The 537,961-nt window shown below is 39.3% G+C and overlaps 6 protein-coding genes across 10 annotated transcripts; 3 read left to right on the top strand and 3 right to left on the bottom strand.

Moving 5' to 3' along the window:
* Positions 1–26,208: 26,208 nt before the first annotated feature.
* On the top strand, positions 26,209–27,330 carry TPBG (trophoblast glycoprotein; the record flags this gene model as incomplete). The annotated part of the gene is made up of 1 exon (XM_082302768.1): positions 26,209–27,330. The coding sequence occupies one exon, from the start codon at positions 26,209–26,211 to the stop codon at positions 27,328–27,330; it is 1,122 nt and encodes a 373-aa protein (XP_082158894.1).
* A 164,642-nt stretch (positions 27,331–191,972) lies between these two features.
* UBE3D (ubiquitin protein ligase E3D) lies at positions 191,973–270,918 on the bottom strand (the record flags this gene model as incomplete). The annotated part of the gene is made up of 10 exons (XM_082277277.1): positions 191,973–192,109; positions 223,507–223,645; positions 250,197–250,366; positions 255,484–255,592; positions 256,439–256,508; positions 258,848–258,917; positions 263,057–263,288; positions 268,279–268,369; positions 270,312–270,514; positions 270,854–270,918. 10 exons carry the CDS (start codon positions 270,916–270,918, stop codon positions 192,089–192,091), a joined length of 1,170 nt encoding a protein of 389 aa, XP_082133403.1. The 3' UTR covers positions 191,973–192,088.
* A 4,954-nt stretch (positions 270,919–275,872) lies between these two features.
* DOP1A (DOP1 leucine zipper like protein A) lies at positions 275,873–335,953 on the top strand. Of its 4 annotated transcripts, XM_082303349.1 has the most exons (39): positions 275,873–275,901; positions 286,898–287,089; positions 288,188–288,369; positions 290,610–290,780; positions 292,121–292,310; positions 292,915–293,013; positions 294,102–294,201; positions 296,579–296,688; positions 298,696–298,804; positions 301,089–301,209; positions 301,906–302,025; positions 303,716–303,830; positions 304,248–304,277; positions 304,671–304,904; positions 307,402–308,026; positions 310,964–311,238; positions 311,870–312,022; positions 313,776–313,876; positions 315,128–315,387; positions 316,082–318,089; positions 318,187–318,298; positions 319,186–319,368; positions 319,656–319,781; positions 320,116–320,250; positions 320,555–320,610; positions 321,098–321,202; positions 321,891–321,957; positions 322,429–322,573; positions 322,792–322,871; positions 323,415–323,524; positions 323,685–323,834; positions 325,094–325,155; positions 325,722–325,874; positions 327,099–327,235; positions 328,556–328,611; positions 329,478–329,642; positions 331,132–331,261; positions 333,173–333,232; positions 335,374–335,953. In XM_082303349.1, the coding sequence occupies exons 2-39, from the start codon at positions 286,952–286,954 to the stop codon at positions 335,677–335,679; spliced, it is 7,479 nt and encodes a 2,492-aa protein (XP_082159475.1). In that variant the 5' UTR covers positions 275,873–275,901; positions 286,898–286,951; the 3' UTR covers positions 335,680–335,953. The 4 variants fall into 4 exon arrangements, with proteins under 4 accessions (XP_082159475.1, XP_082159472.1, XP_082159473.1 ...); XM_082303346.1 differs by lacking the exon at positions 304,248–304,277; XM_082303347.1 differs by lacking the exons at positions 304,248–304,277; positions 333,173–333,232.
* A 101-nt stretch (positions 335,954–336,054) lies between these two features.
* On the bottom strand, positions 336,055–344,233 carry PGM3 (phosphoglucomutase 3). The gene is made up of 13 exons (XM_082277041.1): positions 344,129–344,233; positions 343,632–343,837; positions 342,752–342,936; positions 342,206–342,273; positions 341,770–341,903; positions 341,415–341,610; positions 340,435–340,592; positions 339,940–340,023; positions 339,192–339,290; positions 338,761–338,877; positions 338,479–338,601; positions 337,543–337,716; positions 336,055–336,945 (listed from the first exon to the last, which is right to left on the bottom strand). Exons 2-13 carry the CDS (start codon positions 343,833–343,835, stop codon positions 336,859–336,861), a joined length of 1,629 nt encoding a protein of 542 aa, XP_082133167.1. The 5' UTR covers positions 343,836–343,837; positions 344,129–344,233; the 3' UTR covers positions 336,055–336,858.
* A 508-nt stretch (positions 344,234–344,741) lies between these two features.
* On the top strand, positions 344,742–348,390 carry RWDD2A (RWD domain containing 2A). Its single transcript, XM_082277149.1, has 3 exons — positions 344,742–344,860; positions 345,688–345,906; positions 347,429–348,390. Exons 2-3 carry the CDS (start codon positions 345,694–345,696, stop codon positions 348,104–348,106), a joined length of 891 nt encoding a protein of 296 aa, XP_082133275.1. The 5' UTR covers positions 344,742–344,860; positions 345,688–345,693; the 3' UTR covers positions 348,107–348,390.
* A 2,526-nt stretch (positions 348,391–350,916) lies between these two features.
* ME1 (malic enzyme 1) lies at positions 350,917–509,924 on the bottom strand (the record flags this gene model as incomplete). Of its 2 annotated transcripts, none has more annotated exons than XM_082302613.1 (14): positions 350,917–351,270; positions 353,102–353,200; positions 357,081–357,254; positions 359,290–359,432; positions 362,253–362,358; positions 374,912–375,025; positions 376,811–376,908; positions 386,617–386,726; positions 420,375–420,478; positions 440,236–440,397; positions 441,595–441,670; positions 461,200–461,349; positions 469,255–469,388; positions 509,307–509,924. In XM_082302613.1, 14 exons carry the CDS (start codon positions 509,409–509,411, stop codon positions 351,112–351,114), a joined length of 1,734 nt encoding a protein of 577 aa, XP_082158739.1. In that variant the 3' UTR covers positions 350,917–351,111. The 2 variants fall into 2 exon arrangements, with proteins under 2 accessions (XP_082158739.1, XP_082158740.1); XM_082302614.1 differs by lacking the exon at positions 509,307–509,924 and adding an exon at positions 508,774–508,911.
* Positions 509,925–537,961: the final 28,037 nt, after the last annotated feature.

The raw sequence follows: 537,961 nt of genomic DNA, 5'->3' as shown, positions 1-537,961 counted from the left end.
GTTTTATCCCATGTAGTGTGAGCATTATGACCTCAAAACAGCCTAGCTATTTTTAAAATCATAAAACAGTTGAAAAAAAAGTTATGCATGTTCTTCAGCAGCAGGTCAGTTTGGGAAAGATTCGGTATAAATTGTATGTAGGGGAATCTCAAGCATTTTTACCTATGCCATCTGACTGTTAGTGTGAACTATGCAATCTGCTGTCTGATTTTCTCTGTATAAACATTTAGTTTGCCAGCAGTCATTCACCATTGTAACTAAACGTGCAAGCTACTTGAAATTTATTTATGAGTTATTTTCATAGTGATAGTTTCTTGGTGCTTCAGTCACAAGTAGAGGTTGGAGGTGGCCTTGCTCCAAGTATGCTGCCAGCTGGCCTAAGAACAGAGATGACCATCTGGGGAGATAAGAAGGTCCAAACACAGCTGAAGTCAGTCGTAAGCAATGCTTTGTTGCACAATAACAAATCCAAGTGAATACCCTGGACAGGCATCCTTTGGAGCAGTAAAGAGCATGGTGGAAAGATGAAGAGGCTTAAGGTAGAATAAGGTCTAAGATTCTATATGAGAAGGACAATTTCTGGAAACTGGACTGCCCCTCAGGTCTTTCATAGTAAATACTGCTGTAAAGAATAGAAAACTACAGCAAGGGACACAGAAAAGTGGGAAAATAACAGCGTCATGAATAGGACCCGATAGAGTCCAAGTCAGACAAAACCTTGACAGAATAACCTAACACTTTTAGCAATGGTTCTCTATGCAAGAGTTTTGTCCTCTTTGCAAGGCTTTTAATATTATATTCACGGAAAAATAAGTTATTAGTTACTTTGGCTATTGTTTAGGTTCCTCTAATTGACCCCCACTTACAGGTCAGTAATAAAAATGCCTGCTATCTTGTACTGCCTCTGCAAAAGCAGCAGCAAATTAGTGAACACCATTCACAGAACCAGGATGATACAGCTTGATTTGCAGAGCTATGTTGAGGTGATAAAGTAATACTGTAAAACAAAAGTAGCTCAAACAGGTTAACTTGAGCCTCTGTTTAAATTACTTGTTTTGGTTTGGGTTTTTCTGCTGTGGAAAATTACAACACTGTTGCAGAAAAATACACTATTTTAAGCCTTTCGGGAGAAATTACAGGATGTGGAGATGAAAAGCCAGCAACAAGTCCCTGAAGAGTATTTTTAATTGGGTAGCCCAACAGTCAGATTTGTAAGTTCCTGACACACGTAGTATGTGTCTGTCAACAAAGAACTGTTTATCTCGCTTTTTTCAGTCTGTGATGAAAAGATCTGAATTATCACAAATAAACATGTAATTATAGGGAAAAAGTCTCTAACTGCTGTTGTTCCTTTTTATAGAAGCTCTAGACTTGAAGCCCAAAATCCATGAAAAAGAAAGAAAGAGCAACACTTAAAAAGGAAAACCAGTATACTTAGCCATCTTCAGATTTTGAGGAGGAGCATCAATTTTGAGCAACTTAAGTAGCCTACAAGAGTGTATTTTTGTCATAGTATGCTTCTCAGTTCATTGACTGTTAAAGAATTATAGATTGATTGTGCTCCAACTGTGTGTACTCATTTAAGGTTAGGGAAGATAAATGTAGGCTGTAGGGAGGACATTACCCCATTAGGCAGCTTTCTGGTGACCTATTAATCTTATCCATCCATCCAGTGTAGTTTGCACCAGACTTAGGCTACTGGAGGAATTAGAGGAGAAGATGTAAGGGACAGTAAGGATAAAAAAGAACTTTGTGCTTTATTCTATCTGAAATTGATACTGAATATTGGAAAAAAAAAACAGTGATTATTTTTATAAGTCAGTAATCAAAAAGTTCAGTCTATATATCAAAAATGAAAATAATTAATTTTTTCCTTTTCAGCCATACCAAATGTCAAGTGACAGATTTCCGCCTTCACATATCTATTTATGTGCCTTAGCTGGCCTAATTATTACCAGTGTCCTCTGGAGCCTTGAGTAATAATTGTTATTGGCAGCAGTAATAAGAAAAAATTAATCAGCTTCAGGTTTAACTTCTGCTACTAAAAAGTTCCTCATGATCTTTCTCTTTAATGAACTTGAAAAAAAAAAAGGTTAAAAAATGCTAGAAAACTTGTATTACAGAACTAATAGAACAAAATTCAACGTAATACCTCTTAGAATGGGAAGCTTGCAAAAAAAGTGTCTCCAAATTTATTAAAGCTATGTGCATCTTGCTTTAACAAAGCTTATCCTCTTACTCAGAGTCATTAAATTCCTAATATATAACAATCTAAGAAAAGTGTGGAGAAGTCCAAGGATCAAACAGCGTGGAAATGAGGATGGTGATGGGTACGAGTTCCCCAAACTGATCCATCTACTTCAGAGTAGGAAATGGAGATGTGGTGAGCATCCAGGAGCTTTCTCTCAGCAAACCGTGGCTCCAGCAAAGCAGGTTCTTCATCTTGCATGACTAGGAACACTTCCATATAGCTGTGCCATGTTAGAAACTCCAACATCTCCTCTTTAACTTGCAAGATTTCCAGCCTGTCTAATTAGACCTTGGGAGCCTCTCTGATGCCCAAGGTAGACTTTCTGGTTTTGTAGTAGTCCAGCTACACAAAAAGGATAGTTTGCTATCAGTGATATGAGGTGTGTGTGGTGAGAATCCACATTTGTTCAGAATTCCCATATTTAAAAATAAAGGTTTGTAAAATCCTGTGGTAAGGGCCTAACATACATGAAACAAAAATTATATTGGCATACCACAGATACTAAAAGAACTCTTGTGGGACCTGGCACAGTTACTAGAATGTAATCTTCAATAAAATCAGAGACTGCAGTACATGTGAAGTTATTGTAGTATTATCTGTTATGATGTGAAATATTCTGCAGAAGAGCATGATTTTAAGCAAAGTGGTTGTTGGTCTTTCTTTATTCTGGGGGAAGTTTATTGTATAAGTGCAGCAAAAAAATTCAAAATTCAATTTGTGGCCTGTCTTTCCTGCATGTCTTTCACCCTGATCTTCCTGAATAGAGGGAGCAAGGCTGCAGATTATTTCAGAGCATCAACCTTCTGTGAAGAGGAAAGATGGATAAAAAGACAAGAGAATCAAGGACATTTTCTTGGGCTTCATATGTACTTTCCAACGCAAATCTCAGACTCTACAGCCATGGCAAATAACACTGCTGGTCTTGTGACAGTCTCACAGAGAGGGGAGAAGCAAAATCATGGTGGTTAGTGATGCCTGAAGAGGCCACCTAAAACAGAGACTAGATAAGAAAAAAGGGAATAAAGGTAGGTATTTATTTGAAAGGCCTTCAAAGGTACCTCCTGGGGAGCCAGAGGCTGCTGCCAAGATGGACCCCAAGATGAAGGACAGGTCACGAGTTCTTCACACTTTTGTAGGTTTGGTTCATTTACATATAAGGGTTAATTCTCCAGTTAAAGCTTCAGTTAATGATGTAGTTTCCCCAAGCTTGCCCCCCCTTTAGAGGGTTTGGTTTACATTTTGGGCCCAGGACAGTCTGAGTGTCCTTGGAGAGCAGGCCTGGAGAGGCTTTGTTTTGTCTACCTAGCATGAGAGAGCAGAAGTTAACAGGCTACAAGAAACTTCAGAGTTACACACTAGGCAGTACAGGATTTGAAAAATATGAAAGTTAAAACCTAAGGCATCATTAGGAGAAAAAGAGGGTCTGTTTCTAGCTTCTGAACCTGTGGGAACAGAAGGAAACTGCCTTTCTTGCCTTGTTCTGATGACAGGAAAAAAAGAGGTTTTGTTTTTTTAAACACTTTTTGTAAAGACTAGGTAAACATCCTGTTTACGGTGCACTATTAAAAAAATGCCCTAGCGTATATTTTATATAATTTATAATAATTTATATATTTTATATAATATTACCGTGTCCCGCAGCCGTAGGGAGGAGGAGAGAAGATCCAGCAGGCAGGAATTGTGCAGCAAGATTGATTCATTTAATTATTTTACAAACTCTTTTATAGACTTTTCTTCATAGTCCAATTGGACAAGGATCAGCCACCCCTTGGGGGTGATTGGCTAAAATCCTGAAACATCCATTGTCAAAATATCTTTCTATTTTACCATAAACAAGACTTTTCAAGGTTTCAGGTGTTTCATTGTTTACAGAACTCTGCTACTATCTCTGTGAGAGAGAAAAGTCTCTCACGGACTTAGAAAATAGCAAGGAAATCCTTGCTAGCAGCATTTTTGTATCCACAGTGCAGCTCATTTTTTTTCTGTCCATTTCATGCCCAGATGCAGCTATGTTGGTGCTATCCTTGATCAAGGCATCTGACACCCTCTCTGGAACCGAGCCCCAGGTATAGTGGCCATGCTACCAGTATGCTTCTGCTGTGCTCAGTCTGGGGGCAGAGAGAGACTGGAATTGTCTTGCTCCAGCTGCATGACCAAGGATGCCATGAGCAGCTGGAAGCACCACTCCTGTCCATCCCTGTAGCAACTCACTGCTGTTGTGGAAGGTGTTGGTTCCCAGTAGCACTGCATTAAATAGTATGTTGGCAAAGACAGCATGGAATTCCTTTTCCATCACCTCCAGACAGGTCTCCTCTGGCTTTCCCTTACTTCTTTTTGGGTCTTTAGCCTTAAAATGCTCTCTTGATATCAGAGTGTTTGATAGATAAAAAAATCTCAAGAGGATAAAATCTCCACAGCGACTAGACACAGGTTTGCACTTACTTTGCAGTGCCATCTACAGTCGAAAAAGTCTTTCGACACTTGGATGACACCACAGTCTTTTTCAGTTAGCAGGCAGTTCTGCAGCAAAAACTGTGGCACCGCAGTTTTCTTTGCAAGCTGAGTTTGTGGAGTGCAGGCTCGGGACTCAAGGCATTTCTCCTGACCTAGTTTCAGCTGTGCCAGTGGCTCACTAAATATTGCATCAGGCAGTGGGAAGAATATTCATTCTTCCTCACTCCCACCATGATCTGTCTCCATGTACAATCTAAATAAGCACCTCTACTGGGACTGCTGAAAACAGGAACTAAAATTTTCTGTTTTAAATTGTCCCTTGTATGAGGCTGTTTGTGATCACTGACTCCTCAGAAAAATAGAATTGGAGGGGCCTGGGTTAGAAGGAACCATAAAGGTCATGTCATTCCAACCTCCTGTCATTGGCAGGAACACCTTCCACTACATCAGATTGCTCAGAGCTCCATCCAGACTGGCCTTGAGCACTTCCAGGGATAGGACACGCACAGCTTCTCTGGGCAACCTGTTCCAGGGCCTCACCACACTCCAGTAAATAATTTCTTCCTGTTGTCTAATCTACTTTCAGGTTGAAGCCATTCCCCCTTATTGTGTCACTACATGCCCTTGCAAAAAGTCTCTCTCCTTCTTTCTTGCAGTAAGAAGTTTCTCCCTTTAAGTACTGGAGGGAGGTAGAAGGTGGGATGCAAATAGGACTATCTAAAGTGCGTTGGAACCTATGAATGAAAGACTGTATAAGAAATAGTAACTATTTCAATACCAAAATTTGAGATTCAGTTTTGTTTTAGTGTGTGATGGAAGTGCAAATGAAGATACAAGTAAAACTATGAAAGAGGTGAATAGAGCCTCCTTTTTCTACAGTTTTTAAAATGTATAGAATCATAGAATAGTTTGGGTTGGAAGAGATCTTAAACATCATCTCATTACAGCCCCCTGCCATATGCAGGGACACTTCCACCAGACCAGGTCAAGGCCTTATCCAGCCCGGCCTTGGCCAAACACTTCTAGGGACAGGGCATTCACAGTGTCTCTGAGTGACCTGTTCCAGTGTCTCACCACCCTCACAGTGAAGCATTTCTTCCTAATGCCTAATCTAAACCTAGTCTTTTTTAGATTGAAACCATTAGCCTTTGTTCTATCACTCCCTGGTAAAGGATCACTTTCCATCTTTCTTGTAGGCCTCTTTAGGTTCTGGAAGGTGCTATAAGATCTCATTGGAGCCTTCCCTTCTCCAGGCTGAACAGCCCCAACTCTCTCAGCTTGTGTTCATAGGAGAGGTGCCCCAGGCCTCTGATCGTCTTCATGGCCCTCCTCTGGACTCACTCCATTAGGCCCAACGTATGGAAATTATAAGGGAAAAAGAATACAAATCCTTAAAAATAGAAAAGGTTTGTTTTTCGTCTCACAGATAACTCCCACCTACCCAGCTATCATTTAGGCCCACTGTAAATAGATCATGCATACATACAATTTTTTTTCCAATTAACACCTTTAAGGAATTTTTTGATTTGTAGTTTTCAACATTACGTCTAGCAACTTTGGTATATCTATTTGAGTTTCTGCTAAGGATTCTGATAGCAAAAGTTAAGCAGCAGCATTTCTGTGAATTGCCATTGTAATGAACATAAATGGAAATAATAATTTCTATTATTTGTTCCAGTTTCTCAAAGAGGAAGCACAATACTTGATGGATTTCATACACTATGCTGATTTCTAGGTATTAATAAAGTAATCCCAAGTTTGATGTAATTGTTTCTGATTAGTTTTTAATTTTGTTTATTTCCAGGTATGAAATAAGTTTCTGTCTCCTCTTCTAGCATTGATTATGCAGTGTGAACATCCAGTACAACACTGCAGGTACAAAGGAGTGTTCTATGAGCACTGTAGCCCAGAAGATCATAAATGTCTGTGAGACAGCATGGATTGAACCACAATACTACAAAAACCACTTAACTCTCTCCTGCTTTCCTTCCCAAGTGGACAGTAAATTCAACTACCTGGCTCCATGCCCTGGGACTAAAACTTACAAAAATGGGAGTCCAAGTAATACAATTGTAATCTGACTCACTGCACTCAAAATTGTATCTCATTTTTGTAAAAGTTTGCTCTCAAGAATCAAGCCACCTCCTATCCTTACATCCATTCTAAACTCTTCAGTGCTGGGCAGCCATGGATTACATATCGATGACATCCCTGTAGATAACCTTGGCAGTCTGTAGGATATGCTCCTCTCTCCTCTTCTGACTGGGAAGATACATCTCATGCTGCCAGATTGTGAATCAAGGTGGTGATCCACATCCTCATGACAGTAGGCTGGATTTTGGCAGTGTAGTGGACATACTCAAGTACAGTAGCAAAACCGTAAGCAAAGTGAAGCTATTTGGAAACAGGGGGCAAAAAAAGTGATTTTTTTTTCCTTCTTTTTTTTTTTAAGCCAGGTGGTTAAATAGTTCCTGTTAGCTCTGCTGAGGCATTCTTCTGCAGTTCCCCGGCACAAAGTCATAGACCTTGTGCTTGTGTAGTTTGACTTGCTGTGTTAGACTAGCTTAAATTCTTTTTCAGAAGATACCAATCTCCCTTTATGGTTTCATTACACAGGAAATATTTTCAGATGTGCAAAGGGCCAGTCTTTCTTAGCAACTGAACTAAAGGCATGGACCTCTTCCTCCAGAACAACATAATCCCATGGGCAAACTGCTAAATGTACTCTCTCATCTGTTCTGGGTGGAAGAAGCCTTTAAGTCGCCCGCAGGGAGGCCTCCCAAAGTCCAGCTCTGTGGACCAAACATTAATCAGTGTGAAGAGGTTGCGGCTCGCTCAAGGGCATCGCACGTCTTGCGCCACTAGATGCCACTGTCGAGACACGTTCGTTCTTCGATCCCGCTTATGCAAAAACAAATTAAAGGAATGGCAAGATATGTTTCTAAGTAGCGTTTTGGATAGCCTTATTCTTAAAACGTGAGGGGGAAATACAGACTGGGAAGCTAAAATTTCTAGCGAATATGGTATAGTTTCCTGAAGCAGAACCAGGGAAATATCTTTTCAGGCTACTGCAAGTAAATGAGTTCATTTTGTATTTAGCTGTTTAAATAGTTATGGTACTATTTAGAGACAGAATGAAATTCTGTCAGATAATTGCAAGCCTACTCAAACATTACAGAATCAAAACTAGGGAGAGAAGTTGGCATGTGATATTTCAATTTAATTTGGCCAAGAAAAATTTTTAGTTCTTCCCTAGTTTTGCCCATCCTCTTATCTGGGAATATATATACTTTCCTCACTGAGCTGAGAAACTTCTATTCTCTCTTATATGAAAGACAGCAAATAACCAACAGCCAGGAGAGAAAGAAAGGAACTAATAAGATGGACCATTCTTCCATCGTCTTCTTCCAATAATGAAGAAAATAAGAAGCTTTCCATTACTCTGAAGGTATAGTGTGGAGTAGGAGGACTCCATCCAGCTATTTGATTGGGACTAAAGCAAACCTGCCATCCTATTTCTGGATCTTGGAAACAGAAGTTATCCCTTAATCATGTGCAGTTCTCCTGACCCAGAATGTGTTCGAATGGTCCCACATTTATTTGGTTTGGTAGTTATCTGAAAAGCTGTCCTTGTGCTAAATATTGTTCAGCTCCTGCCCAAGGTACCTGCAGGCAGCAGGACCATTTCCAGGCTTGGATAGGCTAGCAGAACAGGGATCTGAAGCATCAACTGAGAAAGAGTAACACTCTGCAGTAGTTCTGATGCTGTTTTGAGCAAACACAGGACTGTTCTAATTTGACATCATTTGGAAGTGAAATAAAAAGGCTTGTGCTCAGAATCTATAAGTGGCAATTCAGTGAATGTTCAGTACTTTGAAAAATGAATTAAAACCTGTAGTATTTGAAATTCAAAGTGATGTTAAAAATGCAAAAACATTCATTCGTTCATTCTTCATTTTTAGAAGTCATTTTTACCATGCATACGTCTTCCCTAGCTGTTGCTGCTTAAGGGTTTGGTCAGCAGTAAATTGCCTGCAGAACATGTGGCTGCTACTTCTTGAAAAACAGCCTTATCGGCTTGCTGCTTGCTGCTTTTAAGTTTATTTAACAGAATAAACTTGTCAGGGCAGATTACATAGAGGATTGGTTTATACTAAGCCAGTAAGTATCTTCTCAGATCAGTGAAGATATTGTCGACCCACATCACTAGATCTACACTGAAGTGATGTGGATTTCAAAAGTACTCCTTTTTTTAATCCAAATCAGACCAGATCTTGTTTTCAGCAGAGCCTCACAAACCGGCTCGAGCATGACAGAACAACTGCAGCACAGACAGGGGAATGAATGTGTAGGACAGAGGACAGGATGGAGAGGCAGGAATCTTGCGGGTCAGCTATGCAAAAAGAAAGAAAACATGGAATACATCATAGTCTGTTGCACAGCTCATAGCACTATTCTAACATCTTTCTTATCAGCATTAACACTGGAATAATAGCATAATACTGCCTAGACTGCAAATGGACATTTTAGCAGAGGTATGTAACATTTCCAAGATAAGTGGGAAAATACTTCAAAATCACTGTGAATCACTGAGATAACAGGAAGCTCCAGGTTGACTCATCATACTAGTTCTGTTTCAGCCCTTCACATAATAAGAGTGCAAATAGAATAGGGACCGACAAGAGCACAGCCTCCTTGTCCTGCGAAATAGTACAGGAAAATATTATCTTAAAAAAAAAAAATCACAGATTAAAATGGTTTTTAAAAGGAAGAAGGGCTGGAAGAAACTCTCAGCTATAAGTGCTGAGTATCAGTTCACCCACTAATGACATGGCTAAGAAAACCCCAGGGGCTTGCCCTGCTGGCTGGCTGTGGTGATGGGATCCCTGGCTATGAGACCTTGTGTGGCCCAGGGGGAGACCCTGCCACTCAAGCCCCCAGCCCCACTGTGCCCTGACATTTGCTTTATCTTGAGGAAACTGGTCATTTCTCTCTGAACATACCCATTTGTTTTTCAGGTATTCTTCCTTGCTCTCTCAGTTCTATTTTTATAGAAAATAATAGAAAGAAAGAAACAAAGATCATTTTTCATGCCAAAGCTCATTAAGCAAACTTGGTTCAGCTCCCAAGCAAAAAGAAAAGGTGGAAAAGCAATGAGAGAGCCTCTTTTTTCCTGTAATTCCATAGCATCCTTAAAGAGCCAACCTGTGAAAAATTATTTTTGTCTGTCTTTTAGTTGCCTTAGTAAAGAGTTCACAGCAATGTCTCAGCATTGTCTTATGTCTTGGCTCAGCTATATGGCAGCACAACAAAACCTTTATGATGTTCTTACCAACGCAGGCACGTGGCATTACGCTATCCCTTCACCAAAGCACAGAAAAACAAGGCCGGGGAAAAGATACTCAGAGGTGGTATTCTGAGGTAAGAGACCCATTAAGAAATTTTTAAGTGACTGGTGTTGCACGACTGTAAAGGGGATGAGAAACAAAACACAATTTCTGTAATAAACAGGTCCAAATAGAAGGGATTTAATGATATCATGTAGTCAGTGTGATGATTCACTGGTTACTCTGTAGGACATTGCTGTTAAAAGCCCTCCTCAGGGTCCTTTTCTTTCTGCAGCCTTCTTTTATATGACTTAAGCTTGTATTCAGTCTTTTACCACCTGACAGATTACAGCCAGATTTTTCTCAACTCTGGCCAACAAATAGCTCTGTATTTCCAGTACAGGCAATACCCTTGCACAGCAGCATTTTTCATGACTCACACATAGTCAAACACCAAAACCAGCACAGCTTTATACAAAGGACAAGCTGAAGGGGAAGAAAATGCAGAAAACTTCTTCTATAAAAGCAGCTTCTGAAAACTAAGAAGCTTAATTTGCCTGCTCCAGTCTTTTAAGGAGTATCTCCCTTTAACAGCTAGTAAATCTCTGATCTGGGACTCAGCTGCTCATCGCATAAAAATGGCATATGTCGCTGAACCTTCAGATGCCTCAGCACCTACAGATATTTTAAACTCATAAGCACTCACAAAAAGTTGTGTCCAGATGGCAAAAGACTTAAACATAGTTTCTCTGTCTCCTTGGGACTTGATTATCTCCTGCCTTGCTCTTTGAATTGCTTTCACTGTTTATATCTTCTAATTTATGTCTCTGTAAAGCATTGTCATTTTGGTAAGGTGAGCTATACAGACACCTGTAAGTGGCTGCATAGGATATAAAGTAGCTGAATATTAGGTCTGTGGTTCCAATCTGTCCTGCAGAAGGAAAAAACAATCTAGAGATGAAAGGACAATAGGAATTACCAGCTGCTAGGACAAAAGATAAACAAAACCATTGTTCTCCCATCAGTAAAGAAAGCAGAAAAAAAATTCCGCAGTGACCTCATATGCTTCATCTAGGATTGCTTCTCTCAGATCCTAAAATGTAGCTAGCTACATAATGAAAGAAAGTCCATTAGAATGTTTTAAGGAGTTTTTCCTGAAAGCATATGAACAAATGCCATCCTGTTACCTTCAACAGAGTGCTCAGTCACTCTAGCAAACAGCAGTAATTCATTCTATAGCACACTTACCTGGCACAGCAAGCACAGCAATGCCTATAACAATAGAGCTGAAGGGCTAGGCATTTGCCTCATGCACCTGAAAAACTGGTAGGGAGGTAATTTCTTCTCTTAGTGCAAGAGAGAATGCTACCAGTGCATCTCTCATGCTGTGAGAGGAGTACTGAAAATGTTAATGCCTCTCAATGAGGAAACCAGGCTATCAACAGCTGCCCGTTGAGCCCCTTGCACAAGGAGAGAGGAAAGCATTCCTTTGCCTCCTGGGGGACATGGCAGCCTCCCCATAAAACTGCAGCTGCTGGAAAAACTTCAGGTTTGTGACTCTGTAATGTATCTAATTGGTCTTTTTTACTGCATCTCTACTGCTATACCTGCAGCAGTAGGCATTTATAGTGTTTGTGCAGAGTTCAGACTTACATATATGCAGCTTATAAAATAATCATGTATACCAGTGCTAGTCAGACTTTCTACATGCTGCTAAGTGGGGCTGACTCAAAGCACTACAGCTATGACTGCTTTCACAAGCCATTTTACCTCAGAGTACTTTTTTTCCCCATTAGATCTATCACCCCTGCAAAATTATATCAACATTTTAATTCTCTAAAGGAAAATAAACACATAAATCCCGATACTCCTTATGAAGGATTTAGCTAAAAATGAAAGAAGGGAAAAAAAAAAAAGCCTGCACAAGTTTATAACAGTCAACTTGTTCAAAATGTAAGTTTTGAAGCTATCCTGTGAGAAATTATGATACTAAAAAAAACCTGATTCAGCTGAGTTCATAAATCTGATGATTAGTGTGAAACGTTAACACTAAATACATCTGCTACACTGTCTAGAGGCTGCTCTTTATGGTGAGTTAAAGAAAAGCATTGGACGTATCCGAGGTGCTCTACACATTATCACAGAAGCTTTTTAACAGCTGTAGGGCTACTTTGTCCAGAAGGGGAGTATCAGAGAGCCATGGAAGTTGTAGATCCATTTCGGATACCAAAGTACTGAAAAGGAACATCATCATTAATAAAATGGTGTGACCTAAGTGATGCAATCTAGTGAATACCTTTAACCAGGATCACAGAAAAGTCCAGAAATGGAAGTGAGAAACTAGTAAGGAATACGAATGGGTTAAAAGAGCTCAGCACTAAGTCTGTTTGAATGCAATCAGTGACTTCCAGAGGAAAAACACATGATAGTTTCTTTAAAAAAACAGTACCTGTAATCCTCTTTTATTCATTACCTGTTTTCATAAATTAAAATTATCTCAAAGTGTTGAGAAATAAGCACTGCATTATCCCAAGGATCTAGATTTTTGTTACTCTTACACTTAATAACAGGCAAGTTGGAATATTTCAGTTGATACAAATGCTAGTACAGGGCTGATTTTCTTTCTGTCTCTGTATAGACAGTGCCCAGTTTGGAGTGCAGCTCCCTTCCTGGGACTCAGCTAGGAACAGAAATGTAGCATATGGAGCTGTTTGTAGAATCAGCATTGAAATTTAGTCAAGCAACTTCTGTAATTTTAAATCCATTCTGACCCAGCAGAATTATTCCCTTTCTATAATTAAGTTTATCGTTGCTGTAATAGGAATCATATCTGAGGTTGGAGAAATGTTACTTTAGCAAAAATGGACGTGAAAAAAACTGCCTCATCAAAAATTGAAAATGGTCAAAGATGTTAATTTTTCAAAAAGAAACTGTAAACAAGTCATCTAAGCTGTTGAAAAATAATGCTTTCACCTGTTTTCACATTATTGTGATTTTACAAAACTATCCTGTAAGCAAAATAGTATATTCTATAATTTACACTTAGCATTGCACCCAAAATAATTTCTGCCCATTGCAACAAAGGCAGACTTTTTACTGCAGCTCCACGTAATGCATCTCTGGGATTCTTAGGCTGCCAGGTGTTTTATATAACATTCTTATGGAAAAAAAAAAAAGAAAAAAATATACTCCATTCCTATAAAAATAGCAGGTCTCATCATATTAACACAGTCAAAGCAATCTCGTATGCAAAAGAAATGAAAATAGCTACAGCAGCTCGATAAGGAACAACCAGTATAGGAAACAAAAGAAGCCAACATAAGGGAAAATTTTGAATTCTGAATAAAATGAGAAGTTCTGATTAACTTAAAATTTACAGAGTGTGAATGCCTCACTGATTGCCAGTGCTATCTGACAGCGTGTGCAACAGTCCAACATAACTTATGGACAGGAAAAAACATTTCCATATTACACATCACGACCAGTTTCAGGTAGGCAACTGTCACTGCCAGAGAGGGAATGGTTAGTACAAAAAAAAGGAATCTGTGTAATGGCTGAGGTTGCAGCCTAAGAAAGCTACATGCAAAGGCTTTCTTGAATGAATCTCCTCTCTTCCCCACAGCATGGAGTTATATACATGGACCCATGCTCATTTATAGAGGGGCAGCATAGATCCATGAGAAAGTGGTTTTGTACTAATCCAAAAAAATATAAATGAGCCTGAGTGTATAAATATCAGACAGGTTAGATTTCCAGAACCAGAAATGTTTTATAGCAGGCAAACAAGACAACCACCAAGATACAGAAAGTCAGTTGTAGGCTTAACAAACTAAAAATACTCCTATCAAAATTCGCTTGACATCTCAGCTTTAAAAAGTCCCAGCCTTTAGCAAATATAATTTAAATGAAAAAAATATGATTTGTTCAAATCTACTCCAAGGTTTGACATAAGGTTATTTTTTAAATTAATTGAATTAAAAACTAGTTCTATTTCCCATCCAACTAAAGACCTCTGTTATATACAATTAACACATGCCTTGACAAATTTAGCTCTCTTTTGTTTTGAAGCTCAACATTTGACCTTTTTACATGCTCAATATTGCTTTCTACAAATTAACTTTATTTTTAGATTAAATAATTACAGCACTTCTTTTCTTCCAAAAAGCAGCTGCCATCAAAAAGTAATTATGGGATATTCTCCCCATTCATGTTTCACTATTAAAAGTATTGCTGGAACAATTAATAAACCTTGTTTAAGATTACATTTGGCAAGGTAAGACTTGAGATTTAATAAGCATAACTGAACTTATATGTCATTTTTACCATATAGACTGAGTAGAAAAATTTAGTCAACAACAAGAAATGCTAATTGTATTTTTTCCCTATTTCCAAGGGAGATATTTTGATATTATATCTAGAACCTTCATTTTTGAGTAGTGGCATTCTACTTATCAAGAGTCTGCAAACAGTATATATTTACCTTGTAGACACACCGTGAATATTGAGGACAAGAATATCTCTGTAACAAGGAAATAGTTAGAAGCCCTACAAAGTGCCCTGACCTGAGAATTTAGTTACTTGCAATGAATGAAATGCCTGGAACCACAACAAGGTTAGCCTTTGCTAAAGTGTTGGGTTTTTTCTGAACGAAACAATTCATCTTTGCACAGAATCTGAATTCACATGCTGATGGATTATCCATTAGCCTATTATCAATTAACCTGAAGAAATCAAAGGACTTAAACTGAGGAAGAAATGAATTAAAATTCTTTTGAGAAACCTGGAAAAGATTTGAGATAACAAAATGATTGTTCTAGCTTTCACACTTAGTAGTGCCAGTGTAAATGACAACAATAAAACCTAAGAATTACTTCGTCCTATCTGAACTGGGAAATAATTTAATTCTGAGCCTGCAACATAATTAATTCTGTAATCAGATGAAAACATTTCTACAGAGCTTTTACTCCCATTAAAAACATGTGCAAAATGTCACATTACCTGTGGCTTTCAAGACTTTACAGCATCATCTGTCTCATGCACGTCTTGGTTAAAATGCTGGTCCTAGTCTTTTGTGACAGCTTTTCAAATATATTTTCCCTCTCTACTTACACAGGCTCATTTTCTACACTGGCCAACAGATTTTAAAAATAATCGCACCCCATCCAGGGCAAATATATAAATAAGCAATGTCTCATCAGCAGGCACCATGCAGCTGGAGTTTATTTGGGTTTTTCACAGAGGTATAGGAGATCCATAATGAAGTGCTGAGAATTAAGGCACAGCACAAACTTCAGTGATCCATGGGATTTTGGGAACTGTTGTTGCCTACCAAGTCAGTAAATTCTTTAGCTCATGAAACTGTGGCCAATAGCCCTGGCACTCATCCTGTGCTCCTGGAAGGCAGTAACATTCTGTCACTGAAAAGAAGCACGATTTTAAGAGCATTCTTGAAAATAACAAACCCTTTATTCTGCCTGAAACGTATTAAAGATACCTCTATGTGAACATAAAATACAGGTCAGGATGTGATCTGAGAAACGTTCATGGGGCAGATGGCACATACACAAGGCAAGGAGTCAGTTGTGGCCATGCAGGTCTCTGTATGTGAAGGAGCAGAAGAAAAAAGTTGAACACCCTGGTACAGAGCTGAGAGGCACTCAGAGCTTTCAGAAGATGCAAGTGATGGTGCCACATCATGGTTGTCAAATTGCCCAAGGAGCTGCATACTTCTCAGGCAATCTGTGAAACCTCAGTTACTAAACAGGACTGACAAAGCATTGCAAGCTCTATTTGATCACTGTCACAAATTCACTAAAGCAGACAAAACTTGTCCAGAAAGGTCCATGATGGCATGGTCAACATTTTTTTTCTCTTTGCCTTTGAAGAAGAAAGGTAATTTAGTTCTGTTGATCATGAGTGATGTTAGTAACATTTTAAGTTCTTCATTGATTCCAGAAGACCCAAGTTTGATTGCCTCTGAAGTCTGCCTCTGAAGCCCTTTGTTAACTTCAGGCAGAAGAATGAATTTTTTTTAATGATACTAAGTATCTGCAAAATCATAGAGATACATGCATGAAGAAGAGTCTTAGAACAACATATCCCATGGGAGTGATGGATGTCACATCAACTTTCAAAAATGTTTGCCCTCAAGAAGTAAGGGGCAGAGAGAGGGGACAGATCATTCAAGAATGTTTGTTAATGTAATGTGCACATAGTAGTCCCAAGTCTCAATACCCTCTGTACAGATCATACATGAACTAAAGGGAATGCTTCTTGGTAGGTTTGCTAGATAGCAGGTGCAGCTTTCAAAAACATCAAAAAGGTTTAGAAACCTTGGGAAACTTGGGCTGCTTAACAGCAGTCATTTCTGAAGATAAAAGTTAGAAGAGCTTTTATCTTTACTGCAGATATCAGTCTGAGGCTAGACATAGAGAGGGAGATACTTGTAGCTCTAGCCACAGCTACAAAGAACAGTATCTGGCAGTGTATGCATTATATAGTTAGTTTTCCATTGGGTGGCTCCACTGGATTCAAAGTATGCTAAAATACTATTCTCTGAAGGAAGAGTAAGGATACAGGATTCTGAAACAGATCTAGCCAGCAGTAGATCTCCTAGCAGCATTAAATGAAATCTTGTCCAAGGCCAGTCTTTTTTCTCTTGTATTTTTCCAGCAGTTGAGTTTGCCTTTGTTCTTATGCAGCTCTGAACTGTGTCTTGACAACACGAGATTGACAAAGTGAAGGCATTTTTCAAACTGATACTAAATGATGGACAAAATGCCAACTGACTAGATTTAGCTGTCATGGCATATAGAAAATCTACCTCCGCTATATGTAAGCAATAAATTATGATCCTTTTAGTTCTTTTTGAGTTTTAGTTGAAAACACAGTGAAGAACAAATGAATTTATCCTGCCCTTTTTTAGCTCCCCTATTATCTTGCCTGGATTGCAGCAGTTCTGTAGAGGTACATGAGTTAGCAGTTTGTCTAAGCATGTCGGAAAGAATGTGTTGACTGAAATGAATAAATAAAATACTGAATACAAAAAAGAGAGAAAACTTCTTTTCTGTCACTGTAGAATGGTAAATTTAAAAAAATAAAGTTTTACTTGCAGCCTCAAAAATGCCAAGGTATTATGCAGCTCCCATTCATTTGAATAGGAATATATAAATATAACAAGTCATACCTCTGTATTTGTGCAACTACTAAAAACTTTCTTTTCCACATTAAAATTACTATTAAATACTGAGACTGATTTCCATTCAAGAAAGCACTCATGGCTTAGTATCATTTTAGTCCAGCTTAAATGCAGCCAAGACCTTCATGCCCAGTGTGATCAGTTGTCAGTTATGGTAAACAACTACTATCAGCAACATCTATATGAGAAACAATAAAGCATATACAGCACTGAAAATGTCAGTACAATTTTTTTTTCAGTGTGACCTAAAGATGATTTAACTATCTTAACAACTGCTTCCCCGCCATTTTCCCCAGCAGCACATTAATTTTCAAGTCTATTTACTTGGTATTCGCATCCCAAACTTCAGAATATTTTAACCTAGTCATAAAAGAAACAATTCTTGCCAGCCTGGGTCTAATTTCATGTCATAAATCTCTTCAAGCAGGAAATCCTCTGGAAGAACACCTTTGATATGTTATCTTGCATCGCCTCCATTGTAGGCTGTGATGCTGCCATCTTTTCCCCACTCTTCTGTGTTTCCAGCGATATATTTCTTCCACTTAGGGGAACCTCTGTATCTCTGTGTCCATAATGCCTTGAGGTTATACACAACTGGAAGCTGTTTTTTCCAATTATTTCTTTTACCTTGCTCTACCTTTTGCCCTTTTGTGGGTATGAATTGTCGGAAAAAGGGTATGGGGACTGAGAGTCTTAGTCTGAGCTGTAGGCTGTGACTGTTCTGCCCCAAATGTGAGTCAGAGCAGTCTCAGTTAGTTTCTGCTGCCCTCAGTATCCATGAAATAAATTGCAGGTATATATGGTTCATTCTCAAACTAGTATTCCCTTCAAAATGTTCCATGTTCATGCCCCATTTTCTGTAGAGGCCATCTGCACCCAGAGAAGGCAAAGAGCTTCATAAAGCCATTTTACACCCTATAGGGCATTTTTGCTCTGAATATGGCACAGGGAGGCCCTAATGAAACAAAGAAACCATCGAAGGAATTTTTCTGTAGGACTTTGCAGGATGTATATTGTGCAACTGCATTTCTAACAGTTTATTCAATAACATCAAGCATACACAATGGTTCTGAAGTGTATTACAAATATATGGGAATCTAAAATTAATGTGTTTAGCATTAGATCATCTACTGAACTTTAAAGGCAGGAAATTTTAAATTTCTTAATAAATATTTTAATAATTATACTCAGATGGCCAGAGAAAGTCATAACTACAATTGGTTAAAATCAGAATTTCTCCTGGAAAAATGTTCAAGTACTTTTTCTTGTCACTTGTTAGTATATTGTAGGGAAAATAGACCAAAAATAAATCTAAAAAAAAAAATCAAATGTTTTCTGTTTCTCCTTATGTTCAATACCTACAAATTTAGGCATTTTAGAAATTTGTCCCATTTATTCATATCTGTCCCTCTGTTTGGCCACAGAATATAAATGGACCAATTAAGACCACTACTTCACTTCCATTTTTTCCCATTCTTTTGACATCCTATGATTGAAATCTTTCAGAGCTAGAAAATGAAAAGGGGTGGTGTGAATTTGTAACTGTTTTACTTTGTTTTTAAAACCTTCAAAATACTAAGGATGCATGATTTTGTTTTCAAACTTCAGGTTGAAAGAGAAGCATATTTCAACAGAGAATCTTTTCACTGTAAAATCTTTCAAGTGAAAAAAGTTGGCTAACAGTACTCACGTTCATAGTACTGAAGGTTTTTAAGCTCTGATTCAGAAGTACCTCAGCCACAAATCAATGGAGTTTGGAAAAAATATTAAAGAGCTCGTGTTTGAACAGAATGTAATGTCTTTCTTCATCAAGCTGTGTTGGATACAATAAGGAACAATATGCTGGACTAGGCAGACTTTTGCTCCGATGCCGTAGCAAGAGTTTGGCTCTTTTTCTGGCACTGAAGTTCTTTCCAGTTTACATTCAGAAATAATGAACTTAATGGGGCAGACCTCAAGCCTTATACAACACTGAGCTGATAATTATATCAGACTTTACCATGTAAAATACATTGTACTACCCATAAAAGATACTAAGATAGTTCAGCCCAGTGACATTAACTTTCCATGGTTAGCTGGTGATGACACATATCATGCTTCACTATTGCACTAAATCATTAAAGCTAGCATACTTTTAAGCATGCAAATTTGGACAAAGAAATCTGAGGCCTTTTGATCCTGACTTTAATTAGTGTAGGCAAGTTTATTGTTTATCGTAAGTATGCACTTTTGTTTTCTGAATGTCATCCAATCATCACTACCCACCTTGAAGTACTACAGCTAGCTCCCCTCTTCACTCAATTTTACCCTTTTTTGAAACAGAAGTGTCTTCTGTAGCCATTTTGCTTGGGCAAGTCTTTGCCTAAACTTTGTAAAGTTATTTTAGTCTTTCCATATAAGTCAGCATACAGCTAGCCTCCAAATCACTTTTATTGTTCCTTCCTTCCTTTCTTCTCTCTTTCTTGTAATTTTTTCCAGTCATAGGATGCCAGAATGGAATGCAGTATTTCAGGTGTAGTCATCAATGCTAAAGGGGAAGGAAGGTATCGTCTTCCTCCTTTGCTGACAGAATATGCCACCTCCACAAGAAAATCACTGTATCCCTTGTTCCTCCCACTCTCTTCAAATCTCTACAAATGCATTCCTTTCAAAATGCTTCAGACATAGTAACCCAGAAAGATGCAAAGAGTTGAGCTAAAACTGGAGAAGGATGGGAAGGCAAAGCAAAACAGGAAGAGTTCAGTACAACAGGACTGTATAAACCTACATGTGTCATGGTGGCCAAATGCAGGTAACAAAAGATCAACAATCATGGAGGAAAAGAAGCAGGGGACTGATTCACCAAGCTTTTTAATGTTGTGTATTCAATTATACTTGTGGAGGAGAATCCTACCCAGGCAGTGAGGTTGCATTTTACGTCTGCTTTGTCACATCGTAAACAACGACACAATGTGTAAGACAGGGGAGAATCAAACCCCATATGTTCTCAAATCTGCTGAGCCTTTTATATGCCTTTTTTTTTTTTAATGGGGAATTCATAAAATACAACTCTTTCCTACTAAGACCTCCAGTTTCAACAGATGAAAATGTTTTCATGAGAAAGGCTTTCCATGGAAATACTCCCGACTTTCAGTCCTCTGTGGTTAGAGCTCCCGCAGCCCTGAGTGCTGGAGTCAGCCACCCTCACTTGCCAGGGAAGCAAGGGCAAACCAGGAAACAACCTTGGCACAACAAGCAGCTACAAAACCTTGGCACAGCACTGCCTGCGGAGTGAGGAACGAGTGGGACTGTCGAGAGAAGTGTGAGGAACACATTGGCCCAAATTCCCTGCAGATCTGGGTTTCTACTTTTCAGACAAAGAAGAAAGCAGTATATTTCAGCTCTCCCTTCCCTTCCCCACTACAGCTCAGTGACTGCCCCAACCTATGCCATCTTTTAAGAGTCCCCTAGAAAGCATGAGCAGATGCGAACTGGACACCAGCACCTCAATCCAATGTGGTGCCTTCCTTACACACTGTAACAAAGACAACATTGCCAGTTGGCCAAAAAACAGGATTTTGAGTTCAGCATCAGCTGGGAGTGACTGTATGCAGCAAGCCAGGTCACCATGGCACAGAGCAATGCTAATCCAACAAATAATCTGCTCAGCCAATTTCCCATGTTTGCCTTCAGGCATCGAGATTGACATCCCAAGTGGACAGGAACAATATACAATCTTTCCAGCTGAAGCCTACTTATATTATCCACCCTGCACTGCGAATCAGAGTAATAAGGAGCTACCAGAAAGCAGGTCATTTTGGCTCTTCAAGAAGTACTAAAATCAGAAGGCTTATTTTGTAAAAGGAAGAGTTTTACTGGCTCTTAGTAGTGATTTACTCTAAGTTGAATTTACACAGAAATTAGAACTAAACTTGCATACTTAAAATTAGAATAATGAAAAAGAAATTACCATTTTGAAATCTGTATAGTAGTCTATCAAAGATAGCTTAAGACATGCATTCTTCCTGAGAAAAGAAAGAATAAAAGCATGATTGAAAGTTTAGCCTGACCTGTTTAAGCATGTTAAATTCTCAGTTATATTGTGGTGAACTTATAAGCAGTTATTCAGCTTGGCTCCTGTTACAGATACTCTACATGTCAGAACAAGCAGACCTGGAGTATGCGCAGAGGGCTAAGCAGACAGTGGCAGCATCTGGAATACAGTAAGTCCTCTTCCCAAATCTTTTTTCCTAGTATATTTCTGACTCCAGCTCTGGTAGCTGGTTTTGCTGGAGGAAATCACCATTGCTTCTTTCTCATTTGAGTAAAGGGTTTTAACAATAAAACACTACTGGGAAACCTGGGGAGAAGGTAAAGAGTCTGTCTTCGCAGTTGCACCAGTTTTCAGCATTGCTTACGTTCAGATGGGGGCACTTTGTCTCCTCTGGTCCCTTCCAATCCCAGCTAAGCATGCAGAAGTCTCCAGAAGTCAAAACAGTGCACTATGACAGAAACCCAATTAACATATTTTAAAGACCCCCCCCCAAAAAGTTACTTTTGGCTAAAATCTTTTTTTCTGTTAGTTCTGGCAAAGTTTACTGTGCTTTCACAGTATTAAAAATCAGCATTCTCTGTATTAAATTAACTTTCATTATTTCAATATAAAATTGGAAAGCATACAAGAAAATGCAAACATAGATTCCTTGAAGCTTGTCTTCTGCAAAGCTTCAGTCGAAAATTACCACATAAATTAAAGTGCACCTAAAAAGAAAACTGGAACCAGAATGTTTATGGATGTTTATGGAATGTTTATGAATGTTTATGTGACATGTGAATGCGGATAAAATTCAAACAAGAATTCGAGGCAACATTTGGTTGCCGAAGTAGTTTTATGACACCATCTTAAGGATTCTGATGGTGTTTGTTCAAAAGAAGCCAAGCCTCAAGGGAAACAGGTGTCCCTGGGAGGACCTGCTGGATCTCTCTTTGTAAGGAAGCAGACGGAACTTGCAGTTTCTTCTTCCACTTTTGTGGGAAGATATTTTTGGTAGAAGAAAAGAATTCTGGTCTCTGTGCAACTGCTCACTTGGTTTATTATCTTTAGCACATCATAAATACCCTTCCAAGGTCACTTCCTATGAAGTGCTGAGTATCTTTATGCAGTGTTGAGGCAATGTAGAAACACTGCACAGAAAAAACAAAAATCTCCTTGTTGATAAAGAAAATTTAAAAAAAAAATTACCACTATTGCATGGAGTCCTACCCCAAGTTATTCCAACTCCTTGGACATCAGCTGCGGGCAGGCCACTCAAAAGGGGTATCCAGCACTGTTTACTATCTGTCCAGGGGACATTGAGAAGATTATTTAGGCTGGGATCCATCTCAGTGAACTTAATTAAATTTCAGTATCTAAAATAATCTTTCAGATTTTCCTAAGGACAGGGGAGTGATCATGACAAATGATACTTTATTCCTTTCTAGGCTGAGAGCCTTAAAAGGGGAATAGCAACGCCAAAATGGTAAAGCAATACAGTTATGACAGGCTGTCCCCATGACTCTCTGCAGCCCCTTAGGCAGGTGTCACATTTTCACTTTGTGGGTGCTGAATTACCAGAGTACTGATTTTCAAAAGCAGACAGATCTCATCACTGTCACATGAAGCAAGATTTAACCTTCTGGAGAAGGATGGTCAGAGGTTTCCTTCATGATTCCAGACGGCCAGCATGTCATCCAGCCTCAGCCTGGAGCAGCAGAGAGACTGGAGCATTGTCTCAACCCCTGCACCCTTTAACATGAGCTTCTCAGTCAAGCCCTGGGAGTATCAGCCACAGGAACAGTTTCCTAATAGTAAATTAACTTCCAGTTTGAGTCCTTTAGCCAAGACAATATATTTTTAAATCCTATACTTTAACTCAGGCAGAAGTTTTGCATAACCTTTATGCAAAAACCTATGAGATTCTATGAGCTGTGCAATGCAAATTCATAAATCAGTCAACAGTAATAGACAAAACTGACCTGGAAACACATCAAGGTTCATTTTTTTTTTCATTTTCCTAGTATAGATTACAAACATCCAGGAAATCCACTCAGTATAGGTGAATTCAACAGAAAATACTTTTTTTTTCAGAGTATGCCTGTAAGAAAAGTTGTTTTATTTAAACAAGAAGAAATCAGATTCCAATTTTCTTCCTCTTGCAAGCTTAAGCACACTTAGCAGGTACAATTTACTACTGGAATAACAGGAAAGAATAGGAAAATACTTGTTATCTGTTATTTGCATTGCTGCAGCACAGTCAAGTACCTGTCAGTGAGCACTCCACAGAGATGGAATAAAACCACGTACCCTGCCCAAAGAGCTAACCTGCTCTGGAGGACAAGAGGCACAGTCCCATCTAGACAGTCATGAAAAGCTGGGAACTACTAGGAAAACTGTGGTCAGCACAATGAGCAGATCAGTGTAATTGCTCTTAATTGGACTATTTAATTCAAAATTACATTGTATTCTAACATTTTATAAGAGGTGGGTATGGTTATGCTGATTTAGTATTTTTTTCTTTTATTTTTGTTAATGTATTTAGTTACCTGTTTTTAAAAGCCATCTCCTTTTGGAAACTATTTATTGGTCACTGAATTTTACTGTTGTCTTGTAGGACAATTTGGGCGGGGGGTGTTTCTTTGACTTTTTCAAAGAATTTTCATAGACTAGGAAAACAAGTGTTTCTCTTACAAAATGCAGGACTTCTTTACCTGTCTACTTTTCTAAACATTATACTAAGAGGCATGTCAACAACCTTTCAACTAACTAAAATGTCTTGCAGTGTAGTGCCACTGTTTTTCTAACTCAACATCAAAGCAATAACTTCCCAAACTTCTGGAACTGCTTGTGAGTCCAAGATCTTATTTGTATCACTATTGTTTCAGGCACTCCGTATTTTCTTTTCTCTGTAATCTTCGTGTAAAGAGCATGCTGCTTTATCAGCTGGACAGCCCTTGCCTCTCATCTCAAACCCAGACTTTCCTGCACCGTAGCACCATCAGGCTAGAGAGAGAACAATCCTTCAGAAACTGGCGTTTTAGTTCACTATTCTCCAGATTCTGGGGCTGATTTTATCAAGACTTCATACTGGATTCATCTGTTCATTTCCCCTATGACTTTTGGCAGCTCCGAAATTCCTGCTGACTTTACCAAAAAAAGGAACATAGTTTATCGAGAAAGCAGGAGTGTAACTCTGACATACGGGGAGAAGAAAAGCTTGTGTAGGCAGTCAACAGAAGGATAAGGAAAGCCCAAAGGAGTCATCGCCTCAAAACGTTCTGTTTCACATTGCTGAAACTGCTTATTTGTATACGCTCGTAGATATTTTGTGTTAATTAGGTGTTATTTAATGATCTCAATCACTTTCTAGGGACCAGTGGCCAAATACAGCCCACAATTCAGCTTACACTATTCACGACTTCCTCAAATACCCCTCTGTGGGGTAACGTAAGGGAGTTACTCAGTTGCAAACCAGCATTTGTTACACCCGGATTGTTCAGCCCTGCCAGGACGGTTCTGGGACAGCCATCGCGGCTGAAGCGGGTAAATATTTTATATACAGACTGGTACTTACACGCTTTTCCTCATCATAATAAAGTTTAAATCTCAGTCTTGAGCTGTCAATTTGCAGGTCCTTTTCTTTTCTTGCTCATTATTATTATTTATTTTAGGATCTCTAAAGTTCCTGGCGGGTTTAAGTGTAGTTTTGGTGTTATTTTGGTTTGGGGGTTTTTTTGCTTCAGCTATGGAGCTCACTCGGGTGTATTTCGTGGCTGCTGTTGTTCCCTCCTCTCCGGAACCGCGATCCCTGGGTAGACGGGCGGGGGCAGTGGCCGCCAGCAGCCGGCACGGCACCCCCCGCGCTCGAAACCCCCCGGAATTCCCCATCCTGCCCCCGGCCTGAGCGCGCCCATCGTGAAAACAGCGGCGAACGGCGCCCAGCAGCCGCGGCGGGGCAGGCACAAGTACGGCGCTGCGAGGCGGAGAGCGGAGCGCGGGGCTCTCCCTTCGAGAGGCGGGCGGGAGCGGCTCCGCGCCGAGCGAGCCGCACTGAAGCCCCGCATGGCGCGGCTCCACATGGCGCGGCCCCGCTCGGCGGCAAGGTGAGTCTCCGGCAGCACCACCTGGGCCTGGGGAAGAGGGGAACGGGACGCCGAGCGGAGCCTCCCGCGGGCTCCCGGGCGAGGCAGCCCGGCAGCAGCGGCTGAGCTGGAGCGCGGGGGCGGCGGGCGGGAGCCGGGCGGGGCGCGGGCGGCGGCTCCCCCTGGCCGGGCGGCGCTTGGTTTCTCCTGCCAGTGGAGGCAGGGCCAGGCGCGGCGAGGGTGGGCGCGGAGTTGGCGGCAGGGCTGGGGGCAGTCGGCGGCGAGCTCCGGAGGAGTTTGTTCTGCACGCGGGGCGGGAGGTGAGGGACGGGGTCCGGGACCGGGCTCGCCTCCGCTGCGCTCCGCGGTGGGTTTTGGGGCCGGGAGTTTGTAGCGGCCGTGGCGGAGGGGAAGAGCCCCGGGGCAGGGACAGCGGGTGGGGAGCCGCGGGACACGGTGGGCGGTGGCGGGTTAGATCCTCCTCTTCCCCTCCGTGCTACGCCGGTGAAGTCGACGGCCGGGTGGGAAGGTGGCGGCGTGAGCTGGAAGTGGGCGAAAACTTGTTCCTCCGCGTGTTCTCCCGCTCTCCCGCGGGGCCGGGGCCACCCGGGCGAGCCGCTTATCGGGGGCGGGGGACGAGACGCGGGCCGGGGGAGGGTGGGTGGGCGCGGGCAAGAGGAGCCGCGCCGCCCCGCCGCTGCCGTGTCCCTTTCCTCCCCTGCCGCAGGTCTCGCCGCGGGAAGCGGAGCGGAGCCAGCCCCCGAGGGCAAACTTCTGCCCCCGAAGAAAGGGCTGCCCGGAGCCGGCCCCCGCCTCGCCGCGCCGCCCGGAGCCGGAGGTGCCCGGAGGGAAAAGTTGCGTGCGGGGCCGGGCCGGGCGAGATGCCGGGGCGCGGCGCGCTCTGCCTGGGGCTGCTGCTGCCCGTCCTGCTGGGCTGCGGCTCGGCGCAGCCCGGCGGCTGCCCGGCCCTCTGCGAGTGCTCGGAGCCGGCCAAGACGGTGAAGTGCGTGAACAGGAACCTGACGGCGGTGCCCCCCGACCTGCCGCCCTACGTGCGCAGCCTCTTCATCACCGGCAACCCCCTGACCCACCTGCCGGCCGGCGCCTTCCCCGCCCAGCGCCTGCCCGACCTCGCTTCCCTCAACCTCAGTGGCAACCACCTGCGGACCGTGGAGGCCGGCTCCCTCGCCCTGCCCGCCCTGCGGCAGCTGGACCTCAGCGGCAACGCGCTGGCCTCCTTCAGCCCGCAGGCCTTCGGGGAGGGCGGCAGCCCGCTGGAGGAGCTGGCCCTCCGCGGGGCCCTGCGCGACCACGGCGTCCTGCTCAGCCTGGCCGCTCTGCTGCAGTCCGGGACCCTGCGCAACCTCAGCCGCCTGGAGCTGGCCGACAACGGGCTGCTGCTGCTGCCCTCTGGCATGTTCACTGCCCTGCCGGCCCTGCAGCAGCTGGACCTCAGCAACAACTCCCTGGTGGGCCTGCGAAATGTCTCTTTCCAGGGGCTGGGCCAGCTGCAGAGCCTCAACCTCAGTGACAATTCCCTGAGTGTGCTGTGGAACAGCACCCTGGCCCAGTTCCGCAGCCTGCCCGCGCTCCAGCACATCGTTCTGGGCCACAACACCTGGGTCTGTGACTGCGCCATCGAGGACCTGGTGGCCTGGCTCAAAGAGAGTGACCAGGTGGAGGGCAAAGAAGCCCTGACGTGTGCCTCCCCTGACAAGATGTTGGGCAAAGCACTGCTGAAGATCAACAGCTCAGACCTGAACTGCTCTGTGCCCATAGATCTGCCTTCCCAGCTACAGACTTCGTATGTCTTCCTGGGGATAGTCTTGGCTCTCATTGGGGCCATATTCCTCCTAGTTTTGTACTTGAACCGAAAAGGAATCAAAAAGTGGATGCACAACATCAGAGATGCCTGTAGGGATCACATGGAGGGCTACCACTACAGATACGAGATCAATGCAGACCCCAGGCTAACAAACCTCAGCTCCAACTCGGATGTCTGACAAAATGCCCCAGGTGCAGGGCAGTGCAAAGTACCTATGCATGAAAAGTAGACTTATGCTTTACCCTCGTGCTTGCTTCCATCTCCCCTGAAAAGTCTCAGACATGCTTGTAATTTGAGGGGGATATGCCTCCCTGTGACATCAAGTTAATTTTCGTTTTGAGACACTGGACAGCTGAGCATGGCGTTCAGCTGTATGTAGGAAACAAGCTGCTACTTATTTTCCTCCTTACCTGTCTGCACTTGTGGGAAATTTTTTTTCAAGACATCAAAAGAAAAAAAGGATTCTGATGATCCAAAGCCACCAGAGTTTATAAAATGTTTACTAATGCAGACGCCATTCAACAAAAGCTGCCTCAACTTTTTGGGAAAATAATGTTATGTTCCCCTGTGCCAGTTTTGATCTTGTATATCTGAATTGAGATGCAATGATTACATTTCATAGACTACCTTGAGATTTTAAAAACCAAACAAAATCCTTTTAACAGCTCTTCAGAAGGAAATCAAATAGCAAGCATGCACAAATACTGTATAGTTTTACACGTTAGGAAATTTATGATCTCAGTAAGTCTCTTACTGTTTTGTAGTTATTTTTGATTGTAGTTTACGTGACTTGACAGAATTTTTTATACAAACTGCATCTAAACTCCATCTAAACTCAGTCTGAACTGTTAAATTCAATAAACAGTCTTACAAGAACTGTTGTGTTTGCTGTTCAATGAGAAAAGTATGGACATCTAAGAATGTGAATAGCGCTACAGTCTCTGAAGTAATAGCCCTGCAGTAGTAATATGAATAAAATTTTATACAAATGTGTAGCTTAGAGGCATAAATGTTTGACAATTTTCTGATATATGCTAAGAGAATTACATTGAGCTTAATTACACTGAGAATTAAATGACGAGAGCAGTTTCACTTGGCACAAACCCCTCAGACTGCTCTCTGCGAGCACCTGCATAATGTCAAGGCAGATGCTAGGGTCCACTTTCCTGGGAAGGTACAAGCTAATAGAATTTTCATAAGGTCTTCTCTACCAAATAAAAAAGTCAAATTAAATTGTGGAGTTGGTAAGCTAAAGAAAATTTTACCTGAACAGAATTGCTTATTATAAAAAACCATACTTGTGTGTCCTGAACTAAATTAAATGCAGCTCAATTGTGCGGCCGGCAAGCTCTAGGCTTGTACATCACTACAGCATTTGTTAGATTGCTGTTTCCTTTTTAAGGTCTCAGTACTTGTGAAGTTCTGTAGCGATCTATATCCAGTAACTTGATGGAACTTTACATTTATCTCAATGCATTTAACAGGTGCACTTCAGTATGGTATGTTGCTTACTGCTTGCTTGGGAATGCATTTTCTTGTAAATAGGTAAAGCATGCAAGAAACCCCGTCAGAATGCCTACTTTAAGATGCAGCTCTGACTACATATAGAAAGGTTAGCAAGAACCTTCCAGTGGTTGCCAATAATTAGTGCACTTTTTCTAATCTATTTATGATTTCTTAACAAAAAAAAAAATACACCAGCTGTAAAAGTGTGATGTGACTTGATATATATCAGTTTTTTTGTGGAGCTTTTTCCATGGTCACTATTACTTGAAGCTCTTGAGCATCTCTCAAATTTTATGAATTGCTGGCTAATTCCTTTTGATTTCAAAAGTGGCAGTTGTTTCATAGATATATACATTTGGTAAAGACCTCATAAATATAAAATAGTCTTTAAAGTATCAGAAGAAATATAATCTATTTTGGGCATCAGTATTATTCAAAAGCATTTTTCATCTCCTTGCGACTTCAGACAAAGCAAGTAGCACAACTTGCTTTAGGCTAATTTTCTATTTCTTTAAATTGGATTTGTTTAATAGCAGTGATTTTTTTATGTACTTATGTGCATTTACCCTTAAAAGTAAAAAAAGAATGGCTATTAATTACAATTAATGTTTTGTAAATCAGTATATTTTGCAATTAATGTGAATTAAGTGATAGCATATTTCTCCTGCTGTAATTTAAATGTTTGAGCAATATCTGGTTAACGGCATATGAATTAAGTTTGCGGATTCTTATAAAGCAGACTGCCCGTCTGAATATTAGCTGCCCATATTTTAAGGATAGTGTGAAAACCCCCGTGTGAAGAACTATTACTGTTGCCACTATGCAAACCGTTCATACTTGGTATACATCAGATAGTTTATGTAAGAAGCTAGAACTTACAGTAGCTACGCAGTGTGCTTTGTTGTATCGGTTATTCTGGAGATATCAACTTACACTTACCTGTACAGTGCCAAGAGGAGTAGAGCATCATCTTTGCTTAAGATGCTTCTGTAATATAACAGATAAAATGTGTGCAAACCAAGCCATTTCTTGGGCAATTTCCTGAGTTTTGTTAACAGATACTTTAAAGTAACTACAGTAAAAGCAATTATCCGTGATGTGTTAATGTAACTGCCGTGCATTTGTAGAGCTGTGTAAGGACAGGCAACGACTTCTAATTGCAGTCTCTCACCAATGGAGCGAGTATTTGTATAGTGGGCAAGTGTAACTGTTGTTGCTGTTACTACACGTATTATTCTAAAGATTATTATTATTATTATTATTTTTGTATCTTAGTCAATGTAATAGAAATTTATTAGAGACCTGGTGACAGCTACTTTAAAATAATTTTTGTCATTTCCTTACGTGTGTATTTATTAGGATGTAAATTTAGCATGTGTCAGTGTTGTGTTGGATGATGTTCCCCTGCAGTGTTTGACCAAACAGTGAATGCTTTGGTGTTTTGTACAATGCATTATTTGATCTTAAATGCCCTTCCATAAACAGTGCTTGAAATTTGTTCTGCTTTTCTTTCTCAAAATAATTAAGAGTGGTACTCAGAAGACACATAAAAGTATCTCCCACACTACTTTGGAACATGGTTAAAAACTAAACATTTAAAATATCATTAGTTTCAAGGTTCTTCTGAAGCACATTTTATAATCCTACTCTGCTTTGACACCTGAGATTCCATTTGACTACTATTTCCAGAGAAGCTTATTCATTCATTCTTCAATAAAACACGTGCAGTACTAAATGCCTCTAAAATGTGTTTTGTATACATAAATCCCCAAAGTTCTGCATGACATAGTTGTTACTGAAAAACATCCAGACTAAAGTAGTGGGCAAATCTTCATGAAAGGATGCAGAGCTCAGAAGCAGAAAGGATCATTTCTCCAAGGTTTAGTTGCTTTCCTAAAGCTAGTTTTAGTTGTAACAATCTTAAAATTTTCTTGGAAAAATAGCACAAGGAATTGACATAGTTTTAATATATTTTCTTAAAACACTTTGGTTAAGTGCTCTTGCCATGTAAAAAAATTCCCCAAATCCTCCTTTAACCAAGGTAGCTTTATATTAGATCATTTTTATTTCATTAGATATTTTTAATTTCACCAAGCCATAATATTACCAATAATTTTGACATCCAAAAAGTGGTTTGCAAGTTTTGCAACAACTGCTTTAAATCTTTTCATTTGGGATAATTTACCTGTTAAGCACTGGTGACAGTCCCCAGTGACATGGTAGCAAGTGGAGCAGTCTGTTCAGACCCATATTCTGTTGTTGACTGAGATGTCACTGAAAACAGGCATGGCAAATTATTCAAAATATGACTGCGCTAGAATCCCAGCTCTCATTATTCTTCTAGCATTTTCCCTGTGGTATACTCCAGTCTCTCTGCATCTGCATAATTTCTTTTTTGCCTCATTTTCTCAAGAAATCCATTAAAAAGAGTGTCATGAATCTGCACAGGTAGAGAAATCAGTCTGACTGCACCAATATTTTGAGGTTTAGCATCTCTACCTCACTTTAAGCCTTAATGTGGAAAAGAGCCTTTGTCAAAGTGGACGGAATGAAAATTTGATGTGCACTTTTTCTTTCTCTTTAGCAGCTGAATGTTCAAGAAGAACCATTCATTCTCAGCATATGATGAAGGAAAATATCATTTGGTAAGAAAAATGTTTTTGTTTCAAGCTTCCAAATGGCATTTATATTCTATGAGAGAAAGTGGAAGGCAGAAGCTTGTAAAGGAAACAGAGGTATCTCTTTGTGATGGGTCAGCACTGGAAGTCACAGTGCTATGGGTAGGAACAATTCCTGATTGAATCTGTTGATTACATTCTGGTCGTTTTTATAGGTACAGCTCTAATTTCTTCCTGTTGATATAAATAGAAACATTTTGTTAACATTTGTTAAGTGGCATCCCATCTTACAATATTTGCAATGCAAGTGTTTCCACTGTGAGTTTCTTGTGGAATATAATAGAAGATTGAGTTTAATTCAGTGCCTGCTGATTTAATAATGACCAGATCAGGCCCATAACTTAATAATCCTTTTTTTTTTTGCAAATACGCGGCTTACAAAGGGCAAAGACCTTGGCTTGAAATCAAGGAATAAAAGCCCAATACAAAACCAGGGAAGATAGAAAGCAGAACATTTGGAGAGTGCAGCATTTATCAGATACTTCACTCAGAAAAGAGACAAACCACACGAGAGCCGAGGGTCCTTTGGTGATACAGAAGTAAGTGTACTCTGTTAGCTTCCTAAGTCAATACAGCAGTAGCAGAAAAGTGATGCTTTGTACCAACACAGTAAACCTAACAGCACTTCTCTCCCACACTGAAAAAACCCCCACCAAGCCTTTAGAAGGAAGAATATGGGTTTGCAGTATAAGTATGTCCTTAAAAAGGACTTTAACTTTCTCAACTGTGTTACAATTTATGTGTTGTCACATCCATGGAAAACCTTGCTATGCCAGAAGTCATCTGTTGCGTAGGCAAAGCTTGAAATCAGGCTTTGCATTCCCAATGTTAGCCTAAATAGAAAAAGCCAACTATTAAGGAAATTAAACCGGTACTTTAGACAGCGTATTTTTGGTACAGTTAATAGTTTAATATTTGCAGTTACTTATATTTTTCAAAGTATTCACTAGATAGCTTTTCCTATCTGATGATAGACTAGCAGAATAACAGATTTGTGTTTCCAGTAATTATGCATGAAAGCATCTGAATAAATTAGCAATATTTCAGTGCATACAGTGATGAAAATGGTAGAAATCCTGTGTTCTAGAATGTTTCACTGTTACAGAAGTGTTAGATGTGCAAGAAACAGCTGTAACTTTTTCTGATTGAAGTTTGGTTTCCTAATTAAAAATATTTTTGAGGAAAACCCCAAAAAAATTTATCAGATTGCTTATAACTGTTGTATGTTCGCTATGTTGATTTTATTACTATAAATCCTTACAGATACAGAGTTCTTTACTAAAGTATAATTGTATTCTTTTTAGCCCAAATTGATGGTTGGGCTATGAATTTGCAGGACAGAATAGTGAAAAATCAAAGTCCATATAGTTAGCCTGATTGATTTATTTAGAAAGAAATTTGGCCAGTGAATATAAGGGATTGTGTTTTAATTGTTATTTTGGACAAAATTTGGTAGCTTTTTTGGTTATATGTGGTGTTAATTTTCAAGTTAGGTGCCAATTCTAAATTTAACAGTAATGCATTTTCAGCTTTTTAATTACCAGTTCAGACTGTGTTTTAAAGTCTTGAAATACATATTTACATAGTGAAATATAGAGGCACTGTTATTACTGATGGAACTATTCAGGAAATATGCTGCTGAAACAGAGAATGAAGGGTGAAAACCAGAGAGGTGCAAAAAAGCGTTCAGTTGACAAACTTTTATTCCTGCCACTTCTCTTAATGAAATTATATGTATGTAACCTCATGGAAATCAAAGGGAAGTATGACAGTTTATCTTCTCATAGATAGCTAATACAGATGTCCAAAATTTTATTAGGTAGGAACAATTTTTTGGGGTTGTCCCAGGAGCATAGCTGATAATTTAGTTTTGTATCTAAATTGTTTGCTATTATTTTTTTTTTCTCATTCTTAGGAGAGCTAACACAGAAGGATGTTTGGCTTTACACATGGTAGATTGATCTGTCCTAAGTTTTATCACAGAACTGAACTGTCTTAGTCTCTGTCCACAGTCCACTTCAGGTATTCCATTTGTTCTAGTAGAAATTCTCTTCTGTTCCATAGCCCAGGGTAGCCTTGTGTAATGTCATGGGCATATATACAATAAAAAACTCATTTGTCAAATTGACATTATCAAAAGTCAAACAGACATTTCAACAGAATTCAGTATATATTTCATCAAGTAATGGTAGTAAAATAGCAAAATAAGAAAAAATAACATTTATTGCAAGAATGTTGTAAGCAGTAATGAACTGACACCACTTTGGGGCATTTGAGTAATTTAAGCTTCTTCTGAAGATGGAAAATAAAAAGAAGCTATTTCAGTGACAGTTTTCTTCTTCAGGTGGGTGTCTTCATTCATTCTCCTTAATAGCTCATGAACAAGCAGTAACCGAATCCTACAGGTAGTTACATGTTTAAATCTGTTTAAATCAGGGGGTTTACCCCACTGATTTTCTAGTTCCATCATTTCAGAGGTGGGTGCTTTAGCCTGGAGGGGATTAAGAACGCTTAAACATCAGCAAACAAGAATTTTTATTTTATATGTACATATAAGGATTTTGCAAACACACACATACATGAATAAATATATTTCTATGATGTACAACAGTAGGAGGCAGAAGAGGAGTAGAACCCAAGGCACACCGTCTCTCCTGTATGTTCTGTGGGCTAGCTTAGGGGCCTACTATTTCCACACATTGGAAAGGGTACCTAAGTGCCTAATGGGAGTGGGTATTCCTCTGAGAAGCATAGAAGACATGGTTCATGTTGCTGCACACCTAGTATGACCATTAGCAGCAAGTTAACAAAAACTGGTGCTGAGTAGTCAAGATTTTCCAAAGTGGCCACGGTCTGGGGTTCTGCTCTCAAAGTAGCTTAAAGTAGCTTCTTTTTCAAAAGTTCTTAAACACCTTTTGGAAAATTACACTTGTTTTCTTTTTAAGGTAAATTTAACAAAATGTGGAAAAACCAATTTTCAATGTGAAAAGGTGTATGTCTGGTATACACTTGAGAGAAAATATAAATACTTGTAAGAACTTCTGAAATTCCTCAGTCTTTGCTCTCTCTGTAATTTCTCAAAATGAGGTCTCTGTAACACCATCTATCCAGAATATCCTTCCTTTACTCCAGTTTATTTAATCATCCCTAATCCAGATCACTTTTATCCATTACCTTTGTATTGTGATCAAGCTTGATTGCTTCACAGTGGTGAAAATGTAGAATTCCTCAGAAACAAGTCTTGAATAAAATCAAATACTCAACATTTATCACCAAGCAGATTAATTATTATGTTTGTTGCCAGTCTTTCATTCAGGTTTTCCCTTTTGCTGTTTGTCTCTTTATGTTTAGCTTTTCAACACACTAAAACGGTTCTGTGGTAGCCCAGAGGAACTCTCTGATTCTGATTCCCAGTAATGAACAAGGAGATCTTATTTTGAGATTATAGTCTTGAAAAAACTTGCAGAAACAGTGCTTGAACTTTTCTGACAGGATTGTAAAATGTCACTGAAAATAGCTCTGCTAACATACTCTTCATTTGTCTGCAATGCTGCACGTGCAGAAAGAGCCAGAATGCTGAATTTGTGATACTGCTATAGATGCTGTTTAACGAGCCCAGGAGGTTTCTATTACAATAGCTTGTGGTACCTCTGCTCCGATTTCTCCTCCCTACAGCTCCACACACACTCCAGTGTGCTGAACGGGACTTGGATGAGTTTAGGACATGCATTCAGCAGATTGTGGTCATTTGTTTATATTATTAATCATATGTGAAGTCCCTTATTTTCAAGCATAGAAAGAAATATATTCTAGTACTTGTAATATTTAACACAGAAAAAACTAACTGGCATACGCCTGGTTTCGTAACTTATCTGTAAATACAAAAAAAAAATGCTCTGAATTTGAGTTTGCAAGGAACAGATGTCTTTCAGCAAGCTTGAGTGTAAATTCAGCAGGATTTCCAATTTAATCCAGGAAATGATGACAGGGAAATTTATTGCAAGCAGAGAAATAACTCGTTCTTCATCACAGTTATGTGGACTATGCCTTTTCCATGAAGCAGTGCAAGGTGTTTTTTATCTCCTAGGTTTCCAGGGAGACAATCACAATCCAGTAGGGGTTACTGTTGTTCTTAATAAAGCTCTCTAGATTTTGTAGTTCTGGCAATTTTTCTGATCAAAATCACAGAGATAGCAGATAGGATTTGATAAATGACACTGAGTAACGTGAATTGAAGTGACCTATTTCAAACACACGGATGATGCAGTGGTGCACCAGCTTAGAGTAGATGGTACTAGTGCTTTCACCAGCTAGAATCATTTTAGCTGGCAGGAAAAGACTCAAAACTGAGTATAAGTCACTGCAGAGAGCTATAAAAATTATGCTTAGCATTTAGCCATTGATACAGAATATAGTCTATCCAAAAGGTTTCGGATATAGGTGTGAAGCACCAATTCTAGGGGTTTTTGTATACAAGTTATGTGCTAATTCATGGAAATCTGTATGTCTGCCCTGTGGTTTAGAAGGAAAATTGAAGTAAACAAGAGCTGGTTAATGTAAGTCAAATAAATAGACAAAAATCTCATCTGTGAGAATAATAATAGTGATATTATTATTGACGAGAATTCAAGAAATTTTGGTCACAAATATATTTTCCTCATGTATTTATTTATTGTTTTACATTTGACAGTGAAAACACATAAATTTGCAGAGGGGATATTCAGTACAAGGAGATCAATGGATAGTACATCAGTGCTACTGAGGATCCTCCCTATTTTATTTTCCATTATTCTGCCACGTGAAAGGGAGAAGTAGAAAAGGGAAAACCTTTGAAAGAATAAACTGTTTAAGAAAGGAAGGTGATAGAGCCAAAAATCTCCTGTAATGACCATTTTTTTTGCACTTACTGAAGAAGGATATGGCAGCAATAGTGATGCAGAAGTAGATAGTATGGTTTCTTTCAGAAGTTTAAGGTTATTTAGGTTTATTCAGGGTTTTGTGTTGTTGGAGCCAGAGCTAATTCATGCATTAACATTTAATCTAGGTCACCAGAAAGTACCAATGCCAGAATGTGCTATACATTTTCTTCCCGTAGTTTTTACACTGCACTCTGTGCCTTCCAGTAATGCATGAAGCGCTTGTTGTTCTCTCCTTCCCTCCCGAGGGAAGTGTGTACACTGGCTGAGGGGTACTGTATGCACTGTCTTGCCATTTGTTTCGAGAGAAGGCATAAGCAAAGTAAAGCACCTTGCACTTAAAGGTGGATTTGCTTTATGATATTCCCTAATTCCCAGAAAAGTAAGTTCCTTTGGAAAGCCTGCTGCTTGGAGAAAGTTTTGTCTCCCATGCAATAAGCTGTTTGTCTGCTTTAGAAGAAAATGTTAGGTACCTTCTTCCCCTCTTTAATTTAGTCCTAGATGTTCATCTTTCCAAAGGAATAAGATAAATACTCCTAAAATTCTCTTTTGCATCAGGAAATAGAAGGTCAGCTGTGCATAAATTTGATACCATGATGGAACCCACAGGAAAATTACTGCCTAGAAACAGTGAAAAAGTGAGTAAAGATCCTACCAATTAAATAAGTTTTTAAAGTACACCACAGTAAATAATCTCCCTCCCTAAGGATCCTGCAAAGCTCTCAAATGTGGGTATCATAATACCTTGTGATCCTCCCTTCCTCTCTCCTCTCTTCTTTCTCTTTTTTCTCCTCTCTTTTCTCCTCTCCTGTAGCCTGTGTTGTTCTGATTGAGCAGTGTTCCACCATCCAGCTAAAAAGACATGAATGTCTTCCTCTTACCTTCCTGATAAACAATATTTGCATCTCAGGGTTGGTTTTAATGTCTTGTCTACATCAGCCAAAATTTAGCATGATCTGAGCTTTGCAGTGAAGTGCATGAAGACTACAAAGGTAATCTGGAGATGCACATGCAACTTGGTCACCTTGTGAATTGCTCTCCCTAGCTTTAAAAGATGAGGGGAAACATGTCCATACCCTTTGGCTCTTCATATCTTCACCTCATAATTGCACAAATAATTAAATACCTTTTATGCATTTTCAGTATTTATATGTACATATATATATACATGCACATTTATATAGTACATTTTAAAATTCTTGCATATTTGATATGTATGAAAACACAGGTTTCCTATATGCAGGTCATGCTGTTCTCACTGGAAACTAATATTTCAGTTTTATCTGATGTGCAGGCTTTTACAAATAATGCTAATGGAAAGCTATTTATATTTTGTTCTCTTTCTCAGATAAAAGAAATAGAGTCTACTAGTTTAGAACTAATTATTGCAGTAAGCTTTGCAATAAACACTTTTGATAACAGGAATGATAGTTCAGGTTAGCATGGCAATTTTTAGCATCTATTAAGTCTTCTGAGTAGCCTTAGAATACTGTAACTTGTTAAACAGTCAGACAGAAGCCTATCCTGGGTGAATAGTTTAGCACAAAATACTCCCTTCACTTTGTTTTTATTGCTCCTTCAGCATGAGGATGCTGCCAATATTTTGACACTTTTTTCCTCCTTAAAATCTTCATATCTCTGTCTCTGACGGTATGCCTTCAGAGAAAAAGAGCAAGGGACTGGGATATTCTTGAATTTTCTTGTCAAAACACCGACAGGATAATTACCAAGAGATGGTACAATTTGTCAACGGGAGAGTGGGTGTTCATGCATTGTGAGAGAGTGTCAGTATGGAAAGTACATTGTGCAGGTGTCACATCCTGCTTCTCTAATGTGAAAGGGTCTCCATCTTCAAATGTAATAGGGGAGCGAGGGCACTTCTGTGAAAGGTGGTGGGAGATCCAGTGTTGCTTTTGTCCTGGATTGCCCATTTGCTAGGCTCTGAGGGAGAGAGGCCACCACATTACACCAACACCTCACAGGTCTGAAGAGCCATTGCAGTGAAGGAGGTCATGGGGAATATCATGCAATGGTTCTGTGACCTTCCTGCATCTGGTCTGTTTACACTGCCAGTAATCCTTTTGTAGCCAGTTATCCTGGCTTGGTGGCTGTTTTGTGCTGGCAAAGATACATAAACCAGGCTGATTACAGGGGAGGACTAGACCTCCATCCTTATTCCAAAATCACAAAAATGTGTGATCTGCAGTGTGACCTGGGACACTCCAACGAGGAGAAAAGGAGCTTCAGAGGTATTTCCTCAAGCTCTGGGGATAAATTGTTCTTGGCAGAGATAATTTAGATTTGTCTGGGGAGGCAGAGCTCTAGCAATGACAGGAAAAGTGTTCTAGGGTGTAATTTGTGCTAGGTACTCAGGGAGATCTTTTGCCCATCAGCTGCCAGTAGTAACAGAGAGGGTTGCCTTTGAAAAAGGGAGGGAAAAGGCAGGGTACTTACCCTATTTTCATTTGAAACTTTATTTTTACTGGTGGATAATACAAAGCAGAATTTGTGAATAGTGCAAAAATGAGGAGTTTGTGGAGGTCAAATCATGGCTTTATGAATCAACAATAAAGTATTGTAAAGAAGGAATAGATAAGTGTTCTGCCTACATTAGGAACATGTTTTTAGAAACATACCATCAGAAAATCATAGATTCATTAAGGTTGGAAAAGACCTCCAAGGCTATTGAGTCCAGCTTTTGACCAAACACCACCATGCCAACTGAACCATAGCAGTGAGTGCCATGTCCAGTTATATGTTGAATACTTCAGGGATGGTGACTACCACTTCCCTGAGCAGTCCATTCCAATGCTTGACAACCCTTGCAGTGAAGAAATTCTTCCTCATGTCCAATCTGATGCTGGCTTAGTGCAGCTTGAGGCCATTTCCTCTTATCCTGTTGCTGGTTGCCTGGGAGAAGAGGCCGACCCCCACCTGTATGCACCCTCCTTTCAGATGGTTACCTTTTCAGATGGAATGGTAAGATCACCCATGAGCCTTCTTTTCCCCAGGCTGAACACACCTGACTCCCTCAGCCACACCTCATAGGATATGCACTCCAAACCCTTCACCAGCTCTGTTGCCCTTCTCTGGACTCACTCCAGCACTTCAATGGCGTTCTTGTAACAAAGGGGCCCAGAACTGGACACAGCACTCGACGTGTCGCATCACCAGAGCCACGTACAGAGGGACAATCATTGCCCCGGTCCTGCTGGCCACACTATTGCTGATACTGGCCATGAATGCCACTGGCCTTCAACCACCTGGGCGCATCTTTTTTTGTGAACTTTTTGGAGTAGGGAGTAGCTCTGTTCTGTATTTCCACATTGCCTGGGACACTGGGTCACTGTTCTCTGTCAGGAGCATCCAAGTGATATTACAATTAAATAATGGTAATGCTGTGCAGACTAATACACTGCACTTTCTTTTTTAGCTCTCCAATAACACTTACTGCTTTAACACCACCAGTTCTTTTGGAATAGTGTAAGAAATCCCCCAGATGACTGAGCCTCCTCCTTCAATACTTACCATAGACTAAATATTACCTTCTAGGTAAGAAGTACTTAGCATTATGAGAAGGCTTTGCCAGGAAAGAGATTTTTATATGAGGAAAGTTGAGATGGGCCTAAGAATTCTTAAAACAGCTAAACTGCATGCTAAACTGGGGGAAAGCCTCCAATTTAGTGCAGAGATTCCCGAGTTGGCTTTAAATGCACCATTTTGTGTATGAGAATTCTAGCTGTGGCAACACAGAACTCTTTGCAAGAGAAATTATTCTGCCAGAGAGACTGCCTCTTTCAAGGCTACCACAACAACAGCTGAAAGATACCTTATTCTTTGCCATAATAATTCTTTGAAAAAATATTAAAAAACTAACACTGGAAGGATCTCTTATACAAAAATAATTCAAAAAGGACATCCTATTTAGTGAACAAGAATTAGGTTGTGATAGGCCTGCAGTGAAAGAGGATGAAATCATCACAGATGATTTAGATTTTACCAGAAGCAGGTTTTCTGCTGTAATCCATGCTGCTGTGAATATCATCAGTGCCTGCCCAGGGCTCCTTGTCAAAGCTCAGCCTGGCCATGCTGTCTTTTCTGGGGACAGCCAGGTGTGCCCCATCCCTCAGCACAGCACCTGTGCTCATAGCAAATTCCCTGTGGAGGAGGACTGCAGTGAACCCTATCATGAGCTTTCTTTTAATAAATAAATTGATAGAAAGGTCTGTGCAAGAGACTTTGCAGAAACCTCTGAGGGATGCTCTGGCCCAGTCGGTCATAAGGACTGTGGCTAGTTTGCTTTGAAGTGTTTGTATCAAAGTAACGTAAACACTGCACTGCTTCTCTTTCATTTATTTTCTTTCACATGCTTCCAAATGTGCTAATTTTATGCAAAGATGTCTGTTAGCTGTAACAAATATTTATTCTCTGCTGGAACTGAGCTCTTTTGAGTACACAGCAGCACTTGTAAGCAGGCATTTGAGGAAGGCAGGTGCGCAGCTGCTCCGTTCTTCCCTTTTTTTTCCAGCTGGCCACCTTACATTACCCTTCTCAAAAGAGCTGAACTTCCCAAGGTCTGAGTCCATGTATAGAGTTGTAATTAATCAGCTTCAGTGGGAGCTGCATATGTAGTGTCTGAAAGTAGCTGAGAGCTCAGAAGTGTGTATCCAATACTTCAAGCAGGTGATTTCTCTGAGGTAACTATTTATATTCCTGGCCAGCAAAATAAGCATGTTCTGAACTTCTGAGCAACTCATTCACAAAGTAATGCATTGTTTTTACAAGTAAAAGAGCCTTAACACACTGCAGCAGGAGGTAGAGAATAGTTTTCCCAAGCATTTGTGTCTTGTAAATTTTGACTCCCCTCCAAAGAAAAACAAGCAGATGTGCTTTCTTTGGAAACTGTGCCTCTGGTTCCTTGAAATAACTCAGCTGCATTCTGCTTCTGATCATGTTGCATCAATGATACTTTTTAATTCATGAGTGGGGAGAAAGGCTTGGAGAGACAGGTGATTGACTTACATCTGTTCAGTGAGAGCAGCTCGTGATTTGTCTCATAATTTTTCTAACTCATCACTAGAAAAGATGTTTAATACAATGAGCTACTAAACCCAACTGTTAGTACTTTATTAGTAAAATGAGACTAGTACACTCCTCTTATGGTGTGATTTATATCAGGTTTTTAGATTTTTATATCATCCAAAGGCCCCAGTAAGTCCTAAGGCTCATCTTGTATTGCAGGTAAATAGCCTTAAAAATTCCATCACCAGAGTGAATATGATTTGCTCATCAAATTATGACACAAATTTGCTTTCCATATATATTTCAAATTTATATGCCAGATATATGTAATTATATATACACACACACTCCCTTTAGGAAAGACTGAAATAATTCTAGGACATTGTGACTTAGGGAATGTCTAATGCAGTTTGCAGTTATTTTACCTATTGGCTCAGGAAATAGGCAAGCTATTTCAAGCAACTACAAGCCTCTGCTTGCCAAGCTGTTCTCTTGGACAATTCCTTCCTGTGACTTGAGTCTTCCCCCAGATTTTCTCCTACAGACACATCTTTTTGCTGTCTTTTGAAGGAAGTGGCTGAACACTTAAGCAGGAGGTCTATGGCACAGGATCTTGTAGAGCAGGGGCAAAAAGAGCAAAGTTGGAGAATCCTCACAGGTTTTTAAGGTCATGAAGGCATCAGCTTCCTAAATGTTTGAAGCCAAGTAACTTTGCCTGGTCCATGTACAGATCTGCTGCTTAAAACCATGAAGTGAGATAGTGATTGCATTGTGACGGTATGTAATCAGAGTGGCTTCATGTGCCCTCTGTGGCTTGGAAAGACAAGACTTGTCCCTTCTGGAAAGTATCTTCAGGTAAGAACTGTTCTTCTTCCTCATGCAGAGAGGGATGCATTTGGCTCAGTCCAATAGCTCCAGTGAGCTGCTAGATCATACACTTAACAGTATGTGGATTTTGGTAACAGGAAGTCTCACTGAGGACTGTCCCAATATACTCCTGTGGCCCGTATTTGTATTTAATTGCTCTGCACTGTCAGAGCATCCTCTCCTGGCATTTCCAGAGCAGAAGTCTAGAACAAATAGTAATTTCAGTTCCCAAATACCATACAAAAGCCTTTCTTAAGCGGTGAAACAGATGATGGAGAGAAGTCATCAGTTCACTTTCTTCTGGTCATACTACCCTGTGGAAAAATTTGACCTTATGAGTAGTGGTACAGATGCTGCTGTGACCACCTAGGTATCACAAATCACAGAACATGCTGAGTTGGAAGGGACCCAGCAGGATCATCAAGTCCAAATCCTGGCCCTGCACAGGACCATCTCCAAGAGTCACATCATGTACCTGAAAGCATTGTCCAAATGCATCTTGAACTCTGTCAGGCTACTGCTGTGACCCCTTCCCTGGGAAGCCTGTTCAATACCCAACCACCCTCTGGGTGAAGAATCTTTCTCTAATATCCAACTTAAACCTCCCCTGACACCCCTTCAGTCCATTCCCTTGCTCCTGTCACTGGTCACCACGGAGACAAGATCAGTGTCTGCCTCTCCTCTTCCCCTCATGAGGAAGTTGTAACTGCAGTGAGGTCTCCCCTCAGTCTCCAGGCTGAACAGACCAAGTGACCTCAGCCGCTCATCACATGGCTTCCCCTCAAGGCCCTTCACCATCTTTGTTGCCCTCCTTTGGACACTCTCTAACAGTTTAATGTCTTTCTAACATTGTGGCACCCAAAACTGCCCCCAGAACTCGAGGTGAGGCTGCTCCAGTGCAGAGCAGAGCAGGGCAATCCCCTCCCTTGCCTGGCTGGTGATGCTGTGCCTGATGTCCCCCAGGACACACTTGGCCCTCGTGGCTGCCAGGGCACTGCAGATTCGTATCCAACTTGCCATTGACCTGGACCCCCAGGTTCCTTTATGTGGTGCTGCTTTCCAGCATCTCATTCCCTGCTCTGTCTGTACATCCAGGGTTGCCCCATCCCAGGTGCAGAATCTGGCACTTTTGCTTGTTGAACTTCATGTGGTTGGTGATTGCCCAGCCCTCTGATTTGTGGAGGTCTCTCTGCAGGGCCTCCCTGTCCTGGAGGGAGTCAGCAGCTCCTCCCAGTTTTATATCATCTGTGAACTTGCTTAGTATCTCTTCCAGTCCTGCCTCCAATCATTTATGAAGATGTTGAAGAGCACAGGGCCGAGGATGGAGCCCCGTGGAACCCCAGTAGTGACAGGTCACCAGTGTGATGTCACTCCATTCACTATAACCCTTTGTGTCCAACTCATGGGCCAGTTGCTCACTCATCCCATGCTGTGTTTATCCAGCTGTGTGCTGGACATTTTGTCCAGAAGGATCCTGTGAGAGACAGTATCAACAGCTGTGCTGAAATCCAAAAAGATGACATCAACTGGCTTCCCTTGGTCAGCTAGGTGGGTTACCTTGTCATCAAAGGAAATCAGGTTTGATAAGCAGGACTTTCCCCTTATGAAGCCGTGCTGGCTGTGACCAGTGACTGCGTTGTCTTTCAGGTGTTTTTCAATACCTCCCAGAATAATCTTCTCCATAACTTTACCAGGCATTGAAGTGAGACTGACAGGCCTGTAGAGTGTGGGGTCCTACTTCTTGCCCTTCTTGAAAACTGGAACAGCATTCATCAGTAGCTGGGACCTCTCCAGATTTCCAAGACTGCTCAAAAATCATTGAGAGTGGTTTTGCGATGACATCAGCCAGCTCCTTGAGGATTTTTGGATGAATCCTATCAGGCCCCATAGATTTGCAGGGATCCAGCTGGAGCAGCAGATCCTGCACAGTCTCAGGGTCAACAGTAAGTTGATCATTCTCGCAGTCATGATTCTCCAGCTCAGGACACTGAGAGCCTCTTGGTCCATCCATGCTGAGGACAGAGGCAAAGAATAAGTTAAACACCTGTGCCTTGTCGGTGTCCCTGTTTGTGAGATGACCATCCCTACCCTGTAATGAGCTGATGTTATTTTTGTACTGCCTATTGCCATTAATATATTTAAAAATCTCTTTTATTTTCCCCTACAGTTCTGGCCAGCTTCAATTCCAGTTGAGCTTGGCAATCAGCACAATTTTCAGTATAGTTATTTAGTAACACTAAAGTTGTCCTTTATTAAAATTATCACACCAGTTCTACATTGTTTATTATCCAACGAAAAGATGCTTTTACAAAGCCACATGAAACAGTATTTCATGCTGTAAAATACAGTTCATTAAATTGTATTCTCATTGAGTTTTTCACCGGTAGTACTTGTAAAGTAATTATTAAAGGAAAGTGAAATTATATTTCATATAATATGAAACTGTTATTAATCTTCTATATGTTTTGTTTTAGACAAGATTAGTTCATTAAACCCAACCTTATTAAAGAAATTATACTGGGATGGAGAAATTTATCACATTTCACTCTTCATCAACAAGAGGTGCCTATAGTCTAGTGACCTAAGCTTGTTTATACAAGTCACAGCTCAATGCTTAATGCAGTAATACAACCACACTATGTAGTTCCACAACTCCTTTTAATAAAGCTCTGGCATAATTAGCTTCCATTAATTAGTTAATGAATTAGCTTTCATTAATATCTCACCTCTACAGTTACAGAGGTCACCTTCAGATTCAGGCAGAGGAGTTGCTGGTGGTAATTCTAAGAGATGGGAACTGTCCTCTTTAATAGCTGTAAATGTTAATTCTGAAGTTTAGCAAATACTATTAAAATTTGAACAGTAATATCAAATTACTTTTTACCTGTCACTTTACAAGCAGTGAAGGTTCTCCTTACCATGATTGCAGCTGTGTCCATGATGCATTTAAAGCCATTCAGTTCCTTTTGGACTGCCGTGGTTTGCAAATATCATGGCCAAAATCTGTGCTAACCCTCTACAATGTAATTGTTTGTAGGTTTCTTGACAATAAAAATATCAGCACAGAGCCTAATGTAGCAAAAGTGAGAGGGAGTTGGATCTGGAGGTTGTGCTGCACAATTAAGTCTCACATGAGGTGGAGAGCTGCCTATTGGAATCACATGGAGACACAGCAGTTCTGGGTTTTCCAGACAGAATTTTTAGGCAGACATGGGACTTGACTCCTCTGTTTCACATGCTTCCAGTTGCATGGTAGGCATCACTCATAAAATTTGTAGGCTCACTCAAAATTCTCTTTTTGCTCAAGGAAGAGCTGTGGTGTCACTCTCAGTGTAACAAGAGGTAAAGTGTTAAAAAAAACCAAAAAAAATTAAGAAGGTTTTTAAAAATAATTTTTTTCTAATGCCTGACCAATGCCTAATGTGCTTGGGCATTTTGATGAAAATCTACTACGATTTTTGTGGCTGTAAAGAAGGAGGCTGAATGATGGACCTTCAAGGAGAAGAGGAGGCTCACAAGTTTATAAAATTGGTTTTTTTTAAAATACAATAACCATGGAAAAAGACCCCTTAAGATGGAAATGTGAGTTCTCTGTAAAGACTCTTCATGCTGATCAGCAGCGACAAGATGTAGAAAAATACCAGTGACAGAAAGATTGCTTCATTTGCTAATATAATAGTCTCCAAGAGAGGTGTTCATATAGCCAAAGAGATTACTCTCCTTGCCACTCATTACTGGTGGTTAGTGCAAGGGATGTCATGATCATGCAGGTAAATGAGGAAGCAGGTAACTAACCTACAGCACTTTGATGGCTGCCTATTGAATACTTGGCCTCCTGGGGAAGCAGCATAATACCCTGAGATGCAGTGTAAAACATTTATAGCCTCCCTTTTAAAGGCTTCCAGAGGGGAAGTTTCATCTTTTCCATTTTGTTGCAGTGTTTTGCTGGAAGAAATACCCTGTGAAGAAAGGGGCAAGCAGAGAAAGTTAGCAGTAATTATCATGCTTTAGGGCTTTTTGTTAGCAACTTCCTTGGTCATTTCTACAAAATAAAATATTTCAAAGCAATAACATATGTAGAAACAGTCATTCCCATTTAAAACAGGAATAGATGAGTTTCAAACTGAGAAGTGCAACTATGAGACAGACAAAGCCTTGTGTTTCAAGTGTAGAGCCTAATGACATATTCTAACAAGCAGTTAGGATATCTGATATACCTTAGTAGTAATGAAAACATGACTTCATTTATTTGCCAGTAAACTCTGTACTTAAACAGTTAAATAACATATACACTGCATGGTTTTCCTCACTTGGTGTGATATGGTCTGTGACATGTGACAGGGTACACACTTTATTTAATTTTGTTAGGAAAAGTTAATCAAAACTAGTAACATAGTGTAAAAGTAAAAAGCAGCCTAATAGAAAATTGAATTATTTACATTTAGTTCCACATCATAATCCAACCTCCTGAGGAAAGGATTTTATAACCTGTCCAAATTTGTGCTGAATTTTACCATCTGAAGACATATATTTAAAAGGAACAGTTTTAAAAGAGAAATCCCATTTTAATTGCATTTTAATCCGCCCACGGAGATGCTGCATTTTATTGATTTGATTAGCTGAAGGCTATTCCTCTTGTGTACTCAGAAATGCAAATTTTTGAGTATCATCAGGCAATTTCACTTATGCAAGTCAAGTATGTAGAAGCATACACTGAATAGAGCAAAATCCAGAAAATCCTTTCCCTGCCTCCAGCCTGTGCTCATTCTTTCTAACAAGTTATCATTACTCTGAGCCATGTTTTCACATCCTACCTCCTCAGGGAGAAGAAGGGTCACAACAAGGAGATGTTCTAAGTGCCACTTGTCTCCATTTCATACCAGAAACCATTTTTAATGAGCACATTCCCTCGATTCAGGGCAATGCCCACCAGTTCGCATGCCTCTGAGCCAGAACACATGGGAGTCTTTAGTAAGGGTGTGTGCCTTCTGAGCAGACCAAAAACAGGCCACCAAAAAGAGGCCTGCAAAAAGAGGCTTGCAAAAGGTCCCGTGATAAATTGCTAGCTGAAGTGAGTTGCATTTGAAACATGAGCTGCTGTGCTTCATTATTCTGCTTGCCGCATTTGTATGGGAAAGTTCAGTAAACTAGGCTATAAAAATTTATGACCAGTTTGAATGTGGACAAAAATAGTGAGTTCATGTGTTTCCTGATGCAGATGGTGATGGACAGTAAGAGCATATAGTAGTACTCCCAAGTACAGAAACCCACAGAGCTTTATTTAGTGTGACCTGTCACTGTGCCCCTACACATTTCTAACAAGGCAGCAACATTGGCTGGTACACTGCACAGTGAACTGCTTCAGCTTAAAAAATAGCATAGAGGGCATTTCTTATATGCATGAACATAAACTATGGTACTAGGTGCTGCAGGGAATTGAAGTTAGAAGTTAGGAAAATTCAAGTTAGTTTTGTTGAGAAAACTCAACAAAGATTTAACTCTGTTCTCCCTGTAACGTCGGCTGGAGTTCCCCACAGTTCCCCATCCACTCTTCACTTCTATGTCCTTTTATACCCAGAAACCCACCTTTAATTTTCTCCACAAGTCAGACAGCACAACAGTGGGAAGCCTTGATCCCAGTCCAGGGGAGCCCTGCTGCCAGTGACGCAGTGGAGCCGGAACGGTGCTGGTGCAACGGCGGGAGATTTCCTGTGCAATATTAGGCTCACTCTTTTGAAACCACATGGAGCCAATTAGCCCTGTAGCATGGATTTTCCCTTTATGTCCTCTAACTCTCCTCTACTCATCCCAGGAGTGAGGTGAGTCTGCTGCTGCAGCATAAAGCCCATACTTTGTGTTTCTCAGAAAAACCAAACAAAACAAAACAAAAACTAATTTTATCTTTCATGAAGTCATGTAAGTTTTACTATCACTACTTACATTAGGCCAATGCAGTAGTCTTCAAAATAAAGTATAAACCTCCCTTCCTGATGACATTGCTCATTTCCCCCCAGTGACAGAAATGTTCAAGGAAAGATTTGCTGTGGTGACAGAGCAGGACATGGTACAGGAAAGCCATCTATTAGGTAGTGCTTCTGTTCTATCTCAGACTAAATAAATCTAGCAGAGATGCAAACAAACATGGTTTTGTCCTACCCATGCTTCTAACTGAAGAAATGGACTTTGGAGACCTTACGTGTCTCTGAACTCAGTCATTTTCAATAAAAAGTGTCATGGCAGTAGAGGAAACTGAGAGCATCTCAGGGTAGCCCTGGGCCTTGCTTACTGCACTATTTTTCTGCTGGGTGAGGAGTTCCCTTCCACTGGTTATTTTGAACATATTTTGATATGAATCCATTTTACATAAGGTAAAGTATTATATTCCCAAAAAAACCCCGTAAGAGTAGCAAAGCTAGTTTTGTTTGATACTGGTGTGAGAGGAATCACAAACTCAGATTCATAATGAGAAATTTATTGCTGCCTGACAATTGTTCACTCTCTCCTCAGTCTGAGGACAATCTAGTTATCCTGTTCCTTTGGTTTTATGAACAGCCTATCAATTTGAAGACTAACTAAATAAAATATCAAAGCAAACATAAAGCAACCATAGGGTAAAACTTACAATATAACTAACAAAAGTCTGAAAAAAATCTTAGTTAAAAAAAAAAAAAAAGCCATTGCTGGGAATTCAGTAATATGGATTAAAAAAATTGATCCTTCTAAATTTGAAGATATTAGTGCATATGCAATAATTTTCCTACAATCTTTAAATCATTAATGTATTAAGTTTTAGGGTGGAGATGTTAAAGGAGAGTAGACCTGAGAGAGTTCTTTGGATTGCTCTGGGAATTTGAGAGAGAGCTTCTGAACTCCTCTGGGAGCCTAATGCTCTGTAATAAATGTAATTCCTGAATTATTAATCAAAAGACCATATAATCTCATAAATTATAAGCAACAGCTGAGGAAGTGACCGGAAGACTATTTCCTAGGACACCAGGAAAGTGATGCCCAGAATTTCATTGTTTGAACAGAGATAGATATAGCTGCTCTGATTCAGTAGCCTTAGGACAATTTACTCAACTCCAAGTGCTTTCCTGCACTCACATAGGCTGTATCCTCTATATGCATGCTCAGAGATGGACAAAGGGTAGCAAACACCACCCTGTCTGATTTTTTTAGCCAAAGAGTGACATTTGGAACAAGAAGCCTGCTCCACAATGCCAGGAGGCATTGCACTGAAGCAAGGCACAGCTAACAGGCCGTGCCAAGCAGGGCAGTGCTTCCCAGCAGGTTCCTCCAGTGCTGCTGCAGATGGCTGGGGTGTGAGCCATCAGCCCAGCAAGGCAAGCTCCTGTGGGACCTTGCCAGAGCACCTGCAGGAAGTCAGCAAAATCCAGGAACCACTGCTTTGCCCAGATCTGTCGATGGGTAGGATGTTATCCAAAGGGAAGCAACAGCTTCCAGCCTTTACTTTGGTTCTTCACTTACTTTTTCTCTCCTTTGAGCACTCTCCAGCTGTAACTGAGAAATCACTATCAAGAAATTGCTACCTAGAGAGACAGGGGCCTGGCTGCCATGTTAAGGAAAAACGTCAAATCCTGAATGTAGTGCCTCTTTCTGCAGATATTGAGAAATGTCTAAAGTCATTACTGTGGTCCTGATACTTGTGTTTCAAAGATAGGAACAGAAGAACTGGGGCTTGTACTGATACACAAAAAAAATGAAGAAATGTGGGATAATAGAAACCAGATCAGTCTCCAGAAGGTAAGGAAGCAGTGATTTTTACTTGACTTGTGATTGTGCAGAGGTATAAGGTGTTGTTTCTGACATCTAAAAATACAGAGCAGAGAGATCAGAACAGACATGCCAAGTTACAGTATCCTTATGAGGAGCTGCACACATTGTTGGAGATGTGTATAACCAATCTCTTACAGCAACTAAGTGGTGGGAAAGAGGTGACCAAAGGCAGCAAAGCCTTGATTATTCTCTCTAGAAAATAATTGGCTATGATACTAGAAGAAATGTATCACAGGAAGGAATGGTGAAGAGCTGTTAGTTGCCTGAATAATTATTTTAATAATAAACAAATTCAGGTAGATTATTCTGAAAATCCAGCACAGCTGCCTAGAAGTATCCCATTGCCAGTCAAAAAATGAAAAGGCAATTTCTACTCTGTTTCTATCACTCTTTTTGAAATTATTTTCCATGCCTTTCTATGCAGACAGAGATGGGAGGTGAGACCTAATATTTCCTCAACCACTTGTGTTGTCTTTGTTATCCTCTGGCTATTCTATTATTTCCCATCATATCAGCAGGGTTGCACAGCATCTGAGGACTTCTCTGAGCATCTGAACTATTTCTCTCTGTGGCTACATGTTCACTGCTAAAGATTTTTGTCCAGGAGAGCAGTGCTTGTTCTCAGGCCAGACCAGGTTATGGGGTGGCTGGTGTCCTGACTGTTAGGGACTGGCTGCAGCTAGAACAGTGACCGTGCCCACTCTGCACACCCATTTCACCTAGTCTTCCCTGGGTGGCCCACTAGGACTGAGTCCTAACAGCTGCTTTTCAATGGAAAACACCTGAAATATGGCAACACCAAGTTTTGTGATCACTGGTCCAAGCGCAAGCAGTAGGTTCAAGTCCTGACCATCTGTTTATTAATCAGGGAAGCGGACAGATGGAGCGACCGGCAATTGCTCTCTGGATATAATGCAGTAGCAGGAGAAGAGCTGAGGAGGAAGCAGCTGCTGACCATGTCTCATTCCCCTGTTTTGGAACAGCACCACAGTGCCCGGCTTTTTTAATACAGCCTTACTGCAAACATGGATCTCTTCATCACATAAATGGAAAATAGTGCTTGACGTACAGCCAGCCCCCTCATAAAAACAAGCTGCTTGTGCCCATGGCTATATATATACACACACAGAGAGAATCTCTATATCTCTGTATCTATAGATATACATCTCTGGAATTAAATTTTCCATGCTTCTGTCCTGTCTGGGTGTCCTTTGGTACCATACTATGATGATTTCCACATCAGCAGCAACTGCTGCAGTGCATGGGAAAGGTAAGTGTAAACATGGTGCCAATGGTATGTGTTACACTTCCCAGATGTGGAAAGGGCATTGACCAGCATTCCCAGTGCTGGCTGGGATGATGTTACAAGACTATCATACATGAATGGAGCCAAACTTGGTGTGATTTACACCCAAATGCTCTGGCCTGGAGTAGACTGTGGAATGAAATGGTCTATTCATGGGTTTTCTTTAAGTGAGAACTAACTTTTTTGATTCAGAAATTAGCTCAAAATTAAAAGAAGATGCAAACCCTGAAATCCTAGGTTATATGTAGTGTCGCTGCAGGCACCCAGAAATGAACTGAGGAGCTAAGTGATTTGACAGCTCAGCATTCTTCACATGCCTCTCCATCTTCAGCCCACTTTGAAGCAGAGAGGTGGTCACTCAGAGTGACTGAGGAGGGCAGGTTTTGGGTGCAGAAACCCCAGCTACATCAGCTTCCGAATCTGAATGCCAGAGTTCGTTTCAGTGCTTCACAAATGACACACATGTGACATACACTAAAAATTATTGATGGTCTCAGTGAGGCAGGGAAGCCTGAAAGGCAAGCCTTGACTCCTTCAATGCATAAAATCAACACAGGTTTGGTCTGCTTCTGGCAGGAGAGGAAGGGGAAGTTTCTCCATCTAATGGTGCTCCTGCTGTTCCTGGTAGGACAATTCCTCCTGAGTCGGTATCCAAAATACAGAAGCATAATTCTCAATTCTCTATGCTGTGCTAAGGAGCAGTACTTCTGGTACAAAACTCATGAAATGCACTGTCCCAGAGCAGCAGACATCCATACCATGTCCCAGGACATACTGGCTCTGAATCCCAGTGTACAGTAGAGAGCACAAAGTGCTCAAGAGGGTCAGAGAGACTCGGAAAGGGATACAAAATCCCTGGGACCATGAAAGCATAGACATGAGCTGGCCTGGTGCCATGGCTGATAGAGATCTGGGTACTCTCCCTAGGCTTTCCCACTAATTGTGTGCAAGCCCCATCATGCTGGGTGTTCACCACTTCCATACAGAGCTCAGAGCCTCACCCATGCTCCAGCCTCTGCTTGCTGCAGAAGAGGTGGGAGCTAACCAGGGCTGGGGCTGAGTACCGTGCCTGCAGCCACCTGCTAGGAAGGAAGGTCTGTGGTTTGAAGCTGCATTTTTCTCCACAGGCATTTTTCTGAGACAGGCATGTGAGCTCCAAAAAGTGGAGGTGCTCTCCTTCCCTGTTTTCTTATTGGGAAGGTTTGGTGCTCAGTAGGTAAGCTGTTTTCGAAAATAACTGTGGAGCACTTCACTTTCCTCCTGCAGTCAAGTAAGGAGGCAGTTATTTAGTTCTGCTTCTAGGACCAGGAGTTTTGGATCCTTCTCTGTGTTCCTCAATTAGGTAGAGATTTTGACCACTTCAAACCAATTTCTTCTTTCTTAGCCAGTAAGAAAGAGATTTTTTTCCCTTCCCTAGTGCTCCTCTGTGTTTGTGGCTGCTTAAGTCCCAGGTTACACTCTTCAAAACACATAAGGGGAAAAAAATCACCCTCTTAAAATAAATTTCCACTTTGCACCAGAAAGACAATATTTTAACATTAAGCTATGCAGCATCTTCTTAAGTTTAGTTCATCAAATGATTCGAAAAATGAAAAAGTGTATGGTCTTTTTTCCTTTTTTTTAGGAACAAAAAATAGATTGATTTAATTGCAAAATGAAATACAAGAATAAAATGATAGCGTTCTAATTCAGACTAGCATTCACATTTAAATATATGCAATATTTAATTACCTTTTTTTATTTGACAAAAAAAGATGGTATCCATCTGCTATTTTGTTTACTTTTTAATGTAGTAGAAGTAACAGCTACCTTCAAAGAAATGAAGTCATGTCCATCAATAATTCACTTTCAATGGCTATAGTATTTAAAGATAATCATCCACTGGGCCATTTTTTAGCCCTGACAGAGTGAATACAGTGTCAGATATCATTGAAAGGCCTGGAGGATTAAGGCACCAACCCTGCAAACTCTGACACGCTTGCCAGTCAAACTGGTCTCCAGGACATAGTTAAACCAGGTCATAGCCCCTTGCTTGAAGTAAATGCATTTAAGCCTGTTCATCCTTTGGATCATTGCCACTCTGGCTGCAGGGAAAGTGTAAGGGTTAGCTCAGCACTGTAAGAAGAAATTTATGTAAATGTTATATACCTTTTTTTTTGATACATCATATAACAGATACAGTCTGTATCATTTGTCTATAAAACTGTATTTATATACTCTGTTAAATATTGTAAAAACTAGAAGTAAAAAAAAAAAACATCAGACTGACTGAATCTTTCAATGAGGTTAGGAATTCAGTAAGCAGACACCTCTCAGCAATTATTTTAAATCCTTTAGTTATGTACAAGAAAGAAAAAACTTCCTTCAGATCCTTGAATCATATTTGCTTATATAAAAACTCTCCACTTCTTTTCTGGTTTAGAGAATGCCATAAAATCAGATCGTGCTGCTATAGCATCAGGATGCATTTTATTCATATAATAGCTATGATGTCCCTGATTTTCTGTGCATCCAAGGATATAAAAAAACCCAACTCACCAACACTGTTTTTTCCCTAACTTAGCACCTTGTCATACTGGGCTAACTGGTAATATATTATGATTAGAAGCACTGATGCTAAAGGAGGAGAAAAGTGAAAGACTGAATATTAAATCTGATCCACATGTCCAGGTCAATGTTGCTGCCTTATGTAGCAAATGCTCTTTTATTGGCATTACCCACCCCTTTCTCTGGTCTGCCATATTGAACCACGCCCTGGTTGACAAGTGTACATTAGTCTCATTTAACATTTCATGTCCTGCAACAGCAAACAGGACAATAATTGGGTCAGACTGTGTTTAGAGTGAAGCCCCTTTACTGCCCAGGCTTGGCCAATGACTCCTTCAAGCTGCCCATGCTCCTGAGGGGAGCAAACAGCTTGGCAGCAGCAGCGTCGTTCCTGACCCAGTGCCCAAGATCTCCATGCCCAACACACCAGCCAGGAGGAGGAGACTGTCACACATCTCCTGCCCAGGTGGTGCTGCCCCGCTGTGCCCTGTGGAGCCATCTCCCAGCCCCCCCCCGGCCACAGCATGGCTTTATCTTCCCTTGCAGCCACCGGCTCCCTGCTCCCTGGAGGGCAGGAAGTTCCTGCCAGCAGCACAACAGCCATTCTATTGCCACATCAATGTCATGAGCTGCTGGAACAGAGCCATGGAAACTTCTTCTAAATGGAAAATTAAACTTCTCTTTTGAGCAAACTGGGGAAAACTATTTATGTACTTTGCTGCAGCGGTGTGTATAGAGCAAACTGTGGCCCTCAGTGATGCACTGTGCAAGTAGAGCAAGCCTGAATGCCTCTAGCCGAGGCTCAAAGAGGCTGGGCTTTTCTTGCTCAGGTTATACATAACTTAAACTCATCCATTTAGTTATCAAAAGATTCATACTTAGTCCTAGAAAATCCCTTCTACCCTGGAAGTAAGATCTTAGTAAGTTTTTCCTCTTGCTGATTTTCACACTCTTCCCAGAGTAAAGAATCTGGTCTCTCTTTTTCCAATAGATCTAATTTGCATTTATCTTACAGCTACAACTTCTCTTACACTATAAGCATTTGTTTCTTCCTTACAAAGTACAGAATCTGGGAGCTTTGCTGGAGCTGAAAAAAAGTATGGGTAGTATCTAATATTCAAGAAGAACTGAAAAGAGAGAGAGGGAACATTTGTTCTCATTAATTTTTTGTAGAAAGTCCATAATGGCAGATTATGACAGAATGTCCAGTATTATGATCTAATAAAACCCAGCCTGTTACTACATGACTCTTGTTGAAGGCAATTAATGTGCTGGATGCCTTCTTATATTTTAAATAAGTGAGCTTATTAATTAAATATAAAGAAATCTGTGTGCACAAAACTGGCTTGAGTGTCATTGTTTTGCCATAAAACCCAAAAATACCTTAAAATTCAGTGAAAAAAATGCTAAGAATTAATATAAATCCTAATTTTTCACCAGGAAAGTAGAAGCAGCAGTTAGTTCTATCTGGTTCTAGAAAGTGGCATATCCATGTGTTGCAGCACTTCAGAGGTCCTGTTTCCAGAGGCTTTCTCCCAGCTGGACTCTCTGCTGTCTAACAGTGCAGCTGAGCATTGCAGCCTTTTTATCATCAGGGGAACTAATCTGGGTATTTCATTGGGGGAAATGGAGCCAGGGAGAATTAGTTTATAGGCATGTAATACCTTTGAGATCTCTACCCTTTTGGTCAAATATAGATGAAATTAGCTGACAAATGAGCAATTGTAAAGCAAGACCTGAAAAACAGATCATGTAAGCCCAACTTCTTTTGGAAAGTAGGCTATGGAGGCAGAATGGACCAATGCAGTTCTTCTCCTCTCTTGCACACTTAGAAAGCAAACCCACACTAACAAGTAAGTTCACAAAAAACAGCTGGTATATCTTACAGAGGGCGTCAAGGAAAAAAAGCATACTCAAATGATATAAAATTTGCAAAATACTATCCCTTACTATCACTTTTTAACCACATGGCATTTTAGCCAAATGGCATTATTTTTAATGACAGAAACACAGATTTCAGGACAGAAGAGGAAATCCTTCAATAAAGGAAAAGTTTGAAAGGCCAAGATGCTGCTACTCTGCTTCTATGTCAGAAGGAAAAACTTCAGTAGAAAAACAGTAAGTTAAATTTATCTTTGGTGCAGCTCTCAGGTAATTTCATCAGCCTTGATAGAATGATATCTATCACCTAGGAATGTTTTCTATTTTTGGTGAAAGTGCAGAATACAGAGGGATTTGCTGTCTCTGCCTCTGGGTTCTCACTCTGGAGCTCAATTTATTCACCAGTTTAAATCCATGCCTAATTGCGCCCAATGTCAGTTGTGCTTTCAAATCTTTTGCTGAGACTGGACCACTGTCTGATTCAATTTTTGGTTAGGTGGCCATTTGTATATAGAGATTTGGCCAGTAGTAGATAGAGAATGAATATGTAGACTTAACAGCTGTTTTCGAACGTGTTTCCAAATTTGTAGCTTGGTTTACATGTCAAGCCATTGTCATATTGCTGTGCTGAGCAGAATCAGTACAGCATGCTTTAAATATCTAGACTGAGACAACTACAGAAAGTGATCAGCAAATGGCACAGAGCAGATGTACAGTAGCTATAGAAACCACAGCTCACACAAAACAAATAAGCACGGGCTATTACCTACAATTTGGTTCACGTTCCTTCAACTGCACCATAACATCTATTGTAAGGAATCTTGTAGGGTGGGCTGAGAAAATATGTTAAACACAAATATTGCTGAACAAAGAATAAAGCCATTTCAAACTTAATGGTGCTACAAGGGTATTTAAATGTGCTAATAAAGAAAACAATGAGGGATGCTGTCAGTGCCAAAGAAAAACACTAGAGAAATTTAGCTACAGTGACCTGCCTGTGAAGCAGTACACATTACACCACATCGCTATAGAAAGACAGTGTCATAGTAGTTCCAGCATCAATTTAAAAAAACCTCAAACTATTAAGAAGTTTGTCACTATTTTTATTACTTGATGGTGTACAATATCATCCTTGAAGATTTTGGGTTTTCCCCAAAAAATGGGACTCTTGCTTCAAAAGTAGGTTTGAAATGAACATGGGATTGTAGCTGACAGCAGTGACCACAAGCTTCTTTGCCTCTTTCAGGGTCTCCAAGGGTATAGTAAGAAAATATCTGTCTTTTTTAAAGCAAGAAAAGTGTAAAAAAAAAGCAAAAATAAAAGAGAGAAAAGGAAATGTAGAAACAGACATCAGAAATAGTGAGGTATATGTTTCTATCCTAAGGCACAAAGTAAGTTCTTACACCTCACCCCTTTGGGTTCTTTTGCTTTAATTGTAGATCCTGTGTGCTGATGCCCTGGAGAGCACTCTGATGTCAGAAAGGCACGTTCAGGCTCTAAGTCAGAACGCTGAGTTTGAAAAGAACCATGAGAAAGCAAAGAGAATATTGGGGGATTAACTAGTTTCATAGCATCTGTGAAACATTTAGTTTGGAAAAGACCTTAGGGTCATCAAGTCCGACTGTTAACCCAGAACTGCCAAGTCCAGCACTAAACAATGTCCCTAAGTGCCATAAGGGTGCCTAAGAGCAGGGCACAGCCAGCAGCTGACATTTGAGTAGCAGCAAGTTCACCCCAGAGCTCTGTCTGTGCAGCTGTGTCAGTCATGGTGGGTGTGGAACTTAGACAAGCCGTGACTTTCTGCTGGGTGAATGCCGTTGCCCCCTGGTCAAACTGGCAGGGCTTCAGCACCCTTCCTGCATGCTCTTCCACACAAACTGCTGCCCAAACTGGCACGTCATTCCCTGTTTGCCCACTCTGCTTGTGGTATTCCTGGTTGCTAGGGCTCCACTGCACTAGGTGATACACAAATGTATCAAAAAGGTACAATCCTTGGCCTTGAATTGTTGCAGTTTGAATAGACAAAAGGACTGCAGAAAGGAAGGGCGGTTGAGCATGTTTTACAAGTAAAAAACTGACATATGGGGAGATAAGACTTCAAGATACAGAACCTGCAAGTGCACTTAAAGGAGTATTCCTGCTCTTTCCAGCTCCAGAAAATATGTCCTCAGTCTACCAACAGCCCATATACTGAACTAAAAAGAATCAGTATTTTCCAGGTTTTGAGACCAAGGTCATTTCACAAGTATCCTGGGAACAGAGGTAGGAGTGACCATTCAGTATAATGCGCTGTCAGTATGCAAAGTGCAAAGAAAAGAAATAATCTCCTTCAAGAAGAATGGGCCATTTTTTAATAAAATAATTTCCTGTAATAGCTGTTACCAACCTATCTTTTTGTTCTTTGGGGTATTCTGCAATAACAATCGCAAATGCTGTCTAAAGATTTGATTGGTATGTGGGAAACTGGTGTATGTCAAGTTAGAAGCAAGACGTAGGACATTTAGTTTCCCAAAGGATTATTGAATAATATTTCTCAAATACCTCATTCAATGCATGTAATGATATTTTTTCCATACATAATTCATTTTTCATTACTTTCACATCTTATAGAAGGAGAATTTTCCCCAAAAGTTTAAATAAAATATTTGCAATTTAGTTCATTTCATTATTCATTAAACTCTTTCTTTAGTTTTATTTTTCATAAGCACAGTTCATCGAAAACAAGTGTTTAAGCAGTAGATAGAGGGTGGTGATATAACTGACATAATATGGAACTAGAGAAAAAAATCCCACAATTTTATGTTTTACTATCTGGAAGGGGAATGACATGAGTTTCTCTGTGAACAAATATCAAGTTTGCTGTGGAAGGGAATGACAGAGAGTGCTCCCAGGGTTGCCACTAGAAAGTAACCTTTTTCCATGAAAGGGAGTTTTATGTGCCTCTCCGACAGAGCAGGACACGCTGAACTATGCAGGCTTGCTAATCCTTTTAAAATTATTTGGTATTGGTTTTGTACCAGTCTGTATACATTTCCACTTAGTGGCTGGAAAAAGTCATTTGTGCGTTGTGAAGAAGCAGGAGACATCTGAGCACAGCCTGTCATCAGAATTTAATGAGATGATCCAGTCTGTGCATGTGCTTGTAACGTCACAGCCATGATAATGAAAAGCATATGTCTAATGCTGTTTCTTTTTCTTCTTTCCTTGATAGATATAGGAGTTAAAAATGGGATAGATAAGCTAAGAAGAGGAAGGGAAAGAAAAGCTAGTAGCTTATCCCATGTTTCCTATTCTGTAATAAGGTGTCATTTTTAGGATATCTTGTCTCTGGTTAACTGAATGCATACTCTGAATAACTGACCTGCTGGGAATTTAACTAGCAAATTCCAAGCTTAAACTGCAGCTCTAAGCCCAATTTCCATATTTTCCCAAGGGTGAGCTGTCAGCTCCTACTCATTGGCACCTTTTACATTAAAAGTGTTCCATTAAGCCTAATGCATCTTCTCTCCCTGAAACATGTGTAATTGGTGTTGACTAGAACGTTCCACATAAAAACCTGTGGTGAAAAAATTAGAGGGAAATTATATTAAAAAACAGACAGGAAATTTCTTAACCTATATTTCACATTATTTATTATGGAATATTGAAAATGTGCCAAGAGGCAAAACAATGATCCTTGTTGCCAGTCTGTACAGAAGCCTCCAGAGTAGGAATCAGAGGGTCATCCAGCCCCCCTGCTCAAGCAGGGTCGCCTAGAACAGGTTTGCACAGGGCCGTGTGCTGTCAGGTTTTGGGTACATCCAAGGAGAGAGGCTCCATAATCCATCTAAAAAAATCATTTCAGTGTCTGACCATCCTCACAGTAAAAAACCCCTTTTTTCTTACACTTAAATAGAATTGCCCATATTTGAGTTTATGCTCATTGTCTGTCCTGTCCTGGGCACCGCTGAAAAAACCCATCATTCTTAATGCCTCCTATGAGGTATTTATGCACAGTGTCAAGATCCCCTTGAGCCTTTTCTTCTCCAGGCTGAACAGGCTCAGCTCTCTTATCCTCTCTTTGCATGTCAGATGCTCCAGGCCCTTCCCCATCTTCATGGCCCTTCTTTGTCTTATCTCCAGTACATCCCTGAATTGTGCTGAGGAGCCCAGAACCCGACCCAGCTCTCCAGATGTGTCTCAGTATTGAAAATGCTTCTTCCCAAACAGGCTGATGAACAGGGAAAACCATTCCAGTCATTTGAAGATGCTCTTGGGATGTGAGCCAAGAACTTCCAGGCCCAAGAACTTCCTCTGCCTCATTCGTAAGGAATGGCTTTAAGCTGCTATTGGAGCTGTTTGTGTTCATGCAGGCTATTTTCACAGGTCTCCTGTCTCCCAAATGAACAAATTCATCATTCTCCTTTCACTAATTCTTCTACAGTTGTATCAAGATCCTTTAAACTCCTATTATTCTTCTCAGAAGAGCCATGAGCATGTCCATTTACACCCTTTAGATTCTGTCTGACTTTGTAGAAGGTTGTTGGCAGGTGATTGTTCCAACATTTGTGTTTTGTGTCTATTTAGAAATGAGAGAGAACTAATGAGTTTCTATTCACTTAGGAGTAAAGTATCTCAAAGTTCAGCTGTACCTGCTTTTTACTCCTTATTTTAGCCCCAAACTCAGTTGCAATCAAGGTAACTTTTTGTCATGGGTTAGCAAGCATAGTCCTGGAAGTGATGTTCTTGCAAAGGGGTGCTTACAGCTTCCTCTGTGACCTAACAGAACCTATCAGCTGGCCAGTTTGAATATGGACAATTCTTTGAGCCACTTAAAGTTGTGACCACCTCTGTGATCCACATTTAAGAATAGACAAACCCCCCCACCCCCCAGCTCTGTCTCATTTCGGGTGCTGGGACAGGTGGCTGCGGCCCCTGTGCAGGGGCCAGTGGGCCTGGCCAGGCGCTGCTCAGGCCAGGCTAGGCCAGGCCACGGCCATCCTGGAGCCAATGGGCCCTGTTCCACCCACGGAACTCCCCCCCAGCCCTGCTGTGGGCAGCTGGAGCGGCTCGGCTCCCCCTCTTCGGCACAGCCAAGATTCAGCCGAAAGCTGCCCACCGCTGTCCGGCAGAGATCGTGTGACCAACAGTGATAAGCTTCATTCCAGCTGCAAGGCTGAGGTGAGATTAACCCTTTTAGTGCTGTGAAGAGCTGAAAACCTGAGGGAGAAGAGGAGGTGCTAAAGCTGAAATTCTGTTGTAAAGCTATGATATATCAGAGTATCCTGTTGTAATTTCATGAAGATATGGGGGGTGGAGCGTTCAACTTGTACTCGTGAGCAAAAGCACCTGCACTGAGATAGGCAGATGCTAACGCAGCTGTAATTTCGTGAGAAGTTTGAACAGGGAGAGATGGAAGTGATGAGGATTTTTGCTCCAAATGGAAAAGGAGAAAACCTCAGTTCCTAGAGATGCTCCCAGAGATAGTCCTAGAGATGAAGATGAGAAGGACCCTTTGCTCCCAGGGAAGGAGAAGGGCCTCTGTTCTTAGAGATGAAATGTTCCCAGAGATTGGTGAAGAGAACTTTTATTTCTGAACGGCTCAACCTTAAAATTGTACCCCAGTAATTCAAGAGTGGACCCTCGAAAGCAGTTGTGGGAAAAGCTGCAAGTCGGGGGAAGGGACTCACATGCAAGCAGAGAGACTCCTCTTCCTAAATGGACTGAACAATATTTGGAAGTGGGCGGCTGTCTCGTTGTGATAATGTTTTCATAGCACGAGCAAGAAGAGACTCCTCTTCCTAAATAGACTGAACAAGGTTATTATGGAAGTGGTAAACAGACTGAACATCTCAAGGGTTGTCTTTCCACATTGTCAGTGGGAGAAAGGTGGGGAGGGGGGGGAGGAGAAGTGTTCTGAAGGTGTGGTATGATTTTTTTTTTTTTTCCTCCTTTTAGGTCTGTTAATAAACTTCTTTATATTCTTTCAAGTTTGGTGCCTGCTTTGCATTTCTCCTAATTCTTATCTCACAGAAGGTAAACAGTAATGAGTATTTTTGACCAAACCACTACACTTTTTTTTCCTTTAAATGCTTTAAATAAAGAGTATCAGATAAGCACTGAAAAAGCCACAACCCCTCACTGTATGCAAGATAGAAGGCATCTATCCAATTAAAAAAAAAAAATCTGATTTTGTCCTCAGAGGATGTCATTTTCTCAGGAAAACATCATCTAACATGCCAGCTTGCTCAGGTATATTACCTATCATCACTATTATGCAATAATTTTGTTGTCCTACTTGACATTGAGTCTGGCAGAGAAAAGAAGTGGTTAGTGACCAGAGAGAAACCAATTCTAGTTTAAAATATTGCCTGTGAAAAAAATCAAATTAAAAAGGGGAATAAATTTTTATTTCCATGTTAATAGTTCTTTAAAAAATACAACCATGTAGAAATGTGGAAGTGAATATAAAATAGCAAAAATAAATTCGTTGACCCCATGTAGTTTTGTATGCCCATTAGTCCTGTGTAGGAAACTGGAAAGCTGGGATATTTATACACAGTGATAATTATTTCTTATCAGTTCAAATCCAAGTCATGTTTAAATATGGATTTTCTAGGATCTACTTTATAATACCTTCCTCCAAGAGCCTCAGGGAATAGGGGGCTTAATTAAAAGTGTTTTAGAAGTACACTTCAGAGTGATGTTCATTATGTTTACTTTAAGACCTTTAGCAATCATTTTGCATGGAAATCTGCAAACGCTGGCCTACCAGAAAGGATGTCCACCATGTAAAGTTGTTCTTCATGTAACCTCAGACCTTTCTGTCTTTGACTTCTTTGGCATTGTCTGCATTCTTAATACTTTAAATAATATAGAAGCAATTATTAACTGTGTGCAATTGTAGGAATTAATTTAGGATTGATTTAAATGAGTTTATAAAGAGAAACATAGATTCCTGTTGCCTCCACTTTTTTTTTTTTTTTTAAAGTAGAAGCTAGCAGCACTGCATATTTAACACTTAGTCTTATAAATTGTTCCATGGTGTTACCTTGGGACCTACTGATGGCAATAACATAGACATGGATATACAGGAAAAATGCATGTAAAGAAAAAATAGATTTCATGTACCTCTACACTTAGCTTAGATTTTCAGCCTTTTTAAGGAGAACTTGTTAATATTTTCCGGTTTATAAATGGTAGAAGAATGAAGTTCTGAAATCCATCTGAATATTTCTAGAAAATTCTAATGGTAATCTATTACTTAAAGAAAATATCAAGAAAGTACTTGTCTGTGGAAAGAAATAGAATTTTTTTCCCAGAAATACAAATACTCAGTGTATCATCCTCATCTGCAATTCACTTTGTTCTGTTTCTCACTAACTTGCATATCTTTGATCAAAAATGTATTGTTTAAACATATTTGCAGGCCAGAAAAATCTTCAATCCAGTCCGTTCTGTAATACATACCTTTCAGTCTGGTTTCCCAAGGGAATGCAGCTCACATGACCTTGTTCTCTGTCCATCCATCTATCATGTGACGACTACAAGACCATCTGACAGAAAGGCAAAATATCAATGACAAATCATTTCCTGCAAATTTCGTGACAGTCTGTGGCCAGGCAGATGAGAGGGATCTAAATAATGTCCTGTGCTGAGAGAAAGGTTGCAGAGGGAGCCTAACCTGGTCAGAACAATTTCCTCATGTGCACTGACTGGCTCAGGGGTCAGCACATGGGCTACTGTGACCCACACACTGCCCCTGGCCCAGCCATGAAGAGGGACACAACCAAGACATAGGCATATCATGGGTATGGAATGATGGGCCATTCAAACCCAAAGGAAGAGGTAAAATGGAGATAATACAGGGGAAGTTGGACAATAATACGAGGGGACAGCTGGTGGTTTATTGTGGCAAGGGGTATGGAAGGTGCTGGGTTACTGTTGGGAGGAAGTGAGGCAATGGAGAAAGAATATCTCTGTCATGGCGTTTGTGCTAGTTTCATTTGTTCCAAAGAATTTTTTTGCAATTTGTTTGCTTGGAAAAATAATGGAAATTACTTTTATGTTTGCTGTTTTAATGTGACATTCTTGAGCATTTCACTGCAATAGAGGCAGAATGAAAAACTCAATATTGGATCTATTAGCATGAATTTTGCTGAAGGACTTGAAGGACTTGAAATGCTGAGATTGGAGTCAATATTAGATTCAAGCCTCTTGAGGGGAAGTAGAGCCATGTTTAAAAATGTATTTAATATTTTCTATTTATTTATTTATTATATTGTAGTTTCTCAGTATTTTCTCCCACAGTTACTGTTAAAAAAACCCAACAAAACAAAAGCAAAACAAACAAAAAACCCTCCAAACAATAAAATTACATTTAGTATTATTTAGAAAAAGAAATGGGAATAAGATCTGTAGATAGTGTATCATTCTGGAACCTCAGTGAACAAAAAGATTTAATACTCCTATTAAAAACAGCAAATAAAGAGTGATTGAGTATATGAAGCCAAATAGCTTGTGTTCTGCTAACGTATATCTTCCATCCAGGCATAATGTGAACTTATCTAAAAATTAAGAATCTGCTACCAACACTGGTAATTTGTTTCTCATTGATTACAAATAATGTATGTTCTTCATTTTTCATTTGTATTTAACAAGCTTGAGCTTACAGCCATTAGTTCTTCTTACCACAGAATCATAGAATCACAGAATCATTTAGACTGGAAAAGACCTTCAAGATCATCAGGTCCAACTGTTAACCCAAAATTGACAAGGCCACCACTACACCCTGTCCTTAAGTGTCATATCTACACATCTCTTGTATGGGGCATGGTGACACCACTTCCCTGGTCAGTCTCTTCCAAAGCTTGACCACCCTTTCAGAGAAGAAATTTTTCTTAATGTCTAATTTAAACCTTTCCTGGCATAATTTGAGTAATTTCTTCTTGTTCTATCACTTGTTACTTGGCAGAAGAGACCAGTCTTCACCTGGCCTCACCCTCCTTTCAGGCATTTCTTAAGAGCATTAAGGTCTTCCCTGAGCCTCCTTTTCTCCAGGCTGAACAACCCCCAGCTACCTCAGCCACTCCTCGCAGGACTTGTGCTCCAGACCCTTAGCAGCTTTTTTGTCCTTCTCTGGACTCACTCCAGCCCCTCAGTATCTTTCTTGTAGTGAGGGGCCCAGAACTGGACACAGGACTCAAGCTGCAGCCTCACCAGTGCTGAGTACAGGGGAACAATCACTGCCCTGGTTCTGCTGGCCACACTATTGCTGATACAGGCCAGGGTGCTATTTGCCTTCCGGGCCACCTGGGCACACTACTGGGTCATGTTCAGCCGCTGTCACAAGCTCCTCCAGGTCCTTTTGCACTGGGCAGCTTTCTAGCCACTCTTCCCCCAGCCAGTAGTGCTGCAGGGAGTTGTTGTGACCCAAGGGAAGGACCCAGCACCTGACTTTGTTCAACCTCATGTAATTGGCCCCATCTCTCCAGCCAGTCCAGATCCCTGTGTAGAGACTTCCTGCCCTCCAGCAGATCAATACTCGTGCCCACCTTGGTTTCAATGGCAAACTGATTGAGGGTGCCCTCAATCAACTCATCCAGATCATTGGCAAAGATATTAAACAGGGCTTGGCCTGGTACTGAGCCGTGGAAAACACCACTTGTGACTGGATACCAGGTGGGTGTAACTCCATTCACGTCCACTCTGGGCTCAGCCAAACACAGGTGGTAAACACAAGCAGGCACCTGCTCATACCAGGCACACTTATATGAATTATCTCACTGACTTCAGCATACATAAGTAAATGTACTCTGCTTCAGAGGAACCCTCAGTGAGAGTAAAGGTGAACATGAGATCTGGGAAAGTGAAATTCCATCCTTGCTGATATTTGAAAAAGCTACAAATTCATCAGGCTTGAAATAAGATTGTGTTTTGAAGTATTTTTAAGCACCTGGTAGCACTTGTGTTACAGAAAGCCTGTCAGCCTTTTCAACATGAAACTATAAACACTTGATAAGATCTAGGAACTCACACAGTGTACACAGTGTCAAGATGACAAAGCTGGCTAGTTGTTTTTTGGTTAGTTTTGGGTTTTTTTCCTTTCTGAGCTGCTCCACAAGCAGTTGTCTTTCTATAAAAGAAGAAAGGGGACATATAATTTCTTTCATTATGACAGGCAAACTAATCCTCAAAATGTCTAATTATGTTAAAAACTGTATTTAATAACCATTGTGCTGTAGCTTAAATGAATCCTGTGCTACGTACTGGTTTTGACTGTGCAGTTCTCCTCTTCAATTTAATGTTCTTAAATGCTTTAAAACAACGTGGGTTTTTTTCTCTCTCTCCTTGAGATATAATTTGGTATCTGAAAAACTTGAACACTAGGTGATTTCTGTGGCATCTCCTTACCCGCTGGCAGCTCTCCTGGCAGGTCTCCTCTAGGTGCTCATCTCCACTATTGCTCCATCCCCTGTTGCTGCCCAGTGCCCAAAGTGCCCTTGAGCCTTAGCCCTAGCAATGCTGAGGCCCTGGCAGAGGCAACAGCAAATGTGCAGAAGCTTTACAACTTAACCAGTGTGCAACATTTGCATCTGACAAACACACTCCAGTCAGCACTTATCACTCACAGGAACAACCAGTAGGGATCTTGGGCAGGTTATGATGAAAGCCGTAGCTCTAGGGAAATAGCATGGCAAAAGGTCTTCTCCTTCTCCTTATCATCCTCAGCCTTGATACTGGCTGCATTAGAGACAGTCCCCACAGGGGACAATCAGCTAAAACCTTACCACTGCTCTTCATGGTTGGGTCTTGGGAAGATTTTTTTCTGTTCCTTTCTTTTCTCTCTTTGGTTTTGTTTCTTTTTTCTTTCATTTTTCCCACAACTTGCTTTGTACCTTTAAAATCAATATATCACATAAGCTTCAGATGCTCCTAATCAATCATTGTGCATGTGGACCAGTCTCAGCATCCTCTGTGGAGCTATTTCTCCCACTATCGGTCTTCAATAGCAGACATAAATGAATGCCAAGAGTGTTACAACAGATAAGTCCGTAGCAATCCAGAATACCTTCCTTGACCAAGTAACTTGTGATTTAGGAACTTTCCTGACCCAGAAATTCTCAAGCAAAATATTTGCTATTAGGAGTCCTTGTTGGAATTTTCTAACACAAATGTCTTCTGTGCTTTATAGACCCATGCAACATTTTAGCACCTCCAACACACATTGGCAGTGACTTCCATGTCCTTCTGCACTGTGTGTGTGACTCCTTTCTAATCCATTTCAACCTGCAATTTTCTGGTTCTAACTAGTACCTCTCATTCTTTTATTAGAAGGAACTATAAACAGTTTCCAGCCTTCTCCTCACCACTGCATGCTTCACCATGACCTCCTGGCTGGTTTATTTTTCAGGCTGTAAGGTCCCACTCATGTAAGGTTCATGGCTCATGAAAGAAGGAGAGGAGTGAAAGAGTTCTGCTCAAGTCACACCATTAATGAGCACGTTTCTGAAAGGCTGGGAAATTCCATGAACAGAACAATGTTCAGGCTACCCCAGAACAGTGCAGGACCATAAAAACCAGCATGATGAATGTCATACCACTATGCACAGAACAGTGAGTAGATGTACATGAGCTTTCAAGGGAATGCACGTAGTGGGATTTAAATGTTCATCATCTGCTTTCCCAACTTATTGAGAAAACCAGTTTCATTTCCAAGAATAAGGAATAAGGTACTAGAAATTATATTTGATTAACAAAGACCTCTATAAGCAGCCTCTTCTGGCTAAAAGTTCAGTGACTACAAACATTATTCTTCCAAATATGTAAATTGCTCATGTTTGGGTTACGAGACAGGCACAAGATTGAGACCACTGGTGTGAGAATCTGCACATGCAAATTCTTGATATGCATCTGTAAAAGAGACAACGTACACAGAATTCTCATCATGATGAAGAGACCTTGCCTAGACAGGAACGGAAGATTGCCCATGTCAGAAGACTCTTACTTGCACACAGTTCCAAACTGAAAAATGTTTTATATTTTCATGTGTAGTCACACAAAGAACTCTAAACAACCCAAAATCTCCAACAAGAGAGACAGATCTTCCCCTTGAAAAAGAAAAGAGACATAGGAAAAAAATCAGTTATAAAGAGATTGTAAAGTGTAATTTTTGTTATGGCATAGGGGTTGAACAATAAAAGGTGATTATCTTACATCTTAACATCTCATAATTGCGTCTCAGATGTTGTAGGTGTGGGACTTAAACAACAGATGAGTTAAAATGCAAGTTTTGCTTCTAATTTGCCTTCTTTTAATTTTTGAAGCCTGCTTTGTAGCAGCTCTTAAATCTATATTTCTGGTTTAATTTGGAAAAGGCATACTGTATCACCTTCTATGTAATGGCATGGAAATTAATTTTACAAACTCTAGTTATAAGTAGTTATGTTAAGTTTGTACCAATTTAATGAATAAAAATAGCATATGCTGCATAGTGAACTCTGCATACTGGCAAAAGAATAGAAATAGGCAAAGAAATATTTACTGTCATTTAGTCTTGTCAAAGCAGAATGGATTAAAATCTTGTTCAAAGAAGGTCAACCCAGCCACCAGTGCCTCTCAGAATCTGGCCCTTACACTTCTGCCAAGTCGATAGATATTTCAGTCAAGGGGATTTACACACTGAGGAGCAGTAGAATAAAAATATTCCCTCTTGGTCTAAGTTGTGCGGTAAACAGATCCCAGGAGTACTCATGCACTTAAAAATTAGTGTTCTAGGCAGATCCCACAAGCAACAAGAAAATGGAAATTGTTTAGTTATGATAATGCAGCACAAACTTGCTACATGATGGCCTAATGCTTCCATATCCACTCACCTCCTACACTGTCACAGATCCTCGGCTGGCTCTGATTTTCATTCTGAGTTATGTATCCAGACCATCAAAAAACCATCTCATCCTACATGTCTTAACTGACATGCAAACCAACTATCACCAAGCTACAAATTAACCTCTTTCTTGGTTTGTCCTCTGTGGGTTTCCCAAATGCAGTCAGACAGCTGGAGGACAAATGTCAAACCTGGAAGTATATTCCACTGTGAGTCATTGCTTAGGTAACAGGTTTCTACCTGGAATGAGCACCCAACAGTCACAAGCACCCTGTCTTTTCTGTTCTGAGAGGGCTGCATGCAGTGCTGTTCACAGGCTTGAGGTTCTGTCCTTTCAACAAATGGAGACTACAGCTGTTCAAGAACAGTGGAGAAAACAAAACAGCCATTATAAAAACCTGAGAGCCAACAGTTTATATGAGCAATGGCTTAAGTCACTCAGATGCTTTTGTATGCATTTCTAATGCAGTCATTACCATAATAGCAACAAAACAATTCATTTTCTTCCTTTCATTTTACTGTTACGGTAATCATTTGTATAAAAATAGGAGTTACATCAGCTGGTTTCATGTAGGATATTACCCCTCTTTACAAATGTTACCTATATTGGGCAAACAAGATCTGTAATTCAGAAATGATTGATCTCCAGAGGGTCTCTTCTCCAACCACAACATTACTACACACAGAGAAACACAACCCAGCTATTTTTTGCAATAAGAAGCTGTACGCTATGGCAGATCAGCTCAACATGCATTAACTGAAACCCCTAAGAACACATTTTCTAGGGTTTCCCCAGGATAAACTTTTTGAACCAGTACTGCATGCCCAGGTCAACTCTTTCTGATTCTTCTATAGGAAAACTATTTACATACTAAGACTGGATACATGCCTAGTGAGAAAGGAAGGACATACTTTGTCTTGAAAATATATCTGAGCTCAGTGGAGGATCTCAGCAATGTCTCACACACCATTCCCACAGTTACCTAAGGACATCAGGACTAGCTAAAAATATCAAGAAAGCAGTCCACAAATGATTGTTAAAATACCCCAAGAGAAACAGAATGGGAAGGTATTTCAAGTCAGTTGCCTTACGAATCTCTCCTCTGCTCATTCTACTCAATATTTTCATTTATACAGGGCTAAATGGTTAATGAGAAGTTATAGAGGTGACAAAAGTTGTGGAAGAGCAGGACAAATTTTGAACTGAACTGGTGATGTAGCTGTCCAGAATCAACAAGATTAATTTAGCCTGTCTTTGCCTCAAATGGATTGCGAAGGGTTTATTCCTGGCAAGCTATTACAGAACAAATCAATGGGGATAACAATCAGCTAGACAGCTGTGTGTTGGTGAAAGAGCCGGGTTTATGGGGTCACAAAACTGGTATGGATGAAGCAATCTAGCTCTGCAGAAGGAAGACAATATTCATTTTGGAAAGCATTACAGAAATGGGGTGTGCAATAAGACAAAGACATTTCTTCTGTCATGCAGAGTGCCAGTGAGAGGTTTCCTCCAGCATTGCATCCTGGCCTGGATTCTTGAACATAAGGCAGAGAAAATGCAAGGAAATATGAGCAGTAAGAGCAGAAAGAGGTCTGAAAGAGAAAATCTGCAGAGGAAAAACAAAAGATTATGGTAGTTCAGTTTGGAGAGTGAGGACAGAGAAAAAAATTGAAATCTTGCATCATTATAAAGACTGCTACAAGTTCTTGCTAACTTTACTGTATTCAGGGCAGATACTAGGGAAGAGTTCATAGTAGGGTAGCATGGTGACCACAGAAGTTTACTAACTCTGCATCAGTGCAGGAGTCACAGGTTATGTCAATATTAGCAATTAGCAATACTAGAACATAGACCTGGGCCCTCAGTCATCCTTCCTGTGAAACCATCAGTTGTGCTGGGTCCGTAAGCACTCCCTATACAGGCCTGGCGTTCACATGGGCCAGGGACTATTCCCAACAGACAGGCTTAATGGGAGCATTCTTGACAGAAAGATAGGAGAGCTTCAAAGTATATTTCCCTGGGCCATTTGGCCTCAGGGCCAGAGAACAGTGTCAGGCACATTTAGTATTTCAGTACTGCAGTCAACCAGTAGAAGTCCATAGGAAGGCAAACCCACCTCCATAGAGGAGGGGTTAGGATATATTGTAATATCTTATCTAGTCCTATATGCATGCAGTTCTGTTTACTACTGACCTCTATTTACTACTGACCTTTGTTGAGAAATACAGAAAACGTTGTGCTACAGTACAATCCCTATAAGATCCATTCTCCAGAATCCTTATAAAGAGGTAATGAGGCTGACCTTCATACAAAAGAAAAATCAGTCTAATACAAATCAAGTCCACTATCTCAGCTGGAGATAAACAACTTTTATCAACCAGAAGATGTAGATGCTAGATTTATTGTTATATGCCATTACAGGAACAAGCAATACCAAATGATGCAAGGATATTGCCCTTCCATCATTTTGGAATTCAGTGGGGGATAGAGGCTCCACACTGCATCACAGCTCTCAAACAGCCTCTCAGCACCAGCTGTGGGCCCAACTTTATCACGCTTTACAAACAAAGACAATGCCTATAACACAGTCACTGCTCCAACTGTGCTGTGATTGATGGCAGCTTAGCTGCCATAGCAAGGAGCTCAGTGTGGGCTCCGTCTGCATAAGCACATAGTTGCCCTAGATGGATTCCTGCTGTTGTGGGGGCATTTAACCTAATCCTCACTCAGATAGGTCTTTGCTGCAACTCCAGTGTAGATACGGCAAAAGAGGCATCTCCGTTGGCCAGCTGAGCTACTGGAGACAGTCCCTGTGATTCCTACAGGGCTCAGCATCAAGAAGCATCTTTTATACATACACTGGGAAATATTTCAGCATGAAGTCAAGGTTTTATTGGGGCATACTCCTCGCTGTCACCACTCTTCCCTCACACACTGAAGTCCCACTTCATTTCTTCCCATCACATCTTGGCATCCTATTTTTTTGGGAGGCAGTTAAAAGAATGAGAATATGTAGTCACTCCAGTATCTGGTAGGTGGCACTGGCTGGCCTAGAAAGTGGAAGATAATGTTATGAATTTGTCCACTAATAATGAGCAAAAAAATCTTCACTTTGCTGTGAGAAAAGGAAGGCTAAGTGGCATGGGCCAGCCCATCAAAACGGGGAAATCTTGTGGAAAGCGCATATTTCCCTGCTCTGATTTTCTTGCCCCTACTCCTTTCCATATTCATAGACAGACTCAGTTTAGGCACTTTCAGTTATCTAGTTTTACTGATGCAAAAAAGTACAGATGAAAGCACTGGCTTTAGTGGTTAGTAAATTTTTAGTAAAAAATTATGATTAAGAGCTCCAAATTCTTGAAATCTATCAGTAGCAGGAGACTAATAAAGGCAGATCAGTAAAATGTGCTTTCTGAACCCAAAATACAGTTTAAAAATAAGGAGGAGGGAATTTGAGATACTTGAAGTGAGGTAGCTTCAAAATAAATCAAGGTATTCAAACCTGCTTCTGAGGTGGAAGGTGACTTTGAGGAATGCTTGCAGGACCTTACCCACTGTAAAGCCTCAGTCTATTCCCTTGCAATTCCACACCATTTGGTCTAAGTCACCTGAGAGAAAAAAAATGGTGAGTGTATAATTTTTTTTCCTATTCCTCCTGGGTGGTCCACTGCATAGCTTGAAATCTGTATTTTTGTAGCAAATGATGAAATAAATTGACCCCTTGAGCCCAGCATATAGGTGGAACATTCAGTACACTGCACCTCTGAGTCATCAGACCCAGACCCCTGCTACCTCCAGCAATCACGATAGATAAACCAATTCATAAAACTATCTTGTTCCATATTAAAAATTCTGTGGATGGTTGCCCAATTTTAAGACTTTTAAAGCTCTTTTTAAGAATGGAAACTTTCTTCAAACTTGCATTTAATGTTCATTCACAGAGAGATGTACCCTTTGGTTTCATGGCAGGGAACCATTTTCTTCACTCTGTACAGCACTAACCCACAACTCCAGTCAGCAGGAAAACAGCCTTTCCAGCCCCATACAAATTTTTCTTTGCCAGAGGGAGCACCTCAAGCTCTTTCCAACCTCCCCCAGCATGACAGAAAGTCTTTACCCCTCTGAGTGACTCTCCTCTGCACATATGGCATCTGGAATCCACTTTTTTGTTGTTTTGTCTGGGGTTTTTATTTGTTTTGGATTATTTTTAAAACCGTGTGTGCAAGGTTGCAATCAGTTTTCCAGAGAGGCTGTAACAGCAGTTTCTACAATGGCTTCATACTTGCTAATCTGCAGCAGAAATATTTAATCCAGTAAGTTTCAGTCTTGTTTTTCCTTTCTCCATTAGAGCATCTCATTGACTATGATTGACCATCTCATGCATGTTTCTGCTTCTTACCTCACTACTGGCAAATCTCAGGTTTATAATAGTAGTTATTGCTGTAAGTTCCTATTAAATTTTCTCCCATTTCTGCAATTCCAGTTCAAAGGTTCAGCCAAGTTCTTCATTTGATATTCAAATCCTCGTTTGCAATGCTGGCACTGCTAACTTTTTCATTAGCAGCATGTTTTCATTGCCACACAATTTTCTTTTCCTGTTTAATTCATTGATAAAACCAGTAAATACTCAAACTTCATCATATATGATATATTCTCAAATTCAAGATACAATATTGCTTTATTTTTTGTTTAAAAATTTTATTCTATACAGCTGCAGTACAACCCATCATACCTTAACTGTCTCTTTCTATTTTTCACTTGCCCCCATATCTGATTATTTTAATAAATATTTGGCTTTCTGAGTATCTGGGTTTCTGAATGACAACAGCATGTAAACCTTTGGAAAAAAAATTAGAAAGTTCAGTATCTTCATAAACCTTACTACCCTAGATTGATTTGGGAATATTTTTAGCCTGCTGTATTGAACTGTTCAGCAGCATCAGTTACTGTTTTACTGAGGTTTTATTTATAAATGTAGAACCAAGCATAGCCTTTATCATAAGCCTGCTACCTTAATAAAATAAATGAGTTGATGCTTGCTTGTGATCTGAGCTTTGCCTTGATGCCTGAGGTTAGGTACCTAGATTCACATGGAAATCCCTAAATAAGTGTAGCCTGGAGCACTGTATAACACCATTCACTGTAGATTTGACTATAGGTCCAAGTTATTAGGTTTGCTGTCCTTTTACAGGACAGGAAGATTTCATTTTGGTGAGAGCTGAAGATCACTAATGTTTCCATGCTCAGTGTCTGCCTGCAAAACATTTTATCGCTTTTTACTTTTCATTCTCTTTTGGAGATAGATTAGGCAAGAGAGAGACAGCATTTTGCTGCCCAGTGCTGTGAGACTGGCAGACAGATACGGGCTGTTCTGAGGTTGGATGATTCATGCACACTGAAGAGAAAAAGGCTAGAGACAGTGCACTGTCCTCAAAATTAATGCCCTAACAGCAGACCCCAAAATGGAGCAGAATGAGAAGCACAAAGTTCTTGTTCATGCCTCTGCCTTCTCTAAGGTCATAAGCGTTTGCCTGTTTAGTTTGAACTTGTTACAATTTTGTGTTTAACAAGAGAGATGTGCTAGAATTTGGAAGCTCTGTATTTTGGAATATTTCCTGGCTCCGTCCCCAAAAAAACCTCTGAGAGAAACTTTTTCTAGCAGGACTGTAAACATGAAGACATCTCACCCCATAAGATTAGCTTCCAGCCAAACCAGAAGCTAGCCTGGGGCTTCCTGGCTAATGTGAAGCCTCCATGAGTTTCCTGTGTTAACTTATTCCTTCTGTTTTGAGCAGCATTTTAATATTGAGCTCAGCCAGAACCAGGTGGGTGGTAGGAACAGCAACATGGTTTTTTCCCTCTCTTCTCCAAGGTTCCCTAAATCTGCTGACTAAAAATTTTACTGTGAAGTTCTTTGGGTTTCACTCTAAAGTAGAAGCAGCAAAGTTTAGGAGCTTGTAGAAAGCACAAGATAAGTAGAAAATTAACAGGCTGAATTTGGAAGAAAATTTTGTATCACCTATTGTGTGCATCATCTGAAGGGGTGTACAGAACCAGGTGAAGTCAAAAGGGAAATCAGTTTAATGACAGGAAAGGGAAAAGAGAGGCTGGAAGAGGTACCCAGTGAAACCCTGGAAGATTAGTGCTTCAAATTATGAAGAGACAAGTGACTCTCAAACAAGGAGTCTCCACAGGCATAATCCAAGTCCACTTTTAGCCCCTCCCTTGTCCTTGCTAGATTAAGCAAGGGCGTGGGAGCAACTGGACAGCAATCCAGTAGGAATCCCCCTGCAATGCACTAGAATAAAATCAGTCAAACAATTTTGGAGCCAAGTACCACAGACAAACAGAGTACCGCTGCGCTGGGGTGGCACTGCATAATGGAGTGCACATTGTGAGAGCTGAAACAAGGAGCAAGGACTGCTCCCCCAGGCACATTAAATCAGAGAGCCCTGAGAACTGGAAAAGCCTGAAGACCTCTGGGCTCTGTGTGTTGCAGCCATATGAAGGACAGAAGGAAAAGAAAGACAAGAGAACCTTACATGCCATTTCACATTATGATTGTCCTGCACAGGCTGCATGGAGCACACCTAAGCCTCAGCATTAAAACAGCACTAGGGTAAGAAGAGTAAAGGGAAAGTTCTGTTTACCAGTAAAAAGAGAAAAAAGTCTCCAAAATTACAAACTGACAAGATGGCTCTCTGCAGTGTGGTTTGAAGTATATTTTGCAGTATCTAACATGTCCAAACGTTGACAATCTATTATCAGCCATGGGCAATGTTCACAGGTTGTGCTGCTCAGAGCTTGTTTTTCAGCAGCAAATCTCACCTCTGCTAGCTGCTTTCAGTGGTGTCTGCACTGGGAGGAATAAAAAGCTCTGCAGAGAAGCATTATTCTAGCTTTCTACTATTCTCACCAGAATATCCTTTTTCAACTACAAAATAAACAGCTTTAAGATTCTTTGAACTAAAACTAACTTAGAAAAGAGGGATATGTATACACACATGGACAGAGACAAGTATGTATATACATATATGTATTTGTTTTGGGGGTTTTAATCTTGCATATTAGGATATATTATGGCTGTCTAATAGAGTAAAACTCAGAACATGTAACAGAAATAATTCCGTCTGTCAAAGGTGTGAGCCTGTAAGCTTAATTACAGAAATAGTGTAGGTTTCTGAAAGCAGTAAAAAACTAACAAAACAAACAAAAACATGCTGAAAAGCTCAAAGTTTCTCCAGCAAAATCATGACATCAGATTTTCTCAGTGTGCATATCTGTGTACCACATCTTGTTCGCCTTTATTCTGGCTGAATTCATGACTGCTTGCTTACAAAGTCATGTAAACACCAAGGGAATTAAAGCGTCAGGATTCCATGGCCTTATGACAGATTTAAAACTAAAAGCATCCTACCTGGTCCTTTTAATTTTTTTTCCTTCTTGCTCCTGGTCTGCCAAACTGCGAAGAGCAATGCCATGTATTCAGTGTCTCTGCAATGCCTTCTTGGATGGCCTCCCAGTGCCTTGGCCCTGACACATGTTGCTCTTCCTTGGCTCTGACCTGTAAGGATGGATCTCAGCTAAGAACCATGGCACTGCTCCCTTGGTACGGGCGACAAAGCCCCTTTGCTTTCCAATCAGAGCTGATGTGGCAACACCATCTCTAAAAAGCAAAGTATGTGCATCTCACATGATCTCCCTTCTCTTCCCACCCCTCCACAGCCTCTGGGGATGGACAAAGACTAGGGTTTGCTTGAGCACCAGTGAAACACCACACTGGAGGCCTCAGTCTTGGCTGAGCAGTTGTGTGCTGCTGTAGAACAAATATTTGGCAAGCAATAGGTGTACTCAAAAGCTGTGCTGACAGCTCTGGTTGCTTCACTGGGTAGCTGGGCTTGATGCCTTACTGTAAAAAAAGCACATGCCATTTATGTGTGTTATATAGTACATTGAACTATAAAAATCATACAATTTACTGGATAGTCTCCGGGGATTCATTGTTTCAGCAGGTGAATAGAATCTAATCCAGAACGAAAATTCAGGAAAAAGTGTGAAATCGAAGTCACATAGACATGTGTCTCCTTAAGAAGAGATTTGGGCATCAGAGCAGCTAGGACCTGTCAAGAGCTATCATAAATATTTATATAGCGTTGCAGAAATAACAGGTGTCTTATAATAAGCAAAGTGTGTCAAACAGATGGCACCTCTGAAGAGCAAACCTCCAAACAGTGTAAAACAGAACAACAATATCTCTGTAGATGGGTGGGATATGGCACCTGTCCCCCTGAAGTGGAAGTCAGTGCATTGGGCAGGGTAAGTCAATGTAGTAGAATTTCAAGCGTGTGTTAGAAACTGACTGGATTTACCACATATATACCTCAGACAGAGCCTGCTGGAAAGACAAGCTTTGGAACCAGAGCACCAAGCCAGGAGCAAGATCATCTTCATATATACAGAGTTGTACCCATTTTTTGTTTGGCATTTTCCAGGTGAAGATTTAATGCAGATTCAGAGACACGGATAAACAAAACATCCCTGAACCATGCTGGGAATCCCCCTCTCCTTAAATCCTCTTGTCTGTCCTTAGCTAAACTGAATTTAATGCTTTCTTTCAATGAGACAATTTGCTTTGAAGATGTTAAGAGTTTAAATAAACTTTATTTTTTTTTTAAGAAGGAAAATTATGAAAAATACTTCATCAGAACCATCAGAAATGCTATCAAATCTAGAAATTCATCAGCATGCTGACCTGTTGAAGGGAACTCAACCCAAGAAGTAGATACTTTGGAAACACATGGGTAATGGCACACAGGACCATTTTTTCCCTTATGGTTTCATGGCAAGCCATAGCAGGCATCTCTCAAGTTAAATTAGAAGCCTGTAAGGAATTTGTTGATGGAAGTTTTGATAGGGCTTAAAGCTGACTGGAGCTCACCCACACACAAGTCTAGGAGCATTAATCTTTTGGTTTTTTAAAATACAAAATTTAGTTCAAACTCTTTTATTCCTTGATTTTTACCTATTTCATCTGCAGAGTGATTAAAACCAGCTTGTTTTGCACGTGCCATCAGTACTGTGCAAGTGTGATACACTGCTGTGCAACTGCCCTGAGATAATGTGCTGCTAAATGGGTACCTCTGTGTTGCTGTCATACCTTGCTACTCAGCAGCAGCAGAGTCACCTGAGCTGCAGCAACCCTGCCTGATAGTAGATTTGTCTGTATTCCTGTATAATTTCAATTACATACAACCAGTTTATCATAACCTCCTTACACTAGTGCAAAGTGATATTTACTGGTCATAAATTCTAGAGCTTCAGAGGAAATAACACTAACTACTTTAAATAGCAGTTGGGTCTTAACCCCCAGAGAAGATCATAGAATCATAAAATGGTTTAGGTTGGAAGGGATCTTTACAGGTCATCTAGTCCAAATCCTCTGACCTTTACAGGTCATCTGGTCCAACTCACCTTCAGGGATATATTCAACTAGATCAGGTTTCTCAGGTTTCCCATCCAACCTGGCCTTGAATATTTCCAGAGACTGGCCATCCACCACCTCTCTGGGTAATCTATTCCAGTGTTTTACTACCTAGATTGTGAAAAAATTCTTCCTTATATCTAATTTGAATCTACTCTCTTTTAATATAAAACCATAATCCTTTGTCATATGGCAACAGGCCCTGCTAAAAAATCTGTCCCCATCTTTCTCATAGGACCCTTTAAATATTGAAAATGTCACCCTTTTGATGTATTTGCACAACAGACATTCAACTTTTTCAGTAAAATCGGTTCAGCTATTTTACTTTCCCTGCATTGGGTACATATTTCCTATCACTTTGTCACCAGGGTGAGTAGACAGGATGCTATCCAGCTTTTTCGCTTCAGCCATCTCAAGGTTCCACCATGAAGTAAACAATGAGAATATCTAAGTGGAAAAGCTGGATAGTTTATCTATTCACTCACCAGGAAGAGTCTGGTGCACTGCGGACATAACCCATATCAACTCAGTCAGTGGTAATTTCATTACCAACACCCATAAGAAGCTCAGGAGAACACACTCCTTTTTTTTTACAAAACTTAGCTCAGGTATTTGTAATTCATGGAGGAACTCTTCTTAGACCACACATGGGACCTATCTCACCCAGGTCTCAAATAGTTTCCAAACTCTCAGCTATTTACACTGGTTCCCATTATAGGCAGCTGAGAGAAGCAGGCACATCCAGGGAGAAATTCATCTCATCTGGAGGCAGTTACTTGAAGTAGGTCAGAGAGATCGCATGTGTGGGTTGCTCTCCAGTGAATGTAGTGGAAGCCCAGAGCAATCAGCAGAGAGTTAGACAAATAAACCTTAAATATGTGTAGTAAGACGGTAATAAATTTGCCCAATATTTTTCTGTCAACAAAAAAGAGCTGCTACAAAAAAATGTTGTGCTCTTGGTCATAGTTTCATGACTTGGCTTGTAAAACATGCCCTCCACCAGGGTCTCCAGTCTCCCCAGAGGCTCCTCAGAGTGTTATGGTGTGTAAGTAGGTCAGCTCTCCTGTTAACGTGATACCACTCCAGTGATAAACCTTTTGTTTCTGCAAAAACAATGTCTAAATGCTACTTCTGTAGCATCTGTTCGGCCATGATAGCATGGGTATGGCTTGCAGTATAATATTTGTCCTTTTAAAATAGATTCATTAATTTATTCCCTGTGCAGGAAACCTTTGTACAGATTCACTGCTGGAAGAAAATAATAGTTGTGTAGAGGACAAATGCCTCTGAAAGGGCAGCTTGTTTTAATCCACATGCTGTCCACAATACCTGTGTTTCTTTTCTGTTTTATAGCATAAGCATTTTATGAAGTAAATCTAAACTGTGAGGATTGATGAGAATTGTTGGTGTTGTTTCTATAATATTTTCCCAAATGAGACTGTGATTTTATGTTTGGTAAATTAAATTAAGTAGAAAGGTGAGACAGAAACAATTTGGAGTCTTGAAAGATCAAAAAATAATTTTACACCACTTTTTCTACCTAACTGCTCCATATATTTAGATATAGCAATCCTAATTATAGCTTTGTCTTTATGTATCATCCCTATTTGAAGGTAGTGGTAAATGACATTATTGTAGCCAAGTATGAGAATTTGGTTAGTAAAATAATGGAGCTCTAGTCAACAGATATGAAGCAAGAATGTATAGCTTATCCTCTAAAAAAAGCTTGATATTATAATTATTAAACTTCTGTATTATTTTCACCTTACAGTACATTAGAAGATCAGTCACATTTTCTTCTTTGCAAAATAAATTCTGTGGTTTATTGACAACAGCTTGAAACAACTTATTTCAAAAGTCTCAGTCAGAGTTAGAAAACCCAATCATTTATGGAAATATCTGTGGAAAAGTGAAGAATAATTCAAGTTATTTTGAAAAGTTACATTTTCAAGAGTGTTTTTCCTGAGTTTAATGGCAAGGGAGCACAGCTTGCTGCCTTCAGTTCAACAGGACCAGCTGGCCATTTTCTCTCATATTAAGTGAATTGTGGGCATATTGCAGGCATGAAGACTGCACACAGCAGTTATCACCAATTCCTGGCTGTGTGTCAGCATACATTTCTAGATGTCACTTCATCAACAGCATTCTTCCCTCAGGTGTTTTTTTTTAAGCCCAGATTTGAAAAGGCTGTGTTGATCTAGCAAAATTTGGCAGCATTACCTAACTTGGAAACTTGAGCATCTTTAACTGTAACTTTGAAGTTAAATGGCACTTCATGTTTTTTAAAGTACATAATATTTAAGTTCTTAGTTTAAAAAGACAATGTTAGTGGTTTTTTTCTTATGATAGTGTCAGTAAAATAGATTTTAAAATATATTTGAAGAAATTCTCTAACTGTATCCGAGAATATGGATAACAGTCCAAACCTAGTAAATGACATGTTCTAGTAAGTTGGAGACCAGCTAAGTAGCACATTCCAAGACTGGATAAGATTTTGTTTGCAGTGGTACCTTTATCACGAAAGACATTTTACAGCAGTACAGCTATGAAGGAGACCAGATGATCACCTGATCTTAGAGACCAAGCAAGTACTGCTTACAAAAATAGAATTGGTAAATATTATTTTATAATAAAGCTTAATTTGGGCCAAAGTGTTTTTTCCATATATCACTCTTTTTAAAATGGGAGAATCTGAAATTGCTGACATTATTTATCGTGCAAAAAACAATATGGCTTTTGTGTTGTTTTATTTATTGTGCTTCTTGGACATTAAAAAAAAGTTATATTTGAAAGATCATCTTGATATGGATATATATGATATGTATATCTAGGTATAGATATATCAAAACCTGTTTTGCAATTAATGTGTGCATTATTTTTCATGGCCATGAACTTCATACTACATACCAAAGTGCCCAAACTTCCCTGGAAAGTGACAATCATTGCTCACTTTCCTTAATCAACTTTTGTATGTTCATATCTTGTAATGGTACCTCCATGGGGCAGAACTGGGATTGTGTGTCAACAGCCAGAGCAGGAGGATTGCAAATATACCCTGGACAGGCATGTAATTACAGACAAACTGTACCTTTGATCTCTCTGCTTCACTCCATGTCCACATCTCCAGCTCCTGGTTGTCAGAGCAGAAGCCTTGGACCCCTGGCCAGACAGAAACTCTATTAACCCATTTGTCTCTACCTGGTCCAACCCATGTCCAAGCTGTCTCTTGTGGCATTTCCCTGTGACTCTCCTCCCCTCTCCCTGTGCTAAGCCATATTTTTAATTCCACATCACCAAAGGCATCTTTCCAGGAGGTCTTTGGTTGAATATTTCACTTAACAACACTTGTAGCCATTGAATTTTTACATGAACACCAATGCTAACACTAATATAAGATTGTCTTGGCAATACAGTACTCAAATCCATCAAAAGATACCTCCAAAGTTCTCCACACAAAACGCCATGTGAACTGTTGCTCTAACAACACCACATTTTGCAGTATCCAACTTCTAGAGAAACCCTAATTCCAGTAAAGCCTTATTACTATTGGCTACTTAAAATCTTTCTCAAAAGCAGAAAATTTTTCAGATGTCTTCTGCACCTCTTTAAATCATCCAGACCTTTCTCCACCTTCCCTGTCTGATCTTAAGCTCAAAATGATTTATGGTGTTATTCTGATGACAAATACTACAGCAATGAGCCAGGGCATTGATATTTTTCAAGCTGAAAACCAGAAAAGAATCATTAGATACATGATAAATCAATTATTTGAGAAAACAAAATTATGAATGAAAAGAAAGAAACAGAAGAGAGTCTATCAATTTTAGTGACTGACAGAAGAAGTAGGATATAGGTACAAACAATATTTTTCTATTTTGTTTTCTTATGAGAATGCAATATGCTTCAGAAATGTGTCATTATATTTCAGTGATAATCCATAGCAAGCCATCATGCAGAAGACGAGTCCATCAGCAAACAGGAGATTGGAAATAACAGCTAGGGAATATATTCTCAGTGTTTCAGATCAAGTGTGATAGAAACTCATGTGAGTAACAGAACTGACCTAATGTGGTATTTGTTCATATTTGAGGCAGCTGTTTTTCAGTTTGACAGCATTCTTACTTACAACCATTCATAAAAGCCAATGTCTGTCTGAACAGATATTTGGAGTGTGGCTGGTCTTCATACAAATACTCTTCTTCACTCATGAACAACAGTAATGTTTATTTCCTACTTAGCATCTGTACTTCTGTTGAGACTGCTCTGATTCTCTGATTGGGGGGCAAAAGCAGATTCTGGATGATACAGGTGATCAGAGATGATGGGGAGGACAAAGGGATTGTGTCACTAATCACTCATCTCCTTTAGGGAAATTGGCACAAGAAACTTTTCCTGCACCTGGAAATAGAATCATATTTTTCTATCAGTCATAAAACCTGTGATATAAAGTTATGTGAATAAAATGAGGACAGAAGTTGAAGGATAAATCAATAACTCACACACATCACTCACTCACACACTGCTGTCTCTATAACACCAAGAGAGGGTTATACTGAATTTTCAAAGGCAACTGCTTGTTTTCTGCAGCCAAGGCTAACATTCCCTCTGGCAGGGTTTTTGGCCAGGATTGGTTACTGAGGTCTCAGTCCCATAAAGGACACGTCTATCACTTGAGCTGAAGGACTAACTTCTTCACTTATCAATGATGATGACAGCAGGCACATTAAAGGCTCTATCAGAAATTCAGTGCTTATTCTGGCTGGGGTAGTTGAAGCTGACACTGCACCCTGCTGTTCTCCCCTCTCTCCAGCACACCTTCCTGCTCCACTGCAACTGGGTGACAGGGTAGACATCCTTAGTTCAGTTCCTAGAGCTTACAGCCTCGTAGTTTAGAATGGACTATTTAGATGTTTCAGCTGAGGTACCTGGATGAAGCAGGACACCTGAGGCTCTGAGTGCATGTACCCTTCTAGCCCTGCTTGAAGAGGATAACCTACTTTAATAGATGATCTCTATCATGGCTTACTTTATCAGGACATGTGACATCCTCTGGTCTTATCTCACTTCTTGCTCATTTTGATTCCCCAGTGAGCCCCCAGGGGTCATGGAATTATGTGGAGTAATCAACATTGCTTCAACCTTAAACCAAAGTACACAAAAGGTGAGAGGACTTAACAGTTGAGCAAAGAATGGCTGAAAGGTCCCAGTTTGGTACAGTCAGTCTCACAATACATCTGCAATATAGAACAGATATATTGATGCATCAAGCACAACATGAAATATTAATGCACCTGAAAAGAACAAGCGATGACTGACAGGGAATATAGCAAGCAGTGCTGGTAATTTCTGCCCCAGAAAGAGAATCTCAACCTGTAAAAGGTACATAGCAGCTACTGCAGGGTAAAGAATTGTGGAAAGTCTTCATAGGAGGAGACCCTAAAACTGCTTGCCTTGCTTACACAAGAAGAATGAAGGCTGAGAGAACAGGCATCAGGTGTATATAAATACCTGGTTGTAAACATCAAGGAGGCAGGAGGGCTGTCTAGGTGAAAGAACAAGTACAATTGGATCCCAAAGAAATGTAGCCTGAAAATGAAAAGATTGTTGCAAACAGCAAGCACTTTAGACATCAGCAGTGTACTCAGTCTCCATACCTCATCCATCAGATGCCATGTTGTCACTTGTGCTACAGATATCCATGTGCGCTGGGAACTGGAGGGTATTCTACAGTCCAAATCAACATGGTTATCTTTAGGTTTCTGGAAAGACTCCAAAGTTCATAATGAGTATGAGCAATGCCATTTCACTGGGGATACCTGTTCTTGTAAGGTCCTTTAAAGCCTCTTTTATAGCCCTGCTTTTTGGCGAATGCTGTGTGCCAGACTTACAGTAACCCAGCAGTTGCCTCATAACATTTTCCAGTGCACTGAGAAGTTTAAGACTATGGTTAAGAACTAAGCAGTGGGGTGGCAAATTTGCCACTGATATTATTGTGGAATTAGGATCCCCCAACAGGTATCAGTGTAATCACCTCAGATTGCTATCAAGGGAAAAGGAACAAAATTCTGTGAGTATACAGCTGCAATCATTTCACTTATTGTCATGCAAGAAATACAGTCAAGTGCAACTGTCAAGTAGCAAAGACACCATGTGCCAAATTATGTTCCCTGTAGCACTTCAGTGACTTCAGTGGACAAGAGAAGGGTACAACAAAATCATGTTTGCTGCTGATTTTCATCTTGACTAAGAAGTTATTTATAGCTACCAAAGGAGAATTTAAAATTCCCTCAGTCTTAGAAATTCCTCACAAACAGCATTTTGGAAAAGCCTTCTTGTCTTTTAGCCATTTCTTTATGAAGGATTTAATTCCAGTTTTTAAGTTATCCCATGCATCTATAGGTAGGAGTCACCTAGAATCTGTGCTCTACAGCACTCATCTGTCATTTTAATGGCCTACTTTTCAAATGCAGAACTGAAAATTGAAAAGAGCTGAATTTTCTGGTAATAGGCTTAGTTTTCCCAAATGGTATTATGATAGATTTTTTTTTTTTTTATGGAGTTAACAATACCTTACTGAGCACAGACATTGAAATTTACATTTCCATTTATAGAAAGATTTACCGAAGAACCTTAATTTAAGGAGGGAGCTTGCTGTACTGAACTTATAAGTAACTAAGATACAGTAAGCCAATGAAATCATGCTCCAGAGTTGGCCAAATTGGCTACTGAATCTGGTATACTGATAAACCACAACATTAACACATTGGGATGATACATTAATATAATCCACAACATAGGAAAATTAGTCTGTTAACTTCTGTATAGTTTACTCGTGTGTTTAAAGTGGCTCTTTGGAAAGATAACAAATTACAGCAGAACTACACCACTTATTTGACAGCACTGTGTTTTGCAATATTGTTCTCCAAGGAAATTCTGTTTTGTTAATTTTGAACTGGTCTCAGAGCCAGGAGGCCCAAGTCATGCTGCTAACTCCTCAACTGTTTCTGACAGGAAAACTCATTTTACTTCTCATGAATACTCTTTGTATCTGGCCACCTTTACTCCCTCTCCAAAGAAAGGCTGCCAGCCTTATTCCATGAGTATACTCATCTTGATCTCTGCATGCATAAGTGTTGGCTATTCAGAGACATTAGAAAGAAACAAGTAAATTGCTGCAGAATGGCAAAACTATTTAAAGAGAAATGGTGGATCCGTAAAACCAGGATTAACCATAGTTGGATACTTTTGATATTGCTGTTATCCAGCAAAAATGTTGTTCAATAGGCCTCCTACCTGAACACTAGCTTGCAGGGCTGTGGCATAAGAAAAGCAGTACAAACTATTTGAAAATCTTATTTAGGCACTGAATCTTTTAAAACTGCCTTTCTGGACAGCTTGGTAATACTGTCAAGTTGCACTGTTCTTTTGCTTTAAAAGGAAAGTAGGAAGTCAGAAGTAATCCCAGGACTGCAGGTGACTTTTTCAACTGGCACCTGCACTAAATTCTTTTCAAGTCTCTTACCAGGTGTGCAAAGGTAAGCAGCATCTCAGGAGAGAACATTTCTCCTGGCAAAAAAAGAAAAAAAAAAAAAAAGAGAGAGTTCATTTTTTGGAATGAACATTCTACCATTCTTTTAAGATGCATTTTCTTGTCTCTTTTAGAAACCTGTGGGTTCAGTATTACCGTGCAATGTACTGCAAGTCTCTGCATGGTAGTTCCACACAGTGAGTGCCAGTGAAATTAAAACTAGGTTCTGCTGTATCTGGTTTGAAAGCCAATATGATATGCATTTGCCACCTTTTAAAATTTTTCCTATTTTTATTTGCCAGCATGTTTGCCATCATATTTCCTTTTTTGATCACAAAGGTATCCTTTGCTTCTCAGGGCCAGACCCTCAGCTGAGCTAGTCACTCAGCAGTAAATATTGGCAAGTGCTGACATTTGAAGTGCCACTGCTGGAACACTTATTTGACCAATAGAGGTGAAACCTAACACCTTGTACTTAGTGCTATAGTTCAGGAACCTTTCAATTATTTTAATCCCTGTTTGTCAGGGCTTCTTTGGAAGCAGCTTGTTCTGTTTTGATCTCATCGGCACACCTGCTATTTCTGCCCTTGAATATATACTGCAGTCCACCCCTGTTCTCCAATATCCTTCAGGCATTTCTTCTTTGCTTGGCTCAGCAAAAGGCTTGTCCCCTTCTTCTCCCATCACTCATTTCAGCAACCCTCACTGGGTCCCTATTTCTCAGGCTATTCCCCTACTCCTGAGGATCTTCCCTCAAAGCAGAGGATATTGAAACAACAGGGATGCTGTATGTGTGACCTTGTTTAAGATTTCTGCCCTCTGGGTTTTCCCCTCTGAAAAAGGATTCTCTCCTATTCTTTGAAGGTTAATCAATATTTGCACAATTCTTTGTCCTTAACTAGCACACTGTAAGTGCCAAGTAGTATTAAATAGTGAGGATTCCAGCCCTGGTGAGGCACAAAGTAAACATCGGTTAGATCTCTTCCAGATATGAAACATTAAGTCTCTCTTTTATTTAGTGAACTTAAGGGCCCTCTTAAAACTCCTGGTTTTCCTAGGAGAAAACCAGCTAGCAATTAAAATCCCCTTTATCCTTCCCCTCACAACAAGTTGGTAGGGGAAGTGGAGCAAGTGCTTCACATGCCCATCCCCATGTTTTGTGGTGGCACAGTGGACTCAACATCCAAGGAGCTAGGCCTGAAACTCTTGCCTGGAGCAAGCGCTGTATTTGAAACACAGTGAGAGTTGAGCTCAGGCCTGTGTGGGATGTACTCCACAGCACAAGCAGCTGCCCCAAGGATACCTGCCAAACTACATTCCGCTACAATCCTTACACTAACCTCCACAGCAGAGAAATCTCATGTTGCTCATGTTAGAGCCCGCTCACAATACCTTCATTTACCTGATGCCTGTTTCTGCAGGCACCTGACTTCTGTTCCCTGCTCAGCAGCCATCTAATCCTGTAGGCATCTAGTGGGGTATGCCCAGCCCCTGCCCTGGAGGGATCTCTGCTGAGATAAGAGATTTTGCAATCACCCAGCAGGACTCCCTGGAAAGGCAACCACTTTGGTCATGGCAGAAAAGACAAACCCACAATCCTTTAGGAGACACTATGCAGATTTCATCGTAACCCATTGGTCTGTTCCCATCCCAGATCCTCTGTAACCCATTGGCCTTTACTGATCCCCTGTATCCCTACAAAAGCAAGCTCTCTGGGGCCCCTCCCAGAGAGGGTTCTCGTCCCTGGCTCTCCCCTTCGCCGGAGGGGACCCACAATAAAGCTGCCTCTGTGCGGAACCAACCACACGAACCTCTCGTCTCTCTCTGGTCTGGCTTGGCCTGGAGGCTGCCCTGCAGAGCTGAGCTGGAATTACGAGCTGATAATCACTAAAGAGCTGACAGCCTCTGCAAGGGCCCCTCTGCCAGCAGCTGAGGGAGGACACCGCACCTCGGGCAGGCGATTCCTTTCGGGACCATCTCCCCGGACCGGTCACCTCTTCCTGGGTCAGAGCCTCGGACCCCATCACCAGCTGTAATAGCATCTGACATCTGCAAATGCAATATTGATGTTTACTTGTTTCCCCAAGCACTTCTGGAGCTGACACCAGAATTACTTCACCCTTATTTAATGACTGCTTGTCTCTGGCAAAGAGATAGGAAGCCCCTCACTAGCTCCATTCCTTGTCATTGGTGTGAGCATCCAAATCCATGGGTGTTTGGAAGACTATATCTTTATTAGGGCTTGCTACAACACTGCAGGCTACTGTAAGGGAATTACTCCCCCAAAAGGAATATGAGTTCAGGCTTTCCTCCTCCTTACACATTTCCTACTTATTACCTTCGGCTCTCTGCTCGGAGCAGGCTGGCCTCTCTCCATCCCAGTATGAGCAGCCTTGTTCTCTCACTGAATTTCCTCAAAACCCTGGACACCTGCATAGTGAAAAATTGAAATGGCACTGTGTTGCTGTAAGACATGCTTGTGATTGAGCTAGAACGTTTTCTGCTTCTGTGCTGGCATTTACACAGCTAGCCTGTATCACACCTACAGCCTAGTTGGATAACTCACCTCTGGAGCCACACAATGCCTCAGAGGTGAGCAGGCTTAGAAGACCTCATGCTGCAGGACCTCAGCTCGCAGCCATGCAGCTTTGTTCAGCCTGGTAGTACCTTGTGAGCAGCAGGAGGAAACTGCAGACGTGTTAGTGGCTGGCTGGCTCCCACAGCCACTGAGCATCAAAGGATTTTTCCAAAGGAAGGCAGCACTGATGGTGGCAGTTGTGTTTGCTCAAACGCTTGGAGAAAGCTGGCACTAATTTTGGACAGGAGCCCAGAGAGAACCTTTTTAATGAGTTGCAACTTGCAAGATGTCTGATCTGTGGATGAAAGAACATCCTTTACAGGGAGTAATTGTTAACAATTTTTTTTCCAAGAGAGGTGTTTGTTACAGTAGAGTCTGTCAAAAAACCAGGACCTTCCAACCTCTGAGGCTTTGAGCTTCATTATCAAGGGGAGATTTGCTCAAGTGCCTTGTCAAGAACTGAGGCACACCAGCCTACAATTCTCCCAAGAATTCTATTCAATCATCTCTGCCTTTCTTTCAGTTATAAACTTGGCTGTTTTCCTTGAGTACTTCTCCTTCCTTCTTCCTCTCACATTTTCTAAATCCTCAATCCAAACACGTTTAGGCAAACTTTATGCTTTGAAGGAAAGCAACTGGCTGCAAATCAACTTGGAGGTCACTGTGCGGCCAGCTCTGTGCCAAGCTGTCTGTCTGACACGGTGTAAGGGCTTTGCATGATCCATTTCACTCCATGAAATCTATCAGGTGAGTTTGTGGCGTGCCAAGGCTGCTGCTTTATACAAATCTGTGGCACTGATACTCACAGCTGGAGGTCACCAGCTCAGAGGTTTAATGAGAATGCAGCGTCATAGCCCGGTCTTGGGTGTGATCTTGTAGCAGGGATAGTCCCAAGGGATCTGGCCCCATGGTCAGGGTGAGCCATCCTGTTCTTGCCCTGGACCCACCTCTCTGCCTTGGAGTGCATGGGAAGTCTCTCAAACCATCAAAAGTAAAGCCATGCTGGTACAGTCCTGTATAGTTTCTTTTGTGGGTGAAATAATATCATTGCATTATCTCCTCTAATTTTCAAGATTCTTGGATATAAATATCTGTAGAAGATTGTATTGTGCAAGCTGCTTCTCCTTTACTGTTCCTTCCCAGTACAGTCTGCAAAAAGTCCTTTTGGTGTACATTTTTTGGCAATCGTAACAAATCATCCTTTCTACAATCATCCTTACTACACATCTGTCTTGTCTTGTATTCCTTCACCTTCACCTGCAGTCCCAGAACAGCGGTATGTATTTGACAGACAACCAGGAGGTCAGCACACAACAAAGCATCCCTACACAGCATAGAGACCACCAGAGAAAACAAGAGAATAGATTAACTTTTAACTTTTGCCTCTACTTTTAAACAAGGATTTTCCCAGAGTAAATGGCTGCTCATTTAGTTGAGCTGCTGAGAATATGTACAACAGCTGCAATGCATCCAGTCTTCCCCTGTTTCAGTAAGTGAGAACATCCATTTCTGATTATAGTGATAATGATCTTAGCCCTTCACCAGGTTTATCCTGGGTCATTTGCTAGTTTCCATTATTTGTATACAAATAGTGAAAAGCACTTGAATCAAAGAGTATAGACAGTTCTCTTCAAAATAAAGTTTTGTGCCTGTGCTCTCTTCTACAGCAGCTTTTCCTTGGATTTACCCTTTTTCCCTGAATCAGACATCTGCACTGCACATTTTTGAGCTCTTAGCAGTTACCCACATTCTAGTGTAACTACTCCAGAGACTTTTCTAATGGCAAACAATTATTTTGTTGTCCTACACATACACACACGTACAAGAATATATATTGAAAAGAATGACTGTCTTGGTAGATTCACATATTGCATGGAAAAGCAGCAATTAGGGAAAAAAAAACAAAACAGACAAACTAAACCAGAGCAAGATTTTTGGTCTATAATATACTTTCATTTGTAAATGTTGAAATCATTGACTATTTTCCAACAATTCTGTTTGATAGAAATAGAATAGATATCTGGCAAGAGTCTTTCTCTGAGTTACAACAGTGTCTGACCCTGTTCACTTGTTATGAAAATTGAGAACTAATGCTATGCCTGTTTTATGGTGCTCTAGATAAATCATTTTGGCCGCTGAATAAAAACCATTCCTTGTGTGCACATAAGTTCATACTTGACTTCGCATGCAGAAACCTGAACCTGGTGGAGCTCTTCATATGCAAAACAGCTCAGAGTCTTTCACAGACTGGAATAAATCTGCATGTACACAAAGACTCAGGTAGCTCCCATTTAAAAAATTAAAAAAAAAAAAAAAAGATGGCTACTTCTTTTTAGGGTACTTTATTCTCCTTTGTTAAAAGTCAGTGTGACTGGAAGAGACCACATTCATCTGGAAATCATCTTGCTGGCAATCTCTGCTATAAAGATGAAAACCAGCATGATTTTCATTAAATTTCGTTCCCTGTTGAACAGCAAGACCTGTTCCATGGACTTTGCTGCAGAAACCTGATGGACACATAAGGCAGCACTGACCTCAATTTATATAATTTCCACCTCCACTTTCTTTTCAGTGAAGCATGACCCGTGTTTAACTGTGCTACCCATACAGTACCTTATTTGGAACTTTTTCCTACATGTTACCATGGACTGTATCCATAGCTGGGTATGTGTAAGGAGTTTCATTGCAATCACCAGTGATGATACAAAGACTTTGTGACAAAAAGGGGTTTCTTTTGAAATCAGTTGAGACATTTCTGATAATGAATTGTAGTACTGATATCCTCACCTCCCATTTTCTAGGGCTGTCGTTTATGGCACACTGACATTCTTAGGAAATTGTTAAATGCCATGAGGTAGCTTCTTCCAGTCTCATACAAGAAACAGCCACTACCTTTTCTGTTGTCATGGGAGCAGAAATTTCTTTTGTTTTGTCTGGACTGATGTTCCATCCCCTTACACTAATCTCTCTGAAAATCCCTGACTAAAACCCATATAATAATGTCAATGGCAAATCCATGAAGTCAGAAAAAAAGCTTCCAGTCTCCATTGGGAAAGCAGGATTCATTTTATGACATATTTGTCTCTGGTTTATGGAAAAACAAATTTGACTGGTAACATCTTTTTCATGGTCATGGAAACAGAAGTAAATGCTGAAGGAGGGGGCAGAGAAGTGAGACAAATGTTTATTTCAGCAGTAAGGCATTCAGCTGGGTGAACTGAGCAGGCAGCAGGAACTCCCATCCAGGGAGCTAGCAGCATCATCCACCTCCTAATGTCATTCCAGACCACAAAACAACCTTCCTTGCCCAGCTGAGACCAAGGGAAGAAAACAGCTGGGTTTCTTCCCTCTTGTGGTCCTGTGTCAAAGGCTCCTCTCAGTGTGCAGTGGCTTTGCATCCTCATCTCTCATGTTACAGGGTGGTCTGAAAAGCTGCTGTGGCTGAACAAAGCCCACTTGGTGTCAGCCTGACAGGCAGTCATGGCCAGCACAGAGCAACACATGAGTTATGATTTCACAAGTGCAGTCACTCTCCATGCATTCCCCATTGCTCCCTGTGTGCCTACAGCTGGAGCAGTGCATGGGGAATGTCAGCATAGACCCAGTGGCCACACTGTCACCTGAAATCCCTGATAAATTTTTTTCCGAGGAATCAATGTTATTTTTAAATGTAAGAAATGGCATTTTTGTGGTCATGGGGAAAAGGGATGCGACAGCCAGAATTCTCCCTGAATTGCTTTATTTTTAAGGAGTTTTTCCAACTGTGACTCTACCATCAAGTTTACTTCTTTTTGTAAGTTAAGCTTATGTGATGAAGGCTGGATGAATTAGGGTTCCAGGACACCCAGCATCACCACCACCAAGTCCTTTCCCACTGACAGAAAGTCAACCAATATCAACTGAAAATACGAACATTTGGAGATGGAAATGTAGATAGTATACTATACAGCATATTTAATAACGTATTTCTCTGTTCCTAAAAATATCTTTTGAAATAAAACAGTGTTGTGCAAACAACATCTTCTATTTTCAGGTCCTAGGTAATTATTTAGGATTGAATACACATCATACAAGTGCACAGAAAGGAAAACCGAAAAGAAATTTTTCAAATACATTTTAAAATTTACTTTGCTGAGATACTGACACTGATATAATGAGACAGAAAATGTTCACATGTTGTCTTTTTAAATTAAGAACTTGATATTTATAGGCTTTAAACTTAAAAATAGTCACATCTAGATTCAAAATTTCAGTTAAAAAACATGGTTATGCTGACAAGTTAGTTAATGCTGCAAAACTTTGCCAGATCAACACAAGCTTCTCAAACCTACCTCACCCTCCAAACAAAAGGGAAGCAGTCTGAGAGATTGTGAGCAGAGAGAAAATTTAGGAGGGAAAAATTATTTTCCTACATTAGAATCTCCTCAGGTTGACAGAGAGATTGTTTTAGATTGTTTTAAAGTATTTTAACGCTGGGAACTGTTGAAAGATCTTTTCTGAAGGCTTTTTCTAGACAAAAGTCAGACAGAGAATAATCTTTGGCAAGGTCTTAAACAAAATGGTGTTATCATACATAAGCATTAGGCAAAGATCACCTTTAAAATGTATTTTGAAGAAAACTTCTTTATCTTTTCTTCCTTCAGTGCCTCAGCTATGAACATGCACAGAGCTGCTTTATATCAGGAAGGGAGGAGTTATGAATGATTATGTGGAATACTTGGAATTTTCCAGAAGAAAAATGTTTTACCAGATTTATTAGAGACTCCACAACTAGTACAATAATTTCTGTTATCGTCCTACAGACTGAGCTGCAGGGCTAAAATCATACAGAATTAAAGTTATGATTAAAATCAGAGGTTAAATCTGTGCCAGATTTTTTATCATTTCAGAATGACATTATTCCTCAGCTGGAAGGATGAGTTTTTTCTATATTTTTTTGTTTGATTTAGAAAAGCATCTATGAGAGAAACAAGATGTATCCTCCAATGTCTCTTAACCCTGTAGAACTGACCTTGTTGGTTCTAGTCTACAAATGACCACAATCAAGTAGCTCTTTTGCAGTGTAACAGAAAAATTCCGGCAGATAGTGAAGGTCTTTATACCCTTTATGCTACACCATGGTCAGCCCCTGAGGTCCGTAGAAAAATGATAGCTTGTCCTTGTTCTTTCTGGGACTTTTGGCCTCTGCTTTGTTTTTTTGTTTCACTTTGCATTTTTGCCCATTATCACAAGAAACCCCACTGACTGAAAAATTGTGTCAACAGGGTGTAGACTATTGCAACGTCTGTTAACAAGCCAGGTCATATATATAATAAACGTGTTTATGCTCACAAGTGGTGTATATTGTAAAAAAAAATGTAATGTTCAACTTCTCTACTGCATAATCTAATGCAAGATCTATTTATACATGAAGGAATTGAAAGCCAAATTCTGTTTTTCTTTGTTATTTGTAAGAACCAAAAACCTTTGCAGTGTAATTGAAGCTGGTGAAACAGAGCAAAACTGATTGCAATCATTCAATCTATAAATATATCTCCATAAATTTCTTTAAATTTTGTCTAAATATTTAGACCATATATTTACCCTATTGATTCTAGTTGCAGTTTCCAGGAGGGCTGACATTTCCCTGAGGTCCTAATTTCTTCCTCCCTTTCTAGTGTCCTCCCACACCTTTCACCTTTGAGTCATCTCAAGGAAAGTCTATAATGTACTTTTTTTTCTGCTTCTCTGAGTACATTTTTCCTTACATAGAGTCATCGCAGATTATCAAGTGGTACTGAGTGAAAACTTAGAGTTCCTCACTTTGAAAGACTTTTTCTTTCAGCTGAGAAGAAATCATTCTTCTCCATCACAGCATCCAAGGATATGGAATGTGTCCTTTGAAGCATCTCTGAGAAAGTGCCTTAGGCACCAATAGCAAAGAGACAGGTAAGCAGCAAAAATCATGGCATCACTTCCAAACCTTTGGTATGAAATGATTCATGTCCATCTAAAGCTGACTTGTTACCATCTGTCTCTCTGATAGTGCTTTTCTACTTTGTTATATGGGGTATAAAGTCTTGAATCAATAAAAAGACTCAACTGCTGAGCTACTTTAAAACTGCTTTTTCTCTTCATATCTCTTGACACAACACTGGCACACAGCGATGAGAAAAGCACAACATCTATCCTGTGTGACACAAATTACACCTTTGCTGTCACAGGAGCTTCTGCATGGTGTACATTATACATCTGCTTATTTGGGCTCAGCCTGAGTTTGTAGGCAAGTCTGGAGTCACTGCTTGCTCCCACAGTCTCCACTCTGGCTTGTGTTTCAGCCCTCCCTTACAGACTGTATAGACCCTACTGGCTGGAGCTGGCTCTGCCTCAGCCCTCAGCAATCCTCACAAGCTCCTCCACGCCTTCATGCCAAATTCCCACTGGCATCCCCTTGCCCACTTCCATGGGTATCAAGTCTGCAAAGCTGCTCTCCCATTTCTAGCACTGCATCAGATGTTTTAAAGATCTTCTGCCTACAACCCCTAGACGAGTGAAAGGCTACTCAAGAACTGATGTGATTTTGCAAATGAAAAAAAAAAGAAATAACCCAGGTGTCAGCCAGCAGAGCTGAAAAGAAAAGCCAACATAAAACTGCTCAGGAACCTGTATCCATCCTGAAGAACTCTTGCGAGGCCAGTAACTAGCTGTCATTTGGGGCCTGAGGAGACCTGTGTGTGAACGTGCTTCTACTCAATCTCCAGGGTGGAAAAGGCTGGTCTTGTTACTATATAACACGGGCCTGACCCTAGGACAGCCACAGGCAGCCTGACCCAAGCAACCCTTTCTGCTCATCTCCCTCTGGGCTCTTCAAGCCCTCTGCCCCCTGCAGTTTCCTCACAGCCCAGCAGACTCAGAGATGCAAGATGAACTTAGGTGATTTCTGTATTGAATCTCAGCCAAGAGAAACTCCAGGTGGTCTCAGACCAAGCTGGCTGGTGGCTGAATGGTTAAAAGTAGGATGTAAAGATAAGACAGTACATTCCTATAAGGACACAGGAGATTACAATAGTGATACAAGGCTACAAAAAATTTCAAAAAAATTTAAAAGGAGACATTTTGCCAAAATTAAAGACATTTTTTAAAAAGTAACAGCATTCCTTAGTTGTTTCAGTACCTTAGCTGTGATGGGAGGCTCACTAACTTGTTTTATGGCTCACCCTGGGCAAACACCTCTCAGAAAGGCTTTTCGAGAAACAATTTTTTTTCGCATGTTAAAATGAATAGCAGATACAGAACAGGTGCTCTGGGCAAGTTGTCTCTTCCTTGTGTACAGTGAAACAGCCCCCCCAGCTTTGCCTTCCTGCAGGTGTGCCAATCCTCCCTTGTGACAATACTCTGCAGCATTATGCAGTGCTAGGGCTGGGCATCATCTTATTTGCTCTTAAAGGATTTTAATATACATTTTGTTGTGTGTTTGAATGAACCAATTTATGAGTTAAGTTCTTTTAAACCAAGTTCACTACAAATTTCATTAATTAAATGCATTTTTTCATAATATAACCAAAATTATCCTTCTCTTAATATGGAGTAGTTAAAGCACAGTAGTTATGAGTGATAAAACTGGGATAGAGATTGTTTGAATTAGTTGGCATGTGTGATGTTAGCTCTGGAGAAAATTTGACAGGCTGCTTGTCTGTATCTGAAGAAACCATATGAACACCCAGGATGCTTTACAAGTGGGGCTGCACATAGTGGGCAGGAGCAGAAAGGTGACTCTGGGTGGTCAGCAGAACATGTCCTTGTACTCTCCTACAGACACCACCTCATCACTTATGATGGTGCATCAGCCCCAGGTGCAGCAATTGTTTGTCTGTGATGTGCTGACAGCAACCATTCCATCACAGGAGGAGCAGGGAGAGCCGTGGAGACTGGGACTGCCATTTTCTCCTGCTGCAAACCAGCAGCCAGGCCCCAGGCACTGAAGCCCTGCTTCTTCCATTGATGTGACACAGCCAGAGCAGCAAAGGAGCTGTTTGACATGGCACAGCTGCACAAAGGGTTCATTCTCCCAATCCACCCCATTACCAGCTTGGGAATCAAAGGATTTTGCTCTCCCCAGCAGCTGAGCAGGCAAGGTTTACACACAGCTTTCCCTTACCATTGTGTTTTAATCTCTGCTGCAGCAAAGTCCCCAAACAGGTCCTGAGCTAGCTACTGTGCCTTATTCCCAGGGCTGTTCATTCCTGCCACCATTCACTCTGATGGTCCCAGCACAAAGAAACAGAAATTACTAGAAACCTTTGCATAAAATCTAGTGCCACCAGGAGCTTTCTATGTGTTCTAGAAAAACCCAGGTTGGTATAGAAAGTTTCCCATTGCTACAGACAAACAGGAGGGCCTGAGTGAGGGCAGGGCCTCTCCTGGCCATGAACCAGTTTTGTGATGCCCTCAGACAGGCGAGCTAAAAGTCCGCAGAGGTGGACGACCCACTTGTTTTGTTTTTCTGGTCACTGCAAGCAGCAGTGACAGTGTTGACTTAGCCTGCCACATGGGACTGCAGACCTACTTTCAAGTTTTACAAAGGTGATTCAGGGATCCAAAAGGGCAGGGGGGAACAGAGGCAACAGTAGAAATGAAGCCTACTTCTATTTCTGCTTCAAAACTCTTAGACTAATGAGCAAAGCAGGATCTGAATGACTGGTACTTACATGGGAATGTGGTGAGATCTTGAAATCCATCATGAAAGGTTTTTCCAGTGGTATTTGGCAGTGATTTGTCAATAAGCAAGACCTTGCACATAGTGAAGGTGGCTGACATCTACAGTGGAGGAGGTAGGAAGGAAAAAGGTTCAGAGTACAATTGTGATCACCAAGAAATGGCAGAGAGGAGGATCGAGCTCATCAGCAGAAACTGGAACAACAACATGCTCCTGAGCGCGGAGCATAAACTAGGAATCTGGATGCAAGAAGTCAGGTGTCAAGGTCAGGGTGATACTTTTAGCACTTGAATTTTTTACTCTTAAAGCCACAAAAAAATAAAGTTTATTACACAGCAGCTGTGAATGCTCTAAAAGTATCTGTGAAACCAAGAAGAAAAAACATTAAAAACTCCTCTGTAGATTTGCTTCCACCAGCTTCCATATGGTGGGAGGACTCTTCAAGGAGATCTTCCAGCTCTCTCCCATGATTATTCCATAATGTAAAATATGAATATTGTATGGAGGAGGTTAGGAAAAGGATTTTCTTCTGTTTCCTATGTTTAAAACTCTTCTTTTTTTCCTGACAGTTGTTCTTTTATCTTAAAAAGAAAAAAAAAAAACATTTACTGAATTATGCCAGGTGGCTAATTAAAAGTTATTCTAGAGAAAATGTAGACCCTTGCTAGTATATAGAACTGTTAATAACTTTTATAAAGAAAAACTTTGCAAACTTTTTTTTTTTAAAAAGTAAGCCATAAAGAGGGTTTGTGTGCAAAATTAATAAACTTATGTAGAGATTACAAATTCCACAGGGACTCTCAGCTACCACTGGAAGGAGAAAAAATGGGCCTAGGATACCACTACTCCCTCCCTTCCTTTGTTCCATTTGTGAGTTTTCATGCATTAAGGCTATTTTGAGTTCCATAACCAAACAGAAGAAACAAATCAAAACCAATATCCCTAATAAAAATCTTCCCTCTACAGTGACAACAGGAGTTATGTAAGACACTTAAATAATGTAACTCTTAAAAGGGAGAATTGAAAATGTCAGGCTGTAACCATAAGAAGAAGAAGAAATAAGCAATGGGAATTTAAAGATTTTTTCTGGAAGTGTCAGAAAATCAGAAAATGAAAACCACTCAGCTCATACTCATAAAGCTTAGAAATTGTCCCAGCACCAGTTCTCAATCTGCAGGCAAGTGGTGACCACAACTACTCTTTAGCCACTAGCCATGAACTCCAGAAAAAGAAATTTTACAGACTAATATCTCCTATTGTTTGGATTCAGAGATCAAGTCCAGAAAATATCTCCAAATCAGTGTTCCTTTCCATGTTTCCACGACAGGTTCCCCTGGCATATGTGGAATTGTGGCAGAGTCCAGATCCTGCCTCCCACCCAATTTTTATCTTTTTACAGTTATTTCCCTGATACAGTGAGACTTCCTGTGCCCTGCAAGCCAAAGTGAACTTTCTTATCCAGACACTGGAGAGGAAAATCAGGCAGAAATTTCAGGTATGCAGGACAACCAATGCAATTTACATTTTCTGATCACCCTTATATAAAAAGAGGCTTGTGTGTAGTATTTCAAGCTGGGTTAAATAATTTCACCTCTGAAGTTATGTGTGCTGTTGCTCTGGGGTTTCAGTCCCATTTTCTGGATTGGTTTAGTTATGTTCAAGTGAAAACAATAGTTCTCAAGTTGAGGGAAACTACATAGAATAACAATTGGAAACAGCAATAGCAATACAAAGAGCAAAGCACTGCATCTTGGCTCAGGCGTTGGATCAAGTGAGGTAAATCCACTGTACATTTTGTGTTGCTCTTTTTAGTTGAGTCCATCTCCAAACAACAGCTGCTGCACAGCAAGTTCTTGGTATTGAATCACTTTTTCATCTCGTAGTCATTAATAATTTTCCTGAAAAGGAAACAGGCCCCTTAATGCCCCTGGTTGCTCCTTGCAGGTGCTGCAGCCAGCACAGCACTGCTGCCTTTCACCCACCTCTGCCTTCCAGCACTCTTTGTTCTGGGAGCTGGGGGTCCTCACACCTGCTTATGTGGCTTCATCTCTGACAACACTTTAAAAAATGGTGAAAGCAACATGATTTAAAATGCCAGTCCAAATCCATTGGCGTCTGCTGGGCTTTCCTGTGGGAAGCAGAAAAAGCTCAGGGGTATTCCTCATGATCACCTTTCTGCACTGCCCTGTATGTCCTCTCCGGGGGATTGTGAATCTGGAGAGGGTTTCACTGCCTTCAGGATTTTCAGGGGAGGCTGTGGAATTCAGAGTCTAACACAAATCCATATAGGTCAAATAATTTAATAAAACTTGGGTACAAGTATTGCGTAGGAAAGGAAACACACAGCATAACCAAAACATCCCCTCATCATGCAGCCCTAGAGGGTGGGTACCCTGCTCTGACATCCACTGGCAGTCTGGCATTGCCACCACAGACCAGCAGCAGGAGTGAGGAGGCAGTGGTTGCTGCCTGGTGCTGATAGTTGTTCATGCTGTGGAACAGAAAGAAGGTGTCATTATTCCTGCTAACACAGAGTGAAGTGTTTCAGTAATAACTCCGAAACAGAGATATTACTGGTAAGGAGTGACTAGTGTGCCTAAACATGCCCCTCTAATGACATTTCATGTGCTTTAGTGTACCTGAGCCCTCCTTGCTAGGCTGTCAGGTCTGACACCAGACCTCTGGAAAAGCAACTGTCCTTCTGCATCAGCCACTGGAAGTCAGACAGAAAAGCAAGGGCATCTCAAGTAATGCTAGGCACGCATGTTCAGGAACCTCAGTCATTCCCCAAGGATCCAAAGGCATGTCCTTCATTTGCTGTATTGTTTGAGCAATGTTCTCTGTAGCAAAAATAGACACAAAGGACATGTAAAACAAAAGCTAAAAGCTATTTAACTGCGAAGAGCAATTTTCACCTGAGCACTGTGTGGTTTCTGGACTAGGAAAAAAGTCACCTACTTCTCTCTCATTGTTAATACACCTTTTTATTAGTGTTAGTCTTTCCAGCTCTACAGGCTCTTTCTCTGGCTATTGAGGCTCTTTCAGGATAGTTAATCCTGTCCTCTTGCAGAACAGGTAGCTATAATCTTATTTGGCATGTGGGCTGCCAGCACCATTAAATGCAGTGCCATTATGTTACTTGGTAAAAACCATCAACTCCCACCTGGCTACAACCTCTTTCAGGGAGTTATAGAAAACAGTAAGGTCTCCCCTGGGCCTCCTTTTCTCCAGCCTAAACAACCCCAGCTCACATCAGCCTTTTGTCATGAGACTTCTGCTCCAAACCCTTCACCAGCTTTGTTGCCCTTCTCTGGACTTGCTCCAGCACCTCAAACTATCTGGTAATGAGGGGCCCAAAACTGAAGGTGTGGCCTCACCAGTGCTGAGTGCAAGGGAATCATGACTGCCTGAGTCTTGCTGGCCACAACTTTTCTAACACAATTCCATATTAAAGGGACCCTGATGTGTCCCTTGTTACCCTGTGCATCCTGCCCTTCGATCAATATTCTCTCATTCATTCCTCCTTGTTCAAAGAGACTCAGAAACCCAAGCCCAAGACAGTACATTGACTTAATTTGTCTCTCCATTAGAGCCCTTTCTCCTCCTCCACTCTTGGATGACCTTCTGGACCCTGCCAGTATTCTTATAGAATATGGTTTCCACATGTTTTTGCACAGTACCTAGGAATCTGTTTTGAACACAGTATTCTTTTTATGAAGAGGAAATGCTCCATCTAGATTTCCCATCTCAAAACTTGTTCGTCCTTTTTGTGAGATCTGTGGATGTATCTCCATAATCTGCAGGTGCAGGTGCAAAACCCTGGAAAGCTCTGGTCACCCAAGCTTCAGTTGCACTCCTGGAGACTTCATGTGATGGACTCAGTGTTTTCACACTTCACTCAGTTCTCATATTTCTGCAGCAAATATCCTCATTCCTCAGTTATTTTCTACCAAATACAGTATCTATGGAACTCGGGTTTCATAGGTTGGCAACTTTTGTGTTTCTAACTTCTGCTTTTGAAAGATTGTGGTAGGTCCCAGCAGATTCATATTTTCTTCTACTTTATAAAATGTAAATAATTAATTGAATGGGGTAAAAACCTTCAGGTATTTGTGGATGGAAAAAGAAATGCTGGTTCCCAAAACATGTGATCAACAGATGGTGGTAAAAATGCACTAATCTTTTTCTATTTGAAAAATAGTTCTTAAATCCTCATTTTTAATAAATCAAACAAGGAACAAATTTTCCACTGTTGTAAAGATCGTGCTATTAAAAATAATTGTTCCAAAGTAGATCCTAGTTAATTTGCCAATCCTACAGTGTTTTCAACACTCACAACCTTTTGAAATTTTTTTCTCAAAGTGAAAAATTCAAGTGATTATGAGTGATCACTCGAACTATCACTTGTGAAGTGGTCTAAATGGTGATCCAGTGTTAGCTGTAGGGGCTCTTTGCAGAGAACAGTTAGATCTGCTGGCTCTTTCATTAATGTTACAGTAGTAGAACAAAGATGTTTCATAATGGCACACCTACATCCTCCAAACAGGTTTTTTCATCTGGTTTTTGAACATGATGCATACATACACTTGTCTATGGCCATACACACACACATCTGTATGAGACACTTAAGCACAAAACTAGTTCACAGTTCTCCTTCTTGCATTAGCCTTCACAGACAACATTGCCCAGAAGGTGATCCAAGTAAAACCCACCTGACACTTGGAGAGCAATGCCAGTTGCTGCACTGAAAGCCTCATCACTGCCATTCTCTGTGGGGTGTGTTCTATTTACTGGCATAGAAGTTGCTCAGATAGTGATGGTCAGAGAGTCAGAAAAGCAGGGAGCACTCCCTGGAGCTCTCACTGGCCTTACATAAAACCCTTCCATTCTTTTTTGCCATTAAAGCTGATCTGCAGTATTCAGACATCCTCTTTGGAGCGGACGTATTTCTCATAATTTATACTCTGAAAAAGAGAGAGGCCCCGTTCTCAGTGGGACCATATGCTGATCTACTACCATCCTGCTGATCAGATACATTGACATCAAATTCTCCCCAACACAGTGTCTACTATGCACTCTGATTTGCTCATAAAGTTATTTCTAATTTCAGAGCAAGCACCTCTCCTACTGTACTTGCCCAGCTCACCCAAAGCATCTCGGTAAAGGTGATCTTCTGCCTGGCTGAGATAATTAAGTTGTTACAGACTGGGTAATCCAGGCTGGCTGCACTTACTGTGCAGCAAGTCTGCTATTGACAGGGGCAATTTTCTCACTAAAATTAGGCAGACCTTCTGCAAAGGGAAGAGATGTATGTGCTTATAGCAGAAAGAGAACATGACACAGTATGACAGCTTTATGCTGAACCACAGACAAGGGGATGTAAAGCACAGCTCCTGGCCTAAGTAGCATGTGTCTTAACACAACTGTAGGAAGGCAGCTGAGTGCAAGCGTAAAAAATCCTATAAATGTATGCAAGCACATAAAAGAGGCTGGACACAAAACAGAGTTTATCTCTAGCATGCAAAACTTTTCTGCTGAAGAAGCCACTTACCACAAGCTCATCTCTCCTCCCACCATTGCAAGAAAATGTGGAATAGTTCTTTGCCTCCCTTTTCCCCTCCTCACCTCATGGTTTCCATTTTATTAAAGCAGATCAGTTTTCAGGTTGAGTATCACCAAAAATCCCTCCCTAATAGAAACACAGGAGACAAGCAGTTGTCATGGGAAATGCTGGCTCCCTGCTGATAACTTTGTGGTGGCTCAGGCAATTGCCTCCTTATGTTTCCACTGAGATGGAATGATAAAACACCTTAGTGCCAAAGGGGTATGAACATGTGCAGTGATTACAGTGCTTGCTTTGCTTCCCTGAAGTCATGCTATCAGTAGTACTTTTGCACCTGGTTTGTCCCACCCTTGCGCATACTTCAGTTGCTAGTAGTGGGAAGCCCACACAGTGCTGGAGGCAGGAGAGCAGAGAAGAGGGAATGGAGGCTGCCCCTTACAAAAGCACTCAGGGGGTCATATCTGAGTGAGAGGAATAGCCAGGCAGAAATCACAGTGTTTCTGACAGTGCCCTCTCCATTCTGACACTACCCTTTGAAAGACTGTGAATATAAAGGAAACACCTTGTTCCACCTTTGTTTAATGCAAAACTGCAGATTGAATTCATTGTGTGTGTCTGATGAGAAAATGATGAAAGAAACCTCAAGCCCTTTCTATTGGAAGCTTCTGCAATGCAGTGCACAAGTTATCCACACCTTTTACTGAACTGGTCCCTTAGAGGAAAGGCTGAATACTCATGAATGGTAAAAGAGAAAAGGAACTGCTTTTAATTACAATATTCAAATATTCCTTTCAGTATCAAATATTCCTCTTAAGATTCTGAAAAGATCAACTGTTTGTTACTGCAGCACACTCAGCCATGAACATTTTCCTAGGTAGCATGACTGGGGGTATATTTAAAACATAAATGCAGCTAAGAGAAGGTTGAAGCTGGAAATTTCCAAATGAATGCTTTTTCTTCCTCCCCCCTTTCTGTCTTGTCTGCCTGCATCACAAGCAGCCTACTTTCCTGTTTGCCTAATGCGTCAGGGTGATGTCCTGTGAGGATTTTAGCTGTTTCATCACTTTATACCTGTAGTTCAACAGTAACATTCCAAAGTCCTCAGGAGGCACTTTTCTCTCGACGTTATACATCCCCTCGATTGCCTATACATGGAAAGAGATTCATAACTAATGTAGTTGGTGTCACAAGATTCCACCGGCACAGCAGTCAATATGGAATGCGGCACTAATTGCGAACAGCACCTATCTGCTCAAATTACTGTCGGAATGCTAACCTTGGGAAAAGATATTTTTATGCATAAGATTTTCTGCAAAAGAAATATTACTGGAAGTGAAACAGCCAGACTTCCAGTTATGAGAATGAGCTCTGTTTTTGCCCTTGTTACTGCTGCTTTCAGGAAGGAAGAAAATATATCTTAAGACCAATTTCCCACTGAGGTTAATAAAAAAAACCACAAAAAACAAGTGGCCATGGCAATACTGAAAGGAAAAAAATATCTAGATCCTGTTAAGTTATAAAGACAGTGTTGTTTGTTTTAGAAAACATAGAAATTTCTTAGATGACTTAAATATACAAAATGTAATGTGAAAAATATCCTCATTTGCAGTGCAGCATTTTTGATGGGGTGTCTATATTTTGTGTAGCACACAGAAAACTTTTTAGGATACATAGAGAAGGATTTTTCAAAAACATTTCACAAGGGACTGATTTTAGGATAGTTCTGTGCCACTTGCTTCTACAAAAATCCATATGCGTTTTGCAAGAGGGTCTGGCTTCCAGGGGTGAGGATCCCTTGGCCACCCTGGGTAGCAGTTCGGGTTCAGGATGAGGAGGAGGTTTTATCTCTTGCCAGAATGAAGCTCAGCACAAAACAATTCCCCAGGAACAAAACAACAGCAGAGAAGAGGAATCCTGTTTCAGGGATTTGGAGAGGGAGAACAGAGAAAGGATGCCAGTTGCATCCACTGGCAAACTAATTAGTACAAACTAATGATCTTGATGAGCACAGTGTGATCCAGACCCAAGGAAAATATTCTTTTCCCAGAATAATCAGTGCCTTGCAACCTGAAGATTGTATAAGGTTTCTGAGGGAGGGAAAGAAAAAGGAAAAGAAAAAAAGGAATAAATCAAAGAAATAATTTTCATAGTTTAAATCCATCTTTCCATAATAGACTGTTTGCTTCACAGAGACTGACACCATTTATTTCAGTGAGCTGTTGATTAGGATTTATTTCTTCTCTCATAAAAAACTCCCACCTGGAGTGGAGGAATCACTTTCGAATCATACTGCTGACCAGAATACCTCCTTATTTCTCAGCATGCCATTTCTATCATAGGTACATGTTTTCCCACTGCACTCGAGAAGTGTGCAGTATCAAAACCCATCATGAATTATACACTGAGATCTCACATACAAAATGTTCTCATGTTTACTCACCCTACTGTTAACTTCTCCAAAAGACAGTTAAATTACCTTTCAGTGTGGACAGACTCTTCAAACCAGCACGGATCCTGTGTTCATTTTCCAAAAACAGGCAATCAGCTAAGCCTGAGGGTTTGTTCTCATCCCTCTTGAATTCCCTGAATTGCAGTTTTAGGTAACTGCTCGCAAAGTAAGTTAGGTGATGCTTAATGTTGGGGCTCTTCCCCTCTGCCATGTGGTCCTGGGAGAGGGGCCCCGGGCTAGAGGCAGGGCCTATGGGGTTTCCCTACTCCCTGGTCAGCCTTGTTCCCCATTGGTTGTTTTGTGTTCCCCTGCCCGGGAAGGACCCTCTGGTCCCATGATTGCCTCAGTTCCTTGGCAGTCGCCGACCAGGCGGCTGGAAAAATAAACATCTCTGAAAATATCTACCAAGAATTGGTCCATATATTCTTTCCACGGGCCTCGCTGTCTGATACACGTGTTGCAAGAATCCCCACTGCAACAGCCTAAGACACATATTCGTCTTGCTCCAGACTCATCCTAAAACCTGCTCCCTATTGTCCTGGCTTAAAATAGGTATGTGGACAAAGGCACTGGGAAATGAAAAGTTGCCAAATACGATGTAAACTTTTTATGCGTATGCTCTAAAAATTATGATGGTTCCAAAAGCGTGAAAAGTCTGCCAGTATCTGACACAAAAATATACTCTAAAAAAAAAAATTTAATTACTGGAATCTGAAAGAAATCCCCTTTCCCAGAATCACAGAATGGGTAAGGTTAGACGGGATCACTGGAGGTCATCTAGTCCAACGTCCCTGCTCAAGCAGGATCCCCTAGAGCATGCTACTTGTCATTCTGTCCGAACAGCTTTAGAATATCTCCAGGGAAGGAGATACTCACAATTCATGTAAATGAAATAATGAGGTGTTTTAATACCACTGCTATTCATTCACATGCTATTCATTACCTGAGCAATCCAGGATGAAAATGAAACTTTCACATTCACACGCCTACAAGCAAAAAGCTGAGGCAGCAAAACTGAAGTTCAATTAGCACTTACCAGGCAGCTTAATTAGTGGTTCCCTTCAATGAGCTCCACCTGGGCTGTTATAGCCACTGGCTCTGGGATAGTGCAGCAGCAGCAGCTAGCTAGGTTATTTGGCTCTGTACTGTTATCATGAGAAATGGAAACAGTGCTAAAGTAATTATTGTTCTGGACACAAGAAAAATTAGTGTTTTGACTAATGAAACATGGTAAGTGATGAAGCCTCCATTAATATTATCTTTTTTTTTTAATGTGTTGGATGATGAAGCATTAAGGTTTCTATAGCATTTGCTGATTTCAGCTCTTAGGAATACTGATCTTTTGAATCTGATTGTTCAAGTGACTGTATTCTAACTTGCTCTTCTTGAGAGTTTTTCATAGGTTTAAATACAATTTTCTTTAAATTAGGCAAACAAATTCTTTGAACTTGACCCTATGAAGAGCTGAGCGACAGCAGTAATCCTGTAACTACTTCTATTACCATTTCCTGACTGGATTTTTTTTTTTTTTTTTTTTTTTTGCTAGGGAATAAGGGTTAGATGTGGGACAAACATTAATTTGTTCAAAGCAGCATCCAGTCAGAGTTATGAGCATCCAAAGAAAGTATTATGAAGGCGGCTGGTCCACAGATCATCTGTAACTTTGAAAGCAGCTCTATTTGAGCTATTTCATATCTCCATCTGGTTCCCTCATTGTCAGAAAAGCAACTGCGTATAAATAAATCTTCAATGAATGATGTAGGAGGATTTTTCTTTTGACAGAACAATATTCAGTGAGACTTTTTTCACTTTTATAAATGATTCTGCATTTAACAGGCAGATAATTCTGAAAAAACTGTTACAATCACCTCATGCAGAAGCTCACACCAAAGCCCAAGTTGATTTTGCCTGACTTAATCCTGTTAATCTTCAGGTCACCTCTCTCATTTCATGATTTTTGAGGACAGGAAATGAGTTGGTTGAAAACATGTGGAGAAATGACCTTCCTCTTTTCCTCTTATTGAAAAAAATATTGAAAATATTCTCCAATCCAGAATCCAAAATTTGTAGCAAAATGCATTTTTCCTCTTGCGAAGTACAGCAAAGTCAGTCAAGAGAGTCAAAACAAAATTTTATTTGCTTAATTTTCCTTTGTACCATCTCACTCTCTCTAGTCCTTTTCTCTGTTCTCAAGGATGGAAGCAAAATAGGACAAAAGCTATGGAGCATCCACTTAACTTACCTGATGCTGTTTCCCAGGCCACACAAGCACAATGGGGAATGCTGACCACTATCCAGTTGGGCTGATGTGAATTTCTTTGTCCATGCTTGGATTGACACTGACCACCCAAGCCAACAACTAGAGAGCACATAGCTGGGGAGACCATTCAGAGCTTGACTGGGAAAATTCGCACTGGGAACACTTTCAGTCTTTATTGAATGCCGTGGAAAAGCCAACATAGCTGTTAGGATACAATGCCATGCACAGACAGAGGACCCCTCCACTGCCTTGCCTGGGTGACAGAAATGGCACAGGTCTGCCAGAGCAGTGTTCTCAGCTAAAATACACATCAGTGTTCACAGAGAGTGTCCCTACTCACTAAACCCTCAGGGTGACCTATGTCTCACATCAGTCCATGGTGACAGCTCAGAGTAGCTGACATAACACAGAGTGAAAACTCTGCTAGGATTAAAAATGTAATAACAGTAACCATAGAGATATTTTCCACCTGTATTTCTCTGAGATATAAGGTATTAGAAGAATTTCTTACAGAATCAACAGCGTGTGGTACCTTCTCCCAGGTGACAGAACCTGAAGAAGTGGTCTCAAATTTCACTGGAGGAGGTTTAGACTGAATATTAGGGAAAAATTTTTCATGGACAGGGTTGAAAAGCATTGGAACAGACTTCCCAGTGTAGTGGTGGGGTCATCATGCCTGGAAGCATTCAAAAAAAAGGGTGGATATGGCACTTGAGGGCATGGCTTAATGGTGAATGTGGTGGTGGTGCTGGGTTGGCAGGCAGTTGGACTTGATAAACATAGAGGTCTTTTCCACCCTTAACAGTTCTATGATTCCATAATAGCAGTGTCTTGTTAGAGTAAGATTGGGTTAATTAATAGATCAAAAGTAGCCGTCATTAGAGAAAGGCTATGCAATTAACAGGGAAGTTTTTTTAAGCTCCAATTTGGTCAGAAGCTCTTCTGATGATATGAAAGCCCAAATGGTCACAAAGTTTGCTGCAACAACAGCAGACTGAGGCCACCTCTTCCAAAACACAGGATTACCCTTCCTCCCCAGTCTGTTGTTTAATATTGTCCATACCAGATTGCTGTGCACAGCTGTTTCATCTTCATGTTTGAATTTCTTCCTTCACTGAGTATTTCACTTTTTCTCAGTGCAGCAATACATACTAGGGTTTCTGGGCATGGATTTTTCATTCTGGGATCTATGTCTCTGGCCTCTCCATGACCTAGCCACAGCTGGCACCCCAGATGCTTCTTTCCAGCATAGGCTCTCCAAAATCTGCTGCTCCAGAATCTCTTTCTAATCCAATTCTCTTCAACAAGCTGGACTTCATGCTTGCTCAGCTGCATAGATTTACTTGACATAGAGTTTGGCCCTTTTTTAGTCCAATTTACGTGGACAGCCAGTATTATACTGTTGCAGTAGTCAGAGATGACACATGGTAGGGAAGAGTCCAACTGGTCAGTGGCTTGGACCCAATATCCTTGAGCTTCATCTCACCTATACTGTTTTTAATTGGTTCCATCTAATTTCTCTAGTATCTAATTTTACATCATTAACAGTCTCAAGGTCTTCACTATGTCAGTGGCTCTAATAAAATAAACAGGAGTTTGTGTTCTTTATTCTTTAATATTTGTGCTTTAGGCTAGAGCAAGGGGAGTTTTTTTAAATACAGACCACAAGTGGCTGGACACCAGGGGTGTTTTTCTGTTCAAAAAGGTCACCATTACCCAGGCAGCTACTAAAAATTTGATCCATGGTTTCACACAGTAGTACTTGACACATTGCACAGCCCTACTATGGATTTGTAAAGACATTTCTTTACAATTGTAAAGACATTTCTTTACTTGTAAAGACATTTCTAAAAACAACAAAACCATATTGTGTCTATTGTACCCCCAAGCTGCAGCCAGGATCTTCCTACATAAATATAGGGAGCCAAAATTTCCAGGGACCTTTTGGGGTGAGGAACAGACCATCATATCCTGATCTGATTCAGTTCTGTTTTAGCACCCATGTACAGAACTGGCTGGATATGGGTGTGGGCATGAAAGGCATTAAAATATTTGCATTTATGTGTGGTGTACATTTTTATCTCTGTTATTCTTAAAGGCAGAGTACATTATAATGTCAAATGCAATAGGACTTTCCCCTCCCCCAAAATAGTATAGTTGCAGAGAGCTGAATCTCCTAACACAATACTGCTCCGCAATTTAGAGTTCACATGGAGCAAACAGCACTGGATTTCACTGCTGTAGCGTAATTCTCAGCTGTCATATATCCTGCACAGAACTGGGTTTCTGTCCTGCCTTTTTAACTGATTGTTCATCAAATTACTGGGTTATTGCATGGTAAACAACCATCAGCGGGAGTAACATAGCTGTCTGGAGAACTCCTGGACTGTATGATAAGAGGTGATACAAGCAGGACACCAGGATTGTGGTAGAGAGGTGTTTGTGGGAGTATGACACACCTATGAGCATTGACACAGTACTGCCTAAGCTGTCAAAACATAGGCACATTTAAGAAAGCACAGTCAAACTGGGGTTCAGCCACTTGCAATTTTAACAGTAAGTGGGGGAGACATCTTGATACTCGTAGGAAACAGGAATGGTCACAACTGGCTGAGGTGCAGCAGGTAGAGCTATGCTTGGAGGAGTGTTTTGCTGGTAATACCTGATGTGCAAATACCTTTAGAGAGCAGTGACTGGGGCCACCCTGGTGCTAAGTGGATACAATTTTGTGCCTTCTGTAACCACAGAGATTTGTCTAACGCCCGTGTCTCTCTCCTTTTCCCATCACACATCCATCAATGGACTCCACTTCTTGAAGTATCTCTGCAATGAGCAAGGTCTGTCCTTTCAGACACCAGCCTGCTTGGAGGTTATTGATAACCATAAAGATATCCTCCCCAGAGGCTGTCTTTGTTTATTTTTCATGGGCAAAAAATATATTTAATTGGTTCTGTGAATCAGAAGAATGACTCCCTCCTTCTATTATGGTAGGATGTATGTAGCATTATATGACACTGCCCTTTCCACCACACAGTTTCTTCTACAAACATATCTGCTATTATTTCAAAGTCTTCTTTCATATTATTAACTCACCATGTACTAAGTTATCTCAACTTCACCCCTTTTGCAATACAGTAATCATAATCTTTGATTTTACAGTGGAAGAAACTGAGATAACTATGCCCTGTTCCCACTTTCTCCATACCCATATTATCTTTGTCACTTTCTCCCTTACACAAATCACACATAGATACAAGAAAGATTAAAGTGACCACAACCAAAGCAATTATAAAGCCCCCTGAAGCTTCTCTTGCCTTTTGTGACATCTCACAGAGTCAGTTGTCTCAGCCTTTTCCAGACAGAGCAGTGGTGGTGTTTCAGGGCACTCTTTCCATGTACCCTATCAGCCCCTCTGAGGAGCAGCAAAGAAGATCACCTTGGTATGAAGGCTGCTTCTAGGCCAGTGAAAAGAGAAATCTGATGCATGTTCTTTCATGCCTCACAGAAATTAAATTTGCCAGACATCTTAATTAACAGTAAATTTAGACAGAGAAAGTAAAATGTAATTGTTTTCACCTTAATTTTTTATCAAAGTGCATGACCATGCACCTTCTAAAAACCGTTTGAAAGTGATAAAGACAGATCCTTGGTTACTAATTTTAGAGGGATCATCATGATTTCAGTAGTCTGTCTCACCCACTCTGTCAGGAACACTAATTTCCCACTTGGCATTCTGATGCTGAAGGCTTGATTTATGGGAAGACTTGCAGTTGTGAAGGACTTGGACATTTTTTCCACTCCAGAAGTGGATGCTGGGTGCCAGTTTCTGAGGCTGGTGGACCAGCCAAACCCCAGCCTAACACTGCAGCTGCTGACCTGAGGGTCAGCTGCAGTGATTCTCAGCTCCAAACCGCTGCCGCCCCCCCCCCCCCCCCGCCCCCCTCGAGGTTTCTTTGATTTACAAGCATGCATGGTTTTTCTAGGACAGATAGTTATTCCTACTCACCTGCAACTTTAACTCCTTCAGTCCCACAAACTAAGAGTACTGCAGATTAACTTTGGTTTTCGCCAGCAAATTTGTTCCCTCACAAGGTGAGTAGGTAGAAGTGAAATGTCAGCTGTAAAGGAGGTGAGTTTCTCAAAAAAGAGACACGTTCGTGAAGCAGTGGGGACCTTGGTGGCTGTTAAGGTAACTCAGACACATTTAAATGGCATTTCACATTCAGAAGAGAAGACCTTCTCCTTAACTGTGAGGAGTGATCATTTGGTGACAGTGTTGAAATTGGCCAACAGACTGTAAATAGTCTCTCCTGTGACCCATGCCATAGCTTCTTAGAGGACTAAAATAATTTAGTGTTTGGCACTCTCAGATTGTACTCACAAACAATTATTTAATCTCTTCCTCTCTGTATTCTCATTGTGTGAATGGAAAGACAAATGTAAGAACATTGAAATATGATGTTTTGAGAACATGGATCTGGGCTTGCGCCCTGTGTCACTTCAACTTCTCTGCCTCTAGATCACACATAAACTGTTCAGCTGCTCAGGATATTATATCTAGCCTTAAAGTCTGGGCTCACTCTCCCCAACCTCTAATAGACCCTGTGAGAAATACAAGCACAGCTTTACACTCTATCTCAGTTGTTTCCAAAACCCAAGAAACTGTTGCAATAAAGAGAGAAAAAATGAGTTTAAAGGGAGAAAATAAATTGAATCTGTCAAACCAAATAGCAAGTGGGCTGGCTGGTTAGTTAAATAATTTTTATTGGCTTTTTCCAACTAATCTGCCTGCAGGATTTATTAGTCTTTTACTATATCCTCAAATAAAGCATCCGAATTTAGTTCCAGTTTATGCTTTAGCCATTAATAATTTTGTACATCCTAGAGAGCATTTATATTATTTATTAATTTTATCTAACCATAATTGCAGTCATTGTGGCTGTTTAATGAAAAGTTACTCGGGGCCAAGGTTCTAGAATTCAAATTGCATTTCGTCATTTTTACAGAGAGGCCTTTTGGAGTATTTAGTTCCTTACCCAAGGGCTTCCTCCTGGCCAGGAAACATTATGAAGAAGGGATGACTAGAATGGGTTGTGCCCTGGCCCCATGCAAAAGAGAAACACTGCCATGCCTTGTTATTCTATTAGCCTGACTGTCAGAGTCACTCCAACTTGCACCATTCAGGTTTGTACCAATGTCCACACACAATTCTCACCATGCCAGAACCAGGACACACAAGAAGAGAAGAGACAGAAAGACACTTTGCATCTCTCACCTCTCTGGTTTCTGCAGTAACACTGAGATCAAAGCTTCTCTTTTCAAGGCTATAGATGCACTTGCAGCTCCACGGTCTATGGTAATGAGCCAACAAGTACATCCTTATGCAGCCCACTTCTGATTTGCTCCATGGCTGTGAAAATGAGAAGTTTGAGTTACATAAAAAGATGTCTTCTTTACTTTTCTCATAGTTTTCCTATGTGGATCTTGTCAGTTTGCTATAGAGCAGACAGTATGTGGCTCTCAATCTTCAAACTGTATGTCATTCCTTCATACTGTAATTTTGTCTTTTCAAAGTTTTGAGCACCTACTAACCTCCAGCCATTCAGGAGATGGCACTGAGTGAAATCTCTTCTGTTTTTCATGAATCCTACATCTCATTACTTTGAAGTGGGCAGGAGAAAGTTTCTCCATTCATGTATGCCACAGGAAAGGTTTCCGTGAGTCAACTCTTTGCAGTATAAAAATGGCACTGCTGTAGACTACACAGAAGGGACAAATCCATGTGTTACTTTGGCTGCTTCTCGTTTTTTCTTTATCAAAACTTATAGGTTGGACAGGCTGTTAGGAAAGAAATCTGACCCAGCTTATCTAAATGCAGGGACTATTCTTCAAAGAAGATCTCAAGGCATTTGTATGTGGTAGGTTCAATGTTCCATGAACATATCTGAGAGAAAATTTTCCAATAATAAAAGTAATATTAATCTATATAAGGTAACCAGATAGCATTCATACAAGATTATCTTATTCTATGTAGGCTAAATGCATATATTCATTTGCTGCTGCTGAACAAGCTGGCTTTAGGACCTTTGCCCATGTGAGGCCATAATGATTTCTTATTTTGCAGTCAGCTGAGTTTCTACATTTTCCAGCTTTTTAACTTGAACAAGTCCAGCATTAGTTTGAAGTCCTTCTACTCCTTCAGCTGTAAGTTCTTCTCTATATTGTGGCCCCAAGTTAATTCTAATTACTCAGATATTTTCGTGCATGAAGTCTTACAGAATGGATTAAGAATTAATTTTAATTTTAAATTTAGATCCTGAATTTTAAATTCAGGTCTACATCCCTGAAAGTCAAAACCAGGGACCTGGTCACATCATGCATCTGGTCTTCCCACCCACAAAACCTCTGTGGCGTTGAGAGGTGATTGCTCAGCAGGGATGTGAAAACACTGCCTGCTGACAGACCTGCTCTGGGATCCCAGTGTTTCCACACAGCACTTCTCTGGGATCATGCTGTTTCACCGTGACACTAGATTTCATCAGCTGAGTGAGGGCTGACACCTTCATCTGAGATACACAGAGAAGGCAGTCAGGCATTTAGCAGAGCCTAAGAAGGTCTTTGAACATCATGGAGTGGAGTGTGCCGGTTTAGACTTTTGGAGAGAGACTGAGGAAAGTGACAAACAAGGCCAGGGAAAGAGAACAGGGAAATAAATGGACATCAAAAGGGAGCAAAGCACAGTGCCTGATGTGGATGCTTGCAGACAGATGCACGATTTTGTTGCTCAGACTGACGAGTGAGGTCCATGGTGTGGGTGCAAGGCCCTGGGGGTGGGCTCAGCAGTCCCAACAGTCCTCCTGGAGCTGACAGTGACACCAACTCTATCCCAGTGCCGGCTGTGCCACAGCCCAAACACACAGGACAGAGGTGAGACAGCAAGTGGAGGTGCCAAGACTGAAGAGGTTCCATGCAGGGCAGTGACAGACAGGGAGCAGCAAGCAGAGCCTTCTCATCCCAAATGTAACTCTCTTTACAGGATGCTGCAGTCTGCCATCTTCTACCCATGATAAACCCAAAAAACAGTTGATTCCAGAGCAGGAGAGCTCTCATGGAAGATGTACGTGTCAATCCCCATTATGTGTCAGACAGCATCAACACAAGCCCTGGAAACTTTTGTGTCTTCAGTTTACCTTACGCTGCAGATAGCCACCACCATAGGGTTGATGGCCATCCACAGCTTTGGAGGGTTTGTGCACCCACCATCAGAGTGGGCTCTGCTGGGCCAGACACACCACAGGCCAGAGAAGTCACAAGGAAGAACAACACAGGTGGGATGGGAAAATAAATTATTTGAAGGCAGGTATGTGTTATGACAGGCTTTTTTGCTGTTGTTTTCTTTTTTCTTTAAAGCAAGTAGTAAGAATTACTAAGGATGCCAGTATTAAAATTGGAGAAAAGAGGAGATACTCTCACATAAAAAATAAGGCATATATTAAAAACTCTAATAAAGGTGCACAAATTCTGTAACATTTTTCAAGTTATAGTGACATTAATAAACAGTGTTAAGAACTTGAAGAAAATATAATTCCCTTGTTCTTTCAACCACTTTGTTCTCAATGTCATCTGTTTTAAAACCTCAGTTTCAGTAATATCTCAGTCATCCCAATTAAATCAAAAGGACTAAGGGCTGAATCCTTTCTGCAAAATACTGTTTTTTTCACATGATCACTTTGCGTGACATTTGAGACATTTAAAAATAAATATTGACAGTACAAATGAATATGATATATGCTAACAAAAATTATAACATAAAAATATAAATTCCATGACTGCTGCTGCACCCTTAAGTAACTATTTTGTTAAATGCAAGTAAAAAGCTATCATTTTATAGTTAAAACTAAACAGCAGCTTCCAAACTAGCTGTAATCTGAAGACAGATATAAAATGCTGTTAAAGCCTTTAGCCTGCAAGTTAGCCTCCATGCTTCTTTCCACAACAGGGGAGAGAGTGCTAGATGATCAGGAGAGAATCCCAGGACATCTGATAGCCAGCAAGAGACAAAGAGGGAGCACAGGGTGGCTCTTATCTAGAAAAAGAAATAGCAGCTGACGCAGCTGTGAACAGGCTTATATTATTTTATTTCCAATGTATGACTGATATGCTTAGCAAACATTTCTTGAGATTTGAGGGCTCTGTCTCCCAAGCATTGCAAGTAGGATGAGCATGGGTACCCACTGCCTCCCCCTGCATCTGAAGGTTATTAAAAGAATGAAGACGTAGGCACAGATTTAACACCACTGGAACCTGTTCAACCCCCGGATTGAATTGTACTTAGTCACAATGAGACCTGTAAATTTTTTGCTCAGGGACAGCCATTAAACTTCATTAGGTTGCAGTCCCTACTAACTTCCACTGAAGTCAGAGCTGTGACCTGTCCCCAGAGACAGCCAAACCCTGATGCAGGCAAGTAGCAGTTACTGCAGTACAGCTTGGTCTGAGCTTCTGGCTGGGCCATGGCTGCAGGATCAGTGATCCACATCAGGAGTGGTAAATCCAGATTGAATTGATCACTAGAATTTGCCCATCTAAAATTGTTTCTAGAAAAACTCTGGGAATACTGCAGATGTGGGGACACAGGCAGTCTAACAATGGGTGCTGCAGCAGGGGAACGCTGTTACCTCATGCCATACCATCCCATTTACTATCTCCTGCATGACTACTGCCTGAACTGAAAAAGTTGAAGTTCCTCCCAGAGGGAGACACCATGCCATGCCTGGGGCTGGAATGGGAGAGAAAGGCCAGGAGGGCCTCACTGATCCCCACAGAAGCCCATCATCCACCACTTGCCTGTGCCCCTGCCTCTCATGGCATGACAGGTTTTAATGCATGAAATCCATGAGAGAGCAACACACCCTCCCACGGGTGAGGCCAGCTTTGGAGTTTAGATTTGTCTGACAGCCATGAGCACAGGTGAAGAGCAAAGTAAAAGAAGGAGCATGGTTAATCTCTTTCATGTAGCTCTAACTGCAACTTTTTCAAAAAGCAGCCACTGAGATACTTGACTGATGGGAAAAGGACAAGGAGAATGTTTTTACTTTTAAAAAGTGTAAGCTTTTTTCCTATTTATCATCCAACTAGGAATTATTGCTTGGTTTCCTCTTTTTGCAGGAGAGACCAGATACACGTCAGAAAGTGCGCAATGCAAACAGGGCATTTTAGGCCATGTAGATACCTGTCTTCACCATGACTTCCACTATAACTTTGTCTTAAATCTGGCTGCTGCTCTACGTGTCCTCATCTTCCCTTCTCTTCTCACAGACTGCTATCAAATTTTCCATTGCTCAGCCTTTCTCTCTGCAGGTTTTCATGCCCTCCTTTCCACAGTGACTTCTCCAGCCCTTTTCTTTTCTGCTGTCTCTTTTCCCTTTCCTTATAGTTACACATATATTCTACATATCTTTTTGAGCTACAAGATTTCCCTCTTCTCTTCTGCCAATACTCTCATTCAAAGCCCTTTTTCACTGGTTCCTCATCAGTTTTCTCCCTATTACCCAGTTTGCATGCTCCCATCTCACACTGCACGGCACCCCATTTAAATTAAAGCTGGACACATCCTTGTACCAATTAAACCTACATGTACAGTTTTGTTAAAACATTTCAAAGAGCCCATAATAGCATCTTTACCACAAACACCTGCAAACAGCCCACCATCCCATTCCCCTGGCTGAAATCACGTATTTTGTTCTCCTTTATCTGACTTCTTTATTGTTTCTTTTGCATCCTCCCTGATGATTTAATTTTTCCTCCTTGAGTCCTGTTCTCACATAGCTTGGGTTCTGCCTCTCTTCCCAAAGAAAAGGATACTCGGAAAAAAACATCCTCTTGAAACCCATATTTCACATTTTACTGCATTTCTTCCCTGGATCATGAAATTAATTCAACCCTCAGTTGTTACCCTAGTCTGCAATTCTTATTTCCAGCTTTGGCCTGGATCTCTTCCAAGATGCTTTTTATTTTCACCAGTCTTCACAAACCACTTGGAGTTTCTAGCCTCATTTTGGCTTTATTCCAAGGTCTGAGCAGCCTCTTGATCTTTCTGCTGTTCTTGCATATATGGCTCCTCCACCTTGTGCTGCCTCCCCCTGCCCAGCTGCCCACCACACAGTGTTTCATGATGTTATTCTCTCCCGTTGATTTCCTCCCTCTTCCCATTGACTCTAGGGATGATATTGGCCAGTATTCTTGGTATTCTCCTTCCCTCTCCAGCTTTCTGGGTGATCTAAGCCACACATGAGGTTTCAGCTTCCACGTGTGTGTCCAGGGCACTGGGCTTCAATCTGGGCTCCTTTTCTCCAGTCTGGGATCTGACTGTCTCTATAGCTCTCTGTTTATCTGTAACTATTGACAAGCAGAGGGGTAGTTAGGGGAAATTAATGTCATACAAAACCGACAGCAAATGCATGTAAAAACTTCTCTCTGCTCAGTCTGGGCTTCTTCAACCTCATGATGCTGATTGGAGTTTTTAAGCCTTGCTGGGACAGGAATGGGCACTCCTTGTGATTGAATAACAGCTTCTGACACAAGTAGGGAGAAAACCTGGGGTGAGGAGTTAGGGACATTATTGCACCCTGTCACTTCTGATGAGAAAAAAATAGTGGTAATCTGAAATGCTGTTGGGAAAGCAGGATACACAAAGTGAAAATGCGTGTCATGTCTTATTTTCCTGTAGATGTGATCCAGCACCAGAATGGGAGAGAAAACAGTTGATGTGGGATATAAGTGAAAACAGCAGCACTCCTTGGTCTGTGATGATATTCTATGGCAATATATCGGTGACAGGGAAGGAGCAGTTTATGGGAGAGAGCAATATGAGTCCTGCTGCACTAGGAGGGCTTCTCTGTTGTGCTTAAAGGGCATAACTGGCATTTGCCTGTGGCACATCTGCCTGACAGGCACTGGGGTGTTCCTCAGGCCTGGCTCACAGCAGAACTGACAAAGTGGAGACTAATGTTCTTCTGTATGTTATGAAGTGCATCCTTTAACTGGCAGGATTTCAGCAAGAGTCCTCTGCAAAGGCCAAAAAGGCTATGGAGAGACAAAGCAACAGCCCTATAGGAGCGGTCTATAGGGAATGTTTAAATACAAGCAAAAAAAATGTCATGACAGCTCTGCTCTTTTTTAACTCAACTACAGAAAATCTGATCAACAGGTTGGACAGTTCTTAAAAAAGAAAAAAGAGGCAAACATTTTCCAGGAAATGATGAGTATGATATGCTCTTTCCCCTCTTCTGGGAAAGAAGAAACACCCCAGGGAAAATAAAGATTATTCTACTTAAGTATGGTGGAGGTACACTTTCCAAAAAGCTAGGAGGTAGTGGACACTATCTGGGGTTTCGATAATATCTGTTAACATTCCAGATAAAACGTCTAGAAGGAAGGGAAGTCTGCAGTCAAATAATCAGTTTCTTGACTGGGTAACATTGATTCCTTCTATTAAGCACACACTCTTCAATGACTGCAGCTTTACCCACGCCACCTTTTTCCCTGCCTATTTTAGTGTGCAGGATATCTGGTGAACTCTGATTTTGTAACCACTTGAACCATATTTTTGATTAGATTGTGATCTTGTGGATTCCTCCCAGGGCCAGGATTCATCTTGGATCAACCTTGGCACCATATTCAATGTTTTTTGCTCCCAGAATTGAAGCTTCTCGAGCTTCCAACACTCCTGTGCAAACCTATGCTCAAAATGAGCCTTCTTTCCAGACAGTTGGAAGTTCCTATGGAGTCTCCCATTTGCCTTTGTCTGGGAAGAGGTGCAGCTTTCCAAGTGCAGCTGAAGAAGGTGTATCCTGACTGGATGCTCAGCTTGCACAGCATCTGCTTTACCAGAGGAGATGGCCACAGCTGCACCGAGGCTGTTCCTGCAGACACATTTTTGTGCACTAGAGTCTGTGGAGATTCAGCCACTTGCTTTCATAAATGAGCTTAGTGAATTAGTTAACTTTATTTTAAATTAAGCATGCCAAGTGAATCCACCAGCTTCAGTAACTCTTACTAGTAATAGTAGCTTTCCTCTTTCCCCTGGCTTATTATTAGTAAAAAATGACACAATTTGCTGAGAGTATTCAGCTTAAAGTCCACAGATATGGAGTGGGGAGTTTCAGCCTGGATGAAAATTTTCCAAAGCTACTAGCACATGAAAGCAGGGTTTTATGATGGAACCAGAATTTTAATCAACATAACTAAGGCACTGCTACAGTTATGCAGTCTGGAGACAACCATTCTCATCAAGCACAGTGGTTAAGTTGTATGTTGTTCAGCCATGGATAATTCCATTCGTGGCTCAAAACCAGGAGACCCATGATCAGTCCCCCAAGCCCTGTAGCATCCTTGGGCAGATGGACTAGAGAGAAGGGAAGGTAAAGAACATTTATTTCTTTCATATTGTGCTGTGATCATCACTGTTGGACTGATTCTCCAAGATGAATATATCCTAGAGAGTGGCCAGGGAAGCCCATGGGAGGAGCAGAGCCTCACTTGACATAGGAAGCAGCAACCACAGTTTCCCAATTTGGTTTGAGTTACTGCTGTGACACTCAAGCAGCTCCATTCCCTGAGGTGCAGGTGATATTTGTGTGGATGCAGATTTTAACCTTTTTAATCTTTACTTTGTTTCCATTTTCAAAAGGCCACAAGGTTATTTGCATGATTAGTCAATTTGGGTAGAACAAAGAGCAGGCACACACCAAAAGACAAGGAAAAACAAGGAGTTATCCTAGGGCCATTTCTGCCATCCTGTAACACTGTATGATAGCAGAACATGGAGAAGGCAAGTGCAGAGAAACATTTCTTTCTGATAACTACATTCTGCAACACTGAATTTTCCTTTGCAAAGGAAAGGAAAACACTGGTAAAGATATATACTTTCTTAATAATCGTCCTCTCTGTCTCCTTGGTCCGAATTTCAAGGAAGCAAAGTGCTTTGTGGCTGCTTTCTGACACTAGACTGAACAGAACCGTGATTGCATCAGCACTGTTACAATGGCTGGTTTGCAAAGGGGAGGGACTTTCCTCTGAGGGTTCAGACTTTATGCATGTCTCCCATTATGACAGAGTTCCTTGCAGGGTATGTGTTGAAATTCCTCTGCAAGATCTCTCAGGCTTTTTGGCAGCATTATACTTTTTCTCATCCTTTTTCTGGATTAAGAACTCTATCTCTCCACTATAGTATGAACCCAAGCACTCGATTCCTATGAAACACCTCTAGAAATGCAACATCTCCTACATGGTAGTTTCACCTCAATCCCATTATTCACTTCATTCCTTTTCCCACTGATATATTTGCAACTCAGATACGGGAAACATTCCTGTCAGGGAACGGGTTTGTCAGTCTCTGCCCTGCACCATGAAGTGAGGGCTGTGTGCATGGCTTCTTGTCTTGGCCTGCCATCATCAGAAAGGCTTTGCAAATCAGTAGGAACAGAATGTACACATTTGGTAGGCAGGCTGGAAAACACTGGATTTATGTACATGCCAACAGCTCTGCTTCAGAAACACAGAGTGAGCAGGAGCTCACTGGTGGGTGGGATTGTGAGAAAAACACACATATTTGATAGCAGAGGGCAAGGAAAACAGTCCAAGGAATATTCCCGCTGATCTTTAAGATTTGGAAATAATACTGCTTTTCCTGACCTAAGCGTTTAAGGAACTACAGCTGCAACCCTTCTCTCCCTTTTTTGGTCACCCTCAAAATATTGCAACCAGTGTTGCAGCTGAAATCTGTCACTCAGACTTGCTGTAGTGACTGAGATGGCCACAGGAGAGTGGTGACCAACACGTCAGGTTTTGTACTACCAGGAGGTGTGAGATCATTGCCACTACTCCTCAGTGCCAATGAGTAAGTAAATGTGACTGCACTAGACCCAAATGCAGAGGACCACAACATGACTCACAGAGGAAACTCAAGTTTCAGTGCCATTTATTCATATGCTCACAATTCTTCCAAAACTTCAGTTTCTTTTCAAAGATCAGTAGTTTTCAACTCTAAATTGACAGGCAGCTAAAAACTAATATGCCTTGAAAGAAAAAGATGCTTGAAGCTGAGACACCCAGGACAGTGGTGAATGTTGAACAGAAGACCATTAAGCTAGTCCAAATGAAGGTCTTTTAAGAAACTTTAGCTGGAGCTGCGATTTTTTTTTCTTTACAAATCAAGTAACTCCCACTGAAGTTTTACAAATGAAAATATGAAACCACTGGCTGTCAAAACAAGAGATTAGGAATGTATAGCCCTAAATCAGTTCTGTTCAGTTGATAAGTGGAACAGCAGGATTTTTACCCTTCCATTTTTTTTTACACAACTCATAGCTGTGCACAGTAATTTAAATGCAGAGCTAATGCTACCTCTGCCAGGATGTAGAGTGACAAAGACGGATAACAGAATGATGGAGTGTTGATTCACTGGAAGTTTTTTACAATCCTGAACACCCAGCAAAATGGCCCTATTGAGTAATGGCACCAAATATTCCCTAATCCATATTCATTTAATTGTAAAGTTGACAGTTCTGTTTGCATGTACTGTAGTGCAAAGCCAGAATATACACTAAAAGCCAAAAAATGCTGGTCTTTTGCATGAAGCAGAATAGAAAAACAAAGTTCAAGATTGCTGTTGTAAATTGTTGCATTGAAATTTCTTGTTTGCAATGGTGAATTAGTTTGAGCATTGGCTCAAAAATATTGGACCCTCAGACATTTTTTATTTTAGCTTTCTATTAACTGTTATAAACTTGACGAAACATATCCCATGCAACAGCTGCACATTCTTAACATTAAAAAGTAACAATAGCCAAAGGGCTTTTTTTCTTCATCATCTCTTACTGAACTCAAAATGTCAAGTTAGAAACAGGACTGGTAGCAAATAACAGTCATTGTCACATACAGTGAAGTATATGTGACACACAGCATAGAAATGATGCTTCTGCTCAGTAATTCTGCATGTATATCCAGCAACCAGTGCTGCTTCAGCCCATCCCGATGGGGACACACAAGCTTCAGCTGAATACATGGTGACAGTCCCTGCAATTTAATTTCTGTGACTGTGGATCAGATTTCTGATGAATATTAAGATTCTCTCATAAACACGGAGTATAGGAACAGCTTTATTTAGTCAGAAAAAGCATACCAGGTTCAGTGCCCTCTATCTAAGAAGTGGGTAAAAGCAAAGGTCTGGAATATGAGTACTGAAAAAAAAAAAACATGTAAGGTGTTAACTCAGCCATGCCCAGCCTTCAATTGCTCAAAGCTCCAGGAGCTCCAGACCAACAGTATCTGGGGTATCTGTTCTGTGATCTTGTCTCACTTTGAGTATAAATTCCTTATATTTCTTCTACTGCTTGATTAACAGAGAACTATCTCATTGGTATGTCTTGTTCCTATCTCCTACTAGCTTCACTTGATGCCTCCTCATTCCTTACAGAAAAAAACCAGTCCATCCCTATCCATTCATCCTCCACCAATCTCTTGCATTTTTACAGTCCTCTGTCACAATCACCCTTCAGCTGTCTGTGTTCCAGGTTGTCAAGTCCTGGCTCACTCAGCTGCTCTTCACACTGAAACTATGTACATCACCCTCCCCTCAACCCCTTCCAGTCCCCACTGCAGCTCTCCTGAGCCAGAGGGATCAGAACAGCACAGAGCACTAAAGGCTTATGTGAATCATGGGCTTATGCCAGTGGCAAAGTGCTGTTCTGCCTTCCTTGCCTCCTCTCTAACCTAGCTGGGATTTAGGACATGTTTTGGAGTACTCTATGCTGTGATTCTCTCCCAGTTGTTTCCCCTCAATCACAGCACACAGAGCAGCATACATTTCTGTTTGAAGCTTCAGTGCTTCTTTTTCCTGCACAAATGCTGTCAACCCTTTAGTAACGTGGCTGGGACAAGGACTCAGCCCTACTGTCTCTCAGGGCAGCACACTTTCAGGCTCAGGTCATGCTACTGCCCTATAAACTGTATTTCCCCACCTCAGCAGCCTGAGAGTTCATAGGACAAATGGAGTCCATAAAGCATCCAATTTATCACTTCACAAAGCCATTCCTGCATTCCCTGATCAGAATGCACCATGATAAAAAGATTTTACAGCTGTTTTCTGGAAACTTGTCATGGTGTCAATGTTCAAAACTTCATAGAGCAGTTCAGTCCCACCGCTCAGCACTGCCTGAAGCTGTTTTGCTATTCGGGGCCACAAAGAAGTTAAGTATCTCTCTCTGGCAATACAAAGCTACCTCTCTTCTTTGCTCCAGAGTCTGGCAGTCTTGGCTACTCACTCCTCTCATCTATGAGCTGGGTATCCAAGTCCACACCTGGCCCCTGGGAAGCAGAGGGGCTCCCTCCACCAAGACCATTGTGATTCATTGGTCACAGTGGTAGTTGGATCAAGCTGATCCCTGAGCTCTTGTAAGCAGCAGTGCCTGGTTGTCATCCTGCCATAAACAGCCTGTAAAGCATTTTAAATAAAAAATGAATGATTGCGTTAGTGCTGTGCGTGAGCAGTTCTGTGGACTCAGCTCCAATAAATCACCCGCGTACACGGTGAGTGCAATGCTCACAAACTGGAGGGAGGTTTGCAGGTTGCAGAGACACTGAGCACAAAATCCCTCTCTGGGAATGAGGGGGGTTAAGGGGAAGGGAGAAAACAGGAAGAATAATTACAGGTCCTGCATGTCTTTGATAAAGGAGGAGATTTTCAATATTTCAGCTATATTTGCTTAAATTAGAAACCTATTGGTAGAGGAGAATTGGAGCAGGTTTGTAACTCACCAGTCAATGTAGTCATCATAGCATGAAATCATACTACAAGGCCAAAAATATGTTTTGCTAACCATCCATTAAATCTTAATCTCAAGTTTTGCAAGCCATTAAAATTGCAGAGAAACTTTCCACTTCAGCTGAGTAAATCAGGAGCAATGCAACTTCTGTGCTTGCAGAAACAACCCTTGGTGAGGCAATCAGCTCAGAAGCATAAGCTTCTCCTCACTTTTCAAGTCCCATATTTGTGATTATTTTAAAATTGATATAACTCTCATAAAAAGTGTTGAACTGTAAGAGCCTGGTACAAAGCTCAGAAGTAATTAAATGCTGGCTTCAGCTTTGCAGGATCTATTTATTGACTCCTCTCAACATGCCTTTGATCTGACCTGAAGTAACAATGCCTCAGACAGAAGTAACTCAATTTTCCAGCTTTCCTCAATGTTGGTCTCTCTTCTAAGATTACAGATGCTACCTTAGTGCAGATGGACCAGACAGCTGGCAAAAAAAGCAGTGCTGGTTCTCACTAGCTCTTGAGCCAAGGCAAAGTATTTTGGTCTTTGGATAAAAATTCAGCCATTGAGCTACTGAGCAATCTCTACCTTTGCATTTGTGGAGAATCAGCACAACCTGGCACCACTGATTGTGGTGTGCCTAAAAGTGGTACTGGATGAATTGGTCTTGGAGAAAATATTGTTTCTCTTTGAAAGGTCTCTCATGCCCACATTGGGATGTGCACGAGTAGCTGGGTTTTTCAAAGTTCTGAACACTCAACAGCTTCTTCAGAGCTAGGGGGTCTGACTTCTTAGGCACCCATTTTCTGAAAGCTTTTTCCAAGAATCTGTTTCACACCCACCTCCGTTGCCTTGAGTTAGCAAAGTGCGAGAACCTGACATGTAAATGACAATGGAGCTGAGCTACGGCTGAAGTCGTTCCTTTAATTCACTGACATTTCTGGGACAGTGAAACTAAAAATGTCTGAACATTCAGAAGAAGAGCTTTTGTTTTGTACACTAATAGTTCCCCTTGTTGTGCTTATGCAATTGTCATGGTTTATTCTGATTCCCAACCCAGCAGTTTGGAGTGTCAAGTGGATACCAGGGATGGTGAGGCTCACAAACACTGCCCTTTTCCCTGCTCTTAAAATACAAAGAAACATATGCACTGGCTGCAGGGCCTCCTGTTCTTCTCTCCCCTAACCAGGCACTCATTCCTGTAGATGCTGTGCTGACAAGACCATCATCTTTTTGTGGTGAACCTGTCACAGCAGAGAGAGGACCTGTAAAGCAGGATGCCTGACCAAGTCCCCTCTGCCAGCAGCCTCTCCCCCTTGCTGCTTGCAGCCTTCACAGATCTTGCTGCAGTGATCCATCTGAGTCATCTGTCACTGTGTCCACTGATGCACATGGAGGTAAGCTGACCTCTCTCAGGTCCAGTTCCATGACCCTACAAAGTTAACTGAGCAAAAGAAATCCCCAACTCCAAACCAGAGCTGTGAACTGCTTTCCCAAAATCCAGTTGTACAGCCTGGCATATAAACACGAAAAAGTTTAAAGATGTCCATGCAAAATGGAAATATTGTAGAAAATGTTTCTAGAATTTTAGAAGAACAGGTAAAAAAGAATCCAAATATGTAATTTATGCTATATTTTAAGTTTTACTTAAGCTACAAACACAGTGAAATAGGTGGGCAAATCTAATCAGAGACATTGGGTTTTTTGTACAAGACAGGGATTTTAACATTTACCTTTTCAGTCACAGAAATAATGTAGCCACAGGTTTTGGGCAGAAATACATTTTCCTGACCTTTGAGTTTATTCTGGTGATGCTAAACAGGGAGGCCATTTGTCCTTTTTTTTTTAATGCTAGAGTCACTTTTTACTGTTGCTCTCCTGTACTCTCCCACTTAAAGGCTTGGACTTCTGACTGCAGAGCCTTTTTGGCCCCTCACAGCCCTTCCAATTTTTATTGATGACACTATCTGCTTTACCCTGGACTAGTACCCTTTATTCAGGGCCTATCCTCACCCTGCACACAAATTGTCTCCCTCCCTTGCTGAAATAGATGTCCCACCACCTGGTTCCAATGTTCTCAGAGCACGTCCAGTCCACACCTGTGACATGTCTGGGGTGCAGAGAGCTGTGCTGGGCACCCACAGCATCGCAGCTGCCCAGCCTTGGTGCAGAATGCAGTGTTTGCACTGGACCCTGGGTGAGGAGTGGGACAGGGTGCCCACAGTGAGCCTCTCATGCCGTGGCCACCTGGTTGATATCCCCACCCCAGCCAAGCGCTCTAATGCTACCACGTGTATCAGCTTTACCAGCAGTAGTCACAACATTTTGCCCTTCATCCCACAGTCAGGGGATGGAGGTGAAGCTGAACTCAAGAAACTGGAGCAAAACAGGATCTCATACTGAAGATCCTCTACTGCAGCTTTAATTTGCAAAACAGTTTAAAATAAGAGAGAGCTCAACATATCTCTCTTTGTCCCAACAACTTGAACAGGAGCAATGCAGAAAATAAGAATATTCCCAGATATGCTTCAAGCCTAGAGTAAAACCAGAGTCAGGTTCACCCATGGGGTACCTTTTAGTTCATTCTTGTGACTACTGTCAGTAAGTTAGCACGTCTCTGCTCCCACTGACAAATAGTCTCAGAGATTAGCAATTTTGGATCCTTTTCAAAAGGGATCAGAAGGGCTTAGCTCCACAGGTAAGAGAAATATTGGGTAAATGTAAATTACATGAAATTCCAAAGTTCATGTATGAAATTCATGACAGGTGTGCCTGTCATGCCAGAAGCGCTGATAAACACAATTGACTTCAAACTGAAGAATTTGTCCTATATGACTTTGTGTACCAAGCCGTATTTGCCTGTGCATGACCAACAACCCAGAGGATCTGCAGAAGCTTTATAAAAGCAAGTCCCCAGCTGCATCTAGGAGGCTGAGGTGGGGAATTAGAGACATGGGATCACTGCAGTAAAGGAAGTAGAATATGGGATCTGGGTTAGGAGTCTAGAGGGATAAAGTGTTAGAGGGGGTAGTTTGCAGACAACCTCCAGGGAATGCACATGAGAATAAGAGGGGGAGTGTGTATATATTTAGAAAGTGACCTGGAAAACATAATTCATGGTTTCTGTTGTGCTGAGAGTGAACTGAGCCAATGTAAATGTTTGCCCTCTCTTCCTTACTGCAGATCAAGTGAATGCCTGGCTCATAGGGATTGTTTTTCAGAACTGTACAGTTGCACAATTCCAATTAAAAGCTCCAAATTTATTACTCACTTGTGCAAAGCCCCTGAACAGCCTTGAGACATGAGTTCTGTAACAGAGTTATGTGAAATTTCACACCCATTACCCTTTTTGCCAAAGCAGTACTAGTAAAAGCCCTCTAACTGGGTTCTAGCACCCTGCCTTTGACAAAGAGTGTCAAAGATGTGTTCTTCTTCAGAGAACAGCTGCATCCTGCACTCCAAACTGCTCCAGGAGTTGCCCAGTTGGCACTGACTGATCAGTGGACATTTGAGGAATGTGCTTCTCATGTTAAATGCACAGCACTTTATTTGAAAATTATTATTAAAGATGAAAAATAAGGAGTTTATTCTGCCATGGGGAAAATGGTAGACATTTAAGTGGAACATTAGAAACAACTACTAAAGAAAAACAAGAAGGTGAAGAAAAAGGGATGAGGAAATAAAAGAACCCTGTAGGGTGTGTCATTAAAAACTGTCCACTTCAAGCTTTATCTCCCATCTTTTCCTTGTCAATGGTGTCTGCTCTTTTTCAAGGGTAAGGGAAGGCAGGCACCAGGTGCAGACCCAAAGTCTCTAATACCCTTTCCTCTCCCTCCCCAGGTTGGAATATCCTGTACTAGTTATCCTTTTCTTATGAGTGCCTGCATTCTTAGTTACTCTGACCCAGTACAGAAGCATTATACAGTGAGGGGAGAGCAGGTTCCCATCCTGTGGAAATTAACCTTTTGTTTGGTTTTCCTAATTGGCATGTCTTCACTGTTTGCTTTTTTTTTTTTTTTTTTTTTTTTTTTTGCTCCTGCAGCTTTTGAAAAACATTGTGTAAAACCTCCAAAATCATAGAACGTGAAAAACAAGCAATTCATCATAATTTTTTCAGGCTCAAAATATTATTGCCAATATAATAGCTTCTTGTGCATACATGCATGAGAAATGCTGATTTTTCCAACCTGAAATTTTTTTATTTATTCACTAGGTTAACAGCCATAGAAATTCAGAAGTTATGATCAAGATCTGCATTGCAAGTTTAATACACAGGTAGTTATTTTGAAGATAATGTGTAATCTGTGATAAAAAATTGAGTGAGTTTATAAGAAGTAAATCGTACCAGAAATCTGACTGTTGTGCTTGATGAAATTATGAAAATAAATGGGAAATAGGAAGAAGGTTGATGGGTTATATTGATTTTGCAAAGCATGTGAAAAAGTGGTATGAAATCTACAAAAAGATCGCATCAGGATTGGCTAGAAAATGAACAAATGGTTTAGAAAAGATTGAAAAACTCTAACAAGGGACAACAAATAAATTTCATGATAAAATGTCACTAGCTGTGTGATGAGATACAGAAAAAATACTGTCAATTTTGACAATATTTCAAGACAGCATTAGTAGTTTAAAAATCTAGATTTTGATCCTCTTTATGGAGTAAAATCAAAGAAAATACCAGGAGATACCTTTGAACCTATGGGCATAATAATCACATTTCAAATCCAGTAGGAACAGAGCTGGCTTTGAGAAAGAAAATGTAGGAGCTTAAAGCAAATCAGAAGTCAGTTTAATTTCCTACTCACACAGACACCTCTGTAAATATTACCAATGCCTTGTAAACAATTTTTGCTGATGATCCAGAAAACACATTCCACGTATAGGCAGTGCTGAGATGGAGAAATTTAGCAAAACCATGCAACTCTGAAAAGATAATATAATGAGGGTCAAAAAGAGCATAAATATTAAGCAAATGAAGTCTATCCTTGAAAAAAATTAGGTTGCTGTAAAGCAAGCAAGATAAATTATGAACCACGCGGAGAGCTAAAATAGCAGCAAGCTACAGCAGGGAGGGACTGGTGCAAGCTGGAGCTGTGCGCACGGGTACGCAGAGCTTGGGGCGGGCAGGGACTCTGCATACAATCTGTACAGCTCTGAAACTTGGTCCTTGAATTGAATTTGCAAGCACAATGAAGCCCTGGAAAAACCAACAGATGCAAAAACTTTTTAAAGATTCTATGAAAACCATAGAAAAGGAGCCAAAACCTGAGGTGGTGTCCACTGAGCAGCAGAGGGTTTCTGTTTCCATCAGTCTAAAACCCAGTTTATGTGTTCAAGGAACAAGCTCCCTTTTCTCTTTTTTACTTTATGTTTATGTCCAGCCTACAAATACTTCCCTTGTATCACTCGAGGAGAGTTTTAATGCTTTTACTTGCATTTCTTGCCTGTTATGAGGGCATACAGAAAAACAAAACAGTAAAATGGATGAGAAAAAGTTGGCTGAATCGTCCCAAAACTCAAGACAGGCTTCAAATGAGGAGAAGGTTTTCACTCTATTTTTATTTCAGTTGGAAACAGCTGCTCACCCTTAATTGTGATTCTGATGAAAACAGACAAGCATGACCTGTTGAACACAATTGGCTCTATAGTATTTTCCAGGTTCTGCAATTAGTAGTATGTCAAACAATGGGACATGCGTGCATGAAGAGGAGATGCAAACAATATTTCCCTACAGTAGGTGACTGCCTACAGGCTGATTTGATTTACTGAATGGCACTCTTCTAAACTTGTTCACAATTAGAATAACTCCTACCCAGATCATCAAAAAAATGTCCTGCTCAAGACAAAGAATACCCCCAAGGCACAGGTATAAAAATAATGGATCTTATCTACTAGCATGCTGTTTTGGAATTTGGAGTTAAGTTAGGGCCATACCATCACTAGGAAGGAGTATGGAGTTTTCAGAGAGGCAACAGGGTGTTTTACATTCATGGATATGAGAAGACTGGAGACTTTCAGAGGGAGGAGAAGAGGAGGAGACTGGGAAGAGCAAAGCAGCACAAGACTGTGTGAAAAGTCAGATCATCTGGACAGGGAACCTGGTGAATACATGATTCAGGGGGCTGTTATTAATTCAAAGCCATCTGAAAGGATAACAGTTGTTCCTTTCTAAGTTCTGCTCATCTTTTTACCTGTCTAGTCACAATTTTCATACAGAAAGAGTGGCCACAATTAGTGTGTTAAGTAGCCTATATTAACTGTGCAAAGATGCCGATGACCATTTCTGGACACTGAAACACAGGCTGGAAGAATGGCACACCATGTTTTTATCTCCCACATATCAATACTTAGACATGCTCAGACCATTTTCAAGTCCTTTCAGCCCCTGGGTACAACCATCTTCTATCATGTGTAACAAGACCAGCGCAGGGGGACTTTGGCCCACCCAGTGACCACTGTCCCTCTGGATGTTGTATCTCAAAGTGTCACCAACTGCTACAGTAGACCACAGACAAAATTTTCCCTTGAGTGTCATGAATTAACTTCAGAGACAAGATGATGTCTCATCAGGTCTTTTTTTTCATTCCACTGACAAGACAGGGCATTCCAGACGGGGCTGTTTGCTTTCCACTGGAAACAAACGTATGTCCACAACTAAAGGAGAAAGAGGTGCTTGGATGAGACATTGCCCTGAATCTGAAATATTAAACATCTCACTGTTAGTAGGACAATGTGTATTGTAATTCCTCATCAGATTTTCTTGAAGAGAGCTAGACAAGCCATGCAAGAACTTTAAGGTCTCAGATTTCCATTAGCAAAGGAAACAGATTCTGGGTATAGCAAAGTGTTTTCCAGTTGTTTTTCAAGTAAATAAAATGTTGATATATATTTGGAAAATTTTCAAAGTAAGACTATTAATGAAAATAATCACTGTGAAATAGATTTGGAAAGTAAAGACATAGTTTTGGTACCAAATGCAACGTGCAGTTTTCCAATTCTTGATGCCCTCTGGCATAGCGTAGCCTATATCTGTGTTGTCACCTCTGACCCATGTGTGTTCATCTAAATTTCCTATTGGGAATGATCCTTGGACCATGCAATGCGACATTATATGTTTTATGCAAGAGAAAAATATAATCTAAGAATTATCTGTATCAAAATACTTTTCTGATTTTTTTAGATAGAATAAATATAATTATCGCCAAAAAAGTTAAACTAAATTAATTCCTCAGTGACAAACGGCATACTTATATTCTAAAATACTACCTGATTCCTTTATTTATTCTCCCCACAGGTCTTCGTCATCATAAATTTCTTTTAAGACAAACTGCTCCTTAGGTTTCATACTAATAAATAGGAGTTCAGTAATTACAATATCTATGGGATGATTCATATAAATCAAACACTTATAGATCCTACTCTTAATGCCCAAATATATAAAAAAACCTTACACATTTTACAGAGATCTGGGGTAGTAGATGGGTGCATAGATATGATGGCAGTACTCACAATAAGACAGAGAACATACGTGTAATATTTCAGAGATCCAAGGGACCCATTAAATAATCTTGGCTTATTTCTCAAACAGCTGTTGATAAGAAGTACTTAACTTGTTAATTAAAAATTTGCCACTGATTACAGCTGCAGCTTCCTACTCAGCATGACTGAAATGGCAACTGATAATTACTTGAATGTGAACACAACTGCCATGGTCATTCAGGAACACAGAAGGGTGCAATGTCACTGCTGCTGATGGCCTTGGTGAAAGAGGTGAATGACTCTGTGCTTCTTGGCAAATTCCCCATCTCCTGCACCTGCCCAGACAACTCAGGAAGCTATTTCAAATATGCAGCAGCACTAGCCTCTTTTTTAAAAAAAGAAGCACAGCCCAGGACAGTGTTATTTTCTTGTTCAATTTTAAAGAAGTTACATGTGAGCAAATCTTCTACTAGTTTATAATCTATTGGAGCAAAGGAGTGCTCTTCAGAGCCAGTCTCAGTGATATGATTAGAAGAGGCCACTGGAAAAGAGCTGATTGATGAATGAGCCCTAGGGAGTAATCAACATATCATATGTACTTCACGTGAAATCACAAAATCTGCCATATGCTGAGGCGGCTTTTTTAAAAAAAAAAAAAACCTCTTACCAAATGAGAGAACACCTAAAGTCCCAAACTGTCATTTTAGATGTTACCAAAGATGGACAGAAGGTTCCTTTGAGAATAAAGGGAAACACCTGAGATGCACAGAAACTTCTGGGTTTTGTGTCATTTTTGAGAGGCTCTGTTTCTTTGAAGACAAAGCAAGACAAAAATCCACCAAAAAAAAAAAAAAAAAAAAAAAAAAGAGACAACAGAAAAATCAGCAATAAAGAGAAAATTCATTTAATTCATCTCCATGTTGAACAGTTTTCCTTATCAGGGGAAGACTTACTCCTGGAAGAAGACAAGCCCAGGACTCAGCCTGTCATCCCTCCTGAATCCAGGCAAGCTCATGTCAGATCCAGGTCATGTAAGAAGGCTTTTTTTTTAGTGCCTGACCTAGGTGTAAGGTTCACTGCAGTGTTGCAAGATACCAAGCTGGTCAAAGACACCCTTTGAAACAGAAACCAAAAATAGAGGAGATTTGGAGTTTGGAAAACCAAAGGAATATTAAAAACTGTGTTGAAGTTTTCATCCCCAACTGACACCTAGAATTTTCTCTCACTGACAGACACCTCTTAAACAAGTTTTCAAGAGGGAGGTCCCCCACAGGGTCACAAGCCCTGCCAGCAAACCTCCTACAATGTGGGCTTCTCTCTCCATGGGGTCACAGGTCCTGCCAGGAGCCTGCTCCAGCACAGGCTTCCCACAGGGTCACAGCCTCCTTCAGGTATGCACCTGCTCTGATGTGGTTCCTCCAGGGGCTGCAGGTGGATCTCTGTTCCAGCATGGCCCTCCATGGGCTGTAGGGGAACAGCTGCCTCACCATGGGCTGCATGGGAATCTTTGCTCTGGCACCTGGAGCACCTCCTCCCCTCCTTCTTCACTGGCTTTTGTTTCTGCAGGGCTGTTCCTCCCATATATCCTCATTCTTCTCTCCAGCTGCAGGCCGTTGGGCAGCTCCCTCCCCCTCCACTTCTTAAATATGTCACCACTATCACTGATGGGCTCTGCCTTGACTGATCTTGGAGCTGGCTAGCATTGGCTCTGACAGATATGGGGGCAGCTTCTGGCAGCTTCTCACAGAAGCCACCCCTGTAGCCCCCTTGTTACCAAACCCTTGCCGCACAATCCTGATACAGCACTGCATTTATTAATTTCTGGCTTCACATTTCTGTTTACCAGTCACAACTCTAGCACTGTTTCCAAGTTCAGTAAAGATGGTTTTCTTCTTTGAATTCATTTGTTCTTATTTATTCAACTTTTATTGAAACGTATAAACCATTCTATGAAATAAGCAAAGTGACTTTCAACAAGTTAGATAAATTCAGGTCTCCATCCAGCCCATGACCCGAACTGAATATTCACAAGGAAGCAAATGTTAGCAAGAAACCTGCCTGTGGTCTGGACAATTGCTTCTTACCCAAGAAACACAACCCAAAAATTCATTTATTCACTTTGTTCCAACATCAGTGGCTTTTGTTTGTTCCTTATGGGTGGCCATCCCCTTTCCTTTCCTCTGGCACCTGACAAAGTACTCTTGAAAAGTAGAGGTCCCTTGGCAGATAGGAAATTTACTGGGTAAAAGGAATGCTGCAAAAGCTCAGCTGCTTTAAGAATCTTGTTTTGTAGATAGGCTCCCTAGACTTCAGTGGGGAGAGTAAATCATTATAGAGTAATTATAAGGCACCTCACATATTCTGAAATGGCACATGTGAAGTATGTTATTAAGTTATACAACAGCATAATCAGCCACATGGGAACCCCTACAAAAAGTCCAGCTCTCAAGAGGCAAGTAAAGGCACAGTCATAAGATGGACACACATACAAAGAGGGTACTGTATGGTCCCAAAAAATTGTCTTTTGAGAAATGCCATTTCATCACTGAATGTCTATTTTACCTGATACTATTCATTTTTATAGGTTGAAGCTATTACTGTAGTTATGGGAACTTTTATCTTAAAAAGGTGGTGATGAGTCACCTGGTCAATTTAGCACAAATGAGAATTCACTGGAGGCTTTCTGAATGGTAATGCCTTCCTAAACTCAGAGCTCAATTAAGCAACTGAAGACTGATTTCCTTTAGGAGAGCTTAGGCACAGGTGGAAGTAAGAAACGTGGTTTGGGTAGGAAATTCCAGCCCAGAAATGGTATTGTAGATCTGGAGTTTAACAGGGAGTTTTAATCAGTTGGGAACAATGTTTTTATACAACAAAAATGAAAAAGTTTCATGCAAACTTCAGAAGCAATGTGCACCCAGCAGAGAACATGTTTGGGCACCCAGACTACCCACGGGTCTAGGCATACAGGGAGCTGCAGTAAGGTGTTCAGGACTGTCTAAAAGTCCCACCAGGAAACCTCCTACCTGGTTATGTTGTCGTGAAAGGAATCAGGAGTTCAGACACTCATCCTGCCTCATGTTGGTCCATCACCCCAAGCCAGCCCATTGCCTCCCCTGCACAGACAAGCAACACACGGGAAGTCATGCCAGGTTCTCCACCTTGCATGTCCACAGCTCTGCTGTGGTTTCAGCCATAGGACAGGCAAAGACATCCTTCCACATGAGGCCAGAAAAAGCTCTGACAGCGCTCCTGGGATTCCTTTCCCTGTTTTCAATTCTCTGGCAGCAGCCAGCAAAAGAGCAAAGCCAGTGTCAAGCTGCATTAGCTCTCCTTGCACCAGCTGCCACAGGCTCCCAGTGCTGCAGCATGGGTTTGCAGGCTCTCCTGGGAGCAGCCCTCTCTGAGCTCTCACTCCAGTCACTGGTGCCTTTGGACAACTCAGAGCAGGGGAGATCACACAAGAAATTTCATGTCTTCCATGCTAACAAATACAGAGGCACGGTTTTGGTAATGTGTTCTCTTAAATTAAGCGAAATCTTCCTTTAAAGGTGTTTTGAATGATTGGGTTTTGTCTTTTAAATTGGCTGTGTTAAGGTTGTGGATGCCCATCTGAAATATTTTCATCACATTCTGAAAGAGATATTTATGCAATATTTTCTCACTACTTTTTGGAAGATTTATCAAACTTACTAGCTTTAAGGATTCCCATACAAAATTCACATTTTTTTCTAATTTTCTTTGTTTATGTTAGTTGGATGGAATCATACCATTTGTAAAATGTACTGACTGCTGCTATTTCCAAGCAGGGCATAGAGAACTTATGGAAAAATTTGTTCCAGAGGTGCAAGAAGAGAACTAGCAGTTGGTTTACCAGATTAGCAGAAAGGTACCTTCCAGCTGAGAGGCCAGCTTTTAAAAGCTGTCCTTGTTCTGCCAAAAAGTAGGCTGGGCATTACAAAAGCGACAAATACCAAGACTGGAAAAGCAATTAATCCTTGACAGATACCTTTCAGGAAAAGCATATTTCCTGATGTCACTACCTTTGCATTTGGGTTGGTTTCTAAAAAAGATTCAGTATTATTATCATACAGTATCACTCTTGGAAAATGCTAAAACATGGTCTCACAAGAGCTACAGAACACATGCCTGGTTCCATTTTGAAGAAGAGACTCTGGGCAGCCACACTATGAATCTGAGCCTGAGGGACAGCTTTGATGCCACTAACCTCAGGGAGAAGGAACTGCATTCCCACAGCATTCATTAGGTGTAATGGAAGTGGAAACATAGGTTAGAAAGAATGAAGAGGCTAAAATAGCATATGAGAATAGGGGGGTTATTTTTACACTCCAATGCACATGGAGTGCCCATTAATTTTAATAGGAGCTTTGCACTGCAATTATTAATAGGAGAACGTGCCCTGTTGTATTCTTTTATGGCACTCTGGCCATGTTCAGTGACACTGCAAAGGAAGGCTGAGGTGCTGTCGACATAGGGGGAATGGAGAAAGGAAATGAAGCTGCTGTAGTAGAGAGGTTCCTATAATATAAGCCAAGATTGCTTAAGAAATGGGACTAGGGTTGAGGTCTCTGACAAGACACTGACCCTGCAAAGAGGAAGTCAAGGAAAAGGATTGTACTGATGCAAGTTACTGTGGAGAGCCCCTTTTCTAGAAACAGCAGAGAAATACATCTGAAGAGATCATCCAGCTATTAAAACACTTAAATGGTTCAGAATGTCACCAACCTGAAAACCTGGCTGTGTTCATTTTGCCTTAAGGCTGCTGGAAATTTTTAAAAACCTCCAAGTGGAGGATTAATGGGTGCACCATTATCGTGGTGGATGCTGTGTGGCCCAAATCAGGTCTCCGTATAGGTCTGTTGGGATGGTCAGCAGAGTCTAAGAAGGGAAAATTCTGCCCTTCTCTTCCAAAGCTGGCAAATGGTCTCAGCTGACACACTGGGAATCTGTGTCACTCTGCCTTGCTACATGTCCTGTGTATTACTATTACAGCTAGTATTTCTGGACTACCATGATGGCATAATCAGAGGCTGTGAGCTTAGAGAGCTACATACAAAAACCAATCCCAAAAAGCCAAAAATAGTCACAGAATCATAGAATGGTTTGGGCTGGAAGGGACTTTAAAGGCCATATGGTTCCAACCTCCTGCCATGGGCAGGGACATCTTTCACTAGACCAGGTTCCTCAGAGCCTCATCCAGCCTGGCCTTGAACACCTCCAGGGATGGGGCATCCACAGCTTCCCTGGGCAACTTGTTCCAGTGCCTCACCACACTCCCAGTAAAGAGTATGAGTATAATATATTTTTTGCATGTAGCTCTATAAATTCATCAATAAGTATAGATAAGATGAGGTGAAGTATGACAGTGAGCCAACACATCTGGCTGCAGTCATACCACACTCTTAACTTCACCGTTATCAGTTGCCTTTCCTACACGTTATGAAATGTCAATGCTTACAAAATGTTAGAATCATGTTTTTACTTTGTGGACCTATTTTTCATTAAATTAAATGCTTACAAGCATCAGTTTAATTTTCCTTCATTACAGACATTTCCCTTAGTATAACAAAGAGCTAAAGGATCATAAAAAGTAAATTATTTCTAAAATCCTGGTGCTTTTATGCCCATTAACATTGGCTTTTCTGATTCAGAGTAGAAGTTAAGATTTATTGAGTGACATCTGGTTAATTAAATGTCTATTTCCTATGGCGTGCTACAGGAATCATAATGCAGAAAGTCAACATTGAGAGAGTAATTAAAGTGCAGTTAAAGAGCAGAACTAACCTTGTAGTTCACTGTAATTAGAAACAAAATGGGAACAAGATGTTTCGAGAATTACCTCCTTTATTATGTTGCCATCAACAGAAACCTGATTACATATCTGAATTCTCATTTTGCAAGCTTCCATTTTACTTGTACCCATCAGTGTAACTTATACCTCAGCATGGATGACTGTATCAGAAGTAAGCAGAGTAAGTTCTCTTTTCAAGACCTGCTGTCTCAGGGCACTGAAGTTTGTTTGGTGTGCAGCATCTCTTTCTACATTGTCATTCCATTTTCTTTGACTGCATCAACTGCAGAAGATTTAGAAAGTTACCAGTAGTACTGCAGTCATTGGTAAGTACCTGTTAGAAAGTGTAAAGCTACCATACCACCAAAATATACAGTGGCCTTTCCCTGGGTTTCTGTCAGGTCGTGCTTTCAAGCCACAGCTGCTTTTTGTGAACAGCAGATTTCCAAGTGAATCTGGCTGTGAGAGGGAAGGGAGCCTGGGGTTGTAGGGAAGAAATGTCAAGCTGGTCAAGAAATTTTCTGTGTTGTGATAAAGTAATGGTACCTCTAAACTGAAAAGACGTGGGTGATCTGTCCTGGCACTATTCCATTTGCAGATGTGGAGGTGGCCATCCAGCCCTTCCACGTCAGGTCTCGCCTGAGTCTTTCACTCAGGGCAGTGTCCCCACTCACCTCCTCCCCCAGCTGGCACCTTCCTGCCTGCACAGGACACCAAATTACCTGCCAGGCAGGGAAATCTGGACCATCATTTTCATTTTAACTGACCTAAAGGAATGCGTTAAAATCTTCAACTGAGATCCACCAAAGCATAAGAAGTGACCTCCTTTTGTTGGTCCAAGGATTCTGAGTCACAGAGGGCTTGTAATGTGCAGGAAATGGCCAGAGAACAAATCCTGTTTCAAATTTTCGTGTTTAGAAGACTCTAAATAAAGTTCAAAGTAAAAAGAAAAACTAAGAAACAAAAAAAGATCAGCTAAATCTAAAATTTGTGAAGTAGTCGCAAGGATTTTTGTTCTCATCAATGAAGGTAAATTTATTTGAGCCTTCTACCTAGGCTACCTAATGTCATAATTCTCTTCTGCTTGTCAGGGTGGTTACAAAAGGGACAATTACTGTGTCTAATATTATGGCTTAAAGGAATGCAGAGCAGGATCAAGTAAATATTTATATAAACAAACTGCATTTTTATTCCAATGAATGAGAAAAATTCTCTTTTATTTATAAAGAGCATGATATAAGAGTCAAGGCAATACAAGGCAGAGCTTTATGTGTGCACATGGTGTACAGCAACCTGGAAAAGTGTGCTTGATCAGGGTTCTGGCATGGGATTGCTGGCAAGAGCTCCCATCTGGTATAACTGTCACAGGCACAAGGATGACTGTGGGGCTAAAATACCATCAATTGATGAGCTGTGAGCTGCATCTGGAAGACCGGAAATTAACCAAATGAAAACTTCTCTACAGCCTGACTCACCTAAATTTGGTACCTATCTGAACAAAGAAAAAACCCTCAAGGTGAAGACTGGCAAAGTGGAGGCATTTTACCTACCCTAGCTACTGCCACCATGGCATATGTTTGTTTACAAGAGCTCTAAGAATTCAGACATCATGTTTTACTTCAACAGAGCATCTAGGCCTTTATTTTTACCCTTTATCTAAAAATCTTGGTGACAATTCCTCCACTGCTCTCCCACTAGGTCTCCTGGGTCAGCTTGTCTGAACACCTCTGAATCAAAGGCTTTATTATGTGAACTAACATAATGTGATTAATTTTATAATACTAGCCTCAGCCCAGTTTTACACATTGATTCTCTCTTTGGTATGTACCAGCTTCAGGTTTTCCATGGTGTGTCTTTCCTGGTGAAAGTTCTGCTATTTGTGAAATATTCCTTATTTTTAAGAACTGTTTGTATAGCATTAAAAACAAACAAACAAAACCAGGAATTAAAAAACAAAAACAAAAAAAGAAAATCCACCACAAACCACACAGTATTTTGCCCTAGAACAGAAAGAATGCCATGAGTTTGCTCACACCTGATGTCAGACTTCAGCCAGGCACATGTCCTCTTCCTCTATTCCCCATTATAAGCTTGCAAAGCTCCTCTTTGGGGGCAATTGTCCTGGTAGCTCATCCTAAATCAAGCTCTACATCAGCCCACAGCACAAGCCTCAAAGAGCTCTTTTAAATAAATTAGTCTCACAATAACTTTCTTTGCAACTCGTTAGCATTCCCATTTCAGGTAGAAGATAATATATGCAACACATTAACAGTCTTTACAGAAGCTTTATGTTTCCTTTTAAACTGAAAAGGCCTGAGAATACATCTAGTTTCTCCCCAACTCTTGCACTCTAATAACTTACTTAGCACACTATTACCAAATTGTACATTACTTTTATATTACTTTTTCTTGCAATTTTGTTTTCAGAATTGCCATTCTGTCCTTTTCTCATTTCTCAGAAATGCTTTGCACTCTGCTAGGAATTTATTCAAATAAACACCAAGACTTTATCCAAGCACCTGGATTTTTTTTCTTTTCTCTTTAGCAAGTATAGGAAAAAGTGCATTAAACCAATAAGGTTTACTCTCAGAGTTCCAAATATTTTCACTGATGGCAGATTTCTCACCACCTCCCAGTCCATCACAAAACTAATATCTTATAAATTTCTTTGTCCTGATCTCCATCCTGTCTCAATGGTCCACTAGTTCTGCTTGTTTACATTCCAAATTTTACATCTTCTGTGGAGTTGTTTTGGTAATATACACAGGATATGGAAGATCTCATGAGGCTTTTAGCAGCTCCTTCATATCTAATCTCTCTCAAAATAGAAGCAGCAGCATTATGCCTCTGTTCTTCATATATTACCACTATGAAGAAACCATGGAGGGAACAATTTATCCATACAGAGATCTAAGAATGAGCTGTTGCCCTGAATATCATCTGGCTGATCACATACAGTGAGTATTTGGGAGAGAACTCAAAGCCAAAGCAATAAAATTAAGTCCTTATTAACTGCAATTGTAATTATTAACCAAAAAATCAGTTCCAGTGTTCAAATCTGTCATTTTGTGGTTACACGACACAGTGAATTGAATCTGGAGCTCTTGGTTGGCTTCTCCCACACACAGGGTGAAGTCTCAGTTTAAAGACTTGGAGTGGCACAAAATCCATGGTATATTCAAGGGCATTTCAGCATTTAATTGAATTCCTGCATCTCATTTCTAGTCTCTGAAGTTCTCTATGTGTTGTTCCTACCCATTCAATGCCTTTGTTTGGAATCTTAAAAGTTTTTTTGCCATGAGAAGTCTTTCCAGGGAATGAGGAGCCAAGTTGCACTGTGCTGGGTCACTTCCAGCTTGCAGTCACTCTTGCCTCCTGTATTGTGGCTCTTCTTGAACAGCCAGCAGCACTTTGCCACGTGGGTACTGCTCACTTTTTCTCTGCAGACAACCAAGTGCAGCTTTATTAGACTTTGGAGTGAGTCCTTTGCCAGAAGAAGACTGGTTCAGTCTGGTTTCTCAATCCACACGGGGCAGGCAGACTCATTGCCACAACTGTGATGTCAAATTTAAAGGAAAAAAAAAAGTGGCAAATACTCATCTTAAAGTCAGATGTGCTTTGTCTGAGGCCCCAGAACTATTTCCTGGCTTTTGCTTATGGACTTATGTAAATGCATATACATTTTAGCTATAGCTGTGTGCCTGCCCTAACCAAAGGCTAAGTTATGATTGTTCACATCTGCTTCTCTGAACCTGCCCCTCAACTACTGCATTTCCAAATGTGTGATGCTGTAAATGCCAGCAGAGTTTGGAAAGGTGCCTCTCTCAGGATACACAGGGAGCATCTGGATGAAGACAGTCCTCCCTAGAGGATAAGTGCTTCAGCTGCTTAGGTCTTTTGCAAAGGGCAGACAGGATCTTGCCATAGTCATGTCTGCAAGTAACACGTGAATTCTAAGCAAACTCCCAAATCAGGGGTGGTTTAGGTGCCTTTAGCTCCATTTTGATGTTCATAAGGTGTTTCATTATTGGTATTTAAAGCAAAACAAATATTTCCAATTTGTTTAATTCCACAGTTTTATTTTCATTCAATATTAGATGTTGAAAACCAAACATGAAGTTAGAGGGGTGTTTTCTCTTTGTTCTTTCCCTTTTCTCTCTCTGTCACCAAATGCCTGTCATATTCTGATTTCATTCTTTCTCTTTTCCCCAGTTTCTCTGAACTTCTGAAAACTTTCTCAAGCCTGAATATCAGTTTCAAGGATATTGAAATAGCAATTAATCACAGCTTTAATTTTTCTCCTTCTTCCTCTGAGACATTTTGAAAGTGGAAGAAATCTTGAAAAGTTAGGAAGTTAGAAAGAGAGTAAGAAAAAAAGGGAAAAGTCCCTCTGAATCTAATTCATTTTATTGCACTCAGAAAAAAAAATGTGCATGCTGATGGAAGTTGTGTAGGCTGAGATGGAGAGAAGTTAAAAAAATACTGATTTTAAAAGATCTGATGAAAAGTATGACCTGGAAATAACTTAAAAAATAAAAACTAATCAAAAATTGTTTGAAAAATTGTTTTCCTCTTTCAATAACCTTCCATTGCTCTAGAGGAACTAGATCCCAGTAGAAGGCATAAGCAAAAAAAAATATAAATGTTCCGAAGTCATCCTTGAATTGTTCATTTTAATTAGGGTTTTGTAAAAAGAGGTTCCAAGGGGAACAAAAGAGTCACAAAAGCATCCATTCATGAAAAAAAAGAAAAAAAAGAAGTAAGTGTCTGTGTACAGTCACCAAAACTCTATCTTGGAGCTGTTTTATTTCATATATCTCAAGGTTTGCTTGATTTCACATGCCACTTGAATTGTTAGATTTTAAAAGAGAGTCTACTTCTAAATGAACAATCTTGTACTCCAACCACCTGCTAAAGTAAATATCAAGGCAGTTTCCAGTTTACCAAAACACTCCAAATGAAAACTGTAGGTGTCTACAAATGGTGAAGTGAGACTACTACTATATTTGCATGTAGCAGAACAGGAAAAAAGTCCAAGTACAAATCTAGGGCATGAGGATAAGTAACTAGAGCAGACGGGCTTTTGTAGTAGAAGGGAGATTCATCTTGCACAGGGTGCAAATCCAGTAACCCCTGTGCCAACGCAGGAAGCAACATTATATAAACAACATTATAGACCCTACTGCAATATTAGAATATTAGTTTAGTACAACTGACAGAGGCTCAAGAAAGAAATTAATTGAATTGTGTTGATTTAAATCAGTTTAGAGGAAAAAAAAAACATTACAACCTCATAAGTAAAGGTTATTCCAATTACAAATCCCAGAGTTTCATCTTTTTAGGAAGGGATTACATGAATCAAGAAGTATTATAGAAAAAAATACAGTGGTGGGAGCACAACGAGTTAAACTGAAATCTCATTAATGAGGAAGATAAGCAGACTGCATGATAAATTGTTGCTCCAATATAAGAGAGAATGAGGAAGAAGCAGAGCAAATAAAGCCAGGAGGAGCTTGGTGTGTATTTTGTTTTAAATACTTACAAGCTAAGAACACACCCTTTATGTTTTACATGTATTTTCCAACCTGTGAAACACACTCATCCATATAATTTATCTGAAGGAGATCTATTCATATATTCATTGCTCTTTGCCATAGTCACAGAGCCAGACGAAAGCCTTTCTTTTTGGCACCCTTTATATACAGATGGCATATGGTGGCAGCATCTTGCGTTACTTATTTGTCATTCTGGGTACACAATTTATGCTCTGAGCTTGAGAACCCCCGTACTGCCTGCCTACTCTGTCTAAACCCGTGCCAGCAAAACTTCTAGTGAATACTGTTGTCCTCATGAAAGCCTTGTATGACTCCTCACCAGGACAGGAGTGCCCTCTGGGCTCAGTGAAGCTCTTCCAGTTAACTTCAGTGGATGACAAAGCCCAACAAAAATGATGTCCTATTCACACCAGTATCAGTCAAGTTCAAAAGGAACCAGCATAGCCCCAGCTGATAAATTAAATCTCACTTGACTATAAACCTCCCTCTCCTTCCCTCCCAGTCTTTGAATACAGAAATATCTCTATAATTTATCTAAATCAAATTAAGTAAACCAGTAAGTTAATTGATTCATGTATTTTAAGAGCAGAAGGAACCTCCGTGATCATGTGTTTTGGTCTTCATAATGAGGATGTGGAATGTAATCCAGTTATTGCTGGGTCACCATTATCAATGTCATAAAGTGATGCCAGCACGAGTCTTCTAGAGGGATACACAGGCTTGATCAAGGACTTCAGGCCGTGGCACTCAGAGCAGCTAAGGACACCATGTACCTCAGGTTGCCCACAGCATGTTAAAAACAAGCATCTTATTTCCACTTGGGGTTTGTGCTGATTTGGCTCAAGGCACTTGTGAAATCTTCCACTGAAAGGGATACCAAACCCCTTTCTGCCAGTGTACTTCATTTCAGACTATGATGAGGTGGCCTAAATGAAAGCAAGCAAAGAGTTGTATATTTCCTGAAGTCAAAAATTAACATCTATCAGGCCTAAATTAAAGAGATGAATTAGTACAATCATTGTAATGGCTTGCATGAAGCCAAACTAGCATTGGCTGCTATGTTTTAAGGGGGGGAAAAATCATTCCTTCTTCTATTTTGTACACACCACTATTTGTTGAATATTAATATATTTAGATGTTAAATTCCTATTCCCCCCACAAGGCATTATATAGTAATATATATGCAAAATATTAAAACAGAAATAGATTTGCCTACACATCAGCATTTCAAATGCTCATTAACGCCAGGACAAACAAAACACCATGTTCCAGTCCTCTCTACATCATCTGTTATTTGGAAACACTAGGTATAATGAGGCAGAACCTTAATATTTGTGGGGGGAAAAAAGGTTGCTTTTCATCTTTCATTTCCAGCAAACATGATATAATGCCCTTACACAGGTTAGAAACCAGACAGCCCCAGGCCTGGATAATGGAGACACAGATCCACAACACAGGTGCCCCCAAGAAGGTACTTTTTTCCCATGTACTCGCCAGCACTTTATGATGCTTCTGCCACTGCTCTTGGTCCATCTCCTTACTGTTTGTTCTTTGTTTCAAACCAAGAGACTAGGGAGTCTGTTTTTCATTATGGACTAACCTGAACATATAGGTGAGGATGGTCAGTGCCAGAAAAAAATGTAATTTATTGTACGAGTCTTTTTCAATGCTACACAATGAATTTATTAATCTACTGTAACCAGTGCTGAGGCCAGTCAAGATCACCAGTTGTGGCCATATTTAGTCAGAATGCAGCTTTGTGACATTTGATGTTATTAGTGTTATTAGATGTACCTGGAGAGTACACAACAGAGGAAACAAGATGTGTTTCAAGGAGTAGAATGCTCCTCAACAGCACAGACATTTTGTTTTCACACCTGTTCAGACAGCTTCTACTGTGATGGTGTAATGGCAGGTGGGAAAAACCTAAAAAGCAATAACACAATGTATGCTGAAATTATTTCAGGTTACTGTTTGTGAGGAAGTTTCCGATGGGACAAGATGGAATCGGATGATAAAATATTCTGGAAACCCTGATTCTAACCTAAACTATATATTTTGTGAGACCAGGCGTGTTGCCAAATCATCAATTCACTGCTGTCCTCATCTCTCCCAAAGTAATTCTCAGAAGAGTTCTGTTATGACAAAGTACTCTGTTGGAAAGGTGTGACATTTTCCATTTACTTTGTGTTAGAATAAACTACATAAAGGAAAAAAAAAAAAAAAGAGTATAAAGCATCACCAAAAAAAATGAGGTGTTGTTTTTCTTAACAAAAAATGAACAACGCTGGAACTGAAGTTTCCAACTGCAACAGCAACCCACTAAAGAGAACTATTTGCACTATAATATTGCAAATCAAAGGAAATTAGTTTTAAAATATTTAATTAAATCACCTTTTCTTGCTTTTCAGAGGTATTCAGATTATTTTATGTGAGGGACTTTATTTTTTTTTTTTTATTGCTTTCTTGTGTTGTAAGAGTGATATTTTTAATACTACCACTTGATAGCAGAAAAAAAATCAGAGCAGAATAATTAGCCTTATAAAAATTTAAGATCAGTAATAAATGCATTGAACATTGTTATAGTCTTTCTTGTCTTTCTCCACCGAGGCCTTGAGCAGCTTTCAAATCTTTTTGCAGTTTCCCTGTTTTTCCCCTTCTCATCTATTTGAGAGATGGAATCTCCTCTGAAATCTGAATGCCACCAGAAAGCTTTAGCAACATATTACCAGTTTTCAAAATACATGTGTGCTAGTGAGGCATTTCAGCACACAGGATGCCCAGCAGATGTGTATAAAACTGAAATTTGAGAGTATGTAGCTATTGCTCTGATTTGTAACCTCTTTTCCATGCTTCAGTCCTGTAAATCTGCTAAACAAGATAGGTATACCTGTTAAAGAAGGTATAAGTCACCAGAAAAAATCACCTCCTTCTTCTCAGGTATTTGCCATTCTACAAGAGCCATCAGCAGAGATGGCATTTAACTCAAGAGAGAATAATTTTTAGCTTGCAGGCATGACAATATAATAATATAGGCATAAAACCAACTTGTTTGTCATAGGCACCATACAAAGCGACAGTCCTGTATGGACACCCCTGGTGTGCAGCTCCAGCAGTGGCCAAGGATGACTCTCCTTTGGATCAGAGAAGTGCCATGAGCATAAGGGACAGCTGCCAAGATGGACTGTAAAGAGCAAATCCCCTGGATTCCCCATGCACCCATCTCATCCGTGGTGACAGTCTAGGAAACCTCCAGCCCCCAAAGGTGCTTTGCAGCTCAAACCCAGCTTATCAGCACTCACTGAAACAACTTTACTTGCTGCTTTCACCCAAAATGAACTTGCTGAATTCCATACTGGCATCATCAGCCTTCATGGGATTTTATTCCTTATTTATCAGTGGCACCAACCTTCCTTTCAATCCTGTGAAAATTCAAGGTGAGCCTCAAAGCAATGCGGGCCCCATTCGGCCAAGGGAGGCAGCCAGTGTCACCACCACCAGGACCACACTTTTGGGGATGGCAGCATGGGAGGTTGGTATCATTTCTAGTCACCAGCAATTAAAGAACAGAGAATTACAACTTTTAGGGAACATGCCATCAAAAAGAAATTTAGACACCAGTTCCTTCATATTCTAAAAATTTTCAAATATTTGTTGAAATAAGAAGTCTACTTTTCTCAAGGCATCATATTTCCTCTGGTATAAGTTCTTTTCTGTCACATAAAGAACACTGAGTTTGGTGTGTGGCTGACTCTTCTACTGCCTGCCTTGACCATGGCAGCAGAGATTTATCATCATGTCTCCTGGTGGCCAGAAAATGCTTAAACCTGATTGATGTTTTAAAAAATGTGGAAACATACCTATTAGTACTAACCTTTCCCCAGGAAACCACTTGGTAAGGGCAGTCCCACACTCCAGTTGATTTCTACAATGGTCTCCTCGGGTTAGAAATGATTAAGAGAGTCCTTGTCCTCGTTAAGTCCTATTGCTAGGGAATAAATGAGGAGGGAGGAAGGTGGCTCATTGAGATTGCCAATAACAAGCGTGAGCCAGGAAAGTGAGGGTACAGGAGGTCTTTACAGTCAGGGCACAGCTGACTCAGCTCACTCACCAAAGAATATTTATCATCTAAATAGTTCCCAAATAGTTTTCTGTGCCAGATAGGAGCTACAGGCAGAAGGCAGGGCAGTGCTAGCTGGCTGTGTGCATGCAAGGTCTGGAGATGTTCTCAGATGTGGAAGTCGTCCCTATGGCAGTGCTCCTTGGGCAGCTTTCATTAGGAAGGACTTGTTTGCACTGTAAGGACCCTCTCACAGGAGTCACAACAACCAGAAGCAGACTGCAGTTAGTGCAGGAAATAAAATGCCAACATCCAATCAGCAGAACAAGGCCACTGAAAATTTCACAGCAAATTAGTACAAATTCTAGATGGCAATAAGGCCATACTGTCAAATAGTAGGGAAAAGCATCCTAGTTAACTTGCTTTTCCTTAGCTCTGAAAGAGGCGTTATGATTTGCGAAGACTTTAACTTGTGCTTGTGCAAAAATTGGGTTTATTAGGACACATCCTATTTTTCTGGAAACTTCTAATATAATTTCCTGCTCTTTTTATCCATATCCTCCTCCACAGATTGATGGGGCCTAATATGAATAAGAATCAGGCCCTAGATTGCCCTTTTGCTGTTCAGCACTCTCAATATCCCTCTGCAGAACTGGGTAAAACATACCACTGATCAAAGTCCTGGGGTACAGCACTTAGTAATTCAGCGACTTTAATAATGACACAGTTTTAGGTCAGAGACTTGATACAGCTTTAAATCTGAAAACTGAAATCCTCTTTTAATAGAGTAAGGCCTCTTATTCCAGCCATTTAAGGCTACATCCATGAAGACTTACATCCTATAATTAGAATTTGTTCTCCAGGAACTGCAAACATAACAGATGGTCAAACAAAGGGCAAATCTGTGGCCTGCTTGGGATAATGCTGAACAAGAGCTTGTTTATGTCAGGTTGCAGACTGAATGGAATACAATATGACAAAACAACTATGCTTTTCTCACTTGGCAAGAACCAGACAATGAAGTTGCTGCAGAGCTTGCAATGGTGGAGTTGACAATATAGTTCATTTTAATAAATTGTATTACATTAGACATTTAATTTGTTTAGAACAAGTCAGGATTCCTTCAAGTGAGCTAATTCATGTCCTTTTAATGCCCAAAATAGGCAGTAGAAAGCACTACATACTTACACACATTTATACATGCACATGCATATATACAATTACACTTCATGGAAGCAGCAGTCGGCAGTAGTTGGGAAGCCAGCTTTATGTATGGAAGCTGTCCTTCCACTTCTCTTTCTTGCTCATAATTCCAACTTCCTGTCAAATCCTACTTCTATACCACTTATTTAAGTATGTAAGCTGTGCTTTGTATACAAATTTATTTAAATGCCTTAATCCTTAGGATTCCATCTTTCTGTGAATTGCTGTTTCCACTGCTAAATACACAAAAATTCATGTTGTTCAAGGCTGTTGTTCTCTCAGTATCAAATATTCACAGCTTCTGGCTCTTACTAGTACTTCTTAATACATGAGATATCAAATGCGTGTAATCAGACTGATACCATGCACCTCATGTTCAATTTAGCCCTGTATCTGTATCAAATCAGTTATTTGTTGACAGAGACCATGTCACTCATCACACAAAGTATTGAGTTTGGAAGAAGCCATGAAATGGATGTAACAGGGTCTGCCTCTGCCACTGGACAGCAATGATGCACCAAATAGTTTAGCTAAGGTGTTAGAAATCCAAATCTCCCTACCCACCTACATGAAACAATGAGAAATTCTCCAGTGAGACAGAAGCACGGAGAGAAAGGTCTTAGCTCTAAAACAAAGGTGTTCTCTTTGGTGTGGGTGGGAGAAAGAACTGGAAATGGAGACAGGGCAACTACAATTTTCTGATAACTCACATAAACCTTGCCTGAGAAATCAGCTGGTTTTGACACTCTTTCTCTTGGTATCTCGTTTAGATATTAGGAGCAGAGACAAATCCTGACAGCAACACTGAAACTACTGGCTTTGATTTCTCAGAGAAGAATTTGTGACACTGAATTTTAGAAGCAATTCCAAAAAAAAAGAGGAGATACATTAATACAATGCATTTTAAAAGCCTCGTGTCATGTTGCATTTATTCTTGAAACATGACAGATGAATTTCTGACAGCAGAAGACGATATGTACGCATTCATGTATTTCCTAAGGAAAATAAGTACAACAAAAAATTCCCTCAAAGGGAGAAAAGCCTGGTAAAACACTTCAGCATCAAGAGAGAGGAAAGTATTCTGGGAGATAATTTTGTGACAGCAAACCAAAAAATGCTGTTGATGAGACTAAGTGACTTCTCTCAATCATGAAAAATAAAATCTGGTTTAATAAAAAACAGGGCACAGAGGAATCATCTTAGAGATTTGTCTGTTTGTTTGTTTGTTAGGCAATCACTTTTAAATTAGCTTTGAAATTTCTGATCCTCTAATACTTCTTGAGATTGCTTGCTTTCTTTGCTTATTGTTATATATGTGATAACAACAAAGGCTGAGGGATTTGGGGCTTTGCACACTAGGCTTAGACTGGAGATGCAAGATCCCTGCCCATACAGCCTGAAGAACATCCCACAGATCTCTCCAGGATCCACTGCCTTGGCCCAGCAGCTGGCTGTGCATGAGACACATGCTGCTAACACGCCACCAGACACCGGCACGTGAAAGTCTCATTCGAGGGACATCACAGTCAGACCAAAATAGCCCTGACCATGTTCCTGGCCAGCACAGCAGACAGCTCCTTTCATGGGAGGCAAGAGGAGGGAGTCATGCAAGGGGACACTGTGCTCCTCATCAGAGATTTGAGAGGTCATGAGAGCCTGCATCTGCCAAAAGGGCCTAGTATGGCATCACGGGTGCTGGTGGCTGGTGTGGATCTTCACACCTTGCCGGAAAGCTTTGTAATCCCACAAAGCCCCAGCTGGATGGCAAGGCAGGAGCAGAGCTAATTACTGTTCAGGGAGGAACATGATGGAAATGTCTACATAACAGAGTGCTTAACTTCCTTTTCTTAATAGAGGGCCTGTTAAAAAAGATGCTTTTTACCTCATCAAGAGTTCCAAATCAACATCTGAGTTTCAGCTCAGTTTTCTATTCAATTAGGGCTATTAAAGTCATCTTGACATTTGAGAAGTTAAAATGATTTACAGTATACATAAGTTTGAGCTCAGTAGATAAAAGAAGCTGTTTTTTCATTGTGAGCCTTATGGATTTGATACTAAAAAAAGGCAACGTGTCCTACTCAAATACTCCCTGTTACAAAGCCAGATGGGAATCTGGCACTAGAAGCTGGAGCTGGCAATAGGCAGGAGTCCTGATTTGTGATGTGAAAGGCTAAATAATGCTCAGAAATAACTGTCAATTAATTGATAGAGATGGAACCATTTTGGTAAAATGAAGTCTAAGTAGCCCATCTGAATAATTTATTGTTGCAGCATAATCTGCAGATTTCAGCTATGATTACAATATAAGACTCTATTAAGGACTAGAAAGTACAGAGAATAAAGCTCAGAATAAATCAGAATTGTAAAGCCAGTGTCAGCAAGAGGAGAGTAAATGTTCTCATCTCTGTGCGCTGAAGGCGGCGTTTTGGGAGTTTTTGAGAATTTGGTCTGTGAGTTCAGATGACAAGTTAGAAATCTAACTGACATTCTGGGTTTTTTTCAGAAAGATGTTGAAGTTCTTCTTGAAGTTAATGCAAATCGTGGGCATCAATGTTTCGGATAATTCAAGAACAGATTTCAATTTGTATTCCAAAAAATTCAGTGCTTGGACATTGCCACAAGAAAACTGGGTATTTCTGAGGAAAGTTCTGTCTCTGCAAATTATTTGGTTTTTGACAGAGAAACGAACATAGTAAGCCCTACTTTTCACTTCTGCCTCTAACCCTATTATTAGTATTAAATTTAGATGGATAAATAAATAAAACATTGAAAACACTTTATAAATGGACCTTAGTCAGTGAGTTGGACTTAAACCCTTGTCCTATAACAAGAGACTGCTGCACTTTCACCTCAGTAACCACTCTATGGGACGAGCCCTAACTTACCCTGAAATGCTTTTTATGACTTGGACAGCTGTATATGACACATTGTTTTTATTCTTAGAGTTTTGAAGGCACGAGTGCTTTCAAGTCCACCCCCAAAAAAGCTTTGGAGACAGCAGCTGTCTCCTTCCTCTCACACAATGGGGGCTCAGTCAATGACAGTGGCTTCTGGGCAGTTTATGATGAGCATAAATAAAGAAACCAGAGCTTGCTGCACACGCTCTGAGAAGCACAGGAATGAAGGAAAAATGAAAAACGCAGTGGTCCAGATTAAAGCCTGATGGATAGAAAGGCAGCAGTAATGTTTGCACAGATGTCTCCCAGTAGAATCTGTCTTCAATCTCTCCCTGTTAAGGCTGTGATGAATGACATGGAAGGAACAAAGACTGTGCTTTCAATTCAGCAAGGAGAGGATGTAAACTTACTTTAAAATTAAAACAAAACCTAAAAAGGTGCTTTCCTCAGCAAAAAGTGATAACTAGATTAAACCTCCCACTGAGAACAGGTCTAAGCAGAGAGAAGGGAGCTGTAAACAAAAGATTTCTTGCAATGATATTTGTGTCTTCTGGCCACTGCTGGATCCCCAAAGACTTCTAAGAAAGAGAAGAGAAAGAAACAGATCCAGATACAGATGAAGGCAGCTGAAAGGTATTGCAGGCAAATTTGGACACCTAAGTTCAAACTGCCTCACTGGCTTTCTTCACCAGCCATATTCCCTAAACATATGAAGATATAGGCAAAACAAAAACAACAACAACGAAAATTTAAGAAAAGAACTCTATGCTGTAGAAACATACATGTAAAAATAGTGCATACAGGTAAACAGCTGAACTTCAGAGTAACCTCTTACATTTTTTGAAGTGTGCTTTTCTACCACAAAAAGTGTATTTTCAGACTTTTTAAAAAGGTCAGCCCTGATGCTGGTTGCCCCATTCTCTCCACCCTCCACTCCAGTGGGATATACTGAAGCTTTCTGTGCTGGCATCTATGGCAGAAGCAGTAGTTTTTTGTTTTCCAGTTTTTAAAGACATAATGTGTTGCTCAGATAGAGCAACATACAGTCCCACCCAATACTGGTCTCAGTGGTGACAGTGAAGGAGGTTATTTATGGGAGCACATGAGCCTCAACACTTTCTCACACTTTACTTTTACTGGATTACTGCATATTCCTGCCAGTTTCTCTTTATATACTTGTCAGACATTAATGTGTTTAATCCCTTTTTCAGCCTGCTGACATGTCCTCATTCATGTCCAGTGGTGCCAAGCTCCAGAAGCTCACCACCTGTTTTCACAGCAGCCTTTCCTGCATCTGTTTTAAACCATTCTGCTTGTTTCAATCAGTGCCCCTTTTTGGGATATTTGATAACTACTGATCCCACAGGCAGCACAGCTGGGATCTCCACAGTTCTGAAAAACCCCACTGAAATTCCCCTTCATACTTCTTCCCTACCAAGGAGGTGACTTCTCAGGAGGTACGGTTGATTTAGAAATATTGTTTTCATTAATCAGATGCAATTTGTCAAAACTGGCAATGATTGTATAGTAATGAGAGTCCTTGGAAAGTGCAGTAGTCAGCGGTGTGAAATGGCATTTACCAGCAGTAATTACCGTGTTTCTATCCCTGTGCTTAGGTAAAGAAAATAGCTGTGACAATAGTTGGCAAACCAAGACCTCATGATAAATTCCATTCCACCAGCATCCCTGTGCTTATTTTGGTTAGTTCTCTTGCCCTTCACTGCACAACACAAGTAAAACCTGCTCTAGTGTGTAGCAGTTTGTCATTTATCTATCAAAGGTATTTATAGAGCACTGGTCCCTGGAGAACTCATGCTCTAGACCCACTGATGTGTTAGAAGAAAGGGAATAGGACTTATTACAAGGGACTCCTTAAGCATTTTTCTTGGGAACGGCTTGATGAAGCTGTTTGTACAGAACTTCCTTTGAAAAGCTAAAGGTTTTAGGAAAATATTGTTAAAGGAAATGTTGCTGTCTGAATGCAAAAAAGGTGAAGAAAAGGAGATCACCAAAGCAGTACAAAAACATCCGTTTGAAGAATAAATGTAAATAAGGATCAGAAATCAAGATTTTTTTTCATATACTGAGAAAATTATTTTAGTTCATTTATTTCAGGTAGTTCCATTCCTGACCAAAGCATCAAGGTTCCAAGCACCCAACTGAAATAAAAGGTCATCCCGGTTAATCAGAATCATGTTTTCATCAGCAACACTGGTTGTAAAGTGAAGTCTCCTACAACCACGGCATAGGAGAAGGCTATGGGGATTGAGGTCTAGTGTGGGACATGAGTTTTTAGGATTTTCCCCTTTGACAGTGCCCTATGTCCATCATCCCAATATTCATCTCCTCTGAAAGAGCTGTAAAAGAAACAAACCTGCCAAACCACACAGGCTGGAAAAACTCTGGGTTTAGACTTCTCATCTCCAGCCACAAGACAAATGAAGAAACTTGTGTCTCAGCATCTTACAGTGTGATTTATGCCCTGCTCAACACCACCCTGAGTCCAAACTGACACTGGCAAAAGCAGCTCGATGGGAGCCAAAGTGTAGCCCAGACATGAGGTTAATGCTGTATATCAGCTCCATAAACACTTAGACATATTGCCTGCAAGAAAGATGAATGAAGGCTGTTAGCTGGACCATGAGGGCTGGGTCTGCACATGACAGGTTTGAGCACTGTCTCAGCCCAGGGTGAAGAGCTGCAGCCTGCCAGCCCCACATTACTCCTCCTAGCACATCAAGCTCACCCAAAGATCACAGCTGTTGCCAACAGCCTCCTTCCCTCTGCTCTGTCTCTAGCAGGCATTGTCAAGAAGTCTTTCTAGCATTTTAAAAGCAGATGAGATCAAGAACGCATTTAAGAATAAATATATTTTAAACAACAAGCCCTTAAAACCCATCTGTTGCTGCAGAATGTAAATTCAAATACTCATACACACTTTAACTCAGTGCTTGTGAGACAAAGAAAAAGAGATGAAGCTATTTGCTGATTTCCTTGACAATATTCATATGACATGCCCCTCCTTGGGACTTAAAAGCTGGCCATTTTTCATGGCTATGAAGCACAAAGTGGCTCATTTTAAGGCAGGTTTCCTACTGCCACTGGCAGGAAAAAGTGAAGGGTTTGAAGACTGGATATTAAGGGGTGAGGGATATTAGGGGGTGAGACTTAAACACCCTACAACTAAAAGTGGATGAAGAAGAGACAAAAAGTTGGAGTGGGATGGAAAAAAGCCAACTTCCCACAGAGAGAAACTGGAGTTCCTTTAGTGAAAATAACATCCATTAAAGTAGAAGAACCTTTTCCAGTGTCCAGAAATGGGACAGTGGACTCATGATATCCTTACTCAGCCTTGCTGGAAGAGGCAAGCAGAGTATTACCTCCCATAGGTAAGAAGTGGGAAGTGGGCATGGCCAGAACAGCCACTACATAAGAAGAACAGGGAAAGGGACACCAAGTGCTCCATGGAGATGGCTGGGAGGCCCACAGCTGGCAGTTTGGCAATCCAGATTACTTCATTTCAGCAAAGGCTTTTTATCTGTCATCACCACAGGAGTCCGTGGTTTTTTCCTTTGCAAGGCAGCAGCTGGCCATCCAGGTAACCTTACCATGGGTGAGAGAGGTTCTAGGAAGCTTCTCACAGCAAATCAGGCTGGCTGCTCTCTCCTTCACAGCTAGACAAGGAGGGAGGGAGGGCCTTGGTGAGGGTCCCAGGTCAGATGGGCAGAAACCAAAGCTCCTTGATTTGCTTTTGTCTGCCCCCTCTTGGCTTCCTCCCTCCTGGTGACGTTGGAGGACGCAGAGGCACTGTGGTGCTGAAGGACTGTCTGTTATCAATTTGATGTGATACCAAGGCTTTCCAGCAGAGCACCAGTGAAAGAATGGAACAGCAATTTAACGGCCTGTATCTCAGCTAAGTATAAATGAATTTTCATGGGCAGAAGTGGAGAGGAAAAAACATTATCTACCCCAAGCACTTTTCTTCAGCTGAAAATCTTAAAAGCCTGACACAAGCAATGCTGTTAGACTTTCTTATGAAAAGGCTCCAAGGATTCTTATAATAGCACATAATACCCTAAATATAGGGTTGCTACTGACTTTCCTAAAAAGAGACAACTATAACACAAGCGGTACATGATCCAAAAAACCAGAATTTAAACTGCATGTTCCCAAGAAGTTTCCTCACCCAAAAAATTTCTGTTAAGAGAAAGAAAAACATGAATGGACAGTGTGCTGGGCATTGCTTTTGACCAAAACTATGGCTTCCTTTTTTTTCTTACATGTGTTTTTTAAGGACAAAAAATGAATGGACAGTGTGCTGGGCATTGCTTTTGACCAAAACTATGGCTTCCTTTTTTTTCTTACATGTGTTTTTTAAGGACAAAAAAGTCAAAAAGACAGCAGTAATCCCAAGACTAAAAAATATGTTATGAATACAAGTTACAAAAATATGTTCATAAGTAGGGATTCAACAGAAGTGACCAAAATCATAAATAACTGAGATAGCAGAAGCTTCTTTTTTAGCTTCAGTGCAGAAGGCTGAAAAAGGAGAACACAACTGGAAGTTGAAGAAAAATAAATTCAAAGTAAGCTTTAAAAAAATCACTTCTCATCTCTTATAGCTGTAAGCAGGTTAAATGACCTGCTGCTCAAAGCTGTGAGGTGATGACCTTGGGATTGCTCAGGAAAGGGACTGGACTAGAAAGTGTTGTAAAATAAGGAAACTGAACCACGTGAAATAGCTGCTACTTCCTGGTTGCCATGTGTTCTGCTTTTATAAATGTTTCTGCTTTAAATATCATCTACCCATGCTGGTAAATCTAACATTCTGCACTATGAATTTTCAAGCTACTAAGTATTTATTAGACCAAGAAAGTTACAAATTTCTGTAAGAAGTTGAGATTTAAGTAACCTGATATTTAGCATGCAGCATATAAGTAACATCCTGATGGTTTAGATACATGAGAAAACAAGCACTGCTGATCTCTCTACACATAACAAGTGTAATCATGCTAAGGACAGGAATCATAACACAACACAAATGTGAGAAACAGACCTGTCACATATATTCTATTACATTTCTGCTAAAAGGGAAGTTTTCTTCAAGAGGAAAGCACTGAAACGAGCTCTTCTGTACCATCAGCATTGCATGACAGCCTGGAAAGATCACTGTGAATCAGCATCTCTTTGGTGCCCTGATAACCACCCACAACCTGCATGAAGCAGGACTGCCTTTGCTTAGGTTACCTGGACAGTAGTTCTGCATGGCAGCTGTGAGGGACCAAAGGCAAGGCTGTTTTTATTTAGCACTTCCACTTTCTTGCCTGCTATATTAATTTAAGCATGGATTCAGAAAGCTGCTCTGGCTCATGAATTCAACCAGGCATGCAGGAAGGCATGTTTGAAATCCTTCTGAAACAAGGTCTGAGTCACTGCTCCAAAGCCAGTAAAATCAATGTCTTCCTCAAATTTTGGATCAAAGCAAAAGCTGGTGTGGTTGGGTTTTTTTTCTCTCCACCTGCTCCATCCAGGCACTTGATGCTCCCCATGCAGATTAGGCAAGTCACTCTCCTTTATGAGCCGTGTCTTGATGGTACAGAAACTAAAGCACGCATCCTTTAGCTGTGAGAGCTCACATGCACTAATGGATTAAAGCATGGCAAGGGTTTGATTGCATGCACCAACATGAACCACTCTTCAAAACAGAAAATGAACAAATTTGGCTGTTATAATGCAATTCTTCAAGTAGAATAATTTTAAATGTGGGCAGTTCTTCATATTTGTAAGATGGTATCTTTTATGCTAGGGGTATCTTTTGTTCTTTTTTTTTTTCTTTTTTTCTCCTTTTTTTTTTTTTTTGAGGGGGTTTGTATATGTTCTGTAATAGAGGTGGTTCAATTGAACCTGATTTCCTCTACCACACATTATTGCAATAGTAGATATATATAAGTAGGAGTTTAGATCATAAGTATGGAGGTGACGGTGGCAAACAGAACAACTCATGTTTTGGACATTAGCAAACACAACCTAAGCTTTAATTTTCCATTGGTTTCTTTTCCAACAACCTTTAATAGTTTGAAATGCATTTATTCAAAGTCATCAGACTGACAGAGGAAAAAAGCAAGATTTTTAGAGCAAAATTTAATTAGCTGTCGCCTAAACATGAGACAGAATTTTACTTAGGTTTGGGGTAATTTTACATTCCTTTCTAACTGCACAACCCAAAAAAAGAGAGTTTTTTTCAACAAACTTCTATTCACTGCCTTGATTTAATTATGCAGATAATAAATGATTGTGAAGCAGTTATTCTGTTGCTCTTCCTTTGATCCATTATCAAGTGGAAGTGTCATTATTTACACAACTTTGATCATACATGTGAGAGTAAATTCAGGACAAACAGCATTTAAAAAAAAGTCCAAAGATAGACCACCGTATTTTCTTGAAAGAGTCAAGATATCATCTATTAGATTTTTCTGGAACATGAAAAGTTCTCCAGACCCATTTTCTGCAGGTAACTCGGACAGTTTCTGCAGTTAGTATCAAGGAGAGGGTAAGGTATCCGGATCAAGGTGCTGGTTCAGCACTTGTTCAGACTCTTTGAATGACTCCTCAGAGATGCCTTCATCTCTCCACATGCCAAAATGCTGATGAATTTGCACTGCTGGTGTCTGCTCTTATCACTTTCTGGGAGCAATGTGTAAAGGGTAGGGTCCCCCTCTCTATACTGCGCTCCTCAAAAACTTATTCCATCCATTCTGTGTTTGAAGGGAATTTAGCTGGTAGAGGTATGGAAGACTGTGCACTGCTCTTTTATGTGGCTTACTTGGTGTGTGTCTCCAACTCAAGCTTTTTGAAAGTCCTCCTTCTTTAAGAGCTGTCACTCCCCCATTTTATATAGGAAAATATTAATTTAAAGAGAGACATGTGAGCAGTCCATGAAATTTTTCATTGTTTCCAGTGTTTTTTTATAATTTCTTAAGAAAGAATTACTGGTCCATAATTTCCAAGGCCGTTACTACTGAGATTTTTTGTTTGGGCTTTCTTTTTCTATGAGTAAGTGTTTGGCATTTGCCAGTCCTCTGGAGTGTAATATTCAAGTCTGTACCAAGTTAATAGGAAAAACTCTTAGAGGTCAGATTAGCACAGTTTAGGAAATGGACAGAAAGTGTATGTCATATTCAGTGGTTTGACAAGCACATCTTCTCGTGACATCTTTAACCTCTAAGAGTGACTGAGTTCTCCTTTCCATACGGAAGAAGCCTGGGCAAGCCTCTTTTTTGGCATCTTCTGGTGAAAATGGAGGTGAGGAAATGGCCTTCCCTCTGTGCTGTGTTCACATTAACTATTCCACTTGCTCTCAGACTCTCTAGCTAATCTCATCTTTGATTCTGCTTCCAATTTTCAGAAAAACCTTGTCCACTGAGGTAGAGACTGTAGCAAACTCAACACTGCTCTTAAGACCTGCATTTTGCAGAACTGGAATGGATCCCTTTGGATATGCCCTTTGTCCTGCTCATAAAAAGCAAGAGCATAGATTTGTTTCACAAACAAGTCTTAGGAAAGGGAAGGAAAGCAGTTCTCTTTTATTATTATCTGATTTTATTAAAACTTCTCCCCAAAGAGAGAGGGAGAAGGGCTATGTGTCTTCAGAGTCCTCTGCACCCTCAGTACATTCCACATTTGCACTAAAGTGGTGAAAATAGTGAAAAGAGCCTTAGGTCATACCTGTACCATTCATGTTTTATTCATGCTTTAAATTACAAGTTAAAATGAGAAACATCAAATATAAATCTTGACAGATGCTTACTAATGTTTTCTTTATTCATCTGTATGAAAATGCAACAAACACTTGTCTGACAGCTTATTTCTCTTTTTTTCCCTGAAAAATTAGCAGAGCTCTTCCTGTTTGTTCACAGCAATAAAGAAATTACGTACATATACATAATTAGCTGCAATTTAAATATAGAAACATATGGATACATGGGGGAAAATATTCCCAAATGTGCCTATTTCTGTATTTCAGTGGGTGTTTAGGTTATTCTGATAGAAATTACATTAGAAGGAGAGCACATATATAGAATTTTGTTAATTCTAATGCAATTATTTGACTTGTATAATGGTGCATCATTATGTAATTTAGGTAAATATACTTAGTACTTGCAATATGGAACTATCTGGGAAAATGCTATTCAGAAATGCCAGCACATTGTGGTGGCACGTATGGGCTGGTTGAAATAAAGCAATCATAAAAGTTCCTCTTTGTCCCATTTCTCACATGAACTCCCATTTGCTCACTGAGCTGCACAGTCAGCCTTGCCTTGCTGCCTTGCTTACGTTCATGTTAACATTTCTTTCATATCCACTGGCATCTTCATATGTGTTTCACTACTAATTCTTTTCCTCTATTGGGAAGTAAGACATTGCTGGCACTTCTGATCTTATCCAACTATGCACCACTTCTTGTCTAACCATGCACAGTGAGCCTTTCATTTCCCAAGGGTTTCCATTCATCTTCTGTGTGACCAACCAGCATGAGGAAAGAGCAGCACTGACTTCTGACCTTGGTCTCAATTCAATAAAGCACCAAAATTGCCCTTTCACTGCAAAGGCACCACGTTGGGTGCAGGTATCAAGACACTGCGGGGGGTACAGATATTTCCAGGCAAAGGGAGGAGCAGCAGAGAGGAGCAAACTCCCGTTCCCCACTCCCCTGCACCTCTTGGGGGGTAAAAGATCAGGAGTGAAGCAGTGAAGCTGAGCATGAAAAACAGGGAAGGAAAGGCGCTGGTTTAATGTTTTAAATTTTGTTTCTCCCTACTCTAATCTATTTAATTGGCAATAAATTAAAAGTAATTTCCCCAAGTCAAGTCCTATTTTCTTCCCCCATCCCACTGGAGGGTGTGAAGTGAGCAGCTGGTTGGGAGTTTGGCTCTTAGCCATGGCTAAGACTCAGCAAAAAGATTTTTTTGGACGTTTAGGTTCTAAAGCACTCAGACCTAAGAGAATTTCCATCAAGCCCAAAATTTCAGAAACAAGACTCAAGATCTACCTGAGCTTTGCTCTCCTCTTACTCCTGTTCAGACATTTCAACAATCCATTTAGATGCAACAGCTAAGCAAAGCATTTGAGCAGAATTTAGGCATTAATGATTAGAAACCTTCTTCATTTTCACAGCTGAAATACTGGTTCAGTTCTCTCTTTCTGCCAAATCCTGGGAGGCCTCCAGAAGTGTGCCACATTTTTCTTGCTCAGTTTGCTTTCTCAGAAAACTAAAGTGGCCTGTATTTCCAACTAATGCATAGTTTAACAGACCTTCTCTGGGTATCTCCAAAGAGAGGAGGAAGGTAGGCACACATGCACACACACAGAAACAGGAGAAATCTACAGTGAGACATAATTAACCATTGAACAGCTGCTAACGGGACCATTTGTTGGAAGATCTAGGACTACTTTTCATGAGCAAGAAATGTTACCGCTGCACTTCCAGGGCCTGCTGCTGTCCTTGGGGGGTATCTGGATTCCCAGATTTCCAGGTTGGGGCCCTTAGCTCTAAAAAACTGTAAGTTTTAGTTTGATACTGCGCTCTGTAATTAATTATGAATCTCACTAAGGGAAACAAGGCTTTGCTATGTCATATCATTTTGAAGGGAACGTGCAGTGTGACAGGCAGTGACCTCCTGAAGTGAACACAATCACCCTTGCTCTGAAACTCTTTAACATTGCAGGCCTACAGGGAGAGCTAGAATTTGTATTTTCTTACCTGCCTTTGCTGGGGACAGTCCTGCACCCACAGATACTTACAATGTATTATATGAATTTGCTCAGTATTGTCCCAACACAGAAGTCCCAGTGTCCTTTTAAGATCTGCAGATATTCTTGGAAAGGATGTCATTACCCATTCTGACAAGTTCATGCAGCAAGCATGCACTGAGTATCCGTTAATATAAACATTGTTGATTGAACTTTGTCAAATACCAGCCATCATTAGAAAGAAAGTAACTGCCCTTTTAAATCAGCTTCATGCTGTAGTTATAGGTTTCTAATATATCTTTTATTACAGTGATTACAAGCCTTTATAAATTATCAGCTAGGTCTTTTTCTTCATCTCCCTCTGCTTTAATTTATTGTTCCTACAAAGAGGATAATTATCATTTGCAGCCAGCTGCTCCTTAAACACACTCAAGAAACAGGATTTGTTTCTGAAGCTCTTTCTCAGTTGTTTCCCCCTTTATATTTTTTTATACAAACACATTTCATGTGCTTTCTCTTTTTGGCCAACAGACAGATCAGTCTTATGGACGGCTTAACTGGCCATCACAAGTTTCTGAGTTTAGAAGGACTTTCAGTGGATGCCAGGAACATGTCCATGAGGAGCCAGGTGGTCACCTATGCCTGTCTGTACAACAGAGTCAAGGTCTGCCAAAGATGGCAGGTGCAGTGTGTCCCTGCCCTGGAATGTGTGAGAGCCTTGCACTCACCCAGTCAAGCAGAAGGATCCCCGCAACTGCAAGAAAGGAAATGTGAACAGGAGTTAAATGAAATGGCAATGTGTCAGAGAGACTAAGAAGGAGATGCTTACCTGTCTGGTTTTTGGGGTTTTTTTTTGTCTGTCTGTTCTGTGGAAATACAATGGACAGTAATTTTGTTGTTGTTTGTTTTTTGGGGTTTTTTTGTTTGTTTGGTTGGTTGGTTTGTTTTACTTTTGATTTGGTTTGGTTTTTTGGGTGGGTGGGTGGGTGGGTGTGGTGGTGTGTGTTTCATAGGTTCTGTATTTAACCAAAAAGGAGAGACTTAGGCCCAGGAGATGCAAAGCTCGACTGCAGGAAGCTCCTCTCCACAATTTTAGGTGACATAAGAGTATTGTGCTCTCACACAGGCCAAGAGCTGACACAAACATGCCGAGTGTGGTGACCCACAGATAACAGGAAGATGCAGACTTTTGCATGAGCCTTAAGTGGGCCATGGACCAACACCAGATGGGACAGCACCTCTGGAATAATCACAGAGGGATAGCAGAATATCAGCATGGCTAGAGGGACTGGTGCTCAGTGCTGGCCCGTGGCTGTAACGGCCCTCAGGGCTGGTGACAAGGGCAGCACTGCCACATGGATGTCTGACACTGTGTAGCATCTGAGCTGGCACTGTCATGGGCTGGAGGCAAGCCAGTGCCCAAAGCTCACTGCTGGGACCAGCTGGAAGGAGCATCACTGAGCCATGGAACAGATGAGAGGGGCAGGTCTCAGTTAATGGGGGTGCCTGAGTGTGTGAAAAGCTGTTTCTGCCAGAGCCTGTCTCTTGCTTGCTCTGCTAAATTAGGCTCAGCTTTGCAGCATCACGTCATCTGGTGTTCCTTTTCCTCCCATTAGCATTAGGTAAAAAACATCATAATGAATTGAAAACTTGGAATATTCATTAGAAAAAGACCCAGGAACATTTTACATTTGTTCTAGTAACAGCCTGAACACAAAAAGCTACTGGAAAATTCTTCTTACAATTTTGAACTTAAATCAGCACAAAGGAACCAAGAGAAAGATGAAATAGCTGTAGATAAAATCTTATTTAGGAAAACAGGGCCATGGTATGAGGAACACAGCCATCAGTCCCCCTCAGGGTAATAGGCAATGCTTCTCATGAACATTTGTTGACACAAACAGCACTGCTGTGAGTGAACTAAGGAGAGTGGTAATGAATCAAGCTTAATGTAGCATTCTACATTTCAGTGCTCTGTAAGAATTAGAGGTAGGTAACAGACAGCAGGACTGTAACACGTGTCTGTTAGAGACACCTTTGGCAGAGGATAGATAAAATAGCACTGTAAAATACTGCACTTTCAACAATGGATTAAAAATCCATGGTTGCTTTTGGGCAGAACACTGTTGCTGCCTTTTGCTTGCAGTTGACATTGGTCAGCAAACCCACGGATGCTTGATTGAATTTATCCCTTTGCTAAATTCATAGGAAGTTGTGCAGGCAACCTAGATGGCCTTTATTAGCAGAGTCTTAATGATTCATCTGTGTATCAAGGAGAAGAGAGGAAGGTACAAGGCATCATTTTCTCACAAACTTGCAAGATAATCACACAGAAGAAAGCTGGGTTGACTCTTTCCCTTTAGTTTTTAATGCTCCCCCAGCCTTTTTCAAGTGGGTATCTGAAATAATAGGAGTCGAGCTAGTGCTAAGGGAAATATTTAACTATTTCAAGATGTTTTTTAATCTCAAGCTCAAACCTCTGAGATCACTAGTGCTTATCAATGTGTTATCAGGTTACTCAGCAGTACAAAGAAGATCCACAGCAGGCACAGGCAGATGGTCATATTTCTGTTGAACAACCTCCACAAACAGCAAGGGATTTATTCCAATTTTATGGAATCAGGAGCAGTGGCTGCAGAGGACAGCTGAAACCCGATCTTGTGTAAAGCTTCGCAGTACAAAGTTAGCCCATCCAACTTTTCTGGAACAAATCTGAACCCACAGGGTGACTTCATATCCTGTCAACCCACTGTATCATTTTGAGTCCAATATTAGGAGCTCAGAGCTAGACACACCATGCCATGAGCCAAAGTCCAAGGAAGTCTCTTCGCAGTCCCGGAGAGGTTAATTCACTTCTGAATTCACCTGAACTCTTCAGAGACAGTGTTTTCTGTTGATTCCAGGAGAGTTGTACTAACATCAACCAAGGCTTAGTCAAAAGTTAAAGAGGTTTCTGATATTTTAACACTAAAACCCCCAAGATTTCTGATGTGCACTATCCAGTACGAGTACTGCTGCAGCAGCAACACCAGGGACTTAACAGCCTGGACAGAAACGTGAGCCATAATGTCCTCTGCATCCTCCCACTGTGAGCACAGGCTGGAAGCACTGAACTACATAGCTCAGGCTGATATCTTGCAGGTCTCCACTGTGGTCTCCTTGCATGCTTGCTTGTGCATGCTGTTACATGTGGCACTGTGCTCATGCCGGACTGATGGTGACAAGGGAACACGCTGGAGTCGGTCAAGCCTAGAACATGACCTTTAATATTTAATCACAATGTTGTAGGTGAACACCATTCTTGCTTTCAGTGGCCTTTCACAAACTTCTGCTTTTAGACTGGTAGTGTAAACTTAAACTTTAATAGACCTTTTCATGACTGGATGATGCAAGTTTGCTTGAGGGATATATTCCATTAAACTTGCACACATTTGGGGAGAAATTCAGTTAGCACAATGCCTCAGAACATCATGTGTTTCTCTATAATCCAAATTTGTTCATTTTAAGAGCAAAAACAAAGACATAACTGTTGCATAACACCCATGCCAGTGTGATATTCATCACTCCTGCAGATCATCTAAGCTGCACAGCAAGCATTTTGCAGTGCTCTTTAACAGCAAACATAAGTCAGTTCTTTAGGTTTTTGCCTTACTTTCCTCACTGCCTTCTTGCAGGAGGCTTTTTCCTGGCTCCAGGGAGAGAAGAGATCAATAACACAAATCTAATATTAGAAACATCTGCAGAAGAGCAGGACACACAGGCGTGCTCCTTGCATGCCATGTGCCCCCCAGCAGCAGGGCCGGGATGTGACCCAGGACCACGCACCAGGGGATATGAACGCCCCAGCACCCACTCCCTGCTTGCAATAACTACCCCTTGCAAGTCACTGGGAGAAGGAAAGGTGTATAACAATGTTTACATGATTACTTTCAGCCGCTGGTATCTTAAGGGTAGATTAAAATCATTCTCAGAGTTGAGAATAATATTGTTGCAAGGCCTAAGGAGCTACAGGAGTTTGAAAATAAGCTGGATATTACTTTTTCTTTAGTATTGGGCTCATCTGGAAGACAGTCAGCAAGTCTGACAATAGGAGACTGCAGTTTGCTACACTGAAATTGTATGGTTCTCATGGAGAGTATTTTGAGCAGCATCATTACCAGCACTCATCCTACAGTACGTGGCCAGGTATGCTTAGAATTTCATGGGGTTAATATCCATCTACACAGATCTTCAGGAGGAGACTTGTGCTCCTGCCTACAGGCATCTCACTACTGCCAAGATCTAGAAAACTGCATTTTCAAGTAAGACCGTTTGTTAATGAAATGCAAAAATAGCTAAAAATTTGCTTCTTTTAGCTCTTGTTTCCCAGCGGGAAAGACAGCATAGAGTTCTGTAATAGCTATCTAATGCCATGAAAAAACCAGCATCCAGATGTAGCAGGGTTATTTTTTAGTCTATCCAGTTTTCTATAAGACATTATCTTCCATCAACACCTTTTTTCAGTTTTTAGCAACATAATATTCTCTTTGCAGCTTGTTCAGCTCTCTTTCCAATGCTTAAATATGATTTCAAAAATAACTCTTTCAGTAACCACACAATAACATTTCAAGTCAGGTAATCAGAGTTTGACTTAAGGCAAATGGGTAATGAAATTATATCCAGTATTGTACAGTAACCAAAAATAAATTGAAAAGAGAGTCCTCTTGTAGGCTGTGGCTCAGCACCAAATATTGCTGCTCCCAGAGGAGGCTGGCAAGGATGGAAAACAATAGCTTTCCCTTCTCGTGCACCAATTTAATCCCAGAATGCTGAGGCTTTTCCATAGAGGCCACCTCAATACCTCCTACAGAAGGCTTCTGGGGAAGCAGTGGGGGAGAGGGTTTGACCTCAAGTGCCACTTTCAAGTCAAAATGGACATATAACTTACAGAAATAATTAGAGCTGAGTTTCTTCTAAGAATAATGCCTCCAATTAGTGAAAACATACTGACTGGAAAGAAATTTTCTGAAAAACAGAGCTAGGACTGTCAGGGAGTCTAAAAGGAAGCTGTACAATGACAGTAGCCAGTTCAGTGGAGAAAGAGAGGCCAGCTCCTCCCTTCCCATCCTCTGTTTAATTTGAAGTCAGGAATGACAGACAGGTTCAAAGGACTAAGGCGCAATTGAAACAATCTCAAGGAAGACTCTATAACAAATAAACCTACCATCCCGTTACCAGCACCCAGCATGAGACTGGAGGAGTTAAGACGAAAGAAACCCAATAATTTGTTACAACCTTACATAAGGCAAGAGGAAAAACCTCTATGAGGCTGAAACCTGGATCTGCCTTGTATCCATCCACATGCACAAGTAATGGATATATTCATCTCAATTTACTGTATTTTTCCATCAGATACACAGAGGGTAGGGCAAATAGTGCCTTCTTTTCATAAATCAGATATCACCCAGTAGCACAGGAAGAGCCTTGAAATATAGAGAAGTGCATTTGATTTCCAAATCTCTATTACAGTGGCAATAAAATTACAAAAAGTAGAGGCAGAAGTGCCTGTATGCAAATAAATGCCTAGTAAAATTGGAAGATTTTAAAATGTATTTCTAAAATGCAGAGCAATAAACCCATGCTCGCATTATCATCACTGCTCAGGCATTTAAAGATTTGCTAGACACATTCACCACGCCTGCATCCTGCTCCTTTTTTCCCCAGTGCAATCTCATTAAAAGAACAGCAGGATAACACTTCTGAAATGTTCACGTAACAACGCAGGCAAATATGTTACTTTGGAATCTCAGGCTGATTTTTCCTAGTGTAAGTATTGTCCATCTCTTCTTTCTCATCTGTATTTTTAAGAGCATGGATAAAAGGCAACACACACAGTGCATCTCATTCAGTTCCAAACCTAAAATTATAATATAATTACAATATAAAGCATACATCAGTACTGGAGCACAGTACAGATGGAGGCTGAGGGATTCTTCCAGTCCAGGCAACACCTGTGGAACAGGCTGCAGAGTAAACCAGGGGCCTTGCCCATAAGATTGGCAGACTTGCCAAGGAGCAAATGCTGAGGAGTAAGATGGAAGAGAGAGGATGATGGCATTGTTAATAGGCCTTACATGTGTTCCTGCTTTACAAAGGCTGTCTCCCTGCCAGGCTGAGGGAACTGGTGGGTGCTGGCCCAGTCTTAAGGTGGGTTCTTGGATCTGGATGACCCACAAAGTGCTCCACAACTTTTTGACCCTGTATGTCTCAGATGATCGTTCACTGATGCTTTGTTACTGTCTTGTTGAGTTTCAGAGAGAAGGGGGTGGGAACGAGAGGCAGAGTAAGCCTTGTGCCCTGGAATGGGCTGGCAGGTAGTTGTAGGGAGAGAGCATCCCCTACTCCTGCCAGCATAGCCAGGCAGTGCCCTTTTAACTGAGGCCAGAGTGTAATTATCAAGTGGTGGTCTGCCCACTAGGCTGCTCATTTCTGGCCAGTGCACTTGGGGACAGACACCTCTGCCAGACAGATGGACTTGTACAGACATAAAAATGACCTCAGCTGTGGAAGGGTGGCCACTTTAATTTCCTTTGTGCTGTTGTTACTCCCTAGGAAAGGGATTTTCCCTCTGTCAACTTCTGAGTTGGGAGCCATGCCTGGAACCCTCGGAGGCTCTGTGAGTAGCACCTTCCTGACATACAGCACATTCTAATGGGTTCAGAAAGCTTCTCAGGGGACAGACAGTGCTTTTGTTTTACAAACAGGATGCAGGGGCATGGGCAAATGGCAGTCACATAGAAGTCCCCAATTCTCCTGATTTCTCATTTGCAGCTTTATCCAGCTCACTGTCTTCAGGCAGCTGTTGCTTTTAGTCTGTGCTGTGCCAGAGCCACCAAGCATGAAGGTCTTGAATGCCCAGCAAAAAAATAATCTGCAGCCCAGAGATCCCCCAGAGCTTTAAGCCATACAAGCTGAGCTCCTGATTCACCTGCTGGGAAACCTGCCAGTAATTGGTCTGCAGCACTTCATCTTGCTGCAAGATGATATCCCCATCAGCTTGGGATGTTACTGAATTCTTAATGATATTAAAGAATTTATGTGATTAGTGCTATAATTTTTTGAATTTTTCTTTAACTTTCAGAAAAAAACACTTCTGCTACAGAGAACTTCATCATAACTGCCACAGGAAGGGAAATGAAAATGAGGATTAGCCAGCAGATAGCGTCTGTAGGTCGTATCTATGGATGAGGAAGGGAGCAGGGTCATTTTAATTCTAGAAGCAATTTGGTTGCTGAAGCTTGTCTCCATTTACATTTAAGTGGTTATTGCATCCTGCTTATGTACTTATGTTCATTGTGTAAGTTCATAGACAACTTTTACTCTTTTTTAATCAAATACTTCTAGAACATTTTCCCTCTGTTCTCTGTCCTGTAACTTAAGCTTCAGCATTTCACATCAGTTCGGGAGACCTATTTTCTGCTGACTAGATTTTTTTTAGGTCTTTCTGCCACATCTTTTTCCACCTTTTCAAGAAAATGGTCAGCTTTCTTTTTAAAGGGTTCTGAAATCTTTCATGGGCATCCAAAAAAGGAGTTTTTCTCTTTGCAGTAAAAAAAGCATTAGAGGTTTTTTTCAGCCTTCTACAGGGCGAAGGTCTCAAAACAAATATAAAGTTATTTTCCTTAACAGACTTACAAGCTTAACATCAATGGTTTCTGTGTAACAGCTCTCACCGGAACAGATTTATATAATCCCTGTACCTCAGAAAGATACCTTGCAATTACACCAAATCTTTTTGTGAGAAACTCAGGAAGTTTTAGTGCATTGCTAAGAAGATAACATCTGTGATTTCCTACTGAGTTCTGAGATTTAAATCAATTAGCAGTAATTGGGACTGTTTACAGAGGCCTTCCAAGTGGAACAAGAATATGTTGGAATTTGAAATGAAATATTTAAGTTGCTGCACCAAGTGACCATCCTGCAAATTTTAAAAAATATTTTGACCAAATGCATTGGGTTTTTTAGTAACTTGTTTTTCTTAGCAGAAACTATTTCTAGTCTTTTAAACAAAACTAAAATCATAAGGTTTGGAAAAAAAAGTGATTTTCATTTAATTTTTATGCTCTCAACTTCTCAACATGTAAATGATTGTGCTGCACTAAAATCACATGAACCTGAAAGAACATCAATTAATTAATTGGAACAAAACAGCTAAACTTACATGGAGTAGTCTTGAAAATTTTCTCCTGCATATTGAAGTAATGAAGCTACCACATCAAATTACACTCTAAAGTGCTGTGTGCAGTTTTCTTAAGGGATCAAAGGGATCACTGACAGCAGTAGTTAGTTGTGCAGAGTGTACTGCACAGTTTTAAACAAACCTGCTGATTTTTCAGTATGGAGAAGGTACTAAATCAAGAAGTTAACTGGGAGTTTGCTGTGGCATTTCCCTGGCCATCTGGAAGCAAATTCCCCAATTACTCCCAAGCTACTGCACCACAAGGAGGGAAGGAGCAATATGCTCCCAAGCTTTTAATGGTTTGGGAGCTTTCCAAACCTTCAAATGAGAAAGGAAAGTGAATGGATTAGAGTCTTCAAGTTCCCAGTGTCTTTAAGTGGATTTACTAGTGCTAGCACTTCTGGAAGCTGTCTTCATGGAGGAGGCCTAAAGAAGATGCCAACCTGCTGCAGATGCCTCAGCACCTTCTCCCTTATGGGACAAGGAGCTCTGAGAAGTTGTGACACAGGGAGGCTGAGATGCACTAGTGATGCTGAGGAGCAGATTCACCTCTGCAGTGAAGGGAATGCAAGACTGTGACTGTTGATATAAAAATGACTATTGCATATTAGAACTGAAGCAGAAAGGATTAGTACAAATGCTTATTTCCATACTGTTATGTTGTCAGGGAAATCCATAACAAACACGAGCATTATTGGAGAAAGCCAATTCAACAGAGAAATGCTTTTAAAAAGTTGAAAGTCGATGGGAGACACAATTATATTTTATTCAGGTCAATAGGCACTTTCACTGAAGAGGACAATTATTGAATAGCAAACAAGAAGATGCAAAGCCATAATTACCCGGTAATGAACCAAGCCTGGAGCTGGCTTAGCAACTATAACCCGGGAACAACCTCATCAGCCATCTGCCAGTAACTTTTTAAAGCTAAATAAATGTTTACCTGAAGAAACATGGGAGCAGTCCGTGGTGTGGATGTGCACACAACACAACTTCTTTGTGGGTACACACCTGAATTTTTGCTCTGTGTCCCCTTTGCAAGTTTCCTTCCCAGAGGTCAGGGACATGGGGGCTGAGAAAGTCACTGATCTCCACAATGCCCTTGCAAAAGATACAGCGCTGATCACTGACAGGCTATAGCAGAGCCACCATCCAGACCTTTCTTGTTGTTGCCACCCAAGATGTTTTCACAGCTTCTTCTCACAATCATGTTTACTCCTCTTCCAAAGACAGGAGCCTGCTAGTTGCCTTTTCCCCAAATCTTCAGACAGATGCCCTTCCTCAACTGGATATTATGTGTCCTGTTTCTCTCCTCCCCTTCAGCCCTCTGTGTCCTCCTGCCATCCCCCAGCACCCTTGCCTCTTCACCCAGGACTTTGCACTTCCCTGTGTTGAACCTCACGATGTTCCTGTCAGCCCACATCTCCAGCCTGTCCAGGTCCTTCCAGATGGTGGCACCAACACTTGGCATATCAGCCACTCCACCCACTTTTGTGTCGTCTTTATGCCCCTGACCCACCTCACCTGCTGAGGGAGCCAAAGTTGGGGTCCAGCCCGGAGTCCCACTCCCAGTTCTGCCATGGGGAGCAGCCAGGTTCCAGCAAGACCACGTCTCTGCTGCTCGGGCTGTCTCCAAGCAGCACCCCAGTGCACAGATGGAGGGAGGAGCCTGTGTTCCAGAAGGCCATGTCCCTGGCCCACCAGGGACCTGAGAGCCATTATTTACTTTGCCTTGTGTAACTTGAACCACTTTAATCCTGCCTGCCCTGCACAGCAAATGGATGAAAGTTGTTTGTGCAATTATCTTTCCATAACCTAATTCTGCAGAACATGGTTCTAATCTACATCGTGTCTCCTTTCCACCGCTCTGACATTGCAAACAGGAACAGGCACTTAAATCCACTTCAAGAACCTTTGATCCAGAAAATATAGTAAAGCAAGTGAAAATTACTCTTACAGCCTTCCAGAAGTCTGTATTTCCTTTAATTACAGTTGTTCCTTGTTCTTTCTTCTCACACATTACTTTTGTGACTTTTTTTCATCCTAGCCGATCTCATATCACTCTCCACAAGCTTTCTGCTTATAAGGCAGGTGATGCAAATAAATGCATCCTTCCAAAATTTGTCACAGTCAAATTCCTTCACTATGTTTTCCATTTCAAGCCCAAAATACCTCTAACTTGAGTAGCTGAGTCTGTGATGATTATGGTGATGACAGACCAGAACAACTGATATTTTTTTTTGTCCTGACATCTCATTCCATTCTGATTTAAGAAAGGCATTCAAATTGCCTTGAAATATATACTTTGATATTCCAGCTTCATTGTCTTTACATTAATATAGTAATACTGAAATGCTTTACAATAATTTCTAAGTCTTTATTTTCTATTGAACAACATGGGCCTCATATTAAACAGCATCAAGTGTATTTGAAAGACAAAAGGTGACAGAACTGGTAATTACCTCATTTCTCATTAAAGATGACTTAGTACCCCAGGGACCTATATTAGAATAAATATTCTATCTCCTGTTTATTAACCTTTGTTCTTGAAAATGGTGAATGAGTGCTGATAAAACTATCATAATTGTGACTGCCTCAGGAGCTGCCACCCAGTCTCTAATACGATTTGGAGTCACCTTACCAAAAACAAATAGAACTTGACTATATTATGCTCCAGACTATCTCTGTTTCTGACAAGTCCTTTGAACCTAAATATACAGACAATATCAGCTGATGTTTCACCAGCTAATATGAGGGGAATGTACTAACTCTTGCATAGTTTTATATATGCTAAGATAGCATATATAACTTAAATAGCATACATACATATGGCATATATAAGATTTATAGCATATATAAGATATATATGCTGTAGTGAACCAAGTGCAGAAATACATGGAGCCCCTAAGTTCCCTTGGATAATGTTTAGTTTGGAGGGTAAACTCTCTTTCGTTATGGAACACAAGCTTTCCTATGCTGTACGAGAACTGTCATATGTCTTGTTTCCAACAGAAGCCAGAACACGTTCCTTCCAAAGGAAGTTCCTAAAATCCTAAATTTGGCTGCTATAGAGCAACTTATTCGCTCATATCCAAGTCATATGAGTCATATGTCCTGAAGCAGAGTTTATACTGCTTCAGTAACTGATCACTTAAAATCTGCCAATTTCCCTTCAATACCAGCACCAATAAAGTATTGTTATTTCAACTGCAGAACCTTTAAAGAAACAGAACAACGAGTAAATAAAATAAGCATTGATTTAATAACAAATCAGGACTGTGCCTTGATGGAGAACAGTCAGTTGTGGAGTATCTGAGTGCTATCATGTAATTTTGGGCAAGTTTGGTAGGACTAAGTTGAGTAAGTATAAGAAATAAGGTAACTGAAATCAAGAGGACTACACTTTTAATTGGCTCAATAACCATATTTAAAGTGAAGTAATTCAGTAGGATTTATTACCCTTGTGCATATTAATATTTTCAGGCTCAGTGACTAGGCAAGTTTGGCCTTCATAGTTCTACCACATACTACTTTACATAAAACTTAAAAATTTTTTCCAATCCAAAAAAAGTAACACATTTGATACCCTGTAAGGATTTCAACACCATCAAAAAGATTTAGGGCTGAATTCAAACATCCTGCTATGGATGCCTGTCACGGACACTGAAATTATTTTAGTCACTGCCTGTCTAATATGCCATGACCATGGACACCAGACAGTGGATGTTCTGAATCACTCAAGTTTCTAAACAGTACATGGAGGTGGAGATAGAATATGGTTTTCTAATGCTCAGCCTCTACCAACACTAATGGATCTGGGCAACAGCAAGTTTTCACTGGCACTAAAAAATCTCTGGAGAAAAAAAATCTGGCATTTATACAGTCTCTTTATTTTTTGCTATAAAGATGCCCAAGAATGATGACAACCATTTTTGATAAGAACTGGAAGATATATTTAAAAGTCAGCTACACTGATTGCTTTTTTACCTTTTAACTTCTCTGCCTGATGGTCACACTGACAGGTTTGACAGTTTATTTAGTGGGGATTGGTATTAATATCATCTTGGCTAGACATTTGACACTTACTTCACCTTATTATTTTCCTATGCATCTCCTCCAAGGGCTGATACATTTCCAATAACATTTGTTGCTAGTAGAACCCACTGGAGCACAAGATGACAGATGAGAATATGAAGACTTCTAGCTATCTGTTATCAAGCTCAGTACTCATGAGTGATATGGGAAGGCACGCCACGGGCAGGCAACCAGGACATTTGCTAAATTTCCTCAAAATTATACATGTTATTGAGTTTGGAAGGGAGTGCTCAGCTGCCCTAGTTTACTTAGTAACTGAAGATTACACAATGTGAGTCAAAACACAATCAATCCTACATTTCTCTGCTTGGGAGCCCTGGCCAGTTATTTAAGACTGCAGAATCTCAGTTTTACTGTATATGACAGGTATGCAACTGAAATGTGCTCAGTATGATTTCAAGTGAAAAAAAAAATACAGTGGGAAATACATGACAAGAGAAGAAAGCCCGTGTCTCACCTTTTATAGATGAGCATTTCAACTATGGGCTAAAGAGTCTTTATCAAGTTCAGGGCACATTTTGCAGTTCTGTGAGATGTTGAGTGAGCAGCTTTGACAGGTGAGATCATAAATGGTGCAACTGGGTCTGTCCAGTCATTGATACTCAAGGAACAAGGTCCTGCTCTTCAGCACCTGTGTCTTCCTTTTTTCTCCCCTTCCAGGAGAAATTAAAGCAACAAAACCAAGGTGAATGTCTCCTGCTTTGTGAATTGTAGCAGTATGCTGTGTGGTTAGAAAGCCATCACAGCTGGCATGGAGAAGAGGGCAGGACTACATGGCTGGCACTGAGTCTTTAGATGACACCACTAGGCAGAGTTCTGTCTCAGACACCCCATCCTGGCCATGAGTCTATTCACAACACACTGATGGTCAGATCTCCTCAGGCAAAGGTAGGATCTGAATCTGTGCTTCCTGCAGCCCATGTAAGTGTCCTACCCACTTGGTCAGCATATAAAACTGGGACTTTCATTTCTCCACTCCTGTTAAGAAATAAGCCTAATGTTCACTACCACTTTCTTTAAGACAAAAAAAAAAAAAAAAAAAAAAAAAAAAAAAGCACAGCACTTAACTCTGGGAAAGGATTCTGAGTTGCTAAGACACAGGAGCCTCTCTCCTAAGCACCTCCTGCTTTACCAGCTTAGGTGGCTGCTTGCATTTTTCCCATCCCTGTAACCCCCAGGGATGCAGCCCAGTGGGGCTGTGCACAATGAGGGTTTGATAATTCCACAGGGCTGCTCCACCAGTCCCACATGCTGCAGCATTTCACTTTCATTTGTCAAGCTTGCTTTCAGTGTGCCCTCAGCCTTAAAATGGTTGCTAGGGAGTCTGCTTTTTGCTTGGGAAAACAAAAAGAGGAATGTGAGAAAAACTGGGCAAGTACTTAGGTGCATGCATTATTACATCTGTGCCTTTGTTGCCTTGCTTTGGAGATGGCAGCAGTAATTCCCCTTGCTGCTTTACGACTTAGAAGTCAAAGTAAGATGCTAGCAAACGTTCTGACATAATTGCTGGTAAACTGCTTGTACCCCCAGCAAAGCAGGAGCTGCTCATGAACAAAGAAAGAACTGGAGAAAAGTAAGCTCACTCCTACCATGGGTGCTCACTCTTACAAAGAGGAATAAAAACACAGCATGATTCAAGTGCATGGGTAACAAGTTCCCACAGGATCACCGAGATTCAGGTATGCTCACCAGCATACTGCCAAGAGCCCTCATTGTGGGAAGAAGTGGCTTCACCTCCTCACCTCTAGGCGACCACATCCCCAGTTGCCTATTAGGGCTGTGGCAGCCTTCAGCAAGGAACATCCTGCTTTAAATCAAGTACTTTAACTCCATCTGAGCAAAATCCAAGTGGGAACATTTATTTACAGTACTCAAAATAAACACTGCAGTAACAAGGGTTTTAAGGCATAATAAAGGGTTTTAAGGCATAATAATAATCAGCCTACTTACAAATAAAAATATAAAAGCTCCTTTTTACTCTATATCCCTTTTATTTGCTGCAGGTAGTCTTCTGACATGTCAGGGGCACTGTCTCCCTGCATGCCATGTGTCACAGGCTGCACTTGTCAGAGAAAAACCTTTCCTCCACACCACCATCTGTAACTAACCTTCTTTCCATGGGCTTTGAGCAGATTGATTTTTTCCTCTAGAAACTTTCTGTCTTTCTATCTGAAACTTACTTCCTTTTAACTTACTCAGCAGATGATCTTGACACTTCTCCAGTTAAATTAAGGAGTCTCACTTTTCTGGAGATGCAAATGTCACTTTGTCAGAGCAGCTGTCATCCCCTGTACTTTACTAGCCAACAAGCACCTTCCTGACTGAGTGCCACTTTACCTGCTGAACCTCTCCTTCCCTGCTACAGTGACTCAATTGCTTTTCCTATGAAAGTGTCTCCAGGCACTGAAGTTTGAATTTAAAATAAGCTAGAACATTCATAAATACCCTTGGCACAAACATCCAATGCAACAAGTGAACACAGTCATTATCATCTCTTGAATGAGATGGTAATGCTGGGCTTGAGGCAAATGAAGGAGACAGAGAGGAAAGACTTTCTTCTAAACATGCCATGAAAATATCACAGAGCATTGGCAACAGAACAGCCTTTGGCACCTGTAACAGATATTTTCCTGAAAAATGTTGTATTTTCAATCCACATTAACTCTCTGTGGAACAAGAGACAAATACAAATAGCAATTGAAGGTAAAAGTCCAAGCTATTTTGTATGTACACTTGAATAAGGGTCAATTTTATTTCAAGAGTCAGTCTCAGGATGACCTGTTTCCTTTAAGACATTCTATATGTTTCTGGATGGAAGGACAAGGAATGACAGCAGAGCTGACAGCTCTATTAGCTGCAGAAACAGGACAGGCGAAAGCTGTTGTATCATCTCTGAATAATGAGCTGGATTTCAGAGTGCAGCCCAGATTCTTGCAGGACAAACCACGATGTGACATGTTAGTGGTAGATGAAGCAACACAACCTGAGGAATTCTTTTATATCCAGGGCCTTTACTAACATACCTACTACAGATAGTGCAAAAAAGGCAGGACAAGTCCTGAATAAGAGCTCCAGGGTCAGCAGAAAGCAGATTTCAGTGACCTGCAAAAGGCTTCCTGGGCAAACTTTTAAGCGAGGGTGTAGTCATCCCATTGTTTTCCCCTGGCAGCACTCCAGTCTAATGTCTCTAAGGCCAGGTTGTTTATTTCTCATCTTTCCATTCCCACTTGCAGCACAGCTGTGTGGTCTGGAGTTAATGGCTCTAGTAGTGCAGGGAGAGATTTTGGCCCAGGTTCTACTCCAGAATCCTTCCTTTGTCTCTTTACAATCAAGCAAGACAAGACAGAAGTCCCAGGCAGGAGCCAGGCTGTGTTCCTATATCCTGGCATGCTGCAGGGATGGGGGCAAGTCCATGTGTAGGCATTAGTGTGTGATGATCAAATGCAGTTACACTGCAGAGTCCAAGTCAAGGCTGGTGTTTGCCCACAGCCAGAAAGCTCTCTGTTTGGGAGTTTGGGAATTACTGATATTCAGTGCATTCAAACCAATGTTGTTTTACCCCTATTAAAACATGCACTTGAATCATAACAAGCAATGCAGACATGGGCTGCTGCTAGGCTTGGCTAAAACATCGGCAGTTGCTCTTTTCTGTTTCTTCTTGCTCCTTCAGCTGTTATAGAAACGTGTTTCTTCCAAGTTCTTCCAGAGAAATGCTTAACTGAAGAAATTCCTTTCCTCATCTTCCCTTTTTTTCCCTGTGAAAAAAAATTGTAAATAAAGATTGAAGAGAAAGGGGAAAAAAATTTTAGAAGTAACAAAACCCCAAATAATTTTTGTTTCCATCCTGAGGTGGTATTGAAAACATGATTTACTGGGAGGGGGAAAGAATAATCAAGAGAATTAACATATTCCAATAGATATTTAGGCTACTAGTTTTGTGGAAAAACTGGGAGGTTTTGGGGGAAAGGTTTTTAACCTCTTTTTATTATGTATTTAATAGATGGCAAAAGTCAAGAAGGGATCAGAAAAAGGCTTCCTATTATGTGCAAGCACAGGGACAGACACACAATAGGCGTGGGGACAGTATTTTCTGCCATATTCCTAACGCAGATCCTTGTCGGTGCTGCAAGAGAGTGAAAATCCTTGTGGGATTCTTTACATTCTTTCATGTAACATCTCTCAGCAGCTGTTCTCTCCCTGCATTAACACAATTCCCAACATATTAAATAATAATAAAAAAATTATTTTCATTGTTTAGCTTATAACTTAAGTCCAAAAGACACAGAAAGGTCTTCATTTGTGAAACAGGGAAAATAAATTTAATGGGGAAGCAGGAGGGGCTACTGGTTACCTTTAAACTACTCTCTTATTGGATGTACTAAATATATTCCTCAAACTTACTTTGAGATGGAGAGTACTGGAATTGCTGTATCTCTGCAGAGAGAGAAGTGCAAAAAAATTGGATGTCATCCTGGGAAGAGCAGATATGGAAAGTGTTCCATGGGACTAGAGAGTGACAAGAAATTCAGAAGCTGCAAGGCATTAATGAGGTGCATTGATTTAATTAGCCAGCATAACATCATTTATCATGGCATCCACAAGAGACGTGCCCATAACAGTGACTGCTTGAAGGTCACACTCACATGTAACATTTCTTCTCCTGCACCACAAAAACGTCTGTCTGTAAAGTCCTGTTCTACCCAGGCTTGGAAAAAAGTCACTGAAAGACCATTTTCCACATGAATAACAAAGTGATATCTGTTGTAATCAGGTCCAGTCAACTCCTTAAAAATGTGCAGTTTCTGGATTCCCAGTGTTTATTGGACTTAAATGTGGGAAGTAAACAGTAAGGACTAATTTTAAGAGTGTTATCTGTAATAAAGTCAGAATCATCAAGTTTTGGGACATTTCATGGTTTTATAAGAGCACATCCATGCCTGTCAGTCTTTTCTGCCTACTGTGTCTGCTTGTTCATTATTCAGGAAAGAACTTCAATAATGATGAGGCTCTGAAAGAATTCTCAGTAGCAAAAAGTTTCATAAGGGCTCATTTATGGTCTCAGCTACATAGGGGTAACACTCAAGTACCCTGATGAAGTGAAAAGAGTTCCTGGGGGCACATGCTAGCATAAATGGGGGCTTAATTTGGCCCTAAATTAGAAACCATTTGTTGTCTGGGAGCTCAGATATCCAACAGCATTCACTGCTGCACCTCTGACACCAGAGAGTTTTCCAATTGGAATTTCTTTACATTAGTAAGGAAATTATTAATATTTTTAATTAAGGTTTTAAAGCAATTTTCTTTTTCATTTTCTGACTTACAAAGCATTTTACAAACACTTATAAAATGTTTTGCAAGTATTTATCTTTGTTTCAGTTTTAAAGCAGTGCGTGGGTCTGTTAACCTTTCCTAAGCCGGTGTTTCTTTAACTGAAACTCCTGTTTTTAAAAAGGCATAATAGGATCCATGTTGATTAATTCCCTCATCCACATTCCCACCAGAAAGAACTAGAAAGGAATCCCCAGGAGCATATACCTTCCATACCTTCTATGTGCTGGCCTGGAAGCTCAGCTTCACCCCCGACCACATGAACCCTCAACCAGGGGAATTTCAGGTAGAGTGCAACAACTCCAAATTTTGCAAGGCAAAAGCCCTCTTGCATTTCATGGGGTGGGAAAGTGTTCAGCACTGATACCTACACAAGTGACAATCAGTGTGGGGATGGACTTGGCTGCAGGGACTTCTGCTCGTGCATCTTCTGGATGCCTGTGTTGAACAAGGATGTTGGAAATTAGAACCCGCTCACAACTTTTTCAGTGAGTCTGCTTCTGCTGTATTTAAACTGCCTTTGCATTGGTCTCACAGAAGAGCCTGTCTGAGGGATTTTTTCTGTTGCAGAGAGAAAGGGGTGTTATGTTGCTCTGGCTCTGTTATGTGCAAAACATGAGCTGAAATCTAGTTCTAATTCTTCACCCTTCATCTCCTTCACCCCTTGCTTGTTACCTTTTACAGTTTCCTTCGGGGTAATTTAAAACATATTATTTTTAAATTTAGCACAGTACTAAAGGACAATTTCTAGCACAAAATGGCCAAAGTAATTGCCCAGAGAAGCTGGTGTTGCTTTCAGAGGTTAGGGGGCTATGTTCCTGCTGACAAAAGAGATACAGGCTGCACAGACATCAGAGTATTTGCATGGTACATGAACAGCATGAAAGGAAAGAGCCAGGATAGTAGGGGTTTAGTAAGAATGTGGGCAGTCATCAGGGCTCACTGGAAGAGTTCAGCTTTTACCTTTCTACCCTGTTTGATGTAGTATTTGCAGTTGGACCATGCCTTAGTCTTCAAGTGCTATTTCTCTTGTGGAGTACCAAATAGCAAGGCAGCATCAGCAAACAAGTGAAATTTTGTCAGATACCATCTATATGAAGGACAGAACATTTCTCTGCCTGCACCTCTGTTAAACCTTCCTAAATTACATACCCTTCCTAATGACCTGTAGGATGTTCAGCCCAGCCAAAATGATGAAACTCAGATTATACAAAAATAGCACATACTTGAGAAGTCACCTCTTTATGCTTCCGTTGGTGGCAACAAGGGTAGACAGCATCCCTCCTAGGTCTTAGCAGCTGCCTGTAAAAGAAGGGACACCCCTGACAATTTATCTGAGCATCTGAAGTGCTGCTTTTCCACTTTGGAAAAGGGGTCTAGAACACCTTGCAAAGACAGGACTGCCCCCACTTTTGCAAGGCAAATGTTAGATCTGGGTGTTAGACTGGAGTTACACCTAACCCGTGCTCCTTTACAAGAGGCAGGAAATTCCAAATCTGTGATCAAAGCAACACACATACTGCGTACCCCCTTTAATTTTTGTTTTTAAAACAGATGGATTAGGACAAAACAAGCAGCACATGTTTTAAGAAGACTGGATATTACATTAATGAAAACTCTGTGAGAGTATAAATATGTTGCTGCAGTTTAACAAAAAGCAGAATTTCCTAGACTTGCATGAACTATTGGCCCACTGGCTAAAAGAGACCTGCAGTCTTTTTGCTGAAGAAGCCCAGCTACTCTGCTGATCTCAACAAAAGAACAATTGCAATGACAATAAACACCCTGGGATCTTGAAAATCACAGGAAGATATCAGCTGCTGTTAAACAGCACAGAAATAAAACAGTAGTGAAACTAATAAATACATACAAACAGGTTTATGGTGTCCTCTTTAGAAACATTATCCTATGAGTTAAAGATCTGAAGATTTAGCTTTTAACATCTCTGGCATACAAGGAACCCATACAAGTACTTGCCTATCTCTCCTGTGTAAGTGCTTCACTTCTTGTTCCTGGCTACATAAATCAAAGGCAGGGTAAACACATTACAAGTTAAGAGAAGGAAATAATATGATCTCCTAGCAGACACTCGGAGCAACAGCTTTTCACTTATGTGTCAAAAAGCTACACAACTATTAGTCTGGAACAAGATACGCCTTCTTTTAGAAACAGTCTGTAGCAAATCCATATTTCATCTACTAAATCCTTGACTGCTTAGCCTAACACTCACAGTCTTTTAACAGGTTTCTCCTCATGATATCTCTTTCAAGACTAGATTGTGCTTTTCTCTCATTTCGTAGGCACGGATGAAAGACAGAGCTATAGACAGGTACAGATGCACAAAGAGGAACTAAGTGTCCAAATCCCAGAGTGCCAGCCACAAAGCCCTGGGATATCCAGTTACACTGGGCAAAAGCCATAGTGCTGAGAGACGGAAAAAAATCTCCATTCTGATATAATTTGACAGTGAAGAAGGGTGGACAGAGTCCGCATAGATGCTCCTGATTTATAAAAACTACCTCAGGATAGTGGATACACCTGAAAGTGGGAGGAAAACGGATAATACAACATTGACCGCACTGTCCATATTTTGTGCTCACAAATCAGTTTTCTTTTGACAAGACTCATTTTTCACAGCAGTATCTTTGTCTCCAAGCCTTTGCCAAACAGTTATAACTCCATCAGTGCATTTGGGGATACATTTAACAAAATTGTCTTTTGCAGAAGTGAGATGATACCAAAGCAATGCAATTCTGAAAAACAAAAACACAGAGGGAAGGATAAAAGCTATCTTGAAAAACTAGTGAATATGGGCCTCAATTTCCTAATAAAATGCCCCAGTGCATTGTTGCTCAGCTATTATTCTCTTTATGAATTACAGGAAAATAAAATTACCATAATTTTGCAATGTATGCAACATCATTTCATTACAATGAAAAGAAGACAAAATTGTGCTTTATTATCACCAAATTATGTCAGTATTAAGACTGCTTTAATGTGACCTTTGATCTTGAATTCTTCATGAAATCAGATGCACAAGATACTATTAATTGACATAATGAGCCTGGTCTCTGAAGCTGTTTCAAAGGCTGTGTCTAAACCCATGACAATCTCAGAATTCCTTAATGCTGTCCTCTAAATAATCAAAACCATTTTCATATACATCATCAAACACTTACACCCGTGCTTAGATTATGTGACTAAAACTTCAAGGCACAAAATATCAAATGTAAATGTGCATGTGTCCCTTTGTGCATTACTGTATCATCTTTGATTAGCGGATCATATTCAATTAATAACTAATAATAGCTTGGGTTACCTTCTGCAGCTGTACATATGGCATCCCTGTGCATTTGTTGCACATGCATTAGGGTAATAAAGGATGTGATATAATATATAAACCATATTACTAATCTGAAGAAACTCTGCTCATTCATCTTCTTCCCCTCATGAAGCCAGGCCACTACCTGGCTTATGTTTGAACAAGGCTAGCTTGACATGGGTTGCTACTTGAAATGGGCTTAAGCAAGACAAAACATTTCTAGTTGGTGATGGGAGGCAGAGGAATGCAGAACATCCTGGGAACAGACCAACCAGCCTTTGGCTGACCAGTGTAGCCTGCATTTGAGAAACACTACTAGTGACAGGGCAAAAACTGTGCAGTGCATATTAAATGTTTGTAAACATAGCTTGTAGATAAAAAAGGTCCTTCCAACTAGACGTTAATAAAACATGGCAGTGACCTAACACCTGCTGTCTGTGCTGCTGTCTCATGAAGCTTTGAATCAAGTTCATGATCCCAAAGTCACCTTCAAGATGCCTGAAAACCTGGGCTCAGGATAGCTATTTCACTTCACACAAGACAAAAACTTTTCACAGTGGCCTCTTCACTTATGGAGGCACCTCACACAGGAACTCTAGACCATGGCAAATCCAAACACCTTCTGCTCCTAGGCACGCTTCTGTCACTCATGTCTTCAAACAGAGTCACCAAGAAGGTCGTACACTTAAAACAAGCAGGCAACCGCTCCATGCTCACCCCCACAAGATCACGACAACAGGCACTTTGCACCTCCTTTCTGCAGAGAGAAAGGGTGGGTCACACTTGTGAGGTGCTGCCGGTGTTACAGAAGGCACAAAGCTGCTCGACACGGCGGTGCTGACAAACTCCCACCACGCAGAGTGATGGATCTGGAGAGCTCGCAGTTAAAAAAAGCTTACACGGGATACAGTGCATTATTATTAGCCCGCAAGGTAAATAACGTCACATACAGAAAAACCAAAGCACAGATCTGTCAAAGGTCTGTCAAACATCTCTTTGGAAGTTTATGCACTCAGGCAGGAAAAGTTTTAATCTCCCAGGCCCTGTCTATAGTCACACAGCTATCAAAGCTGTAACATCCAGCATCCAAGCTCAGGCCAGCAACAGTTTCCTTTAACAGTACTGGAATATGACCCTTGTCTTGCTCCCACTCCTACAACTTTGTCTCAGTTTATCATCAGGCTGTGTTTGGTACTCACAGCAGAAGGGATGGAGTGTAACGCTGTGTTTTTAAGGAGCATTTAGTCATTAGAATCACAATGGTTTTATACCAAGCATTAAAATTAACAAACCACTCTGGAACAAAACAAAATAAAAGAAAAATAACAACCCCAAAGTGACCAGAAATACAGTGCTAAATAAGAATGAGATAATCTGCTATTTTTATCTAATAACTCAATGTATAATACTCCAACAGCCCTCTACCACAGTGGGGCAACTCCATTCACTAGAGCATTTGTCTTTCATGCATTGTCAGGAACAAGTATTGCCCAGTGAGTGTCAATAACAGCTGAAGGGCTGATTCTGCTTGGTAGATGAATCCTGGCACAGGGCTCAGGAGGACAGCACCAAGATCTTGACTCCTGCTGAGGTCTGAAATGAACTTTCAAGGTTCAAATCCTCATCGGAAACCCAAAAGAGAAGTAACTGGCCTGAGGGGATAGTAGTTCTGCCTATAAGCTGATCTTATTAAACATTTTCACTAGTGACCATAGCACAGTGACATGGTCCACTACAAATGTTATAAGAACACTTGCTGATGTGACAGTCAGAAGCATTATAAATAAAGATGAGGATCAGAAAAACTAAGGAAAGGATCAACACACAAAGGGTCATGCACTTATGAAATAATCAGATTCTTCTGCCAGAGAATAATGGCATTCTTTAGGTCTCCACAGTTGGAAATGGAAGGGAAGAAGAGCTGGGGTGAGCCACCAGTGTCCAGCAGACTTGAGGACAAAAGAGAAGCACTCACAAAGGCATGAAGTGAGGTGTTCCCAAAAGAAGTAAGAAAGCATTAATGTCTCTTTGATAAGATTCACACCTCATGCACAATTTGCTCACTCCCACACAATGGAGATTAATTCAAGCGGGCACAGACACGGAATTTGGTATAATGCCAGGTTTATCTTAGGGAATGAAACCATAAATAAAATTAACATTGAGCAGATAGAATTGTTCCCTAAGCATGGAATAAGATTTAAGAACCCAGGAAGGAAGCTGCCTGTATTAAAGAATGCTGTTGGCACAACAAAAAACAGGTGCAATATAGCCAGGGATACACTTACCCCAGAAATCAGAAGATTCCTATCAGGAGAATGAGACTCTGGATCAGGTTTTCAGTAAGGATAGCAGGACAAAAAAAAACCAAACCAAAATCAAACCAACTGATCAATTTAAGGGTGGATCAGGATATGAAAGTAGCCATATGAGAGAGAACCATGTGGAAGAGTGCCATCTATGACAGGAGATCTGGTTTAAGGGTTGTAAAAGTCTCACAGGTTCTGAATTCCAGGTCTTTCAAAAATGCTTTAAAATTATGTTCTATGGCCAAAATAAAAATTGTTAATTCTAATAATGTAACATCTGCCTAGTACAGTAGGAGACAAAAATCCACCTTAAAATGTGAAATGATACACTAAAAAACAAATAGCCCATGTGAGGTCTTTTTTACTTACTAGTCTTCTGGTAACTGTAACAACAAAATGCAACGAGTTTCTACTTCAAAGAAAAATTTTCTTAATTTGGGGAAAGCTAATATACTTTGGTGTAAATGGTGACTCTTGCTAAGCAAGTGTCAAAATCTAGAAGCAGAGGAAGGTATAGATTGTAATGCATTCACTAATAAATCCACAGGTAACTAGAAATATTTGCAAAATAAATCAGTGTTACTGTACAACAAGATGTTCTTTTGCATTCATGTGATCATTGAAAAAAAAACAGGCTAGGAAATAAGTTTTCATTTGCAAATTATGATGCCAATTCCAAAATCCCCAGCTTACCAAGATGTTTCTTTATGTGCCTGTTGTAATCTGAAAAGCACTTTTAAGGACAGAATAAATGTCTCTTTCAGGCAGGCTGTTAATACATTTTCCCTCTCAGCATCTCACAGAACCCTCTGCTGTGTGATGTTCCCTGTCCTCTGTGGGGTTTGCTCAGGCCTTGTTTACCTACACAGAGAACTGCCTGGGTGCTGGAGCTGTGTTTGCTGGATCGGAACAGACACTGCTCTTTGCGCTCCTGAGATAAGAGGGTGCAACAGTCAAGCTGGTTTTGTGTGTCTCAATCACAAAATATGATCTTAATAATTACTGTGAATCAACTAAAACAGCAACTCATATCTTCTCCCCAGTAGCCATAAATTTAAAAGGCGCTCTTAATTTAGTGCATTTTCATCTTGCTTCATGTGTTTGAGAATATTTATTCCAACAAATTCACAAAACCTCCTTTCAGCTACAAAGCAGAAGCTGTAAATTGTCCCATACCTTAGTTTTCTTTCAAAGCTCAGACAAAGGACTGTTCTTGTCCTTTTCATATTACGTCCACATAAATCAAAGCCTGGTAGAGGACAAGTCAAGTAATCTGAGAAAACAGCCTACACCAACTATACAATTGGATTGTTGCATGTCATGCTTCCCATTAGTCACAGACAGAAACTAGAAACTTGTGATGAGGTTAACAAAGAAGTTGAGAGTAGAGCTGTTGCATCATGGATATACTCAGTAAGCCTGTAATCTAGGACTCCATCATGCACAGCTGATGGAGTACTGACTGAATTTCATTCTTCCCTCTTGTTTTATAGCCAATGTCCTCTCTCTGCAGGAAGGACACTTGTGAGCTGTGCAGAGGCCTCTCATTATGACGGTTCATGATGGAACTGACTCCATGTCTGTCCAGATGTGTTCTCATGCTTTCTTCAGACATAGTCAGCCCTGTTTCTATCTATGTGCCAATTCAATTCTATATTCTGAAGCGGGACTGATGGGGGAAGACAAGAGACTTCGTCTCCCTCCTGTTACACTGAGCATTGTTGGCTGATATAAATTGGCAATGGCTCCATTAATGTCAGGACAGCCACATCAGCTTTATCATGTTTGATGGTCTGCCCTTCACCTGTGTGACTCAGCTGATGGCCACACAGGGACTTTTTTCCCAGCTGCACTGCTGAGAAAATGACCTTCTTGCTGATGGGAAAGTCGTGAGTCTTATGGTAGACTCACAGTCATAGTTTTAGAAGCAAGGAAACACATGTAGCAAAAGACAAGATGCCCAGCCCACTGGGGCTGTAATAACCCAGTGTCAGTAATGAAGGTGTAAATTCTGTTTCATAAGCCCCTTGCTGGCTGTGCTGCCACAAGCACGTGGTAGGGCACATCTGCAGCTGTGCCATCCTGCCTGCACTACAGAAAGCCCAGTTATCACAACAGAATGTAAATAATAAAGTGTTTTGCAGTCTTGAGGAAGTGATTAAAAGCATGTAAGATAGACTTATAGATGTTTTATATTTTGAAATAAACATTTTTCTACTATTTACACTGAAAATTTGATATACCTTTATATCATCACTGAATATAAGCAGATAGAAGAAGCATCTATCACCCAGAACACAGAACTGACCTGCACAATCCATGCGCAAGACGACTGGATGGGGATAAAGCCTGTGGCAGTGAGACAATAGCATTACTGCCATGTTAAGAGAACACCAGCCAAACACACTGAACCACAGAACCGTGGGATCTGGACACAGCAGTTGGTGTCCACAGTAAGAAAAATGTCATGCTATTCAACACTTAATGTCACACTCAGGTATTAGAAGACACAAATGTTGCTACTGAGTATTTGCATGCAGACCTGCAAAACTCCTGCTATTCTGTGAACATCGCAGAAAGCTCCCTGGCATCTGCCATGAGGCAATTCACCCTGCTCTGGATGAATAAACTGAAGCTGTTTCAAAAGACAAGAGTTGCTCAATGTCTCTATAATTTGTTTATCTGCAGATTTTGCAGTGCTTCTATGACAGTGATTCAACGGTAGCAAAAAAACCCATGGAGGTAAACCAAAAGGAATGAGGTTGATGAGTTGAAGCAGTACCTCAAACAAGTCACCTGTCATTTATAATGGAGCGCAGTTGGCTAGGAGAGGAATAATAGGACACAGAGTCTAAATTGAAACCACAAAGTGATGTTCTGGAGAAACAACGATGAAGGCAGCAAAACAAAATTACTGGAAAGCATTTGCATTTAAACCCAGAATGTTTGAGAGTAGAATCATCTATTGTAACTTTCAATTTAAGTTGTTTCTTATATATAAAAGTTTCTCTACACAAAAAAAAAAGACGAAGGTAAGCTAGAACTTGCCCTTACCCTACTCACAGGGTAAGGCCAGTACAGCTCTCTGATTAACCAATTTGTTATTATTATTCAGTTTATCCTAACCTACTCTAGCAGGGATTTAAACTAAGCTAGAAAACTGTAGGGTATGCCCAGCCCCTGCCCTGGAGGGATGTCTGCTGAGATAAGGAGATTGCTTAACCTCCCAGCAGGACCCCCCCTGGGAAGGCAGCTAACTTCGCACTTATGGCGAGAAAAAAAAAGACTCAGAATCCTCTGGGAGACCCTATGCAGATCCTTTGCAACCCATTGGCCTTTACCCTCTGACATCCACCCCCTGTATCCCTATAAAAGCTAGCCCTCTGCCCCTGTGGGGGAGAAAGCTCTTGTCCCTGGCTTTCCCCTTTGGCGGAGTATGGACCAACAATAAAGCTGCCTCTGTGCAGAACCAGCCACACGAGCCTCTCGTCTCTCTCTGGTCTGGCTTGGCCTGGAGGCTGCCCTGCAGAGCTGAGCTGGAATCACGAGCTGACAATCACTAAAGAGCTGACAGCCTCTGCACGGGCCCTCCTGCCAGCAGCTGAGGGAAGACACCAGACCTCAGGAAGGTGATTCCTTTCGGGACCATCTCCCCGGACCAGTCACCTCTACCTCGGTCAGAGCTACTGCCCCCTCACCAGCTGTAACAGAAAACCACCCTAATTTTGGAATTAAAATAACCCCAACTGGTACTCAATTTGGTACACCAATTTACTATCCCAGTTAAATGGTCACCCTTTTTAAAAAGAAATAGCAAGCCCTACACAAATAATTGCCCTGTGACCCATCAATGACAGTAACAATACTGTTGTCTGTTGCTGCTAATGGCAAGTACATTAGTACTGGTCTGACACACAGGCATGTTTTCTGCACTACAGCAATAGCCAGCTTTATAATCCAATAACATACTAGAATTAAAGCTGACATTTTTAATATCTTCTCGGTGCAGTATTTGGTAACTGCGCATTAGGAAAAGATGCACATCTCAGTTAATGCAAGCTGGGGATTTTGGACATCATTGCTGATTATTATTACTTCAGGACTAACATCGTGCTTGGCACTATGGAAAGCAAAAATTAAGACAGCTTCTGCAGTGAGAAATGCAGACTGAAAGAGATAAAAATGCTGGGGAAAGAGGGCAAGTGATAAGAAGGACCAAACATTTTGTAAGGGCACAGCTTCTAGGCCAGCCCCTATCTTGGTGCTTGCTTTTCCATCTTCATGGAGATACTGCCTGCACACTTCAAAACTAACCAAACTTTCTGTTATGGTTGTATCCAAACATGGTATTTAGGCTAGACTAAGATGTACCACTAACTCTGGATGCAAAGCAAATTACACAGTAACTAACTGTACTTTGCACTTACACTATTTCTCAAAATGCTGATGTCAATAAGCAAACAACAAAATAAAGTATCATGCTATTCAACAGAGAGAAATGGAGGCAAGAGCAGCAGGCAGGCAAGGGTCAAGGAAGAAGTCATGAGGGGAACTCAACACTCTTTCTGAACCTAAGTCCATTTTTTGTAAGAGCCCATGGTTGACTGCAAAGATAACAAAGGCCAAGTTTTGCTTTTATAAAGCAGAGTGATTACAAGAAAGTGTCAAATGAAGCTGTGACACCTCAAATCCACTACTGGCTCAGTAGGACAGGTGACATAAAAAATAGGTGGGGATAAAAAAGACCCAATAAAGTTGTCTTCAGAAACAGGAGTTCTGAATAACATATTCCCTGGTACCTGGGAGAGTATACAATCATTTATTTTCGGAACACGGCCAAATAAATCTGTTTTCAAATAGAAAGACATCTGAGACAATTATATATTATCCTATGTGATCTGCTATTTTCCAGTAATTTCAATAATTAAATGTCAGTAGAGGTCTCAGAGCTAGAATCAAGGAAAGGGAAAAATTACACCAAATGTGTCAAATTGCCCTACTGCTGGTATAGACACAGACAGGCAACTACAGCCATTGAGAACATGGGGAAGGAAAATGTCCCCAAATGGGAGGGCAGTGAGAACAGACAGAATTACTCTTTTTCTTTTTCACAACTTTACTTCCAACTGTGGTGGGTCAATCCCGGCCAGCAGGTAAGCACTCATCCAGCTACTCAGTCATGCACTTACTCCTTTACCAGCATGATGGGGCAGAGAACAGGAAGAAACAAGGAAGAGAACCTGTGAGTTGAAGACAGTTTAATAAATTGTTGGGGTTTTAGGAGTTCTCCTTCTGTTTTCTTTTTCTGTTAAAGAATTTTCCCCATACATGTTTCCAGGGGGACAAATTACTGGGTGCTTAAGAAAAACGAAAGACCTGGCCACAGGAGGAGGGGTGCATCTGGCTACTCTCTTTTACCTGGGCTGGTGGGCAGTTAGTTCCCGGCATTTGGACGGAGAGAGAGGCTGCAAGGAATTCATCAGCACAGCAGGCTTCTGCTTTTTCAGCTGCCTTCCTTCTACCGGAGAAACCCCGGGATCCCAAGCCCACCTTTCCCTGCCCCACTGGGAGCCAGGCTGTGGCTGCCCTGCCCCTGTCGCTGCTTTGAGCCTTCACTATATCGTAGCCCCGCACGCGCTGCCTGCCGAGACCTCTGGGGGTTCCCGCTGCAGCTCTGGAGTTTGATATGTCTCGTCTGCCACCCGGGATTTGTGCTTGTCCCTGCCATTCCAGCCTGCTGCTCCAGCCTGCTGTTCCTGAGGGTCCGGCCGGACACCGGGATCGGCTGCCCAGGGGTTTGTGAAGCCTTTGTTCCTTCCCTTCCCGGGATCCCAGGCCGCCAGTGCCGCGTGCTCCCCGAGCTCGCTCCGGAGCGCCCCCTGCAGCCGCGGGGGAACCATCGCACCTGCCCTGCTCACCGGGAGCCGCCAGCGCCCCTGCCGGCTGCGAGCGGAACTGCACCCGAGGGGAAAGGGCCCGACAGCCGAGAAGGCTGGCACTGGGTTTGTGATTGTTTGCTGTTACTGCCATGGTTATTGCTGTTTGACTGGTTATACACATATAGATATATAATAGTAAAGAACTGTTATTCCTATTCCTCATATATTTGCCTGAAAGCCCCTTAATTTCAAAATGATAATAATTCAGAGGGAAGGGGGTTGTATTTTTTTTTTCATTTCAAGGGAGACTCCTATCTTCCTTGGCAGACACCTGCCTTTCAAACCAAGACATAAATGAAGAGGAAAAACAAAAGAACAATCAAATGAAAATGGAACCAAGTGATTCAAAGGCAGTAACTCATCACCTCCCTCAACCAGACCAGTGCTCAGGTATTCTCTGAGCAACCACAAACTTGGAAGACATCCCTCTCCCCCTTTCTTCCTCTACCACCACTTTCACTGCTCTGCTTGATGCTGTACGGTACAGCATACCCCCTTGGCCAACTCAGATCAGCTGTCCCTGCTGTGTCCCCCCTGCTAACTTCTTGCCCCTGTTTACTGGGGAAAGTGGTGCGGAGTGGAAAATAAGAGAACATTCAGCTATAGTCAAAATATTGATGTTGGAGCCACCGTTGGAGCCACAAACCACAGCACCATAGAGGCTGCTATGAAGAATATTAACTCCACCCCAGGCAGATCCAGCCCACTAATGCACAGGGTAAAGCAGAACCAGGAAAAGCTTAAAGCACACCTAGGCAGAGAACAAGCTGACAAGAAATTTAATGTTTTAAGAGTACACTCTGCCCTCTCTTTTACAATGCACTCTCTCAGTATTTGCTTCCTGAGCCTGCTGCAGCACATGTAGCAGCATGATGGGAGCCATTAACTCCTACAGGTGAGAAATAGACCAGACTGGGTTGGGCTGATTTGTATTTCATCTCTAAAAGGGCTTTTTTTCCCCCAGAATACTCCCAATGAAAGGTCTGCACTCATCTTTCTGGATCCATGAATGTTACCAGAGGCAGATTAACTCTTTATGGCCACAGTATCTAAAGAGGCAGGACACAACACAGACTGAACCTCAGCAGCATAAAAATTCTCTGACTTAAGATTGCCCCATACATGCAAACCAATAACAGGGGTCATTTAAAGAGGCTGAAAAAGATCTTAAAGCTGGAATATTTTGGTGTCATGTGAATGATTTCCCTCTGCAAATTGCTCAGTCATACTCTGGGAAGCTGAAACTGTCACAGAAATTAGGCAGAACAAATGGTAAACTAATTTAGAAAAAATATTTTATTCATAAAATGACTCAACATTGGTGCATAAATAAAATATCTTGGAGCTAGATAATTTAGTCCCTGAATACAAAAGTCAGAACAATTTTGTTCTTCCTTCAATACCGAAAACTAAAATAATAACAGAAAAATTATATCCAGACTGGGGACTGTGAGGCCTCAGCTACTTGTCTTTGGATGTTTAAAACCCAGGTGTCCAACACTTTGTAGGATCACTTCCCACGTTAGGATCATTTAATGAGTAAAGGGCATGTTAACTTTCCTTGAAATAATAATTATTCCAAATAACTATAAAAGCTTGGTTTTCTAAAATATTATCAATTTTTTTAAAAATCTATATATGGTGTAGGAATGCAGAAACTGTCTTCCTTCACTCTCAAGTGGAGAGGTAAACCTTAATGCAGAAACAATATACATGATAAAAATGTAAGTTTTACAAAAAACAGATTTTATGTTTTAAAGTTGGACCTCTAACTTCAACAGAACAAAGAAGGTAAAGAACTCACATTAGTATCCATGACATTTTAAAATATTTGCTACCAGTTGTGAACTTTCCTAAGGATATATACATTGCTATCAAACACTGATAAAGGTAGTACAAGATAAACAGGGGATTTCCTTTTGGCAATGAAGACATCATAATAGTCATCCCAGCTGGATGTCAGAAGAGTGACAGGTAAGTCACTCTTAGAATGACATCTAAGAATGCACTGGATACAAAAATCAACTCTGTCTTTGGTTTTGAAACACAGTCAGGTATGAAGAATACACCCACCCACCCCACCACACTCCATTTTCTTTTGTATTGCCAGTGGATTTTTTTCTAGAAGTCACACCATTAGAAGTTATCTGTACACATTTCTGCTGAAAATAAATCTAACAATAGTTTTCAACACAGGTATCTTTGTTCACATCTTCAAAAAGGCAACCTATAAAAGAAAGCAAAAACAATACTGTAATTAGTTTTGACATTGCAGGTAAAACAAAAATGTTTCTTTGTATCAACAGAAATTATGTATTATAATAATCTTTTTACTTAATAACACATTAGTGCAATGAGAAAACAGAGGCTATATTTGAAAGCAGTGTTACTTTCCCACCTCTTCTCTACCTAACATCTCCTAAAAATTCCCAAACTTTCTCTTTTTGCTCAAGCACTGCACGTTGCAGAACTAAAACTCTTTTTTCCTCCAGGATAACAAAGCACAATGTTTACCTCATCTAACTTAAAAGGCTATTTGATAGTATTTTTAAACTATCTTAGATTAAATCTTTGATACATTCCCTGTTTTGTCTGAATATTAGTCTGTTGAACAGTGCTGTCCACTGTAAGTCAAATCCTGATTCCAAAGTCACAATGAAAAGTCCGAAGTCATACAGAAAAATACCTTACATTTTGAAATAACCAGGAACCAAAATCCTACCTGAGGGGAGAAGACAAATATTTGTATATGATCAGAAGATGGCAAATGATGTACCTGTTCTCTTTACTGCACTAAGTGAACTGTCTAACAGCTATTTAGAGGGAAGGTGATCTATCAAATACAAGAGACCTATAGGATTTCTGCTGTCCCAAACTCATTTGTTCTTGGTCACATGCATGCAGCAGTTTCTCCTGTATGGTTTTGATTTTATTTAGCCTTCTTCAGGATCTGCAGGATACTAATGGAGAAAGTTAAAAAAGCAACCTGGTCTAGTGGGAGGTGTCCCTGCCTGTGGTGGGGGGTTGGAACGAGATGATCTCTAAGGTCCTTTCCAACCCAAACCATTCTATGATTCTATGATTTAAAGAACATACATTTTCAGAAATGTCTATAGGCAAACCTTGCCAGCAAACCACTCGCTGGCCAGGGTGGAAGCTGGTCTGCTTTCTCATGAAAATCTCATCACACTGACACATTCCCACAGCATTTTCCATCAGCATTTTCCAGCAGTAAGCTGCTACATCAAAATCATTTCTGTCAGCTCAACCAAGGGGTGTTGTAAAAGCCAGAGACTGCTCATCATGTTGGGAAATGTATCCACTATGCCAAAGATTACCACTCTCAAAGACAAAATATGAAAGCAAAATCAATATGCTTGTCACCTTTCTCATGATTTAGTTGCTCAGATGAATAGAGACAGATACATAATTATTAAAAAATATAAAATCTTACCTCTGTGGAAAAGTCATAACTTATACAGGCTAGGGATGAAACACTGGCACCAGTCAAATCAAAGACAAAACTCACATTGACCTTAACAATGTGGGAGATTTGTCCTTGCATGGCAAGGAAAAAATAGAAAAATCGAGAAAAGCAATAACCATCTCAATACACGAGACTCAAAATTTTAAGCAGATTTTTTTACCTGTGATTGCAGACTCCTTTGCTACACAGTTTTGAAGTGCCATTAGAGTGGATATATTTGCTTAATTTGACTGCTTGCTGTATTTTATAATGTATGAAATACACTTTTCCTCTCCTCTAAGAGAGTTATTTGCAACATAATGTTTCCCTAGACTGCTAGGCTCTCCTACTGCCCAATAAACTGAAAAGCAACAAGAGGAATAATTTATCACTGTGTTTATATTTACTACCAATGTGAATGAAAAGAGCACATTAGATCATCCCTACAGCTGACATAGCCAGCAAAAAAAATGGAAATCATAAGCTGTTTAAAAAAACACCTGCAACCCATGAAAATACTTGAAAACAAAATCAACTGAAACTAAACCACTTATGAAGTTTCACCTTATCCATCCAAAGTTCAACATGAAGCATATAAAATATTCCTTTATTATACTGTTACTGTAGATGCAGTTGGATCTCTAAACAGCAGTAAACTGTATGTTCTACATAATAAATGAATTACTCTAAGTTGGAAAAATGTGACTAAGTGGTTCTCCCCCAGTTTTCCATCTACTAGGATACTTTCTCTACAAGACAGACAACTAACTACTAGCTTCTTCCAGCTTTAGTAGCAATGCTTTCAGCAAAGTCTGCACATCCAATATTTCATTGCTATGAATGCATTTTGAAAGGAAAGTAATTTGCCAAACAGTTATCTCATCTACACAGGTTTATTACTAAATTCAGAATAAAAGTCAGTTCTCTAATCAGTTTTTTTATTGACCTTATCTCAGCATATTGTCCTCTTCTTAAAGCACTCAGCCAGTATTAATCCACCCTTAAGAAAAATTTATGTACTCTACCATCCATACTTCTATGACAGGAGACTTTTTTTTTCTTTTCCACTCAGTTTTTCCTTTCCTCTCAAGATTTTAATCTTACTCTGTCAGACAGTATCAAGTACATCTCAGCCCTCTATTCCATTAGTCTCCACAGAGCCAGAAGCTGCTAAGACCTCTGGATAATGAACAAACATAAACCGCAGATTTTCAAGCATTTTAAGAGATATCAATACAGAGGGAGCACCAGAGCACCATAGATATATGAACAATAGATATATCTTACAAAATCACTCTTTCAGTAAACAATAAAGCAGCAGCAACTTTGTTAAAATCTCTTGGAGTCAGGACAAGTTGAGAAATCCAGGTAGTGATGTTCAGTTTTAGAGGATGTGCTCTCTTGGCTTTCTCAGGAAAAGCACAGAATGGTTTGGGGTGGAAGAGACCATAGAGATTATCTAGTTCAAATCCTACTTGCTATGAGCAATCTGGTCTGGTAAAATATGTCCAAACACCAAGGAATAAAAGGGGAAAGAAAACAGTTGTAACTTCAGAAAGTATTTTTCATAACTATGGAAACCTAACAAATTTAAGAGATAAAAGAAGGTGCTTCCAGATGGCTGAAGCTGGTGAAAAGAAATCCCTTCTACCAAGTGCTAACACTAGGTGAGCAGGCAGAGCAGATGACTGCTGTAAGAGAAGCAGGAGCCTGATAGAGGCAGCTAAACAACATATTTTAAAGAAACGCAATCTACAAATCAGCTCAGCAAGGAAAAAGTTCAATCTTTGAATCAGCTGCAAGAACCAGAACAGGAGCAAGATCCTTACTTCCACAAAACAGGAAATAATATGTCAAAAGTTGCATTCCCATGCTGGAACACAAGCTTTGAAACTCTCCTTATGCTTTCCTCTTCAAAGGAGTCCAAGTGAATGGTGCATAAAAATCCCTATGTATGTCTCTCAAATATGACAATGAAGGATTTTTAATACCTATGTTTCTCCTAAGAGCTAAACAAAAGTATGTAGAAGATACAGAATTTCTCTTTAGTTTTAGAGAGGGAATTGTACTTCTGTTTACTCCTGCATAATTATAAAGGAAAAAAGAGGGTTGAAAGTAGTTACGTATGCTTCAGTTTCAGCAGTAGAAAATGAACCTATTACATCTTTGAATGCTTCCTGAAATATGACTGCTGTAGTTTTTTTCACTGCACCACAAAAAATAAAACACCACCAGGCTCAAACCTGAAGCTTAAACGTATAAAAGGCATTTTACTGTTATCTTCTTTGAACATCAGACCAATTTTTAAACACTACCATGCACAGTTCATAATACTACATTGTGTTTTAGAAGAACACAACTTACGTGGCTATCTTAAATCATATCTACTGCAACAGACAGTCTGTACATAGACAGATACCCACGCTTAAATCCCGCACATGTGCTAGTGTGAAATCAGGTGAGATGAAATGACTGCAGAGGAAACGTTGATTACACACCAGCAAGGCTACAGCCTACAATCAACATCAAATGCTGTACTTATTTCCACTCAAGGCTGACAGGTAATCAAGCAATGCCATGCCACCCATGTGCACAGGAAGAGAATAACCTTCCCAAAAAGACAAGGACAGTGGTGGCCAGACCTCTGCTACTAGATCCAGCTGTGCTGGATGACATTAATCTCACAGGCACATGGTGATCCTCTGCTGCAAGTTACCATTCCTCTCTCCCCACAAAAGACCACTTCAAAGTTTCTACCTAGTGTCTGGTGAAATCAGACTGATACACCAAACTCAGGCCTCTGGTCTGCACTAAATGGATGGATTTATCCTAGAAACAGGAAAGGGAGGGCTTGCACAAACAATTCTGCTGGCAGATCACAGGGGAGAGACTAATCTCTGGTGGAAAAGAGAGTGAAAAGCTGAGAACAGTGTTTTTGTCCACATGTACAGCTGGATTTGAAAGATAACATATACTCAAAGCCTCAGACCAGTCTAATTCACATCCAGATTTGTATTTTCACAAATGTTACAGCTAGTGCTAAGTGTTATGGCTTAAGCCTTAATAACTACAGATAGTACAAACGCTTGGGTAGTTGCAATTATGCTGCAGTCAAGATGCCCTGTACATAGAATACACTTCTACCTTGAAAAAAGAATCAGACAAAGTGATAGAAACATGTTTATGTGAATATAAATGAACCTACATATCCCTTATCCCCATATTTAATAATGCACTAATACCACTACAGGGACAATGTGCATAAACAGACAGAGAAGGCCATAACCCTGCCTGACACATTTCTCACTCCTTTAAAATAAAGACAGATCAACGAGTGGGAGGATTAAAGCATCTGCACCATGTCTAGGCCCCAGCTCTATAAATATTCGATTTCTGATAAACTCTGCAAGAAGTTTGGTGTTGCCATAGGTGATGAAAACAGACAGAGCACTCAAAGGAATAAGACCTCTCCCAGAGGGGAAACTGCTCCTTCCATTCCTTCACCACCACCAGAAACAGTGACAAGTTATAACTGTTACCATTACCCTGTGGATTAGCAACTATTGGCAATGTCTGATTATAAACAGCCACATTAAATCTTAAGAGTTCACCTGCCTACCCACACCATACAGTTTATATATTTGTTCTCGCCTAACAATCTGGGATCAAGTCTGCTGATGCACAAATAACCTGTTCCAGAAATACATTTTGGCACCAGTTTGAATGAATGGACACAAAGCAGATGGCATTAGATGAGCAGAGACGTGAAAGAACATTAACTGCTATATTTACACTTGCTCCCACTGAATCCAGAGACCCATAAAAAAGCAGCTGTCTTTTCCAGACTTGAATGTTACCAAGCTGGTGCATATCATCCTCAGATCTCTGGGGTGGCTTTTGGGGAGAGCAAAGGTATTTTTAGAGGAAATTGGAGAGGAAAGCAGCATGTTCACTACTGGAAGAATGAGAGGAGCCAGAGACAGAATCACTACAGTTGGAAAAGACCTCCAGGATGATCAAAGCCATCAATCATTGAGATGACCTTACCTTGACAGTATAGTATTTACGTGCCCCAAGAGGGCCTCCTGGTAGCCTGCAAACTCACCAGCTACACTCAAGCAGCCAAGCTGTCCTCTGTTACACTGATGTTTAGTTCTTTTTCTTCTGTACTCCAGGCTCTTGTGATAGTAGTTGAACCTTAGGTCACTAGGTGCCCATCTCTCCTACGGCACGGAGGCCATGTAAGTAGACTTGGCTGCTCTAATATCCCCTCCACAGCTCATCAATGGCAGCCACTTAACACAGCATGTCAACAATAGCAGCTGCAGGTTCTCTCACATAGGGAAAGTTTCCCAACATACTTTAAAGGACATGTAGTGAGAAGTCTGGTTTTGCGTATGCACCAGAACATGAAAAAGTGTTTTATCTAACTACCCTTCCTTTGCATTTTTGGTTGAAGAAAACCAAGGAAACATCAGCCTGTGCTCATAGCACCATAACTTCATACCACTAGCTTGGTAAATCTTAAATATTTTACTATAGAAACAAAAATTTTCAAACCAAAATGTCTCTAGAGGAATATGAGTCCCATGAAAAGGTCAATACTATGATACTACAGATTGACAGAACAGATGCAGTTGTACAAGCCAAGTTTCAAATATTTAATGAAATAACAAAACTAATGTATAGGGTCAATCTAAAAGCGTTCATGACTAGCACTACCATGCTCGAGTTCTAAAGGAGACAGAAACTAAAATACATCCAGAATACTCTCTCAGCCAAACACAGCAGCACTGTGCCGCACAGGACTATGTCATGAAGGCAATAATGAAGCCAACAGAAGCACAGATTGGGGAACCATGCTATCCCGACAAACTAAAACCCTGCAAATTGGGTTAAAGAATAAAGGTATGTGGAACAGCAGCTTTGCAGTCTGACCCACTAACCCCTACAGGGCTCAGATTTGGGTATGGAGGAGGGGACATTCTGTGAAGGACTCTTACCTCACTCACTCTGCAGGAGGTCAAGGTCATTCTTTAGCAGACATATCTGCAGGGAATTTCACACCTCAATGAGTACGTGCTTCAAACAGCTTTAAGGTCTTAGAGAAAACATAATTTTGGTCAGTGCTATGCTACCACAGAAGCAGAGGAACAGAGTTGGCAACGAAAGCTGGGAAGAACTTGGCTTCAGCAGACCTATCATCTGAAGAGTCAAATTCCCCAGAACTCCTAGGAGAAGGCTGGGGAAAGGTATGTCCTCTGCTGTACAGTATGAAAGGCACTGTACATCTGTGAGCTTTCCAGCCTTCAATGCAGGAGGAAACTGATTAGAACACCATTCTGTTAAATCACTTCTTCTTCTGTCCAAGGAGAAAATGTGAAATATAACCAAAACAACCATGCAGAAAGAGAATTAGATTCCTTTCATTCAATTTCTAGTGGAATTAATTTCAACCAAAGCAAGGGTTTCCTTCTTTAAATATGCTTTCTCAATCTAGTAATGTACCTCCAGGGTTTAAGAAATAAACCCATCTATAAGTCAGCATGCATTCTTTCAACATAATCCTTCCTAAAGTATTACTTTCTTATAATAATGAAGCTAGATTTGAAATGTGACAGAGGTAAATGAGAACAAGCAAGAGATTCCTCGAAAGTACCAGGCTGTGCATGTGTACTGCAAGCTATCACTTTGCTATTGTTAACAGTTGCATGCTGAAACTTGCCAAAGCTCTAGAGAAAAAACCATTGGCAGTTGCAAAACCAGTAGAAAATAAATCTCTGCATGTTTTTATTTGATATGAAGACAAGCAATTCTTTAAAATTTTAGATCAAGTAGTTCTTTGTGTGAAAAAAATGAAAAGGTTTTTTGGGTTTGTTTTCTTTCAGGATGAGATGGCTATTAATTTTTGTTTCTTTACATCTAGAAGCCCCAAAACTTCATGGCTTTATTTTGTTTACTGCCAAGCCTTCCTCATTAGCCTATACTATTTTTATTTCTACTGTAGACATTACTTCTTGTGGTACCCATCATTAAGACAGGCACAGAAATAGTACTATTGACCTTTGCTAGTCTTACATACACTTTCTTGAATGTAAATCATAACGGGGGATGTAACTGGGTACTAATGTTGCATTGCAATTACAGATACAAAGCAAACTGAGCTAAAAACATCATGGAATTTAGGATTTTTCTAGTCAACACCAGATGAAGTTTGTTTTTTACTGTAGTAATCACCACACCAAACTTCAAACTAATCATGCAGTCAGAGCAGCACACATATTTCTGCATCATGTAGTTTTAAACTGCCATAGAAAAACATTTGTTTAGGCATATATATGCATGGGCAGTTGTAAAACACAAGTTAACCTAAAACAAACGAGGCACTGCAAGCTGCTGTGTCAATTTACTGCATGCTAGCTGTATCCTAAAGCTAGAGACATGAAGAAATTAATGCTTGGCAGCCCTAACTGAAACATACGATGCAGCTTCTAAAAACTTCTTAGCCTTGCCAAAAGGTGTGTCACGAGGCTGGATTGGAGGAAGGTGAGTCTGCCACCCTTTCCAAGCCCTGCACTGCAGCAGACCATTCCACACTTGCCCACAGCGTCTGCTGTCATGGCAGGACTTGTTCCCACATGATTACCTCAAAGCCATGTGCCCTAGGTTACAATGTAAGATATAACCAAAAGTATGTATTCTATTATCATCTTCACTAACTGTTAGAGCAGGTGGGGCAGTGTTCCTTATCTCCTACCATGACTCATCCTTGATAACTCCCTCCGGGAGCTATCTCTGTTTAATGGGCAATCAAGGACCCACAGCATGACTCACAGAATTCCATCAACCCATTGTGAGATGCTCCACCCAGGGGAAGGAGCCAAGCATTCCCACCTGGCTATAATCTGGGGTTTAGAACAGCAGGAACAGCCCTTACCTATAGGACTCCTAGAGGATAAGAACTACACCACTGGACTGTCAGGTGAAGATCAGACCCTTTTCTACAGGACCACTTCATCTGGACTGCTACCACCACCCTGATTAACAGGGTGTCAGGTTGTATCCTGACTCTGTCAGTGTACTATTGTAGTTACTACATTTATTTTAATTTTCCTATTAAATTATAATTCTGACTTGCAATCTTCCACTGGTTTGGTTTCAAACTAGCACACCACATCACTCAAAAGCCTTTGCTCTGTTTTTGCAGTTCTTATGCCACTAGGTTTCTTTGGCCTCTTGGGAATCTGTTTCAACTGCTCAGAATCAATAATATACTGCTGTATCTCCCCCAGAAAGGAAAAGAACTGACACAATGGTGCTGCTGTGGCATTCAGCAACTGCACCTCTTATAGTATTTCAGCATTGAAGAAGAGGATGAAAAAAGTCCTGAACAAGGTGCAATGAATAGCCTGCTGTCTTATAAAAGAAAGGTCTAAATAGAGAAATATATAGATTTATTTTGTTGACCAAGAAGCAAGTGAGACGTACCTAATTCCAGAGAGAATAAATAGGGTCAACAAAGTGGCCACATAATCTCCCTTTAACAGTGAATTTCCTCTCTCAAAATTAAGCTGATAAAGTATGGTTAATGTCAGGTGTGTTTCACAGCACACTATGCACTTTTGTCTTTGATTAGATGCTGCCTTACCCATATGTGTGATGTTCTGGTCATTTGCATGGCCGTTGCTCTCAATTAGATGCTCTTAGGTGGTATTCTCTGCAACAAAGTTTATGAAGCATCCTATCTCACCAAAATACCCTCTTACTCTATTTCAATCCTATTATGTCTGAAAGAGAGGGAAGTGCTAACATATGTGAAAGAGAAGAACTGCTTTTAGGTCTTTACTACACAGTAACACAGCTGGATTCTGAGCTGGCATATGTCTCCTTTCCTCTCCTTCTAGCCATGAAGTACTGTAGCACAATCTAAAACACAAAGGGGACTTTCAAGTGCTGCATCATTCAAACCAGAAAAATGAACAATACAGTCTTCTATTACCAGCTTAGTTTTCCAGCTCAAATGATCCCTTCACCAAAAACTAACATTTTCTCTCTTATTCCCTATTACAGGATCATTTACCAAAGTAACTCAAATTGTCTTGCTCCTATTTTTAATCACTACCCCTAAAAATGTTTTTCTGACTCTAATCAATCCTTCTCCCTTAAACCCACACAATACATTTTTCAACAGGATTTACCTCCAGCCTGTACTACGTCAGATATACTGCAGTAGGAGATAAAGTCTTGTTCACAGTTTCTCCAGGAAAAGCAAGATTACTACAAAAATAGTCATTTGTTTCCCAGCTGCAGCAGCAGGTAAAATCTAGAAGCCAGAATCCCCTTCAGGGCATGGCTGGAGATGCCTTTCCTTGCTTTTGTTTCTTGTCCTTTTTTTCCCCTCAACTCCCTTGCCCTTTATTGAAGTAAAACAGCAGGCTAAGATTATTTCACGTTTTGAAGAAACATGGTGGAAAACTAAAGAAAACAAGGAACTGAACTGGAAACCTGAGAAGAAAGCAGCATATCTTGCTAAAAACTGAAGTGTGGGCAAGCATTTGCACTAAACTAGAGATGTAATTGGGGTGCATTAACAAGGCTATCACACAGGCAGCAAACAAATTATTTGGGTTTCCCTCACGCTCTCCGTAACTCCGAGGGTAGTAGCAATACAGTTATCTCCAGGATTCAGCACTGGCAAGACACCAGAGACATTAGATATTAATGTTGTAGGTCAATGCATCTTTGAATTTTAATTTAATGAAAATCAGTCTGTCTTTGTCCAAATTTAGGCCCCTGTTCAGAGTCTGTCTGAGGCCAGTCATAAGACAACCTTCTCATCTCTTACACTGAAATGCCTTAGAAAACCTAATGGACAGGTGAAACTGACATGAGAAATTATAGAGCAGCACCGGAGGTCACCTGCTCTGCCTTCGAATGGATTGTCAGAAGAGATTTACTAAAAACTACTGTGGTAAGGTGCTTTACAAATAGAGAAACCACAAGGAAACAAGCCAACCACTTTGGTTAATACTCTTGATAATAATACTTTGGTTAATACTTGCTGATGGCCCAGAGGGTATAATTGCAGTTTAATTTTGCTTTTGTCTCTAAACTGCTACATTTTTATCTAAAAAGAAAATCTACCAAACCCTGAAAGCCAGGAAATGGTCTACCCTTTTCATTTCCTGCAATATTTATAGTTAGTTATGTCAGAGAAACCAGTACACAGATGTAAACTGGGTTTCTTAGAGTCTCCCTTAGCAAGTGCTATAGGAGCAGAGCACACTGATGTCACATTGAAACTTCTGGGATATCTTGTCACATACACAATGTTGCCACGGTGTCAGAAGTGGCCATCGCCTGTGTGCACACCCATTTCTCAACATACTAAACCCAAATGCTACCTGACATATGATTTGAAATACCAGTAAGATGTGAGGAGGGGGCAGAGGGAGCATGACATAGAATGGATGCATTAGAAAACAGAAATAACTGATATCTTTTATTGAGAGGCATTTGGTTATATGCTCACATTTACACACAATCTTTATTTTTACGTGTAATCCGAACAGTCGACTCTACCACAACTCTAAAGAAAACAGTAGAGGAGATTAAAGGAGAATGTGGCACTGTTATGTAACACTTTGAAACTAGATAGGTTGAACAGATGTCTTCATTAGATTATCTTTTGAAAACTTTTTGGAAAAAAAGCAACTTTGAAAAATTAGCTGCTTAAATTCTCTCTTTGCTTCCTGGCAGTTAAAACTGGAATGAGAATAAATACCTCCCTGCATGAGGTATGAGGATTAATTTGTTTGTGTATATAAATGGGTATTTAAGTATCAACTACTATTTTATTTTTAACACCTTATTGGGACTACTGCATTCTTACCACAGTTCAGCTTTTGGCAAGAGATTAAGATTGAGTTAAAACAGGAACAGGTGTTTAGAAGATTATATGGCTGCAATAAAAGCACAAACCAAGAAGATGAAGGAAAAAAAAATTGTGTAAGGCATTCATTTGTATCCTGCGAAATAGAAAGACACACAGAAGAAAACATAAAACCACAGTAACTAAGGAGTATTCAGGAAAATGTCTTTTCCTACTATGATTCATTCCCAGGGGGACAGAATCTGAGCAGGGCTGTCCTTTGGTCCCAGGTCATCCTGTTCCTGTACAATCTCATGATGCCTATTAAATGGCCAAGCATTCAGTAAACACTGCTTAACACTGGTTGGGTAATAAAACATTTTCAAAGCTTCTAAAGGATGTAGGACTTTAAGGCCACTCTCAGTGAGATTTGAGCTCCTAAATTATATTAGGTACTTTTATAGTGTGGATTTCTGGCCTCTAAGATCCCTATAGCCATTACTAGGTAAAACTGATTTTTATTTCTAGGGATTGAGCATATTCTTTTGCCAGCTGCAATCAGAACAAAAGCTGAAACCATCCATTTTAAGGCTCAAACTCATGAAAACAGATGTTTTCTTGGTAAAAAGAACAGTTACTGACCTTGAAACTTCATAAGAAAATACAGTATTTACAATTTTTAGAATATTTTTCTTTCAGCACGAAGGCAATTGAAGATAAAAGCTTTCAAGTGGGGTTTTTTTTGAAAGCAGACTCAAACATCAATCCTCCAAGTTAAACCTCTTTTCATCAAGATATACTATTCATTTTATACAGTAGTAACAGTAAATAAAGTGAAGATTTTTAAAAGCAGAGATCTGTGGGGTAGTAGGTGTTGCAAGATGTGTGAGATTTATTATTACTTTGTTTATTGACACATTTCTTTAAGAGTAGAGCATGATGTACAAAATAAATAAAATTTAACTATGGAGATACCGGGAAGACTCTCCATGGGCAGCATGAGTCCTCAGCTCTGGGAACTCTCGGAAGTCAAAAAGTTGACTGAGAATATCACAAGAAATTAAAATGGTTGTCTAGACTATATTGAAGTCCCTTATGTCTTTCATTATGAAAAAGCTTGCTTGTAGAACAACTGAGAGAAGGAATGTAGTAATGTAATTTCTGCATGCTAGATGTTTATTTTCCTGGTATTATATGATTCTTGCATTTTAAGAAGGTTTAATACAATTAACTTTGACTTCAGTACATTTAAATTGCATCCTTTCTAAGTATTTCTTGTCAGTAGTCACCCATGAGAGAAAAGTCTATTAAATTAGCAAGAGAGTAAGAAAGACTTAAAAACAACTAATGACAGTCTCTTTGAAAACAATATTGAAGAAAACAGTTTTGACCTGAGACAAATTCCCTCGTCCTTTTGATTCTAAAGATTTCCTCAACAACAACATGGTTATTCGGAAGATGAACTTTGCCCTGGATCTTTGATCCTATACACACATTGGAACACCTATTGTCCAAGGGAGGCAATTATTCATGTAGTAAAGTGCTTATGGGAGTCAAATCTAGATTCATAAATAGCTTATGGATTCCTGCCCCTGACAGGCATCAGACAATTTTAAATAGTTACTCTCTATCAGGACAGATTTGGAAAATTTTGATGAATGCATCCATTAATGGTGAATTGAAAGTGAACTGGTCTTCCAAAAGGAAGGGTTGTACAAGGAACCAGAGGGATCTTAAGACAAAGCTTGATTCGTTGATGATACATGATGTTATCTGCATTGACAGGACTAAATTTAATGAAACACAAGAATTCTATGTGGCCCCAGCTACAAACCAGACTTGTTATGGCAAGTCTGTGAGATAGAAACTGATCACAAAAGCTAGGATAAACATCTGATAGCACAGAATCCAGAGCTAAACCCTTTCTCAATCAGTTTCTTCATCAGATTCCTATCCCAGCATGTCAAAAGAGCAGCAACAGTGGAAAATGCAAGTTAACACTCTCAAGCAGAGGTCAGACTGACCCCACTTACTGGCATCAGGACAGCAACTTCCACTGCAGAAGCAGGACTGACCTTTTGAAACAATGACCTTTTGCATGCTGTAGCATCACCAGAAGATTCTGAATCTCAGAACCCTGATATCTTTCTTCTCAATTAACCATGACTATTCAAAACCAGGAAAAAAACCCAAACATAGGCATTTAATAATTTAAAGCCAAACACTCTTTCCAAGCACAGCCGTTTTTCCTCACCAAATGAAATATCAAAGATTATACAAGGACCCCAGCAGCCTTCACCACAGAAGTATGCATTTCTTTGGTGGAAGGCTAAGCAATAACCAAATAGTCTAGCAAACTTCCTCCCCACTGTGTTGGCACAGCTGCATAGTCACTGGATAACACAAAAGGAGAAGAAGGAAGAGACAAGGTTACATGAACAAGAGGCTGTGGGATGGAAAGGCTGCCTTAGATTATTAGATATGTTGCTGCTGAATAGAAGAATACCACCCTCAATATCACAGCAATGGGAGCTGACGTACAGATCATTAAAAAAGGCAAATAAAGCTATAGGCAATGTCATGTGAACAAACACTGAATGGACATGGTATTAAAATGCCTGCAAATACACTCTGAAAGCAGTGTGTTCTACAGGCAGCTTTTCACTATATTCATCTTTATACGGAGAAGTCACGTAAGGAATACAGAAGGCAGCTTTTCATATCAATCATGTCATATCATATCATGTATCATATTCTGTTACTTCTGGAAGTTATTTTCATGTTTGATTTATCATGGAAAATATAGGTAAATTATTCCATTTGTCTTCTCTGGCCTCCAGGTGACCCTGCCTAGAAGCCCCAGACCTTTTCTCTCTCCAAAGATCTCTGTTATTTCTTCTAAATTGTGAGGAAGAGTTCACATCCTTAAAGATGTGAAATGTAAAAAACATTAAGCAAGCAAGAAAACCTCGGGCATTTACACACATGTAAACACAATCACCAAGCCAACCTCCCAAGAAAACCTTCAGAGAACTGGATTTATGAAGTGGAGTGCAGGTGCATCCTCTATTGAACAGAGCACCCTCTCTTCTTCCATCACCCTTATTTACCCACTTCATTTCTCATAAGAACATATCAGCTCTGAAACTGAGGGATGTGTATGTGCATCTACTACCACAGCATATGCTTGCACTGTGACAGAACCAAAGGGTTCAAAAAGACAGAAATTACTGTGAGCAATACCCATCCCCCTTCACAACCATTTTATGGAGCTCATAAACAAACTCTTTCCCCCCATACCAATTTTCTGCAGCCTCTCTTTTCTGTCCACTTCTGCCATTCTTTGATTTAAATTTGAAATAATTTCCTTGGAACATGTACCATGCTTTTAATTTTTCAGCCAAGTGCTATGCACAGCTTTTATCTGTAATAGTAACAGATTGCCCAAGGACACACACAATGAGTCATGGAAAGAGTAAGGATTTCCTGGCTCTTAATCCAATGCTCAGACAAGGCCTCTCATGTTTCCAATTTTCAGGAGCCGGCAGGTGGGGAGAAGAAAAGACAAAGGAAAAAAAGACGGAGGTAGACTTTTTTAGGTAAGCAAAACAGACAACCAGAAAAAAATCTGCACAAGCTCTTCCCCTCCTCAGTTTCAGATAACTGATGTAACGGTAATCACAGAATCTGCTGAAGAGTTTATATCTGGTTTTAAAAAAATGCAATGGGTAGAACAGAGGAAATATATCAATCAGCAGGAAAAAGACACAAAAAAATTTCTTAAAGCAGAAAGAAAAGAACAAGTTTACTCAGCAAGCCTGGAAACAGAAGAGAAAGGAACTTACATGCTTTCAGGGCAAAGGCATTTGGGAAGCTTGCTCCCAAACAGGAGTGTAAGTAGCAGCATTAGCATATGGCCACCGCAAAACCGTGAAAAAACCTGGGGGTTGTGAACATGGAATTGGTGACATGAACCAGTTCTCACCTGAACACGCTCCAGAAACACTGTGTGTTACACTGGTCTATTTAACTTACGAAGCTGATCCCCTCAAGGCCAACTATAATCAGCAAGAGATGAGGAACATTCAAGAGACAAATACAGATCATGCAGAGGTGATGTATCAGCATCCCCAAAATAATTAATATCCATCCTAATAATGCCACCTACTCCAAAAAACTATGAAACTCTTTACAAGACCCATTATGTCACAAAAGAACAGGAAAATAATATTTCATCCCCACAAAAGTAGGCCACCCATCACATTCTGTAAAGGGATCCAAGCAAAAAAATAAATGGATTATGATAAAAGTTGTACTCATTTATCACTGCAAAATACAGTTCACACATGGGCTTTGACAGCACCCTGGATAACTGGTTGAAATGAGACTCATTTCAAAAGGAAACAGATGTTAAAACACTGGTGTCAGACAAAGACATTAACTGGACACGTGTATGGGATAGTTAGGGACTGCTTGTTTCGGTGGGCTGGAATAATGAGATTATCTAGACACAGTCAAACCAATATTTGCACTCCTGACCTAACCACCACTGAAGAGATCTAGTGCAACACCTAACAGGTGCAGTCAACCCTACATCTCAGAAATGCAATGGCTTCTTTGGGTCCCTACTCACCCCAATTAAACAATTGACTGCAACAACAGCCATCACCATGAACAGCAAACTACTCCAGCAGAGAGTGAGAACCGAGGCAGCCAGGAGGCAGTTGTTTCCAGATTCTCAGTGACACACAAGCAGTGAGTAGCACAGCATTAGCCTGCACACTGCCTGAGGCCCTGCTGACAAAAGACACTGAAAGGCTGAGGTATTCAATGGCCTTTTTGCCTCAGTCTTTACTGATAATCAGCCTGCAGGAATCCCAGGCCCCTAGGACTAGCAGGGAAGTCTGTAAGAAGACTTACCCTTCAAAAAGGAGGACCAGCTAACAGAACACTTACAGTGGACATACATCTGCATCAGGAAAAGTGTTGCTAGCAAGTTGAGGGAGGTCATCCTTCACCCCAAAACAGCACTGGTAGGGTCACATCTGGACTGCTGGGTCCAAGTCTGGGCTCCCCAGTACAAGAAAGATATAGACTTAATAAAGTGAGGAAAGGGTTAAGAACAGGCTAAAAAGGGACCATGAGGATGACTAAGGAGCATCTTTCATATGAGGAGAGGCTGAGAGCTGAGACTGTCCAGCCTGACAAGAGAAGGTCCAGGAGTATCATATCAATGTGTAAAAATACCTGAGGGGAGGGAGTGAAGTTGACAGAGCCAGACTCTTCCCAGTAGTGCCTGCTAACAAGACAAGAGGCAATAAGCACAAATTAAAGAGCATTAAATTCCTTCTGAACACTTTTTGACTGTAACATGGTAGAACACTGGCACAGGCTGCCCAGGGAGGTTGTGGAGTCTTCATCCTTGGAGGTATTTAAAACCCAAGTGGGCATGCTCCCGGCTAACCTGCTCTAGCTGATTGTGCTTTAGCACTAGATGGTATCAAGAGGTCATGTCCAACCTCAATGACTCAGTGACTCTGTACATATATTTCTGTTGCATGCATTTTTTAAGTGAACCAGCTAATTAACAAAGACTGGTAATTAAGGCATCCCTAAAGACAAATGGTTCAAATGTTTTGCAAAACCTACAAACTGGACTTTTTCTACTCTGCTCTTTTTAGGGGGTTTAGACAAAGTGCAAATTTCACATTCCCTCTTAATTTTGCTGCCTAAGTTTCCTTTTATATATCAACTTCCTTCATTCACTTGAAAGATATTTTAGTCAAATACTGGACAGAAAATACTTCTGAATTAAACCTTATCTTGCAGTTTTGGTTGACTCCCCTTCTCTTCTCCCCTCCTCCTTTGCAACCTCTTTTCTTTATATTACAAAATAGTATGAATCTGTCCTTCAGCTCATGGCTCCATGAAGTCCATAGTATTCTCTTCAAGCTTCTTTTTCTCCCCCCTTTTTTCTTTGTCTGTTTTCCAGCCACTGAATACTTTCCAGTTTCAGATGAAAATAACAATTAGGTTTTACTATTATGAGACCTTTTCTTGTACTGATAAAAATCGTACTATGCAAAACAAAGCTAGAATGATTTCTTTAACAATGAGATTTTCATGTTAATTTTTAACTTCTTTTTAGAAAACATTAATAACCTTCAAGAAGAATCAATTTTCCAGATTTTTTCTTCCAATTATTTTTTTTATTTTTTAAATCCAATTTTACCATCAAGGAGAAATATATATGAATAAAGTATACACTGGAGTCATATCTCCCTGGAGTCATCACTTTGGATTATTGAAGTATAATTATTACAGAACATTGGTCTGCTCTAAGACTTCCAAAATAATGTTTAAAACATCTTCCTTAGGGCAAGGCCACTAAAAAAACACACTGTTGAACCCTAATTGCCTGCATCATAAAAAAAAAATATAGCATTTCCCAAAGCTCAGTGAATGAAAAATAGCATAAATGAGTAGAAATGTAGAAAGATGAAGTTAGAAATGTGCAAGATCCAAAGCTGAGGATCACAGCATGACCTTAAGGTCTGAATGAAATAACCCAAAGTTGTTCAAAATTTTACCAGCTTTGTAAGATAAACACTAAGAACTACCAAATATTGAAACCAGGCACTTAACATTTCTGCATGAAAACCTTTAATAAAGCTGTACTGAGTTAGTAGAAAAATAAAAATGAAAAATTGTTTGCCTCAAACTTTTAAAACAATCATTCTCCTGGACTTCTCACACTAAAACCCTCAATGCTTGAAACACAATATGAACAGATACTTTTAATTCACTTTGAACATTTGCCACATCATTTCACTCACTTTGTAAACTGAATTTAAGCATTTTATACAAAATTCTATTGTACTGCATATACAACTAAAAACAACTCTCAAAAGGGCTTTTGATCCCCAAAACCCTAAATTTCCTTACTAAGCCAAATTAAATGAGCATGCTTGCTTGCATGTGCAAGTGTTATTTTTATAATGTGACTGATCCTCCCTAACTTTACTTATTTAAAAAAATTCATTGTCCTTTAGCTTGCTTTTTAAAATAGGGTTTGTAATCTTTAAATCTCAGGGATCTTTCCAAAAACCTAATTTTTTTCACATTACATTTATTTTATGCACAGTCATAGATACATGTCCACTGTGCATTACACGAAGTGCAACTAAAGTAAAAAAATGCTTTGTACTTTTCCCTATCTTCTATCTCTGGCTGATCTTCTCTTCCCAACTACAAAACACAAACAAAACATGTTTAAAACAAAGACTGAAAAACAGAAGGGAAGAAAAGCACAGACCTTGAACACCAGGAGTAAAATTAAATTAGTTAACGGCTAGAAGCATGAAGCATTAATGAAATAGAAATAGTTTTCCCCTTATGAGGAACATTTATTCAGTGTTAATTAAATTCTTTTATTCAAAATCCATACTTACCCAAGTGTAAAAATATTACATCATATCAATAACTGCAGAGTGTAAGCAAGTACTACATTATAAGCATCTTTTCCCCATCTGTGGAGTGAGGCCTTTAAATAATTTATACTGATTGAAGTCTTCAAACAAAAGACAAAAAAAACCAACAGAGAACCCTCTGCATGAACCGGCAGCCACAGCTATCAATTCACTTGTCTAACAAATAGCTATCTGAGATTAGCTTCAAGCATTTGCTTGCAAAGTTCACATGCAATAGTGCTAATGAGGAATCTGCAATAATTATTTCTCTACAATATAGCCAGCTGGCTGGTTTATTCATTTGCAGGCCAGTTCTGCACCACTGAAGCCAAAGAGAGTTTTGATATTAACTTCAAAAGGTTCTGGTCCTTGTCTACAACGTTGAACTATCACCACAAACACTTCAGGTGCATTTCCTTAATACCACACAAATTAATTAAAGCAAAGCTGCCACCACTAAGGGACCACCCCTAGCATTTTTAAGCTTACAAGACGAGAAACAGGCTCCTAAGTCTTCAGGTAGGCACCCTAAATGATTGCCTAACTTTAAAAAACACTTAGTATTTGTTCATTTGAATGAGAACTCTAGGTAATCCAAAGTCCTGGCAATTTTTATTGGAATGGCTAAAACGGGACTGACAAGTCACCTCTGCATAAACAGAATACTGTGTGAGATTAAGATAATGTCTTTACATGAAATTCTTTTTTCTGTGACTTGCATCTTCTTCAAGATGATTACCTTGTTGTAAAAAAATATTACAAGGTTGTTTTGAGAATAATTTTGGAAGATTTGATTAGGCATTCAGATGCTTTTTAAATTATCTGAATGTAGGTTGGGAAAGGAGTGCAGTATCCAACAGTGATACTGCACTTTAATAAGTATCAGTACTTTAACCAGTATTCAGTATTGTTGTAAAAGAGTTCCACTTGACTTCTTCATTGCTTTGTATTAGGAATGCATGCTCTGCCTTTGCAGGAAAGGCTTACATAAAATGATTAGCAACAAAGTGTCACCAGGGTTTTCTCCAGCTTCTGAGCTACACTTAAAAATACGTAAACACTGTCTCACTTCTGACAGCTCATTTTAACTAAATTACAGGAGCACAATCATTTCCAGGTGGAATCAGAGCTCTGCTTCATCTAAATCTAGTGCTGTGGATACAACCTTGTTAAATGCTAGAGTCCTCAGAAGATGATCTAATTACCAGGCAAATGGGAGAATGGTCTCTCCCCAAACTCCTCACACAGGAGTGGCTTAAAAATGTAGAATAAGATTCAGTACTCTTTCAAAATCAATCTTAACATTGAACCATATAGCTCAGACAAGCAAAAGCTTACAGAACAGAATACAGTAAGTTTTAGAGATACTATTTGGTCACATTATACATCCTACCTTAAAACAGAAAAAGCAGTCACTTAATGGAATATATCCCCAGAAGAATCGTGCAGAATGGACACTTCTGATTAATTTAACCAGTCACTAGCTACTACTCTACAAAAATACAGCTGAAAATGCATTTCCTTTCTGTGGAAGCACAGAAGGTGAACTGAAATATGAAGGTTTCTGTGTGTTCAGCAGACCTTTTTTTTTTTTAATTCAAGAAGTAAAGTTGATTCTACTTTGCTACAAAGAAGGATATAAAGCCCTGTTGTTCTCCTCCAAGCCTCGGTTTTCCCATCTCAGCTGAAAAGAGGCAAATACAATTAGGTAACTGTAAGCACTAAAAGTTAGTTTCTAAACAGGGAAAAGGTGCAAGAATTACAAAGCTGTCTGCTCATAAATGGCATGGAAACAAAGTAAATTTATATCTAACAAAAATGAGAAAGTAACATGGAAATTCATCAGTGCATAAAACTCAAAGTGATTAACAAAGAGGGAAGCAAGACAGTCCTAGAATTTAATTTCTGAAAATCTGGCAAATGATAAATGAAATAGACTTTGTATGAAAACATGAAATAAAAAGTCAGCAGCAGGCTCTCTGGAGAGTTAAGAAAGAAATATGTTAGCTAGTCACCCCCCATTACACAATAATAGCCTTCTTTTAATTTGGTGGGTCATATGAAAATAGAAAATGTATCAAAGACTGGAGCATCAACAGCAAAAAAACCTTCTATTTAAAACTGAATTATTCAGACATACAGTTATTGATAAGAAGCAGAACTAGGGTCAGCAGTACCAGTCAGAGAAAGTGAGAACATCTGAACAGTACAATGCTCAGTCATTTTCAGGATAATATTTAAAAATTCCAGGCATTCTGGAAGAAGTTGGAAGAGGACTGAGTAGCCAAAATAGTCAGTACAATTAAAATAACGTCTTCACTTGTACAAGTTTTCAGACAAGATCCTTTTCCAAGCAGCCGAGGTGCTTAATACTTTTTTTTCTTCTATTTTCCATATAAAACTCAAGCTCACGAAAAGCCACAGAAGAAATATAGGTCCCTTATCTGGTTTCATCAATTCACAATGCCACAGCTCACAAAAATAATGGAGACTTGGAACTGATTTTTGAAAATAGTCTCTTTCTCTATATACCATGCTTTTACAGTTTACATTAGATATATAGGAACCTTTTTTTTTTTTTGTCTTTTCCATAATGCAGAATCACTTCTGATGTCACTTGTCAAGCCTCTGGGAGACAGATGAAGAAACTTTAACCAAAATGCCTGGCAAAAGTCCAAACAGCAATCACATTCTGCCCATCCAACACTCCCTGTGATCTCACTCCGCTACATCATCTTCAGATTTCTGCAAGTTTTTCTACATACTGCTAAATGGTTCCCAAGTTTCACCTCAAAGCATAACAGCTTTCTATTGGATGCTAAACAGTCTCCTTATTTCAGTAGGTTATGTTAATGCTTATACACCCTCTTGCCCCACTCTTTCTTCCCACGGGAATATTCCAAACCTTTTCTTAGGAGCTCTATAAAATGCACAGGCTGAGAACCAGCTTCCTTTAATTCAAAAGCAGTGGAGCTATTACAAACAAATATTCACACAACTGATCTTTTTTACAGATCAAAGCAGCAAACAACTTGGAGACAAAGGAAATCATCTTGTCCTTTTTTCGGCCAGTCAGAATTGTGTTGGTGTATGTCAACGGGAACATCACCAGCCCAGTAAAAGGAGAATTAGTCCATCTTATGTCTTACACTTCCCTTCAGGTCTTTCCCTGCCCCTGGACAGTGATCTGACCTGTTCCCCCATGTCATGTTTCTAGCTTTCCTAAAATCCAAACAGAGTTTTCTTCTTTAAGAAGCGGAAGCTTTCAAGCAGTACCATTTGTCATCAGCCACCACCCCTGGAACAGACCTATGATTTAAGCACAAAGATTTAGAGCACACTGTTCTCTTAACTGACATTGCAACAGAATGATGGACTTCTGCTTCTGAGAGAAGGTAAATTGTATGTTTCTCACTGGAGGCATTACTGACTTCTTCACCAAAAGATCCATTCCAGACTCATTTTCAACTGACAATAAAAAGAAAAGAACTTAACAGCCCTCTTCCTTTTTGTCCACCATGTACTTTATCACAGTCAAGTCATCGATTCAATTATTATGCTCTGGCTTTACAGCCTTTGCTATATTTGTCCATTTGTCTCCTTGAAGACATTATTACCGCTTCCAACTCTTCAACATGTAACACTCCTGAGCTGCTCTAAGTGCCTTGGAAAACTGACCTGTCTGTTAATAAAATGCTAGAATTTATTGACAACCTCCCTCAGGATTCCTCAAAATCTTGATCTGTGATAATATCATATCTATTCCAGCATATAGCTGAAATCTAAGAGAGTTGGATCCATCCATTTTTAAAGCACTTTTAAATCTACTAAGAAGCATTCTTATAAATACATCCTTTTTTCTGCAGAGCTTTCTGGACTCCTCAATTAGCTTCAAAGTTTCCATCCGGACTCTTAATGGAAATGAACAGTGTTGTAGCTTTCCACAACAACACACATTCACAAAACACATGGCATAACAACATACACTTCTAAGGAAAATCTCCATTATCGAATCATTATTATCCAGTGACTCAGTATTATTTTTAAAGCAAAAGAGGTCTTTGTAGCTGATAATGTGATTTCTGTGCACTTTTAGCTACAACATTGACACTTGCACTTCACATAAACCAAGCTATTAATTATAATCTGGATAGAGCTGAGATTAACTTAGAGATGCCACAGTTTTGGAGGGAAGCAGCCTTATACAAACCATGTTGAACATGTATTGCAGTATTTGGCTGTGCACAGGTCTAAATTTATCTTTTGAGCAGAGCCTGTTTTTCAGTCACAAAGGCAACAGCCTTGATTAATGAAGAGGAATGGACGTTCTAGAAGTATATCAGACGTCCCATAAGACTCTGCTTTATGTACATATTCAGGTACATAAAACACGGGTATTTGTCTTTTCCACAGTGTGGTGCTGAATGATAAAGACAAACTCTCTGTTTCTGTTTAATAGTACATTACCTACACAACTACTCAATCATTAGGACATAACAGCTACACTTTTAGATTTCAGAATTACTTGGGAAAATCAGAAAGTTCACAATAGATGAAAACTGGAAAAAAAAAAAAGAGTGGCACCAATCAGGCATTTTCATTCCTAATTAGTTCTGTCTTCACCCCTTTCTAAGTTTATCCACCGACTGTTGCCAGACCATCTAAACTGGATCCCTGCAATTAATTGGACATTCACATCTAAATGGCAAATGACTGTACTGGTTTTGCATGGCAACGTTTTGGTAGCGGGAGGCTGCAGAGGTGGCTTCCATGAGAAACTGCCAGAACTCCCCCCGTGTCCAACAGAGCCAATGCCAGGCGGCTCCAGGACAGACCCACAGCTGGTCAAGGCTGAGCCCGTCAGTGGTGGTGGCAGTGCCTCTGGGATAACTTAAGAAGGGGGAAAAAAAACCTGTTCAACAATCTGGGAGAGAGGAGTGAGCATACGTGGGAGGAGCAGCTCTGCAGACACCAAGGTCAGCAAAGAAGGAGAGGAGGTGTTCCAGGCACTGGAGCAGAGATTCCCCTGAAGTCCCTGGTGCAGCCCATGGTGATGCAGCTGTGCCCCTGCAGCCCATGGAGGTCCATGGGGGAGCAGAGACGCACCTGCAGCCCGTGGAGGAACCCATGCCAGAGCAGGTGGATGCTTGAAGGATGCTGTGACCCTGTGGGAAGCCTGCACTGGAGCAGGCTCCTGGATGGACTTGTGGAAAGAGGAGTCCACACTGCAGCAGGTTTGCTGCAGGGCTTGTCACCCCACAGGGGACCCACAACTGTAGCAGCCTCTTCCTGAAGGACTACACCCCATGGAAAGGACCCACACTGGAGCAGTTAATGAAGAACTGCAGCGTGTAGGCAGGGCCCATGTTGGAGAAGTTCATGAAGAACTGCCACCCATGGGAGGGAACCCACACTGAAGCAGGGGAAATGTGTGAGAGTCCTCTGCCTGAGAAGGAGGGAGCAGCAGAGACAATGTGTGATGAACAGACCATGGCCCCCATTCCCTGTATCCTTGAACCACTAGGAGGAGCTGTCAAAGAATTGAGAATAAAGTTCAACCTGAAAAGGGAGGACTTGGGGGTAAATATTTTCAAGATTTGCTTTTACTTCTCATTATCCTACTCTGATTTGATTGTAGCAAATTCAATTAATTTCCCCAAGTCAAATCTGTTTTGCCCATGACAGTAATTGGTGAGTGATCTCTCCCCGTCCTTATCATTGACCCATGAGCTGTTCATTTTACTTTCTCTCCCCTGTCCAGCTGAGGAGGGGACTGATAAAGCAGCTTTGGTGGACAACCAGGGTCAAAGCACCCTGATGACATATTTGAGCATCTTGTCTAAGAAAACTGCTTTGAAATGTATTACCAGATGCTTATGTAACAGGTGGCTTTTGCCATATTCTAGGCAAAGGGGATTGCACAGAAGGGAGTAGTTCTTCCAGCAGATCTACCCTCTCAAGCAGCAGGAGACCATATTTCCAGAGGAGGCACTTGCCTGCATGCTACACATGCACTGTTTCTTACTTGGAGCTCACAGTCTTTTTGTAATTAAATCTACTTCTGTTTATGATATGTGCGGGTTCACTCTCTCTGATTTCCTCTTTAATGGAGAACTGCCTTGGAAAAAAAGAACCATTTACCCTTTCCAAGAAACTGATGACAAATTTTCAATCTTAGTTTAGGGCCACTGCTGTCAAGGTTCTGATTCTTCATCACTGAGCAATGAAGTAATCACAAAATTTTGTGCTTTCACAAGGAAGCTCAGCTTGCAGTTTTCCCATTCATAGCTTCAGTTCAGGTTTGCACATGATTGATTTCGTTCTGTTTCCGGCCAATATAAACAGGCAGCTCCTTCCATTAGAGGAAATGTAGCCATGCCACATATTAGATAAGTGAAGTAATACCTTCCCATCAGCATGACCAAAGCAGCCACAGATATCACAAAACCATAGGCTAGAAATGTGAGCCTGTGCTGCAGATACAGATGAGTCATATAGGGACACAAGAGGACATACAGGACATTGTTCAATAAGCTCCTACATATACAGAGCTGAACAGTGCTCAACCAGGTGACGTTATGCTTTAAAAAAGTTTATGCAGAATCAGTATGAAACATTTTTGGTACAGGTTCAACAAGGACTTAAAAATACTAATTTTAGTTCAATTAAAAAATTGTTCCCTCTGAGATTGAGGCCCTAAAAGGTAGCACCAAAAGAAATGGATAGTCTCAGTGTCCAAGGCATATACCTGAATGCTCCAGAGATACTTTTAAAAGATAGCTTACACTGAGCACCAAGTAAGATAACCTGAGTGACATATTATAAATCAACTTAATATGGAACAATTAAGCAGCAGACAAAATAATAATTTCTTAATTGAACATAGAAATCTCTCTAATTCTGCAACGAAGTATTCAGATTTGTCATTGAAACACTAACTCTCTTAATATCATTTGCTCTTGGCAGCATTTGTTCAGTATAATTTTATAATTTTTTCTTAATTATTCTGCAGTGTTTCAGTAGATTTATTATAGCTCTTATTAAATGCAGACAAACATAAAAAAACCCCCCAAATATATACACTATAAGTTCTTTTATTTAAAAGCCAATTAAATATTTGTATGCATATTTTACAAAACTACATCTGCTTTCATATATAAGGTTTGGGTACTTCTTTCCTATTTAAAACAAGTTGTTTGAAATGAAACTTAAAAACTTACACATAATGATCACAAATAAAACGGAAAAAAAATCCATTTTGTGTCATCCTGGCATCCTATCTGAGTTAGTCAAAACTACAAAAAGCACATAGCAGGAACTTTTATACTAACCTGCAAAGATCAAAACATCTTTATTTTGGGTAAAATCAGAGCAGCCAAAATAGGCTGGCACTAACTACTCAGGTTTTTCTCACTGTAGTACACATTATGTAGAACCGGTCAGGTAAGGAAAGCAAAAATGACTGTATTTAAACAGAGATTGCAATGTATTTGCAGTGGTTGCTTCATATTACTGTCAATGTTAATGCAGAAGTTTCAGAGCAGTCGCAAGCTTGAGAGAAATATTTTTTTAAAATTCATACAGTATCTAGGAACTCATCCTTTGTCTGTGAAATACTACAGAATATACATATTCAGACCTATAATTCATTTTGTGGGAGATCCTCACTAGGCAAATAATAGCATGTGATTTAAAAAAATGTTTAAAGGGATAATAAGACATTTTACTGCATAAACTCACTTACTTAATTTTCCTTTCTGGGATAGTTTAATAAAAGACACAATATTTTGAAAGCCTTTCCTTCACTCTTTATATTTTCTTTTCTTGTACCTTTGTCCTGTCTTTGCTGCTGTTTGACAGTGCTCCAAAGGACTGGAATCCAGCATAAAAGAATATGTGCATCTTCTCTAGCTCCAAATGCCCAGAACAAATGGAACAGCCAAGCTGAACAAACTTTTCTTAATTTCACTCAGCAGTCTGCTTCAAAAAGGATTGTCAGAAGACACAGGTGCACCTGCTATCTTCAGCTAACTTCTTGCAATAAATGATTTTGAAATTGCTTTTCATACATATAGAGACACATAAAAATAAAAGTATCAATATTAAAAACCACCAAATATCAAGGAACACTTTAATTTTGACAATGCATGGACCTGAGAGACAGCAGTAATTTTATATTTTGTTTTCCGTGACCCTTTTGATACTCATATACTAGAGCCACTAAACTATAATGAATATTGTATTTATTCATTCTTATTTTCTGAGCAACTCCTATTTCTAAATATGTTGCCTTTAAAAAGTTTCCTGTGCTGTATTAAGAGACTAAATGACAGAGAACTTGACAGGCTGCTCCATGAGAAACCTTGGGTTTTCCTCCTTTTTTGAAAGCAAAATAACTGCAAATGAGTTTTTCCTTCAGAGACACCACTAGGGATTCTTACTGCAATGGTAGAATGAACATTTTTTTGTTTTTTCTTAAATAGTGGCTTCACTTCACTTAACCAAAGCTACCAGGGGCACTGGGTACAGCTCCAAAAACTATCAAGAGCTATTTGAAACAAAATTTTGAAACAGCTCAGCAGTTCTTAATCACAATCTTCCTTCAATTTCATGCAACTGTAAAAGTAAAAATAAAACCATGATCTGTTTAAATGCTGAAAACTCTTGTTTATAGTCTGTGGCCTTATGAATAGTGCCTTGATAGGGGAAGTAAAATGCCTGGTTTCCCACAAAAATATCAGTGAGAGAAAATGTGCTCAACAGCCCCATATATCATCATAAGAATTCAATATCCAGGACATTTTCTGTTCACTGTGCTTGAATTCAGAGAAAGACGAGATAAGGTTAGAAAAACACAGCAGAGATTGCTTGTCACTTTAAAGCATCTCCCTGTGTTAACTGTTCTGTGCCGTAGGCTCTGAAATACCAACACGTTCTCCTAGACTGGGCTGAGAAGCAGCAGCTGAGCAGTTCCGTGATAAAGTACATGATAACTCAAGTGGGTGCTAGCTACAAGTGTTTGCAAGTATTAAGAATAATACACAAAGTAAAGCCCAACCATTCCTAAAGCAAAGGGCTGACAGCTCAGGTGGGTGGACAGCCATGTAGATTGAGTGTGTAATAAGGTAACACAGCTTTCCGCGCAGTGTAATGGAGCTGAAGAGAAAGTGGCAAAACAATGCTCAGAGCAAAAGCAAACTAAAAAATTCATCTTTTCTAGTAGCAAACTCCTCTCTCCCTACTGCTTTTCTCACTGCTCCAGGGTAAGTATCAAGTGTCTCAGTCAATCCTATTACCTTGATCTGAGACATCCTTAGTATGGGTGAGGGATTACAAGCCTGGGAAGATGCAAGTCAGGGCTGAAAAACCATGTTCTCCAGTAAAGCTGGGAGCTGCCATCAACCAGCAAGAAACAGTCTATCCACTTTGGTCCTTCAGAGTTTAGAGGCTCGAGCTTGCTAAGATTTAACTCTCTGTAGTCCACCAAAAAATTGTCACTGCAATTGTACAGGTAAAATGAGAGATGACCCAAAGACAACCTAGTACCTAGGATCAACAGCCTGGGAAACTTATAAGCTGGCTTTAGTGAGCACCTTAAACTCAGCAGAGAGCTATGTAGCACAGTCTGCTGCTGCTCTTTTCTTCCAGGCTCCTCTAGCAACATAAATCACACTGAAAGATCTTTACAGGGTCAAAACAGAATTGAAAGTGATTTCAAATATTATGTTACTAAGCAGTAGCACACCAATGGAAAATAAAATGTAATTTATTTCTCAGCGCTGATACAGAGTCTGCTAAGCTAGTCCCAGAGAGTACTTCTAGAGCACAAGGCAGAACAGAGTTTATTACAGATTATTAGCAACTAAGCAGATTTCCTTTGTGTGCCTTTTACAGCCTAAGCATCATCCAGTGCAGATGCATACCAACTAAAATTTTGGCTTGTCAACACTGCAGTACTGTAATATAATTGGGAGAGAGGGTAAATACATTCTCAAAAAACACGGGCGTTGGTGACATCTTTTTGGTTACCTAATTAAAAACAATTGGATTTTTAAAAGCCATCCTGACAGGGTATCAGGAGTTAAACTGTGACTTTTAGATCATTACATTAGAGCTGTCTGTTAGACACATTTCTAAATACTGTATGAAAACATAAAGAAAAGCAGTGGAAAGCAGTGGTCCATTTAGCTCCTCACCAGGTGTCCAACCGTGGAAACACATATATATGAAAGGAGAAAACTCTGGCAATTTCTGGGGTCATTTTTTCCTTCTAATTCCTCCAGCATTCAGTTGCAAGAGCCTGGCCCCTGTTGAACAAGACTGCCACTGTTCCACTATGTAGATAACAGCGAACTCTGCAATTATTTTCAGTTCAAATGCAAGTTTAATTGTAATATAGAATTAAAATGTTTTAAATTTTACCAGACAACTTCCAGATTAAGGTCTACCACAAAATAAAGCATAACTAGTTTTGTCATTTTGGCATTACTCCATTAAGATATGTGAAATACCAGTTTTCAATTAGTGCCCTTTTATTATTCCCTTTTTGGCTCACAATCTTCACTATTTTGGATGCAGCGTGATCTTATGCTCAGGCAACAGCACAATTTATTATCGCTATTCAAGTTCTCTTCAGATCTTGCCAAGTTTTTCCAAGAAAAATACAGAAAAAATAGGATCTGTAATTCTCGTATTGCTGAACATGAAGAAGCAAGCCAGAAAAAAAAAAAAAAATTAAGGCTGGCAGACCATTATAAAGCATCAGTGAAAAGCTTGGGCAAATTTTGTTTCTGCTTCATGGATTCACTAACTGAGATCCAAACAAGGTTTATAAGGATAAAAATAAATAAAACAATATTTTACTGGACAGTGTTTGCCCTCTAGGACAAACACTTGGTGATATTGACTGTCTGCCAAGGAGAGTGAGAGTTGGAGTCACAGAACTTTATCAAAAAAGCCATTTTCCTTTCCTCTCACTTGGCAAAATAGAACATTATCTTAGCAGAGCAGGTTTCTGAACCTGGGCTTTTCAAAAACTGCAGAGTGTGTTGCTATGAAAGACAGGACATTTCACATCATCAGCCTTGGCACACAGGCAGGCAAACCACGATCTGTGCAGGCCAGTGTTCAGTGAATGAGCTTTGCAAAGTACTGTTTGCTTTCACCTGTTCCACAGAAATCTGGGGTTGAAAGGCCATGGTCAGAGGGTCTCCAGGGAATGCATGGGGACCTCCCACCCCACAGCTGGTATAGCCCTATGCTTCCAGGACCTGCACCATGTGCCTGTAGGGCAATGGTTTCTTTACAGAGCTAAAATTACCCAGGCGCAGTCGAGCACAATCGTGCAGAATCTGACAAGGAAAAAAAGAAAAGTCTGATGTTTTGTGTACTCCGAGGTAAAAACACCAGCTGACAGACATCTATCACTTCCTACCTCTACCTCATACACAAATCAAAGGGAATCCCGAATACATAGTGTGGGACTGAGTATGCACAGGAACAATACAGGACATACAGCCTCGGCATACAGGAAGAGACTCCTATTTAACCTGCCGTGGGTAAAGCAGAGAAGACTATACCACAGATTACTGGTAATGTAATGGACAAAGAATAAATTGTCTTGGATTAGATAACCAAAATGTTCACTTCTTAATAGGAAACATGGACTATTCAACTGCATGGATAACTAGCGCTGCCCAGTCCTTGAGATGTTTAATTGTTGCAATCTGTTGGCATCCAGGAGATTTTTCAATTTTATGGCCTCTGAATGTACAACCCAGTAAAAATTCTGACCTTGGGTATTAAAATAACATATTGAACTGATCAGTGGCTGCTGCTGTACCCAGGTGATCACCATATACAGGTTCCCTGTTTCCAAGCACATAAAATGAAAAGCGAGTCAACAATGCTTCTTTTATAAGACTACACAATGCGGGTACATACCTATTTCCTAACATCTAGAGGAGTTTTCAGCAGTTGTACATCAGTATAACGCTATTAAAATCAATTACTTGATTTTGTTTTACAACCATGGGTTTTTGGCTCCAAAAATTTACAAAAAGATTATTTTTCAGTAAACATAATGCAAGAACACTAATTAGATGTGCCTTAACTACAAACAGGAAATAAGGACAAATAGAAGCTACCTGATTTAATGTTAGAAACTGTTAAGGAAACTCAGTCCCACTAAGATGATGATTCTTTTATAGCTGCCAGAACAAACACAGATTCAGTCCAATTCCTGCTCAACAGCTGGTTACTTTAGATTTGCATCAATACACAACTGATAGACTATGTAACTACAGGGGAAGACAGAAACTTCATAAAAAGGCTGAGTAGCTATGTCATATCATCATGAATTCAGTTGTCTCTATTGCATTTGTAAAAATCATACTCTCCAGACACATTACAAAAGAAATACAAATCACAGTTTAACATGCCTGCAACAATGTTTTCTTTGGAAAATTTCTATGATTGCTGAGAACTTCCAAAGTATTACACAGAAGAACGCTTTCCCACTGGAAATCTTTATTTTTTTGCTGAGGCTTTTCTTTTTTTTTTTTAAACCCACAACATTTTTTAATAATGATTCTAGCTACCCAGCCTAAGTTTGATGAAATTTCTTTAAATTTCATCACTTTAAACAGTAATGCATTGTTTAAAAATACAGTGGCGTTTTCCGCCTTGGTCTACATTTCAATACAACGGAGAGTCATGCAACTCCAGAAGACAAACCCTCTGAAAGGGTTTATGGGCCCCAGGGACCTCTCTTTTTCCAAAAGTAACACCTTTATACTGAAACAGAAGCTGTTCCTTACCTGAAAAGAGTTCATGCAGCGAAGTGAAGGTGGCAGAGATGAGGTACTCAAACCCAGTATCAGCAATAATTCCAAACACGTTTCTGATGGAAACTTTAAAGGATGAACTCCCATATCATTTTCCCATGCATCAGCAAGGCTATAGAGTTAAAAAAAAAAAAAGGATCTTTTTCATTTTCTTAAAATATATCCAAACCGTAAGCTTCAATTAAGTATTAAAATGTGTCATATCACTGTGATAAAAAATTCCCTTCATGTTTTCCCTGTAAAAGTCCCAGATCAGTGCCTTTTACCACAAAAACACAGCGTATTTAGATAAAGTGCCTTAACCATACCACCAATATCTTTCAAAAAGATACATAATGTGAAAGGAAAAGTTAGCATATTTTAGGAAAAATCACTCATGTTTCTAATTCAAGGTTTCATTACTTCTGAACAAAATTTCATCTGTCACTGGTAATTTCCCATTATATAATGACTTTACACACAGAGTATTCTATGCAGAACATAATACCTCCACTTTTTATTTTGTTTCTAGAAAGAAAGATTCCATTCAATTCTGAAAAGACAGGTCAGGCATGATTTTCAAAACTGATGTTCATGATGCTCACTGGGAACTTACTAACAGTCTGTACCAAGCAAAACTCAATCCCAGTTCATTTTATACAGCTTTTTTTCTTTAGATGTATTAAAACAGTTAAGATTTCTAGAGTTACTCATAAAAACAACATTTCAGAAGCATATTCCTATAAACTGTTCCCACTATCACATGCTGAAGAACAAGATTAGTTCAACAAGATTTACTCAAGACACAAGATCATTCTGCTTCCTATAGTTCAGGCTTATTTCTTCCATAATGTACAAACTGACAGACTGATCAGTGATCCAGCTACTTTAATAACTTTGTCTGGGTAGGTAGTACCAGATACCCCTGGGTAAGATGAATGCCAATTATTCTCAGCAGACCAGAGTGCATCACTTTGGAAGACAATGCTTCCTACCCTTCTCTGTCGAAGACTTCAGAATTTCAATAAAAAATCTTAGCATCAGCTTTCACTTTTGAATTCTTCCAGCTCTTCTGACTGAACTGCTGCTTATTTTAAGATACTTTCTAGAAACAGCTACATTTTTTTAAACACTTGGGAGAGGAGTCATGACCCCAGAATTCAGCATGGTGAAAACTGAGCAAATACTCTCTTCACAATATCTGTGTCACTCTGAACAGTTCTCATTCTTTTGGGTCTCCCAAACCAAATTATTGTCTGTAACATCTTGCTTCTTACACATAGGCTTGCACATATACTTTTTGTACATAGCACCTTCTTAGTTCTTCTAGAAGATGTCTCACTTAGCATAATTTACACATCTTTCTTCAAAGAGTGGGTGTGCTTTCACCTTCTTACCTCCATTTGTCTGAAATTGGGCACTTGAATTTCAACTCTTTGCTTTTGTCTTTCCTAATATTTACATTTTTCCTCCTTCCTAATTTATCTATGGGTATATAAGAATCCAACTCTGTTTTGATACATAGAAGCAAGATCTATAATGCACAGAATGTCAGAGCGGCTTTCACCTCCCTAAAAAAAAAGAGTGCTTTCTCTCATTCTTTTCTTTTTCCCCACATTAAAAGACAACCATATCACATCTAGATTACCAAATACACCATGTCTTTTCTCAGACCTCACCAGAGTGAGTCATCTTGACACAGGAAGCTTTGCATGGTAAAGAAAGGCACCCTCTGGCTCTTCTAATGGCAATGCATCACTTAAGATTTCCAACATGTCTGAGACTATACCAAAGGGCAGAGGACAAAACCTCCCACACATTAACTGCCTTTGTAATATGTAGTATCCCACTGGACACTTATACTGTGCCACACAAATCTGGAAAGGTTGTTAAATCTATTACAAAAACCCCCAACTGACCACTAGAACAGGAAGGTGAGATGTTTAGAAGAGACTGTGAAGTATTTTCATTATTGGAAGGTACAAGCCTCCAGTTAAGTCACAAATACTATGTCTACATTGAATGGAAACAAAATTCTTTTATAAGAATAAGTGGCCAAGCCCAGAAAGGGCAGCCCTGACTGGTTCAGAGTTCCAGGCTGGATGGGGCTCTGAGCAGCCTGGTCTAGTGGAAGGTATCCCCCCTCCCCACAGCAGGGTTGGAACTAGATGACCTTCACGGTCCCTTCCAACCCAAACCATTGTATGAGTCTATGATTCTATAAATGTTCCAGAAGGGACACTTAAAGCCACTTGATGAGCACTAAGTAACCAGTAACCAAGGAGTCTTGTTAACTGTAATCCAGAATGGAGTTTTACATTTCCTTATGACTTAGTAACTTCATTTCCCCACACAATTAGAAACTTACCTTAATATGCTCCCTACTCATTCTTTTTTCTACATTTTCTACAATCTGGTGATGCAGACAAATGTAGGTGAAGCTAGGAAAACAGGGGCTCTCTTTTTCAGAGAGTCTCAGCAAGTCTAAACAAAGCACTGTGCAGGCACCTTCAAACACAGCTAGAGAGTTTGGAGACTGGAGGTGGTATGCTAAGGTTCTGGATCCAAGGAAGGTGTTTCCACAGGTCAACACCCTCTCTGCAGAAAATCTTTTCAGAACCCCAAGCAATATTCAAAACATCACAATTACATCATTACCCTGATTCTATTCTTGTGTTTTGATATAAGGGTTTTTTGGAGATGCGTCCTCATTTTAAAGCCCAACTAGTACAGCCCTGGCACTGAACTAAGGATTCTCCTTTTGTGGCTGTTGGTTTATTTGAGGGAAAGAATGCTTGCATAAAGACATTTAGCCTAATCACATTGCAAATCTTGTTTACTAATTGCTCAGTTATTAGTATTTCCTGAAATTATTCCAGTGTATTGCCTTATTACAAACAAAACCTGTGTATCCCAGCACTTACTGCTCCAGGAACACGTGCTAGGAATTAGTTTTTGTGACTTGCCCTTTCACAGCATTTAACACAAATGGTTGTGGGAAGTCACTGCTTTATTAGATCATTTCTCTTTGTTCTTCTTTATCCCTATTGCTTTTAGAAACATTTTTCCATAATCTTTATTGTAGAGGAGAGAGAAAAGCATCTATGCTTAAAACAAAAGCAAAACAAACCACAAAGAATCCACTGCTTTTCACCTTAGTTTTGCAGTCTTTCTGTATAAGGGGCATTGTCTCACTTCCAGTACAGGAGAGGAGACTGCCTTCTGTTTACTGGAAGAGGTAGATTAGCTGATAATGTTCCTCAGGAGTGTGACCATCCACAGAGGACAACTCAGCCCACCAGTTCCCAGCACAATTCCCAGAGATCACAGCACAGCTTGGTATGCTGGCTGAAAGGAATAAGGGGAAGATAAGACATTAGTTTGAGGAAAATGAGACTAACAAGAGCAATAATGCTGTTCTTCCTTCAGCAAATATTCAACTTTTCTACACTGCAAAGAAGCCTTAAGATTCTGGACTTCACAGTCTGACACAAAAAAATATGACCCTCAGTATCAAACAAACTTCATAAATTCTGCATAGATTCTCTAACTCATTGTGGGGGACAAGACTGCATCTACTTTGAACCAATTTTGTGACATGTAAAATCTCACCACTACCTATTGACCTTGCCAGTGTTTGAGAGAGATGTGAGTCAGTTTTAGAAACCAGGCTTTAAAAGAGTGAAAGGTAGAAAAATACTCAGGAAAATGGTTCAAACTCAGAGCATGCTCTGAGTCAAGAAAAGGACATGCCAGAGTGATTTTTTTCACAGGATGTTAAATCCACCTCTGTGAATCACCATCATCATCCAGTTTTGTCTGTCAGTGATCTCACTAACAGGAAAACACAAGTAATTCTAAGCATTTTGTCTGTCACTCCATTCTTTCCATTTTCTCTCTCTTTTCTTCATCCCACTCTTCCCCAGAACTTGTATTAATCCGCTTAGCTTATTTCAACCAAATTTTCTTAAGCAAGACCTCAAATAAATTAGGTTTGGGCAAGTTTTAAGTTTTCCTGAAAATCACTGTCTGAGTACAGAGAAAAAATGCACATTAGTAACTCCACAGGGAAAAGCTGCTGATGGAACACAGCAACATATATACCAGCTAATCAAGTGGTGTTTACCTGGGAGAACATGAGCATAAACTCCATCATATGACATTTCTATCTAGCAAAAACAACTACTATAAGCAAAGTAAACACGTTAGTCAGAGCCCACAATAGTCCCTAATGAGTGAGACAAACTGAGAGACTTGGTGCTTTTACACAAGTGCACTCTATGTTGTGGGTTCAAGACAACTGGAAAAAAAAAAATCTTAAATTTTGAGGCAGGAAGAAGGACTGGTGATAATGGAATTGATCCCCAGTAAGAACAAGTCAGAGGTTTCCCCACTGTTAATCAAACTTCAGATGCAGCCTCTGCAAATGAAAGTGAAACCTCAAACTCAGAACTCCTTCAGTCTAAGAGGTATCTATTAGTCTCACCCATGAAAACACAATGAACAGACGTAAAATTAAAAGATATAATTAGAACCTTCAAAGAACTTTCATTTTGAGAGGGACAGAACCACATATGGTGAATGCTAATAAAAATCTAATATATTTCTGGCACACATTTCAGAACTGAACTGAAGTAGTACAGAGAGTGAAGAAGTAAAACTCAAGGGGGTGATACTTGGCTACTGTGCTAGATGCTGATGAAGAACAACCATGTGCTATGAGCTAAACTGTCAGCACAGAGCATTCAAAACAAGTAAGAAATAAAGATGACAAGCTGAGATTATCTTCCCCCTTGTCCTTTTCAATGCTTTCCCTAAGGAACTGGTCATTTGAAGGAGAAATTTAGAACATGATATGACTGTCACATTCCCATAACCAGTAAAAGAAATACAGCTAGGAAAGTAAAGTTCCCATAGTCATATGTATGTCTTAAAAAATGAAGTCGTATTTTCAAAGCTGTTTAGTTGATGATAATGGGAAAGCTGGGAAAATTTTGATTTCTTTAAAAAATAAAAAGAAATCACCGAAAGCTCTACGAAATTCAACCAATTTATTCTGAAAGCAGAGAGGAGCAAAACTTGAAAACAACTACTCAGATAAGATTATAGATAAGACAGTTACTTCTCTAGCAGAAATAATTGATCACAATGTTTCTAGATAATGTTTTACATTTGAATCACCATGGATCAGAGAATGGTATTTCTCCACTGTTTACTATGACATTGATCCCAATGAATTGCCTGTATAAGTTAGAGTAACATTTCAAAACTGTGTCCTTAAAAGCAAGGTTTAAGACACCAAAATAATGAAATACATTTATTTCATAATTTCTTGATATACAAACTAGTAAACTAACACAGTCATCCATCAGGTTATGAAACCCACTCACAACATCCTAAATCTTCACAGAAAAACACAACACACACGGCACATCAGTGAAGCAAAAGAAAACTTTGTATTTCAAACCTGAGAGAAACTGACAAAGATTCTCACAAGATTTTGAAAAACTGGACCAGACTTCTGACTAGATTGCATTTATTTCAAAAGAAGCCTCTTCCATCAGTGCTAAAGACATTAATTAGTAATCACCCTTCATCATGCATGAGATTCACTTTTAAATGCAACTGAGCTGTCTCAGCAACAGAAAAAGTAAGTCTGCATTTGAAGAGGAACAGATAAGCCCTTTTTTCCTTTCCAGTACATCCCCATCATCACCTCTAATTTACCAGGCTACTTCTACAAATACGTTAACCAAGGGTAGTCTACACAGGTCAAAACTGGAAAATTAAAAAGCTCTTACTCAGTGCTCTGCTCAGTGTTGCTGAGGCAATGTATTAACTAGATGTCTTGAGGTGACTGTATGATACTGTATTCCCTATCGTCTGCCCTATGCCAGACATGAATACCATGCCTTTCTGTGTCTTTAAACTGGGTCCGAGAGAAAAGGAGAAAAAAAACCCCAAGCGGTTTTGTGTTCAAGGACACAGATACACCCCCCCCCACCCCCCCCACCCCCCCCCCCCGCGTTCCTGGCTGCTACAGAGCAGAGAAAAGCACCTTCCTGCTTTTCCCAGTTCTCAGCTCCTTTCTCAGGAGAGAGATGGAGAGTTCAAGTCCTTTGTTTTTCAGCTAGTCTGTGAGCTGAGGCAAGAAAGTTTTTTTTTCCCTCGGCACTTTGGCTTCTGCTTTTTCTTCTCTTCTGGACTGTTCAGCAACACCAGAACATCATTGGGAGGCCTTACACCATTGGCCCAGAGGGGGCCCACACCGAACCCCAGCTCTGGAGAGGAGAGAGCCACGCCCACAAGGCCTTTGAATTTTGCCAGCTTCTCTCCACAGTGAGAGGTTTTATTATTTAGCATTATTCTCTTTATTCTCTTTTTTTTTTTTTTCCCTATGCCTGCATGCACTCTGCTTGTTAAATAAATAACTTTTTTTTAACTTTTCACTTTCCTCTGAGGAAAATTCTTTCCGAACCTGGTGGGGAAGGGGTGGCTGTAACCCATCTTCTATCAGAGGACGTTCATTTCAGACGTTCCTCTGAATTTGTCTCAAACCGTGACACTAGATTTTATTAGTTACGATCTGGGTAAATGCGCTCTGCACTGAGGGCTCCAAATGCTGTGAAACTCTTGAAGGAGATGTTAACTGCAGCTTCAGTGCTTTGATGAAGCAAGCCTGTGTCGAAGAATCCAATATAAAAGCTGACAGAAGCTCAACCCTAAATCTCAGAGTTCACTGAATGTTGTTAAAGCTGCCCTTTCCACAAGTACAGCTCTGAGAGAAAAGACAGATGACTTTACTGAACCAAAGGACAAAGCTGCTAAATTAAATAACTATTTGTAAAAATGATTTAATCTAAAAACAATTCTTAATTATGGTTGATGATGTGTCTATATACTTAATGTACCGGGAGGCTAAGTTATTTATACTTTTAATTATCCTTGCAGTGATCTAAAAATGACATAAAAATCAATGCCTGCTCATTAGCTACTAAACTCTTACCAAAATTTAAATAATATGGACGACTAAGAAGTGTGGTACTTTCACAGTCTAGAGTACGTTCCTTTGGAAAAAAACTTGCTCTGCAGAACCACTGCTTCCCTCCTGAAACAAACATCTGTGGTCATGTTCTACCATTCATTATTCATCCTGAGCAGCTGGGAGTGTCAAGTGTGGGTTTTGAGCAAATTTTCCCTGGGATCTTTATTAGTTGCATGGTATCCCAAACCAATAGGTATTAAATCTCTCGTAAGAGACAAAAAAATGGAAGAACAGAATTTAACACACTGGTGTCCTTGCAAGGAAATGAGCAAGAGAAGGGAAGTAAGAAGGCAGAGAGCCTGACTTTTTGTATTTTTTGCAGTAGACTACAGTGGTCAACACAGAAGCTCCATCTCAAAGTTTTAAACATTTTCTTTTTCATTGTATCACTACAGAGACAAGATTACATTTAACTGAATTTCTGTATTTTCACATGGTCTTAAATACTATTGCTTGCAAAGCATTCTCATTATAAAATTACTAACATATAATCCTTACAATAAAGTGCACCAAATATATAGCATATAGTACATATATTTTAAAGTAGCATATATAATTATATTAGTTATATATACAACAATCATATTAATATACAGTTATACATATTTCTATATATTAATATAATAGTTGTATATACAAGGACATGCTCATTATTAATAGTCTTCTATCTTTTTTTCTGAGTAATGAATACTTTGATTGGAAAAAATATGCAATTCTGAAGTCTAGTCAAAAAGAAGTTACATAGAAATCCACTGCAAAAACAATTCAGTGGGTTTAAAATACCCTATCCTGCAAAATGTAAGTCCTTCTTGAACTTTCAAAGTGTCACCATTTGAAAAGGGCAAGTTATTTAATACTAATAAGAAAGCCTTATAATGAAAATTCATATTTAACCTCACCAGAGTACCAGTGCCACAATATTTTTCAGAAGGGCTGACATAAGAGGTATCAACTGATCTTGTAATATTTCAAAGCGCCTTTTAATTAACATTATGTTATTTGCTCTGATGAATGCTTTTATGATTTAAAATCCATACTCCACATGCAGTTTTCTCATTTCTTACTCCAATAAATAGCATAGATTAAATAACTCATGCCAAAAGGTACATTAAAAGCCAGCGGATTAAATAATTTTGTTTGCATTAAACAACTACATATGAATACCAATGACATTAATTTTATTAATGCATTTGAAATTATTTTACAATTTCTTGACATGCTTTGATCATTGTAAGCTATTTAAGGGAAGTCAGAAAGAGAAGTAAAAGCTGCCTATTTCAAAATGCAAAGCAAAGCCCAAATTATTTTCCTTCTGCTTCACTCCAACGAACATTTTTGGTAGACTCAGCTGCCCTATATTAACTTAAATGTAACTACATTGGTTTTGGTATAGTTATTAAGAAATGCTATTTGCACAATAAAGTCTCTGAACAGTCCACAGAATTCAATTCTTTTTTTTCTCAAAGGGTAAAGAGCAAAAGCAGAAAACCAAACAACTCTGTTAGTATACTGTGCCGACACAGACGAACAAGGTTGTTTACAAGTAGATTATTCCTCTGAAGCACAGAAAGCTATCTCAACATACTGCAACTTTTTGCATAGCAAGAAGTCTTGACATTTTAATCCTGTCCAGGAGTAACTTTGTCTTGGAGTATGTAATTTCAAAGTAATGCCCAACATACTTCTCCAGACTAAAGATTTTTGGGTGTTCACCAACTCTTTTCTACATTGCCTTCCCTCCTCCATCTGGCTGCTATACAATTTCAAAAGCATTAATTTTAAGTTGCAAACTCTTATCACCCATAAAATATTTTCATTCCATTGCAAAACAGCACCAACTGTACAGTCTCTGTTGAAGACAAAACAGAATTTCAGCTGCAAGAATCACTGAAATAAAGCTTAAACATCACAGAAGGGTTAGCAGGTGTTCATCTATTCTGAAACCTCTAAGTTGAAGATTCATAAAATCTAAAACAAATGTATGGAAACCTAAATCAAGCAGCAATGTCTAAAGCAGACTTATGTCCAATGGGACACCTAGATACGTGGGACCACAAACACTTGCAAATGTACTAAATTTAAAATTCACGACAGTTCTCACACTATGCACAGATGGTCCGTGAGTACAACTAAGACGCTGTCATCTCTATTTAGTTTCAGCACCAGGTAAGCAGAAGAAGGATCATCAAAGAATGAAGAGAAAAAGTGATTTTAATTTTGTGGGAACTGACCTTGGATATAAAATCCCAAACCTGCTGACTATGTCCCAGAGTATGTTGTACCAGCAAAACCCCAGTCCATAAAGATATGGCAGCAGCAGATCTATCCACAGAGCCAACACATAGCAACAATTGTCTATGGAGAGAGACATTCTTTCTTCATTCACCTACAAGATCAACAGTTTACTGCAAAAGCTAAACCTGTAAAAGCAGAAAACTGCTGCAAATTTTCATCAGTGACAGTGAAGTTCTGTTTTAGAGCATCTGGCTGAGGGACACAAGCTCATGGAGAAAACAGCTCCTGCTGGGCCTGCGATGTCACACATATCTACACATAATAGTAAGAAAACATGTCAGACAGTGAATTCTGTCACAATATATATTTTTTAAACTACTTTTTAAAAATTCCTACATAATTCTTGCCTACCTGGGTGCAAGAGTAGAATCCACATTAATTTAGTTTTCCTACAAAACCAAGAAAAGCACAGGAGTTTAGCTCTTGCTGAGCACTGCCTAAAGTCTGCCGTGACTGCTCTTCAACATCCACACTATGCAGAATTGCTGGTGCAGCTCCAAAGTACAATGTAATTGCTGACTTCTCAGCAGCAAAGCAATGTGGTCCCACTAAAAGAAGCAAATTACTCTCACAAAAATTGCACAGCCAATGCTTTAGAATAACCTTCTTCACTTTCATGGTTGTGCTAAGGCTTTAAGCTGCATTTCTTTTCATGTCTTACTGCATCCCAGGTGGAAAGAATTAAAGTAACTTTTCTGAAAACAATAAAGATCAGACTGCTGTAGCCAGATCACTGCTGATAATTCACTATAGTGGAGGATGGCAGTAGCAACAGTGGTACTATGACTCTAGAATGCAGGTTTCTTGAATATGCCTATACAGCTCAGAATGAAGGCATAGCTTTGAATGCTTCTTAAAATACTTTTCTTCACCTTAAGCACCTCTTGATTCCTTCCTGGATACATCTTGCTCGAAATTAGAACAGATGGCTCATAATTTCCCTAATGTATGACAGTAACTGTAGACTACTGTGCTTGGGATGGATGCAGAGGACACAGCAGTGTGCTACTGACCTATGCTAACAGCCTGACTGGTGCCACCTTACTTGCAGGGAATATCAAATATGAGCAGCAACACCACCAAAGTAAAAAGCCTCTCTTCCCAGCATGTATGAACCAAGTACTTGAATTCTCAAGTTACATCTCTTTTTTTAACCTTTCAACACTTTGGATATGTATATAAGGGTATATAAAGGCCCCTTGCCCTAGCAAATGGGTGTATGCCTCTTCTAATAATGCTCATTTCCTGAAAGGTAGAAGTGCATAGCAGAGCTGTAGAAAAACAAAGTACTGTGTAAAAGCTCCTTCTGACAGCTGCTGACATCAATATGGTTACCCTAGTAAATGCAAAGTAATTCCAGACAGCTCACCCTTAAAAGACTGATTCAATTTTAAGGAAGCCTGCTCATGGAACTAGTGATGTCTGCTGGACCGGCTGCCTTCCTCAGCAGACTCTTCTTGCAGCTGTCGTTGTCAACCTGTAGTCTTTGTCATCAAGAGCATTGACAATGTATTCCTCTAGCTTTACAGGCTTTGTGGAGAAAGTATAATTCAGAAGGTTTATCTCCAAAACTGTCCAAATAAAGCAAATGTGCCTAAAAATCAGGGCAGGAGAAGAAGGGTGGAGGTAACTGGCAAGATAGACAGAAAATACAAAACCACAGAATCATTTAGATTGGAAAAGACCTCTAAGATCATATAGACCAACTTTTAACCTAGGACCACCAAGTCCAAGTACTGTCACAACACTTCATTTTCCCAGAGAAATAAAACATATTTGCCTCAGTGCATTTTTTCCACAAACCAACCTCAAGAACCTACAGAATCTTATCAAGGGATGCTAGTGATGGGTCATAAATGCAGAGCACCTTCTCACTGTCTGCACATTAGCCAGTATGTCCTGTGTGCAGCTGAGCTTCCCACCTGAAGGCTGAGACAACAGGCTGTCTCTCAGCCCTTCCAGGCATCATGACACTAGGTAGAAGGACCAGAGAAAACTCAAAACATCTCTGCTGTCTCCTGGGCTACACTTCCACAAAACTCTCACACAGGAATGATTTTACAGACTCTTTCCTTCCTCCTCCCCCTCCCAAGGTTGGAAACTCCAATCATAAAATAGGAGAGTCAGGAGGAAGACACAAATATCTTTTCCAAAAAAGATTGGCATGTCTAAACTTTTGAATGTCCAGATGTTATCAGTAACACTACTCTCCTGAAAGTGCCTTTACATCTCTCCATGGACCTATAATCTTCGTTTAAAAACCATCAAAATGAGGTGCTATATCGGTGAACATAAAAAACGTGGTGTCAGGTATCCTATCACAAATGCAAGGGCCCTTCACTTCACAGAGTTTCCCTATGTACAAATGCTATGTTCAGTACCTGAGAATTATTTTTCACCATATAAAATGTGAAAGGTTGATAAAGAGGCAATCAAAAAATCCAAAATTATCATTCTAAAGAGTGGCAAGGCAGATCAAATATAAAAACTAAATTCTTGAACTGGTTCAGTACAAAAGGTTCCAGAAACCTCATGAGCAGTATGCCCAAACCCACTGAGGGTCAGATGCTTAAGAAAGAGAAGACCTATGTAATTTGAAATGGTATTTAATTCACTTCAGTTCAGCCAATCAATTCTCAGATGACCAAATTATTCTAAGAGCAAGGGGATAAAAAAAATCTAAAGCTGGAGACTGTAAAGATAATTTAGCTTTCAAAGAGAAGTAGAAGTTCTCATAATGAAAATAGAGGCAGTGAACCAAGCTGCAGTACCTTAGCAAGGAATTTTATTAGTATATCTATTTCAAAAGAAATTAGTATACAATGTCCAAAATTTTAAAAAAATGTACTTTCTATTCTCGATCTCTTATAATAATTCTAAGCATCACAAATGCAATGTCAAGAATTGAGTTATTTCAGCTCCTAGTTTCATCTGTGATTGACTTGTTTTCCAGTTTCATTTGTTTGAAGTTCTCCTTCATTCACTGAGGCATTACTGAACTCAGCCCAAAAATACCTGGTTTGCTTGCCTAAAACAGCTACCAGATGATTTCCAAATTGGTAACTCTGACTGAAGTATCTACAGAGTAGCAGCAACTCTGTCATGTGTGCCCAACTACAATACTCATTATTAACAAAATCTCAAACCTCACAGATGCTGCAGAAAAAGCAAAAAAAGACCCCACAACAGCAAAACAATTCAAGAGATAGACAATAATGGTTTGGTGTTTCCTCAGATTTAAAGATTATTTTACTAACTCTGCATCCTTAAAAGAAGAACTTTGTACCCAGACTAAATCATTCTATACTAAGCAAGGTGAATACAATGATGTTCCAAGACAATGTTCCCATCATTTATTGAAACAAAACATCATTATCTGGGGCATAGGAGACATTACATATTCCTGTTGGATCTACACAGTGTAAAAATACATGCAGATGCTGCTTAAAGATCAGCATCTGTAGCTTAATCATTAATCTAGAATACCTATGTGTCTGCATTCTGTCATACAATACTCAGTGTCGCTGCCTGCAAAAACGGTAATACCAGGCCCAACCACATTCAGGCTTGCATTTTTTCTTCAAGGTTTTCTGGGACTGTGCAGCTCAGTTACCTGTAGACTGCCCTGTATGGACTGCCAGTGAATCTAAATACTTTCTGAGTGACCTCACTAAACAGCTTGTCAGAGCTAGTTATGAGAAGGGCTTGATGAATGGAGACCATTGCAAGGAAGAAGAAGCATTATTTTTCTAGTCACTATTCCAGATAAGGCTTCTGACACTGACAACATAAAATTTACCTTTACCAGAAAAACTTACACCCTTAAGGAATCATGGCAAGTATGCAGCGTTACAAACTTTTGTTGTGGTGTGTAGTAATTTCAGGCTGAGGACAGAATACGATGCACAACAGGATCTATCTGCACATGTCTACAGAAGCAATTAACTCAGTTTCAGGACATTATAACATCATCATGTCCAACACTCCGGTTGTGTCTCTGAATGATCTACAGAATGGAAATCACTTGCTAACTCTGGAATGCTGGCAGAAGAGCAGTCTTACAGATTTGGCAGAAGGAAATCAGAAGCAAAGCTTAATTCAAAACAGCAAACACTGAAAATTAAAATGGCAGAAATTTACCCAAAAGAAAGGCTGAATGAAATGGCGTACATATTTATCAATCTATAACCCTTACAAAAGGAGAACGCCTAGTTTCTTGAGAGAGACAAAGAATGCATTTAAGTTTCTGGATACACAGATTGCTCAGATTTACAAAAGGAGTGAAAATGTCTAAAGCAACTCTGGTGCTTTGAAAGTGTGGAACTTCAAACTTTCTGCCAACTGCACTGTGGCCTCCTGTAAAGTATCCTTCCTAAAAATATTAGGTTCAATTTTTATAATTTAATTAAATGGTCTAATGTTACATCAGATTTTTCTTTTCCAAGCCTGCGGAAACAGTTTAATTTCCTAATTACTCAAAGAAAACAAGAGGGAGTTGAACATATAGTATCTCATGAAATACTTTCCACCTAATTCTCCTTTTAGAGTTTCCCAGCAGAAGGAAGTAGAGGGATACTAAACTGAGGTTGCAACAGTGGCATACCTGAGTAAAAATTACCTCTTAGAGAAAGAACAGAGATTTGGGTGCTGAAGAATGAGACTAAGAAATCAGATTAATTGTACAGGAGAATTAATCCTCCTGCTAGGGAATGAGGTGTATCCTTCATCGTCTGCTTTTTCTTCAGTGTTGCAAGTAGTTTTCTTCTAACAATGCTAAAGTTTTCCACTGCTGGTTCCTAGTATAGTGAAATGGCCTTAAAATTCAAGAGCTGCTACCACTCCAATTTACATTTTGTATTTGTTAATAGTAACTGTGGCTTTGCAGTAAACTAATGCAGAGGGAAGATGCCTCATACCTTTCTCTATTATTTCAATTCTATGTTTATCAACTCTCTTCATTTTTAAAGTGCTGTCTGAAGAGCAGCTTTGCTCTGCATGGCTAAACATAGGAATGTTTTTGTCTTCAATAAGGGTTTAGATATATGATCCCAAATCTCAGTGGGCCTTGTTAAAGCAACATCATAAATTTTTTACACTTCTTTATGAGTTTGGAAAAAAATAATTGTTCTACGTATCAGTCTGAGTTTATACTGACTAATGTGCCCTTAGGGAAGGGACTGTTGAAATTCATGCATCTAGTCATTAGAAATGGATTTATAGATGCAATTATGATAAATCAGCATAGGTTTATTAAGAATTTTTTTTTAATTAGTAGTTACAGGTGAAAAAAGAAGACCTTCAGAGCCAATGCTTAAATCCTGTAAAGCTGGTGTAACCTGCTATTTCTGTGCACCATGAGCACACTGGGAGGTATTCACATCACTCAGCATTGGTACTCAGTGACCTGATGGATGAGATGAAGCTACTGGTCTCAGCTGTTGACACTGCCTGGACATCTGAACTGCTCATCACTCATTTCCTAAACTGCCATGGTTCACTGTGCAGTGTCTTTAAGCAATCCAAAACCAGCAACAATTTAGCTTCAACCATATGCTCTAAACTGCAGCAGTTGAGGACTTGACTGTCAAGTGGCTCAGATGTCTGTGCTGCAAAAGCAAGGCAAACAGCTGGTGCAGTAACCTCACCTAAGACCATGGTTGAAAAGCAGGGTTGGCTTCCACAAGACAATCTAATTTTCCCATCTAGGCCATGCAGGGAGAGTGGCAGAGAGGCAGCAGCAAACCCAGTTAGCAATGTGGTATGCCCTTGCCTTGTTACTAATGGTCACACCATAGACCCCAGGAAAGGCTCTATCTAACCACAAACCAAGAGAATTAAGCACTATGTAGAAAACATAGCCCTAATATGAGCTACTCACTGCCACTGTCACACCAGCCAGCAGCCTCAACACTGTCACTGGTACCAGGGGGATGGTGTCTTTGATACCCTGCCCTAAAACAGTATTGAAACAGGTGTGCATTCAGGGCTGTAGAATAGCCACAAATAGTAACACTTGTTTTGTCAGCATAACAAACCAGGCAAGTGGCAGAGAAAAATTATTTAAGAAAAAGAAATCAAATTAAATCAAAGTTGAATGAACCAGTGGTCTGTATGATGAGATGGCACTGCTGTTACCCTTTACATAGAGCCCTAAGTTCCCTATCCACAGTATAAAGCACTTCCCTGGGTGTTCTTATGGAGGTTATTCCTACCAGCTGTGCCACATGAAGATTTATACATGCTCCATAAACTTTATTTCCCTTTTTAAGTCCTATTATACCAAGCAGGGGGCCATTTCTGAAGTTGAAATGGATTTTCAGAACAATATAAAGATTAAAATGTTTTCTGGCCTCTGATTTTTAAACCTTTGGGTAAAATTAAATCTCTTCCACAGCACTGTTGATATTCCATATAGAAATATTCACAAATACCAGGCACTCCAGAACATTATGTCTGAATCCAAAGGGAGAAGTTATCCTGCTGTACAAAAAAAATGCTGTAATCACCGTTCACAAAAATCTCTCAGCTTGATGCTTTGAAGTTTTTTCCTGATGTACTGACTTCAGAAGAGAAGGAAATGCAGTATTTCAAGATGCTATTACCCAAAGCAAGCAAGGAACACCACAAATCATAGAAGTGGTTGATTCTGAATCTGCTGACAGCAAAATTTATTCTTTCTATTCATTCAATCTAATTGCGAAACAAAAGCCTAATGATTGAAGTTAGAATTTCACATATGTCATATTTTCTCTTTCACACTTAAACCACAATTTTAGTAGTTTATTTTTATCATCATTTTCCCTCTTCACAAAAAATTGTACCTCTTGCAAAGATTGTAAAGAAGCTCACTCTATGCAGGTACTAACACAAAATTGACATTAAAGTATCAGCTGTGGCTACAAGTCAAATTTAACAAGCAATTAAATCCTAAATAAATAAAACCAGGAGTCAAGAGCACAGCTTCATCGCCTAAAAATAAACTTCAAGTTAACTCAAAATCCTAAGCTGGTATAGATTTTTTTACATATTTTACCACATCCCACAGCTCACTTTGGAAACTCACAGCAGACCGACTGTCAATCTGAAAAGACTCAACTTTCCACTAGCCCCTTTTCCATGTCCTCTGCCAGTATACGTCCTCACGTCTGTCAGATTTCCTCTGCGCAGGGAAATACTCTCCCACAAATAACTCCTCCACCCTTCCCCAAACTGTCCCTGGTTTTAACACCTCCTCTCCTCAGAGCTATTTCCCAGGTTTTCCTTTTCAACTATTGTGAAGCTTTCCCCTTTCTGCAACAGCAGAGATTTAACAGTGCCTGTTTAATCCAGGCTGATGCCAATGGAGCCCTTGGCAGCACTTTGGCAGGGCTGTCCAGAGTACCTCTGTCCTGCTGCAGACACAAAGCACAGGAGGAAGAATCACACAAGGCCACACATCAACCTCGTGAGAGCACTGTGGGGGCTGCACCATGCACATACACCTTGGCATGGTCGGATTCCCGAACGCAGATTGTTTTGGCTCTTTCATTTTATAAGCTTTCTTAAAATTTTATGGGTCAAGAAAAAGGGAAAGCTAGTGTCAGCTTAGAAGTACAAGATACAGGATAAGGGAGGCATGCAGCCTGGCAGCCGAGTTCTGGACATGAGCAAGAGCAGAAGAACAAAGGAACAGAAAATTTAAATTTACATTTAAATCAAGTCAATGCTGATGCAGGAGTTGATATTACAGATAGACTAAAACAGATTTTTGATGAAAGGAAGTAAAGTAAGGCATGGAAAAACTGTGTCACAGACACCAGCTCAATGAGAAGTCTTTGAGTAGATGACTTTGTTCAAAGTGGAGAGGCAACACCTGAAAACAAGAGAGCTATAAATCTTTTGTACATAAAGTTAATTAGAATGGACTTCAGAGGAAGGAGAATACACCATAGGTAAAGAAATAAAACTACACTTGATAATTAACAAATGGTTGAATAACAGTCCAATCAAGACTATGGTACCAGTGTGGCTCTCTATGCAAAGATGTTATGAGACTGGAAGAATTGCTGGCTCAAAACATTTCAGGCGTGTGTGTGTGTGTGGGAAGGGAGAGGTCAGGCCTTGCCTTTGGTGAGGCGATGCCCTGCCTAGCACACCCCACACACCCCCAAGCCTGTATCACAGCCCTGCAGTGGCTGCCAACCCCTGACACATCAGAGGCAATGCTCCACACTCACCTCTGGAGCTCCATTCCAGCCCCAGAGTGGCCAGATGACCAGAAGTCCCACTGTGGCTGAAGGGTATTTAAGCCAGGACATGCACTGAGCACATCTTGACCCTACCTCTTCTTGGAATTTCTATCAGCTGAACACCACTGGAACCAGGAGTGGTAGCTATACTTGTTTTTTCTGAATATTTTCTGCCCTTCTTGTTCTTCTACTAATTCCCTCTTCTCATAGTTTTGAGTAACTTAAAATTAGATGGGATTGGAGTTTGCCAAGTTAATACTTTGAGAAGTTGCTTTTATGTTGATCGAATGCTGCTCTAAACTTTTGTCAAAGTTCTCTGATTTTCCAAAGTTGCCATAAAGTTTTTTTATTGTCTTGGCCTCTTGAGAATATCTTGTCAGTATTCTTCCCGTGCATCTAAGTCAGAGTATATAAAAAACCTTTTAAGTCTTGTCAAGCAAGTTTTTGGGGTCCTACAGATGTCACTCCAAACTGTTTCCAGAGAGCAAAAGAGGTATGTTGAAGGTGAATTTGAAAGTTTTTTGGCAGGTGAGTCTTTAAACTAGATGTTTAAAGCTAAAATACTCACCTCCCTACAAGAACAGGTATTGGGCTGTTACTCTTATAGCCATACACAGAGGGAAAATAGGCATGGTCAATCCAACATCTCACTTCTGCGTAGATCTAATAGTCCTGTCTTTTGGCAATTACTTGGCTGAAGCTCTATAATTCTGCAGCAATTTTATTCCCCAGAACAACCCTTCCCATCTTTCCAATCAGACCTCCTCCACCTCTTCCTCAATCATTCATGCCCACATACAGTGAGGTGGATTGAGAACTGACTAAAGGACACATCCCAGAGGGTTGTGATCAGTGGCACAGGGTCTGGCTGGAGACCTGCCACTAGTGGTTGGTGTCCCCCAAGGTTCAGTAGTGGGCCCAGTATTGTTTAACTTACTCCTCCTTTACTTGGATGGAGGGGCAGAGGCCTCCTCAGCAAGTTCAGTGATGATACAAAGCTGGAGGAGTGGCTGATACCCCAGGGGGCTGTGCAGCCCTTCAGAAGGACCTCAACAGGGTGGAGAGAGGAACCTTCTGAAATTCAACAAAGGCAGCAAGCACAGGGTCCTGTACCTGGGGAAGAGTAACCCCAGGCTCTACTACAGGCTGGGGACTGACCTGCTGGAAAAGCAGAGACGGACCTGGGGGTCCTAGCGGACAACAGGCTGTCCATGAGCCAGCAGTGTCACTGTGGCCAAGAAGGCCGATGGTATCCTGGGGTGCATTAGGAAGAGCATTGCCAACAGGTCAAGGGAGGTGATCCTGCCCTCTACTCAGTTTTGGTGAGGTCACATCTGGAGTCCAATTCTGGGCTTCTCAGTACAAGAGAGACATGGAGCTCTGGGAGTGGGTCCAGTGGAGGACAACAGAGTTGATGAGATGACTGGAGCATCCCTCTCGTGAGGAAAGGCGGAGGGAGCTGGGCCTGTTCTGTCTGGAGAAGAGACAACTGAGAGGGGACCTCATCAGTATCTATCAGTGTCTAAAGGGAGAGTGTCAGAGGTTGAAGCCAGGCTTCTCAGTGGTGCCAAGCAACAGGACAAGAAGCAATGGGCAGAAACTGATGCACAGGAAGTTCCACCTAAATACAGGTTGTGGAGTCTCCCTCACTGGAGATATTCAAGAACCATCTGGATTCAATTCTGTGCCATATGTTCTAGGATGACCGTGCTTGAGCAGGGAGGTTGGACCAGATGGCCCCATAGAGGTGCCTTCCAACCTTACCCACTCTGTGATTCTGTTATAGTTATCACTTATTATGCTTATTAATTATACAAATAATTTAATTTATAGCTTAAGGCCACTACTCAGAGGAGCCAGCATAAGAATTGCTTGTTCTGTTTTGATGCTACAGCACTCAAAATAGGCAATCAGCAGCAATATCCTATTATTGCTGCACACACAAAAATGGAAATATCCTGACCAATTTCACAAATAAGCTTTTCTTCTTTTGTCTCAGGTCATACACTCCCATTTTGCTTTAGCTTTAACCATTTAAAAATATTACAAGTAAAATTGGCAGCTTAAATCGTTAAGCATTGTTAGTTTACACAGCCTGTCACAGAGAAATAGAAACAACAATAGAAACAACAAATGCTAATTAATTTAAAACAGGCCAAGATCCTAAAATTCAATAAATAAATCAAGTTTTCAGGTTTAAGTAGTTCATGTCAGCCATCTGTCCAATAGGCTTTTATAAGATTTGCTTTTTCACTCTTGGCTCATTATTTGATTCCTGCCTGCTCAAATAGATCCTGTCATTTTAAAGGCATTACAGGAGTTGAGTACTTACAGTTCCCAAGTGAACCCAACAGTCTTTATAAGTCTATGAGAAACAAACTGCAAGCATCCAAGTGGAAATCTGCTATGTTTGATGTACTATTATAAAATTACCCTCAATGGATCATCACTATCATATTTAGGCTACCTGGCTTTAAAAGAAGCAGTGCTACAAGGAAAGCAAAATGAATATAATAGAGATGCACATACACATAGTAAGACTTGAGTAGATGTGACATTGATTTCCTTTCAGCAAACTGGTCACTAAGTCTAAGCCCTAACTGTAATCAGCAAGAACACTGCATGCTGTAGTTTAGGATCCCCATGTCCATTTAGCTGGTGTGAATTCTGAACTGTGGTTCACTAATCCACATATGAAATCAGTTCATGGGAGGTTAAAAGGGTACTACACATCAGCAGTGAACTTCTGGAACTTGTCACTTGATTGTGGAGGCAGACAGCACCAGAAGGCCAAAAAGAATTTATACAAACAGATGATCAAAAGATGAATGAACAGACAGTACAGGAAACAGACAACACTGTATCCTCTGACATCCTTAATACAACTACAGAGCTGAGCACTGTAGAGCTCACACACTATTCTAAAGAATATTTCTGGATGTTGGGGTGACAATGCAGAATTACATGCTAAACTGCTCTGACTCAGCATGGCATTTCTTACATTTCTATCATCCTATAAGTGTTATTAACTACCTGGCACTGCAGTTGCTTCTGACTATACATTTTAAATTAGTTTCAGATAGTCTTGCTGCTTTTAATTTACAAATTTTTGCCACCCAACTTGACATTTCTCTTATTACCAATCCTAAGATTCCTCAAAGAGCAGAACTACAGCAAGATGAACCAAAGACACATGAAAACTACCAAAACTGTGCTTACTTGAATTGCAGTGTTTCACAGGTAAATATGAAGAATATGGAAAAAAAGGTATAAGCCTGAAATATATTTTTTGTCATACCATATTACAGAATCACAGATCCTGACTCAAAAGCACATTTAATGTGATCAGAGATCTTAATGGCATACTTATCTATTTTTTCTTTAAAAAATTAAACTGCAAGAAGTAGTTAAGCAATAGCCATTACAATCAATTTCATATTTTTTCATTGCCAATTACTATGTAGATAGCATTTAACAGTTCTAATGCAGAGAACAAAAGCAGTACCCTGCAAAATGATACAACAGCATCCTTCACAATACACAAGAAAAAAGGCAGGCTATCAGTCAGATTATCAACAAATGGATAAGTGATTTGGGATTGCAAATCCCTTTTAAAAACCAGTCAGAATCCTTCCTTCTCTGCCTTCAATGCTAAATTTCAAAAGATGAACAAAAAAAGGCAATCTAAGCAAAAAGCTCAGCTGGAATGATAAAATGAGCAAAATTTTTGAGCAAAAATATGAGAACTTATTCAGTAGACAAAAATCTTATTCCAACATTTTTCTCTACTTCAATTAGTACTTCTAAGACCACTTAAAATAGGAAATACCAAAAATACAACAGCTCCAAAGAGCTGGAAAGATATATCAGACCTGTGTTTAGGAGGAAGAACTAAGTTCCTAAGTAACTACCATAAAAGGCTGCTGCATATGGCAGGTGTAGTTTCCAGAAACAAAAAAGTCAGGATATTTGTCCTGAAATTTATACTTAAAAGTTGCATACACCTTTTCCTAGAGGTGGGAAGGGATGTTACAAGTACTGCAGTCTGCTGCCTAAGCATTCAAATTTCATAAGGCTTAGAGCTTCCACATGTATATCAAACTCTGAAAAGTATTTTTTTCCTTCCTGTCCCAAAAACCCTGATTGACATCAGACTGCATCTTTTAAACATTTTTGCTGGACTGTTCAGTCATCTCTTTTAAGGCAACTCATCCCACCTGTGGTGTCAGTTCTCTTAGCTCGATACCATGAAATAATCCAAGAAGGGAACAGAAAAAAAATCTGAAACAAACCAGATCCTTCATGTTCCATTTACAATCACACCCACAATTTTAATCATTCCAGACAGAGAAATCAGCTTACAGAGAGCACAAACCAGAGAAACATTGGTCACTCCTCATTCAATGAATTACTGATCTGTGTGGTCCCATGTGTTTTCTACAGGCAAGAGTCACTGAAACACTAGGAAAATTTCAGACATTCAAAAAATCAGAGAAATAGGACACAGTTTGATATTTTTATGAGAGGCGAATTACTCTAGATTCATATACAGAATGAAAGCCATTCTTGGGAGAAATAAACAACATTCTGGAATACATCAATAACAGCTTCATAAACAGCCAACTATACATATACTGTAATAAAAGCACTAGGACTCAAACCCTCCAGGTTTTCAGCCACAAACTCAATTTTCCAGCTTATTCTGGTCCCTCTAAAGCTAATAAAATGAACAATTTCTGGAAGTAATTTTTCAACTCCCAAATTATAAGCAGCAATTTTTTACACTGGAAAAGGTTTCTGCAAAAGCTGTAAACCATTCAGAGAGACTCTAGATGCATAGGAGATACAAAAAGCTATCAACGACCTTTTGACAAAGCTTTGCCTAGCACTCTAAAGAGAAAAGTGCAATTTTCCCCCAACTGTACCTTCACATATATTTTCTGAGATCAAATTATGGTCAAATTGCCATGTAACCATAATTTCAATTTTTTCTTCATACATTTTTACAACACTCTCACTTCAGGAGTATTTACTATTATCACTCCCAGCAGCCAAGGTTGTTTGCATAAGGTGTTATTTGCCAAGAACCTGTTACTTGAAGGGAAGACCTCTTCTGTCTGCACAGCAGATTTGTAGGTGGAGAAAAGAAGCCTTGCTGAGAGAAAAGTGGAGGGAACCAACATAATCACATGCACATGATCCATAAAGGATGGAGCAGAAAATGCATGAGGCATCCTTCTCTAATGGGACTCAAACACATTTAAAAGACACATTTTTCATGCAGTTTCAACTAATTTGCTGTAGAAGAATTGTCATAAAGCTCCCCCAAGGGCTGAAAGCCTAACTGCAGACAGACCTACCCAAAACTTGTGTTATCACACATAACACACACCTAAGTGTTTCTAGCCCTGTTTCACTGCTGAAGGAGTAAGATACAAATCACTATAACACATTCAGGAAGATCAGAGGAATTCAGCTCAGCAAGGAGAAATGCCAAGAACTACACTATAAATAGCATGTCTGGATATACTTAACCCTATTTTAACTTCAGTTACTGAATGTCCTTAAGCAATGCAGTCTAATACACAGAGAATACCCAAAGCACAAATGTTAAGAATTCCTTGCCAAAATAAAGGTATATGGAGAGAGGCTCCACATGACATGTTCAGTTTGTTCCTATCCCATATATCAGTCGCTCTCCCAGAGACTGGAACAAGAGAGATGCTTCTTCCTTCCACAGACAACATGGAGTTGGGAAGGGCCATCAACAGGCCACAAGCTGGGAACATAAATGGCCATGACCAAGAAAGAAAAAGATTCTGAACAAAATTAGGATATCATTTAATAAAGGACACTGCACAAAAATAAAGAGGAAGGCTGCTTATTAGACTGCAATCAACCTGAAAAGGATCTGATGGTCAACACAGATCAACAAACTGAACATTAAATCAGTGTGTTGTTGATGCCACAGGAGGGGTAATCGCCTTCAGAGCAACATTCAGCCTAACTCAGACAACAGTTTTGTTAGAGAAAGTTTCTCTAACAAAGAGAAACCACCCCTAAACAGCCATCACTCCATGTGGGTAATAACCACACAGCAGCCAGTAATGAACCATGGACATTTATCCTACTCAAATGTTTGTTTCCTTTGCATTGTTAACATTTAGAGCAATGCTGAATGTAAGGTACAGTGATAGATATGCCAGTGATTAACTGGAGGAAAGAGAGTTCTGTTGCTCACTGAAGCAGTGCTGTTCACAGGACATAATTCCTAGTTTAAGGGGGACAAATACTTCTGTATCTGAGGAAGAGAAATAAGCATTAAGTTGATTACAAAGAATTGCAAAACTGAGCTCTGAATAAAGGAGGAATGAGTTTTGGAGTGAGACAATAAATTTCTTCTGACATCCCAGATAGTCTTGAAATTTGAAGACCACGTTCAAAAGCGACTACATTCCCCTCAAGAGAAATATTCAAGTGCATCCCCAGAAAAGGGTGCCTGAATGTGAATTATGTGGCAATCCCAGTCAACTCTCTTTAGCAGCAGAGTTTGCCAAGGGATAATTTCACAAAGCCCAAGACCTCAACTGCTACAATGGAACCATGTATTTATCTCACAATAAGTAGATTTATGCTTGTGTAAGTAGATAAGTACAGATTTAGTTTCTTTTTTTCACCCATGTTTTACAAATATGTGATTACATTATTATATTTAGATACTACAAACAATACTTTTACTTCTAGTTTACCTTAATCTGTTTTAACCTATGGCCCAGCTAACCAGCACAAACTCTGCAGCGTCCACAAGTAAGAAAGGTGCTTCCCCTTCCATCACATGAATCAGATTCTGGTCCTGACAGAACTGGACAGAACCCAAGTGTACCCAGGGACTCACAGCAACTGAAGAGGCCCTCTGACATAAAACATAAAACACACTTATCCCTTGCAGCTATTGGGGTCTGCTAGGGTCAAGGTCACATGCAGACCTCCTGCTGATTCCTTTCCACACTGGAGGTGTCCTTGCTTATTCCCCTCTCATGGGAAGCAGGCCATGGGCTCTGAAACCTTTCCATTATTTCAAAGGCAGGTGTATGTGCAGATGCAAGCAAGGTAAGCGTTACAATTATTATCAGAATGTGGGCATCTGAAACTTTTGGAACTTGCACAATTCAAGAAATCAGATACTTCGTTCAGAATTCTGGAAATAATATTTGAGTTCTACACGGAAACGCATCACATTAAATAAGTCATACTGGTTGTGATGTTTTTGCTTCTGCTGTGTTTACATTCCTGTTCAATATAGAAGGACTTCAGTCTGATTGCACAGATATGGGTGGTACTTGAGGCCAACTGGTAAATGAGTTTGTGGAAACAGATTGGAGTGCTAGTGTCTTTTTCACTGCCCTTTCCTAGAAATATAAAAATGGAAAAACAATACTAAACCAACAGTTTGGTTTCTGAAGCTTAAAAAGAATCCTCCTTTCTTTCTCTTCCGTTATTTCACTTGTCCAGGAACTGGATAGAGAAAATGCCAATTACTGTCAGAGAAGAATTAAAACCTCAGTTCTTCCTTATACTCACTGCAAAATCCCAAAGACAAATACAAAGTAATGTCTGGAAAAAAAGTGATTTCTAACAAGTCTGTCTGTGGAAATAGAAAGAACTGAATATAATCTCACAGTAAAATACTGCTGCTGAGAACTCCATTCAAGAAAAGCATTTCTAATGCTAGGAAAATGACTAAGTAAATGACTTTTATCTCAATAATATGTCAGAGTAGTTGAACGTGTGTTAAAGTAATTAAGTTTTTTCAGTGATAAAGAAATGAAACTGGGAAAGCAAAACCATAAGCTACACTTCCGTAAGACTTAAGAGTAGTAAGTGAAATATCTTTCATTTTAGACAGGTTCTTGCAAAATATCTCCCATTGTCAGAATAAGCAGTTTAAATGATAATACTTAAGGATGTATTTTGGATCACTAAATAACATTTACATCATGAAGGTTTTCCAAAGCCAGATTCTGAAGCTATTACATCAATAAAGATATTTCTTTTCTCTTACATAAATAGCATTAATAAAGTAGAATGACCTTTCCTGTAAATACTAAAATTTTGCATTCTCTCCATTTGTCAGAGTTTATTTCAGCTATTCAACACTGCATCTGTTTGAAATATAAAAAGAATACACTTGGCAACATCCAGGATAAACACACTCTAATGAATCACACACACTTGTACAGTGGATGTTTCTCCTACAAAAATATTAAATTCATACACACGTTTGCTTGTCTGTGTGAGAAAACATTTCTGTTGTACTTTTATGAGGTCTTGGGCTATAAATTATTCGTGTATTGACTGAGTCTGGAGTGAATGTCTTCATCCATACATATTTAAATCTTTCACCTAGTTTCCAAAGTTTAAAGAAAAAACAACAACAAACCACTATTTAAGTGTGATTTACACAAACCGATGCTTTCTTTTCTATCACTGCACAAAAAAATAGCAGTAAATTATGCTTAAATCATACTCACCCTCCAACACCTGCAAACATTGGAGCCACTGTTTAATCAACATTCTCTTACCGTTGCTCTCCAACTGATGGGGGCTTTAACATGTTAGGCAATGTAAATTTTTCATAATGTTGAACTCAAAGCTTGCTGAAATCAAATGTTTCCTTTATGAGGGCTCCAGTACACTCAGATATATCCAAGAAAAACATTTTTATGACACTGTACTTCAAACCTTCCTCACCTCTTCTCTTTTCCCTTTTCCCAGGGCCTTGCTTCTTTTTGAAGTAACATCATCAATGAGCTGAAAGCAAATTAAATTTAAACACTAATACCTAAATTACCTACATGTGCCTTTAGAAACAACAAAGCTCCTTGGTCTATATTTTAATATTACAGTGCAAAAAATCTAACAACCAGATTCTCTGTGGCTGTAACAGCAACCAAATACTACTCTTCTGGCATTTTGCTTAAAAAAATATTTTAAGAAATATACAAATTCAAAGAGGTTTATATCTGAGATTAACAGACTGTCCAAAGAACATGACAAAAATACTAATGCAAAGCAAATAAATACCAGAATCTGAGTTCAAAAAAGGTTGTACTTACTCCTTATTCCTGCATTTAATGCATGGCTGGTAAAGGACTTTGACAGCATTCCAGGTTCCCACTGGTCCAGAGCTAGGCATGAGGATATCTCCAAATGGTGTAAAAATGCTCTGGGAGGACAAACTTCCTAAAGACTCTACCAGCAATGTGTCAGAATTTAAAAGCCATATCTACAAATAAAGAAATAATTTAGTTTACTGTAGATTACATACATTTCAATTTGTTACTTTAGTCTGACCCTAAATCAGCTAATACTAAAGCCACATTCTTACAAAGTTTCTAACAAAGTATTAACAGACATAAATTGATATTTTATTATTCAGCACAGTCTGCACAGCTTCTAGTGGAGAAAAAAAGGGTAATACAATACTGATTTATTTAAGATCATTACTCTGAAGCTGCCTTTTTTGTGATTGTACCACATTCCCTTTGGCAGGAACAAAAGAAAGAGTCCCAAGTCGTCTCTTTCAGTACCAGATGTATTATTTCTCCAATTTCATATTTTTCTAGGCATAGTCAAGCATATGGTGTTGAGCAACTGAGGGCTGAAGATAGGGAACTGAAAGATTGTCCACTGAAGTGCCAAAAAATTGAGGATTTTTAGAAGAAGTGTGGTAGTTATGACTGTATGGAGCTAACATATGCAAGGAAAAAAACAACAATTAAGATGGTCTAAAAGGAATGGTGGGATTTACAAACAGCTGCAACAGACCCTCACTTGGAAAATAAATCTTCATCGACTTTCATAATGGGAATGGCATTCTTCAGCACTATTTGCTCACAGCGATTTGAGGGATATTTACTGGGGAGAGTTTTGAGAAATCTGAACTTTTTGCATCCCATTATGGATCTTATTTAATCTTTGTGTGATCTGGTATCAGTGTTCTGACTTGGATCCAGGGCTTTCCTGCTGAACACCATACAAATAAGTCAGGCTTTTCCTTAATTCACAGCCTGCAGTAGTGAAGTGATCCAAGTTAACAATGGAAATCAATTTTTACAAATCCGGTGCCTGTATGAAATGTTTATATATGAAATATTTATCATAGAAAATGGGATTTATACAGTACTGCTCACTAGAGAGCAATCTTCTGCTTCTCATGATCTAATCAGTTTCAAGTAAAACAAGTTACATGATGTTAGGTAGCAGACACAAGATATCCCCTGTGGAGGGAGAAAGCCATCATTAACAGGACACATAGTATATGTTGTAATTGAATGTGACAGTCACAATTTATCAGAGCCCAAGGCCCAGAACACTACAGTGGAAGCTTCATAAAGAAGGAGTGAGATATATTGATAAAGATATCTTGGGAGGGGATGGGAGGAAGAGAATCACTTTAGCATATGCACATGAATGATGACAAGCAACCGCACTTGGTTTTGCAAGTGGTTGTTCATCAGTTTTGCTCTGGTAACTCACTGTACATATTTATAGCCTAAACTGCAAAATATACCTCATTAGCTAGGACCATTACACAAGGTTCTTAAAGCCAAGTGCTGAAGAGATGTTGGGAGAAAATGGTGAAAAAACACAGGCTTCTGCCAACACAAACTGAACAGAGTTTCTTCCTCTCGAAATTTCTAACAATTCCATGCAGAAGGAGCTTCCTGGAATGCTTTTCAGAAGGGGAATATCCTTCAAACTAGACAAGGGAACAATGTAGCAATAGCTGTCTGCTCCTTTCAGAATCCTCCTACAATCTTCTGTAGGGAAAGCAACCAAAGTGTTTCATTTGCAACATAGTCCATCTGCAAAGCACTTCTTTCTACCACAAGTGTCGACATGTGGCATCTGACAATCATGTTCTACAACCTGTATGAATGTCTTTGTCTCAACAGCAACACAACAGATCTCTATTAATAATTTAGCATACAATACAGAGAAAGCAAATTAATCTCTGGGGGTGGAAGGATTCCTGGCCATGAGAAAAATCAACTTCTGAACTACATTTACTTCTTTAGGCAGTATTTTTATTCTTTTCTTCATTTATGAATTCTCTTTTGGTCTTGTTTTCAGTCTGAGTGAACAATCACTCACCCAGGCTTGGTGTGTTGACTCTAAGCAGTTTATATATGTTATTTCTGGCTAAAACATTTCCATATTTTGATCTGTGCTTTCAACTATGTTACTCACAATGTGCAATCTTTCCTTCCTTTCTACCTCTTTGTACAGCAGAGCTTGCACAACCAAATTCCTTCCACATTAACTCCAGTAAGAAAAGAATCTCTATAGAAAAATAAATACATAAAGATTAGAATTCATTCACAATGCCATTGATGACCTTTTCTGAAATTACAGAATCAGAAAAAAAAGTATTTGGGGGGTTTTGGTCTTTTTTTAATTGTTTTCAAATCATTTTGTCAAGAGACTTAAAAGATGTTCTTTGGAGAAAAGTTGTAACAAATCTATCCCAGTTATATTTCATGGGACTGGAACCAAACGGGAAATACCACAATTTAGATTGTGTGATCAGTTTCCCTATATCTCAGCCTGGGTCTCCAGCATCAATTTGTGGACAATTAGGCATCAATTTGAATTTAACATGAAAAAAAAACAAAAAACACCAAGTCTTTTATTCCTCCTTGCTAGTTCTTTCTTAGTTATTGCAGACATTAGTATTAGCTTCATCACCACACAGGTCACTTACATGAACATCTTTCATTACAGCTATTTTGTTTTCACACTCAAGACTGTTCAGGTAAAGATGTGGTTTCCACATATTTCACAAAGAATAAAGCTCTCTAAGAGAGCTGGGTAGCTAAGTCTCAGCAAGGTTCTCATTATCTCACTTCTTGACCACTGCAACATCCATCCCATCTCCAATCTTAACAAATGCAAACTTGTTCTGCTCCTGCCCTTCAAGACATGGACAATAACCAGACTGACAAGTCTCTCCCATTTTGTTACATATTAATTTTCTTGGGATATCTTCCCACTCCCTCTCTGCTCACTCCTGAAATACAAGCTGCTTTACTTTCAGGGCACTTTACAGTGTAATCCCACTCCAAAAAACATCTTTCCTTCAATACTGAAAGACTGGAGATAGTATTTGAAGAGTCCAAACTACTGCACACTTTTTGATTTTCACAGATGTAATCTTTTTGGGTCTTATGATGTTGATCCCACCCATGAGATGAATTCCCTGTATCTAACCAGAAAACTACGTCTTTACCTCTTTCAAAGCCACACTTTTTGACAGTACAGAAAAAAATAGGTATCTGTTGAGATGCTGCTATGCTGACTAATAATGTACCATTTTGCTTGCATTCTCCTATCTAACTATCTGTTTGCTGTCCTCTTATTCTTAGCTTGTAAGTCATGCAACTATAAGGCAGGGAACCCTTCAACAGTGGAGCAAAGAGAGGAAGTAAGTGATTCACAAATGTGAAGACAGCAGAGATATAGTTAGGACAGATAAGGACATCTGTATGTACCACATTTTTCCCTTGAAAACAAAGAAACTTTTGTTTATTGACATCCTTTAAAAATAAAAAATAAAAAACAACCAACATAAGTATATATATATAAGTAGTTATAGCTTAAACAACAGAGTATGTGTAACTTAAACAATGGAAACTTGTGTTATGATATCTGCAAATAACATAATTGGTAACACTAAGTGATGCATACAGAGCAAATGAGGAAAACAAGTACACATAATACTTGTGGTTTAAAAAAAATTAAAAATACTTGTGAGAAACCTTAACCTTAATTATCACATACACAGTCTAAGCTCTGTGTATTCATGTAGGTAAGCACAAACACTGTGAACAAGAATCTTTGGCTCATTATCAAAACAAACAAGTGGGACAGCTGGGTCATGATGCATCAGTGATGAGACTACTTGTGTAACTTGGCTGTGTGCTCACAGCCTCGAGCACCCACGTTTTACTGTTTAGCTGTTGATAACCATTAATATAAATAGAGCTACATTATACTTGTGTCCACAAGGCCTCTGAGTCCAAAAACTTAAACCATGACTCCAAAACAGCTGTTGATGTGTATACAGTAGCCAGAACCTCACTCTGGACAGGTATAAGGGCTTTCTGATGTTAAATACTAAAAACACCTGCAAAAAACTAACAACTAACCAATATAAATGAAGAGATGTCAATCAGAAGCCAGTGCCTATCTAATTCAGCCTGCTCCTCTAATCAATACATTGGCAAAAATGCAGCTCAGAGCTAAGAATAATAAATAAAGTGATTTTTCTGTTAAAAAATATCCAGTTTGCTGTATCTAAGCTACTAAACTTAAGCACCAGAATTTTACTTAACTTGGGAACAGATAAGCTACAAGGGAAAAATCACAATGATTTTTAATGACTCCTCAATAAGATAATATATAATGATAATTACGGGTCTGCTCAGGAAACCTTCATTTTATCATCACAGAAGAGATATTTCTCAGTGGTAGTACAAATGTTGCCTTGGCACTAAAATTTATTTAAAAGCAACAGATATACACTTTCCTCAGCATCTGGATGTTCCAAAATTACAGAACCTGGACAATGTATATATATAAAACAGTTTATGTAATTAGATTGCCTCAAGAAAGTGCATTTATGAGTTTATCCAGGGCAGGAATCTATAATCATGTATTTCTTTATCTTCGTGTCTATGAATTATTTTTATAAACTGCAAAAATACAAATTCTACACCTACATTTAGTTCAGAAATAAAAGGAAACATCCCTGGTTATAATAAGTGTACAGTACTAAGGTAACTCCTATCCATCTTAAAAGTTTGAGGAATCTAGCTGTCACCATCTAAATATCAAGCTTAACCAAGTTTAACAGCATTAGAACATTAAGTATAATAGGCAATTTTATTTTTGTTTGCACTTCACTTCGCAATGCAATGTATTGACTACATTAATAGCCCCTGCTGACTTGAGACAATGCTTGTGAAAGATGCTATACAATTTGATTCACTTCTGGTGATTAAAGGAAAGAAGCGCTGGAGCAAGAAGGTGAAATATGTATCAAAAAGTTAAAACTTAAGCTTTCCACGTTTTCTGGATACAAAAGAGTGTTATTTCTGTGCTACCTGTGGTGCATCTGTAGTACTTTAATTACCGTATCAATAAAATTTCTGTGTGTACATCTACTTAGATTAAAACATTTAGGGATGTTCTTACTTGAATAGCTGTACCTCAGAACCACTTCAAGAATTTGAATTTGTTAATTTTTTAAACTTACAATAATGAACTGCATAAATATTTTAGGAACTGGGATGTGTAGGTTAGAAAGAAAGTCAGGAAGACAAAGACTTAAAAACTTACCAGAATATAGGTTTTTCCATTATCTCCTTTTATGGTGAATCTAAATGTGCTTTTAGCAGAGGATAATTCCAAAAGACACTGAGCAACCATGCTCTGTACAAACTGAGACCTGTTTAAGAATTAACCACATATCATATGTTTTCAAAACAACTATACAGGCAGTCATTCGTATCTATGCACTACAGGTAAATGAGTATCTCATACTTAATTCCACTACATCCTACAACCACATTTTACTGAAAGATGGGGCTTCTTTTTCTTCCTCTCACTCAAAACCAGAGAACTTTTTATTTCCTGAAACACGAATTTTTTAATAGATCAGGATTCTAAATTGCTCCACATCCTTTATTTTGGCCAACACCAATTGTCAAAAGCTGAATAGAAGCTTTTCCCTAGTATGTTTTGCGCATATGAACACAAAGTTCAGAATGATGCACATATTTCAAATATAATTCACAAAAAGAAAGGAAAGAACCGTCATTAAACCATTGTACGTGATACCAGGTAGCTAGATCAAGTTTTCTTTCATCTTAGTCTTAAATTCAAACTGAATTACTTTAAAATTCGAAAGCCTCCAATTAAACATTTCAAGCTTTACTTAATTTAACTTTACACAACATAAACTTCTGTTTCCATAATTAGTCACCAGACATTGTGCAAATTTAAATAGTTCGAAATAAATAAGTATTTTATTTTGGCTTATCACCTGAATAGTGAGACACTGTGACAAATTATACACAATCTATCTCCAGCATCACACACAAAGATGAGCAAACAAAACTGTACATGAGTGAATTCACGTTACTTTGCCTTACGATGCTTGATTCTCTGATGATTACATAAAATTGCACTCTGTTATCAGATGTAATTATTCAAGAAACTACAACATTAGAACATTTCTAGCATCCTTTCTAAAATATAAATACTTGAGGAAATTATTTGATTTTTTTGTTACCTTGGTGTTGGACTGAAACTTTCCTCAGCTACTTGAATAATCACCTCAGTGACATAATATTTAATGGTATCTAAAATGACAAAAACATTTTTCAAATATAATAGAATAACCAACTTGTTAAGATTAGACTGTAAGTCACCATATCACTATACTAATTAAACATTTGTTCAGTAGTCAATTAAGAGGTGCGGCAGACAATCATATTTTGCTTGGGTTTGTAGGAGCCAAAGCAACCATACCAAAAAACCTACACCTCCTGAAGAAAACTGCTCCAAGCTAATTACAAGATCAGCAATTTCTCATTTATATTGATCTTTGTTGAATGCTGGGAACAATCATCTCGAAACCAAGCAAGCAAGAGCTCAAGCCAAACCTGAAAGATGAATTGAAAGAACTTTCCTAAAGCACTGAGATCAGCATAGCTTACATAAGTATTTTAGTACCCTCTGCTGCTTTGTAATGCTGCAGTGAATCACAAGAGACAGTTTTAATAACAGCTCACACGGGGGAATAATTTTCTTCTTTGCTCAAAGAACAGAATGGAACTTCTTTCCAAAAATCACACTCACTCAACATTAACACTGCATACATTCTGAATTTCAATGTAACTGTTCATCAAAAGCTCCACTAAGACAGCTTTTAACACTAAATGGAAGTGTTTGAGGACATAATTTAAACCCCTTCTATAAAGTCAGGTCAAAGATGATCATATTGAAGATCTGGGTCTATGCTGCAAATACAGCCTAACCAGAGGGCCAGCAAAACAGGTTAAGAGCAAGAAATTCTACTAAGCCTCAGCATGTGAACAACTGGAAGATTCATTTGGTCCACAAGTTTTAAGGACTGAAGGGTTTAATCTGATGTCTGTCCCCACATACCATTAAAACTGAATGAAAGCAAACATTTCAGGAAGACATTTAATCTGTTTTAAACCCTCCAAAGGGCTTGGTAATCCCATCCCTTCTCCAGGTAAATACTACACTTTTTAAATTATCTTCACTGTAAGGAAATTATATTTTACCTCTAAGTTTATTAAGTCTGCTCCATGCTATATGAGTTCTTGGAGACAGGGGGAAAAGACCGTTCAGCCCCTCTAGTTCCTCAGCCATTAACCCGAGTAAGGAATTGTTGCTACTGCTACAAGGGTATTGGGAATTCAGGAGATATTTGCTTATAGAGACACAGAAGGTGTGATTTCCCAAGAAAAAATCATACGAGTATATGTGGATAGTGTTGGAGGAAGGAAGAGCCAATGGGGGAATCTCAAAGCCGCATCTGGCCTCCACAGCTACACCGCTCTAATCCTTCTTCAAGATACCTGCTCATGAGGAAGCACCAAAGCATGACAGTCAAGTTTGCTCTCTAGTCTCTTTTCACAGAGATGTTCTGCCTAGACTTACACCATACATCTCTTTTGTTCTCTGAACTCTACCAAAATTTCCTACAGTACTAAAGAAACATGGTCAAAACAATGGATATGTTATCTAACTTCAGCCAAGTGCAGAGTCTGTACCAAATCCCTGCACATCTCTATTGTTTGCCTTTCCCCATTCCCACTGATCTATTACTCATGACCTTGTTATCCATACTCTTTTCCAAGCGCTCCCTTCCCAAAGTCACATCTTGCTTTGTGGGCTTTCCAACACTGTACCTTCAATTTTGTTTCATTTAAGCCTGTATTGTTCAGATTCCTGTACAGGACAATCAGAACATTCTGTAACAGAAGATCTTCTGTCTTGCCTCTCCTTATGACATTTCTTAAACGGGCTTTGCATTTTCTGAGAAGTTTTTGTATTCACCAGATCTCTGAACTGAGGCAGGCTCACAGTGACTGATGCAGTGAAGTAGAGGGAGAATGAAAGAATGAACCTGCTAATAACAGTCTTATCATTGCTTCTCTTCCATTAATAGCTGAATTTTAAAAACAACCAGACACTCATCTTTACACCACTTCAGGTAAACCCTGTTGATCAAATATAATTACAGCTTTTAAACCGATAATTCCATCAATTCATCATTGGGTAAGACACAACCCGTTTCTTTGAAAAAGCTTCCTTGCCACAAAACCAGGCTGACTGTTAGCAATCTTCAGCTTCAAGTTGTGCTGATCAAGTGCTGAATTTTCCTTTCACTTATTCTGTAGAACTGACAGGAAAATAAGTAACTTGTAATTTCTCAAGTCTCCATCTTTACTGGGATTTCTAGTAAACTGGAATCATGCTAAAAGTCACTTTCAAGGTCTAACACTGGAAGCAACAACCTCATCTGTTCCAGAAGGGAATGAGACAAACACACAGGAATCATCACTGCACGTTATTGACAAGCTACTTTCCTTCAGTGTTTTTAACACTGTGTTCAGTGTTCAATGGCTGATGTAGTCAAGTCTACTTTTGTCTGAACATCTCATACCTGATGAAACTGTTTCTCCCAGCATTGTCTTGCAGCGCTTACAAATTACTCTGGTATTTTCTTTTGACTTCTGTAGGACAAAGAAATATCATTTAAATGTCACTCAGATATTCTGAAAAAGGAATGCGTGACTGTAACATAATTTACAGAGCGGATAGTGAACTTTTTACTTATTTCTGTCCTCTTTATGTTCACATGAACACAGATTTGCCTTCACTACTGCAGCTTTCTACACTTGGACTTGCTTGCAAGTTTCATACTCATTTTAAAATCTGGCAGTATATCCACACAGCACAACCTGTAATAGCTAACAGGAGAATCTTGTAATATTGAGTGACTGGATGATAAAATGATAAGCTAAATTCGATTTTGCTAAGGGTGAAATAATGCATCTGAAATGAAGTACTCCATAATACATACATAAAATAGTATGTGGCAATGTGACTACCATTACTCAGTAACAAGTTCTAGCCATTGTGGACAGTTTTATAGGAGTTGAATACCAGTTCAATGTTCAGCAGAGAGCAGAAAACGTCTGCAGATTATTTTGAGTTACTAGGAAACAGCTGAAGTACACAACACAGCATGATATTCCAGAAAGGTGCAGTGGATTCTGTTCTTGAACAACCCTTCTCCCTCAATTCTAGCAGATACAGAAAAGGTATTGACAATAAAAACAATTGTCAGAAGTGCAAAACAGTTTCCATATGAGGCATAAAAATACACGTAACAGGAGAACACATGGAAGACAGAAAACTGAGGGGTATCATTGAGATACATAAAATCTTAAATGTTTAGGAAAAGCTGAACAGAAAAAAAACAAACATATGTTCTCAGAGCTCATGCTATGAAATTCTAACCCTGTCTTGTATCAAAAAAAAAAAGGAAGGCATTTGTCACATGATGCATAATATAGTTTGGTACTTACTACAGGAAAGCATTTTTCATACTAAAAGTATACACAAGTTTAAAAAGTCTTCATCAATTCAGAGAAAGCAATGTCAACAATGGCTTATTAAAAACGAAAAATGTGGATAACAACATCTAGTTCAAGGAGTCTCCACACTCTCCAAAACATCACTGAATATTTACCTCAGCTTTATGCATCTATTACTGCCCATTATAAAAGATCTCATTTCTAGATGAAATCTACCCTCTAAGACTCCTACTAATTACAGTGTTAATATTTAAATTCAATTCATCAAACAAGTAAGCACAATTCTTACTTTAATCCAGTCTAAGCTTCAGAACTAGTTCTGTGTGGGCTTATTAACCTGGGTGCAGCACATTAGAGCTCTGAAAGCAGTACAGATATATATAACCTTAATGATGGTCAAAAACAGAGAATCAAACTAAAAGCCTGAGAGCTGACTATGTTGGAACAGCAGGCCCCTTGTTACGGAGATCAGGAAAATCATCTGGTTCATACATAAGCAGTTATCCCCTTTCCCAGTTCCTACCTCGCTACTCCTCTCAAACATACACAGTGAAATTACTTCATCAGTGTGAAAAACAAGGATAAATAGACAAGGTTTTGCATAAGCCAGTGTCTGAGACTGGTACAAATACTGCACAGTACAAGTACAGAATACACAGTACTTCCTTGAAAGCTACAACTTGACTATTTTTTTTCTGACTGCAGTTACAGGTGCTGACTGAGAAGTGTGCCTAGAAAACATCACTAACTCGTTGTATCATGCTTCAATGGAAAAAGGGATAGTTTTAGCTCAACTAATTAAATCAATATATCTATTTGACAACTTGCAGCTGCTGGCAATCTGCAGATGCAGGTAGATCACAAGCCTAATATTTTCTGTTTCTATTCCTAAGGATCCCTGATATGGTGTCAGGAAAAGTATTTTCCCCAAGAGATACTATTAAGATTCTGCAGGACCATGTGACATTTAAAAACTATGTTACACTGGAAGACTAATAGATGTGAAAAATATGTTTGCAGTGGACGGATGCTGTCTTGGTCCCACTGGAGTCTGCAAAAGATTGTTTAAGCATCTCTGGTACTTTTCTGCTACTATTTTGGTCATAGGTAAACACTTTCCAAAGAACTGCAATGCAATTAAAAAGGAACTTTCATACTGGGGCAGACTGCAACAATATTCTCTGAAATGAGAACATTTATGCCAATAGCAATCTGTCTTGCCTGTAACTTTCTATTACTCATATTATGGAAGAATTTTCTGCTTCAATATAAGGGGGTTTTTTTCCTTATTAGTCCATGTTCTGCTGGATCTAACAGTTTTGCTCATTTGCTTGGCAACTGAGTGATGCTGGGAATAAGCAAACACAGAAATAAGAATTCATTGCAAGTGTGAAAGATGTAGAAAAAGGGATTTGACACAAACAAGGAACAAATTCTCAACTTCAATGCAAGTATAAGGAAGCAAACATGAAAATTCATCACGCTAAACTACTATTGTATGCCTCTGACATAAAACAGCCTCCTCCCTCATTCAAAAGTTCTGCTGTTATCCTGGTTTGACCCACATCTCAATAACATCTTTGTTCCACATCCTTTTACTACATTTCTTCATTCAAATCAATCCTTTTCTCACAAACATTCTCTTTGATGAAGAAGTGTGCAATATGAACTCCATGCACCCTGCCTCTTCCCGTATTTATTCCTGTTGTTCTAAGATCTCTTTTAAGATTACTGAACTGCGAAAATTCATTTTGGCAACCTCTGGCAGAAAACACTGTCTTCTTGGAAATTTGGAATCATCTACTCCACCTCCTTCTTAAGAAAACTTAGAAGAAATAACTCCATTGACACAGAGTTAAGCCAAATTAATCTGCTTCTGCCATGCTGATACCCTTTCAGGGTATCAGTCCTTATTTTCCTCTTCACATATTCTGCTTTTCAAAGAACAATGGAACAAGAAACCCAGGAGATCACAGCTGCAAGATTTGCAGATAGGGACCACAGGACAGAACTGCTCCCCAAGCAGAGGGGTCACTTGGAGCATTGTACCAGCAACCCCTGAACTGCGAGAATCCCGGTGACTCTTACTGAGGATAATACATATCACTATAAGCAGCAGGTAGAAATCAGGGTCTCTGGTGTTAGTTCTCAAGAGATTAAATGTTTCATGCTGGAAATCTCTACATAATAAGTCATCAGTTGTTAGAGACACAAATTGCCAAGGCAGCAACGTAGACAGTTAAATACTTGGTATTGGGAGAAAATACAACACGTGTAGGCCCAGCCTCTGTCAGCACAAATGCAGACAAGCAGTAGATTATCAGAAAAGGCTTTACGGAAATGTAGGCTTTGGTGAACTGAGTTCCTGGATGTTCTTCTGGCAGCAGAAAAGATTATTGCTTGAACTTTTATACAAGTGCTAGATGCCCAAGAGTAAAGCACTGAACTGTCATTCTTCATAGGTTTTACCCCACCACTGAAACATCAGCACCCCTAAAAATGGTTTTTTCTCTGGGCAACAACAAATGTTGATGTTTCTAAGCCAAATGACAGCCCTCTTCCTACAGACTTGGTTGATGAATCTATCTTATCCTGGAACATCTCAGAAACATCAACATGAAGAGCAATAACATTGGATGGCAGGTTCCTTTCACTAAACAGAGAAGTTAAACAAATTCAAGTTCCTTAATATGCTTTAAGAACGTAAGACAGCCAGATCTAAACCCAAAGTACACATTCTGATATTCCCAAGTCTTTCTAAAAATAAAATAAAAAAAGAAGCAGACGAGAAAAAAATCACACTTCTCTTTGATCATATTAATGATTATGCCTCAAGTCACAGTGTGAGAAAAAAAATAATTGTTACTTCAGTTTCCACCTCATTCTTTGCTCCACTATCCTTTAACAAACATCTAACCCATCACAGTTATTATCTTACTAAATTCTGATGTCCTTCACTCATGATAATTTCAGGGGAAAATATGTGGGTTTAGAACTACATAATTAAGTAGCTTCTAATTCTGTTTATAGCACAAAGTTCTACTTGCATATGAAGGTCAATATCAAGACTGTGGTGTGAGATTCAGAAAATGTAAAACATAGCCTGGAATATTTTCTGGCTTCTGCACAGCTGAATGTCAAGAACTCCCTATGACCTTCAAAACAGTTCTGTAGTACCTACAAATTAAATAAAACTAGTAACAAAAAAAGCACTTTACAATGAAAAAGTCCAAAAAAGTGTACCTAAGAATTATTTGAAGAAAATACTTTACCAAGTTGGAGCCACTCTGAGAAACATGTTGTCCAGCCTCTGAGCAGCACACAGAAGATTCAGGCACATGTGATTCACTTCCTGAATTCAACAGAAAAAAAGTGTCTCCAAGAAAACAGTCACCATGCTGAGGGTGCAAAGTGCTTCTGGCAAAGGGGTCAGGGTGACAGCACCACTCTTCAACTAAATCACTCCAGTTTTCACTTGGTAGAGGAAGAACTCTGAGAAACTTCCTTAAAGGGAAGAAGGGACAAATATTTCAGTATGTTATAATTCATTTCTAAGACACTAAAAGAGAGTTTAGGCTTCCTACAAATAGTGGGGGAAGTATGGCATTTTCTCAAAAGGAGGTGCTTGACTCTTTTCAGCCAAAGGCACTTTCTTTGGGTGAATTCTGAGAAAGCAATGGCTGAGTTTCCTGCCAAGTCTGTGATGAAGCATTTCCCTAGGGTAAATCTCCAATGATTATAAGGCAGAATTTGGCATAGTCCTCTCTTGAAATGAATCACAAGGCAAAAATAAAGCAGTTCTACCTAGTCATGAAAAATATGACAATGAGTATTTACAATTACATTTATTATTACTTCTTGTAAAGTTCCCTTGCACCAAATGTTGATGTAAAACCAACAGACACAGACTCATGGCACAGCAAGACTCAGCATGTTCTTTGTTTCAGATACCAGACCTGAAAAAGCTAAAACCTGACAAAAATACCACAGTACATCTTCATTAAAAAACCCAAACAAACAAAACCACAAACAAAGGATAATTCAATCTTAATTGAGATTCGAATACTCAGATCCAACTTTCAGAAGTCATATACTAAAAAGGCAAATCCCTTTCTCCCAGGTAGCTGTATGGACCAAGGATACTGCTTCCTGAAATACTTCTTTACTTTCATTATCAGTTGTATTGGGATTGCATTTTCTGCTCTCTGCCTACTTTCCTTGAATGCTTTCATTTTGTTAGACTATTTCTTCAGCTGCCGCCTGAAACCTTTAAACAGAGTTTCTTGATTCTACTCCTTACTTAAAACTTGCAAATACAACTTTGCTTACGGTGCTACTCTGCAAATAAAATCACAGCTGCTAAGCCAACAATTAGGCATCCTCCCTTTCTTGCAGTTCCCAGACTAACATTTTCTGAAGATGTCAGTTTTTCCCACTTCAGCTTCTTGGCCGTTCTGAATTGTTCAGTGGGTGAAAGAAAAATCTTTTATTTAAAAAAAATCCTTTTTTTCTAGATAGAAAATACATTTTAAACTCTGCTTGCTCCACCTGCAGATGAAAGTTGGAATAACTCATCCTCTGACCCAGCTTTACCAAACCTATGTAAGCTCACCTCTCAACACTACCCATGTCTGTCTTCATTTTCTGTGGTCTTATATATTGCTTGAGATAAAACTCAGTTCTGCCAAAGAGCGAGTTTAGCTCTGGTGTTGGCCTAATAACTGATTTTTCATCCGCCATTACAATTAGTTCCAGTGCCTGGATTCACACTGCAAAAAAAGTCTTCCTGTATTGCTTTTTACACAAAAGTAATTCAAAGCTGGTATTGCTCAGAAATGTTTTCACAAGAGCAAAAAAAAGACAGAGATTACCTTAAGCTGCAGACTAATGCTGTCCTGTTTCATTACATCAGTGTTTCTTTACTTTCACAGTCTACAGTATCAAGATCTTCACTTCTTTCCCAACAAAAGTAGTTTTTCCAACCAGTAGGAATTTCCTAAACAGACTCCTCCTAACTCTGAGCTGTACAGAAAATATATCATTTCCACTGTATTTTAGGCTTTTGCCACTCATAGGTGGGAAGCCATATCCAGGATCACCAGAAGTGGAAAAATGCAACACTAATAAAAATGGAGCTTTACAGAAAAACAAACAAACAAAACCAACTTGAGGTTTACTAGGTACTGACTAAATTGAGGCTACTAAATACCATAATAAAACCTAGAAAACAGGGTGACTTATCTCCCCAAACTTGCTCCTAATAACAACTGAGTTTCTACTTGAAGATAGTCACCCAGGCTGCCTTCACAGTCAGAGAGCAACGAACAGTTCTTAAGTTGGGACCTCTAAGAGTAGCTGTCTCCTGACAGTGTCTAATCCACCCAGGCTGAATCTCCTGCTGTAGACAGCTCTCAGATTCCAACCAGAAGAGTAGGTAAGGAACTTATTTTTTTAAAAGTTTGAAGTTCAGCACTAGCCTGTAAGAGCCCTGCCATAAAGATGTAACTCTTAAATTATCTTCCAGGATAAGGTAAGTATTTGACCATAGAGACCTCTGTAAGACTGGATTAAGAAAAGTAACCCCTAATGTCATTATTAACTAATGCCCAGTAATATCATTGTCTACAGAAAATACTGAAAACTGGAAGTAAAATGGGCTTTAGAATTTTAAACATATGACTGTTCAGTTCCATCAGAGAAAAACAACTGCATTTCTTTAACTGCAGTCTCCCTTATTTACTTATTAAAAAATCTTGGGACAGCCCAGCTTGACAGATAATTGTCAGGCTTAACACTACTTATGTAGGAAAAGTGCAATTAGATTTCCCCTGCCATGAGTTTTTCAGTGCAATATTTGTGCAGTACAAATCATTATCATGGAATCATAGAATATTCTGAGTTGGAAAGTACCCACAAGGATCATTGCATCCAACTTCAGGCCCTGCACAAGACAACCCAAAGGTTCATACCATGTCCAAATGCTTCTTAAACTCCAGCAGGCTTGCTGCTGTGACCACTCCCCTGTATTGCATTTGCATGCAAGGTTTTAGTAGTATGGGGCCTTCATGCATAGATTCTGTGAGAAGCTGCCAGAAGCTCTCCCCATGTCTGATACAGACAATGCCAGCCAGCTCCAAGACAGACCCACCCTGATGGCCAAGGATGAGGCCATCAGCAGTGGTAGCGCCTCTCTGCAAATGTATTTAATATGGGGGGATAAAACATCTTGCAATCAGAAGAGTGAGAAAATCTGAGAGCAACTGCTCTGCAGACACCAAGGACAGTGAAGAAGGGGCGAAGAAGGTGCTCCAGGCACTGAAGTTTTCCCTGCAGCCCATGGGGAAGATAACGGTGAAGCAGGCTGTCCTGCTGCAGCCCATGAAGGTCCACGGTGGAGCAGATGGATGCCCTCCATGGACAACCCCACACCAGAGCAGATGGATGCCCAAAAGAGGCTGTGGCCCCATGGGAAGTCTGGCAGAATCTTTGGACCCATGGAGAGAGAGAGAAGCCCACACTGGAACAGGTTTGCTGGCAGGACTTGTGACCCCTTTCATTACATTTTGTCTCCCTTGTCCAGCTGATGAGGGGAGTGACAGAGCGGCTTTGGTGGGCACCTGGCATCCACCCACCACAAGCTTTTATGAATGTTTTCATGACAGAAATAAAGTCTTACAGAATTATTTTATATATGAGGTACACTTAGCCCAAATGGAAGGAGAGAAAGAAAAAAGAAAGTATCCCTAATTCTTTGCAGCTCTTGCATGATGGAAGAAAAAAAAATCTAATAATTTCCTCTAACGTGGGTAATGTGAGGGTAATGGAAAAGAATGAAAGAGCATAACCCTAACCTCTGAAGAACTATCAGATTTATGGAAGGAAACAGACTGAGGCAGAGGATTTCAGAAAATGTAGAGAGTCAATTTTTGTGCACCAAGGAAGGATTGCTTACATTTAAACCATTCCTAGTACCTTTCTTAATCTAACCTTTACAAGAAGGGCTTCCTATGCAGTAAAGGCTTTCCAACAGTAAAAAAAATAAGCTTCAGAATATGTTTGGAGTGGTTTGTTGGTTTAGTTTCTTTTTCCATTTTAACCCAGATTCCTCTTCCTTCAGCTGAAGATTACTGCCACCTTATTTGCAGCAACTTCCTAGATATGGGAAGAATCTTATGTCTTCTCCACAACCTTATCTAAACTAAATCCCATTTACTTCAATTTCTTTTTAAAGATATGATTTTCTAGATCTCGGGTTTTTCTTATTACAGACCCTTTCCTAGTAACTCAGACTTTAGTAAGTTCCCTTCCACACAGTTCCGCAATTTCCCTTCAATCCTTCCACCTCTGCTGTCACTGTCATACTTAACTCTTCCTGGAGAGAGGAACACATTAATTCTGTAGCTAGAAGTTCTGACTATGCTACTCTCTTCCTGTTGGAAATGCTGGAACAGAAGGCGTTGGATACACTAGCAGCTCCATTCTTCTACTCTTAAGTTTTTTTGGTGTGAACATTCAAGGGGCTCAGAGGCACCCTGCAAGGAGAAATGCCAAGTGAAAAGCTATGGACATGCATTCTTTTTCCTTTCTCAAAAATTCTGCCTGTGTCACATTACAGGATGCAGAACCAAAAGATTTAAATGGCATGCATATGAATCTGATGTGCTGAAATTCAAGAAAACACCCACTCAGTCCTGCGAATATAAAAGTGCAATATGTTTTGAAAGCAAATGTTACTGACTAGAAATTAGAAGTTTCACCAGTTTACAAATGTATCAAAATAAGAGTTATTACTAGACTTTCTGACAGAAAGTTAAGAAATCCTCATTCAGTTACATTCAGGCTGGCCATAAATCCATACCTATGGCAAGAAAGTAACAGAAATTTAGAGAATGAAACACATTTGTATTATGGTTTTGAGTATTAGGAGCCACACAGATCATAAAAGGTCTAAGTGCATCTCTAACAATTCTTACATATTCAGCTGAAGTGGTCAAAATTGTTCATCAGAAGAGCTAGACAATGCAGCATCTTTTTATTAAATTCTCATTCACTCTGCAGACTTTGTAAAGAACAGAGATAAGGCTGAGTCACACAGCTAAGACACAGTTGCTGTGTTTCCCAGATTCAGCATCCCTGAACTATGTGCAGGCAGGCTTTGCTTAACAGACAAAAGGAAGCTATGGTCAATATCCCCATTCTGAGCAGCCACTCTATAACTACAGCATGATGACTGAAGGAAATTTATAAGAGACTGGAAAGAACTGAAAAGGATGCCTGAAGTACAGAGGAAGAAAGAAATCAAGAAGTAAATGAATGAACAGTTAAAAACTGCTTCAGGTAATTTTGCTTTTTGTCATCTGTAGTGCTTCAAATGTGTTCTTGTCTAGGAGTTTCAAAAGAAATACCTTTTAGCTGCTTTTAAGTACACAAAATAACGTGAATACCAATCACTATGGCATTTATTGGTATAAATACAAGACACTGCAGTACTCACCGGTCTTTTACTATGATGTCACCACAGGACTGACAATAAAAGATGTAATTCTTGTTGGATTTCAAGCTTTCCCTCAAAGGACAAACCACATCTACACATGGAAGGAAATATATTAATCTTCAAAATTGTGTAACATATTCAGTCACTTGTACAAAAAAATCCTGCCAAATACCTCAAACCAAAAGGGATAAATCTAACAGACAAAGCAAAATGCTGACATTTTAAACACAACTTTATTTTTTTTACCTGCAGAAGCAAGTATTTAGATTCAGGAAAAACTTGTCATCTCCACCTCATGCCCCATATTACCAAGTAGGAACCGTACATGTGAATAATTATTTCAAGGTGCAAATCCTCTCCAGAACGGGAGCTGATATACTGGCATCATTGCAGAGATTATAAAAATCAAAATTCAATGCCACTCTTTTGTAAAGATACTTCTGATAATCAGTGTATCTGCAATATGAGGGGACACACCCATATATAACACAAATAGTCAGGATGGGGAGCAGGGAGAGGCACAAGTTTTACATTTTTAGGCAGGTAAGAATCCACCACTGTGGAACCAGTCCAGGAAAAGACAGTGAGCAAAAATGGTCTCACAAAAGGCAGCTCAAACAACTTTTCAAAGTAAAAAAAGAAGCTATAAAAGCCTCCCCAAATTAGTCGATAACAGTAAGTGGAAAAGTAAAACTGTAAGCCTAGCTCTATGAATTTGCTTTGCATCACCCACTTTCTCATACTTAAGAATCAAAGTATACTCTCAGCACTGACATTCAATATTTGAAATTTAGGATTCAACCACAAGAGAAAAGTACTTTAAAAGGTCCCAGAATTTCAACTATTTTGCATAATAATATAAAACATCAAAGGGTAACTACGACTACCCAATACATACGTTGATTACCACCTGGTTCACATACTTATTTTTCACTAGCATGACTTTCCAAGGTTGAGTTTTAAAACTTCATCATTGGTTTTTTGAATGTCTCGTTAATAGGACACATTAAATAATTTTAGTATAATTGAGTTGTCACAGCACATGCATAATTACAGATTAATGTACAGATGCCATCTCAGCATATCAACAGAGTACTCCAATGTGTTTCTGGTGCTGAAGTCATTACTGTATTTTACATATTTTATCATCCTTTTCTACTTTATAAGCTCAGAATGGCAATTAAGTGTTATTTAATATATCCTTCTGTGCAACATCATATGAAATGAATCTAAACATACTGAGCTTGGATGCCAGGATGAAAGAAAGCAACAGCTGTACTACCGTGCTTTCTACTTATTGCAAACACATCCTAGACCTGAATTAGCATCACGGAAATAAAGAAGGCAACTTTGCAGATGTTACCTGTGACATTAACCTCTGAAACCCCAGCTGTGAGAATAATGAGCCCAACACAAACCCATGATCCTTTATGATTAAGTGGTCAGGGATGGACAAGCACAGTCTTAATTGCCTGGATGAATCAGATTACTGAATTACTGGTAGGATGAGGAGTAATGGGTACAAATTGAAAGAAAGGAAATTTAGGTTAGATATTAGGAAGAAATTCTTTACTGTGAGAGTGGTGAGACACTGGCAGAGGCTGCCCAGGGAGGCTGTGGATGCCCCAACCCCGGCAGTGTTCAAAGCCAGGTTGGGTAAGTCCTTGAGCCACCTGGTCTAGTGGGATGTATCCCTGCCAATGGCACTGGGGAGTTGGGACTACGTGGTCTTTAAAGTCCGTTCCAACCCCTTAGCATTTCATGATTCTACGATTTTCAGCTACCAAACGCGGAATAGGAGAGAAAGCAAGTAATTTTGAAGTACTCTGGGGAAGCACGAGCAGATCCCCAATACACCGCGTTTCCCTTTCATTACGTCGTTTTTGTACTTCCTGTTTCTAAATCTGACAGTTCCAGGTGCTTGCTCTACAGCATCCCCACCTTACAGCCTCTCTCACTTAAACCCGCCGGGCTCCAGCCCACCCTCCCCGTTTCCCACCGGCGGCCCCGGCCCCGCCCCGCCCGGCCCTCACCGGCGGCGGGCGGCGGGCCGCGCAGGCGCACGCGCAGGTGCAGCCCGTCCCCGCGCAGGCGCCGGAGCCCGCGGCACGAGGACGGCGCCAGCCTGACCCCTGCCGGCAGCGCCGCCGCGTCGCAGCTCCCGCCGCTCCTCACTTCCAGGGAATCCACGCACACCGAAACCTCCACCGGCGCGCTGGGGAGCTCCGCCGCCGCGCTGCGGAGGAAAAGCAACGGGTATGCCTCGGGAAGGAGCTGTCGGGGCGCGCGGCTGCTTTAAGGAGGCCGGCCTGCAGCTCCCCCGCAGCCCCAGCCGCGCCCCGGGATCCACGCGGTGAACGAGGAGCAGCCGAGAGAAACAATCCACCGTTCTCAGGAAAAATTTATTTGCACAGTATCCCGGGCTGTGCCGAGCCGAATAGGCAGAGAGAGAGAGAGGCGCCCGCACACAACCCGTTCCCCCCGTTGAAGGCTAATGACGCCGAAAGCCAGACCCGCCGCGCCCCCCTCCTGCCCCGCACGGCCCGAGCGGCGGCGGGCGGCAGCGCCCCCGCACTACCGGATAACCAGCAGCGCGCTCTGCGTCCCCCGCCTGATCTCCATCAGGAAGGCTCCCGCCATGCCGGCACGGACCAGCGCCACGCACGGCGCAGGAAGCCGCCGCTCTCCCGCCGGCGCAGGCGCGGGGCCGCCGCCCGCCGCCACAGCGCCGCCTGCGTGGAATCGTCGGGTCACAGGATCACAGACTCAGCAAGGCTGGAAGAGACCTTTAAGATCATCCAGACCAAACGTCCACCCGGCACTGCCGCTGTAACCCGTAAATCACATCACCCAGCGCTACATTCAGACGCCTCTTGAACACCTCCAGGGATGGCGACTCCACCACGTCGCTGGGAAATCTGTTCCAGTGCTTGACCACCTTAACAGTGAAAAATACTTTTCTAATTTCGAATCTGAATGTCTCCTGTCTCAGTTCAAGGCCATTCCCCCTAATCTTGTCACAGTAGGCCCGGCAGAAGAGACCAACCCCAAAAATCTTCTTTCAGGGAGTTGTAGAGAGCATTTACATAGAGAGCATTTAGTCTCCTCGAGGCTGAACAACCCCAGCTCCCTTGGCCGCTCCTCATAAGACATGTTTTCTAGACCCTTCGAGAGCCTTGTTGCCCTTCTCTGGAGACGTTCCAGCACATCAATGTCCTTTTCAAAGTGAGGGGCCCAGAAACTGATCACAGCACTCGAGGTGGTGTGTAGAGAGGGACAATCACTGCCCTGGTCCTGCTGGCCACACTATTCTTGATACAGGCCAAGATGCCACTGGCAGTCTTTGCCACCTGGGCACACTGCTCGCTCATATTGGCTGTCAGAACCCTTCTCCGCCGAACAGCCCTCAAGTCACTCCTCCCCAAGCCTGTGGCACTGCATGGGGTTGCTGCGACCCAAGAGCAGGATCCAGCAGCTCGGCCCCCGCAGTGCCCTGGGAGGCAGTGGCAGAAAGATGTCCCAGAGTCTGCTGCGCCCGCCGGCTTGGCCGCTGCTGGCGGTAGAGTCAGGCCTGGGGGCCCAGGAATGAGTCCCACCGGGTCCCGAGGCCTCAAGGTCAAGGTCTGCACAATCGGCTGGTCTCACGGGGTTTTCTTATGCCCAGTCTTTTCGGTATTAGCATCGGGCTGTCATCTCCTGCTTTCCTGCTACACCACCACCGGGCGGAGCCTGGGTCTGCTTTCTCGGGCACCTCCCCGCAGGAACTGTGGGCTGTGCCTGGGGATGTGTGCTCAGGATTCGTGACTGCTGAACAGTGTCAAGGCCTCTTCAGTGTCTCACCTGCACCACCCAGCAAGTAGGCTGGAGGTGGGGAAGAGGCTGGGGCAGGGGGAGAGATGGTACAGCCGACTTGAATCGACCGAAGTGATGTTCCATGGCACAGAACATCACTCTTGGCAGTAAAAACTCGGGGCGTAGTCTTTCCAAAGCGACCATTGCTCAGAGACTGTCTGAACATCAGCAGTCTTGTTGTGGGAGATGGTGAGTGATTGTCTGTATATTTGGGGGGGTGAGGGGGGTTGTTCCTCTTTCCCTCATCTACTAAAACATCACTGTTTTAACCCACAGTTTTTCTTGCTTTTGCACTTCTGGTTCTACCCCGGGGCTAACAGCTGGCTGGGGTCAGTGCATCATGACCACAAAGTTCAGTCTGAGCAGAGGACTCTGCTGAGACAGGGGCAGGCTCCCCAGCACTGGGGACCGTGTCCTGTGGCTTGTCATGCACCACTACTCACCCCCTGCCTTGTGAAAAAAACCCTCTCCACCCTTTCTCGCAGCTTTACAAGTCTGCCTGAATTTCTCCTGATCCATGTGCATCCAGCTCTTGAATGCTGTCACACTGTACTCATAGCAAACAGACTCTCGGCACAGGCAGCTGCTGCTCTGGGGTGAGGTTTTCTACTGCCTCCCATGAGATCTTTTATCAAGAGACTGTAAGTCCACCCTGACACACCTGTGTGACTTTTCCTTACCTTATGAGCACTGTCACCACTGCACACTTCATCCAGGATGCTGCCCTTACAGTATGTAAGAAGTTGATGTTCAGTGTTCAAGGACACCAAGGAAAGAAACTGTCACTTTGAAAAGAGGAGTCTTTCTGCAATATTAAAAGTGTTTACTTTTCATGAAGTCACAAGACCGTCTGTGGTTTCAGAGAGTTATTCGAAAACATGATCTGCAAAGCTTGAAAACAAAAAAGCAAATTTGCACATTACTTTTATAGCCATTTATTATCAAAGCCATGATTATTTTGAAGTAATCTTAGTCCTTACAGTTATCAAAACCAAGTAGGAGAGTCCCAAAGAAGAAGATGGAGTAAGGTTAGATTTTGTGAGAAAAAATACAGCAGACAATAGTCAACAGTTTCAGCTGAGTTATTTTGTTGTTTTTTTACAAAGCATGAATTTATTGAAGTATTCTAAGATGGGACTATACTGTCTACATGCTGTTCGGAGTTTGGTAGTTTGGGGTTTTGTTGTTGTTGTCGTTTGTTTCCTTTTTTTTAAGGAAGAAAAATAATTAGTCCACATGGTAGGTTTCATTTCAAATTGCTTCAGAAACCAATGTACATGTTGTGGGCTAAATTGTTCTAGACAAGTAGGTCATACATCAAACGTAAACCCCATGTAATTATAGGAGAATTGACTCCTAGTATTAGTAAAAGAGCCTTTGACGTTACAAAGGCTTACACAAGGCTACAAAGTTATGAATAATTTAAAGTATTTCCAGGGTGTGAGTTTCATTTATTCAAAATTGTCTATTATAAGTTTCTCACCATTTCTGCTGTGAAATAATTACAGAGAAAGGAAGGTAAATGTCCTACAGAGCAAGTGCACCTAACATCAGTGCTGGACCCAATCCAGTATTTTGACTCCAACATCAGTAAAAGGAGGTACAAAAACGAAGATCTCCAATAGTGTGGTTGCTTCCTGGTGCTTCTCCTGTGGGTACATCCCTACCCAATTCCTTCAGTGTCCACTTGTGGATATGTTTGTCATCAATATGAATAATGCATCCTCCAACCTACGGATAGTGTCCAAGTCCCCAGCCCCTGGTGCCAATATGTTCTAGGAGTTTTCTGCTTCACAGAGAATAATTTTCTGTGCCTCCTCATTCTCATACTGTGGGGTTTGGTTAACAACAACTTTGTTGCCTTTCATGATTTTGTAGAATTTGATCAATCCTCTCCCCTGCCTTCTCTCTCTGCATCAAACAGTCCCAGTCATTATTGCTCTTGCTGTAATATAGCAGTGGCATCTCTACACAGTGCTTTCCCAACTTCTCTACATCCCTCTTGAGCTGTGAAGACAAACACTGATGCCATAATCAATCTGAGGCTGCACCAGCCTTTTTTACAGCACCCAAACAACTACCCCTGTCTTGTTGTCAATATTCTTTCCAATTATGTACAGTGTTTTTTCAATTGCCACTGCACATAAAGTTGATGAGACAACTTGAAAGAACTGTTTTGGACCTCTGAGCTGTAACTGCCAGTACTAAATTCAGCACAAGGGAAGCTTAGAAATCCAACCACGCAGCAGCAGGAGCATGTGAAAGCACATGGTCAGTTATTGAAAGTCACTTCCCATCTGTGAAGTTCACCACTGTTAAATAGCTCCAAAAGCACGACCAACCTTGTTAAAAATTACATCTCAAAGGCATTTAGAAGTATCTTCAAAGAAAACAATAAATTTAAGTGCACCATTTTAATTAAAAATACATGACACATAGAGTAATACTTGATGCCTCAGAAAACTAGTGAAAATTGTCAGCTTTCCAGAAAGTAACTATTTTTCATCTACCAATTCCTGGTATAGTTTAATGAGAAAAGGAATTGCATTTCCTCTTTATTATTATCCCAAGTCTGGATAATAAAATTAGACTTCATTAAATATTGGCTGGCAACATAAGTCAGCAAGTAGAAGATTTATAAATATTATGAGATTTTCCCCTGGCAATATTTTAGAAATATTTGTCCTCAGTCAAAGCCTAAAATATTAATCATGTAAGCTGAATGCACCTTTATTTTTTTGCAGTTACTCAAAGTAATTTATAACTATAAGCTCTGTTTGCTATTACAAAGCCTCTTTACATTTGCGAATCATAATGATGACTTTAAAACTAACAGATTACAGTCTAAGAACTGTACCCTTTATGCTGTGGAATTGGTCAGTCGAAAATCACTCTTGCAATGCAGTAAAAAATTCCTTCCAATACTGTCTGTGTGGGCACCCATACACTTTTGTGTGTAGTAAGGATTCAAGCATACTAATCACAAGAAATTTTAGAAAATTCCTAATATAACTACTGCTAACATAAACATCACATCGTAGGATCATAGACCTGTTTGGGTTGGAAAGGGATTGGATGGGAGTTTGCCTCTTCTCCCAGGCAGCCAGAGACAGAAGAAGAGGACAAGCTGCACCAGGTGAGGTTAAGGCTAGACATTCAGAGGAATTTCTTCACAGAAGGAATGTTTAGACTTTGGAATGGGCTGCCCATAGAGGTGGTGGAGTCAGAGTCTCTGAAGGTGTTTAAGGAAAGACTGGCTATGGCACTTAGTGCCATGGTCTGGTTAATGTGGTAGCGTTTGATCATAGGTTGGACTCGATGATCTCAGAGGTCTTATCCAACCTAATTGATTCCGTGATCTTAAAGATCATCTCGTTCCAATCCCCGCTGCTATGACCAAGAGCACCTTCTAGACCGGGTTGCTCAAAGCCTGATCCAATCTGGCCTCGAACACGTCCAGGGATGGGGCATCCACAGCTTCACTGGGCAACCTGTTCCAGTATATTTTTCTAAAGAACCACCTGCCTTTCATTTTTACCTGCGCTGTATTTGGTAAACTCAGTAAATACCAGGCAAAATAAACGAGCACACGCACTCACACAGAGCCCGCTGCGCGCCCGCGCACCTGCGCACGCGTCCCGCCAGGGGGCGCAGCGCGGCGGCGGCTCGGCGGGCGGGGCGGGGTGGGCGCGGCGCGGGGCACGCCGGGAGCTGTCAGGGCGGCGCGGCGGTGCTGGCGGCGGTCGGGCTCTTCCGGCTCGGGTCGCTCAGGTAACGCCGCTCCCTCCGCTCCTTCCCCGGGACCCTGGTGCGGGCAGGCAGCGCGGCCCGGCCACGGCTGCTGCTCTCCTACCTCCATCCCCGTCGCCGCGCCGGTGTTGGGGAGGGTCCGCCCCTGAAGCCGAGCCGAGCCGGCCCTCTGCTCTGTTCTGCCCTGCCGTCCTCTCCTCTGCTTTGCTCTGCCCTCCCCTCCGGCACCGTCGTGGTGGGTGACGGCCGGGCCGTACTGGGCTGCGTACGAGGAGCAGGTGCTGAGGAGCCTGGGGAGACCGGTTATAGCCTGTTAATTGCTCTGCATCAATTAACCTGTGGCACCTGTCCATCCTCCCCCTCCGGGCTCTGTCCCCCCGCAGCGTGGAGCGCGCCCGGGTGGGTTTTGGGGTGCGGAGCCTCTCCCCGCGCCCGCACCCCGGCAGCAGCCGGCGGGGCCTGGCTTCGCCCTTAGTGGTGGAGCTTCCTCAGGGAGCTCTTCCCGCCTGGGAATGAGCTTGGCGTTGGGCTGCCAGGGCCGTCCTGCTTTGACCTTGAGCGTCCAGGGGGCTGTGGGCCTCTTTTGGGTCAGATTCCCGGTTGCTGGAGTTACTGTGTGTGGTGTTTGGAAGGATACATGGGACATAGGGCTGTCGCTGGTTTGTGTGGTGCAGGGTTAAATTTCATCTGTTGATGCAGAGATGGCCTTAAATCTTGTAATAGCAGTTTGAAAAGCATAAATATATGACAGCTTCTGGTGTTAAGTGTTTTTTAGAAATAATATATTCATACCTCTGACAATAACTAGAGAAGCCTAAACAATTTATCTCTTTAAATGACCTAAAATATGTTAGATATGAGGTGCAGGTTTTGATGAGCTTATTCTGGGTGACTCAACCCTTGTGTTTTGTTGCTCATTGCAAGAACCCTTTCACTCCTGGATTTGCTTTCAACATGCAGTAATAGTGAAAGTGTTACGGTTCTCAGGTTAACTGCAGAATGTTACTGATACCTGAATTCCAGCTGTAGGAATGTGAAGAGTTGGGAAGACTATCTAAAGGGTAACAGGCTAGATGCTTGCAGGTAGTAAGGGGGCACAATAAAAGATTGAAAATCCTAGTCTTTTCATTTTGCTGCCATGGCTTGGCCTGTGTTAGGTACTTAGGCAGGCCTGGCTATCAAATTTTCTCTCTTTCTTTGTGTTTTTTTACTTTTTTTTAATGTTGGTACCTTTTCAAAAACAAGGTGGGATGCAGCAAACCTTTTGCTAATAGTGTGATGCCTAAATATTGTGATTATCCAAAATGTACAGTCATTTTCAATATAGCATATATGAATGTCATGGGGGGAACGTCGATTTGGAAGCAGGCAGAATGTTTACAGCATAATTTGTGGTTTTGTCTTTATCGACATGAGAACTGGCACTTTTGGAAACTAAGCGGATTGTAAATGATATGGGGAGAGGCTGCATTTCTAGCTTACTGAATGTCTTACTTTCCCAACTTGTTGGTAGCACCTGTGACAGTAGATGTTTAAACAGCATCTTGCAAAGAAAGGTTATCTTATGTCTTCCATCAGTGGAGTGGCTGTGCATTTGAGTGGATGGTTATGTTCACAAGTTAGGCCATGCTTATCCTGGCAGTGCTTTTCCTGTGTAAAATTACTGGCATGCTATGCTGACTATTAGAAATGCTCATCGCAGGCACAGCAAGCTTGCAGTGTGGCTGGGTGCCATGGTTCAACCCCAGCCAGCAACCAAGCCCCCTTCCCCCACCTGCAGGACAAGGGAAAGAATCAGAAGGGTAAAAGGTAGAAAACTCATGGGTTGAGATAAAGACAATTTAATAGGGAAAACAAAAGCCACACACACAAGGAATGAATTCAGTGCTTCCCATGGGCAGGCAGGTGTTCAGCCATCTCCAGGAGAGCAGAGCCCCATCACACCTAGCAGTGACTTGGGAAGAAAACAAACACCACCATTACAAATGTCCCTACCTTTGTCCTTCTTTGCATGCTAAGCATGATGTCATGTAGTCTGGAATACCCCTTTGGTCAGTTTGGGTCACCTGTCCCAGCTCTGTCTCCTCCCAACATCCCACGCACCTCCAGCATGGCAGTACAGAAAGGAGAAAAGTAACCCTGTCCAGCAATAACAAAAATATCTCTATATTATCATTATTTGTGTTTAGCACAAATCCAAAACACAGGCCCCTACCTGTCACTGTGAAGAAAATGAACTGTACTCCACTGGTGTGAGGGGGCTCCGCCTGTAATTTCCTGGCGTTATTATCTGTTTGAATAAAGGGAAGACACTTGCGTGTGTTTATTGCTGGCTTAGTACTTTTGACCACAGTTCCTGGTGTCTACTTTTAGTGTCTTCTTGCTTAGCTGGGACTGACTGCTTGGACTGGGCTGGGCTGGCTGGCTGAAAATGCTTATTGTCTTTTTCTTTTTCTTTTTCTTTCTCTTTTTCTTTTTCTTTTCTTGTATTAAATCTGCAGTGTGTAGAAGAGAACCATGAAGAGATATGAAGTATGTTGTTAATGTTTTGAAAATGATTGAGAAAAATAGGAGATGGAAAAGAGACCACACTAAGTGATACCTGTTAAAGCATGAAATAGAAACATTGAAGTAATTAGTCTGTATGCACATAAACTGTCTTCCAGATTAATAACCATGTTGCTCTGACTTGTAGCTGAAACAAAGCTGAATGATAAATAGAAATAGTAAGTGATATCTTTCCCTCTGAGAGGCCAGGGAGAAGAAACACTGCAGGATCAACCATTTTCTCCCAATAACTGAAACAAGAAATGAAAAGAAAGCACCGAAGAGAATCAGTAAACAGTTTTACTAGTTAACACATTCCTATTTTTATCAGAAACTTGTAGTTCAATATAAACCTAAAAAAAATTCTTAGAAGTCAAGGAATGGTGCTTTACTTAACTAGGTTTTTAACTTGCAGAAATTGTAGGGAGTTTAACCTTGTATTTATGTCTTTTCTGGTTTACTTCCGAGGATAAGGAGAGTGAATGAGTTTTGGTCCAGGCACCATTTTCAGAATAGTCAGAAAGGGATTCTGCTTTACAAATTCCTTTGAAATCCAGCACCAGAACTGGGAAACCAGATGCAATGTGAAATGTAATCACAGTCTAGATAATACAGAGATATATGCATGGCATATGACACTATTTCAGAATTAAAATCAGAATAAAGTTATAGAAATTAGTTGAAATTTGAAATTAATTAATTACTAATATCTTAGACCTCAGGACATAATAAAAAAGGAAGATGCACAAAGTCTTGCTCAAATGCATTGTATTAGGTTATCCAAGTAAGGTAATGATAGGGATATGAGAGCTTCTGAGATGCCATTGTGAAAAGACATATCAGGATTGTTTGGAGACAGAATGTTAAGCCCTCTTGAAGCTACATATTAGAACAATGGGTATGGATAAATGAAAGGCTATTGTAAGCAAAGAACAAATGAATAAATTACCAGGCCACCACTTTTTTTGCTGTTAATTTGGTAGATTCTGTATATCAGAATATTTAAAGAGAAGTCTCAATGTGAAGGCACAGCATTACCCTGAAAGCAAAGCTTCTCTCTATACAGAGTACTGCAAGTGTAATGTAAGACAGTGAACCTCATCTGAGTCCTTTATTTTTGTGTACTAAGCTGAAAAGTATTCTGAAGTTGGTAAACTCTCCTTTAAAACAAAGTGTAGTACAAATACAGCTTTAAATGAATTGATACTGGTTTGAGTTGATTTCATTGTTATGTTTGTTATGGCTTTTTTGCTGTTGTTTACCTATTCCTTTATTTTAACTGCGTTGCATATTAATTTGACTTACTAATTTGACAAGAGTTAAAAATATCCAAGAAAGAAAAAGAATACCTCAAGGTAAGTCTCCTCTCAATAAACGCTTGGAAAAGAAAAGCTAGCTAGTTAAAAAGGAATTCTTTTCAGAGAGGGTATAGGGACCATTTGAAGGCACAAGGCTGAAACACACAAAAGTGAAAATAAATTACAGTTTATTTTAGGAAGCCTGTCCTGTTCCTGTGCTCAGGCAGCTGAAGAGAAGATAACTCTTTGAAGTCATGTACTTATCAAGCACTGCTCAACAGGGAAGGCAGTGGTCCCAGGTCCAGTGGGTGCATGTGGGAGCTGGGCAGTTCTGCTGTGGGACTCGGAAAGCACAAAGCTCGCAGTGCTCACGGTGGTGCAGGAGCCACAGGGAGGGTGCGGCTGCACTTGCACCAGAACACCCTCGTTCTCTCTGTGATAGTGCCTTTCCCAAACCACTGAACTTGTGGTTACCGTGGATGTAGCTATGTCAGGTAAATACTTTCCATATCCTGTTTAGAGTAATCCGAACAGCCTTATTGCTAATATTCAGTCTCAGGATCTGTTTATGAAGGTGGAAAAACTGCTGACACTCTATGATGTTGCAGATTTGATTGTGGATAGCTGAAAAGGCCCTCCCAATTCAGGGAGCAAGCCAACCTTTTTTTGAGCATGGCAACAGTTTCTTTTGGTCCAGGGAGCGGTAGTTGATACACTATATACAATGTTACACTTCAGAGTAAGGATTTTATGTTTCTGTTTGGCTCAGCATTGTGGAAATGACTGGTGACTCCAGGAGGTTGTATTTCATATTCTAGTGGAAGGTGTCCCTGCCCATAGCAGGGTGGTTGGAGCTAGATGCCCTTTAAGGTCCCTTTTAATTCAAAACATTCTATGATTTTAAAAAACTTCTTAAATACTTGGTGTTGTTCAGATGTCAGATGGGAGAATGAAATGAAGATTATTTTTAAAATGTCTTTAACCAAATTGTTTGCAGTTCTTTGAGGAATACATTGCTGCCAAAATTTAAGATTTAAGTTGTGCATAAAGATGGTAACTGTATGAGCTGAGATGAGAATAAAGTTTAAGGTGGTAACACTCTGAACACATATCAAATGAGCACAAGGTAAATTCTTCGTGTTTTGGTTTAGGTTTTTTTTTCAAATGTGTAATTGAATAGGAGGGAAATAGTGACCAGTTCTAGATTTAGATTGAAATATTGGATGTTCAAATACATTGGTGAACAAAGGGAAGAAGGTGACAAAAAAGGTATTTGAAAGTGAATGTTGAAGAATAACGACAATTTCAAGGGAGCATTTTCCTGTTTTTCTGTATGTTGTATTATTCTGACTTAAATTGCCATCTGTTTTTTAGTAAGACATGTTAGATGTTTTACATAATTTAGAATAAGAAGCAAGGCTATCTGAAACTTTGTTGGTTTTTTGACATAAAATGAATATTGGTTAAGCTTAATTTGTTACATAGATAACTCGGCAATCATTTGTTGTAAGAAAGGAAAATATATAGGGAAGCATTATTTTAGTTAATGGTTGACCTGAGTAAGAAAGATGCAAATCATCATCTTTCATTTACTGAATGTCATAAGTTTAGATCTGTGAAATCTGAATATTTGATTTGGTCTCATGAAGAACAATATTTTAAAAGTAGAGACTCCAGTGTAAGATTCTGGTATTCATGAAGTGCAGAAGTACTTAACTCTAGAAAAGATGATGTCTATTATACTTTGCCAGAAACTAAGATAATCCTGAGCAGTATGCAGACAGCAGTGCCCAAGGGCTGAAAGAAGAGGAGTCAGTAGTGTTCTGATGGTGAGTCTGAACTCAAATCAAAATTTCAGTCCAGTATATCAAACTATTTTATAGTTTACCTGTTAAATATTGAGAAGCTGTAATAAAGTAGAATTGAGTAGAGGGGTTAAAATGTTACCCTAAACTCAGTTTTTAAGAGGCAATTGAAAGAGACATGTATTTGTCAATGAGAGTGAGAAGTCTTTGGTCACTTTCTTCTCCCCTCTGACAAACAGATAGACATAGATTTGATTTTTTTTTTTAATTTCAGAAAAATTATGCTCTAAAGCATAGCATATTCATTTAGGGTTTGTTTATAATTATACATTTGTTTTCTTAAATACTAACTAGAGCAGTTGAATCCTTAGAAGGCTTGTTGTACGTTCCTTATGAATTTTTAAGCTTGTTACTTGTTCCTCTTTATGAATTCATGTCTGGTATAAGTCACACTTTGGAATACTGTACGACAGGAATAGTAGAAAGAACATTTTACATACCTGATGTACTTGCATCAGACTGTGCTCAGTGATAGACTTAGGTTTCCTCCAGTCTTTTTTATTTGAAGAAAATGCGAAATAAGGAAAAATGTACTCCGTTTCTTTTTACTGACAGTTTGAGTTTTCGCATAGTAATAAATAATAATCTTGTTTTGTGGCTTCATAAGTAAGGAGGTTGCACATCCAGTTGGGTACCTGATCTAACCTCTGTAGTACAAGCCATAGATTTTCTCTCATTTAATTCTCGTTTGATATGAGAATCATTCTCAGGAAAACATCTTGTGTTGATTTAGAAGTTGCCATTACGGGTAATGCACAGATTATTATACAGATTTGATTGGATTTAATTTAATTTTGTTATGAAAGAAATTTGAACACCTAAAGCAGTGCTGTTTTTTTCTGTGGAAAAATATTATGTGCTGTGTCCACTTGTGAATATGACTAGGTAGAAGAGTGTACTGAGAAGTTATTAATCGCAATATTAAATCTTGTTAAGTGTTGTAGACTGTTTCAGGATACTAATGACATAGTGGCTAATTATAGTTAATAATACTGTTAGGTGGGGTTCTTTTGTTTTGTTTGTGTAGTATGGGGGAGATTCTTCTTTCATTTTTGTACTGAATAGCAGTTAGCCAAAATAACAAGCTCAAATGGTTCTTATTCTTCAGAAGACATTAGAGATTCCTGTTTGAAAAATTCTGAGTAAGAAGAGTCTGTGGAAAGTCAATCTAGAAACAGAGTAATTAGCTGTAATTGGAAAATCTTTATCTGTGGTTATAGAAGAATGTATGCATTTCCTACATTTGAATTTTATCTGAAGAGTGTGGTGTGGGATTTGCAGTACTTATTTTGCTGTTCATGTTGTTAAATGCTTCTGAGGGGAAGCAAAACATAATAAATTACCAAATGACAAGGCTTCTGTTTTCCATGTATTCAAATCTGTGTTTGTATTGAGTCTATTTAAATACAAATGTTTTTCTGGAGTTGCTAGCTTAATATGTGGGCACTATACACAGCTTAAAAAGCAATAGCACTGCAGTGGAATTAGAATTTTTTGCCGTCTACTTTTTAATTGTCTACTAGTTCTTTTACTGTGCATCCCATAGCCACCCTTGAAATGCTAAACAATTTTTAAAACGCCTTGGAATATTGCATTTCAAAGCAGAGACCCTGAGGAATTCAAAGGAGCAAGCTTGTGATCTCAGATTCTTACAGTACTTGGAACAAATCTTGAGATTTCTTGAAGCGACTTGATGTATGCAGATTTGTGCTCCACAATCAGCCACTGGACCTGTACCAGTATTTCAGTATTGCAGATTGGTGTGAAGCACACAAATAGAGCAATTATCTGAGGCTTGAAAAATGTAAGAGTGGAATACTAGCAAATCAAACCTGAAGAGGAGTTTTGGGGTAAAACAGATAAGGGAGAGATTATGAATCAAGTCTTATAACCTTGTGATTAAATGAAAACAGAATCTAGATAAAGCTGCTTTTATTAAATTGATTTGATAAAGCTACTGTTCTTCTCCACGTTAATTTGGCTTCAGTGAAAAACATTTAGAGCCTCTTAAACAAGTGAATAGTTTGTGTTGATGTGAGACAGAAGGTGCTTAGGTACAAAAGTTATGAAGAATGAGCACTTGCTGTGGAAACACAGCTGAAACCATATTGTTTTAATGTGAGTCGGAGGAAAACCTGTACCAGCTCATCTGTGAAGGGAATTGAAGGCTGCTCTGGGAACACACTGTGCACAACCCCAGCAAAAGAAGATCCACAGCCCCAGACATCTTCCTTGTCAGTTGTGCAAAGACTCCACAGGCATCCAAGTGTACCCAGAATTGTGTGGTGTCTGTATTTTAATCCCCACTAGAAGGTGAAGTAGAAGTTAGTAAGTTTCAGGACCTACTTCTTCAATCACTTATGACTTAATTATATTAAATTATTTGAAAGTGTATAGTACATCTTAGGTGGTTTCTTCCTCATTCATAATAAGCTTTCTGGTGGGGCAGAAAGCATATTTACTTTTCAACATCCATTTAAGAAGTCCTGGCCACCTGACAGGTCAGTGATTGCCTGTGTCAGCCTCATGAGAATGGTTTAACCTTCAATCTGAGATGATAGGCTCATCTCATCTGGTATACAAAAAGGGGGAAAAAAAGAGCAAAGGATAGTGCTCTTCATATGTTTGTTTCAAAAGAGAAACAAAGAACATTCCAAGGAAAGTTGGCCTTCATGCCGAATGGTGATTGTGTAATGACAAGATAAATGTTCTATTCTGTGGGCTGTTTGATGGTGTAGCAGAAAACGCTATTTTTCAACTTTTTTTTGGATCTATCAAATTTTACTATTTATCTTGTTTTTTTAAAGTAGTAAACCATGAAAGAATAAGGGTGTGATACTTATAAGGAAATAGACACTACCAAGCTTTACACTGTATTGAAATACCAGCTGTAAAATCAAATGTTGTTAAATCTGCATTTTTATTATAGATGAAGAGAACAGGAAAGTGTTGATAAGAATACATGATAGAAACATGAAAAGATTAAAAACTACATTTTGGAATGTCTTCAGACTAAACAAAACCATAGTAAGCAAGTTTATTTTTATGTATAAGAACTAATAAATGGTCATTCCTGTAATTTTAATGATTGTAGAATAAAAGTAGTCCAAGGTTTATAAAACAATTACATAACATTTACATAATATTCTTTCTGGGTGCCTCACTTACTATGGCTACTCATGATTTGTTTAAAACTGAGATTTCATTTTGGGGAAAAGTATGCAAGAAATTCTTTGCATAAATTCTTTTTGCATAAAACTTTTTTTTTTTTTTTTAAGATAGAAAAATGAGACCATAACCATAGAGTAGTAAGAAAATAGACTATGCTTTTTCTTCTCTATACAAAACTTCATAATGATTAAATTTGCGCAGCCACTGTGCAGTAGACTTGTCTAAAAGCATAATTACTCAGTCAAAGATGTTAATATGTTTTGTTTTTAAAAGTAAGAGATTGTTCTGATTAGTTTCTAAGTCTGAGAGGAAGCTACCTATGCTCTGCCTGGGCTTGTTTAACCTTTGATAATCCTTTATCAGACCAGTCTCAGCTTTCAGGTCTTTCAAGCACTTGAGGAAGATAGAGCCCTGTCTTCCACTCAGCCATAAGTGGTTGCATTTATGTTTTAGCTGGATGGAAAGGATTCTGATGGTTTCTTCACTTGGAAAGAATTATTTACTGTGTGTCAAGTTCTTTCTCCATCCATTGTGCCTGGAAAAATTTGAGTTGTTCTGCTTTTATGGGTTGGTTCTTTCTTTTTAGTGTTAATACTTTATTTCACTTTTGGAGATCAGACTCTGGTGGTTGTGCAACTGTCTTTTTGAGAGATTTGTTGGCATTTTACAGCTTTTTCAGAACAAACCTGATCTCTTTTTGGGATTTAATCCAAAAATGGTTATTATAAAATGAAACCAACATGAAATGTTTAGGGTTTTTTTAAAATTAAAAGTGGTATCTAAGTGCTTTACACCAGTGGGATATTGTGAAATCTGTCAATCTGACACTCAGAACATGGTTTTTAAATAGTGGTTTGCATTTCTGTTCTGTCTTGGAGACAGTCTGTCATTATTAGTCTGCCATCAGAATCAACAGTGCAGAAAGCTTGTAATTTTTGGCCTTTTTATTCACTCCTTCCATCCAGCTCTTTCTTTCATTTTGTCTGTCACTTGTTTTTCTTTGTTCTTGCAACTTTCCTTATCATACCTGGAAGACAGTCTGGTGAATACAGCTTCTTTATACCTGTCCCATGGTTTGTTTGGATCGTTCAGTCGTGCTTCAGCCTGCACTTCTGCACACAATTTTCTTCCCATTTCCCTTTAATTTGAGACAGAAGAGAACAGCATCTGCTGAATGTGAAGTCTCTTCTGAAGCCAAGTACAAAAGAGATCTCAAAAGGTCTCCCCCAATAATACCCCCATTAAAAGGGGCACCAAATCTGCTTTTTTCACAGATGTGGTATAACAGAATACAGTAGGATTTCTCGCTGAGTTGTATTTTCTTGGGGCTGAAAATAGCCTTAAAAACTCATTCCTTTTAAAAGGTTATTGAATCTCTGTTATTAAAAAAAAAAAAAAAAGTAGTCCATGACCTATAAAAGTACAGGGTGATGTTTCTGGAACTAGAATATTTTAATTACTTGGTGTAGACTACCACGTGATGAAAATATATGGAACACATTGCAAAAGCCTGTGATTACAGAACTGTAATGATTGCTGGTAAACATGTCCTTTTGTTGTGCCTGGATGACAATAATATAAAAAAAAAAGTAGAGTTGCATCTCTGCATTAGAGTAGCAAGTCTTGTAAAAGGTAGTGTTGATACACAGAAGTCCTCTTGAATAGTGTGTAACTGCTGTATGTATCCTTCAGTCTTATCTTTGCTTGGAAGTGTTTCAGAAAGATTGGCATCTGTTTGCAGAAAGGCTGGTTTGTTGAAAGGTGGGGATTTCTGGTGATGGGCCCAGAGGAAGTAAAAAAGAAAACGAAAAATCCCTTTGTTGCATTGTTTAGAACAAGCAGTCCTTTTTGGGAGAGACAATGCATTAATTTTCTAGGGATTTTTGTTTGGCTTGTGATGTGATTTTTTTTATTATTTGTTTGGGTTTTTTAGTAGGACTTGATGTTGGACATGTGTTAAATATTTGTTAATATTTGTTTGCAGTTTTAGTTTTTTTGGGGGTTTGTTGTAACCTGATTTCAGATTTTTTTTTTTTTAATGTCTTTGAGGAAAATGTAGTGCTTTTTATACATATTTTAACAATATGTCTTGGGAACAATGGTTTCAGGGCTTTTTTTCTTTTATATTTTGAATAGGTAATGTCTGTACATGAATTGCAAGCTAGTCTCTAGTGGGGACACCGTGGGAGGATGAACACAGAGGAGCTGGAGCTGCTGACTGATTCCAAGTACAGAAACTATGTAGCAGCTGTTGACAAAGCACTGAAGAACTTCGAATATTCCAGTGAATGGGCTGATTTAATATCAGCACTTGGGAAGCTAAACAAGGTATGCCTGTCAGGTGCTCTTGAAAAACATTCAGGAATTGCAAAAGGTACTGGTGTAACAGTACAGAAGTGCAAGGTTCCAGCCATCCAATAGTCTTGCAAATATTTCAGCAGTCTGAGCCAAATGTTGGGTGTGTGCAAGGAACAAACAAATCAAACACCTTTCTAAGACCTAGAGTTGAACCCTTTGTAATTGTAAGTAAAGGGAGAAGTTATATACATTTCTAGTAGAAATAAATGCATAATCTCTTTTATTAGTCACATTTACTTCTAGTATCATTCAATGTTATGGAAATAGTGTGAAAAATAGTGACTGTAGGTATCAGCAGTAGTTTTATGAAGCGTGAGTTCTAAAATGAGGCTCAAATCAATGGACCAAAGAATGTTATCATTCTGATTCATTCTAACAGTTAAGTTTAATGGGCAATATCATTGTAATCTTTTATAGCAGTTTACAAATGAATATAGATCCTGATATCCATGTTTTAGTCAGTTGCATGTGTTTCTAGGGAGCCCTACTCAGGAAAATTATGCTACAGTTGGAAGTGGCATATTTATTTTGTATTAACTCTCATTTCTTTCCTTTTTTTTTTCTTATTTTGATTGTAGCAGTTCTTGCTACGTGTTTGTGCAATGTGAAGGCTGTGGTTTTCCAGTCCTGAAGTGATTACATAGTTTCAGACAGTGGTAAAGTTTTGTATATGATCTCACTCTATGACATTCTCTTAAAGCTATCCCAGACTCATGGACCCACAGTTGAATAGTCCTCTTTAAGCTAGTGATAATGGATTTTATCAAATAGAAGTAGCAATTTTTGTCCTCAAAAAGATGAGTAAATGACAAATGGACAAGCTATAGGCAAGAAGCCCATTGCAAGTGAAGTTTTAAATGCCTTGGCAGTTTCACCTATCAGAAGTGTACAGGTGAAAAGCATGGCAAAGAAAAAGCTCCACCGTACATTTTAATAGGTTTGGGTTTTTTTCTTGTAACCTACGTTTGTGTGGTGACTTACTGAACATGTTCAGGAACTCCTTTATAAAATGTGCATTTGATGTTTAACTTCTTTTGTGCTGTTTTTCTTAATGTGCTGATTTACCAGGTGCTACAGAACAACGCCAAGTACCAGGTAGTACCCAAAAAGCTGACGATAGGCAAGCGCTTGGCACAATGTCTTCATCCAGCTCTGCCGGGAGGGGTTCATCGGAAGGCACTTGAAACATATGAAATAATTTTCAAAATCATTGGACCCAAGCGCTTGGCCAAAGATCTTTTCCTCTACAGGTACAGTATTTTAAACAATTCCGTTCCAAATGCGTAGTTGAGATCCTTTTGTTTTCCTGTATTTTATATTAGCAGTATTATTTTGTTATATAGCAAGAATCAATTAAGAATCAATTTTTTTCCCTCATGTTATTGCTGCTTGTCTAGTACTTTTCTTCTGAATATTGTATAATGGAAGATAAACAGATCACCTAAATTTTTGTTAGGAACTGACTTCAGTGCAGGAAAACCTGGAATTTATTATTTTTTCATTGAAATAAACAAAGTTTTCTGCCTGTATGTTTAGTAATTGAAATGTTAACATTTAATTGTATTCACATTACATTTTTCTATTTTAAGTGGTGTTGGAAAAGAATTTGAGTATAGTTTGTTACAAGAAACTTTATCATCAATTTAACAGAAAGATTTGTCTGTTTTGTTAGAATGGGGGGCAAGTGCACGCTTTTTCTCAGTCTCTGGAACTGATGATAATGAAAATGAAAGATAACCTTGGAAAGTTAAGTTTAGTCAGCATATACTGGTTCCTAAACTTCCTTGAGGTTTTTGGTTGGGTGGGATGAGCAAGACATTAAGTTATTATTATATAATGCATAGGGGGGAGTATGCACACTGTCACACACGGTTCTTAATCTTCACCTATCCCTAGAGATTAAAATTTCTACAGTTTGAGAAATAGTGGGATAAAATAGAATTCTGTTTAGGTAGAAAAGGTGTGCATTAATGGCTGGAAGTAAATTGTATGCCTTTCCATCAAACTCTTCTGTCTTGCATTGTCGTGATGTTTATATGTAGTTACATTGAGGGGGGAGTGTTTAAGTTCTGTGTTTCCACATGTTTTAAAAGATACTGTGAACTCATAGATCATGATTTTTGCTTGTACAGTGATTCAGTAGCTGCAAGATATCATTAACAGTAAGTTCTAGGGTAGTGGAAAATGCTACTTTGTATAATCTAACTAAAAGCTATTGTTACTGCTGCTTGGGCAAAGGCAGACATTCACATTAAGGCATTATCAAAGATTCCAGTATTTGTCATGAAAACAGAATGCCAGTGTCTGAACATCAAATCTTGAAGTATGAGTAATAGCCTTACAAAGAAAGACTGTGGGTTAGTGGGCTGCTTATTGAACAAAAAAACATTTTCTGTAGAAAAAAGAAGCCAATTGACAATGGTAAAGGACTAGTTCTGCTAGACAGATAAAGGCAAAAGTATTTTTTACCAAAAGTTTTCTATTTTGGAAAGAGTTTTGTAGGGATTTTTCTCTAACCTGGACAACAGCCTGTCTACATAGATTTTTTTTTTTTTTTTTTTAATAGTAGATTTCTAGGTGTATACTTTAAGAGCCTATTCTTAAAATTACGGTTTTTTACTGTTCTTTGATTTCTTCTTCATATGTCAGGGTCTTCTAACCTGAATCCTCAATGATTTTGAAAATTGAAGTTGTGTTCAAATGCCTTTGATTATTGGCACAGTTTGCAATAATTTATGATATTTAGTAGCAATAGCAAAAATTATTTTAGTATCTATGTAGCTTCTCCTTAGGAGATCACTTTTATAACTTCCATGAACTTACATTCAAGTAAATTCAGAACATACTTCCAGTGTTTTCACTTCTTTACATGCTGTGTTATGAACAGCATTACAAATAGGGCTTATTGTTGGTTTTAGAATCTGTTTTCAGACTGAATTTCTGAAGTAAATACATACTTTGATGCCACTTAAATATGCCAGTATAAATGTTTAAATGTCTTAAATTTTACCTCAAGGTTACTTGCTGAAGTAAAACATCATGATTTTCCTTTCAGAAAATTGTTTCTATGAATTTCCTCATATTGTTCTTATCCAGTCTTGTGGGTTTTTTTAAAAAGTGCAAAGAAAAAAAAGTATTTTTAAGTACAATTTTCATTGTAATGTAGTTCAGTGTGGGCAAAATTAACATTTTGTTATGCAGAGATGCTTCTGGTTTATCATATTTGTTTTATTGGTGAAAGACAGTAATCTCTGGGCCTTTAGTTCTTGTTATCACAATACCAATAAAGCTTATAATATTAGCCTTGTCACACTAACCTGTCCATCCAAAGGCAGGAATATTGTGTGGTGGTCTATGCCTATGCAAAATTTCAAGATAAAAATCTGCTGCTTATAATAACTGTACTGGACGTGTCTGTAGCAGTCTTTAGAGAGAAATAAGATTGTCACATGAGAAGCTTCCTTAAAAAGATAAAATTTACTTTTCACAGTTCTGGACTATTTCCGCTCCTTGCCAATGCTGCTATGTCTGTCAAGCCAACATTATTGAGTCTGTATGAGATTTATTACCTCCCTTTGGGGAAAACATTGAAACCAGGACTGCAAGGACTGTTGACTGGGATTCTGCCTGGGTTGGAGGAAGGATCAGAGTATTATGAAAGGTAAGGATACTTATGTTAATAAGGTGATATGCTTGATCTGGTGGGGGGTTTTTTTGCTGTAATTTTTCACTATATACTTGTATGTGGATCTTATTGTTTTTAAGGTGGTTGCTTTTTAATTTGATGCTGTCATATTAATTGCAACAGAATGGTATGGTAGAAGGTTCTTAGCATTAATTAGGACAAGTTAACTGTTAGCTGTTCCTCTTATGGAAAGGGAATTGACATTAAGCAGACTTAGTGTTATATGCCAGTTTCTTCTTCCAAGTAGCAAGCAATAGTACAAGAGAAAATGGTTTCAGGTTGTTCCAGGGGAGGTTTAGGTTGGATATTAGGAAAAATTGCTTCACCTAAAAGGTTGTCAAGCATTGGAACAGGCTGCCAGGGGAAGTAGCGGAGTCACCATACCTGGAGGTATTTAAAAGCTGTGTAGATGTGGCAATTTGGGACATGGTTTATTGGTGGATTTTGCAGTGCTGGGTTAATGGTTGGACTCAATGATCTTGAAAGTTTTTTACAACTTAATTCTATGATTCTTGATATGAATTCACGTATATAACTTCAGCATCTGGGGTGCTGAGATAGCATCTTAACATATTAAAGGATGAAGTTACACTCCAACACTTGGAATTCTTGGAATTGTTCACATGCTTACATATTCTTGATATTTCCAACTTCAGAAACTTGAATTTTCACAACTTGTCTGTGAAGAGCAATTCAACACTGTCTTTTTCTATTTCTGTGTAGGCAGACACACACAGTGTAGTTGGCATCCCTACAATAGTGAACAAGGTCTATCCAGCTTGCCTTCTGGGGCCTGCTATAGGGTGTAGAGGTGCTGCCACATGAGTTGGAAGAAATGAGGACAGGGGAAGTTATTGCTTGTGCTCAAAAGAATTGGGGTATTTTTATACCCTGTTATTACCAGAAGGACTCAGTGCAAGGAATGAGAGGGCAAAAGCCATCTGCTTGATTCTTTTCTTTGGAAGCTATGCTTTCCTGCTGTCTGAAACCTCTGTCTGTAGCAACACTTGGCTTTAAGTAGCAGATGAAGGAGTTATTTGGCTCTTTGAACATAAGGAGTGCATAAGGAATACATAAAGAGAAGCTGTGGGCAGGCCAAAAGCATTTTGCCAGCCAGATTGGCCCACAGGCTTGCTAGCTGGATTGCTCTGTTCAGGCTGCATTATAAGGTTCAGTGTATGATCGGGCCTCTCTTGGCCTCTCAAAAGGAAGTTTTGACCTTCCTGTAACAATTAATTTTAATGCTTACTAAAACTGGGGGCAGGGGCAAGAGCTGTGATACAGGCCCTGATTCAGCTGACTCGGTTTTACTGCAGGACAAACACGCTGCTGGAGAAAGTTGCTTCAGCTGTGGATCAGTCAGCGTTCTACAGTGCTCTCTGGGGGAGCCTTCTCACCAGCCCTGCAGTTCGTCTGCCTGGCATCACTTACGTCCTCTCCCATTTGAACAGGAAGCTGTCCATGGAGGATCAGCTCTACATAATTGGCAGTGACATTGAATTAATGGTAATGTTTTAATAGAACAATGAACTTATAATAAGTAAGTAACAACACTGAAGTTACTTATTATGTAATGTATTTTGAGGGGATTTAGATGTATTCTCTATCTTTGAACTTAACCGTTGAAGAGATATAAGTGCATGTTTATTATAGCTCCAGTTAAACTGATGTTTCTGTGCATGATAGGAATATTTCAAAGCTGAATTAATGTATCAGAACTGCTTAGGTTTCCATTTCCAACTTTCCATTCATTACATGCTTCATCTAAAAGTGATGGGAGTTTTGTTACAATTTTTGGTTTGGTTTTTTTTTTTTTTTAAGATTTAGAGAATTTGTCTTTTAAACTTAAGACGTTCACTGGTAATATAAAAAAGCAAAAGCTTAATGTTTGTATAGTTTAGGGAATCTGTTGATTCTATGTTTCCTCAGTGGTGAAAGTTTTTATTTTCCTGTTTTATCTTGTTTCATTGTTCAAAATTTAAAAAAACCTTCATTTAGTACTTATCACTATTTATAAAGAATTGTTCTTACTTTTGAGTGCTTTTTTATATCTGCCTTCTTAAAATAATAAATAACTATTTTGGGGGGGGGGAATCTGCCATTACTTCAGGTGGAAGCAGTAAGCACATCAGTGCAAGATACCAGTGTTTTAGTACAGAGGAGCACATTGGACCTTATCCTTTTTTGTTTTCCTTTCCACATGAGCCAGGTAGGTTATTAACATGAGAGATGAATCGACCAGTTCCTAAATGTACTCCACTTCTTTAGCCAGTAGCAGTATTTGGTTAGTTTTTGTTAATGATTTTCTCCAAATTCCAACAAGAGTCACATGGAAGAGTTTTCTCTGATAGGTTTGGCTATTCTTATGTCATGATCTCTGCTCTTCTGCTTTTTAACTTGATGTGTTAACTTTGAAGTTAACTTTAACTTCTGTGTATGTAAGCTCAAATTATGATGTTTAGTCTATGCAGAAGCTTTTAATTTGATCCAATTTGATGAGAAAGCAAATTACCTGTTCCTTTGCAATTTTCCAATTCCCAGTGTTCAAAATCAGCAAAAGTTAATCCTCTTAGCACAACGGATTCAGAACACTAGAGAATTGAAAATGGTTTTTGGTTTGCTAGTTAGCCCTAACAGTAGTGGGAAATAGACCTTACAACTTCTAGGTAATTTTTTTTTGGACTGCATTTATTGTTAGCTACTTCCTGTTTTTGAATGATCCATGAATTATTTTATTAGTGGAGGAAAACTTATACAAGATTGATTCTCATCTTGTTAGAAATAAGGGAAAACCTGTAAAAAGAGAACTGTGTTCTTGCTTGTGGAAGTGCTTCATTCACATTTATCAGTTACTGTAGGAGTATTTGGAGTGTCCCTGTTTAGGTACTAAAATGTTGAAAATATCAGTGCAGCATTTTTTCAATATTAAGGCTTACACAAGCATTTAAAGTAGTAAGAAACTGAAAAAGTACTTAATCTTTTTTTTAACTGGATTTTAGTTGAATTTTCTTCCAAAGCTTTTGCCTCATAGTAAAATGAAATGTCTTGTAACAAAAAGGAGCTGTTAGTCAAATCAGTTATTTTTGCTGTTCCTAAAGGGTGCATGTTATTAAATAGTATCTGTTCCAAACAATAATCATATTTTGGTTTCCTAAGAGCAAGATTGTGTTTCCTTGTACTATTCTGAATTCATAAATATCAAAACATGAAACTAGCTAGGTTTTAATGAACATTAATCTGCTAGCATAGAAGAAGTGTTACTTTTCATAGTTAAATTTGTATTTCTAACTTCTTCAGGCAACACGTCCAGACATGATCAGAATTTTGTCAGCAGCCCTTCATGTAGTGCTGCGCAGGGATATGTCACTCAACCGAAGGCTATATGCATGGCTTCTAGGTAGGTTTCTATTTCATTCCATTGGTCACTAGAAGTGGAAGAAGGATTGTATTTTCCTTAGCAGTGTTTGCAATATTGTGTAGAAAGATTCTTGGAAAAATGAAATACTCAATTTCTTTCATAAGAAAGAAAGGTACTTTCTCTCTCCATGGACATAGAAGATGAAGAATTCATACTGGAGCTCATTCCTGTCACGTGAACTGTTGGTGCATTTTCCTATAGCAGCAATTATGGCCCATATTCAGCAGTAGAGCCTGGTGTAGTAGACTTATGGAAATAGGCACTCTACAACTTTTTCTCTAAAAACATAGAATGAAGAGAACAGAGAATAGGCATTATAGAGTGCAAATGATAGAGCACAACAGTATAGAAGACATGAAAAGAATGTTGAAAAACATTGATATTACAGCTTGAGTATGCAAACTTTAAACTTCATTAGATGTTTGTATAATTGAATTAACAGGTTGCCAATCACTTTTCAACACCTTTCTGGAGTAAAAATTGAGCAATTTGGAATATAATTGTACCAAATGACATAAAATCAATACAGTACAAATTTAAAGTTTTATACTAAACCAGCATGTAATCACAAGAGGGTAGCAAAGAATTATAGCTATTAGAAGGCTCTTAACTATTCAGGGAATAGTTGGAAGACCAGAAATGAGAAAATTTTAGAAAAATATTACTCTTATTCATCCTTGTTATTTTAAGGAAATGAAACCTGTGGTCACATGAATCTAATCAGTTACTTTTTAAACCCATTTTGAGAGAAGTCAAAATCATGGAAGTTCCTAAGTGTGTCCCAGGAACTAGAGACTGAATGGAGAGACATGAAGTGGCTTCTCTACTTGATTTGTTTTGCAGTCTGCTGTTACCGTTTTTGTTTGACTTCCCAGCTCACCAGCAAGTACATATGTGCTTCTTGGGCTACCCAGAACCTTTCCCAGCAGCTCTTGCATCTTTCCCAGCTGATAGCTAAGATGTCAGAGGCAGGTAGCTTGTGGGTGACTGGGGAGAAAGGATGAGGGTAGCAATGGGCCCTGAGAGAGAACTGAAATTATGAAGGGAGGGAAGAAGTCAGCAACAGTGTTTTGCATGAGAGGGTTGCTTGTGTTGTTGTAGGAGCTTCAGGGGTTTAGAAGTTAAATATGAGAAAATCCTGGCTTCTTTAGTTAATCATTTCTCAAATCACTGACTTGCAAATGATTCATCTTTTAAAGAAAGACAATGAAATGCAATGTTCTACTCCATACCTGCATTTTCCAATTTGGGGAAGAAATAGTTTCTTAACAGATTAAACACTGCACTCGTTTCATCTAAATTTCATGGTTTAGATATGTCTTTTGCTATTATTGAAAAAGGTATTTTATGTGTTTAAAATATCATGCTGCTTTTTTAGTTGTGGTACCTTCTTTTACAGCCATTTCATGAACATATAGTCTCCACTGAAAGTAATATATCTTCAGAGAATACTTTTACAGTGATTGTTCCTGGTCCTGTATTGTGAACAGCTGCTGCCTCTATTTGCTATATATTTGGACAAACTTTCTGACAATATAGGAATTTTGCTCTTTTTTCTTTGGATGTTTTACTGCTTTTCTACTATCATGATATTCTATTCCTAATATAAAACATTGCAGATGGAGATCAGTTATGTTGGAAGATTCTCTGAGTTGTTGTTCTGTTATGACATTATTTAATTCTGGTGTTTGCTATTCCTTCCTGTTGCTCTTCAGCTAGGAGTGACCTATTAGCATTCTCTATGGATAGAAATCACATACATCTCCTTAAATCAGGTTTTCTTAACCATTGTTAACCAACTGATTTTTTTTTTTCTTCCTTAAGCCAACAATAAAAACTTACTGGGCAAAGAAAAGAAACTTAAAATACAAAGGTCCATCTCCTTAATGTAATTTTGAATAAAAAAAAAATTTACTTTTTGTAGTGTGACTGACATTCTTCCTAAGTGCCTTAGTCATGTCAGTGTGTTTTGATGATCATCTCTTTATATTTAAAACACTGAATTTTGTGTTCTCATTAATATTAAAATATTTTTATGTGACAGCTTGGGTTTTTTTAAAGATTCTCTAGGATTGTGGGTTTTGCAGCATTTGTATTTCTTTTGTACCAGAAGCAATTGGTTGATAATATCACATAAAACTAAGTTTTCTGATTTGTGTATGAACTGCTTGTATGAAAGTATAACTTAGTTTCCTGTATTAAACTCTATAAAATCATCTTTTGCTTGCCAACATGACTTGGACTTCATCTTGGTAAGTTATCAATCCTAATGTGTTGATTCCTAGTTTAAAGAAATTGGCAATATATTCTATTAAATTGCAAATATTTATCTGGTTTGTACTTTGTTTGCTTGAAGGTTTTGATAACAATGGTGCCCTTGTAGGACCCAGAAGTACAAGGCACAGCAATCCTGAGGAGCATGCCACATACTATTTCAACACCTTCTCTAAGGAGATGTTAGTCCAGGTAGCTATACAGTGTTTTATTGGGGCATATATGTTTATAAACAGATCCTGATCAAAGTTGCTGTATCTTTATCTTTTAACTTGCCAATGCAATGTGACCATGTAATCTTGTCTTTTTGTGCTATTGTGTCCTATACTTCTAAAACTTTCTCAGTGGAAAAATGAAGACACGGAATAATATATTTCTCTAGAATAACTGAACGAACAGAACAAACATTAGATTTCTCCCTCTCCTTTTCCACAATCAGTGAAGCATACATGGATGTTATTTGATGATGAACCCAGAACACTGGAACCTGTTCTTTCATGAAGCCGAATTGAAGAATTCTCTTCTGTAGATACGAAAAGTCCTCTGTGTCTCGAGAATCAGAAAAAATTTATCAGATGGCACTCAAAGTCTGTGTAAAAAGGATCTTTCTCCCCTCTAGGCAAAGGGAGCATCTTGTGCTTTCTGTTGGCAGCCAGGAATAGTTGAGAAAATTGGCAGTTAAACTAGTTTACCCTTAAAGCATTGCTGTGTGATCTGAGATCACTGGTTCTAAGAACTGTGTTGCTTTTCTCACAGTAATTGAAATACAGATGTCTTTTAAACTGCTGTGAGTCTGATCTTGAAGTTGGGAAGACATTTTATAATTAAGGCAAATTTATAAGGTCAGGATTTTTCTGATACTGACTCAGAACTGTGATGCTATGTATGGGAATGAGAGTGGCAATTCTAACAGTAGTAGCTGACACAGGAATATTCAGCTCATCCCAATTTAAAGCTGACATCCAGCACAGAGCTTGCACCTTCAGTTTTATCTGAAAGTTGTGAGATCTGCTGTTCTGCTGATGAAGAAGAGACATCAGAATTCCAGTATCACAGCAGCAAGGACCTTGTTGGCAGTCTCTCACCCTTCTCCTATCACCCTTCTGCCTTCCGCAGCAGATGATTAAGAAATTATTCAAATGTAAAGGAGGGGCCTCAATGAACTACAGTTTCACCTGTACCTTATATAAAAAAAAAATGTGGTGAGCTTTCAGCAACATTTAGACATGGTTAATGGTTATGGTCTTTTAAAATATGTCTATCTTTCTAGCTTAATCAGTGTCAATAAAGCTTTTCTGTCTGAAAAGAGTATGGACATTAGAATCAGTGCCTTGCCTATACATAATAAAAATTGCATACGCCTTCTGAAACCTTCTGCTGTCTCTTGAAAGACTTTAAAAGTGTTGCTCCTTTCTGCCTTCTTCTCTAGCAATCTCTCTGTGTTCTGTTTTACCCAGTCAGCTTATGTCTTATTCATAGATACAATGTACTGAAAATTCTGGCCTTCTAAAGACATATGAAAGTACAGAAGATTTTTCTTTTTAGATACTTGCTGATAATACTTGGTTTGTAGCAGATAGCAGGGACAAACTGATTTTCATGACTCTATTCTTTCTTATCTCTCTTCTTTTTCTTCTTTGTCCTCCTTTTTTTAAAACTGTAAAAGAAACAAACTAGATCAGACAGTCAAGTCAGCCAGAGAGAAAACTAAGCAAAATCTGTGGTTGTGTCATGGGGCTTTTTTTAATTCTGCAGCTCATTCCCTAGCCTGCTTTGGTATAGAAACTCAGTTTTCCTATTTGTTTCGAAGTTGTCATTGCTATTTAGTCAAGAAAGTTTTCATCCACATAAGTGAGTATATCATAGGACAGATTGCATTTTATTAAGCTCTTAATATCTACCTGCTTTATCTTCTCAAATAATTTCTTCACTAATACTCATGTCTTCTCTTTTATTCTTAAGAAATATTGAGTTATCTGTTTATAATACTTTATTTTGATTTTACATAAATACAAGTTATCAAGTTCTGTTCCATAGAAATGTTCTCATAGCCAAGGTTGAGAGAACTTAATCATGGTAGACTGAGCTGCAGTGAGATGAAATAGTGGTCTCCACTACTGAGAATTTGCCCTTTATGTGCAGCTTTTATTGCTTTCTAGCTTTCTTTTTGTTTTCCTGATATGTTTTTGCTCTTTGTAGGCAATGGTTGGAATATTACAAATTAATGGACAGGGAGAAGAAAGCACATTAATGCAAGACTTAAAGCCTTTTCGAATTCTTATCAGTTTGCTGGATAAGCCTGAACTAGGTAATTTTCGTATTACTCTTTTTAATTTGTTTCATGTGATTTTGCTTTGAAAATTTTTTTCTCTTATTGATCAAATGAAAAAGTTATATGCTTGGTACTGGCAGGTTAGCCAGATTTCTTAGATCTTCCAAGCTGTATCTATGCTTTGTATTTAATTAAAGGCATTCATCAAATTTACCTTTTACCAAATGCCATTTCTTCTACTTTCTACACAGGAAACAGTAAGTTAAAGTCGTAGAGAGAACTAACTGTGTGTTGGAAAAAATGCAGATTGGATCTTTTTCATTTCTTTCATCAAATAATGACTTTTACTATTATAAATCTCAGCTATTGCTTTTGGGAATAACCTGTTCTTTCTTCTAATATACACACAGAGGTGATAAATATTAACAAGAAAACAGTTAATTTTTTTTTCAGAAGAACTTATACAGAGGAAGCAAGTATTTTTTTGGTTTTGTTGGTGGTTTGTTGGGATTTCTTTTTGGTGTTTCTTTTTAATTTTTCTTTCGCCTATTTAAAGTGTTTAAACGCCCTCTTTAGCAGATGAGTGCTGAGAACCATGGGACAAAAGTATTTACAGTTAAGACTTGGATATCTTGTCTTTTTCTTTGGAATACAGTTTTGAAGGTGACTGAAAAAAATCAAAATAAGTTTTTTAATCCATTATCAGATTTGAGGGTGGGATAATAAAAGCATAAAAATACAATAATTAAAGAAAATAATTGGTTAGGACAGAAGAACTACAAAAAACAAAATATTTGTCAGAAATTTGATATCTTTCTTGTAATTTATGATTTCTGGGGATCAGTTTAAATGTTCAGAGGCAATGTGTATGTTAAGATTTCATGAAGCAGCAAAGCTTTGAGGATTCTTGCCGCAAAATGAGATGGAATAAGCTAATAGGATTTTTGGTTAACTCTGTGAGCGTACTCTTACTGAAGGGAGCTCAGTGAGGCTAGGAAACACATAAAAAAGTAAGGGATATATCAAGCAGGATTACTTTTTAAATTCCTTTAAAAATAATTTGGGGTTTTTTTCCTCAAATTTGAGATTTAGCTCAAATCCAAAGGAGGAGCTATTTTATAGAATCATAGAATGTTTTGTATTGGAAGGGACCTTACAGACCATACAGTTCCAACGCCCCTACCACGGGCAGGGACACCTCCCACTAGACCAGATTGCTCAAAGCCCCGTCCAGCCTGGCCTTGAACACTGCCAGGGATGGAACATCCACAGCTTCTCTGGGCAGTCTGTGCCAGTGCCTCATTACCTTCTGGGTAAAGAATTTTTCCCTAGCACCCAACCTTAATCTCTCTTCTTTTAGTCTAAAGCTGTTCCCCCTTGTCCTATTACCATCTGCCTGTATAAAAAAATCTCTCTCCCTCTTTTTTCATAAGCCCTCTGTAAGTACTGAAAGGCTGCAATGAGGTCTCTCTGATGCCTTCTCTTCAGGCTGAACAAGCCCAATTATCTCAGCCTGTCTTCATAGGAGAGATGTTCCAGCCTACTTATAATTTTTGTGGCCCTCCTCTGAATTTGCTTTAGCAGCTCCATGTCCCTGTGTTGGGCATCCCAGAGATGGATGCAGTACTCCAGGTGGGGTTTCACAAGGGCAAAACAGAAGGTCAGAATCACCTCCCTTGGCCTGCTGGCCACACCTCTTTCAATGCAGCCCAGGGCGCAGTTGGCTTTCTGGGCTGCAGTTCCACACTCTCAAAAATACCTTCAAAAAGTACCCTGCAGACTATATCCTGAGCAAAAAAAACCTGCCTCAAATTAAAATGAAGGAAGATGCTCAAAATATTTATTCTTGTATTTGTATTTAAATATTTGAGTGGATTGTCCATATGCTAACAGCATGAGATAGCTTACAGGTGAGTATTTCAAAATGTTTGACTGAAAGCTACCTCTGACCAAAAATCCATGAAGTCACATTTACATGTTGCTGAGTTGAGCTAATAAAAAGGGTCTGTTGGCTTGAACGTGGTCTGTACTGCTGTGACTGCATAGCTTTTGAATTTGGTGTGTTTGTATCCAGCTGCCACTGTATGTGGGCGAAAGTACCCTTCTTGTGCTTTGTGTACTCCCAGGCACTACAATTGTCTCAGTGTTTCTGGAATGCAAGCAAACCAAACTTCCTGACATTCAGGTAGTTTATGAGATTGGACCAGAAGGAATTTTGTGTTTCAGTGGCCAAAGCTAGCTAATGATTTCAACAGCTTGCAGCAGTGGACTGTCGGCAATGCTGTAATGCAACAGTGTGACTGCTGGTATTTCCCCCTAGGCCCTGCCATCCTAGAGGATGTATTGATTGAAGTGTTTAGGACACTATATACACAGTGCAAAGCGGAACTGGAGCTTCAGACAGAACCATCTTTCAACAAAGACCACACACAGCTAAGCAGGTAAATAATGAGTATAATGTATTTTTATTAAATAATACACCTTTGTTGCTGGAACCATGACTTTGAAGCCTGTGGGACTGTGACGTGTTTTCTTCATGGCACAGGATCTATTGACATTAGTTTCAACTTTCTGTGTTCAGTGCAAAGGTGTGAAGTGGTTGGCTTTATTATTTTTATTTTTCTAATATTTAGCATATGTTTTATTATTTATCCATGACAAAAATGCTTGTTTGATTGATTGTGATATTCTTTATATCTGTGTTCCTCAAAAACAAAATAGACTGAGTTTTCTTGTAGTATAAAAATGAAGACTGCTACAAGAGAGCTGGGGAGTGGGATATATAGTTTCAAGATTTGAATTTAATATTTTGAAAGGTGGAGAGGAGAGGGGTGTTCAATGCTGGAGAGGGGAGGAAACAACTGTAGGAACAATTATGACAAAACAGATCTATTAAAAATGTGGTTAAAAGACAAATATTAAAGAAAGGATAGAGGAGAAACCTAGCAACTGTGAAAAGACATTGGAATGAGCAGCCTGCAAGTATACTGAGCCCTTAAGCAACAACTAGTTGTGGGGATGAGAGGAGGGTAATTTGTCAGTATTACTTGACAGTGGGTAAACTCACAGTGATGTGTAGTTATATAACTTGAAAAATAAGTGTAAAAATATAAAACGTTCTTTTCATTTTCTTTCAGCAAACTGAGAGAAAACAAGAAAACAGCAGAATTGATTAAAACTGCCAATCTTCTTTTCAATTCCTTTGAGCCTTATTATATGTGGGATTACATTGCTCGTTGGTTTGAAGAGTGTTGTAGGTAGGTGATAATATTTAACCTCTGTATGTGTAAAGTTGAAGTTAATTTTTGTTTTATATACTGTTTTCTTCAAAGATGTCAGTCTCATGAGATCATTTAGCTTGTAAGTCCTTTTTTCCTCCCATCCCTCTAACATCAATCTTTTGGCTGATTTTAATCTGGTGTGATTAGGTGTCTTAGCAATATGAGTTCTCACAAACTCATTGTCTGGGTTAAATCAAGAGATAGAATTACCCCCTCTACTGAAGGGGAGACCCCAGAGTGATCTCAAAGCTGGTTTTTGTTCTGTCTGGCCAGCACAGGATTACTCATTGTACAAATTGCTTTTTGTAAAACTGACAGATTTGCCAGAAACCCAATGTGTTGTAATTTTTCGTGCTCTTTTAGGGAAAAAGAAGGGTGTAGATCATCATCATCCTGTAGATGACAAGGAGGGCTACAGGAGAAAATAGTAAACTGTAAATCAGGGAAAATTGAAAATATTAACAGGAGGGAAGCGGATGAAGGGTCCACAGAAGAGTAGAGGTTTTTGCTGTGGCAAGGGGTAGAAGATACAGAGATTTCAAATGAAATTTGTAGAAATTTTTTTTGTTGCTTATAGAGTTACTTGATAAAATATTAAGATACTTGGACACAAATTTGTCTATGAGCCAACAGTGTGCTGTTATAACTAAAGAAAACTGTGTCTCGGGCTATGTTGTGAGGACTATGGGCAGCAGGTGAAAGGAAGTTATTTTTCCTTTCACTTAGTGTTTCTAAGATGTGGATTATTGTGTCCAGCTTTGGGCACTCCACCTGAGAAATGTTGAGAAACTGAAGAGACTCTAGTAGAGAAACTGCTAAGCTGGTCAGTCATAGGACACTGCACTGAAGGTTGAGGTAGGTGAGTTAGATTTAGCCTGGCAGAGAGGGAAATTGAATGGCACCCTTTGATTTCCTGAAGGGCATTTGCAAAGTTCATACAGCTATACTTTTTATAACAGCTGATGGAAAACAAAGGACAGCAACAAGTGCTCACTCAAGTGGTCAGGTTGGACTTTGAGAAAAACTTTGCTAAGAACATTGTGCAGCAGTGGAAGAGGTGCAACAGTGGAAGCCAGGAAGGCTGTGGAGCTTTCTTGTGAGATTTCCAGAACTCTGCTAGACAAAACTGTGGATGAATTTGTCTAGTGTTTTTAGCAGTCCTGCTCAGTGTGAGAGGTTGATCTAGATGTCTGTGACTTGATTTTTGTGTGTTGGGCTGAATCACTAAAGTAAGGAAAGTCATCTGCAGCCACCTAACATGCAGGTGAGTATTTCACTACATATAAGTAGTGTTACTGTCAACATGGATACAAAATTGCCTTATAAATAAATGAAACCTGGAGAATTTGTTTTTGTTTGATTTCCTCCTCCCCCCCCCCCCCCCCCATGAGCTGCTGTATTATCTAAGTTCCATGCTCAATTTTCTGTAGCTTGAATTTCCTTATTTTACAAATGAAGACTGTTTATTTTACACTGAGTGGCTGGTTGCTGCTTTTTCTGAAAGAATGGCTAGGGGCCAAATGAGCTACTCAACAGTAAAATGAGAGATTGCTTATTGGTTTGTAGTGATTATCCCCAATATATACAACTTTGCATTAAGTTACAGAAATATGGTCAATATAAGGAGGAGGGGAAAATATTATGAAACCCCATTTGAATTTTGCAGGAGGACTTTACATGCCAGACTTCAAACTGGGCCTGGAAGTGATAGTGAGCAATCAGAGTTACCTCTGACAAATTTCTGCTTGTTAGTGGATTTTTTGTTGGATATTGTTTCTTTGGTAAGAATTGCTTTATTCTTTATTAATACCAGGATGCTGTGTATTTATAGCCTGCAGAAATATTCTATATACTTTATTAATTGTTTCTTCTGAAAATATATTGACATTAAAAGAAGGTTTTGGTTCATTGTATGATTCTTGATAGACTGGTTGGACATAATTGAAGTGGGTTTATGATGCTTATACCTGAAAATTTTACTTTGTCCTTATTTTCTTTTCTGTGCGTTCATTGCAAGTATAGTCTTTTGTAGTTTGATATGCTAGTTTAAATGTGCAGTTTTCTTTTAAGGATCTTTTAAATGTCACAATAAGATGTATCTTCTTTTTCTGTTGTCATTGCTTAATGTAGCAAAGACTGTTGGAACTGTTTTTTTCTATAGCTGTCTTTCCTCAATTCTTTGCTTTCTCATTTCAAAGCCTACTAGAAGTATGAGAGTGCTGTGTCAGGTATGGCAATCAGCCTGTTCTTCCTTTAGTTCTTATTAACTAATTTATCTTTCCTTCTTAAACTTTTATCTTAATAAAGTAATAGTAGCATTCTTCAGCCTTCTTGTGTGGTTTTTTAATGTATTTGTTGTGTAATGAACAATATGTACTAGTTTGAAAAAGAGCTAAATATATTTCTATTTGTTTGTTACCCAACTTTAAAGTTAATTTTGTAAATATTTTTTTAGAAAAGCATGTATTTCTTATTCTTGGATATTAAGATATTAATTTTCCTTTTTCTATGTTCTATATGTTTAGAACAGTTACGTAAATGATAGGTACCTCTATTATAGAAAATAACTTTCAGGGTGGAATTTAGTGTTACAGTTAACAAGTTTATTATTACTTTGCTAGGAGACTTACATTGAAATACAGACAGAGCACTTGCCTCAGCTGTTGCTCAGGATGATTTCTGCATTGACGAGCCATCTTCCTACTTTGCACTTGTCTGAGCTTACTGATTCTCTCAGACTCTGCTCAAAGATCCTTAGTAAGGTTCAGCCTCCGTTGCTCTCTGCTGGTACAGATGGTATCCTGCAGCTTCCTGCTGGACACAGCAGCACTATCAAAGAATGGGAAAATAAAAAGGTAACTGACCAGGTTTTGCAGCATCTTGGAAAAATACTTCTTGTGTGGAAAAGAGAAATGTGATTTCTAAGTCTATGTTGAACACACTACAAGCCTTTGATTAGATTTAGATATCACAATATATGTGAAACTTGGGTAATCAAAATAACTTATAATTGTAAAATATCTTGGTTCTTAAGGGGTTTTACCCATATTTAATATTATACATGTATAAATTACTTCAGAATCAGGGCCTAAGAAAGAGCTAATCAACTACAGTTTGTAATGCACTTCAAGAGTACGATGAAGTAAAAACTGGATTGAAAAGAATTTACCATTTTGGTTAAGTATCAGGCATATGTAAATTCTTCTCTCACCCAATTTATGTGCCTTGGTTTAATACCCATCATGTATCTTACTGTCACTGTTAAGTTCTTGGAATTGTTTATTAAAGAAATAAAAGAAACCAGCCAGCAGCTATTTCTCTTTTAACTTTGACCATTGACCATTTTGCTCTATGCAACCATGGCTCTGTGAGGTGTGTTAAGTGACATGCCCTGAAATCCTTGTTTTCCAGCTGAAGAAACTTGAGGAACATCATAGAATAAATTAGGTTGGAAGTGACAGTTGCAGGGCACTGCTCAAAGCAGGGCTGATTTCAAAGTTAGATTTTACTTTAAAGCTAGGTCATGTCACTCAGGATCATATTTGTCTTAATTTTGAATATCTCCAAGGATGAAGTTACGATGACTTCTCTGTACAGCTTGTTTGTTTGCAGTGTATTTAATCAGAATTTCCATTGCTGCAGCTTGTGTTGGTTGCCTTGTGTTCTTTCACTGTGGGTTGCTGAGCATACCTCCATCTTTTCAGCTGCCTTGTGGGTGCTCACAGACAGCAATAAAGACATCTTCACCTGCTCCACAACTTGTAGCTTTCTTTTAAACTGAGTAAATCCAACTCTCTGAGCTTTTCTTCTGTCAGGAGCACCTGTAGTGACTTTCCATTGTACTTACTCAGTACATCAGTGTTTCTTTTGTACTAATGAATCCAAAATTGGATACAATATTCTGGTTGTGGACCTAAAACTGCAGAGCAGAGGGGACTAATTACTTCCCTTGATTTGCTGACAGTACTTTTGCTGATATGGTCCTAAATGTGGCTGGCCTGATTCACCAAAGAAGCCCACTGCTGGCTCACATTCACCTTGTCAATTAGGGCTCCAGCATCCTTTATTCAGGATCCTGTCATTATTCTTTCTAGCTAATTGATAGCTTCCTGATTTTGTTCTTTATGGGTTTTGGGGGTTTTTTTGGTTGCCTCTTTTTTTTTTTTTTTTTTTTTTTTTTTTTTTTTTTTTTTAAGAAACCCTGTTTCAGTTGAGTGATGTTGCCCCTTGAACCTTCAGTGGCCTTTTGCTGCCAATTACAACTGACTCTTATGTGGCCACAGTCTCTCTTAAAAGATACTGAAATGAATTGCCATGCTTCTAATCACTTTTAGATTGTATTTTATAAAATGGAGCCATCATTTATTTCTCTCCAAGATTTTTAGTACATAGGTTTCACTGTTTTCTGTAGTAATACCTCAAACAAATTTCCATTCTTATACCATCTCTGGTATAAGAATGGAAATTTGTTTGTGGTATTACCACAGAATTCACTGTATATAATAATGTCAGTGTTTTTATTTATTCATGAAGAAGTTTTTCATATTATTACATTATGCTCAAGTTCTGTATTTAAGACAGCTGGTGATTAGAGTCAAAACAACTTCTGCGCCTCTTAGGTCCTGGGCAACGTCTCCCTTTGCCAGTAAGATGATGGATTGGAAAGAAGTGGCCACCTGCATTTACTGCCACTGATTCACGCATTTCTGTTTCAGTTGTTTCCCCGCCTCACATTCTCACTGGGAAACAGAGACTATGCTACCAGTTACTAAGACTGCAAAGGGCCAGAGCAGTGCAGAAAGCCACTGTGGGTGCTTTCTGAGTAAAAGCCATTCGTCATATTTGTGGGTATTCTGAACTGATAAGGAATTAAGACATATAACGAGTCATGAAGATCTGTTGTTGCTGCAGCAACCTCTCTTTCTCGTTTCAAGATGATTTTATCTTTTTTCTAGTTGCAAATGATTATCAGTTCTTAAATGAAAAGTTTATTTATTTTTGTAATTATAACTTTGTATTTGATAGTTTATGATGCTATATATAAACTAATAATACCTATGCATTTCAGCATTCTTTCATAATAGAGTAGACATGATTATGATATGAAGAAAATGTTAAAACCAATAGTATTTAAAATATTTTACTTGATAAACAAGTCTTTTTTAATGTTAGCTTAGTCTGGCAGGGTTACTGAAACACCAAACATAATTTTGCATAAAATGTATTTGTATGAATACATTTAAATCTCTGGAATAAAATTGTTGCTTTCAAATGAAGACCCTAATAAATATTTTTTTTGCTAAGACCTAAATAACCTATTTTGAACAGCCATTAAACTTTTATTTTACTCAGGTGCCATCAGTGTCACTTGAAAATCCTAATGATGTGTTTGAAGATGGTGAAAATCCTCCAAGCAGTCGATCATCAGAAAGTGGATTCACAGAGTTCGTACAATACCAGGCAGATACAACTGATGACATTGACAGAGCACTGAATGAAGGTCACGGTGCACCTGGCATTCCTATTGTTGGTAGCGCATCCTCAGAGACTGAGACAGCATCAACTGTGGGTTCTGAGGAGACCATTGTACAGCCTCCTTCCATAATGGCCCAAGGGACAGCAACTCGTAGTGGGAAAACGATCCAAAAGACTGCAATGCAGTGCTGTTTGGAATATGTCCAACAGTTTTTAACCAGATTTATCAACCTGTATATCATTCAGAGTAATTCCTTGTCTCAGCCCTTAGGGACAGAGCTTCCAGTAGACCCCACTAGAGTGCAAGGACAGAGCACAAAATGGGACAGAGAATCACAAGATGAAGCTAAGGTGAAGAAAACAAACAAGAAGAAAACACCGAAAGAATACCTTCCTGCCTTTATTGCTGCTTGTCAGCTCTATCTTGAATGCTCGAGCTTTCCTGTTTACATTGCTGAGGGAAACCGCACTTCAGAATTACATCCTGGGAAGCCTGAAGTTGGTAAGCTGCACTCTCATTTGTTCTTTGTTTTTAAAATAATAATTTTTCTTTTTCTGCCAAAAAATTTATAGTATCATGCTTTGTATGTGTTGCTGTTTGCTGTTCCTCTCAGAAATGTAAGTCTTCTTCTGTATCAACTGGTTTGCATTTGGAAACTAAATTATTTTCTCATAGATTTTTGAAAATATTGCGGCATGGAATTTGACACTAATTAATATTGGGGTGAAAAAATATAAATGATGCAAACTGAAGCCTGAGAGTAGAATCTAGATTGTTGAATCTTCCTCTCTACTGTATGGATCCACAGTGTTTTCTTTGTCATATTTTGCAACAGCCACAGCTCACATCAAATATGTTTTTAGCTTCCTCTTATCAATTTTGGATTGATATGCACATTGATCACTTTGGCAATACATAGGAATTGTAAGCTGCTGTCCAATAAAAATCATACCAGCTAAGAAATTTAATTAATTCTACTTTGCTCCTATTAAAGGAACAGTTCTTGCAAAAAATTCTTCTAGCTATGATTGCATTAAGAAACAAAATAAAAATGGTGAGTTTTGGTGAGGTATGGCTATGTTCACAGATAGATGAAATTATTCAGATACAGACATGATTAAAACATTGACAGTTATTGATTACAGTGAAATGTGACATTTTAGGATGAACAATCATTTTTACAGATTGTAAAGTCTTCACTTTACAGTTCCAATTTTGGATCCACTTCTGATCTGCAGTCTGAGAGTTGCTCCTTAAAATATTTTCATGGTGGATATGCTTGGAGAATGCAAGAAATAGAAACACTAATTTTGGCTACTGTCACGGTCATCTCTGGTTTAATTTTTTTCTAGGAAATTTCATAGTTGCAGTTTTTTGTTCTTATTTGCAATTTTCAAATCTGGGCTAAGTGGTGGGCGGTGCTTGGAGATGAGTAGTTTGTTTGGTTTTGGAAGCAAGGATGCCAATTTAACATGACTGCTTCTGTTTCTGTGGTCTTTAAGATATGTTACATAGTCTTCATTATAGCCATAAGCAGAGCATATATTTGACTTCATAACATCCAGACATATAAAATATTTATGTCAGTTTTATGTCAGTTGAAGGCAATTTGGTTATAGCTGTTTATTAATTAGGAGTATGACAATGCCAAAGATCTGCTGCCCTTTGTAAAAGATCTATCACAGAATATTTGTGCTTTTATAGCATGACCCTGAAAATGTGAAATGTTTTTTTGGTTTTTTTCTCCCAAACAGTCTACAAATGAGTGTTGTGTCCAAAGACTAAAATGTCAGCTGTTTGCTTATTACTTTTCAGTGCACACAGCACTTGATTATCACTGCCTTGTGCACTGTAGAGCAGAGAGCCTGTAGAGCTTGAGTAGTGTGTGCCTCATATGAGGGCAGTGCTTCTAGGAATCCTTTTCACCTTTCAATCCTTTGTTAAATGTCTTGGATTTGTGTTTCTTGTTCATCATCTGAACTTTCCCATTTGTGAGATCTCATTTGCAGTCTATTAAACAGTGTAACTTTGAGGAATAAGCATAAATTGTAGGTGGGTAAAACCAACAGGAAGTATTTTGTTCCAAATGTAAACACCTGTTGTATAGAATGGCAGGGCAGATGGGAATAGGGCTGTATAGCTGTCCGGGAGTCCTACTTCCCATAATAGAGAATTCTACTGGAACAGAGAGTGGAAGAAGGTAGTTTCCATAATTCTCACACTACCCTATTGACACAAGGTTTTTATACTGCAGAGGAGGCTTTGTTTTCTAAGGGTTCCTAAATTTGGAATGTGTTTTTGAAGGGTTGCATTAATGATATGACCCAATAGCTCTTAATCGTTGGTGAGAGTCATCAGTCTGTTTATTTGAAGGAGTCAAGTTAATCTGATGTTTATAGAACATAATTGTGCTTTAATTCTGCTGTGTGCCTAATTTCTCAGCTATCTTCAATTGAGGAAATTAAAAAGGGAGCTGAGTGAAGCTGAAAACAATGGTTAAATCTGTAAACTCTAGAGCAATATATGGAATTGTTAGGTATATTTAGGCTCCAGTGGAGCTGTGGATATAAATTAGAAAGTGCATCATTCTTCTCTTGATTATAAAAGGGTGCTGTATTTGCACCTATTAAATAACACTTCTTCACTTGTATCTCATTCTAGATGCATTTGCCTTTTTAAGAACATGATCAATGGAGTCCTTTTGAAGTTTTAAGAGAAGTTACTTTGGTATCTCTAAAATAAAAGGGTGCAATATTAACTTGGACAGTTGACTGTGGACTTTGGAGAAAGACACTTCCAGTATCAACCCAGAGTATGGCTTGATAAAGTGAGGGACAGTAAGAAGGGGGAAACTACAATGTACAGTGAAAACAGAGTATGGTCTAATAGGACCATAGTTCTGCACCCAAACTGTCAATTTTCACAGAAACTTCTATTTTTAAAGTGTTGCCAGGCAAATATATTTCTGTCAATTTAAAATCAATCTGCATGTATGTTATAATATATGATATTATCCTAGGCACTATAAAATATATTACAGAATTATTCCAGACTACTATCTAGAGTGTTAAGATTTGATTGCTGATGAAGAATTTTGTGAGGAAGGAAAGTGGATGAAAGGATGAACTAGAAGTTCAGTTTTGCCTAAAGCAGGAAATCATCTGAATGCATTTCCACAAAATTTTTCTCTTCCTTGTTCACATTTTTCTATTCAGTCTTTACTAAATGTTTGAAGTGATACAGTATTGCATTCTTAATTGGATTATTTTAAAGATACATCAGGAAGTATCTTCCACTTGCATACATTTTCCTAAACTCATACAATGGTCAGATTGAAATATGAAAGGACAATTGCACATATAATTATGGAATACAAAAGGAAAAATCCATAATATTGAGATTGTTAAATGAACGTATAATCTGTGATTTTTATTTCAGACTGTGAACAAGTACAGCCTCCACTGTGGCTACAGACTTTAATGAATGCTTGCAAGCAGGCAAGCGATTTCAGTGTTCAGGGTGTTACTATTTCCCTCGTGATGGACTTGGTTGGATTGACTCAATCTGTTGCTCTTGTCACTGGAGAAAATCTGAACAGCGTAGAAACTGCTCAGCCTCTTAGTCCTAACCAGGGAAGAGTGGCTGTCGTCATCAGACCTCCTCTTACTCAAGGCAATCTGAGATACATGGCTGAAAAGACAGATTTCTTCAAGGTTAGATGCAGTATCTCGTTGCTGTTTTCTTTAGACTTCTCCTGTCTGGTGAAGAATAAGTCTTGGCCCCTTTACTGTTCTTGGTATTGTAAAGCAAATTTTCTTGCTGAATATTTTGATAATAGTTGTATCCTGTGTTAGAATCTAAATTAAATACACAGTAAGTTTTCCTGCTGTGATTCTGTTACTGACCACTTGTGTGAAAATCCTTGTTTAAATTAATATTTTAAAAATATAAACAAAACCTGATTGAATAGCAGCATTAATCAGAAAAGGTAGGAAACTGAGATGTGCATAGTGTAGGACTCTGGTAAACAGTCTTTGCATTTGTGTAATTTATGTAAGAAATCTTTTGCAAAAGATAATCAGCAGCAGGGTATATTATGTAGTTAATTATATTTCAATGAAAATTTATTTCTGTTCTGACTCCTTAACAGGAATTTTTTATGTAGTAAGTTATTGCAGTGTTTCAAACAGACCCTTCTGTTTGTACAAAAGGAACCATTTTGCAGTTTACCTCTTGGTCATAGGGTGTCATCAGATGTGATGTCTCCCACTGTTGCATGGAGCAAAACAAGGCATGATAGTCATTCACTTGTGTCTCTTGCAACTTTTCTTTTCATGTACAAAGCACATAGCTTTAACTCTTTGGGACCAGCTGGGTGATGGAACTCCTCAGCATCATCAGAAGAGTGTGGAGCTCTTCTATCAGCTGCACAACCTCGTCCCATCTTCTAGCATTTGTGAAGATGTTATTAGTCAGCAGCTGACTCACAGAGACAAGGCAAGTTGTTCATGTATTTACTTAAAGATGTAAACTATGTAACTATAGAAATATATTTAGAAAAAGGACTTGGTCCTTCAGAGGAGAGTATGAATCACTTCAATATTGAAAAAACGTTGCCTTACATTGTTTCAAATGTTATTTTAGGTCTGTGATGAGTCTCTAGTTCCATGTTAGACAAAGCATTCAGCAACAGACTTATGTAGGAGACTTTATCTCTTATCAAAAGTCATGTGATGCTTCCCAATACTTAAAGCATGTGCTTAGTTTTTGCTGCTGTTAGTAGGAGTTCTTGTCATGGCAGGTACTTCACTTATTTTTTTTCCTCACCTAGAAATTTGTTTCACAGAGGCTGTCAATTTGACATTCGAGTTGAGGTGTTTGCAGTGCTTTAAATTTCAGGTATATGAACTATTTTCACAGCCCCAACAGTATGAATGGTAATGACTTGCTTACACACTCTAGCAACTCATGGTTGTGTGACTTCAGGAGCGCTTACCTTTTTGCCATTCTACCAGAGTTACTAGGTCAACAAGAGTGAATGTGAGCCATGTGCAGCAGTGTTGTGGATTATTTTCCTGTGAGCAGCATTTTTTTTTCTAAATACAAGTGATGTTTGCTTTACTTTCTAGAATGCTGCTGTCTCCCTTGGTTTTTTGTTTTGGTGTGAAGACGTTGTTTTGTTTTAATTTAGTTTGTTTAATGTGAACTGTTTGTCTTTTGTGTAATTTTCATAGCTTTTACTTAAAGTTTTATTATTATGGCAGATACTGGTTTTATAAGCTGTTGCAAAGCTTCTTAAGTTGCATGATGTAAATCAAGCCTGCAAGTATGCCAGATTGTCAGTGGTTTTAACAGTTTTTGGTTTTGTCTCACCTCGGTTAAAGGTAAATATACCTACTGTTTGTTTCTTATAACCACATATTTTAAGAACAAACAAGTGAAAATCTTTGTCCTCTTGTCTCTGCTTATCATCTAGCAATTTAGTTTAAGCCCTTATTGTACTTGAAAGTAATTTTGATTATTTATTTGATGTAATTGTCCTGATTGCTGTGCTTTGTTCACTCCTACAAATGCTTACTAGCTTTCTTGTCTTTTGGATGAAGCTGTTTTTATACATGTGTTCAAATCATATCATGACATTTACTATTGTTTGCAGCCTTGCTGGAATAACTCTTTGCCTTGATCAGCTTCAGTAAACAGAGAGAGAGAACAATTGTTACTTTACACAATTTTTCCCATGAAATATCCCGAGTTGGACTTCAGTCATCCTTGTGGGTGCCTTCCAACTCAGGATATTTTATGATTCTATGAAATATTCTACATATTATTGCCAGTTATTAGAAGTCCTTTGGGCAGTAAGCATGTCCTATTTGTCCAATTTGTTCCAGAGCTAAATTTGACATGTTAGTGAAGAACTCTATCCACATGTGTACCTAGAAAATTCTTCTGTTTCTTTCTAGCATGGTAATAATGGAAGAAAAATAAGTTGGCTAGAAAGAGACAGGCAAAACTTTGAAACTAAGCTAAGATCAAGATAGGGGAAGATCCTTTCATGATACTAAATTGCTCACAGACACCTATTGTTGGCTATTACTGTTTTTAAGATTAGAAAGTAGTACTTGAATGCACAGTCAGAAGTTAATTTCATTATATCTTATATCTTTTAGGATGGTCTGTGACTCTTTCTTTTTCCAGTTATTGTCATAAGTTGTTACATTCTGCTAGATCTAACTTACAATTTGGCCCACAGAGAGTAAGAATGGAAGCTCATGCCAAGTTTGCAGTGCTATGGCATCTCACACGAGATCTTCATATTAACAAATCATCTTCCTTTGGCCGCACCTTTGACAGGTTGGTGCCTGCAAGTGTAACTCAGTTGAAATAATTTTACTTCAAAATCTTTGATGGTATTATACTAGCAACATAGGGCATTTAAAAATTCAAGAACTACAGCTGTGAGAGCAGGGAAGAAGGACAAGAAATAAATTTGTGTTAGACAAAATAGTTTTCACAGTGATGATTATGTCAGCTGTAAATTTTTCTGGAAACTATAAAGAGTGGGAAAGGAATGGTCACAATATTCATTGACCATCACTGTGGTATATATTGAGCTTAATATCTGAGTTCTTGCTGTGTTTTGATAAAAGCAAGCAGGAGACAGAAGTCAACCCAGAATTATATGGAGTAGAAAGTAACAGTAAAACTTAACAAAAAACCTTGAGAACCAAACTGAAAGCAAGTGCTAAAATATGAGTTCTTTTGTTTAATCTGTATTTTGTGTAAGAGGTTATTTATGGCAAGCAGCAGAGGATTTCTGTTTCGTGTTGTGGTATTGGACTATCTTCTTAGAAAAGACTGAAGATCCAGACTCTGAACTAGTCTTGTCCTTCTCAGCTAGCACAAATGTTGTGGAAAAGTGTTTATTTAGATTTTGTATTGCATACTAAGCTGTAGGGAGTAGAGTAAAAAGGTTGTTATTTCTTTGTTTTATACTGTCACTTATTGCATAAGGGGTGATAAATTCTGTGTGTACAGCTAAAAGCCTATGAACATGTACTACTAGAGAATGTAAAACAATGGGTAAAATTCGGAGTCCAATATGTATATACTGTTTTTCCGTAAATCTGAAAAGGATTCTCAAGGCTAAAACTGTTAAAAGAAGAAAATAATGATAGTAGAAATGTCTGAATTGTCAAGTATATTTCTCTTCTCTGTTCTTGAAGACAAGATCTTTGAATGTTTTCATTATATCATTGTGAATTGGCTTTTAAAGTTGTATATTTTTTAATGGCATACCAGTTAAAAGTCAACAAAGTTTTGTTATGCTGATAACTGTGCAAATACTTGATCTGACTATACAATTGCTACTATTAGAGCAACTGTTATAACTGACTTTGTTACTAGCTTTTCCTGCCCACTCCTTCATTAGACTAGACTAAAATATAAAGATCAGGTTCAAAGTTTTGATTCCAAAAAAATACTGCTTTATGTGGAGAAGACTGTATGTACTGACATTAAAATTTGTCATATATCAGATTAAAATGGGATTACTCTGTGAGTAGTGTACAATATCCGCTAGATTCAATCTTCTTTCCTTTCTAGATCTTTGTTTATCATGCTGGACAGCCTCAATAGCTTGGATGGTTCTACCTGGTCAGTGGGACAAGCCTGGTTAAATCAAGTGCTTCAAAGACATGATATTGCAAGGGTTCTTGAACCTTTGCTCCTACTGCTTCTCCATCCAAAAACTCAGCGAGTTTCTGTTCAGCGAGTACAGGCTGAATGTTACTGGACTAAATCTCCCAATCACCCTGAAGAAGAAAATGAAAAGCAGTTCATGCAGAAGTTTAGCTGTGCTGATGGTATGTACACAAGAAGACTGTAGGAAGTTCCCTAATTTCTTTGCTTGCTGTTTACATGCAGTGTTAAAAACATAGTAGAAATTTTTGAGGGTAACTCAAAAAAGTGTTGGAAATAGCTATGGCTTATATTTCCATTTGTGTGGTTTTTTCCTAATTTAAGGTTGTGTGTCCCAACTACTGTTTGAAGTTTTGTTGTTTCTAAATTAAAATGATATGCAAGTATTTTAATGCAGAGCATTTTCTTACATCTTACTGAATCTTGGTAGAACATAAGAAAATGGCTTGAAGCTTAACCAAGAAATTAAACGTTTTTATGAATTATGACCACTGACATGAGGCTGGCTGAAAACGTACCAATAGGTTTTGAAGGTGTTTGAATGTATTATGTAATTTTAGTTTAGAGTTTACTAATTCTTTTTTTTGTGAAAACTAAAGCAGATAAGACTGTACAATGTTTCATAGAGAATGATGTTGTTTTGCTAAGGTGTACTGCTAAAATAATTTTGCTTTGTTTTTATGAATGTGTCATTTGCTTATTAACATATTTTTTCAGCTGTGAACTGGAAAGACACTATTTACCATGCCTTTCTAATTTGAAGTCTCAATAATAGTTTCAATTCTAAGTTTTAATTCTGAATGCTTGTTCTGAAGAACAAAATCTCATATGTATACTTTTTTTGTGTTCTTCTTCAAGCATTCTCCCACATGCCTGTAAGCCAAGGACAACTTATTATACCTAAAGAAGGCAATGAGAAACAACTTGGTGTGGATGAAATGGAGAACTTCAGCCTGACTGTCAATCCTCTGAGTGACAGGCTTTCCTTGTTAAGTACCAGCAGTGAGACCATACCAATGGTCGTGTCGGATTTTGACCTTCCTGATCATCAAGCTGAAATACTGCAGAGTTCTGATTCTGGCTGTTCTCAGTCATCTACTGGAGACAACGTCAGTTATGAAGTGGAAACAGAAAGCCTGAGTGCTCAAGATAGCTCTCAGACTCTGAAAGAAGACTCACCTGATGAAATTGTGCAACAAGTGGTTACAGATCTTATATGCAAAGTTGTAAGTGGTCTTGGAGAAGAGATTGAACCGGTTAAAGACAGTCTACACTCTGAGGATACTTCATGTAAATTCAGCTCTTTGGATAACTCTGTAGAGGCTAGAAAAAGTGATGATCAAAATATTCAAAGTAGCCAGAGTAGTTTACTTAGTAATGACAGCTCACAGTTACTATCAGCCTCAACTGAGACTGGACTTGAGAGTTTAGGAGATGAAATTTCAAGAAATAACTCTTCACCTTGTATTGCAGAAAGCCAGCAATCTTTCTCTGATCTCACTCTTTCTTCCACTGAATCAAAATCTAGGAAATGTAGCCACAGTAGTATTCAGTTCAGCTTTAAAGGAAAGCCGCCAGAAAAAATGTCAGAAAAAGAAACTATTGTTAAAGAGGCTGGTAAGCAACCAGGTGCAAAACCTAAGGTAAAAATAGCCAAAAAGAAAGATGAAGAGAAGAAGAAAGCACAAGCAGAAAAGCTTAAACAAACAAATGTCTTCTTTAGTGATGGTCTTGATTTAGAAAATTGGTACAGTTGTGGAGAAGGAGAAATTTCAGAAATAGAAAGTGATGTGGGATCCCCAGGAATGCGAAAATCTCCAAACTTCAATATCCATCCACTGTATCAACATGTGCTGCTTTATCTCCAGTTGTACGACTCTTCAAGGACATTGTATGCTTTTTCTGCAATTAAAGCCATTCTGAAAACAAATCCTTCAGCTTTTGTAAGTGCCATCTCCACTACCAGTGTCAACAATGCATACACTCCACAGCTTTCATTGCTCCAAAATCTTCTAGCCAGGCATCGAATATCTGTTATGGGCAAGGATTTCTATAGTCACATCCCAGTTGATTCTAACCATAACTTTCGGAGCTCTATGTACATAGAAATTCTTATTTCCTTGTGTTTATACTACATGCGGAGCCATTATCCAACTCACGTTAAAGTAACCTCACAAGACCTCATAGGAAACCGCAATATGCAAATGATGAGTATAGAAATTCTGACACTTCTCTTTGCTGAGTTGGCAAAAGTGATAGAAAGCTCTGCCAAGGGCTTTCCTAGTTTTATTTCAGACATGTTGTCCAAATGCAAGGTTCAGAAAGTGATCCTGCATTGTCTGCTGTCTTCTATCTTCAGTGCCCAGAAGTGGCACAGTGAAAAGATAGCTGGAAAAAACATAGTGGCTGTAGAAGAAGGCTTCTCTGAAGACAGCCTTATAAATTTTTCCGAGGATGAATTTGACAATGGTAGTACTCTGCAGTCACAACTTTTGAAAGTACTTCAGCGGCTGATTGTGCTGGAACACAGAGTAATGACTGTGCCTGAGGAAAATGAAACGGGGTTTGACTTTGTCATAACAGACTTGGAGCACATTTGTCCCCAGCAGCCGATGACTTCTCTGCAGTATTTACATTCCCAGCCAATAACCTGCCAAGGCATGTTTCTCTGCGCAGTGATACGAGCTTTGCACCAGCACTGTGCCTGCAAAATGCATCCCCAGTGGATTGGCCTTATCACTTCTACGTTGCCTTATATGGGAAAAGTTCTTCAAAGGGTGGTTGTTTCAGTGACTCTTCAGCTCTGCAGGAACTTGGATAATTTAATTCAGCAGTATAAATATGAAACAGGATTATCTGATAATAGGTATGTGTATGTAGAGATGTATAATCTTTTTAAGTACGTTTGATTGTGTTACTTTACTATCAGATTAACCTATTTTAAAATTAATCTCCTCTTTTAGGCCTCTCTGGATGGCATCAGTCACTCCCCCAGATATGGTTCTCACTTTATTAGAAGGGATCACAACAATAATTCATTACTGCCTCCTGGATCCATCTACACAGTATCATCAGGTAAACTTATCTTGGTATCTGAGAGGTTCCTAAGTAGTACATGTCCAATCAAGGACTGTAATTATATTAACAGTTACGAAGACCTGAGTGACAAAAATACCAAATATATTGTCTTAGCTATAAATATGGGGGACTTATTGACAATACACATATTTCAAACAGAAAAACAAGTTTCTATGGATGATAGTTTTAAGAGAATACTCTTACATTTGTTTGCTTATTTTGTTTGTTTTTAATTACCCTGAAATAACTAAAGTATTAATTCCTTAACTTTCAGACCTCTAAAATGCCACTTTTAGAGCTGCCTTTGTTGTGTTCATTTTGCAAGATGTCTAAACATTATCTTTTGGCTCCTTCTGTATATTCACAACTTGTCTTTTTAATCAATGTTTTTAGATCTGATATTCTGAGCATGGTGTCTGTTAAGAATTTGGTCCAGATTCCATAAGAAACTTCTGCCCTGTTTTCTCAGTAGTTTTGTTTTTGTGCTTTTTTCCCATTCTTATATCCCTTTGCTTTCCATTCATTTAAAAGTGACTGAAAAGTGGGGTTTGTTTATGTAAGTAAATTATTTTGCCTAGAGTATTAGCTACACTTAAAATTCTGAAGTAATTGTTTTGCAAAGGTATCAGCAGAGGGTACAAAAATGATTGCTATAGACATGAGGCCTCACATGTTGAGTACATTTGATACTGCATAACTCAATCAAAAGATTCTCCAATATTTTAATAGTCTCAAAACCTTTATATGTTGTAAAAATTACTGAAAAACTTTTGAAAAACAGTTAGGATTGAAAGCTCCCATTTTAGGTAAGTCTAAATTTACTCTATTTTAAATGTGCTGTTTATGTAGCTATTTAGTCCTCCTTTCCTCTTCTCTCCCACTAGCTTTTGGTTAATGTTGATCAGAAGCATTTGGTTGAAGCACGCAATGGGATCCTCTCTATCTTGCATATGATCATGTCTTCTGTGACTTTACTTTGGAGCATCCTGCACCTTGCAGATTCTTCAGAGAAAACTACTGCTGCTGCTGCTGCATCCATTACCACTATTAATCTTGGGTCAACTAAGGTCAGAACATTAGGGATAATATCATTTAAGTTGTTCATTAATACCTTTGTCAAAGTAATTTCAATTCCCTTCCCTTAAATCTAAATAGAGTTTTAATACCTTTGTCTTCATCTACTCACTCACCTCACGAACAAGGCTTTTATAAATGGGTGTTGAATATGCTTTTAAACTAAAATGTATCACTTCAATGCAACATGTCATCTCTTTGCTTTCTGCAGAGAGAATGTTTTAAACATAATGCTGAGGTGCTTATCTAAAGGAATATGTGTTCTGCTTTCATATTTCAGAATTTGAGGCAACAGATTCTGGAACTTTTGGGTCCAATTTCAATGAATCATGGTGTTCACTTCATGGCTGCTATTGCGTTTGTATGGAATGAAAGAAGGCAAAACAAAAATACTTCTAGGACAAAGGTATGTTTGTATTACAGTGGTCACTTCAAAGAGTGGCAATACCTTTAAGTGGTTTAGTGTTAGGAAGAAGAAAATTCAGACAGCCTAGTGAAAAAAATACAATGATGTATGGACAATACTTGTATTTCTAAATAACAGCTGTACTGTCAGGGAGGTACCACTTGAGAATGGGATAATCTTCCTGAATTCTTCAGGGAAAAAGAGTAGGTGATACCAAGTCTCTAGATAGCAACTGTTACTTGCTATCATTTTAATCCCATGAGGACAGCTGTCTTAGTTTTAGCATAACCATTGTCTGTGGTAATAATCTGTGACATACATCTGATTCTTTTAGGTTATTCCTACAGCAGGTGAAGAACAACTTCTGCTGGTCGAGCTGGTTCGCTCTATCAGTGTTATGAGAACAGAGACTGTCATACAAACAGTGAAAGAAGTTCTGAAGCAACCTCCAGCCATAGCAAAGGACAAGGTATGGAAACTGTAGAGTTGCTGTTGATTTATATGATGTCCTCTTAATGAAGCTTAGAGCACTGATGATATGGGTACTTCATTGACAAAGCTGAGCAGCACAATGGGAAAATTTTGACTATATCTAAGAGGTAAATTAAGAGAAACATAATTTACAGAGGAATGTCTGAAAGGACATTTTTAATATTCTGTTAAGTTATATGTTTAGACACTGCAGTGACATTGTAGCATTGTCAATTTTACCCTGGTGAGGGGAAAAAAAAGCCACTTCTTTCTGATGACACAGATTTCATGTCTTTTTCTAGAAACATCTTTCACTGGAAGTCTGCATGTTGCAATTTTTCTATGCTTACACTCAAAGGTAAGAAAAGAAGCTAAATTTTATTTCTGTCATCAGGAAGCAGATGAACAATTTGAGTATTTTACATCTTTGTGTCATAGGATAAGGAATAGTCTGTGTAATACAAATAGTGAAGAAAGAATGGGTTTGAACTGTAGGTTCATTAAAAAAAGGTCATTTATTTTGTGAGTTCCTAGTACTGCAACACCTTTCTTCCCCCACCTAAAAATCCTGCAGGTAATCTGCTCCCTGCCCAAGGATCTTGGTTGTGCTGTAACTCATTGGTGCCACTCCAGCCTTGTAATGAAAAGCATATCTTTTGAGAATACTCTTCTTCTGCCTTCATCTGTTTCTTAATGACTTGATATAGCAACGTAGTATTAAAAGAATCTATAAGGATGTTGATTCCCAATATCTGACAGGAGAGTTGTGCAGTAGAAAGAAATTGGGGGAATACCTGAGGGAGATGATGTTCTCATCAATGACATTGCTGCTCTCTCTCCCTTAGGATTCCAGTGACCAGCTTAGTAGACAGCTGGGCAGCACTGCTGCTTCTGTTAAAAGATTCCATACAGGTTGGTCTTCCAGCCCCGGGACAGTTTCTCATACTTGGGTAAGTGCTGGTGATATTTGGAATTTCCAAATAAGCTCAAATGTAAGTGTGTGAAATTAAACTGAAGTGTTAGTGGTTTTAAATCTCTATCTCCTACTTTTGACTGGTAGAGTTATTGCCTGAGTTCTGTGGGTCTGACCAAATCAGTTTCTTCTCTGAGGAATGGTTACATGTATTAAATTTGATATTATAGTATGATATAAGCCATGACCTTACCTTAATGATTATTTCAGTGATTCAGGCTCTTTAAGCAACACATGTAGGTTTCTGATTTTTCCTAGAAAATAACAACAATTACTATTTCTTAGGTATTTGAAGCCCGCTAGAATGGGCTGACTTCTCAGCATGAAAACAGTTTATGGACTGTTAGAAATGTAATTTTGAATATGATTTTCTGTATAATGCTTCAAGGATCATTTTCTTCAGTATTTTATCTTCCCTAGTAAACTGTCTCTAAAGCTATTTTGTATATAATCAAGTAAAACATGTTCTCAGTAAACCCTTATGATCAAAATTAACCTAAGGAACTTGAAAAGATGTTTCCTGGAATATTGATAAGTAGCAATCCCTGAGGATTTAGTGAATAAATATTGTGCAAATAAATGTCTTCAGATTTGTCCTAACTCTGGAAACTACCAAATAATGTATTGTGAGAAGAAAATCCATATTTGCGTCTATATTTTTTCAGTGTTCTTAATGAGTTCATCATGAAAAACCCGAGTCTGGAGAATAAGAAAGATCAAAGAGATCTACAGGTAAGAAATTTGTTGTATGTGTCTTTTGAAAATATTGAACAATAAATCATAGAATGGCCTGGATTGGAAAGGGGCCTTAAAGATCTTCCAGTTCCCAGCACAGGAAGGATATTGACCTCTTGGAGCAAGTCCAGAGAAGGGTCACTGAGTTGATTAGAGCGATGGAGCACCTCTCTTAAGAGAAAAGGCTGGAAGAACTGGGTTTGTTCAGCCTGGAAAAGAGTACTTGAACATACTAGAATTATTTGATACTAGTTCTGTAGTCCAAAATTACTCTTCAAAATCTTCTTCTTATATTTATAATGTGTTGAAAAAGCTCTCATTTTTTGTGGAGTTATTAATCACTGATAATATAGAAATGATTTGAAAGCAATTCTATATTTGGTTATGTGGATTTTCTGCATGTCAGGACAATGAATACAGCCCTTCTGCACAAAGTTCTTAAAATGCTTGGGGTGTTTTTTCTACCAGGATGTAACACACAAGATAGTGGATGCCATTGGGGCAATTGCTGGTTCTTCCTTGGAACAGACCACTTGGCTAAGACGAAACTTAGAGGTTAAGCCTTCCCCCAAGATTATGGTTGATGGAAACAACTTAGAATCAGATGTTGAAGGTAGTTTCATTTTCATCTTTATTATAATGCCAAAATTACCAAAGAGGACAGCTTTGCTGTATTTGAATACATGTAAAATTCTTCAGTATTGTTCTAGCACTAGTGTGTCTGGCAAAGCTTGTGCATCTCCAAAAGATATACTTTTAAAATATGCAGTAAGGTAAATAATGGCTTGAGAAAACTAACTTTGGACTTTTTTTTTTATTATCTTCATTTAGATATGCTGTCTCCAGCAATGGAAACTTCAAATATAACTCCATCTGTTTATAGTGTCCATGCATTGACCTTACTTTCTGAGGTAAATGTTTCCTTGGAGATAATGAATACTGTCTAATCATAAATTTCTATGTTATGAAAAGCTTTGGACTAGAAGCTGGGAGAAGGAGAATTGATGGGAAACAATGATGTGAATGGATTCTGGGTCTTGTCATGTAAAAGTATATAAAGCTTTGTTACTAACCCATTGAGATGGATGAGGTGTAAAGCATGGGCTTTCAGGTGTGTAGTATAGCCAACTTTTTTGATTGTAAACTTTGTGTGTTTATCTTTGTGGTACATCTTATTTACTGCTGATAATTGCAGTCAGTCTTTGAATTTTTTCTTTGTTTGTAGTTTATTCTCTAGAATGCTTTGACCAGCAGCTTGCACTTCCATGCTTTTACCATAATGTGTTATAAAAAGGATGGAATCTTTATAATCTGGGTTTTGCATGGTACCTGAAATTTGATCACTTCTATCATAAACTTGAATGTTCAGTAAAGAACATTATACAAAACAAATGATGAATAGTAGATAAAAAGCAATTTAAGAATGCATTATAACATGTCTTCTTCTTTTGTAGGTTTTGGCTCATCTCCTGGACATGGTCTTCTACAGTGATGAAAAAGAGAGGGTTATTCCTTTGCTTGTAAATATTATGCACTATGTTGTGCCCTACCTCCGTAATCACAGGTACCTTTAGTTTATTGAATTGATGTAGATGTCTACAGCCAGAAGAAATTTGGATGGTGACACTTAAGCTGAAACAGGCATGATAAGGATTAGATGTCTATCAAACTTTCTATAAAGCAACAATTCAGAACTGGTTTATGTTGACTTTTTTTTTGTTTAGTGCTCACAATGCATCCAGCTATCGAGCTTGTGTCCAGTTATTAAGCAGTCTTAGTGGATATCAGTATACGAGGAGGGCATGGAAGAAGGAAGCATTTGACCTCTTTATGGATTCCAGTTTCTTCCAGATGGATGCTTCGTGTGTTAACCAGTAAGACTTTCTTTTTACTGCTTATAAATTACAAATTTAACAAATTTTTGCCCCTTACAAATTTTATGTATTCCATTAACTTAGGGGCCAAAATTTCCCAGCAGACCTCTGTTGAGAGAAGCAGAGATTTTCTGTGGTTTAGGTTACCATGTGAAATTATGAAACACAAAGTATATTTCTATACATAAATCTACTTTTAAAAATAATCTTAAAATTGAAAAAAAAAAATTCTGTGACGAAAACGTCATTAGCATTTTGTAGAAACATAGAATTATTTGCATTGGAAGAGACCTTAAAGATCATCTAGTTCTAAACCCCCTGCCATGGGCAGGGACACCTTCCACTACACCAAGGTGCTCAAAGCCCCATCCCACCTGGCCTTGAACACTCTTAGGGGTGGGGCATCCATGGCTTCACTGGGCAACTTGTTCCAGTGCCTCAAAATAAAGAATTTCTTCCTAATATCTAAATTTGCCCTCTTTCAGTTTAAAGTAATTCCCCCTGGTCCTGTCACTTCATGCCCTTGGAAAAAGTTGTTCTCAGCTTTCTGGAGGCTCTTTAGGTACTGGAAAGCTGCTACAAGATCTCCCGGAAGCCTTTTCTTTTCCAATCTGAACGACCCCAACTCTCAGCCTATCTTCATAGAGAGGTGCTTCAGTCCTCTGATCATCTTTGTGGTCTTCCCGTGGACCCCTTCTAATGACATCATATCCTTCTTATGCTGGGGGTCCCAGAGCTGGATGCAGTACTCCAGGTGGGATCTTACCAGAGTAGAGAGGCAGAATCACCTCCCCTGAACAGTTTGCCACCCTTTTGGTGCAGCCCCAGATGCACTTGGCCTTCTGGGCTGTGAGCACACACTGCCAGATCAAATTCTGTTTTTCATCCACCACCAGCCCCAAGTCCTTCTCCTCAAAGTTGCTCTCAATGCAGTTTCTGCCCAGCCTGTATTTGTGCTTGGAATTGCTGTGACCATTCTGCAGAACCTTGCACTTGTCCTCATTGTACTTCATGAGGTTCTCATGGGCCCATTTCTCAAAACTTTCAGGGTCCCTCTGGATGGAATCCCTTATTTTCTTGCGGAAAGGGGGTTCAAGATACGTAGTTTCAGATCAAACAACATCAAGTAAATGGTACCTTCTGAAGCAGAGACCTTGGATTGGAAGCCTTAACCTAAACTGAAAGAGCAGAAAAAGCTCTGCGAATGTTCCTGAAAATGCTTGTTTTTTTCTGATTTGTGTACAATTTTCCTCTTTTAGTTGGAGAGCTATTATGGATAATTTGATGACACATGACAAAACCACATTCAGGGATTTGATGAGTAAGTATTGATATAATAGTGGCTTTTCTGCAGTATAAACATTAAATAAATGAAAAACAAGTATCTTGAAGAAAACGCTTGTCCAACATTTATTCCAATTTGATTTATTTAGTCTTTTTCATGTTTTTTTCAGCTATTTGTTTCTGGAGAGCCATAAATAACCTGAAGTGCGAGAATATGATAGCATACTGGCACACAGTGAATTTTGCCTATATGGCAGAGCTGTTTAAGCAGAGTGGGTGGGTGTGGTGTTTGGTTTTGAAGATCAGACACCAACTCTGCTTAAAAAAAACTGATTCTGCACATTTGAAATTTCTGAGCATCTATACACGCAAATTTTATTTTAAAAAATGGCTGATCTGCCTCCTAAAAGCCCCTAAATCCAGCCAGTATTGTGTATACTTACAAGTTTTCTTTAACTTGTATTTTGAATTTCTGGTTACAAATTCAAATTGCAAACCATGCATCATTTTAACATCTGCTTTCGTAAGAGTTATTTGTGCGTTGAAGTGAAGCAGAAGGGAAATTCGTGAGCTCTTCTCTGCACTTTCCCTTTTCTCTTTCAGCACGAGTGGCTGTGGCCCAGAGCAGCTCCCTCAATCTGTTTGCTAACCGAGATGTAGAGCTGGAGCAGCGCGCGATGCTCCTCAAGAGACTCGCCTTCGCCATCTTTAGCAGTGAGATAGACCAATACCAGAAATACCTGCCAGACATACAAGGTCAGTAAAAATGTATCATTTAGTGGACTTCTTTAGGTTAACTGTGGAATGCCTGTATGACAGAGTAACAGCAGGTTAAATTTTTATCCTGGAATATCACTGTTTCCATAGCTGAAACAAAGTTTGCAGATTTTGGTTAAAATGTTTTCAGTCTTAAATGACTACAAAATATGCAGAATTTGTGAGTGCCAGTTGACATTAATCCAGATTATTTCACTGATCTGTCATTTTATCCTTGATCAATATCCTTGGATACCTGCACAATATGTTTTGACATGAACATCTGAGGTATAAGCACCTATCAATTATGTATAAATAGGAAAACTGACCTTGACATTTTGAATTCTTGACTTTTTTTGCTGGTGTTTTTTCATCTGTTCAGTTTATCTGTCTTATTTATCATTGAAGTTTATTTCTTCCAATGACCTTAAGAGACTGGGAATGGGAACTGCTTGGATCTTTTTTTTAAGATGATGCAAATAGTTACAGCAGCAACTTTTAGATGTATCATCTTTTCATGCCACCAAAGGGACACTTTGGTCTCTTCTTCTATCTGGAAAATCAGTTGCATCATCTTTTTTGTTTCATTTGTTCCGGGATCTGTTTTTTGTAAAGTTATTTGGTTGGTTGGTTGGTTGGTTTTTTGTGGTTTTTTGTTTTTTTTTTATTTCCAGTCAAGTCAGTAGCTGAGATTACTATTTTCATGGTATCAGGTGGTTTTACTGGTCTGAACTGCAACATGCATGTTTGTTGGTTTGACTGAAAAATTTCTTTATGTATCTGCCTCTATAGGTATTGAATGCCTAGAGGTGATCATAGTTCAAAAAACTGTGTCATCCCTTTGTAATTTCTCATGTACTATGATGGGGCAGTGTTTTAATAATAATAATACATACAAGTTGTTTAGGCTACTGTGGTATTGTTTGGAATCTGTTAACTCTTATAATGGTTGAAACCCTGCATAAGATGAGCAAAGTTCCCAGATGCACTATTGCATTTATGTAGAGAACTTAACCAAAATAGGCAACCGCACTATTTAGAGGTTTCTCTCTTTTGTTCCTTCTTTGGTGGAGAGGTTATTTTTTATGTTGACAGAATAAAATTAGTAAAGTAGTGGAACAGTAAGATGGCAGATACATAAAATTGAGAGTAAATGAGGGAAGGAGAAAATTCTCACTGGAATTATTCTGAACTGAGGGGACCCTTCTTGGCTTCTTGTTTCAGAAAGGCTGGTAGAAAGTCTTCGGTTGCCACAGGTTCCCACCCTTCATTCCCAAGTGTTCCTGTTTTTCAGAGTATTGCTTTTAAGAATGTCTCCACAGCACCTTACCTCACTTTGGCCAACCATGATCACTGAACTGGTGAGTTGCAGGTGTCTTTCATTATTTAGAAGACTGGTGCATATCTGAGACACAACCTCATTTCTCCTCAAGATTTTTAAGAAAATCTCTTCTAGAGATTGTGCATATAAATGTGCAATGGACACAAATTGAAAGCTGACTTATTTTCATAGTCCTGATGTCTGGTTTTTGTGGTGAAATTGAGTATCTGTTGGCTTACACTGTTTCAGCTGTTCATCTGTCTCCTGAATTAAATTTGCATTTGCCTTCATTGTTCCCTACTGAATCCTACTTCAATTCCTGCTTATGTATGTGTACCCTCTCCACCATTCCCACTCCTGCTCTTCTTTTTCAGTGTTCCATGTTTCTACTTTCTTGGTCATTCTTCTTCCAACAATGGGGATGAGAATCCATGTAAAGGAGTCGGAATCCATGTTTTATTGGCAGTTGGTGGTCATTCAGGTCACATTGTGGCTAGATTTTGTGACTACATTTATACAAGTCTTGGCTCAGATTTCTTCTTTCTTGTTTTACTCTTCATAACAAAACAGTAAAAATATCTGTTTCCAGAACTTCTACCTGCAGAATCTCCAGTGTTGGCTGTTTGACACACTCTTTTGGGTTTCAGCTTTGGCAGTGGGAACGGAGGAGAGTGGTTGGTGCATCCTGTGATCCATTTGGCCTGTTATTCAAGGAGTTCCCAAGGGACTGAATAACAGAGGGAGCAAATCATAATCATTGCTGTGATGATTATTTTTTTCAATCTGCAGGTGCCTAACCTAGCCCTTGAAAAATCATAGATCCAAGCAATAGAAGGAGAAAAGCTATATAAAGTATTTTAAAGATAAAGTGTGTTGTTTTACCAATAGATGCATTTAATTTTAAGCCTATCAATACTATAAATACTAGAAAACCTATTCTACTCAGTGTGGTCTTCTGATTTCAGTGCTGTACCCTGGCCTTTGCACAAGTTACCACAGTCTTGGAACTACTTTCAGTTAGCAGGACTGTGTTGCTTCTAGGAATTCTCACCTGAGCCTGACTGCTCCATTAAATGATTCTTTATTCTCATTTCATTTAGGTCTTGCTCTCTTTCTAAGTAGTGGAGGGGGATTAGCCTTTGAGAGCTTTCCTGGCCATAAAAGAGACAGTTCCTTGTGGCCTTTGTATTACTCAGGTTATATAAGGGATGAAAGAGCTTTAGGGTGCCAGTGTCCACTCATACAGGAGTGGAAATAAAGCTCCAAATTATTTGTCTAAGGCTTATTACTTAGGCCTTCCTATAGTGTTTTCCTGAGTCACCATTAAAAATGGTATTAAAATGTAGCATTTGATCTTCAGGTGCAAGTGTTTTTACTGATGGAACAGGAGCTCACTGCTGATGAAGATATTTCCAGGTAAATGCATAAATTTCCTGCTTGTTAAACTTTGTAAAAATCCCTTGGTATGCTGATGGGGAGTTGAGTCATTCTTCAGAATAATTTGTCTTAGAGTTGTTGAGCTCAAATTAGAAGGACAAGTAAAGGGTAGTTCAGTCTGACTGCAGTACCAGGGACAGACTGTTCAGGACAAAACAAAGTCCTGCTGTCAGATTGCTCATAAGTCACTAAGGTAAATGGTATAATACAAGTGTCTGAGTTCTTAAAGTGTTTGCCTGACTAAAATGACAGTGCTGCTGCAATTAATTATGCATGGCATGGCTTATACCTTTTCTGTGTCATACACTTATTCTAAATAAGACTGATGCACTTTTGTCTAAATAAAAGCATGGTTTCTTCTAGTATTAGAAAAGTGAGGTAGATAATTTTTCTTTTTTTGTTATCCACTTTTATCTCACCTACCTTCTGTACAGTGTGATCCAATTTCAGTCAATGCTAGCAGCAGAGGCAGATTTCTCAAATGAGCCAGAGTTATTTGCCCAAGTTTTGCTCACTTTTTTCCTAGGTTCTCTTTGTGTATTTGGAGGGTTTTCCCCTCAAATAAAGTAATATCAACATGACTGGCAATTTTAAACTTTCTCTAATTTGAATATCTGGGAATAAGATACAGTACAACAAATTTATTTTATATTGACATTTTATCACATATATATGCATACAGAACTGCACTCATAGCACAGCCTTGTGTTTGGATTTGATTTATGAATTCAGGATTATGCTGGTAAATAAAGAGTTGTGTGTTTGTAAAGGCAAGTAAGAAAAATAAAGTTTTCATTGTGGCAGAAGGTTGTTATGACTCACTTCCCTGCAATAATATATTTTAGAACTTCTGGCCCATCTGTTGCTGGTTTGGAGACAACTTATACAGGCGGCAATGGTTTTTCCACATCCTACAACAGCCAGAGGTGGTTGAACCTGTATTTGTCTGCTTGCAAATTTCTGGACTTGGCTCTAGCTTTACCATCTGAAAACCTGCCTCAATTTCAGATGTGAGTAGAAGACATTGTCATTTAAGTTTTTGGATGTTTCTCCATGCCTCTTGGTAAAATTCCAGTGTATAAAATGTCTTTGGTTTTCTGTTTCCCTTCTTTCTTTGGACAGCCAGGGCAGCCTATAGTTTGTTCCTTCACAGTACCTGAGCGGTCCCCAGGGCAAATGATGCTGCACATCAAATTAGCTCAAGCTGGTTTGATTTAGCAAGAGATTTGCCACACTTGAGAGATCATCAGTAGTAGTGATTTATTCAAGTATTTTATTTTTAAAGTATTTAGTTGCAGTAATGCCTAAGAACTCAAAATACACCCACCCATCTCAGTGAGTAATGCATGAGATCAGATCTTAAATTACTGTTGCACAGTCTGTTTGGAAGAGGTGGCAACAAACCTCCTTAAGAAGGGGATCCCATAGGTTTTTATTGGTCAGTAGTAGGCACGTGTGCAAGCTGCTTCTTCGGTGCCTCTGCAATCCTGTTCCACTGGAAAAAAAAGAATGCAGAACAACTGGTATTTGCTGGAAATTCTGGGAATGAGAGGCCACAAAGGACAAAAGAAAGTGTCTTGTCTCTTCCTTTACACTGCACACTAGTGACTCTGTGAGGGCTTTTGCCCTGGCACAGCTCTGTAGACATTTGGTCACCCCTAATTATCCTGTAGTTTGAAGACACTCCTGTGGGTTAGAGGCTGGAAGGATTTGTACACACTGTGTCAGGGTGTCCCTGTAGCATTTCTAAATCTAATGTTGAAGGCTTTTTCACTTATTTTCTGGGGATGTAGCTCATAGTTCTTGTCCAGTTCTCCATGCTGTCCTAATCCTTGTTATTAGCCAACCTCATTTTATTTAGGTCATTACTGTCATTTCTGGAAAGACAATATATGCTGAATAGTCATACTGTTTACTGTGCAGTTCTCATGGAGGCTTGGATTGAAGTTTTAACAACAGAAACTTTTATTTCCTTTGTAGTTTATAGTACAAGTAGCCAGTCCTTGCAATGCAGCAAGGCACAGGTAACAGAATGGCCCACTTGGTCTCACTAGGCTAGGAATGGGTAAAATAAATGAGTTTTTATTATCAGCATGGTATATTGAGAACATTTTGTGTGTACATATTGCAAATACGCAGCAAAATTTAAGCAACGTGTATTTTATAATTCAGAACTGCTTTCAGCTCTCTTGCACACAGTGAGGATGTGAATACTACTGGTTTTAGCTTCTCTGCCTTATCTTGTTCTTGGCATCCTTAAATAAGATATTCTAAAGGGAAAAGATAAGGCCATGTTACCTCCTGCTTTTCAGAAAGTGCTTTTCTTATTCTTTGTTGTTAAAGACTAATGTGTTCTTGTGAGGGTGGACTTGGGTTTCTTTTTTCCTCCCTCCTTCTCTGTTACTTCACTGGATTTCCTCATCCATTCATATTTTTGATTGATCAGAAAAGCCTGCATGTTCAGTGAGGATAACGTCTGTTTGTGTTATCTCATGGCAGGTATCGTTGGGCTTTCATTCCAGAAGCATCAGATGATTCAGGCTTGGAAGTACGAAGACAAGGAACACATCAGAGGGAATTCAAACCCTATGTGGTGCGTCTGGCAAAGCTGCTGCGAAAAAAAGCAAAGGTGTGTTGCTTTCTTCTTTTGCTTTTCACTGAAAAGTTTCATGTACAATGGCTCACAACAGTCTTTGGTTCTTGTATATTGTAAATTTTTTTAACAATTAAGAGGGGAAAGGATTTTTTTCTGGTGTAGATTCCAGCTGGAGTAATCTCAAGTCAACATCAGGCAAAAACCACATGTAAGTATAGAAAACAAGTCAAACAAACAAAGAAACCAAGGCCCAAACCAAACAAAAAAGCCCCAAAATTAATCAAACAGACAACAGAAAAATTCATAACCTGCTATGGTCAAAATGATTATGATCACTGACTTTGCATTTCTAAATCAAAAGTATTATTTAAATAAAAAGTAAAATATACTCCTTTATCTAATATATTTTAATATAAAATCACTGTCAGCTGGTCATATATGTAGATACTAGTCTGACTACCTACTTTTTGAAGTAGAAAACCAGTTTTGTTAATAACAATTAAATATTTAAAAAACTGTTGCATTTCTAAACATGACAGAACCAAGAGTGTTGAGACTAAGCAGACCCTGGGACTGTGATGAGCAGAAGAAGGCAGAGATTGTAGAGACAGTTCTGGGGAAATCTTGGCTGCACGGTTTGTAGAGTGGGAGCAGAATTAGCATTGTCATTATGCTGGTGCATGGGGTGTATTAATCCCCCAGTTTGTGGGGTTGGAGGCCTCATCTGCTGATGAAGCTGATGGAAGCTGCCCAAGCCCTGTTCCCAGGAGATCCCTTCTGCTGCCACAAAGTAAGAACATTGCTGTCAGATATTTTGCTGCTCCTGCTGTGAGGACAGAGCCCTCCTGGACAGGCAGTTCACTGGGAAATGTTGCTGGGTGAGCTGGGGAAGCAGGGAGGAAGTGCAAAGCCAAATGGCAGAAAGTTTTGAAGTTTTATTCTCAGGTTTCTCTCTGGTAGCTTGCTGTAGCTACTGCATTTACAGTCTGTAATGTCTCCAGTGAGTAAAGAAACTACTGCTGAGATACAAGTGGCTACATTAAATTTAAGGATAACTTAGTTGCAGGAAGATCTGAGCTATTGAAGTAAGGCTCACAATTATGGGTCCTAAAACTACTATCTGAAGCATATCTGCATTCTGCATTTTACCATTTTTGAACCATGAAGATGAGACTAAATTTATCTTCTTGTATGTATAAAGGAGTAATGAGTTTTAAGTGGCTGCTCCTCAGGCATAGCCTCTAACCCTGGTGTTCAGTGTAGTCTCAGTTTAGAAAGTTGTCACACTCCAGGTAATATCTGCACATGAATTTATACATCATATGTGATTTATAAATACACATGCTGCTGGTAAGTACTGTATGCTGAGATAGATGCCTGAAGTCAGGACTCCCATAGTATGCTTCAAGAATTCAGAAAACTTCCTGGAATTTCTGGAACCCCCTAGTCATGGCAGCAGCTGCACACTGAACCATAGGTAGGTGTATGATGATGAGATAAACATGAGCTACTGAATATTGACTTCAGGCCATTTCTTCTTTATGCAGAGGAGAATACTGTTACATATAGCTGTGGGGTTTTCCTAGAAAATAACTGAGAAAAATGGAGTGGATCTTAATTTTCCTTCACGGCATTCTGACTCATGTTTAGATTCGTGTAGTATGGTGTTGCTCAAGCTCTGTTATCTGAGAGAAATGTTCTGAAAAACCTCCTTCAGCAGTGGTGGAAATAAACAGAGGCACAAAGTGGCAGTGCTGTTTTTGTCTAATAGTGTCTTGGCCATACTAGCTTGAGTCTGCCATTTCTGGATCATGGACTCGTCGGGGTGGGTGATTTTTCTAGCTGAAGCACAGCACCCAACCAAGCAACTGCACGGCCTTCACGGCAAAGTATTATTTTCATATATGAAATGCAGTCTGAAAGTTCTCCTCTTTCCTTCCACAGGACAAACAGGAGGACTTTAAGACGGTGGTTTTGGAGGGAATGGAGATGGCCAAGCATCAGGTGAGGGTGGCCTTTGATGCTTGAGTTGCAAAACAAGCTTGCCATAATAATACCATCACCTCAAGGTCCTGGACACTATTTAGCATTCAGTAAGAACTAAGAGAGATCAGATTTGTTATAGAACAAAGCTGAGAGATTTTTGAGGTGAAAGGACCATAAGGACCCTTATTTTTACAGATAACTTTAATTTAACAAAAGGAAAACTTTTTAGAGTTGGTTTCCTATATGAAATAAATTACTAAAAGTTAATGTTAGTTCTAAGAAGAATTATGATTGCAGATCATTGTAAAATTAAATCGTAATTTTTGTCAAACTGCAGGTGTGAAACACAGAGTCCCTGGTTGGTCTCCATCAAATTAACTGTTGTTTTAAGCATCCATGGAATTAGTGGTGTTTGCTTAGCCAATAGTGCCATGAGGAAATGGCTTGGACAGGTTGTATTCCATTGCTCAGAGTTGGTATTTGCACATGCACCCCATTTGGTTGGCTGCTGTGTGACACCGACACTTGATGCGTGCTGGGGGCCACTCCCTGCTCCCCGCTGGGTAATGCTAAGCATGGTACAGAAATAGTATGGAAGGAACTTCCCTGTGAATACAATGAGAAGTTTTTTAAGGAGAAACTCTAAAAATCAGTAGCCTCATTTAAAGAAGGAGGCATCAACAACTCATTCTGTGTTGGAAATTTAGTCTTCCCTTTGCTGTGGTTCGGTGTGACCCTTTCTTTCAGAAGACTTGTAAAGCTAAAATAGTGATCTCCTGTGGCAGGGAGTCAAGCCACCAGATATATTCATATTGAATTTAGACCTAATTGGGGTTTGTGAAATAGTGCCCTGTAGGCTCCTCAACTGCAGGACAGTTGCTTAATTTAAAGGGAAAAAACTGTATTTGTTTAAGTATCATGTCTTGAAAACAATCTATTTGCTCAAAGGCTGTGCAGTCAGTGATCCTTACCTCATGCTCTGCTCCCACTGCTGTCCTTTCCCCTTCATTCTTCTTTCATTACCAAGTGGACCCCCTGCCTTGGCCACGGGCACTGCCAGGGCAGTGGGACAGAGGTGCTGGTCAGAGTGGATCCACAGGTGGCTCTTCTTGGTGAGGCCTTTGTGCTTCTTTTCTCCTTCCTTGCAGAATAAAATCCAGTATTTCTGGAATTCTACTTCATGGTACAAGCTCTCTGCACTGGTTTGTCAGTAACAGTACAAACAAGGTGTTTCCAGAGGTGATAGTACCTTACTGTCTAGATCTGAGTATGGTTTTTGACTCAGATAACAGAAATAGGGAAGAACCATATGAGAACCTGGATGTTGGTGCTCAGGTCTTTCAGTATGCAGATATTTAAGGCAGCCCTAAGCAGGGTTACAGCAGTGTGCTGCTGCTGGTGAGCATCGGGTGTGTGACTGCTGCCTTCGCTTGTGGGGTTCCCGAAATTCTTTCCTTTGAAATTCCCCCCATGAAATGGAAGGAACATAATTGAGTTTTTCTGAGAATACACAATGAGTAACTGAACCATTTTCCTTTGAGAACAACTTCAGGTGTTTCTCAGAAGGTCCATTTGTGTTATTTGTGATACTAAAAACAGCATTGCTTTTTGCTCTTCCTGAAAAGTCTGAACTCAAGCTGCAAAGTGAAAATGCTTTGTATCTATTTTAACCTCCTCTGGGGTTTATCATCACTGATGGTGATGGTATCAGCTGGTGAAGTGTGTGTGTGTCACCAGAGAGGAAACTGCTTTGGAAAGCAGCTGAAGTAGCTCACAACTTCCAGCTGTCACCAGCTTGGGCCATTTGTGTTGTCCCACAGGGTGCTGCCCAGGAGCAGCTCCACAGCGCTGCATGCTGGCAGCTGCCTTGCTTTGGGACAGCCCTGGGCTGAGATGTTGGACTCGAATACCCACTGCAACTCTTCCATTAGCATCAGCTGACTGCCACCTGTACACTGCTAGCCACTGCCTCTGCAGGGCATGGTGAGGGGGAGCAGATGACCTGCTTTGGAAGCTACACTTCAGCATTTGTGTGTTTTGTGGATAGGACAAATTTTTTTTGGCTTTAGAAAAGTACTATATTGTACATTAGTCTTTCGTTTTTACCTGTGCTTTTCCTGTTTTGTCCTGTATTATTTCCCATGTCTCTGTATTTGCAGAAAAACCCGGAGGAGGATGGCTCAGGGAAAACATTAAGCTGGGAACCAGGTCACTTGCTTTTAACCATCTACACCGTTCGCAGCATTGAGCAGCTTTTGCCTTTCTTCAATGTACTCAGCCAAGTTTTTAACAGCAAAGTCACAAGCAGATGTGTTGGACACTCAGGGAGCCCTGTCCTTTACCCAAACTGTTTTCCAAGTAAGGACATAAAAATGGAGAACCTCAAGACCTTCTCCAGCAAAGCAAGACAGAAGATAGAAGAAATGGTTGAGAAAGATTTTCTTGAAGGCGTCATAAAATCATGAACCAAACCGGTACTACTCAGCCTATATGTAGTGTAACTATTTAAATGAAATACTGTATCTTTCCCAGTTGTATAGTATTCTTTTCTTATTTTGTATGTAATGAATACTTAATGTTGTATTTAAGTTAAATATTTGTAAATAAGAGAAGCTCTGGATGTGGCCTGAATCAAGTTTAAATATTGGTGGCTCATATTGATTATGGTGCCTACTATTTACAGTAAATGTTTTGTTGTCTTGAGTTCTGTCTTTAAAAAAAAATGAAAAAAAATACAAGGTGCACATTTTTTCAATTTGTTTCCAGTTTATTTTTGTCTTCTTTTTTTTTTTTTTTAATCTATTGAAACTTGTGCTTATTTAATAACCTGTAGAATTATATTATGGCTGGAGTTAATACAAGACTACAATGAACTGTTTCAGAGGTAGACACCCTGAACCAAAGTATGCCGAGGAGGATACTGGTGTGTATAAAACATTGCATTCTGTTGGCCCAGCCCCTTCATGGAGCTGGGGAGCAGTTAAGGCCACAGAAGACAAAATTGTCTCTGTCCCTTCCCTCTCGAGTGTGATTATAAATTCTATTACTACAAATCACTTTCTAAATAATGTCATAAAGTATCTAATGAAGATAAAATTGCAATAATTATTATTAGCAAATATTCTTTTTCATTATATTGTTTCCCCCTCAAAATGAGGTGAAGTGAATCTGAAGTCTAGTGACAGCCTCTGTCTTACACTGTTTGCCCACAGATGACTGGGCTACTGGGGGAAGTGGGAATGATGTTCCTGCAGCAGCCATTGCACTGCAGCCACTGTGAGCATAGTCACAGCAGAGCTCAGGTCATGCAGCCATGGCCAGTGCTCTGAGGGCAGGGGGAGTTGGATTTCAGGCACAATGTGATGATGAACGAAGCTGGGGCAGGGAGGGGCAGAATTCCTTCTGGACATGGCCATGGCCTGTCAAGAAGTTAGACAAGCTTGGGGAGGGCAACATTCAACAGCAAGAGCATCTCATTAAGAGGTAAGTTGCTAAAGGAGCTTAAGAATAAGTGGAGGAATATTCCACTCAGCTCTGATCAATCCTTGCTACTCCCAGGAAGTGTTGGCTATGTGTACAGCAGCACATGGTAAAACTGGTAATATTAAAAGATAAGGGAAGTTGTGTGCTTTAACTGCCATTTGTTATATAGGCTGGGGTGGTGCTCCTTTTCCACCAGCGAGGTGGAAAACAGCCAGGCTCACTTCATGGGCGAGGGCATCTGCATTCTCCTGTGGAATGTTGGAAAAGTTAGTTATGCTGCTGTCAGCATGAGAAGAATAGAGCAAATATGTGATATTAAGGCAAGCATTTTCCTGCAAATGCTGTGTTCCCTATATTGCTCCATCAGCCATTGCCATCATACTGGCAGAGAGCAGCAGGTAGGAGCATGTGAAGTGGGGAGAGCAAGACCACTTTTGCTGTTGCCTTTAAGTTCAGAGCTGGGCTAACTTAACAGCAGCCAGAATTTTTTTTCTATTTTGCCTCTTATGAAATTGTGTAGTTAGGGGCTGCTTTGGTAATTTTCTCCTTAACCCTGAGCTCTCCAAAGGCTGCTTGTCTTTTCAAAATCATCTGGTGTTAAATCTGCCTTTATAAACATTTATATTTTCCTTTTCAAGATGAACATTGAGAACATTAAACATTACTTTTCGAAATAAAAGAAAATCCAAAGTGATTTTTTGTAATCACTCTTTTTTTCCAAATTTAGCAGTTAAGTGTGATTAAATGACAAGTATGGAAACAGAATTCCTTCATCACCCCCCGCTAAGCAGAAGATTGTTTAACATGAACAAGCCCACTCATAAACAAGTTGTTTAAGCTCTGACCTGTGTGTCTGCTTCAGCATAGATTCTGACAACGTCCTCTGTTCCTGATGGACGGACAAATGCCCTTGACAGTTTGTACTTCTTCACAAGGGCATCAATTTTCTCCTGTAGCCCTGGGGGTGTCAGTGCTCGCCTTTCTGCGTCTGTTGTGTCAATAACACGCCTGTCTGCGACCTGTGGCATCAGAAACAGGATAAGACAGAAATTCAGGGTTGGATATGTTGTGCTGCCTGGAGAAGAGTTCAGTCTGGGAGCTAATAAAGGGCTACTCAAACCCTTGGGGTCCCCAGGATCTCTGCTCAGCATCTATTAACCAAGTCCTGAGAGGCCTCAGCTGCTCAGTTTGAAAAAAAGGGTCAGTTCTGAACATGCCTCCTTGGTCAGATTGAAGTGAAGCTACAGCTTCTCCCAGTAGATAAAAACTTAAACTCTTTCCTCTGGTTTGTTTAGAGCCCAGAGCTTCCTTACTGTGTCTAATGGAATGCTGCCACATGGCACCTTCTGCTCAAGCTCTGTCTGAATGTTGAAAAGCATACAGAAGCAAGAAACATTATGTAACATTCAAGTTATACAAAGTGGCACAGCAAGAAAAATCCAGCTGCCCAGCAGGCAGGAGCCTTAGAAAAACAGGGTTTTTCTAATTTGAAAGTTAAATTTCTTCTTAAGTTAAAATTTGAAGAGTTTTGGTCAGATTTTTACATTTAACACAGCTGGCTATTATTTCATCATTTTTTTAAGTCATATTTCTATTTTAGTCCAAGTGAAATTCTGGTCCCTCCTCTGTGTTTTTTCCCAGCTTCTTTGCCCTACTTCTGCCCTTTAATGGTCTGTTTCAGCTTTAAAATAAAGCTTATCAAAATATGTGCAGGCAAAAGATGCTGTGAGCAGGGCCCCCAGAGGCTGCTGTAGCCTGAGCCAGCGTGGCTGGTAACGCACCTGGACCTTGAGCAGCCGATTGGGAAGGTCGGTGTAGAGAGCGTCCCACTGCTGCACAGTCAGACCCTTCAGAGCCAGGATTGCTTCAATAACCAGCATGTCTGAGACAGCATCGCCCACAGTCTGCCAACAGGGAGGGAAAAACACTGCAGCAGTCCACAGTGAAGACAGGGAGGCAGCATTTGATCAGCAATCTTCCAGCAGTGCCCAGCAGCAGCCTGACAGGAGCTCACAAACAGGCTAACCCTGCCAACACCATGATTCAGTTCTCTCTGGTTTTACCTGATTAATCAGGTCAATCATGTTTTCAAGCATCTTTGCTGCTTCTCTTTTTTCATCATCTTTCTCCTCTTTCACCAGTTGTCGTATTTTAGTTTCAGCAGCTTTACTAAACAATACCTAGAGGAAAAAGATGAAAGCTTGTCAAGATGAAACCAGGATCTGTGCAGTAGTGAGGAAAAAACTTTTACCATCTAAGCCCAAATAGCCATCATTAATGTTTGCTACCGTGAATTCCCATCCCCCCATAAAGCACAGAGGAGCTGGTGGCAATGCTGTGATAAAGACATGAGTAAATAAGTCTGTTTTCAAACAAGGAGCAAAAGTCTTGTTTATAAAATTAGGTAGAGAGTGAAAAGACCTCCTTCTCCAGCTAATTCAACTAAAATTTTGTACACAGTGGCTGATCATATGTATTACATGCCCATACTTACTGTGCCATGTCCATTTGCCTCAAAATAAACACCCACATCAAACTCCTGGGCCTTGTGGTGCAAGTGTTTCACTCCTGTTTTGACACAGTGCACAGGTACCTGCAGCCCAAGGGTGTGCAGAGAATGACAACAAGGTTACAGACTCTCCTCAGAAGGCAGAACTGAGCAACCAACTGGGTGGACTGTTGCAAACTAACCCATGTCTCTTGGCCGCTGAGGCCCCAGAGCTAGAATGCTCCACTATTTCTGCAGACCCAATTAAAAAAGATTTCATTTATTCCTGTGTAAATAAAGGCTAATTAAAGAAATAAAGATATAAACTCCAAACCTTGCAAAATCCAATTTCGTTTATAGCTTCAGGGAACACACTAGATTCAAAAACAAACAGAAATAGTACTGTCTCTCAATTCCTGAACATTTAGCTTGCTGCAGAAAATGAAACAATCACTGTCACAGTATTGAGGAGCCTTTACTGACTCACTTGGTTGCAAAGTTATAAAGTCCTCCATTTGTTTGAGAAATATAAAGGGATTTTGTTAAACATTTTTTAAATTAATAAAAGCTGACTATAATTTTTTAAGCTTTGCTCTCTTGTGTCTCCTTTGCCACCAAGAATTTTGTTACTACTGGAGGTTTGAAAGAGTAATTTATTTTTTCTTGATTTTAATTTTCCTAGCAATCATATTACAGTAGCATTTACTTTTAAAATAAACAAATGTAAACTACCTAGGAAAAACATGGAGAATACCTTCAGTGTTTCCTGGAGGTAGCGTGTGGAATTCCCATTGGCATATGCTGTTTGTACCACTGCCATCTTGAAGCTCTGTTTCACCTGAGCAAACCAATAAGCCAAGTTTTACTGTCCAAGAGGCACAGAGCCAAATGAGGAGGATAAATGGAAGGATAATCAGAACTGTTAAATGTACACTTAAAACTCCTGGGCATCAGAGGGAGGCACCAGCTCACTGAGAACTTCTGTACGTTTAAAAACAACATGAGTTCTGTTCAACCTTTGTATATCCCATACTGATTTTTCTTGGGTCTGGATGAAGCAGCCCTTCAAGCTTAGACTTTCCAAACCCCTTTTTGGCCACAGCAGTGAGGTACAGGATTGATCTCTTTTTAAAGCTGGTACACTTTAGGTAGATGTAGAGAGACCACGTATCAACCAACACAACTTCCTTAGCCTATATCATACTTTAAAAATTAAAATGCCAGCATTCATTTCATATGTTAGAGTTACCTTGGTAAGAAGTTCTTTTAGGAAGATACTAATTAAAGCTGCTATTTTATCTCCATCGATCAGGTGAAAATGGCCAGCTGTGTCCTTATAGTAATAAACAATTCTATCTGCATCACCATCAAATGAGCAGCATCTCTCATTGGGCTTCATGTCCAGCCCTAGTGCACAGAGTTACAAATGCAAGTTAAAGTCAGGAAAAGAAACAAAATCAAGTAATTTATTTCAGTGAGTGATTAGGAAAACATATTTTCTTTTCAGAGCACAGGTCTGCATACAAATGACTCAGGCACAGTTAAAGCCAGGATCCAGACGTGAGGCACAAGCATGCATCCCCAGCAGGTACTTCCCCTGTGCTGCTCCCAGCACTGCATTTCTCCAGTACACAAGCAGTGTGGGAAGGAGAAACAACACCATATCTTGGTGTTCAGATTTGGCCAGCAGTTGCAGTGAGAGGGCAGCTGTCCAATGGAGAACTCAGTTTAGTCTCAAATAATCTCATATCCAAACCAGCCTGCTCTCCCAGTTCAGGGGTTTTCTTTTATACACTTCTCAAAAAATTTATTGGAATAATTTCCTCACTGGTTTATGTCAATGAGTCAGCTGCTGGCACCAAGCTGTTAATTAACCCAGCCCTTCTGCAGGAACCCGGAAAAGTGTTTCTTCATAAAATAAATAACATTAATCCAGTCCTGACTGATCTTTGGACTCTGCCACCTTAACATTCAGAAGAGACCGTCAAACATATTTCAGCCAGTCAGAGAGATACTGTGCACTTCCAAGCAGTTTAGACCAACATAAACTAGAGTTATGCCAAATCTGGCCATGCTGTTCCCTCTTTCCATTGCACAAGGAGAACCATTCATGCAGTCACTTAGTAAGGAACAGGGAGTCTACTTCCCCAAAAATGTGCACCCTTGCTAGACCCTGTACTTTCAGACCTGGAGATGAGATAAAGCAACATAAAATTACAGACTACATACCTCCAGGTGGTTTCTGGTGAACTTTCACAAAATCTGCACCACATAAGTGATTGAGTTTCTCCTTGGTTCCATCATTATGTATGTGAATTAGCACCTCTTGTGGAAAGTAGGGCTTCATTTCTGATAGTTTCAGGGCTCCTATTCCATTGGCACAGTCAATCTTCAGGTGCCTCTGACTCTCTCCAGAGCAGTGAGACTTAGCGCAAGGGAAGAAGGGGCAAAGTGAACTCTAACCCTAGAGAAACCACACCTAGAGCATGTTGAATTAAAAACTTCAGGCCTTAACAGGCTAACAAACAAAAGAAATTAATTAATTTTGTACATTTGCACAAAGAAGACAACACCCACTATTCACCTGTTTTATCAGTTCCATAAAAGCTTTGGATAGTTTTTCATAATAACCTTCCAGTGTTGCTTTCCCATACTGCCCTTGGGTGTTTTGACAGCAGACCATGTAATGGAGCTGTGGTGTTGTCACCAGACCATAATCTAGCGTGAAACAAAAGGCACAATATTCAGAAATAGAATTGCAAATTAATTGCTGCTTAAAAGTTGTACAGTAAACAGACAAATGCAGTGCAGGAAACACAATGAAATTTTTCAAGTTCTCTTATGAAAATGTAACCTTCCCCTGCCCCCCTTGTATTAAAGCCATACAACTACCCTGAAATAAGATTGTTACAAGCAAGAATGGAAATGTGTCTAGGCTATTGCTTTAGGGCTACATAAAGGAGTCATATTTGCATTAAAAAAACTTGAAATGAGATTAGAATTGCAGAAGTGCAACCTACCATGGTACTGACCACCTAGAACCTGGACACCATCTATTACTGACTGGGACAGCTTCTTGCTGCTTGGCCTGGAAAACAAGTACAGCTGATAACCTTGGCAAAGGCATTTATCTATGGACTTGGGAAGGAAGCCCATGTGGAAGACTCAACAAGCTTCCTACCAGTAGATTTAGACTCACTGTGAAGAAATCTATACCTTTTTCTGTTGTAGGCAATTCCCAACGAAGTTTGAAAGCCAACACCCCCGGGGATTGCAAACACACGTAAAGTTCTGGACACAGGTGGACATCACAGAGTACCCACACAATTCCCCACCCCACACCACAATAAAGCATCCTGTTCAGAAGCAGTGCTAGGAAGTTCTTGTAGCTATCATGGAAGCTAACATAGCAACAGCATTGAAAAAGTTTTGCTTATTGCTGTTATCATAAATTCAGCCACAAACAAAACATAATCTGGCTCCAGAGAGTAAAACACCCCAAAAGCATGAACACAGCACTGGCACTTCCGTAGGAGCAGGATACATCTACAGCCTTTTGTAACTACCTGGTGTCTCTACCAATAAAAACCGAGGCATCTTTGTGCAGGTTCACTGCTGCTTTTTGGCAGATCTCAGTTATCACTTTCTGTAATTCTTGCTCCTCTGCATTTGCTAGTTGTGTGGCATACTCTTCCCAGGAAGGGTGCAGCATTTCTCCAAGAGGATCAACCAGCTTTACACCATTGTCTTCCTTAGCAGAAAAACAAAAGAACAAAGTATGTCTAAAAGTGGGGAACTAATAAAACCTCTTTGAAGACAGCCAACACATGGTTCAGTCATATTGTTTCTTTAAAAGTAGAGAAATTCTGGGATGCAATAAACTTAGCTGTTAAATTAAACCTCCAACAAGCCCCCAAAAAAGTACGATAACCAGCTTATTAAGTAACCAACTCTTTCTCCCTCATAATTTCAGTATGAAACACATTTGACATTAAAATGACATAAGGGGAGATTCTAAAAACCTGCAATGCTCCACAGCAGCAGAAGTCTAAATGCCTGATTTGTAATCCCTGCATTTGCATGTTTATTTTTAAAACTTACAGATTTTACTCAAAGGTTCCTCTCTTCTCAAGGTTACTCCTAGCTTCCCAACATTAGAAAGTTACGTTGCAGGATGAAATGTTTTCTGCATTACACCATTTCCACATGAGAAAAAATCCCACTTGTGTGTACAGGGAAAAAGGTAACTTCAGATAGATCAGAGACTGTATTTATAGGGAGCAGGCTAAATGCTTTAAGCAGGTCCAAGTATCTCCAGGATCTGGTCTCAATGCTATGATGAGCTTTGATTCCAACAAATTCATCACATCTTTCCACCCTTCTACCAAAACACTTCACATCATTCCACCAAACCGGTCACACGTTTAAGGAAAGGGCTGTTCTTACTTCAGGGTTGTGGGACGCTGTAACCATGATGCCAATGGTCGCTGTCACGGCTTTGGACCTGAGGACTGCCAGGAGGCCCATGCGGAACACGATGTGGTCCAGCTGCTCGGCCTTGGTGCGGAATCCAGCGGTGCCATACTGCAGGGTCAGCCCGGCAGGCTTGGGGTGCAATGCCGAGTACTTTCTGAGGGCTTCAGAATCCATTTCTAGAGAAGGAAGCACAGATGGAAGTGAGAAGACAAGTCACTGTAACCAGTTTCACGTTCTGAAGCCTGCGGGGACTTTTAGCCGCTCCCATCCATCTCTTGGCGGGACGGCAGCGGGGACCACGACCACAGCGAAGGAGTCTCTACACTCCCTGGAGCGCACTGGATAAACAGAGCGTGATCAGATATAAGCAGATCATGCACGGATGAGGCAAGGAGAGCCACGATTCCCAGTCGGCTGGATCCAGGGATCCTAACAAGTTCCCGCAGCGGGAGCTTCCCGTTTCTCACCGTGACATCAGCCGCCCAGTGCGTTCGGCCGCGGCTGCTTGCACTGATTTCCGAGCGCAAGAGCAGCGTGTCCTGCCTCCCTAAGCCTTTGCAGGGAAACCCCCAGCGTTGCTCCCGGGATGTTCCTCCCGGGCGGCAGCTCCGTGCGGACCGGGAGACGGACACCAGGCCGGGCCGGGCGGGGCCAGCCGGACACGCTCCCTCACGGGCGGCGCCAGCAGCCGCCGCCTGCACGGCTGATTCCCTCGGGACCCCGCGGCGATGGCGTCCGGACGCGCCGGCTGGGACGGGACGGGACGGGACGGGATGGGACGGGATGGACGGGGCGGGACGGGATGGACGGGGCGGGACGGGACGGGATGGACGGGGCGGGATGGACGGAATCCCGCCGGAGCCGCCGCCGCGCGCCCCGCACGGAGCCGGCGCGGCCACGCCCACAGGCGGCGGGACCGACCAATGAGCGGCGGCGGGCGGGGCATCGACCGCCGCGTGGCGCCCGGGCCCCGCCCCCGCCCGGAGCCGCGGCCGCGCAGGCCCCGCCCCGCCCACGCCGCGCGAGCATCCGGCGGAAGGTCCGGGCGGGGCGGCGGCGGGAGCGCCCCGGGCGGGTCCGCCCCGGGCTGGGACAGCCAGTCTCGCACAGCTTCGCTGACATCACGCTCCCGTTCCAAAGTTGCCCTCCCAGTGCGCCGCTTTTGGCTGGGGCGGAGTTAATTTTCTTCGCAGTGGCTGGTAGGGGGCTGTGTTTTGGATTTGTGCTGAACACAGGGTTGATGACATAGAGATGTTTTTGCTGTTGCTGAGCAGGGCTTACACAGAGCCAAGGCCTTTTCTGATTTTTGTGCTGCCACGCTGGGGAGGAGCCTGGGGGTGCTTGGGAGGTTGGGAGGAGACACAGCCGGGACAGGTGACCCAAAATGACCAAAGGGACATTCCAGACCATGTGGCATCATGGATAGAAGGCAGGGGAAGAAGGAGGAATGGGGCCAACGCTTGCAGTGATGGCGTTTGTCTTCCCAAGCCACCGTTAGGTGTGATGGGGCCCTGCTCTCCTGGAGATGGCTGAACACCCACTCGCCCAGGGGAAGCACTGAATTCATTCCTTGCTTTGCTTGTGTGCCTGGCTTTTGCTTTCCCTATGGAACTGTCTCTATCTCAGCCCGTGAATTTTCTGCGTTTTACCCTCCCGATTCTCTCCCCGATCCCGCGGGCGGGGGAGGCGGCTGTGTGGGGGGGGCTTGGCTGCCGGCTGGGGTTGACCCACGACCCCCTGACAACACGGGGTGTATCTGCTGATAAATAACGCAAATAATGTATCACTGCCCACGCACATCAACACGGGGCTCCATTCCGTGCTCTCTTCCATCTCTGAGCCCGGCAGGGCCCGCAAGGCTCCGCCTGCCCAGCCCTGCCCGGTGTGGGGCTGTGAGGGCCCGGCTGCTGAGTGCTGTGTGTCCAGCCGTGTTTAACTAAATTCTGCCCTTAAAGAATCCTGGGGCTTCCTTGTGGTGCTAAACCTCACCAAATCCCGGGGTTTGACTCCAGCCCTCTCGTTCCAGGCGTGCATGGAGGGCAGTGCAATGGCTGTCACGGTAAAAGAATGCCTGGAGCTCCAGCTGCTGGAAGTGGAAATGCTGCTTTCGATGTTTCCCAAAAGAGGGGAGTTCAGTCTGGATAAGGACGCCGTGCCCAGCATCCAGCGCTACCTGAGGAATGCTGACGGAGCCCTGCCCCCACAGCTGGAATATCGCATCGCTCTTGATGTAGGGGAGGCGAAGGTGAGAGCTGCCAAGGAGAGCTGTTCATGGGTGGTGTTGTCTTTACTCCTTCTGCACACACTTGAAAACTGCCCAGAAAAACGGGGGTAAAAAAGCCACCTCATTTTTGTTTGCTTTTTGAAATGTCATAAACAGAATAACAGAAAATCATGGCTGCTGCTAACACTGATCTGCATTAGAAACACGGTAACGTAAAAATAGCCCCAGATGGCAGAATGCAACTAAGAGGAGTCACATGAAGACTAAAACAAAACCAGCCTTTGAGCAGAGAAACCAAACTCGCAGTATAACGAGTTAGAATAGTTCAGCTGATTGAAGAAAGGGATTGAACTACTTGATGTAAATATTTGCACAGGGAACACAGATCTGAGTGCATACAAATGCAGTGACTCGAAATTGAGAACAGACAGACTCAGCCTAAAAACCATTTTCCTTGGAATGAAGGGAATTAAGCCTTAGAACAATTTACTGGGTAATGAGGTGGCCTCATAATTGTTTTGAAACTTAAGGTACAAGCTTAGGTATCTTTCTAAAATGCACCCTTTCACTGACCTTCAGAGAGAAGTTTTATGAACCATGTAGGGAGGGCTTGTGTAGGAGTAATGGGTTTTTTTCCATAGCAGATTGTCAAGGAACTTGGAAAGATAATTAGTCATTTCATATTTGCTTCTCTCTGCAGGACTAATCATATGATTGTACACTGTAGTGAGTACCCCCTAACAGTCTACAGGAGCTTGAAGCACTCAGGATGCATAAATCCATAAATCCTTTCCTGCTCTTGGACTAGACTAGAGGCAGGGTTCAGCTGCCAAAGAACTGTGGTGCTCCATTTGAAGGCACTGTAGGAATAATCAAGAGAAATTCAACAGCCCAGTGTTCATGGGAGATCAGATAAGATAGTCTAGAGGTCTCCCTGGCCTGAAAAGTACATAAATCTTTTTGTCCCCTATAATCCTGATTCCTCTGTATGGTGAATACTTGCTTAAAATAATGGTAATGCACCAAATCATAGAATGGTTTGGGTTGGGAGCAACCTGAAAGATCATCTACTTCCAACACCCCTGCCATGTGTCTCTCTATAGTGTTTCATGTAACTCTTGGCCTTCTTTTACAGCAGCTGGGCTCAGTTCATTAATCATGTGTATTTGGTAAGGGATAAGATTCTCAAAAGCCCTTGACTCCAGCAGTTCATCACTGTAGCAACACTGAGCTAGAAATATTCCTCTAGGGTAACTGTGTACCTTCTCCCAAGCCATAGCATTAGTTCTGTGAACAGCACAAAAGCAGCCTGGATGACATGGGAAGTGTTGTGAAAGTGACAGCATAATGCAACAGAAGAAAATGAACAGAATAACAATGGGTTATTGGGACAAAAGGGAAGTGGAAATAATCCCAGTCATTAGGATGCTGCAATCTTAATTACATCTCCTCATAATCTGCCTCTGACAGGGAAAAAGAATCTAGCATGTCTTCAGTTACGGAAGAATTAATTTTCTGTCTCTCTGTGTCTTCTGTTTTTAAGGCAAAGGTGGAATTGCAGGTTCTCCTTCCTCATATGTATCCTCAGGTAGCTCCTCAGCTCTTTGCCAGATCAGATGCTCTGCACAGACAGCAGCAGTTGCAGCTCAATACTCATCTCGCGTCTCACATCAGCTCTCTGGATTCAGGAGATCTGTGTGTTTGTGAGGCTGTGCAGTGGGTGAAGGACAACAGCCTGCCTTTCTTGGAAAACAGTAAGACCTCATCTGAGTGTGCTTCAAAAGAAGTCAGGGTTAAGGAAATGCTGCATCGCATGTGGATCTACAGCCATCACATATACAGGCAGGAACTGAGGAAAAAGATTTTTGACTGTGCAAAGAAATTAAATCTGACTGGCTTCTGCCTAACTGGGAAACCTGGTGTCATCTGTGTGGAGGGACTCCGAGAAAACTGTGAAGAGTTCTGGCGTGATATTAGATATCCCAACTGGAAGCATATTTCATGCAAGCATGTGGAGAATATGGAAACGGAGGGAAGCATTGATAATCTTCGTCTCTTTCATGGTTTTGAAGACCTGCAGTTTCAGGCACATGGTGATTATGGCCTGAGGAATGACTATCACATGGATCTTGGCCAGTTTCTAGAATTCCTGAAACAGCACCAAAGTGGACACATTTTTCAAATTTTATTTGGTGTTGAAGGCAAACTTTCAGACAATTGAGAGAAACTGTATAAAGAGTTCTAATTTTGGAGAGCGGGAGATGTTGCTAACACTGAAATATTGTGCCTTACAGCTATTGCAAAAAGGGAAACTTTAACATCTGAGATGAATGGTTCAAGTAGTTAATCTCAGCTTCTGTGCTGAATCGTCACATATTTTTGAGACGTGTTCAGTGATTTTTTAAAACTGGCATTTGTCTCTATGAGCCATGCCTCAACGCACTTGCAAAGTGATAAACATTCCACAGGGTGTTAGGAATTATACACTTCTGTCTCCTCATCCATACTGTGCTGTGTGAATTTCTTCCCAACATCTCATCTAAACCTACTCTCTTTCAGTTTAAAGCATTCCCCTCTTGCCCTGTCACTACATGCGCTTGTAAAAAAAGTCCCTTTCCAGCCTTCTTGTAGGCTCCCTTCACGTACTGGAAAGTGCTATAAGATCTTTCCAAAGCCTTCTCTTCTCCAGGCTGAAAAATCCCAATTCTCTCACCCAGTTGTCATAGGAGAGATGCTCCAGCCCTCTGATCATTTTTGTGGCCCTCCTCTGGATTTGCTCCAACAGGTCCATGTCCCTATTATGTTTGTGTCCCAGAGCTGGATGCAGTGGCCCGTTTAGGTCTCACAAAAGTGAGACAGGGTAAGAATCACCGCCCTCAGCCTGCTGGTCATGCTGCTTTTGATGCAGCCTAGGATACAGTTGGCTTTCTTGGCTTCAAGTGCTCATTGGTGGCTCATGTTGAGCTTCTTGTCTGCCAATACCCCCAAATCCTCCTCAGGGCTGCTTTCAATCCATTCTCCACCCAGTCTGTGTTTGTGCTTGGGATTGCTCTGACCCAGGTGCAGGACCTTGCACTTGGCCTTGAACACCATGAGGCTTGCACAGACCCACTCCTCCAGGTCCCTCTGGATAACATCCCTTCCCCCCAGTGTGTTGACTGCTCCATGTAGCTTGGTGCCATCAGCAAACTTGCTGAGGGTGCACTTGTTCCCACTGTCCGTGTCGTCGACAATGATGATAACCCCAACCCCTGAGGGATGTCACTCTCATTGGTCTCCACTTGGACATCGAGCCATTGACTACAACTCTTTGTGACCATCCTTGCCCACCAAGTGGTTCATCCATCAAATCCAAGTCTCTTCCATTTAGAGACAAGGATGTCATGTGGCAAAGCGTCTGTCCGGTTATGTTAATAACAATTTTTCATCTGCTCAACTCATGGCATTTTATGTTTACACTGTTAGACCAAACACCTTGGAAATGAAAATGGGTCAGATGAGATAAAGTTTAGATTTCACACCTACATTACATAAGGAAATACATGTAAAATACAGAAAATAGCAAAAAGCCCCATATATATATGTATTTAATATTACATAAAAATACAAATAACTTGAAGAATCCTTTCTATGTTAAATTAGTATTGAATTTTCCAGCAGCTTGCAAGAGGCAATGCTATTAATGGTTCATTAGGCAGCGTTTTCCTGCAGGGAAGCGTGCTGAGTGCGGATGTGGATAGTGAGTGTTCCTGTTTATAATGCATGATCATATTTAAAGGTCATCAATACAGTATGTAGTTGAAGAATGCTACTGGAAAGTCCCCAGCAGCTGTGCCTTGAAGGACCACCAGCCCACCACCTCCCACTTTGTGCCTGAGTGCCTTAATGTGAAAATGGGTACCAAGCAATAAAAGCAGACTTACTGCTGAGCTGCAGAGGTCTGGCTGATCAGCTCCAACACCCAGGCACTCAACAGCAGCTGTTTAAAGACTGTGTTTCAGCACACTCAGCTGATGACAACACAAGTAACAGATACTATTTTATTTCCAATGAAACACAAGGAAGTGTTTTAATACCCTTCTCACAATAGCAATACATTGAAATGCAGAGTATTTCTGGTTGCTCAGAATATGATTAATGTATTTTCCTTCACTGTGGTAGGTTTAGTGTTTGTGTGATCATAACTTCTGCCAAAAGCACAGTGAGGCAAAAAATGTTTACACGTTCCCATTAGGCAGTGAGGGAGAAAGTGCCTCTCTTTCTGAGTTTGGGACCTGTAATCTGCAGCTGTGACAGAGTTGAGGGGCTAGACAAAATTAATATTTGGTTTTCTAGAGATAATCTCTAGTAAAGATTAGAAAGAAATAGTAGAAAACATGTTCAAGTACACTTTGTTTCCAGAACCATTCAGAAAATATATTACATTTTTCTTAGAGTGGTTAATTGTTTAACAACTAATGATTCCTCAAAGTCTATTCCTGCCATTTTCATACTCCCTTTTTGTCAGTAACACAGAGTTCAAGCAATTAGGCCGAACATTTGCAATGGATCAAAACAGTGGTTATCTTGGTGGGGGAATGAAATCCTTGATCTCATACAGGACATTACCCTAGCTAATGTTAAATGTTAGTAATGTTAAATGTTATTGTTAGTAATGTTAAGATGTTCTAATTAAATGTGAACAAAAGGTTCTGCAGGTTTGGTTCTTTTAGAAAATTTTCATTTCATTACTCCACACAAGAGTGACCAGTAAGGATTTTCTCTGGAATAAAATATTCTAACCTTGTGGTTGTTTAAAACTTGGGGTTTTTTTAAATAGTAGGTTCACAGATTATGCATATTACACTATGACCTGTAACAGATAAAACATCACATGCATTTTTAAGTGTCCTTTTATCTGCTTAAGTTCCCACTGATGTTGTGACAAAACTCTTGACTCAGGATACAACCACTTCTTTCAAAAAGATCTGTCAAACTGTAGCGTAGGAGATCTCAAAGTAAGAATCAAAATAACCAAACAATGCAAATATATTTTTCAGATTAATATTTATTTTCTGATGTATAATTCATGATTTCTTGATCTGAGTTTCTAACCAAATACTATGATTTAGAAAAAGTTTTCTGCATCTTAAAAAATTAGCTATTCTTAGTCTTCCTAGGCAGAAACAACCTTAATATTTTAATGCTTTTTAACTGCAGATGATTTGTTCATTCTTCATTAAATATTTACAGTTTCACTTTCATGGCCTCTTCAGGCCAGGTGTAGGAGTCAGCCACAAAGCTGTTGTAATCAGTACTGTACACCTGAGAGCGGATGAAGGCTTCAAGGTCCTTGGGCTGAGGATAGGTGGAGGCAGTGTTATTCCTGTAGGCTTCTTCTGCAATCTGGAAAGATGCATTAAAATCCTAATTAGTGCTGATAAACTGAGTAAACTTAGCAGCATTTAAAAGTAGGACTTAGTTCAAAATCAAGGTGAGACTTCACCCTCTGGTGCTGGCAGTCACCTGTGTTCACAGTGGATCCGGGTTAGTACCCTGTGAGTAAGACTACAACAGGATGATGTTTGTGTTTAAGTGGGTCTGACTCAGGCTACTTTTGAACAGGATTACACGTTCAGACTGTTACAAATACAGTGCTCCTCCTTGCACAGTAGTATCTTAGCTTTTACTGGGCAGTGGTGGATAAAATATTCCACAAGCCCCAAGCACTGAGATACAAGTTCTGCTTTTTTATCATCGCTTTATCCTAGTTTACCATCTTCCCAAAGCACTGCAAGAAAAGCATGATTTGTTCAAAGCTTCCATGCTCTTTGCATATTAGAGAAGTTTAGTATTTGCCATAGCTTGATAATATACTTCATAAAAAGTAAACTCATGGGAAAAAAATAATCCTATACAGTGCACAGGAAAATACAAATATTTGCTCGCTCTTTCCTCACCCAGACCATGCCTAAGTGAATCAATTATTCATCACAAATACAGCTGCAACAAAAATTAAGTTTGGAAGGCGTTGGAGCTCTCTCAACACATCAAAGTAGCCTCTCACATCTGAAGATCACCTGCTTGAGAAACAAGTATCTTCAGACTGGACATTCATCTGTGAAAGAAAGGAAGTCTGGCAGACAGGTTTTATGCAGCAGCACTGTGAAAAGATCTGCTTGAAACTGTGTTTGGCAAACACTCTAATGCTCCTCTTTTGAATAAAAGGGAGACATTCTTCTTCCTGCTTTCCTTAGCTCTCTTTAAAACATAAATTGTTTTAGTTTGGTGAGAAGCTGAGACCCAAAGTCACCTTATTAAGGCTTCTTTTCTAGGATTAATCTGAATCCCAACTCCATTTGATTGAGAAGCACTTTGGGTGTTTATGTAAGGATGTCTTCAGGTCTGTGCACATAATTATGGTTGAATAAGGTCTGAATTCATACCCGATGGTTGATATTCCAAAATATTTTGATAGTGTTCCTCTCCTGGAAAAGGCAGAAGCCATTGCTAAACCTCTTGGGTTGTATGAGCCAGAGTAAGTATTTGCAGGAATAAAGTTCCAGCAGAGAACAGGCAGAAAGAATCACTTGGTAACGTTTTCCTTGTTTTGTATTTTATGTAACATGCACAAATAGAGGAGGAATTTCTATCACTGTGTTTGCCAAACACAGAACTGGTTTGATTTTGCCTGAGGAATTTAAGTAACATTTTGGACAGAGTAACATACAGAACAGAGTTACTACTTGCCTAAGAAGACATGAAGTTTGAGAAGGATTTTTTTTTTCTTAAATATACAGAATGAGTGAAGCTATGGAAACTGTTTCAAGCATGAGGGCTCCTTGTTATTCTCTCAAAATAATATGAAGTGGAATTACTCACAGTAAGGTGACAAAGACCGAAAACAATAATTGTAGAAAAAAGGTTGCAGAAGACAAGCAAAAAGTTGAAACTGATAACCATGAAGGGCCAAAAGCCCTTCAGCTGTGCAGCTGGCATGACTGTGGTGGACAGCAGAGTCTGTTCTCTACAGACATACACACTTGCTATAGTTCTGCAGCTCTCCTTGTATTTGGATTACCTTTACATTTATGAATTTAAATTTAATTTTGAAACTGCTAGGTGTCCAATATCGATTGACATAAACCAACTTGTGTGAAGGTGTGTTAGGTGATAAAATCAAACTACGTAGAGCTGGTGGGAAGACAAAAAGCCACGAAAATCTGAAATTACTTACCCTCACAGCAATTTTCAATGACACATCCTGAATGGTGACTAATGGAGGGTAGAGACGACCTTCCTGTAAATTCTCATCTGTAACTTGCTGAGCTATAACCTGAAATAACACAAACATGTTTAACTTGACATGCAGATGCAGCTGTAGCTTGATTAGACAGTGGTATTGTCTTTGGCAAAGAAATGTTTCTACTTTGACAAATCACACAGATACTGCTTAATCTACCAATCACCCTTGGCATTAGGAGAAGCTACAAAAGAATTAGAAATTTATGGAGTTACACCTTTTTTTCTCACTCAGACAATAAAAGGTAAACTTAATTCTTGAGTAAGTCCACACATAAACTAGCAAATAGCTCATTGTGAGGTATAAATTCCAGCCAACAATTGCAGGTGGGTCAAAGACTTCAAGGATATTAAAAAGCAGCTGTCATTCTGACAGTCATCAAGTCAACCTGTGCAGGGAACAGAACTGAAACCTTTAAGTGTAAAATGCTCTGAATGAAATTACTGGCAGCTGGTATTTCTGCTATCATTAGCTACAATTTGTTTGTCTTTTGGGGACTTGAAATAGCTTTTTAGGGTGATCCAGATGTGGATAGAAGGAAAACTCTGCTCTGGATAACATCTGGTAGAGCCATGTATGACCCACCAAGAGGTTCTGAAAATACCAGGAAAGTCTAGGAAACACTGAGACTTGCAACTGGTAACATAGCCCAAACAGAAACAAGAAGTGCATTTCTGAGGGAATTTTCTAGGAAAATACTTGAAACAAAGCACAAACAAAACTTCCTACAGTTCCTGTTGCATGTGGGTAATAGGACCTTGTACATATGCTTCTAAACAACTAGGACTGCATCAAAGCAGGTGTCTGGATGTCATTAATGCACCCCTTCCAGCAGATGCAGGTGAATAGTTTGAACTAAAGTAGCTCCAGGTTCAAAGAGAACTCAGTGTTCTCTTGTGCAATTTAACCAGAATGTTGGTAGCTGTCCTAAGTTTTTCCATTTGGAGTGAAAATGCTGACAAGAGCAATAGGCGATTACACTTTTGAGTATAACAAGTGAAAGAAAATTATTTGTTTACATTTAAACCTGAACTTGAGAAATACAGCAGAGAAAAACCCTCTAGGGGGAGCTAAGAGAATGTAAAATCAAGTTATTGCTCTCCATAACAGCAACCAGGTTATTTCAAAATGCTACACAGCCCTTTGATGTGCATCTGAATGTAAGGAGGCACTTACAACATGAGGTGTCTGATGTTAACAGCTTAAGAGGGCTCTGCAGGAAAGATGAAAGCTGAAGCAATCAACAGCAAGTTGCTCTTACTGTAATGCATCACTGAAAATAAAAGGTTCAGGAGCGGAGAACTTCTCTTTTGTGATTCTGTTTTTGATAGACGGTAAGCCACAAAATATTTGGGCAGTGCTCAAAGTGGGGGAGGTAGCAAGATCAAATGTATAGATGCCATGCTGTTCCTTCAGACATACTCCTGTAACAGCACTGAAAACTGCAAAAACACAAACCCAAGCATTTTCAAAGAGAATGATACCCTCTTCATGTGATCTTTGAAAAACACTCCTGGAGAACAACAGATCAGTGGCAGGGGAAAAAATGATGAATCAACATTTGGTACTACTGAGAAGATAAGACAGAAAACATAACTGTGCCAATGTATAAATCCAGAACGTAACCCCACTTTGAGCAGGGTGTGGTTTTTCTCCACATACTTCAAACAAAAATGGGGTAGAAGCATGAGGGGGTATAGAAAATAACAAAGATGATAAAAAAATTATTTTTTGATCAAGGAGACAAAAAATAATAAAATAGACTTGGGAGGAAAAGAGAAGACTGAAAGGAAATGCAAAAGAAAATTGAAGGTGAACATTTCTTATGGCACCATAGGGAAACCAAATCATCAAACAGCAGAAAATCATAAGAGTTTCTTTATCCACAGGACTCATAACTAAATTGTGATACTGATTACCAAAAATGCTCAAATGTATAAACATGTTCAAAAAGCCACTAAGCTCATTTATGAAGGAGAAATCCATACAGGGATAAAACATCCGGCACAGGAAGGCCAGACAGTAAAGGCTGCCAGAATCTGAGAAGCCATTTCAGCAGAAGGATCACTGTATTTCTCCCTTTTTGATCCTCTTTTTCTCAGCTTCTGTTAGTGATTGCTTTCACAGGAAGATACCAAGCTGTGTGTACCTTAGATCCAACCCAGTATGGCTATTTTCATGTTTTAAATTTTAATTAATTCAAGTTTTTAATAGAAAAATTAGATAAGCATTAATGCAGAACCTAAATGCAAGGCAACCAAGACAAATGTCATAAAGCAAATGGGGGCAGCTTGGTTTTTGGAGGACATATTCTCCATAATGAAAAGATTTTGTAGGATTATTTGTGAACTAAACTGCAGGTCACACACGCAAGAATATTTCATTAGTTCATAATTGTCTGCCTCTTTTGTTGTGTTTTGTAGGACTTAAAAGAATAGGCAACATCCCTTGTCATCACAGAACTGCCCGCAGTTCAGAGGTATTGCAGCTTACAGTACCTTAGATTTTCCATCCAAAGTCAAAGTTACATTCCATTTTACTTGGAAGGAAGAAAAGAACACTGAAAGTAGAATCTGTTGTAGTTACAATAACTACTTATTTGTGACTTCTATCAGATGTAATTGGAGGGGTGGCAAAGCAAGAAACAGGAGGTGCAGGCATGTGGCTTGGGCTGCTTGCTTTTTATAATTTCTGTTCTCAGGTAAGTTACCTCTACAATCTAAGAAGGTCCCTTTGCCCAACAAGTGCATGGGTTTTGTGCTTTAAATTTTGCAGCATCTTGAGTGCTTCCATTTCAAACGAAGAGTACTAAACACTATTCTAAAACCCCCAAAACTATTCTGATTTTATCCTTCCATTAAAAAAGCCAAGAAAATAAAACAAAAAGAGCACTTTTGCTTTTGCTCTGTAATGTAATTATTCAGCTAAGGGCCTACACAGCACTGCCAGCCTTCACAGCCCTGACACCTCTTCTGGCAAAGACTCCTCTGGCATCCATCAGCTGTTGCTGTGCTCATCTTACCCAAGCCCCACAGCCCCTCACACATAAGAAGACCAGATGTGAAAGCCCTGAGCTGCAAGCAGTAAGAGGAGCAGCTACCCAGGGATCCTGCCCCAACAGAACTTTCTATGCAAGACAAAACCCACATTTTTATATGTCAAACTTTTCTAGGGATTTTACTAGGGGAAGGCAACTGTATAGCAAAACCTTTACCCAAGAGTCAGGAGAGAACCTCTACCTCACGTGGGAATTTAAAAGCTTCCTCACAATTTCTGATACTATTTTACTTCCCTGACTGTTAGATGTCTTTGTTCAGAATTGATTTCTTTCTGACTTCATAGACTGTCACATGAAACAAAGTTCAATCCACACATGTACCACCTTTTGTCATCAGCTCTCACTATATAGGAACCACTTCATACAAACCAAAATGAAGCAACTTCTACAATGAAGTAAGACAACTCTTAACACAGCAGCTTAGACCAGGAAGTGAGGATCACCATATCCAACTGAAATTACAGGGAAGGATTTAAAGGCAGGATATAATTACCCAAAGGCTTAGGAGATGGATCATTGCCCTTCTAAGACAGTTAAAGCCGGTGGAGACATGCTGGGTTTTTTACTAATTTTAAAGATGGAAATTGTGAATGTCTTTCTTACAGAGGGCAGGCTGTTTGCAAACCTCTTTTAAGATGCCATAGCATGCACCTTAAAAAACCTTTGAAAGTCTAACAAGGACTTTTAAAAATGACTTGTTCAAATGCAATTTATAAAGAACAATATACCTTGCAAATAAAGGCCTTATACAGAAAGCAGTATTTTTCCAGTTTTAAAGTTTAGCTCTTCCTGTTTAATTGCTCATTAATACTAAGTCACTAAATTAAGGAATTTAAATAATTTTGAATATAGTACCTCAGCAGTTGTGAGGAATACATCTTCGTCAATATGTCTCAGTCCACATGAAATAACGCCAAGGGCAACTCCTGGGAACACATAGGAATTGTTACCCTGTCCAGGATAGAGAGTTTGTCCACTTGGAAGAGTGACAGGATCAAAAGGACTTCCACTGGCAAAAATGCCACGTCCCTAAATTGTAAGAATAAAAAGAAAGCAAGTTAATTGAGAGATTGCTGTTGAAATATTTCACACATCCTTTTAAATATCCACCACTGTGGAAGCTGGGTTGCATCTATTTAGCATCTCTTCTGAGAGGGTTTTAGAGCTATTTGCCTGAATATGTCTCAAGAACATCAGGATGCTGATCCTGGAGATCACTGGTGATTCTCTGTGGCTCTCTAACTATATCTGTACAATTTATAAGGAGAGAAACTGAAGCCAGCAGTGATTATTCCCTTTGTGCATCCATGCCAGAAGAAGGCACACGGTATGCATCCAGAGTTGTAAAACTCAAAGTGGGCAATATTGCTATGGTAGCAACAGGTGATGCTACTGGACTTTTTTCCCAGTAGTGTCCCAATAGATACTAAGGCAACTAAATGTTGCCCTTTTGGATGGGGAGATTTCTGAGGAGCTGTGGGCAGGCAGAGCTCTCTTTTCTTCCCAATCCCCCACTTCAGGCCCTCGAGCCCATTCCACAGCTCAACAGAATGACAGAGGTGCAAGCTCTGTCCCAGGAACATCATCCCATAGAGCAACAGCACAAATCAGTGTGGAACCTCCTCTGCCAGGACCTTGGGGGTCCTATCTTGGTAACATACTGAGTGGGGTGAGGGCACCAACTCAGGCACCTGCCAGCACCGATAAACCAGTAGAATGTTTCCCAGCAGATTTTTGGGTAATGCCAGGTAGGATTGTGGCTGGCAGGGCCCAGGCATCATGCCCAAGTTGGTGCAGGTAGGCAGTAAGAAGAGCCAGTCTGTTTGGGGGAATTAAGAGAATTTAGCTATATGGGCACAAGTTATACCATAACACTGTCCTGAGGACAAGAGATCTGGCTCTAACTTGATTTAGGCTGTAGTTCATGTGGAGTGATGCTGCACAGCTGTGTGTCTGCAGCCCAAAGGCCCTTGGCTCCTGCCTCTCTGGGGAGAGAGCACCCTCCAATTTAAGCAGTGAATTCAGGTAGGGAAGAAAAACCAGCCTTTATTTATGCTAGCACTGCTAAAGTGATAAATATCACTGTTAAATACTTCAGAGGCACTCTGTATCCATGCCTGTTTTAGAGAACTGGAAAAGTGCATTTTTAAATAGGCCACTGTTGCTATTCAGCTCTTCAGAAGAATATTCTCTTTGGTTTGGTGTCATGCACTATAATCCTAGCCTGGTTATTATACGTTTTGGTGACAGATCAAATACTTCAGAGTGTCTTCTGCTCTGTTTACCACATGTGGTTACCCACTACAACCAACCCTTCACGTAGGCTGCTTCCCTGGCTCCTGCACTGGGCTGTAATTGCATCTGTGCTGTGGGGAATGCACATGCTAAATTTGTCTTTTAAACACTGAGAAACTGTCATTCAAAATGCCCTGTATTTGACAAGAAATCCAAATACATCCACTGTGAAACACATACAGAAAGGTACTCATGCTTTTTAAATTCTAGGCTGAATTACAGGATAACGTGTTTATCAGTACTTCTATAACAAATAAGCAAGCACAGTTCTCTTAGTTTTCACCTATGTTTATATAATAGAAAACTTTGTAAGAAGAGTCAATTAACCCAGTTCTTAATACAGAATGATTTTAAGGATTCTGTTTCATGTATTGAAATATTTTCTCACCCTGAAGAGTATTTATGAAATCTCAAATGAAAAGCATGCCACTGTGTGTATATATTACACGAAACAGTACAGTTCAAAAATAGACATAATGTTTTAATGATTGATGGTGACTGATGCTTTGGTTGTAATAAAGATTATGAGTGTTGCCTGACACCAATAAAAGCTATGACATGTTTTTATGAGAGTGCAAGCATGCTGTGAATTCAGTGAAATTGTCTTGATAAAATCTGAAAAATCTTTTATTTAATTTAACTCATTTTATCTATGCACAGAGACATTATTAGTACTTGCTACTCCACCCTCTGTCTTTTTCCCATTTAAAATTTAATTTCAGATTTACTTTTCATGACTTAAACTGAAAAGATATTAATCTTTGGTTACCTCTGTGTATTTGTAGCACTGCTCAGCAGTGCATTCTGCTTTGCTGGTAGGATTGCTGAGAGCAAAAATTATAGGACGTTTGTTTAGAGCAGCCATATCCTGAAGAATTTGTGTAGTAAAAGCACCACCAATTGCAGCAACTCCTAAATAAGAAAAACACACACATAACAAATACACAAATGAAATCAGTTCAGGGCAAGGCACGCATGTCACTTGTAAAAGAACAGAGCTCCTTTTACTGTCTCCCTCTCTAAAATGGAGTTCAACCTTTTTCCTAACATGTCGTTAAAATAAAGTTTTGTATAAAAGATTTTGCAATAGTGGAACTTCAGTATTATCCCTAGCATAAGGCAGAACTTGTTTGCCCCTGTACGATCAGGTGAATTTCTCCTTTCCCTTTTCTCAAGCCCTTTGTGTGAAATAGAAATGTATCACCTTACCTGCTGCTAAGTCCAGTGCGGACCAGACAGATGCAGCTCTGCGTCCTAAAGTTTTATTCCACAGACTGCATAGTTTCTCCCAAATCCAGTGTGTCAGATTTCAGGTTTTTCTGACATGATGAGTAAAGTTTCTGCCTTCTACATCTGAGCTGAGTTGACAAATAATCCCAATTTTGAGTCTAAGCCTTCCCTGACAGCAACAATTTTTTTTTAATACATCCCTTTTAATTGCACCAGAGATGCTTTTCTATTCCCCATATTGTCTACATTTAGAAATGCTTTTTATAGGAACTGAATGCCACTCTTGCAGCATGAAATCCTCTAACTTAGGTTGCATTCTGATGCACTGCAGACTCGTAGCCAGTACTTAGATTTTGGACCTCAGACAATTCACGGCCAAAGAAGGGGGTGTGTGATGTTTCTGAGATGCCAAATACACCCGTCTGTCTGACTAATCTATAAGAGCTGGGAATTCAACGATATCCACACCTTCAGTGAAAATAAACAGATAAACAGATCTTGGAGTAAAACTAAAGATCTTTATTTTACCAGAGGCCACTCTCACCTGGCTTGGAGAGAGGGTAGCCTCCTTCTTCCTCAGAGACCCCAGTGTCTGACACCCCATTCTGCTTTCCACAGCATCTGAGTTTCAAAAGCAGGAAAAAGAGCTGGTTTTCCCTCTCTTGGGGGACTGGAAATTGATTAAAACCCAGTCTGGGAGAGGAGAGCCTGGAACTTGGGCCCTTCTCAGGTCAGTACTGTAATGTCACTGATGCTCAAATGAGCATCCTGACAGCACCCAGTCTTAAAGGACAGCTTGGTATCTGCCTGAGGAGAGCACAAGGTCCTTGGAGGGAGGTGAAAGGGGCCCTCCCTGCCCAGAGCTGGCTCGAGGGTCATGCTTCAGGACTAATACTTCTTTAAGACACCACAGAGTATTTTCTGACTGATTCCACATGAAGCATGGCATATCTGTCACATACTACTGTTTTTTGCAACTCTGAGCTCTTGTACTTCACCTTCTATGAATGGACAAGGATGCTTAGATGCAAAAGCTCTGATAGACCAGCTGAGCCACTCTATGTTCGATGGACAGTTGTATAAGAGCCTGTTATACACCTTAGTTTCTGGTTAAATCTTCAGTTGCCAAGTGTTTAATAACTTCTAAAACTGCTTCTGGACAGCCAACAGTAAGAATGACAACTATCTTCAGACTTAAAACAAAATGCTCATTGGCTATTTATTTTCTTTTTTTTTTTTTTTTTTTAATTGCAGTTTCTTAGACTGGGTCAAGCTAAATTAAGGCTTTTCCTTGAGCCACTGCAGGCAATGAAATGTGTATGAGGATTTGCTCAGACAGAGCTACATAAAACGTGGGAGAAGGACTATCAACCTATTTTCCCATGACTCCTGCTACTCCAATGAACATAGTGAACGTCTAGTCACTCAAACCAAAAATCCCCAATATTAGTTTCTATTGCTGTTTCTGATGGAAGAGCCTTCATTATACAGAACTGATAAATGAAAGTGACCTTGAGGAAGAGTCACATAGGTTTACACATAAAAGTGATACACAGTAAAGACCCATATTTCATGACACCAGATCTTCCCTGAGCATCCACACACCTTTATTTGGATAAACATTCACTCATTTTATTCTTCTGTCCCTCTAACTTTTTCAGTCTTGTAGTCTACTACCTACTTGGTCTCCTCTTGCAGTCATATCTTTATGTAGCACAGGAAAAGAAACACTTCATTTACCTCACTGATGATCACTGGCAAAAGCAGATGTTACTAAACAAGGACCATGTGGTCTAGGCATAGTCAAAAAGGTAGCTGTTAAAATGTAGGATAATTTTCACTGTGGCATTTCAGTTTTTCTAGCACCTTATGAATGACTTTACTAGACAGATAGATTAATATTGAAGTCTTATAAAAAAAAAAAACCAAGAGTACTTGCAGTTCATTCCTGAAACTGCCACTAAAATGCAATAACCAAACTACAGAGAGCTGAGCAATCTTGTTATTGAGATCACAATCCTTTTGCTTTTACAACAGAAAAAGTGTTCATAAAACGTGCATTTTGATCTGCATAAAGGACTGCTGGCTAAGAATCTAAATGTGAGCAGAAAAAGATGCAGATACGCCACCCTCACGTTTGCACAGCTTTACATGAGCTTAGCTCAGTTTTCTCAATCTAAGTCTAAGGTTATTTGTATTACACCCTCCACATTAAATCAGAAGTAATTTAGGAAGGTGGTAAGGTCCTCCATCAGATGTTTAAACCCAATCGGATTCTTTCCCCTGTAAAATGGATGGCTCAGAATGAAAGCAGTGTTACATGCTTGGATAGTTAGCGTTTGTTCAGTTGCTTAATAGAGTCCATTATGCACCCAGTGTTTTCTGAAAACACACAAAGGTAAACTCTGTTCAGAGGAACTTGATCTTGTCTTTAGACAAAGCCACGTTCCCATTTTTTTTCAACAAAGAATAAGGTCATTGCTTTAAATTCAAAGAAATTACCTATCAGCACAGACGGTTTTATATCCTTAACAATATCTTCTAGATTTTTCATTTCACCATGCTCATGGGCAAAACGCTGTTTCTCAGGTGTTAATGAGGCACGCCCCTGAGTAAGGAACAACAAGAAAAACATATTTAAGTTTAATGGAACCTAATATCCTGGGATAATCAGTTTACAAAGTATCTGGTTTAACACATCCTATTTTCATTTCTACTTTTGCATCTGTCATATGAGACAAAGTTACACTGTGTACAGCTAACATCCTTAGGATAATTTAGGACTAATCTATAAGCAGTAGATAAATTCATTAATTGTACTTTAAATTGAAAATAGCTGTAGAACACCATGGTATTAACATCTGTTTGAGCAATTATATGAGATTTATAACTTAGCAAAACTTAGCAAAGTAGAAATAGTTTTTCCTAGCTTTTTCAGCTTTGCTCTTGTCTGTAAGTATGGAGACTATATGGTGTGACTATTTAGACTATAGGAGAGCCTACATACTTCTTCACATTTTTCATATTTAAGTCATTCATTATTAAGGATGGAATAAAAATAATTTTAATCAACTGTCTGGTGCACTGTTTTTGCATTAACAAAATTGACTCTGCTGTGAAAAAACTTTTGCCCTGATCTCTACTGGCAATTTCCATCCACTGATGCCCAACAAGGTTTCCAAATGGAATATGATGGATGCAGGAGAAAGGGCTATAGAGTATCACTGACATTGACTTGAGCTGTGGGTTTGAGCTCAGTGTAAGTAACATGGAGTGCAGGGTGAGAATGGGCCAGAATCTGTGAAAATTCTGTTAGCTGTCTAAATACAGAGAGCTCTGTCTGTACACAGACATCTGAAAATTTCAGCAGAAAAGTTTAAAATGCAAACACGTCCACCTCTTGTTTTAGTCTCGTGCCTGCAGAAAACATCACTGCAAAGGCACTTCTCAAACACAAGTCTGGAAGATGATTCCAGCCCCTCAAACATCTTACAATTTAATACAGAAAGAAGCAGATTAAACAGATATGTGGGGAAGTACATGAGGAACATTAAATGCTAAATGTAATTTTGACCAAATAGCCAGAGCAGATATGTATTGTCTCCCCAGCCACACCTTTTACAACTGATAAGATGAAAGTTTCCTTAATCCTAGCAAGTTTATTAAGACTACACTGAAGTATTCAGTGCTTGAATAGAATTCGTTCCACAAGTCCACCAAAGTCTATGAATTTGAAAATTTTGGCTCAGCTTAGGCCTGCATACACCATCAGACATAAGCCACGGTGAGAAAGTTGGTACTTCCTTTCAGACCCCAGCTCTGCAGGGTGGCAGCATGTGGCTGTGCCAGTCCCATCACAGAAGCTCCTCTGCTGGTCCTGGGACAGCCACTGCAAGAGTTGGTGGGCTGAAGAAGAGGCTGTTTCTCATTTCCAGCTGCAAGGAAAGTGCTTCCATCCCAAGGGTGCCACAGGAAGCTGTGGGAGGCTGTTACGTGGTTGGGGCTGATTGAGCTGCTCTGCCCCACAGCATGCCAGCTTCTTTTAGCTCACCCACGACTACAGGGCATTTCCAGAGATCTCTCTTTTCTACACATTTTTATATCTGGATGGGCTTATGCAGGTCTGAAGTGATCTCCTACAGTGATTAGCACGGAAATACTGAGATATGGGCACTTGGTTTCCTTTGTAGATAAAATGTGAAATTGTCAGCCCTGAGGGAGTGCCGCAGTATTAATAATTTTTGGCATATTTATGCCTGAATCATTCCACCATCATATGCATTTTGCAGTCTGCCATTTCCCAGCATCCCAGCAGATGTCCCCACAGTCTGCACACACACTTTAGACCCATCTCATTTTAAAGCAGGAATTTTCCTTAACGTTTCCAAGGGAAAAATATGAAGCTTTCTTTTTAGTCAGCAAAGAAAAAGAAACCCCAACATTTATGACTTCCAGACCAAAAGCTTGTTGCTAGGATTAATTCAAAATACTGTAATAAAAGGCACTTTTCATTCAAATCTGTGGGTTGGTTGGAATTAAAATGCTTGGTGGAGCCTCACTTGGAGGCAGGTTTGCTGGGGAGCCAGGAGTGGGTGCCCTGGGCCACCATCCAGTCCCAGGCTGCTTCTTTAGATGGTTCCTTAATGGCTCATCATGCTGCTGCTGAGGAGGCCAGTTTTCCATCTGACTTTAAAACCCCACCTCTAGGAGACTGCCTTGGGCTACCAAGGAAAAAGAAGTCATCTCCAAGGGCTGTGACCAGCTCACTCTTCAGGCTCTGGCAGGCTGGTAGTTCTGAGCCCCTCCAGGATCTGCAGATCTGGACAGATTGCTCAGGAAAGGTGACCTTTGATTTTTTTCCACAGATGTAACAGCCAAGAGATCAGGCTGACATCTTAGTGGATAAAAATGTTGATATTCTTTAATTTTCAGTTTTAGTCAAAGCAAATAACCAAAATCCTTCATGAAGCAGATTTAGTTCTTTACACAGTTTTACACTTGACTGGCTTTCGAGGAGGTGTTAAAATACTTATTGATGAAACACCAAGGATTCAAAGTCCTGGCACTGAGAATGATCTCTCATTTAATTAGCTACAAAGGAGTACTCAAACAGTAAGGATGTGATCCACTGCAACGTTTTTCAGGCTGCTAGCTAGCAAGACTAGTGCTAGCCAGATGGGTCAGCTCAGGTCAGATTCACTTCTGCCTTATCCTAATTTCTATCTGCTCTAGATTTCACTCATGACATTTTACCATTCTAAAAAAAATAATAGACAAACAAACAAAAAACCCAATGCAAGTCAAAACCCAAACAATTTAAAATTTACTTATTTATTCAGCTTTGGTCTGAATTAGTTTGATCCCATTAGTCAGCATAGATCATGTTTCCAAGAATATATTTTTCTAGCATATTAAGTAAGAATGAAATATTAAATTATGTGGCTTAGCAAAAATAACAACAGCTATGTGCATAGAGATTTTTGCTTGGAAAATGCTTATAAAAGAAATTATATGGTATAGGGTTTTTCTTTAAATATCTATTTTAAAATAAATTGGAATCATATAATGGTTTGGGTTGGAGGGGACCTTAAAGATCATCTCATTCCACCCAGCCTGCCATGGGCAGGGACACCTTCCACTAGACCAGGTTGCTCAAAGCCCCATCCAGCCTGGCCTTGAACACTGCCAGGAATGGGGCATCCACAATTTCTCTGGGCAACCTGTTCCAATGTCTCACCACCTTCACTGTAAAAAAAATTCTTCCTAATTTCTAATCTGAATTGACCCTCTTTCAATTTAAAGCTGTAATCCCTTGTTGTATCACTCCATGCCCCTGTAAAAAGTCCCTCTCCAGCTTATAGGCCCCTTTGGGTACTGGAAGGCTGATAGAACATCTCCTGGGACCTTCTGTTCTTCAGGCTGAACAATCCCAATTCTCTCAGCCTTTCCTCATAGGAGAGGTGTCAGAAATGTATTTTAATTGTTAATTCAGTGATCTAAAGGAGCTACATAACACCTCCCTAAACATCTCCATGATTTCAAGATCAGCCAGTTGATTTGATTACAAAACTCCAATAGTTTAGAGGCCAGTGCTTTAGACAGTATTTTTTTTTTCTCCACAAACTGACAAATGCTTAAGTTCTGCTCTCCACCAAGTAGAAAGGCAGCAGCAAGAGCACAACTAGCTTTCCTCTGTGCCCTGCCAACAGGAGAAGCAAGGGCTTGCAGGAAGGAAGAAACAATTCAGTTTTGTGTATCTTCCATAAAATAAGGGGTTGCCAGGCCATTTAGTACAAGCTTCCAGACATTCATGCCTGAATGCCTATAGCTGGAATAAGAAATCACAAAGCTTTTTCAGTCAGCAGAAAGAAGAGGATGGAGCCAAAATGCAGAAGTCTCAGTTCTGGATTTGTGTGGTTTGCTGTCTTGTCTCCTTCCTGACACTGGAGAGATGCAAAGTGGCTGAACCTGTCAGTGTTGAGCTGCTCTGAAACATCTTCCAGAAGCACAGAGCCTGTCTTCTGACATTTCCATTTCCAGCCCTGGCTTAGCCAGCCTTTGGCTGCTGGGAAATGAGCTGTAAAGGATCAACACAATGCAGCATAAATCAGAAATTGCTCTGGTCTGCCTGCATCACCATAATCCTAAGATACTAATGTGGCACAGAGCTTACTGGTATTTCCCTTCTTCTTCTAATAGGAAAAAGAAAAAATGTAAAATACCCCAAACTTTGAAGAGCTTGAATGAGCTCTGAGGTTCTGTGTATGAAGATCTGAGTCTTTTAAGTAGAAATATCATCTTCAGTCACATTCAGATATGTCTTCTAAGTCCACTGTCCTGCTCTTTCAGCATTATTAAAAATTCATTCAGGCAATGAAAAGGGCTCAGAAAAACCAGCAGTTTAAAGACCTCTGCAGTACACCAAACCTCTGTACAGTCTCACTGTTTCACTGCTCACCACACAGCAGAAGGATTTTTTGGAGAGATTTTTCCAGGAGCTCCTACCAAAGGATGTTACTGAACTGTTGTTCAAGTAGCTGTATGAAGACTCCTCTAGGCCAGACATCAGCTGTCTTAAGGTGTATCATGTTTTCTATTAGGTATAACATATGTAGATGTACATAAAGATATATGTCTCTCTCCTGCACCAAGGGACACTACCCAAATCCAAATAGAAAGTCTTTCACACTGAAATCCACAGATAACCAAGAGATTTATGTGATACCTGTGCAGCTATTTAGAGGAAGGCAAAGAGAGAAAAAGAGGCTACATATTCTTCTTGCTCTTACTTCCCAAATGTATTCAGCATCCCAAGAAAGAAATTTAAAAAGCACCAAAATTATTTCTTTATATAATCTTGTATGTTTTTCTTTTCTTTTATAGAATAAGTAATTTGCCAGGGGCATTATAATAATTTTGTGATTAGCAATATAATTTTGTGAATTGGGAAAAAAAAAAACCCAAAAAACAAAACCAAAGCAGAAAATAAAAACAGCCAACCAAAAAACTACTAAGAACTAATGTTCCACAAAGAAAATCATAGTATCTTTAATGGATAATTAGGCTGCCTGAATAAACTATACAATACACTTTCATTAGAATACTGAAGGTTGAGAATATTAACACTCAAAAAGATTAATAAGCCTTAAGTCCAAAGACTCGATGAAAATGCCAGAAATTACTTTGTAGTGGAAAAGTATTGCCTCTATCACAGTATAATTCTGTACCAAGAAACCTTTGGGTTATTTTGGATTTGAACAAAAGAGAACAAAGCAGCCTGAAAGCAGATATATTAGAAGTCACCATGGTATCTGAGATGAAAAGTAATATGAACAAAATTCTTTATTAGCAAATGAATTACAAAGGTGTACTGTGTTAAATCAGCAGATGAAGTACAGAGATAAAGAAACAATAGCAGCATTCTCTGATTGTGACATTACGTATGAAAGATGCTGGCAATCCTAAAATGTCCCTACTCCTTAATGGGTCAGAATCACTGGTATTATATTTTATTATTACAAAACACAGTCACGTGAACACCAGGACCTTTCCAATCAAGGAGCAAAAGGAAGTAACAGGACTCAGTAGTTAACAGTTCTATGAAAAAATTGCTAGTATGTTGGAATTGAAATGAAAGCAGTTCACAGGGAGCAGTTTCAGGGAGGGTTCTGAAGCTTTTAGTTTAAGGGTCTGATCAGGTTTCAAGAAAATGTACATCACAGTTTTCACAGAAAGTTACTCTTATCGTCATATTATAGCCAAATTGAGGCTCAGATAACAAACAAAAATAACCCATCAATAAAACCCTGAGAATTTTCATAGAAAACAGCTGTAAAAACAGGAGACCAGACTGCACAGCAGACATCTATATGGGAAATTAGAAAATGGGAGGCAAACCTTACAAATACCACCAATGTGCAGCCTGATGCCATGGCCTGTTTGAACTGGTTCTGTCAGGGCTGCTCCACAAACCAGGGCTGAAGAGCAGAGCAGCTCTGTGCCAGCGAGGCGAGAGAAGCAGGGCTGGAAACTCTCCATGAACTTCTCTTTCCATCAGCTGGGAGGCAGCTGGGAATAAGGAAGAGCACCCTGACGACTGCACTGTCCCACATTTGAGGCAGTGCTGGCACTCATCCCATCTCACCACCAGGGAGGCACAAATCTATTTATATCAACACTTGCCTCCATTTCACTGTGTCAACTGTGGCTTATTTAAACAAGAGCTCAGAGATCAGTACACAGATAAATTAATAAAATATTTTGAGGTTCTTAAATACTGAATACATGAGAACCACAAAAGACATGGGAACTGTAGACCAGAGAGCAAAGCAGTCCATTAGTAAGTTGAGTATTTCCAACTGCAAATGTTTGGGTTTTGTTTGCATTTTCCTGTGAGTTCCCTACTGCAGAGTTAAGAGTAAAACAAACAAAAAACAGCTGTAAAAAAAGAAAGTGGTTAAGAGTCATGGGAGAAGGTGATGATGCACCTTCCTTTTGGGTGATGGTCTCTACATGGCTTTTTATCTGTTTCATCACAAATAAATCCATGGTCTAAAGGTTGTTGAGAGCTCTAGGCATGGACTACAGTGGGACTCCATGGGGGGGCCCCAGAATCATGAAAGGGACAGGACAGGAGGGGCACAGAGAGTGGGCTGGGAGGGGTCAGGCCAGGCTCCCCCCTAGCCAGAACTCCAGAACAGCATCAGGCACAAGAAATAACAAAATGCAAAATAAAAAAGGTGAAGGTATGGACACGGACTCTTTGGGCAGGGGTTGACTGAAGTCCAAGGGCCTGCAGGTGACAGGCACTCCTGTGCCACCTCATTTACGAACCAAAAAGCAGAGACATGTAAGCCCTCCCAAAACCCCATACTGAGACTAATTATAGAGTGACAGTGGCTCCTGATCAGGCCCATCACCTAACACCTAAAGGTGAAGAGAGTACATTAAAATCAAACAAGGCAACTTGGGCACGCAACTAATAAACAGTTTGGTGCCAACTGTGTGAAAAACACAACATTTTGAGGAGACAGTGTCATAATAGTTGACAGTAAAACATACAATTAAGAGAAGAAATAAAATTCTGGTGTTGACTTTAAAACACAATGTTAGAAGAGTAGGGCGTTTAAGTTCTGTAAAATTTATAAAGTACCATTTCCACGTAAAAAAGCACACATGGATAATAGGTTAACAAGGTTAACAGGCAGGACAAAAGTTATAAGCACAATTATTTCAAGAAGATAAGCTCTGAGAACCAGAGCAAATCACAAATCCACAGAACAGCAGAAAACTGAGCAAATCAATCATTAATTTCAGTAGCAGAGCATGAGCAAAAGAAATTATAAACCACCCAAATTAGGTCCCCATCTCATCAGTACATCTAATGCACACAGTGTCAAAGAGCTACATGCCAACAAAGGCAACAGGTTTTGGTGGTGTCTCTTTTAGAGAAACACCCCACCAATCACCCTTTTGCCTTGTCCTCACTTGTTTTCATACATTACTCACTGAGCATGAGTAATACCACGAGAATTCGGAGACAAATTAATGTTTCCTTTTTGCAAAACTTGTACTTGATATAGAACATGATAAATGCAAGATGAAAGTGCACAGATTAATTCCCCAGACATCAGAAAACCTGATGAAGCAAACAAGGATTGTTTTGCTGGGATGTTACATGAGTAAAATAAGGCAGAAACTGCTTTGAGTGATTGTGGCACCTTGGAGATACCCAAGGCATTGCATCTTTGCTAAAATGCAAATCATTTTCTTGGCTCGAAGAGTCCCAGCCAGTTGCAGTCAGCCATAAAAGAACTGAACAAGAACAGAAGTGTCAGAATAATTGACTGTTGATAAAAAGAAAGCTAGAAATAATTAAAAGCTAGCAGAACTGGCAGACAGTGGTATATAAAAGTTAAAATTAAAACCATTATCAAATTCTTATCTAGAATGAAATTGAAACTTTTTAAAAGAGTGATTATTGATAAAAATTAAAAAAAAAAATCAGTAACAGACAGTCTGGATGGGATTCAGTTCAATATTATGATATTTCATTGTGAGCTCTGAAGATTCTTTCACTTGTTAATATGAATCTGCTGACTCCACTAGGAGCAACTATATGGCACTGAAATTCTGGTATCATTCCCAAATGTCCCTCTTTCTCTTCCATCATTCTCTAAGCAAAGACTGAACCATGCATGTACCCAGCTTTGACCAAACCATGAACTTTAATTAGGGTCATATCCAATGCAAATAAGATTGCCAGGGATAGTGAAATGGGGGAAGGAGGATGAAAAATTGAATCCTTTTATGGGATTATCTACAAGTTTACATGGTTACCTCCACTATAATTAATCAGGACTGCAGAAATTGTTAAACTTTTGGGATCTATTTCAGTCTTCCTCTTAGAAAGATCAATATTCTGAGGCCTTCAGCCATTAGACCTCAGTGAATATTCTTGTGCTTGTCATACAGGGGGATAAGATCACATATCTATTGGACATTTAAAATACAAATCACTCGACTAGACACAAGTATTATTACTGTGCTGAACCAGAAAGAATAGAGTGCAAAACTGTCAAAAGAAACATTTCTCCATGGTGACGTACTCTTTAAAATTAAGGATGACATTCATCCCTATGCAAAGGAACAACTTCTGTGCACTAGAGATTATGTGGTGTACAAAAATGTAATGCTGCCTTGCAAATTACAGACAAACTTCACTGCAAGAGAAGCATGTTTGGCAGCCCAGGAACATTCCCTGTCCATCCTCAGCACAGGAGCAGCCATCCTTGGCAGTGGGCAGGGGGAAGTTTCTACTAAGTCCATTTAAATATTAAAAATGCCTTATTATCTGTATCATATTCCTAGGAAGTTCCAAGAACCCTCTTGCCTATCACCCTACCCTGTTCTTGGTATTTCCTTAGAAAACAAAACAAAAAAGCAATAAAAGCCTTTGCAGCCCATTACTGAAATGCTCAGAGAATGGTGGATCTCATGAATATCCCAACATTATCACATTCTGCCTCTTCTCAACTAAGTGACACAAAAGAACTTACCATCTTTAAAGTTCATGGACTAAGATTTGGCTACTAATACAGCTAAACATGACACTATGGAAGCTTTGAAGAAGACACAAAACATGTTCACCACACATCACCCATGTATGTGATCTGTGTGATTAACAGGAAAAAAAATGGGAACACTGAGACTATGGGAATGGAATGTGGGAGACATTACCCACCAATGTGTTTATACAGGTAAATATTTATTCATCAGACAGACTGTGATTGTGTGATAATTCAGAAATTCAAAACTAAAGATGAGTCCCAACTGATTATGTATAATCTTCAAGCACACAAGAGTGCAAAAGCAACTTCAAATAATCTTTTCATTCAACATTAAAATTTCCATTTGAATGCACTGGCATACTTAAGACAGTAAGTTTCAAAAAGTCACACAGTTTAAAGTGGCAAAATTCTAATGATATTATGATCTGTAAAACTTCCTCACCCACCTTTGGAAAAAAAATTGTTTCAAAAGGTGAAAGCATTCTGAACAAACTTTAAAAGACCAATCAACAACCCCAAACTGGTACCTAAAACACTATAAATTCTCTAGAAGGAATTACAGAACATAACTATGGACAGTATAACAAACACAGCCTCCATCACCAGCTCTTTTACCACAACATAGCAGGAAAGTTGGTCATCAGGCTTGCTTTAATGAAAACAGATGGTTCCCATGGGGGGAAAATAAAATTAACAGGAGAATGAAAACACAGCTGCACTTGAACTAAAATTAAAAAGCCACAAAGGAAAAATTCAGCAACAAAAGCCTGATAAGTGACTTCGTGGCAGCTTTTGAGGGTGGGGGAAGAAGAAAAAAGGGGGAAACTGCAGCCAGGTCGATGACAGTTCCCAGGTTATTTTTCTTTGAATAGAACTGGTTGAAATTCTAGCAGAAAGTAGATGAAAGGAGAAACAATGTTTAAAACTATAATCACACATTGCAAAATTAAGGATCAAAGGCCAGCATAGAATATAAATGATGTAAAAATTAGTTTAGTTGGACAAAGTAATTGCTGACTCTCCAGCAATTCTGTTATTTCTCATACTGCTAAAGCCACAGATCAGAATATTTCTAGTACTGAAAAGGTCTCCCTGCTTCATGCAAAACTCTTTTGATCAAGCAGGTTTTGGTGAGGCAAATTTTAAGGGACTCTTACTGAACGGGTTTCCATTGATACATGTCCTCAGTAGCAAGAAATAAGTGTCAATTTAGTTTATGAAAAATTTGATTACCTGGTGATCCATGCTCCTATCTTGGCAATTCTTACCTTTGCAATAATGCAAAGGTTTGTAATAATAGAGTTCTGATTTTACCTTGTTCCCATAAATCTTCTCATTTTATTTCTCTTATCTCATTTCTAAGAGTTTGGAAAGTCCTTCAAGCCTTGCAGCATTTTTTTGCAACCAGCTACAGCCAAAATAATTTCCTAAGTGGACCTAAATCACAGCATTCTCTCTCAGGCCAGAAAAAGGAACCAGGAGCAGCTCTATTATTTACTCACTGTATATGTAACTTCCCAGCAGTTAAATCTCAAGCCTCTTGAGGCTTACATTGTATCTTTCTTTGGGGGGAGGGTTTTTTGTTTTATGGTTTTGTTTTTTTTTTTTAACTTTTCAGAGGGGAATATTTTGCTGCAGAAGAAAGCCAAGAGAGGACTTGCAGAACTCTAAGTCAAGGATGTGTTTCCTTATGTCCAGCCCAGGCATTGCACTGACAGATGTCCCTCAAACACAACACAGCACCCATTCTCAGGCTGCCAGGACAGCCAGATGGGAAAACTGGTGCTGCCAGGTCTTCCAGGAACACAAGCAACAACCTGAAATATGCGCCGTTGGTTCCTGCTGCTTGCATCAACATCTGGCCACAAATTCAGCCCTAATCTACCTCAGACAGCTGTTATGTCTGGCGATCACAAACAGTTCACAAATACAGTCCAGGCAGGACATGAAACTCAGTGGACTGCTTTTTGGACAAAACCCAAATTAAAGCTCCACCAAGAAGAATAAGCAGAGGAAAGGAACATCGAGGCTGTGTGAGACACTGATTGGTTTTGGCACTGCTTGAGAGTGCAGAAGCTCGAAGGTGGCAAGGAAAGAATGCAGTTACTGAGTCACTAAAAATTGAGAACCTATGAAAGGAATGAGTCACTGCAGACCAAGAGCAACAAGCCGGGTTCTCAGCTGACTGGCAAATTAGCAGTGAGAGGTGTGAAGAGGCTGGGACAAGAAACCAGGGAGAGAGAAGAAAGGCTGGTTAACCACCTCAGCTGAACGGACATGCAGACAAGACCTCTTTTACTGCTTCAGGGCTGTGAAGTTCCTACACTTCTGCCCCTGTCAGTTTCCTTAATCACCAGGAGGTGATTTTAGTTCAATTGTTTAATTTGATAAGCGCAGTTTCTATGGTGAAAGAAATGGTGCAACCCAATTCCTCTTAGGCAACCTCAAGGCTTCAACAGCAACAGACAATACACAGGCCTTCAGTCAATTATGTTTGGACGTCAAATCACTTCAAAATTATTAGATGAAAACCAAACAGATTAAAAATACTCATTAAACAAACAAAAAAAAGCACCAAAGGAAAAAAAATCTGTGTCCTAGATAGTGGCAAATACCTGCATTCTCTGTTCATGATCAGGCTACTTTTGTGCCTTCTGGCAAGGGATGTCCAAGATGACCTTGGTAATATTTGCCCATCCCAATGTGTAAGATCCTACTATTTTCCCTTTAAGAGTAGGAGTGAAAGGTGCTGTGATGCTGTTCAATAAGCCAGCAGACACTGCCAACAGAATGCATTCTCCTGATGCAAAGCTGTGTGAACCACAAAAGACCTTTAATGTCAGACAGCCAAAGAACACTGCAAAGTGTGGTACAAACAAAGATGACCACAAATACTGCAAACTGACCAGCAAGGTGAAAAAAGCAAAAGCAACTGGCCTCTCATCTATTTCCTTTAAGTAGCTCACAAACTATTAAATACATAACCACCTTTTAAAACATACCAGTTTCTTTATTCTGGCACATGGAATTAATATGTTTCTTTATTTTGGCACATCGAAAGAATGAGGTAAGGGTGACTGATGAAGTCTCTCAGCAGCTTCAAATTCTGACCAGTGTTGATAGCACTGCAGACCACAACATCTGCAACATGAGCTGTATCACTTTGCAGAGAAGCTTTTTGTTGCAATGCACCTCAGTTCTTGCAGAAGGATGACTTGCCTGCCATGTATCTATACATCTTTGTGCAAGACTGTGCTAACAAATAATAGTCACATTTAGATGGGAAATATTAAACCCCAAAGTTGAACATTTGTTTTCTGACACATTTTTCTAATGAACTGCTGAAAAATTTTCTTCATTATGTGCTCATCCTTAATGGAAATAGAGCAGGAACTCCAAGCATAGTCATCCCCTCCACAAAGTAACATGGCAGTCTGTCATTAATTTAATAAACTTTAGAAAAGAAAAACAACTCACTGTGCCAAGAGAGATATACTGTTGCAGTTGCTTTCACATAGAATATGTTCTTGTCTTTATCGACAGAATGCAAGTAGTATCATGATATTTAAAGTAATGACAAAATTGTATTACCTTTACTATTAATCCCTTCGAGTCAACCATCCATATTCTTTTGGTAGCTGCATCTTTGGGTATCCCTTCTTTTTCCATAGCCATAACAATGAGGTTTGCTATCCCCAATGCAGCCTGAAGGAAAAAGAAGAAAAGTAGACTACCAAACAAGAAACAGAAGGAATCCCCTGCTCACATGTTTCATTTACCCACTATTTTAGATAAGTTTCCTAATTTTATTAGACAATAAAACTGTATCATTATTTTTTCATAGGATAAACAGAATGAACTGTTGCTACCATTTGGTAATTAGAAATCATAACGTAAAAAAACAGCACAGCAAAATCTTAAATCATATAGATAAATCATAGTATAGCTAAAGCTTCAGGTGGCTTAGAGTGTGGAGAGCACAATAAATGTTGAGACTGGCAAATAGAAAATGCTAGAACTAACATTTACTCCATGTAATGACACTGCCGGCCCTGGAAGTGTTCAAGGCCAGCTTGGATGGGGCTCTCAGCAACCTGGTCCAGTGGAAGGTTTCCTGCCCATGACAGCAGGGGTTGAACTAGATGATCTTTATGGTCCATTCCAATCCAAACCATTCTACCATTCTATCAGAATACATGAAGTATTTTTTCTTCTTTGAAACTTCTGTAATTTAAACTAAAGGAAATAACAGTCTGTGTGCCAGAAAGTAAAACATAAGAGTTTTTCTCTTTTTTTCTAAGATGCCCATCAGAAAGGTAAGCCTCCTTTTACCTACTATTCATGTGTTTCATAACTCTAGATTTGGCTATGCTCCCAGTCAAAGCAGGGGCAAGAAAAACTCATGTATCAACCTTTTGCTGAAATGTGTTTCATTCTTACTGGATTTTACAATATTTCATCCAACTGATTAAATGTCATACAGGTACAGATTGAAAACCAGGCAACAAAACAAGCCAATAGACCACTCAGTATTTCTGATTACAGACCTATATATGTATTTTTAGGGTCGGTTCTGTTTCTTATTCTTTATCACTGAGTTTCACTGAGAACCATTCACCAAGAACCAAGTGAGATTTCCCTTTTTTTGTTAAGAAATAACCAGATTTATTAAAAACCAGCTCCTGCGGCAAGGATGATATCTACCATTACCTCTTTGCAGCAACAGCCACACTGAAAATACTGACAAAAAAATAAACATCAGACCATGAATTCATCTGCTCGTTGAACAGGGAGCAAAACCAGGGGAAGGAACTCCAGAGTTCCTTCCTTGATGCAGTAAGGTGTTGACATGCCAGATACAGATACAAGCCATTTTGAAAACTGCAGACATCGCACCAAATATTTAATGAAATTAAAGAAGCCAGCATGGGGTTGTAGATTTCATACAAGAGATGACAAGCCACACTGTAGATAAGTAAAACCTGCCCTTGTGTTAGTGGCTTAGAAATTAATACTGAAAAATTAGTATAAAAAAATAGTGTGCATAAAGATCTTCAGAAATGGATGACCTTAATATGCAGAATCCTGAAAAACTATATTCAATGACAAAAAAAAATCAAGGAGGCTCTTCTTACTAAATAACGCTCACTCGGGTAAATACCTCATATTTACTTTCTCCCCTGTATTTCCTCATCTTTCAAAAAATGTTTTGTTTGGTTATATTGAGAGCAGTTCAATAATTTACAGCTGAAGAGCCAAATCTTAAATTCTTGAAAAGAGAGCAGATCTACAAAAAATGTCTTCTGAAAAAGACAAGGCTTCATCAGATGATCAGAGATTTTTCTGTAAATTTATATTTGAACTAAAAAACAACTTTCAGGAGGTGTTAGTAATCATTCTACCCATTTAATCTTCCTGTTTATTGGACATATGTAACTCATTAAATATTAATCATCACAATACAATTTTTCCTCATATAAAAATACCTACCTCTCCAGCTCCCTGGAACAACACTGTGTGGTCTGATAACTTGTTCTTGGTGATGCGCAGAGCTGCAAGAAGACCTGCAACAGCAACAGATGCAGTTCCTGAAATTAAAAAAAAAAAAAAAATTGCATGTATCTGGTTATTCTGGAAACAATTACTAAACATTACATTTTAAATAATACCAGAGCATCTTTTGGCTAAATATACAAGTACTGAGTGTAGTAACAAATAGCTGAGTGGAATTAGAGTTTGCTCTACTTTATTCTTACAAAAGTTAAATGTAAGTGGGAATATCATCAGAGCAGCATTAAATAAAATACGATTGACTGATCCTCCTGGATGGGCATAACGACTAGGCCATGCAAACTCTTGTAAAATATTCTAGTTATGACCTTTTTTAGAAGCAGGGGGTGTGAGAGTGAGAGTCCAGAGAGAAGGATTTTGAAGGAATCCAGATACTGAAAATTAAGATACTGGTTTCATTCTTCAAATAGATATACTTCAAGTACAGTAAAATACAAGACTAAAATAAAACTTCACTTCTCATGGGGAGGTTGTCAGAGTAGAATATCAAACTGAACATTTACAGAGAAGCTAAGCTAGCTGAAAGAATAAGGCCAGCTTATTTAATACTTCAGTCCACTGTGACAGGAGTTTCAGTTTAGTATCTTCTAGGTACCTTTTAAGGTACCTTTTAAATCTATCTTTGAGTTATGCCACACAGGGAAAAAGGCTAACATTTAGTTTTATGATTTAGCCTGCAGAGGTCTTTCTTCTCCAAATGAGAACCCCAGAGAACAAGATACCTGTCTGCCTTTGAATGGAGAAATTTTGGTCCTCATTGTGAGAAACAGCCATTAATAAAAAGTAGAGCAATAAAAAGAATTCAAGCAGGCATCTAACTCAAACTTGTTCACAGTAGCAGGATAAATCTAACCTCTGTGATTGCTGACATATCTTTATCTAACTTGTCCCTAAGGTCTTCTTTCAAATACTCTCATATCTCCTCAGCAAGCTATTTCAGTAAGTTGAAAACTTCAAACCTAAATGTTTCTTTTCTTCTTCTATCTTGGCCTCTTATCTCCTACTGTAAAGCCTGTTATTTCACAAAAAGTCATTTATTATATTTGAAGGCTAATGGTGTTCCAACCTGCTTTTCCTATCTGGAACAATCCCAACTCTCCCACTCTTTCAGAAGGTTAAGTTTTCTTGACTTGAACTGCTGCACCCAAATCAATACACTGCACTGCAGGTGAATTGCCAGCACTGCTGGGTCAAGCTGTCAGCCTCTGTTGTGCTCAGGAAATTTGTATTTAGTCACCAGGACCTCATATCTGGCTCTTCTGACCAAATAAGACTAGAGGTGACTCCTCCCCAACTGGAGGGGAAAGACTCTTTCATGTGTTAGTGACTTCAGGCAACAAGCTTGTATTTTTCACAAATTATTATCATCACTAAAGCATAAGGTGAGCCCAGGAAAAAAAAAAATCAGACTCTATTGCTGCAAGGAACTTGGATCCCATATAGACATCCCGTGGACGGGGATGTGGTAGTGAGGTAGATAACACCACCAGCAAAGTTGTGATTTTAGAGGATATTCTGAAGAACCAATAGCAGACAGCACTGATTTCCCTCAGACTGAAAAAGCTGTCCAGACACTAACAATTAGGTACTGAAAGTCAAATAATGGGTTTCAACAGTCTTTGAATATTTATAATGCCTATCTGATTCAGAGAGAGCTGAACCACAGGGAGATGAACATGGGCCCTGCAACATTCAGTTCTGGGAATAAGAAATTAATTTTTCCCTCTCTGGGCAGCAGCTGCCGCTGACTGACTCAAGGAAATCAAAGATGAGGCCATGAATTATTTTGAGAAGCCTGCAAGAACTTGCAAGGAGGAGATCTGATGGCTCCTACAAGTCTTTTCCTGATCACCACTGCACTAACTGCAATTACCCACAGGCCACCCAGCTGAGGGGAGAATTCCCATTGCTACTGACTTTTCCTTCATAAAAAGTGTGAAATAGGTATGATCAGCCCTACAAAAGCACTTGGCTCAGAATCTGCATATTGGACAGTTGCCCTCAACATGCAGCTCCCCTAAATTTGCTATTCACAAGCCTATTTTCTCAGGAACAAGGTGAATTTTAAAGGTGAGATAGCAGTAATCCCCACATTAAACTCGAGGAGATGCTCAAAACAGTCATTCATACTGCAGGCACACAGATCATTGATTTTCAAATACATGTATCTAAAATTACAGGAACTAAAAGAACAGAAGTAAGAAGCCTGGTACTGGGTAAACCTCTTCTTAAATGACATCATTTGGGTGCTGAAGGCTAGGTTTGAATCTGTGGTTTGTAGGTAGGATCATCTGAGTTTCAAGAATGGTTACTTTTCCAAAAATAAAAGGTAATACTTAATAAAATTTAAGAATACATTTGAAAGTTAGAAAGTCACTTTTTGAAGTAAATCCACTTGAACAGTTAAAAAATGTGTCTGTCTTCAGAATTAAGTTTGTTACGTGCTTTTGATTATGACTTTTCACTTCAGTCATCAGAAATACAGGACACCTTGTTCTCAGCCCACTTAATGTTTAGACCATACAAATTTGACATTTTTTACTTCTTTAGTCATTTTTATTACTTGTTCTGTCCCTCATTTCTAAATAAAAAATCTTAAAAATGGTTCCTCTGAGGCATGGCTTTGGGAACAACAACCATCAGGCTGAGACATTTCCACCCCACAGTCTCCAAGAACTAGCTTGTTTCTTTCCCAGATGAAATTAAGTCTTCCTCTGGCAAGTGCCAAGCTGGCAAAGATCAAAAATGGCAAAAAAAGAGAAGTCGGAGTGTGCTCTCAGTTTCCCTACCAAACAATCCTCATAACCAGCAAGAAAAAAAGCCCATGCTCTCGTTGGATGCCAAATTTTTTCTCCTATTTTATATTGCACAGCTGTGCTTGCAGGGGAGGAGAAGGAGGGAGCCTACATAACACAGCTTATTCCTAGGACCATCAATCTGGTCTCCTGAAAAGGAAAGCTGAGCTGGAGCACTGTTAAGATCTCTGTTTCCCTTGAAGCTGTGGCCACCACAGCCCCCTGCCCCCATCAGAGGACTTCACAGAGAGCTGCTCTTCAAGCTGCTTTGTGGTTACAGAGTCAACATGAAACACCATAGATTTATAACAAATGGGAATGCTGGGACACCACTTATCTTCATGGCTGATGTACTGTTGCTAAGCTTGTTAGCCAGAAGAATGGACTGTCATTAAATATTACCAGTTAGGATACTTTTACAAATTCTGTCACTACACTATTTTCTGCTTTAAGGAAAAATAAATGATATATGAAACATAAATAAAATGCTGCACTGAATGTCAGTAACATTTTGCATTGAGTATTTGCATGGGATGTGAGCTAGCGTTACCTGTATGTTCATTATCAGGGCGATTCAGAACAAAGGTTATAATAGGAATAGATAAAGGCTTAAATATGACCTTTCTCTCAAATCATGATTTGCACAGAACTGCTCTAAAAAGGGTATTTAAAAGTACTCCACACCAATTTTATTCAGCCTTTTGACTCTGAAAGGAATAATAACCCAGTTTATTAGATTACTGAACCCACTATCACTGCTGCTGGTGGCAGCTGTCATCACTCCTCATCAGCAGCTTCCCTTATTCCTTCCCACCGAAAGGGGGGCACCGGCAGCCTGAATAGCAGATCTGTTTTACCGGAACCGCTCTGACTAACACCATGACCTTAAATTCCACCCTGAGTACTGGCTCGAGCTTTTGAAACGAATCAAAATGCAATTCACATCCCTCTGCCAAGGCAGATGCAAACCACTTCTTGCGGACATCACGAGGCAGAAACAAAATTTTGTCACTTTTCTGACTGTCATTGCTGCAGGAAGGAGAGGATTGGCTTGGCCAGAGCACAGGTTAAATCCCTTGTGTGCAGGATAAGATAGACATTGTTCAAGGATATGATTTTGAAAACCCATTCTATTGTCCACAGATTTCTAGAAGATTAATCAAAACAAATTTAACAAAGGATATTTTTCTAAAGCAGTGTCAACTGCTGCAACAGCAAACATTTCATCATAGTTTTCTAGGAAGGTAGGTCATGTCTTGTATAAACACAACAGATGTGAAATTTCAAGATACACTATTCTATACCAAGTCTTTGTTTTCTATGCAAGATTCTTTAGCCTTGTTAATTGTGAACTGTACAACTGAGCATGAATACGTTAAAGGAAATCCACAGCTGTATGGGGTTGACATACTATAAATGCTTGGGAGCACAGACTATTTTTTCAGCATATATAGTTGAACAAAAAAAAATGGGGAAAAAAGCCCCAAAACGTGAGGAATAAAAGCTTAATTTATATTTGGGTGTAATTTAATTTAAATTAGTGAGAAATGGCTTATTGCACTGAAGCATTTGCCCATTATTTAAAGATTCAAAAATAAAACCTGTAATCATGTGTTAGTAGTTCCTTTACGTAATTTTACCTACCTTGTCTTAAAAAAGCTAGCAAACAAGAAGAGGGGAGAACTTTCTGCAACACATCCTAAAATCTCACTTATTCATTCTGGACTAAAAGATTAGGAATTGGTAAAAGTAAGTCAGCATATTTCTCAATACACAGCATAATAGAAATCACATGTTAACATTGCCAGTCATCCAAATAGCACTTCACAGAGTGCCAGGGAAACAAATCCATTCCCATCTCCTACACTCACTGGGAAAAAGGGGAATAAAAATCCTATCAAAAAGGTGTCATCTCAGTTCCAGAGGCAAATGCTACAACTGTGGGTAGTTCAAAAGCACCCTCTTTTAAGAGATGGGAGCTCCTTCTTCTTGCCATGAACAGGCTCCTCAAAGCTGTGTGTCCACACTGCCCTGCTCTGCAGCAGGCAGTGAAAAGAGGGGAAAGGCTCTAGGGAAAGATAAATGTAGCCTTTCTAAAACAGCAATCATTTGGCATATTTGGAAAAGGATACAGAGTCCAGGCAGCACAGGATGGGAGGTCATTTGGTGCAACTCCTTGCTCAAGCAGTGCCACCTGGAGCTGGCTGCCCCAGAACACAGGGAGAATGTATTTCTTTTTTAAACCCATAATGAGCAAAAAATGAAACAGAAGAATATTTGTACATACACATGCTTGTGTATACACATGGAAAATTACACAAAAGCTACAGTAGGGGATTTAGTTGAAAACATACCGATTTCAATGTAAATTTACCACAAAGTAACAAAGAGGTGACAGTCTGAATACACTGAAAGAAAAACACACTTCACATAACCCTACAGCACACGTCTTACTTGAATTTTTTAAAATAATTTCATTTTTTAAATTATTTCATTTTTAAAATCTCAACATGTTTCACTTGGAAGCCAATGTGTCAGAAAGTAAAGCAAATGTCTATGAAAGAAGTTTTCTACATTTTGCACATCTTACCAGAATTTGAGATACATGAGATCAATACATGAGCTATTACATGTCATTCAACTCTGCATTTTTCAAATTCTTGGTCAGAGAAAGAACTGGAAGCCCCATGCCCATCACAACCATAACAACAAACCCTAAATCTTCTCTACAATTTGATTTCAAGAACTTGAATTTCCAGGTACCAAATGTATAATTTTTTATATTAATGTTAAAAAGAATTAAATCTTAAAAAGGACAATGCTTGTGACACAGAAATTCTGATTTCTGAGAATGGCACTGAAATAACATTGAATTGGTCATAACATAACTTCCAGGTATAATTTTCCTAGTTATTCAAATGGCAGCGTGCTGAACATTTAACATATATTTAAATCAAATCAAATGGAAAATATAATAATTACATTAAGTTATACATGCTCTACATTTTTTATTTTATGTCTCTTTCTTTTCATAAAACGTTGATGCAATTAAACAGCACAGCTGTGAAGAACTAATGACATCTGAGGTCATGACGGATACCAAAGTTAATTCCAATCCAGCGCAATCTCTCGGTGTAAATATTTTTGTTGGCATAAATACAGGCCCTGTGTCCATAATGGGGGAAAGCATTGCAACTGTGGGCACACTGAACAAGAGCTGTGACTCCAGTATTATAATGCAGAGAAACACTTATTTCATGTAGATTGTTTCATACTACAGAAGTTTGTCATTGTCAATCAAGACAATTTTTAACTGCAGAAGGGGGGGAAAAGATCAAAAAAATTCTAATAATTGAAATAATTGAGCTACATAGAGGCAGCAAGGCTAGGGAAATTGATGCCACTATTTGAAATGTATCCATGTCAGCAATGACTGCAACCAGCTACCACATGATAAGCACCGAGAGACCCACAGAAAACAAATGCATGGCTCTGAAGACATGCAAACATGCCTTAAGCCACTGACTGTGCTCAAGCAGCAAAAACTCTTTCAACAGACTCACCAAAGTCAAAACGGGTGTGGAAAGGAAGCATTATGGCATCTGGGGTTTGCAAGGGGCAGAAAGGTGTGGCCCAAGCCAATCCCACCCACAAGCAGGATTTTAGCACTGCCCTGTACCTAGGACTTCCTTTTCAGCAGATCTTAAGAGACTTGTTCAACCTCCCTGCAGCAGGGAAGGGAACTGGTTAGTTTCTTTAAGGGATTTTTCAAACTGAATCCCAACCCTGCCTCCTTCGAGGGCGGTCAAGCGGAGAACATCTCTCACCCTGAGAAACAGCTTTGTTTGGCAACACAGGCACCATTGGTTCATTCCCAGGCAGGGGTTGGAAAATAAAAAAACATCACATATCTTATCTTCTAGAAAATTCCACCCTTTCCTTATAACACCTCCTTCCTAAATATATTGAGGATGAGCAAAGCTAGCAACCTGACCTAATTCAGGAACTTCTAAATGTTGTGAAGTTTGACATTACAAAACTAATTCATATTTCTCCCATGTGGGGAAATTATGATCAAACCCCCCTCCGTTTTGGAAAAGGTTCTTAATAGTTAGAACCAGACAGAAGTATTTGTTTTAAACCAAAGGCATTCTCTGATTTTCATTTCCAAAAATCTGTCTCTGTATTTCAGAGAGAGAGAAAAAAACCCAACAAGCTGATTTGTGGTTAGAAAAAAACCAGACAGGAATTCAAGGGAAAAAGCAAATATTTTCTCCCTAAGGGAAACATTGCTATTGTGTTTGTAAGAAGATATTTTGAAAATATAAATATGAAGAAATTATTATTATTGCAGAGGGAAGAAATTCACCACCTATCCAAAAACAAAGATGCTTTCTAAAATGCTGAAGTACGAAGAATTTTATTATTCCAGTACAGATTTATACCAGAATCCTGTTCACCCTTGCTGTCAATTCCTTGTGTACAGACAGGTAATGTAGAAAAAGTTACAAAGCTTTCTCCAAAGTAAAGGACGTGACCATCCTGCAGCAGGGATGGAGACTGTTTCCAGAAATTCTTAAATATGACTATAGGTGAGCCTTAATGGTCAATCTTTAGTGGTTTTTGTGATCAGTGTTTTGGCAGACTTTTTCCAAATGTTCTGCAGCCATCAGTTAGGAGCAGGCTGACCCCTTGTAAACAGCTGTGAGCTAAGAGAAGGCAACTGCATTTGTCCAAGTCAATATTTGTAGATGCATATATGCAGCTTGCCATGTTTTCTTTGCCTTTTTCAGTGTCTGTCAGAAAGCAAAATCATATATTAGGGGTTTTTTTAGACTTGAGATACTGAAAGGTCCTCATTGAATCACTAAGATATATAGGAATTCTTTCTCTGAATATCTTATATAGATAAAAAAATCCTCAAGCCTTTCTATGAAATATATTAAACATTTCTTTTGATCTTAAGGTAGCTTTCTATTGAAAAATATTAGTACTGGGAGAAACTGTGTTTAAAATATCATTCAAGCACTATCTTCAGAAGATTATGGCAAATTAGATGCAGTGCTGTGTTTCTTTGCTTTTATTGGCCTGGCACTACTTGCCAGCTTTAGTGCTGTAGAAAATACAACTTGCATATAGAGAAAGCCCTCTTTCAAGTAGCCTGGTAAAAATCATGCTATTTATAATATGAAAATCTCTAAGGATTGATAAAGAAGTTAGCACCATCCAGTCTCATTATAGTTGCTAGGCAAAAGATCCTTAGGGTTTATAAAGTTGGAACAAGAAGAGGGATAAAAAATCAATGGACTGTTATTCTACTTCCACATTATAGGAGAAGATGACATGCTATGAAAAAAAAAGTTTCTGAAGGTAATTACAGGGATATGATGACAAATGACAGGGACCAGAGAAGAATAAATGCATCCACTTTCACCTCTTGGAAGCTACACAAATATTAAGGATGGAGATCACCCAAAAGTCACTGGCATTGTTTGTGAAAATACCAAAGGCCCCACAAGCACAAATCAGATTGCAGAAAACGAATAAATTAAAAGACTGCACATGGCTGCACTTCTAAGGAAGGCTGCTAGCTGCTACAGCAGCTCAGACAAAAGCCAAAGGGATACCTTCCAACACTTCTGAACATCAAGACACCTCCTTCCAAGGTGCATGAGAGAGAATGAAATGGTTTGAAAATGCAAATAAAGACACGAAAGGCCTTGTCAAATAAGTTTACCCATAGCTGGTACACTTTTGCTGAAAAGCTTTCTTTCCATTTCTGTGAAAGCACATTCTACTTGAGTCTTTTTCTGATTTGGGTTAAGGACCTTCAGCCTGCAAGGAAAGGGAATTCCCCTGTGGGAGCTGGGCCTCTAAACAACCAGGGAAACTTCCAGATGCTGTTTGGCCTGCTGTAGCCATGGCTACACTCAGACCCTTCAGGGTAGGAAGCACCATGCCTCTTACAAAGGGAAATGATATTTTATAATTAGTTTATTTCCCATCTGGGAGGTTGTCCTCCATAATCTGTTTCAAATGCGGAAGTAGAACTCAGCCAGGCCTGTAACAGGAACACAGTTCATATGGATAGCCAAATCCCTAACAACAGAAAGACAAGGGCTATTTGAATCCACTGCCATGCGCTGAGTCACTGAAATATGACTTAGGTCCCAAGCATGACTCAATAATGACTTCTGGAAAACTCCAGCTCCTAATAGTTGGCTTCAAGTGTCACTGAAAACTGTGAGAAATGAATACAGGTTAACTTCCATTTTTGACCTGTCACTGCTGAGACCTTCATCTACCCAAGGAAACACAAGGGGGTAAGAGGCAGCTGGATACCCAGGGCCCTCTCCGGGTACCTCTCTCCAGCAGTTCATCTGACTTCAGCCTCCTCTCAAGGGTGGGAGCCAGTGCCCTAGAAGAAGTTATACACTCACTGCCCTAGAGCAAGTTATTTTCCAGTGCTCTTTTGCTGACTGGATATAAGGCAACCCATACACCACGTCAGCCCTGCTTGTCTGTCTTCTTGGGAGGGGAGGGACAGGATGTCTGTTTAGATTGAGCACTGGGAAATCCCCCTTGCTGACATTTCCCATCCTAGATATTTTCCTTTTACCAGCTGCCACAAATTATTCAGATGGGAAAACAGAGTCAAAGGGATCATTTCCCTCTAAAACTGAATGAGACTACAAGGAAAATTACATGAATATTTAACTGAGTTGTCAGTTTAAGAACTGAAATGCATTGAAAGGTTAAGAGCAAACGCAGCTCTCCAGCTCACCATGCTGAGGAAACCCACGGGAAAATGTGAGCTGTACATCTACAAATATCACAATAAAGCTGATCGATTTTTTTCCCTCAGGAAATTAAGACTTTTTTTTCTAGCTTGTGGGAACAACAGTGAAGTGAAGAGAAAAAGTTTGTTACCTTGAATGTCATCATTGAAAGTGCAATACTTGTTACGGTACTTATGCAGGAGGCGGAATGCATTGGCATTAGCAAAATCCTCAAACTGAATGAGGCAGTTCATGCCATATCTAGAAAAACAAGAAATTATGCATTATGTTAAAAAAAGTCTCCAAATTATACATTAAAAAGCTAGTAACATTTGCAGGTCAGATTTTGAATAGAAGTATAATATGAATCATACAAATCTTAACATGTTTCATAATTATACTACTAATAGTATTTAATCAGTTCTGAGTAGAAGATCAGTGGAAAAGGCGTTCACCCTCTGCAGACATCTCAACACAAGTCTTCACTGTGCAATTACCTAGAGAACAAAAAAAGGTCCCTCCCAACACAAACCAATCTATAATTCTATGGTTGTATTTTTTTTTTTTTTAATATGGAAACTCAAGACTCCTGGCACTAGACTTGTATGCCAATACCTAAGAAGTAAGCAATTGCCCTGCTGTTTCATTTCTTCAAAATAAAAGTTAGTAAGACGTTAAATTAAATCAATATTACCACTATGTATCATAGAATCGTTTGGATTGGAAGGGACCTTAAGGATCATCTTGTTCCAATCCCCTGCCATGGGCAGGGACATCTTCCACTAGACCAGGTTGCTCAGAGCTGCATCCAACCTTGCCTTGAACACTTCCGGGGATGGGGCATCCACAACTTCTCTGGGCAACCTGTTCCAGTGCCTCACCACCCTCAGACACCCCAGTATCTAACCTAATCCTACTCTCAATCTGAAGCCATTTCCCCTTGTCCTGTCACTATATGCTCTTGTAAATACCACCCAGTCCTTAGAGGCATTTTTATGCATCCAGATGTCTCTAGATTCTTTGCATACCACTCACATAGGGCATTTTCAAGTACTTTCTTACAACAAAAGCCAAAAAACCTACAAAGCAATGAAAATAGATGTAGACAAAAACTATGTAAAGACTGGATTCAAGCTCATAGACACTTGCAAGAGGGCAAGATCTCAACAGCACACACCCTGATTGAGCTAAAGGAGGCTTTCCTTATTTGCTAACAGCACGATTCCATGAGAGACAGTCAAGCAGTTCATGTTTCATCCAGAAAAGCAATACATACATATAGTGAGCAGTTCAGTGTAAATACATTAATTGAGTTTTTCTTTAAACCATACATGCATTTGGCAACCACATTAAGCAAATCTATCAGTATTTAAAAAAAGACAAATATTCCTGTGACTAAACTCATTTCCATGGAAAACATATATTTACAGCCATATTACAATTAGCCAAATCTATGGGGATTCCACTGGCAGGAATAGTAATCCTTGCTGAAAATAAATACATCTTCAGGTTTGATGGAAAAACCTGGACTTCTTCAGCAGCATAATGACAGGCAACTGCTTAAAAGAGAATTTGGCAAGTTCAGTACTGTAAATCACAACTGGGTTCAAGTAATAAACTAGAGCTAATTTCAATAATTAATTTAAATTTCTAACCTGTTTCAGTTTCTGACATAAACTTCAGTAATTCCATAAGGGTCTAGGAGCTGACAGTTGCATAATAATATGAAAATAATGAGATTATCACTCTGGAATCCTGGACCTTGGTTATATGTGTTTCTTGGATGTCAATAGGCTGGTCTGTTTCGTTATTTTACCGTATATAACATTCCATTTTCTCATCTGCATTTTATTTTTCTCTGTTTTCTTGTCCATTACCTTTGTAGACAAAGACCAAAATTCCCTGTGAGTAATATTAAAAGAGTGTCCCTGTAGAAAATAAGCATCCTATACTGGGCACAGTATCCATATTAATTCTCTGAGCCAGATATCATGGCTGTTTAATTAAAATGGAAAAAATGCAGGCAGTCTAACTCTGGGCCTCTGAGATTTTGGTGTCATGGCAGAAAATTTTCTAAGCAGCATTCTTTTTCACTGCACGTGTAGCACCTGACATCCAGGTAAAAACCTGAGACTTCAGTGCTGCCCATGACCAGCAGTACCTCATAAGACTTGTGAATTTTGAGGTCTATGTTCTCAAAAAAGTCTAACCAAATCCAGTGGCTGGGTACCCATGAAAGACAAGAAAATTACACACCGTTTCTCTGCTTGGCGTATTCTCATTCTCAAAACCACTAATAGATGAGACATACATGTATTACATGAGGTAATACAAAATAGCTATTATCTGGCATTCCAGAAAATCCCTTAGCAATAATGAATTGGCTACAAAGGTGTCACACAGTTCTGGAAGCAGTGACCATACCAAAAGAGCCATCAATTCTTCTATGACTTCCACATCTTACTGTCAAAATTACTTAAAGCAGAAAGTTGAGCCAAAACCTAAACCAGTATTTTCCTTCCTGTATCACTCTGCAATAACCTTCCACCCTTCTCACACGCCAATGAACCCTTTTAGCTTTGTGGCTTCTGCACTATAAAGGGTAACTGCTTGAATCAACCCTCATGGAAGCAGAACGTGTCCTCTCTGTTTGCACCTCATACCCTGCTGTCATTGCAAATTTTCAGCTTGGAACTGCACCTCTTCACAGGTGGGTATGGAACACAAATGACTGCAGGATGAAAAGGGAACCAAGCACTTTGGTGCTTGTCCTCGTGCAGTCATCCAATCCTGCTGCACCTTTCAAACCACTAGAATTCCAGCAACTGTAGGCCACTACAGTTCTGTGAGTTCAATTATCTTTCAAGCATTATGAAAAGAGAAAACAAAGCCTGCAGCTAACCTAAAATGTGACCATCTTAACATCTTCCATCAATACTTGATATAGATATAGCACAGACTGGCTTCACAGAGTTTCCTCTGATGACACAGGGTGCCTGATCAGGTGGGGTCCAGACACCAGTAATAGATTTGCTACACACAAAATCATCAGATTTAAAACCACCATTCCATGATTGCAGCTGACTGCTAAAAGGGAGCATGTTAAAAGACAGCAATTTCAGGCATGTCAAGAAGATTAGGAGACAAAATTAGAAAAAATTGTCATGACAGAAAACTCTCTAAGAGGTATTTCTTGTATTTTAAAAGTAGTGGACTACCTATTTCATATGATAGTGTGAAATAATAGAGTGTACTGCTTATTTAAGTAGCTAAACTTCATCATCATATACCTTAGAACAATTTCATCTTCCTCTTTGAAATTTGAAGACATGCATATCTCCAGTAGAAACTAAAAGCCTTTTATTTTGAATATGTCACCAGCAGTAGAGTTCCAGAAACAAGCAGACATGGTATTCAGTTACAATGCTGCACAAATGGGGGTGGGAGTGTTGATCACAGAAAGGCTCTGCAGAGGGATCTGGACAGGCTGGATCTATGAGCCAACACCAGTGGTATAAGGTTCAACAAGACCAAGTGCTGGGTCCTGCACTTTGGTCACAACAACCCCATGCAGGGCTGCAGGATGGGGGAAGAGCAGCTGGAAAGCTGCTCAGCAGAAGAAAACATGGGGATGCTGGTTGACAGTGGCTGAACACAAAGCAGCGTGTGCTCAAGTGGCCAAGAAGGTCAATGGCACCTGGCCTGTATCAGCAATAGTGTGGGCAGCAGGACCAGGGCAGGGATTGTCCCCCTGTACTCAGCACTGGTGAGGCCACACTTCGAGTCCTGGGTCCAGTTCTGGGCCCCTCAAGTCAGGAAGGTCATTGAGGTGCTTGAGTGCATTCAGAGAAGAGCAATGAAATTGGTGAAGGGGCTGGAACACAAATCTTGTGAGGAGCAGTTGAGGGAGCTGGGGTTGTTTAGCCAGGAGAAAGGAGGCTCAGGAGTGACCTTAATGCTCTCTACAACCAGCCACAAGAAAGTTTAGCCAGGTGGGGGTTGGCCTCTTCTCCCAGGCAACCAAGGACAGGATAAGAGGAGACAGTCTCAAGGTGATCCAGGGGAGGTTTAGGTTGGACATTAGGAGGAATTTCTTCACAAAAGAATGATTAGACATTGGAATGGGCTGCCCAGGGAGGTGGTGGAGTCACCATCCCTGGAGACGTTTAAAGAGAGACTGGTTGTGGCACGTAGTGCCATGGTCTGTTGATGTCATTTGGTGTTTGGTCATAGCTTGGACTTACGGATCTCAGAGGTCTTTTCCAACCTAACTGATTCTGTGCTATGAGTCACATAAAACATATCATGCCTTATGGCTTGCTCAAAGCAGAGCCAACAGTTCTCCTGCTGTCACTGGTTTTGGCCCAGGGCTACATAGGGGATAACTGAGGAAATGGAGGAACATGTAACCAACGTCAATTTTCATATGAAAGGTGGTAAAAATAAATGGAAGAAAGAACCTATCCAGTGGGCACCAACTGTCTTAACCAGAAGAAATTATGAGATCTAGTCCTACACTATCAAAACTAAAAAAGAAAATCTGGTAGACATTCCTCCTCAGTGTGCAACCATAATAAATGCACTAATGAATTCTTAACTATTTTTCTGCTCTGGAAAACACTTCTCTGATAGCAATAGCTTGGCTTGGGTCCTGCCTAGGACTGATGGATTTTTGCAGGCAAGTGTTTTGTAGCTGTGAATTCCTCTCTTCCGCCAGTTAAGGATGTGTCACTGCAGTAGCTGATTAAACAAATATAAATTGTCCCTAGAAAGTGATAATCCAGATCACTGTTTCCCCTTGTAAATCCTATTTTGTCACCCACTCCTTTCTGTGTACTTGGATTTTAGATTCCTGCTCCAAGTCACACAGGCAGTCTGAATCAGGATCCAACTGGACAGAAGTTCAAAGCCGTATTTCCTTTGTTTTGTTATGAAGATAAAATGCAGACAAGAGGTGGCAAGCATGCAACATCATATTTGTCATCAAGTATGGGAGGCAAATGCTGGACAATGGATTAAAATGAACCATCCCACTGAATAACATGTGGTTGCCAAAAAACAATGTCTCCAATACTTTTCCCAATTTACAACATATTTTTTGTGACAGTCTTAGTTCATTTTTCCCCATTTATAAATAAATTTATATTCAGTTGTCTGTGACAACAATGTTAATGTTCCAAATAATTCTGTGGGGCATATCTTTATGTAACAGCCTGGAGAAAAATGTTCCCAGCTCTTTAACCATCCCAAATATACAGTACAAGTATTTTGGCAACTCAATACTCTTAAAACCTCAACAGGGAAAACCCTCAAGAACCTGGCTTTTGGTGACAGTGGGAGCTGTAAAAGTTTAGGCATAATTTTGAATTTAAACCATATGATCAGTAAAATCCATGCTTACTTCTACAGCTAAGAAGCTTTTCTGGATGTATATTTGGATCATTTTTTCTTACTGCCAGCCATTGTTTTGGAAACCTTCCTAAAGGAACAAGTGGTTGCTTTTTAGGTTTTTAGCCCTTCCAAACTCTTTTTTGATTTTTTTTTTTTTTTTTTCATATATGCCTGGAACTGAAAAAGCCTTAGAAACCATCAAAAGTGGTTGCTGCCACCCATTCTTAAGAAGGAGCAAACCAAAATGATAGCAACACGGCACTGTCTTCCTTGCCTCATGCGTCATGCAGCCGCCCTGCCAGCCAGAACCATTTATAGTGCACCAGGACAATGTGGAAATTATCTCCTTCCTCCCTGCTCCAAATGCTGTAAGCCTGCTCATTACCATATATCCCACTGCTCAAAGCAGACTTAAAGCATAAAGAACACTGCTACAAACTCCTCTTTGTGCCAGGGCTTTCCCTGGATGCCTTCCCACCCTCCCTCCTGACAACTCTTAGGACCTGGGTGCTTTCTCCTCCTGTTTTCCTCCAACCTATCTTTAACTTCATTTCATAAAGCAATTAAACTGCTGCAATGAGGTCATCCATCCATCCCAGCACCTCTTCTGCTACAATTGTAACCCGCTGCTTAAATTCAACACAATTTAAATGAGGGGGTTAGAGTTTTACACAATAAATGCTACATATATATTCTGTGGAAAAGGTGGCCCAGATGAGCTACCCTCCAGCAAGCACCCGAGCCCCTCTGCAGCAGATGGTACTACTCATGCTGCCTCTCCAACAGCCTGATGGGCTACAGCTGCACAGGACAAAAATCTGTCCAAGGTGCACTGAGCTCCAGCCAGTTCTACAATGCAAATACCTTCCCAGAAGAGGTATCATTAAATTACAAATAACTTTCTCTGTCCTGAATTGGACCAGCAAGTCAGACAGGACATTCTTCACAGGAAGAGATTTTCTAAAGAACTTAATAGAAACTGTCAGCATCTCTGCTTTCCACATGAAGGACTCTGTTTAAAATTCCTTTTTTATTCCCCTGTAGGCAACCACTGGTTTTATTTCAGCTACAGAAAGCATGTACTTTCAGAGGACTATTTTTCATAGTAATTTTCCATTTCCAAACCAATCCTTGCCTCAATGAGCTCAGTATCTGTCCAAGGGGATAGACAGGCATGGGGGTGCAGGAGATGGCAGCACTTAGCACTCACTCTAGTACCAGCAGCACTCACCTAGACAGCAGATCCTTCCTTCATTCTTGTTCTCTTAAGGAAATAAAGTTCTACAAAACGTTTCCATATTACTATTCCCTGGCACAGCCACAGTGCTCTGTCACTGTACCAGTGCTTCTAACACTCTTCTGCTTGCTCTTCCCCTGTCCCAAACAGATTTGGTATTCATTTCCACGGCCTTTCTATCCCATGAATAGTGAGGAGAATGGGCTGGAGATGACTTATAATTTTCTCTCTTTTTTTCCCCCCAGCCAACAGCACTGCTACATGTGTGGACTTCACAGCCTTGGGAGCAGAGTGGTGCTCATTTTAGGAAGGTCTTGAGGTTGGTTGTCCTGGAAGTTGTTCATAAGCAGAGAAGCAAAACCAGATTCTCTACCCACAGTCAGGCCTTATACACATAAAGGGCTTCTCTTGTGAGAAAAGGTAATGAAATCACAAGCTTTTGTGGTATACCAACAGAAACACTTGCTATAAGAAAAGGACAGTTGCTGGTTTTAACCTAATTTTTCATCAGCACAGTTGCATCACACTGTAGCAGGGACTACTTGTTCTTTAAATTGAAGTCTTTTGAAGTCCATCCTACTGAGACAATAAGTTGACAGCAGTTCTAGACATACCCACTCTAAGTATTTGTGCATTTTCAAAGTGCTGTTAAAGGATTAATACAGATGGTCACTAGTGAACCTGAACTATATAATAAAATAAAGGCTGCAAAACGAGTAACTGAAAGTTACCACCATTGTAAAATTATATTTCTTCTTGTTGCAAAACTATTTGTATTTTATTTTTTGGTTTTGATATTTGTTCTAAAGTATAGCACACAACAGTGTTGTCAGGAACTGGGCTTGATCGTAACTTAGACTTTTCCAGTTCACATGCATAGACTTTTGTAACAGAATTAGGGAGGGTGGTGCAAATGATGCATGAATGGAAATGTGTGCACTACTGGAAGCAGCAGCAAAACAGAGCTGAAAACAGTGGCACACACAGATAACAAAGAACAAAGCTGACTGAAGGAAAATTTACAATGTCTCATTTACATCAAGATGAGCAGGCCTGAGCTCTGGTAAGGCCACAGCAAAGACACCTCTGGGACCTTGACAACAGCAACAATCCATATCACAGCACATCACATGTGCCACTCTTTATCCTATAGGCACAGCAGGAAGTCACACTGCAATCTGAAGAAATTCAACATGAGGACATACAGACACAAAAAAATTTATGGAGGCTGAAGTAAGCAATACCCTGAGGCAAAATAACCATGCCAGCACAGCTGCTGGATCTTAAAGGCATAGAACACCTATATAAAATCAAATCTTATTACCACTTATCACCAGCAGCCCAGAAAAAGCACTGAGGACTTGACAGGCAGGGCTCTTTTGCCTTCAGTGTCACACATCAGCAACCCTGGTCAGACCATATGAACAGAAACATGCTGATGCTTTGAATATGTAGGTATTAGACTGAATAATAAAATCAACTTTTTTGAACACTTTTAACATAAATCCACCTCTCTGTTCCATAAAAACTTTCACTAAGTGCTGTCAAATCAGTTTCCTATGGTGGATTGTGTCCAGTTGCCTCCTCTCTGCTGTGAAACAGTCCTCTCAGCAGGAAGGTGGATGGATGACATAGTACTGAGGTATGGCATAATGTACATTATACAAATAAATTACACTTTTGAAATTTCACAAAGTCAGACATGAGCCAAACGCTTAGACTCAGTTCTTGACATGCCCAAACACCAGCCCCAGCAGACTAGATCATTGCCATGAGAAAATACACAGCACAAACTTCCACAAATGCAGAGGTTGAGTGCAGGCTTGCCTAACACTCAGGTTAAATCTGAAGAGGAAGAAAACTGTATTGTAAATTTTGGTAGTTTTCCTCCTTGGGGAAAAAAATGGTTCCATGTGAATTTGAAGTAAACAGCAAATTGAATTACTGTGATGGTGTCTCATGAATTTGTACTGGTTCACTTGTTACCTGATCCTGACCCCACCTAAGTCAAAAGTAAAACTCCAGGAGCCTGAAAATGGAATTCTACTTGTCTCCTAGCGGTTCTACTGCTTTTTCCAGTGTTACCACTTAGCTGATTTAACTGTAACTTAGACCAAAGAACAATCTCAAATTACTTTCAGTTTTACATTCACTTAAAAGAGATGAGTGCAGATTTGAAACAGATGACCTGAGATATTTTTTTCTTTTCAGCCTCTTCAATTCTTCTTTAGAGACTTGGCACTGTGATACTTTTGGCTGAGGGAAGGAATGGTACTGAACAGATGGATTGGTCAACTGTCTGAGCAGACTAAATAAGAAAAACAGAGAATCAAGAAAGAAATCCATCTCAGCTGGAAATAGTAAGCAGTTTTATTCCTCATGAATCTTAAGCTGTAGCTAAAGGTGTGTGTCACTTCTTGCCTTTCCAAAATATAGTGTTCTTTGTTAAACCCTTCAAGCTTATTTTTAAAATTTTAATTAAATGGATTTATGCTAAACAAAAAAAGAACTGTTGTTATCAAAAAAAAGAATATATAAAATACATTACACTGTTTGATGAGTCATCCTACACAACTTAAAATCGTTTGAACCTAGTTTCAAATGGGTGTTTCCTGGTTACTTCATGACTGCAATCTTTAAAAGTTACTGATTATTACTGTCTGGTTCAGATTGTCAGCAATTTTACTTTGCTAAGAAAAATACCATAAAGCCACAGTTCTGAGGTTTGCCCTGGTGTTGGTATGCACCTGCACACTCTACAAATTAGATTTTTAATGCTCTAAATTTTGCAAAAGTCATCAAAAAGAATTAAGTACAGCAGCACCTGAACAATGGTCAACAATTGCACAGAGCTGTCAGAGGGAAGTCTTCTACAGATCATTTAGTATGAAAGATACTGTGTTATATGTATTACTGTTCATAATTACTGTGATTAGTGAAATCATCTATTCCAAGAAGCCTGGATTCCTAAATCCAGGCAAGAGATGTTTCTCTGGACAAGTTCTCAGATTTCTGTATGAAAATGAAAGCTGGACTTGGAAAAGGTAAAAGTTTCAGTTTGGCTAGAAAAATTAGATTTGCATTGATTGTGCGTATTTTAAGGTGGCATTTTGCTTATACAAGCTGCATTTTATTTTCTTGTGAATGAACCCTTATATATTCACTGCCCAGACAGTAAACTTTAACATTTTCCAAAAAGGGGGAAGGGTCTGGATTACAGGGAAAAAAAAAAAAAAATTAGATCCTTGGCTGATAATTCTATACCAGAAAGTTTCCTAATAATTTTTAACTCTATTTATTTAACTGAATCTAACAGTATTCAAAAATACTACTTCAATAAAGGATGATTTATTAAAGTATTTACTTAAACATATGAGAATTCCAGCTTGGGTCAACAGGACTACTCCTTTGCTTTAACTTAAGTGCCTGTTTTGATGCCTCAGTGAATTAGGCCTGAGTGATTTATAACAAATGCAATGCCTTTTTGGAAAAGATATTGTATCTTTTGCCAGAATCTAAAGATTTCTAAGTAGTTATAGGAGGCTGAACCAAGATGACTGCACTTCCTTACATATTTGATTATATTTGTATGAGATTATAGGTATTTTTCCCAAAATAAAAGAGGCAGCTGGATAGCCAAATTAGTAGAAAGCCTGGGGCAGCACATCTGCTCTTTCCCTCTGCTACTTCAAGTGTAATGAACAGATGGAAATCTCAATTCCACCACTGACAGCCTTCATCTTGACTGTTAAAAGGCAAAGAAGTAATGAGCTTTCAGAAATGTCAAAGGGAGGTTGTAACAGGAATACTTAAAGCATTTCTGATAGATGAAATACACTCCAAATATTTGTACTCTTTGATCATTTATGAAACTCACCTCTCCCTTTCCAAGTTCTTGATGGTGTTTTTAAGGTTTTAAAATATTTTATGTACCTGCAACACAAATTACACTTGAGAGAAAAGAAGCATATTGGAGGCTAGACTGAAGAAATGGACAATGTAGAATTTTAAGAAAAAATAAGCTTACTGTTTTCAAAGCATTATTTAGACAGCATACTGTTTGACCTGAGGAACTGTGACTATTATAGTGGAACATTACAGAATCACAGAATGGCTGAGGCTGGCAGGCACATCTGGAGATATCTCACCACCCACCGCTCTAGCAGGGTCAGCGAAAGCAGGCTGGGCAGCATCACATCCAGCCAGCTTTTGGACTATCTGCAGGAACAGAGACTCCACAACTTACTTCTCTGGGAAACCTGTGCCAATGCTCAGTCACCCTGACAGTAAAATGGGGGTTTTTTAACACTGAAGTTTCTCTTACATCTAAACAAAATGTTTGCATCTTATTTTCTCTTGTTCTGTCATTGGGCACCACTTATAAACATCTTGGCCCAGTCTCCTTTAAACCCTGCCTTACAATATTTTATACACCAATGAGCTGCTGCTCCACTGGGATAGACAGCCCCAGCTCCCAGTCTCTCCTCACAGGAGAGATGCTCCAGTGTATCATCTTAGAGGCCCTTCACTCGTCGTTCTCCAGTACCTCTCTCTTGTACTGGGGAAGCCAGGACTGGATACAGCACTCCTGGTGAATACGAATTATAAAATCTAATTAACCGTAGGATGCGTAGAGCACTGATTATTTGACGTAATAAAAAGACCTACTCCTTCTCCAATTAGGCAAGACTAATTATGCAGTGTGAGAAATAATTTATATGTAAGTAATGAGAGTTACTGAAAATGAGGATAGGATAGTACTTGGCCAGCTTTTCAGTGCCAAATACATTTACATTAATGTCTTTAGAATTATATCTTGTTGATCCATACCATACTTTTGAAGAAAGCATTTCACTGTATACATAAACAGTACTTGATGGTAAAGAAACTGGTTCTTTAAGTCTCTAATACTTCCACAAGACTGAGGGAAAGCAGGTTTCAAAAGAATGGTTCTGTAGGTTTTAGAATGACTGATTTTGACTTTCTACAGTTAACAACATGAAAATTTGCAGTCTACCTTTGACCTATGATTTTCTGATTTTGTGACCTATTCCAGGCAACTTTTCAGTTCCACTCTGACTCAAAGAAGAAAGAAGCATGGAACATCTGCTATATTGGTATCAAGACAGTTTATGTGTCTTATGCCCTGTACTGCAGTAGAAAAAGAAATCTGTCCAGAAAAAATCTGAACTCATGCTTTTAAAATTCTTCAAAAATCATGCTGTGATGATGAAGTTTATGCCACAATCTTGGTCAGAGATTTTTTACAAATTAAGAAATAACCTTGACATTTATGATTACCTAAAGTCAGTCTCACTCGCTTTAGGGATGGCATTACTCTGGAAAGCACCGCATCGGTCTGCCACAACTTTTCTGTAGTCTACATCTCGTACATCAGACACTTGCCCAGAGGACATCCAACTTTCAATTTCTCTTTTGACTCTTCCAAAAACACCATCTACATGGGCTCTAAGAAATTTTTCTGCAATATATCTGCAGCATGTGACCTTTTTTCCATGCCACTCTATTTCCATTCTTAAGATTACTTGACAAATAAACTGTACAACTAAATCTGTGCTCTCCATCACACACAATCTAATTACCATGGGAAGACACATCCACAGGCAAGTAAGTGAAAGTAGATGAGAAGAAAGAAAGAGGAAGATAAGCATTTATTCCTCTGATGAGCCCTACAGGAATGAATGCTTAAGCATAAATTATTAAGTATTTGTAACAATAAAAACATGGAGGAAAATAGTATAGATTATAAAGTTTACACATAATAAAGATTGAGGTTGCTTTCTTGTAAGCTGGGCAAAGACACAGACATTTCAATGTGGCCAAATGTAAATTTATAAACCAAGGATCAAAAGTGAAGGACATTACTCTGGATTAAAAAAAAAAAAATTAAAAAGCTGTAGCTAATGGACATATGCTATTGCTCAGCAACTATCACAGCCAAAAAGGTTAACATAAATAAGGGCTGAACAGATAAGGAATTATCAAATAAGGATAGAACAATCTCATCTTTTATTTTTTATAGTATAAATAGTGCTACAATGACCATTTCTGATGTCTGTAATTGAAGATTTAAATATTAAACTAAGTTGATTCTAACCAAATGCCTCATTTTATGCAGAAGACCAAACTAGTTTACAAAAATGTCTTCTGTCTTTATAAACTTGCAGTACACTGAACATGGCTAAAAAAAATGCTTAAATAAGATAGAATTTCAAACATTCAATTAAGTTGACATGCTCAGCACTCTGTGGGATGACTGAAGGTGCTTACAAAAGGTAGGTTTTGAATGGCAATCTGAAAGAAATGAAGAACAGTTGCATTGCAGATGTAACAGAGGAAGGTATTCCACATTAATGGAGAAAAAAACCAAATTCTCCTAAGCAAAACATGAAAAGATAAAAGGTAGCAGAGCTGCATAACTAAAACAGAGATGAAGGAGAGGTAGCAATAAAGCTGTGCAGAACCATGAAAGAACAAAAACTATTTCTGGTATAGTAAAGCCAATAAAGACATTTTCTCAAGAGAAAGTGTGAACAAAGCGCATCAGAGGAAGAAGAGTTTGGCAGCAGCATTTGGACCACCTGGAAGGAAACCCGGTTTGTATCACAAAGGCCAGAAAGTTCTGTAATCCACAAGGGAGATTATCCAAGACTATAAATGTTTTGGAATCTATTCCAATAAAATATAAACACAGAGAAGAACTATGCCCAGGGAAGGACATCAGATTCATCCCACACATCCTAGCAAGATGGAGAGCACTGCTACTTCCTTGCAGAAGATGAGTGGGTTCTGTTTGAGTAGCATTGCTGGTGCAATTTATTTATTTATTCAGCAGAAATTAAACACATCACACATAAGATACCCCAAACCAGACAACATTATAGAAATGAATGTAAGCATGTGTTCAACCAAACTCTTTAGTTCCTGGGAATGGTGACCTGCCATTCCTCAGACAGCATTCTTCATTCTTTCTGCCCTTCCCTGAGCAGATATACAAAACAGTGAAAACCTGGATTACAGCTTCCATATCTTGCATGATTGTAGTAGCATCAGACACTCTCTAAAGATAAAAGTACCAGGCACTTTTGGGTCATGCCACAAGGTTACTATCCTGTATGAATAAAAAGCTTTTCCAATCAGCTCTGCAAGTGAAACTGCAACCCAAGTTAATAAATACACATTTAATCTGCAGCAGTTGGCATCAGCAAGCTAGAGGAAATCATTATCTTTCAGAAGAAAACAAAATTTAATAGAAGTTCAGAAGGGCTCCACAGGCTTTACATAGCTGCCTTTAAAACACTTCTCCTAGACTTGTGATGGCTGGCCTAAAACTGGAGCAATTCCCACTCAATTATAGCACATTTTGCATCTCCCTTAGCACACATGGTTTCCTGACCAGTCACATCAAAATTACAAAACCAAGTTGCAATTGCTTGGTTGCTCTCTGATTTCACGTGTGATGATTGATTTAGGTTATTCTGGACCAGGAAAGGAGTTGCTCACACAGAAAAAAAGCCCCAAAGCTTTCTTAGATCAATGACCACATAAAATCAGGTCAGAACTGATCACAAATTTTTAAACAGAAGTTTTTCCTGAAGAAATTTGGCATTATGTAAAGGTAAGAAAGAAAACAAAACTGAGAGAATACTTTTCTTAAGTACTCAAGTAATTACTGTTTTGAAATATTAACCAGAATTTAAGGGAAAATCACATTTTATTGCTACAAACTAAACACATTTTTCTACAACTTTACTGATATGGTTTACATAAGTCACTATGTTCAAAGCTCCACACAAAGAGTAAAGCTTCAAAGATTAACCAAAACTCTTTTAATGGCTCTTCAATACTCCAAAAATTGCCACCACTATTAATATTTAAACGAAGTCAAGACTTCATGTATTGACTTTAAAATCACTCCAAATTGGATTTTTACCGGGGAAAAACTGGAGGAATGTTTATGAACTTTGCCATAGAAGTGGAATACTCAAGCTCAATAAAATGGTGTATTTATAAGAGTAATGTTTTTTCCAGAAGTCATCATAAAGAAGTAACAGCCACTCTTGCTTTCATTGCAGAAACAGAAGCGTTCTGGAATCCCAAGAGAAAAGGAAAGTATTAACATTGTATTTTATATTGAAAAACTGGCAACACCTTCAGCTCACCTACACTGGACATATTAGTGCTGCCTGTGCTAGTGGCTATGGTTACTCTTTATCATAATGAATTTAGCTTTCTTAAAAACTGCCTTTGAAGTAAGTTCAAACTTTTCAGTCCAAGCTGTCTCACTGGTAAATTTATATTCAAATATTTATTAACAATGACTTGAAAAAAGGTTAATTCGAGACTAAATTAAGGTCCCAGAAGTGTTCTAACTCTATTTTAGCATTTTAAACAGGTGGTTAGAAGTTCTAAATGGCTCCTTCTCATTGTCTCCTCAAATATTCAAGATCCTGGGGATTATAACAGTGATCTCAAAAGAGCACTGTATAAAATGCAATTTCTTATAATCAGGGACTAAGTGAGAAAAGGAAGTGGCTGCATGCTCCTCAAAACTGTTTATAATCCTCTGCTAAGCCAAATATCCTTTTCACACTATTATTTACACCTTCCCCAGGGAACATCAGACGTGTACCAAATGGTCTCCCCATGTCTGTCACAGAGTGAAGGAAGAAGTTCCTGTTTAAGATATTATTTTGCATTATACAGGCAGCACACTAATGAGATGCAGTTTTTCTCTGATTTTATTTCAGGATGTTTAGAATATAACACTACATCTAAACCAGAATCCTTGGATAAGGCTGTGGCATATTGACTTTGCAGAATATATGTGCATTTCAAATTAGCTGGCTCAGATACCACCTACAGTGGACTGCAAAAGTAGGATGTACCAAACAGTTCAAAAGAGTATTTTTTATGGTTTTTCTGAATTCTATTACTAACTGTATTATTTGCTTTTTGCATGTAACTCACTTATACCTTGGATTTATCAATATTAATTCAACAAAAAAATCTTTGTATATATTTTAGTGGACTTGTTAAATTGCTTTTTTTGGAGATGAACTGTTGGAATTCTTACTGGATTCAATCACCATTGAGGATACACTGAAACGAGACCCAGGTCACACCTTTTTAGAAGGATTGGAGGGAATCATGAAGGAAAGTTTTATACTCATTCCAAATTCTCTTGGTGTTTGACAAAAAAACTTTCTGTTACTTGTAATTACTGGTAAATCCTATGACTTCTATGATCCAAAGTCATTAATACATATATGTATTCCAGTGACTTCAGAGAAATGAATTGCTTTAATAGGTATGTTCAGGTTATCTTGCCCCAAAAGATGTATCTTGGTTATTTCAGTAAGTTTAAGTCCCTTGATCATGATGTATTGATGAGAGATCCCATCTGCCTTTTAAGATTAGTTAATATTCCTGCAAATTAGCCAATAATCTGACTTTCGGTCTTTGTTGTCGAGTGAATATTGAAATGTTCACATCTAGTTCGAATTACTTGGTTTACTTGAGTACTTATTATCTGAGTGTATTATATGGAGAATAGTGTAGCACCTACTGAGTGGAGTTTAAGAATGCCAGTTAATGCAGCTTTACTGTGTTCTAGCATTACTCATTTACAACTATAGAGTTGGATTCTCCAGCTTCCTAAGACCACCCTGCATCCCCTAAAAACTCAGAACTTTAAATCACAGAAAAAAATCAAAGAACTTTGCTTGCATAGATGAATCATCCTGTCACTTCATGCAACCCAGAAACTTAACTTCTGAGTAAGGAAAGGGCATTTAATAGGTTTTGCAGAAAAAAATATGTGCATGTGGGAAAAATATAGCAAAGTATTCTACTCCTCAGCAATGCCTACACTATGCAATGAAACACATAACAAAGAAAATCAGGAGGTTTTTTTCTTTCTGTAATGCCTTTTTGAGAATAAACAAGCTCAGCTTGAGCTTTCTTAGCATGGCAATTATTATTATGTATCATAAAGCAGAGGTTTGATTTGTCTGTGTACTTCCTATGACTGCAATTTTTCTGAAAGAGGTGTGATAATGTATTTATAGTAATAGATTAAAATCTAAAAAGTGTAAGAGGTTAATTACGCTTATTCTATGTTAATAATATTATCTATTTCTTTCAATTACCTGTCTGAAAGCTATTTTCCCTGTCACCTAATACATATGACCTTTTTAAAGGCTATGTTCAGGTGATGCCAAGCACAGAACACCCACAAAAGCCCTGTGTGACCCAACACTCTCAAAATACTTTTTTTTTTTTTTCAGAAATGTGGGGAGGAAGCAGAAGGAAGATATTACAATCTTTTTTTTTTTCCAGAAAGCAAATTTCTTCATTCAGAAGCAAGTACACATATGCACAATCAACCTTCTGGGAATAAATGCTTACATGGGGAGAAGTCTTTTGAAGAAATGGAATTTAATAGATTGAATAATGCTACCAACTTTTACAGTATCAGAAAAATATCTAAATGGGCATGTTCACATTCCCTCTCGTACCTGAGGTGGCTCCCAAAATCCATCCCTCAATTGCTAGTTGTAGTTCAGTGGATGCATACAATTAGTAACATACTGAATATAATCAGAATTATGCTATCAAATGATGTTCCTCTAATGTAAACTGCCATGTATTATCAAAGACTCTCATCTGGGTCCCCTTAATGAAAAATCTCTTGCTGATAATTTTTCTTGTTACACAATATAGCTTAGAGCATGGCATCTATATTTCTCCTTGGTCCTCAGTCTCCAAATTCCACCTTTGTGGGATAGAGTTAGACCCTGGTTTGAGTAATGCTTTTATTTGCAGGTTGTAACTAAATTTGCTTTAGTAACTAAAAATATAAATAGGGTCAGAAAGATTACATCATAAGATTTGTTCATACTGGCAGGATCATCTGTATATTAAAATAAAAAAAAAAAAAAAAATAGAAAGTAAATAGCAAATGTCTACTCTCTGCCAATGGACAAAAACCAAAAACTGTTTCCCAACCCTATATCATATTGAATCATGTGCTCAAGCAATGCAAAAGGTAATGACAAAACCATTGCTTCCCCTTCAAAAAGCTATGAAAGACAGGCTGAAAAAAAATAAGAATGCACAAAGGAGAGTAAGTGTTACACTTTGAAACTGCTTATTTACTTAATTGTACATTCTATTGTAATGTTCCATTTAATAGATTAAAAGGGAAGCTCCTACTGTAGCAAATACCAGGATATATTTGAATGTTCTCCTATCCTACAATTAGAGTACCTTGTATTTTCATAATTTATTTTTGTGAGCTGCAGTAATCAGCAAAAATTAAAATTTATGCTATTTATATTAATGAAAATGATGAATTGTAAAATGTATTTTTCACAAGCCTTAGGAGAGCTGCCATCCGACCCCAATCACTTAATGAAAGGATGACCAACTGAACATGGTGTGCATGGTAACATCCAGAGTGCTGTCAGCAGGGAATTGCAGCACTACTGAACATCCTCCTTCAGGGTTCTGGAGGAAACTCCTCCAGAATTCAGGAAAATGTTTTCTTACACAGAAACCCAGCCAATTTCTTTTTGTTTTCATTTGTCTCAGGGCTCTGACAGGCAACGATAAACTGAACTCAGCCGAAAATTAGGATCAGATGGTGAACTGAGATTAGTTCTGTAAACTTCTCACAATTTGACAAAGATAGCAGAAAAAAAGTCTCTCCTCATTCTATATCTCTCCCCTATATGATTTAGGAAGCTAGATCATCTGGACCAAGACATTAGCTACTGTAGTCAGGAGATACTTTTTTGTTTTTGTTGAATTTATTCAGTTTCTCATTCAAATACTCACAGGACATTGACACAGGGATGGATTTTTGGTCAGGAAACACATGTCCATTACACTGCTTCCCTCCCCCACTTCCCTTAAAAAAGCCAGGAAAGATGTACAATAACTGTAGCTGTCTGCTAAGTCTCTTCCCTAGAGATGGGAATAATGAGCTCTTGGAAATGTTTAAAGTCTACTAAATAAGAAAAGCATCTAGCAATGATCTGGTAAAACAGTTCTAAAGCCATGAGGATCCACTCAATATCTCCAGCACTATTATTTTTAACTGAAAAACTAGGACTACAGCCAATTTTATACTTCTGGAATTATTATTGTTTTATAAATTTATATACATATACACACATATGCATCTTTTAAAATATCTGCATTTTCTGGCATTCCATGTAGACAACTAGTGCTTTAAATCTTCACAAAATTCAGCTAAATAATCAAGTCCCCACCCGTCTCTAAATATTTGAAGTATAGATGTGTCCAAAATGCTTTCAGTTCCTTTCTTTGTTTTAGCCATTGAAGAAAAAAAAAAAAGGCACATTAAGAATTTGTGAATTCATAAATATTATACAATTTCTGGGATAACAGCTTGGAAGAGTGATAAGAGACTGTCTCTAGGGATTCCTTCATGAACCTCCTGGTTGGGGGCACGGATAGTGCTGTGAAAATAGTTAAAACATTTAAATATAGCGAAGGAAACTCAGCTTACGCACTCTGAGTTGTTGTACAAGGGCTACGATGTATGAGCTACTGTGCAGCATAAAGACTAATAATGCCCTACAGAGAAACACTACAGATAACAGCCCTGGATGTCCATTTGGCATCTTCCAGAAGTTGTTTCTTACCCTTCAATCACCAACAAAGTCTAGAAGCATCACAACAGCTATCCTGCACTAGCCACATGCCCAGAAGTGGGCTCTTAAATGTAGCACTCAGCAGCTAAACTTTTCCAAGGCTTGGCTTGAGTCTCCAGCAAAAATTCTTGAACACTTTGGAAGTCATGAGCAATAATGCCATGACTTGAGCTCCAAAGGAATCTCTTCTCTACGAGGATGAGTGATAACCATGATTTCCATTCTGTCCTACAGAAACCCCCTCATGAGCTCTCAGCTTTCATATCTAGTCCAAAAAAATCCCTATTGCCCTTTCTGTAGCTTCAAAGTACTTTAAAGAAAGACTTTCTTAATAGACCAAAGTGGGTTTAGATGCTGGAATCTCACCTTTTTCCTGATCTTCTTGCAGTGTTTGCTTGGTAGAATTTGAACACAGATCCAGTAAGTTTTGCTGTAAAGGACAGCCTTATCTTTATGCCAAGAGACAAACAACTTGTTCTCCTAGAAGGCATGCCCTAAGCAGGACTATCTGGAACATACCAGATGTATGAAAAAACAAGTTTTCAAACTGCAGAACCACAAACAAGTCATGGAATCCATATTTACTTCAGCATTGAGGTCTCCTCAGCAAATTGAACAATCTAAAGTCAAAAATACATACTTTCAACAGAGCCAAAGCTCACAGAAAATAGAATACTTCAGTTGACAGGGGACCTACAGGAATCATCTATTCTAACTGATCACCTCAGGGTGGACCACAAGTCAAGGCATATTATTAAGGCCATTGCCCAAAAGCCTCTTAAACGCTGCCACAATGTGCTTCTCTTTCATCCAAGAGATGGCTAGGAAATACAAAAAAACCTGTTAGTGCAGAAGTCAGGCTGTGCAAAATTTAATGTTTATCTGAATCCCTCTAAACATATTAGCTCTGCATGCCACGACTTGACCAGAGCAGATCTAACTGGAAGAGACTGAGCAAGCTGTGAAAAAGGGGGCTGCATCCCCAGCTTTAAGACCAGATGGTTGTTACATGGAAAACAGGTGTGATCTGTCACTGGAAAGGAACACATCTACATAAATAAATAAATAAATAAATAAGGCACATGGAGCAAACCTGACTTTCTCAAATACATTCCCATCTATTCACAGCAAAACTCACTTGTAATGACAATACGCTTTTGACCATAATTTTATGTCGCAGGATTAATCAAATAATATATATCAGCTACAGAAATAGTGTCCAAGTTTTCAGGTTTTATTTTTGTTTAGTAATAGGGTATGTGACAAAAAATATTTTGAAACTCTGTATGACAGATTTGGAATTATACCAACAAAATTAATAGTAGTATAGGAGCAGTCCTTGGGATAGTAGGATACGTGGCGAAAGTTCTTAGTCTGTATTCACCACGCAGCCTTTTTTTGGATATTTTGCAGAATTTAAATCATAAACAGATGTTTGTGGAAAGAAACTGTCTCCTCTTTCTTACATACAATGTATTAATCACTCTAAAATAAGACTATAAAGATAGTATCTTGCTGAGTCCTTCGTACTTAGCAATGTTACTAAATACTTAATTTATATCCCATTTGGGACAAAGCTTAAGAAGCAAAATTTGAGATGCTTCAGTGATCTACAAAAGCAGTTACAAAAACTATTCTAATATTTCTTACTTTTAGTGGGGACAGTGATAGCAAGGAAGTATTAATGAAGCTGAAAAGCAAGCAACAACTGCTGCTTTTGTTGCTTATCATCTATTGATCCCTTAATAAGGAAAGGGTGGGAACTGTAGTGTGCTATGACAGAACCAGACAAGGAACCAAGGACATGGGACAAACAACAGCCAGACAGAACATGACAGAGACAGCGGAAGTTAGAAGATCATGAAACAAAGTAATTAAATTACCAAACCAATGTATTTAGAAAACATGATTTAGAACTACAAATCAACAACCCAGAAGGATATAAAAGAGAGAACAGCTGTGACATAGAAGGATTAGAGATAATTACAGGTGGGAACAAAAATGGCTAAGAACACAGGTAGGATTAGGATTGAACAAACCTATACAGAGAGAAGTGGGCAATAAAGGAGAAAGCACAGTTGGAATTTACAAAATCCAATCAGGAAGAAAAGGCAATAGGATGAGATACTACTAGTAGAAGGCAACTCTAGGAGGTAAGCAAAACCAGAAACATAAAAGAGATAAAAAATGTGGAAGTTGCGGACTCCCACTACATGCAAGCAGGCTTTTCAGAACCCTGATGTCTGATTTCCACACTAACTGAAAGCTCAGGCACTGCTCAGACTGCACCATATTTTGTGCTAACCAGCTGCAGTAGATGCTTTGCTGCAGACAGCACAAGGGTTCATTTTCTCATTTACCAATGAGGTAAGGTGTTGTCACATTAAGGAAAAAATGTCCAAGACACATCACACCAGACAAGGTTATTGTCTTTAAAAGCTTCTACCCCTACCCCACCAAGGAAGGAAAAAAATCAAGCAGGCCACAAATAATTGTGTCAAGACATGCAAAACCTAACTAAGGTCTATATACCATATTAGGGGAAAAAATGAGTCATTCTGACATCAGCTGGTCTAGCAGAACTGCTTGAATCCACAAAATCTGGCAAATTACTTTGTTGCTCTGGTTTTGGTTTGGTTTTTTGGGGTTTTCTTTGGATGCCATCAATATTCTTATAATCCACAGCATCACTGGCATAGAAGTTGCAGTACTTTAGTGGTGGTGTAGTTCCCTCACTCATCATGGTGTTTGCAGCCAGGAACCGCAGCTACCAGTTTAGAGCAGAAAAGGTATAACTCCCTGGTTACACAGCACACGTAAGAGGAAAGCATACAAAAAGAAGATAGCAGATTTTTCCCAGCAGAGGACCATCTCTTACTACATCCTCCTCCTGAGGATATAACAGTCATGCCTGCATTAAGAGTTTCAAGGTGACACCTCTGAGCAGCAGAACACTGGAATTTATTGCTTAATAACTAAATTTAAAAAGCAAACACTAATCTTATTAAAAATGAAAGAACTCAGTTTCCTGTAAATGTGATATTTAAGCAAAGTCTTCAGCCCCAGGCACAATCTGAATCCCAGTGTCAGGTGCTGCAAGTGAAGAGTGCCCCTAATACAGATGGTAGTTAAGTCTATAACTACTATAAACTGCATAACATTTTACAATGATAAAAGCAGTCTAAGCCAGGTCCATTATGGTACCATCAGCTCTGCTCAGAACTTCAGAATCAGTTCATAGCACCCTCTTGCCTTATGACTGACAGGTGACTAGCACACTAGCATTTGTTTTCCTGCATCCTACTTCTGCCAAAAGTTAGTCCCTTCTATTTTAAAACCTTATACTACCAAAATAGGAGTAAAATTAAAACTTTTTCTTTTTTAATTAAAATAACTACGATAAAAATGGAACTGCTTTCCATTCTAGCCATTCTTATCTAAAGGAGATATTTACTATTGTTTGTACTATACATCCACATTTGACTTCTAAAACTGAACACAGGAGCGGAGTTTGATGCCTTTTTTAAAAGACACATTTTTCTTTGTGAGGAAGCAGAAGTTAGCCTTGTCCATCTCTCTTAGAATGATTCAACTGCTTCAAAGTCACTTCTGTAACCCAGGAGAAGAAATGCAATGAAAAGAACCCTGAACATCCTGGGCAGTTTAGTTAACATTCATTTTTCATTTTAGGTTTTATCTTACAGAACCGAGCATTTGTTTAAAAGTCTCCTCAAACTCTGATTTCATATTTATCACCTTGCTTAGTTTATGTCAGTGCAGTTCAGTTACATATCTGAAGCCCCACTAAAACACCTACATGCATCATTTCAAATACTCAGGTACAGAACATTACTTAAAACCTCCATCAGCAATATTGCTGTGTTTATCAGCTAAAAAGTTACTTAGGTGAATTTTTTCCAATTACAGCAGGATTTCTAACACAGAATGAAGGCAAGGCAACAAAAATGAGATGAAATTTGAAAACTGTGGCAGTATTTACTCAAGTTTAAACTAGTTTAGTGATTTTCTTTGGAGCACAGACTACGTTCTTTGTCAAAAATCTGTTTTGTCCCACATTCTGTTAAGTGGTTCTTTGACATTACCTCTGCTTCGTAAGCCAAAACTGCTGCCAACAAGCCTCAACTGAGAAAACACTATAGCTCTGTTCACCTCTTCAACTGTTTATATTCATATCAGCTTCTTGTTCTTGACCATCTGACCACCTTCTCCCAAACAAATAAAAAAAATTTGGTTTAGCGTCTCATTCTGTTGCACATAGTGAAGAGTTGTAGGAAACAGCCATTTCCTTGTCTTCTGCTCTAAAGTTTTCTCCATAACATGGTTTTATACCAATAGGTGCAATTACAAAATATCATAATTATGGAGTTAATAATATAACCAAAATCCAGAGAAGCAGAACAACGGCTACCAGACAGCTCTGCCTGTAGGGCTCAAAGGAGAAGGCATCTGGGACAAAAGCACAGCAGTGTCAGCTCTTATGTCCAGAGACCAAGGCTTAGGAGCTGCCTGCCCAGATGGAGGTGTCTGTTAATGCACTTGAGCAGCACAGCTGCAAGAGGCTGAGTAATTCAGGTAGAAAGCTGGTTCAAAATGCACAGTGGATTCTATACACCACAATCTCCTCACTGATCCTGGATTTTTTGCAGAAAAGTCACCCAAGTGTCTTTAGGCTATGGGCCTGCAGCGTTTGAAGATGGTGCTGTGATTAAGTGAGGATGTGCAGCTGAATTTGACATCAGGATCATACCCAGTACTCCTCACGTGCATTATTTCAAAAATGGCCACCGTGAGACAACCAGCATATGCTGGCATTTTAGCTAAGAGCTACAGATGAGCAGCTGGTTCCCATTTTGAAATCTGATTTGGAAAATATACAAAGCCAGCTGCACTCAGTTCTCTTATCCTGAAAATATCGTTCTTTAAAAATATTTTCCATATATAATTTACAGCTTCTATACTTTTCTGGCAAAGAAAAGAAAACAATCCTTAGACTGTGTAGTCTGGCTTAAACTGAAAAATCACTTTTTAACAATAAATTTAGAATAATTAACAAATTTAACACAGCATTTCTTTCTACCTGTTACGGCATTCTTAAATCAGCTGGTATAAATGTGAAGGATAAATTATTTACCTGTTTTCCCAGTATTAATTCAGTAGAATCACTGCTGTCCCACAGCTGCAGAAATTTAGTACTCCAGAAGTCAAACATGTGCTCATATTATAATTAATTTTTCAGAAGAAAAGACTAATCAAAGACTTTTAATAAAAACTTGATACTGTAAAAAGATCTCTTAATGTGTGGATCATGATATCCTGCCAGAGAAATGGACTCCATAGGTTTTCAGATGACTCCAGGGCTGCCAAATGCAAAACCTCTAACAAGACAGGCTTTCTATTCTGCAGCTACTGGAAAAGGCTTTAAAAAAAAAATTACATTAATTTTAATGGTGCAGAACCAAAGTATATGTAAGCAAGTGGACTTCAATATTATTCCTAAATTTGGAGTTTCTCATAGTTGGTTAGAGCACACGAGATATGAGATTACTGTGAGAATTGTGGTATTTCAGAGAATTGCACAAGTGTTTTCTGTTCTTATATATGGGACCACAAACACAGATGACATCTAGGCAAAAAATAAGCTAATTAAACATTTTCAAAGGATGTACAGAACCTGAAATTAACACTAGTTAAATTCTTTGTGGCTGCTCATGGCTTATTAAAAGAACACTGTTTTTCCCCTACTTTTTTTTTCTCAGTATGCTTTCAGATGTGAAGACTCTTCTATTATTAGTAACTATCATGACAACATTTCAGTTTATCTAACAGACACAAATAAGCTTGCTCCTATTCATATATTCTGTTAAAGGAAAAATAACTCCTGCACATGTTTTCTTGATCAGAGCTCTGTCCCAAAAAAGATACCAAAGATACCAAAGTGGCAAAGATACCAAATACCTATTCCATCAAGGTCTTTTAGAATAGGGGGAGAGAGAAAAGAAAAAAGGAATAAAGGAATTTACTTATAGAAGTAGAAATTAATCACTAAACAATTATAATCAAATTGGTTTTATATATCTTTTAACTAAATATTTCAGAAATAATATCTTTTATGGTTCTGTGATTCTACAAAGAAGGTTTAACTTTTTCTAGCAGTATTTAGCTCCATTTTTGTTAAATTCTTAATAGTTAATTTTGAACAATCCCTGCCAGCAATCTCTTTCCAGTAGCCATTTAGGCTTACAGATCAGCAAGTAGATGAATGATTAACTTTGATGATAAAATCCACCAAATTCTGAAATATAGTTCACTAATTATTCTCTCACAGTTTCTAAAGTAAAATGTTTGAAATGGACTGCTTTCAGGTTCCGTCTCCTTTTTAAAAGGAGAAATATGGAAGTAACATGGTGCCAGAGATAGAACAGTAAAGACTTTCATTCTGCAGGAGTCAATGAAGGGAGAGAAGTAGAAATTCTTCCCACCATATCATAGGAAGATCTAAAAGAGTGAGGGATTAAGAAAAAAAGGATCTTCGAATCACTGAAACCCCAGTCTATTTTTCAAAATGTGTTCCTTTTTTTCTCTCATGTACACCCCCAGTTATTTAAAGACCACCTACCAGATCACTATTATCTCCTTCTGGGGATACAATCAGCATCCTTTGGAACTCCAAAAATCTAGTTAGTAAAATAAATTCACTTACAGAATTGCAAAGAACTTTTATGACTTTGCAATTAAACAAATACAATAGCTACACAGATAACATGATTTATTCAGAAGTTGCTCATTCTGGCAGACCTGCTGAGTGTCTGTGAAGTGTCAGTTAACTGCACTTACATATGGTAGTGGGCTTGAAGTGTCATGTTGCATTTTTAAGCCATGGGTAATATTTTTTACAGTGGTTTATAAACACCAGTGATTGCTAATGCAAAAATAAGATGTGCGTCTGGAATTTCCAAAAAGGGTAAAAATTCTGCAGATACCAAATACTGTCTCCTTACCTCTAGATTAAAAAAACCAAGAATGAATCAGTGAAATGAATCAATTGTATGATCTTGCAATTAAGAGCATCAGTCTTTAGCTCCCTTCAATTAAGCAAGCTCTCAGTTTGCTTTATTGGCATGAAATTGGTATAGAGAGACTGCAGGGATAGAAGGAAAGAGGCAGTTCCCAGCATTCAACTGATAAAGTACACAACTCCAGAATGCAGTTCTGGCATGCTTTTGAATCCCAGTCCCAAAACCCTGGCAAAGAGTTCATATGACAAGGTTTGCACAGCTGAAAGACTAACATAACCTCAGTATACGGTTAAATACTTGCATTTTACAAGTCAGCATTTAAATCCACAGTTAAGCAGCAAAAGAGAAGTATCCTGATTTTCAGAAGTGCTGTTTGCCCACACTTCAGTACACTATATGGCTATGCAAGGATTGGATATGGATTACTACTAGGATTGTAGGATGGCCAGGGAAGCCATTGAAGTTTCCATTGCAATTTTCCTGGGAAGACTGCAAAAAAGTTGTTCAGTCTAGCAAGTGCCCTGTCTCGCAACAATCTCAAGGAGCATGGATAATTAAATTCTGGGAATACTCTCATTTGTCTAATCTGGGACTATAGCTCTTTGTCTAATGTCACTGTCAATTTTAAATACAGTGATGACAACACTTAAAAGAAAAAATATGATACTCGGGTACGAAAAGATCTAAACTTCAGCTCTAGGATATCCACTGAAGATCCATGGCAATGTATCTATTCCCTCATGCTAGGTTTTATTTTAAAAGGGTACAACTACAATGAAAAACAGTATAAAAATACAGTTACATAGCAATTTGCAAGTACCTGACATACAAAACAGTGAGCCATGATGGTTTACTGCTAAGTCAGCCAGTGGGAAAACAAGTTAGTAACAACCAAATGATGAATAGGTTATGTCAGTGATATTTATGAATGGCTTATTATTTGTAGGCAACCAGGCAGCAGAGGCAACCGTGGGCACAGGCTGATCCACTGCCATGGATCAGGAATCTCAGCAGCAGCAGTTCGGGTGGGATACTCTGAATAAAGCACAGCAGTGTTGCTCTCTGGTAAAGGACCAAAGAGAGATGAAGCACTGAGGTACTCAAATCCAATTAGCCAGACCGACAGTGACTGAAAGTTTTCCTGAGAGTTGAAATATAGGTAAAAATACTTCTTGACTTCTAGTGGGAAAGAGACAGAGCTGGGATAAAAGGGACAGATAAGTTACTGCATTCTGATGTGAACTGAAGCCAAAATTTTATTATTTTACTTTACCAGAGTTTCCAAAGGGGGAAAAAAAAAAGAAAGAAAAAAAGAAACTGCTGCTTCTGACAGCCTGGAAAACTACTGTACTTCCGTAACAACAATATAAACCTTGTTAAAATATTACACTCACACAAATTATTCAAATAAATCAACATTCACTCCATTTACAATACAGTGGACCAGCTAACTTCTGTTGGGAATGCTGCCCACCATTTGCTGGAGCTATAAAAGATGAAGGAAAGTAACTGAGATTACCCAGGCCTTTTCCATTTGAAAAATCCTGTTTTAAAATAGTTTAGAGAAGAAAAGCCCAGGAACAGCATGTGCTTCACTTGTTGAAGTCTGGGGCATAACTGAGCATTATTAGAACATTAATACATCCAATTTGAGCTCCAGAATCAGTTTTGGTACAACAGGAATATTAAAAATACTAAAATATTCCTCCACTTTTTCTATCTTATCTCAAAACCCAAAACAATAGCCTTCCCACTCAGTACCACATCTGCAGATTTCAATAGTTTTTGTTTTCTTTAAAGGATGAATTTATTTCTTTAAGGCTCCTCTGCTGATCTTTGCTAAGAATTTCTCTAAGGTCTTGCATCACAAACAATAATAGGTGTCTCTCTGCAAATAAACTTGATTAGGTTCTATCTATCCTGCTGTGACTTTACTTCACTGCCAGACTCACTTTTCCTTACACTGCTTATTGGGTCCAAAAAGTCTGTAGAGCATATATTTGTAACACTTCCAGCAATCAGATACGATTTAACCACCCAATGAAACAACAGGAAAGGAAAGAAGGATACGAGGCACTAAGTAAAAAACCAACCAACCAACCAACAACAAATTGCTTGCCTACATTCTTCTTTCTGTGACTACCCTATTTATAAGGGTATTCATACAAGGAATGAATTAATTAACCTACTCCCCCTAATGTAACAGAATATACAGAAGCAGACGTCTTCTACCAAATCTTCTTTCCTTCGTGTCAGAGTTCCCTGGATCTGGGAACTGAAGGAGTGCCAAATGTGCACACAAGCATTCCATCTCAAGAAAAACAGTACAATTAGTTTACTTCTCTTTTCCCCCTACACAGGCAGGTGAGGACAATTCCAAGCAAGGTACCCCACTAAGCACCACAGCCTGGAGCAGGGTTCAGGGTTCCTTAACAACCCTCTTAGAGATGGCATCATCTGTTGACAATTTAAATGTTTCAAGTGGTATCAGTTACAAGTCATCATGGTTAATCACAAAATTTGAAGATATTCCTCAGGCAAACCATCATAGTTGCTTAAACTAGGATAACAAAATAAACCCTGATTATGAAACTGTCTGAGTTTTCCTCTTCCACAGTACTGTCCATTATCCAAAGAAACAGGTCCTCATTTAAAACCACTGTGTGGGGTTTTTTTAATCCAAGAACTTATCTTAATAGTCAAACAAGCTAAGAAGCCTTCCAAATGGTCTCATCCCATGAGTGTAAAAAGTCCACCTGGGAGTCTAGGTGGGCAAGGAAGCCTGGACCCAGGTAGTTTCAGGAAGAATGCAAACCCATCAATGAGTGGGAATGAATCTCAGCTGTAAGCACAGGAAGGAACTGAGGGTAGGTTCAAAGAGCAATTCTAGCTGTAGTCAAGGCAGTCTATGGGCAAGTGCCAAAGGACCCACCTTGCTCCTCTCCTGCTGCCCACAGTGATCTTCATTAGGAAGTTAATGTTCACTGCATGGTGGAAGGAGCAGGCGGTCATAGACTTGAAAAATTGCTTCAAAGGGCTTAAGTCCCACTGAGGGAAAAAAATCTCAGTGCAAAAAGATCTTCACTAAGTCTGCCATAGGAGGGAGTTGTTGCAGCAGCAGTTCTTCCTGCACACTTTCTGACAGCCAGTTTAGCTTGATCAACATGGGAACATATAGGCATGATATAAGTCTTGGTCTTGCACCATTACAGTGCAAAAGAGGACAGAGGCACCAGTGTTCTCACAACCTGTGATTGGACATACTGTCAGAATGACTGTGTGGTCCAACCCCTCCCTTAATGATGTACAGCTATACGCACCTTTTAAGTTGACTTCTTGCCAGTACATTCTCTTGCCAAAAGTAAAGGCTGTATGAATTAATTAATTTAGTCACAAACTGAACTATATTCTAATTCAATCTACTAAATGAAAATTGCTATTAAAATACTTTTCTATTTTGATTTTGTGGATACATTGCTTTTACAGTTGTTCTCAAAGTTAGCTAAACCGTATTTACCATAAAACTCTGCTTTAAAGTAGTACATGAAGTGAAATGAAATACTGCTACCATCTGTGAATAATGTAATCAGGCAAATGAGGAATAATGACTACATCATGGTAATTTAGGATAGAACATACTGAATTACAATTGTCAGCAGCTTGGTTTATAGCTCACAAACTTGAGAAAAGCACAGCATATAAAAAGAGCGGGGAAGGATTTAATCAAAATATGATTACAGAAGAGAACGTAAACGACACATGGCATTACTTTTCAAGGGTCCACCACTATTATTTGTATCTGAAGTGTAACTGAAAACTCACCATCACACACACGCAGAAAGATAATTTCAGTGATACAGGGCTGCTCGTATGCATCACAAATCCACAGAGTTTAGCTCATAAAATAATTCCACCCAACTCTTTGGGGTTGTGGTAGGTAGGCAAGAAAATAATCTATGGAAATTCCACCAGATTCTTTCCATTTTCTAAGTTTCCTATTTGTTCATAGGCCAGAGGTGCAAGTCAGTATTTTCCCTGCCTAGTACAATGACTTCCATTGAGGATGATCTGCAGCAGGAAGCAAAGCTGGTAAGATGCTGTTCTTCCCTAGTCTGACATTCTTTTGAGGGGTTCAGGGTGGAGTTATCTTTAACAGATTTGCTAAAATGAAATATCCTTTGAAATATGGAAAAAAATTTCCATACTCTTTAAATTTAATTCTTGCATTAGACAAGGAAATTCAGGTCCCTGTTACTGAAAAGATGCCTTTTTCCTCTCCTTTCATTTCTTGTTCCATCTCCATTCTACATATTTTCCCCTCAAGCATTTCCATAATCCTTTCACTGTTGTACATGAATGCCTCTTGGCCACTGATATATTTCACTTTGCATCATCACAGTCAAGCAGAGAAGAAAGAGGAACTGGAATAAAAACATAGAGTTACTTTCTCTGGTTACAGAGGAAGCTTTGGTGGATCAATCCCAGCTACCAAAGTGTTGTTTAGCAATGCCTCCTCTCAAAGTTTCCTCTGTAAACACAGATATTTAAGAACAACTTGTCATTTGGAAAAATTTACTTGTCTGTATAAAACATTTTATGACCCATTTCTCCACAGGGCAGAAACTTAACAAATGTTTCTGAATTCCAGTTGGAATTATGTTCTTCACTGATGAAGACAACTGTCCATTTTTTTCTCCTGTTATAAAACATTCCTTCCATTTAGAATATTCCTGTTCCTCTAAATTACTGCACTGACACAAAAGCAAAAGCCACCTGGTAATGCCCAGAGAAATTATAGTATCTGCCCTCAGAGGGCAGCTTCTGTCACTAGTAATAAATAAATAAACAGATAAATGTATACATACGTAAATAAATAAAAGCTGTTCACTGAATTTGTGTCACCAGAAATCCAGATGCTTTCCACATGTTTCTGCCTTCCATCATCTGGGAAAAATCACAATGTAGTAGTTCCATTCTGCCATGCTGTACCATAATCTTTTAGTAATGGATAGTTTAAGTTTTGGGTTTGTTGGTTTGTTTTGTTGGTTTTTTTTTTTTTTCCTTTTAATCCTGACTCATAAATAATTTTGTTTCATAAGAAGAAATTTTTGGGCTGAGTATCAGTGGAGGCTGAGAAGAGGAAAGTATTGCAGTTGATGAAACGATACCTTTTTATAAAGCATTTTTTTATTACCATGCCATTCATTGTATAAAGGTGACATTTCAACATGAAACACTATAAATTATTCTGCATCAGCTTATAAAAATCTAGATTTTAAAAATTTAACAATCAATCAAGATGACATATAGGAAAATTCCCTGGAAGCCAATAAAAAGACTGTACAAAGTGCACCGCCCTGTACTGCTGCCCACTCCTTCTTGCTCCCAGGCAATGCTGCTAAAACCTGGCTCTCACTTCTGTTAGCATTTGGCCTCTCTGGAGAATTATGAAGGTGTAAAAGATCTAAAATAGGTATTTCACATAGCTTTCCAACTTGAAAATATGTCATCACACTGTCTTTAACTTAGACTTATTAAAAATACATGACAGCCTTGTGCTTTACAATGTTCATGATTATGTACATCTTGGAGATGTACTGAAAACACCATGACAACAGATTTCACCAGAATTTATCCCATTCCTAGAACTGATTAGGCAGTGCTAAATAAGAAAGCTTCTTTTGGAGCACCATGGCAATAACTAACAATAAATATGACTAACATAAAATTTAACAGACCAAACATGCATCTAAGATTAGCAAAGCAAATACTCCCTCAGTGAAACAGCCAGCAGAAGGCTAAGCAAAGTGAAAAGAGGAAAAACATAATAGAAACCTTCATAAGGAAAAAAATAATTATCGTGTAACCAAAGTATACAATTATCTAGATCACCACAATGGTTGCAAAGGGAACCATGACCTGCATGTTTAACAGTCAGACCTGCTATGCCAGAATCAGCTGTAAGTGCTCAGTCTGCCAGCGGCACATTAAACACAAATCTGAATTTAGGAACATGTAAAATTATTGAGCAATTGGACTAGATTTTGATCTAACTACATCACTTTTCCCTTCACCTTAGTAAATGGGTATCATAATGAATGTAGATATCACACTACAGGCAAAACAATTCACAAGTAAACCACACAAAGCTGGAATTACGATTTTTAAGTGCTCCACTTCAAACATGAACTTCAACCACTGTTGACCATGACAGATTTAGCTGAGAACAAAGTGATCTTTCAGAAGGTCAAGCAAACACAAATTGCTCAAAATTGCTCAAAATTACAGAGCTTTAAAGATGTTTAAGTAAGAAGTGCATGTCAACCAGACCTTCAGGCATTCATGAGATAATCTTCTGCTTGACTCCGATTATTTCCTTTAGTATGAAGAACAGCGGTTCATTTTAAAGAAAGGGCTATTTAGAGAATGCATTATGTTAGAGATTCTCAAAACACAGACCACAGAGCAACTTCTAATGCTCTGAACATTCTTTTAGGGAGCTGAATCTATTAGGAAGGTTCATCAATTTTATCTGAAAGGGAGCGTTTAGCTAAGTAGCAAACACACAACAGGATAGAGTCAAAACAGCAACTTCCATAGGACCATTATGAGCAAGGGAGTGGCAGCTAACTGGGGATGATGGGGAAGAGTATAGTAGTCCATGAAGGAATATGTGTTTCAGCACAGAAATTAATACTGCCTGCCTGGCCAGGTTTCTCTTGCACAGCAATCAAGGCAGGAAGAACAGAGGTTGTGTATGTCCAGGTAAGGTCTCAGGATTGTGTCAAGTGCAGATGGGGTGCAAGACAAGATTGAGGAGCTGGAAAGTATCTCCAGGTTCCACAGATCAGCCTCACCTTTGGATGCATATGCAGAAGACACATTCCTCTATGGATCATGGCAATTGAGCTATTTTAGGTATACACACTGAATGCAGAGCTAGAGCTCCAAATATTTTAACAAACAAGGAAAATATGAGCAAAGGTGTTATTTGACACATAAGGAGAACTATTTTATGCATCACAGTCTAATAATAAATTTAACTACTTTCTGTACAGGAAATAAGAAGCAAGTGAAAGAGCTGACTTGGTGTAGGTCCATACCATGACACTTAAAACACTGAAAGCTTAGTCCTGTTGTGGGTTTGGTGGGGGCAGAGGCAGGGGTTGCCAAGTATGATAGCTTCTTTAAGGCTGCTGACATCTCACATATGAAATCACAGAGACAGAGAAGATCATGTAGGCACAGTGCTAGGCAGGGAAGATTATTAGGCAAATATTTAACAATCTAAACCTTGAAAAAGAAGTTTGAAAAATGAGTTATATTCAGATGAGTTTTACTGCTCATATAATTCATAAAACTGCAATATTGAAGGTAAATAGTTCACGCAGTTGTAAACTCATAAAATACTATGCTCAAGATAAAAATTATCTGGAACCTAACAACTCTGTCTTCTTTTCATAAGCTACTGACCTTTATTTCTCTCAAGATGAAGTTCACAGTGGAATTAATCAATGACTAGCACACATATATCACTTACCTTGAAGTCACAGCTTCCATGAATTCATCAAGAAGATCGTCATAGGCTTGACCTCTAATTCTCTTGTGTCTCAGCCCAATATACAAAGGATCTTTCAGCAATTCCTGTTTTAAAAAAAAAAATGTTTGAACTATTACATGAGCAAGTTACAATACTACACTCTTAGTTAACAAGAAGGGGACAAAAATACAGTGTTTGAGGATTAACCCAAGCATATGAAGTACATACCAATTCATCCATCTCTACATTAAGACTGAAGAAACATAGAGATTAAAGAAACACCCTTTTTGTATCAAGGAAAAGGGATACCCTAGTCTCAAAGGAAGTGTATAGTTTCCAAGTAAAAAAGTAAAATTTACTCTGGGAAGTCAGGTTTCAAAAGTGTCTTTTAAAGCTTTAGTTAGTCATTTTCTATTTTTCTTTTATATCCTGAAAGTGCTCTGACATTTTAAAAAAGCCGTTTTTCTTAATTTTATCAGCATGTTTCACAAACCTCTCCCAGAGACCATCATTTCAACTGTTGATGAGCTGATATTCAGGAAATGTGCTGCTTTCTAAAATTCAATACGCCAAAACATAACCAAGCCTTTGCCCTTTTCCTTCCAAACTTTTTAGATTATCAGTTTAGATTCTAGAATTCTTCATTTCAGCTATCCATGTTCCATCAGTTGGATATGATTTCTGAATTTGTCTATGCTTAAATCTTGCACTTTTTCTTCCTTTACCTTTATGACTCAGACTTTCCCATGGTCCATAAAAACACTAAGCCTGTATCATGCCATGTCTTCACTACTAGAAGGTCAGATATATTTCCAAATTATAACTTACAAATTACTAAAAGTGTTCAAAGCATTTTACAACCACTTTTGACCATCCGCTTCAGCTACAGCAATTCCCCACAGCAAGTCTCACGCTTCCACTGGGTCTCCCAGGAACTCAGGTATAAAGACACTCTCTGCTACTATTTCTCACATGCCTCTGAAAAAAAATAAGCTAATTTCCCCATTATATGTTGTATGCAATCCTCCCACACGTGTCCAAACAGCTTGCAGAATAGGTCAGAAGCTTGACTAAATATTTTTCATCCAAAAATAAGATGAAAACCCAACAGGGTGGCAGTAATTTTTACACCAGCTTCAACTAGAAAAAACATTGTAAAGAAAAGTACAGACCAACTCACCTTCCAAGAGAGAGCCTTCTGAATGCAAAATGAAGCAAGAAGTCTGGAAAGCTTTCTCAACCTGATCCAGACTGGGAAACAGAAATTTGATTTCTGAATTTTAGAGAAGCACCTAAATTCCCATCCCAGCCTTTTTTTTTATGCTGTAGAATTGAAAAAATTCCTCTGGGCCACAAGCCCCTGTTAAAGATTGATTTGAACCAGTATGAAACTCAAAATCTTTGGTGGTATTCTGCCTCCCCTGGGAGTATCCTGATGCAGACCTACAGATAGAGATGTTTGTCTCTCCCTCACTTTTCTCTCCACATCCACAAAGAAGTAAAGATATAAGATTAGAATATTTTAAAAGATGAAGCAGGTTTAAAAGCTGAACTTTTTAATACTTGCTGTATTAATCACCAATTCAGAAAATTTTGTAATACATTACTTACAGCCATTCAGAAGTTGTTAGTTCAACTTTTTGAAGTGAAACATGAATAAAGCTCAAAATTAAAATTACTTTATAAATGAAGTTGAAGTCATTACACTGTAAGTATTTTATTTATTCCCTTCACCAACACAGTGTAGGAGTCATGCTTAAGTAACATAGTTTTTGAGGAAATAATTTTGCCTGTGTATTTACATTATCCTAAATATTCTAGCAGCAAAATCAAAATAATAATTCTGTACTTATTCTAGATCTGCAGGAAAAACTGGCAAGAGTTTGACCTGGTATCTGGCAAAGGAATTGTCCGGTTTGTATAGTCTTCTTTTTTTTATATAACCACTTCAAACTTTGTAGTCAAGAACTATTTCTGGAATTATTTTTTCATTTCCATTTTGAGTTTGCCTAGTTATTAAAAATGAATCTGAAAAATCAAGGATAAATATATATTTCTGGGAGATGAATTCACAGGAAGTGCAAATTAACTACTTAACAACATGAAATTTTAAGGCAAGTTTGGAGAGCCCATATGAGCTGTCTCATGCTTCCCACCAGACTGAGCACACAAGGTTGGGAAGAAGAACTGGCAAGCCTCAGGAGCCTCTGTCAGCAACATCATGGTAGGACTCAGAAACAGCAGACTCATTTCTAAAATCCCATTTCTACAGCTTTCCATGCCAGTAGGCTTCTGCTATTCCATGTCCTGTGCAAGGATACCGCATGTTCCACTGTCCAATTCAGAGTAAATAACTTAATTCCTTTCCAACTCCCCTAATTCTTCCTCCTTAATTGATTTGCTCTTTTCAAAGAGCTTCCACAAGCTTTTTATTAGGCAATGTCTGTTTTCTCATTTTATAAAACAATGCTCAAAATGAAAAAAAAAAAAAATCTTTGCTCCCTTTATTTTTTAAATTCTAAAGACATGTCTCTAAAACACTTCACGGCCAAGACTGAATCAGTCTGATTCCTTCAAGAAGGCAATTTAGATGGGCAATGATTCTGTGAAAGTTCAAGAGAAACAGGTATCGCATTACTCTGTTCAAAAAGTGCTAAACCAGACATGGGTCTGCCTTGAAACTTACACAGGCTCTTACATTCCTTTTGCTGCTTCTGCATTTTTCATGTCTGTGAGCTTTTAAATCTATAGTCAACACTAAAACTCAGAACTCCAAAGCAGTTCCATTTATAGGACCACTGTTTGAGCTTATTCACCTACCTTTGATGCTGAAATTTAATGTGAAATATTTAAAACAATTATTACAGTGTTTCTGGAGTATGTATAAACCTCTAGCCTGGGAAGTCTCACAAGCAGAGACAATTAATTCAGCAACACATCTCTGATGAAAAGCTTGGCCAGCTATATACTCAGAGTTCAGAATTCCTTTACAGCTCAGTGCATTCTGCTTAACAAATGTTACAGTTTGACATGAAATAGCCCCAAAAAGTTCCTTTATGGTCCTGTTTGGAACAACGTATGAAGAAACCCGTGGCGGACACAAAAGAATGAAACATTCAGCAAGTGAAAAGAACAGTGGTCACGTCTGTGCCCTGAGTGGCAAACCATTGTGGAGCTGCTCCCTTTCCAAAGGGCACTGAAGAATGAATAAGCTGCTTAAGCACATTATCCCCTTATTCAGGTCAACACCATGCAAACCGGGACCATGCTTGGTTTTTTTTAGAGGGTTCACACATCTTGAGAGATTAACATTTGCTACCAACTATTTCATGGCTTTCAAAACAGATTACCAAAAAAAAAAGTTCCATCGTACAATCGAGTATGTCAAACTGACATGATGATTAGGTACTTTTCCTCAGTGACTTGGGTTTCTTTTGTTACCCAGCTTGTTGTCAAAGCTTAAACTTTGTTTTGTTCTTTTGGAAATCCAATCTCCCTCAAAACATAACTCTCCTTTTTTCCAGGTTAGTGGGTTCGTTATGCATATTACATGATACTGAAAAAGTTGATGCCAGCTTATTTTTAGACATGTTTGTTCTAAGGCTAAAAAAAAAAGTTCTAAAACATTTAGGTTTACCAATGTGGTACATTCAAGCTTTAACAGAAATAGGGTTTTCTAAGAATAAAGGGCTTATTTGAAGTTCAGGCAGTGGAAATAGCATGTAGATCTATTTAGAATTAGCTGTGCAAAATAACGAGTTCTTTGAAGCACCACCTGAGTGCATTAAAACTGTAATGACCTTTGGGGGTTTTAAGAAAAAGGCAAGCCGTTTATACCATCTTACTCAGGGTAAAGAGATCAGCAAACCATCAAAGTTCAAGCAAGGCTGAGCCATGCACCTGGGTCTAAGTTAGCTACAAAAGCCAAACCGGTGAGAAACAGAAAACTGTGCACTTAAATATTTCATCAGTTGAGCACAAACACGCTGAAATGTCATTTATTCCCACACTTGGCACTGAGATGTTTCTTCGGAACAGATACATATTTTAGTGAACAGCTTCATGGAAAACTGGAGGTGAACATCTGCAAGACCCTGAGCCTTTCCACTGACAAATATGGAGCAGAGATTGCTCAGAACCAACCAGTGCCACCTAGATAGTGTTTGGGGTACGGTAATGCTTCAGAGAAGCAACTAACCCCATGCCATTAAAATGTCAAAACCCTCCAGCAGTTCTACACTGGGAAATGATTTGCACTAGAGCCACAGTTACAAAGCTAAAAGAGAGCTATATTTGTATGGGACATCTGAAGCTTTGGGACAAAGACATGCCACATGCCAGAAATTAAACACATTTTAGAGCATGATTGGTCTAACAGGGCAAACAGTTACCAAGAACACCAGTGGGAGGCCGCTGCTTTTTTAAGTCTTAGTATTTTCTTACATTAATACACTCTAAATTCTTTTTGTAACCTTCTTGTCTCAGTTTTAACAGGTTGGGGAAGGGCTAGTGAGCACAGGGAGGCTTCTGGTCTCCAGGAAAGTTGCATATTCCAAACTTTTTTTTTCCCCACAAGATTGAAATTTCATTTGATGTGAAACTTTTTCCAATAAAAAGAGTTAGCTGGTTAGGAACATGCCAAAGTTTTGGACTTAACTTCAGCTTCCATCGATACTCATTACCCAGCAATCAATCTGCATTCATTCAAATTTTTGGTTTGTAAGCACTAACACGCTGAATCACAATTTTCTGTCCTTCAAGAACTGCTTACAGCTGCAAAGTGTTTTTCATGGCATTAGAAAGACTGTACAAGATTTCAATTTATATTAGACTAGAAAGCCTTTCCTTTCTTCGAATAAGCTTATTTTGAAGTCTGAAATACAGAATGATGCCCTTAAAACATGTAACAAATCCTGTGTTTCCAAATGCTAAATGAATTTTGGAGAGTTGAATGCTGCTAATTGGATTTGAGGCTGTAGAATACTTTGCAGAAATAAGTTGCATAAACACCAGACCTCTGTCAACATATTTGCAAACGTTAGCAAGGGGCCTCTTGCACAAGAAAAAAGGAGCCTTATCCTCTGTTTCTCCCTAAAAGAAGGAGATCTCATCTTTGGGAGTCTCAGCTAGCACTTTATCTAGACATCCCCAAGACAGGTACTGGCATACAGAGCAGTAGCTCTCTTTCCCCCTTAGTTTCCTCCACTGGATCCTCCATAGGACAGGATGTCACAAAAGATCCCAAAACAGAAGGCCAAAAATGGGTATCACAATGAGTTGTTCTAGCCATAAAAAAAGGAGGAAAAACCCCACACACTAGACATGAGTTTTAACAGTTGAGCCCAGCTGTGTTCACCTTGCCAAAACCAAGTGGCTGTCAGTTCTTTAGAGACAAAGATACAGCCATACCATAATTACTATTTTCCCACCTGTAACCCTAAAAGCATCACTGAAAATTGTCCCTTGTCTGCTCAGACAAAATAGACACCTTCAGCAGTCAAGAGTTTAAAAGATAATACATTCATAGCACTCCTTTGTCATCAATCTCGAATGTAGTGCTTGAAAGGAAAAACTTTTTATGAAATAAAATTATTAGCAAAGAGTATTATGAATTTTTGAGACAGTTCAAATATAAAAATTATTAAAACCCTAGTGAAGCAATGTCCTCATGTAACAGAAAAGAAGTTACAGTATTTCAAATTCTGCTTAAAAGAATTTAAGGTTGTGCTAAAAATATAGAGAATATATTCTCTTTCATATATGCATAATGATACTATAGATTTGCACACTCGGACTAGACTTTCTCAATTATTTCTCCTTAAAGACAGGCTCCATTAATTCAATCCAACTTGTTCTTTAATTTCATGAGGTTATTAAAGTGTCAGTGTGACCTTTACATCCTGTGCTTGCTTCTGCTCAGGAAGCTTACTCATTTCTTAACCTGAGAGGAATTACCAGTTGTAGCTTTGAATGCTCACTGAACCCTGTTGCTTGTATCCCAGTTATTTCCCACGCATGCAAACAGCCTTGCCCAGCTGAAAAACTGTCAGCTCCAGCGAACTTTAACAACAAAATAAAAATCCCTCTAATGGCTGGAAAGAATGCTTCATGAAGGAATCTTGTAACACACTATGAAATTACCACAGCCCGTCCCCAAGCAAGAAGACTGCACAAAGCCAGGCTGTGCCAAGGACATTCTGTGGGATGTTTCCGGCGCATGTATGTGGCACTGAATAAAGGCCCCAGTGTGCGAGTGCTGCGGGCAGACAGTGGCTGTGTGCCCAGGGGCACAAGCCTCCAGCCCCCTCGCATGGCACCATCTGCCTGCATCCCTCCATCCCATGCCACGGCTACCAGAAGGGCCCTTCCAGGAAGTCACACTCATTCCTGTGGGTGAGTATGCAAAGCTAAAGACCACCCAGGCCCCTGAGGGCAACATTTACAAACATACCTGAGATACACAAATGTGTGGTTATGTGAGCCTTCATTAGCAAGGGAACACCAAGTGCAAAATCCAAAGACAGAAATTTGCAGCACCAAGGGGCAAGATGCACTTGATTTTTCAGATTTTTCAAGAGGCTGCTGTCTCCTCAAGTCAGACAATGCATTTGTTTTTGGGACATTGACTCACTTGTGTCCACAAGTCAGTTTGTGGAACCAAGTGACGGATGAAAAGGTCAAGGCTTGTTGATAGGGCAGGGGCAGAGAGCAGCGTTGCCTTCTAGTGTGAGTCTCTAGATACACCTGAGTCACTCTCATAGCTTAACTCCAAAATGCTGGGAATTACAAAATATTTTATAGAAAGCATACTTTTATAGAAAGCTTATCTTATGATTTTTAGGTGTAATTCAAGATTCCGGTGCACTTGAAACACACAAGACCAGTTACAGCCGGGGTCCGTCAATGATGCATATGCCTAAGAAGTTCCTTTCTAGGCTAACTTTTCCATTCCAAACAATCTGGAATTTACAATGACACCTGAACCTCTTTACTTGGTGGGCTTTGAAAACTACAAGTAATACACAGTACAGCTAGGCTAACTATATATTGCCATGCTTGATATTGAATACTAAAATTTAAAAATTTGTAAAAGCAATAATACATCTGACATCAGATGCATTATATCTTTTTCAGAGCAATTTGGCTTTTATTCCACCTGCTCACCTTTCCAGTACACAGTGTAAGAAATTCACACAGCAATGGCAAAGCTTTTTCAGTAAGTTACCATTGATATTAAAAAAATTCTTGCAGTAAATTTACTTGGACAATCTAGCAAAAACTGCTCTGTGCACCTTGATCTTTATGGCAGGCTCCAACCATGAAAGACCTGGGAACAGCTGAGTAGTGAAACATACCTCAACTACAACTTTGCTAGCCAACAGATTAAGCAAAAAAATAATGGTATTTCCCTGAAATTTAAATTTCATTGGAACCTTTTTTCAGGTCAAACAGCTTACACTGATGATTTTCAACCACTTTAACTTCTAAAAACTATTAGAAGTAAGTATCAGAGAATGGCCATCATGAGCCATGTGCTGTTCATAGTGAGAAAAGCAGGCATTTTCCTGAGGATTGGACTGGGTGTTGTTATGAAAATACTGTAATTGAAGAAAGAAAAAAACTGCCTTCAAAGTTAGCAAGTTAGCTTGACAGTTTTTCATACCAGAAAATAAAAAACTAAAAAGTTTTTCAATTCTAAACATACAATTGTGCCAACATCTTCTGTTACAGAAAGTTAGCTTGAAAACAAAAATAATAAATTCCTTGTTGGACTGATCTTTATAGCACTAGAGTTCTCCTAGTACTACACTTGTGTATCACCACCATAGGGATTCATCAGGTCCTTCATTCAAATCAACATTTAACTTATGCACCAAGTGGCAGCTGTGCCAAGCAGCTCATAAATAAGTCACATGATTACCAGGATGAAGGGGAAATAATTTCTAATCTTGGAAAAATACTGAAGAAAAGCATAGCAAGATCCATTTTCTGTGTTAATTGTGCCAATCTGAAAACAATGGAATGCTTTGTATGAATGGGGCACTGTCAGCATGGGTGGAATACAGAGGCTTCTTCACAGAACGGGTTCTCAAGCATTAGAACAGGCTGCCCAGGCAAGTGGTTGAGTCCCCATCCCTGGGGGTAATTAAAAGTACATGTGGCACTCAGGGACACAGTTTAGTCGTGGACTTGGCAGTGCTGGGTTAACATTGGGACCCAATGGTTTTATAGGTCTTTTCTATGATTCAACCTGCTACCAGAGCCATATCTAGCAGAGTTACTAAGGAGAACAGAGAGGCCTAATTCATTGTGTATTTTAAGAAAACAAAACAAAACAGCTAGATAAATACTCTGCATTATGTTTAACAGTCCGAGAGAACTCTCCTGATGTTAACATCTGCCTGCAAGGATAGGGACAATGCCAATTCCACAAATGCCTGTAATTTGAGTTGGAACTTGGAAGACACTCAGAACCATGGTTTTGGAGGAACATTTCATCAGACACAATTTTAGCGTGCATAACTCTTTTACACAGTAAAACTGAAAACAAATGGTTGTCTGCATGCCAGTGGCATTTCTTGAAAAACTTAATCATTTGCCTATTGAGAAAACAATAGTCCTGAAGAATCCAACATCATTTAGGACTTCAGCACATTGGACTGTATGTAATCACCAATATTTTAACATACAAACAATAGTCAGAAAGCAAAGAAATCTGAGAAATCTCATGTATTTTATTAATATAGTTTTCAGAAGAAATCTCGCAAGAAAACTCCTAAAACTCCTTCTGTCTACTTTCTATCAAATCTTTTACTGAATCCCAGAAAAGGCTCAGATGAACCATTAAGCTCCCGACACAACTGACCTCCCACAGGCACCACAGAGTTAACGACTACAATTTCTTCTTCATGAACCCCAGCAGCTACATGGCTAAAAAGTCACATGTCCTGTCACACATCAAGAAACATGGAACAATACCCTCACTGCTACACTTTGAAATATAGCTGATGGCTGACAAGAACTGGAAGCTATAGAAACAGATTACTGCAACCAAACTTTCAAAAGTTTATTGCTCTCAAAAATCATGAGGGATGACATGCTAACACCTACTTGAAGGTCCAGCCGTAAGTGCTTATAATAAATCTAAGATGGTGGCCAAACAATGATCTTTAAGAAGAGCCCAAACAGTGTTCATGGTAGCCTATATAGTACTCTAAAAACAAGTCCAGCCCCAGTGAAACAGTTTAGAGAAGTTGGAGATATTTATCATTTTTTTTTCTGCGAAGTTAGAGGAAGTGTAGCTATCTCAGTTCATTACTTTTTTTAGCTTAATCAAGAGAGTGACAAGATACAGCTTCTTGGGGTGATTCAAACACCTTAAATACATCAAACTTTTCTACACCATTTTTGCAAAGCAACAAACACACATCATTCCCTTTATGTTCATGCACTTACATTTACAGATTTTCTTTAGGATAGGTAGCTGGAATGTCTGAGTATAAAGAGTCATCCAGGTTTCAAAACCAGACAAAAATAAAGGCAAAAAACCCAAACAAACCCAAAACCAAAAAGCAAACTACCAACAAAGTGAATCAGCAAAGAGCAAAGACTGGTTGTTTTGAAGATGACACCAGTAAAGTTTTGTTATTAATCAGCAATATTCAGAAGAATGCCATCCTAGTAATTTTCCTTCATCTGAAAAATTTCAAAGATAAGATGAACCTTAAAAAACCCTCAAAGACCTTTTTCATTCATATTTAATATTCTACTAAGAAAGAGGATTTTGCTAATATTTTATCAGCTCACACATTATGACAGCAGAGTGTCTCAAGTCCATCAGATAGGTAATTGAACAGAATTTTAACATATCAATAGATACCATTTACAGAACTGAAAATCTTGTTCTAGGTTACCAGTATCTCTCATTTCTACACCAACAGTTCTGATATTTTGTTTTTATTTTCTTTCCATTCACACATAAATATAAATCTCCACCACTTGTTGTGACCTCTCCTCAGTTTTATTAAGCTTATGCCTATTTATTTAATTTACTTCCATAAGCTACTTCTACATGGTCCTTCCTTTGACCCTGACATCCCTGTCTCCTGTGCTGACACTCAGACATTTTCTTTACTAGATCCAAATGGGTTGGACCTCTTCCTGCATTGGCAAGTCACATCCACAGTGTCCCTTGGACTGAAAAAAACATGTTGATATTATTTTGGTGCTGGCATCTTAGCTATATATCTGTCTTATCACCAGTAAAAAAAAAAGGAAAAGTCATTCTGTGCACAAAGTAGACTTGCTAGTGCAAGGCCAACATTTGCAAGAGCACCTTTAAAATTCAAGTGTGACAAGCTTTGTCCCAGATGCTAGGCTGTCTTCTGTGGAGCCATAAATAAAACATATTTTCCCACCTTTTGTGGTAATAGCTATACTTATGCCCATTCCTTCTCTTGTCTTCTCCACTGCCTTTGAAATTGCTGAGGAGGTTGATAGCAGTTACTGTGAAAGCCAACAAAAACAAACACTATCTGTTGCTGTCTTCTGAGCATAAAGATTTGGAAATGTCCAATGTATCTTCAAACAAAGTCTGCCATGAATTTAGTCTATGGATATTCATGCATGCTATCCAAAATAAGCATTTCCAGATATTAATTTCTGCCCTCTTTCATAGATCCCCTTGCTCTGAAAAGTGAAGTAAGAAGAAATTAAACGGACTGACAGAACTGCCTGTAATATCAGTACACAGCTCATTCTTTCTAGTGTCAGCTGAAACTGAGACTTAAATCCTGTGTCACCATCTATATTCTTTCTTCTAACACCCTTCCCTTCTCAATTTCTCAGGTCTTAAAATTCATTACCAACATGTGGTTTGGTAAACGTGGAAATCTGAGGCACCACCTAGCTTTGTCACATTTTCCATGCTCTAATGAAATAGAACATTTCACAAAAGAAATAATCATAAATAGCAAATTTCACAACAATAAATTAACAGCTTCAGAAAATGAATATATTCCTAAACAAAATGACAAAGTTTAAAGGATGACAATGGATCAAAAGTAGCAGACAATTTTTGAGGTCTTCTCATGCACTAAGCAGTGGAATGGCATTTCTCAAAGAGCAGTAAAATGACACTTCTCAAAGATAACAAGAGTTTGTTTAGTAAGAGGTTGACATAAGTTCAAAACCAAGTTTTAGTCTCTGTAGAAGTCCCCTGAGTCACACAGTAACCACTTCAGACACAGAGCAAGGCAAGTGAAGTGCAAACTGAGTATGAATTTATGTCAGCTAACTTAAGAACCTATATTGGATACTTCTACATCTAAACTAGTCTAGGCCCTTTTCACAGTCAACAAGTAAAAAAAAAAAAAGATTAAAAAACATTTTAAAATACAATTTGTCAGAGTGGTTTAAGACAGTTCCTCTACAAGAAGCAGCTCCTGTTCCCCTTACAAAATTAGCATAGGAGGATTAGCTTAGGTTCAGATGACTGTCAAGCTCTGCAACTCTTTTTAAGTCTTTCTGAGCTTACCTAGTTTGGCCCCAGACTCTCAAGACTAATAATTCAAACACAAGGTTATAACTGTTCATTCCACTGAATCTTAAGTATGGGAAAGAAAGAGGCAAAAACATTGCTGCCTAAGTGGGTATACCAGAAAAGTCTAGATTTGGGTTTAGTACACAGGCAACATGGAAAGGCTGGATGGTTACAAGAAGACTGCAAACACAGCTTCAGTATTTTATGAAAGCATAAGAGAACTTAGGAAAGGCAATTTAGAATGATGGTGGATGTAAGTCTGGCACTGAAATACATAACAATATATTACTTTACACTACATGCATATTAAAAAGATAATATGTACTTGAAAGTCTCTTTTAATTTAATTATACTAGAACAACTGCATGAATTTTTAAAATTGCAGTAACCTTTTGTTGTACAATAACAACAGTAAGTCCCTGGTGAAAAAAAATCTTTCCCTGTTGTTTTTTTATTTATTTAAAAAGGACTGTAAGTATTTTTGCTACTGACAGGAAATTAAGATCAAGGTATTTTTCATCCTCCTATTAGGGCAAAAGAAGATGAGCACTAAAACAGTAGTAATGTAAACACAGAATGCCTTTCTACTGTAATAGTAAAGAACAATGGCCATTACAAGTGACATTAAAGAAAATGCTGGTAGTGTACACATTATGAAACCAAGAAAAATATTTAAAGAGAGTAAACGTTTAAAATCCAAGCCCATTTATATCTGAGTTTTATTGGTGAAAGTGCTGGTGCTCACAGCTGCTGATGTATGCCTAACAAAATATGAGAAAAGCAGCTAAATGAAAACAAGAGAGAAGATGCAATATGTTCCCCTGGGAACACCATGGTAAAGAATAGCAAATGATCTTCTACATTTTCAAATAAGTCAAAACTTTTAACAGCTCTAAATAGTGTGGGAAATGCTGTTCCCCTCTAGGCGCGACTTCAGAAAAGGGGTAGGCAATGTTCTGTGTTTCAGCTCTCTTAATACATCATTAGTAGAATGCATCCCCTAGGAAGCACAAGACATTTGCACACAGTCTTCTTGAAGGTTTAATATAACCATGGAAATACACAGTAAGACAGAAGATACAGAAGAAACTAATTAAAAAATTGCAGAATGCCATGGACAAAGTAGAAGACAAAGAGGCTGTCTCTAAAAGACTGAAACACACTGGGATCCTCAGTATCTTGGGTAAATCTAGATTTATTACTACACTTACAAATTCTCAACCCATCTGAGTTAAAACACTAAGTAAAAATAACTTTTGAAATGTTCAAGTTGTGAATGTATTACCAGACATATTGCAGCTTTCAATAAGAGCATTAAAGAGCAAGAAAAGGAAAAGTCCCAAATATTACTAAAGAACATCACCTGTTAGATACTTGTAATCTGCTCAAACATGTCACCCACCAGTCCCTGCACTGAGGGAAAATGGTGGCTCTTGTAAGTACCATCCCTTCATCAGATCATTCTTTAGGTCTGCAGGTGTAATATGGATGCTGGCACAGCTCCAGGTGTTTCTGATATTTAAATAAAGCATATTTAGGAGCAATTGATGATGCCATATTTATTTTAGAGGTGGAACCTTTTGAAACACACTGGAAAGACGACAGTAAACCCCTCAGTTTTAAAACATGGATCTATAAAAGTAGATGCACTTGTCCATTCCCTCTTCTAACACAAACTCAGTCCACTTCAAATAACAGAATAGATTTAAAAGGAGACTACCAATTCTGACAAAATAAAACAGCATGGGTTTTTTTCTCCTTCACAATGGGCTAGATAGGACTTTAAATTCAGAAATTACTTTACTTTTCAGTACTTCTGAACACTGAAAGAGAATAGAAAATATTTGTCATTGACTCTAGGAAAAGTAGTATCCAATTGCACTATTTTCTTGCCAGCTGGAAGTTCAGAAAGGGGAAGAAAAAGGAATGGTCATCTATCTTCCCCTTTGCTCAAGTGCTGCCTGTATGCTACCAGGGAAGGCAGTACAGCAGCAAGATCTAAGGGGGGAAAAAATCCACTTGTGAAACAGAACTTAACAGGTAAAGGAAAGTGCAATTATCTCCTACCAGACTGGCACAGACAGGCAGCAACCAAAAAATAAAAACCCCACAGAATATTTACTTCATCAATAGTTTTACAAATGCTCATGCCTGGAACTCACACCACTGGGCCACAGCATTACTTCTGAGCACCTTCCTTGGCCTGATTGTTTTGTGGAACATGTTAAAAAGCCTCTTTTCATCAGCCAGGTTAATTTGGTCAACAACATGTTAACATACCTAAATGAAAAACTGCGCATCTGGAAACCTGTTTTGATCACACATAGTGTCATTTGTATTGCAGAAATATGCAAAACTACTATGGAACACACTGGAGAATATAACCTAGAAATGAGATTCTCATATATGCACCAGATACAAAAATAGACTCTTTATATATAGACAGGACCAATCTCTGTTCATAGAATTCAGGAAATGTTATGACTATGTTACAGTAAAAACACGGAAATGTTGTCTCCAGTTTTAACAATCATCATTCACAGGGAAGGCAACAGGACCTTTTTAAAATCAGAGAGCATAATCATTCCCATTGCATATTTACTACATTTTTTAAAAAGTGTAGAAGTGCCACTACTCTACATAGGAATGCAAATTGTGATTGTCTTTTATTTAGAAATCCCTGCAGCTGTGCACAATTTAAATTATTTACTTGCCACATTTATATCTTTAAATTGATAAGGTATGAAATTGCAGGTTTCCTCTATAATCAGTTCTCCACTGTCCAGGTTTCTATTTTGGTTGAAAAATGAATAATAAAAGCAGATTCGTTTCTGTTTTCTCAACAGTTTTCATTTGCACATTTATGTGTAGATATTCCTCGAGAATATGAATCTTGGAAGGCTGGTACTAATTCTTACAACAATTGGAAATAATTTGGGGAAATACAGAAAGCTAACTAGGATAAGATGAAAAACTGAGCTTGAATTTGCACCTCAGCTTTTCTGGATTGCATATTCCAGCCCAGATGCCTGTCATTCCTCCAGAGGAGTCGGAACTGCCAGCCCAGGCACGTTCATTGACCTATTATGGGTAACTGTGAGAACCATCAAATTCCTACATTTCAGTATTTTAATAAGTTAGGAGAAAAAAATATTCCAAAGCAAGCATGCAGGAAACAACTTGAAACAGCAGCCCACAAGTTCCTGAACTGTCACAGATGAAGGAGTAGCTGCCCTAGCAGCTGCCCTGCATATTTCTCTCTTGTGCACTTTTCAGTGATCAAGAATTACATAGGTTGGAAAATACCTTTAAGATCATTAAGTCCAGCTGTTAACCCGGTGCTGCCAAGTCCACCACTAAACTATGTCTCTAAGCACCTCAGCTATATAGCTTTTAAATACCTCCAGGGACAGGGACTCTACCACTTTCCTGGACAGTCTGTTCCAACGCATAGCAACCCTTCCTGTGAAGAAATTATTCCTAATATCCAATCTAAAACTCACCTGGTGCAGCTTGAGGCCATTTTCTCTCACCCTATCTCTTATTACTTTGGAGAAGAGACCAACAGTTATACAAATAAAAAACAGTTCAGATAGTCATTTATTAAAAGCAAGCTTGCCAGGATGATTCACCTGCACCTTAAGGGCATATATATGTGACCAGTCAGCTTTTTAGCTATGTTTACAAAGGGCAAGAGAACGTTTGTGTGTCCAGCTTCCTCACAGCCATTGCAGCTGCAGCTGGAATGACTCCTGACCCCTGGGCAATCCGTGTGGCACTGTCCCAGTGCTCAGAGCACCACGATGTCTTCTGCTAGAAACTGCCCTGTGTAAAAAAGTCCTTTCAATGTGAGCTGTCTTGGCTCTTCCACATTGTGTGAAAGTACTACCTGAAAGAGTTGAATGCTTTCTACCTAAACTGAAATTTATGGTAAATGGTTTAAGTTTAAATGCTAACACACAATCTTTCCAGATCTCCCACAACGGGCCATCGCCAGTATTGAATTTACACATGTGATCAGTTTAGAATTGGTCTGGCAGCCATGAGCTTGTCAGAGCTTCCCTTGTAAGGTATCAGATAAAAACAGTTCTCATTCCTCTGCTAAGCATCCAGTATTAGATTAAAATTTTTATGGTCAAAAGAAACCCTTTCACCATTGGTTTGACTTTTACATAACACAAGCCATCAGTCTTGCTAGATTTCATTACTACTCTGTCTGGAGAATAGTACTTTAACTAAACCATGTCTCTTTTGTGACCCTTGAACAATAAAAATATTGCCTCCAAGTCAATGATAAAGATATTAAACATTGCAGAGCTGAAAAAAAAATCCTGAGATACCATAAACCCACAAGTATTTTGTTATTCCTCTCAGAAATACATATTTTTAAATTGTATCTTCTCCAGTAACACAAGAGGCCTGCTTTGCTTTTTCATTGGTATAGCTTCTGAAAAGAAACAGTAAGAATTCAAATGTCTTTCAAAGGTACAAAATAAGTCAACCAAAAATCTGTAAATGCTCATTAGACCAGGTTCATTGTATTTTCAATAATAGCCTGACCTTTAAACCAATCTTCCTGATTATTTCAATTTATCCCAGATATACCTGGGAAAAAATAGTACTTTCTCTGCACCCAGATCAGCATGGTACAGAAAGCTTTTACCAAAGTTTTTTTTAAAAGAACTGACAAAGTTTTATTTGGACACTCCAATTCAAGGATCTTGACAAACTTTAAAAGCTTTTTTCAACATACTAATTTGCTGTTAATAAAATGGAAAATAGGACTTCTTGCCAAGATAGATAAAACTTATATTTAAGAAGTATCTACCATATTTATAGTGACAATCTAATACTTCCATCTGTATAATCACTAAGGAAAAGCATCAGGAAAAACAGAAAACCTCATTCTTACTATTAATAATTATTTTCGTTAGGTTACTTTTCTTTAGTGTCTTTTGCTTTTTTATTGCCTATAAAGACAGTTTTTGACCTTGTTTTCTATTACTAGGACTTGCCATTTGTTTGGTTTTATTAAACTGGCAGTTTTCATATCCCTGTAAGCCAGACTGATTTTTAACCAACCATGCTTGTCTCAACATTGTTTATTTTGTGAGAGTTTATTCACATCTTTTAAGTAGAAAACAATCATCACTCACATTTTGATGTTTAAATGTTTCCCTTTGATCCAGCTTGATTATACCCATCATCCTTAAACCATTCCTCTTCCAGTGCTGAACGTGTTTCAGGTAGGTCTCCACTAAATTGCAGCTGTTTATATCTCGACAATTATTCATTTTTCTTCTACAGTCTATTTCTTTAACCATTGCAAAGTGATTTAACATATTCTATATTCTATAGGTATTAACATATCTACAACATTAGATGAACACTCAGGATCCAGAGGTCATATCACCTCAGGATTTCCAACAACACCTTTCATATCAGCACTCAGACTAGTGCCTAAGTATGTTTTAATTGTGTTGAAATCCCACCTAAGAAGCACCATCCTCACACCTAAAAAATACATGACTATAGGTAAGGCATAACTTTTAATGAGATTGCCATGGTTTGTAGTAAGTAACTAGCAGTACTCCAAATAATATTTTAAATGCTTTGAATAAAAATGTTCCTCAGTAATTACTTTTCTTGTCAATGTCTTACAAAACAAGCCTATTATTTTTGGCAGCAGTCAACACTCTATCAGACACTCAGTCCCACACCGACTACATGGAACCATTTACTAGTTTGGTCACACGGGAATTTCTATCCATTTTTAACCCATAAATAAGCAGTCAATTTTTTACCCATAAATAAGCAGTTTCCATTTCTCTTGCTTATTATCTAGGCAATTGTATAAAAATGCTCTAATTGCTTTTCTTTCCTTGATTTTATGAGTAACAGGATAATACCCTGGCTAAAAATACCTCTGCTAAAACAGTAAAAAGGACTTTAATAACCATCTCAAATTGAGTGAGTTGCTCCTCAAAGTTAGTAGTTTGAGTTCTGTACACAACAAAACAATACAGGATGAGAGCTTGTGAAGCTGGGTTTTTTTGCAATCTGTTTTAGTGTAAGAATTAATCTTTCTGGAGAATTTGCAGGTTGTGCACCTCCGCATTATAGTTGCCAAAAATACATTTTTTAAAACTGCCTTTAAAGCAGCGAGGCCCCCACAGAATAGGAGAAGGAACTAATCTAAATGGAAAACATCTGCACATTTCAAAAAACAAGTTCAGCATAATTATTATTTATATGTGCACAAGTAGTGAGAATGATTTCTATTGTACCTCATCATGGAAAATCCTGACTAGACTAAGAAAATATAGCCTAAAAATACAGTTATTTGTTCAAGAGGTTTAACTTTTAAGATGAGGAATTGCAGTGCAACTCCATGCCAACTTGGGCTAATATAATCAGCTTAGCCAGAAAAATGTGAATTCTTTTTGGTAATTTCAGTTCTCTGTAGTGACTCAGCACCTGGTTACATGAACGTAAGTGTTAAGGAGGGAACAGGGATGTGCTACTGGGTGAGAGGGGGGGTATTAGAGGGAAGAAATTAAGAGAGATGGTGCCCCAGGATCCCTGACTTTGACTAAAGGAACCTGGGAACTACATCCAAGCTCCCATTAATGAATACTATCAGGCTCATGTAGTCTGATCAGTTAAGAGGTACAGCAACAAAGTCCCACCTGTTCATATTCCAAGAGCAGAATTCAGAGGTCTCATTCCCTGTGGTCCTAAAATAAGAGGTCATATCCCAAAATAAAAAAAACCCAAAAGGCATCCTCCTGATCAGAAGGTGTTTCAGAACATCAACAAACTTCAGGTCACACAAATTTTATGCACATTGTAATACTTTGTATGTGCCACTCCTTCATACACATTGAACTCAATGCTTAGTCACAAGAACAGTGACATGAAAGTTGGGCTATTAGCATGGATAAGCCAGCTTTGCTGTTGCTGTGTGTATATGTAGATGTTTGATATCTTTCAAGCAAATAATATGCTCCAGAAAATTTAAAATTACAATGAAACACAAGCATAAAGCAAAATGAAAAGCCTATTGAAGTATCAGAAGCAGCTGATGCAATTAACTGCCTAGAAACATTCATTAATAGATTACAAAACTGGCCCAGCTGCTCAGACCAAAATTAAAAATACTTTCTAGCTAATGAATTGTATATGATTTGATATGGTTACTTGCTACAGTGTTCAGATACATCTCACAAGAAAGCCTGTCCACTTTTAGAACGTGGCTCTGAGGGGACAGAGAGAGAGGGGAGCAGACACTTCTCGTTCACTGAAGCTTTCATGATGTGTTGTCTAAACGATCCCACTGGGGCAGGGGGTGAGGATGTGTGTATAAAGCTGATGATGCACACACCCAATCCAGCAATCCAGAAGCCCCAGCTAAATTTACTGATGCAGGAATGCTGTGAAATCTGTAACACATCATGCATAAAGTTTAACGCTTGTATCATTTATAATACAACGTGTTTACTTCTACAAAAGCATAAATATATTGAAAGTGTTTTTCTTTTTAATTTGACATCAGTCAGAGTCTTCAAGTATTCAAATATTCTTTAATATTCTTTCAGACAAAAAAAAAGGAAGATCGGGGCCAAGTAATTAACCAGTAATCCCAGGAGTACTGGAAAGAAGAGCGCCAATTTTCAACAAGTTTAAATCTCTGCATTTCACACAAATGGGAAGCCAAGCTAAAGAGGGTAAGGTCCACCTTCTTGAAGCACTAGAACCTCACCTGGGGAAAATCTGTAGCACTACAGTGCTTTTTATAACTAAAGTGAATGTACAGCTGAAATATGTAGACACACCTTGCCAGCACAGATCAGACTATAGCTTCAAGCAGTTCAACAAAACGAGGGGCACACTTACTCTGAATCTGAATTCAGAATTCACATCTGAAATCAATGCAGAGAAATTCTGTGATGGAAGTGAAGAAAGAATGCTTCCTTAAATTGTATTTTTACCTTATTTTTTCATTCATATTTTACCTCATTTATCATCCTCCTCTTCTTGAGACCAAATTTTCTATACCACTTTTTAACATCTACAATGTATGCAGCACATTTTTAGAGACAACAGTGTCCTTAATTACTTAAACCTTACAATGCAGTCTACACTGCACATTAGGATGAGTATATCTACACTGTGTACTAGGATGAGACATTTTCCTTACGACTTTTTCGTTTGCGCAGAATCAAATCCAGTATTGTAACAAAACCCCCTACCATTTATAATTCCACTTTATACAGTTCCCTTCAAATAGCTAATACTACACTTCAGAAAAGGATTTACCTCATTATCTGTTCCCACATCCAGCATCACTGGTAGACACTCATGAGGTTTTACTCCTCCACATGCCGTATAAAGTGCCAGTTTACCAACAGGAATGCCCATTCCATAACAGCCAAGGTCTCCAAGACCAAGAATACGTTCACCATCGGTCACCACAATCGCCTGGAGAAAGAAATAAAGGCACTGTAAAAATCACTTCTTTACTTGTACGTACTAAGTATTCCATTATTCTCTTACCATCACTTTTTATTTTATGTGTAAAAATTGTAACAGGTGCAAACAAATCAATAGTATGACAAAAGCGAATAATTGTTTTATTCTATTTTACTGTGGGTTTGTTACACTATTTCAGACTCTTGCTTCACTGTAAATGGGACTTTCATATAAAACTTTTAAGAATACATGAGAGAGGTGTTTAGTATTACATTACAAGAGAACTGGCATTGTTCCCTCTCACATTTTTCTGTCAACAATATGAAAACAGAATAGGAAGGGAAAGGAAGTTATCCATAAAAAAAGAAGAACCACAAACTCCTGGGTTTTGTCATGTCTGTTTTCAGCAGAACCAGAGCCAGCCACTCCTACTGGCCTTTGTCAGGGCTGTCTACAACCTCCTGGTTCTTACCCTTCAATGATGTATGTCCTCTTCCCTTGAGCAAATAACACACTCCATCAAACTTATACATATCAGGAAGCATGTGTTTTCATTGTCAGAAATATAATAACTTAGTAAATCCCAAAAACTGTCTATGCTAATAAGAAAGACTTTCCATATTAAAGGAGAGAAGTGCTCAGTGTGGCAAACTGCTGACAACACAATCTCCTTGTAGTACTCAGTGACAAGCCATTTTAGCTGGAAATTTAATATTTCTTGTGAGAGAGCTTATGAAGCACTGTAAGTGGAGAACTGTTAACTCAAACACTAGAATGGGGCTGCCAAGAGGTCTTGTAGGGTCTCTACCCTTGGAGATACTCAAAACTCAAAGGCTGGACATAGCCCTGAGTAACCTGTCCTCGCTGATCTTGTTTGAGCAGGAAGATGGCCTAGATAATCTCCAGAAGTGCCTTCCTACCTCAGCCATTCTGTGATTTCCTGAAATGTAGAAAAAAACATTCAGGGCTTTTTGTTTTCCATAATATTCAATGTAAGTGACCAATTAATCAGTAAAGGATGCCTATAGCTAAACAAGTGCTTAAATGCCTCAAACTTTGACTGCAGCAGCATTCTTTCTGTTGAAAAAATCAGCTAAGAAATCACCAACATCTAAACTGATAAAAAGCTTATAAAAAATACCTTAACCAAGTCATCTTGGGTACAAAACAGCATCAGCTTTGTTACGAGACTAAAACTGGACTTACCTTGATGACACTTTCTGGCCAGGATTTAAGCATTGTAGCAATGTGACCCCGGTCATGGATAGAAATAAAAAGACCTCTGCAAATAAAAAAAGTACTCATATAAACAGGTAAAAAAATAATTATAAATCAGTGTAATATAAATAAAGTATAATTCAACTAAATAGTACATTAAATCTATGCAAATGTGTTTCCAACATACAAAAATTCAGTTTGATAATAAGAGCTCAATTTTGTATGAATAGGTAAACGAATCACTTGCATTTAAAAATCAGAAAACAGGTAACTCAGTAGAGCTTTACTAAGCAGAGAGAACCTGTAAGAGTCCTTTCTGGAACCAACTCGCTCAGTACCTGGTCTGTTCAAATGTGTTCACTAGTTGACCCTGACCACAAAATGAGTTCCTCTTATGACAGTTATCACTACTGCCCCAGCAGTCCTAACATTTACAAACAAGAATAGGCTGAAGCTTTAAGCTATGAACAAAACCTGAAATAAGCCATATATTATCATTACATAAATAAATCAGGAGCATTCAGCTATGTGTTAGAAAACAGTCTCCCTGTTTCATTAGATGCCATTTTCAGTTACAAAAGTGGGAAATTTTCTTCTTGACAGTGCAAGAAGATCCTCAATACTGAACAGACCAAATCTTTACTCCAAAGAGATTTTAGTTCCACCAGCACAAAAAAGTTTAAAACAAAATGATAGAAAAGTGTAATTCTCAATTCATTTTCTGCTTATTACATAAGCAAAATCAACATAGTATCTTATTCTCCTATTCAACATTTCATTCTTCATTTACTTTACTTGTAAGGTAGATGTACATTCAGATCCACTCAGACTTAATTTAATTCCATTTTTTTATCTACTTTTTTCATGTGAGATAGTGGAAAAATGCCATCTCTCAAAATCCATGAATGCACTTAAATGCAATCTCTCAAAATCCACAAAGAAGACTTCAATGAAGAGGCACATGCCAAAGATGCCTTCTTGTGATAAAATTTTTCATTTGTATGTATAAGGCATTGTCTTCTAGAATTATTCTAAAGCATTTCCCTTTGCCTATTTTAAAAATTTTAAAGTAAGAATGAGAGAAAATTATTGAAAAAATAATTTAAATCTAAGTCTAGCAGAATATGACCATATTCATACAAGTGGATCATATAGTTCTAAATAAAACTAATAAATCTGGAAAATGCTTGTCAGATATGACTGCACATATACCAAGTCAAGCAAAAAATCTCCTGCAGTGTTAAATGCATACTAACCAAGACAGCAAAATTAGTCCCAGCACTATATTTAATTTCACATGTTTATATATTTAAAACATATTAGATGGTATTTTATACATAAATTACTATGTGATTTATATTTTTATATTGAATTTTTTATTTAATTTTATATTTAAGTGTCTTCTTTCCCTTTTTGATGTCAAAAATATGCAACAGAAATTCTTTATTACTTAGGAAAAGCAATGTAAGACATGCTGTAATTAACCAAAGTATTTAATTTTATGCATTTTCTCCTAGAACTAGAAATTCTCTCATCCTGGCATTTCCAATTAATTCTCCTTCTGTGTCCGTTTCCCATACTCAGAACTAACACACCATGCGGATATTAATGTATCTCAGTTGTTTCTTAATAAGTAGCATTCATCAGCAAATTAATTTCTCCACCACACTGGAAGCGACAGGTCCTCAGGGACAGGAGGGTTAATTTCATGACACTTTAGAAAAGTTCTGGTATTTACTGCACACAAGCATATCTATTTGTGAGCTGGCTACCTGAAAAAATATGTCCCTTACAGTGAAATACCATAAAACAGCAAAGAAAAATAAATGATGCTTCCTTTCTGGTGTATTGTACCTTGAGTCATTTTATAAAACATCCTGTAAACTGTTAAATCATTAAGTACATCTCATCAAAATTGCTAGCCTCAGAGACAGCTGTGACAGATGAGTGTGTGAAAGCAAGCATAGAGTGCTGGAAGAAAGCTATCTTGTGGGATCACTCCTCTCCTTGTCTCCATTCTCCAATTTACACCTACCTAAAAGATTTGTGTTAAATGAAGCAAGATTTTGTATTGATTTTCTAAAGAGTCAGAGTCCAGCCCAGTGTGCCTAAATAACCTCTTCCTTGAAGGCTAGGGAGAGAGGTCACCATGGAATAAATTCCCCAGCAGAGGAAAATAAAGGCAGGATGGCTGCTCCAGAAGGAATTTTGTTAGAACATTTGTAAGGACCTTTGAATAAGTATTGAGAGCGTATTTCAGAAATCTGTTCAAGCAGGATCAGATTCAAGCCGCAACAGAAAATAGAGGCTGAGGTGTAAATAGTGATGTTAAAAGCATTTCACTCCCCTCTTTCTCCCCATCCCTCCATTCTTTCTGTAGTTTAGTAAAACATTTCTGGACACACTGGCCTGACCAAGAAGATGCTCTTAGATTTAAGGGAACGGAATAAGTGAGAAGAATTTTTTATTCTTTTATCTGGATCTCTTTTCCTGATCCTTCATTTCTTTAACTAAAGCACTTTTTTCCTATATGTATTGTCTGCAAGTAGATACAGGGGGTTGGTAAGAGGAACCCTGGTCCGCAAAGGTGTCAGCCACAAGAATACTCAGACTATATTACTGAGACCAAATTCACTGGCAATTCTACCTGCAGACAGCCATCAAAAGGTAGCACTACATGTGTTTTTTTTCTTTTTCATGAGGTCATGCTGTAGCCAGGCAAAGAAGCAACTGCATAAGGTTATTATAAGTGGGATAGGGCTGACAAGCTGAAAAGGTAGCCAGCAATTTGGCTACCTAGCAGACATTACAGTCATTACAGTCATTTTTGGGCCCTCATAGCACAGCTACAAGAAGAACAAAGCACGAGGCAAGGTAGATGATTTAAACTGGATTCAGTTCTATATGGATTTCAGTCCAGAAATATGACTGAATTATCCATTTGAGAGTGTTGTTAATAACAAAAATAAGAACGGTCATACCAGTGACGCACCCCCTGCTCTGCTGGATGAGGAAGAGATGGCCTGCAGGATGTACACCTGTCTGACAATGCACTTCAGGATGGGGTTGTAAAGCAGACAGACAAGTAATATATATAATCACACAGAGAAAGAAGCAAGATACAGGGAAAATGTTATGAGGAAGAATATGCTGCTTGTTTTTCAGCATGCACATATTTATGTTTCTAAGAAGAAAAGCAACTCAGGAGGGAGCAGGGTTAAGTTCTCCTGCACACATTACAGAGCAGTCCAGGTTGGCAAGCTCACTGGAAAAGCAACTGTAGGTTTTACAACACAGTATGGTCCTTTCTATTTTAACTGGTATCTCAGTTATACAGATTATCTTTTCTTGCAAGGCAAGAAGACCAATCACCAAAACTGTGAGTTAAAACTGACCTGAAGCTTACAGCCTCAGATCAGTCTTCTAATTAATGTGTTCATTTTGAATACAGCACAGTGCAGATTGACATAGTACTTGCCTGAGCACATTTGCAGAAGCACTCATCTAGTGCCAGTTTGCCCCAGTCAGCCCTCAGCTCAGCACTGGTTTATACCAGCCTGTTGGAAACCTAGAGTGCAGGGAATGTTTCTCTGTCTGTCCTGAGGGGCCCATCCCTCCAGGGAAACACTGTTTTTAACCTTCATCCATGGAGAGGGCTGCCAAGGCATTGGGACAAATTAGAATCTACAAGGGTGTGAGTTAGGTGGTAGTATAATATATAGTTTGTTACAGGGTGAAAAATTTAGAATTTTAGGCTTATTAATATGGTAAGTAGATGAAGACAAGATGGAGGACTCCTGTCGTTTTTCAGGTCTCTTCCTTCTTCTTCATCTACTCCATTTTCTGCAGTGTTGGTAGCACAGAATGATTGGTTAGGCAATGCCGCAGTACATGGCTACGTGAATGGATAGTTCATTAGGCATTGGTAGAAAAGTCAAAATAATGTACGTTCTTGATGACAATTGGGTGATTTACCTTTAAAAGGGCCTTGAATTTCCTGTATCATGTCTTTTGGTACTTTCTCTGCTTCATGCTATGTCGGCGGCATGTAAATTGCTGATAAGATATAATAAACAATCTGAAGACCAAGAAGATCCAAAAGTCCCATTCATCTCTTACTCCTGGCAAGGACTTTCTCCCCCATCTGGGGAGGACATGTGGGGGTCGAGAACCCGTACACCAGCCCAGCCAAAGCAAACACTGCCAGTGACACACCCACTTTAGCTAGCCAGAAAATGTAGGAAACTACAGCAGAGGAATAATTTGGCAAAGAAGTAACTATGCCTCCTTTCTTCTCATCACACCAGCAGTAAGACTGAAGAGTGAGGGGGGAGCCCACATGAGGACATCAAGACCCACTCAATAAAGGCTGGATCTATTTTGGGTCACTGAGCTCACTACACTGTAGCAGATTTTACCAGTTATGTGGAGGTCATGCTACAGCACAAGATTTGGGTCTGTTTTATTAAAATTCTGATCTATGAGAAAAAAGTCAACAGAATTAAATGGAGCATTTGTTTATTATGCTTCAAGGAAGCAATGTTCTACCAGCAACGTATTTGTCTATTTTCTATTAAAGAACAGTTTAGGAAAATGTGTCATTGTAACAGAATAATCCTTTCTTTCCTCTTCTTATAACAACAGGAGGCAATCTTAACATGTCTCAGAAAATGCCAAACATGTTTAATGAAAAAAAGTTCAAACTTTTCTCACAACCCTACAACCCTACATATTCAAAACTGTTATTTGAATTATGAACTGTACATAGAGTTACAGTAGAGGTGACTTCACTTCCCCAGGCAGCCTAAACCAACAAGCTTAATAATAATAACAAAAAAAAAAAATCTCAGGGGCCAGACACAGTTTATTTCTGAGCCTAGACTCTTCCAAACTCCTGCACTTGGCAAGAAAGAGGCAAACTACTTCCCTGGTCCCTGTTGAAATTCCCTCGTATTTTTAAAATAATAAAAACCAATACAATACAAACTCTGTACTAGGAACTAAGAGTACCTGTATCCTCCCCAAAAACATCCTGCTCTTTTTTCACCACATTTCCCATTGTGACAGTTTAATACGGTCTCATTTCTTCATATAAAATGTGCTCAAAGTTTTCATTACATCTTACCGTAGCAGGTTCCTTTGCATTGCAAGACCACTGAGGCCTAATAAATACAAGAGATGGGCTGATTTGAGAAATGCAGTTGTTGACAGATTTTTTTATTTTCTTTACCTTTCCCTTTGTACAGGGATGAATTTTATTACTTTGCAATAGACAGGTATATTTTTCAATATATAAAATAGTTGATGCTGAAATAGCAGCTGCTACTGACTATCAGCCTGAATTCATCAGTGTTAAAGAAACCTGGGCTTTACATTTTCTAGATGTGGCATACTCAAACCATATTTAAACAAAAAGTTTGTAAGAAGCAAAGTAAAGACTAAATCAAAAACAAAGATCAAAAATAAGACAGGAACATTAAGAGAACAGTAGGTACTGCTAAAATCTCTTAAAAGTGTGGAGCTGTACATGAGCAAGATGTAGTTGATAAAAAAGGCAAATTCTAGCAGCATACGAATGACAATGAGGGTAAGATACTAATCCTGAAAAGACATAAAAGTTTAGAAATATTATGCATTATTTCATGCTTAGCATATGGTTTCCTAAATGACTACTGATTAAAAAGGTTATTTTGTAGAAGACAGCAAATACTCTGAAAGACAGATGCTAACATCTACCAACTCAGTTTGCTATACATGAAAGAATGATGAAAGCCTCATATATTTTTATAGCAACTCAAAAGCCCAATCTGGCACAAGAGTGTAGGGAAATGATTAAAATACAGAAAAATACAGTGTTCATAATCCCTGTGAATGGGAAATGCTAATGTCAAAGGGTCTAACAGCCAATCTTCAGCTACAGGAGGAAACCAGCATTTAGTTTAATTCAAGAATCCCTTCTGAAAAACACTGTTTCATGACAGTCATTATCCAGTGTTGGCAGCCTCTGTAGCACTCCTTCACATGCCCAAGTCCATCAAAGCTGCTCATCAATCCATTAGTGAGTGTCATGCTCCAATAGTCACCACAGTTAAAAACAACATGTACATAGAAGAGAGAAGTAAGTTTGGGCCACTTACAGAACTGTACAGTATCCAGTGTGAATTAGCCTTTAGAGCAGAAAAGTGATAAAGTTAACCTGAAAGACAGCCGCTGTAAGCCTGGCATTTGAAAATACAACCTCAGGGGAATGAGGTTTCAGAAAAGAAAGGACAGCGTTTGGAGAAATAAAAAGTACCTAACTCTAGTGACACAAAGACTCAGAAGCTGGGAGAATCTTTTAGTACAGAATCTTTTTAAATGTTAAAACATTATTTAAAAATAAATTATAATGATAGATTTTTTTTAAAAAAACTAAATAATTTAAAAAATACCACTGGGCTAAATAGCTACTTAAGACAACAATTTTTCTGAAGCAAGCCCCAGCAAGTTGCAGTGCTCCAGATGCTGCGAGAGGTAAATACAATATCCACACTATGCTCAAGCCTGCCCAAGATCTTCGACTAGAGTCCGTGACTCTGCCTGGTTTCTTTGACAATGGACACTGCGTGGTTCAAAGAGGCTCATCCAGGTGGCACTCAGTCAGAAGAGCTGGTTCAAACAACCCCACGGATTCCAGGAACTTCCACATAAAACTCCCTTTGCCCATATCTTGGGTTTACTCAGAAACCTGACTTCAGGTCTCAGCACATTCCCTCTTCCACCCCATGTGGGATTAGGGAAGCAGGGAACCAGGGGCTGCGATTCCACCATTTGCAACATAGTGAGTTAAGTAACTCATTGTAACACTCCTGATACACCTCCGGGCAGGGGGCAGATCACGCAGACATCGCCCCGTCTGGCTTTCTGCATCTGAAACAGGCTTCAGAGCTTGCATACAGCACACATTTTCTAAACTGTAACACAACAGAGGAGAGAGTGAAAAAAAAAAGGTCAAGTTGCCCACAGCAGTACAGGCTGAAGGCAAATGACAAAGGAACAGAGACAAAACGTGCATTAGTCCTGTCTTACTACTTTTCTCCCAAAAGTCTGGACTTTTCCAGCCCTTTGAGATGCCTGTTCTTGCTACCAAAGCATGTAATCTCTACATTATGAGTTTGAGTGTATACAGATTTTTGCAAAAAGAATCATTCTGCTTTTACTCTGTAAAATGTCCATCAGATACACTCAGGTTCCAAAAGTGGGCAAAGAAGTCAAGGCTTTTGTACAATAAAAAGCAACTCAATGAAGTAATTCCTCAACTGCTCTCATTCAACCCAAAAAACCATTACATTGTAAAAATAATCTGAGCAACAACACTACAAGCCTTACACTGGAAAAACTTTAAAACCAATTTTACATGGTACCAAGAGTAATTATATCTTGACAGTTCATTAATAATCCAAAAATCTCTACTTAATTTTGGAAACCATAATGTTCACCTCAAACTATACTAAAAATACTTCACAGTAAACCCTTCATGGACTTAGTCCTTGCAGATGTTTCACAACACTCATATAAAATACTCTTTACTGTATACCTAGATCTCTAACACTGTTTTCCAATTAGTGCCTCACCTCCTTTACTTGCACAGCATTTTGTGATCTGAATGTTCAAACTAATGATGCATCCTTTTCATAGAGCAAAAGAGTAAATTAAATCATATCTTTATAGTCTTAAAACATGAATTTGTTGATTTAACTATATTTCTAAAGTATCACTCATCTAGACAATCAGCTTTTACATACTGTTGCTTAACCACACAACAGCAATTCAATGGGATGTGTTTGCAAAGGAAAAGGCAGACTTTGCAAAATACTATGGTTTAAGCACTGGAGCTCTTTTTGCTCCAGAAGCTACTTAAATTCCTCTGACAGTTGCTCAATAAATAACTTAATTACTTACACTCCAATGGACACAAATAGAACGATTTGAAGACTGTGAATGAGAGAATGGTTTACCAGAGCCAGACCCATTCATTTTTAAGACAAAAAATAACCTACTGTTCTGCTTCAATAGCTATCATGTTTCTATTATTTTATGCTAATATTAACTGCATAGAAAGCCATCTACAACATCAACCACGTTATCTACTAGGAATCTTGCAATGCTAGTGATGTTTTTCTAAAAAAAACTTTAAAATGCTATTTGAGCTGTGAAATACTCAAACAAGTGAGATCACTGTCCTTCTATTTACTTCAACAACTTGTGCTGCCTTGGCTTATTGGAACATGGAAAACTTCCCGTATTTAGACAATAATGTCCTCTGAGGCCAGTTTTCATTGACCTTTAAATCACCATAATTTGCTCTCAGTAACTATTAACCAGGACAAAAGTGAAGACTTAACAAAAATTATTTCTTCTTATGGCATATCCTACCCAACTTCGACTTTAATGAAAATGTCACTTCTGAAATGAGACACTATCCTCCATTTGTAGAGCTGACTCTAACTGCTGAAAATAAACACTCTGAAAAAGTACATATCTCCATTTACCATTTGCACATTTTAAAAAATGTAAACAACCTGATCAGCAGCACTATTTCTGTACTTACTTCCTGTTAAATTTACATCATGAATGAATGTATGAGACAGACCAAATTTTTAGTACTGTGTTCAATAACAACTTTTAACATAGGGGAAAAAAGCTGCAGGTCCAGCTCTATCTCAGACAGAGAAACTGAGAAGTAACATGATTATTCTTAAGATTTACGTTATCTGATGTTAACGAAGTTCCAACATACCAGTTGTTTTCTGAAACTCACTCACAGAAGAAGAATTAGAATTTTTCCAGCAAAACCCAGGAAATTTATATTACCTATAAAAAGTGGTTCTAATTAGAGGGAATTGAATATATTTAAGAAAAAATAATGTTCTTCTGACTCAATTAAAAATTACTAGAAGCCTTTATAACAAAATTTGAGAAAAGAATTATAATAGATGGAATCCCAAGGAAACATTTTGAGCATTAAACATCTGGAATGTATTTGGCCCACTGTGATAAAAATCAACCTTGTCCATTAGAGGCAAATAGTCTTATATTTTCCCATCTTTTTATAAAAATTCAGTCATGACCCAATGTAAAGTTTTTTATTTCATAAAGTCATGATCAACATTTTGGGAAAAATCACAGCATGCAATGATACCAGCTAAAACAACCTAATATTGCTGGTCTTCACTACACACACAGGAAACGAAGCACGCGATACGGAATGGACCTAGCGAGGAGTCTTGGAGCCAGTCCTGTGGAGTGAGAGAGTATTCAAAAAGCATCATCTAGCAGTCACAATGGAAGTGTTTCTGAAACATCATTTGGGAGCTTCCAGCCTCTTCAAGGAATCAAAGGCTCAAGTCCAGTGTTTGAAAGCACACAAGCTTTTCTTTGGAAAACCTTGCCTTTGGAAGTCTACATGCCATATTTTAAGTCATCTTTCAAAGACGACATTTGTTTCACTGTAGGATTGAATGTGGCATACCAATCATTCATCAAATGACTGACATTACAACCACCTTCAAGAAGAATCTCATTTCAACGCATGAACTGGAGCTTGCTACATTCTACGTTAAGGGGCAAAGTAAAACTAGAAATAGGCACATTGCTTGCAGCAAACTGAAATAAGGCAGAATGGAAATCTTTTTAAATACACTATTTTCTTGAGAATGAAAAGTTCCCCATGCTCATATACTACTTATTCATGAAAAAAACTATTTAATTGAACAGAAAACAAACCATATTCTGTATTTTCACTGCCAGAGATAAATATCTACATGTCATGTTTAAGAAGCTCCTTGTGGATGACCAAAGGAAACTCTCAGACATACTGTTGCCTAAAATAGGCCTTATGAACAACCTGACCCTCAACATACAGTGCAGCAAACCTGTACATTCATATGTGCTTAGAATAAATCTAAAGATCTCTAAGAGAAAAGTTAAAAGAAACCAAAAATACCCTCTAAAATAACAAAGTTATCATAATATTGGGAACTTCTGAAATGGAAATGTGCTGCTGTGTCTCTGTAAGCTACATTGAAACTTTGTCTCAGGAAGAGGAAGCTCTTCCTTTAGATGGAAAATTCCACCAGAACACTGAAAACAATAGTTAATTTCAGTAGTAAAATAAAGTTGTGAGATCTCCTAAACTCCCTTCTTCCTTAAGACTAAACAAAAATTCATTTTACATGTAGTCACTTTGGGAATGAAGAAGCAAAAATGACAACCGGCTTTTGACCATCTTTGTGCTAAAGGCGTGGGTTCTCCTTCAGTACAAACTGAAGCTTGCTTTTCTTTTTTTTATATTTCTCAGTAAATTGATGCCTTATGATTCAGTAAATGGTTCCCTTATTTCAGCCAGTTGATTTAAGTCTTCCATATCACTGTCTGCCTTCAGCTGGAAGTTCTTGCTTTTCTTACAAAAACAACTTGCTTTGTTTGGTTTATGCACATTCATCTATTTGATCTATGCTCCCAGCAGGCCCTTACCCACCATTTTCTAGAAGATACTGGATTTCTTGCATGTGGCTTAATCAGCTAATACTCACTAGCCAAAGAAGCAGAACTGACATTCAGTGTCACCACTTAACTCAAAGAGCAGCGGTCACGATGTCAGATGCCTTGCAAACCTTTCTCTACCCAGCTGCAAATTACATGATGTTACTGCTCCTCTACACTAGATTCAGTAGTTATTATGACCTGGTCTTTTTATGTTTAAGTTTATTATAATTAACACTGCTGACGTTTTTTATTGAGCTGTGCCCATAAGTAAACAGTTTTATGCAGCTATAAAACTTTGTTAAAAATGGATGAAAGTGCCTTGCAAGAAATAAAAGGATCCACTTCTATCCCAAAGCTTTTTTTCTTGTCTTTTTCAGAAGCCTCCTATGCACATGGCTCTCTCAAATGTAGCATGTAAAAAGCTCCTGGACCAAAACATCTAGCCATAAATATAGAGAAATACAAGATATATTACAACACACAATCATCCCATTTGTTATGCTCTTAAAGGCTGAAAATCTTTATGCCTTGTCTTCACTTTTGATTTTTCATGTTAAGACTTGACTATTTACCCTATCTATTTAGAAAGCTTCTAAACAGAGACAGAAAACTATGATGTTAGAATGGCCAAGCTACTGCAAAGTTACAGTGATTTTTCTAAGGTTTTTCCTTCCTCTTTTGGACTTCAGCAAATACATTTACAGGAATTACTGCAGGGATTTTTTTAAAAGCTACTAAATATCTTGCATTGGAAATGCAACGAGACAGTGTTGGACTGCTGAGTAATGAGAGTATTTTGAACAGAGAAGCTGCTGAATGTGTAAGCAGGGGATTTGGGTGGTGCCGAAGGACGTGCAACAAATGTACAGAAAACGGGAGCTGGAGAAACTCCAGCATAAGCACACCCCTAAAGGAAAACATCCTCTGGGCATGGGCTGGGATATATACAGAATGAACTAATAAAACAATGTAATGCTTTTAAATCACTGGCATCTCATCTGAATACTACTGGTACCTTGTTTTGCAGTATCAGATGATAACATTGGGAATTATTGGGGTCATGGAAAACTCCATAGAAAGAGAGTGTAGGATCCCTCTATCTCTAAAAAGATCATAATATTAAAAAAAATAAAAACAAACAACAAAACCAAAACCTGCACTAGATGTTTATCAGTCAACTACAACAGTTCTCATCTACAAGCTCATGTTTCCAACGCATAAATCTCTACTGCTGGTGATACCTAATCGTAAACACATGCAGTAACACCATTTATTTTTTATCCCACTGATACCCGGAAGCAAGCTCTTTCCCTTCCACAGCATAGCCCTAGGAAGGGAGAAAGATGCTTACATATTTTTCTTCATATTTCCCAAGCAATGTGTTGCAAGTTGTTTGTTGTCTGTTGCAGTTGTCTGTTCATGTGGCACAAGCTGTCAGTGTCTGGGTTGTCCTAAATGAGTGCTAGAATGGTGCAGAATTCCAGTCCATGGAAATTGATACAATATGCACACTACTGTCAAGAGCAAGCCACAACTTCAGGGCTGTCCCAAGGCCTCTCAAGGCAGAAAGAAGGCAACTGTACCTATCAATTCGTACAAAAGGAAGGATGCAACTTCATTTGCAGACACTGCATGGGATTTGACAGGCTGTCCTTGAAAAGTTGTTGAGCTAAGGAAAGTTAAAGTTCTCTTATTTAAGGAAGTGACTCTCAAAAGGTTTGCTTTGGGGGTCAAATGATTTTGACAATTAGGAAAGTCTACAACTCTGTCAGGTTGACAGACACTGTTTCATGAGGGGAAAATTTTAGTAGATAAATATGGCTGGAGTTGGACAGAGCAAATGAGTAGACCTCTCCTGTACTCTATGACCTGATACTTTAGTGTTGCCAGTGGAATCTTTGGCCAAGTAGAGGTGTGAAATCTAAATAAAATCTCTGCCCCTAAAGTACTTTTCATTAAGGAATGTACTGCTTTGGGAAATTGGGGAGCTTGTATCCAGTAGGCAGTATTGCAAGCTGGTGTAGAGTCAAAATCTCCCTAAAAAATCAGGAAAATAGGAAGACATTGAAAAGCAACATGGCTATATTTTGATACAAGTCGTAGTTATTGATATGAAACTGTAACATGCCAAAATAATTCCTCTATTTTAAAATGCAGATACATAGTTTATTTGTTGAAAAGGATATAGCCTACCTTTTATGTGGTATTGGCACTAGAAAGAAAAGATTAGTCAGAGTAAGGACATTTAACTTGGGATCATGTACTTTCTGTCCAGTCTTCTGCACGTAGATCCACAAGATGACTGCTTTAGTAAAGGAAAGAAGAAGGTTCTAATAAATACTGCATTAGTAACTGTCACACAAACTGTCTTTCCCATTTAGAGAAAAGCATCTGTATGAAACTTCTTTGTTTCAGAGGACTGTCTCAGTGGGATATAAGGAAATGAGGAAGATAATCATATGCCAAAACCCACAGAAGTAAGTTCCCATTAGCTCAAAGTGCAGAAGCCCTTCAAAAGATAAATTTGATTCCCCCAAACTTGTGGAGAAGAGAGAATATTCAGTTCTAACCTCACACAACAGATAGTAGAAATTATTAAAAAGTAACAGTACAAGTCAAATGAGAACAGGGATCCCCTGGAAATATCCAGGACTCTGTGAAAGAAGTGAACAAGGGAACGGAAAGCCACGGCCAGTTCTTGAAGTTTGGCCCTCTTGCTCAGAAACCACCAAGGACATCTGTAGAAAAGCACTGAGTCTCACTATCTGTCTTCCTTAGAAGACTGTGTTAAGAATGACCAAACATTGACTGCTGCCAAACATTTTGAGAGTCATGTTTTGAGAAGGGATGGCCTCATTTCCTCCTGCTCACAGCCAAGATGTACTCCATCCAGAGAAAACAGTGCAATGCACCTACAAACTTAGGTCTGAAAGCCAGAAATTCCATGCTTGTGATGTGCTTTAGGATAAAGCTTTTATGACCATGATCAAAAGTCCCTTAAATATTACCTGCAGAAGAAATCATGTATGAAATTTATGAGAGCAGGAAGAGGCTAATAATAGGTAAAGCTCCAACTCAGACAAGACTAAATGGAAGAATAACTCCAAGGGCTATTTTTGTAAATACCATCCCCTTCAAGAACTGCTGTAGGTTATACCTACATGCAAGCACCAAGTACATACAAAAAAAACCCACCACATGGAGGACATTCTGTTTTATAATGCTAGGTCAGGACTACCTATTCTCAGTTTGGCACAGGCTAATCATTCATGATTTTATACTGAGATGGAAATTTAATGAAAAAATAAAAATTCCCACTGTACCTAAATGGTGAAACCTATTGCCAAAACATTATGAAAAGCCATGAATTTAACAGTTCTAGAGAGACCAGATGACTACATGCGCATAAACTGAAGAATATAATAAATTTTTCAAAAATCAAGACATAATTTTTTGCCTTCAATAATTGCTTACATGAGAAACTGGTTTAATATTTACAAAGCACTGTAAGACCAAAATGAGGCCTGCTGATATCTTCTGTGCAAGATCCTCACACCTTTCCCTGCAGCAGCATTACCATCTGCTGACAGACCAAGCTGAATACACCTTGAGCACAATCCAGTCTAAAAGACAGTCCAGGAGAAGAGAGGAATTCAACACTCTCTCATTGTGCTAATTTTCCTTTTCCAGCTTTCCAGAGCAGGGCAAATACTTTGCTGGGACAATTCTATTAGCCTTACCTTCAAGCTAAGGAAGCAACAGCATGCTAAGCTAAGTTATAGCTTGATGAAAGTAACAACAGACCAAAATCATGCCAGAAAGTGAAATTACTGCATGCCATGATCTCAATGGCAAGGCTACACACAGCAAAAAAAAAAAAGGAGAAAATACTTGCCTGGAATATGTCAACAGTTGTCATCTTCACAAAAGACAAAAGTGAAAAATGACCAACATGTATTTCAAAAGTGCTTGGTGAGGGGTTGCAACTGCCATCATCATCAGGCTTCAGAAGCCATAAAAGGAAATACTGCCTAAAATTAGAAGAAATGCTACAGCTATGCTAATTCTCTGTCGAAATGTTACAAAATAACTTGCCACTAGAACCCTGTTGTAAATACACACACCAGGTCCTTCTGCAGAACAGAATTCCAGCAGTCTATTTTCAAAGAAGTATTTTGTTGTTCTCTATGTCTTTATTGCAAAACATTTTGATTTCATATGCTGTCCTAACAGTCAGGACATTACAAGAGATCAGTTAAAAAGCCTTTACATTGTCTTTTTTTTCACCTACAGATTAAAATTCTACATAGTTTTCAGAGGAGAAAATACTAGGAAAAATAACTGTAAAAATTTTTTATATTTTTTAATAAAATTTTATGTTAGGCAATAATCACTTCTAGCTAAATGAAGATACTAAGTTAATTATGTATAGCAACAATCAGATGAATAAAGTCCCTAAATAGACATATGTATACATATATTTGCTTTTCCAGGGGAGGAAGAAACCATCTAAATGTGCTGGAAAAAATCTAAGGGAGCTGTTATACTGGTGAAAAAGTTATGTGAAATAAATCTAGACCTTCCAGTAGTCTCAATCAAGAAAACACCACACATCTGAAGGAGAGACAGAGTCACAAAAAAGTTCCAGGAACTGAACTTTCTTGGCTCATGTGATCCAGGAGTACTTGACAAGTTTCTGGCCTCCAGTAAGCCAAATCTGGTTTCTGAAGAGACTTGGATGCCACAGACATTCATTGGAATTAAGAAAAATAATTCCAATAAAAGCCTCATTAAAAACCACCAAAAGATTATTAAATGTACCACAGGATCAACCTTGTGCTGGCAAGCAGACTGCAACTTCTGATGGCAAAGCCAATTTTGCATGTCCTGTCACAGGAAATAAATATTTCCCTGTTCTCTAATTTCTTTTCTTTACTAAAATGCGATGCTATCTTGCAGCTGGCAATCTCAGCATGTAAACATCTGTCAACAAAAAAACAACTCACATTTGCACCGTTTGCATTAAATACCATGCATCCGAATCATTGTAAATGTAAATACATAAAATAAATGCAAATAAATACATTCTTTTTGAGAAACATAAGGAAAGGAAAGGACAAAGTCTCAAATTTGTAGGTGCTGAGTCAGTCACGGACTTCAGTGAGGAGGAAATCCAGTAAATAATTTCAAAGCTGACATACTTTGCCTTTTAAGAGACTGCATCAGATCCTATAGAGCTCTTTAAAAATGGTTCCTAGTCAGCCTGACAAGTCTGTGACTGCATCGGGAAGTTATTTCAGAAAACTCTGCCATGGCTGTGTAGCTGCATCAGCTACCAGGGCTTGCTCTGATCATATTCTGTTTGGAATGGCTTTTCCTTCTAGGAATGGCAATATATAAACAGTCACCTAACATTTTAACAACGTCCAAAGTCTTCAGCATAGCAGTACTTGGCAATTATACCTCCCTTCTCTGAATGCTGAGTTTACACAAGAATCTGAAACTCCTGGCTGTTCTCTATGCAATGTAAAAAGTTGATTTTGGACTCTTAGAGGAAATTTCCATTGAGCTTTCCCATATTTATTCTGGTTGCATGAAAGAACTGTTACATTTCAGAAATCTATTTACAGAAATAGATTGTTTCTGGGTAAGTAATCAAAAGCTGTCATATGTATGTACGTGCCTTGTGCAACTGAAGACTTCTTTACTTGAGGAATTTAAATGATGGATAGAAACTCTGAACTAAAAAGTGACCTAGTAGAGATTCTGAGACAGTGCTTTTAATGATACTGTGAGCGTTACAATAAAACCAGAACCCCACTACATTTCCAGCATAAGTAAAGCTTCTATCCATACAGGTCCAAATTCCTTCTCTGACCAACTCCCCTGAAGGATTCTTTCTTCCCTCATCCTCCTCAACAGTTAGGAAGAAGACTAGACAGACCGGTCTTCTAAATTATGTTCATGTAACTATGTGGTGTAGGTGGGTACATGTTACAGATCTGCTATCAGATCCGTACTGTTTATTTCTACAGTAACACTCTTATTCATTAAATTGGTGGATTTAAAGCTGAATATTCAGAGCAAGTAATCCAATCTTGAGCTGAGTCTGAATTTTACAAATAAATGTCAGTTATACAGACAAGCTTCAAACCAGTGAGTCAAGTTGCTTTGCAGCTGGTTCTCTTGAGAAATGATGCTTCATCAGATGGTTAGCTGGTCAGCCATGAATATTTATTCTAAAATTGCAAAATATTGCTTCAGGATGAAAACCTCTGCCTGAGCCACAGAGTCCTTCCGTGCCTGTAAGCACATCATGTGAGCCCATAAAGTCTTCTAAAAACACATAAGGGAGTCAGAGAAGATGATCTCATTGATTCCACTAGACACCTATTTTTTGAACTCTAAATTAATTTTTGTTGTTCCTTGCCTCAAGAGATAACTTGCAAGCCAGGGGCTTCAAACTCGTTTCAAAACATAAAAAGTATAACTGAATATTGAATATCAGAAAAAATCCTTACAGATGTAAACTAAATATGACACTGGCTTGCAAACTGCAGTGAGATAAATATGATCTGCAGCAACTGGGTAATTTTGAACTTATTTACCTCCATGTCTGTGTCTAATGGGATATGTATTAAACTACGAAATAGCAAGCATTTTCTGAGCTGTAGGAAGAGCCAGTATTAAGAATATTCTGAAATAAAAATACATTGTGAAAGAAAAACAGTCGCTTATCTATAAAGACAGCATTTACATATGAGTCAGCATAAAGCAGATACACACAGTTCTTACAGATCAGAATACCTTTTTTTTAAGGTATGATCAGATTATACCTTTTATCTTAATTCCAACTTCTTGAAAAAAAAAAAGTCAATCAAAATTGTAAGATGGTATAGTCTGGACTAAATCTCACATCTTTAACTCCTTTTTGCCTTCTGAATATTAAATTTTTTTCCATCCATTTCATGGAAGATGCTGTTTATGAGGTACACTGGCATATAAGGCTTAATGCTAAATGACTCATGGTTTAGAATGCAATTTCAAACTAAATTATATTGGTTGCTTTTCATAGTTGGTTTTGGAATAATTTAGAAAAGGTTTTTCTTAGAAAAAAACCCGTATCTCTTTAACACCGCAGCAGGAGATTCCATTGTAGGTATTTTTCTTAAGCAGGAAAGAGTCTGCCAAAGATCACAGAACCACAGAATGGTTTGGATTGTAAGGGACCGTAAAGATCATCTAGTTCCAACCCCACTGCACAAGAGACATTGAGGTGCTGGAGCATGTCCAGAGAAGGGCAATGGAGCTGGTGAAGGGTCCAGAGCACAAGTCCTTGGAGGAGTGGCTGAGGGAACTGGGGGTTGTTTAGCCTTGAGGAGGCTTAGGGTGACCTTACCACTCTCTACAACTGCGTGAAAGGAGGTTGTAGCTGGGTGGGGGTTGGCCTCTTCTCCCAGGCAATTAACAACAGGGTAATAGGAAATAGTCTCAAGCTGTGCCAGGGAGTTTCATGTTGGACATTAGGAAGAACTTCTTCACTGAAAAGGTGGTTAAGCATTGGAATGGGCTGTCCAGGGAAGGGGTGGAGTTGCCATTCCCGGAAGTGTTCAAGAAATGATTGGATGTGGAACTTGGTGCTATGCTTTAGTTCACATGGGGGTGTTCGGTCAAAAGTTGGACTCAATGACCTTGGAGGTCTTTTGCAACCTTAACAATTCCATGACTCTAATTAAACTGGATGTTCTTCTCCACAGATGCTCCACATGTCTAGAGAGAAAGGGAAAAGTATGTGCATAGGCAGAGGTACTCCTTGTGAAATATTTTACATGGCAATGCATATAAAAACGAGGGGTAATGAGACCAGTGTAACCAAAGACCTAATTTCCAAACATGTTTAGCACTTCCTGGAAAGCCAATAAAGTCACCACGGTGGTAAATACTGAGATGGAAAAAGGAGATGACTTCTCTTACTAAGGGAGGCACCTAAAAGCCACAGATCATTAAACAGGTTTAAGTAAGCCTTCTTGAGGTATTTTTGAACTTTTTAATGTGCACAGAAGTGGGAATTCTTGTCTTCTGCAATTGACCAGATGGTCCTGACTCATTCTGTCAGTCACAAGGCCAAAATGATTTTCACATTAACAAAACCTTGAAGCCATAAGTCTCTCTCAAATATCTCCTGCTGAAGAATTTGTGAGCAGTCATTTGTTCCCTTACATCTTGCAAGCTTCTTACTTTTGATCAATGCCTTGACTGTAAAAAACCTATTTCTGTTAACAGAGCTATGCACATGCAGCTCATTTATCTCTTTCTTTGCCAGAAAATTCTGCAGAAGGCTCCAAAGTGTTGTTCCAGTTTGCACTTGAAAGCAGTGATATACACAATGTTCTCAAACAGCAATCACCATAAATCTCAAACTCTGTGAGTTGATGTTCAAGAGGCAGAGTGAAACAGAAGTGTCTATCCTTCTTTCATACCACTTCCTCATCATTCTATAAATACAGATATTGGATGCAGAATAAAAGCACTCCAGTAACCACCCTACGAAGCAAGAGATTATTAAATATTTAGCAGTGAAACAGGCATTTCGATGATTTCTTTATTATTTTTAAGGTATCAGTAGATGCATATGTAATGCATTCTCGGTTTGTATACTTATTGTTTTTACATATATATATATGTGTGTTTGTGTGTGTGTATGTATAAAATACCAATAAAACAAATATATAGGCAAAAGTCTATGCTTTTCAAGTTTCTAAGACAAATCTAAAACTAAGGTTCCATTTTTCTCCAGTCTTCTAACATGCAGCTAGGATTCTAAAACAGTCAGTTAATAAGATTAAAAATACATTCACATTTTAATGTAATTAAGCCAACCATTTGCCTTCTCAATGCAGATACGAAACATACAAATTATTGTTTAATGTAGACCAAAAGTGTAGCTTGAATTATGTCAATTATTGCAGTTTTGTCTTACATTCAGCTGTTAGAAAACCCCTGCAGAAATCTGCCAAGAGGAAAACAAGATACAATTACTTTTATTTGAAGTATAAACTTACATACCTTGGCCTCCGGAATGCTAAACCATATTGTTGGCAAGCCAGTCCCACAGTGGGAGTATAAACAATAGGCATGAACCTTTCAATGTCAGAAGCCAGCACTTTATAGAAAAGCTTTTCATTTCGATCCTGAAGACTCATTAGTAGCATGTATCTGTGGAGAATTACATATAATTAGACAGACATCAAGGGAACATATAAAGTAGATTCAGAAAGATAGCAGTGTTTGGATAATTAAAATTATGTTTGTTCTATAATAGCCTCTTTCTTATTGAAAGTATTTAAATTCCTCCTTGTCTTAATAGCACAAATGGTCCAGACACAAAAGATAACAAACTGGTTGAGACAGAGAACCTGAAACCTGAAACAAAGTTGTCAAACTCTACATACTCAGGAAGCTAATCCCTCTCAGGTATAAAACAGTGTGCTGCAATTGAGGATTTGGTCTGTCAGAAACTTATCTGTGTATATCAGTTGTTCCACTTGAAATGAGACAAGCATTAAGTATAACTTAAACATGCTTACTCACTTGCCCAAAGGAAACAGAACTAAAACCATTAAGCTTTGCATGCCCTTGCCTCAATAGAAATTTATCTTAAATCCAAACTAATACTTCAAATAAATACTGAAAAACAAAGCTTTTGAAAACAAAGCATACACACATGGCTTTTCATCCCTTAAGTCTATGTTTGACATGAAATCTGCAATGCTATATCTCCTAAATGAAATGAATTTTGAGGAAGTTCTGTATATTTTTTAAAAAGAAAACCAATGAGAAAAAAAAGAATCATATAAATGAGAGTGAAAAAAAGTTCATGTTAGCTTGATCTACTTTTGACTACCATCACACCTACATTAAATAATTACATTACTGTTTCAAGACACCAACTGGGAAGCCAAATTGCAATGCTGAGTGTGACAAATGATATGAGTCTATGAGTGACTTCAAGTTATACCAGTTCACATAGGTATGACTCTGTCACTTTGTGAACACTTAAAATTTAGGAATTTGGTGATCTTAAACCTTACCTGTCTATTCACTAGCTTTAGCAATGTTAAGTATTGCTGTAAAAATTAAGTCGTCTTCTATACCAATAGGCTTACACAAAATCTTTAACTTAATTTCTGTATACAATTTATGTAGGACTTTTTTTTAAATTTATGATGGATTACTAATTACTTACACTCAGAAAGTTTAATATGTGCATCCTTTTATTACACAAGTGTTGAGGATATATATAGAACACATTCATTCCAAAAGCCAAAAGTAAGGTTTGTGTACTTAAATATTATTCGTATGAACTTTCCTTCTGCATATTCATGGATCACATGCTTCAGTAAAATCTAATTCATTCTTTAGGAAGACACAAACCTAGTCAGGTAACCATCTGACAAAGAACAGCTTAGTAAATCTGAATGCAATCCATTCAAGCTTAGCTTGCATATCCCTATATATCAGGGAAGCACTTCTTTTGGGATCTGTTATGTAAACCTTTAACGAGCACTATAAGCAAGGCGAGTGCAGCCAGTTTGGCAATTGGTGACTGTAATGAGGTGACAGAAGTGAGGCAAAACACTATCCCTTCCCTTGTGTCATGAAGGGTATTTTTGACCCTAAACAGATAAAGATCTAGAAACCAAAAAGTTGCAGTTGTACTCTAAATACCATCACCATGAGGCAATCAGAACCACCTTCCATCATACACATTAGTTCTGAATGTTCTCCAAGGTTAAATTATATCCCGCTCTTGTAGTTCTCAGCTACAAATATACATGCTAATTTTCTTTCATATTATTACATTTCCCTATAGCCTTTCATTTTCCCAGTATTTCATTATGATATCGCATATCTTTCAATGTCCTTGAATTCTCAGAGCATTTTCTTTATTAAAACCTTTCTCCTGAGGACAACTATCCCAACATTTATCTTGAAATACAAGCTCATGCACATGTAGTTGTGAATATACATGAAAACATTAATTTTGTTTCCAGAGAACATTTAAAGTGATGCTGGAGAATATCATGCATATTTTTGGCCCCCACTCTATACTGCAAGTACTACACGAGCCACAGCACCATTCCGAAGCAGTTGCCAGTATTTTATATTTTTTATCACTTTCATTTAAAATGAGATGTGGTTACTTAAGAGTATAAAATATCTTTTAATCATCCTTTCTTATCACTCAGATCAAGCCTAGATTTTAATGGGGTAAATAAATCTTTTACAAAAGAAACTAAAAGCTTAGCGAAAGACTTCCTCAGGGGTTTCAAATCAAAAAACTCTGTTAAAACTCTCCCCTCTGCTTTTACTCTCCTATAGCATTACACTGGGGTTTTATTTTCTTATTTGTATTTATCATGTCACTTTTATATGCAGGATATGCTAAAGAACTTGAAAAAGTAGTAACTGGATATTACTTATATTTTCAAATATTACATACTTGATCATATACAAATCAGCACAATAAATATTATTATAATGTGAAAAATATTTCTAGAGAAGTGCAATTTTTATCAGAAGGTTACTTTTCAACAGCAGGTATATGTCTTCTTTCTCAGCATCATAATTTGCTTTACTGGGGGTATCAGATTTCTCAAAAATTCTTTCTAAAGGGAAAACCAAAAATGCCTCATCCTCAATGTGGGGTTGGTTATAATGCATTAGATAACAAGTATGCATCTTTTAGCAACATCCAAGTATGTACACAACTAAAAGCATGAAGTTTTTTCCAGCACTGTGTTTAAAAAATAAATTTAAAATTCAGTATTTAATGGAATCTATTATTGAAGCCCACATTTAATTGAAAACATAATGAAAACACACAATAAAACACTGAGAACAATCATTTGTGCTATAAAAAGGGAGAAAAATATTATCTGTCCTCAGACAGGGAGTCTTGAATGACAATTTCAGGGAAGAGTTTCAGAGCACAAAACCCAAGGTCTGGCAAGTCAGACAGAAGAGACTGCCAAGCACTCAAATTTCAGTTTGTCACTTTTCCCCCCTTGCCTTTACTTCACCTAAGAATGCTTCATACTAGTCTGCTGTTATGAAGGGAATGAAATACAGTAGCAACAAAAGGATATAAACCACATATCATCCAAAACCCAAAAGAAAACTGATATAACTACCAGGAAGTTACTGATGATTTCTTAGGATAATTGGCCCAACTATCACTGGCATGCACTTTACAAGGCAAAATGGAAAGGTGAAAACAGAACAAACACCAAATTCATTCGCGCTTATCTTGAAAAATATGAGAGTAAATAAAGGAGGGTGAGAGGAAAGGCTATTATTTTTAACCTGTGTAAGGCACTTTGCTCCATTACTCTGCATCCTCAGTATCTATATAAAAATGTATTAAAAACAGGGAACTTTAAGAAAAAACCCAAAATAAGATGGCATCCTCTGGAAATGTGATTTGTTGGTCCCTCTCCCAATCCAGTTAACACATCCAGTATAACATTTTACCAGCGTGACTCTTTGAAGAGAGAAAAGCTCAGGCGGAAGATGTGACCGTGCCAGGAGCAACAATTTCAGTATCAATATAGACCAAAAAGAAAGACAATTAAGAACATGCAGGGGAGAAAAAAAAATAAATTACTTGCACAATCCATCACAGCTTTTCTAAATTTAGATGAATAGAATTTTTTCCTCTTATTGGTGTCCCTTTCGTCAAGCATACCAGGCAATTGATTTGCTGCTGTTCCACACTCACTCTGCGTATGAACTTTTGGAATTTCAGAGTCCAACAATTTCATGCTATGAGTTCACAAAGGCGTTTCAGCTGTGCCAAAACATGTCATGGTACTATCTACTAACTTAGCTTTATGAATTTATACACTCCCCTCTTTCCAAGCAAAACCAGGGCAATCCTGCCAATGTAAGATGCTGTCATACACAGCATTTATGTTACATCAGACTATACCCTTCTGTCTAAGGTACTAAACAGCTTCCACCTCTGCAATATCTAAATGCTTGTACTTAATCTTTTGTATTTCGATGTAAAACACACAAGTATACACCCACTGCCAAGATCTAGAAGGAAAACAATGGCCTCCCTTTATCTCTTTTCAGTCACTGTTTCTATGGGAGCAAAGACTATGCCAGGTGCATACTGCAAGAAACACCAGGTTTTTTTCTGGAATTAGGACATTTACACTCAGTAGAAGGCAATAACTGCATGCTCTTATGCAAGATTGTCCTTGAGCACCTGCCTTTACAGGGAGCACTTGAGATTTCAAGTTCCAGTTAAAATAGCCAAAATCTTCTGACATTCTTCATCAGTGAAGAGATTCAAGGGGTAATTGTGGCAGGATCACAGCCTCTCTTCTTTAAAATTCTTTGATACAAGTATAAATATAGGAGACCAGAGTTCACGTATTTTCTTGAGGATTGAGCTCACACACATGTAATGCACATGTTCTCCAAGCAGGCTCTTTATTGACATACTCCAATGAAATTGTCAGATGCAACTTATAAACACATCTGCAAATCACGTTTTGCACAGGCAACTTTTTGCACACTCAATTCACACAAGCATTTTATCTGCAAAAAAAGCCCAAGGTGTCACTGTTGACAGTCTTAAAAGGAAGTATCTTCTTCATGCAAATATTACCAAGTCTTTCCATCAGTGGTCTTAAATGTAGACCTATGCATATAACACAATTTTATTTTGCTAAAAAATGGAGAAAACACCACAGCTATATAAAGCCTGAATAATACACGAGGAAAATATTTTTTTATCAAAACACAGCATGGCACGAATAGTCAATTTAGATCTGCTAGGTGTTCACACAGTATAAATATGATTTCTTAAAGAAACAATTCCATTTGGAGGGTACTTGGGGATTTATATAGGTTAATATTCTTAAGGGACATCCTGACTTAATTTACAAAAATTTGCATTGATCTGTAGGAACCCAGAGTGCCGAGAATATTTCTGTGCCTGTTTTTAAGGGTTCTTAACCCCCTGAACAACATTGTTTTAGCTTCAAACCTTGGAAAAAATTACCAACAGTCAGACAAGAAATAGAAAATACAGTGGTGTGAATTAGGTGATAGACTACTATGTAAGATTGTCACAGGGTGAAAAATTTAGAGGTTTTGGGCTTCTCTTTATAGTAAATAGATAAGAGTAAAAAATATCAAAATGGAGGATTGTCGTTATTCTCTAAACCTTCTTCTCCTTCTACTACTACTCCATATTCTGCAGTAAAAGTAGTTTGGAATGATTGGATAGAAAATTCCACAGTTCCTGCCAATGTTACTGAATAATTGGTAGGAAAGTGAAAATAATGTACGTTTTTAGTAACTATTGGTTAAAATATCTTTAAAAGGCTGTGTAAATCTTGATAATTAGCTCTCACTCCAACTTTTCTTCCTTCTATGCTGTACCTGGGTCACACTAGTGGCTCTGTTCCTCTGATAAGACTTAATAAACAACCATCTAGAAGCATTGAAACTTAAGGAAAAGTCTCAGTTTATCTTTGAAACGCCTTGCAAGGACTTTCAGCAAATTCTCTCCCATCCAGAGGGACTTGATTTATGGCACGGTTCAGTGTCATTGATCCAAGATTATCCCTGAAAGCTTATTTCTTAAATACTATGGACTTGCATTATGAAAGCATACACTAGCTCAGGTTGGAAGGGACCTCTGGAGATTGCCTCATCTGATCTCCTGCTCAAAGCAGAGTCAGCTACAGCAGTTTGCCCAGGACCATGTTCAGTCAGGTTTTGAATATCTCCCATGGATGGAGATCCCACCACAGTTTATCCAGCATTATAAATGGGGCCACACTGTTTGTTCACTGTTTGTTCATTGTAAGGGGAAGGAGAAGATTCAAATACCTGGGCCAAAAACTACGGCTGAGAAAATACCACAGACACACGTCACAGAATAAAATTGAGAAATAAACACAGCTATATTTTTTAATACATTAATTATTAAAATCTTAATTTAAGTTTCTGACTAGTGGACACATTAGTGAGAAAAAAGCCTAAATTGTAATACTTTCAAGCTATTTCTGTGAACGGAAGACTTGTGAGTTTTCTCAGTTGAACTGCATCACTAAAACCAAATTAACAATAATAAATTTTTACTGCAAAGCTGCACAGTACAATATAATACTGTATCTTCACTATATATACTTTATACTAAAGCAGGCATTATAATAAAAACTGGCTTTATGGTACAAAATGGCAAGCTACAGTCTAATGCTCAAGACACATGGAATAATTAAATGTTAGCACTTCTGTTTTACTGATGTCTGGTTACAGGAGCAGGAAACAAATTTCTTCCTTACCCAACGATGTATTTGGAAAAGAGAAAATGCCAAAGAAGACTCAGAGGTTGGAAAGAATGCCGCAGAGTTTTTGTTTAATTAAGTATTTACAGATCTTAAACTTAACAGCAGCAACTTTGGAAAAATATTCTCTGAAGCAAATCGCTTCTGGAGAACTTTTTCTTTACATTTATTTGTAACCATGTTATATTTTTTTATAGTTTTGTATTATCTGTGCTTATCATACATGGATTAATTATACTTTAAAAAAAATCTTTCCTCCCCCACCCCCAAGACAGACATTTTTCTCTCCTTTCTTTTAACACAATAAAGATAGCTGCAAGGTATTCCCACAATACTTGGAGACAGTTATATTTATTTCATATTCCCACTGCAATCAAAACTTCAGAATACAGTGTTTTATTGCAGTTCAAAAGGCACATCATTCAAAGTTTTATTACTCTGTCATTTAAAACTGATAGATTAATTATTTTTTCCTTCCCTGAAGAAATTTTTCATTTTGGCAAAAAGCAGCTTCAATATCCACAAATTTTTGCTAACAAAAATAAAGAAACAAGACTTGGAAATATTGCTAATTTCTTTTTGACTGTTGCATAGCTAGACCTGTGAGGTTCTATCTGTGATGTTTTAAAAAGCACAAGTGCTTTTCTTCTATGACCTGAAGTAGGAACAAAATTTCTTTCCTAGTTAAATAACACATGAAACAGTAGGGTAAAGACCTTTTTTCTTCTGGTTTTCAAGTTATAGGTGAAGAGAAATTCCAGTAATTCAAGCAGAAACAAGCAGTTGAAACTGCCTTAAATGTCCTGAAACACATGAATGAGCTGTATCATGAAGAGACTACCTCAAGACAGAGTTAAGGAGGAGATGGGGACAGAAGGATAGAGAAAGTTTTTTCCTATGGTAACATCAATGGTTGAATCAGGGGGCTTCATGCAATTTTACACTTTCCTATATGCAGGGACTCAGACTCATAAACATTCTAGCCTTGGTAGCTATTACTCTGTGACAACTGATAATGGCCTTCCTGAGAGCACTGGAGAATAGTTAGCCTACAAAAGATTCCACAATTGCCAAGAGCTTCACTTGCAAAGAAAGCTGTCCTCATCCCATTCTGACTTCATAAAAAACAAAGGTTATGGCAACTTTAAATTATAAAAAAGCCTTGTCACCAACAGATGGGTACGTAAAAGCCATGTATTACTGATAACAAGACATCCCACGACAGAGAAAAGCAAGGCACAGGAGTAAGGAAATGAAGAAACAGTGTTTTGTTCTAGGGCCTATAAAATACAATTTTTTTAAGAGAAAAATTTTAGCATTCATAACAGTTTAAAGCCCTCCACAGATTTTTTCCTTAATAAAACCTAAGCACAGCAGTACTACATTACATATAATTTTTACAGCATTTTATAAATTTTGAATGTTTTAATGCATGTGCATCTACATGCATGTAAAGTCATTACTGACTTTTAGTTTCACAGTAGTTCATTTGCTTCCAATGACCTTTGTATCATTTGGTTACCAAAGTAACTTCATGTGAACAGCTCTGGAAGATTACAATTTTAAAGTAGGAGTTGATTTTTTGAAGAAAGCATTTTAGAAAAAGTATGTACTTAGTTTAACAATTCCCAATAATCAACAACTACAGCTGGAAAAAAATACCCCAAAATTTCACCTATACTACTATACAAAAAAAAGTAAGTGACTCATGAATTGATAAGTAGGATAAAGTTTCATAGCCATACTGTACCTGTCTAGGTCACATGTCAGTCTTTCAAAATTCTTAAGAATTGTATAAACCTGAGCATCTTGACCAAGAAAGCAAGGCGGCAATAATCCATGAATATTCAATTGTTGCCTCTCCTCCAAGGTAAAAGCCATGCCCTGAAAAAACAAAAATAAAAACAAAAACCATATATAGATGTATAAGAGAGAGAATTAATTTAAGAAAAATTCTGCAGCAGATCATAGCACAGGTAAAGTCAGCATCAGAAAAATTATTTAAAAAGAAACAGAATTTAGAATTGTGCAATTATTTTGGGAAAAGGTTTTATTGAGCCGTAAGGAAACAGGCCTGTACAGTACAATAACTCCATCCCAGCACAGAACAAGCTAAGGTCTCCTGATACCACAAGAGTACCACCTGAAAAACTGTTAAGTTACAGCTGAAGAAGAAAGCAGCCATATAGTCACTCTGCTCATTTTCTGCTTTTAATGAGGTCTGTCTCTCTAAAACATCCTCGAGAAATTACCTGTAAGCTTCTGTAAGAAAGATTGTGCCCTTAGAGCAGAAACATGACTGTGGGTTTAGCACACCAGCATCAAGCACTCTGGCTGCTGAAGTTTTACTCTGCTGTGGTAACTACAGCCAGGCAGGACTGACAGACAGGATCAGACCTTTGACAGCTTTAGTAGATAAGAAGAAAAGTCAGAGGAATTTCTTCTATATACGAGCTGTGAAATGTATGCATTTGTTTCACACTGTAGCCCTTGGTTGCTGGCACCACAGACACATGGCAGCTCTCCTTTAGCACCATTCCACCTGCACTGCTTCCGCTCCAGAGTCAATACTGGCTGATCTGCACATGTCTTTGAGGCCTCTCTTAGGTTAACACTAGAACTGTCTGTATCTTTCCAACATTGTTATCATGTAGCTTAAAAATATTCTAAAGTTCATGTAGTAGAGGTTAGGCAGCAAGTATTACTCTACAAGAAGATGAGTATGTGCGAATACACATATAAGCCATAGATTAGACAGTTCCCTAATATTCAACATCTATGACACAACTGTATAAAAAACACTGTTTCTTATCCAAAAAAATACTTGAGAAAACGCCTTGAGATCCATTAAAGGAGGAAAAAATAGCAATATAGTGTTTTTGCATTAATTCTCCTGTGGAAAATAAGTACTACTGAGCTACTTTCAGAACCACCTCTATAAAGAGACCTTTAAAATGTCTTTGTTCATGTTACCATTTGAATTAGCTGAGTCAACAAATGACAGGAAAAAACAGGGAAAACAAGCACATAAATACAAAAGGCTTCCTTCAGTCTACATTTTCACTACTCTTGTCTTTTCAAGTGAACAAATTCAGTCCTTTACATAATGTCCTTACTGCCTCTCATACAACTCTTGGTGAGTGATACAATGGGATAAATTCATGCCAGTTAGCTTGGTTACCTAGACAAGCTCTTTTTTTTTGTATCTGTTTTGTTGGGGTTTTTTTCTCAGAAATAGGCAGCTCATAGGGCTTATTCTTACAGAACAAAAATATATTACAAAATCTGCCTGTATCTTACTAGTCTACATTTCTTACACCATTTTTAATCTAAATTTTCAAGTTATGTCATTGTGACTTGAAAAAAAAGTAGGAAAAAAGCCCTAAAGCAGCCCCATCACACTATCTGCTCTATAATGCCATTAATCAAATTGTTACCTTAAGCAAAATGACAACTCAAAAAAAAAAAAAACAAACCTTATAATGAACACTTCACAAAAGACCAAACATTTCCAGAATGTGCTTCTTCTAGCCTAGAGAGGAAATGAATGGAAACCAAGTCTAATAAAGATCAGTAACTGTTTTGCTGTAGTTCTCCATGCATGAGAGATTTCAGAGGTTTCCAAATGCGTACACAAAGCCTGCATCTTTTTTCCCTAATGAGCTTTCTGTGACCAGATACGTCATGAATGTCTTCAGCTGCTATCCAATCTTGAAAAACCATGGAAGAAGGAAGAGTCAACACTTCTCACAAGTTTATTCAATGTTGATCCCTCTCATCTCCACTAGACTATTTTGGGCTTAAAAAACCTATGTCTGCTCACACACACTTCAGAATCAGTTCCAAGTGACTGGACTTCAGGGAGCTGAAGTTTTAGTGGATCTTCTAATGCTGGCAGTGAAGTGGCAATCCAGTTATTCTCTGCAATTCTCCTTTCCCCTGTTTCCATTAGTCAAATGGAATGACAAAAATTTCTGAATGTCTGTGTTTGGCTTTACATTAGGAATAAAATATGGACTTTAATTACTATAATAGGGTTTCCCCTCTTACTGGAAAATGTATTTTATTTTAAAACAAACACATGTGTTACGTCTTGCCAAATGCCTTTTTTAAAAAGTATTTCATCTTGGAACAGCATATTTTCAATGTATTACTACAGTTTCTACAGTAAGTGTTAATTTCTTTGGTTCATCACTGCAAAAACACAGCACCCACCTACACCCTCTAGGCTATATATGGTTAGAAAATCCTTTACTTGAATATTCCTCTTTGGCACAGATATAATGGATTTTTCAAAGTTCTAAGGTGAAATGTTAATTCTTTTCTTCTCCCCTCAGATCCCATATTTGCTCAGAAGAAAAGAATTACCATTAAAATATATCACCTGATAATTTAATAAGACAAGGCCATTTTATGAAATAAGTGTATGCTATTCCATCTGCTTATAATAGGGAAGAATTCAGCTATGTAGGATTTATGGTTTATATCTAGATTTCTTGCACTAGCCTCAGATTTTCTTTTCTACATCAAAATTCTTATTTTTTCCTGTTTGAAGTGTTGTTTCCCAGTCATCCAGCAGAGAGGGCTCTAGATCCAGCTTGGTTTACACACTCCTTTCCCTTCCTGAGAGGCGTATTTTGCACACACCTGGGTGGGACAGACTTCCATCATCTAGCATCCCAGCTATTATAAACGATGTGGATATTTTTATTCTGCAGCTTGTATTACAAATAAACTTTTAAAGAACAATAGTATGACAATCTAAAAGCAGCATAAGGGCAAGAGACCACAACCATAAACATTAACCTCAGCCTAATTAGTTTTGATTTATTCACTGCTTTATGCATCATATACATCATACAGATGAAAAATATAGTTATTGTCAACCCTCCCAGTTAAGAGTGTGCAATTCTTCAAGAGTTGTGTTTCATATGTTTCTGTATATGCTCTGGTTTGCTTTTGACAAAACCAAGTTGTCCTCCAGCCACCTCATTACCTTCCTTTCTCACAGACCTTTTGGTCAAAATCTTGGGTTATTTTTTTTATTGCTCCTTAAGCAGACACACCCTTTCAGCTTCTCAGCTGTACACAGAAAGCTCTCTGAGTTTTCAAGAAATTTAACTCATTGCAAAAACATTTAATTCTGAATTTGTCTCTCCATTTGTAATGTTGTGAAGTTTTGTAATTGTAGCAGTGAGTTCTATTACTGCACATCATTCAGTATTCTTTCACTATTTAACGTCTATCAGTCAACTCTGCTCTCAACTACCTGTCCTCTGCTCATCATCTCTGACCTCCCAAGGCCCCTTGCCCCTTATCTACAATATTGTTCTAGTGACATATACATCAATACCCTTTTTCAGTTGCAGTATTGAAAAACCAAAAAACAAAATAAACAGAACAGCATCATCTTCTATCAGACAGCTTTTTGCACTGGCTTTCAACTGAATTTTCAAGCAGTGCTTGAAAAGACAGAGAGCACATTCAAAATACTTCAAGAGGTGTCTCAGCCTCTGTTCACAGTCAACAGAGACAAGTTTTCTCTCTTAATACAAATTAGATTGCACTGACATAGTTTTCCTTCAGATAAAATATCTGAAGCTCATATAATTGCTAGGTTTATATAAACTTCTCTAGAAAAAGAGAGTGTACTAAAGCAGTATGTGCATCCTGTTCATGCACTAATGAGATTCAGCTTCACTAATGGGTAGCCAGTATTCATTGCAGGGATTCTTCTCCAATTTCTCCCAAGACCTAGCCATCTTTTGTTCTAGTAGATCAAAACTTTCATTTTTAAAAACTTCAACTCAATTAGAAGAATAGGTCATTTCCTCCTGCTGGCCTCACTGCAGGTGTACCACAGAAGTATCAGCCTAACAGCATGTAGAAGGAGGCTGGCTTAGAAGAGGAAACCATGTCCACATCCAAGGTTCTCTACCTCAGTGACTCTTTCATCAGCCTCTGGAAGGAGAAAATCAAGGCTTGTAAGACTTCAGGGATTCAGCAGACAACCACCAACAGCACTACTCAAGCTCAAGTACTTGCATATATATTTGACCCTACTGGATCCTTGAAGGGGGAAGGAAGAAATGATGAAGAAGGTGAAAAGGTGCAGCAAGGATGTTTATTTAAAAAGTATTTTCTATTCTGTGAAAAGGAAGTCTCTGGATTGCTGGTCTAAGATATTGCTAGAGGAAAATTACAGTCTCTAGACTATTTTGGGGACAGACAAGTAGGTTCATCACTGTCTCAGAGTCCATCAAAAAGTAAGAAACTCTCTGTTAAAAAACTTACTCTCTGTATCTAAATCATAAAAGTGCAGTGAACAAATTTCAACGATATAGTGAAAAAAGCACACAACTCTGAGTGACTCAGATATGCTCAACATTTGCTGCCATGGCTGGAAAGAGGAGAGCTCGCACCTCGCCACTCCTTGCAGGATCCCACCGCACCAGTTGGTATTCCTGAGCAGAGGCCAGGGAGCACTCTGTCAGACAAAGATCTGAGCAAAACCCACAGCTGCCTGCCATACTTGTCTGTTCAAGATCTGAATAAATTTTTTGAACAAATGGACTTACAGAACACCGCAATTCCAATCTTAAAAATTCCATTCTTAAAAACAAACAAATAAAGGACACGCAAACAAGACGAATGCTTTTGGCTGAAAGACCAAAAACATTCTCCAATTACTAGAGAAGAGTTTTTTCCCCATTATGTCCCAAATGAAAAGTAAGTGGCATCACTACTAGTTGCCAGTCATACATCATCCCACGCTGCTCACACCACTTCATGCACAAGACTGTCTCCAGGAGAAATTCAACTGCAGAACTAGATGCAGTCCTTAGGAAAACAGGATCTTTGGTACGCATGACTGTTTGCAGGCAATTCTTTCGCTGGTCAAGCTTTGGCCTTCAGCAATTTTGGCTTCTCATACTACACGAGTACTGTTAGGGAGGAATCCAAGTCAAAATTAATGTCTTTTAAGGACTACTTTGGCTGAGGAAGCAAAAAAAAGGTATGTATAGTCCTGCTTGCTATGTACGAGCTACATGACAACAGTTTCAGGCACCTAATGTGATAAACCCCTTCAGAATCTGAATATTAAAAAAAACCAAACCAAAAAAATACCCCAAAAAAACCCCACCAACCAAAAACACAACTTTGCAAAATTTTACGTGTTCAAAGAAATTTTTATAAAATCTCTATAAAAATATAGAACATATGGGTTTTCAAGCATTTTAAGCTACGTTTAAGAGTTTAATGATCTGCAAATCCCTTTGAGCTATTTTATATAATTTGTGTTTTTTAAAAAAGTCACCTTACGAACAGGCAAAAAGAAAGTTTTACAAGCATTTCCTCTCCATTTTTCATTTTTATTATCCAAACATGACTTCAGAGAAACCAGATAAATACTTCTAATACTCCATATCTAACACTCATTTCAAGGCACAATACACCAGGAAATACTTAGAATAACTAATCTGAGCACACACTCCATAATGAACTCATTCTGCTGAAAACAAATGTGGTTCATGGCAAGAAATTGGTGTTGGAGCAGTACATATGGCTAAAGATGTTACTGCTGTTTTCTCTACCCATACTTGTCATGACTGCCAAAAAAATATTACAAGCAGAGGCAGCTAATTCAGCTATTTGGGCAAACATCTCTTCTGCAACCAGTGCTTTAGGCCACACCAGTCACAGTAAATACCCCAGTAGGTAAGGAGAGGGACTAATTCTTTTTTAATGGTGCAAATTCACACACAGTTTTCTGTTAAGGTGGCTTCTTTTGGACCTGAAGAAAAAAATATTTCTGAAAAATGTCAATTTGCATTAACTTAGAGATTCATGTTTCTTCTTAGGAATCATTTGCTGTAAAGACTATACACAAATGAAGGGTTTGAATAGCTGAATCCAGTTGCAATTAAAAAAACAAAATCAGGATTATTAAAATTTTGGAGGAAAAAGAAATCCTTTCAAATGGTGTTTATGAAGGCTAGGGAGAAAGATGACAAATAAAAATTGGTAAGAAGAAATATGCCCAACAGCAGAAAGTTATCACAGTTCAAAGATGAATAGCATAGAGTTAAGAAATGAAAACTGAATATGAAAATACAAATTTTCTGTTGCAACAATCTGGCAACACATACAGACAACACCTTTGCTTTCAGAAGCAAAGAACACTGGTAACCATTTATAATGCACACATTATTTAAAGTGTTATTAGACTGCAACTAGAAAAGTCACTGTGTGATGGAACTGCTATCTTTCAAATAAGTTATTTTTCCCCAAACCTATGCTCAGATTGTCTATTGGACATTTCATGAGGCACATTGGATTATGCATCTTGGATTAAGGTTTAAAAATCAGTATACTAACTAATGATTAACAGTCCATTAGGTTCTCTGGCAGAGGAATTGTTTTTTTCTTGCCTTTCTACAGTACCTAACACAGATACAGGTCTCAGTCTAGAGCTGAGATCCCTGTATTAGCAATGAATCCTGCTAACTAAGTGCCTTCACTGGAGTTTGAAAAGCCAGGCACAGACAGGTATCTACCCTGGTTAAGACAAGAAAGAAGAAAGAGAAGGAGGATTGGTGAAGTGTAAACAGCAGAACCCAGTTTAGATACAGCACTCATGCTCCTTTTGATAAGCCCTCATGCACAGGCATCCATCAGGACTTCTGAGACTGCTAGGCATGCTGAGGGTAAATTTTAAAAAATATACAATAGTTGATGGGCACAGCTCTGAACATACGAGAAAAGAAGAAACTGTCCTAGTTTCAGCTATAAAATGCCAAAAGGCATAGGTCTTCTTCTATGCACTTTTCTTTAAACACAGCTTTTTAACAAGCACTTTAAGTTGAAAAACTATACTGTGACATTTGGCATTTATATTTCAAAGCTGTTTTTCTAGAGTTGTGGTAGATCTGTTGCAGTGTGTTGAACACACAATTTTTTTTTCCAGGAGTACCAAGTGACCTGAAGCATACTCATAGCCCAATTCTAAGTCCATAGGATTTTCAAAAGTAAACTTAAAAAGTCAAGTCAACAGGAGAAACTGAAACAAAAGTCAAAACCAGTTTCCAACAAATAAAGTCCAGATAAATACAGTAGCTAATACACACACCCATGGACTTATGACTCAAAACAAATGCAGATGGCCAGAAGGAGATCAGACTTCTCTTGGCAAATTCATCATGGGAATGTGTGGGCAGCTTGGCAGCCGTGCCGTGAGCTGATACAGTGATTGCACACAAGCATGATTCAGACCAGCATTTTAGAAATGCCACATCACAGCATTCTTATTTTAACAATCCTTTAAGCTAATGTAAACAATTACCTGAAGGTAAGCAAGCAAACCTATTTTAAGAAACTATTTCTAGGTACATATACAGAGTAAAATCTTTTTGCATTGCATAATCTTCCCTCACCCTAATTTTGAGAAGACTGTACTACACAAACAGCAGACAGTAACAAATAGACAGTAAAAGAAGTTACCAAGAAAATAATGGATAAAAATATTTTGTACGCTGTGCTTTAATGAAGGATGATGGGTTGGGTCTGGTTAAGATTCTAAATTCAGTAATTCATATGCAGTATAGGCACCTATCCATCCATGATAATTATAGGATAAAGCTCACTCAAGAATAGGTACCTTGCAGTACTAATCCAAATTGCTCCAGTTACTATATTGACTACAGACCAAATTCAGATTTGCACACGTAAGCACTTACTGACACCTGGGAGGCTTGAAGGTATTGGAACAATCAACACTGCGCATTATGGCAATAGTATCAACTATGAATCCACTGCATAGCAGGCTTTCACAGCACCAGACGACAGCCAGGCACCTCTGTATCTCAAGGGGCACTCATTGCCTATATGTGGCTGCTACACCAAGCCTCAAGTATCCTTTTGACTCTTCAATCCACATGTCCCATTGAAAAACCATATTACTCTGAATTATTCATATTGTTACAGGGATATTTAATGCCAAAGCAACCAGAAAAATGGCTAGAGCTGCATTTGTACGCTTCAAATCAGAGCTGGCTCTCTCAAAAGCTGGCTGTCTTCCTACTGCTGCTCCCACCTGGGAGCTACAATGAACATAGGCATAACCAAACTGGGAACTGGACCAATGGACATAGTTATCTGCTACTAAGAGCAACCACCCTGGTTCTGTTTGTAAGAGCAGCTAAATTAATAACAGGCTTATTAACAAGCATTGGGTGTGATCTGTGCCTCCCCTGACTCCATCCCCCAGCAGAGGTATTCCACCAGTGGAGAGAGACCTGTCTTTGCTCTCTTGGTTGCCCTGAGCAGACAAGACCAAACAGCAGCCTAAAACACAGTTTAAACTATAGAGTCAGAGAAGCTGAACAAATATTCATATGTTGGGGTTTGAGGCGGGGCTTTTTTTTGTTTTGTTTTTTTTTTTTTTTGGTCGCTGTATATTTCTGAGCCATTTTTATTCTTTTATAACTCCTTTGGGATGTACTGACCCTCAAAGATTACTACTTGGGAAAGTCTGGTTATGGGAACCAGAGACAAGAGCAGCTCACCACATCACTTACAAACTTGATGAGCATGTTCTTATGACAGATTTTAATTTTCATAGCTTACCTATGATATAGATTAAAAACCTGGTTGTAGGCCAGTCCAGAGCTCTAGCCCCCTGGGTGAATCATGGTAACAAAAATAATCTTGTTAATTACCACCTTTGTCAATACTCGATGTCTTCTAAAGATGCATCAATGTGCAGTTTTATTTTTAGGTATTACATTTATATAATAATTGTATATTAAATTATAATTTGGATAATGATGGGGGGTTTTTAAAAATAAAGATGTCACTAAGTTTTACTACACCGTATCTGAAATTCTACATAAAATATTAACTTCCTTGTACAGTAGATGCTATGAGTAAGTACCCTACATCTCGAATATGTAACTCTAATCAAAGGATGCCTGCAATGCTATGACTGGAATAACTGACATGGAACCCCTATTTATGAAGGGCATTTAGATGAACATAGTATCATTTGACATAGAATATATTGTTAACCAGAATTATTCCAAACAAAATGCAAAATAATAGCTCTCTAACTGCAATAATTTTACAAATAAAGTACAGTCACCAGGCATGCAGTCTCCAATATACAATATTTACATTTGCAAAATCAGGTGTTATTTGAGAATCAGGCATGATCTCCATGTAAGTAGGAGAGGAATTTCAGTAACTGCCAAAAATTCCATCTGTCTGAAATAAGTACTTAACCAAATACAGGTTAGTAAGCCCTGAAATCCTGAGGGGAGTTGATAACCCTGATATGCTTAGCAGATTTTATTATTGCCTTTCAGAGGCTAAACAGATTACCAGTTACCATATTCTGGGCTTCTGATAGGACTAAGCAACTAATTTCTTTTCACTGGCATGATAAACAATTAACAAAAATAAATACGTTAAATACTGTAACACAGAGTTGTGTAGAGCATAGCAGAGCCCAATCTCAATGCTGTGGTCTTTGCTTCTACTACTACATTGATATACTTTCTTCCTACTGCATCCAGGTGGTGACAGAGGCACTGACCAGCCTAGCGAATGACAAAGGCTTGACCTGAGAGCCGATGGCACTGTCGTGTTGAGTGACACCAGGCACACAGATTATCACGTTACTCATGGGTAGTGTGCTGTTTCACTGTGCCTAAAGTGACATGTCTACTCAAAATTAGTCCTCTGAGCACCCTCCACAGACTGAGGAGAAAGTCTGACTGGGACCCTAGGTGGTACACTTTTTCCTTTATAGGATTATAATGAACTATTTCAGACAAAACAAATGAGATGAATACTTCCCATTGTCACAGGTAATCCTATAGTTATGGTAGTTCTACTACCACAGCCTGGTAATATGATCTGTAAGCCTTTCTGCCATATACACATATTGCATATATTGCATACCTATCGAGTTTCCCATTCTACAGATGGAAACTTACTTTCCCTTTAATCATCTCAGTCTAAGGGGTAGTAGTACATGTATACATGAAAAAAGCCTACCCAAACCTTTTGTTTGGGGAGCTTGTTACACCCAGTCTTGGTATTTTTTCTCAGAACTAGGCAATACTCTAAAACCAAGTGTAAAGCAACATGCAAAATTTACACCCTGAATGCACCTGATATATAAGCACAGCCTTAATCGCTATCCAGCAGGAAGATAGTCATTCAATTTTTGCTGTAACCATAAGCATCCTACTTGCAACGTTCTCTTGCAAATGAAAGTATTTTTCTTCTTGCTGAGAAGTCACTGAAAATTCATGCTATTATGAACAAAGTGACAAAAAAAAAATTGCAAACTTAAGACTTTGAGTAAGCTCATTATTATTTTTTCCATTTTGAATTCTTAAAACACTCAAAGCAGTCATCAGTAGCCACAGTCATTACTAGAACCCCAGACTAAGACTATTATAGCATTTGAAATAGCAGCTAAGGCATAGGAGAGTGCACATTGTCATACAGCATACATCTTCCTGAAAATTGCAATCTTAACTGAACCTTGCTACAATTTTGTTTGGTTCTGTCCCTTCAGATTAAGGCAGGAGGAAAATACAGTGAAGGACCAGACTGACTGGGAAGGCAAACTCTTTAAAACTCAACAGGGAAAATAAGACACAATCAGTCTAAAATTTTAGTGTGAGCTTTGATTTTGTAACCTAAAACTGTTACTTAACCAGTTACACAGAGACAGCAAAGTCATGCAAAGCCTTCCAGAGTATGCAAAAAGTTAGCTGATTGAAGGAAAATATCTACTAATGGCAGAACAATTTCATTTAAAACTGCTGTACCTGCTGCATTCATACAGCTCTGCTTTGCCAAGATACAGGCTGCATATCAATAGTATCTGCTTGCATAGAAAAGATTAGACTGAAATAAATCACGGAAAAAGCTTGATAAAATGGGGTATATCAGTTTTCTTTTTATTTGACTGCTCTCCAAAAAGACCTTGACTCATCAAAGCAAACAGTAGACTAATGAAAAGTGAGTATTATGGAAATAAAATCTGAATGGTAGTTAAGGAAAACAGCCAATATAAAACCATCTGAATTTGCTATCAGACACACAAGAGCTCTACCTGAAAGAAAATTCACAAAGGTGAAAAAATGACAAGAATCCCCTCCCAGTAGACCTGATTAATTTCAAGTTGCTACTGTTTTCAAAGCAAACCAAGGATTTAGTTGCCCTTTTATCTAACTGTGCCATACATAGAAATTCGAGTCTAAAACAACATGAAAAGTAAAGTAAAACAGAAAAAAATCCACAAAAATAGCCCCAAACCATTATGTTAAAAAAAAAGTTTTCTAGGTTGATGTTGAAAAATGTAACTTGACAGTAAACATTAAACACAAGCCTATTTGAATCTGTAGGAAATATTGCTCCTCTATTCTAACTTTTCACATTTCCTAGAATCTAATTATGCAGACCCATTATAAGCTTTTTCTAGCTACATAACAGATTAACTGCTACCTTTCCTAAAGGAAACTATGGTGCCAGACCCTTCACTTGTACAAAATGAGAATATCTTGTTTAAACCTTATTAATCTGGAGTAGGCATTAATCACTGTCCTTGGTTTAAACTTGTTCTGACAACACAGGATGGAGCAACCAGGAATATAGATGAGGAAGAAGTTTTGAGATAAACTGGCAAAACACAGTATTTCCTGACTAATAGCCAAAGCATTTCACAAAAAAAAAAAAAAAAAAGAAAGGTTATGACAGATCTAAGGGAATACTTCTAATAGTGCTTCTTAAATCTTACATAGGGTCCTTAAGCTTAAGATACCAATTCACAACATATTTTAGGCAACAATGAGAGATTCACTCAGATTAAGAAAGAGCATCAATTTTCACCAATTTTATAACTAGTTAACTACAAAGTAAGTTTGTCCATTTCTTGAAACCTTTCAACAATCCGGAGTAATGTCAACATGCCAGCCAGACCAGTAATACCAATATTGAGCCCCTTTCATGCAAAATTGAACAAAATATACTGTTACAAAACCAACTCAGAAAGACACTTGTATTCTATTTGTTTATTAACCTCCACATTACAAGTCAGCACACTAAACTTATTTTATTAGTTCCTAAAGTTCAGATAGCATATTCTCATTACAGAAAATGGAAATATGCAAAAAGCCCACAGATACTAAGGGCTATATTAAGAAAAAATCTTCTCCAGCAAAGTCCTAACTGAAATCCATCACCCAGTGGATCCACAGATCTTGAGCAAGCATCACTTCCAGCCCTGACCACCCAAGGGGAAGTTTCCTATGTAGCACATTAACTTTCTATGCATCGTTACACAAATAGAGCAGGGAGTACTGGTTGTTTCACATGGAAAGCACAGACATTTCTTTGCTGCTTTAATTAAATTAATTTTAGTGTTCAACAGGTACCTGGTGGTTAAAAGACCAGCTGATGAAGAAAACCATAGTACAAAATACTAGCTCATCTAGTGCAGGCAATGTAGCCAAGCTATCACTGGGATTTTGTTTTATTAGTTTTACTATTTCTCCACATATTTGAGAGTATATCTGATTTCCAGGCTTGAGTAAGTAGATCCTCTTCAAATGCGTTTGTTGCACACTATTCCAGGAATTCCCACATGAGAATGTCAAGATCTGCACTGTCTTCAAGGGCAAAAAATAGGGAGATAAGAAAAGAAACAGTAACAAGAAAACTCAGCACAGGCAGATTTTGACACCAAGACAAAATTTTCCTTTTCTAAGTGCCATGCTTTTTCTCTAAAAGCTGAAAGTATCACAATAAAATGGCTGAAAAGCTCATACAACAAAATACACATACTTTCTGAACTCAAGCAGGAAAACAAATTGAACCAACAGTGTTTCAAAGAGCACAAAAACCTGCTCTTTACCTTTAGTCAACAAAACTGCCTTTGGGGGATTTTAGACAGCTTATTGTAGGAACTTTAAATGGAAAAGTAGACCAACTTCATCATGGTTGTTGTACCTTGACTACTTATACTGTAATACCACTGCCAGATGCTCTTCAGACCATTTCACATGAAGGCATAGGAGCCTTCAGATATTCACAGTCACTCCTGATGACTGTGTACTGAGATCTTAATGGCAAGCTTCACAACAAAACAAAATCTTTTATTTCACCACTGGTCTTAACTGTTTTGGCAAAGGTAATACTACTTGCTGTGTGAAGTGGAAGTGGCAATCTTCCAAACCAGCATGACTGGTTTCAAGAGGGATGAGTTTGACTCTCCTTCCCCAAAAGTGTTGGTCTCAAAAGTAGTTTCTGCTGCTGTACAGAAGTCTCTCAACATAGCAAAGCAATCCTTGAAAGTAACAGATTCCTTTCACCAGTACTGGCACTCAAAATAAGACCATATGTCTAAGCTATAATATGCAAGATTTTCCAAAGACAGCTTATTTTTCTAGTAGGAAATGTAATTTACATGGACTGAACTTTAGGATTCGTTTACAAGATTCATGAGAAAAACTGCCTTCCTTATAGTATAGAAAAACCACTTCTCACTGCTCACAGGGAGTAAGCTTTAATACTGCAAAGTCACTAGCCTTACTGGGGACACCAACCCAATTTAGTTATGTCAATCTGCCTCTCACAGTGGCCAAGAGAAATAGCTGACTTTTCTAGAAAGACAGTAAAAACAGGAAAGGCACAATAAGGAGTTGCCTGGAGCTGCTGAAAGAGCACAACAGTAAGCAGAGAAAGAATGCCAAACTGATGTGGCCGAAAGCAATGGAAATGGAAAAGTTAAGCAGAAGGCCCAAGCAGATGGGAATGAAGAGCCAGCAAAGCAAGTGAAACAGTAACAGGATTTATTTTCAATGAGTAACTGAAAGAGAACTCAAAGGCAGGAGTCATGGACAAAATAGAGCAAGTCCAACCTGTGTAAGGAACACTAAGATCAGAGAACACACACGAATGCAAATGTGAAGGCTAAAGAAATGAAGCTCAGATGAATACCAGAAAGAAAAAACAGGTGCTGCAAGTAATTGTGCCAGAAGAGCTTTGGACTGCTGCAATCTGCTTCACACACACTGCACACACAAAGAACCTTACTTTGCTGTCTGTTCCTAATTATGCCTGGATAGAAGGCTTAAATCAAGCTGCAAAAGGCAACATTCCTTTTCCCAGGCAGGGGTGGGCAGCATTATCCCACTGGAAGCTCACAAGGATGAATCCAGAACCCCAGCCAGCTTTCAGTGGGAATTACAAATCGCACAATTTAGAGGGGACTATGAAGGTCCCCCTAACAAAGCAGGTACCCAAAACACATCATCCACGGGGAAAGCATCTCCCAGTTTGGCAAGTTTCTAAAGTTGGAATCTTTAAATTACTGTGTTGAGCCAGAACTATTTACTAGTCTTCTGTAAAATGAATGCTTTTGTTTAAAGGCTTAAACTAGTCTATTATTATTAGTACTACAGAAAACATCCCTCTACTAGATACTCTTAATTTCTTCCACATGTGGGAGAATGAACTGAGAGGCATTGAGAGATTTCTAACCTTTTACATTCTAAAGCAGGGACACAGATTGTGAAAGGTACATATGCAACTCCAATAAACACAGATAATTAGAAAATTCTGAATTTATGTGCAGAATCCACATTTATCCTGCTACACATACAGACATATTCTTGACAAACTAGGTAACTTCCTCCATAGACTACACAGTTTGTCAAAGAAACATCTTCTAGCACAAACAACAGAAGGAAAATACAATTTTAAAGTAAGAGTAATTTAGTCCCAAAGGTTTTGTTTGGGTTGTTACCTATGATACTATGGTATCTATGGTTTGTCATTTCTCAAGTGTCAGTAATAGCAAAGTTTAAGATCTGTTAGCTAAAAGTAGGTCAGGAGAACCTCTTGGCTGGGATCATGTAGCTCTGCAGATCAGTAGATCTTGTACTAACAACTGTGTCAAGTTTGAATGCCTTCTTTGCTATCAGTTACACTGCTAAAGAAATCTGCCTGTTCAAAACCAAAAACCAGTCAACTCACCTCCTTCCAAGAGGAATTTTACATAACAGGAAATTTAGAGTCCTTCAGAAATAAAACATTTTTGCTTGTTTATTTGTTTTAGATGAAACCTTGAGTGAAAATGCACAGCATTGGCAGAAGTCCGCAATAAAACCCCAGAGACTTCAGCATACCTTCTAACCTATTAAAGCAAAACTTATCTAAATCATTATGTATGTTTTCACTCACTTCAGACAAATGCCCAACAGTATTACAAAAATCACCATTGCTTATTCTGTTTAAGAAACAACACTTACTTCTTTCTGCTCTTAGCTTTCCACAAGCTTCCCAAGGACTTGTACTGATGTTAGATGTATGGTCTGAATTTAGGGGTGGGTTATTTAATAACAAAATGGTAACATCCATAAATAAAACTTCAGGCAGCTTGAATAAAACAGAATCCAAGTAAAAGAAAACACATTATTATAAAAGTCCCCTTCTTCCTCCATCATCACTCCACAAATCCAACCATATGTTGCGCTCTGAAAGGGCCAACCAGAAACTGAGAATATCCGCTCAGGTTAGCACTATTTGATAGATAATTACCACTGGAGTGGGAGCAGGCCTAGACTGCTTTCTATTGTTTGATTTTTTTTTTTTACTTTTTTTTTCTTTCTAAAGAGAAGAAACCACTAAAATACACCCCGAGCTTTCTTCAAAATTAGATGCAAAAAAGTCTTCATGCCAACATTAGACAGTTTTAAGGGGCCACAATTCAGATTGCCCTGTATAGGCTTGTTCTTAGGGGCTGTCACTACTATATATCAACTGAAAAAACCCCCAACTTATTTCCCCCTTTGACAAGGGCACTCAAAAAATGTTTTAGGTACAACTTTGCAGTTGTAATGAACTCCCACATCACTAAATATTTTCCTGGCAGCTAGAGACCCCATTAAAGCAATTATAAACTTTACTTCTAAAGTGTTTGATTTAGAAAAAAAATTTGCCCTTAAGTTGATAAAATGTCCATGAGACATGTAAAACCATGGATGACAACACCTTACACCAGTCCTTCTGTAACATTTGTAAAAACAGACAGAAATCCCCTGTCAGGTTGGAAGACAGACAGAACACCTGATAACAAATAATGGTATTTCTCAGGTTAATTGCCTGTAGTAGCACCTAACCCTGCACATATATGCCACTTTGGCTGTATCAAAGTGAAAAGAGAAATGCTGGTTTAAAGCAGATAATTTACAGTTCCATGTAACTCATAAAACCTGTAAGTGCACACGTAAGCATCTGAACCATCCTTACTCATTTAAATTAGGTTTTCATTGCTCCATAGAAGTCAGATGTCACCACTATGAATCAATTTGAACAAAGTCTCTTTAAAAAATATGGGAAAACAGCTAGCAACTGGACATAATTTTAAGAGAACAAATGTTTATAATGTAGTTATCCATGAAGTCCAAACCATTATTATGTGCATATAGTTCATGACAACCACAAATAAAAGAGAATCACGCAGCTTGGAAAGGCCTTAAGGAGGTCTACTGGTCCAGTCCCACTCAGAGCAGGTCCAGCTGAGCCAGTGTGCTCAGGATCATCTCTAGGAGAGTACTGAGTCTCTCCAAGGATGGAGATTCCACTTCTCTCTAAGAAGCCCCCCACTGCAATTGACTGTCCTCAATTTTTTCTTTTATTTTTCCTATTTCATATTTCCCACACTCATACTTGTCTTCCTGGCCTCTGACCCTTTCACCGTGTCACCAAGTCACCCAGGTCTTTTCCCACAGGGTTGCCTTCTTTCCACTTGTTTCCCAGCCTGTTCTCTTGCACAGGATTATTCCATCCTAATTGCTGGGCTGCTCATCTGCCTTTATCTAAATTCATGGCATTCCTGTCAGCCCATTTTTCCATCGTTTCTAGGTCATTCCAAAAAGCAGCCGGCCTTCTAACATGTGCAGTCCTCAGGCTTGCAGACAGTGCAGTCTGTCTCATTACACAGCTTATTCATACAGATGCTAAATTGTTCAGCCCATTATGCTTTAACCACAGTATTTCATTATCTGAAATAATAATTTTGTTCTACTTCCCAGTGGAACAGAAATCATAAGTAGAGCATAAAAGTAATGGTCTGAACTGAGCAGCTCCCGACATCGCTCCTAAGTCTCCTCTCACACAAGTAAAATTCCAAGCCATGTGTAATTTCTGCAATACCCACATGAACTTCAACTTTCTCTTTGAAGGCTGTTCTCATATTGTTGAGATATGGTTTCTTTCCTTATCTTCCCTGGGCGTGGTTGGCCTTCCTTCAACCTCTACTCCCCTGTGGTCCTTGATAGGATTTTCTGGATCATGGGGTTTGTTTGGGTTTGGATTTGTATTTTGTCTCTAAATTCAGGGTTTTAGAAATTGAAAGGATAAGTGTGCATTAATTCTATAAAAATGAAAAAAAAAAGTTGCAGAAATATTTCTTTAAAGATAATTGTAAGTATTTATTTTCACATTCTCATTTTAGAAAATGAGTAAGAGATTCTAAGAAACCTCTTCTAACTTCATCTTTTTCTGGACAGAATATAGCAGCTAATTTGTTTCTCTGTTCAATGGGTGAATACACTGCAACAAAAGAAAGCATAATAAATATCTGATAATTACTAGCAGATTTACTATGTTTATTTGAATCAAACTTTTCAATTTTGAGGCAAATTTTTGTAGTAGCATCTACTGGTCTTCCATGAGAAACTTTTAGTTGGGATTATGAAAAGTGGGAAGATTAATCTAACCTCATTTTCTCTAATTAACAACATCATGTTATCAATAGTTTAATTTAAATTACTAATGGCTGAAAGATAGACATCTCATGTTCTTTGTACTGTCATAACTATAATTAATACTGCTTCTAAGTTAGATCATAGAAATATTTAAAGCCCCAACATGAATTTCTTGTTTCAGCATCGTTCTTAGATAATTAGGGACAGACAATTTTTTTCTTAGTATTTATATTGTGTTTACTCACATTATTTGACAAATTAGAAAAAAACCCTAAAGTCTGACTTTGTAAAAAAATGACATTGCTGGAGGGATTTTTATGTCAATTCTGAGCCTTGAACAGTTTTAAGTAAAAAAAGGAAACAAAAAAAAAAAGCCAGAGAAGGCTGTAGAAATATTAAAGTACACTGACTCTGAGAGGATTAGCAAACCTACCAACATTGTCTTGTTAAACAGCTGCAATTTTCACAGTTCAACAATTCCCTACAGTATCTGTTAATTGACTAATATATCTTAAGGTAGAATTCCAGAAGGGATCATTTTCATCTGCATACAGAAAAGTACTTCAGAATACTATTTTTTTAAACACTACAGATGGTAAGAAGTGTCAGCAAGGGAGGAGGGAGAAGGAGAGAGAGAGAGACAGATCCTTCTCTCACGTTGTTTTAGCTCAAACTTTGCAGATATCAAGACCTGGCAGACCTCTACGTCTGCTCCAGGACCAGCCCACATAAAGCCAGCACAGTCTGGATTGCACGGAGGATATCACAAACTCCAGCCAAGCAGCTACATGAGCAACAGCCCTGCTGGATGTGCCAACAGAAGAATGCTTTTGGAAGATCAGTTCCTGTTCTCTAAGACAGCAGCAAAGCTACGCTGACGAAACGCTTCCTCCTGCAGGCACACATCCCACCTCCATGAGAGGGCTCTACCAACACAGCTGCATCGGCAGAGCCCCTGTTCAGCCCTCCACAAAATCACCGCCCATCCCTCCCCAAGAAAGCCTTCAAGAGCTCTTCACAACATTGCCATAAAAATTAAAAAGTATGGTTAAATAATTTTGGTCTCTGTCTTGTTTCTACTCAACAGCCTGTGCAAACCACTCTTTAAACACATACACACACAAACTGCTTCAATCTGGTCATGCATTCGCAACCAAATGAAATGGAGACTAATATATAACCCTGGTTAATGCAGTACCATGTCTGAAATTATGAGTGTTGCTACTCTTTTTGCTAAGGGAGAGCAGATAGCAATGTCACACATGTCATTTTTTTAAGCAGGGAAGGGGAAATGGAACATCAGTCAGGACACTTTCCCAGTAGAACACACTTATACAGCCTGTAGTGCTGCAGCCCCTTGAATGAGGTGATTCTTGCATGCACTTCATCAGCTTTCTCTTCTAGAAATACAAAAAAAACCCTAACTACTCTGACAATTAAAAAAACATTCTGGAAACCTTTCAGGCTGGGACACTTAGAAATGCTGTAGTACATTATTTGTATTCTGCCTTTTTTTTTCCCAAACCCCTATCCAGACCTGCTCTATATCCTACAAATGAATGTTTTATATTTTGTCAAGGATTAGTGTCTAACCATCAGAAAGATTTACAGAACCCTGTAAAAAAAAATTTTCCAGGTGATCGTTCTAATACAGGACTTTCTAATTCTGGGTTTTTTCCTAGGTATACACACATCAGTGAACCAAAAAAATCAGAGGATACGTCACCAGTATTAATGAATACAAATACTGTTGTCTGTTCTTTCCCGCACTTCCCATACTATGAGAATTCTTGGAAAAGCCGGCCTGCAGATGGTCTTACAAGCTGTCAGAACATGGTTTACCTAAAAAGCTGATTCTTTGTTCTGTTCTTCATTTCCACATTTTGGTAAAACAAGCTCTAAGATTCCTTTATTAATTGGTTTTATGGGGTTCGTACCTCGAATGAATATACAGAAAAATGTATAAATGGAATGCCTACAAATTTTTTTTCAAAACCAGCAGAGTTTGGGAGTTTAAATGCTGTATGTTCCTGCCAGCATGAGGAGCTGCAGACAGACTAGGATCCTGACAGCAGGTCAGCAATGGGTGAATAAGGCTGGTAGACTCTTCCTCATTTGAACCCTAGATCAGATGCAACTGTTTGCATCTGAATTGGCACTAAGCAATAGCAAGACAGACTTCATAACATGATACTACCAGCTTAACAGCATAAAGGCAATCAGCTATTTAATTCTTTTTAATATCTCTTATAAAATCGTCCTTTATCAAAACATTAGGCAGAAGATAGGAATAGCCATGCAGAAGTGATAAGAAGTACAGGAATTTCAGCACTCGGTTTGATTACTGTATGTTACTACATGCATATGAGACTAGTAGCTATGGACATTGGACCCCACCTAATTTTTAGAATGCCAGGTAAAGTAACCACAGCAGAAATATTTTCATCACCCTGACTCAGAGACCCTGTCATATTCATACAGAGCAAGCACTGCTCCCAAATGAGGAGGTTTTCTCTAAGCTACTTCCATGTATAAGTGGAAAAAAGCAAAAGCATGTTATTCATTGGCAGGTCCACATGTCAATTTTTTCACTCTTTCATTACTACGCTCTATGAAATAACGTAGTTCTCTCAACTACAACAAACTATCTGTAGGTAGCAAGCCAGTAGAATTTTAAGTTGCATTTGCTAGTTTTAACAACTCACTCACCTGGGGCAGATGACAGCTTGGAAGAGAAATGACAGGACACTCCCAGGAAAGTGCTGCCCACATTTTGGTACATGTCTAATCTCACTGATCTTATTATAGGTGAAATTCTCTCACTTCCTTGTAATGAGAAGGATGGTTGCTCAAGCAGAAACAAATCACAGTATATCAGCACTAACTATGAGCCACAGCAACATCATAAATTGCATCTGATAAAAGTGAATTTGTATAAAGGCTATTGTCTTCTCTTGCATGGATGTAAACCACAGCATACATCTGTGTTCATTTAAAAAATACAACGAAACATTTTTACTGCACTAAAACATGTTGGGGCCTATAGAATTGCCTAAACCCCAACAACTAAAGGTTTTTAATCCCTTATTTCTTAATAATACATATTAGGTATATGCATATTAGGTATTTTGCTTGAACAGGAGGAAGCTTTTTGAATCAAATTTCCTGGCTGTCACCACTCACTGTATTTCTCTCATGTTGTGGAACAGTCTTGGAGCACTCAAAGGGAATTCTTTTTGGATAAAAAGCAATTAAAAAATAGGTTCCAGGAGCTCATCTAGTATGTCTGAGCTGTAAGCAGACATTCAGTTCATGGGATCAGACTACAGTTAGCTCAAAAGTACAAAAAAAAACCCCAAGCAACCAAACACAAAACCACCACAAATATTCTGCTCCCTAACAAAGAAAACAAAACAAACAAACAAAAAACAGAACATTTTTTTTAATAGCTCCAAACCTCAAATTCTCATTAAACAATACATAACATTGTATACTGTGGGTGTCTGATCTACAGATCTATGCCATCTGCTATTGAAAATACAGGCTATAAACCGTAGCATTTTCTACTTGCATACCGTTAGCAAATATATACATGTGAGCACATAACTTTAATTAAGATGCAAGAGATTGGTATGGAAACTATTCTAGTATGACCACAGGCTACAGCAAGTGTTCTGTTTTTCTCTCCAACAGAATAAAGAAAAATGTCACATTCTTTTTTTACGTACTTGTTAGATTTCTACTGACACGTTAACATAAGCAAGAATAATATGATTAAATTACTCTGAGTTGTGCAGTCATAAGAATTGCACATGACTCAGAACAACTGCAAATTGAAAAAAACAGCCTGTAACTCCAAGAGAAACTACAGCAGCAGATTTTGGATTTCTCCCTTAAGAGGTTCCTGATCAGTGGAGATTCTGATTCATAAAGGCTTTTTTTGTGCTATTTCTACTCTATTATCATTGATTAGGTCAAGTGCAGCCCCAATATGTCTCCCTTACTGCTAGCCAAACTTCATGGTTTACTCGTATCTCTTGTAACTCCATAGTTAGAAAACCTCTAGCAGACAAGTTTCTTCTCTAGTCACCAAGAGCCTGTAGAGCTCCAGCTCATTTGAGGGTCTAAGACCACAGCAAGGAAGGTGGTCAGTTAGCCAGTCAATGCCATGGAGGTTGCTTTACACCTTTGAAGTAGACAGCACATTCAGCAACCATTCAGTGCAGCGGGACAAGATTTTAAGGAACCCAAAGGTAAAAGCATAAGGCATCCCCCTTTCCTCTAGCCTATAGTTCCACTGGGCTCCTTTTGTTCCGGTTTCATCACATTCACACATGTTGTAGTATTTTGAAGCTGTCCCTGCTTTGAGAAAAAAGCTGGACTAGATAAGCTCCAGGGGTCCCTTTCAACTATTCTTGTGACTCTGAGTCTCAGCCTCTAGGCTACTGTTACGGCATCCAGAAAACACTGAGAATCCAAGCAGACCTCAAAGCTGTAAAACAACTTTAAGAAAGGTACTTGGCATGGGAACAGCTGAGAGCGGAAAATAGACAGGAAAAACAGAGAATGAAAGATTCCAAAAATCGGAGACAGAATTCTAGCAAGATCGATTGCCCCCTTTTCCAAGTGAGTGAAATCAGTTATGACAGCAAGACAGACCATCCTTTCTACATGCTTTGAACTCTCAGCTACAGCAGCCTATTTGTAGGTTGCTAGCCAGGGGAGTTTCAAGCAGCCATAGCCAGCTTTTGTACTACTTTATTTAGTAACAGAGGTAGTAGCTACTTTAACAATTCACTCAAGTGGAGCAGAAGACAGCTTGACAGAGTTGGTATGGAGGCTTTTCAAACCTTTCCTTTATGTCTCCTCTGCAGCACACTTGGACTGTGGCTTGCAGTTTAATTTCCATGCACCAACGCCTAAATGAGCTGTGGAGAGTAAAAACAACTGGAGTATGGAAAGTGAAAGAAATAAAATCATCAAAGCTTACTTGCTCTGTAGACCAAGCCAGAAGGTTCTCAATCTGTGAAATTAAGTTCTTTAATGATGATGGGATTGTCCACTTAGTAGTTATTAGAAGAATTCCTTGAAATTACTACAATTTTCCTTCAGAAACAGCCCCAGATGGCCTCCTCTCAGGCCAGAAAGAGCAGGATGGGATGAGAAATAGAAGGTTCTCATAGACCTTCCCCCCACAACAATTACTTCCACAAACAGAATGAACATTTAACTAAGTTTTTCCCCAGCTTGTCGAAGAGCTGCCTGTTACTCTCTATTTCTTTTACAGAACTGATGATTACAAAATCACATACAAAAAAAAAAAAAAAAAAAAAAAAAATCACTCTTTCAAAATTCCACAAATAGCAGCAGGGGAACCAGAAACACAATAACTTCTCTTTTCTTACAGTATTCCAAAACTTGTACAATATTGCTAAGAGACTCCTATTCAACAAAATGTACAAGTTTGACATAGAGGTCATGCACATAGGCTATGTGTGTGCAAACATCTCTTCCTCCTCCTGCTGTTTTTATAAGAATATAAATGCTTAGTCAAGTAACTAAAATCTCTGACTGCAGCAGGTAGCAATAATAGGAATCAGGTATCAGGCTGAAAAACTGTTCCTGTTCCTTGAGTACATACAAGGTAAGTCTCTAGATGACAGTTCCCTGTTCTTATGATAGTCATTAATCTCCTTCATTTTTGCTAGAGGAATGACATGACAGGACACAAACAATCCAGGAGATTATTGGAAAGTGTCAGAGATGATACAGGAGATTCTGGGTGAGCTAGTCAGAGGTGATGCAGAACTGGATTGGCTTTTCACAAATTAGGAAGACCTGACTGGGAATACAATAATCAATGCCAGCCTTAGGTGGAATGGCCATGGAGTAGTACAGTTCAAGATCCTAAGTGAACAGAAGGCGGCAAGCAGGACATTACAGACTGGACTTAAGGCAAGGGTAAACCACCCCTGATGAACCTGATTGCCTTCTACGGTAAAATGACTGCACTTAGGGACAAGAGAAGACAGAATTTGTCATTTATCTCACTTTAAGCAAAGCTTTGACAACTGGATCCCAAAAAATCCATGCACCCAAGTTGGGATATTACAGTGCATGCAGATGGGTGGACAACCAGATGGGTAAAAAGCTGCTGCTGGATGATAGGGCTCACAAGGAATCAGTTAATGGGTCTACTGCACCTCCCAGTAAAAATGCTGCAGGAGTCTGTAATGGGACCTGTCCTGTTAAACATCTTTATCAATGACCTGGAGAGGCAGTGGAGTGCAAACTCACCAGGTTTGCAGGTGACACCAAACAGGGGCAACTGTGGATACACCCAAGAGCAGGGCTGCCATCCAAAGGGACTTAGCCTGGAGGAATGGCTTGACAGGAACTTTACGATATTCAACAAGGACAAATGCAAAATGCTGCAACCCAGAGGAGGAATGGCTTGACAGGAACATTACGATATTCGACAAGGACAAATGCAAAATGCTGCAACCCAGAAAGTAAACAGTGCAGGCTGCAGTGATTCAGTCTGGTGACAGACTGACTGGCTGGGGAGGAGCAGGTCTGTCAAAAAGGACGTGGTGGATGGCAAACTGAGCAGGAGTCACTGGTGTGCACAGGCAAAGACAGCCAGTGGTATCCTGGGCTGTATCAGCAGCAGTACAGTATGCCACGGGCTGAGGGAAATTACCATCCTGCTTTACTTGGCACTTTTTAGGCTGCAGAGTCCAACTTTGAGTCCCTAATACTGGAAAGACATCAATAAACTGGAGCAAGTTCAGTAAGGGGCCAACTAGATGATTTGGGCTGAAGCACATCCCCAGTTAGGGAACTAGGCTTTTTTAGCCTGGAAAAGAGAATGTTTTGGGAGGAACCTAAGAGCAGCCTTCCAGCAACTATGCTGAGGCTATGTAGAAGACAGAGCCAGGATCTCTACAGCAAGGACAAGAGACAACAAACATGAGATAAAAGAGAGGCTCAGACTAAATATAATGTAAAAAGAAATTCCTCCTGAGTACAAATACACACACAGGTTGCCCAGAGAAGCTGTACAGTTTCCATCTTAGAGATTTTCATGACCTGACAGGATACAGCCCTGAGCAACCTGTCTTCTCTCTATATCTGACTCTGCTTTGAGTAGGAGATTGGACTCCTGAGATCCCTTTTGACAGGAATCACACCATGGTTTTATAATAACATTTCAATCACATTCCCTGCGATATTACAAGCTTCTTTCACAAAGCAGCATTCAGACAAAAATCTTCACAGAAAAAAGGATCATTTCAAGAAGCATCGCAGTTTCTAGTGACAGAAAACAACTAATTCATGTTGAGGAATGCCAGGCACTTTAATTTTTAATTGGTATACATTATTATGGTTGCTGATGTACTCTTTGAGACAGGGGAGGGAAAAAAGTGAGCACACATTGGTTTCATACATCTGTGTAAGCCAGATGAATCTGGGCCAAAGCACTGGAAAGCCTCATTGAGATAGGCCAATTGCAGTGCAATAAACATACACCAAAAAAGAAATTTTCCCCAAAATTAAACTAACATGCTATGACAAAAATTACTATACAGATAAAATATCAGAGCATTGACTAAACTGGGTAAGTTAAATCATGGAAAAGGTTTATAAAAATACTCTCTTTGCAAGGTCCTTAGCATAGAAAACTTTAAGAGGGGGAGTTAATTTTGTTTAGAAGGTATTCTTTTAAAACCAAGACATGCTGTTGTGATTACTTCAAATACTGCAGTCCCATATGCCACATCTGACAAAACCACTCAATGGTTAACTTGCATTTTCCTTTAACTACTCATTTCAAGGCAGACTGGAACAGCAGCATACACGATCTAGAGAGGCTGAGGCTCTCTTCATGCTATGACTCAAAAGAAGTTTCCAGCCAGAACAGGTTCTGCTCCAACAAACATTTATTTTGTGTTGGAAACAAATCCATTTGCCTATAACAACATATAATGTGGAGTGAAGAAAGGACAGGACAGGTAGGAAAAATTCGTGTTCATACCACCTTTAACCCAAGCTGTATTTCTGACAGTGCTAGCATGACACTCACAGCACCAAAATGGGATTAATGAGGTTTTTATTATTATTATTATTATTAATTAGATTTGCTGAGGATAACAGATGCAGGGAATGCAGAGCAGACTCACCATCACAGATCCAGCTTTGGATCTCTACAGCTGTATGTCTAATACTGCCCTATTGCTCTGTTCTCCACATGGCAGCTTCGCCTATGTAAAGTAATGAAGTGTAAGTAACAGGTCAGTACAAAATAATGGGGCTTTTATGCATGTGCCACATTTCCTCATGGTAGCTGAAAGATTATTTCTTTGTATTTAAGTAAATAGATGCATGTAAGTATTTTCAGGGACAAAAAAAAATGCTTACCATGTATACTTTGAGAGTTGCACTGCTGGCAAGTTGGAGCACAGCCAGACAAGCATTACCTTTCTGTAGCCACTTATATAATTATTTGCAGGATTAGGTTCACAGATATTAATTCGTCATGTAGGCTTTCTGGTCGCTGCTGAAACCCACAACAGAAAAAAAGTAATCTACTTTGAATTAAGAAATTATTACAAAATATGAGAGGATTAAGATATCATTCTATATTTTGATGTGAAAATAGATTTATTTTGCTAACTGTTAAACCTTCATTGAGTTATCTTTCAAAAAAAATCTTATTTTCTTGAGTATTTACACTACAGAAGTGTAATTTCCAAGAATATCATAAGAATTCATACCTAAAGAAAATGTATGCAGCTCCTTCTATTTGGAAGGCATATATATGTTTTAGCACATTTTAGGAAAGAATAAAAAAATTTTAAAAAAGTATCTTTGACAGTAATAGTCAGCTCCATCATACAAGGTGGTTTTATTCAGCCTGTATACGCAATTTCTGTGCAGGGCAATTTCTCTAGGGAATCAACATCGAAATTCCTAAGTTTGGGAAACTAGTGGGCATCAAATTTGTATCACCTCTGCCTATTCAATAGCTAGAAAAATCTTCAGACAGCTAAATATACCCATAGAAAGTCAGCCTTCATTCACATCGTGACATGCATTTAAGTACTGGAGACATGAATTCTAGCTTCCTAAAGAAGTGAAGTTTTACTGAGTTAAAAACTACTGAAAAGTGCCTAGCTGGAGGTTAAAATACCATTTCTTGCAGGAAGTACTGACCTGAGTTTCCCCAGGCATTCAGGTAATAAATACTGAACACTATCTTACCTCTTCTCCCTCACTCAGAGGGAATGGAGGCAACCCTCCGAATGCTGCCCAGGACCAGGAGGCTTAGAGGAGGCAGCCAAGGGTCAGCTACCACTTCATCTAATTGGAACTAATCTGCATGTGGCACAGCATGGCCTGAAGCCAGGAGCAGGTTTAGCTACACAGATGGATGAGTTCTTCCTGCCTATTCAGATCTTCATTCCCCCCCTCCCCAGCATTCAGCACAGGCCATGATCTGCAGTCCTGTCTAATGATTTTCATGGATCTAGGAAACTGTATGTGCAGGAGACTGCATACCCATTAATATCCTCACTACTTTTAATTGCAATACAGCAGAAGGTAAAAGGACATGGTTAAAATATGTCAGGACTATATAGACTCAACATCGGTCTACTTAGATGCGACTTTTAAAGAACTATCAGTTTGCTGACTGATTACTGCAAAAATTAGATGATTCCCCCCACAAGGAAAGAAATTGTAAATAGAAACTAGATTATAGCAGTATAAAGACAATGATGTAAGCATTATCTACAAAGACTAATTATACAAGACCAAGTACTTCATACTACTTTTCATCCTGAACACTTCTCAAATGCTGTTTGCCTATTCAGATGAGAAAACTAAATGACTAAGATTTAATATTCTTAGTGCATGACCTAGTTTCCAGTCCAGTGCCCAATCTACTACAGTATTTTGTCTCTCTTGATGAAGCAGAGCTCACTAATTAAGAGAGGAAAATGTGGGTACTCATACGCATTACACAGTTCTGAAGTAAGACAAAGAAAGCTTTTAAAGATTTGTCAAGTGTACCTCAAAGCAAACCAGAAAGGGTGTCTGTCAGCCACATACCCTGTTTAAATTGCTGCTGGTACATTACGACAACTATATATGATGCTTTTTTATATTCATGTATTCTTATTACCTTTGTTTTACCCACTACTCCTTACTGCAGCATAGTTAGAGGACTTGGTAATTAAAGAACCAGAAGAAAGTTACTTCTTGCCATAAACTACACAAAAGTAAGAAGTTTAGGAAATAATTTTAGTTTGAAGGATGAGTGTCTTTATCCTTGTAGCAGGTTGGCTTTGTAACTGGGCAGAAACACCAATTCAGTGTAGTGGTTTGGTCCAAGATACTCATTACTGTTTACCTTCTGTGAGATAAGAATTAGGAGAAATGCAAAGCAGGCACCAATCTTGAAAGAATATAAAGAAGTTTATTAACAGACCTAAAAGGAGGAAAAAAAAAAAATCATACCACAGCTTCAGAACTCCTCTCCTTCCCCCACCTTTCTCCCTTCTCCAAGTGACAATGTAAAAAGACAACCCTTCAGATGTTTAGTCTGTTTACCACTTCCATAATAACCTTGTTCAGTCCGTTTAGGAAGAGGAGTCTCTCTTGCCCATGCTATGAAAACATTATCACAACGAGACAGCTGCCCACTTCCAAATAACTTTGTTCAATCCATTTAGGAAGAGGAGTCTCTGCTCGCATGTGAGTCCCTTCCCCCAACTTGCAGCTTTTCCCACAACTGCTTTCGAGGGTCCACTCTTGAAGTTTTTGGGGTAGAATTTTAAGGCTGAGCCGTTCAGTAACAACAGTTCTTTTCACCCATCTCTGGGAGCATTTCATTTCTAAGAACAGAGGCCCTTCTCCTTCCCTGGGAGCAAAGGGTCTTCCTCATCTTCATCTTTAGGACTATCTCTGGGAGCACCTCTAGGAACTGAGGTTTTCTCCTTTCCCATTTGGAGCAAAAGTCCTCATCGCTTCCATCTCTCCCTGTTCAAACTTCTCATGAAATTACAGCTGCATCAGCATTTGCCTATCTCAGTGCAGGTGCTTTTGCTCACGAGTACAAGTTGAACACTCCACCCCCCATATCTTCATGAAATTACAACGGGTACTCTGATATATCATAGCTTTACAACAGAATTTCAGCTTTAAGCATCTCCTCTTCTCCCTCAGGTTTTCAGCTCTTCACAGCACTAAAAGGGTTAATCTCACCTCGGCCTTGCAGCTGGAATGAAGCTTATCACTGTTGGTCATACGATCTCTGCTGGACAGTGGTGCAGCTTCAGCTGAATCTTGGCCACACTGGAGAGGGGGAGCCAGCCGTCTGCGCACAGCAGGGCTATGGGGGGCGTTCCATGGCTGGAACAGGTCCATCGGCTCCAGGATGGCCGTGGCCCGGCCCGGCCTGGCCCAAGCAGGGCCTGGGCCAAGCCCGCTGGCCCCCACACGGGGCCTGCAGCCACCTGTGCCAGCACCAGAAACGAGACAGAGAGGCTCTGCCTCAGAGTTTCCTATTCTTAAGTGTGAATCACAGAGGCAGTCACAACTTTAAGTGGCTCAAAGAATTATCCATATTCAAACTGGCCAGCTGATAGGTTCTGTTAGGTCACAGAGGAAGCTGTAAGCACTCCTTTGTAAGAACATCACTTCCGGGACTATGCTTGCTAACCCATGACAATCCTACAGAAATATTTCTCTTCCCAAGAATTACACCTCAGAAGTAAGCACTCACTTTTTATTTCCTACTTAGGGTTTATCTCTGTACTCCAAGAAGCACAAGAGCCCAGTACCACAAACAGCCTGGCAGGAACGCAGAGGCTCCAGTTTCACGCAGGGTCCTGACCTGGAACACTTTTGCTCTTACAGCAAATGTAACACCAGTGGCTATGAGACAGAGCCACCCTGGTTATGGTTCCCCAGGTAAGATGCAAAGTGAGACGCTCTACTTTTTCTGAGCTTAGATAAAGTGTTCCTTTCAAGCAGCTGCTGAGGATGAGTGCTGCAAGACCTCTTTGTACTGCAGTACAGTAAGACACCTTTTCTGATACCTCTTTACAGAGACACCCAGATTTATTTATGTCCTGGGGTGATGTTATGAAGCCGCTTTATTCCTTAACCGTCTGCTCAATGCCCAAGGATGCTGTGCCTTAAAGATAGACACGGGGGCAGGGCCAGAGCCACAGGGCTGAGTGCGGGTCGTTGAACGGTTCAGCCCAGCAGCTCGCGGGGCTCAGGAGGGAGCGCACCAGGAGCGCTGTGCTGGTTTTTTGTTTCCTTTGTGTTCCAGCTAGCTGGCAAAAGGTTCTGTTGGGTTTTTTTCTTGTTCTCTTTTCCCTTTCCTTCCCCTTGCCTCACTGCCTCCCTTCCCTCCTTGCCGGTCCGGGGAGCCTGTGGGGTAGCCCCGCCAGGCCCACAGGGTGGCCCCAGCTGGTCCGAGCCTGCGTGTCTGTTCCCTCTCCGGGAACTTGTTGTATTTTGAGGGGGTTTTTTATCCTGTTCTACCCTGTTTTGTTCATGTGTTAATAAACAGTTTGGGTTTTTTTCCCCACTTTCACTTCATGTGACCCATTTGACTCACTGACGGAGGAAAAGGGGAGGAACACTCATTCTGGAGTGTTTCTGCCTGAAGTTTTGTCTCAAAACCCGAGACAATTTACTTATCCTCACCTACAATCGATGCATTTAGTTCAACCGCTGCATTGTGCTAAATGTAAGAATCTGCATGCTCTATAGGAATTAAAAAACATAACTCAGAATTAGCAAGCTCTTTTTCTACTTGACCCTTGACTGACCTAAAAAAGCAGGCAGATGCCAAATCCTCTATTACATGAACAAGAGTAATGCTTTGTCCAGATTTCATTTACAGAAGCAATGCAATTGGTAAGCCTCAACCTTAGGGAATCTATCATGAACTCCTGTCTTCACAAAAAGCAACAACACAAAAAGAGATAAACCACACTGATTTTATGCTCTTCCAAAACTATAGTAAGTCACAAATTTGCATCACTGAACTTCAAAACACTCCTGGGACAGAGGCAACTTGAAACAAACGCAGATGCTGTCTTGGAGTTGAAAGGACAACTGTCCCACATGAGCTCCACAGAAAAGCAAGGGAAGAGTTTCAGAGTAACCTTTGGAATTAACATGTCAAGCAGTCGCTTCGCTTAAAACATATGATCTGAGGAAGACTGAAAAGACTGGACAGACATAAGAACAAACTGCTGCCAAGATCTCACTCCTGCAGAAGGTCCAAGAGGCTGAATCCCAATCCCCTCAAAGAAGGCTCTTCATTCTTCTCCAGCCCTTTCTCCTGGACATGACTTTTAACAGTGGCTTATGCCTGGGCAAAACCAAAGCTACACAAACCTAAGGACCCTAGGAAATTATTCAAATTACTGCTACAGCACAAAATCAAAACTTCAAAGTGAATTTTCACAATTTTTTCTATTTTCCTGTAAATAGCAGCAGATAAATTTGCCTTTCAATAGCAGAGAATCAAGTCAAATTAAACCAATGTTAAGTGCTTTGGCAAACTCAGTTATTCATTTTACTTGGACAATATTATATTCTTCTATTCTGACTTTTATCTGTACCTACTGAACTCTTTTTTACTGTTTAGGTAAAGAGGCTTTACTGTCTCTTTCATAAATACATCCCACACACATAAACCTGCTTTGCAAAGTCAGGTATCTGGAGGATGAAATCCAGTAAGTCAGCTAGACACCAGTACTGTAAATGTTATAGCATGCTTCATAATCACCACTATGCGCTCCTTTCCAGGACTGACTTAAGGCAATTTTTTTTTCTTGGTCATTAAAAAGCCAGAATTATTTTTGCCTTGTGCCTCTTGCCTCTTTCTTGTGGAAAAAAGAATTATGTATTTCAAAATAATTCTTGTTCTTCTCATGCAGAGCAGTACTATCTAAACTCCATGCCAAAAGCAAACTTAAAAGGGTATCACTCACAGGGGACAAGAGGAAGAAAACTAAACTGTGATATCCAATCTGAACTGGATACCAAAATGATTTCATACCTCACAGCACCTACTCTGTTCCAAAGATAAACACAATTCATTAATAAGACAGATGAATCTTAAATAATAACAGAAGACTCAAGACTGCATCTATTTAAGCAAAGTTACATTGACCCAAAGGCATTTTCAATTTCTCAAACCACTTGTAATGATAAGAGAGATAAGAAGCAGAACAGTGATTTAGTTTTAATATTAAACTTCATTTTTTGAAAAGATTTTTTTCTAAGCCAGAAATGGGTAACAGCTGCTACTCAAACAATGAAGTAAGTAAAAACCTAAGTATAAGCATGCAATGATAAAATGCATACCTGCTCTACGCCTCATTTATATTTTAGGACTGACGAATGTGCTTTCTGAGTTCTCTCACTAGACAACTACATCTTGACATATTTCCACATCTTTGGCTGAAAGTCACAAGTATTCAGATCATAAGAGCTTTTTTTTCTTCAGTTCTATGTTATGTGTTCTTTATGTATATAAAAAGTGTTTATTCCACGCTTCCTTTGCTTCCTCTAAACTGTAAACAAATTCAGGTCCTGCTCAGAGTATTGTTTCACACAGGAATAGGCACTAACAGTATTCAAGTAAATTACACTGATTTCAACAGAATGTACAGAGTGCCCTGCAAGGAGTGCCTCCCGGGTGCCCCGTGACCTCCTTCTGCTAAGGCAGGATTTTTGCTTCCGGAATTATGCAACAAATTACTTTAGCAAAGCTTAAGACCAAAACATGTTTCCTTATGCATGCAATTCAGGGGTTATTTTTTTTAACTCCTAAAATAATCTATACCAAGGGATATGCATAAGTAATTCTCAGACAAAATAAAATATCTGTTTTAAACAGAAACAAATCTAGCTTTCTCCACAGCATTTTTTTCCATTGAAATCACCCAAAGAGTTGGACTATTAAAGTCATCTTAATTAAACATAAAAGGAGATACTATAAGATTCATCACTTTAAACAAATTAGTCAGACTAGACAAAACCACTTACCTTGCAAACTATGAATATTTCAACATTTCTTTATAAACTGGCTGCTAGGAAACAAGCTTTAGAAATCTATGGAGGATAAAGGAGCTCAAACTCTCCAAGTGACAATGGGTTGTTTTTTTGGGTATTTTTAAGGATTAATGCACCAGGGCTAATTTCATGCCAGTTTTGCAGCAGCTTCCTCTCTTGAATCCTTCTACCATTCGCCATTCCTTCTACCATTACACTATGAAAACCGGTATTAGAATCAGGTTGTTAGGTCTTTCCCTAATACCTCCTACACAAATTTATCATCCTCATAAAAGCCATGAGCTTATCTGTGAGTATGGTCTAGCCCTTAGGTTTCCCATGGCTGGGAGATCCTGTCAGTTGCAGCTCCTGGAGCTATCTGTGATGTGCGTCACACTGACAGTCCTTCGAGACAACCTTAAAATTCCTACTATTTTGCTGCATGTCATGAAATCAGAAAATTAGATATAATGATAACCCAACACATAATTACACAGCAATTTTCCTATTTCTCTGGAAGCATATAATTTCATTCTAGAAAAAAAGAAAAATATAAATATTTCTAAAATGTAAGTTCATGGAGGTTCAGTATAAATATGCCTGACAGCAATCATTTATTTCTCAATTAAAGGATAAATTTGCTACTGAGGGGAGAAAGGGGAAGGTAAAGAAATGAGTGCCTGACATAGCAGTTTAATCTATGCAGGCTTCATAGGGTGAATAGTAATAAAAATTATTCAATTTATTTTGACAATTTCTTAAAGCATCTATTAGATGGCTTCCCCTATCTTCCTTGACTTCATCCATGACTTTGATGTTTTTTTTTTGAAGATGAACAGACATACAACACATTCCACAGAGAGCTTGCATAGTTGCAATTTCAGAACCACAAGTCACTGCATAGGTTTTGAGAATAGGACATCAACAGTAAATAACACTTAATATATCAGTTGGGTAAGGTAGATTTCTCATGACTGCAAGCCCTTCTAGAAAGCAGTGCTGGTGCCTGTGTGCAATACTCTTCTCCCTGAATGGTATGGCAGAACATTCTAGTGTCAAGCTAAATTCATCCTCTGCCTCTGACTAGAAACCATCAGCATCTTTATTTAAATATTTGAATTCTATGTCAAGTAAAATGCCTGGGAGCACCAAAACCTTTCCCCAGTCTCCTGCAATTTAATGCATAGTCTTGCTACTTCTAGCTGTCTGCGGGGAAGTTTATTCCAAGTTCCACCTATCCTAGTTTGTAGATACATGGTTGCTGTGTCATGTTTGTCTGCAGTTTCCTGTACAAACTTTTGGCTACCATGTACTGCAAATTGGTAATCCTACCCACATTCTATTGCCTTTTCCCTATACCAGATTTAGCTCCTTGATGTTGTGTTAAACCAGACAATAGAGATCATTTCTGTAAAACTATTCCCACTCATGGGCCAGGCCTGGTCTGGGCACAAAGTACAGAAAAAGCATCTCCATGACTGACAAGAACATTCAAACAAAGTTTAACTAATGGTCTACTACTAACAAACTTTATTATTGTATAACCAATCTCATTAGAGAGGCACACAAACCAACAGCGTTATTTCTGTTCTTTTCTGCCCTTTCCCTGCTAGTCTTCCAGCCATGATGAGCCACAGAGCATACAGGCAACCTCAGTACATTCTCTCCAGCCAGGGCAGCACAAATGACACCTTACATGAGCTCTTCAGATTTGCAGGGAGGACAAACCACTTGCTACTGAAACCCCAGGATCACGTCCTCCACTAAATGATGCTTTGGAACCTTCTTCGAAGCAGCTGTTCCACTGTAAAATTCTCAACTATAAACTGGAAAAAAACTTAGTGAAGGACCTAATTGAAGGGTATTAATACTCTGTTTCAGACCTCCATCAGTAATGGTATTTAGCACACTGGCAGTGGCCACTTAAGACATCAGAGCCTGGAGCAAGGAGACCTTTGGCATGAAACTCTGCATCAACCCCTGCAGGTGTGGGGAACAGCAGCCAGAAGCAAGTCATGAATGAAATACACAGCCCACCTAAGCAGGCAAGAAAGGAAAGCATGACAAAGCAAAGATGGCACATTTTAACCTCCAGTCATGGGTTAATAAGAAACATTGTTGTCACACACCGGTCTCTTCCTCCTCCCATTCACAAGCAGGGCTGGGGGGAGAGAACCTTGTGCCTCCTACAGCCGCAACTTCTATTTTTTTCAGCAACAGCTTGATACAAAACACTGGTTCAGCAGAATTGGACATATAAAGTGCAGAATGCAAAGTGAGAACTTCTGTACTCCAAGATATGCTTTCTGCAGACAGCACAAATACTCTCTGCAATTTATTTTACCTAGACAGAAGTAGGTACTCTGTGAACTCTACTCCTATTTATTGTCAGCATCCATAAGTAAGATTAAAAAAACAACACTCAAGATCTCTGGCCAGCATCTCTGTAAAACTTAGTGTAGAAAGGCACATTTAACCCATTTTAAATACAGAGATCCTGCCTACAAGGTGCTCTGTGCCAGGATTAATGTTTCTATTCAAATAGCATTTATAACCAATGGGCATAGGATTCCTCAATCAAAAGTAAAAACGTCAATTTTGTATTCAACTACTGAAGCTCACAATAAAATTACACAACTGAAAATTGTTTTTAATGCCTGAAGCAGCTTTGCAGCAAAACAATTCCAGATTTTAGCTTCCTCTGACAACTTATACCACTATTCAGTTGCTATTACTGCTATATAGCTTACTGCATAACTTCTTCTTCATTTTATTTGCTTTTAATTCAAGTCACAGAACTTTGTTCCCAACTCGCTGTCTCAGCACTCTATTTCATAACTGCAAGCAAAGAACTGGAGGCCAGCAGGCAGAAAAGAACATAACACCAACCACAGCTACTTACCTACTATGTCAGGAGCAAAGTATTGGAGGCAATGAACACTGTAAGCTGTATACGTTAAATAGAAGAAAGTGATAAAATAATCTGATTTAAATACTTTGTGCTTTTTCCAATACTTTGTCCTTATTAATAGTATGCAAGACAAACCTGTCAATGCACCGACAATCAACTCCAGCCAACAACTAATGTCACTTAGCTGAGAACCTGCTAAGATCCAGGGGCATTACATCTGGCAGATGTAAGGATAAAACACCAATGCAATTGCGGGTGGGATGGACACTGGGAGCTCTCAGATATTCAGCAGCTCTATCAGACAGTCTGTTCTGAAATCCTCCAGCACTTTAGTGCAATGTGAATAAGAGGAAAGGAAAAAAGAGGGAGCAACAGTTCACAAGCACATTATACTCAGCAAGGATGATAGCAGTCATGCAGTAGAGGAGTTAAAATTAAATCTGGGGAGGAGAAAGAGTCCTCCAGCACTCAGATTTAATAGCATCCCTTATTTACTGCTCACTGAATTGCACTGCAAGAATACAAAAGCAGCCTGGAAACAAAGCATTTCTCCAATGGCAAAGTTTCTCAGTCATGGAAGAGTTTACACTTGGCAACTAACACAGGCTATTGGGAAAGTTTTCTATTAAAATGCATGTTTGTCTATCTTTACACTGAGATTCTGGAAATAAGCAGCTTATTGGAAAATGTGATTTGCTTAAATATTAAAAGGTAAAGAATTAAAGATGCAACTGTAATGTTAAACTGTTTGCATGCTTTAAGATTGTAACCTTGTCCACTGAATAAAGCATAAATAAGATTTACAGTAGGAAAGAGCAAATTACTTCCACACTTCTGTAGTTCATCAGCTTAAGGAGCATACAACTCTCAGCCAAATCTATTCCAGTGAAAAGAAGTGAAACTGTGTTTGTTTTCCTTGTAATTGCTATTTACAATGTGTTGGTTGCCTGCGGGAAAAGGACAGACAATTACCAGAAATGTTCTAAACACACTTTTGAACACTAAGAGCCTAAAATTTCAGACAATAAACTGAATTACAATTACTGTCCATAGACTTGGACACACATCCTCAGGTAATTAAATTCAGTCTGTTACAATCCACTGTTTGTCATGACTTTTGATGTATCACTGCTGCTGAGATGGCACAAACCACCCATGAACCCAAAATGCTTTACCGAGGGATTGGGGGGGGGGGGGGGGGGGGGGGGGAGGGGGTGGGAAGGGCAGTGTGGGTGTGGAAAGTGAGGGGAAATAAATCACAAAACCACCAAATATTTTTTATTGAACTTTCTCCCAGTGAAGGTTGGACATGTTTGTGACAAGTCATGAAGGTTAAGTATAAAAAGTGATGGATGAGCATGCAGAAATCCAGTTTTCTTCTTGTATGAGTGGGGGACTTAAACAGAGCACCTAAATGGACATACAGTTTTGGGGTTGGGTTTTCTTCTTTTTAAATCTAGCACTTATTTCTTCTTACAACTGTTTTTAAGATGTTCAAGTATAAATGGTTCCATGTAAAATTTTCAACTTGTCTGAGAACAGGAATATGTTATTTGATGACACAGGCCCCAAGCTTCCACATGCTGAAGCACAATTCAGTTTTACCTGGTTTACAGGGTATCTGTCTTAAGAGACCCTGAAAACATCATTTGCCTTTTTTTCCTACAAGTCACTGCTAGACACCACTATTTAGTACTTTTAGTCTACTTTTGCCACATACGTGCAAATAGGCCTCTTAAAACTGGCACCATACCCAAAAGAAAGTGCTGATCCTAAGAAATTGCAACTCGTCAACAGGGCCAAGATAGCAGAAAGTTCTGGCACCTTGCAGGACTGCAAAAAATCCCTGTACTTTAGAATCATTAAGGCAGATATTTTATCTACTTCACATTGAATTCTCAGCAACCTGATGCTTGTTTAACAGCCTTGGCAATAGAAAGTGAACTGGGAGTAGCAGCTTCCATGTGTGCATGCAAGCCTATCAACACAAGCTATCAAACTGACAACCATGTTGGCAGTCCTCAATATATTTGAATTTAGTGCACCTACACAGAATCAAATACATATTATTATACATATTAGGGTGTGAGTGTATATACATATATTAGGGTGTAATACATCTACACCCACAAAAACATCACCTGTCTCAGTCAGAAAACTGGATTATCTGTCCTTGACCTGACCAGGACCAGACTCTTCTCACAGGCACGAAGACCAGATTTTTCAGATGAGCATTTCTAACATGGAATTCTGTTCACTGGGTGGATGTGGCTGGTAATGAACAACTACCTCTTCCTGCTTCTCTGCTCTACAGTACCTGTGTGCTATACCACAGCTGAGAGGGTATGAAAGAATAAAGCCTAACCCAGAAAGTGCACTGTGCTAATCCAACAAAGTTGTCTGTTTGATCCTCACACGGGCCATTCACTTAAGAGCTGGACTCAATAATCCTTGTGGGTCTCTTCCAACTCAGAATATCCTGTAATTAACTCTTGTCTCCTGTAACTTAAAATCAAGCAAAACTCTCCCTCTTTAGTACCTCATCTGTGACGACCCACCCTTACAGTATGCTGTTGAGAGGCAAGATGACGGTGTGTGAGGGGAAAACCATAGCAATGAGCCTGCCGCTGACTGCCCTTTAGTCAATGCATTTTAGAACAGGCCCCTTTTTATTTCTTAAAACAAGGTGAGTTTTCTGTTGGGTTGGCTTTCCTGGTTATGCTGAATCACACTTTTTCCATTAATATTACAGCTGCTTAAAAGCAACCCCAAGCAAAACAATCTCTCCTTGGTTTCTTCTTGGGAGTTTTATATTTTGGTTAATTTTCCTTTAACCTGACCTCAGGAGACCTTCTCAGGCCTACACACAGACTTAAGACAGCCTCTAAGGAAACTCTGTAGTCAAGCACCAAGACTAATAAAAGCACTATTCATCAAACTAATACATGGAGCTGTTAGTGATGAGTCAACCTATACAGTAAAACTAGAGACATAGTTTTTGTCAATTTATCCAACTCAGCAATAAGCAAAATGACTGCATATACATTCTAATGGATACGTACAAGTCAGAGCACCATTCCAGGTAATGTGCAAGATGAAATTTGGAGGCAGGAGTCTGACTAAGGCTTCATGTGCTAGGTGTGGTTTATTATCTACCTTAACTATTTTTCATTTTGGCAGCAAGTTCAGGGCTTGTCATGCCAATTTAATTATTTTACTATTTAAACTTTGTATCTTTATCAAGGCAATTGTGCAAACACTTGTCTACTCAGCTTTATTTTTCCCAGATTAGTTTTACACATTTAGAAAGTTTGATCAAGCTGAATTACCATTCTTAAGCAAAATAGGAATGCACCAAAAGGTTTTGCTGTGCTATAGCATCTCTTAGAAAAGCTGACTGCATTTGCTGATGCAGAGCAGGGAGGAAACTGCAGTTGCATTTTAGAGCTCCAAAAGGAATAGTGGTGATAAACACATTTTCCACCTGCCAGGGGAGAAAACGCAGGACAGCACCAACAGCCACTTTTGTCCGCAGGAAACGAGGTGGGGCATCAGTGGAAAAGAGAACTGGAAAAGAAGGAAGGTACCGGGAACACACAAGCACGGCAGCAGGAACTCGCATCAGAGCGGCGTAACTTTCAGCAGCATCCTCCTCCCCGTGCTGCTGCTGCAGCGCCTCTCCCCTGGGGGCTACCGCGGGGACGGCTCCGCGCCCCGGGCCCGGGCAGGGCGCTGGCCGCCCCCCGCCGCCCGAAGGAAGAGGAAGCGGTGCCGGGCCCGCAGGAAGTGCCGCTGCCCCGCGCCCGCCGCCCCCGGCCCGGCGGCCGCTGCGCGGGGGCGGCCCGGGCGCTCGGCAGCCGCAGCGCCGTGACAGGTGGCGGCGGCGACAGGCGGCCCGGCGGCCACGGCCCCGCAGGCAGCGCCCGGCAGGACCGTCTGTCACCCGCGGGGGCCGCGGCGAGGGCGCGGGCAGCCGCCGTCCTCGCCCAGCGGCGCACCTGCCCTGCACGCCCCTACCTTGTTGAGGTGGGGGTCGCGGAGCACCTCGTAGCCCCTCTTCATGGTGAGCTGCAGGGGCCGGGCGGCGTCCCGCCTCTTCTCGGCTGCCTTCCCTGCTTGCATGGCGCGGCGCGGCGGGGCTGACTGCCGTCAGGTCGCTGCGGGAGCGGAGGCGAAGCGGCGGCTCCTCCTGCCGAGGTGACCGCCCGGCGGGGTGGGATGATCCTGCCGGGAGGGAGGGGGAGAGGGAGGGGGCAGAGCCGCGGCGAGGCGCCGCCGCCGCCGCCGGGAGGGGGTCACCGGGGCGCCGCTGAGTCACCGGCGGCTCCGCGCACACCCGGGCGGCCTCCCAGGTGCGAGGGACAGCGTGGGTGCGGACCCGCAGCCCTGCCCGGGGATCTATGGGGTGCAGGCTGCGCTGCCTTCTATCGCAGCGGAGAGCCCGTCCGGGCCGCCCGCAGAAGCAGGCCGGTCTGGGATCCCCTGCTGCGGGGGGCTCGCAGGCGCGGCTCTGCCTCGTCACGCCGGCTTTGGCACGGGAGCTGCCGAGCACCGCGCCCGGACCCCATCGGCCAGGGTCCCGCAGCTCAGCTGAACCCCCTGGGCGCGGCCACACGCAGGAGCCGGGCCTCTGCGCTTGAGTGACGTTCAAGTTTCACTTTCCTTCTGCTATTTAAATGGCCATGAAATACAATCTTTCCCGAAGGGGACAGACTGCGTAGCTTGTTACAGTTAGGAGCACATGTTTGATGTAATTAGCTATGGGTTGGCTTCAGCTGTGGTGATTGGGGTTAGGTCTGGTCAGGATGGCGAGAACTGGGGCAGAGCAGGTGTTATCTGGTTTGTACCGTTAGCTCTGGCATTTGTTTGCAGTATGTTCTGAAATTCTTTGCATACAACCCATTGTGTACTGTATGACTGTGACTTTATTCCTCTAAATTCATGTATGTAAGCAAAAATAATTTCCATATGGATGTCGTAGTCCTGCTGGAGATTTTACACAGCTTTGAATGTGTGACTAGTGGATCAATTTAGAAGGGTTTGGTTTCTGTTGTCAAGCAGCAATGAACAGATCAAGATTTTGCAGCTCATTCAAACTTACCTCTTCACATTTAATGAGTAGGCCTTGTATGCATATTACTACCACCTCAACTTTTATTAAAAAATGAAAAAAAAGACTCCCACAAATCCAGCCTCTACTGAATTTGCTATTAAGTAGCTCTGGAAAGTTTATTTACAGTTAACTAACAAAGGAAAGTTGGAAGCATTCCAAGTCTCTATTTTTGGAAACTTGACTTGCAAGTCAGCAGAAAATTCAGTAAATAGATTTCTCTCTTGCTCCACCATCTCAGTATTATGAAAAGAAGTAAACTAAAACTAGAAAATTTCTTCAAAACTTTAAACTTGGAGTCTTTCTGGTGAATTATCCAGCTTTCCTTGGATTTGTCTGGCTAGCTAAATACCTTCCTCCCCACTCAAGCCCTGAATATTACCTGGAATAGGTGTCAGGGATATGGGGTTTCATTTCAGGTCTTTCTTAGCTATAAAATCGAAAAGCAACATAGAAACATCCTTTCTCCTTTCTTTGTGAGTGCACTGAAACTATTCTGATAGAATGCTAACCTAATGCAATATTTCATCTGAGATTCATGTGTACTGATGTAATTTTTATCTTCATGTTGCAACACTGTTTATAAAAAAACCCTCTTTGATTTATGTCAAAAGTCATTGCAATCAGTGTGAGTACCTGCTCAGAGGTCTGACCCCTGCTAAGCACTTGTCCTGGCTCACCTTGCCCAAGTTATAAAAGGTATATAACAAAACAGCTAATTAAAGTCAAGTTCACTGGAATATATAATTTTTTTTAATGTAATCAGACTTCAGAAACCATTTACTGTTGTGTTTGAAGTACAAATTTACTCCTTCCTATCTTCTTAAAAATACAATTTATTTCCATTTGTTATGTTCAAATCCTAGTAAAAACTAAATCATAACTATCTTTGGAGATAAATGAGTGGTAAGAATGGCAAAAGATCTTTTCAGCTCAAAAAGAAGACCAAAGAAACAAGCAAAAACGATGTCACATGCCACCTGTCACCTGTAGAAATCTTCCACTTGAGACCTGGAACATTTTACCATTTAATGAGATTGGTAGGGATTTATTTGTCCACGTCTGCTGTTAGTGATTACTTTTCTTCTAGACTTTATACCCTCCTGCAAATTCAGTTGTGCATTTGTATTGCCTTTATAGAGTATCTTTGATCAAGAGAAATACTAGAGTGGCTTTTCCAGGACCTCAAAATATTCAAACCATTGAAATACTTCAGAGGTCTAAAGGTGTAATGCTCAGCAGTTACATCTGCAGTCAGAGGTCATTATTCCAAAAGAGGACTGTGTTGCATAATAAAGCTGTATTACAGGACTATAAATAAAGCCTTTGTAAGTGACCAAGTATTTGTAATGTCTGTGTACACAATACAGGTATTTTTGTAAATGTTAGCCCGTATTCAGATTATTAGTGAGCATTGTACACTATCAATGTGTTTCTGACAGAAAATACAGTGGTTTTGCCCTTCTGGCAGGCACCTAATTCTTTCTCTCAAATGGTTTCCATATGGAACACTTTTAAAACTCTTACTCATTATTTTTCATAAGTACTTATGGTTTCCTCCCACCTTCTGTATTCTTGTCTCTCTCAAATCTCCTCAGATGTTCTCAGGATATATGAAAAACTCTACTTGAAACGGTCCTAGGGAAAAAAAAAGCCTAGAAGGAACATTGGTGGTGTGATTTAACCCCAGCCAGAAACTAAGTACTGTGCAGCTGCTCACTCACTTCCTGAGAGGGGGAGGAGAACTAGAAAAAAGGTAAATCATATGGGTTTAGAACAGATTGATAAACAAAATAAAGTAAAATACATAATAATAGTAATTAAAAGAGAGATAACAAAAAGAGAGGAATAAAACCCAAGAAAACCAAGTGATGCACCAGACAATTGCTCACCACCTTCTGACTGAAGTCCAGCCCATCCCTGAGCAGCAACTGGCCCCTCCTGGCCAAATCCCCCAATTTAATTTACTGAGCATGATGTTGTATGGTATGGAATATCTTTTTGGTTAGTTTGTGTCAGCTGTCCTGGCTATGCTCCCTCCTGGCTTCTTTTGTGTCCTTGTTGGCAGAGTATGAGAGAATGAAAAGTCCTTGACTGAGGGTAAACACTATTGAGCAACAGCTGAAACATCAGAGTGTTATCAACATGATTCTCTTACTAAATCCAAAATGCAGCACTGTACCAGATATTAGGAAGAAAATTAACTCTATCTCAGCCAGAAACTTGACAACCTGCTTTGTCAAGCCAGTAGTAAGGACAGATAAGTACAGGAAAAAATATTTCTTTGTTGTAGTTAATTAAGATGACTCACTCTGTTTAAATACTTAAGAATGGAACTTGGGAAATATCCTTGTGTTAGGCTATCAGTGATCAGAGGATTTGGACTCCCTTAAACTATTTTTTGAACCACTGTTCATTTTGGGAGCTCCATATCCTGCTGTGACACTGGGGAGGGTTCAGCTTCCGGGGCTACCAGTTTGGAAGAAGAGAAAGGGAACTCTTATGTCCTGATGAAAACATCCAGTTAACTACTTTTAGGGTGGTACTCGTGTGTCTTGTCTGACTTACCCCATTAAGATCTGTAGTCGAACTATTATCAACTGATGGTAACAGCTCACTGTGGGTCATGGTACTCCAGACAAGACCTCAGCAGCCCTGAATCAATGGAAGGCCTTGCTTCATATGTGCTAACCATGGCAGTGCCCTCCATACTTCTCAGCACAATGTTTGCTTTTTTGCAATAGTGCAACACTGTTAACTTCTGCTGGGCTTGCAATCTGGTACAGCCCCGGGTCCGTTTGTGAGGGGATGGAGGTTAGGGGAGGTCATAGAGTTGTTTAGGTTGGAAGAGACTTTGAAGATCATTGAGTCCAACTGTTAACCCAGCGTTGCCAAGTCCAACACTAAACCATGGCCCTAAGTGACAGGTCTACATGACTTTTAAAGAGCTCCAGGGATGGTGACTAAAAAAAGCATGGAGATGCTCCTTAACCCTCCTTTTGCTGCTAATGTATTTATAGAAACATTTGTTTTTATACATTTGTTTACTGAGTTACAAATTTTTATTGAGTTATGAATTTGTTTTTTGGCTTGGCAATACCAAGTCAAATTTGGCAGGGACACGAGGTTAGTTTTAAAAAAGATGAAGCATTTTTAAAGTCTCTATAACTTGAACATTTTACAGTAGTGGTAGCAATCCTGACTTGTGCTAGGTAATTTGAAAATGAGGTTAAATTTTTCATCATTGGGAGATATGTTTTTAGTTGGGCTGAAGGAGAAGCAAAAATGGGATTGTATAAGCAGTATGAGGTAATTGTTTAATAATGATTTATTACCTAGAAGTGATTTTTATAACACAAAGGTGGATTTTGAAAAAGATCTACTTCAAAGTAGACAATGGACTCCTGAAGTTAAGAGCAGAATCTACTAAAAGGTTTGAAATGCCCAAGTGCCAGCACTCTGAGGTCCCTGCCAGCCTCCCTGCCCCTGCCCACACTCCCAGGGTTCCTCCCCACCCTGCCATGTTTCAGTACCCCATATCAGCTCTCAGAGCCATCAGTCACTGCCCCAGCAGCGCCACAGCCTTGCTTGTTCCTGGCCGTGGGCCCTGATGTCCTGGACCCTGACCACCTGTGGGGTGACTTGCTAGCCTGGCAAGCTTTGTAACTATGGAGTCACTCAGTGGTCAGGTCCCTGACCCTGGTTACCCTCACCAGGCTGACCTTGCTTCACGTCCTCAGCTCAGCCTCAGACCAGCCTCAGCAGTGCAGCACACATGGGCGGGGCTGCCCTCAGCTGCCCCGGCCTGCCCTCCTCCTTCAGCGGGGGTGGTGGGAAGAGCCCTGCCTGGTGAGACATTGTCTGCCTTGCTGGCCTAAACAGGAACCTCCCTGGCCTCAGCCCCCAGCGCACCCTGTCCGGGAGATGGGTATGGAGAAGGAAGAACCAGGCTCTTTTCACTGAGGAGGAGTGCAGTGCCAAGAGGTGGCAGTAGCAAGGTGCACCCACAGAACGTCCAGTTGGGCTTAAGCACAACATTTTCAATCAGAAGGGTGGTGAGCACTCGAGCAGGCTGCCAAGAGAGGTTGAAGAGTTTCATGCCTGGAGCTTTTCAAAACTTGACAAGGCTGTGAACGATCCAGCTTTGAAGTTCAGTTTGTTGACAACAGAAGGCTGGGCCAGATGAACTTCAGGCATCCTTTCCAACCTGGACTGTTACATGATTCTGCGGGTAGTACACTGCTGAGAGTAACAAAGTCTCTGAACGTGCAGGCATTTTTACAGGAATTTCATTAGAGCCACAAAAGGCTGTTCCTGCTCATAAATTCACCAGCTTTCTTTGATCTTGCCCTTCAATTTCTGACTTTCCTTCTATTTAGGCTTATATCTGCTTGGCCAGTGGGATTTTTACTCCAAATTTGCTTCATACCTCTCACCCTTTATCCCTTTCTGCTAAGGGTGTTATCCTACATGCCTTAAATATAGTTAAACTGTTGAACTTCAACAACTAGTGGCAAGTATCCTAAGACTCCACAATTTTGGAATCCAGTGCTGGACTCCTAGAAATACTAAAGTTATTTCAGCATAACACATACATAATATATATATAAGTCAATAGAACAGTAAGAATGCCTGTTGCAATTTCTGTTAGTCAATATTGCATTGTCCAGGTGTCACAGGAAAAAAGCAGTGCCTGGCCCAGTACATGTTGTTGGAGGTGCTGAAGCACTGTGAGAGAATTCACGCACACATGGTACCATTAGAAACTTCCATCCGTTCTCAAGTCAGATGTAAATTAGGAAGAGGCAAATAGGAGGAGTTGCACGTCTACATAGCCACTCATGCTTCACAGTAGGCCTGGGGTACAATGAGACTAATTTTCCTACATCCCAGTGTTAACATTTTGACTGATAGACCATGTCCTTGTTATTATAGTAAATCTAGCACAAGGCAAATAAAATATGCATGCCACAGTGCAGCATATTCTCAGAAGATATTCTGGCTGTATTTATGTTTCAAGAAGATTAAATAATGATCAAGATAAGCATCCAACCCTTTTTCAGTTTTGTTCCAAATAGCGCAGTTTTCTAAGAATTTTTCTATTTCTATTAAAAAACCACAAAACTGTAGAGGCCCAGCTATTCACTTGTTTTTTAATCTCACGAGAACAAAACTAATGTGAGGAGTAATAGATTTCAAATGTGATTTAAAATGCCACTATTTTGAATGTACAGATGCTCTGGAGTAACTTAAATGACCTACATAAAGGCATAAAAAATCACATTCCTTCTCTTCAAACTATTCAAAATCAAGCAAATCTTCCTTGAAATATCCTTTTAAAACTAATTTCCTGAATTGGCTGGAGATGAGGAATGTAAAATATTTCTAGACTCCCAAGCCTGCTTATCTGAAGGATAGGGAATCTTTATAGTGTTATCTTTTCGTCACTAATGCAAATGCTTATTTTAACACTGCACATGGTTTTAGAAATTTAGATGTGCACATTTATTTCCAGCTCAAATATTTTAGAGGTATTTTGTGGAAGAATGTTTCAGATTAGGAGAATTAAAAATTTTTAGACTGTTTGGTTAACTGTCTCAGAACAAATTTTCCTTGGCTTCATTTTAGTTGCACTAATACTGAATTCAGAACTGAAGATTTTTGAATGCCAGAATTAAATTACCATGACTTTATGGTATGATTTGTATCTTAATGCTGGGAGTTCACTGTCTTGCTAGGAATAGTAGGATTTAGGAAAAGGCCCCAAACAGCACATTTATTTGAATTGGTGTATCAGATCTATGTTCCAGGAATAAGAGTGGAAAATCTTCAAGACTCCTTCCATTGTTTATAAAAAGAGGTTGAATTCTTTCAGCTCTGCCAATTAGACAAAATTTCAAACAACTTCAGCACCTTCAGGATAATTTTAGAATAGTATTAGCAAGTGCACTTCCGTTGTTTGCTTCCATGGTTTGCTTCCATGGTTTATGCCTGGCACAGGAATTTTAACAGTTTAGCAACAAAGTGTGCTCAGAAAGGTTCCTTTTAACTACTTCATCTCCTATACACAGGAGGGCTCCATGAAGGGCTTTTTCTTTTTCACATGCTAATTACCATAAATATTTTGGAGATTGTTCTACAAACTCTGTTTTGTTTTCCAAATCATTAGCAATGTTAAAAACCTTCAAAAAAAAATGTTGGCAGAAACTCAAACACAAGTCCTAGTTCATCAGAAACCCTTCCCTACGCAAAGGGAACTGTGTGGGGTCCTTTACATGCAGTTCACTTGCCAAAGCACGTGAGGTTTAGCACATGAGATTCCAGCCGTGCTTAGGTTTTTTATGTACAAATCACTTAGACAAGACCAATTAAAACTTAAAAGCAGTTGAAACATCAGGGAAGAAGGATGAGGCAGTACTTTGTGAGGTAGAGAATTGCCACTCTGCTTTAACAGGAGGCTGTACAGACTAAGTAAAGGAATCATGGACATTGATGGCAATGATATTTGGTTTGTAATGACTTGTAAAATGCCTAGACAGCTTCAACATGAACGCAAGGGCAAAAGTAGTATCATGGAGTGGCCTGGGCTGGAAAGGACCTTAAAGATCATCTAGTTTCCACCCTTTGCCATGGGCAGGGACACCTCCCACTAGACCAGATTGCTCAAAGCCCCATCCAAGCTGGCCTTGAACTCTTCCAAGGATGACATCCACAGCTTCTCTGGGCAACCTGTTCCAGTGCCTCACCACCTTTATAGTGAATAACTTCTTCCTAATATCTAATCTAAACCTGAAAGAGTTCCGTCTGAAGCCACTCCCCCTTGTCCTATCACTACATGCCCTTGTAAAAAGTGCCTCTCCATCTTCCTTGTAGGCCCCCTTTAGGTACTGGAAGGCTGCTATAAGGTCTTCCTGGAGCCTCCTCTTCTCCAGGCTGAACAACTCCAACTCTCTCAGCCTGTCTTCATTGTGTAAAGTCCAGGATGTGGTTGCCTGTCTGGGCTGCAAGTGCACATTTGCAGCTCATGTTGAGTTTCTTGTCAACCAAACCCCCAAGCCTTTCTTCCCAGTACTGCTCTCAATCCATTCTCCACACAGCCTGTGTTAGTGCTTGGGATTGTCCTGGTCCAGGTGCAGGAGCTTGCACTTGGCCTTTTTGAATTTCATGTGGTTCACATAGGCCTATCTCTCAAGATTGTCCAGGTCCCTCTGGATGACAGCCCTTCCCACCAGTGTGTCAACCACACCACACAGCTTGGTGCCATTGGCAAACCTGCTGAGGGTGCAGTTGATCTCACTGTTTATCATTTTACCAAGCTTAATACCTAAAAGAGAATACTTGCGTAAGGGCTCATGAGTTCAAACTTCACTATAGCATAAAGAAGAGTGTTTCTCTCCAAATACTTTTAAGGTGATTCTCATGGTTACTCAGGTAGTGATAATCAATGTCCCATGAATTTATTCACTGATAGATCTGTTAACCTTGTCATCCAAAGAGTCTTTCTATACAGCTCTATGGAGGCCCTCAAAGGTCTGGAGACTATAGCTTTAATACAGTGGTTCTGCATACCATAAATTCTTAATATGAAGCTAACAAGCATCTAATAAAGATTTCTACAGAGATAACAACAACTTCCTATACCAAAAACCCAAAAGGATGCCTTATTTCTAAGACAATCTTTTGAAGATGAACTAACCTGGTCATTTTGAAGTTTGACAATATTTTCCAAGTAGCATTATGTCCTTTTATAAAGTTAGGGTTATTTCTTCTGAGCTTAATTTGTAAAAATGTCCAGTGTTATTTTCTGTTGTGCAAAATAAAGGAAATAACAGAGACTTTGTTTAAGCAGCAGATTTTCTGGTTTCAAGTGGTCATGCACAAGATAATTCACCATTACTGTGGCTTTGGAGTTACAGGGCAAGGATGACAGAGTTTCAGAAATAATGTGGCGTTGTTTCCTGTGCATAGCAATTAGTTGGTGGCCTAGTTCAGATGAGGGTTTCAGTGTCTTATAAAATGTCCAAAGAATAGCTGTCCTAGTTAATATAATTGACTACAAGGGACAGTTGAAGGGCACAGTTTATTTATTTCAGGAAACTTTATCCAAAAATTAAATAAATTTGGGCTATAAACAAGCTGTAGGGAAAAATATGAGTAAACGAGAAATTTTAGGTAGAGTAAATGAAGTAGACCAATAAAAACATTACTGCACAGCATTAGATATCTTACCTGGCAAATAATCAGGTGTCTTCTTGCTTAAGTTTGTGAGCTATTTTATTGATTCATACTTGTAAGAAGAGACTTCTTGAAAAAAAACATTACTCAAAATGTGTTTAAGTGTTTATGTACAATAAATAAATACATAAATAAATAGAACTACATACCACTACTTGTTACTCTATCCTACCATTACTGCTTGTGGAGTCCTCATAATTCTTCCAGCGAATGCTTACACCATGGGTTACCCTTATGGCCTTACCCAAAACCTCTAAATCTCTATTAAAAACAATGTTATTGATTTTCAGCAAATCCCACCTCTATACAACCCCTGCAGTCTGTGCTGTGGCATGCCTCAAAAGGAAGGCGCTGATAGGGGAGGGACAACAGCTACAATGACTCAGAGACCTCTTTCCTAACTGGTGCTAAGTAAATTAAGGTAATCCGTTGTGTATGTGTAATATTTGGATTGAATGTAATCTGCCATTTTGTTACTCATTCATTTGCTATTGAAAGGACTTTTGAAACTGCATCTCACTCTGCCTCCCTCCCTGCAGCTGTAAGCATACAGTCAGACTTTCTTTTGCCAAGCTCTATTTGGCAAAGAAGAGAAGTTTCGTGAGTCAGAAAAGACAAGACTTTCTCAAAATCCTGGTACAATCTATCTTTTCTGTATGGAAAAGTTCTTCTAAGAACTTTCCCTGACAGTGAACAAATGCTGCAGGTGACATGTGGTAACTGAGATAAGGGTACAAGTATTACCCTTGTTCCCTACATAGTGTGTGCTCCCCATTGTCTGAAAGCCAGAGGTTGTTCTACTTCTGGTGCCTGTCATCTGTGGCCAAACCAAAGAACCTCCATTACCCCAACAGTGTTAATGGTTGGTTGGCCAACACTAACCAGGCCTGCCGGAGATGGATACAATGTGCACATAGCTGTGCTGTGGAGCACTATGGAAATTTACCTCTGCACTACTCAGCTGCTCAGATTTATCAACCAACTTGCCATTTAAAAACATAGCAGTGATCCTACTGTACTGTGCTAATTCCATGCGTTAGGAGCACTGGTCTGCAGACAGTTATGAATTTATTGTGGCTGTCAATAAAGTGGTTGTCACATTCAAGCCCTGTATGCTGCAGCTTCACTAGGTGCTTATTCCACCAAAATTTTCAGCAGGAATAGATCACAACAGCTGATGCTCTAGCAGAAACTGAAAAAGGCAAATAGAAAATCAAACATGAAGGGTTTTGACAAATACCTTCAAATACATCTGCATGAAGGATGAGGAGGGGCAACAGGCTTCTAGCAATGCAGACCCGTCCCAAAGCAAGTCCAGTCATCGTGGCACAATGAATATGGGCTATGTTCCCAGAAATCATAGTGTAGCACAGGTTCCACTGGCATAAGGTTTAGTATCCATTTATCCTTGGTAATGCAGACTGCAGGTGGTGGATTTGGACATGAGGAAAACCAAAACAGATATATGTTGCACTATTAGCATATGTTAAAGAGAAATGTCAGTGTTCTTTATCACATGAAATAGTGCTTCTCCATCATAAGGTGACAGATCTTTCCTCATTAAGCAGCCACCTAAAGGTGGCGGGCTTTTTTCCCCTTTTGTTACAAGAATTTAAAAAAAAAAATAATTGCCTCCAGTGCAAGAGTCCCCAGGGGTTTTTTTCACTGTGTGATGTAGATACAGCATTAACTAGTGAAACATAGGTGGACTGGAAAGGAGTTTTGCAGAAGGCAGGAGTTAATGGTCCATGCAGTGCTTCCATAAAGTAGGTAGCTGAGTAGGCAGCATCTTTTTGTTATTCTTGTAACTGACTACAGACAGTTTACTTGTAATGAAATTATACTACATACTTGCTTTTACTTCTCTGATCATCTGTGCCTCAAAACTGAGCTAATTTGATTTCTTTCCTGTTAGAAATAATTTATTCCAACTGAGTCAGAATTCAGTGTGTGTTTTAGACCCCAAAGGAATTGTTTGTTCTAAGAATCAGCTATGCGGGATGTGCAGTGAGTCCAGGCTCAGACCCTTGAACAGATTGTTCAGCTGAAAGGGGGAGGGTAACTTAGAAGGTATCAATTTCAACTTCTCTTTAAAAGATAATTCAAATGGTATAACGTGGTTGCTCTCAGGCCAGATGTTGGTATGTTCAGTTTTAGGTATAAGGTCATACTATGGTTGGGTCAGGAACAGAATCTGTGAGAAATGTAATCTCCCTCTCAGAAGAGCACCACTGTAATCACTGTATCCTAACAAGCATAACAGTGCCAAGATGCACTGAGGGTATGTTCAATTACACATGGCATTTGCACAACATTTAATCTACAAACTATTTTGTAAAGACGGAGTGAATAATCTTCATGCCACCTACCTGGAAACATGTAGTTGCACTTTTTTACCTTCATTTTGCGAAACATTATGCTGGGTGTTGAGTATCCTGAATCTCCTTTGGTTTCCAGAATAACCCATGGCTTTCCTAGAACTGTGCCTTTAAATGATTTAGCAGCTTTCAAATACACTTAGCTAGTGTATATGTAAAGACATAGTCCCTTCCCCTCTGAGTTTTAAATCTGAGGTCCTTATCCAGCAAACATTTCTCTGCCTATTAGATTTTTATATATGTGAGAGGTTCACATTAAACTTCCACTGGGAAATATTTACAGAAAGACCACACCTGCTGAGCTTCAGCCTTTTGGCAAGTGCACTATAGAGGCCTATTGGGAATTCATGGAAGAGAAAAGTTGCCTGCATTTAAAAATGGTGTGAACCCTCCATGCTCTGAAGCTATGTGCAAGTTTATATTTAGATAACCTGAAAGCTCTGCATATAAATTGTCAGGGAGATTAATGAATGTGCATGTGCAATATATCAAACATTTGGTGTCTCAGCCACTATTTTCATATGCACCAAAGTGCATGGGTGTTTGTTACTGAGAGCTGTATACAATGAGACATGTTTAAAGTTTAAAAAGACACATTATTTGAATGTATCTGAATCCGGAAACCAGTGACCCACTTTCTTTAATAATGGGGAAGAACTTTCTGTGTTCCAGCGAGTATTTCTAAAGGGGTTTGTGAATCAAGCAGTCCTGAGACAGATCATACTAGAATATAATACTGATGCTTAAAAGAAATAAAATGCAAGTTCTATCTCAGCCATTGCTTTGGTTTCTAATTTTTTTTCCTTTGGCCACATTTTTTTCATGAAATCTACTACAATGTATTTTTAAGAAACTATGTCGTGTTTTACAAAAGAAAAACACTACGCATAAAATAGATATCCTTTATCTTGGACTCCATGCTACAGCTGTAAATTTCTTCCTTCTTACTTACTTCTGATGACAAACAGTATGAAGACATCAATGGATTTAGCATGGTATGTATTATTTATTTATGTCCTAAAGTTGTTAGCAGTTGTCTTGATGAGACTGAATGCTCTACAGCTCTTGCTAGCCTTGCAGTGCCTCTCAGTCCCCTTTCCCTTCTCACCCCAAGCTCCTTAATAGGTCTATTATTTCATTTGGGGTTAAGGTACAGCATGTCTCATAGTTTTAGCTTCTGAATCTTCTCCCTTACACCTATAGATGGCATTCATATGAATCTTTAGCATGTTGAGCCTTCTCTGTAGTTTCTAAAAATATGTTTGCTGTCTGAAAATGCTTTCTTCCAAATGGCAACTCAGATTCCTGAACACCATAGGTTTAATTCAAGATATATTAAAAAGACTCTGCATGAAGTGAAGATTTTAGATCTGTCTATATTTAGCTTCCTTTTTTTCACTGGTAACTGAACCATGTATTGTAACAACCTGCTCATTTCTAAAGAGCAGTGATCCTGTCTCCTGCAGAGGCTGCTTCACTATGCAGTCTCTCCTGCAGGGTGCTGAGCACTCTGGCCCTCATTCATCTAAGTCTTTAGATACTGAGCTGCTGGACTAAGATCAGAGTCTAACACTTTTCAGGATATAGCTTTGCTCCAAAAAGGACTGCTCATCCTTTACTCCGGTCAGAGGATGGGTCCTAAATAAAGCAAATAATCTTGTCTTTCAGATTTGGTTATTTGGCAGAAGAGAGACTATTAACCTAGACTGGAGGACTTTAAAATCAGCTCAACTTATAATATTCCATCTGCTTTGCTGTATAATGATGTTAAGGTTATGATAAGGTGTATATTTCTGTGTAAAAGTTAAATTAATAGCAAAAATAATACCAAAAAATAATCTAACACATTCTAGCTTTGTTATTCTTTCATCAAGCAATAATGAACTGGGAATTTCGCCAGTATATTAAAAATATACTTATAAAATCCTACATTATCCTTGTGGCTCTCTTCCAAATCAGCATATTTTGTGATTCTGTGAATTAAGCACTTAGATGTATGTGGACTGCACAGAAAAACAGTGAAATAATTGATTCATGTATGTGATTATTAGTGTACCAATTAAAAACAAACCTTTTCTTGGAAGGCAGGAAGGCAGTGCAACTTCGAGTTAGAACTTAGTAATTTAGTCCATGAACTGAGAGGAAAACAGAAAACTATCTCAAACATACTGGGGTTATGTTCTTCAGGAAAGGAAAAATTTTGGATCATCTAACTGGCACTCATATATACGCTGCATTTTAGTGTGAAAAAGAAGAATAAATTTCAAATGTGGCAGTGGTGCCATGCCACGTCACTCACTTTTGTAGCTATAGCTGCAGAGGCAACACAGTAAAGCAGATCAGCAGCTCAATTTAATTAAAATTAACTTTTTCCAGTTTTTTGCTAACTGAAGTAGTTATCTGCACTCTGTATGATTCACACAGAGCTATATACCAGCATGTAGAAGTGATGCAAAAAGGCTGGAGGGGTGGAATGCCAGCAATCACTTCACTTGGTCGTGGCACTATATGCTTGTCCCAGAGGTATCAGTGGAAGCCTGAAAACTTGTTTTCAGTGTAAATGGAAAGCAAGTATTAAAAAGACCCTTTCTAGGTAGATAGAAGAGCTTTGTAGTTGACTCTGAAAAGAATTTGACCTTCTGCCAGAGACACTGCCTATGGACATGAGCAATCTTGCAGTTACTGGCTGTTCCATTTGTCGGAAAATACATTGTTGTAGACAATGTTCCAAAGATATGCTTCTTCAGTCTGTAAAGTTGCATGAGAAAAGCCAGACAGGCAAGAAGGGCTGGATTGAAAAGCAAAAACACTCAAAATCATTGACGTTATTAAGGCATAACACACTATGTTATGTATATAATTTTGTTTCTTAGGAAGTGGCTTGCAGGTGTTCGCAAACACTATTTCCTAACTGTTCTGCAGTGATTGCACTTGTTCCCTAACTAACTAATTTCACTCTCCAGTTTCCGTTTCAGTTTGCATGTGATCTCACATTTCCCAGGTGCTGGAGCAGAGATTCCCTGCAGCCCATGGTGGAGATCATGGTGAGGCAGCTGTCCCTCAATGGAGGTCCACGGTGGAGCAAATATCCACTGTGGAGCAGATATCCCATGGAGGACCTCACTTTGGAGCAGGGGGATGCCTGAAGGAGGATATTACCCTGTGGGAAGCCTGTGCTGGAGCAGGCTTCTGGCAGGACCTGTGGCCTCGTGGAGTGAGGAACCCACAGCTGGAGCAGGTTTGCTGGTGCCATAGGGGCCCCACTCTGGGACAGTCTGTTCCGGAAAGCCTGAACCCCGTGGAAGGGACCCACACTGAAACAGTTCGTGAAGAATTGCAGCACATGGGGAAGACCCACACTGGAAAAGTTAGCGAAGGACTGTCTCCTATGGGAAGGACCCCATGCTGGAGCAGGGGAAGAGCGTGAAGAGCCCTCCCCTGAGGAGGAAGGAGTGGCAGAAGCATTTGATGAACTGACCGAAACCCCCATTCCCTGTCGACCCTGCACTGATAGAAGTGAGCAGGTGGAGAATTCAGAAATTAAGATGAGCCTGGGAAGATGTAGGGGTGGAGGGAATGTGGGGTTTAGATTTGTTCTTATTCCTCATTATACTACACTGATTTGATTGACAATAAATTAAATTAATTTCCAGGTTGAGCCTGTTTTGCCCATGACAGTAATTCCTGAGTGATCTCCCTTGTCCTCATCTTTACCCAGGAGCCTTTAGTTGTGATTTCTTTCCCGTGCCCAGGTGAGGAGGGTAGTGATAGAAAGACTTTTGTGGGCAAATGGTGTCCAGCCAGGCTCAAGCCATCTCTGTCAGTAAAAAGACATTTTGTAAGTGCAATCTTTGGACATGTGACAAGATGGCATTTGTAATGTTATCCAGATAATCTGTAGTGATTTAAAATCCTATTGTAGTTTCTGTATCACTAGTTTTATTATTTGATTAAAATCCAGCAGAGCATTAAGGATTAAATTTGTCTGAGGATGAATGATTTACAATTAGTTAGAAAAAATAAAGGTATTAAAGAATATGCCAGGTTAATTTATTTGACAAATGAATGTAAAGCTACTTACACAAACATTTCAGAACACAGCAGCACCTGGTAGGTAATAAATTTTGTAGAAGCAATGAAAAAAATAATTAGTTGAGAACTGTAAAAACAATGCCAGGAGTTGTAGCTAAGATCTATCTCACTAAGAATGCAGGGGTTGACTTCCACTGCACCCCACAGTTGGTCCCTTCAGTAGGTGACAGTCTATAGGCCAAGAAATCCACTGGTAGGGAAGATATAAGGGCATGCTATACTTGGTAGTTAGGGCGTGGTATGGTGGTATCCAGCCTGGGATTTGTACAATTAATTTGCATTACAATAGCTGCTAATGCCAAACTTTTAGTATTTTCCATTCTAATGTCAATAATACTACGGTTATGTTGGCATCTAGCTTTCTGAAACACTACATGTTCTTAATTTGTTTATGTTGGTGACATTTGTTATTTTACAGTAGTGTAGGAAACACGTAGTGGTGACTCATTTAAGCCACTTACTGTCTGTTTGAATTTGACTGTGATTTTGCTGTATCAACAGGATCAACAGCATAATTTTGAGCACTGCAAATGTAAAGAAACAAACTGTTCCAAGAAGTCTATGTATATTTATATCTGTGGGTATTGTTAGCTTAGGTTGTTGCATTCAAGTGTTATGAAGTGTTCATATATTCCAGATCAATTACTTCAAGTAGGTATTAATTGTGTTCCATATATTTTGACAGTCCTAAACACTTTAGTTAAACTTTTAAACTTTGAATAAAAGGTATTGCTAGGCTTCTGGGCACACTGAAATGGGAAGACAAAGAGGCAATAGCCTGTACAACCAATAATATTCAATCATTTCTACCTTCCATTAAGGACAATGTACTTTTTTTTGTTGACTTCTTCAGCATAGGGGCTGGAGTTTTTTATAAATATCTTCTTAGCAGGTGGGAAGGACATGCAGATCATAGGAAAAGCAGTACAAATGGAAAGTAGATCAATGTTATAGTTGACAAATAAACCATGATTGTACTGTAGAAACCACACAGGCTATCTGTGCACTGCTGCTAGTCTGACTTAAGCTCTGCAGACATAGTGTCTGAATCCCTGCTTCTCTCTGTGGGCCTTGGGGATGGTATTTGTTATGGCTCCCTAAAGAAGGTCGCACTTACCTCTGCAGTTCTTGACTCTTCTGAGAACTGCATTTTCCACAAGGAGCAGAAACACCTCTTTGTTACAAGAGCAGTGCCCCACTAAGAATGTATCTAGGGAACAGCCACATAACTTCCCCTGAGAAATGTATATTTTTCCCTAATCTTTGCTTTATAATTCTCATTACTAAAAAAAGATAATGGTAGAGGACTTCAGCTAATCAAAGGTTCATCATCAAAAGCAAACATGAAGTGAGGAAGGCCAGTCTGACTCCACCCTACAACACTGAGCTTTTGCCTAAAGTTGCAAAATCTCCCCATTGGCCCAGAAAAGGTCACAGGGTGGTTTCTGGCCTCTCCCAGACCTGGGAGTGGTCAGGGGAAGTTTGGGAGCCAGCAATGAGCATTGTTCTGCTTGAGTCTTCTGAGTCCAATCAGAGCTACAGATTTGGGTGCTCCTAAAATGCATAACATAATCTCCTAGTGTACACATAATCTCCTAGTGGTCACAGTAGCTACCAAGTAATTTTTTGCTCACCTGACTTCTCATCCTAGTGTGGCTTGATGGCTTCGTGATGTCTCACATCTTCCATATCTCACAAGAGAGAAGGTGCATTTACATTAAAAGCCTGGAACAGATTTTGCTTCCATGAGTTTGTCCTAACCACTTTTTATTTATGTAAACTTTTAGAATCCACAACATGTAGGGAGATTCACAGGTTAATTATGTATGCATGCAAAGGTACGTCCTTTGTTTATTTTGAATCTGTTACCTGCTTCTTTCACTTGAAGTTGCTTCTGTTGAAAAAGACAGTGGAAATTCATGCCCTATTTCCTATCTCCATGCCACACAGAATTTTATAAACCTTTATCTTTTTCTTCTAGATCAGCTGTTGTCCAGAATGAGTTTTCCATTTTCTCATACTGAACCTGTTTGATACTCTGCACCCTCTTTACTGCCATTCTCTTGATTTATTTTATAATTTCTGAAACAGATGAAAATAATTACATGCCATATTCAAGATGTGGGGACACTGTAAATTTATTTTATGGTAGCATAGTACTGTTTTCCTTTTTTTCCCTCTATTCTTTCTTAATAATTCCTAACTTTCTGTCTGCTTTGACAGCTGTTTAACCATGAGGTGGTATATCAGCAGACATTGTCTGTAGTACCTACTTTGTCCTGGAAGGCCTTTCTTGGATTTAGCTTATGTTTTAAGAGTTTGAGAGAAGAGAGTGTACTGAGAGAGGAAATCTTCAAGAAACCTGTGCTCATGGGAGGAAAATGTTCCCCTTCCTTCTCCTTCCATGCTGGGCTCTAGCTCCTTTTAGAAACAGAAGACCTCATAAGGCTCAAAGGGGGATGCTCAGGTACTGGTGGTGTACCTTTCTCATTTCTTCCCTCTGTAATTGAATGTCTTCTGCAGTTAGAGAGACCTAATAAATCAGTTTTTTTATGTCATCTCCATGAGCTCAATTGCAAGGGAAGTTTATTATCTAACTTCAGAAAATTCCCTAAGAAATCAAACCATTTTCCCAGATGCCTAGACTTGAGGGTGCAGAATGCCATATTGAGAGTAGGTAGCAAAAAGCTAAGGGCTAAGGTTATTAAAACTTGCCTTCAGTAAATTAAAAGGGGATTTGGCTGTTTGCTTTAATGAATGACAAAATGCAGTGGTTAGGCTTGGGAATGATGCCCTCTCCCAAGCAGGCACAAGGATGATGGAGTGCTCTCTTTATCATTCAGCATCCAGGTTCCCTGATTCCCTACTTATTCTTTGCACCAGGCTTCTCAGTCCCCTTCCCTTCTCACGCAGAATTAATACTGGCCTTGTACAGAAAAGCTGATTCCTCATATATCTTCTTCTCTTATCCATCAACAACTAACCCTAAACACTATGCCAAAGATTTCTAGTACTAGAAGTCCTCTTTCTTCTAGGGACAGGAGCCCATGGGGAATTCCCTGCCTCTTCATCTCAAGCAGGCATGGGTTCTCATTTACTAGTCCTGTCCATGTCCTCAGGCATATATTCCCAGACTCAAGAGTTTCTCTGACTCCCTTCTGCCAAGCCCGCTGCATTCAGTGATTGATCTTGTATCTAATTTCACTAGTCACCATTTTCCTTGGCAAAACTCTAAAGGGTCTTAATTTGCTGATGTCATTTGTCTAGTTAATTATTGGGTTTGGAGTATTTTTCATATGATTGATATCTCTGTCAGGATTGCAATAGCTACTAGCAGAATTGGGGTTAGTTCATTAAAATACAAAATGTTGAAATACATTATGATATTCTGCTTTTGCCCTTAATTAATAAAGTATTTTATATATTTTCATATCATTTATTATTATGAGAAGGAGTTTGACAGCCAGATACAGTAAAAATATGAAGGTGTTCCAAAATCAGATCAAAACCCAATGCTGTTTTCATTTGAAAACTGAAATTACAAGTCTGACAGGAAATACTTACTCAGACAGCTAAAGGAACAGTGACTGTAAAACACTTATGTGATTATACCAGCTCATGACATTGTCTGTACTTATTAATTTTGTGTCTTGTTTTCAGCTGTATGTGTTACAGCACAAAGATCTGACAAGATATGAGCAAGTCTTACTATTGGTGATGGCTGAAAGATGAGCCCTTTTGCATGGGTAGAATCTGAATTAGGATATCTTGCAGATTTCTTTATTATGCCATTCATTTATGTAAAAGCAGGTCAAACATGAATGACATTTATGTGGATTTTTTGCATTCTCCAAAATCAAGAAGTGACAGGATAGGCCTATAAAATGAAGATTGCTGCTTAACTGTCCTGCTAGCAGCTGGAGGTTATTACAATTCTGAAGTTTATATAGACTTTTCACAATTTTTGTGCATAAGATTTTCTTGTACTGGAATTCCAGAACAGTGGAAAACAAGGAAGCAAGAGAAATACAAAACTATCATGAGAACTATTGGATAAAAAGAGGGAGAGAAAGAGAGAAAGAGAGAGGTAGAGAGAAAGGAAAAGAAAAGAAAAGAAAAGAAAAGAAAAGAAAAGAAAAGAAAAGAAAAGAAAAGAAAAGAAAAGAAAAGAAAAGAAAAGAAAAGAAAAGAAAAGAAAAGAAAAGAAAAGAAAAGAAAAGAAAAGAAAAGAAAAGAAAAGAAAAGAAAAGAAAAGAAAAGAAAAAAAGAAAGAAAGAAAGAAAGAAAGAAAGAAAGAAAGAAAGAAAGAAAGAGAAAATCTGTCATTTCTGCTAAGCTAGCAAATATAACTGCTCAAAAGTCAAAGTTCTTGTAATTCATTTGGATGCATTGTTTGATAAGGAGTACGACAGTACACAATACCAGCATCTCTTCTTCGTAATTGATATAATGAAGAAAGGAATTTGTGTAAACAGCCACCCCTCAAGTACTGGAATTTTTCTCTTCTTAATCTGTTCTTTCTTGCAGAGAAGTATAGAGCAGTGGCATGGGAAAAACAGAATGATAAAATTTTAAGCATATTGTGAGATATTTAGTCTCAAGGCACAGTCTCTGATACGTATTTTGAAAATGGTAGAACAGTGTGGATCCAATCTTCCCATAAAAGACAAAACTCTGGAAATCTTGGAGAGACAGATTCCACTTTAAATAAAGATCTGGATTACCATTCCTATTTACAGAAATATTTCATTATTAAAGTGTCCTAAAAAATTACAAAGGAATCTTTAGGACCACAAATCCCAAGCTTTCAGACTTTATTCCAAAAATCTTTGGACTTTAATCCTTTAATTAAGGATTCAGAATTATTTCCTCACAAGAACACAAGTATTATTTGAAGGATATATAATCTTAAAAAGTTATTATTACCTTACTGTTGGGGTTTATTTTTTTCTTTAAATCTATCAAAATAATTTATTCTTCAATGAATGTTCTAATTCTAAAATGTTGACAATTTTTTTAAGAAATTACGTTTCAAAATTATCTTTAATTATACTTACAACCCAAATCCAGAAAAAAATAATTGTATTCTTCTTTAATTTTCATCAGTAGGAGACAGTTGCAATAAAATAACTCATGATTAAGTGCACCACAGTGAGAATGGGATTTACCTCATCTAAATTTAGCCACCTAAGATTTTGGCAACTGTGAAGTATTCCAAAAAGGTAACTTTAGCCATTCAAGCTAATCTTTCTAGGCTGCCTCTATAGTTTTCAGCGGATTCAGAGCCAAAAAGCATAACTGCTCTACAGTGAGCCTTGAAAGCTTGAGTAAAATGCTTCTCCTTTGTCCCACATGCCTTACTAGCCCTCCTTGTCTTCACTCTAGTCATAAAGTTTCTTTTGATAGATGCTAGAAACAAAAAGCATCTCACCTTAAAACAGATGGAGTGGACAAAGCTACAGAATACTGTGACCTTGTAAACTGAGTTGCTTTTTTCCCTCCATTGCTAAATACAATTTCTGGAGAAAATCCAGAGGAAGACAATTAACTTAGTGAAAGATACAGACATTTTGAGTCAGAGATACTGACAGCTTTGAAGTAGCTTACATCTATGTTTTACAGAAAGAAATCCAAATTGGATACCTGGAATACACAGAAGAAAATAATTTGCAATTACTTTACCCTCGTCCTGTCTTAGCTGAAATCAATAAACAAATGGACATGTATCAGTTTTAAGGTTGGTCTGAAGGTTTAGTTTGAAATGAAATAGTTGATTTAGAACAATGACTGGAATGAACAATAATAACAGTGAGGCATCTCATTCTGGTAGCACTTATTCCATTACACTGATATTGATACAGTGAATGCCTTAAAATGTTATGAAAACAGTCAACAAAATGAGGCGATATAGGTCATTAATTTCAAATTGAGGTTACTTCACACAATTTATTTTATTATATTCTTTGTTAAGAAACTCATTATGGTAGTATTAGTTCAGTTATTTTAATATTTTTATGCAAGCTGCAATTTATTACTTTCTAGCTATATAAATTCTATGGGCTCATAGTCTGTGCTGCTAAAACTACCATGATGTCAATCTGTGTGCAATTTAATTTTTAAAGAATGCACTGGAAAAAAATGATGGCTATGACAACAATGGGCTGTGAGAGAAATAACTCAAATGATAATTTTTCTGTGGCTTATACTTTAATGGGTTTTTATTATGTGGAGCTTAGGTCAATTAAATGTGAAAGCAGATCTTTGCTATTAGTTCTCTCTTACTGAATGGGTATAAACCATAGAGGGTAAAAATTAACAAAACTTCATATATTCTGCCTCTAGCTACTCTGCCTGGTGCTGCAATAGGGCTACTGATTGTGGGTTTGTTCAGCTGATTTCCAGCATGTTCAGGGAGCACAAGATGCTTTGAGGGGAATGAAAGTCTTAGCAATGAGGCCTGCAGCTGTTTCTGTGAGCTTGTGAATGCCCAAACTGGGCAAAAATACCCAGGGCAGATCATATGGCTACCGTCTATTTATTTAAAATAAGTGGCCTTTTTTTCTGTAAAGGCAGTCCTAGACTGTGTTTTTCACCTTTTCTACCGTATGACTGCAGTAGTGACTATCCCACAGAAGTTGTCCTCTACAGGACTTTCTCTAATTACTTTCCTATCTCCAGGAGAAATGACAATCTCAGTCTGATCTTTATGAAATTATTCTGCCCATACATAAGGACCTCATCACTCTGTCAGTCAGCAATGCCCGAAACCTGCTGACATTTCATCAAACACATTACAAGATTCATCAAGTAAAATACCTGAGAAACACAAAGATGGGCCAGTGGTAAGGGAGGCTGAAAGCCCAGTGGGCTCCATTGTGGGTTCTCCATCCTGTGAGATGTATTGGATTGACTGCACAACCACAAAGCACAAAGCTTAATTTTGCAATTGTGTAACAGCACTGCATATGAAATCTAGGAAGCTATGTAAGACAAGCTAAATTGATTTTAGGGCTCTAGCTAGTAACTGTAACTAGGGACTAAAATCAACATGGGTAGAAAGGTCTCCGCCAACTATTTCAATTTCACTGTTGTGTGCTGGGAATGAAAGAAGAATAAGAAGGTTTTGACGAAACAATTTTAATTTTCTATTAGCATCTAAATCTTTTTCTTTTAACTGCTGTGATTTGATTACTACCTTTTTGAATTGGGTGACCTGGACAAATGATGTAGTATTTTTAACCCACTGATGTAGTATTTTTAACCCACTGATGTTTTGATTAAATATTAGTTAAAACCTTGATTTTAAAATTATCTTAATTTCTGCATAGACTACGGACATTTTTAGTACATCAAATCTAAGCAGTAATGTCAGTTTTGTAACGTTTGCTTGTTGCAAAGCAATGGAATTTGGCTTCTGCAAACCTTAGCAGAACTGGTTTGTTCTTTGGATAGCAGAATTGAAAAACTATGTAAATTAACAGAGGTACATAAGCTTGCCCACTCTACAGATTAAAACCTTTTTCCAGTAGTATTTCACACTTTTAGTAATTCACAACAGTAATTAATAATCATCTTTTTTTTAGAATCATGTCTTAGAAGTAAAAAAAGTATTTTATTGGAGGAAAATACGATTATTTGGTATAAGGATAAATTTCTCTGTAGTCATCTCGAGAAAGACTCATTCTAGAATTAATAAATGAGAGTAACCAGTCATGATTCTGTATGTTTTACAAGAAAGAGCTGATTCAGTGGAGCTGAGCGCAGTGTTTCCAATTCTTTCTGGCAAGTGAAAGAATAAAGAAGTAAAGAATGAAGTCAGGATCACACCATGGGAATACCATCATATTTTTCTAATTAATTCCATTCAAATAGCATTAATTGAATATTTTAGAGTTAAGATAATAATGCTGCTAAGCAGCAATGCAATTTGCTGAAGTCAACAAAGCATGACTGTGATAATGTAAAGAAAAATTCAAAGACAGTGAATTTTCCCATTAGTCATATCTTATTCCCTTAGGCTTTTCTTTTCTGTGCTTTAGTTTTCAACCTCAGAGTCATATTCATGTATTATTAAATCACTAACAACTGTTGTTTAAGAATCTTGGCTTCCTGAGCCCAGTTAATAATCCAGATGAGCAGTCTACCTCCCTGGGGGAATTTTCCTATGCGGAAGCTGGTATGACCTCCACTCAGTTTGCACACATAATTATATTTTTGATAGGTTCTACCTGTACACATAATTTGAAAATAATCTGTAGTGAATTTTGTCTGGAAATTTGACCCAGTATTTTTGCTTCTTTGGTTTTACATCACCCATTTTAGTAAGTAAATAATATATTTTTTTGCCATGGGATACTCAAATTAATCAAATAGCTATTAAGTTATGCACTTGACATCCTTACAGATGGCATATATCTGCATTATTTGGCAGAAGGCAAAAGTACACATATGTATTGCGAGCAACACTTCATATCTATGCATAGTTAAGCTAAGAGGACAGTGGTTGTGCTGTTCTAGGCTTGTGTAACCACACATTTTGGAATGTTTGAATAAATTCCTGAATAAACTTCAGTGGAAATTAAGTTTATGAGGTTTACAGAGGGCAGATGCCCCCTTTCTAAATATTGATCCCCATTCAGACCTTTAGCAGGTTCCAGGAAGCAATGCAAACTAGTCCTAAGTATCCATTAGTCGAAAATTTTGACATTAGAAATCTCTGATCACGTGCAAAATCCAAAGCCTGCCAGACTGGGCCCTTCCTTTTTAATTCCTCTCCTGTGGTTAGACATATCTTGTAGGAAAAGTGCAGAAGAGTTGGTGGAGTCACTGAAAACTCTGTAACTTTGCTCAGCCACTCTGAGGTTCAAACAGTCCACCACAGGCTGGAATAAATGTCTACACATTGTAAAATCTTCCTGGGTTTGAGAAAAAGGTAAATAACTGGAACAAGGAATTACAAATAAGCTTGGAGAGGATCTAGGTGACTTGGGACCTTCTTTCTCTGGATGAGTTTTACAGTATCCTAGAGATCTCCCTTTTATTGTGCTGTTAACAACTGGAAAGCCTTTCTCCTGGCTGGATGGTTGTTTAACTTGGAAGGCCAAAGCCATCTTGTTCTCTAGTAAGTGTTTCAATTAGGCATATAGTCTTCAACATCTATTTCCAAAGGAAATCAAGGGACCAGTTATTTCCATATATTTCTGGCATTCTAAAGTTGTTTTTCTAATCCATGTGACTACAAATGGTGGCTTCCTACTTCTACTTAGCACTGACTGTCAAAGGGTAAGGAAGTACAAAGCTGATACATGGTAAGTGAACTATCTTTTTTCTAAGGCTCATATTAGAGATAATGAAATACAGAAGACTATCTTCACAGTCACTTCTAAACACAGAAAAATGAAATAATGCTTTCTGGAGCACCAAAGGTATCTTTTGTGCTCTGAGATAAAGCTGCTCAACTAAATAAGTATGCTTAAATAGGAACTGCTTGTAGACTGTAGCTTGAATGCCAATTTTCAAATGAGGATATATTTTTAGATGCAGTTCATGAATTTCTAAACCCAAGATATTCAAGTGGAAGTGCAGAGCTGTTGCTGCAACAGTGTGCCAACAGCAATTGTGATTAAAACAGAATAGGTAATGGCACACGCAGAGCAACTACATATATTTAGATTTCTTCCAAAAACAGTATTGTGACAACTGAAGTAATGCATGCGTACATGTGTTTCATCACATGCTGCAAAAATTAATTTATTATTTGTATTATGATTGCTTATATAATCTCCAGCTCAAACCAGGACCCTACAGTCATCTGCTGATACATATTATAAATGGAATACAGACAGAATGGAGACTACAAAGAGATAATAAAATAATAATGGTCTGCATGCTTGGTTTTGCTTGGTTTCTCCTCGTCAATAGCCTAAGCGTGATAAGCATTCTTTGTGTGTCACAGAAAGGGAGAGCTTTAAGGAAGCATTTGAAAGGGCCTTATGAAGTAAAAGAGAAGATCCTTTTAAAGTGAAATGGAGAGAGACAACAGCAGCAGCAGCTGAAGCATGATGGTGTTTGCTCCAACACAAAGTGTGGAAAACACTGGATGATGTTACAGGCAGTGGGAGGAGCTGGCATCATAACAAGCAGCACCTTAATGAATATAAAATGGAGAACCATAAGCCACGGGTGAAGACATTTAGCTTATGCTTGCTGTGGTGGGGAAGGATTATACATTGAGCAGTCCCATGACTTCTGGTAATAATCTGTGTATAAACATTTGCCTCTGCTGCAAGCAAGGTGAGGTTTATAGAAATACAAGAAGCAGGCAAACCCCTTCTTAGGGAGTTTTGACAAAACATACAGCTAAGGAGAATTTAGTAACTGAATCGCACACAGTTTTTAGTTTAGAAATCTTGGCTGAGCAGAAGTATGTGGATGGGTGATAATTCTGATGAGTATCAGTTTTCCATTACAAGTTGGGGCTATAACTTTCCATTTATTTTAATTTGCATGAAATTCATTCTAAAGTCAATCTTCTCACATCTGTTTTGTTTTAATGTTGTTACACGCTGCAAGGAGACTGCGGTTTAGGGAGTTAATCAGAAGCAAAAATTGTAATGGGTAAAGGAGGAGAATCGATGCGGTTATTGAATCCCACCATTGTTTTTCTCTCTTGAGACCTGCTACAAAGTGAAGTGAAAAAAATCCTTTCACTACCTTACTTTGAGGTTTGGGCTTGTCTCCCTTACCTTATTGTATCAGCAAGCAGACCAAATAAATTAATAGGGATGAATATGACATTGGTATCAAACAATCCATAGAACTGTTGAAGATGCCACTGAAGATGCACTCTCTAGTATGTTTAAGTCAAAAGCCATTCAAAATGAGAAGTGCAGTTATTCTGGGATAATAAATAAACCAATATGCTACTTTTGATTTGTATTGGTCTGAAAGTATTGGTCTGATTTAAACTACTTCCAGGTGCTACTGGTGTCCTGCTCTGCACTGCTTGCATTTCAAGTTTTATTGTGTTATAGCTGAGACAATCTGCTAGAGAGTTGTGAGACAGGAATGAGCAGAACTTTTTCCCAAAAATTTCAGCTTATATCATGGTTAATTCAGTTCTTGTTTTTCCAATTACCTTCCAGATTTATGCCCAAATTTACAGTTTTCCGAAGCAACATCAGAAAAAGAAAACAATAACGTTTTTTAATTTCTGTCATCTTTCTTTTTTTTTCTTTTGTCAGAGAAGTTAACATATTTTGTTAATTTGCCTGCCACAGGGGGAAAAAATGCATGCTGTATCTTCCTTCTTCTGTCTGTCAAAATACTGCTCCTCTGCAAGAGACCCCAATGAGTCTTTTTGGGACTGCATGAGGTTGCACCTTTCCTGAACCTGGGCATGTCATGAATGAGAGTGAAAGGCTGCTAGACAGTCTTAAGACATGTCTTTATTAAGATGGAAGTCAAATTTAGGTCAGACTTTAAAAGAAAAAAGGCAAAATCATCCCTCAATAGATATTCCTGTTTATCTATGGATTGCCTTTGAGGGCACTTCTGCCTGTAGCCTCTTGAGAACGATGCTACATCTACAGAAATCCTTAGGGCACTAGTGCAGTTGCAATAACAGTCAAGAGATGTGATTCTTTTCAAATACTGTTGCAGAAATCCATACTGAGAAAGTGCAAAGGGGTGTCTGATGAGGGCAAGGCACTTCTTCCCTCCCTCTCCTTGTTGAACTATATACTGGGTTGTTAGCATGTGGAAATGATTCCAGCAGCAAACTGAAAACCTACAGATGGCTGTAAAACTATCTGAAATATGCAGAGGCTTCATTATCCAAGAGGGATGGTTATGAGTGATGACTTCAATCTCCTGTATCACCCACAAAAAAGATCCCCCACTTCTTTAGCTGCAGCTGTACTTTCCCACAGCTACCAACCTGACCACTTCTGCCTAACACAGGGGTGCTCACAGGTGAGAGTACATGAACAGGAAGACACAGGAGACAACTCCTTGGTGTGCAAAACAGAAGATGGAAGACTGCATTGAAAACATGTCCTGGGTGTTGTTTGGTCCTAGTTTTCCATGCCAGCTTCAGAGGCACAAAGGTAATGTGTGTATCTGGCTGGCAACAAGGCATGCTTAGCAACCCTGGTGCTGTATTCACCATGGATTTTGTCAATCAATATAATGTTGTTTTCCTAATAGTAATTATGGCTCTGAGAGGCATAAAATGCCCATGTTCATTCCAGTGGAATATCAAGTTTGAAGTCTAAAGTGAAACCTTAAAATTTCCACCATTGTTAGTTATTACACTGTTAATAATTTTAGCAGAACTGTCCAGCTATTTCAAGCTTGTGAATGGAATTTTAAAATAGTGTCACCAGGTTTTCTTCGAATTTGACTTCATACCTACAGTTTACTAAGAATTAAAAAAAGTTTGCCTTGTGATGGAATAACATTCTGGAATCTGGTTTGGTAAGTGGTCTTTTTAAAGTGTGCTTTTTTCCTCTCAGGTTTGTATTAATTTTAAATTAATGCTGCTATAGTTGAAAAATGAGTCTTGTGCTCTCCTGGGCATGTTTACAATGGCAGTAAATGCTTTATGGTCACCTTCAGTTAACACTGACAATAAAGACTATATTACATAATACACATGAATTAAGGCCAACATCCCCTCTTTTAATTTCTTTTTTTTAAAATGCAATTTCTGTTACTCCACATTTCTCTACTTTATCCATACTTCTAGAGGAAACTGCTTCAATATTCTGTTTGGAAGTTCCACAGGAACTCAGTTTTATGCTGAATGTCACGTTTTTTCCAGTAACATATTGCTGTTAATTCCTCTGATTTCTCAG

Source organism: Coloeus monedula (assembly GCF_965178545.1).
Source record: "Coloeus monedula genome assembly, chromosome: 2".
NCBI lineage: Eukaryota > Metazoa > Chordata > Aves > Passeriformes > Corvidae > Coloeus > Coloeus monedula.
This window is presented reverse-complemented; position numbering and strand designations above follow the sequence as displayed.

Bases quoted from the DNA above. Each gene is read 5' to 3' on its own strand.
- DOP1A (XM_082303349.1), top strand. From the start codon at position 286,952: ATGAACACAGAGGAGCTGGAGCTGCTGACTGATTCCAAGTACAGAAAC. The intron at 304,278-304,670 runs GTATGGCAATCA...TTACTTTGCTAG, and splicing joins GTATGAGAGTGCTGTGTCAG to GAGACTTACATTGAAATACA. The intron at 313,877-315,127 runs GTTGGTGCCTGC...TTTCCTTTCTAG, and splicing joins TTTGGCCGCACCTTTGACAG to ATCTTTGTTTATCATGCTGG.
- PGM3 (XM_082277041.1), bottom strand. From the start codon at position 343,835: ATGGATTCTGAAGCCCTCAGAAAGTACTCGGCATTGCACCCCAAGCCT. The intron at 342,937-343,631 runs GTAAGAACAGCC...TTTTCTGCTAAG, and splicing joins CAGCGTCCCACAACCCTGAA to GAAGACAATGGTGTAAAGCT. The intron at 342,274-342,751 runs GTAGTTACAAAA...CTTGTTTTCCAG, and splicing joins TTTATTGGTAGAGACACCAG to GCCAAGCAGCAAGAAGCTGT.
- RWDD2A (XM_082277149.1), top strand. From the start codon at position 345,694: ATGGAGGGCAGTGCAATGGCTGTCACGGTAAAAGAATGCCTGGAGCTC. The intron at 345,907-347,428 runs GTGAGAGCTGCC...TCTGTTTTTAAG, and splicing joins TTGATGTAGGGGAGGCGAAG to GCAAAGGTGGAATTGCAGGT.